Source organism: Asterias amurensis, chromosome 17, assembly GCF_032118995.1.
Source record: "Asterias amurensis chromosome 17, ASM3211899v1".
In the NCBI taxonomy this organism is placed as follows: domain Eukaryota; kingdom Metazoa; phylum Echinodermata; class Asteroidea; order Forcipulatida; family Asteriidae; genus Asterias; species Asterias amurensis.
The window spans coordinates 14921915-15458978 of NC_092664.1; the positions used below are offsets into that span (position 1 = coordinate 14921915).

Genomic DNA, 537064 nt, shown 5'->3' on the forward strand with positions numbered 1-537064 from the left:
ACATTATCCTTTCCAAAATAAAACTCAACTTCGGCGATAGAGCATAGACATAAAAAATAATGCTGTGTAGTTGGAGTTCCGAATGGTTTAAGAACGGAAGGGAGAAGAGTACAAAGGAGAACATGCGACGACGTTTCGGCGGCCAACATCTTTGCACGCTCATCAATTTTATCAGAGGATAACATGAATGCATTCCGATTTTAACTATACCGTTAACCAGTTCTACACAATGATGTTACCTCTGTCCCTCCAAATAATACCACCCTCACCTCACATTACATTTCGCAACACTTTAAGACAGGTCGTCATGACAACATTTCACCATTACTTCAGAAATTGCACTGGCTGCCCATCGCAAACAGAATTGACTTCAAACCTTGTCTACATGTCTTCAGATCCCTTGCTCACCAGTCAACATCATACATAATGTGACAGTTGGAACTTCTTTGCTGCATTTTATAGGCGCTTTCTAACCGAGGCTCGGGAAAAAATAATGCGCCTCGTGAGTATAATGCTGAGAAAATTGTCCCGCTAATAATAGTGGAGGTCGTTTCTTGTCAACAGAGGGCGCTAGTTTTCAAGATTTCTGAACTTTGCGTAATAAGAACTTATAGTATAAGTTATTAAGTTATACTTAAGTTCTTATATAACTCTATGGTGCGAAGGGAAAACACCCGCGGAATTTAATACAATGAAGGTGGCGATAAACAAGGTTTGTATGAAACAAAACACTTCCTTCCTCCATGCTTTACTCAAATTTGACCACACACTTTACTAAGTATAAACATGGAATATCTTCAAAATTATGTGACAGCGAAATGTTGTCGTGTGTGACTGTGTGTATTACCAGTTTTCACGCTATTATGCCTTTTTCTTTGAATTGGGAAAAAATAATGATGCCTTATATCAACCAATGCCCTAATTACCTTCTTTTGTTAATATGAAGTTTGCAAACATTTATTAAAACTTGATGGACATTGAAATGTTCACGTTACACACCGATCTTCGATGACTTCAACTGGCCATTTGTTTTGAGTTTTTCCTGTTTTCATGGCAAACAAGAAAGCATAGTTTCCCGGTGAAGCCATACATGGAAGAAACATCTACAGTGACTACAAGTGTTCTTTGAGACTCTGTGTATGACTCTATAGCCAGCAGTTGTCTTCGTTTTATTCAAAATATTTTTTAATGAAATTTTAAAATTACCATGGTTACTGGTAATTTGCAAAAAATAACAAAAATAAATAATTTAATAAAAAGTGTGAATAATCATTGGCTTTCAAATCTGATTTTTATTTATTTTTTCCCCCTCTTTTCTCTTAAAATTTATAATAAAGCGTATAAATAAACAGTGATAACTGAATCAACAAGCTGATCGTTTAAATTTTAATATAAACAATAATATTGATCGGAGGGTTAAAAAACAAAACCTCAAAAAATATTAGAAAATGATATAAGGCACATGGCTTCTTTAAGCCTCTGTATTTTTTTCCCCAGAATGCTCAGTAAAATATTCAGTCACATGAGTTGATCATCATGAATGTGAATTGAAATAGTGTTTGATGAAACTTTTACGGTGGGCAAATATTTTTATATGGCCTCAACATTATGACATACTTTTGTACCTTGTAGAAATGCCTAAAATACCAAACTTTTTGCATTTACAAGTGCAAATATCCAGTGGAGCCTTACATGTTTCTAAGTTTTGGTCAAGGGAGAGGAGACTCTTTGCTTGGCAAATAAAACCACACAATTTTTATCTTGGGACTGTTTACATCGCGCACAGAGAGGTAAAAGATTTGCCACGATTTTAGGGACACCTCGAAAACAGGACCTCCTACGATACATATTATAGAACTACAGTAGAGGGAGGAGGTTGATAATGGAGGTCTCCCAGGATCCATGGTCACGGTGGTTCATTCAATTGGTCGATTTCACAAAGAGTTAGGACTCGTCTTATCTCGTCCTAACTTAGGATTTATCTTAAGGTCTGCATGCTACCAGTGCAGGGTTGGGACTCGTCCAAAGTCCTAAGATTAGTCTTAAGTTAGGAAGAGTTTGGTGAAATCGACGGCAGAGTGATTCCATTGTCATTTACTGTAGGCCTATGTGATTTTTATGTCGTATTTTAATATTTCTACCTCCATGAAAAAACGTGATGTTAAATGTAGCAGCAGGAAATAGTTTTATTTGTGACTGTTTTGTGAGTAAATTTTTTGCTACGTACGTGTTTTGGTTTTGATCATACCATGATATAGCCTATTATTTATTTTATAGGCACTTGTACTGTAGTTGTATTTTGGACTTGTTTGTAGTAGCTTGTCCTTGCTCTACGCAGAACATGTAGTTGTATCTGTATGTTTAGTTAGTAAGTTATAGTTGTTTGAATTCCATCTGCCTCATTTCCACCACTTATTTTTTAAGTTCTTGCATTTCATTATTTGTGTTCATTATACATGATCATGTCGTATACAATGTTTAAAACCTTTGCTCAGTCAAAAAGAAGCTCATCACACTGTCACATACGTCTAGAAACTATAAGGCTCCCCAGGGGAGCCTTATAGTTTCTAGAAGTAACTGTCACAGAGCATTAAATTTCCCCATGTCTTTTTTTTAAAGGGAGCCCATACCGCAAGGCTTTGTGTTTGTATGCGCATAGGCCCCTCCCAACAAATTATAGTATACACCCCTTTGGCTTTGCCAGTGCAGTATCATAGGTAGGGCATAATAAAACATTATTTATTCTTTTTAGGAACTATTTTGTACTAAAATTAACTTCTATTTGGTCAATTCCTTCAGATGACAGTTTGCGACAGATGAATACATCTTTTATTATCAATAATGGAAACTGAAGAAGACTTAACGTCACTTGATGCTGATACGGAAAGTCCAGAGATTATTTCGGTTCCGTCATGTTCCTCAAGCTTGTCGCCGACCTCAACGATCTCGTCACAAGACAAGCCAGAGATGTTAACGTCACTTCTGCTGCAAATACAACAGTTTCATACAGCAGAGACGCAAAGTATGTATTTGTATGCCTGGAATTTCATCTTTGAAAGGGAAGGTCCTTTTCATTTCGCAAAGGGCACTTTCATTGGAAAACCTTAAAGTCAATGGGAAACTTTTGAAGATGAAGGGGCAAGACACTTTAAAACCATTGCTTCGTAAAAGACTGTAGACACTTATCGCAAAGAGAAGGGGTTCACCCCGGTGTGTCTAGCAGTGCGACTATCTTCAATCAGAGAAGTTAAAATAATAAATACACCCGACAACCAACCTCTGACAAGATCGTCATATAGGCTAGCCATTAATATAATGGTCATTGTTTTTTCCCCCATCCATAAATACCAGCAGCAGAGGCTTGAGTGGATGACTTTTTTATTCACTAAAACATCAACATTGTTAAAAAAACACTGTAAATGTGTCTTAAGTCCACACTGTGTTTCAATTCCCTACAGTGTGTGGACCTATTTGGTTCTCATGCGTGCACTTCGTATGTAATGCTTAAACACAAACATTAGCATTGCTTAAAAAAGTTCACTGAGACTTCAACTCTGTAAAAAAAAACAATGGACATGTATATGCCATGAAAGTGTTTCAAAATCTATATTGTGTGGACCTCTTTTGTTCTCAGGTGTGTACTTCAAATGGAATTGTAGTGCCTAAATACACTAGCAATTACTGCATTAAAACTTTAACATTTTCTCCCCTCTTTTTCAGAGCTTCATGAAAAAAACAACAAATGGAAGGCAAAATGTATCAAACTGGCTGAGGTTGCCAACACGTGAGTATTATTGAGGGTAAAGCCGGGTTCATACCACTGCGAATGCGAATGCGATGCAAATTTTACCTGAATTTGACGTCACAATTCTGTTTTTGCTGCGATATTTTCAAGTGAGTTGAGCACAACTGAACCCTTGCGAATGATTGGCTGCGAATTTGTGACGTCAACATACGTCGTAGCGCATTCCAATTCGCAGGAAGTACATGAACCTGGCTTTACTGCTATTTGGATGCGGTAATACACTTACACTACAAGGAGGCAAAGATGAAACATTGTGCAATGAATTTTGAAACATTGAACATGTTAATGTTAAAAGTTTTTCACAGAAGGTCATGGTCAAAACTTCCCTAGAAATATTTCTGTGGGAATTGTCACTCATTGTATTTTGGAAAATTGGAAAAACAATGTTGGTCTAGCTAGTTTACTAATTATTTTTCTTTTTCTATTTATTAATTTATTTGTTTATTTACTCATAAAATTATTTATTTACATATTTTTGATGGATTTTCTTTTTCTCTTAATAGATTTGGTCACTTAAATTTAATTTGCATTCTACTTGGATATTCGTTTACATTATTTAAGTGTTTAGGAATTTTTCTGTTTTTGTTTGTTATTAGTTTTATTTTTACACTGTGCAAGTTTCTCAAATTTTACACTCCTAAAACTGGTTCTAATCTCAAATAGTCCATGCTTTATATTATTTTGTGTTTTAGTTGCCAACTTTTGATGTACATAGACATGTTTTATTAACAATTAACTTTCTTATACTTGTACATAAATTGCTCAATAAATATTTTATTACTTGTTTTATTACTTGTATTACAACCAGATGTGGGGAGGCAGGTCTATGGACTACAGTAATTATTTTGCTTTTGTTTCTCCTAGCCCATCTGGAAGTATTTTTTTGTATTGTCATGTATTGTTGAATGAATGGCTGAATAAATAATAATAATAATAATAATAATAATAAAAGTATTCACAATCTGGCATTTAGAAATAATGATGAAGTTTTTCCCTATTTCCTTGTGATCCGCTGAAGGCCGATTAAGCTAAAAACTTTCACTGACAAGTAACTTTGTTGCGTCATAATGATGTTGGTGCAAGCAAAGTGCAGTAAACTGGTCTTTGACACTGACAGTTTTCAATGTTGGCCACTGGCTTGAGTTTATTAAAAACAGTGCCAGACCTAATCATGTTTTTTTAAAGAATGTTTTTATTTATTTATTGTATTTTGTGCGATTATTTTTGTAGCAATGCTAATATAGCAAAGAGGTACTATAAGCACAACAAGCGCCTTGTGATAAAAGTCAATGAACTGGAACATCAGCTGAAAGCTTTCCAGAGTCAAAGGTACGTAAACAAAACTCAATTTGTCAGACAACCATGGGAAATCCGTGCAGGGCGGCACAATGTATTTTGCTCAGAACGTTATTTTTGTTTGGAAAAAAATGTGAGTTCTGGGCAGGCCCACCCAAAAACGCCCACCGTGGCTACAACACTGTCAATAAATTTTTACTTTTCTAGAGCTTTATTACTCTATTTTTTTTTGCAGGAGTATGGACTTTGAATAGGCCTTAATATGAGTTTATTGCTAGCTGAGAACTGTACATGTATGAGTAATCAAAATGTTGCGCGAGTAGTACTCTCTAGTATAACACTGCAACACAGAAAATGTTTAAAATTCAAGTATTAAAAATACTGAATTGAAAGGCCAAAGACATTTGTTACAAGTTAAAGATGCTTTGTCAGATTTTTGTGCCGAATTGACCCAAGGTATTTTGATAGGGGTCGAGAAAGTTACATGCTTTCATTTGAGCCATTGCTCGAAAAAGTCCGCCAATTATTAGTAGCAGTGAAATAAAGTGCTCAAAATTAGTTTTTGTCGGGATCCCGACATTATATCACATGACCAATTCTTGTTTGTTTTATAAGAAACGTTTTAAATTGTTGTCATGGTTCCTGACCATTACTAGTAAAAGTTAAACTTTTTTTCGTTAGAGCGGGTGATACTCTTTGAAAAACCATTCACTCAAAAAAATCTATTTTTAAATGTTTGGGGCAAATTATCTGACATAGCATCTTTAAGGTGCTATTTACATGTACCTTTAATTTATTTTATTTGCTATCATGTTGCTATGCAGTGAAACCTTGGAGGCCACTGGTGTAGCATATTTTTTTATGTTTTTGTACCAAAGCAAGTTTGAGAAGTCTCCCGAACAACCTGAAAAATCTACTCCGCAGTAGTAGAATATTGCAAGACAGTTCTCTAAAGAACAAACTCTACCTGGCAGGTATATTGTATTGATACCTCACCATGCAATGCCTTATGTAAATAATATACAAGTATTTTTTCTTCTCATATTTATTTCCAGCCATTTGGTGGGCATCCGATCTGAGAATTCAAAGCAGGCACATCCACCAGTTAAAGGTAATGTTACTGTATGATACATCCCTGGTTCTTTTAAAGAACCAGCTCATCATACAACTTTAGTTTTCAATAAACATAATATGTCTACGGCGCATCTAAAGTAAGATTGCTTGATAAAAAGAGGTCCAGGGAAAAAACTCTGAATATTTTTTTTTTTTTAATCCATATTTGACAAATCTTCAGAGCGAGGTGATGATAAAATGGCGAAAAACAAATGAGTTGGTCACTGCAAGTATTGAGATGGGTCACCTCAAATTGGAGTGGGCAGGGGAAACCCCTTTAACATTAAAGGGACACGTTGCCTTGGCTCAGACGAGTTGGTCTTTGAAAAGCGTTTGAAACTGTTCGTTATGAAATGCATGGTTTAGAAAGATGTTTTAAAAGTAGAATATAATAATCCACACAAGTATGACTCGAAATTGCACAGTTTTCCTTTTACGGTCAGGCATTTTATGGAGTCAAAATTTTGACTCCACAAAATGGCAGAATTTGTTTCTTCGCAACGTTAAAGGAAAACTGTGCAATTTCGAGCCATGTTAAGTGTGGATCATTTTATTCTACTTTTGAATTATCTACTAACCATTTGCATTTCATAACAAACGGTTTCAAAGGCTGTTCAAAGACCAACTCGACCGATCCAAGGGAACGTGTTCCTTTAATGTACAGGGTTTGTCCTTTACTTTTTTAGTGACTTGCCGGCAGAACCAGTGATCTTGTTGTTTCACCAGTCCAGCAGATTTTTCACTGGTCTATTATTTCATATTCACTTGTGCCTGTGCTTATAAGACAGTTTCTTCATTCCTATGGGTCGAGAGCAACGCCGGGACAGTTGTGCCACATCACGCGATACGCGCGACGCGCACAGCATTCCCTTATAAGGAGTTGTTAACCTGAGGGCGGAGGGCTTTACCATTTCATAGCTGGAGGGGTGTTGTGTTGAAAGAAATCATTTAACAATTATAAGTGATGATGTTTTTGACGACCAAAAAGGTATTTACATGTATGAATGGGAATCAAAGTGTGTTGAATTGGTTTTCAACTAGTCATTTAAACCCGCCGAGGCCTGGTTCTTGATAATTTACCTCGACTTCGTCTTGGTAAAATTATCAAGAACCAGGCCTCGTTGGGATTAAACCACTAGTTGAAAACCTCTTAACCACACACTGATTCCCTTATTAAACAGGGATGCTTTCCAACACTCAACTAGCAAGCAGGACAACTTTGACTCATCTACGGGTATTTTAAGTAGCATTCGGCTGGGGGACCACTGGTATTAAAAACAACATGGAGACCACTGCTGTACATTGTACATTGTAATCATCTAATTATTGACATTCCCTTTAATATAGAACCTCCAGGCGCAGAGTTATCAAATAAACCTAGCAATCAGGAGAAAGTTCTTCGAAACCATGACCTCCAACATGAAGCCCAGTCTATAGTTTCCTCAAAGCCACTCAGCAAGCTCACCTCAAAGAAAACGCGCAAGAAAGTCAGATATTCTGAAATTTCACCAGATGCGATGCGTACAAAACAATCAAGTGAAGTAACTGCTCACGTTGTTCCAGAAATGGCTAAGATTGGACCATTTGATCGTCAAAAGCTCAATTATATTCAAGTAATCGGTACACCCCAAGTTGCTCGCATTTTAGCACCAGACACATGTCCATCACCAGCAATACCTTCACCTTCATGCAAGATGAATCCAAATTCGGGGGCCACTCCATCTGGTCATGATAAAACCAACCCTTCAACTGCTAGACCTGTGCCATGGATTGAAGACACTGGTCATGCATTTACCATACCCGAGACCTTAGGAATGGCTGTCGGTGACGTAACTACCTCAGTTATAGACTTGACTGATGAAAACCTGTGTGCACCAGCCTATGAAAGCACTCCTGTTTGGGAAAAGCGAAATATTTCTTCCGTTTTAGAATCTTCAAAGAACCGAGGAGAAGATCGGTTCATTCAGGATCTATCCATGAAGAAGCTGTTTCCAGAGACTCCTGATGGACAGAAGCTCCTTGTGACCACAATACCAAGATCAGAGTCTCAGTTCCCTGTCGATTTGTACAACACCCAGGTTAAATCACCAACCTTCTGTGGTGGAGAGAGTTTGTTGACCACCCCCGAAATCGCAGATAGTAGCACCAGGCACAGGAACAAGGTTACTGTTTGTAAGAACGAACCAGTACCATTTAGGGGTGATAATTATGATTTGTGTAACCAGGATGAAACTTGTGAATCAGAAGACTCAATTCTGCTCCTAGGTCAAAGAGCAATGGTTTCAGCAACAAAAACAGGTGATTCGCAGGTGGTAAGTAGATCTAAATCAGACCAAGACGATCAAAGAGAAGAGATTGTAACTTCTCGAGATTCGAAAAAGAAAAGTGCTGAGGTTCGAAATGAAACTACACCAGCTAAAGATCTCCGAACGTCAACTTTCAAAAAGAGAAGACACCACCCTGGAGACTCTTCAGACTCATTTGGTGAGGAAACTGTTCTCCCGGACACAGCAGAGCTTGGTAAGGAAAACAGTCCTGAAGGCCTTGATGACTTGAGTAGTCGTACATCTCCAAATCTATTCAGTGGTGAAAAGCAAAGAGAGAAGGACTTGAACTGTCTGGAAAAGAGCGCAGTGACGAAAGAAAAAGTGATTGGACAGAAATCTCTGAAACAGAGTAAGCTTAGTAAAAGTATGTTCAAAGCTAGTGCGAACAGGCCTTTAAGTCTCTTGCAAAAATACAATGGTGGCGATGCTGCAGACACCAACGTAGAGTCTCAGTTGGACACGTACTTAAATCAGGCCATCAAACTTTCATTAGTTGAGCAGAAGAAGTCTGCGCACGGTGGTACTCAGAGAACTAACAAATCGGGGTTTAAGAGGAGGAGGGTAGAAGGTGCAGTTTCACCGTCCAAGGACGCATCGGTTGGATTCAAGTTTCCGAGCATACCACATCAAAAGAAACAGAGGCAATTGGTTAGTCCGACGCCAAACACAGAGCATTTGCCTCACAGCTCAGAATTTACAAGCACACCGCAGAATTTGAACGGATCAATCGATCCTCTCATGGACCTGACCAGATTGGAAAGTGACGGGGCATCATCACCCCGCGAGATGGATCTCAGCAGGGAGGAGGGATACCCCAGGAGTGGTAGGGGCGACTATCCGGGTCAAGAGGCTGAGTTTGAAGGTGATGAAGGGAACGATAGCTGTGTGGATTTGTTTCAGGAAGATGAAGAAGATTATGAGGATGAGGAAGTGATAGATGAGGAGGCAGTAGAAGGGGTGGAAATGGAGGAGGAGGAAGAGGATGAGGAGGCAGGGGATGAGGGCGTTGATGAGGACAGTGGTGAGGAGATGGACAGATCTGTGGACAGACTCGACGTAACGGGATACATCAACAATTTTGACAAGTAAGTTTCTATCCCAAACTCGTACAAAATGGGTTTAAATAGTTATTCATAAATACCCCAGACAGTTTCTCTACTCCTAATGGTGGAGAATGAGCCACGTGGGGGTGTTAAACGGTTGATAATGAGCAGCTGGAGCTGTTTTTAACTGGCTGGCTTCTAGAAATAAAGGCAATAAAGGCCCCCGCCTTCGGCTCAGGCCTTTATCACGCGGCAACGACCCTACCGGTTTTAACCGGCTGTTTAAGAACTCTACCCTTTTATTCCCCTAATAAAGATATGACACAGAGCAGGCATGATGTTCTTTTATTTTTGTTTAAAGGGATGGTGTCTCTAAATTGCAGACAACTGATAAATGTCAGTAATCTGTTATCTGTATTACAGTAATAACTACATGATGACTAATTGTTCGTTGTGACGGGGGCACTTTTTAGTTTTGTGAGAGGATAAGTGATAAATTCTGTATTGGAATAGCTATTGCTACATGGATGAAGTTATGAATGAGTTTTGTTTAATCTATGATGAATTGTAGAGTCCCTGAGAAGAATGAGCAGCTGAACTTCAAGTACACTGAGGTAGTGCGTAAACGAGATGAGCGACAGAAACTCAAGGGATTTGGCTGCAAGGAATGTGATAGAGTAAGTTTCTTTGAATTTGTTGGATAAATTTACGGCAGACGTTTTTATTTTAATTTTATATTTCTTTGCTTGGAACAACTTTGTGTGTTTTTTCCTAAATTTTTTTGCAAATAGCTAGATGGATCTGTCGGTCTCAGTACCCTAGGAATGTCCTTTGTTTTCCTTTACTGGAACACCCAGTTCTGTCTGCACAAAATAGCAAGTCTAAAATTCAGCATTTAAAACAAAGGAAATGCGCTGTATGACCTGTGACGTACATATCTCCCATGCCATAAAAATTTACATACTAGTTCAAATGTACAGTAAACGTTAACAAAAATATCTCCTTCGTGTGACACTGATGTTTATTGACCCCCAGACTTTCCAAGCAGGCACCTACCGTGATACATCATACAAAGAGCGACAACAGGTTCTGTAAAACATGCCTTGTAAAACTCAATGTTTGTGATTCCAGACCTACAGTGTCTTCTTGTTAAATTTTGGCATACAAGAAGACACACGCCAGAACTATTATTTTTGGTGCAAGTTCAAGAGCTGATGATGTGTCAACACGGGCGCATATTCCAATGTGAAGCGTGTACAGTGCAATGAGGATTACGGGATCGATAGACTACCATTGTGTTTAATATTCTTTATCCCCGATGCAAATTGAACATCTATTACATCGTTGCCTCAAGGAATTGGGTAATCTCGGTGGTCTACTTTGTAAGACACGGCTCTAGAATTGCAAGGGTGGTGGGTTTGAATCCAACCTGAGTAATATACCTGTGATTTTATTTCACAGGACTCAGAAAAGTACCGAGTATACAGTGCTAGCACACATCAATATGTATGGGTAAAAACCAAAGTTAATGGCCTTGGGAGGTTGAACCAAAGATGCCACTTCACCCCACCTCAGCACTATGTGATTCCTTTCTTCTTTATGATCTTCCCTTTCGTCAGTTTTACGGGAATTTAAAGCTGACCGATGCTGAGAGGGAGGTGAGAATGAAGGAATGTTCCAGACACAGAGCTCAGTTCAGTCCACCAAACACCCCGGACCACTACTGGTCCATTGGATTCCCAGACACTCAGACATGTATACAGAGAGGTAAGCCTGACCCTACATGACATAACCCTAGCACCCTGACCACTACTGGTCCATTGGATTCCCAGACACTCAAACTTGTATACAGCGAGGTAAGCCTGACCCTCCATGACAAAACCCCAGCATCCTCAGTTCAGTCCACCAAGCACCCCGGACCACTAATGGTCCATTGGATTCCCAGAAACCAATCTTTCCTACAATATAAAACATTGGCACAAACCCTGTGTTCTGTTGTGCTCATTTCTGGCAGCCCAACTGGCCACTGACAATTCAAAGCAACACTACAAAGCCTACCATAGCCTGGCACTTCTATTTTTCTTTTTAACAAACTGCAGTTGCTAACACATTGTAATACTTTGCTCTTTACAGGTTACATTAATAAGGGTGGAAATAGTCCAGATAGGCGGGTACGAAAGAAGAACAAGTACAAAGTGAGGAGAATCCTTGGGAAAGAGGAAGGCAATGAGATGGATGGATAGTCCGATCAACTTATACTTCACAGAGGCAACAAAGGCAATTGCCTTCATGCAAGAGTATTGTGCTTGGAAGGTTTCTGTGCCTACAGGATCTGTGATATTTGGCACTGATAGTAAGAGGGTTAACCTTGCGATTGGACCTGTGGTCCATTTCGCCCAACTATTCCTAACTAAGGATTAATCTTAGGACTGTGTCAGTTCCGTATCCAAATACGTCTGAATCCATCCTAAGTTTAAAGTTAGGACAGGTTACTCGTCCTAACTCAAGATAGGATTAATCCTAGCGCTTCTTGAAATCGGCTGCTGGCCATACAAGTGCATCATGCTCATATAATCAATGGCATGCTATTGCTTTGCATGCACAAATTCATTTTAAGGCGATATGCAAGCAATGTATATCCGCCAGATGAAGCGGTTAGTTCTAACACGAACGCATGTCTTTAACTTTATGTATGAAGACTCATGAATAGGGGACTTTACAAGACACAAGGTGGCATGTAAGCTTCCGTTGTTTACCAAGCCCTGCACATTGTATTATGTTTATGTCTTGGAAAAATATTTTCACTATTTTATAAAATTTTGTGGGGAAAAAATTAAAGTGGTTATTGGAAAAATATTAATGCATTTAAGATGGTACACGTATTCCTTTTGAAAATGTACAATAGAAAATTATTTATTCTTTTAATGAAATTTCAAAATGGTACACACTTTCCAAATTTAAAGTGGACCAAGGGGAATAATTAAAAGGAAAATTAATTAACTTATAAATTAATTGGTCACAAGATGAAAGTTGGCATAATAATTTGATTTTATGTTACATTTAAAAAAAATGCAATAAAAAACATTTTCAGATGTTAATAAATTCAACTTTTAGAGGGCAAGACCATTGTCATATTGCAAATTCAGCAACTATTAGCAACAGTCTACGGAAAACTTTTGAAGGGGCACCAGGGCCAAGTTTAGAACTCTGTCTAGAGCACAACAGCTAAAGCACATGGCTTCAGAGCAATTACTGTTGGTGCCCTAGGCACTCTTGTTGACTCGAGTCGGTGACTTGGACTCAAGTCAGACTCGAGTCACCAATTTTGTTGACTTGGACAAAAATGACTTGTGACTTGACTTGACTTGAGCAAAAATGACTTGTGACTTGACTTGACTTGCGCAAAAATACCCTAGGGCCCCTAGGGTATTTTGAGGGTATAGACCAACAAAGTATAACATTTCAGACATGCCACTCTAATAAATTGCAAAATAGAGGAAACTGTCAGGATTGCAATGCCAATCTTTGTAGTGTTTTTCATTTTTCTACGTCCAGTTGGCCTTGAATGAAATTGAAGGAAAACGGAGGAACTCTCAGCTGTAAAGTTTTGATTTTTTTTGTGGTGTAAATATTTATTTTCAATACTTGCTAATATAAAAAGCAATCAAATAACAGGACCATATAGATGTACTTACTTTTGTACTTAGTTCCCTATAATAATATGCTTTCTAGAATTGTATTTTAAAGTTACTTTTGCTCTTTTCGTTATTTTGCTGCCTTTTCACTGGATATGAGATGTTTTGTTTAAATTGTTTATCGTTGTCTCTGCTTCTCAAACATCTCTTTAGATTGATTTGCGCATTACAAATGCCTATTATTACTATTTTGATTTATAACCGTGTGTGAAATTAAACTAATTTGTATACAGATCTAACTTCACTTTGTCATTAAGAAAGTGGTTTAAGCCTCCATTGCTTTTGAATGAATCAGTCTTTATTAGTAGACAGTCACTACTGCAATGAACCAAAGCTATCCACTAAAATACAACATCATTCGAGACTAGCAGGGCACTAGTGCCAGGGATGAGAGTCATTGCTCACAAAAGGGTCTTAAACTACACATGAACCCTATACATACACAATCTCTTGACACCCAGTACAACTAGACCAGGTCTAAGATCTATAAACAATACTCTCCATGTTCCTCAAACTCGCCTGGCCAGTTACGGGGACAGATGTCGATTTCACCAAACTCTTCCCAACTTAGGATTAATCTTAGGACTTAGTTTCAGTTCCGTATCCAAATATGTAGGACGCATTGAACTCATCCCAAGTTAGGACGGATTACTCGTCCTAACTCGAGATAGGATTGATCCTATCGTTTCGTGAAATCGACTGCAGGGCTTACTCCAACATAGCACCAAGACTCTGGAACTCACTTCCGGAATACCTCAGACAAATCCACAACATCACTCTCTTCCAGCAGAAACTCAAAACACACTTGTTCTTGCTTGCTTTCCAACATCTTGACAAAACTTGACCGGCGCCTTTGAATGTTTCTCTTTTTTCAGTAAGAGGGCCTTATAAATGCTGTAGTTTATTAATAAGTTCTGCTGATGTACATATGTTGAAATTATGGCTTTTCACCTTAATGGTAACCCCATGAGTTATAGATTCCACTGAGCTTTTAGGAACAGTGTTAGAGAATTGTAGATCAAAGAGCAGGATTTCGTTATAGAATGGAAAAAGTAACGGCTAAATTTTCTTCACTAGGCTGACTTTAAAAGTCTGAATTCAGATAAAAGTCTGACAAATATTATCCCTGTTGTACAGACACATCAAAGATCCCGTCTTGCAGCTTTACACCAGACTGGTGACCACAACATGGACGGAACAAAAGTTCAGGTAAACAGATCTCCTAGAGAGGCTTTTTCAAACACAATATCAACCGGTACACTCGCAGGTACCCATTTATACCCCTGGGTGAAGAGTAGCAATTATAGTTATAAAGTCTTGATCATGACCGGGATTCAAACCCTGTCTCCGACGACTAAGTCACAAGAACTTGTATTTGCTGCTTTAAACCACAAGGCCATGACACCCTGTGAAAAATGGGGAAAAAATCTAGCTCGATTTAAAAGTCACATTTAATGGGCAGACTGCTCTAAACCAATCAGCCATGACACCCTGTGAAACATAGAAAAATAAATCTACCTCAATATAAAGTCAAATTTTAACTGTGAAGAAAAAAAGTTTTATTACATCATTCGCCGGATCCGGTTACCAATGATTTATGAAACACTTTACATATTTACATCTCAGACACGACGCCAGTGGAAATCTATTTAAAACATATATAATCAGTACTACCAATATCCATTCAACACTTTACATACAAATTGTTTGTAAATCGTACAACGCAAATTCAATATTTTTGGTTTTAAGAATTTTACAATGAAAAAGTAACAAACACTGATGTCATGCGAGAAAAAACGAATGTAAAACAATAAGGGGAGCTCCACTTTAAAAACCACATTCTTCATCATAAAGAATTCTTAGGCTCCATGACTGTCTCAACGCTTGACTTTGGGTCTGGACACTTGGTAATTATTCAAAACAAATGTTAGCATAAAAACTTATTTGGTAGCGAGCAATGGAGAGCTGTTGGTAGTATAAAACATTGTGAGAAACGGCTCCAGCTGAGGTCTCAAGTATCTGAAAGCACACAACTTGTGCGACAAGGGTGTTTTTTCTTCCATTATTCTCTCGCATCTTTGACGACCAATTGAGTTTAAATTTTCACAGGTTTGTTATTTTATGCATATGTTTGGATACACCAAGTGAGAAGACTGCTCTTTGACATTAAGGTGTCCACTGCCTTTAAGAGGCTGTGTGGTCACAATCAAAGCAGGCCTGTGGCTGTACCTAAAATGATGGACTCTCACTCATTTACAGCACACACACTCTCCATAGAGTTTTTATACAAGTTGCACCTCGCATCACAAGGCTGGACGGCCACTTCAAGGTGAGGGCTAACTGATTAGTGCCGTCGATCTAAATCAACTTGCACCAGGGGCACGTTGCCAACTGATCCTTGGCTGGGGCTGAAACACGGTTAACCCCTTCACAGCCTGTAACGATGTAGGCATACATAAATTTAGGTATAAACCACTAGGGGAGCCTGGTTGGTTGAGCAGAATCAGCTTCGGCAGTATTGTAATATTCTATTTATTTTCACAAGGGCTTTATCTTTTGGAAATAAATTCAGAGCAGCACAAAACCGAATTTGACATTAGAGCCCCTCTTTAAAAAGTAACAATGTGACATTATAACTTAACCCCAAAGCAAAGTGCCCAATGCAAACACCGCTGAAGTCAGTCATCAGTTAAAAAAAAAAAAAAAAAAAAAAAAATATATAATAACTTAAGAAAAGTTAACAAATAAAACAGTATGTAGCATATACAATAACTTCTTTACAAATGTTCTTTTTAAACAGAAGAAATCACACGCATCTTTAAAAAGAAATTTTATCAAGTTTTTGTTGTCTGCAACAAGAATTTGTCCCTTGTGGTTTGACCTTTGTCCCTTGTGGTTTGACCTTTGTCCTTGTGGTTTGACCTTTGTCCCTCGTGGTTTTGATGCAGTGATGAGTTATTTCTGATCCTAGCTGGGGAATGCTGAGGTTCCTCTAAAGGTAGTGGACACTATTAGCATAAAACCTTACTTGGCAATGCAGAGCTGTTGATAGTGTAAAACGTTGTGAGATATGGCTCCCTCCCTGAAGTAACATAGTTTTTGAGAAAGAGGCAATTTCTCACTCAAATATTATTTTAAAAGACTTCAGGCCTGAAGAAGCCTTTTATTAGGCATCTGAAAGCACACAAACTTGTACAACAAGGGTGTTTTTTTCTTGCAGCTTGGACGACCAATTGAGTCCAAGTTTTAACAGGTTTGTTATTTTTTGCATGTTAGGATACACCAAAGTAAAAATACTGGTCCTTGACAATTACCGGAGGTGTCCAGTGCCTTACAGTAAGGAATGATGGTTTATTTGATCCAGTCGAAGAAACCTATTTCAGTAAGGTCAATCCGCAGTGCCTTGAGGTCTTCGAGCGACATCTGCGATTGTGGCGGTCTTGGAGGCCCAACATCAAATCTAGACAACGACATGGTGTACTTGAGAGTTGCCGGGCCCGAAAGTTTCTCTGTTGGGACAGAAGATGAAAATTGTAATAATTAATAATACTAGGTTCATGTATGTGTATAGTGCTTAATCACACCCAGCAATGGCGCTATGTAAATGAATGTTATTATTATTGTTATTAGAATCCCACTCTATCGAATCCCACTCTAGTCAATTCTTTGTTCAACCCCAAAAGTTATTATTGTTATTATGAGCCTTACCATATCTGTTCATGACGTCCAGAAATGCATGCATTCGAAACTGAAAAAGAGAGAAGGAAGTAAAAAATCAAGTTAAAGCTTTCTACTTTAATAATAATAATAATAGTAATACTAATACAAATTTTTAAACTGTCAACTACTTAAAAGAACTACAGAACTACTGTTAGAATAAGCCACTTCGGAATGTCAGTGGCGTATGTCTGTTACTGCTAACAACGGATTTATCTATCTCCCATGACCTTTTCACAAAACCAGCAGGTATTGTCGGGTATTGTCAATAGGTCACGGGAGATAGACAAAATCCATTGTCAGCAGTAACAGACATGCGCCGCTGACACTCCAAAGTATCTTATACTATTAAAATACGAAATAAAATGTGAAACTAATAAGTAATAATAATAAAATATTAATACTAAATAATACTAAATAGGTGTCTCCTAATCAGCCACTTATTACCTGTTCAGCTCTTGCTCCCTCAAGGTTGCCATTATTGAAAGCTTCTATCATTCTTGTATAAACTCGCCCCGCAAAATTATATGTGCTGGAAGGAACAATGAAACATGGAAGATATTAAACACGAAGGCTGGGAACATTTTAAATGATTGCACATCTTCATAAAGCCCATTTGGACCTGCAATACCAGTAAATATAATGATCTTCATCACCACCAGGGCCCAATTTCATAGAGCTGCTAAGCACAAAAATTTGCTTAGCATTAAATTTCTCCCTTGATAAAAACAGGTTTACCAAGCGACTTTCCACGTGATTTTCAGGATAATCAAACAACAGCTGAATACCAGTAACAAGCAATATGCAACAAACGGAAATTTGGTTAATCCTGTTTTTATCAAGAGAGAAATTTCATGCTTAGCAAATTTTGGTGCTTAGCAGCTCTATGAAATCGGGCCCAGACATCCCCTGGTATTGGCCTTCATTCCCCTTCAAAAGTTTTTCCAATGGAAGTGCCCTTTGAAAAAAAGAAACAATGGCCTTGCCCTCTCAATTTCCTGGCTTGCACTAGTCAAGGTCATCTCAACAACTTCATACACTTTTCATTTTTATATAGGCTGTGTTCGTTGACTTCAGTGTTGTAGCTAGACCAATTTTGGCGTGGGTTCTAAATCAAACTTTGGGCTCTAAATCAAAAAGTCCACCAAGGGTCGCGCGGTTCAACATAATTATTCATGTTTAGATATATGGGGGCATCATTGCTGAAGTGCGATCTAGTAGATATCTGTGCTGGGCAGCGTAGCGTATTTTGCTCAGAGTGCTGGGTGAAATTTGTTGGTACTGGTCAGGCCCGCCCGGTCGCACCCAGCCTTGCTACAACACTAGTTGACTTACCTGCCAACATACGCCTCACCCCCTAACGTCATAGATGGTAGGATCATCTACAAGGCAAACGTACACATTAAATCATATTATTAATTCCCACCATTCAGGTAAATCTAGGTTTTATTTATACAGGTAGGCCTATACGTGTCTTATAAGGAAGCACTCTGCTAAATACAGTCATGTAACTTTGTAAGTGCTATCCACCAATAATTTAGGCCTAGGTAGTTTATTCAGTTTTAAAAGCTATTCAAAAAGTAAACTAGAAAGACAATAAAGTTTCAGATTCTTCTGAGGGCAAAAATATTAAAAATATATATAAAAAACAGATTAATTTATGAAGAATAACATACCTGACTCGGGTGCTTAATACAGTTTTCACGGTAATATAAAGAAAATGGCACTGGTAAAAATGTATGACACAATTGTATGGAAAACTTGAAACAAATTAAGAAAAATGAATTATAGCAAGTACACGTAGGAAGTATAAAAGATTCAACTTGTCATTTAACCTGTAGTTAGAAGAGAAAAAAGTGACTTATGTATGTATTAGAATGCAAATGTGTTTGCATACTTCATATAAATAACACAAAACAACAAAACAAATACATTTAAGAAGTTACCAGTAAATCAGAATTTTACAGAAAGCAAACATGATCGTACTGACATACATTACAATTCAATTAATTTCAATTCAATTCAATTCAATTAAAAAAAAACATTATTTATCCTAGATAAGGCAATTAAAAAAGATTGGTATTAAACAAATTTTATGGAGCTTAAAGCTCCTATTTTTATATATTTTAAATACCAACTAGGGAAACACCACAATAAAAAGAAGTCATACAAAATTGAATACAGTGTACATGTTCATGTATGAGTAGGGTAGATGGCCTTAGCTTTCTACCCAAACCAGACCTTCTTCAGAGGCATGAACACGTACAGACAGATACAATCATTTATAGGAAAAAGAGTGGAAAGGGATAAGGGGAAAGATCCAGAAAAAACGGGAATATTATATGAACCAATAGGAGTAAAGTGGTGAAGTTGCATATTATATACATATAAAACATCACAATCATAATATTATGAACATGAATGAAAGAAAGAAAACAAGGGAAAGGTAAGAATCAACAAAATTATAATTGCACGTGAAAATTTGAGGTATTACATTTTTAGCAAACAGACACAAAGAAACATAGTGTGATAAATTGAGTATAATAGTCAAAAAAGAACATACATGTACATGTACGTGTAGCTGTTAATAGTAAGAAAAGTTGTGAGAAATGGCTCCCTCTAAAGTAATACAGTTTTTGAGAAAGAGGTTATTTCTCACTCAAATATTAAAAACTTCAGGTCTTTTATATTAGACATCTGAAAGCGCACAAATTTGTGCAGCAAGGAAGTTTTTTTTATTTCCTAATTATTCTCTCCCAAGTTTGATGATCAATTGACTCAAAATGTTCACATATTTGTTTATTTAAATGCATGTTGGGATACACCATGTGAGAATACTGGTCTTCGAGTGCCTTGAAGACACTCGCTAAATTATCATAACGTACCCCATCCAGTGCATAGATCATCTGGAACTTTCCTTTGGACACGTTGACGCACAGACTGAAATCGGTCAGGTCTTGGGTCACAAACTTGGCCCCCTTGAAGCTTGGAACAGGGTCCGTCTCCATGGACCGTAGAATGTCCATCATAGAAACTGAGGATTTAAAAAAGAAAGTGTCACAGCCTACAGGTACTCAGTGCCATTCACTACTTTTATAAGTAAACAGGGCCCCAAGTTCATAGCGCTGCTAAGCACACAAATTTGCTTAGCATAAAAATTTCTCCCTCAATAAAAAAAACAGGATTACCAGTAACAGCTGAATACCAGTAACAAGCACCATGTAACAAATGAAAATTTTGTTGGTAATCCTGTTATTATCAAGAATGAAATTTCCTGCTAAGCAAATTTTTTGTGCTTAGCAGCTCTATGAAAATGGACCCTGATGCTTTTGAATATGGCCGTGTCAATGTGCATATTATTATATGGGTTGATGCTGGTGGCTGCCGTACATGTAGGTGCACTCGCACGCCAGCAGCTTGTCCACAATGTAGCCCTGATGACCTTTTAAATTTATATGTATGTTCTAAGCATAGAGTTATATATAAGAACTAAAGGGCGCACGAGTGATGCTTCGTGCACAAACGCCACGGGACCGCAAGATGACAAGCGCGTCATTATGCACGCGCCTTGAATATGAAATACACGTTTGAGTTTTTTTTTATTGAACGCTCACGCGATGCTGTTTGTTCAACTTACAAAATGGCCGCACAAACACACGCTGTGAGATAGCTGTTTTGTCAACTTAGAAAATGGCCGCCTGCTCGCATACCGGGGCGCGTATGTAGGCCAGTGCGCGCTGTAGGTCATATATATAACTCTATGGTTCTAAGCTGCAAGGAAGGATCATTACATGGTGCAATGCAGGAGGAGTACTAGGTCTCATAGCTCAAACATCGTCACACAAATCTTGGAGGAAAATACTGAATGTTGAAGTGACTTGAGCGTCACTGAGTGACGGATATGAGCGCTGTATAAGAAACCACTATATATTATAAGTGATCGCGCTATAATTAAGCTTGGGCGATATCACGATATTACAAGTTATCACACAAGCGCGAGTGGAATACGGAAAAATATAGCGCTTCTGCGTCCCATATCCAACGAGGCCAAAAGCCGAGTTGGATATGGGCAAAGATGCGTATATTTTCCGTATTTCCACGAGCGCGCGTGTGATAACGTATTTATCTTCAAGCAAACTTGGCGCGTGACATAGAACACACAAGACGCATGGTAGTGATATTAGCCATGCAATATAGGTTTTTATCACCACTCCATTCTGTCAATCTGATAGGAGGATTAGCGCGTACTTGAAGATAATATCGAATATTGCGCTACTAATTTGGAAACGATTTCAAAGTCGGATCGATTTGGTTTTAATCAAGATCGATATATCGCGAAATATCGATTAAATATCGCAATATCGTGATGTATTTCCTAGCTGAGACATCTTGCACCTCGTAGGTTTGGAGTAAAACCAGAAGAATAGGTCATTAGAACACCTCTCTCATGCTATGATGTCTCTTCTACATTTTTCACTGGGAGTTTGAAGACTGATGATGTCAAATTTAATTAATCCTGATTATATCGAATATCGCGATATATTGTCGGCGATATATCGTGAATAATAGATATTGCCCAAGCTTAATTATAATATATTATAATATATAGTGGTTTTGTATACAGCACTCACGGAATACGGAAAAATATAGCGTCTCTGGGTCCTTTATCCAACGAGGCCAAAGGCCAAGTTGGATATGGGACGCAGACGTGTATTCCACATGCGAGCATGTTACAACTTATTTATCTTCCAGTCTTATGTGCAACGCGCAAAGTTTAAAATTTCAGAACGTTATTTCGCACAGACAGCAGGCATGAAGGGATTTATTTTTTTCACTGTCCATATACGGAGTGTGACGCTTTGATATTCTCAATACGCACTGTGTAATAAAAATAAAGGAAGTAGTATATAGGTTTTTATACCGCACCCTTTAGTTCAAGCATCTGATTGGTGGATTAGCGCGTACTGGAAGATATAAAATTAATTATATAATAGCATAAAATTTACTCACAATTGACTCCCGTCCTCATAGGTATATGGTAGTAGAATAGTGGCACATGTGGGGCAACTGAGCTGACTTGCTTCAAGTAGTTCACGAGATGCTCTGTGAGAATGAACAATTTAAAATTAATCTCAGAAGGTCTATTTTAATCAAGAAATTATCGTATCATGTGAAACCAAAAAAGGAGCAATTTGTATAAAATACAAATACATGTAAATAACACCACAATATGCAAATCAACCTGGTTTTCAACGGTTAAAATGACCTAAACACATAGAAATTAAAAAGATCAAAATCAATCACAACGTAAAAAAGAATAAGAAACCATATACAAAGCAGGCAAAGAAAGGTCAAAGCACAGGGAAGGCTCCCAAAATGGCGCCCAACATTTAAAGCCATTGGACCCTTTCGGTAAACAGTATTGTCCATGGCCCACACTTCGTGTACCACAACTTCTATATCAAATAACAAACCTGTGAAAATTTAGGCTCAATCGGTCATCGGAGTCAGGAGAAAATAACGGGAAAACCCACCCTTTTTTCCGCGCGTTTCGCCGTGTCATGACATGTGTTTAAAATAAACCCGTAATTCTCGTTAACGAGAATTTATATTGTTTTGCTGTTTTCTCAAAAAGTAAAGCATTTCATGGACTAATATTTCAAGAGAAGTCTTTCACCATTGCCTTCTGTAAACCCTGTAACTTGTTTGTAAATCTGTGAACTTTTTTATTTTTGTCTGAACCGAAAGGGTCCAATGGCTTTAACCATACACAGGTGTTGTAAAGCACTGTATACCTGGTACTTGTCCAAATTCCTGTGACAAATACAATGTAGGACTGGCAAGGGTCAAGGGTTCAAATACTACCAGCATGATTTATTACATTAAGAGCAAAGAAGACTTTGTCAGCTCAAGTCAAAATGGTCATTTGTGCAGTTTGTATGGCTTTCATGAAATTGCTTAAAAAATGCATATTTTGGAGCTTCAGAATGGAGTTTATTTGATCAAGAATGCTCTCAATAGTAATTGTTGGCAAAAAGAAAACATTTAGTTTACAAGAAAAACATTTACTTTTGATTCCAAGTAACTATTTTTTCAAACTTCACATTTTTTTCTTAACAACCTTTTAATTATTACGTGAGTGAAATTGCAATTAACAGCCTTCTAGCACAGAGCCGACAACTTTTTGGCAAACTTGCACAAGATTGTTGGGTTGCAGACTCAGAGAGCACCAATGTCAAAAACCAAGTTCCATTTAAATCTTAAAAAGTGTTTTTCATACTAGAAGAGAGTGCGATAAGATTTTCAGAATACTTACCCGGTGTTTGAGGCTTGAAATAGACGGGAGGGAGAACAGCAATGGCAGATGCTCCTATGTTTCCTGCATGTACAGCCTAGACGTCACAAAAGGGGAATATCAACAAATATTAATGTTAGTAATTGCAAAAAAAATAGAATTAGCTGTCGCAAACAACATATTAACGAAAAGGAATGATGGTAAAAATGTAAAAAAATAGTTAACGGCCTGACGTTTCGACCCTAAGCAGAGTCTTTCTCGATTATTAAGTTAGGAAGAACGTACATACATGTAACTCGCACAAATGCATGCAACTCTATGCTGCAGCTTCTCTATAGACTTTGCTTTGTTCTGTGCAGTAAAGGAAAATCATATTCTTCAACACTGTGTAGGTGAGTCTACATACATGAAGTGTTTTAAGTCTAAACTTCGTGTGGACCTCTTTTGTTATCAGATCCACAATTTAAAGACAGTGTTAAAACACCGATACACTCTGTGGACCCATACACTCTGTGGACATTCCCTTGTTCTGTTCACTCTCAAGGGAAATGGTGTTCTTGGACACTGTAAAAAACACTGTGTGGTAATTTGTTTAAGTCAAAACATTGTTTCAACCTGTTGTTCTCAGGTCCAAAACTTTGTATGAAACGATTCAAAGGGTTTGCGTGATGAACTATGTTTAAAATCTGCAGAAATGAAGATAAACTACGATAGACTTACCAATTCCTGCGTTTCTTTTAAGTTCTCTGTACCGACCTGAACAATTACAGCATCTAGCCTGTAAGTAAGACCAAACAAAAAATGTTTCAAGCCACCAAAATATGTCTTAATAGAGGGAAAATTCAAAATAAAAACCAAAACAAAGACACACAATCAACCATTTAGTATTTTCTGAGCCCGTAACACTTTTGCTCAGCTGAATAGGTTACCACCTTAAATGTCAGTAATGTTTGTAGTATTTAAACTGTTACCCTAACCTTACTTAGCAAAATATTTGTTAAAGACATTAAATCAGATTTTGGCTGATTTGACCTGAAATTTAAGATTTTAATTTCAAAAAAGCTACCTGTATCTATGTAAAAGGTAATACAGGAACAAATCCACTATTGGTTACCCATAGTTATAAACTAAAAAAGAACTAATGACAGAATCCCAGCATTAGTTCACGCCTGTACCAACAAATAAATTTAAAGGCAGTGGACATTATTTGTAATTACTCAAAATAATTGTTAGCAAAACACCTTACTTGGTAACGAGTAATGGGGAGCTGTTGAGAGTATAAAACATTGTGAGGAACGGCTCCCTCTGAAGTGGAGTAGTTTTGGAGAAAGAAGTAATTTTCCACGAATTTCATTTTGAGATCACAGAATAAGATTTTGAGGTCCAGAAATCAACTATCTGAAAGTACACAAATTTGTGTGACAAGGTTTTTTTTTTCCATTATTATCTCGCAACTTTGTCGATCAACTGAGCTCAAATTTTCACAGTTTTTTTATTTGTTGCATATGTTGACAATTACCAACAGTGTCCAGGGTCTTAAACCAGATTGCAAATGTTGAATTGAATTGAATTTTGAAATGTGAACGTACGGCAAGCCCTGTACACACTTACTTTCCCCTGGCACACTTCACCCATTCACCTGCCACCATCTTCCTCTCTTTTATTGTTAACGAGGGTCCCTCAGCTGTCGTACCAAGAACTTAACGTGGAACAAAACAAAACAAAAAATTAACTGTACTGAGTTCCAGGTCAGCATTGACAAGGAACTTTGTATTAACCCTCCTACTGATACACCATTCAAAACCAGTCAAAATTCACTTACGTTTGCAACCCCATCATTTTTGTACACATGGCAGTACCATTTGAGCAGGGTTGATGATAAGTTGTACTACCACTAGCCTTGCTCAAGGCAGTTGCATTATACCCACCCGGTTACACTATACACACTGTCACATCGTACCACTACTGTGCACACAAGTCATCCGCACTCGTACCACTAACCGCATGCGGAGACCGTCAGGCCGACAGCCTTGTCGGGTCTGTAACTTCCAGGTTTAATGTGTTTCACGAAAAAAATCTCGGATATGCTAGTATGCAGCTCATGAATATGTATATCATTCGTCAGACCTATCAGACAACACAGGATGTGAAGTGGATTAATTATTAATTTTGACGTCCAATCACGCACTTCCCTTATCACGACCTTTGGACCCTATCATGCATGCGTGTTGGTGGTGTGATGTAAACATGTCTCGTCTTTCGCGGGCATTATGGTAATGAGCTGACTGTGGGAACTCTTTGCTTATTATAGTAATGAGGTCAGTGGCTTCAACACAGACCCTACAAGGCTGTCGGCCGACGCATGCGGATAGTGTACGGGGGCATCGTGTCGTGCGATGTGGTTACACACATTTTACGCACAGTGAATACAGGTGGGTTTTTATACAGCGGCGGTCTTTTTTCGGAGTGAATAATTCGACTGCCTTGAACAAGGCTATACTACCACTCCAAACCATTCAGATGGTTTTGAGCTGTGCATACACTGTACCTGTGTGCATTACCATAGCCAAATGGTTTCAGATGGTCAGCAAGCTGTTAAACAAATCATGTAGTGTCTATGACATTACCTTAATAGTGTATGGTAACCTCGTAGCCAGGGACAGATTGGTCACCCCCACACCGCCTGGTATCACTTAGTCCTGACATAGTGGGATCCTTGATGCACCACTTAAAACAATTCTCATAGGATTCTGTACCAGCTGCACCAACATTTAAAACCATTTGGGGAACCAACTGTGTGCACAGCTATCATACCATTCAAAACCATTCACTTGAATGGTATTAAATGGTGTATCAACTTGTTACAAAAAAGGCACCTATTGTAGGAGGGTTAATTAAAACAAACAAGTCTTACCAAAGACGTTTGTGACTCCATCCGCTCTGAGCACATCAACATATTTGGAGATGCTTCTCAGGTTCAAGTCACTGCAAACAAAGATTAATAGTGCGTTATTTTTCTTTGCTTTGAGTTTATTATTGAATTCACTTTAAAGGAACACAATGCCTGGATCAGAAGAGTTGGTCTTTGAAAAGCGTTTGTAACCGTTTGTTATAAAATGCATGGGTAGAAGGATGTTGTAAAAGTAGAATGCAATGATCCACAAAAACATGCCTCTAAATTGCACGGTTTTCCGTTTACCTCGTCGATTAACACGGTTGGCCATTTATGGGAGTACGCCCATAAATGGCCGACCGTGTTAGATCACACAGTAAAAGGAAAACCACGCAATTTTGAGGCAAATTTGTGTGGATCATTGTATTCTACTTTTAAAACATCTTTCCAACCATATGCTTTTATAAAAAAAACGGTTACAAATGCTTTTTGTTGACCAACTCGTCCGATCCAAGGCAACGTTTCCTTTAATTCCTCTGGCATGGAAAAACCCTTTACTCACCAGAAGGAGCCGTTTCTCACAATGTTTTATACTATCAACAGCTCTCAATTGCTTGTTACCAAGTAAGTTGTTACGCTAACAAATATTTTGAGTAATTACCAATAGTGTCCAGGCCTTTAAGTTCTGTTTAAAGGGTCTATGTCCTTTTTCCTAACAAAAAACACAATGTCTACAGATTTACAATAAACTTACACAGTTTGAAGATTATGATAGTAGAAAGCTTCCCTTGAAATTTTACTTACTGAGGTGCTGTAGTTTTTGAGAAAATAATTTTTGTCTCAGTTTTAGCATGTAAAAACGTATTAACCAGTTATGCTATGGTTTTGGTATAATATCATAACTGGTAAATGGGATTTTACATGCTAAAATAATTTTTCGTCTTTTTGAGACGAAAACTATTTTGCGACTTACTTTACTCAAAAAACTACACAACCTCAGCTAGTAAAACCAGAAGGGAAGCTTTCCACTATCATTATCTTCAAACCCTGAAAGTTTAATGTAAATCTGTGGACATTTTGAAAAAGTACCCAAATCCTTTAAATCCCCAGCCGTGACACTTGTGTCCTTAAGCAAGACACTTAACCATTGCTTCGTCCTTCGGATGGGACGTAAAGCCGTTGGTCCCATGTGTTGTGTAACGCATGTTAAAGAGCCCAGTGCACTTTTCGAAAAGAGAAGGGGTTCGCCCCGCTGTTCCTGGCTGTGGCTGCTGTATGCACCGTAGCACCTTGTAAACCATTATAAGGTGCAAAATAATTGGGTCTCAAAATTCATCACTGCAATAACCTATCTTTCTGAAAGTTTGTATAATACTCAGCGCCTTGAGTACCTTGTTTGGTAGATACGTGCACTATAAGACTTCGATATTATATTAACAATTTAGTATAAATAAATGTAGGACGCACAGCCCTAGTGGAAACTGAAGAAGCAAACTTACCCCTCCTTTGTGAAGGGTGTGAAGGGAGCGGCTATCAAACCCGTCAACTTGAAATCTTCAAGCTTGACTCTACTCGTCTAGGGTAAATACAAAATCAGGAGTTAACGCATTAAATGTGACCCGCTCTGTGAAAATGAGTCACATGTAGGCAATTTCAGAAATTGAGTTATATGCATGGCTGGAAAGAACACATCAGCAGCAGTAATTTGGTATATGTCTAAGCTTTGGGGTGTATCGCGTTGCTGAGTTACTCTCATTTGAAATTAGGCATTACACCATTTTTTGTGAAAAACGAATTACAAGCAAAATGATATTTTAAACTACCATTTCGTGCAAAAGGATACAAATTAGACATAAGTATGACCACAAAACTTTTGTATTCATAGCTTTATTGCCTAAAAGTAGCTGTTACAAATGTTAATGATCACAATGGCCCTCACGTAAACGCCATATCTGAATTAAACATTTTTTTTTGTATACATGTTTATCACACGTTTAAGCATGGCCACCACCAGCATGGATGAACTGTCCCACTATATGAATTTACTTTGATCGAAGAGAAATTGTGTGTTTATAAAAGATAAACATCGATCATTCAACTCACAATTTTTGTGACCCTCATAGGTGAGAAGTTCTGCTTGCGCTTCAGGGGCCGTGCGGGTGTTCCGTCTGTGTTGACTCTAATAGAAGACCTGTCCTTCTTGTTCTTGCAGTTGGGGCAGAGCTCCACAAACTCCTTGCAGATGTGACGTGGAATGCGGGAATATTTTTTACATACCTGGAATAAAACCTAATTTTCAGTACCAACCATAACACAAAACGTATGTATGCCAATTTTACAGGCACTACACACATGTAGGGCATTTCCATTGGAAAGTCTTTAACATGTCTATGGGAAACTTTTGGGGCACCAAGGCCACGACCAGCGGCAACAAAGGCCCGATGGCCTACGTAGCCTGCGTGTAACTACAGGCCTGGAGGCTAACCAATCCTTAATACATGCAGTTGGGAAAAGCCCGCTTCATACTTCCTGCAAATTCGATAACTTGTTTTTACTTCACAAATTCTCAAGGAATTTACTCGCACATTTGAGCTGTCATGGCTGTGTTGGCCGTGTTCAACTCCTGCGAAACATTTGCTGCAAAAACAGCCCTGTGAAAAAACATCGCATTCGCATTTGAAGGAAGTATGAGTATGAACCACCTTAAAGCAACCGCAAAACATCCGTAAACACTAATGTCCAAAGGCCCACACTTCCTGTATCACAACTTATATATGAAATAACAAACCTGTAAAAATTTAGGCTCAATCGGTCATCGGAGTCGGGATAAAATAACGGGAAAACCGGGAAAACCCATGACATTCGCGTGTCATGACATGCGTTTAAAATAAATCCCTTATTCTCGATATCGAGAATTGATCATTGTTTTAATGTTTTCTCAAAAAGTAAAGTATTTCATGGAATAATATTTCAAGGGAAGTCTTTCACCATTACCTTTTGTAAACCCTGTAAGTTATTTGTAAATCTGTGAACTTTTTAATTTTTGTTCTGTTCAGAAAGTGTTCAATGGCTTTAAGCTGCAAGCGTGAAGGACTACATGTAAAGGTAACTTGTGACTTTGAAGTAATTCACTTCAATTTACAAATCAAACTCGCAAAATAGTATGCTTTTAAAAAACTTACATCAAAATATATACTTCTGTAGTTTTTATGAGGACAGGTGGCTTCGTGAATGTCGTTGAGGATAGTGTACACGTCTTCAGCTGCGGCCACCCGCCTCCAGTTGCCAAGCAATGAATCGTCATAAGGATCCTGCAAAGCAAAAATATTTATTGACTTGTCACTGGGTTCAAACCATCTAATAATTATTCAGGTCTTGAATTAACCCCACAGCAAATGCCATGGTGCCCTGTGCTGTGATTCCGCTGTGGTGCCCTTTGTAATTTCACCCTTTCCTCATTAATGTATCAATAAATACATGTAGATGTACATGTCTATGATGCCTGTATGCTTCGGTTTTGAAAGGGCAAGGGCACCAAGGCATGTTCTCCTTGGTAAAGGCACTCTATGAGAACAAATTTACATTTCTATTGAGAGCATTTCATGGGCACCAAGGCAATGACCAGGGGGGGCATGGAGGTATTTGTCTTCGTTGACTCAGTGAGGTTTCAGGCCTGCCCTGTGCTTTTGCTGTGCTTCCCTTTGTACCGGTAATGTTCGAATATGCCATGCCATTTAAAAAGCATTGTATTGTATTTAGGGAGTTTTTGCGCTTACAGCAAAACCAGCTTTATGAAGTTAGGCCCTGGGACTCTCGTACAGTTCAACAGCAAGGTATCAACTAACAACAGTCGTTGTGTAATATAATGAATAAAAAGTGCTTGAGTTTGTTGATACAAGATCCGCAAAGAGTTACTCAATGTTGTTCATTTGGTGCGTTTTTAACAAAAAAGTTTATCCATGAATGTGGCTATGCAATTGTCCAATGGGAGACTTTAGAGATGCTGGTGGCAGTAGACAAAACTATCCTTTTTGTGTATCTGAGTGGCATGCACATAATGTTCATTATTGCAGGTGTAATGTAGGTCCTAGTCTGCCCACTACTGTTGAGAAGTCAGAAAAAAGACCATCCAAAAGTCTCCCAATTGTTTTTTTAATTTGACATTACCTCTGATTTTGTCGGCTCACACACAACATCCTCATCCCAGCCGAGCTCCGGGGCACACTTCAGCGTGAACTGCCTGGATCGAACGTAGAACATAAACCTTGGCGGTTCATCCCCGGCTTTACTGCTTCCGTTCTTCAAGACTTTGTGAATCCTCTGAATCTTCTCTTCGGACATCATGTCTGAATTCCTGCTGTGCATGACTTCTTTTATTTTGGCCATGAGCATCTTCCTCCTGATTAAGTCATCCGTCGGTGCCTCTCCGTCCAGAGGGAGGCTCAGCGAGTGTGCCATCGTCACAGCGACTTGCTCCTCGTTTTGCGACATCGTCAAGGATGACTCGTCACCAGTTGCCTCCAGGATCGTTGATTCGGGAATGGTATCGGAACCAGCGTTTTCCTCTGTGTCGGCAAGACCTTCTGTGACGGCGTGCACAATCACCTCGAGGTCTCCCATGTCGGGTTTTACTCCTGGCAAGTCATCCTTAGCGCTTGAGTTTTTCACAGGGGTACTTGTCTTTATGGTTGTCAGGGTATCTGCGATTGTTTCCACGGTTTCAGTCATGACTGAAGGCTCATTCTGGATCGAATCTTCAGTCTCCATTATTATTGCTACTGTGTGTGCTACGCTCTAGAGTCTAGTGTTTGCTAACTCCAGGTCAATGTCAAGGTTTCTCTTGTTTTGGTTCTTTCATTCAGAGCTCTTTGCATAAAGTAAAAAAAAAAAAGAGAACAACATTTACAAAATCATAGTGTCATGAAGCTGCCAATTATTACCATACAGCAACATAACAGTGTAGGTCTCCTATGTAAGAGTACCAGAAAATTCATTTTTTGTTGTTATCAAAATTAATTAAGTCTATTAAGATGGCTTTATGTTCAGTCGCTTGTTGAACTTGACAAGTATGATGGTTAACTTATATTATTGATCTCTAAATTCTTAAGAACACAGACTGGTGATGTACTCTATTTTAAAATTCAGTGGTTTTCATGGTTTTGGAGTTAATTAAGGGCGGATAAATTGGTGGCGACGTGCGGGAAATTATCCCAAAGCAATTCACCAACAAACAAAACAAAAAAATGACTTTCTCCCAATGTGCATTTTTTTCCCAAAGCAAAGGCCAAACAAAATTCAAATAAAAGTTGCTAGAAAATTGTACTATGTAGATCTCCTAGAACTATTTCGGTTTCGTCCGGCTATCGTCTCCCGTAACCTCATAGGTTTATATCTCTCACCCGTTTAACGACCCATGTTCAATGAATTTTTGAATCAGAAATCTCTCTTTTTTTTTCTTTTTTTAATCTCGCCAAAATTAGGCTCTATGTGTCCTTTGATGTATCAATGTGCACCAGAGAATCCACTCCGCAATCTCAAAAAGTGTTAAAAATGATAAATTCTTACCGTAATTTCGGATTCCATATCTACTGTACGTGTTACTCCTCTGCCAACAATTTTGAAAATTACCCGACCTCATTTTGCAAGAATGCGTCACGAGAGGGCGGGTACGATCCGTGATTTGTGTACAAAACATACACGGAATCACAAAGCTCGCACAGGGTACCAGCATGTTAACGGCTGTGCACAAAAAGTGTACATACTGGTACCCTGTGCGAGCTTCATGGTTCCCTGTATGTTTTGTACACAAATCACTGAGCGTACCCGCCCTCTCGTGACGCATTCTCGCAAAATGAGGTCGGGTAATTTTCAAAATTGTTGGCAGAGGAGTAACACGTACAGTAGATAGGGAATCCGCAATTCGGTAAGAATTTATCATTTTTAACACTTTTTGAGATTGCGGAGTGGATTCTCTGGTGCACATTGATACATCAAAGGACACATAGAGCCTAATTTTGGCGAGATTAAAAAAAAAGAAAAAAAGAGAGATTTCTGATTCAAAAATTCATTGAACCATGGGTTGTTAAACGGGTGAGAGATATAAACCTATGAGGTTACGGGAGACGATAGCCGGACGAAACCGAAATAGTTCTAGGAGTAATCTAGATAGAGAATGCACTACAGTCTACATACAAATACAATACATGGCCATGGGTAAGTTTCAGGATCAACGAAGCAGATAGAAAGCCACATACAACGGCTAAAAAGATTGGATTATACAACATCTTCACGAGGAACAGGTTGGAGGATATAAAAAGTGGATTGGGCAGCATCCAGGGATTCCAGTACACAACCACGGCCTCGAATCTCGGTACTGATTGCTGTATGCTGCTGTCATGGCTGTGTACTGTAGGAAAAACTAAAAATTATAATAACACAACAGAATATTTTAAAACAGAATGCTTTGAACCAGCTAACCAGCCACTAAACACTCCTTACACTTACCTGTATATATAAATGTGCTTATTGGCAAGTTGGCGGTTCTACATTTGCAGCCCTGCACACCTTAAAATGGTTCAAAACATCTCCAGAAATACGTACGACTGTTCTTCTTTCAGCTTGATGGCGCTCTGGCATGGCCGCTTTACCTCCGTCCTCTTGAGGGCGCTGTTCAAATAATTTGTAAACAAAAACAACTCCACCTGATACAGTGGAAAAGTAAAATGTGTTAAAGATCGCCAGTTTATAGAGGTGAGTTACATTATTTTTGCGGTTTTGTGGAGCCCGATGTTTTTTTTAACGAGTTGATAAAGAGGCCTACTTTATTGGGGGTGTTTTTGTAGATGGGAACGCGTTGTTAAACTGGATTGAAGAAAGTATACATGAATATAGAGGTAGGCCTAATATATTAATAAAACTACTTCCGGTCTTGTTTTGTGTGGGTTGACTTCCTGCATACGTGCTGAACTTGATCATATTCATATATGTACATTTGTATAAGCTTACCCCATCATGTCCATTTTCCTAAGAACTTGAATTTTTTCCTTGAAACTTGTTTTGTTATTCAAACATTGACATCGTTGATTGATCCACACTTGCTTGGTGATGAAGGTTTTCCTGTCTACAAACTTGTTGTTTGAAATAGCAGTAACTCACTCACTGGTGCTGGGGCGCTGTAGGCCTATGGGATGTACTTCTTTAAATAATAACTTGACATCAGCATTGTACTACCACACACTAATACTACGATACAGGAAATGCAGATGTTTTAAAAGGAATACAGTGCCCCAGCTTACTGATGGGCCTACATTACTTGTGCCATTTTTTCAAGAGTTTGAAGTAAGAGACTGTCAGTGTCACGATGTGGTCAATGTCACTGTGCTATCGTCAGTGCCACTCGGGTGTGAAGAAGAGAAACATTGTAGTTGTTCACAATTTACACCACTAATACTTTTCTATGGTGCAAACTTTAAAATCATCTTGTCCCAACGTACTTGTAGTAGTCTAGGCCCATTTTGGGAGGTTCTCCTCACACATCCCAAAACTCAAATTTGAAACACTTTCAAAAATTGGTTTGGTGTTTCTACATATATTGTGAGGATGCTTTGCTGATTAACTCAAACTCAGATCATAATCAGATGTTTATCTTTTGTTTTTGAGCATCTTAATTAGGAGCTGCAGTTGCTTCACTATGTCATTTGTGGATGCAATGAACAATAATGGCGGTGACAATCATGACAGTGACAATGACTCCGGGATGGAAGCTGCTGAAGATGACGACATCGAAGACTCAGACTCAAACATTACAGGCAAGAATCTCTATAACCCTCCTCTTTTAGACCTCTGTGGAGGGGTCGTCGCCGAGCGGTTATAAGAGAACAGACAGCGAAATGAAGCTCAGATCTGTTCAAGGGAGTGTGTGTGCGGGAGTCGTGACACCTGTGCAAGACACTTAAAGCCACTGCTTCGTCCTTCGAATGGGACGTAAAGCTGTAGGTTCTGTGTGTTGTTAGAACAACTATCAACACATGTTAAAAGACCCCAGTACACACTTATGGCAAATAGAAGGGGTTCGCCCTGGTGTGTCTGGCAGTGTGACTTCCGATAAAACTAAATCTTGCTCTTTGATCTTCTTCTGTAGCTTTGAAAATACTGTTCTAAAAGTTTCTTGAATGTTTAAAGTCACCTGGAAATATAATTTTTTTTCTTTCAAACATAAGAGTATATGCTTACGAACAATAAAACTATTTTTTTAGTAATTGTTTGTCACGATTTATATGTTTAAAAAATTTATAAAGTTGTTTGGGGCTGACTCCGCCTACCCCTTTTGTGACGTCAATCGAGGCAGACTTTGCCTGCAATGCGTATAGTAAACACACTTGCAAAGTACATGTACGTCCAAGTCGTGAGTTGGTACATTTCAAAAAGTGTTTTTCTGCATTCAGCAGCAATACACCTGGTCGGCATTGCCGGAAAAAAACAATTTTGTTTTTTTTAAATGTACAATACCTTCAAATTTGAATACTTTCAAATTTGTTGTCAAAGTTTCTGACTTTTTTGTTAGAAATAATCTCATCGCTGAATTATTTAACTACTTTCTTACTGCAAAAGTTATCTATTTAATTGTTTTAGTATCCAGTAGTTATTTGTTATCTGTTACTTCTTTTGCCCTGTGCAGAATTCAGAGAGTCTCCACACTATGCATTGAGAATAACCAGTCAGGAGTTTCAACAACAGACCAGAGACACAAGACAAGCAGTCAACAATCTGGTTCAAAGTCAAGAATATCAGATGTGGTTCAACAAATGCTCCACGTAAGAAGAAAATAGACAACCATTCAGTCTGATAACTATCTTTCTAGTTTGTTGAGTAGTGAATAATATTTTCCTAATTGTAAGACAAGTGACCTACTTCTTCTCTCAGTGCTTATTCAAGCACAAATAGTATACGGTCGACTTTCATAATAACAAGATTGCTAGGATTGCTTGAAAAATTACCTCTTTAAAACAGGAACCCTTTTATTAGAGGACAGCAAAACAAAAACCACAATGCAGAAAAGAGAGTCAGTACTTCAGAATGTGGCTGATGTTAAATTTAAAGATCTGGGCCCAATTTCATAGAGCTGCTAAGCACAAAAATTTGCTTAGCATGAAATTTCTTCCACAGTAAAAACAGGATTACCAACGAAATTTCCAAGTGATTTTCAGGATAAGCAAACAACAGCTGAATACCAGTAACAAGCAATATGCAATAAATGGGAATTTTGGTTGGCAATCCTGTTATTGTCAAGGAAGAAATTTCATGCTAGGCAAATTTTTGTGCTTAGCAGCTCTATGAAATTGGCCCCGGGTCTTGAAAACAATTTTTTTTTTTATCTACAAGAAATTCCATCTTGGAGATATTCCCCTCAAATGTTCAAACTTCCCACACTTTTCCTCAAAGAAGAAAGCAAAGTGTTGGTCAGGTAAAATATTTTTCTTTGGTATTTTATTCTTTACCGAAGCTGTCACATCAGTTGGTACGAGGGGAGATTCACCTACGGCTGTGAAGAGTGTGGAGGATTTGCCCTGAAGAGACCCTGCCCAATCTGCACTGGAAAATGCCAGGCAATCTGGACAAGAGAAACAGAAATGGTAAGGTTAAAAGCTTCTGTCATGGATTGGGTTCAAACCCCTCCCTGGACCAGACACTGTTTTTCTATATTTATCCATTTTCCGTTTTTGTAAAACTACATTAGACAAACCAGGGCCAAATCTCAAGGCTTTCCTTTCCCCCCGGTCTCACACTTGCCATCACCATTCTCTACTTACTGTGCAAGCGCCCAATTTCTGTGCTAGCTTTGTAAGCGATACCTAGAAGCACCCCCAGAAGACTGCCAACATTAGGTCTAGATAGCACAGTTGGTAGAGTGCCGGCACATTTCTGAAAGGTCCGTGGTTCAATATTCAACCCCAAATTATACAAAACTTACCCAACAGCCAGTTTCCATTGTGGTTTATTAATTGATATTCAATTATTACATTGAATGTTTGTTCTTCTGATAGAGCCACAAGATGAGGTTGGCTCATTGGGATGGCGACTGCAGACTACCCGAGGATGAGAAAAAAGTCTACTTCATTCGAAATTTTGTAGAAAGCAGCGAAGATGTCTTAACAGATGCAATGAATGATCTCTGCAGCAGTTGATTCCTAGATCCATCGATTAGACTTGCAAATAAAGTGCCAGAAAATGTCTGTGCTTTCAAGGGGACTCGTGCTCATCGATCAACTGCTTCCTGTGAAGGTAGAAAGCCCCCTCCTGCTTATATTATGAGCGTGTTTGACAAAACAATTTTCCATTTTATGGACAATAAACATTGAATTGAATAGTCTCAACCAACCTGCAGAGCTAATCCCAACAAGATGGAAGCCTGCCACCTGCCAGCTTATCTCTTGAACAATCTGCAGACTGTAAGGGTTTAGCAAACACACGCCTTCAACTCTTCCTCCATCCCCACTGACCATCCGAACATGCTCAGCAATCGACCTGCATACTCGGCAAGCCCCCGTCTTAACTAATCTGCAGAGCGCCAAGGATAAGAAAGGTTGAAGCCCTCCTTCTGTCTGCTTGCATCTCAAACAACCTGCAGAGGTTAAGCTCATGAGTGTACCTTCAGGTTTACAACAGACCTGCAGACTGTAGGGTTTAGCAAACACATCCCTGCAACTCTTCCTCCATCTTCACCAACAATCCAATCATGCTGAGCAATCAACCTGCATGCTCACCAAGCTTCGTCATGCCCTCGTCTTAACCAATCTGTAGAGCGCCAAGGATAAGAAAGGTAGAAGCCCTCCTTCTGTCTGCTTGCATCTCAAACAAGCTCATGAGTGTACCTCAAGGTTTACAACAGACCTGCAGACTGAAGGGTTTAGCAAACACATCCCTGCAACTCTTCCTCCATCTTCACCAACAATCCAATCATGCTCGGCAATCGACCTGCAACATTGTAGGAGCCCTCCTCCAGCAAGGATCTCAAACAATCTCCAGGGTGCCAAGGTAAACTTAAGCTAAGAAGTCTTCCCCCAGGTTTGGAACTGACCTGTTGAAGCTGGAAGCCCGCATCCTGCCCGCTTGCATCTCAAACATTCTGCGGAGATTTAAGCCAACAAGCATACCCCTAGGTTTACAAAGTTTATGTAGTTGCAGACTCTAAGGCTTCAGGAAACATATGCAGCAACTCTTCCTCTACCCCACCGACCATCCAAACATGCTCAGCAATTTGTAATCTGTTAAGGTAGAAGTCCCCTCCTTCCTGCTTCTTAAAAGAAGTAATAACATCTATTTTTCCTGTTAACAGGATGACCATTTTGAACTTTGAAATGTGAGCAGTCTTATTCTGGAAGCAAAGTCTACAAGGGGAGAAAAGTTGCCCCCGGAATTCATCAAGACATTGAAAACAAATCATCAAAACATCCTTATTTTAAAGGAAATAGTTTTCCACAAATTGCGTGGTTATACTTTTTAATTGTGGACAAAATATAAAGCATTAATTATACATGTTCAGTGTATAAGAAAACAATTTATTTCATCTGTTTACAAGATTATAAAATTCGGCAAAAATATTAAAGATGATGTCAGATTTTTGGCCCCAAACATTAAAGAATAGATTTTTTTTGAGTGAATGGTATTTCATAGAGTATCAACCGCTCTAACCATAAAAAAAGTTTAACTTTTACTTTTGATGGTCAGGAACTATGACACAAATTTAAAACGTTTCTTATAAAACACATTGGTCACATGATATATTGTCGGGATCCCAACAAAAACTAATTTTGAGCACTTTATTTCACTGCTACTAATAATTGGTGGACTTTTTCGAGCAATGGCTCAAATGAAAGCGTGTAACTACATGTATTAAAAAAATACCTGGGTCAAATCGGCCAAAAATCTGACATAGCATCTTTAAGTAAAGGTGTTTGATCCAGTCCAACAATCATTTAAACTTGTCCACATTAGAAGTGTTTCGATTATAAATTTACAGCCATCTTTGTAAAGGTAAAATAATGATTGGATTGGTATTTATCAAAGTAAACGATTGCTCATGTCGGTACCAGTCCCCCATATAAATATGTCGGTCTGGAATGCTATCAAAGTGGCGATTGAATTTGAATTTACAGAATGAAATTTAAATTTTGGTAATATAATTTAAAAACAATGTGGCTTGCATACTAACAAAATATGAATGTTTTTTTCAGTACTTACGTCTTTCTAAGATGACAGTTTTTGTGTTGAGTCACACAAGGTTATAATACTGATCAAGTTTACCAATCCTGTAGTTTTACCTTAAGCAAACAATACTACAAAATAACATTGTTAGTCTGATTATAAAACAAGGAAGATAGTGGCAGCACTTAAAGACTAACAAGTTGCTTAAAGAACAGAGAGCAACAAACAAACAAACAAACAAACTTAACAAACAAACAAACTTAACAAACAAACAAACAAACAAACAGACAAACAGGATAATGATGTCAAACAATAATATTTTGTATAATAAGGTATTAAGTTAGGTATTTTGAAATTAATCGCAATATTGGTAAACACCAATTCGCAATAACTATTATAAGTTCAGTTTGTGATTTTTTTTTTTTTTTTCAAGAAAAATAAGGTTCTTGGTGATGGAAGACTTCTGAAGAGTTTTAAGTCTTGAAGTGGTTATTTTTTAACAGTAAATTCCCGATGTTAATTTATTCATTCATTTGGTATTGTGTCATCACTGACAGACACAGTGTTAGTTTCACCAACATAAGTGAGAGGATAGCTAACGCCATGAATCTGGAGGTGCTTAAAGACCCTGGACACTATTGGTAATTGTCAAAGACCAGTCTTCTCACTTGCTGTATCGCAACATATGCATAAAATAACAAACCTGTGAAAGTTTTAGCTCAATCGGTCATCGAAGTTGCGAGATAATAATGAGAGAAAAAACTTGTCACACGAAGTTGTGTGCTTTCTGATGCTTGATTTCTAAACCTCAAGTTCTAAATCTGAGGTCTCGATATCAAATTCGTGGAAAATTACTCCTTTCTCTAAAACTACGTTACTTCAGAGGGAGCCGTTTCACACAATGTTTTATACTATCAACCTCTCCCCATTACTCGTTACAAAGTATAAGTTTCTAAGCTAAAAATTATTTTGAGTAATTACCAATAGTGTCCACTGCCTTTAAAGGGAAGGTACACGTTTGGTAAATTACTCAAAACAAATATTAACTTAAAAACTGACTTGGTAACGAGCATTGGAGAGCTGTCGATAGTATAAAACATTGTGGGAAACAACTCTCTCTGAAGTAACGTAGTTTTTGAGAAAGAGGTAATTTCTCACTAAAATAATAAAAGACTTCTAGCTAGAAGTCTTTTATTCTTATCTGAAAGCACACAAATTCGTCCAACAAGGGTGTTTTTCTCGCAACTTCGATGACCAATTGAGCCCAAATTTTCACAGGCTTGTTATTTTATGTGTTGATGGGATACACCAAGTGAGAACACTGGTCTTTGACAATTACCACCCATGTACCGTCCCTTTAGTACTGATAAGTATAATACATTAATCTATTTCGTCGTTTGCAGAACCCGCTGCTAAAACATAGGATTTGAACTGCATATAGACACCGGGCAGTCTCGGTGGTCTATTTGGTGTAACACTGCTCTAGAATTTCAAAGGTCGTGGGTTCGAATCCCACCCGAGTAATGCCTGTGATTTTGTTTTCGCAGAACTTGGGTAAGTACTGAGTATACAGTGTTAACACATCGGTGTTGTTTAATGGGTAAAAACCAAAATGAAGGTTCTTTATCCCGATGCAAATTTAACATATTAAATCTACTTGAATTCATGTTCACATGCAAAATATGTAACAAATATTTGCCTTAACTAGTTGAGTGCCTATGATTCGTTGTATTTTATTTGATAAAAAAATAAGAGCAATATTTAATAACTCTTTAGTACTTAATTATAACGATTTGTTAAACAATTATTTCAACTATAAGGAATTATTTCCACTTTAAATTACGTAGTTATTTTTTGTAAAAGATATACAGTCATTTTCATATAAAATTATGGACATTTGCAAAAAATATTAGGTACTGTTTGTCTTCCAAGCAGGGCCCAATTTCATATAGCTGCTTAGCACAAAAATTTGCTTAGCATAAAATTTATTTCTTGACAAAAACAGGATTACCAACCAAAATTTCCATTTGTTACACATTGCTTGTTACTGATATTCAGCTGTTCTTTGCATATCCTGGAAATAACGTGAAAAGTTTGTTGGTAATCCTATTTTTTTTTTCAAGGCAAACATTTCATGCTAAGCAAATTTTTGTGCTAAGCAGCTATTTGAAATTGGGCCCAGGTTAAATCATTTCAAGTTAATCAGTAAAACTTGTCCACGTTTGTGGTTGGTGGTTTTTACCTCCCAGCTTTTATTTTCAACGAGAAACCTTTCGATTCAGTAAGGCTAACATGATGTCAGGTCTGCTATTTCACCAGTTCGACCCTCAAATTGTGGTGTACAATTTAAAAAGCTGTTTTATATATGTATCACACGGACAAAAAATCCCAAAATATTAACAAGAAAGTTTAAAACTAAAATGTTGTTATTTTTTCCATCCCAACAATATCTTACGTCCATCAGGCACGTACAAACATGTTGGGATGTGGCATATTTCGCGAATGTCTTTTTTTTAAGACACTGCACACTATTGGTCAAAGACCAGTCTTCTCACTTGGTCTATCTCAACATATGCATAGAATAACAAACCCGTGAAAATTTGAGCTGAGCTGGTCGTCGAAATTTTTAAGATAATAAGGAAAGAAAAACCACCCTTGTCACACGAAATTGTGTGCTTTCAGATGCTTGATTTCGAGACCTCAAAATCGAAATCAAATTGTTTGAAAAATGCTTCTTTCTCGAAAACTACGTTACTTCAGGGGAGCCGTTTCCCACAATGTTTTATAATATAAACCTCTCCCCATTACTCGTTACCAAGTAAGGTTTTATGCTAATAATTATTTTGAGTAACTTCAAAAATATCAAAGAAAAATTGAGGTTAAAGACAATAAGATGCACGATTAACTAATGGAAAAATAATGAGTATTAATAAAATTATGTTTGTACATTATACTTTACTTTATGTTGAACAATGTTTTAGTTCAAAATGCTGTTACAAGGAGTGTATTTAATGTAAAAAAAAAGAAACACAAAAAAACAGACGGCTTTACTGGCGGGTGTGGGGCTACATTTAGGTCAGGCTACATTTAGGGCTCGGACTACATTTAGGTGCCGCACAGGCAGGTAAGTGAATTATTTTCAAATACTTAGAGAACACCAATGTCTAATTAAAACATTTTTGTTCCAAGGGGCAACTTCATTATTTCAATCGAGCTTTCAATTGGCACGCTTTAGGCAAAGGCCCTCACATCCACCCAGGGTCCAATGCCATATAACACAAAGTTTACATTTTTGCAATTGGGTGTCCTACTCATCTTTTGCTTAGCAAAAAAACTTTCAAGCAGAATTTTATGCACAGGCGCAGCGTCAAATCTTTTCGAAAATAACTTTTGCCAACACATGTTTTTGTGTATTATCGGACAACAGGACAACATGAAAACAATTTGACAATTAAAGTCCATATCCTGCCACTACTTTTTCGTCCCTTATGAAATGAACTAGTAAGTATGTAATTTACTCAAAATAAGATTTTCCCTTTGGTGAGAATGAGTGGAATTGTGCCTTTGATGACACACGCATGGAATTTTTGGCACACAAAAGATTTTTTGATAATGTTTTTTTAATATATTTTTTTTATTTATTAATGTGACATTAAAGACACTGGACACTATTGGTAATTGTCAAATACCAGTCTTCTCACTTGGTGTATCTCAACATAGCCATAAAAAACAAACCTGTGAAAATTTGAGCTCAATCGTTAGTCGAAGTTGCGAGCTATTAATGAAATAAAAAAACACCCTTGTCGCACCATGGTCACACGAAGTTTTGTGCTTTCAGATGCTTGATTTCGAGACCTCAAATTCGAAATCCGAGGTCTCGAAATCAAATTCGTGAAAAACTACTTCTTTGAAAACTACTTCACTTCAGAGGGAGCTGTCTCTCACAATGTTTTATACTACCAACCTCTCCCCATTACTCGTTATCAAGTAAGGTTTTATTATAATAATTATTTTGAGTAATATTGTCAATAGTGTCCACTGCCTTTAATAAGCATCTTTCAATTTTGTTAAAAATAGTTGTTCACAGGGCAATCTGCGATTACCCATACCTAAAAATTCGTTCTGATTGCATCCTCTCACTTTGAGATAAATTCCATATATTATGTTATCATCAAAAGGCACAATCCCATTACTTACCTCGTCGTGCCATCACTGGTGAAGCGATCCGGACACATCCTTCAATGGGTTTTTTTAGTTGGGGGGAAAAAGAGGTGTCGTGGACAAAAATTAACTTAATAATACATGTACATGATTCTGTGTTTGTTACTTGTGCTGCACCTAGCCCAGGTTGGACCCCTCCGTTGCATGCAGTGGCACTGACTGACGTCCTACCAGTAGTGCTTGTCACCCACTGCAGGGTTGTATGGCAAGAGATGCTGTTAGTGGGTGCTCGGTATGTGTGGTATAGTGTACTTCCTTCCATTGTGTCTTCATCATTGTGTTGTGGGAATTTCGGGAATTCTTGGCATTCTTGCGAGGGTTTTTCTGTGGTTGGTTCGGGGGGGGGGGCGCCCTCTATCCAATATCGGGCATGTTTATCAATAAGCTTGGAGTTGCTTCATCATTATAAATTAATCAAAAAGAAAACAAAGTTAACTTATCTTTCGAAAAAGGTCTTCTCTTCAAACGGTTTTAAGGACTTTTAAGTTTTCCCCCAAATATTATTGCTTCACTGTCTGCTGTCACATAGCACTCAAAGGTCTCTTGTGTAACTCTCTTAATGCAAAAGAGTGAAAAGGCACTCTTTGTAGAGCCGTATTCTTCCTCCATGGTATGAGGGACAACTCTTTTTCGAGTGGTCTTCCACTCTTTTAGATTGAAATTTGAATCTTTTTGAGAGATTGTTCACTCTGCCTTGGAGTGAAACCCCTCTAAAAGAGTGAAATAGCCACCACTTAAAGAGCCACATGAGGGACAACTCGAAATGTAAAGAGTGGTGTTTTTCACTCTTTTACATTAAGAGAGTAAGCCATCCCATTATCACTTCCCTAGAAGAGGTCTAAGCTGGCCTCACTATCACCCGCATTCTCCTGTATATATTTCAAGATGTCGCCATCATCCATAGCACCGGCTACCTTCGCACTTGTCGTGTCCTTGGTGACGGGCGCCACAGTCTCCCCCGTGCTCGTCGGTCTGCCTTTCCTTGGAGCAGGCTTTGGTGGGGTTTTCCCCGGGGTGGTGGTAGCCGTACGAGCGGCTGGAGATGGTCGCTGGGCTGGAGCTGGATTGGCCCCACTGGCCACAACGGGCTTCTTGGTTGGAGATTGTTTGGGTTTGGGTTTCGGTGACGGCTTGTCTGGCTTTTTGAGGACGTCTGAAAGGAGTTGATCGAAGTCATCTTCAATGCTGTTGTTAAGAGAATATATATATTAATAAAACAAAAGAGTGTTCGTCACAAAAAGCACTTATAAAAATGCATAGCCACAATCCTGGGTACAATTTTTGTTACAAAGACACCAAATGAACAATGTTTATATTTAGCAACGCCTTGCAGATCTTATTTTCGGAAAAAATTAAAGGACTTATTTAACATTCACACAGAGATTGTTAGTGGTGTTTTTTTTGGGAGCGGTGAAGAAACTGCTAGATGAACACTGGTGTTTTTCAAACTGTCACTTGCGCGCGTGCGTACACGTTACCAGCCATTCTTTAGCTACCACACTGAATGGCCCGATCGCAATCACAGAACTCGGCGGTAAGAAGGGCCATGAAATTGGCTCCAGTTGATTCGGAACATGTACACCCAATTGACCCAGTTAATTAAAGGTGACCAACGATTTATTCCGGAAATCCTTAACTCAACCCAACGTGTTTCAGTGTATTGTTCAGAATCCAGATCAGGGTATTTTGACACTGAAATCAGGATGAACTGGAATCACAACTGTCAGTGTCAACGAAACGGACACTTTTTCGTGTCAAGAAGTAATAACCCGTTCAAAAATAAGCTCTTCATTCGTTTAGATTTGACCTACAACATTGTTAAACAACTGTCACAGTAAAGATAGCAGATGTACGTGTTCATGTTCAAGAACTCACACTTTAGATTTCGAAGGACAAAAACGGAACCATTATAAATCGGGGAGTTTAAATCCTCATTTTCTGACAACACAATTTAAAATCCAGCAGTTAAATCTGAAGATGCCAATCTTTCATTCAAAATAGCATTGAAACACACACCCCTTCCCAGCAACAAGATTATACCACAGTCCTTGCTTTATGTTAATACGTTGTCACAAGACAACCTCGAGCTCAAATGGATGAAAATGTGAAACCTAAGGCTGAAGTTATCGTGAAATGTGAACCGTCTTTAAGTCTTCCGAATTACTACAGATTTCCCGAATAGGGGTGTGAGTTCTGTTGGGGTTTGCCTGCTGATTAATTTACAATCATCATTCTTTAGAGGCAAACAATCCAGCACATCCACGGTGGTTTGAATGTCAAATGGAACGGGTGTTATTAGACTGGGTGGATTTCACCTTGATCTGCTGAAAAGTTTGGTTAAATAAAATGGGGAAAGATTCAATTTCGATGTTTGTGTAGACGTTTAGGCCAAGGTACGTTATACGAAGCATGGACATAATATGTGATCAGCGGTGGGATCAGTTTGCGGTTGTTTGGGGTTTTACCAAAGCGTGTAAGTGTGGGGGCGTGGTTATTATTATGTTTTTTATTAACCACAAATCAATGTTGATCCAACATCAGTCTGCTAACGTTGTATCAACGTAATCTTTTTAATATTTTTGACGTAAGTACAACGTTGGATAAAGGTTGTTTTTTGCGTCGGGATAACAACCAAAAATCCATGTTGATCCAACATCAATTCAAATGTATTTTGCCCGCTTAGAGGTTCACAGCCACAATCATGTGTGTAGCCTGCACATTTTGTTTGTGTCCGTGTTGTGAAAACCAGGGGCCAATTTCATAGAGCTGCTTAAGCAAACACGAAAATAGCTTGCTTATTGTACACATTATATGACTGGCCAAAACTGTATGCCATAATTATAAATTGCTTGTGACTGGTATTTAGCTTTTGGTTACTTAGCATACCAATTCAGTGGAGTATTGGCCGGTAACCTGATTTCACTAAGCAAGGATTTGTTTGCTTATAAGCACAGTTTTGTGCTTAATTAGTTCTATTAAATTGGGTCCAGGGCCCAATTAGATAAAGCTGTCAGCAGAAAATCTTTTTTGACAAATTTCTTTACTGAGCAAAAAAGTAGCGCCGTACAAGTCACAACAACATCAACTTAAAGGAACACGTTGCCTTGAATCGGACGAGTTGGTCTTTGAAAAGCGTTTGAATTCGTTTGTTATGAAACGCATATGGTTGGAAAGATGATGAAGAAGTATGAATATAATGGTCTACACAATTATGACTCGAAATTGCACGGTTTTCCTCATACGTCGCGAACTAACACTTTCGGTCATTTATGGGAGTCCAAATATTTGACTCCACAAAATGGAGACATGTTTGTGTGGATCGTTATAGTCTACTTTTAAATCATCTATCTAACCAGGGTCCAATTTCATAGCACTGCTGAACGGTAAGCAAGTTTGCGTGCTTACTGTAGCAGAAATGTTTTGCTTAAGCCTTAGCGTATTTCACATATAATGTTAGCAGACGAATTGGGCGGCCATATTGCGGTTTACCGTGGATTTGCATTGTGACGTCACTCGGTAAGCACCGGAAAGTCAGCATGCCTTTTTGTGTGCTTACGGTTAGCAGCGCTATGAAACAGAAATTGCACCGTAGGCACAAAATCGGCCGTTGAGCAAATCTATGTAATTCGGCCCAGTTGCGTGTCATATTTCATAACAAACGGCTTCAAACGCTTTTCAAAGACCAACTTGACCGATCCAAGGCAACGTTTTCCTTTACAGTATTTTTGTTTGGTTAACTTAAGCAAGTTGTAGTGCTTACAGGCTTTATGAAATTGGGCCCTGTAAAACACGCTTGACGTAAGCTTGACCCACCCCGCAGCGTGAACAATTCTTCGGACAAGACTTTACCTGAAAAGGTCTGCATCATCATCCACTTTGGCAGCTTCCGGACGAGTGACCATCTCGTCCTTCTCGTCTGTCATGGCACCAGGGGGAAGGTAGATGCCGGCCGTATTGTCCGAGTCTGTAATTTCCACAGCTGCACTGTCCGAGAAAAGGAGCACTCCTGTGTCCGAAGCAATGTTTCTCGTTATAAATGGTCAATTTACAAGAAACTCCTTGCATTTCCCGCCATCGTTGAGACAGGTCAAACAATGAAAATGTGCACACGTGTACGCACAAATGTTTGTTTATGATGTATATCGAGGACTTTTCTTTGTTCTCCCATTGTTTGGACGTTTGTTTATTTTTCAAACGTCCCCATTGGTTTTGTACACAAAATCTACCGAGGACTGTCCCCGGTGTGACTGTTTTTGGTTATCGATGGGTGCGTTCGTTAAGCTTCCCTGGGTGTACCCCGCGGTGCTCACTCGGCTGAGCCCCTGACAAGAGCTAATCGAACGATCACACTCGCCCTCTCGTGATGACGGCATGCACCCCAGGTCACCCCCAAGTGACCCACTCCAGAAGCAGGGCACTGGGGGCTGACCCAGGTGAGCCCGTCAAAGCTATTCGAACGTACCGGGGCAGACCGGGGTCAACCCAGGGAAGCTAAACGAACGCACCCATTAGTAGACATGCCCACAACTCCCAGCCAATGACATGTCTGCATTATTGACCTCAGTGAGGGTGCTTTGCTGGGCACATTACGTCATATGCAAGGGTATCACCAGTAGTACTAAACCTGAATACATATCAACAAGCTCACTTTTCACTCTCCATTACACTCTTGCATTAATCCTTTCTGAAATGGAGGACAACGTGAATTATATCACACACACACACACAAGCCTATAAGCCTCTTTGAGATGGTTGACACTATTAATGAGTGCACTGTTCAGTTTGGGAGCTATACAGAAAATTACCCAAACAGAGATAGTGTCGTGGGTGTCCACCATTAACTCACGTACTTTTGTCTCGGACTTTGTGCCATTTCTGGACACCATTCACCCTTCACATTCATCATTCATATTTCTCATTTCCCTCGGGGAGGTTGGAAGGGGGGGGGGATCTGTGGAATTAAAGATACGGTCCAGAGGAGTTGGGTTTTTGAAAAACTTTGCATTGTGGTGAGAATACTTTCATAGAGCTGCTTTATGCACGAAACATTGCTCATGCAGTAGGCCCTCCATACATGTATTCCTTTACAGAATAAGGTTTACCAGCCAAACTACCACGTTGCGTGTACAATTTGTGACTGGTCTCCAGGTAATTTATGCTAAGCAGAGAGTGGTTATTAAGCAATATTTTATGTTTCAAGCCTCCATATGAAATTCGGCCGAGAAAAAACAAAACCGAAGTTTATTTTGTTTCTAAACCATCCGTCAGAGACCTGTAGTTGTTGTTGTTGCTGTTTTTGTTGTTATTGTTGTTGGTTGTGGTGTTGCAGTACGTTTTTTTTCAATTTGTTTTTGATGCTGTTGGTGTTGTTTTTGTTTTCGCTACTGCTGCTGCTATTTTTGTTATTTCAAGTTGGCGTAACAAAGCTGCAAGTTCGTCCAGAGAGGAGCGAAACCAAACAAAATAAACACACAAAATTCTTCCTTTGTTATCCACACATTCCTTTATTGAATGTTAAAGTAGTTAGATAAAAATGTCACAATCGAGAATAATTATTATAAATAATTTATTTCATACAATCATCAAGCCCACTTTCTTGCATTATCTTGAAAGGCTTTGTGAAGAGGTATAATACCAGTATAATTATGAATCAGCATTTACAAATCAACATAGTCAACATCCTAAAACAGACTGACTCCTCTCTCATTAATTAAACTCCGTATTGATAAATATGATTAATTATGTACATAAAATTAACAAAACGTAGACTTCAAATAACACTACTTCGAGTTTCCCATCATGCACTCTGCCAACTCCTACCGATATTCCCACGACATTTTACACGCCAAAGAGAGACTTTGGCCACAGTTAGGTGGCAGCAGACTAACCAGGTAATAATAATTGTTTATGTAGTCCTGAGCATGCGCACATTACCGAGTACAATGGATTTTTACCTGGTAAGTCTGCCGGCACCGAGTGTCACAAAAGTTCCCCATTATAAATACATTCACGGTTAATATTATTCAACTTTATTTTGTACATTGATGTCAATGGACCTGATGCCATGACGTCAAAGCGCCGCCATCTTAGCTAAAAAACGATGATGGGACAATGGATGGATTGCACATGACGTCATTGGCCACCATCTTTGATGTAAGACAATGGAAAAGAGCACAGGTGTACACGCAACGCACGACTCTCGGCCAATGATAGCTGTTCATTATGCGTACACAATTCATCAAAGATGGCGGTCAATGACGACGATGCACTCCATCTAGAGAAAACGCACATCTATGTACGCGTGGCGCATTATGGTTGACTCGTGGGCAAGCTGCTTTTGGCCTCTAGCCGAGGGCACCCTACTCAAATGACGTCATGTGCATATTACGTCTAAAGGAACTACGACTACAAATATTGTTAAACTGTAATAAAAAAAACACTGCGAACATTACTCTGTCGGTTAAAATGCAATGCAGTACATATCTGTTTGTATTCATAATAAAATTATTAATAAGTCAAAAGATTATACAGAACTACCAATTAAACACAAAGGTTCAAATCCAATCTAAAGTTATAGTGGTGAAGTTTGTCACTTTAGGGGTTAATTTGAATAACTAAAGACACTGGACACTTGGTAATCGTCAAAGACTAGTCTTGACACTTGGTGTATCTCAACATATGCACAAAATAACAAACCTGTGAACATTTTGAGCCTAAACGGTCGTCGAAATGCGAGATAATAGTGAAAGAAGAAAAAAACACCCTTGTCGCACGAAGTTGTGTGCTTTCAGATAATCAAATTAGTGGAAAATTACTTCTTTCTCGAAAACTACGTTACTTAAAAGGGAGCTGTTTCTCACAATGTTTCATACTATCAACAGCTCCCCTTTACTTTAATCAAGTAAGGTTTTATGATAATAATTATTTTGAGTAATTACCAATAATGTCCACTGCCTTTAGGAGTGACTTCATAATCAAAAGTGCACATAAAGGGTTCCCGGTTTAAAATTTGATATCCATGGTTGTTAGTTAATTTCTCATATGGGGGACAGAATCTTCGGTGGACAGAATTCCATGGTACGATTTTCCCTCCTAAAGCGCGATCACACGGCTTGTTTAATAAAAAAAACAGCATGTAAACTTTAAACAATGGTACCAACCGTATGGTTTTTATAGATGCCAGCAGAAAAACAAACAAGTTTGCAACCACTCGAAATTCATTGAGCTGCTTTTACAAACTGGGCCAAGCAATGCACGATATAATCGAGAGGCTTATGAGCAATTACATTTCTAATTTTGAATTAGCACATAATATTATATTTTTAGTGGAGAGGTCAATTAACTTTAATTGTGTTCTGATGTTATGGAGGACCGTCTACTTGTTCACTCTTAAACAAAAATGAAACACATTCCCGGGTCAGAAATGACCCAGATTCTGGGTGCCTGGGATCCGCTGACCCACTTAACTTCCAGGTCGGGCAAACTTGAACAAAATCCAAACAAAATATTTTGTGATATACACAGGTATCCCCAATGCCCCTCCCTTTGCACTGGTAGTCACTTTTGAGGGTCCCTTCAACTGGTTTCATTAAAAGAAAGACTTTGATAGAATAACAACAAATATTCCACATTTGCTATAAACCGTTCCATCCTGTCAAATTGTCACATCACTGAATGGTACAACTTCATTTTTTAATTTTACAGCAACATATACATACATTTATATCCCTGACTGTTGTGCTATGCATTGAAGCCATTATTTTGTGTGTCTTCAAGGACCAAGACGTCCGTGCTTCGAGCGTGTGCCCTAAAGGACGAGTCACACTGCAACGACAACGAAAACGATAAGATCACGACGCAAAGCGAACGCATAACGTATTTCTGAATATAACAACACGCATTGTCCAACATGGTCACTCAGTGTTCAATCTTATCACGCATTTTGCAATAATTATCATATTTACACAGAGTATACTTTAAGCATCACGCATTCTTCAACACCATCACGCATTTTCCAGCAATGTCACGCGTTCAGCACACCATACATTTTGAAAGACTATCACGTATATCGCAATACTTTAAAGCATTTTACATTGATCATCACACTTTCTCCGTCACAAAGTACACATTCGCACAACTTATACAAACACACACACTGAACAGCTCACATTCTATTGTATGCATCCCTGTAGAGATATCTTGTCCACTATCCTTTGCCCATGTAAGAAATACACCAAGTTTTTCTTTACACAGATCTTTGTGGAGCACCCCTCTTAAAGTAGACCCTTTGTGTTAGAATTATTTTCTGTTTTGTTCTCGATCTCAATATTAAAGGTAATGAATATGAAATATCCACCACCAGGGTTGAGAGTCATTACTAACGAAAAAGTCTGAAACTTGGATACAAATTCAAAGGTATGTTGAAATGATGACATTTTTAACATTTGGTCACCCCTGGGGTTATAGATTCCAAGGAGCTTTTAGAAACAGTATCCAAAGCACTAGAGAAGTAGACCAATGAGCAGGATTTCTTTACTTGTGGAAGCAAAAATTGTCCGAACTTCTTAACAAGGCACACATAAAAAGTCTGAATTCAGATAAAAGTCTGATCAATCTCATCCCTACATCACACACTGACAGGACTAGCATTAACAGCATTGTCAAACCACCCCTCATCTTTTGAAACTCTCAATGCAATATCATATTGCATTGTATTTTCACACCTACTGCTACAGCAAAAGCAATAATTTCATTACAAGCACTATGTGACAAACTTATTCACTCAGAACAAAAACAAATCACATTATCTGAAACCACCGACCACACTCACCCACTATTTTACTCACTTATTTGGCAGTAATCTCACACATTATGAAATAACCTAACCCATTCAGCATACTCTCTTCAAATTTAGACTGAAATTATCTCCAATCGACTGAAACTAGGGACACAAATCATCTGCAGCTGTCAATAGTTTCAATTGATAAGAGTCAACTTAAATCTAAAGATAGTAATATGTACCTATTCTCCACGGCCCGTGTAAATGGTAAGTAATTCATTCAATGTAGAGAAACATCTTTCCACTTTCTATACATTTACCCGAAGCCAAATTGTCTTGTAATGTTACACGACACTTTGTTTAGCAATAATTGACATTAATACACACGTAAGCTAACATGGAAGTGTCGTGGCCGAACAGTGAACCGAATTCAAACTCTGTGTTTCTAATCAGCAGAGTGTGGGTGCGAATCGCCAGCCGTAACACTTGTGTCCTTATAAGCATGCTTCGTCATTCGGATGGGACGTAAAGCCGTTGGTCCCATGTGTTGTGTAACGCATGTCAAATAACCCAGTGCATGTATTGAAAAGAGAAGGGGTTCGCCCGTTGTTCCTGGCTGTGGCTGATGTATGCGCCGTAGCACCTTGTAAACTCTTTTATGGTGCTTAATCATTAGGTCTCAGAATTCATCACTGCAATGACCTATCTTTCTTAAAGTGTGTGGATCTCAGCTCCTTGAGTACCACAGCAGACTTACTTTCATACTGTACACTTATCGCACTTAAAGGAACACAATGCCTTGGATCGGTCGAGTTGGTCTTTAAAAACCGTTTGTAACCGTTTGAAATGCATATGGTTAGAAAGATGTTTAAAAACTAGAATACAATTATCCACACACATTAATTTGCCTCGAAATTGCGTGGTTTTGCTTTTACTTTGCGAACTAACACGGTCGGCCAATGGGAGTCAAAAATGTGACTCTTATTAATGGCTGACCGTGTTTGTCGACGAGGTAAAAGGAAATTATGCAATTTCGAGTGATACTTGTGTGGATTATCATACATGTACTCTACTTTAAAATATCTTTCTAAACATGCACATTCTGCAACAAAACGCTTTTCAAAGACCAACTCGACCGATCCAAGGCAACGTGTTCCTTTAAACATCCATTATCACAAACGCACACGATAACTTTAGCTCTCCCATTGTTTGAACTCAGCTTTGTCATTGGGATCTCCAATGTTGGAGACTTTGGTACGCTAGGTGGCATTAGCAGTGCAATCGTACGTCGGAGCATGTGCACATTTCCGAGAGAAATTGACTTCTCTGATTATTGTGCTGTCACAGATTGTCCCCCAAAGACGTACCAGTTTCACCTGGACCACTAAGAGTGCAAGCAATAACACCATGCCCTCTCATTCTATACCATAAAACTGTAAAGACTCACAGATGTTCAGCTCAATCTCAGACTAGAGACACAAATTTAACATACACAGATTCACGTACTTCATTAACATCAACGATCCGCGTGTCTCCACTAATGAGACACAACGAGATGCTAGTTGGCAGCAGACAAGTAAGTCTGCTGCCACCAAGAGTATCTCATTGCAGCAAAGAGGTCACTTAAGATAAGGATGTCTGCCGCATCATATCAAAGCTCTCTCCGGTCTTACGCCAGACACACTAACAGCACGCCGTACACTATCATGCTCGATCTTTATATACTCTACCAACTAGACCTGTCCCAACTTGCAAGCAGGTCCCAACTATGGTTCGAACAATCTTCAAACTAGTTTGGAATTCACAGTTTCTACTTGCCATCACTTTTGCAACCAACCTTATCACATCACACTGCCATCCACTAATACATTGTTCGTTTGCACCTTTCATGTTTGCTTTATTTTGTACACGAACAATTTCAATGGGATATATGTGACACAAAACTGCCAGACACCCCTATCCAAAACTCGCTCTGACTCATGATGTTCAAATAGCACAAAATAGCCGCAAGCAGGCACATACGATTACGAACCCAATCATGATTCACCGAGAATGACTTACATAGAACATTCTCTGGCCAAATCCACGTGACGTCATCACCACTCTGATTATGTCAGTGTGCCATTTTGGGAGTCAATGTGTAGTTCTACCATTGATCTCTACTGAACCCTTACATTTTCCGTCATCGCGCGCCAAGGTTACACAATGTAAACGTGCACGTTACGCGTGTACGCACCGGGGACGCTGTGGGCTTGTAAACGCCATATGCGAGTGGTGGCTCCTTGTTAATCACATCATAACAAAACGAGAACGGCCATCGCTCTCGATGATTTCGTACATGAACAACCGAGGATGTACTGACGTTGTATCCTTCTTTAAAACACCACGATCATTTTTATTTAAAATCAAAATCACCCACTCAACAGCTTCGTAAACGTTTATGTTCATAATTATATTACATGTTTTTATGTTATGGTTATATACATATTATTATTAGTATTATTATGTCATCATTAGCAAAGAACAGGGCCCAATTTTATAGAGCTACCTAAGCAAAACAACCAAGGTAAGCAGAACCAAATTATGCTTACCAGAGTAAGGTTACCAGCCAAACTACCATGTAACAATTACAATTTGGGACTGGTGTCCTGCTAATTTCTGCCTGAGAAAACCATTTGTTAACCATGATTTTTGTCTAAGCATCTCTATGAAATTGGGTCCAGGACGGGATAGACAACAAGCACAGGGGGCGACTGACGTCAACGGGTTCGGGTGGAGTTGACTAACGGGGTCTGGGTCGAGTTGACTGTCATACGTAGGTCAAGCCCACAGTCCCACTGGGAGACAGAGAGCTTCGCTCGTGCTTGTAACCCCACATCCAATGATGACAAGACACACGTGCCTGTAGAGAGGGAACAGAAAGTGTACAGAACAATCAGGAAACAGGAAGTGTACAGAATCGATACAGAAAGTGCACAGAAAAAAATTCGAGGGACAGAACGAATATATATAAGCAATCAGGAGGACATAAAGTGTACAGAAGCAGTTAGAGGGACAGAAAGTGCACAGAATAGATCAGGGGGACAACAAGTTTAAAGAATCAATCGGGGGGGGGGGGCGGGGGGCAGACATAGTACTGAATCAACCGGGGTCAGTAAGTATACAAAAGCAATCAGAGGGACAGAAAGTATACACAAACATTTAGAGGGACAGAAAATGTAAGATCAGGGGGACAGAAAGTATTATTATTACTTTTATTACAGAAGCAACCAAGGGACAGAAAGTGTACAGAAGCAACCAAAGGACAGAAAGTGTACAGAAGCAATCGGGGCGACAGAAAGTGTACAGCGGCAATCAACACACAACTGAATCATAATTATTGTTAAGCTCTGCAAGTTAAATACACGGTTGTTTCACGCCACCAAAACAAACGGATTCACAACCATGGCCTTGACCACCGAAGCGGCTGCGCTTACCGAGCCCCGAGTCATGTAAAACACATAACTCGACGGGATATAAGCTAAAAAATTACCGGTAAGCAGAGCCATGAAATTAGGCACACTATGAGACATTTTGAAGTATACACAATATTTACAAAGTGGGATTAAAGAGAAAGACAATATTACAACGTGTGATCCATGAGGTTGGAAAATGTCAACCTTCTATTCGAAAAGAAGGCTCCTACTATACTACCGAAAAAATAGATGTTCTATTTTTTCCGTATAGATTTATCCCTGAACTTGGTAAAGAGTGTTTTTATTGTCCGAAAATTGAAAATAAATAAACGAGCAAGTAACTAATAATTGTTGTCTAGCAATGATAACAAAAAGCAATGTTTGTGTTTTTTTAACTGGTTTGTCCCTTGTTTAGAGAAACATGCACAAACAGTAAAATTACCTCAAAGAAAACACCACCAATCAAACACCGAAGGAAACTAAATAATTATTTGATGTACCAGTGAACAACTCAAACCAAGTGCTCCCCCACATTAAAGAAGAGAACGTTGGGAGGCAGTAGATGTCAGCAGACTTCAATAAAGCTGCTTACGGGTAAGCACATTTTGATGCTTACTTTAAGCAGAACCACATTCTACTCCATAAACACTGCTAACTATGTAAGTAAAGCTAACGCAGGCTAGCTTGCCGGTGGTTCTGGTAAGCCGATGTGTGACGCAACACTGAAAATCCGCCGTGCACACACGCCGTCACACTTCTTTTGTCGCTTTTAATAACACTTTTGCTGAAAAACACAGTGCGTCACTGATTGCACGTAAGCAGAAAGCGTCTGCTTACAGATTTAATGAAAAAGGCAACACAGGTCATATTTCCATTGTTGATGTTTCCTGCAAAGTTATCTGGTTAGTCTGCTGTCACCTAGCGTCCCCAAAGTCCTCATATAAAACTATAATATTGTTAGGTCAAACCTAAGTCAAGCCAAACCAAAAGCGGATGAACTAACGGCACAAGTTATTTTTGAACATGTCATCTACATTTGTAAAGAGCTGCAGGTTTTTACTACTAAAGCACCAGGCACCAGAAACTGCATCTATTAAGACCGCACTATCTTAAAACTTTGTACTTTGTTTGAAATTGTGACAAAAGCTTACTCACTAAACTTCACGGATGGACGTGGCACGTGTGTAATTGACTGGACTCTTACGTGCAGACATAAAATTGACGGACTGAAACAGTGGCAGGCAAAAGTTGGGGAAAAAGAAAATCGAAACAAAAGACATTAATTGGTTGGAGAACGAGAGAACAAGTCAACTAGTCAAATCATTAATTTAAAGACAGTGGACACTATTGGTAAATGTCAAAGACCAGTCTTCTCACTTGGTGTATCTCAACATATTCATAAAATAACAAACATGTGAAAATTTGAGCTCAATCGGTCATAGAAGTTGCGAGATAATAATGAAAGAAAAACACCCTTGTCATACGAAGTCGTGTGCTTTCTGATGCTTGATTTCGAGACCGCAAGTTCTAAACTTGAGGTCTCGAAATCAAATTCGTAGAAAATTACTTCTCTCTCGAAAACTACGTTACTTCAGAGGGAGCTGTTTCTCACAATGTTTTATACTATCAACCTCTCCCCATTACTCGTAACCAAGAAAGGTTTTATGATGATAATTATTTTGAGTAATTACCAATGGTGTCCACTGCCTTTAAAAGAAAACGGGATTGTGAAAGAAATGCTTGGATGTAGAATGTGATAACTGTACATAGTCTCGTGAAACTAGCTGGCACAATAGACTGGATAGAATTGACGGGATGAAACAGGTAGAATTAAAACAAATTGTTTTAGTTTTGTTGTTAAACTTCAAGGTAGTTTGAGTAAAAAATAAAAAAAAATAAAAACCCTCAAATGTTAAACAAAAAAACCGAAAGTGCGCACAGATTCGGAAACGGGAAAAAGTACATACTTATCAACAAGGAATACAACTTTGAAACGCGGCAACATTTTTTCCGCAAGCCTTAATTCTACTTGGAAAGACGGCATAAAAACAGCGCAGTATATTTTGAGCGAGTAGCGAAATTTGTCATTAAAAACCATTTTGTTAACAAAAACCGCATAGGTTTTGCTGCATTTAGACCGAAAATGACGTACAGCAACCACGTGACAAGACAGGTAGGTCGAAACACTTTCAATACAATTTCAACTTTGCAAATCGGTCATCCCTTACACGCGATTATAAGTAAACCAATGACACTGCAGTAAAACACATCACGGAAAGTTTTGCAAAAAAATAAAATAAAAAAATGCAAATAATTATGCAAATGAGCAACCATACGACAATTTGAGTAACAATGAAGGCATGCGCGGTGTCAGGTAAAATGCATGATTAAAAAAAAGAATAATGCTGAACAATGTCATCCTAAATAAAGATTCTACATCACCAAGTCACGTGTGTCTTGTGATGAAACTCGATTACCAGTGTCTTTGTTCTCCCATTGTTTTATTGACTGAATTATTGATTGATTGATTGATTGATTGATTGATTGCTTGGTTTGTTTATTACATTTTAGTTACGTCCTCATTTGTTTTGTACAATAAAGCAATGCTAGGACGTCCTTGCTGTGTCAATACCTCCAGATTACTCTTTGTTTATGGTCCTCTGTTTCAACGGGACAGACAAACAGACAGTCACTCCCACCTAGTGGTGTCACATGTAACGCGAGTCACCGAGAACTTGCAATGGGTGACACTTTTGGGACTCTAGGTGGCAGCAGACTTACCAGGTACATCTATTGTTCTGGGAAATGTGAGCATGCTCAGACCAAGTTAACAATGGATATTTACCCATACGTCTGCTGCCACCTAGCGTTCAAAGGTATCTTATTGATGTTACTATCAGCTTCCCGTTGATAGCTTTGTCCGATTGAAAAAGTATAACACAAGAACCCCACTTAGTTATTAGCAAGCCATTAGCACTTCCCAACGAAATTTATGCTAATTTGATTCACGCATGCGTACAGTCACTACTGGTTGACGCAGACACAATGTAAATGCGCAATAGGCAGACCATAGATATATACTAAAAATACTAAACTGCGCCAATAAAGTATCTAAACACTTACAAATGGTCAGATATATCGGAACCTGAAATAGTATGCCAAAAAATAATTATTCATTTCTATTCACCGTTAATTTCTGCACATTTTGACACATCTTGTGTTGCGCTACGATGTTGTTTAGTGGATTTATGGACACTTGAGTGGCTTAAGGTCGAATTTCAAAAGTTGCAAAAGCCCCTATTCAAGCTAAATCGTTGTATTGTGACGAGTAAGATCAGCGTTTCTTTTGCCCGCCCTTTATAAATGATTTGTTTGTCGCGTTTTGGACAAATCGGTTGCGATGAACATCAGCAATAATTGTCAGTAACCAAGCAAAGGGGTCAAAGATGGGAGGCATACAACAAAATGGGTTAAGAGCCAGAATCCCTGATTATGGTAAGACAGGGAAAGGTGTTTCAATATAACAGGAAAGATGGCTCAACTGACCAAACAGGAAAGAGGACGGATCGTTGGTTTGATAGAAGCCGGTATGTCGATTCGAGCTGCAGCTCATCAAGTTGGAACGTCACCAGCGACGGTCAGTAAAATGGTGGAATGGCTACCAAGCTCAGGGAAATGTGGACAACCTGCCAAGGAGTGGCCGCCCGAGTGTGACTTCTGCAGCAGAAGAAAGTGAACAAGTCCATCAAGCCTGACACCACTCTCGAGGGATTGCGACGCATCCTGATCAGGAAATGGCAGGGGATTGACCAGGGACAGATCAGATGTCTCGTTTGGAGTATGAGAAGACGACTCCTTGCCGTTAACAGTGATGGAGGACACACCAAGTATTGAGGACAGGATATCAGCAGTTTAGAGTTAAAGATACGGCCATAAATTTCATGGTCAAGTAAACGAAACGAGTTTGTGTCTTTTGTCTTGATTTTGTCTGTGTGTGAGGCTTGTGTGAGTTCCCTTCTGGAATTGGGGTGAATAGGGGCTTTTGCAACTTTTGAAATTCGACCTTAAGCCACTCAAGTGCCCATAAATCCACCAAACAACATCGTAGCGCAACATAAGATGTGTCAAAATGTGCAGAAATTAACGGTGAATAGAAATGAGTAATTATTTTTTGGCATACTATTTCAGGTTCCGATATATCTGACCATTTGTAAGTGTTTAGATACTTTATTGGCGCAGTTTATTAAGCAGACGTACAAACACGAATGCGAATGCGTCACACCACAACCAGCCCCATACAAAAAGGCGCGAATGTACCCTCAGTATGCCAACCATGTTAGTGCACACACGCGATGTGCAAGGGTCTCTTTCACTGCTGTACTTGTGTGTATACGAAACCAAATGCAGGATAAGTATATAAGTATATAACATTTTATATCGTTAGGTTCTTGAGTATTATATTTATACGAATTTCATAAATTTTATGTTAAAAATATTATCTTCAGGTAATTATGCGTATACAAGGGTCTCAACTTGCAGTTACAGTCCCCAGTAATGTGACAATACAACAAGTAACTTTTTAAATTTTTACACGACACTTAAAGTTTACAGTTTGACCTCAAAAGCCTAACGACGGACAGGCATGTGTTTACACGTAGGCCACGGAGGCAATTGTCATCATCGCCCTTGTCTTGGCCTTGGTGCCCCTTAAACAAATCTTTAAATTTTAAGGTTTTTCAAAAAGAATTCCCCTTCTCAAAAAAATGGCCTTGCCATCTCAAAGATGAAATTCCAGGCTAACCGAGTAATTTCAAGGTCCTCGCTCTATGTTTCAAAAACACGCATACAGCATCCGAACGCGACGACGTAACGAAATCCACACGAATCTAACGATGTGATCAATATCAAATATACATGTTTACAAAATCATAACTGTATTGAGTTGACCAAATAATGATAACAAAGTCACAAAAACCTCTTCCTGACCATAAGTTCATAACCCAACAAGAAATCAGGACACCCATCTCTCCAGTGAAAGCAAAACGGGGATGTAGAAAATACCGACCTCAGAAATACATGGTCAAATACCAACAGGTTACTCGTATATCAAACACAGACTTAAAAATGGACAGGAAGACCATTGACGTTTGCGTCGGAGACAAACAGTAAAAACAACAAAGATGTTCTCAGAATTTCTGCCTTCGCTTCTAGATTTTCGCAGTGATCGCTCTTCATGCCATGAGCTATTGTTTGAAGATGCACTTGCAGTGTTGCCCTTTCCACAAAAACATTACAACTGATATTGATCAAGTCGAGTGCAAGATTAAAACAGTCTTGACTTTTCCACGCTTAATTAAACAAACACACGTCTATAAATGTCAAACTGTTCACTCCATGCTCTTAAACATCTCTTTTCACGCTCGAAGCCGGCTGATCAACAATTTGATTCAAGAAATGATTTTATTGTCTCTATAAGGATCCTCCAGGGAATGAATATTGCCCGTATAGCTATGCCACGTTAGAAAACGGGACTTCAAAATTGAGGACAAACATAATATTCCACCCGAAAATAGACCTAGCAAGTCCCGCTGGAATTCGAACTTCCGTGATCAAGTTGGTTTCAGCCACATTGAGTTTTACGTGTACACGTTCTATTTACTACGTTACTGTAGTTAGACTCGGTCTATGTCTGTACAAATTTAAGGGCACTGGACACTATTGGTAGTAGTCAAAGACCGGTCTTCTCACTTGGTGTTTCTCAACATATACATAAAAAAAACAACCTGTGAAAATTTGAGCTCAATCGGTCGTCGAAGTTGCGAGAAAATATTGAAAGAAAAATCGAAATCAAATTGGTAAAACTTCATTTTTTACTTCTTTCTCGAAAACTTTGTTACTTCAGAGGGAGCCGTTTCTCATAGTATTTTAAACTATCAACAGCTCCTCATTACTTGTTACCAAATAAGGTTTTATTGCTAATCATTATTTTGAGTAATTAACAAAAGTGTCCACTGCCTTTAAAAAAATAAATGTTGGGAAAGTAAACTTTAGCCATGAAATATAATTTTAACGATTCAAAAAGACTTGACCTTTGTTTTCGACTTTACCTAAGAAATTTGCCCAACTAAAGTTCATGTTATACCATTGAACCTATGTAATGTTTGCACACATTCGGGCATGGTGGTGAAAATAAAATGGGGTTTGTACAAAATGAAAATCGTCGGCCAAAATTAGAATTTTGTTTTCACTGTTAATACAAAGGTATAAAAAATACTATTTATAATAAATGAAAATGAAAAATTATCTTGGAGAATAAACAAACAGTAGTTACACAGAGAATAAACAAACAGTAGTTACACATTCCGTGAAGATTATTTCTGAACTGGCTATAAACAGTTTATTTTAAAAAGGTCAACGACCAAAATGTGCGATACTACGACTGAGCTTGAATCGTTACAACATAAGATGTTAAAAAATATAGGACGTTATGATTGGGACGTTACTTATGAAAAGGCCAACCGGTTTTAGTTAACCAAAGGGCAGGAGCGGAAAACGTCTTTGTGTCACAGCTGATTTTGATCAACCAAATGTTCATTTCAGAACCCCCCCCCCTCACTCATTAGAGATAGTCATTACATGGTGTTACCGCAAACTAAGTTCCATATCATAGATATCTTGATCTGGGTTCCGATGAGGTCCCACCCTTTAAGGGACAGTATGACCCGGTTTCTGGGTCAAAATTTACCAGTCAAACTGGTTCCAGAATTTACAATACTAAAACAGTACAACAACTACACACACAGGGTGAACCATAATACTCGGGGAGTGTACTGTAGCCCCTGTGGGACACCACACGAGTCACGTATGTGACTTCTTAATTTTCGTATCATTGTCAAAACTTTGACATTGTCAAAAGGTTTATATAATGTGTTCAAAGATGGCCAGTACGATGTGATGCGGTTGCAACAGTGTTTTTACAGTACCGGTCAAACACTAAGGTGTGTCACACCCGCGTGAAATTGAAAATGGCTTATTCATGTGTGCGTGACGCTTGCGCGTGCCCCCGGCATTAAACTTGTACGTGTACAACACAAGCTATAGCTCACGACGACACCAAACTACAACTACTAAAAGAGAGTACCCAATTCTGCCAAAACAGCACACTTTGTCTTTTGGTAAGAGTGCGAATAAGCATTTTTTTAAATGGAGCAATCATGCAAATGAAGTGGGTCAAACACTCATGCAAAATGGCGGGGAGACAAAATATCACATTTGATATTCAAATTCAATGGTAGGTGCCATGCAAGTTTTATGAAGAATATTTAAAAAAAAATAACACCAGACACTGAACAGTTGTTCATTTTATATGTACCTCTATTTTGTCTCCGATAGCGGCGCCAGGTTTCTCCAAACATCGAAAGTGACGTTGTGTTGCTGTAGGTCAGACTCAAGAAACACTTTGGTGCAGTTTTGAAGGTGGGAAAAGCAGATGCATAATACACAAGGACGGCCCACATCCATACTGATTGTGTTTATTTTCTCTGTCTTTTCGGGTTTTTTTCTTCTGACGACTGTTTTTTGTTACAGCAGTTCGAAAAGTTGACAGAACTAGGACAGCTAACTTTGAATCATAATGATATTGTAATTGGTGAGGACCGCACCTTCGTAAAGCACTCACTTTGAGCCGTTAATGTGCAACCCAAAATTTCTGCGTTATTAAAGCTGTCCCCTGACTGAAAGTTCAGAGTTTGAACAAGGTCAACAAATTAATCAACTCTTTATGAATAAAGTTTTAGAGTAATTTTATTTTGAATCTGGGACAGACTAACCCGTATTATTGACCCAGGTTATTGACCCATGTTATTGACCCACGTTAATGATCAAAGGTTATGGAGTAAAATTACTGACCCAGTTAATTGACCAAGTTTATTGACCCATGTTTTAACTTGATAATTTAGGCTCAGATGCTGGTCAGTTCTAAGTCAAGTATTGACCTGAAAGTATATGTGCGCTTGACTCCAGATCCAAATAATTAGTTTAATAAGTATTTTTTTGTGTGAATGGCCGCATAATTAAAGCAAGTAAATCACAACAAAGCAAAACTGCAAAAACATGATGTTGAATTTTTCTGATTTGAAATTGGGTTACTTCAGGTAAATGGATTTGTAATTTAGTCAAGTATTCAGACTGGACGTGGTGAACGTTTTAATGTCCCCATTACGTATTTTTTTTAATTAAGCAGACAAAAAATATCAATGACTGCGGTGAGAATTTGACCTCTACGTTTTAGAGATCACACAACTAAAAGAATAATTATAGTGACAACCAAATCAAGACACCTGACTTGAATAGATTGGCACACCCACCATGAAAATATCAAATAGGTATTATAGTTTATGAAAAATCTCTCAATGTAAAAATTGCAGGGAATTCAAAATGTAGTTGCGGATACAGAATAGCGGTGCCAACACCCTGCCAGCGCTTGGGGAGAAGCAAAACAATTATATCAAAATTAAAGAAATGGACCATCAAAAAAGTATCATGATAAAAAAATATATATATAAAATGAACTGAAATGCAGGTATTAGTTCGCCCCATTGATATAGAATTGTTGTGGTCTCTCTCCATAATTATTAGCCGCCGATTGCTGCTTTAAATTGTGTTTTGTAATTCCCTCACACTCTGGCATCATCGACTCGCAGACTATAAACCGATCAATGTGTTCTCCTAATCCCCCCCTCTTTTACTCTTTCGACTTTGCGAGCAAACCGTATCCATTCAACACAACCGAGTAAACTGAAGACGTTTGTGGAGGAATAATGTAAGATTTATCCGAATTACTTATTCTCCAATAGAACATGGGCCCAAGTTTCATGGCTTGATCACCATTCTCTCCGCTTTAGTGCAAGCACCCAAATTTCTGCGCTAGCCCTGCTTCTGCAAGCTCTGATTCTTTGCGTACAATGAGCAGAGCCCTGAAATTTGGTCCTGGGCCCAAATGGCGCTGGTAACCGAAGAATTCTGCTCTTTTAGTGTGCCATGCAATCTCGTTCTCAGTGTGGCACGATCTCACCAAAACATTTTCCATAAGAATGCCTTGTCTGAGGCATCGATACGGCGCACTGATCATGGGGTGGTGAAGGAGGCTGTGCTCCATGTAAAATGCACAAATCTCAATCATTGGCCCTTTTCGAAACCACTGCTTCGGCTTTGGATTCGGCACTGAAGAAAAGTATGGCGGACAAGCACTACCAAATATTCATGCACTCCGATGGGATGAAGTGAAGATTGAAAGAGAGAAAGAGGAGTTGATTCTGCGGACCACCGCGTTATATCTCAGCCATGCAGAGGTTTTGTTTGAGCCTTTTAAACACTAAGCGCTAGCCATTGTACCATGCATTTTGTTTAACCATCAACACAATCAGAGAGTTAAGGCACTGGACACTATTGGTAATTACTCAAAACACCTGTTAGCGTACAAAATTAATTGGTAATGAGCAATGGAGAGAGGTATAGATAGTATAAAACATTGTGAGAAACGGCTCCCTCTTAAATAACGTAGTTTTCGAGAAAAAAGTGGTAAATATTCCCCTAAATTTTATTTGAATTTGATTTCGTGACTTCAGATTTAAATTTTGAAGTCCCGAAATCAAGCATCTGAAAGCACACAACTTCGTGTGACAAAAGTCTTTTTTTTAGTCCGTTATTATCTCGGAACTTCGACGACCAATTCAACTTAAAATTTGTACAGGTTTGTTGTTTTGTGCATAATGTTGAGGTACAACAAGTGCGAAGACTGGTCTTTGACAATTACCAAATGTGTCCATGTGTCTTTAAATATCAGTTAAATCAGCTATAATAGGTATATTATCATGATTATACATATTATCAGTTTTTTGAAAAGTAAATTGAAAAGATGTTCAAAATCAGAAAAAAAACGATTGCTAATTCAATTAATTTTAGGCCTATAATTATGGTTAAAGGTGCATCAACGTCATGCTTTGTTTTGAAAACTTCGCAGTTACACACGTGTGTCAATTCAAAACCCGCACTCTAACCTATTCGGATGCGTTTCGGCATTAAGGGAGTTAAAGGTGAGAGGTCAACGAAATGTCCATTGGACGCTCAACCTGTGTTTTCATAATTTTTGTTTCGTCCGTGAAAAAGCTCGAAACGTTTTGGGGAGAATAAAAAAAATAATTAAGATTACTTTTAGCACAATCTGATCAAAATGTTTACCACGACTTCTTTTTTACCACAACACGCAAATGAATGTTTTAAATGGATGCGATGATCAAATTATTTTGGGTGTTTTTTTATAAGGGTTTATCCGTCTATAACACAGACCATGCATAAATATAAAAAAGTAAATAAAATGTGGTTTTAAGAAGAAAAAAAAAGCTGGCATAAACAATAAAATAATGTTACAAGACCTGTTTTCCCAAGAAGACGAATAAAAAAATAAAAAATAGAATTGCGCCCACATTAATCCCAAACCAACTTTTAATTCTAGTCTAAGTCTTGTTTTGCTGGTTCTTTAGACAAACCAAGCTTGAAAGAGCAATAACTGATACGATCTTCTTCTTCATTTCAAAACCACTTTTTTAAAGTTTGAGCTGCATTTTATTCCTGGTTAATTAACCATTAGTTACAACATATTGGTTTCTATATTCGGGTTATGAACAACAATGTCAGTGGAGATACATTGAATTATATAATAACTATAATGTGCAAACTAGTTTGTGATGGTCGAGTTGTCTTTTCAAGGGGAATTCAGATTAGACACACCACTTTCTCAAACCATCTTGATTTTGTTCTCTATCTAAAAGGGGAGAGGGGAGGAGTGCGGGGAGGAACGTGCCCAGGGCACCACCACAAGGGGACAACTCAACCGAGTTTTGTTGTTTGGTTAGTTTTGTATTACCGACGATGCTCTCCATCTTTACTTAAAACAAAGCCAATCACCTCAATAACTAAATTTACCAAGACAAAGTCTGCAAAGGGGCACCATACTCTAGCCTTGCCCCTCCCCCTCCCCCGGTGCTACGAACCTAAGCTACATCATTAGCAAATAGTCTGTCTCCTTTTCATGAAAAAAAATATATATAAACCATTTTTGTAGTGGTGTAAAACGGGAACCAGACATAACTAACCGGACTATTAGGCCGAAAGGGTGCGAACAACAAATTCCTTATCAGTGCTATGTAAAAGGCCTTATCCATAGTGAGGCAATAATTTAAGAAAGTGCACACAAAGGCATTCGCTTTCCTCAATATACATGTGACTAGTAAAAAATCAACATTATTTTTTAGTAAACACTAAGAATCGATTTAAATTAGTATATTATTAGTACACATTTTTTTTTTTTTTTTTTTTTTTTTAAGAAAGAAAGAAAGATGGACTATAAAACGTGCGTATCGTTGGTCGGATTTGAAAAATGTTAAATAAATGGTCTTAGTATACCTCATCCGAATACCAGATATACGGTTATTCGAATAAGCATTAGTGTAAACAAATAACAATAATTATGGCGAGTATCTTGTGGCTTGTTCCGAACATCTGGAGTTAACATAATATATATATCCTTGTATATCCTTATTTATAACTTGATATTTATTATTCTTATTTGTATAACTTACTTATAACTTGTGATATCGTTGGTTCGAGTAATATAAGTTGTTACATTTGGTCCGAGTAATCGTATGTGGTTATGACGTATAATATAGGTGGATTTTTTAAAGCCAATGGTTAATTAAAAACAGGTTTGAAAATGGATTCGATTTATGGTATCAACGAACACATAAGAACATAGCTAAAGCAGCGACCAATTTGTCAACCGGTAGTCAATGTTCCATAGGCCCTTTTCGAACCCACGGCTTTGGATTCGGCTTCAGGCTCCGTTCTCTCGTCTGAAGCCCATGTGCTGTGTGCACGTACGCGAAGCAGAACAACCGCGGGCCAAGCTAGCCTGAGCCGAATCTGGAGCTGAAGCCGTGGTTTCGAAAAGGGCCTACTGGCCTTTATGACTTGATTCAAGTCCCGTTCTCGTGGGAGAGGTCCCCAACTAGCAAACAAGCCGTATATCAGCGCAACGTCACCGTTAACATGTAGCTGTTGTGGTCCCGGGAATTGGTTGGGGTGTGGCCGGACGCGACGATAGGCAATGGGATTGGAAATAAAAGGACTTTCACGGGATTGGGACTTGAAGCAAGTCTATGGTGGCATAATGCATGCAATACATCCTGGGTACCAGGCAAAATCGCTAAATGGTAGACATTTAGTGGACTAGAGTCCCCTTGCCCGAACTTGCTCATCGATAGAGACAGTTTGTTTAACCAACTGAATTATCACACTTCTGTTACGAGTCTTAACAGTGGTGATTAATATTAGTAATCACGGTTTAAGAAAATGTATTTAATTTCGTACAATAAGAATTTACCCGGTTCCGGGCCCCAAGGGTCATGACCACTCCTGGGTCAGTTTGTTTACTCATAATGTTTTGTAGCGTTGTCGTTTCTGTCATGGGTGTTTTCCCTTACATTGTTGCCTCGTTGTATTTTCTATACTTGTACTGTTGAGGTCGAATAAATAATATTAATAATAATGATCCTGAATCTGTGTAAACCTGATCCAGAAATGAGTCAAGCTAACGGAGAATCCGCGTTTTAACTAGTTTCGGGTCAGACTGACTCAGAAATGGATCAGGCCCCTGGGACCAGATGAGTCTGGATCAATATAATCCCATGCTCCCTGATTAGGCTCCCTGATTAACATAACAGTTTCACTAGTTGTTTTTCTTCTCCCAAACAAACGTATTTTTGATTGAAGTCAAGAGAACTTGCTGGAGCTTCTAGGAAAAACGGATGCATGAAGCCTCTGTTAGAATTTCGTTATAGCGACACACGTTGGCTGCCAGTTTCACGAAGGGTAATAAACTTTTACAACGATATTTACATCGGCCGGTTGCTTGCCAGTAAAGGTCAACAAATTTAGTTAAAATTGTGACACATCGACAACGATTAGTTTTTTTTGTAGTTGGTTACAATATGCAAATGCACGACAGCCCAACTGCTCTTGAAAATATAAACAATTGCTTATGACCAAAAACAAACTGCTTTAAAAAATATGCTTAAAGAAAATAAGAAATAACTGTCAAAATGATATAAATTTGTATGAAAAAAAAGAATTATTTTGAGAAAAAAAGAAAAGAAAAAAAATGACTGTTTAAAAAAAATTAAAAATTACCGCTTTTGAAAACAAAAAAACTAGGGTATGACGTTACTAGCATCCACGTACAAAAACTTGCGTAGATATTACAATTATTTCGTGCATTGTGCGTAATATTTCAGAGGAAAACACAGTTTGTTTGTTTGTTTGTGGTGAATGATCTTTTAAAGGTAGTTCAGAGAACAGCATTCAAAAGTGGGGGGGGGGGGGGGGGTATTTTAGCGGAAAACCATGCGATGCAACTTTAAATGGGCCTAAGACGTAAACATGGGTGAGACATCATTGATCGAATCAGCATGACACTACGTATGTACACCGTATATCCACACCGTACATATCCAACGAATAAAAATAACTTTCAACGTAATTCTTCAGAGTGAACCTTATTGTTTTACTTAGATTGGGATCTTTACTTTCCATAAGATGTGTCTTAAACCTACGAATTAAAAGTCTTATATACTGAGAAGCACGAGACTGCTCGATACCTCTTTCTAGTTTACTTTCAAAGTGAAAAAAATGTTGTTGACCTTGTTTTATACACTCCGTGTTCGTAATGAGCAGAATTCCGTGCCAAAGGGGCCTTACCCGGAAAGTGGTTTAAAAGTGAGATTTTAACTCGTTATCTGTGTAAGTTTGTCCCTAATTTGTGAAGATCTGGAAAATGGCGATCAGAATGGTAGGTACCGGTTGTATAAAATTAAGTACCCCCATATTATGTTTTTGATCACTGCATGCCCCCTCCAACAGCCACACCAAATAAAATGATATAACTAATATAGAATTCTACAAAAAATACAAAAAATAACGATAGTGGTGAACGCATAAAAATAAAAAATAAAATTAAATGGTTACGCCACTGATGACGTAAACGAAAAGGGGGTTCTTTATCGTTCGATATCGATGATTGAAAATGTGTGCGCTCAAATCAATAATATCCAAACCGAGGGTGGAAGGCGAAATAGTCTGGTTCCTTTTTGTATGCCTGTTTAATATTATGATTTATTACTGTTGTTGGACGCAGGGAACATGACCAAGATGGTGGCATCATGATAACGGTTTAAAGTTTGATCAGTGTGGTTTTTTTGGTCAAGGTCTTGTACAGTTAATATTTCCATGGCACACTTTGATTGTCAGTGACGCGGTTATGGGTGGTTTGACGAACAAACCTTGAGGCATAATAATTATTTGGTCCTTAACTATGTAAACAAATTAGGTACTTGAGTACAAACGTACATTGTATTGGCTTAAATAGCCTTCAAGGCTATCTTATCAAAATATATTTTTTAGACTAAAAAGACGAAAATCAGACTAAAATTAGGATGAATATGATTTGCTTTCTTTTATGAAATAGACACTGGAAGCCGAACTGTATTTTCCAAGAGCAAAACAAAATCGGTGATCAGACTAAAGTAGGAGGATTATAATTGCAGATTCTTGTTTAATGAAATGGACAGTCACTGAGCTGTCCAAAGAGTGACCTACCCTTGCCAGGACCGTTATAATGTAATCAAGGCTTTCTACAGAACAAACCAATAACAATATCGCAGAAGACCCCATCTTCATTTGGAGGGCAAATCTCATGGGAGAATCGGACGGTCATTTTGAGTCAGCAACGAAGGTATCTATATTTTATTTCCTTATCACAAAAACTTAATTAAAGTTTGCTTGTTTACCCGAGACGCTCTGGACCTCTTACACTAATTGCAGCAGGGACATAGGTAAGTGTAGGCTGTTACGATTGAATATCACGGTTGAGAGACTAGAGCTGTGCGTGGACATGGGATCCAACGACAAACCATACCATCGCCCAGTACCACAGAGCATGGTCTGTCCTTACTCTATGGACAAACCAACGTTACTCGCTCGTTAAAAATGCGAACTCAAACATCCAAGTATTAAAAACCAACCATTACTGGAAAAGCTTATGTCAGTAAAGTCAGTTTGATATTTGATATTGGATATTAACATTATGTTTGTACAACAAATATCAATGTCGCTTTTCAGAATTTGACTGTTGGACATTAACATAGGTTTCTATATAGTGAACAAACAAACTGTACAAATACGGGAATGTCCAATATCCAATACCCAAGAAGCGTCACTGATAATTTGCTGTACAAACAATGTGTGAAACTCCAATATCTAATAACTTAACTTTACTGTCACCTAAAGCATGAATGTATTTTTCAAAACCCAAGAACTTATCGGCAGTGTGCAATTTTACGGCTCTGCTTCCATGGATTAATGTGGTTATTATACGACACCCTGTATAAATCACACATGCCTAGTTCAAGGGTAGTAAGCACAGACCACACACTAAACCACAATTTAGGAAGGCCAATTCGAATTGAACTCGTGTTTTTGTATAGGTTCAATGTTTGCGAACGAAGAGTGAAAGTTGTGTCTTTTCGTCTTTAAGCTATTCCAACATACTAGCCAGTGGTAGAGCCTAATATTTCGACTAATTGAATCCCGACTCGCGTGTATTCAAATGCATTGTCTACGAAGAGAGAACGTTGTGTTCGAATGCAACGAACTTTCACTTGCGTTTCGTACTCAGTTTACTGCCGCGTTTCTTCGAAAGAAATTGTGCACTTTCACGATAGTGGATTTAATACTTCTGTTGTAATATGGTTCCACTGTTGGCAGGGAAATATTGTGAAAAAAAAACACACTAATAATAGGAAATATCTACAGTAAAGATATCACAAACCCATAAATATAATGAAGTAGGAAAGTGCAGTTGTCACCCGAAGTCTCCCGATTTGGGGCAGTTGGTATCCTCACTGGATGAAGTGGGATTTATTAATTGAAAGGTGAACCTTGATATAATGTGTAACGGAGGTCTTAGGCCGTGTCCGAATTGGCGACTTCGGCTACAGCTACGGCTAGGGCGCGCACGTCTGCCTATCCTTCAACACTGACAGACGCGCTGATCTAGCCGTAGCTGTAGCCGAAGTCGCCAATTCGGACACGGTCTTAGTTAAAGGCACTGGACACCTTTGGTATTTGCCAAAGACCGGTATCCCATTCGCATAAAACAACGAATTTGTGAAAAGTTTGACTCAAATGGTCATCAAAATTGCAAGAGAATAAAGAACGAAAAAACACAATACTTGCCCAAGGCTGTGTGCTTTCAGATACCCGATAAAAGGCTTCAGGCCTGATTTTTTTTATTTTTTATATTTGAGTGAAAACTACCACATTCTCAAAAACTACGTTACTTCAGATGGAGCCATCATATCTCACATTGTTTTATACTATCAAAAGCTGTTAATTGCTCATTACCAAGTAGGTTTTTATGCTTACACTTATTTTGAGTATTTAGCAATAGTGCCCTGTGCCTTTAACCCATAGTTACTCCAACTGTCGATCGGAGACCGTTGTCTGCACACAATTGGGAAAGTTCAGTTTCAACCAGAGTGTACAATATTGTGTATTTTTTATCTCCTCCATTTTTTGAAGGTTTGTTGAAATTAATAAACAAGTAAATTTATCCCAATTTGAAGTTCGGGTGACAAAACACATGTGAGCTCAATGATAATTGACAGCAGCGCATGCATCATCCACACCATGCAAATATAGCACAACATACTCCGTTTTGGTTTTTAGACAGAGGAGGTTTGCGTAACCACAGAAGCAGATGAATACCCCCCTCTAGAGTTGGGAGGAGAGCTTACTTCTTGGCAGAGGATGGTCCTCTTGAAGGCCTCTCTGAACCTTGCCGACATGATGTTGTAGAGTATCGGGTTGATGGTGGCACTGGTGTACATGAGCACGATGGACAGGTGGTAGAGGAACGGGAAATAGGCGTTGGTCAGCCCCTCCGACCACTCGTCGATGTTGAAGTTTGGTAGAATCCGTATGATGTGGAAAGGTAGCCAGCATGCTGCGAAGCAGCCTGCCACAAGGGCTGGTGATGATTAAAAAATCACAAAATGAAGTTATTACAAATATCAGTACATATAGGTGTATGTAAGTTCGAATCTCCTGCTCAGAACTATAAGGTCTTTAATGGCAATTCCATTCAGTACGTAATAATCAAAGGGTTAAATGAAAGTTTACTTGGAAAAAGAATGTTTCTTTTTGCCAAGCAAAATCACTGTTGATCACTAAACCTCAGCTACCAGGAGCTAAAAAAATATGCAAAAAGCAGTTTTGCGAAATCCATACAAATTGCACTAAGGACCTTATAATTCTGAGGAGACGAAATGCAATAACCTAGACATAGACATTAATACTTATCATCTAGCTAACAATCGCGTAGGTCTTTTCCAGCCTTAATTTACGTTACTCCGGTCACTTCCAGTTAAAAAAGTCATCAGTTGATTTGTTTTACTTCGGGTTTGTGTCAAAGACGTTAACCACAAAATTAGTCTTAGACATACATGAGAGGTTATTTTAAAGTGACTGTACAGCAACTGTTTTGACAAAAGAATATCAAAGGTCCTGATGAAATTTTTTACCAAAATCACATAGATCTCTCGGTTAAAATCACAGTAAAAAGGAATGATTATTTAAAATTGTTGGTTTGTTATTACGCATAGCAACTTTGTTGGCTCGAGCTTCCCCACAAGCCGGATAGGCATAGACCGTGTCTGGATTGGAAGCCACAGCTACAGCCGTAGCTGGTGTCGAAGGGAAATCTAGCCCCCTGAGATTCTGTTCCCCCCTGGTGAGGTAACATTTGCTGGAGTCAAAAGAGGGCGCTATCAGAAGAGGTTTGTACACAGTTCGCATTTGGGGTGGGGACACATTGTCCCCAGGGAGACAAAATCTCCTGCCTCATTGGCAATTCAGTTTTGGCATATGCAGATATTAAATTTAGTGCTAAACAATACATGATGAAAATTGTTTTGTCAACCTTTACCGAACCTTTAAATTTGAGTACGTCTATGACATTTTCTTAAGTAAATTTAACGTTTGTAAAATACTCACCTAACATTTTCACGATCTGTCTTCGGGATTTCTCGATCGAATTTTCTTTCTTCTCCGTGTTATTAACACCATTTCTGTTTCGAGTCCGTCTGGAGTTCCTCCGCACGGCCACCTCCACGTTGACCCCGTACAGCACCCTCGCAATCAACGAGTAGAAAATGGAGATCATAATCATCGGGATGAGGAACAGTATCGTTGCGGACGCGATATAAATGTAGTCGATGATCGACTCCCACTCCAGCGTGGGCATGTTACACACGGTCGTCTCGGCGATGCCCGGGCACACCTCAAAGGTATCGTAGCCCAGGAACAGCGGTATGCTCATGCAGAAGGAAAATATCCAGATAACGACGATGATCTTGACGGTGCGGGTGTGCGAGACGAAGGTCTTGGCCTTAATCGGGTGACAGATCGCGAGGTAGCGCTCGGTCGTGAACGACGTGATGCTCAATACGGACGTGAAAGTACAGGCCTCAATGAGAAAGTACCGCAACCGGCACATGAAACGTGTATACGTCCAGGGCCAGGCTTTTAGCTCGTACGCTATCTCCATGGGACCCGTTAGCAAAAGGATCAAGAGGTCCGAGAAGGCCATACTGACCAAATAATTCGAAGTTGTCTGCAGAATCCGGTTTCGAAGAATCACAACAATGGTCAGTAGATTTCCTATGATACCAACTATACATAGAAGTCCGACTACAGTGATGAACGGTATGACCTGGAGGAATGGGTAGTGCTGGGGGTACATGATGTACAACAGGTTACCGATCAGGTTATCGCCCTGTATTTCATAAAGGTACTGCGCACATATTCCTTCCTTCTGCAAGAAGCAGGATGTCACAATATCGTACAAGAATTCCGACGCGTCCGTGTAGTTATGTTCCTGGATTGTCTTATTGTCCGTCAGGTACTCGTACGAGACATTGCACAGGTCCGGGCCGTCCATGCTGAACGCGGCGGAGTAATCGTAACTCGGATCCATCTCAAGAAAATGGACAAAGATCGCTCACCGATCTTTTAAATTATTCCAGTTCATCCACAACAAATTAAATTTCACACTGATTTTGGTTTCCCGCTCAAGACACGGCAACCTTTTCGTGCACTTACGGTTAACTAACACGAGCAAACTCCCTGGCTCAATCTAGTATAATTGCTTCGGATCAATAAAACAAAATTACGGCATGGCAATGTTGTTAACAGCCATCCGGTGGGTTGCCCCCTCACACGAGTAAAACAACGAAATAAATAAGTGCACTTTTTTATTTAAAAAAACACCGCATGAATAATGTGGTCGGTTTATATTCAAGTCGTGTTCATATCACTCCACGAGGTTTCATTAAAGTACACGAATGGATCACCCTCTCTCTTGTAAAATAGACTCTTCGCTAATTCTCGCCTGTTCATGTGTAATAGTCGACCTCTCAGAGAGTTCACCTCCTGCAGCTCCTCATCTCTCGACACAGCTTTTGCATTCTGGTCATGCGCTTCTCAAGAGAGACGCATCTAACACGAGAAGGTGCGAACACCAGTGCTTAAGATCCGCCTTAATGGCTTTTTGCTGTGGGTTTTGATAAAGTGGCCGAAGCCGAGGTGTGATGAGCTAATAAATTAGTTGCAGGCGCTTTGAGTGGTGAGGCGATGGCGTCATGTACCACAGTTAAAGGCTGTTCCTTGTTGGTTGACTGATGGATGCATAAATCTAGGGGGAACGACAAAGCACGAAGTCAGTAATGGTTATTAAGATATCATTATTAGGTTAGTATAACATGCAATTGAGTAAAAGATACAGTGTGGCTTTGTGAACAAATAAACGAGAACTGCGTTGACAATTCATGAAAACATCTGCTTGGATGTTGCCCATTCAAAATTCTAAACTTGATTATTACGAATTCCTGTTGCAACATTTGAACACTGATTAGTTCCACAGTCGAATTTATTTTTGCGATTCACTACTTTCCCCAGTAGATAAACCACTTACAATGATGAAAACAAAGTTACAAGTCTCTAACCTTAGACTCAACCGTTGCTAAATACAACTGTGTTTGATAGGCATACCCTTAAATTGCATTGTTTGTAAATTATCAGTACTTTCGATATTTTCATAACTTCAGTGTGCTTTTCATAGAAACAAAATATCGCTATAATTTGGTTTGCTCATGGCTTTCGATAGGTTTACCAGCCACCCGTGGGTACAACACGATGGTTCGGGACATTGCACAAGGCCAGGTCTGTAGAATAACGCTTTAATTCGAACTTTGCAGTCGAGTGATGGGCAAACAACAGACAGCCGCGAGTGAAGTGTGTATTCCATTTAAAACAAACCAATTCAAGTATGAAAACAAGAAACGTGCTGTCGTGTGCCGTTGTCCGGAGATAGTATAAATAAAAGGAATGCAAATAAAACAATATTGCAAATGTAATTATCGTAAGGTCATAAAACCATGTCACGTATGGGTTGATATCGTTCACCAAAAATGCTTTGTATTTCAGGAGAGACACCATTTATACATATGGTATTTTCATTACCCCAAAACAAAGTGCCCCCAAATGTTTTAATTTATTTTATTTATATATTTTTGATCATCACACGACCGACCATGAATAAAAATTAAATGCGGACCATTTGACCCATGGGAACAATTCAAAACAAACGCCAAAACAAACAAACTAACAAACAAACAGAAAACACCCCCAAACCAAAACAAAACAATTGACAATTCTCAACAAAACTATCCCGACTACCTATTCCTTAGCCTTCAGTCAAGCCGCTCGGAGTATCTGGAAAATGAAATAGAGCAGCAGAGTTCTTTTATAGTTTAACCTAAGACGCGTTTTGACTCAAGGCCACATTCCCCTCATTCTAATTTGATTTTATGTATGAGTGAACCGTTTGCTCAAATATCCAGCTGCCAATCAAAATTTACTAAGGCATCATACTGGAAGGTGACTGATCATCTTAAAATAATGCCCTAGTTAATTTTGTCTTGCCCAAGTATTGGAGCATTTGCATTGGGCGTCACAAACCGTAGCACAGCTAGTAGTCGTCCCACAGCGCGAAATCATTAAACTCACTTTTTTTTGTGGTTCGGACAGCGCCCACTGTTAACTGATCCCTGTGAACGGTTTAACACGCCATCGGATCAGCAGAAGGTTTTGTTGTTGTTTGACAAGAAAAAGGTGTCAGGGCAATTTGTCTCGAGGAGAGAAGTAAATCCGGACTGTAAGGTGACACAGACTGTCTGGGTTTTCACCTTTTGGCAAGAACTGGCACATCAGAAAGGTGAAACGAGACCCACAAGGTGCTGCTCTTAAAAGCTGTGAAATTTAGCACTAAACAAGGTTCAGGTCATACTTGACAGCTTGCGTCCCGTCACAAATTAGGATTAACCACAACTACAGTTACCAATTGCCGTCAGTGCTTTAATTCTTGCGAATGCAAAGCGAGTTTTGGCGGTTTTCGCAGTGAAGGTTTCGCAATGGTTGAGCACAAGTCAGCTGTTGCGTGTTGCGAATTTGTGACGTCAACATTACTGCATGTGCACTCGCAGGAAAAGTATGGACAGGGCTTTTAAGTACGGCTAATTTTTTATCTACGATCCAGAAAATCTTCCACTGCAGAGGGGAACAGTAGAACAGTGTATGATATTCAACCATGCTGATGGGCACGTGGTGGAGTTTGGAGTAATGTTCTAGCGTTCCGAATTTCCAATTCCCCTTTACTACTCCATCCACAATACCAGGCAGTCCCATAATGTACGTACACAACAGTCATCCTCTATTTAATGTGTACGAACATAATACATATCGTGTACGTAAATAGGTATTGTTTACGTACACGATAGCAGCGTTTATTTTTATTTGTATTCACTGTTCTTCCGTAGGTCACAACTGTAGTTGGGACAAATCTTATGTTGGGACAAAACAATATGCATAAATGAAGAAACATGGTGAGCCAGTCGCACGCAATGTCTATTGGTCACTTGGCGAGTCAATTGGTTACTGAGCTGTTTTAATACGTGATGAAGGAACTTGGTCCAATGGGCATAATCAGATCAATGCTCCATTGCGTGTTGTGTTTATTAACCCAAAAAGCTCTCTGAAATGAAAAAAAGGAGTTCGGCCTGGTCAGGCAGGGGGTAATGATGAACTCTCCAAACTTAATTGACCTGGATCATGAGTCCCGTGGGGTATTGACTCATTTACGGGGGTTCATGCTAGACGCAGTCCCCAGTCCAATCATTTGTGTCAATTAGTGCAATTGGCATAAAGACGTTAATTATGCAGAAGTTGGTGCTAAGAACATTAAAACAAATGCAAGGCACAACCCTACTGAGTATACAAAATGTGGTCAGCTATATGAAAATTGGCCTGCATTAATGCAAACCGTATCTGTCCGTGGCCCATCTGACGTCACACTTCGAGGATCATAAATAAAGTAAGATACCATCCTTTAGAACCTAGCAGTTCCCTGCCAAATGACCTCACATTTCGTAAGGTACTCATCACTAAACCAAATACTTCATAGGCTTTTGACACTTTTTTTGTGGTCATTGCCAACCTTCCCAACCATTGTAAAAGTAACCTACTTTCTTTGAGGTTGCTATTTTTTGCTCCAAGGTCACATTTTTGTGTGCCAAATCTAAAATGAAAAAAAAATGAAAGTGCTAAAAACAAACATGTGAAACATTCCGCTTCATCGGTCCATGCATTCCACAGGAAATGTCGAAATGAAAGTTACGCACCGGTAACGAATATCGCAGATATACACGAACTGTGGACATGGTTTTATGTGTTATTCGTTCGACTTAAAAGTTGAATGGCATAAAACAAGTACGGGTCTATTATTTTTTTTTATTTGTTACCATGTACACCGATGTGTGTTAGCACTGTATACTCAGTAAATTCCCGAGCTATGTGAAATAAAAAATCACTGGCATATTACTCGGGTGGGATTCGAACCCACGACCTTTGCAAAACTTACCAACTAGATTACTAGAACCAACGAGATTGCCCGGTAGCTAGAGGCAATTCGACTCGTCAGGGCTCGGAAAGTATTCAGGGAAGGGACAGTGCTATTAACACGCATTGGTGTATATGGGTGAAACCAAATCTAATACTTTGTAGGAACGGGTCTCGATCCAATTTCTCAAAAGAGGTCATCCATAACTACAATTTCGCTTCCCGCACATATCTATATCTACAAATATTCCTTTGTCCAATATAAGTCATTGGAATGTTGCTTTTGTTTAGTTGTTTATCTTGACGATAATTCGTAAGCGTAAAGTAACTGATAACTTTTGTTAGAACAACATCGTATCACTTCGTTTTTATACAAATCTGTTGAAACAAAATAAGAAGGAAAAAAGCTAGTAAACATTCATCTAGGGCAATGATCCTGTGGATTTTCTTTGCACTTTGAAAGAGGGAAGACTTGTAGCCCTCTTAAAATGTAGTTGAGCCTTGTATATATGCAAACACACACCCAGTGTATTTTGCCATCTACGCATTCGATCACAAGTTCCACAAATCCGAACTTACAGCTCTATCCATGCGATAATCTGTTTTGCCCTTTTCACATTTTAACAGGTAGCGTGACAGGTGTTTGAGGAATAAGACGTAGGGTGTTTGTTGAGCGTGAAACAAGGCTTTCTGCTTCTTCTCACCCATACACCCTCGCTTCGCTGCGATGCAGAAAAAATGAGCCATCAAATCAGCCCTTTTTCCAAACTCACTGCATATCTTTAGAAGTCCTTCCTGGTACATGTTTCCCTCCACCCTACAGTCTAGACTTTAGGCAGTGGACACTATTGGTAATTACTCAAAATAATTATTAGCATAAAGCCTTTCTTGGTGACGAGTAATAGGGACAGATTGATGGTATAAAGCATTGTGAGAAACGGCACCCTCTGAAGTGTCATAGTTTTCGAGAAAAAAGTAATTTTCCAGGAATTTGATTTCGAAACCTCAGATTTAGAACTTGAGGTCTCGAAATCAACCATCTAAACGCACATAACTTCGGGTGACAATGGTGTTTTTTTCTTCCATTATTATCTCGCAAGTTCGATGACCGATTGAGCTCAAATTTTTGCAGGTTTGTTATTTTATGCATATGATGAGATACACCAAGTGAGAAGATTTGTCTTTGACAATTACCAATAGTGTCCACTGCCTTTAAAAGCTTCCCTAAGTTGTATATTCATTACGTTTTCTTCTTCAAGCCAGTTAGCCTTTACCAATAGTGGCACTGTACAATGCCAGACTTGGTGTTGACATTTATATATACCAAAGAGTGAATGAAGTGTTAAAATAACACCAATGGACATGTTCTTTTGCAGAAATTTGAGTTATTATATCAGCCAATGTTTTGACCTTTGCTTTTTTTCCTTTAGTGTGTAACATTGATTATGTTGTAAGTTTAACACCCAGGGTTTTGCAGTGTAGCCTTGTTTGGGGCGAACTTGCAATCAAAAACGTCAACTTAACCTGTACATGCAGACAAAGCAAAGTAAGGTAGATTATTCTTTATTTTTCGGTCAATACAATGACAAAATGACATTACCTTGAAACACCTTCAGATGTCTTGGGGTTGTGCAAATCTAACCATGTCCACCGAATACTGACTGCTGCTGTCACTGGTCGTTCACCCAGCCACGTGTATACCCCACTACAATATGTTAACTGCACGATTGGCACTTGCTACCATGGTAACCTTTGATGCCAAGCTTGACCCTAGGTCATCCGGGGTCATTCGGAGCTGCTCCTTTTTTCTTGATATTATTTAATTTATGATTTGTACGCCTGGTCTGCAATCGTCTCGAAAGTCAAATGGATCTGTAAGACAAAATTGAAATTGTTAAAGTTCAAAAGGTAAAGGTCAAAATGTACAATATACCTTTATCACGGTGCAGCCACCTTAAATTTCTCCCATTGATATCAATGTTACCAAACCGAGGCTGGAAGATTAAAATAGTCTGGTTCCATATTACAAGATGATTATTAGCATGCATAGTTGTTATTCGATACGAGGAACACGACCAAGATGGAGACAGCATGATAAAGGTCTATTGCAACCGAGCAGAGTCGGGTATCAGACCTTTGCACATGCCAGCTTTGGCTTTAACGTACATCAAAAACATCAATTGCTGCTGATTTCGAGCATTTTTTCAGACAGCGGAGGTCACATCAAAGCCACTTGAAACTCAGAAAAAAAGTGCTTCAATTCAAAGCTTTTTAAATTCTACTCTCGGTTCAACCGAGTAGAGAAAACAAATCCCCTTAAGTTTTAATATCTCGACTCGCATCGCCCTTCGGAGAAAAGATTCCGACATGAGCGTCATCAAAATACCGGCTCCGTCTTCAATCCCTCTTCCTTCTCATCAAACCACTCTTATCTTGACGGTACCAGATTTGGATCAAAGTTGATGCACTTTTAAAACGCCGAGCAACGAGGACATCCTCTGTATTATTGGTCCGATCAATGAGGGGAAATCAGGGTGACCATCTCAATGAGAGGAGGAATTTAAAAGAGGTGACGAGGGAATGAATAACTCCCAATGCCGCTCCCCGATTACAAAAATAGTCTACCCATCCAAACAAGAAACTCCAATAGTGCCTTCAAAATCTTCTGACGTTCACGTTCACGTATTTGCATGCTTATAACATGCATCTAAACCTCCCCATGGATGGGTGGGGTCGAGACCCGGTCGCGACAATTGTGCCTCTGAGCAAGACACTTCACATCACAAAGTTGCTTCACACCACAAAGGGTGCAGAGAGCTGCTACAGCAGAGAGTTATGCTTTCAGCAATTTTATGCTAAGTAAAAACAACCAAGATCAACCCCATTTTGAACATGTCAACTGGTTAGCTGATAACCTTACTCTGGTAAGCATAATTTTGTTGTGCTAAGCAACTTTTTGTGCTCTATGAAATTGTGCCCTGGTGTGCGATAGGTTGATACATGATAAGGTACAGAGTCTCTTGACGTGAACGATAAGCACACGTTTGGCTGCTGGCGCTGCATAGTCCTAAGGAGCTAAGTTTTTCATGTATGCTAAGGGCCCAATGAAAGGGTATTAGTAACAATTTATGGCGTGTTCGTGCGGCACATGTTGCTTGAAACGGCACCTAAATACTGATTTATTGGCGATATTGTTTCATGCATAAAAATGTTGGTTATATATTTACCAACATGTTTCTTCAAAATGTTTATCACAAATCACACGTCCGTGTCTTTAAAGGGTCTGTGAACACTTGACGCATCACAATTTAACCTGTTTATTCCGCTCCAGTTCAACCAGCAACGGTTCAAAGAGAGCATAAACATATTGGTTAATTTCAAGGTGTCGTGGTCTTTGGTATCGTTGTGTTAGATCACTGGCATTTTAAAGGCACTTGATACTATAATTACTCAAAATAATTGCAAACTTACTACAAGCAAATGGGAGCCGTTTAGTGTATTAAACGTTGTGAGAAACGGTTCCCCTGACGAAGTAACATAGTTTATGAGAATGAGGTAATTTCTCAATCAAATGAATCAAGTATTAAAACATAAAGTTCTTTATTAGGCATATGAAAACACACAAATGTGTGCAACAGGGGTGTTTCTGTGAGTATTCTCTTGCAACTTCGATGACCAATGAAGTCAAAATTTTCACAGACTTGTTTATCGTCTGCATTTGTTGGAATACACCGAGTGAAAATATTGCTCTTTGACAATATTGCCAAAGGTGTCCAGTGCCTTTAACAACCGCAGAGCGTTTATAATAGAGTGACTCTCCCGCGTAATTACCCAAGTGCCTGCCGGACGTGTATCACTGCATTGTTACCGAAACAATTGAAGGACAAAAATGCTTCGATGTTTTCCATTTTCGTCTTAGAAAAATACTGCGAAGCGGAAGGAAATTGACTAAAGCAACGTGCTTCAGAGACGATGTTCCGAGTTTGTGGCTTAAATTATTATGATGTTGAGGATTCAATTGGCAGTGCATTAGTCCAGTTCTTCAGATCGATACCAAGTACTATATGGTGGCAGAGTAGTACTCATAGTACGAGTACTAGACAGTCATTAGTACAAGACCTACACGTGTCCAAGTACGAACTTTTCTGATATCTGAGTACCAAGTCCAACATCCGAATACCAAGTACTATATGGTGGCCGAGTAATACTCATAGTACGAGTTGCCAGTCAGATAGTCCGAGTAGACCTGCAAGTGTCCGAGTACCAAATTTTCTGATATCTGAGTACCAAGTCCAACAATCGAGTCCCAAATACTATGTGCTGGCCGAGTATACGTACCAGCCATTTGGTATGAGTAGACCTACCAGTGTCTGAGTACCAACTTTTTTTCTGATGTCTGAGTAACAAGGCCAACATCCGAGTACCACGTATACTGTATGATGGCCGAGTAGTACTCATGGTACTGAAGTACCATATTTCCATCTATCTGAGTACCTAGTCTAACAGCCGAGTACCAGATACTTGAATCTCCAAGTTTGAGTTAGAGTAGGTCTACTCCATAAAGCAAACACAGAAAAATAAGGTACGAAACAAATACTGTTTTTTTTGTAACATTAAACAATTATGTGCTTGCATTATGACAACTGTCGTTTTTACACAGCAACATCAAAGACAATTCTAAATAATGTATCCAAATACTACGGTGACAACAAACAACATAATGTTTTAAAATAAATATATAATAAATAAACAAATACATGAAATAAATGTGCGATCATACCTTAAAAGTTTACATGTACCTTATTATTTTGTTTACTAAGAGGGTTATCTATAACAGCTCTGTGCCCGGGGCAATAAACAAAAACACCCCTTAAGATCGGTTTAAAGATGAGTCGGGGGATTTAATTGCTGCGTAAAACGTGCCATCACACAAAATAAACCAACAGTCACGGAGGTGTTAATTAAAAGTCATCACCATAATTATCCTTTGCACTTTGCGAAATCTGGCCCACCGGGAACCTTAAGAGAGACTCCCTTGTGACCATACCAGGGGTCCCGCCGAATTTAGGTCAGTAAAAAGCCTACCACACATGTGTGAAGTAAACTTATATATAGCTTTGGGGAATAGGTCCACACAGATCTCCATAGGGCTTTACATGATCAATCTTCCTATATGAACACATCAGCGGCTGTGTTTTTTTTTCTTGTTTTTTTTTTACAAGAAAGAAGGTGAATCGATAGACATCCCAAGAGCTTGTCTTTTATTTTTTTATTTTTTTTTTTAAATTGGATCATTAATCCTGCCCATCCAAAGCCTTTTAAATGTTTTTACAGACAACTTAACCACATTATTGGCAGTGGAAAAACATCCAACAGGCAAATAATCCAAATTGAAGATACGTCTACTACAGTGAAGGGGGATGGAGGGAGGTGGCGTACACTTCTTCTTTTTTAGTACAGGAACACTTTTGGATCTTGTTACGCACGGCGTATGTAATATGCAGAAGAAATAACGGAGTGCTAAATCATGCGTAAAAGTATCTCCCCACATGTGCAGTTTTCTTAAACGTCCTGAAACTCGGTAATTTTATACAATTATTTTGTAAATTTGCTTATTTGCCGCTGAGCTGTCGCTGGGAAATGGTAACCAGCAAACCCAAGCGTTGGAAATGTCACACTATAAACCACACAAACTTTGCATGTCTGAGGATTAAAGGTACATTGAACCGAAATCATATGACGTTCTTTTCCCCTTCATATTAAGTAATCTACGGATAGTTTAAAGGGACTGATATAAAAAAAGAGGGGGGAGGAAAACAAACCTTCATTCGATTGAGAAAAGAAAAAACAACGAATAATTATACCACTTTGATCAGAAATATTTTCATTCGAACATTACTAATAACAAGTGTATTAACTAATGTTAAGCAAACTGTGAAGGTTATTGTGGTGCGATATATCAGAAATTGCTATTTTTACTCGAATAGTCATCGTTCGAATAAACAACAATCTTCTTTGGAGCGAACGGAAATTGTGTTTTCGTTCAAACGAAGCAAAAGTTTTGTTCCACGGAATCAGACACAGAATTTTTTTTTATACTGTGATTTTTACCATATCCATGTTACCAAACATTATATAGCGCCGCAAGGCGCAATATGCGGAACTCGGGCTGGAATGTGAAATCCCACTTGACACCATTTCTGCAAGTAACTATTTTGATACAACAATAGACCTGTGCAGATCAGTGCAGACAATGACCATTCCTATCAATGGGAAACAAAACACTTGCTAAAATGGCTCTTATGCGTATTTCACGTTCCAACAAAAGATAAAGCTTCAGTTCCGCATCGGCGCTCTATAATCTGTGATGTTACTTTTAAAGGCAGTGGACACATTGGTGATACTAAAAATAATCGTTAGCATCAAACCTTTCTTGGTATCGAGTAATGGGGAGAGGTTGATGGTATACAACATTGTGAGAAACGGCTCCCTCTGAAGTGCCATAGTTTTCGAGATAGAAGTAACTTTCCACGAACTTGATTTCAAGACCTCAGTTTTAGAACTTGAGGTCTCGAAATCAACCATCTAAACGCACACAACTTCGTGTGACAAGGGTGTTTTCTTCTTTCGTTATATTATCTCGCAACTTTGATGACCGATTGGGCTCAAATTTTCACAGGTTAGTTATTTTATGCATATGTTGAGATACACCAACTGTGAAGGCTAGTCTTTGACAATTACCAATAGTGTCCACTGTCTTTAATGCTACGTACAACAAACAATGTGCGCAGTTAATTGCCAAACAAAATTAGGAAGAGAGAACACCAACGAAGAAAAACGAACATTATTTTGTATAATTTGTTTGTCAAATTTTTACAATATATACTTAGAACTTAGCACTACAGGTGCTGTCAAATAATTTATTTTAGTCACTCTCCTCGAACAGTCCATGTGAAGGATACGTTCAAGGTAATTTAAATGCAAACGAAAATTCAATAAAGTGTTGTTTAATGTGCATTTTAATGAACTTTCAATTAAGCATTTACTGAGATGCGCAATTTCCTTGTTGAATTATGCATACTTCCTTTAGAGTCACCAAAAATGATGTATTTTGTTCGTTTTGGTTGTGTATAATTAAGTGGTAAGAGGTCACTTCTGTTGACAAGAAGATTTTTTTGGAAAGCTCACTATGAATTCGCGTAGCATTAAAGGCACTGGACACTATTGGAATATAATTTAAAAAAATGTTTCAGCATACAAACTTACTTGGTAACAAGCAATGGAAAGCTGTTGATAATATTATGAGAAACTACCCCTCTGAAGTAACGTTGTTTTGAGAAAGGGTAATTTCTCACTGAAAATCCAAGAAAGACTTCAGACCTGAAGCCTGTTTAACGTTATGCATCTGGAAGCACACATATTGAGAGCAACAATTCTCTTTCATTAATCTCTTGCAACTTCACCGACCAGTCGAGTAAAAATTTCCACAGATGTGTTTATCCATATGTTGAGATACACCAAGTGAGAGTACTGGTCTTTGACAACTACCGAAGGTGTCTAGTGCCTTGATGATAATGACAAGAACACGAAGTGCGCACAAAGTTGAATATTTTGCCGAGATGGCGGAATTTTCAGCTTTACACTTGGAAGGTCTTGGTAATTAAGAGACCGCAATTTACGCAGGCTGATCGATGAGATCTCACATGAGACAACACAGATGCCTCTAAGCAGTGAAATGGGTAAATAAATGTGTTTGTACTTGCTTTTATATACATCACTTGTTCCGATGTGAATACAAAGCATTACTGGCCATAATTATAAACAACACCGTTATCTGGATTTTTTTTGTCAGTTTTTGTTCTTTTGTTTTTTTTTTCTTCTCGCAAACAAGGTAGTAAAGTTAATCACGAGAAGTGCACTAGATCAACAGAAGCAAAACTAGTAATCCCGTCGATTTCCTCTTTCCCAGGTAGAAGTTCGAAAAGCAGGACACTTCTATTCAGAACGGAGAAATTTCCGAATTCCGAAAATCTACTCCGCGCTAGTTTAATATAATATAATATTATATTATATTAAATTATATTATATTATATTATATTATATTATATTATATTATATTATATTATATTATATTATATTATATTATATTATATTATATTATGTTATATAACTATATTTGTATCCTTGGCAGAGATATGATTTAACACATCTTTGATGACATTTTTTTTTTATACTTATTTTTTAACCTTGACAGCCCCTGTATAACTTGTAACTATTGTGTATGTCTCAAGATTTAAAATAAAAAACTAATAAATAAATAAATGAAATAATATAAAACAAGACAAGTTCCCAAAATACCATAATTTACCTGGCAAGTAGAAACACAGATGGCGTAACCGCAAACCAAATATACAAATATTGATCCTCACATTGCAGTGCCTCAAATCCCAAATAATATCAAAATAAAATTGCATAATTGACTTTAATGTTAGTTGCCTGTAAAATGCATCAAGTAAATAACCGCCCACCTAACACCTCCACCATTCTTTACTTATGTATATTTAAATATAAGAGAAGAGTATTAAAACAAGCGAAGCTGTATTGTGTTTCATGTGGTGCAATGCACAGTTTGCACACTTTGCTCGTTTAGACTGAACATTAAAGGCAGTGGACACTATTGGTAATTACTCAAAATAATTATTAGCATAGAACCTTTCTCGGTGACGAGTAATGGGGAGAGGTTGATGGTATAAAACATTGCGAGAAACGGCTCCCTCTGAAGTGCCATAGTTTTCGAGAAATCAGTAATTTTCCACGAGTTTGATTTCGAGACCTCAGATTTAGAACTTGAGGTCTCGAAATCAACCATTTAAACGCACACAACTTCGTGTGACAAGGGTGTTTTTTCTCTTTCATCATTATCTCGCAATTTTGATGACCGATTGAGCTCAAATTTGCACAGGTATTTTATTTTATGCATATGTTGAGATACACCAACTGGAAAGGCTAGTCTTTGACAATTACCAGTAGTGTCCACTGCCTTTAAAGGAACACGTTGCCTTGGATCGGTCGAGTTGGTCTTTGAAAAGCGTTTGTAACCGTTTTTTATAAAATGCATATGGGTAGAAAGATGTTGTAAAAGTAGAATACAATGATCCACACAAACATGCCTCAAAATTGCGTGGTTTTCCTTTTACCTCGTCGACTAACACGTCGGCCATTTATGGGGGTCAAAATTTTGACTCCCATAAATGGCCGACCATGTTAGTTCGCACAGTAGAAGAAAAACCACGCAATTTCGAGGCAAACTTGTGTGGATCATTGTATTCTACTTTTAAAACATCTTTCCAACCATATGCATTTTATAAAAAACGGTTACAAACGCTTTTGTTTTGACCAACTCGTCCGATCCAAGGCAACGTGTTCCTTTAAGTCAAGACTGGCCGCTACATACAAACAGATGGTTCTGTTTTGAAATACGAAGGTACACCACAATATAATATCTACGATGACATATCAGTAGAGTTTATTAAAAGTGTTGTTATGATTGGAAGTTAACGCTTATTCTGTGTGTGTCTGATGGGGTAACTGCCCAACTTAAGACAGGCTCGAGATACTACATGGCGCTCGACTTGACGATGATGATGAAGACAGCCTTGGGTTTTAAATAACTGACCTATACGACTAGTCCTAAATTAGAACTATCTTCCGCGACCATACCTCAATTTAATGAACACATCAGTAGTTTAACTGCCTAGCTAAGTTTGAGGCGCTAACCACTCAGCTACTTTTAACCGCCTCGCTTATCGTTGCCATACCAACAGCTCGATGTGATTATTATATGCCCTTTAAAACAAAACTTCGACTTCACAATAATTCAATAATACACAACTTCGATAACTAATTTTGTTTCTTCATACTATTTGGTTGATCACAGACAGCATAAACACTGTCTGCGACTATCTTCTTAGCTCTTCAAATCATGATTCCTTTAAAGGGTCTATGTAACTTTTGTAGGACAAAAAACACAACGTCCACAGATTTGCACTAAACTTACACAGTTTGAAGATTATGATAGTAGAAAGCTTCCCTGAAAATACTACGTGCTAAGGTGCTGTAGTTTTGGGGAAATGAGTAAAACAATGTCATGAAAATAATTTACAAACGTATTTTCATGACAAAGTTTTACTCATTTCTCAAAAACTACAGCACCTCAGTAAGTAAGATTTGAAGGGAAGCTTTCCACTATCGTTATCTTCAAACCCTGTAAGTTTAATGTAAATCTATGGACATTTTGAAAAAGTACCCAAATCCTTTAAGTGGAGTTACAGTGAGACAGATGTAGTACGTACTACTATAAATACCAATATGACATATCTTTACCGTAGAGCCACACATTCACGACAAAATTACAACTTATTATGGTTTTTACATGAGAGAAGATCATTATTACGCTTGAGGCAGTATTATTGTACGTTTTGTCTCAAGCGTCAATTGCACGCCATACTAGACAACACGAATAGTAGCCCTTTCTAATAAACGTAATCAGCAGCCCAACAATTAGCTCGGTTGAAAGCGTGCATCAAGTTCCACAAACAGACAATTGGCAATGGCCAAGTTTGATCTAAAATGCAGCTTTCCAATGTCAAGATTTACCATCACATCAAAACACCAAGCTTACCTTTTGTGTTCAGCGAAGTGGCGACATAATAGGCTGAACGTGTCTGAGACCCCGTGGGAAATACAATACAGTCACAATTTCAAAGGATAGAACATTTTCCAAAAGCAAACTACAAGCAGCCCAATGGCCTGTTTTGAAAGCTTCCTCTTTAACACACAAGCGAATATCATGAATAAAGTTTCTTCAAACACGACAGTTTGCGTACGGAAGGCGTTGGATATTACACTGCATCACATAATGTCCATCATAGCACAGACCAGAAGAGATATACCTACCATGTCTACCAAAGAAACTTTCCAAGTACAGCTGCGGGCTTCTCTCTAATACCTTTACACACCAGAATGATCCCAAATGTCCACTCTGTCATCGACTCTGCTGTACGGTAATTGCGCGTAAAATGTTGCCAACGGTATTCCAGTCATTCAACAATTACAAAAAGGTTTACCACCAACACACCAGCACAGTTGAGTATAAATTGCAATACATAATGCTGTATTGTAAGCAATGGTTTTACATAGTTTGTGAGAGCCGTGCTTGTGAAGCCGAGGTCGTGTCCAACGACAGCAACTTTTCAAAATTATAAACAGTTGTGGGTGATCTATGGGTGACACGGTTAATTTAACGTACAAGGTGATGACTTCAAAAGGTAATTGTTCCACAGAAAGTTGTTGGCGGTAGTTGAACCAAATATCAGAGGTGCAGCCTTCACTGCAGCCTATATATTACGGTCTAAACTAGTACATACCTAACTCGGAGATTGCATGCACTTATAGTGCTTACTTTGGGTTGAATTAAGGTTAAAATTTGAGGAGTAATCATTTCTTTATTTCGATCAGTGGATCCGGGTCAGACAGCCAAAACATATAAATAAAAGGATCTCAGGATGTTTCCAAATACGCTTATGACGTCATCATCCTGCAGTAAACTATCTGAGGACCTCATATCGGATGACACTTCAAGAGCTTTCTGTGATGTAAAGATACTGCGTTTATCCATTGATGTAAAGAAGGTATTGCGATGGCCGTTGTTGTACACAGTTCACATATATTGTAAAAAATCTTCAGAATATAAAGATTATTGCCACTTGATAAACTCATCTATTTCCAACGTAAATTTGATGTAAAGAGATATTACGATGGCCGTTGTTGTACACAGTTTACAACACATTTTTTTTGTAAAGAAAACAAATCTTTTGAGTCAACTTCACTATACTAAGACTATTGCTACGTGATAAACTCATCTCTAATTCAAACCCTTTGCAAATTTGATGTCGGGTTCCGCCACTTGGCCTTAATTAAACAATGTGTACTTTCAATATGTTTATTTCATATTTCACCGCTTGAGGATTTCACATCAGAGTGGTTCAATACTGTTTGCTTGGATAGGATATAACATTTTTAGCCCAATTGTTTATATGCATAGGAGACTGGCTGCAATTCAGTCACGAAATAATTTCATGGTCTGAAAATATAAACGTAATCTTGCATCTGTCATCGTTTCTACTGATTGTCACATCGTCGACCATCTCAAGAAAAAATATTACGTTTTTGAAATAATATTTATTTTTATTTAATTTATCCAAACAATCGTTTGACATTGCGATGAAAGCATTTGCTTTTTGCAAAGATTCATCATTCGATTTTCGCCTCCATGTTGAACAATTTCAGTTTATTTCCAAAGCAATGTCACTAGCACTCGTGACAAACGGCAAAACCCAAGAGTGCAGCCTCAAAATTGTATTGCCACCAATTGGGTTTTCACCGTACAGGAGACGAATTTAATCTATAGCAATTTGGCTTCTGTGGTCTCCGGTAATCTTAAGCTGTAAACATCGCTGAGCGTTAGAAACGATATCGTAATAAACTAGGTTCATACTCGTAAACAAAATAACTTTGTTTGTTGTTTTCAAATTCTGGGTCCTTTTGACATAGATGATTCCCGGTCAAACTGGCCCAACAAGCCCCGGACGTTTTTAGAGTTTTGCCGAGAAAAAAAATGTGTGTTAGCCAAACAGCTAAACACGGATGGGTCCTTAAATGGGGTCCGATCAGAGTCCCAACTCCCAATCCGCATCAGAAATCCCAAACATCCAAATAAGAATACTACTGCCGAGACAAATTTTTTTGTGAGCCATCACCAAACGGGTTCTTACATGGAACTTGATAAGAACCCCAATTCTTAATCCGTATCAGATTTTCCAAACGAGAGTATCACTTGTCTTTTGATTGGTGCATCTGCAGGACTCGTTTGTCATGCAAGAATGATGACGCAATGCAATAAAAGTTATAGCTTCATCTTCACTGGGCATGACAACGATGTTCCAGCAGATGTAAAATGCATTCCGAAAAACTAGACCGATGTTTCAAAACTTCACCACCAATGGTAGAGTAACGTCTACGCTACCATTCAATGAAGCCCGAGATCAAAAAAATCGAGTTAAAAACACATAGCACAAGTTTCCTCGTTTTCCTGATCAAAACAAAAAGGTCTCGTTCGATAGCGTTCTGACTTGGAAGTTTTTACCGAGTAGACAAAATGCTTTATATAATTATGCTCCAAAATGAGGTAATCGTACTTTACAATCGTATTATCTAACTACCAGTAAGTGTCCTAATCCATGTCGTAATCCAGTTTCAAATTGCCAGGGCAACAACGTTGAAATTATTTACACGAGAAAATAGAACTAGCTGTTACAAAATACCACCAACCAAAAGGGCCTATGGTATATATTCAAGTAGTTAATGGCATGAAAGGTGGGTTGGGATTGGAGGGAATCAGAGGGAGCGTTTTTGACTACAAGAATTTGGAAACACAACGAACAAAATCCTTAGTTATTGTCTAGCCCTCGCTGTTTCTGTGTGCTTACTGGCTCTTTTTTCTCTCTATTCATGTTTTCCTCTGTTTCTGTTACATTTTTGTATAACCGTTTATGAGTGCTCATTTTCGGTATTTTATGGAAACCAATGACAAAACTTAGCAGAAAAACGAAAGACTCATTCGTGGAATTCTAAAGACTGGGGCGATCCACAGGAAAATTTGTGTACAAAGTATAACAGAAAGTGTAGAGGACAGAAACAAATAATAAATAGTTTACAATGATTCAATTTGATAACGCATATCTTGTGTTGTGTTGAAGGTGTCATTTAGCCTTCGAGAAAGACAGCTCGGGCTGAAACTTCAGACCATTCAGTAAATTTGTGCAAATGTATACATGTAATGACAACCATTAGATATATGGTACATCACTTCCCGCTGTTATGGTCAACCCAGTAAACAAAAATGTCCTTATTAAAACTACAACATTGCAAGATGAGAGGCGCAAGGAAACGGCGGGTGGGAGGTGGTGGGGAGTAAAACCATTACTACGTAAAATGTGCTCATTATTCCCCCAGACTCAATAGAGGAGCACAGTGCCAAGAGGAATATGGTACCAAGTGCCAAGAGGAATCATTAGTTTGCATGCGATTTGACTTCAGTTATCAAGAATAAGACAACATCATTTCCATTAATAATCTTCATCCCTCCAAAGGTACCCAATTACGTCTGGCTGATCAAATCAAATCGCCGGGCTATAACTACTACAAATTGACAGGTTGATTTGTCCCTAGTTCAAACTATTTCATGTTGACCAATCGTCAATAAACGGCGCCTTGTTTCGAAACAAGAAACAACTGAAGAGGGATGTTTAACAAGAGTGTTGGTACATAGTAAACTTCCAAACTTCAGGCTGAGGATGTGAACTATGTAAGAGGCTGTGGAAAACGCATGGCTGGCAGGTGAGGGGTCCAAAAAGGCAAGCAAGACTGTATACATAAACCTCGAATGGGAAAACACATTTACAAAACAATCTTCGATGCAAAGTATCAATATACACATGGATTTGTGGGATGGGATAGATTTTTGTTTTCTCTTGAAATAAAAGGTAAGTTACGAAGTTCTGCTCGCGAAAGTAGCATACGATACAGCTGTGCAATGAAAAGCAATGTTGATCTTGTATTGTCATCTCGAAATGGAAACTACGCGGAGCAAACACATCCGGACCGAATAGACCATATTATTATCTGCGACCTACTAAAAACTAGTACAATGTTTTTTTTCCCAGAAACTGACATACTAAAGCTCAATACACGAGGCTCCAAACCACTGTGGATTAATAACTTACTGGAAAGAGAGCGCGAGAAAGAGGTGTATACATTCCATAGTAGCATGATCAAAGACCGGCAAGAAAAGAAGAGGGAGACCGCACCAAGGGAGATGACAAAATGAAATCACAACATAAAAGGAAAACCCAAAGAATATATGACAAGTCTGAGACGAGAAAAACAGCTAGAGGAGGGCTTTCTAAAACCATTGTTACTATTATAACATTTATGAGTATTATTTATACAGGGTAGACTTTAAATCTGTGTCAAGGCAATGTTCTCCCTGTGGTGGGGGAACTGCAAAAAAAAGCAATACACAGAACGAGGGAGAAACCAAACTGGAGGAATCATGAGCACAGCCTGATGAAAATGAATCAGAGAAAAAGAAACGAAAGAAAAAGACTTTGATGTTGTTGTTGATGAACATATAGCAGACTCTTGATAACTGTGGAAGGCGTAGGCATATAGGACAAAGAAAACCCGCGAGGTGAAAATGATCGACAATGAGAAATGTTCACCCGTCCGTCTCAATTTATATGTTCTAATCACCAAAGCAACGTTACGAACACGCATAAAACGCCAGACAGCAATATAGGACAAAGAAAACCCGCGAAGCGAAGATGATTGAAAATGAGAAATGTTCACCCGTCCGTCTCAATTTGTATGTTCTAATCAGCAAATCAACGTTACGAACACGCATAAAACGCCAGACAATCATTAACTGTTTATGATGCTTCTACAAAATAGGGGCCTATCTTGATAGTTGGTTCGTGGGTTAAAGGAACTGGGCCGTCACGATCAATGTTCTAACTTGGTGTATCCCAACATATTCAACAACAAATCTGTACAAATGTTAGCTCAATTGATCACCGAAGTTGCAAGAGAACAGTGAAAGAAAAAACAACCTTGTTGCATCATTTCCTGTACTTTCAGATGCACAATAAATTGGCTTCAGCTGAAGTCTTTTATCAATTGAAAGAGAAATGTATACCCTCTCTCAAAAACTACTTCAGAGGGAGCCGTTTCTCACAATGTGTTATACTATCAAGCGCTCTGCATTACTCGTTACCAAGTAAGTGTTTATACTTAAAGGGACACACCGGCTCACCGTGTACGCAGTTTAGGGCTGTAGAATCATAAATAATGTTTTTATAGATGGTTGCTGTAAAAAGAAATCATCAAAATTTCACTTAATTAGCGAAAAATGATTAAAGAAAACCAAAAGCGGTAAAAGGCCAGCGTAAACGTGTTTCCAGCCGTTGCAACTGTCAAGTCTTCGTGACATCGTCGCACAATATTGCAAGTAGACTGATACTTTGTTTATAGCAACGTTTTACTACGACGCAGCATAAAGATCCAGTCTATCCATAAAGTATAAACAACCAGCATATACGGATCAGGCAAATCCTTCGACGATGGAGGTAGTCGTGCTTCGACGTACATCCAAAGATCGTCACGAGGAACACACAAAACTAACCCAGAATATGATGGGACAGTGACAAGTAAATAAAGCATTCCTGGCACCAACTTCCTGGTGAACTTGTGGCTGGTGGCCGACTAAATTTTTGAATAGTAAAGAAGTTTTGTGAGCAGTATTTTCTGCTAAACAGATGAAACTGAGGGGCCCTGTTATTCACAGTGAAACATTTTATAATCTCGGGGGGGGGGGGGGTGGGGGTCGGGGGTGGGGGTGGGGGTTGGGGGTGGGGGGAGGGAATCGTGAGGGATTCAAAAGCGTCCTTGTGAGAATGTATTTTGAAATGTAAGCGTAGCTGCAAATCTTGAAACGTAAGCCTAGCTTGACTCGGGATTGAAAGCGTAATTTTTGATTTTAGCATAAGAAACCTAAATGATGCATATGGATTGTATGGATATGGAGTAGCTGCGTAGCTTGGAACGTAACCATATCTTTTGAAACGTAAGCATATCTTGGAACGTAAGCATAGTTGGGTATCTTGGAACGTAAACGTAGCTGCGTATGGATTGAAGCATAGCTGAGAAGCTGTGTAGCTTAGAACGTAATCTTATCTTTTGGAACGTAAGCATATCTTGGAACGTAAGCGTAGCTGGGTATCTTGGAACGTAAACGTAGCTGCGTATGGAACGTAAGCGTAACTTGACTCAGGATCGAAAGCGTACCTTTTGTATATATAGCGTAACTTGAGAAGGAACGTAAGCAAAACTTGGAATGTAAGCGTAGCTTGGAACGTCATATTTTAGAAGGTATAAGCGTAGCTGGATATCTTGGAACGTAAACGTAGCTGCATATGGAACGTAAGCATAGCTTGACTCGGGCTTGAAAAACGTACCTTTTTATATTATAGCGTAACTTGAAGGAACGTAAGCGTAGCTGAGTAGCTGCGTAGCTTGGAACGTAACCAAATAATACTCCAACAATCTCAAAAATAACACTTCATTCACATAATTAAAAAATATTTTTTTGACAAAATTATGCTTTGAGGGAATTTTTTTATCATATTTTTTCAACCTTTGATACAAAATTATTTTTCACCTGTTCTTTTTTCGATCGGGGGCTCCGGTTTGTTTAATCCTTTTTTTTCTTCTTCATAAAACATTTTTTAAGCTACTCACACAATAACACTGTCAATATAACAAAATGCGGTATTCCTACGTTTTGACATCGTCAATCTTTTTTTATTGTTTCCTGAAAACTCCAAGCAAAAAGAAATTAGGAGCCATGAAACAAAACAGAGTATAATATTGGAACGTTGCGATCATAAGAAATAACGGATTTGACACGAGGTGTACCGACTGACAAACCCACGATGACAAACATGTACTCTGATGTCTGGCTCCCAACCCATCCCAAGCTCACGGCGAGACCCGCAAGCTGGGAGTTCATAGCGCCCGGGATTACACCTCCAGCCCCCCACGAGACACGGCATATGCGGTACGTGATATGCCCCGAGGCTTACGTTCCGATTGCTCCACGCTGTGGGGCCGTATAACAAACTTCCGTTACACGGACTCTTTGAATGCGAATCTTACGTTAGCTTTTTCACCGTTATTTACATTTTGTAGCGATAATTTGTATACATAATCTTTTTCGTCATTACTCGTTAAAAATTTTGTAAAAAAAAAAATTTAAATTTGGTTTGGTAAGTTACTTTTAGACGGCTGGATGTAAAATTAGCCCGGAAGGTCACGTGATTGTTTGTACCACTTTTTGGTTAGAACAATCACGCGACCTTCGTTTTTGTTTTAAAATGCTCAAAAACGGCCAAATTTGATGATTTTTTTTAAGGACTGTTCTTCTTTAATCCTGGAAACCCGTTGAATACATTTCTTAGTCTATTTTGTAGCCCAAATAGCCCAATTCGGCCGGTGTGTCCCTTTAAACTAATTTTGAGTAAAGACCAAAAGTTTCCAGTGCCTTTAACAGAGTCAATTACATTGAGACAAGCACTCCACATGACAGTAAGTTATACCTCAGTGGAGTCTGTTTTGCAACAAACTGTCAAATGCCACTGGTTTATAAAGCCATTCACCGGTTAACATTCCCCTGCCCTCCCACCGTCATATTTTATCACCAAGGGTCACTATACCTCACAGCGTGTCTGCATCATTGCTAATTTACGGCCAGCTAAATGTCAAGTTCACTCGTTATTAAAAGTGTAGACACGCAAACGTCGTGCATGCTTTAACTTGCTGTTTGTTTTTTATCCATTCAATAATAAATCAATCTTCGGGGAGTTGGTCGACAGAATCCCGGTGGCACTGGCCAGAAGTGAAAGCTGTCAACCGAGGGAGTTTTGGTATTATTGGGCGGGAGTTATGACTACTTATGTTTTGTACCCTCAAGTATCTCTATTAACAATAACATTGTGTAGAATATAATACGCTGTCTATACAGCCAGTATGTCAACAAAAGTTGACATTTCGAAACATAGACTTTGCCCGTGACCTTTCCAGTTGAACCCAATAAATAAATATGTGTATTGTATTTTTTTTTTCGCCAAAGTACTAACTTTTTGGGTTTGTTTGTTTGTTAAATTATTTGTATGTTTAGCTGGCAACAGTCAATCTTTCATAAGATAGGAAGAGGAAGAAGATAGGAAGAAGATGAGGAAGGGAGTAAAAAGTCGAAGATGGAAGGGAAGAAAGGGAGGAAAAAGGAGGAAAAGGTAGATGGAAGAGGAACAGGTAGATGGAAGAGGAAGAGGTAAATGGAAGAGGAAGAGGACGAGGAAGATAGAGAAGGGGAGGAGAAGAGGAAGAGGGGAGGAAGATAATGATAAAGACGAGGATGATAAGAAGAGGAAGATGAAGATTGGAGATGGAAGACGTACGGGGGAAACTAAGAAGCCGAGGTAGAGTGAGGGGAAGAGAAAGAAGAAACAGAAACGAAACAACTGACAAGAAGAAGCAGACAGAGGAGTTCCACGTCTGTATGAGACGGGAAGTTATTTTACAATAACACTTTACTCACGCCCAGACGGTAATAAATGAGTGTTAACAACCAACGTGATCGTACTGAATGCGGCATCTAACCTTTTCGGCACTTTTGATATGTCATGAACGTACACGGAGCCCCTCTTTGATGGCGAGGTTGCGCGTTACTAACAGACACTACACGAGGTGCGCATTTTCACACATTCTGCAAATCATCGCACACTGTGACACATTGATAACACACGCATCAGTTAAGACCATCTGAACAATTATGTCAGTTGGAGCTCGCCGTGATCAATCTCGTGCCAGTAATGTTGCATCCATAAGCCGGCAAACGACTTGGGCAGGCTGATAACATTTTGAACGAGCGACTTATTAATGTCTTTCCTTTACTTTCCTGACTCAATGCCATCTGTTTCTGTCTCTGTTTTACCCCTTTCCACATTTCCTCTTTGCCATTTTTCTTTTCATGCTTGTATCGCTCACAAGGGAAAATTTACTCGATGGAAATCAATAACCAACACTGTCTTAACCCATGTTAATAGAGGTATGCATGAAAGAAATTGTTTTTTTTTTTTAAATAATAACAATCACAAGGATATATTGTCATAGAAATAAAATACCGTATAAGTACATTAAGCGCGGTACAAGGAACACGTTGCCTTGGATCGGTCGAGTTGGTCTTTGGAAAGCGTTTGTAACCGTTTTTTTTTTATAAATTGCATATGGTTAAAAAGATGTTTTAAAAGTAGAGTACAACGATCCACACAAATTTTCCCCGAAAATGCGTGGTTTAACTTAGCGAACTAACACGGTCGGCCATTTTATGGGAGTAAAAGGCAAAGATCCACCAACAACAGTGGCGAATTATTTTTGTTAAAACGTATAAACTTAAAATTGTAACACATTTAGGGTTACAACAGTAACACAATTTAACCTTATAATACAACAAAGAAGATAAGTGTCCTTCACAACACAACTCACAGTGGTTTTATTCTGAGAACCCATCAGGAAAATAAATTTGTCAATCCCAAGATACTAAAATCAGTGTAACTTTAACCAATGGTATCAAACTATTTCTTTCTGAATACAGTAACCATTGGGCAGAAACAAAATGAAACGAATTTCCGTTTCAACATCCTCAAATCAGTGGATACATACACGATCCTTAAAGTCTACACCGTGAATGCGTCCCTATACAACACTCAACGAATTTCCTCGCAGCATCCTTTTAAAAATTCTAGGTTGCCTAATGCACAACGCAACCAGCGAAATAATAAATACCACATGGGAATTTCAGTGATGTTTTCTTTAGATCGAAGGTAGCCTTCTGGAGTACTTCAGGGACTTGTGAAGCTAAAAGACGGATAAGATAAAATGTAGTTGGAAGCACTTTTAATTTAATTAATTTATCACGGGAGACAAATCCACAATCAAGGTCGCCATAAAAACGCAGGTTGAACTTTACATAATAATAACACGCAATGCAGACGGTGGGTGTATGTTTTGATTCAGGTATAGTAAACAATGTCATCACTTCTAGATCATGATTTTTATTTTACTAGTACAAAAATGACTTGGGACCGAATACTAATGCCTGTGGTGTTTCCCCTACAGAATTCGGGGTAGTACCGAGTGTATAGTGATTTACTCACATCGGTGTAAACAAAAAACCTTATTTTTTTTGTATCCGCGATGGAAATAAACTATCTGTTAGAAAGATATCTTTGGTTTAAAGCCATTGGACCCTTTCGGTAAACAGTGTTGTCCAAGGCCCACACTTTGTGTAGCACAACTTCTATATCAAATAACAAACCTGTGAAAATTTAGGCTCAATCGGTCATCGGAGTCGGGAGAAAACAACGGAAAAACCCACCCTTGTTTCTGCGCGTTTCACCGTGTCATGACATGTGTTTAAAATAAATCCGTAATTCTCGTTAACGAGAATTTATATTGTTTTGCTGTTTTCTCAAAAAGTAAAGCGTTTCATGGAATAATATTTCAAGAGAAGGTTTCACCATTGCCTTCTGTAAACCCTGTAAGTTATTTGTAAATCTGTGAATTTTTATTTTTTTTCTGAACCGAAAGGGTCCAATGGCTTTAAAGCCATTATACACTTTAGGTACAGACAACAAATTAAAAGTTCACTGATTTACAAATTATTCACAGGGTTTACAGAAGGTAATGGTGAAAGACTTATCTTTAAATATTATTCCATGAAATGCTTTACTTTTTGAGAAAACATTCAAACAATATCAATTCTCGATAGCGAGAATTACGGATTTAATTTAAACACATGTCATGACACGGCGAAACGTGGGGAAACAAGGGTGGGCTTTCCGTTATTTTCTTCCAACCCCGATGACCGATTGAGCCTTTAAACGTGTTTGATTGTGTATAATCCAACATAAATGGTTTCAGATTGGATATCTTCAATTTTTTTTTCAGTCATCACACATGTCGCGGGTTTTAAGAAAAAAGTATTTTTCAGAATCTTGCACTATTATCAAATTATAAAATGATTTGATATCTTCTAGGGGCTATATGTTTTCACACTGCAGTTTTTAAGCATTAGATTTCTGCAATAGTATCTATAGTTTATAAGAGGTAAAAGCTTTCAGATTCTATTGCGATTTGCGATCATTGTCGAAAGTAAGTTAAATGGTATCCAGTTTATTCGAAATAAACTTTCAAATCTTTCTGAAATATCACTTTCACTTTTGTTTGCCTCAGCTCTGTCGAAAGACAGTCAAAACGTTTTAAGGATAAACACCGGGGAACATTCATAAAGACAACTCCTTAAAGGCAGTGGACACTATTGGAAATTGTCAAAGACTAGCCTTCACAGTTGGTGTATCTCAACATATGCATCAAATAACAAACCTGCGAAAATTTGAGCTCAATCGGTCATCGAACTTGCGAGATAATAATGAAAGAAAAAACACCCTTGTCACACAAAGTTGTGTGCGTTTAGATGGTTGATTTCGAGACCTCAAGTTCTAAACTTGAGGTCTCGAAATCAAACTCGTGGAAAATTACTTCTTTCTCCCAAACTATGGCACTTAAGAGGGAGCTGTTTCTCACAATGTTTTATACCATCAACCCTTCCCCATTACTCGTTACAAAGTAAGGTTTTATGCCAATAGTTATTTTGAGTAATTACCAATAGTGTCCACTGCCTTTAAGCTCTACAACTCAAATTATTGCAACCAAATCAAAACCGACAGCATTAAGAACATACCGATATAGAATACTCCCAGGTGAAATTAAAAAATATGGCATTGGATTGACGGGACAGCTTAATCATCAAGTTTCGCAAAAGCTACCACCAGCATCTTAAACAGCTCTAAGACTGATTCCAATTAGAGGACAAGCAAATGTAATTTAATAAGAAACTGACTTTCTACACAAATAAACAGAAATTCCAGTACCTTGAAGTGTTTCCTTTTTTACTTTGTTCAGCAACACAAATGCCATCAACTGCCAGCCTCCTCCTGTACTGGGTAAAATTTCATCTCTTTATCCCTTGCTCTGGCCGCTCATCTCAAATCCAGGCTCAAGTATGAGGTGTGGTTAGAAGTTCGCTTTCCAAGCGACAAACAAGTTGGTGTAGATATCACCAAAATGGAGCAACAAGAACCCACACTGCTACGGCACCAAAATGTACTCGCCTTATAAATCACTCACAAGAACGGCCCGCAAACTGCCCCGCCTTTAGCCTGCAGAACGAAGTACACGTCCCGACCTATAGACATCCCCCGAAGACGCTCGTCGTAACACATCACTGGGATGTTTCAACTATGAATACCATCAAGGCTAGCTGTGCCGTCACCGTCTCCACTAATCGACGTGACACGGTGGCTCATTTTAAGACTTGTAGATGATGTTACTTACAGGCTGCTCCAACTCGTTTATAGTTCCCCTCCCCGTTTTCATTACCATAAAAACACGGATGGGGCGCGATCGTACACGGCCTTGTGGCAAATTCCAGAGTTCCTGTTTTCATCAAAGATGGCCAAAGCATAACCCGGAGCAGCCTTAACAAAATATGTATACATGTTTGTGGCAGGGTATTCAACATTAGCACGGTATATCTCTTATGGGAGAACATGAAAGTAATGTTTCTGAATGGAGTAACCAGGGGGACTTATCGATCGCTGAAATCATTCATTTAATTCCCCGAGTGTTTGAAATTAATGAAGGATCACGAGCTGAACACTATCATGTTTGCAATGCCTGCAGATAGTCTATAGTTCTATGAAATAAACAAGAACAAATTTCAGTAAAAAATGATTATTCCTTAAGAATAATGTTTGGGCGCAATTGATTCTTAACATAGGCCTACTAGGAGACATTTCAAAAGACAATATGCCACAGTAGGTAATCTTTGTTTGTCTTTTAACCAATTAATACTCAAATTCTCCACACTAAAAATTCATCACTTTCGCGCACACGTTTAGATACCGCAAGCGAACTATATTTCTTCACACCAGGGGACACATACGTCATTATAAACGTCACGAATTCGTTGACGATCTAAAGCCGATTTCACGGAACTTTACGCAACTGCATTAGTTCACTTGTCCAATAATGTCGTGTGAGCTTGGTGTACAACTTACGCAATAATTGTCTCGCAAGTCGTGGACGATACTCTTTGCCCCAATGCATACCAGCCTTTCACAAAATGGTTTAATTTTACACACTACGTTATGACATCAAGTGTCTTAACCGAGTCTATCAATTGGTGAATAAGCCGAACTACTCACAGACTGTATTTATGTCAGGTCAGAGTACTTTACTAATCAACACAAACAAATAAACAAACAACCAAATATTTCCAGACTTTAATTTATCATGTATCTGTTCCGAAGAAACACTCTATTTCACTGAAACTGGAGCCCTATCAAAGTGTAGTACACTTAAGTATACCATCGGCGGCTAGACGATCAACAGCATTCACCAGTAAACGTTCATTTAATAAAAGAACATACCTCCAACTGTGTTCAACTGCGGGTAAAGTCAATAGTGCATTACGCCAAGTGCTTTTAAAGGGAAGGTACACGTTTGGTAATTACTCAAAACAAATGCAAACTTCAAAAATGACTTGGTAACGAGCATTGGAGAGCATAAAACATTGTGGGAAACGACTCCCTATGAAGTAACGTAGTTTTTGGAGAAAAGAGGTAATTTCTCACTAGCTAGAAGTCTTTTATTCCTATCTAAAAGCACACAAATTCGTCAAACAAGGCGTTTTTCGTTCATCTTCTAGGAACTTCGATGACCAATTAAGCCCAAATTTTCACAGGTTTGTTATTTTATGCACATGATGTGATACACCAAGTGAGAAAACTGATCTTTGACAATTACAAAACGTGTCCAGTGCCTTTAAATGAGAGTGTTGGTATTTGAACTAACTAGCTAGTTTGTTTTCTTCTACAAGTAGCTTTATTTCTCTAGAGAAGCCACTTCAATATTTGTACATTTCGCTCAAGAATAAACACCAAGTTTGTCTAAGAAGAAAACAAACAAAACAATATAACATAGAAGAATATTTCCATTGTCCCATGCAAGTCCCAGTAAGTATGATTGGTTCGCAACAAATTCCGAGTGAAGTGCGAGTCCAAGCCAAACCGGCAACCACATTGGAGCGTTAGTTTTGAAGCGAATGTGGTACAGAACCAACCATGATACAGTAATCACAGAGTGGCGTCAAAACTGGCAGCTTGAGTCGGATTTAAATGTTACTGAGTTTTCCTTAGATGCATTACGGTATAGATTTTAAAACGGCGCTTGTGCATATGGCGATTTTTGTTTGTTGAGTCACATTTGAATTAAAAATAGCACTTTTCATACTTGTTTTCAATTTTATTTTGTTTCAGATTTAAGTGTTACGGGTGATAACCGACGAAAACACAAAACATTGTTTCAATTCGACGAATACCTTGCGACCTTTAACGGAAACACAAGTCGCATGTCTTAAATCTTCGTTTTCTTGTCTTAAACAAGTTCAAAACTCGCTCATAACTAAATCATGTATGGTACATAGTCACTTTAATCGAGTGTCATTATTGATACCCTTGTACCGTGCTGATGACAAGGTTGGATATCTATGTGGACATCTGTCCACCAAGGAATGAAAGCGCGCGAATTTCACACCTCCCAAGCAATAAATGTTAAAGGTAATAAACCTTTGTAATTTGGGGGAGTCTTATTCCAATGACATATTTGTAAATAAACACAACCACATTATTTCATCGAGCTGGGTGGCCTGGTTTTCGAAAGTGGCACTAAAACAGGCATTCAATTTCGTTTAATGCATGAGCAATACTTTTACTTCATGCGATTTAAACGGACACGTTGCCTTGGATTGGACGAGTTGGTCTGTAAAAGCTTTTGTCATAAAAAGCTTTTGAATATTAGAAAGATGTTTTAAAAGTAGAAAGTTCCGCATACGTCGTAAACTAACACGGCATGCCACTTTGTAGAGTCAAATTTTTTACTCAGAACAGTGGCCGACCGTGTTAGTTCGCTAAAGTAAAAGAAAAATGTTGAGGCATAAGTGTGTTGTGATCATGTTGTTTAACTCATTAACATCGTTTGAACCATATGCATTTTATGACAAATAGTTTCAAACAGTTTTCACAGACCGATTTGCCCGATCAAAGGCGACGTGTCCCTTAAAAGAAGAGAGCCATCCAAATAACAATTCAATCGGACGGCTTTCAAATTCGCTGCAGCTTTTCGCTTAAATCTTACGAGCCTATACTCTCTAACTATATCCTAATGTCACACAACCTACGCAACAGCTTTGTCATCTTTGGTCGATATAAAGATACAACACCTTTCATAATTTGTTTTCTGATTGAGTGCAACAACACAATGCATATCGGCGTACAAGAAAACTACGCGTCACTAAAACAGCGTAACTGAAGGGTTTGGGTACATTTAGTACGACACAAAACAAGACAGATATACATTAGTGACGGTATGAGGGTTCCTTTCAAATATTACTTGACGAGGTATGAACCTTTTTTTGAGGAATGGGTAAAACAATTCCACGAAAATTACTCAAGCATGCATCACGGATTTACGCGACTTGCCAGAAAACTATGATGACTGAAAAAAACCTCTGACTTATGAAGTTGAATCTTCCATACATGTACATTATATTATTATTAAATCTTCATTCACATCGAGTTGGGATTCGTGTAATGATTCCCAAACTTGATCAACAAAAGGTACTGAAACCTTTTGAGGCAACTTTGTTTCTAGTAATTCGAGAACGTAACTACAGAGATCAATGTTATAATCCGCAAACCTTTATTACCTTCGGGTAATGTATTAAACTCAAAGTCTCATTTCAGTTTGCCCATTAGTCCAAGAGCCAAACCCCAAAACTTAGGTAAAGCGTGACATGGAGTACAACTAAGATTTGTTTGCAGAAATATGTTCTTCAAGGTGTCTAGTATGCAAATCCAATGCATGCCCAGCTGGCAGGGTTGAGCATTTTTTTTTTATTGCAAAAAATCACTTATCCCATATGTTTGTGTACAAACGCTCATCAATGTGTTTTATATTATTACGACAAAACTCGGCATATGTTTTCTCGACAAGGAATACTTTTAGGTGTGTACTATAACCAGATATTACACGTAGATATAATTCAGACACGTGGTTAATAATATTATGTATTTAATTTTACCTCAATTTGGTGAAATTACGTACTCAATAGGTTACTTTGTTTTTGATCTGACCTTTGGCTTGCTGCAACATTTCGCAACATTTCTATAAATTTATAACAAACGCTCATCAGAATGTCCTCCGACAATGGCATCCCCATCTCATCGGTGAGGAAGGAAGTCACAGTTGAATGGTAATTTTGGCTAGAGTTGATGGCATTTGGTTGAGACTAAATTTGTTTACTGAGATAGTTGCATCACTGTATAATTTTAGTTAAATATGACACCACAAAACTTTGTTTTAGGTACACATACCCCAACAACTGCACGTAATGGCTTGATGCATTGGCATGTATCTTGTTTTACTGAGAAGCAGAACGACTGGATTATTAAGTTAAATTATAACATGTTTTTGTCCCCTTTCGAATTTTTTTAATTTAAGGGTAAACCACTCATGTTGGACTTTTTTTTATATAGTTTACTCTTGTTATAAATGCATAGAAATGTTGCGAAATGTTGCACCCAGGTCAAAGGTTAGATCAGAAACAAAGTAACCTATTGATAACATAGTTTCACCAAAGTGAGGTAAAAGTAAATAAACACCTAAAAGTATTCCTTGTCGAGAAAACATGTGAAGAGTTCTGTCGTTGTCATTTAAAACACATTGATGAGCGTTTGTACACAAACATATGGGAAAAGTGATTTTTTGCAATAACAAAAAATGCTAAACTCTGCCAGCTGGGCATGCATCAGATTCTTAAAAGGGACCCCCTGGAAGACTCATTTCAGCAAAAAAATGTTAGTTGTACTTAATGTCACGGTTCATGTTCAGTTTTCCTGGAAAAAAAACTAAAACTCCAATTATACGAATAGGCAGACAACAAAGTATTGGTAGAAAAATAAAATAAAGCTGAACTGTGTGGCATCATAGGGTAATACTTGCACAGATCTTTTTAAAAGGGGTACGGAAGGTTTTGTTGAGAACAGTCCACACCCTCTTGAACAGCGAAAGCAAATGTCGGGTTCAACAAGGACTTGTCCAATACTATAGGTTCATTAACCTCTGTTGTTTACCTTGCAAACACACGGGTCTCTTCTCAACTCATGCCTAGCAGTTCTTGCGAGGAAAGCTATACTTACCCTGGTCACGCATACTACCACACGGCTGTCTTCGTGCCAAAGACGTGAGCAACATTTTACAGCGCAACCACAGAGTGCAGCAAATTCATTCACAGACAGGTCCGCGACGCAATGTCCAACTGTAGTGTACGGAACTCTGGAAGTGCCATCCGGGATCCTGCCATCTTCAATCTAGTTTATCTGGGTTCGACGACAACCTACGAGTCGGACATTGTCTTCACACTGTACGTTATCTTGGGTGCTAGACATTGTTAAACATGTATCACCCCATATTGAATATCTCGGGAAGTCGATCAGAATGTCGTCAATCCTGAAATAATCGAGTTGTCGACAATGTCGACATCACTAGAAGAGACGGGAAGAAGACCTCTTAACTTCGGGAAGTGGTTCGCCCGAGATAAATCGTCCAAGAATTTTGCAATCTTACGTTTATAATGTTATTCTTCTGCAGTATATTATCTCGGGATCTCAACATGTATGATGGCACTTCCAGAGCTCCGTAGTAGTAATATTAACGCTGTGTCTTTATCAAACCTCTCTTTCTGTCTGTCTGCACTTATGGTTAGATCTTTTAACTCTCTAAATCAAAGGGTTCTCGATTAACAAGTTAATATGGAAACATGCTGAGTAAATTTCCGCTGAGAAAAAGGGCAAAAATAATGTCACTACTTATGCGAATTTAATCACAGCGTTATTAGAAGTGATACACTTTGAAGATTGTTTAAGACTACATCATACAATTCAACACATCAGCTTCCCGGCTCCAAGTGTTTTCAAGGTTAAATTGAAAAGCAATTAACATTTTTTAACCCATGTTAAACCATGGATTAACTTCTAATCATAGGCCTGGCCCCTAAAGACACTGGACACTATTGGTAGTTGTCAAAGACCAGTCATCACACCTGGTGTTTCTCAACATATGCATAAAATAACAAACCTGTGGAAATTTGAGCTCAGTTGGTCGTCGAAGGTGCGAGATAATAATGAAAGAAAAAACACCCCTGTGACGCGAAGTTGTGTGCTTTCAGATGCTTGACTTCGGGACCTCGAATTCTCATTCTTGTGTCTCGAAGTCAAATTCGTGGAAACTTACTTCTTTTTCGAAAACTACGTCACTTCAGAGGGAGCCGTTTCTCACAATGTTTTATACCATCAACCTCTCCCCATTACTCGTTACCAAGTAAAGTTCTATGCCAATAATTATTTTGAGTAATTACCAATAGTGTCCACTGCCTTTAACGCAACATTACATGATTATAGAGAAACTTACCTTTGGCGCCCCTCCGTTTTGTTTGATAAGGTTGAAACCAAATATTGTATTTAAGATATTTTTGCGAGATTGTGTATCATATACTCTCGTAAAAATGAAACTTAGATGGACTCAGAAAGTACTTATGAACTATTGTTTGAATGTTTCCACCAGGTGATAGTTATGAGCAGCTGTTATTAGGCTTCATCACGTCATGTTAGACTTAATGCCAGACGCTGTTTTACTAATGTCACGACAGGCATGCCACTACACCAATGTTTTACTCGTATACAGCCTAAAATAAACACACGATATGCAGCGATACATGCGCCATATAACATGATTCGTACATAGTCTTTGCTTCAGCTTACGTATTCATGTACTTTGTCATTAAAGGAACACGTTGCCGTGGATCGGTCGAGTTGGTCTTTGAAAAGCGTTTGTAACCGTTTTTTATAAAATGCATATGGGTAGAAAGATGTTGTAAAAGTAGAATACAATGATACACAAACATGCCTTGAAATTGCGTGGTTTTCCTTTTACCTTGTCGACTAACACGTCGGCCATTTATGGGGGTCAACATTTTGACTCCCATAAATGGCCGACCATGTTAGTTCGCACAGTAGAAGGAAAACCACGCAATTTGGAGGCAAACTTGTGTGGATCATTGTATTCTACTTTTAAAACATCTTTCCAACCATATGCGTTTTATAAAAAACGGTTACAAACGCTTTTGTTTTGACCAACTCGTCCGATCCAAGGCAACGTGTTCCTTTAAGTGCGTTGAGATCAATATATGCAGGTCATTTGTATACAAAAACAAAAAGTGCATGCAGTTAACATGATCGTAACCGGAGATATTTATATTTGATACTCAACTCCAATTAGGTTGATTAAAACACATCAAACAGTTTGAAGGCACTGTACACGTTTGGTAATGCCAGTGTTCTCAATTGGTGTATCCCATCAGACGCATAAAATAACAAGCCCGTAGAAATTTGGGCTCAATTGGTCATCGAAATTGCGAGACAACTATTAAAGAAAAAACACCCGTGTTGGACGAATTCGTGGTCTTTCAGTTAGGAATAAAAGACTTCTAGCTAGATGCCATTTAATATTTGAGTGAGAAATTACCTCTTTCTAAAAAATTACGTCACTTCAGAGAGAATAGTTCCCACGACGTTTTACACTATCAACAGCTCTCCATTGCTCGTTAACAAGTCAGTTTTGAAGTTAATATTTGTTTTGAGTAATTACCAAACCTGTACCTTCCCTTTAATTAGCCTCGATGACAACGCGATGAACAGGAAAAGAGAAGGCATGTTCCGTTTTTTAGATTTGTTCAGAGGTATGAGGGAACCCCGTGTACTGAAATGGAGAGCGATAACCTAATCCAAATGCAAAGCTCTGGTCTGATGTGGGATTCACACCAGGGTCCAGAGATGAAAGTCAAGGAGACAAACCACTGAGCCAACATTAACTAGTGCATGGTTTTAGACAAACATCAGCTTTCCTTTACGTGTATTTAGGCACGGAACAGACGAATAATAACAAGCACAAATTGTTATCTACCAACTAGTGAAACATAGTGTCATTCAGTCAAACAATGTTTCAGGAAACGCAAACCAGATCGGTTTCTTCAAAAAGAGGCTGCATTCACAGGACACGTAGAACTCTCGTGTAACTCGAGGCTTCTCCTTGAGCAAACACAAGAATGCGATTCCAGGATTTAATCAAACAAGCAAGACAACAAGAAAAAAACACAATTCAGAGCGTCGGTGACAGCAGGTGAAAACTGTGAGTCGTGAAATTAAAAACAAACAGTGCCACTTTTACGAGGCTGTTTTTATATATTAACCACTGACATGTTTATTCTCAAATGCATTTATATTGCCGACGAACTCTCACATAAGACCCTGTATTTGTCTGCGCATCAAAGAAAATAAGAGCTTGTTTCTTAGCGTCAGTAAGTTGTTTGTTTTCACAATGTGGTGTTGTTGTAGGACATTGACGTTTAAAAACAAATGGATATCGTCATGTATCCTGAACATATATGTGCCGCTTTTTGTTGCCTTCATTTAGGGGGGAAGTGACGAGTGTTGTTCTTCATAACACTCGGTTCACACTGAGGTCCCGTACACCTTTTCTCCCTGATCAGTTTTCATCAGTTGCCGTTTAAGGAATGGCTGTTTTAGGAATAGCTGTCAATTTTGACAAAACTGAGTAACATAATACCGTAAGGGTGTGGAAATAGATATAGGATCTCATCTTCAAAACACTCGGTTCACACACAGGTCCAGTACTCTTATTAGTCCAGGTTTTCTCCCTGATCAGTTTTCATCAGTTGCTGCTTTTGGAATTGCTGTCGTGTGAGTTGACAAAACTAGGTAACATGGAACCGTAAGGGTATGAAAACAGATATATAGGATCTCTTCCAGACGTCTGATATACGATATGCAAGAATGTGTACAACCTTCGGTGAGATTGCTGCTCACAGATGTGCAGATAACTTTACATGGTATATATTTTAATTTATTTTAATTCTTTGGACATTATAACAATTATAGAAACAAGCTAAGGCCGTCCAGGGAAAAGCAAAAGGCACAAAAACTGTCATAAAAAGATGTGCCCTCCCAGACCTTGCTGGTAAAAGAGGTAAACATGTAGATACTTTAAAACACATAAATCTCAAATTGTATAAACATATGATTGAGCCAAGGATGCTCGCTGATGACAAGAAGCAGGGGAGGAAAGTGTAATAGCAGTAAATAAAAGTGAAGCATGAATGATCCCAACTGTGATGTTCATACTTATCATAGCTTAGCAAACACAAAGGTTCCGTTAAGCTTCAGAGTAACGGTGATTAATTCATTGGAGGCATTATTGGTCTTATTACCAAAATTATAAACATTATTAAACTTGTCAATATTTCGCACGTTAAACATAAACCAGAGGTTATAATCAACATCCAAAAGTTTGAATAGAAGTTTCGCGTTAAAAACCCAAAGGAGAGAACACATAAAACACAGTTAATGGTAGAGTATTTCAGCACATGCAAATAGACACACAGCGATGCAGAATTTCGAGACATGTATTTAAGAGGCTTTTAAGAATACCTCGCCTACGTCATTCTTATTCGTAGCGTAGTTATCGTGCATACGATGCTTGCCCAGCTGCCATTTAACACACCGTAAAAACTTGTTCATAATAATAGTGGCTTCTTATATATAGCGCACACATCCGTCACTCAGTGAGGCTCAATGCGCTTTAACAGTCAGTATTTTCCTGCAATGTATGTGGGACTAATATAAATTTGAATTATGAGACTTCTTTTACATAAAATATCACCATGTCGCACCATCGCTATTGGTCAGAGCATTTCATCTATAAACACCGACCTGTGGTCAGACTGCCTTCTGTTCCGGAACTAAGGAGTGTGTCACAGGTTTTCAATTTAACTCAATCTACATTTATTTCCATTTTGGTGAAAAGGGAGAATAATTAACCACTTAAGTACTTGTTTAAGTCAAACTCAGTCAAGAACAGGTCAAGAAAACAATTAATGCAAATGAAATGAAAAAAATATGTAATGTATACGGAGCACTCGTTGGTTGAACACAGTTGTCCAACAACCAATATGTGAACATACCGTTATTGTAAGAAAAGAACGAAATGAGTGGGGAAAGGGAAAAAGAAAAAAAAAGGTTTTCTTACCTTCTTGACATTAAGCTTGCACTCTCCGATTCTTAAGAAGCTTGTCTCTACTACTACCCTTTGCCTCTTGTGTTCCTCAATCACAGAATCCTTCAACGCACAAACCACTGTCGGGAGTTATCTATTAATAGGTTCCGAATCCACGTGTTCACAGACACTGTTTGAACCATCCACAGATTATGTCTACGCAAGATGTATGGTATCTCCACTTTTCACTCACTTGATGCGTTGTCGCACTGCGTACGATCCCGCTGAGTTCGCGCAACCTGTAACCAAGGAAACCAAGTACACATTGTAATGATGGAGGGAGATGGTTTGTGATCAGCATGCTGGGTGTACCACACAAAATGGGCTCCCTACAAACATCAGTTCTAAATGCTAAAACCACTCACAAGTATCTGAACTTCTTGAAAGCAATATTTGCTTTGTTTTAAGAGATTCAGAAACTTGAACAGTAAAGACTAGCCAGACTCCTTCTAAACACGAACCTTCACCCTTGACAAAATGGAGCATTTTTGTTGTTGTTAGGGCCAGTGCACCCATAATGCTCCAGGTTGAAAGTCAACAACCCAAATGGGCAAACAAGGGGCAAAAGGATTGAAGACCTGCTTGAAAGAAAATTGCGTAATGCGACTATAAATAGATTTTAATTGTGAAAAAAACCCAATAATTTCGAATTCCCCTATCCGGCGCTTTTCATAAAGATTCGCGAAAAGCTCCGTTACGTTAATCACTCATGTTACGTCAAAGTTGGGAGCTCCAACGTGTATAGCTGCTTTGTAGCAGTGTGGAGGTATAACAAAGCAAACTCCGAGAGATGACGTCAAAGCATTGTCATTTTGACGCGCGCCGTCAACGGCAGAAGTGTTTTTAGTTTTTCAAAACTTTGAGGTTGGGGGCCGTGGCCTGTTTTTTTAATCGATAATGACGGAAAATTCAGGAGTGTACACATCAAAATTACAGAGTGAACAAACGCAATAGAGTTTGCGGACGTGATATCATATACTATTGCTAGTGTTTTGGCCTTCAAAACGCCTCAGACATACCACCTGTTCTATAAACTGTAGCTGGTATCTCCCCTTACTGGTTGTTTCCCTACTTTCCACACCTTGCATTATACTGTAATTTTGCGCTTCATAAATTCCAGCTGTTAATATTACTTATATTACATAACGAAGGTAGCAACAGGTGCATTGATGCTTGTCTTCTCAAATCCAGAGTTATATAAGTGACCTCTGTTATTCGTTCATATGCTTTGTTTTTTAAATAAATACTTTTAAACACGTGTTTTAAATCAATGCAGGTCTCGTTTAGCTTAGTTTAGACAACATACATGTTTATCAATATTGTGAAGCTTAAGTAACGCTGTTCCTTTTAAAAATTATTGTTTAGTTTTGTGTTTTGAAGAATATGTATATTATTTATCAAAATATTTACACTTAAAAAAATAAAAAAAATCTTATCCGACTAAAATTCCCTGCAGTGAATCCAAACATTTGTTTTTCTTTTAAACAATGGCACTTTCCAGGAGCAAAAACAATTGTGTAAACTTTCGTTTTTACTCTGAAAGCTGAAACGGTACAACTTACACGTGAAGCATGAGATAGGCCTGGGTTCAGAAAGAGGATTTAAAATGTGGATTTATAAGTTATAAAGCCCCAATTCAAGGTTTTGCCTACAAAGGAACTATACACTGAGACGACAGCCCAAGCTCATGGCTCACCATGGTTCACCTTTCTTGTTGAAGGAGTAAGTACAACAGTACAACGTGTACGTTAACGCGAAACCTATAGGGTGCGTTCGTTTAGCTTCCCCGGGTCGACCCCGGTGTGTGGCGTTTTGTTTTTCCAGGACGAACGTGTGCAGATAATTACTCACGTTCGTCCTGGAAAAAAAAACCGCCACACACCGGGGTCGACCCAGGGAAGCTAAACGAACGCACCCATTATAACCTAGATGTATCGTGCCTCTATAAAAACCTTGTGGCGAGTCTAACATGTGCCACTATTCCACTCCTTTCAGCATTCTATGCGACATCCGCAAATACTTATGCAGTTAATCAGTGAGAAGGACATAATCCAAGAACACCGATTAAACTCGCTCAACATTGTTTTTCTCTTCTTAACACAGAGTTCCGAAGGTGACATCGGAATTAAAGACCTTTCCAGCGCAGATTAGAGCCAACGGGGGTTTCTATATATTATTTTATGGTATTTGTTGCTTTGGTTATAGAAGCAGATGTGTTTGTAAAATGTGAAATGTCACCTCTGAAGATCACATTGACAGTTATGAAAATCCCGGGAAAGGAGGCAAGCTACGGGTTGTAGAGGAAGTGATTAGGAAGACCCCACGTGTGATTACCCCCAAGTGTCTCTTTGCAGTGTTGGAAAGGATTTATTTTAATGCGAAAATAAAATTAGCTTTTGCAGAAAGCAACCCAAAAGGACATATTATGGAATTAATGCCAACAATAGTGAGTGTAGAGTAATTCTCGAAGGTTAACCATGGCAACACACAACATTCATAATTTTACTTAATGTTTTAATCTTTAAAAACTGTTTTTTTTTCTTTGTAACAGTTATGATTTTAGTGTAAGTCACTTATTTGATTCATCGTTGTTTCACTTGTTTGTATATTTATTTATTTTATTATTATTATTTTTTATAGAATAATTATTCATGTTTAATGGAGGGGGGAGTCAATACGTTTATTATATTTTATTACAATCCATAATTTTTGAATTAAAAAACAAAGTTCCTGAAGCTTCATTAAACTGGTTTTGTACACAACGTCTCGGTTCGTTTTAAGTTAGACTGTCTCAACCATTATGCATACAGATGTCCCATTGACAGTGAATAAGGTGAAGATCTATTTGCTTTCTATGATCACCTGTTTTTTTAAGTATTCAACTTTACGCCTACGACCCTAGAACTGACACTAGCAAAACTATTTTACAGTTAAGTGCTACATCAATATACTCTGTAAGTCTTCAGTATGGTGTAAATAATGGGAGAGCTTTGAATGAACGTTAGTAAACAAATAAAATCTGTGACACACAATTTCGTTCTTTGAATACAAGATGTTGGAACACATTCAAACTCAATCAAATGAAAGGATTCTGCGCGAGCGATGTGTTAGCGTGTGACAGAACATGCTTCAAACACTTATCAGTATTACCTAATTACTTACGTCGCAATAAATAGAATATTTTCAAAATTAATTACAACCAGACACAAAAATTCTAATTTTATAATTGCCAGTGTACCCAAAACGCTCCACGTTGCAAGTCAAAAACCCCCAAGGACACATATATTTCAATCATTCCTTTCCAGCCACGACCATCACAATATTGATGATGAGAAAGAAATCGTGGGTTTCCTTTTTGTCATGAGGTTTAGTGCGTGATTTTCACAACCTGGAAGTTTGCTGCCACCTATTGTCCCAAAAACTCTCACATAACCCCCATCTATTATAGATGATTTTACGAAATTGATACCTCTTGTAATAAGAAAACCTTAATCTTAATTAATTTATACCTGACTCTGTGATTAAAATTTAAAGAAAACAAAACAAACACACACGGACGTTTACCAAATCAATCATAAAACATCAAATTCACCTATTGACCGTCTAATTAGGTGCTCTCTATATCTTACGGAGTGGTTGTAACGTGACTGTTTATTTTAACCTTAGCAATAACCTAAAGCGGTGTTTGAAACTATGGTATAGATGATAAAGCTAACCTATAATAATTTTATACGTACAGCCATTTGAAAACTTTCCCCTTTTTTGTTTTACTTTTGGTTCTGAAAAAACCGGTATGGTATCGAAATTTCAAACAGGGTATACCATACTCTTGACCTGCAGACGAGCAGGGTATACGTCGAGTCTGCAGCGGGCTTTTTCCAAGGCCAACAGTTATCCAAAAAGATATTTCATATGGTCGTATCCGCAAGTTAACTTTTTAAAAATTAAATTCAGTTTTAGTTCACTCACAGATATACTGTAGATTTAACCGTACTACTAATAGTTTTCACCGACAACATCCCTGACGTGACGAAACAATTTAACACCTTTTAAACATTTTTTTTTCTCGTTTTACTCTGTAAAGCATTTTCTAATGAGATTAAGTATTTCTGATGAGAATATGCTCCAGATCCAGCTAATCAGGAAACCCGTCCTTGACATAGAATAATAAGCGAAAACTTCTTGGTTACAGCACAATTTCTGTCAGTTTCTGCAGTCGTTGACAAATATGCATTGAGGACGATACAGCCCGGTGGCGCCAAGTTGAGGAACGGGGGCAATATAAATTGATTGACGAATGAGTGAGGCACGTACAGATAATGCATCTCCTAAAATGCTAATTAGTTTCACAGTGCCCCCCAAAAAGACTGTTCAGATCAAAAAAAGGTACACAACTATTAACTGCCGTATTCAAAGGGAAAGCATACCTTTGTTCGAGTGTTTAACAATGTCTCCTTATACAGCGCACATATTCCTCGGTCAGTGACGCTCCATGCGCTTCAACATTCAATATTTGACTGCAAGGTGTTTTGGGGCAACGTTTTAAATAATTGGACCTACTCCCTTTTACTTAGCACCATGTAATAGTTTACAATGTGCCGTGGGCCAATACGCTGCCAATCAATAAAAAATACATTTTTTCATGCTAAAATAATTTTCGTCTCATGATCACTGAGACGAAATAGTTTCCATGACATTGTTTTACTCATTTCTCAACAACTAAACCACCTCAGCAAGTTATACTTTCAGGGAAGCTTTCTACTATCATTATCTTCAAACTGTGTAAGTTCAGTGTTACTATTTGGACATTGTGTTCTGCGTCCTACAAAAAGTACTCAGACCCTTTGAATACAGGAATTATCTTGTTTTGTTCTCTTCTTACATTGGTTGGCACTTGTGCATTTCAATGGGTCTACCAAATGAAGCCCATTTGCATGCTATGACCACTTGACTGCCACGCTCTCGTAGCAGAGAGGCGAGAAATCGATTAACATGGAACGTAAGTCAGAACTGGTGATAATTGCAACAGCAATTATTCAGCTCCAAATTACCAATTTAAAAAAGGCACAAAAGTGGGTAGGAGCCTTTCCAAGTCGCTGGTCTTACACGCGTAACAAATAATCAAATTTATAAAGAAATACATAACAATATAACAACAATTAGAAAGCAAGTTAGACTTTTAATCAATATAAAATACTTAGTATAGTATCACTCACTTGGTGTATCCCCCTAAAATGTATAAGATAACAAGCCTTTATAAATGTTGGCTCAATTTGACATCAAAGTCGTAACAAGTGAATGAAAGGAAAAACTTCCGCGTTGCATGGATTTATGTGCTTTCAGGCTGCTGAGAATGGCTTCGTGCATGCGAATCCCTTCTCAAATTAAAATATTTGTTGAAAACTACCTCTTTCAAAGGGGTTGTTTTTCAATGTTGTTATCCCTTTATCTAAATGTTAACATTTCATGTTCGGACAAGCTTGTTATGAGCTATTACCACGAGGGGGCGTATTGATTATATGTGCTCGTGCATGACTGTCGAAGGTAAATCTGGCAAATAAAGGATTCGGGTACTTTTTCAAAATGTCCACAGATTGACATTAAACTTACAGGGTTTGAAGATAATGATAGTGGAAATCTTTTACAAAATGTTATGGACCAAACTCTGTAGGATACTGACGAGATATATAGTTGTGTGCAATGTATAACTTATTATGTGTTATAGAGACAAATATTACTAACTGAGGCTCTGTAGTTTTTGAGAATTGAGTAAAACAAGTCGCAAACTAATTTTCGTCTCAGGACGATGAAAATTATTTTAGCATGTAAAAACCCATTAACCAGTTATGATATTATACCATGATTATAGCATAACTGGTTAATACGTTTTGACATTCTAAAACTGAGACGAAAATTATTTGTTTTTTCTCGTTTAAAAAAAAAACTACAGCACCAGTAAAATTTCAAGGGAAGCTTTCTACTATCATAATCTTCAAACTGTGTAAGTTTAATGTAAATCTGTGGACATTGTGGTTTGTGTTAGGAAAAAGTACATAGACCTTTAAGTGGGTTGCATTTGCAATCGTCTACCCACATTAGACTCGCTGTTATTAGTTTAATTCATGTTGCCCGAGAAATGTTTAATATAACTTGTACTGTTCCGGTTCTCTTGTTTACAGAGTTAAAAGGTTGCCATCCGTGCCCCAACAAACATTGTTAATTGGATGATACAGTTGTCTCGTTATTTTTGGAAAAGTAGTGTGGCACTTTGGGACTCCGTAAAATGTGGACCCGGATAAGTTAAAGGTGTTTACTAAATATGGTTAAAGTCAAACCATCAAAATTTTTAAATAATTATCTACATGTACAAATGAATGGTTAAAGTCAAACAACCATCAATCAATACGTCATTGCCACCCAATCGAATAATAAAAACATGATTGATTGAATACAGAATAGAAGGTGATCAAGTGGTGGATGTCTCCAAAAAGCAAAGAACCACGTTTGTAGCAATTGGTTCAGTCCTTCATCTTAACACGATATTCGCTCAGCAATATATGCGGCGTCCAGTTTATAGAAACATTTGTATGTAGATCGAAAAGGTGCTTCAACCCCTTTTTGCTGCGTCCCACTTATATCACAAAATACTTGTTTAGCATGCGTTCCGAAGATGTCCACAATTACTCCGTGTGGCGTCGTTATATACCACTCTTGTGTGCAATTCAAATGTGTAGCAAAAATAACTTGGTGCACACAATAATGTTGTTTATATTAGTTGATTTGGTTGCGCCCTCTTATACACAACTTCTTTTTGATGCGTCCAGTTATATTATTCCTTATAGTGATAATTTCAAAACTTTTGTGATAACGCGCCCCGTTATATTAAAGACTAATTAAGTGATCTGTGACCATGTGTCGCCAACCTCCTTCGTGGTGCACGTCCACTTATACACAATACTATTTTAGTATAAACTTATTTTTAGTACAAAGCGCTATATAAATGTAATTATTATTATTATTATTATTTAGTAATGTGATATTCTAGAAGGGTCCGCGCACTCGGTAATTTTTTGTAACCTTGTGATGCGTCCAGTTATACTACTCTTTAAAAAAATGTATTATTTCAAATGTATTCAAAATACCTTTATGATGCCGCGTCCCCTTATAAAACTATTTTAGTGACCATTGATAAGGTGTCGCCAACACAATATTATTTTGTGAATGTTATTTTCTACAAAGTTAAACGTGCATGGAAACATTGTGTGGCGTCCAGTTATAATATATTTGATAAATCAAATGTGATAAACCCTTTGTGATGCCGAGTCCACTAACAATAATATTTGATATATCAAATGTGTTCACAAACCCTTTGTGATGCCGCGTCCCGTTATAATACTATTTTAAGGAACATTGATCAAGTATCGCCAAAACAATATTAGTTTAGTGAATGTGATATTCTACAAGGGTCTACGTGCAAGGTAAACTATTTTTGACGTCCAATTAAACTATTCTTTACATATTGACAATTTCAAATGTGTTCAAAATACCTTTGTGATGCCGCGTCCCGTTATAATACTATTTTAGTGATCACTGATAAGGTGTCACCAACACAATATTATTTTAGTGAATGTGATATTCTAAAAGGGTCCGCGTGCCTAGACTGGCGCCCGTGATCTTGACTCAGGCAACGTCAGAGTATACGGGATTAACCACGGTGCGAAAACACGTTTGAAATTTGCGGGCAGGTGGCATGGTCGGAATTTAATTTTGAGAAGGGAGCGAATCTGTACAAGCTTGAATATTTATTTAATTTAGTATAATATTATGACAGATTTTTTTTGAAATGGTTCGCGATGATCAAAACGACGGATCCACACACAGGATCACTGGATGATGACAACAGCGTTTTGCCCACGAGCGATCGGCAGTGTAACTCGCCACTGAATTAAATTTGACACACGGGTCGTTTTTTAGCATTGTGGATACGGGGGACACACTATCTTAAAGGCAGTGGACACTTTTGACAATTACTCAAAATAATTATTATCAGAAATGATTACGAGTAATGGGGAGAGGTTGATAGTAAAAAACATTGTGAGAAAAAGCTCAAAGTGACGTTGGTTTCGAGAGAATTTTTTCCACGAATTTGATTTCGAGAGCTCAGATTTAGAATTTGAGGTATCGAAATCAAGCATATGAAGGCACACAACTTCGTGTGACAAGGGTACTTTTCCTGTCATTTTAGCAGGCAAAGTTGCTATTGAGGAAAGCGTATTTCACAGGTTAGAAAAATTGGACGCCATATTGCGCGTTTACCATCGATATGCATTGTGACGTCATTTATTTTGCGTGCGGTAAGCACCGGCATGCTTTTTCGTGCGCTTCTGTCTAGCAGCGCTATGAACTGGAAATCGAACAGTAAGCACAAAATCGGCCGCTTAAAGCAGCGCTATGAAATTGGGACATGGTCCTCAAATTGTTTTCAAATGTAATGGCATAGACATTATTTAACTAGCTGAACAATTATCCTACATCAACCATATGCTCAAACAACAGGATGAATGAGACTCGACAAGAAACGTTTTTTTTTTTTTTAAGTTGGTGAAAAACACACGCAGTCAATTTGTCGCACACATTGATCAGTATAGAACATTAGTCAGGAACAAACACCCAACCAATACGATATTGGTTTAATGTATGTTTGACAGCATGTCAAAGCACATACCATTTTGGCTCGATGAATAAGAACTCTCACACTAGAAGGGTTTCCCACCATACACCAGCTGGTGATCTCTCAAAATAATGTGGATGTCGGTAAATAACCAGCAACATTGTTATAGGATATCGACAGGTGGGTATAACTTTGTCCTTAAAACAGCTGTTGAAACAGTGTGCAGTTATATTGCTTAAATAACAAATACAAATCTATTAAAGGCACTGGACACATTTGGTATTTTCAAAGAGTAGGGTTCTCACTTGGTATATCCCAGCATATGCATCAAATAACAAACCTGTGATAATTCTGACTCAATTGGTCATCGAAGTTGCAATAAAATTAAGAAAGAAAAAACAACCTCGTTTCATTACTTTGTGTGCTTTCAGATTCTAGGGCTGTAGCTGAAGTTGTTGTATTAATTCAGTGATAAATTACCTCTTTCTGCTAAAACTATGCTACTTCAGATGGAGTCGTTCCTCACAATGTTTTATACTACCAACAGCTCTCCAATGCTCATTACCAGTTAAGTTATTATGCTAATAATTATTTTGAGTAACAACCAATAGTGTCCAGTGCCTTTAAGAGGTAAAATAGCGGATGTATTGCCAGAGGGAGTCCCCTTTAACATACAAAGAAGAGAATCTGACACAGTCTACAGAGACTGAGCTTACAGTAAACACTTCACGATTGAGTTTGAGGGAACAAATACGAAAGTCAAGTTTACTCGTCAATACTATGAGAAGTCTAGTAGACTTGCGGGTACAGTCAGACTTGCGGTACAGCCATGTCTACATATTTTAAAGGCAGTGGACACTATTGGTAATTACTCAAAATAAGTATTATCATAAAACCTTTCTTGATTACGAGTAATGGGGAGAGGTTGATTGTAAAAAACATTTTGAGAAACAGCTCCCTCTGAAGTAACGTAGTTTTCGAAAAAGAAGTAATTTTCCACGAATTTGATTCCGAGACCTCAGATTTAGAATTCGAGGTCTCGAAATCAAGCATCTGAAAACATACAACTTCGTGTGACAAGGGTTTTTTGTTGTTTCATTATTATCTTGCAACTTTGGCGACCAATTGAGCTCAAATTTTCACAGGTTTGTTATTTTATGCATATGTCGATATACACAAAGTTGGAAGACTTGTCTTTGACAATTACCAATAGTGTCCAGTGTCTTTAAAGCACAAAACAAAAACAACTTCCTTTAAAGCAGACGATAATATTTCAAAAGAAGTCTCCAACCCCGAAACTATTTAATCCATGTTATTGTGTGAAAAACTGGTCAATCTTATACCAATGTTGTGTACACAGAAAGGAGCGTTGACTCAACAGTGTTCGGATCTTTCTAGAGCAACACTACTCCTTACAGTACGGAGCCCCTAAAGGGTCATGAACAACAAATTATTTTGCCTATAGATATAAATCACACATGTAAACTCTAAAGCGTACTACCAAAAGAAACTTCAGATGATCACAACACGCAAAGCTTCAACTATTGAGTACGTACTATTATTTTCTACGAAGATTTGTTTGTATACAGGGCTTTCCGTTACTTTTTTTTAGTCGGTGCACCACTCAGTGTACCAGGGAAGTAACATACGAATTACAGCTTGATGATTGCTGCAACGCCGTAATGGAAACTTCTGGAAATCATTTGCTGTTTTTTATTACTGTTTGTTTTTATAAAAACTATATTCGTAATAATATATTACACAATTACCTCTTAAGGTAATTTTGAAAATTAGATCAAGTACAGAATTCATCTTGAATGGCACAACATCAGCTGGAATAAAATTATCGATGTCAAGAAAAACATAAAGAAGAAGAGAATGAAAGGGAACAAAAGACAGAATTGCAAAAAGTGCCACAGGATTGTTTCTTTTATAACTGGCGTACTTTCCCTTTCGCATTCCGAATTCGCACAATGCCCAATCTAATTCGTTAATTCGTCTTTAGTTCGCGTTGTTCATTCCATGCAATGGTACACAAAACAATTCCTGTACCAAATAGATAATGCAGTATACCAATTCGATAAACCGTTCAGCGTGGTGATGTCACGTACAGGGCAAAAGGGAAAACAAAATAACCAAACACAATCTGAAATAACACAAAGCCTTTATATGAACCGTTTCAAGAATTAATTCCTCTGGGTCCTGCCTTCTTTGATGATTATAAATCCCACAAAGAAGCACTTATAAACAAAATGTCACTGCTTCACCTGATGTCTGGAGGGGGAATCGAGTTATCGGCACTGCGATTCACAATAGAAATAAGTACATGTAGTCATGTTCAACTGTAAAGTACCGTTATCTTTTTCAGGCGTGTATACATTATTATGAGAGAATGAAAAATAACGGTTAGCACATGACTATTCGATACATGCAATTAATACATGACCTAAGAGAGAGTGGAAACCTGGATGGGTCGAGACTAATGATGAAAATTAATAGCAAACTTTGTGCACCCAAATGGCTGGCAGGGATACAAACTACTAAACGAGTTGAGATGGTTTAAGGAATGCTTTGCACCAAATAATGAGAGGACACAAGACGCCAGTCTCCATTTTTCCCGAAGACAAGCAGAGGACATGTTCGAAACGTCGAGACCACAACGGCTCTTTTCGGAGCCAATATTCCAGCAAAAAGAACCAAATGTACACATGTTTCCATCAAATTTATGAGTTTTAGTTATATCAAGCCCCATCCCGATCCAACGAAACCCCTGTGACGTTCAGTCGGTAAAAAATTGCGGGAGAAGTTCAAATATTTGCTGAGAACTTTGCAACCGCGTGTGCGCAAATTACGCTTTAAGTCGACCAGGGGTATTCAATGTTTTTCAATACAAGTACATGTTAATTACAAGTATAATATTATGTAGGTGTAAATATTGACACATATTAAACAACGTAACAAAAACCAAAATCTTCGAAAATATCAAGAACCCTAAATAACACAGGATTACACAATCATATAGAAAAAAAGTGACGTATAGCATTTGTATGCTTTTCCCTATGACAGACAATGACTTGGGCAGGAAAAGGACACACAAAAGACAATGACACAAACCATGTAGATAGATATGTAAGACTACTTTTATACCAAAATATAACAATATATAGAAGACAATTGTTTGTAAGAATCACATGCAAGAGCCTCGATACAAAGATTGACAACTGCTGTCGAGTGTTTCATTTCAAAGGAGTGAAGTGTATCCTACGGCTCAACAACTTCTTAGATGTGCATAAAGACGGTAAAGACATAACTAAACCTAGAAGCCATCCACAAGCTGCTGGTGAAACTAAACAACTAATACCGATGGTTGTGCTAAATATTCCGGCATGAGGCGTCAAATGCTAACAGGAGCGTGATGGTAGCACCTCTCTCGGTGACTGCGTGTATTAAACACATTGTACGCTTATAAAAATAAACACGGCGTTTCGGGGCGCGGGAGTTTTCAGTGGTGCATCCGTGCATTGTAATGTGACGGGAGTTGTCAGTGTTGTGCTCAAACAAACAAAATTACTCCATTTAATGAGAAAATTTTGAAGATTTTGGCGCTGCACGAGGAGATACGTGTACAAAGTATATTGGAAGTGCAGGGACAAAGAAGGAAGAACACATGAATGCCACCACAATAATGCAGTTTTGAGAGTAAGCGTTTATATTCATGCACTGTGAAGGGAATAGTGTGTTCCCGCATTTTAAAATGAGATTTTGGTTGCGACTTCTCTTTAAAGAGTCTGTGGTGAAATAGTGGCATTTTTTGGTTTGCTGTCCTCATCGGTCAATATGTTTTGGCGTCTCCTAATGACCTACTGTGAATTGATTGGGACTTTAAAATGCTGCCCGGTAAAGTAATTAATAGAATCCGATCTTCAATTTGATACCGTCACATCCTGCGCGGGCCCGGCCCATGCGACGGAGCCCTAAATGTGCACGTTTTCCAAACTGCATTTAGGCACGCTCGGTAACGAAAATTTCAATAACAAACTCACCTACATGGGTGATCGAAAATGAGTTAGAGTTGTGGAGAGTGCGATGTTTGTTTAATTTTCGCACACCATCTCTGAATACGGATTTGTCCGGATAGACGTTATGTTGACGGCAACATATGTTTTGGCTTTGAGCTACGTCAAGTGCTCAAACTCTTCTATGCAGCCAAGTTTTCCACTGACCAATCACGCAAAGAATTATATAAAACTCCCGCGTACCATACGCGGTCTATTTGCATACCGGATATATGTGTTTAAAATGTAAATGTGGTTGATCGTAGTAGCCAACCTCAATCCACATAGTGCACGATCTTGTCGCGCCATTTCGTTTCTTTCTCAGATTGCCTTGCTCGATTATACCATGATAGCAAGGCTGCGTACTAGCCGAGATGCACAAGGGCTATCTTAAACATTTCTGCAATGCATCGTTGGAAAACTAGGTTCAGTAAAACATGTAGAACAACAGTGAAACAGTTCAAGCTCCCATATTGGACCGTGCTGTAGTCACGTAATTATGCCAGGTTTTATAGTTGTTTTCCGCATTGCTATAAAATCAGCATGTCACTATGGCTGCCGATGTTGCTTGTGGACTCGGGTTTCACCCTGAATCCTTTGCGCATAGAACATGTGCGTTTTGAATTGCCTATCACGAGATATTGAATGACGTCAAGTGGTAACTATCCAAAAGTTTCCATTCTGTCCAGTTCGGGGTCATCATGTTTGGTAAGAGAGGAGTGTACACTTCCTGTGGAAGGTCTGTATACGTGCACGACGGCGTTAGTTGCCCTTGTACGATGTAAGGCCTAACCCAATAAACTAAACGAGACATTGAGAACGAGGAGGGAGCGACTGTCGGGTAAGACTGAGAAGGAAGTTTAGGGGAGAACTGGGCAGGGCAGTTTTGACAGGATTTAGCAATAACATCCCTACATCTTGGTTTTGCCAATTTACTTCCTTTTAATACCGCTCTGATTTGATTTGTATTTTGCTCCACACCTGGGTCCCCCGTCGTCAAAGAGCAATTAACCATTATATAGCAGTTGCCAATTTGGATACCCCGCCCAAAGTAAAGTGGCAGTTTCTAAAAAATTTGAAAACAAATCACGGGGTGGTGGGTTGTGTATGTTAAAATTACAAGTTTTGTTGTACTGGAGATGCTGGATGGACGAATTGATTTGAAGGTTCACAGACTTTGCAAACATTGTCTTGATTGTCTTAATTAAGTTTGAACGGCACAGCTTATTCCCCGACGACCATGGAAGGTCCGTTGGTGAACATACGCCTCTCTTAATAGTTATGCATGAGGTACGTCACAATGCTAACTCAAAACGAGGCGATGGGCGCAGCCACTGAAAGTGATGGGGGAAGTGCGCCCATAGCCTCATTTTGGGTAAGAATTATGACGTCATGCACAAGTATTAAGAGAGGCGTATTGCGAGTGAATAGATAAAAAAAAGTACACAACCAGCTGTGTTTAAAGTATAATGAATAGTAATTAGGAATACGTACGCGCACAAACCAACATCACTGCTAACCCATGAAAACGATTGACGTAAGCTCGGGATTATCTACTTCCGTAAGCGCATATTTTTATGGTAAGCAGAGCCAAACAGTAGAGTCATGGTTGGTTTGTTCCTTCTTGCCACAACATGTTAAAAAGAATTGCAATTAACAAACCATTTTCGATTTGATGTCACAATGAGTGAGTTAATACAGTCTCTAGTTCAGTAGTTGGAACAAGTTTCAAAAATGCGCTTAGTGATTAACGATACATGTCGTTCGCTCTTACAGGGTTTTGAAGGCCAGGGGTGGATTTCACAAAGAGATAAAAGTAGTCTTATCTCGAGATAGGACGAGTTGCTCGTCTTAACTTAGGACTAGCCATACATTTTGTATATCTCCTAGGGCTAGTCTTTAGATATGATTAGTCCCAACTCTTTGTGAAATCGACCCCAGGCCCCTCTGTCAAGTCGCACGGAACATACTGCAACATTTACGGAGATAAACATTCCTTCAGGGGAACAGTATTGCAGCATGATCATTGCAGTTAAACCCCATTCAAGTTCGTCCAAACCTCGAAAACTTTGTTGGAATAATCCTCCTATAATCGCTTGAAATTTGTCGCTATAGTGGTTAATCAATCAATCAATCAAAGGTCATTTGTAGAGCGCCAAAATCAAGTGTTTGTAACTCAACAAGAAAGTGTCAACTCCGCATGTCACCCATTCTTGTCCAATCTCAGGACAACCAATCATCGTCTTTTAAAGAAATCTCTCTTTATACTCCTCGGACGAGGTGTATCTTTCAAATTTTTCGCAGTTTGTTCTGTCGGCTTCGACGTCTCAAACCATGATTTTCTGCAGCCAAGCAGGAACAGATCGAGCTCTTTGGGATATTTCCCCCAGGTTAAGCAACAGGCCCTCAAGCGAAACGAAATCACCCCCGAAGTATAACTTGCACCAGAAACCTTTTTTCCACCTTTTTTTTTCAATCTCCATGGTACCTCCATACCTTGACAGATGCCAACGACGCAGCTCTGGGAGTTTTCACCCCTACTTTCTACAGCGCAGAGAAACACAAACTTGAACCGAGACGAATTGCGCGCAATTTCATTATTTTCTGGCGAGTCCCTAAAGTGTACAATACGACAGATATACTCAAGTGATTACACGATTGTGGGTCCCTTTTCCCCTTCCCCCCCCCCCCCCTCAATATGATCCAATTAAGGTCCAGATGAGACTCCAGGGGAGAATAATATAAAAAGTTCTTGATTAAAAAAGGGGAAAAGAAGAATAAAGTAGAAAAAGAAGTAGAAGAAGGAGAAGAAAACACACACACGCACTTGAAGGGGTCGTGTAAGCAAGTCTCTACGGAGTCCGGGCGGGTCAAACGCGGTCAACTTGACAATGAGATACTTTGATATCTCGATTTCTCTCTCAGTTGGTCTTCAAAACAAAATTGTATACATTGTATACAATAACACTTCAGTGGACCATTTTGTTTTCATCATTTCGACTTTAGAATTGACGTTTCAGTATGAGGTGTGCTAGTGTTCATTGCTATATTGGAGATTAAAAGCTGGCAGAACACGCTAATTTTCGGTACCGCTACGGAGACCAAGAACAAAACAAATAAAGAGACAACAAAAGGACTCCACCATAGGAAAATCTCATAGACCTGCCGTCGATTTTACCAAACTCTTCCTAACTTAGGATTAGTCTTAGGACTTGAGACGAGTTAAATTCCGTATCCAAGACGTAAATACGCAGGATTTATCCTAGCGTTTCGTGAAATCGGCTGCAGGGTGCTCAACAAGAAAATGTGTGTACAAAGTCTATGTGAAACTGTTGCATACAAAGGAAATACCAACATCCAAATCCAAAAGCGTCACCAAGGTCATTCCATCCAAAGAAACACTTACAACCACGAAGTCAAGTCATACGAACAAATGTACCAGGTTTACCAGCAGTAAAACACGGTGTTGCACAACACACCTACCACGTACACCCCATGGGCACCGAAATCAGCTGCCAATTACAGAACAACACGCAGCCTTTAATTCAATATAAATAAGATTCTTTTCCCTTTCGATGAGGAAGGAAATTGGACATGTATTGTGACGATAAGGTTTATGGATGAGCAGGGAAATAATGTGAACAGAATCAGTCACTGCACCACGGTTAAAGTTTCCAGACAATCTTAAAAAAAGTAATTCTATATCGGGGCGTGTCTCTGATTTTATCCTTTTAATTCGTGGGTTTATTTAATCAATGTAGTTGATGGTTCGAGTTACTTTTTGATTGTTTTGTTTTTTATGTTATTGTTCATTACTTATTGATGTATCCGTGTGTACGACTGTCAACCACACCCATGCCACCTCACTAACACTAACATTTCCTTGATCTTCCGTATACCATCGACATTATTAATTGATGATTTGTAGTTTGCTTATGACCCAACTTAATATATGACATTTTCATTTATGAAGAGCATATAAGAAATGAACATTTCATCCGTCAATGCATTTCATTCGAGAAAAAAAAATACTTTCCAGCTTCAGTCACCAACCAAACAGGTAAACAAACGGGCAAATTTCCACTTCGTTTAGTAATCAAACACCACCCAACAATCATCAAGGCTGTAGTCAAGTTTAATTGGATTTACAAAATACAAAGTAAACGCATCATAGACCAATTATTGGCTGTCATCCTTTAATGGCAGCCTTCAGAACTTGTGCCTCATTTACCACGCTCTGGCAAAACCTACCCCATTAATTAAACCTGATTACCCTTCATCTATCTCGTGGTCACAGTGTGTGTGTGCATAGCCGTGATACTATTAATTGCCTTGTAATTATTTAAGGTGATCAAAGATGATTTAAATTAGAGTGGCTCTGAAAAAGACACTCGCGGTCTCCTCTAAAACTCTGGGATCATTTGTCATACGGTGGCTTCTGGGCACAATTTCAAAGAGTTGCTTCAGCAAAAGGAGTAGCCAAGCACAACATATGTTCTTTCTGAGATTGGTAACCGTCTAATTTTTGCAACGCAAAACTTGTTCAAATAAGCAATATTTCCTGCGTAACCGGCTCCATGGTATTGGGCCCAGGTTCTCTTTATTTCGTACACTTACCCCGTCAAACTGGCAAAAAATACGAACTCAACAGCCAGACGCAGACCCTACTCATTAAACATGTAAATCACATTAACGGTTCAACGTCAATCTCAAGTCAATCATTTATCAACCAAAACCACGAAACTAAGAAACAAACAAACACCCAAACAAACACATCGTTTTCCTTTCTTTTGTCTAATTACTCCATTGTTTGATTCTTTAATAAAGTATACTTAGTGAAAAAGTACAACATATTGCATTCTGGTTGCCCGAACGTCCGGATTTTCGACGGAACTCCTAAATTAAGCAGGAACTTACGTGCCTGAAAACGGTTGTCTAGAATGAGGAGATGCAAATTACATGACAACGATGCTATGTTTAGACGAAGTCATACATTCGAAAGGGGTTAGAGAGTTTAAATTTCATTGTTGCTAGGTTTTGGGTTATAACGCTACGCCATTGATGAGAAACTTATAAAGTCTAAGAGTTAAGGGTTGATTTTTTGGAATCAATTCTCATCACTGTAAGGTCCCGGAATAATCTGTGGGAAATCATTTAAATAACGCTTATCAGATTCAAATATTGGGACAGAAAACTGATATTTTGTATGTACATGACCACATGACTTCGAAGTGAAACAGCTTTTAAGCGAACATTGTTTTTTGCCTAAAATTTAAAGTTAGTCACAGAAACAAAGGCAGACGAGTTGTATGTGAACAACGGTCGTGCTTCTCCTGAAGGCACACTATGGGATAGCTTTGCCTTTTCCTATCTTATAAAATCTCATTGAATAGTCATGAATCAAAATTCATTTTGTAATGGCAATGGTTTGCGTTGTTCCTGTCGGTTTCGATTCAAGTCATTGTCGATGTTTTTTCATTTCGATGCTTTTTCCTTGTACGTGTGTTAGTCTTGTAGGATGTTATCAATATTCATTTCTGTCGCACTATTTTCTCTTCGATTTTACCATCTTTTCAGAAAACGCCTTGTTCAGTTTGGAATCCTTAAGACTGCATGCTGGCGCGTTTATAATATTATCACACAAAAAATCTAATTGTCAGTGCAGTACGTAGCACTGTGGTATATCAAATTATATGAGCAATTGAATAAATTTATTCAAAGCGGATATTGGAATTTATCAGACGTTCTGTCCTTCATCTGGAAATGCCTGAGGAGAGTCAAGTCTTCTCGAAGGCCTTTTTATGTGATCACTTAACCTGAAAGTAATTATGAAGCGCCAAAAAGGCTCATTAAAACCTCAAAACCGAACATTCTTGCCTTGAAGCACGCGGCCAACATTATACAAATATCAGATGCACATAGTGAGTTCATTGCCACGTCACGAAATCTGGAGGTAAAATCCAAACTATTCCATTTCACTATAGGTTAAAAGCTAGAATCGTCAACCACCCATTCTCTCTAACTATAAAGAACCTTTTAACCAAGGGGAGCTGTCCACCCACACTCTCTTAACTATAATTTGTTTGAACCTTTTAAACAACGTGAAACACTCCATTAAGTCTCTATTTTTTCGCGCTGACATGACCTTTTCACATTTCGGACAAACGAGAACTGTATTTAACTTTGGAGCGTCACTTTAGTACTGACCAATCTGTGCGTTCTGCCGGTGCAGGAACACTTGAAGTGCATTATTTTGTACACAATGACATTGACAATTGTATTTTCAAATCAAATTTTCTTCAAAAAATTGAAGTGTCCTCCTCAACGTATTTGCAACATAACAGAAACTGACTCATATTTATATATGTAGTATAACAAAAAGTTGGAACGCAAAAAGATATTCGACATCATTATTATGTGCTGTCGTGTTGGGAAAACTGTAAACATCGTTAAGCAAGATACTTAGTTTGCAGAACAATTATTTTAAAGAACTAGGTTTTCCCGAAATCTTACCGAACCCCGCACTGCCAGCAGCGTCCATAATCTTATCCCAAATACTCAGTACGCGCATTTAGGCCTGGAGTTTCAAGCGCATGTTGGTCTAGTTATCGATCAGGATTCATCGCACCTCAATTAACAGTTACCTCTATCGCAATGGGTATTTGCGAAAAAGTCTATGCAACGGTGGCGTGGCGTGCAGCACTTTCGCGTACGGGTTGGTTTATATTATGGTAAACATAAAGGATACCAAGTGACGCGTGTCCAACCAATCAGATGAAACTGATTCGTGTTTGCGGTTTATACTAATTACTTTCTCGACCTTGACTTGAACCACTACGTTAATATAATCTGTGAGCTTTAACTATTTTCTTTGAAAATTCCCAATTTAGTATACCGCGTTCTTTGAGACTGATGCTCAAAGATATGACAGCCTGTTAGCATTTTATAGTTACGTCAATCACTAAGCGATCCACGATCATGGCGATACATCCCCCTCGATCAATGATAAGTGAATCAAGGGAAGTTGAACAGATGCTGGTGAGATTGCGTGGAGAACGCTATCTGGGTGTCTGTATTCAATAAAATTAACCAAACAAATCGATCTTTTTGGCTGGGTTGAGTTAAGCCTGGTTCATCCTACCTGCGAAAGCGAAATGTGATACGAATTTTGACGTCACCATTTCGCAACAAATAATTCGCATCAGCTGAGTTGTGCTCAACTCCTGAGAAACATTCGCTGCAAAAACCTCCATGTGACGTCAAACATTCTAATCCGCAAGAAATCCGAACCGGGCGTTAAACGCCAGCACGATTTCAGACCTGGTACGTAGCCCATTTAATCTCTAACCCTCGGTAGAGGAGTACTTATGATGCCGATTTAGAATTGCGGAAGATTATCAGGTAAACTCATCTCGGGGCAGGTGCAGCTGAGTTTGAGCATCCCATCAGATTGTTGAGAAGACAAGTTCGCGATTTAGGTAGTACCCATTGGGTTCCTTTCTGCCTTTAAAATGTGCACTTGTTCCCATTAATTGCGCATCTTACGCTTCGCGCACACCGCTCTTCCCAGAACAGGTGCAACCGGAGGACTATTTTTTTCTCCTGATGGAGTCTCGCTAGGAGCGGTCCCACGCAGCGCGCCAACACCCAAGGCGTGATGAGGGCCACGTCCTTAACCCGTACCCGTGGGGCACCAAAATAAAGGGAATCACTTTAAAAGGATCTGAGCTGTTTAACTTTGCTGTGGATAAAGACCTAAGTTGTCTCAACCACGAAGCAGCATCCGCTCTCGTAGAATTAATGTTGCCTAAAGCGACTCTGGGTTTATTGAAAGCCCCGCATGTCTCTTCAGGCTCGTCCTTTAACGAGATTGCGTGACTGGCATTCATTCATATGTGGGAGATATTACAACGAGAGGAAGCCAACAAAGATCTATAACCATCTACGGCACAAAGACGGAGGATGCACAGACGTTGATTGGTTGTAAAGTGTGCTACGTCACGCACGAGCAGTAAGCCAATTGAAAGGTCCAAAAGCAAACGTTGTCCGTTTTTAAAATGCACTAATTGCGATCCAGAGGACAATATATGAGGTAAATTGACGATCATCATTCTCATGGTTTATATTCGTTCGGTTTCCCCCTAACAATGTTTGCCATTTTAAACCCACTTAAAGGCAGTGGACACTATTGGTAACTACTCATAATATTTATTAGCATAAAACCTTTCTTGGTGACGAGTAATGGGGAGAGGTTGATGGTATAAAACATTGTGAGAAACGGCTCCCTCTGAAGTGCCATAGTTTTCGAGAAAGAAGTAATTTTCCACGAATTTGATTTCGAGACCTCAGGTTTAGAACCTGAGGTCTCGAAATCAACCATCTAAACGCACACAACTTCGTTTGACAAGAGGTTTTTTTATTTCATTATTATCTCGCAAGTTCGATGACCGATTGAGCTCAAATTTTTCACAGGTTTATTATTTTATGTATATGTTGAGATACACCAACTGTGAAGACTAGTCTTTGACAATTACCTATAGTGTCCACTGTCTTCAAAGGAACACGTTGCCTTCGATCGGACGAGTTGGTCTAAAAAAGCGTTTGTAACCGTTTTTTTTATAAGATGCATATGGTTGGTAAGGTGTTGTACAAGTAGAATACAATGGTTCACACAAATTTGCCTCGAAATTGCGTGGTTTTCCTTTTGCTTTACGAACTAACACGGTCGGCCATTTATGGGAGTAAACCATTTTCATGTTTTTTTTATCAATGTTCGATACACGGTAAAAGAAAGCGATCAAAGATAAGCGCTTCCGTTTTTTGCTTTTTTTCTTTTTTTTTTCTTTTTAAATGGTTGAATATGGTGCAGCACCTTTTATGTAGCAAACGGTAAAATAATTTAATGGTTTCTACTAGGAACTGTTCTAAATTTGGAGGACATTTGAAGTCATTTTTGGGTCTAATTTGTTAGACAAAACAAAGCCGGTCTATAGTTTTTACAAATTGACTTCCACCAAGCATTGGATTTATATCAACAGTTCTCCTCACTCACTGGATGTTACTTGACAAAAAAGTAATATAAACTGCAAATTACATTTAAATGATTACAAACAAATTATGCATTGCCACACTTTGCAGCAGAGCAGAGTAAACCGATCGTTTTCATGGTTAAATTTCAACAAACATCTTTTCGACCCCTTGACAATGTATTGGGTCAATTTACAGATACATTACCACCAAGTGTCTACTTGATTTAGGGCATGGGGGATGCGATCGTGCATATTGCTTGCTCTGATACTCTGTAACACAATACCTCCTGTAGTGGGAAGCGCCTATACTCAACATAGATAATATTTCCCCCAATGGTATACCATTGAGCCCACTATGTGATGTGATCAGCCATCTCCCTTTATCTGTACAAATTAATTGTGACTATACAGTACTGCGCTGACCATGATCAACTTAACCAGTTCCGACGGTCTGTTCAAACATTATGGGGAGTAATGTACACCAATGCATAAAAGTGTACATTTCCTCACCAATGAAGCAATATTGTTTGCATACAAAACATTTTGAGACTACCTGAACAATCCTGAAGAAATGTAAAATAGCTTCAGGGTATACAGTGGCTCTTCCTCGCGAACTCCCTTTTGGGAAATGACTGTCAAAATGCGTAAAGAGTTATTATTCATTTGCATACATTTTTCCTATTCCCTCCAAACGTAGAGGTACCGCACTCTCCTCCTGATGACATTACATCCAGTGAATTCTAATAAATGCACAAACTACTGGGGGAGACTTACTATTTTTGTACAGCAAACTTCTCAATCCACACTACAACTCAGATGAGCTTATACATTGATCGGTTAAGCCTGTTCCCAGACTGTCTTGCACACCTCTACTTCCTCAATACAATCCAAGATCAATGCGAATGCAGCCTAGTCCTTGTTGTTCGGGGCCGTTGTCTGTGCGCATCCCCTATCAGACACATGTTAGAGAAGCCGACTGGACAATTAGGCTTCAGCGTATCAGACTTAAGGACTGCGCTCCAAGACGAAAAATCAATCATACCAGACGCATTTTACACTTGTCTTAAAATAACTAAAGCTGCTGCGCCTTTCTCACTTCAAGAGGGGACCCATGCTGGAACATCGGCAGGAGAATAGGTGATTAAGTCCACTCGTGAAAAGTGTCAACCTCCACCGAGTTAATAAAGCGTTATAACAATTAAATATTTATTTGTTAATGTTGGATGTGAAGGTGATGGTTCTTAGAAAAGCAATGTATCCATTACACCAGCCAAAAACCACGGGAGAATGCAAAGAAGGAAGCTTTAAAGGGAAAGTACACATTTGGTAACTGTCAAAGACCAGTCTTCTCACTTGGTGTATCTCAACATAAGCATAAAATAATTTTTTCTGTGAAAAAAACAGAAAAAACACCCTTGTTGGACGAAATTCTGTGCTTTCAGATGAGAATAAAAGACTTCTAACTGCAAGTCTTATTATTTTAGTGAGAAATTACCTCTCTCTCAAACTCTACGCTACTTCAGAGTGAGCCGTTTCTCACAATGTTTTCTACCATCAACAGCTCTCGAATGCTTGTTACGTGTACCTTCCCTTTAAGTTTTAGCAGTAAGAGTAAAACATCAGATATGTATTTCGAGGACGAATCAATGCGTTCAGGTGGGGATTGAAGACCCTCTCATAAAATCCCCAAGTGTGATTCGAACCGGGGTCATTAAGATGGAAAGCGGGGGAAAGAGACCATTGGTGTATATAAGGTGTTCAAAAGGAATAAACAAGGACAGTATTTTCCCGTGTGATCATGAAACACAGATAATATGAATTTTAAAAAACAGTGTATCACCAGAATATTTCTGCGAACAAATCAACTGTTGAATGAGTGGGGTATAAATTAAATGCGACTTCATCTCAGTAATGAGAGAGATTAACCTTAGTAGACGGTCGTCGAGTCCTCTTTGATTTGTCTAAAACAATGTTTTACGAACCAATCTGCCTTGATGCAAACTAATGCATCTCGCAGACTTATCATCCACTGACAGAACAGAAATGAAAATAGAAATAGGATAGAAAGTATAACACAAAAGAAAATTTTAATGGAAAACTTGAACGCCCAACAAATTGCAACTCAAACCCTCCAAAGGACAACCAGGGACATAAAAATCATTTAATTTACAATTTCTCTCGCTGTGTTAACGATGAAAAACGGCCGCCTGTAGTTCATACCGCCGTCTTCAATCAGAGAAATCAGGACTAAGTCACGACCGATCGCCAGCAAATTAGGTAGATGAAAGCTTCAAAGCCATGAAGGAAGACAGAGTGAGAAAACGATGAAAAACAAGTGAGCGGGAGGTAATAGTCGATGTGGCTAATTGAAAAGACTTGCACACCTGCTCCGAACGCCCGCAAACCTATCCGAGTGACTCGGGCGCGCTCGGTCGGGTTCATGGACCCGTGCACTCGGGGTGTTATTCACCCGGCCCCCACTGCGAGTTCCAGGGGTTCAGTGAAATCCGGAGGGGGTGCTTTTACCTCCTTGTTTCTTACATTCTGTTGCCGAAGGATGAATATACACGTGTACGATCGCATCATCTTCCATCATCTCTCATCACCAGTCAACCACATAGGAGAATGACACCAGTCTGTCAGTCTGTGGTACTGTAATAAAGTCAACATTCCTATATTTTTGTTGATGAAACACGACTGCTGGTGCACAACCGGTACACATGCGTCGAGTGCATGCATCACATAGCCCTCAACAAAATATGATAATAAAACCAACGAGCATATGGGGTTTTATTCCTGGAAAGATTCCAGATCGTACCACATTCACTAAAATTATCACAAAAAAACGTATACACAACTTAAAGTTTAAAGAAGTCACTCACAGATTTGACAGTATTTTGTTTCCACTTCGAGAACTGCGAACAGAGCATACAGTTCGAAACTTTGAGATACCTACTACAGTACAGGCCGAAATGAATGTGACCACCTCGAATAGGAAATCTGTGCGTGAGTTTACGCGAGTGGCCAATCGCGGCTCATTACCCTTTTTTGTTAAAAAAAGAAGAAGAAAAAAATGATTATGGATGATGCTTACCACCATTTTGTTGTCACAGTCAACAACCAAAGTATGATTTTACGTTTAAAGCCATTATACACTTTCGGAACAGAAAACAAAAAGTTCACAGATTTACAAATAACTTACAGGGTTTACAGAGAAGGTAATGGTGAAAGACTGCTCTTGAAATATTATTCCAAGAAATGCTTTATTTTTCGAGAAAACATTAAAACAATTATCAATTCTCGTTGTCGAGAATTACGGATTTGTTTTAATCACATGTCATGACACGGCGAAGCGTGCGGAAACAAGGGTGGGTTTTCCCGTTATTTTCTCCCGACTCCGATGACCGATTGAGCCTAAATTTTCACAGGTTTGTTATTTTATATATAAGTTGTGATACACGAAGTGTTGGCCTTTGGACTGTACTGTTTACCTGAAATGTCCAATGGCTTTAAGGCTTTCATTAAGCCAAGGTAGGTAATTGTGAAAATGCCAGCTCGACAAATTTTCATGTTTTTGTTGATATGCTTCAGACACCCAAGCACACTTACTACCCGAAGAAGAATTTAAAGTTACAACACTACAAAAAACAAGTTTCTGAAAACATGACAACGTAACTGACCACAAATGTAGCAGCGAAGAAACACACGACTGTTTAATAGTGTTTTTTTTTTTCACTCACACAAAATGATATAACTCAAAATGGCCTGACCCACGATTGAGAAATCAATTAATTAATAGACGTCATTTCAATCCCAATTCAACCGTTATGCTGTGTAAAAAAAAAAAAAAAAAAAAAAGCACTACTGTATAACAGCATGGTATTCAATATCACACACACACCTAATCGATACAGCAAGTGATGAGTTTTGGTTAGGTCTGTTGAAATCGATGGAATACAATTAACGGTCCCAGCCTTGTAGTGTGTTTATTATAGCGGTCAAGTACAACAGCTCTGAATGGCTATCGACGTTTCTAACACAAGGTTGGCGTATTCTAAATGATTGTGCACCGTTCACTACAATATCAGCACGCGACTAGTCTCCGCCACGATCGCTGTTGATGTGAAAGTGATGCTTCGGTGTTTCACACCAATCATCACTGTGTACACGCTCGCAGCATGCTGCAGCGAAAGTTGAGCCGATGGATATGAGCAGCGCCGGTTTAATCTTTGTACAAAGGAACACAGGTTGAATAAGCCAATTTTGAATATCGTGTACATATTGATGTTTAAAGGTTTGGGTAAATTAATCTGTGTACGCCAAAACCGAAATAGTTTCAAACCAAACTGCTTTGTAAAACATGAACGAGCGGTAAAAAGTAATGTATTCATTTGTTTTGTTCATATCATGGGGTGAGTTGGCCATTTTAGAAAATGGTGGACATATTGGCACTTTACGATTTGGGTAAATTAATTTGCCCGGTAAACAGAGTACAATAACATCGGACAAATACTTACGTTCACTAGGCTTGATGAGCAAAATGTGTTGTCTATTTTTTCACAAAATCTAATCACTGGATTTCTGTTATTTTACTTCACACATTTTGTTGGACAGTTAGCCTGCCTTCACATCACCAAGGGTCTACCTGGAGCCCTATTCACACAAGACACGAGAGAAGAGATTACGGGCATCACGTCCGCGTCAAGATATTAAACTGGATTTTAATTTAATCCGCCCGTGTGCTGTGGGCGACAACTTCTCTTCACTAGCCCCGTACTTCTCAAATCCTCATATCATAGCTGTGGTGAATGGCCGCGCCTGAAGATGGAGCAGGCTTCAAAGTACATGCTTCATTGATATAACCTGGCTCAGTGTTAATTCGGTAAACTAACATTCTTAATACTGAAGCATTGGATTAACTTGTTAACAGTACTTGGTCATTGACATCTCTGCACTATTTGCCAACGTAATTGTAAAACATTGCCCTACAGAGTGCGGTTAGTTGTTTGTTTTATCTGCTCACAGGTCACACTTATAACAGGTTCTGCTGCACAAATTTGGTATGCATGCAACGAAAACGGGTAACAAACCATAGGGCCTATGGTCAGTACAAATATTTGTCAAGACAAAAAACTATACATTTAGTGCTTACAAAGATGTTGCCAGACAAACTGACATTCATAAGGTTACAACAAAACGTAGCCAGATTAGCATTGTTGCGGACGTAGTTGAAGTTGTTAAAACAGGCATGTGAGCAGCTTTTCATGAAAGAAGAGGAAAAGGGAAAACCGAACAAGAAAAAAAAAGAGGAAATGATATTAAATGTTCCTAAAAAAAAACTAATACAGAAAGTGAAGTCAAAATTGAGAAAAACCAAGACCCCAAAAGAGGAAATAAGCTTCAAAGAGGAAATCTCACACGCCTGTTAAAAGAAAACAATGATACTGCTTGCAGCAAAAGCACATTCCAGGGGTAACTTCATCATGCCACTTAGGTTGTTACAAAATAATGCCCTCAGTTGCAATTTTCACCCCATCAGTGCTGTGTGTGTGTGTGTGTGACAAAGTTCAGACGCTTTCAACTTTTGGTTTTCAGTTTTAACGAAACTATACATTGACTTTGCTACTTTGGCCAATCAGAAATCGGTTTATAAGTGTTGCAAATAAAGCTCACAACATGCACGATGCTTGACTTTGCCTCATTCCTTTTGCAGAGCAGGTCGAACAGGCCATTGGTGCAAAGTAGAGAGAAATTCATGAACCAAGCTTAGTGAAAATATATGTTTAAAATACAATTCTTGTTCAATTTAGATGAGTTGGGACAGTTCAATATTACGATTGCAAAAAACAATGCACTTTCACAGTGATCATGACAAAGATATCGTAGCCAATATGGATCCAAATTGATGAAATGTGGATTATCAACGAAAATTAATATCCATTTACTTTTTAATTGAATGACAACAACAATGTAACATTATTAGTTATCCCATCTTTGTTCTGGTGCACCTTGGCATGCACGAACAAAAGAACCACGTCTAGAGTACAATAAACAATATAAACATATGTCTTTTCTTGAGTCAGTACCAGTACATTTCCACTGAGAGGTTTAAACAGAATTAGCAACTCGACAAAATTACTGGCACTTGTGTATAAAAGAGCCACATTATATATAATTTCTTTACATATAATTACTACATAAAAATTTAATTTGCAGAGATGAACTTCTGGTGAAGTAATTACAAATTCAATTTTAAAGAGATACACTCCAAATGAAAATGACTAGGTTGGCATTGGTCCATGACTACAGATACAGTTGACAAAATTATCGTCACAAAACAGAGGCTTAATTGGTACAGGTCGCGTGTACTATATAGGTTTGTTGGTGGGCGAAGCAAGTGAATGCATTCGGCTAATTTATTAAAGGAACACGTTGCCTTGGATCGGATGAAATGGTTTATAAAAAGCATTTGTAACCGTTTTTTATAAAATGCATATGGTTAGAAAGATGTTGTAAAAGTAGTATACAATGATCAACACAAACATGCCTCGAAAATGCGTGGTTTTCCTTTTACTTTGCGAACTAACACGGTCGGCCATTAATGGGAGTCATAAACGGCCGACCGTGTTAGTCGACGAGATAACAGGAAAAACCTTGCAATTTCGAGGCATGTTTGTGTGGATCATTGTATTCTACTTTTTAAATATCTTTCCAATCATTATGCATTTTATAACAAACGGTTGAAAGCGCTTTTCTGAGACCAACTCGACCGATCCAAGGCAACGTGTTCCTTTAATGAACAGAGGTACTTTCACATTCCACAGCAAAACGTCAGACTGTACAAACATCTTTGAATGTACCACGGTTGATTTTTCCATGTGTAAACTTCAAACTTTACATAAAATCCCGAAGCCCGCCAGCAACGTACTCGTAACGTCATCGCGAGCTTTCGGTAATCAACTGCGCGAACAAACCAGCATAGAATTGAGGTTCTATTAAATAGGCCCATCTGTTGAAGTAATTTAATACAAGTATTCTAAAGAAAAACTAGATAGCTAAACACAAACTAAACGCTTTATCTTTGTTCTCACACCAATGAGTGCACAAAGCCTTTTTTGCAGGACAGACTGCGACTTAAATTCAAGCTTACCGGAGTATTACAAAGATTCCTTGATTTGTTCAAAAGGCAAAAAGAAACCCGAACACCCATGGGAAGATTGGGGTATCGAGACTCTTGTATAAGACACGATGAGAAAGTTAGCTATATAACAATCTACGATCAGTCTCTGTTTGTGTATGAGGTTTTCTGAGCAAGGGATTACCCTAGGACCATCTTCAGGGATTATTCCTCAATCTTGGAACTCACAAAATATCTTCCTCGACATTAAAAATGAAAAAATGCACATGTAAAACTTCGACTATGAGACTATCCCTCTGAATTGCAACCCGTGAGGGTAAGAGAGGACATGCTTTAAGGTGTACTTCTATTACTGCTAAAACACATCAATACAACAACAGCAAAAACAAAAACAACAACAACAACAACATCAACAACAACAACATCAACAACAACATCACCAGCAGTAGCAGCGACAACAAAAACAACAACAGCAGCAGTAACACCAACAACAACAGCAGCAGCAACAACACCAGCATAACAACATTAGCAACAATATAAACCACAACCGCAACAACAAAAAAACAACAACACAACCACACGAACCGACAATTTCAGAAACGACAACAGTTAAAGTGGCTAAAATAACTCAATCAAGCAAAAAGATCAACAAAGGCAGCAAAAGACAGGAAATAAAACCTTGTAAGTATAGCTAATGTGCAGGGTCCCAACGGAAAACAGTTGGAAATGTTTGGTCATGCCAAAGTAAATTAGTAATAAAATAGTCTTAAACAGCTATTACATTTATCCTGCGTTTCAGTGGAAAACAGAACAAATACACCCATAAAATTAATAAAATTAATAAATCGACTGATCATTCAGTTACAAAAGAGTCTCTTTTTCTGGTAAACTATTTTAAACGGAAACCAAACTTTCTAACCTTATCACACTCCTACGCCACAAAAAACAGCTTTGTCCAAAAGGCAAACTATAAACTCTTCATTTACATTGACGTGTGATCAACCACATTTTGATGCTACTCTAAAGTTCCCTGAATGAGCTCAAAGCATGTTCCTTCGTGTATTTCATACAATAGTACAGCTGCCCATTGCTCCTAAGGGGGTAGGGCGCATGAGACGGGGGGGGGGGGGGGGGGGGTGCACACCGACAATCACATTTTCCATCAAAGCGTTTTACAGCGATGTGGCTACCGATATGAGATTGAGATAAAAGGATTGGCGGGTTGCCACACTTGACTACAGTGGAATGATGGGTTACGGTCGTGACAATCAGGAACCGTCTTCCTTTCAGAGCCCCGGGTTACCAATGATATATTTTCCATGGTGGATTCATGTACGATACTGGTGCATGGATGTACGTTTTTGGAGGCCCTCGGGCCCCAAGTCAAATAGCATGATACAGCATATCCTGCTTTCATTTTCGGGCCTTGATATCTTAAACGGTGCAGATGGAGTTGAGGGGGTGGAGAACGAAAAACACGCCCGATGAAGGGACAGTGCTTCAGAAAATAGTACACTTAAAGCCATTGGACCCTTTCGGTACAGAAAAAAAAGGTCACAGATTTACAAATAACTTACAGGGTTTACAGAAGGTAGTGGTGAAAGACTTCTCTTGAAATATTATTCCATGAAATGCTTTACTTTTTGAGAAAACAGTAAAACAATATAAATTCTCGATAGCGAGAATTACGGATTTATTTTAAACACGTGTCATGACACGGCGAAACGCGCGTATACAAGGGTGGGTTTTCCCGTTATTTTGTCCCGACTCCGATGACCGATTGAGCCTACATTTTCACGTTGTGATACACGAAGTGTGGGCCTTGGACAATACTGTTTACCGAAAGGGTACAATGGCTTTAATACTCGACGGAGTAATGGCTAATACCGGGATGGATTTCCCAAGGAGTTGACGAGTAGTCGTGGTTTAAACTTTTAATATTTCCTGGGACTAATCTTTTCGAAAGTGTGATGTCATAATACAAACCACTAATGATAATATTGACAACTAATCTTCAGACGAATCTGGGTGCTTCGTTAAACCCGGTCCTGCAGACGAATTCACTGAACAAGGATTAATCCTATCTCGAGTTTGGACGAGGAACTCTTCATAACTTAGGAGGGGTTCAATGCAAACGTGAAACGTGTATGGATACGGAACTAAACTCGACCTAAGTCCTAAGATTAATCCTATTTAAGTTAGGATGAGTTTGGTGAAATCGATGGCTGGTGGCAGTACTCGATTTCACTCCAAGAAGAGACTCACAAACCGACACGATTTGATGAAAACAACAATTTGCACTCAAACTGGATGTATACCCATCCAATGATTTCACATTAGACTGATTAGCTTCCATATAATCAGCTCACATTTCAGTAGGAAAGACGTGTGAGAGCTTCATCATTACACAAACAAATACTTCTTGCTGGCATGTCAAACAGAATTCTGTCTGAAATGTCAAAAAAACTAAATTGAACATGTCCAACGTGTTATTGTATGCATTATTTACGGTCCCAGTAGTATCAGTTATCTGTTAATACGGGAATAACATTTATCCGCTCGTTTTTAGGGGAATCACGAGGCAAGGGATGGCTCGATATTAAGATATAAAAGCAAAATTAAAGACAGTGGACACTATTGGTAATTGTCAAAGACCAGTCTTCTCAATTAGTGTACCTCAACATCCCATATGCATAAAATAACAAACCTGTGAAATTTTGAGCTGATTCGGTGGTCGAAGTTGCGATATAATAGTGAAAGAAAAAACACCCTTGTCACACGAGGTTGTGTGCTTTCTAATGCTTGATTCAAGACCTCAAATTCTAAACTTGAGGTCTCGAAATCAAATTCGTGGTAAATTACTTCTCGAAAACTACGTCATTTCAGAGGGAGCCGTTTCTCACAATGTTTTGTACTGCCAACCTCTCCCCATTACTCGTTACCAAGCAAGGTTGTATGCTGATAACTATTTTGAGTAATATTACCAATAGTGTCCACTGCCTTAAAACTGGTAGTATTTGTTACTGACTTCAAACACATCTGGGTCAGAATTGACCAGAATCTCGATCTCAATAGAGTCTGACCCATTCCAAACAGAACAAAACAATATTTGTTGACAGTAATTACAAGCTCAGTGTGTTAGTTTTAACTGAGACGGGAAAAAAACAGAAACAAAACCAGTGATAAATTACACTCAAGTGTTCTTATTCCTTAACAATTCAAACATTTCAAACAGAAAAGGCACGTTTAGTCAGGGTTTGCAGTGACACCATGTAAATATAAAAGCATCCATCCGAAGTATTTTTCAATCAATGTTGCTGTGACGCAAAGAGAACACCAAACAAATTGCTTCCAAAAAACACTCCTAACAGTTGTTTTTCACCCGGCCCTGACCACTGAATTTATAGATTTTTGTTCCCAGCTTGATTGGATGGTTTGTTGATTGAAAACTGCAAGATCAAAATCAGCTTGCTCCTGCAACACCCGATGACGTTGTGACACACCTTTAATTACAACACAACACACAAACTATTGAGTTATTTTGTAATGTCTTTCAGTGCGCTTCAGCGCTTCACCGGAGCTGTTCATTCACCGTAGATTATGAAGCTCAGACGGATCAGTGACACTGTCAAATTGCACAGTTATTTCCCAATTAAGGCTCTCAAAATGCGTTTATGGAGTCTCGCCCCACTGTGATGCGTGTACCATGTGGGAAGCTGTCTGAACACATGAGCATTTATTGAATCATTGTGCCGTTACATCAACGTCACCATGTAATCGAAGACCTGTACGATACAATTAAAGTTTTACCTGTCTGTTGAATGGCCCTAAGACATAGTGGGTGGATGCATTTACTTAATGGATAGAAGCAACATCATTGATTGGCCGTGGAGGAACGTCCCGATATCCATTTTCGATTTGAAATTTCAGCCTGAATATTAGTAATAACTTGGTTGACATTGGTCTCTTAGACAAGTTCATGGTCATGATGAAAGCTTTTACTATGACTTGTGAAGTTCCTTTCAAATGATCGCTGGGGGTAACTCAGCAAAACTAAGTATGACATAAGTGTTTTCAACAATGACTTACATACGAAAAACATTATCTGCATTTTAAAAGGGCGTGAATATACCATCAGTGAGCATGTACCCACCAACTATGTACTATTAGACCATGTACACAATCTTAATTTAAAGGCGTGTATTAACGACATCCAGAAGGTCCACTGCGCAAAATGCAGACAGTCTCGTTAAAGACAAAAAAATGTGACACCAAAACAACAACATACAACTCACTGCAGATCTTGTATAAGACAAACTCAAAAACATGTTATTATTATTTACACAGTGATTGTTAATTGATATATAAATACCATTGAGATAACTGCTACATCAGTGGTTTTCAAACTGTTATTTATAAAACGGACACGAACAAAGTTGTACCCATGATTTTGGCTGTGCACATTAGATAGCCACTTGACTCAGGACTCTCTAGTGTTTTGCGGGAAACAACGTATTAGTTTACAGGTTTACAATCATCAAAGACAAACACTGCCCACAAAAAAATGAACGGGGGAAGTGAAAACCCTTCAGCGCTCGACAGAGGCTGACATCGCTGGGCAATGAGGAACTGGATACAATATTCTCCCCAAGACGATTGGATAATATTAAAGGCACTGAACACATTTGGTTGTTTTCAAAGATCAGTATTCTCACTCTTTATCCCAAACATTATGCATAAAATATTAAGCCTGTGAAAATTTGGGCTCAATTAGTTATCGAATTTGCTAAAGAATAGTTAGAGGAAGAAAAAAAACGCTTGTTGCATTACTTTGTGTGCTTTCAGATAGTACATAATAAAACGCTTCAGCTGAAGGTTTTTTTTTATCTGAGTGAGAAATTACCTTTTTCTGAAGACTAAGTTTCTCACAATGTGTTTTACCATCAAGCTCTCCATCAAGCTCTCTCGTTACCGAGTAAGGTTATATGTTAACGATTATTTTGAGTAATAACCAACACTGTCCAGTGCCTTTAAAGGAACACATTGCCTTGGATCGGTCGAGTTGGTCTTTGAAAAGCGTTCTGTAACCGTTTGTTGTAAAATGTAGATGGTTAGAAAGATATTGTAAAAGTAGAATACAATGATCTACACAAATATGCCTCAAAATTGCGTGGTTTTCTTTTTACCCTGTCGACTAACACGGTCGGCCATTTATGGGAGTCAAAATGTTGACTCCCATAAATGGCCGACCGTGATAGTTCGCGACGTAAAAGGAAAACCGTGCAAATTCGAGTGATACTTGTGTGGATCATTATATTCTACTTATAAAACATCTTTCTAACCATATGCATTTCATAACAAATTGTTTCAAACGCTTTTAATAGACCAACTCGTCCGATCCAAGGCAACGTGTTCCTTTAAGCACGGGCAATACAGAACTGGATACAGAATACTTCCCCAAGACGATTGGATTCACCATTTAATGCCCTGTGGATAAAGAAAATCTCAATGATTTCCTGAAAAAAACACCGTACGGGGGAAACCTTGGAAATTTAAGCCCAGTTTTAACCCTCAAAACAAGCCGTACTCAAGAGGGTCTCTCCAATCAAGGGAAAAAGAATCAGAGAACTTCAATCCATGGGAATTTGCCTTGAGATACAAACCATATTAAGAAACAACATATCACAACATTTGAATCTGTATGAACTTGGGCTCATTTGGTCACCGAAGTTGCAAGAGAGCATTGAACGAAAATGACAGCCCTCGTACACAAGTGTTTGCGCTTTCATATGCCTATAAAGGCCTTAGGCATGAAGTATCTATACATCTCAAAAATATGCTATAATACCAAATTAAAGACATGTGAATGTTAAATCACTTTAAACACATCAAAATAGTCTCAATCTAAAAATGTCGTTCTTTAAGCGTGCTTGGGGCGATGTCGTGGCTTACCTTTGCTTTGACGTGCTAAATGCACGCATGTGTCAATGTTAAGGACAACCACCGAGACAAATGCACTGGGGATGAACATTGGAATGGCATGGACAACAAGCAAATCCACTTAAAAAATTATCTATCTACTGATCCATACGACCATTCCATACATCAAATATAATGTATCCTGAGCTATTCCAGAGCACAATTGCTCTGGGACTGGGTCTTCCAAAGGAATGACAGACACGTGTTTTTACTTTACTCTTGGTTATATGTTGGGTGCGTTCGTTTAGCTTCCCTGGGTCGACCCCGGTTGTGGCGGGTTTTTTTTCCAGGACGAACGTGTGCAGATAATTACCCACGTTCGTCCTGGGAAAAAAAACACCGCCACACACAGGGGTCGACCCAGGGAAGCTAAACGAACGCACCCATTATATAATGCATTTGATGTCACATTTGAGGATCCAGCCATGTCAGCAAATGACCTAGTTGTTGGGGCGTTCCTGAAGAGTGTTATTTTTAAAGGAAACCAATCATGTAAAAAAACACAGGATTGTACGGTAGCTGATCTCCGCCATAGGGCGTAATAACGCCGTATAGGGCGTTATAACGCCACACTGGAAAAGTGTTTAGTTGTTGGCGGAGATCAGCCACAGTAGGATTGCACTAAAAAACATTGACATATTAATCAACTTGTTAAATTCCCAACGGTCACATCAGAGGGTAAACAGCATACCTCAACCAATATGCATAACAGCTGCGGGATAAGTCTGCAAGTCGCCAAGGAAGCAATGCGGGAGAACATCATTTTACCCCTTGCCCGACGAAAGAGCAACCGCACACGAACAACGCTCTCAGTAAGCGATATGTTTTGAAAGAAAACATCCATCGAGTGGCCTGATGTCGTCTCATTGTGGATTTGATTGATAAGCATAAAAAGGCCATTAAAATGGCTGCCCGCTTTACCTGCGCGCTTCACCTACGCGGGGCATTATATCATTAACACTTTGCTTTCATGACTAGTTTCCTTGATATTACAAGAACACTTCCGGTACTGATTACACAAAAAACAGATACACGGTTTGAAGTAATTGGAGGCTCTAAAACGCTAGGTGGCAGCAGAGGAACTGGGTAGAAACTCCCATTGTTTATGTAGTTCTGAACATGCGCACTTTGAGAACGATGGATTCACATGGCGGGTCTGCTGCCACCTAGCGTTCCAAACGTCCCCATTTGAACACGGCCCACACCTTATTGCAATCAAAAGATGTGTTTTCTTATCCATTCAGTTGAGTAGAGTCTTTCATAGACACAAACTCTTAGTTTCCTCGACACATGTCCCTACAATTGGGTTGCTGCGAACCATTTGAGAATTAGTTTAAGCTATCAAAACTCTTTCTTTCAGCCCTTTCAGGCTGATAACAAGAAGCCTACTCTACTTTTCATTTTTGTTCATTTGCCTCGTGAAAGTATGTAGGGCTATTGTTCACATGGTTCCTCATAGAAAATATTGATTAGCGAATGATTGTGCTAAATTAGTTATGAATTCATTGTATCATAATCTTTGATCAGTGTGCCTTTTGCAGCTTGTGGTCATGTCCAATGTTTGTCCGTCCTTTTGTTGGTTTGTCTGTCTGATATTTTGCTTATACATTGCATATTGGCTGTTTTATACAAGCTTCTGCTTTTCAAAACAGCCTCAATACACTATTTATTACATTTATCTTGCATACTGCATCTTATTTTTGTATTTTTGGTTCACTCATATGCTTGTCATTATTTGTATGGAAATAAACCTGTATCTGAATCTCAATCTGAATCAAACCACTTTATAAATTTGTGCCCAGGTGACAATCTACTTTCATCTGAAATGCTGTCACCTCAGCGAAAAGTGTATTTATCGAAAATATTGCGCCTTTGCTCCTTGCACTACACGAAACATATAAGCTGGTCTTATGACAAGCACGGGTTTGGATACTTTAAACCTATTGTGGCTGTCACTCGCTTCAATGCCGGAGTGGGTGGCGTTTACATTTTGTCACTGGCAATAATAAAAGTAGCGGTAAAAAGATTCGCTCGTTCAAATTAGATGTCATGGTTGGAGTGTTCCTTCCAATTTAATTTTGATGTCTGTTTGTTTGTGTCAAGCATGCCCACGTATACCTTTTTTTTCTTCTTTTTTTTCTTCTTGTTCTATGGAACGAAAGAGAAGGCGGATTTGTTTTCCAAAAGTCGGTTTTTTTTTTCACAGTAAAAGCTTCTTTGAAATTATATTATTATATCCCCCCCCCCCCTGCACAGCACTGTTGTATTTAATTCTTCAAATGCAAGTTTGCCAACATAAAACCATGTTTATTTTCCCCATACACAGCAGTGTTTGTATAAATGATTTACTTCATCATATGCAAATTCGCCACGAATATGGTTTTAAAAACCCACTCTAAGTAGGGGCATGTAAGGACAAAAATGAAAATCACTCTCTCGCACACGGAAACAGAAAAAGATATTCCTCCAAAAAAATCAATATGCATGGAAGCATGCACGAGACAATGATACTCAAGGAGACGAATAGGTGGAAAACATGATGTAGGATGGGCTCATTGTTCCACATCTCAGCTAGGCGAGAGTATAGGGATGAGAAGAGAAAATGCAGATAACCCCCCCCCCCCCCCCCTCAGGAGGAACCAGGCTGGACACGCGGGTGGCACATTATCAAGAAACCTCATGGCCGTGAACATTTTCAATGTGATTTATCTTGCGAATAATTGCTTCGCCAACTCAAACAAAAACGTTTCTGTCTTCTTCCTTAGAACAATTATCTGCCTTTTGTTCTTTTGACCCAAAGCATAAAACTCATTGCCAATTCTGATGGCTACACAAATACATTATCAAGAATGGGACCGGAAAAACACACTGCATTCCGTAAAATGCTTTGTTTTCGTACCTCCTCTTCACGCATTAGTAAGCCTTGATTTTCTTTTAAAGTGTTTTGTTAATGGCTTTTCATTATAAAGGAATAAATAATTCATTAACACAAAAAGACGATCAGAGCATACTGATCGAAACGTCAAGTTAAAACCAACGGTTCTTTCCAGAACCACCACCAACTCATTAGAGATAGTCATTACATGGTGTTACCGCAAACCTTTCTATATCGTATTTCCACCATGCAAAGTTTCAAATCGTACTTAAAGGAACACGTTGCCTTGGATCGGTCGAGTTGGTCTTTGAAGAGCGTTTGTAACCGTTTTTTTTTTATAAAATGCATATGGGTAGAAAGATGTGGTAAAAGTAGAATACAATGATCCACACAAACATGCCTCGAAATTGCACGGTTTTCCTTTTACCTCGTAGACTAACAGGGTCGGCCATTTATGGGACCGTTTTAGTTCGCACAGTAAAAGGAAAACCAGGCAATTTCGAGACAAACTCGTGGATCATTGTATTCTACGATGCAAGGCAACGTGTTCCTTTAAAAACAGCAATTACAATACCTTCAAAAAGTTTGACCTATCCTCTTCAATGAAGTTTATTAATTTTGATTTTTTTTTAAACAAAACTTGAGTTGTAACTAAAGTTTTCCAAACTGAACATTTAGACGTCTGTGCGGCACCATAATGTAGCCCGGGCTACATTTAGGTCCGGGCTACATATAGGGCATGTTTGGGGCTACATTTAGGTCAGATTTATGAAATCGCTGCTCTTACATTGAGGGAAACGGCTACCAAAAACAAAATATACACTAATTTGCTGCTCTAGACATATTTACGATTCATCCAAACGGCAATCAGGTCAACATGCGGTGTATCATTACAGGGACTCATTTTGGCAAATGATGGAAAGCAAACATCAAGAAGTTTTCAACTGCTGATAATTACTGCGAAAAAAAAAACAGAAAAAAAAAACACGCTCCGTTTCAGAAGGAAGATAGGGGGAACACAACATTGAACTGTGACGTCGCATATTGCAGATCTGCAATATAAATTAACCATGAAAGAGAAACTAACTATTCCTAAATCAAAGCGTAGCCGCCAAGTCTATCCTCTGGCCCGTTCAAAAGCTCGAGTATTAGACCAAAACTGGTGGCTTAGTGGGGACAATGGATTGGGCCCAATTTTATGGCTCTGCTTACCATCGAAGACCTCGTAAACATTGTTAGCGTAGAATGCCTACAGTAACGTGGACTACGCATGCGCAGAAGCCACAATTCACCGATAACCAGTGAAATACGCTTGCCGTATGAGCACAGAATTCCCTGCTTCCGTAATCGCCGATTCTCTGCGTACGAAAAGCAGAGCCATGAAATTGGGACCTGCTCAAATTACAAGGCTAGCGCAGAAATTCGGCGCTTGCACGTAAGCGGGGAATAATCATCGTAAGCGCAGAATTCGGCGGCAAGCAGAGCCATGAAATTGGGCCCTGGTAATGAGTTAGTTTGTGTGACCGGGGCGTGGCTTACAGTGGAATGACGTCACACTTGACGATTACCCCGATCATAAACCGATACAACATACTTCATCTCTACTAATAACTAACGATTCATGTCGGGGTCTGCATGAAAGATTAAAGCTCTGATTATTATGCACAATGTTTGAAGCTAATAACGAAACGCTTCCAGCTTCAAACTGGTTTGAAAATTCTGTGATAAGTGGTTGTCTGCACTATATTATAACATCCATCATAACACATCATCAGTGTAGTCACGTCCGACTGAGCATTGACTGAACGCAACGTCAGTCAGCACGTTCAATTGACGTCACGCAATGGCAAAAGCCACAACTCTGATGAAGATTTTCAACTTGGACACTGCATAACATTTATCGATAAAATGTATCCCAGATACAGAGCCTTTGTCTGAGCATTTTGACGCCACACTTCATGAACAACCCAAGATACTATAGTCTGACTGGTCGTTGTCAAATGCACCATTGACATCGCATTCATTTCACACGAAGATTCGAAGTCAACTCACACGTACACAAAAACATTACACATTGATAGAAACAGTGTTATGTACTACACAATAATATGCACACGCTGCACACACGCAGACGACCGTGCAAGCTGGTAAATTACATAACCTCGGACCAATCATAACGCAGACCTGGAAAGCTTACGTCACAGCACCTTTATCCAATGAAATCATTACTAAACCAATAGGCTTGTAAGATCGGTGCCGTGTCTTTATCCATGCAGGGGACCAGTGTACACTATACAGTTAAAGAGTTATCAACCATCCATTAAAAGGAAACCATGAAGTGTCCTGTTAATCAAAATGAACACCAATACAATGATACCGATTATCGAGAAATTACTATTGAGTATTTCAAAACCAACTCACACTACTCAAAAGAGATATTCACATTATCACATCGTGTTTTATAGCAAACTTTACCAGTTATTTTTCCATCATGCAAAGTTTCAAATCCTACATAAACCTTCTTATCATCATAAGTCAAGCAATCCTCTAGATTTTTTTTCTTTCTTTTCATCTTTTTCGGTATTGCTTTTGTACCCCCTTTCCCTCCCCTCTTCGATCACAACTCCATGACAATGCCGTCTTCCCCGGATCTGATCAGATACTTGGAAATATATTTAGGTCAAACAAAATCAATTTCGATTACCCTGGATGACAATAAAGGCTTCTACATTTTTTAGATTAATCTTCACAGCACTCTACATGACATGACTTGCTTGTTGTATTATACAGACACGACTGGCTGTATAAAGTGAAGATATCACCATTGCAGTGTGAATGCGAAGATGATTTTCTAGCCTTTTGTCGTTGACAAAAACAAAATTCTCAGACTGAACCATGTTTCATTTTGATACTTTAAATTCAAATGAACGAAAAGGGGGATTATCTAGAAACCAAACAATCGCATGTTTTAATGAAGTGTGTTTTATATTATGATTGGTCAGTTTTTGGTTAAAGGCAGTGGACACTATTGGTAATTGTCAAAAACTAGCCTTCACAGTTGGTGACACTTAACATATGCAGGTTGATGGTATAAAACATTGTGAGAAACGGCTCCCTCTGAAGTGCCATAACAATAAGTATTATATATTTTATAGCTACCAGCAGGCATGTACAGCCATATAACAAATTTTTAAAAACTTGTTCACTTGAAATTTTATGTGAAATTGCCAAATACAAAATAAGTATTTATGACCAGATCAATGCTATAGTTGAAGATCTACTTATCGCAGACTTTCCATCTATTGAATTTTAACTACTTTGTTATAATTTTCTCTTAATTTGGAAAAAAAAACCATTGGGCACATAAAAAACTTGAAAGGGCATTATTAATTGATATTAGTCTACAGCAAGTTTTATTGTCGTGTCGCGGCCCAGCTGTCTAGCGCAACAGACTCCAGTTATGATGGCTCAGTCACAAGTGTGGGTTTAGAATCCCGGTCATGACGCAAGTGTCCTTGAGCTAGACATGTTAACGTTACATTGCTTCTCTCCGCCTAGGTATGCAAGTCGGGAATTGGATTTTGTTAGATGAACCACTAAGTACTTGCTAAAAGAAGCTGTTTGAGGCTTAATGCTCCCCGGAAATGTTTCTTCAGAATTTTCACAAATTATACTGCATGAAAAAGTCTCGGAAGGCTTTTTGAACACATTGTCATGCATGCTCATGCATTTTGAAATATGGGAACTGGTTTTGAGTAAAATCCATACTCGAAATCATCCAGGCGATGTACATGGTAATCATGATCTATTTCTGGGTAACAGTTGTTGTCCTTTTCAAAGTTCAAGAGTACGTTTCATATAGAGACCTACCAGGATTTAACATGGAATTAACAAACGCACAGAATGGTGCTTTCACAAAGTATGGGGCCAGTGGAATGAAGTAATGTTTGCGGTGACACCATGTAAACTCTATTCTCCAGAACACGATCAGAGCATACTGATCAAAACGTCGAGTTGAAACCAACGGTTCTTTTCAGAACCACCCCAACTCATTAGAGATAGTCATTAAATGGTGTTACCGCAAACCTTTCTCATAGCAGAGCCGGTTTCTACTTGTCGATGTTTCGGTCAGTGTGCTCTGCTGACCACCGTCTTCGGGAGAACGCAGTTGTTTCACATTGCCGTGTGTCTTACACAAACAACGCAAAGAAAACAAAATATCAACGAAGCATCAGAATCACTAGAGAGACAAAAACAACTATTTCTACATGACCTTGTCAAGTTCTTAGCGTAAGAGACATGTGCCTGCCCTGTCACTGATTAGCTCGAGTGTATACGATCAACCCAATGTCAAGTAGAAGAAAGCCCCCTCGTCTTGCTCTTTTCAAATGAGCGATAGAGTTGACGAGATTCTGGTGGTCTCAAGACATGCAGAAATTAAATAGGAATCGCCAATCACCGTTTCAGCATTGCCCTCGAGCGTTTCCATTAACAACATGAAGACAAGCTATATCTCTCTCAAGTACATGGTAGATCTTTCCTCTACTTGTGCTATCTGGGAAACGTCTTGATTGCGTTCGAGAGAGAGAGAGAGTAAATAAGAGAAACGCTGTATTTGTGAGGGGAAAGGGCCAATTTAGGTACTGTATATCGATGATAATATTGGTCGACGACGAGGCATCGTCTCCTATAGCGTGTTAGATTATATGAGAAAAGCGATTACACGAGCAATCCGTCACAGTTACCCGTCTGGTATGCTGTTATGATTGTTCACTTTGATATGAAAACCATGTAATTGTGTATCTAACCAGAAAAAAAGATCCCTTCTCTTGTTCATGCGTTGACAACAAAATTGAACGGTTTCGTCAACAGTTAAACTAGGGCATGCGTAATAGATGGAGCGGGACCCTGATTTGGGAAAACTTCTTACTGACAGCCTTGCAAAACGACATCAACAAGATATCTTTACCAAGGCTGTGAGCAAACAAAACACCTGTCCCGAAAAAGAACAGTGAAACTCAAAGATTCGTTCACGGGCACTATTTAAGACTCTGACCATACTCAACACATGCCTTGAAAAAGAAAAAAGAAAAAAGCTTACCTAACGTAAAGACTGACTCAAGGCTTGTAAAAAAAAACACCCAGACAAACAAACAAACTAGCAAACAAATTTGGATTGAAATGCTCACATTCATTGACCGGGATTAAACGGTAAATACATAGGCATGTATTGTTCCAGTCATTTAATGAGCTCCCAGAAAACGCGATCAATTTCACCCTTGCAAAGTGTAAAATATTCATTACAATTATTATTTACCCAGTCCCAAAATGACTATTGCAATCAATATTGAACAATGCCGGCAGATTAGCCAAGGGCATCATATCTTAATAATTACTACAGAATCCATATCAGGGTCACAACCGGCGGGTCAATAACAAGCACTAAAACAAACCACACTACAATATTTAGGGCACCACATGAAACAATATAAACCTTCAAGTTCTAAGAAACCCGAACAACACAATGTGAGCCCCCCAAAAAATACAAACGCCACGGAAAGAACAGAAAATTTGTAAATAATTTCGAAAACGTGTTTTACATTATTATAGGGAAGGGGCGAGCAACGCAAATCACGTGATCACGCGCAGACTGCCAAAACGATCAACTCTTCGTGAAACCTGAAAACCCGACTTGATTTTTGTTTACGCTCTTGTGTGTAATATTATAAGAATGCATATAAGGGGCCTGTGGCTCTTCAACAATCATTTTTTGTTTGTATTGTTTTAAGATGAGTAGCTTTACATTAAAACGGTGACGAATTTCGCGTATATGTAAACACGTTCCAATCAACCGTTACCGCTTGATGAATCAAATAACATGAATCTAAGAATTTGGGCAGACCTTCGAGCACATCTTCAAAAACCACCAACAAACCATCGAAAACTAATTATTGGGGGCGATTGGAAATCCAAGGTGGACCTCGAACCGAGGTCTCTCATAAAACTTTAATCGCAAGGAAAAACGACAAATGTGAAAACCATGATTACTTCCCAGGGTTGGGAACGAGGCAAGATGCGGTATGTACATCTATTCTCAAGGACATAGTTCATTAAGCTCTTATTACGTGGTGTTTTGCTAAAGTAAACGGTATCCATTTATTTTGAGACTTTTAACAGCAACATAAGCTAAGCATCACCCGCTTTGGTCAAGTTTAACAATTCGTATACCGTGACAACAGTATAAACTCATCCAAGAGTATGGGCTTTTTGCCAAAAAGGATATTGAGATTGTGGTTACAATATTCAAGAAGAGTAAAGGTTTACATAAAAGGATTTATAATTGCTGCTAGAAAGCTAACTTTCCAACATTACATTCCGGAAAGGCCGGGACGGCTGCAACCAAAATGATCTACGGATAAATGCAAAATGTATTAAAGGCATGACGTTTCAACCCTAGCAGAATTTTAACTTTTTAAGTGACTTCCCCAAAAAACATTCAATCTTATTCCGCAAGGCAAAAACGACAAATGGGATAACCATTATTACTTCTCCAGGTGGGAAACACGATAAGGTATTTAAGAAGCAGCTTGCATGCATCTGATCTCAAGGACTTAGTTCCTTAAGCTCCCATTACTTGGTGATTTGCGAATGTAAACGGCATATCATGTTTGTAAGGGGATTGATCACAGCCGCACAGCTCAAGCTGGAGCTGTCATCACAGGCTTCGGTCAAGTTTAACATTTCTTACGCCTGGATCGCCTCCAAGCAAAATGTTGATCTAGGATCAAATTGTTTCATCAAGCGTAAAGGACAAACCAGATAAAGCCGTTTTTATGAAGTTAAAGGAAGTGGACACTTTTGAAGTAGAGAGAGGTTGATGGTATAAAACATTGTGAGAAACGGCTCCCTCTGAAGTGCCATTGTTTTCGAGAAAGAAGTAATTGTCCACGAATTTGATTTCGAGACCTCAGATTTAGAACTTGAGGTCTCGAAATCAACCATCTAAACGCACACAACTTCGTGTGGCAAGGGTTATTTTTCTTGCATTATTATCTCGCAACTTCGATGACCGATTGAGCTCAGATTTTCACAGGTTTGTTATTTAATGATTTTGTTGAGATACATGAACTGTGAAGGCTAGTCTTGGACAATTACCAATAGTGTCCGCTGCCTTTAAAGGTGCTGTACGGCATTTTTATTTTAAAAGGTTCCGGGTTGTGTGACGGCCTGAGGGCTCACTCGGTTCGCTTTTTTGCACAAAATTAAAGCCCGGTTCAGACTTCCTGAATGCGAATGAGATACCAATTTTGACGTCACAAATTCGCAACGATTAATTCGTATCAGTGGATTGTGATCAACTCCTGCGAAACATTCGTATCGAAAAAACAACCATGCGACGTCAAAAATCGTATCGTATTCGCATTCACAGGAAGTATGAACCGGGCTCTATTAAATGTCAAGACAAAAAGGTGAACAAACAATGGGATGACACTGACAAGTCGATAAAGATGGGAGTGTCTTTGTCCACCTGCTGCAACCAAGGACTCACTTTAGTTTGACTTGGTGTACAAGACCAAAAAGGATATGGTTCAAAAATCAAGTTCAAAGTTAAGTTCAAACAATTAGAGAAGTCCTCGGTTTGTTTGGGTCAACAAACATAGATGTGTTTAAACATTTTTTAGTTACAAACGTACTCGGTGTTGAAAAGAGTTCGTACATCTTGTCACGTTGTTAAAAGAATAGCATAGAAGTGACAAAACAAAACAAGAACACTGTCTGTGTTCAATTCCACAAGATTCGTTTAAAGATGAGGTATAGTGACGCCACGATACAGATCACCATGGCAACAGTATTGGCTCATCCCAGGCTTAGTTTAAGCACTTTTTGCCCAGATTGATCGAGATAATGGCCAAAATATTTAAGAAGGGTGAAAAGCATAATTAAATAACTTGTGTTGTTCACTTTATAAAATGAAAGTTTTCAGTCCGTAAAGCTGTATTTATGAAGGGGGGGGGGGGGGCTGCAACCAAAATGATCTATAGATGAATGAACATATTTTGAAAGGCCTGACGTTTCAACCTTAGCAAAATCTTGTCCACAAAAACGACGTCCCGAATATTATTGACTCCCTCTAATTGCTTTTTTCCCCCCAAGTATATCCGGCCACCTCAAATTTGTTTGTTGTAGAGAGGTTAGAACGAATGCTACCATGCATGTGACGTGTCAACTGAGCCAAAAAAACTATCAAAACCAAATGAAATCACAGCTGGGGTTGCAGAAATCCAACTCTTATTAAAAGTGTGTGCCTTTATCACCGCAGACGGTGCAGAGAAAGGAGAGATAAATTATATTTAATTGATAAATCACTGGGGAGCCGCTTGGAAATCATTCAAAGAGTTGGCTAGGCACCTGTAGACTAAATAAGGTTTTAACAAATTTGAACCCACAAAAAAACACCTTTTCTTGTCTTTTTTTTTTCTTTCTTTTTTTCTTTCTGACTTGGGGAAATATATTTATTTGGACTGGTTAATTTATGTAGTTATTTTTCTCGCGGAAATTTGTTATTTGCGCCCTTTTGTTGCAATAAAAATTATTAAAAGGGAGTAGCATTTCAGAGACTAATTTATAAATCATCTTTTTCCAGTTACAATAGGTGATGTTGTTTACTCTGTCTTCGTAAATACCTTACCAAAGTTTCGTTATTGCGTAAAAGGTTGAGAATCGCGTACACATGTTATTACTTCGAATAAACACTGAAAAATGGCAGACAAATAAAGCAACCTTCCCTCTTGAGTGATACTTGTGTGGATCATTATATTCTACTTTTAAAATATCTTTCTAACCATATGCATTTCATAACAAACGGTTTCAAACGCTTTTTATAGACCAACTCGTCCGATCCAAGGCAACGTGTTCCTTTAATACAGCTCGCTGCTTCCGCCTATCCCGACATCCTTCAACCCATTTCCTGTCAATATCAGCCAATGAAAAAGAAAATGCAATCTGTTTGGATTATTGGTGGCCACCACATACGTGCCAGACTAGACACAACTGTAACCTCACCGGTGAATTAGTCCAATGTCAGCAATCGATCCACGACTTCAACCAACATTTATATTCCAACTCTACTAATACTTCCCCGCCCCCCGCCTTCAATCGGCTCTTGGTGCCTTGGGATGTGTTTTCCTACGGTCAGCCTACACTGTTTGTTCACACAAAAACGTCCACACCTGTCTGGTTTTGCCTCTTGTGACAATGCGCTGTCGCACTATGTACGTGTACAGCGGTTGGTTAAAACTTGGTATCTCCTTCAGTTGGTATCTCTTGTTTTCTGCGGGTAGCCTCCTCGTCTGCCTCAGCGTCCGTATACTAGAAGACATTAAACAACTTGGGAATTGGAAAATAACTCAACTACCTTGGATGTCAAGGCAAACATTTGTCCAGTAAATTAAATATTGTATCAATACGAGTGTAGGAACAGTGCGGCTGGCGGGTTTGTTATTTTGTGGGGTTGTGTTTACCCGTGTCAAGGTAATCATGTTTTGATTTGGAGCCGTGCGTTTCACTTGGCGACGGTGGATTTTGTCACGTCGTGTACGAAAGGGAATGGATTGTAACGGTGGTAGTGAGATTGGGGGTTTATAAGCTAATAAGAAATAATTCTTGAAGTCGTCAGTTTGGTTTCAGGTAGAAGTGATAATATAGCTTTAGAACCTTTGGAAATAATTATTGTCATGATTTTGCCTTGAAACAAAACTAAGGCTCGATCGCAACTTAATAAATTTTACCTATCTTGGAACTTGAGAGGGCCAAATTATTTACGTAACAAAACAATACAAATTGTGGCGTCGTATAGCACTCGCATCCGTCAGTTTAGTGGCGCTCAGGGCACTTCAACGTCCCGCAAGGTTTGGTGGAGGTACCAGACCAATTCCTTTACGTAGTTCATCCACCATCTAACTGTTTAAAGGTGCTGTTGCGCAATGCAGCCAATCACGATGAAATTCAAACAGTTACGTATCGGAGTATCCACATTTCATTAAAGAGAAGTAATCGTAACAGATTCTCAGTACTTTCAAAATAGTTTGTCTCCAAGCTTGCTAAAATTGAACAAGAAGCATCAGAACGCCTACATTTAATATAAGAGGAGTTTGTTATAAGCACTTTTAAAAATGATTGTCTTTAAGCTCGCTGGGATTGAACAAGTAGTTTAGAACACCCACGTTTCTTACTAAAGAAATAATCTAAAAGCTTTCTCAGCAGTTTCAAATTGTTTCAGTGGTGAATAAATGATGGCGCTGTCCAATTTAGTGACATTTTAAGACTGTTGACTTCACACCATAGGTTTGCAAAAGTAAATGTTTGCAAGGTGCATGGTTGGGGCCCATGTCAGTTTAATATCTGCCATTTTGTTACTGTAACCATGGGGTGTGTGGTGGTGGGTGGACATAATTATTCGGGGTGACCAACGGTGGCGTCATTTAATTGTGTAGGTGGGGGTGAGACCGCGGGGATATTTTTCAGATCCCCTTCATATCGATACAAAAACATGTTTTCGTGCCTCAATTTCGTGCACTCTTCAGCTGCGGGTGTGATCGTCTCTGATCACGCTGTCAACTATGAATGTGTATACAGAACAAGTGCGCCTTTACAAATGCTGTGTTTTATGTATTTTTATTATTAATGTATGCGTTTCAAAGAATGTGGCCGATGCGCCACTCGGAAGTCAAACAGTCCAATAAGAAATGAACACAAAATTCGTTGCCTTAACCTGACCGTAATGTTACCGATAGTTGATTTTTCTGCGTTTCTGTTATAAGGTTTAATTTATTTCCGATAATCGTTGTACTTTTTCCGTTCCCCCTTTTTAATACGTTAAATACTTTTGTAATCTAACCTTATACTAGCAACTCGGCTGATGATGCCGCGATTTTGTTAATTTGTTTTTAACAAACCATTTATGAACGAGTCAAATGAATGAATCACTGCATGAATTAATTAATTAATCGATGAATGAATTAATGAAGGGATGAATGAAGTGATGAATAATGCATTAACACATCCTGAACGAGAGTTTCTGTTTGCTATCAGCTCACACATTGAACCTTTTATTGATGACGGGACCGATGGGGTCGAGCGGAGTACCGTCATGGGCAATAGCGGTGATGACAAGATAAGCCAGTCATAAAAAAAAGTTAAGAAATTAATTGAACAAACTTTGAGCTCCACTTACTTGATTTATAATCCGTATGTAGAAGACGTTCTTGTGGTGTTAATGTGGTCCGAAGGGGTGAGTATTTTGTCGGATCAAGAAGTCACTCAAGTGAGTTGAATTCAGCAATAAACTACCTGGAGACAAAGAATACAAAGGAGGGATCGACTATTTAATCAATTGTTTTCATGTTTGCAGGATCTCTATAAAATTAATAGTGAAAACTATGTCGCACAGTTTTTCGGAAAACACACTCTTCCGTTTAATAGACGTTAACTTTGCAACGGGGATAAGGAATATTAATTGTGGTTTTACACAGGCATATATATAGGGTCGGATCCGAACCCAGACCATTCCAGAGCAGACACTAGACACTGTCCTTCTATTAACAGTTGTACAAATTGAAATCACATGTTCATTTTTTTTCCAAAATACTTTTTAAACACACAGTTTCTCGAACATGACTTTATCTCAGAGATTATTTCATACAAATTTTTTGTTAATGAAGTTCATCATCAAAAAGCATTTAGACTAGAAAAATGTAACACTGTTGTTATTCTCAATTATCCTAATAAGACGATGTGTGTTGACAATCTCAAATCTGAAGGCGAACGGATTTGTTTTAACACAATTAGTAAGATAACTTCATTTAGACTCTAAAAGGTGAGAAAGTAGCAGAACAAAATCCCTGGCACAAGTTTTGAAAACTTGTTAATGTAAAGGGAGAGTAGTTTTGTTCGTTTCTTTCTTAAGCGACCTCTTTAATCACTGATGTTAATCCCGGGCCATTAGGTTCACATTTCGGTAACGGTTTCCAACAGGCCGTCTATTGCACTTAAACGGATGAGTGATTCTTCGCCATCTTGAAATAATTTGCTTTGACATTTCTTACAGAAGGTTGGGTGTGAAAATCCTCGCAACTTCACTTCACTATGCGTTCCGGTATTTAAAGTAAAGTACTACATTTTTGTTCGCATCAGGCATTCAAAAACATACTTGCTGTATATCTACAGATTTTTCGAGAGGAAAACCACAAAACAATCAATATAAAAAACTTAAGTCTTGTTACTTTTCATTTGATAATTGACTTCCATGTTCTAAGTAATTCGGGAGTCTCTTTTTGACTTTGTAAAGCAGTGTTTCAACGTAACCGGGGGTCGTCGGTGAAAACTGTGCACAACCCGTCTAAACGGTTACGGGTAAGGTCAGCAAATTGCAGTTATACCCACTGTATGTAAACAAAATCAACAGTTACTGGTTGGTATACCCTAACGCGCGAATGAGGAATTGACCCGATCACTTATGCTGATACTATGGGTATACATTGACTCACTAAAGCTAAGGTTTAAACCTGACCTAGTTCTCTTCAAACAACCACCACGTGTAAATGATTGTAAAGACTTACTCAGCGGGATTTGTTGATTTATTCTTGTGTATAATGAACATGATAAGCGTGTACGGGAATATGACACCAACTTCATGGTTATGTATAAGACGGCTTCAAAACTAATTTGGAAGATGGTCAATTGTATGCAGCAGACTTTGACTTGCCATTCACCCTGCAGCCAGTGAAGTATACAGGTATCAATGGTTAGATACTATGTCATTACAGGGAACCATTAACAGTGGATCAATAACGCGTGGTAACTCCCACAGGGGTTTTGACACAGAACCCGTAACAGCCTATGTCGACTGTCACATTGCTTGGATGTGACTACCTGCACGAAAGACGTTTGCTTTAACCGTTGAATTCCTCTACAGAATTCAATATGGCCAAATAAATATAACTACACCTCCATTCATCATCCAAGATAACCGTCGATCAGCCGAAGCGATCAGGAGCAATCAACACAACCTAACCTACAAACAACAATTCGCCAGTGTTGACTGCTACCTATAAAGCCCTTTCCCAGGAGCAGTTCAAAATTTGGCTGCAGTCACTGCAACAAACTGCAAAGGTTCCAAAGAGAAGCACTGTCAGCAAAAAGAGGGATCGAGCTTCCAATCCACAACAGATAAGCACAATATTGACGACATAAGCACCAAAACATACATTGTATTTTGCAACCCACCCTCTCCAGGACAGCAGCAATTCTTTTTGTTGAGAACAACAATTCAAGATTCTAGAGTCAATCAAGTCACTGAACATGCCACATAGAAAACTCACGTAATCTAAAAAGCAAATGATTGCAAATCGGGTGGTGTGGTGACGGCCTCTCGACGGCGATCCATGTCCTGAAGCGGGCAGACACGTGGACAATGACCCCCTAGCTATCAGGAAATTAAAACCCTTTAAAGTCCCTAGTGTTCCAATGGCAGTATCAACACACACATCTGATAGTTCCGGTATCTGCATAATGATGGATGATCTAGGTTGGGGTCACGCGGAAAACGTGTGCGATGTTTGTGATCTTTTTCAAAAACAACCCATCAGTTTATTTTTATTTCTATATTAATATATCATTTCTCCTACACGAAGCATCCCTGTTATGCATCAATCACCATGAATTTTTGATCAAGCCAGATAAGATCTTGGATCAAAAGAGTTAAGAAATTAATAAATAAAATACGTCTGAACTCAACGTTTGACACTCTGGTCATTGACACGGTTCTGTTCAAACAATGGTTGCTGCATCGCGAGAAATAACACCAGATGAAGAACCCCATCAATAATGCAGTTAAAGGCTTGATTGATGAAGTTCTCAGACAATTTCCTCCGATTGATGACAATAATATTACTTTAATCAATCTTAAGATGAGTAAAATCAGGGCCCAATTTCATAGAGCTGCTTAAAGACACTGGAGTATGTTGGTAACTGTCAAAGGCCAGCCTTCTCACTTGTATCTAAACAGCTGTATCTAAACACACGCATAAAAATAACAAACCTGTGAAAATCTAAGCTCAATTGGACATCGAAGTTGCGAGATAATAAAGAAAGAAAAAACACCCTTATCACACGAAGTTGTGTGCTTTCAGTTATTGATTTCGAGAATTCAAATTCTAAATCTGACGTCTCAAAAATCAAATTCGTTGAAAATTACTTCTTTGTCAAAAACTCCGTTACTTCAGAGGGGGCAGTTTCTCAAATCGTTTTAAACTATCAACAGCTCCCCATTTCTTGTTACCAAGTATGTTTTTATGCCAATTTCTATCTTTTGAGTAATTACCAATAGTGTACACTGCCTTTAAGCACAAGAAGTAGCTAGTAAGCACAACGTTTCACTGATTACTACAAAAATCGGCAAAAGTATCAGTACTGACTATATATAAAAATTCAACGTTATAACAGAAGAAATTGGAAATATAAATACAGCCTGACTTTCCGACAAAAGGCATGAGTTACGCGCAGATAACATAACCTCAAAGCGATAAGCCTATTAAGTACCTGCGTATAGGTCATTAATATAAATGCATCGTTGGAACAAGGATAGCAAAGCAACAATATTTAATATGAAGCTTAAACCTCTCAAAAGTCAAGACCGGATTAAAGGCAAGAATATCAGTCCGGTTTACAAAAACTCTTACAGGTGAAGGTAAAAATTATATTTTCCGATTATTCAAAACATCGGGACAAAGGGCAAACAATGTATAGTGGTACATAATAGTATCCCTTTTGCTGTTCAGTATAAAGGCAGTCATCCTTGTGTTCAACTTCGAGTTGTGTAACAAGAGTGAAAACATCAATTCACTCGTATAAACAAAATTACACATTCTTACCGTTTTGTACTGTTGCTCCAAAATAAGACACCAATAAGACACCAAAATACTTGCTTTCCCACATCAGTGAAGCAAACACAACACAACACGGCCGCATACAGTAATAACTTCATCAGAAGAGATCAGCCTTTATACCTACAACTACATCCGCCTTTCCGGTTCCCGATGTTAAAATCCCACAATATAGTGCTTAATGAGCTAAAGTTTAATTCAACTTTCGCCGAAAACGATTACTCTCCACATATAATTGACAAATGTAGGAAGGACCTAAAGACAAATTAATCCACTTCACATAAAGACATCCGTCCCAGACCTAGTTTAATTATTTCTCGCAAGTTCCTGGATTCCCTATGTCTTTTTTACTTTACTCATTAATTTGTCTTTCAAAGCACTTGCATGAACACTTAAACCCTGGAGCAGGTATTTTTAACCACAATTCAAATTTTCCTGAAAAACAAATAAGAATTTATGTATAATCTGTTTGCAGCAAATAAATGTTTTTAGACGGCGTAGTTCCCGGAATAGGAAGGGGGAAATCATACGTGTTAAGGCATTATCAATCAAACATTAAAAGCTTTGGTTAATCTTTTCAACGAAAAATTTACCCCGAAAAAGATTAACCTACGAAACGAGATGTGACAGACATGCAAATTCGGATTTGCAAACAGGAAAAAACGAGGAAAAACGTATAAAATTGTGTTTTTTTCCAAGGGCAAAAAATTAGCAAATGGCTAAAGCAGGCTGTAAAATGGTCAGAGAGTTAAATAATTTCTCCTTGACACTTAAATGAGGAAATAGTCCCTGATCAGCCTTAAAATCTTTGAAAGAAGCAAAGATCAAATAGTTCTGGCAATAGATGTTTATTCAAGAACCAAGTGTGTATTTAAATGATTTCCACTACGATCGGTCCTTTAAAACCTCAACTGAGGAACTCCAAGTCCCCACACACAAGATCAGTTTAAAGGCATTGTAAACAATTGGAGTTATACTCAAAACAGTTGTTATCACAAAAACTTTCACGTTAACGTGCATAGAGCTATTGATAGAATAACGGCTCCTTCTAAAGAAATGGAGTTTTTGAGAAAGAGGTAACTACTCTTTTAAATACTAAAAGACTTCATAAATGATGTCTTTTTTTTAGGCATCTGAAAGCACACAAATTTGTGCAACAAGGGTGTTTTTCTTTTATCACTCTCCGGCAACTTCGACAATTTTCACAGGTTTGTTTATTAATGCATATGTTGGCATACACCAAGTGACTGGTCTTTGACAATTACCAATTTTTGAAACATTTTGCTTTGTATTCACATTTGGGGATACACCAACTCAGAGTACTTGACTTTGACTACCCAACCCATCCAGTGCCTGTAACTGTTGACAATTTCAAAACGTATCCACTGCCTTTAAATTGACAAACATTATATGCTCATGTAACTGTAAAACTACCGTACTCCTGAACCGATTTAATTCTTGCAAACTGATCGAGGGAAGCCAACTCCACTGGGATACATGTTAATCTGTACCCTTTGATTAAAGTCAAGCTTGCATGTAAAGGGATCCCTGCGCCGCTCCGTGTCAAAAGCAGACTTGACTTTTCAATGTACATGAAAATCGATGAAATCAACGTATGATCAGGAAGCTGGTTGAAGGACACAAATTGCTTATGGTTAAATTAGAGTTTGGCTGTAGTTGGACAATACCCCTTCCATTTTGAAGTTTCAGTCATATTTCGGTAATATTTCCTGTAACTCCATGTATGTGAAACTAGTATCAGTATTTATTGGACATTCTAACACTTCTTTGTTAATTTGTATGTATATTGTTCCTGCTATTGCTGATGCACTTCGAGAGAAACCAAGAAATTGAGATGAAATGAATAAAACAATCCATCAGAATACACATCAAATCAACCCAGTTTCCGAGTTAGCTTGACCTGGGAGAGGGTCAAGCCTGACCCAGCAGAATGTCAGTATGACCCGAAAATTAGTCAGGCCCCCTAGGACACAAAATCCTAGCCAGTTCTCAGGCAGTTAATTTATTCCGCAAAATATTATCAATCCTATCAAACTATTTTGTTTTTGTGTTTTTCCTCCTTTAATTTGTGTGATCCACCTGAAATCTCATAGAAAGCAATCAGCACACCGTCTTGCCAAATTCATAATTTTGAAATTAAAGACTGGTCAATGCGGACGGGGGGAATTGAAGTGAACGGCGTGGCGCCACGCTCCCTCGCTTTTATTCCCAGGTAAAGAGTGGTTTAGATTACATAGGAACGGTATCTGGTAACCATATCCTCATTAAATTAAATGCATTGACCTGTATATTGTCAACAACGAAAATAACCACATATAAAAGAATTGTAGTTGCGGATCAATCCTTGTTTTCCTTCTTCATTCCTTTCCGTTCTTTCTTCGTCTTCTAATGTAATATCTGGTACGCAAACACACGTGCGGTTTCTAACAAACTCCACTTTAAGAGTTTTTTCGGAAATGCGCAGACTAGGAAAGCATCTTGTATCACGCTCGATTGAGAAGTCTTTAAACATCACTTCTTTTCCGATCGCGTTACAAAAAAAAGCGAAATTCAATTTAACACGTTACCGAGGTATTGTACTTTTTACGCCCGATATAGAATCCGGTTTGAAACGTTACACTGGTAAAGGCAATGATGTTTATTTGGTCCTGATGGTGCGCCTACTATCAGCAGTATCGGATCAGACTCAGAATTTACCCGGATTATGGATCCACTGAGGCCAGACCCGATTCTGGGTCAGGCTGACCCAGGTGGTTTAAAAAAAATAATTTATTGACTCGGATTCTGCGTCAGTTTGAAACACTTTTGGGATCAAATTGCAAAAAAAAACCGGGTCCCGCTGACCCAGAATGAGTCAAAGGTAGACATACTATTCGTGCTAAGGGACAAATATTGGATTACCCCACGTGCTTGTCACTTTACCCTTTTCGAATCTCTATACACATGGTACACTGGTTACAGTTTCCACTGCTCCCTCGCTTCTGGACGCAAGAGACTCGTCTACACATTTTAAGAACGTCCTTGTTTGTTGTCCCTTAACTTTGAGCCGATAAAGGTCAGCACGTCTACACAAACAACAAACCAACCACCTAAACAGAAGATTATATTAGAACGAAAGAAGATCTTCCAGATTTCAAACAGTTTCCAACCCGGCAGGCAAGTGCCAGAACATCTATTCTCAGAAGCCCCATCACGCTGATTACCAATGCTGCCGTTAAACTACTCTGCCTATTATTCAAAATTCAAAATTGGATTTTCTTTGGTTGTTTTCATATGGTCTCCCGAGCCCCGCCACAAGTGAGGATGCCCTCGGAATTGTTTTTCAGCCCGTAGACGTGGCGTGTTGTGGACGTGAGATGTTGTTTTCACTGCCCAATTGCAATAAGTTGTCGGCTATAAGGGGTTAACCTTAGTTGAACCTGGCCTGTTTATCCACGTCAAATGTATTGTACCGATAAAGACTCGAACAGTCACTGACAACAGTTACGGCAGCAATAACACAGCAACAACAGCGCAGGTACAGTATCAAAAACAACACTAACAACAGCTACAACAGCAACAACAACGACGACAACAGTAACAACACAAATATCAGCTACAGAAAGAATGCATGGAAGAACACTACAGTATCTACAGCAGCAACATCAACACAAAAGAAAACACAAGCTTTAAAAAGGAACAATAAGAGCAATACTACTACGGGAACAGTGGTAACAACAGCAACAATAGCTAACAAATCAATACAGAGACAACACATCTTTGTACCCCTTTCTGAACAACTACAGATTAAGATGTGCACCACACACGTGAACCGCTAAAGCATACATTATTAATCTAACGCCTCGATGTCGGCATTTTACAGGAGGGCTGTGAAGCTGACTAGCGTGTACATAGTTAACATGTGATTTGCACTTCAATCCTTTTAAACATCGCGTCCGTCGTTCGTGAAGAGGGTTCACGGGGGGGGAGGGGATTTCAGATTTCGCCTCCATTGAGAACTAGGAGACAAATCTTTCCCGGCTAAAGCTACGACTACAGTTTTTGCTTAGTCTGTTGCTTAGTCTGTTGCCGTAGTCGTAGCTGCTAATTCGGACAGGGCCCTAATCTGGCAATGGCACGAGATGCTAATAATGAACAAAGTTGAGGGAAATACACCTTTGACCTGTAACCGGATGCGACCAAAACGACCTAGCTTGTGAACGGTAGTTGAAAATAAGCACAGTACAATATTAATATGGGAGAAAACATGCCGGGTATCTCACTTCCTTCTCTTGTTTCTGCCACAGCAACCCCAACACGTACAGTTAATAATAGGAAATAGGGGCTGTTCCGAACAAAAAACATGTTAATTTTTTTTTCTTCAAACAATGCGCAGTGTTTGAGTAAAAATCACAAGTTGCTTGGGGCCCCTGGGACCACTGAAACCAGGATTCAAGGTCAATTCTGACCCACGAGTCTTTTGATTGTGTTTTGTATCCTTGGCTAGATTCATTGTTACATCCATCTTCGTATGAGAAACCAGGAAGGTTGTACAACGCGGTAGAATAATATCTAATAATCTATAGTGCTTCATACATCGGTGTTTATGGGTAAAAAAATATATATTCTTTATCTCCGATGCAAATTTAACGTCTATTAAATCTATCGTTGTCATATCAAAAACGCAACCGCAAGATAAGAAATCAATAACCTTTAACATTTTTATTTCACAGACTGAAGTCGATGGCGTCTGAGTTTTCTTCTTATATTTTCTTTATTCGTGTTCTGATGCGATTTGACATTGCCGCCCAGTGATTATTAACCCCTGGGACCATGTAAGAGGATAGCTACCACTTAGTGATACCGAAACCCATGTTTTCCGATCCAATATGACGATCGTGATCCGTGACACACATCGCCAATTGAATTTTTTTTTTCAATAAAAAAATATATATAAAAAGGATGGTCAACACGCAATTTCAATAAGCTTTGGTGTGAAGATTTGTTTCACTGTACTTTTAGCATCCTCCCACAGACTTTGTAAACATAAGCATCCAGTCTATACAAAATTCCACATGCCTACCTTTTGTTTTCCCGTGTTTTTTGTTTTTGGAAGAAGAGGTCTTGACTATGTACCCCAGGGCTGATAGCCAAATAAAACCTTCCAGTTGCCTAGATACAGCTCAAGGCCCGGGCAAGAATGTTGTCAAGCAAGTGTTGTAAAATAAAAGACTAACAAGTTAACATTATTTGAGACTGCGTCATGCTCAGTCTGCCCTAGACCACTCAGCCACTGACAGCCACAACCGATCAAGTCGGAAGCCCTTGAGCTGGTGACGACCCCCGTCCATCTGGGGGATCATTCCCCTCGACTCACATCGCAACAACACAAGCCCCTCGCCGTAGAAACCAACTATAGAAACCGCCAGCTCCCTGTTGCAATAACATTTCTTGATACATGTCTAATTGGAGAGAACTGGCTCCCCGATTGCAGGAACCTCTCACACGGTCCGTGGCACAGGCTGGAAACACAGGCTCACTGGTCGTAAGCAAACACTCCGGCCGTGTAATAAGATTACAATTGTTTAGTTTACATGTATACCACTATCTGCATTTCAGATGTACTTGAATTAGCTTAGGGCAATCTGGAATGCCGAGTTAACAATTCAAAGCCACTGTCATCCAGGCTTGGATTGGGGATCACTTTCCCTTGGTAAAACGAAAAATTAGTTTTGATGCACAACTGACCCAAATTTCGCACATGCTTTTAAATCTCTTACGCGATACAGATCACTCGAGTAAAAAAAAAGAACTTTTAAGAAACCACGAATTTTTTTTTTTTTTACACTTATACGATTATTCATTTATGCAATACGTGTTACTCACCCTCCAAAAGGCTTTGATATCCCGCGGGGCCTGATGTGAAAAAAATACATCCAAATCAAAAGACCGGTTGCACAAAAATGATACAAACAAATGGAATTGCTCAAAGTATCAGTTGGAATACATGTATATTTAGAATGTTAAATCATAAATCAATACTGCAAAACAAATAAAACCATCAATGACAGTCCCTACCCTGAACCATTCATGAGTGAATTCGTGAAGGTTTCCAAATGGAATGTTGGCCAACCGTACATCAAACGAGCAGGCATCTGCAAATCCATCTGTAATAATGTTATCGATTGATTTTTCAAAAACGAAAATAAACTATTCATTAAGTTTATATTAATGCTATTTTGTTTTCTATATCAACCAACAATGCATGATGTTAATATTGAATCAATGAAGAAGACATGATTGGCTTTTCAAAGTTGCACATTATCGAAGTTTGGTATCAAATCAAAGTTTGCTAGACACGTTCTACTACTCTCTTAAACTACAGGGTTTGAATCGACCCGGATTTAGGGTAGCACGGGGCACGATCCTATTGGGGGTTTGTGTGACCAAGACTCTCTGTCACCCTGACACTAAAAGCAGAATTCGAGTTTACAAATCCTCTTTTTAAGCAGTTTCTATTTTGACACGGAATCCATCAATTCGTCAACAAAACTAACCGTTGAACTTGACCGATATAAGTGGTGTTGCGGACGTGACCAAACCACGCCCATACAGATCCTCCTACGTTTGGCCCACGATAAGCCCGCTATTGGCCACGCTCTCGGCCACATTTCATTCGTAAAAGAAGCGCCGTCTTTGTGTGAATGGGGTCAAAGCGCACACAGTTTGCTACATTGTTACAAAGATGAGATGCATGAACAGATCATCTTACTTATTACCACAGCCATGACGGATGGCCAGCTGAATTCAATTAGGCCAATTATCAATAGTTGTACATACTGCAACCCATTGCCTACAACAGTATACTATCTGACTAGATTTAATGGTCAAACCCACGCAGCAGGGCAGATGTACAGATTTCCCAGGGTTATTAATGCTATATTAAGAAAAACTATATGCAGTTTGTGATGATTTGTTTTTAATTAATTCAGGGGTTTCTTTACTTTGTAGGGTTGCTCATACGTTATTTCTGTTAAAGGCAGTAGACACTATTGGTAATTACTCAAAATAATTATTAGCATAAAACCTTTCTTGGTGACGAGTAATGGGGAGAGGTCGATGGTATAAATCACTGTGAGAAACGGCTCCCTCTGAAGTGACATAGTTTTCGAGAAAGAAGTAATTTTCCACGAATTTGATTTCGAGACCCTAGATTTAGAACTTGAGGTCAACCATCTAAACTTCGTGTGACAATGGTGGTTTTTTTTCTTTCATTATTATCTCGTAAGTTCGATGACCGATTGAGTTCAAATTTTCACAGGTTTGTTATCTTATGCTTATGTTGAGATACACCAACTGTGAAGGCTAGTCTTTGACAATTACCATTAGTGTTCACTACCTTTAACTCCGGAGAAAAAAATTTACCTTTTTCGACTCTATGGTAAAACAGAATACTGCAGTGCAAAATCTCATGAGCGCTAAGACAATCCAAAAGAATGACCTTTATTTTTTACCAAAATATCCACGGGCGTCAAGAACATCTGTCGTGTATCGAATCGCGTGAGGTCCCCACCCTAAAAATAACGAGTTCCTTGACAGTGTGGAATTTTAAAACAATGACTAATCCGATCTAATCGGATTGTGTTGCGAGACACGGGGATCATCCTGTCCTTGGAGATCCTCAGGGGTGAAGATGAAGGCCCACTTCAAAGGAGCCATGGGGTTTTATATTTTACAAGTCAAATGTTTCGTTGTGCGGTATCTTGATATTGTTAAGACAACGTCCCTTGGGGAAGAAGCTGCTGAGACATGGGGATGTGATGCTGAGTAAAGGTGACTGTGACCCGTTCGTGTTTCTACTGTCTTTAATTCCTGTCGAGGCCGGCACTACTTTAAACAAAAAGTACACGCTGTCCTTAATGTATCATTCAGTGTCCTTTTGAAATTTTAATGTCATCAACCAGTTCGGGTTCTAATCGATTTCGCTATTTGTTTCCCACTATCTCAGGTACGGGTTTTACATATTTATACGAGGCCAATGCCGCTGTGAATTCGGAATGAATCAACAAGGCAATATTCCGATTGACCTAGAATTCTTGTTTACTTTTCACCGTTCCATTCATTTTGGTTTTATCATGTATTATTTTCTCTTGCGAGTGAGTGCGTAATCATCGTTTTTTTTTTTTTTTTTAGGAACAGTGCATCCCTTTTAATTTGGACGTTGTCAAGAAACATAAAACCGACCCTTTCAAAATAGAACAAATCTCGTCGAAACAGGTGTTCAAGTAGTCAAAGTAGACAGAAAATAAAAATAGCAATAACGGTCACTCTGGTTTCGGCTACTCGATTTGTTCCGATCTAATTTATCTTGCTTGGTCAAGCAGGGGGAAGTAAAAAATTACCCCATAAGGATGACCGCGTTCCAGACGGACGCACGTCTCGGAACGATGCCAATGGAGCCAGGCCCTAATTATAACAAGTAAAACCATTGGCTAAAAAGAAAAACGAAAAAAAATGAAAAGAAAATGAAAACAGATTTTGACGATGGCGGCATGTAATTGTCTGACGTAGGTCACGTCAGTACCAAATCTGGTAACTGCGTGACTGATTATAACGGATTGATGAACCTCAGATGGTAAATATTTCATGATGTATTGACCTACAGTTGGACCTTCGCATAAAATAGCCATTACATCACTGGTTGAAACGGGTTGTAGCAATAAACTACCATGCTGTTCTATTTATGTGACAATTTTGGCAGCCAGCTGGACAAAGAGTGTATCTCATTTTGCGGCTAACGCATGCGCATTTAGAATTAGGCTTTGCAAAAAAGCCTATTATCGGGTGTACAGCAGGCAAAAATAACAAGGTTTTGTCTACAAACATTTCCATTGTAAAGTGCTTTTGTGCGCTAAACCAATCGGGACGTACATTCAAAACAATGGTAGAACGAAGAGAAATCCTCTATGTGTATCAAACCCCATTTGCTTACACTGCTCATTGTATAGGAAATAATGCGTTATGCCTATACTTTACAATGGAAATGTTTGTAGACAAAAGCGAGTACGGTCATCTTTGAAGATTCTTTTCTTTTAAATCGCCGGTTTAAAGGCGTGGCCACGTTCTTTGGTTTCGATAAAAGCGTACACACATCCTTACGATTTCGGATTAAGGGGTCCCGCTATTATTGTTCTACTACTCCCTTGTTTAAAGAACTCCCATGTGAAGTCCAAGTTGAACAAAGAATTCCTTCGTGGGGGCCCATTGTTCCAAATACCCCACAAGGGCACTCATGTAAGCGCACGCTTCAACTCGGCTGGTGGAGCCGTAAATAACTGCCGGCATTGCTAAAATAGAGAAAGAGGTTTTTAAAAATGCCTTAGCCTCCAAACATGATTAAGGAGTGCTTGGAGAAGGTACCGCGTTTAAATCAACCGTGTTTTTAAAAAGGTGCCAAACTTGTCTTCACACACCGCGCTTCTGACCTAAAATTAGACAGAATTGGCTCATCATCCACAGCACTCTAAACCAGCACTTGTGATGTATTTTCACCGCTAAAGGAAATCGAATCTGACTTGTGGGACAGGAGTACAGTCTTCCTAAACAAGGATTTGTCATAAAGAGCCGATGTCTTTCTTCTCACCGAGAGACCCCCCCCCCATCCATCCAGATCGAAGGGTTTCATGGCTCCACACTATCTTGAAGATCCTTTAATCTGATCTCAGTTGAGTATAATACGCTTGACGTTCGCCAACACTGATTGTGATGTTCCCAAGTAGGAAACAAACAGCGCCGTCTTTGAGTCTGCTGAAGTACCGCGAGCATCGGCTCTTTGCGTCAATCAATACGACGTGGAGGAGTGGTGCATATAGTTACAATGACGGCAACTGAGAACTCGATACGGCGGGAGTATAAGGGGGGGGGGCAGATTGTACACCCTCTTTGCTCTAAGATTCGATACAAAGGTCAAAACAAAAAGGTAAAACAAAAGGACTCCATATGGAAATTCTAAAGACCGGCGGAGTGCTCCACAGGTATTTTTGTGTACAAAGTCTATGGGACAATGGACAAAACAAATGATGTACGGAGATGCAAATTTGAACATGTGTGGACAAACGTAGGGATCGTGACGACCACGGAACCCTCTGGTATTCAGCCAGAGCAGAATGAGAGGGGACAGATGACGAGATTCATAACAGGGTGATGACATTAATCAAAACAATCAATTCATTCTTGTAATGTCTTGATGTGGATCAGCTGAGTTTGAATTAGACCAGAAATTATAACCGCCCTAGATGCATTGACTAAGTACAAGCTCAGCGATTGGGAATATTATGAGTGTAACATGGTGACTAAGACTTGTGGGTATAAAAAAAACGTCACCCAGGACCCCATAGTTCTTTTATTTATCTATTTTTTACACATGTTTATTTTGATTTTTTTAAAGTTGTTGTTACGGAACAAGATTGTGCTTAATTGAATTTGTTTTTTCATGCTTGGACATAACCGCTCAAGATCTTCAGCAAAGTCGCCAAAACGGTACCACTTTTTGGAATGAAATGCCCGTAACCATCTACAACTTCATGGGTGAAATAGTTGGTTTCAACTACCACACGTAGAAGGTCCCTTTAATACTGCGGTATCTGTTGAATTGAGTATGGGGCCCTATATGATAGAATGTATCTCTAATTTTATATAGCCTCGTGAAATGACAATGCAACTATCGATCCACCAATAGAAAGAGATTGGGAATGTCGCATGACAACTTACAAGCTAATTAATTTTAATTGTTTCCAACGGCGGTTGCCATGGTGTATAATTAATATTGATGATGATGATGAATTTTTTTGACCCATATTGATCCGGGACCCACCAGACACGATGACGTTCTAGTTCTGTTAATACCTAACGGGGGTTATTCAAGCGCATCGGGGGGTAAAACATTACCAACTGCGATGCAATATTTAAAGACAAATTTGCCAGCCACGATTGAAATATTTATAGGATATCCACCATTAATAACTGCATAATAACATTTCAAAAACAGATCATGTTAATTATGCAGCGTGGACGACGAATACTTCTACCTCTACATAAGACTATAATTCAACATTTATAAAATTTACGGGACCATGGGTAATAGAACGACTATTTGAAAGCAGTGTGACACTATTGGTAATAACTCAAAAAAATTATCACCATTGGTAACGAGTAATAGTTAGAAACATTGTGAGAAACGGCTCCCTCTGAAGTGACATAGTTTTCGAGAAAGAAGTTATTTTCCACGAATTTGATTTCGAGTTTGAAATCAAGCATCTTAAAGCACACACCTTCGTGTGACAAGGGTGTTTTTTTTTCTTTCATATTTATCTCGCAACTCCGATGACCATTCGAGCTCAATTTTTTACAGGTTTGTTATTTTATGCATTTGTTGAGATACACCAAGTGAGAAGACTGGTCTTTGACATTTACCAATAGTGTCCAGTGTCTTTAAAACTGTTCTTGTATTCTTTGTTAACGCTACCGGACACAATTCAAAGTGTACCTTAATATGTCATTGTGTGTTGTTCGGTTGTACTAAACATTACTCTAATATCTCTTCCTCAAAACATAATAGATTTTCATAAGTTGGTTTTATACAATCCTGTTATATATTTGGCAAGGTATAACTCAATGAAAAGGTGATTGTCTCAACTTAACTTGATCGATGAATCTAATTTAACTGGGAAGGTATTCATTGGCCGATGCACTTAACAATGCTCAATGTTCCTTTTAATACCCAAACTCTAGCATATTTTTGTATAATACACAAATATCCGTTCATTGGCCATCTCACTATTGGTTTGTGTGAAGAAAAAGCTTTTAAGCAAATCAAGGTTTCAGTGAAGCGTTCAGGGATTATGCATAAATTTAGCCAATCACAGTTTGGGTTAGTCTGCCAATTATGAACTAAATGTTGGCAAGTTTTCTTGGAGTTTAAGACAAATCATTGCGAGTGATTCTTGGTGGTGGAGTTTTCTTTGCTAATTAACCAATCAGGGGAGGTAACATTGGCGCAGCTTAGGGCACAAGTCTCAACCAATAGTTGTTCATTCAAAAATCATTTAGTTAATAAACCAAGAGGAGAGTAGTTAATCCCTCACCGTGCTTCTTACAAGTAAGTTTTGAAGGTCATCCGATGTTTGAGTATTTACCAATCTGTAACCCTACCTTTAAGAAGTGGTAACATGACTGCCCATCGGCTTCACGATAATCAGTCATGCAGTTTTGGACTTGTTTGTGTAAAACTCAAAATAAAACTACGCACTGGTTTTGTTTTTGATTTTTTTTTTTTTAATAGGAGGCCTATGCGGAATCACAAACAAATCCATTAGAATGCTCTTGCGAACACAAAATGCATGGTTTGATGAACGCCTAAAAAAGCTATACCATCTCGCTCGCCCATGCACGATACTCGTATCGATGAAAACGCACTTCCTAGCTATAATACTGGGTTGCAGAAATGACAGTGGAAATGAGTTTGATGGCAGCTGCAAACTCCCTCCGAACTGTGTGGTGCATGCCTGACAAATGGATTATATGTTCCAGAGAGTTCCTTTTTTTATTTTTGTTTACCGAGAGGGTCACCGAGATAAAAACATCTGCCTCATGTTTCTCGCCAAGGTTATTGGTGTAAGGAGAGATTAGTCAGGCGGGCATGAAGCTTCTACCAAAGGCGGTCTGGTCCGACACTAAGGCTTGGAAAGATCAGTATGAGGGAGGCTGGTAATAGATTAATCCAATCTAGATGGGGGAGATTCAAACTTAAAGTTCACATTTGTTTTTCCTTTCTGTCCTTTTTTTAGAGGGGGCTCCAAGGTCAGTTTTGCGATCAACTTATTCTACAACAGAGTCCTTCTGAAATTGTTGGGTGACATTTACACATCTCCAACATCTAACCTTAAAGACAATGGACACTATTGGTAATTTTCAAAGACCAGTCTTCTTACTTGGTGTATCTCAACAGATGCATCAAATAACAAACCTGTGAAAATTTGAGCTAGATTGGTCGTCGGAGTTGGGAGATAACTATAAAAGAAAAAAATCCCTTGTCATACAAAGTTGTGTGCTTTCAGATGCTTGATTTCGAGACCTCAAATTCTAAACTTGAGGGCTCGAGATCAAAATCGTGGAAAATTACTTCTTTCTCGAAAACTACGTCACTTCAGAGGGAGCTGTTTCTCGCAGGGTTTTATACTATCATTAGTATCAACCTCTCCCCATTACTCGTTACCAAGTAAGGTTTTATGCTGATAATTATTTCGAGTAATTACCAATAGTGTCCACTGCCTTTCAGCGTTGTGAAGTGTCAGTTTGCTTAACACCCTGCAGATGCAGATTTTGTCAACATCCTAAACGTTCGATTTTGTCAATATTTCAGATATAAAGTTTAACTTCAATTCATTCATGAAATTGGTTGATAATCAATCAAACCGGGATTGATTTTGAAATTTTAACTGAAGCAAACACTTTCGCATTGTATTGAAAGGACCCAATTTGTGTCGCAAGTACACATGTATATTCTCCACTTGTAACATTGTCCCTCATAACAGAACGAGTGCATCACAAAACTAAACTGTTTTCACGAAACAATTATGTCAGTTTTTTATTTCTGAAACTTGAATATGAGAATCGTTACTCCCTGATTTGTTTTTCTCAGATTGTGTTTATTCCAATATTACTAACTATTCGTCTTGCCTGGACATAACCGCTCCGGAGTTTTGGATGTATATCTCAAACGCATATCACCCTATGAAACTAAACTTCAAATAAGTGTTATTTTACAGCTTATGTATGTATAAAGATAGTGTTAAAAACAATCGAACGGTTCCAAAATCCAATGGCATGCCTTCCTTTAACATCGCCCATGGCTTCCAAACGCACTCTGGATTTGGAGTGACTTAGCACGCATAACCGCTGACACTAAGGACTCAAACAACGTGTATCCGGCTGATTTAACAAACCAATTTAAGGTTGTGTAGACATCACTAAACAAAATAAGCAGTCCAGACTATTAAATGGATTGAAATGTGAGCAAAAAGAAAAAGATACATTTGCATTTCGTCTAGATAATATTGACGGGGTGATGATTAAGTTTCCACTTCACCCAGTTCCCTCTTCCCAGAGTGTAAGACTGTTATAAAAGTTAAAGGCAGTGGACACTGTTGGTAATTGTCAAAGACTAGCCTTCACAGTTGGTGTATCTCAACATATGCATAAAATAACAAACCTGTGAAAATTTGAGCTCAATCGGTCATCAAAGTTGCGAGATAATAATGAAAGAAGAAATCACCCTTATCACTCACACGAAGTTGTGTGCATTTAGATGGTTGATTTCGAGACCTCAATGTCTAAACTTGAGGTCTCGAAATCAAAACTCGTGGAAAATTACTTCTTTCTCCAAAACTATTGCACTTCAGAGGGAGCTGTTTCTCACAATTTTTTTTACCATCAACCTCTCCCCATTACTCGTCACCAAGAAAGGTTTTATGCTAACAATTATTTTGAGTAATCACCAATAGTGTCCACTGCCTTTAAGGTGAAGGAGGCTTGCTCTTAGAAGTGAGAGTAAGGCGCCCACGGCTTAGCTCGCATTCAGCTTATCAATTAACGGGTCAAGCATAGATAGAAATCGAAAATAAGGAGTCGTCATGGAGAGCTATCGTGTCAGTAAATCGTTAAAGCTATCTCGTTTGACAGTCTTTTTCCAGGATGCGTGGGCCTGCAAAATGAATTGCCGAGAGTCTTGAGTACAACCTATATCTGAATTATATCAAACTGGTATTCAAACAAACTATCAACCTATTTTTTTAATTTTTATTATATTCATAACATTGTTGTTTTATTTGTTTATTTATTTGGAGATTTGATATTCCGTTTAATCAACAACTGCACCTTTCGTCAATTGATCAACAAATAAAAGTCAAGAATAAAGATTGCTGCAGTTAAAGACACACACATGGAGTTACAGGAAGTAACAGGGATGGCAGTTGTAAAATTAATACAGATACATTTAATTGTTTGTTGTTAATATTATTATTATTGTTATTATTTATTTTTTAGGTTGTTTTTATTAATTCTATTTATCCTTTTTTTTTTTCGGGGGGGGGGGGGTTTGCGCGTGTCTTTTGCTTGTGCTAAATATGGTATTTCAGGTACTATCCCTTTTATGAAATCCTAAACATACCAGATCTATTATAACCTATTTGAAATGGTTGTTGGGGTCTTGTTAGTAGGGTTGTTGTGGGTGTTGTGGTGTGCTGTTTTTTTGTTTTTATGTGATACCACCACCGTCCGTACAAGGCCGGGATACAACTTCAAGGTTAGGGCTACACTGTTTGGGGCTGTCAACACTTTGAAACTATTTAAGATGAAGAGAGAACATTTTCGCTTTAACTGTAACTGTTATTTTTTTATGAGGGGCCAAAATTGCACCCATGTCCCGCACATAGATTGAGCTAAGTATAACCAAGAAGTAAAACCCACGCACTCGGGTACTGCAGATGAAAACAATCAATAAGAACGAACTATTGCTTACCGCTAGTAATGAAACTACTTGAGCCCGAAGTGCCTTGCACTGTTATCTTCCAAAAAGAAATCAGCAAATGCACTATTTTGTTAGTGGAGTGTGGGTGGGCAAACAGCACATGGCAGTCATTTATAGGGACGGCGACCCAAATCAACAGGAGGTGTGACTCGAACCAGGGCTTTAAAGAGCCACTTAAAGCAAAACAGGGTGCTTAAAAGTTAATTGCTAAGCAGAGCAGAATACCAGTTACAGATAGTTTACACGAAAATGACATGGAATTTTGGCTGGTTATCTTGTTCTATTTAGTAAGCAATGCTAAGCTACTGTTTTTGCTTATAATACTACTTAACGATCTACTGCTAAGCTGGAAACTAATCACAAACGATAACCTTTTCTAGGGAACAGCGCATTTTGTGCTGAGCAACTCTTTGTGTCTACCAGCTCAACGAAATGAGGCCAGGGACACATGAAGATGAAAACGAGGACAGGCAGGCCAAAAGCAAAGCAAATAGCCTGATTATTATTATAACAAGAGACTACACCCACTAGGTAAATACCTAAAACACCCGCAATGCGACCAGCAACAATTAGGTTTGGATTTACGCTGAGAACTGAACATCTTCTTCCTGGAGGTACTTTCATAGGCTCGCAGCAAGTCCACGTAAAACCACAATAGACGGTAGGAAAATATCATCGTAGTTGGCTTGTGGGATGTGAACAATTTAACTTAAAGCAGTGGACACTATTGGTAATTACTCAAAATAATTATCAGCATACAAACCTCACTTGGTAACGAGTAATGGGGAGAGGTCGAAAGTGTAAAACATTGTGAGAAACGGCTCCCTCCGAATGACGTAGTTTTCGAGAAAGGTCTCGAAATCAAGCATCTCAAAGCGCACAACTTCGTGTGACAAGGGTGTTTTTTTTCTTTCATAGTTATCTGACTCGCAACTCCAACGACAAATCAAGCTCAAATTTTCACCGGTTTGATATTTTATGCGTATAGTGAGATACATCAAGTGAGGAGACTGGTCTTTGACAATTACCAATAGTGTCCACTGTCTTAAATTCGACGACAAATTCTGGTATCTCAAAAAAAAAAAAAAGGAAAGACACTTGGGGATACTCAGTGTGCGCACCATTTACAAGAAGCTCATAAAGAAAACACACAAAATCACTGCGCTTCATCAACCAACCTAAATCTTTTCAGAATTGTGTCTCTCTCGACATTTTCGCTGATCCACACACGAAAGAGGTTGATTTTGTAAACATCGGAGGAATGGTGTTGGAGATCTGTATCTCGCTTTAACAAACAACTGGAGAGCGCCCAAAGAAAACACCCCGAAGTTTCAACATTGAGATTTGTTCAGTTGAACGCCATTTGCAATCAGACTCATCGGCCCGTTTCGCTTTCGCGTTCGCATTCCGGAAGATTGAACCGGGCTAAACACACAAAAACAATGAAAACTGCTGACAGTTGAAACAAAAATAAGTATTAAAGTGTTCAACTTGATTAAAGGGGCATAAAAAAAGGCCTGATAATATCCGTCTGAGTACACTGTTCCATATACTCTAAAAACTTCCAACTGTAGACCTGACCCAGATTCCGGGTGGCAGGGGGCTACACTCGTTTCTTGGTAAGCATGACCTGATATTCTGTGTCAAACTGACTCAAACCTGCTTAAAAATTGACCCGAAACTAAGTCAAATTGATACAGGACATAATAACTACACACATTCCGTGTTGCAGGAGGCCCTACAGACCTTTGTCACGCTTTCACCATCTTGGTAATGTTCACACAGTATTGAATGCTAACATTCAATGCGCAAACATGGCACCAGACTATTAATTCGTCCAGCCTCAATTTGGTTTGAAAGGGTTGGAATGGAGTTTAAAAAAAGATGGCCACACCGTGATTAAGGTCTATCCGTAACTGGGTCAGCATGTCCTGAAGTTTGTGTCAAACTGAACCACAACTGAGTCAAACTGACACTGAACATGAGTCGAAAATCATATTTCTAACCATTTCCTGTGTAAGCCTGACCTGATCTCTGTGTAAAACTGACTCAATCCCACTTCAGATTGACTCGAACTGAGTCAAACTGACGAAGAACATTACCTAGTATAAGGGTTTACTTTAACCCCTAAAGTTAAGTCAGAGTGACGCAGAGGAATACAAGTGAAAAAAAAAATCCAACTTCTAACCTATTTCCGAGTCAACCTTACCCTGAATCCTGGTCAATTCTGACCCGGGAGTGTTTACAGATTGTAATTACAGATTCTCTGAATATACAATTAAGAGAAAGTAAATCAACGATGTCTTCCAATAATATTGTTTGTTGTTTACCATGTGTTTGCTTCCGGGCATGCTCGTATTTCACTTAATTTAAAAGATCATACTTATTTTTAAACTCAATTACACACGAAAATCCAGATCGGTCAACCAGACGAAACACATTACTGCTTGGTCTAAATAAAAAAATTAAAAAATAAATAAAAAATACCAAGTCACATTTCATAGAGCAAGAGATTAGTGAAATAAAAGCGACCCCGGGGACAAGAGAGAGATTATATGTACATAAAATTCTCATTTTAAGTGTAAGCGCCCGCGGCAATTAGTGTACACGGGAGGTAGGAGTAGACGACCTGCACGCTACAGAAAAATGATAAGCCACCCAGGAAAAGTACATCTCTGTCGATGTGTACCAAAGATATAACCAATAAAGGGAGTATGTACCGTGTTAAAAGAACAAATCACCTTAGCGGTGGGGGATGTTGTTCGGTATTGAGATAACTTCAATAAATCTAATCTCTGGATGGATAGCAAGATTAAACCTGCCCGAAAGGGGAGTGCACGTTGAGGAGGTGAAGTGAAAATAGATGTGATTTTTTTTTCTTCTTTACAAATTAAACATTTATCATTTTGTGTTGTCGCCTTGTGCATTAAGGATTCCACTCTGGCATGGCCCAGATAGACTCTTTCCGTTAAAGGCAGTGGACACTGTTGGTAATCACTCAAAATAATTATCAGCATGAAACCTCACTTGGTAACGAGTAATGGGGAGGGTTGATAGTATAAAACATTGTGAGAAACGGCTCCCTCTGAAGTGACGTAGTTTTCGAGAAAGGAGTAATATGCGACGGATTTGATTTTGAGACCTCTTTGAGACCTCAAGTTTAGAACTTGAGGTCTCGAACCACAACCACAACTTCGACTGACAATGGTGTTTTTTTTTTTTATTGTTATCTCGCAACTCCGACGAACCATCGAGCTCAAATTTTCACAGGTTTGTTATTTATGCATATGCTAAGATACACCAAGTGAGAAGACTGGTCTTTGACAATTACCAATAGTGTCCAGTGTCTTTAAGCATTACATGTTCGGTGACTGCTCTATATATACATTCCGACACCTTCACATCCCGACACCCATTTTTTCGATAACCACACGTTCAAGTTTCGAAAAACCCTCGTGATTTACTTGCTAGAGTAGGTGGCTAGGGTCGAGACCCCTCATGGTTTACATGCTGGGGCTAGGGTTAGGGTTAGGGTTAGGATTAGGATTAGGGCTAGGTTCAGGCTCAGGATTAGGAATAAGAAATTACACTATAGGGTTGTCGGAACATCGGTGAGTAACAAAATAGAGCATTAGTACAGATGGGTGTATATTGTTTTATGTTTTCTTTTCTTTTGAGTATGAAAAAGGCATGTCTGAAACGGTCAGTGGAAACCTCCCCGGGAAAATGTGTGCCATGGAAAAACTTTTCTGGAGGTTTGCGTACTTGAAACCTAGAAATGGGACAGAAATTGTATCTGTAAGTATGAGCACTGGTAACGTTATATGATGCTCCGTAGGAACACGCTGTGGTATTACTGGGTGAGAGGATATTATTATTATATGGCAGATGTAGACTTTACGGAATTGTTCATCCACCCCCCCCCCCCCCCAACACACACACACCGCGAAGAAAATACAAAACGTCCAAATCAGTTCAAGTACTTCCGAATGTTTGGACGGAATGTTTGGTGTGTCATAAAATACTTAGCAGTGGACAGATATAATGGTCAGAAGAAAACTTCTTAAAAATAGGATATCAATATCTGGCAATGGAAAATGCAGACTTGACAGAATATTGCTTGTTCAACAAAATCCGTGCGGAAGTATTGAAAATCAGTTTGGGGATGTTAAGCATCACTTCTATAAACGAAAATTTGGCGCTTCATAGATCGACCTACTTCCCTGGACCTTTCCAGTGAAGGTGGGAAGTCGCAGATGCAAGATTCGTGACTTCTTGACCTAAACTATGACATGAATATTTCGGAGGGTATCGGCCAATCTATTTTTAATGAGTTCATCACCAACTGAATAATTGCACTAAAAGAATTGAATTAAACATTAACTGGTTAGCACCAGGCTTCCCTTGTGCGACCTTGATTCACTCTGGTCGAAGACGTAATAGTATTTGTCTTTGTATTCAGTTAGTCTTTATTTTAATACATAAACACATCATAGGTCTAGTAATTGGTACAGGAGAGTTGTCCACTTTTATACATTAAACAAATTATTTACTTATTTCTATTTGACGCAATTTTTGAGACCCTTTCACAAGTGCAGGCATCTTAACCAGATTGATACATACATGTGGCCGATTGCAAAATTTAGCCCCATCCCCTGAACCTACATGCAGATCAAAACCTGCACCTAAATGTCGCCAAACCTTGTACCTCAATAAAGTCCAATTCCCGCACCTAAATGCACACTGAACCCTACACCTAAATGTAGCCCGAATCCTGTACCTAAATGTAACCCTGATTCTGCACCAACGTGTAGCCCAAACAATGTGCTTCATTGCAATCCAAACCCTGCACCTAAATATAGACCGAACCCTCTACCCATACGTAGCCTGTATAATGTAGCCCAAAACCTGTACCTAAATGTAACCACAACCTTAAACATACAGTGCACTTATCGAAAAGAGAAGGGGCTCGCCCCGGTGTTCCTGGTTGTGTTCCGGGTTGTGGCTGCTTCATGCGCCGTAGCACCTTGTAAACCCTATAAGTGCTACATAATTGGGTCTCAGAATCCATCACTGCAATGAAAGTTTGCATACACTCAGCTCCTTGAGTACCTTGTTTGGTAGATACGTGGGCCTACATCAGACGATATTATTATGTATTATTATTATGTAGCCAAAACTCTGCGTCTTAAAGGAACCCAAACCGTGCAACTAGATGTAGACCAAACCCTGTACCTTAATGTTACCCCCACCATGTACATACCTGTAGCCAAAACTCTACGCCATACATGAACCCAAACCGTGCAACTAAATGTAGACCAAACCCCGTACCTTAATGTTACCCCACCATGTTCATACATGTAGCCAAAACTCTGCGCCATACATGAACCCCAAACCGTGCAACTAAATGTAGACCAAACCCCGTACCTTAGTGTTACCCTAACCATGTACATACCTGTAGCCAAAACTCCGCGCATTCAAGGAACCCAAACCGTGCAACTAAATGTAGACCAAACCCCGTACCTTAATGTTATCCCAACCATGTACATACCCGTAGCCAAATCTTCATCAATACGAAGAGGAGGCCAATCATTAATCAAATTATATTCTGTTCAAACTCAAATCTCACTAACAACAATTGATAAGGCATCACAAGGAAATAAAACATTAATATGCAATTCATGTTAACTTATGGCAACATATGTTTACTGTCCCGTTCAATTCAATTTAATTCAATTCAATTCAACTTAAATTGGTCCTATCATGGAGGAAATTCAATATGCGTACATGTAATACAGGTCCAAATTAATAACACACATTGAGCTTTTTTAAGTTAAAAAAAAAGTGAGTTAAATTATTACAATATGACACTAAAGATATGAAATGGACATATAATGGGTACCAGCGCTCGGAACACTATGTTCAAAGTCATGTATTGCTATTAAAACTGAAAAAAGTTCATATGAGCAAAGCATAGTTTAGCATAGCTTAGCAATAAATACTGCACAATTTCAACTTACATCATAAAATAATATAACGATGAAACGAACCATGCACTATTAGCTTTGTAATAATGCAATTTGCCGTTAACCAGCAGAAGGAAAAAAAAAACAATCCATTGTAGATAATGACAACAACTCACATTATTTATGGGCAATATTTGCTGCTCCCCCTAATCAGCATTTCCCAATACATTCATCTAAAATGAATGTGTGTAATCCAGGAGTCTGACTTACCGCCAGTCTACCTGCCCCGTCACAAACACAACATTGGAAACCTGAGATATTATTAAGCCAATTCTGTCTACGGTAACCGCCATATCAAAAAGTCCAGCATCAAAACTGCACGAGAATTGCCACTTGAAAAATAGTGACCAAGGTTGTCGAGCCAGAAATCAATCGCGGCTCGGGATACATCAGAAGCAAGGCGTGCGTACATTCTTAATATACCAGTTCACACTTACTGCCTCGAATGGATGGAAAAGCACATACATGCAAAAAGGACTAATGGATTTTGGCTGTTGGCCTGGCTAAATCAGGGCACTCAAAGACAAAAACCTGTCGCATTTCTGCGACTGAAGCTGGGTAATTAAATCTACGTCTGTGAGAGATACAGTCAGATTTGTGAACCCCATTTAGGGGTTTAAATCTTCACTTTTACAGGATATGTAACTGTGCTTTTTGTTGCAATGATTAACTTCATTCTTCAGACCCGTGGGTGTTTTGTTTCAATCCACGGTTGTCTCGTAATGGCTGGGCGTGGATATTGTATAAATAATTGTCGGGAAGGTGGGTGTTCTCGAAACGCTGATTGTTTGAGAGGATCGTTGCCTGATTTGTTTAAATCTCTTCTAAAAAAGATCGAACAGCGGTTCTATTTTAAAGGAAGACCTCTACACAGCAGTATACTGCACTTAAACAACTTCAGCGTCGGAATTGACCCGGGTCGCGTGGAGCCTGACCTATTTTTAGGTCAGTGTGACCCAGAATCTGTGTCAATATGAACTAGACATTCTTTTTTAAACCACGTCAGACCCATTAGGACCCGAAATTCTAGCCCGGGAGTTTTTGGATTGAGATATTAATCTCTACAAGACGGTAATAAAGCAATCGCTTTTTGAGACGAAGTACTTTTGTTGTTCCAATAAATATTTAAATGTTTTTTACAATACCTAGCATATTAAGGAGTAAGTTGAATTTTACGAAAACTGAATTTCAGCGATCCCGGACAAGATTGTAGATTGATACCTTTAAATGGAAAGTACCCGACGACAGGTGATGCCTTGTCTGGCGAGGAGCGGAAGAGACTGTGAAATGCTTCATAATTGTTAATTTACGGTGAATTCCGGGGATCTGTATGTGGGACGGCAAGGAAATTGATCCAAACAATTTCGAATAATTCAAACCTCAAGTACTGAAGCTAGTTGTAACAAACCAGTGAGAGCTGAAACAAATTAGTACTGATTTTACATCAAGAAGGACATGAATGGTGAATGGAAGTTGTGGTATTGTTGTCATAATGCCCGGAAAGGGGTGAACAAAAAGAGCAAATACTAGGAATTCTGCAAGCAGCCGTCGCTAAAGGGGACGTCCAGCTAAATCATGGATGGACGACGCAAGATACGTTTCATGATACGTTGAACATGATTGAAACAATTTCCAGCGGAGATTAGAATTGACCTGGGTCCCGAGTTCCACTACTCTGACCCATGTCGGCCACTGGCCCGTTACTGTGTGAAAGTTACGCAGAATCCCAGGCAAATCGTATTTTTCAAACCAGGCCCCGTGTCAGTTTGACCCAGCAAAGGGTCAAGTCTCCTCTTGGACACGGAAATCGGAGGAATTCTGACCGTGAACTTTTGATGACTGTATGGTGCTACAAGTTGGAAAGAGAGCGAATGTGTTACTCTCATGAGGACCACGTGTGAGTTCATAAAAGCACCCTCTGGGCTAACTTCTAACTTTTTAAGAGCATTAATACAAAACTGAGTTGTAAGCATTACCAAAGTGATATCTTTTGTGACATCACCCTTGGCATAGCAACTAAGATTGTTTGGGAGTTAAGATAAGTATTAGCTCTTTGTGAAATTCAGCCCTGACAAGAAACACGAAGTTACAGCGATTAGCCCACCAGCACTGATAGAAAAGTAAAATAAGGACAATGCCATGCGGATGCAAGTTTCCCCCTTTCGAAGTATCAAAATGCCGACATCACAAAATCCTCCTAACTATTCTGATGTATATTTAGTACACAAAGCAATAACATCAGCATAAAGCCCCCTGGTCACAGCGTTGGCGAAGCAACAACGTTCCAAAAACGGCCACACCCTAGGGCGTACATAAATAATAAGCCGCACTCTACATGCAAGAAATCGACTTCGTGGAGTGACCCCCCCCCCCCCCCCCATTTAGATTCACCCACTTGTCCTACAAGGCGGAGAGAAGCACGTGCGGTTATAGAGTGGATCAAAATGAGGGCACTAAATGCTATACCTTATTGATCACAATGTTGAGTATTCAACTGACATTTTCCGTTTTTGACGGCAAGGACAGCTGCATTTAACCTAATAATGAACGGCATCAGTAGCCATCGGTATCACACAAAGAGACAATGTAACACAAACTGCAAAGAACACATCATGTGAAAAATGATATAACCTAATTTCAAATAATATATCGAGTATGTGAGTTATTAGCTATCGAAGCGTGGTCTGTAAAAGGCCTCGAACCCATCTTTGAGATTGATTTCGACTTTTGAAAACACGGTTTGATTTAAATACTGTATAAACTATACCTTCCACAAGTCATCCAACTTACGCTATTTTCTATCACATTAGTCGTGAGCATGTACTGATGTTTGATGTGGTCTCTTGAAGAGTTTGATGTTTTAAAGGAATATGCTCCTCCAAAAAACGCTACTATGCCGTTCGGTTAATTAGTTTTTCGGCTGTTTTCTCGTGAAGTTAGTATTAACGACATTTCTTTAGTTGATAAACCAAATTAGCCTATTTCTGCAAAACTTCAATTAAATAAAATACGTCACATAATTAGTTGCTTTGTTTTTTAACAAAATCAACATACTGGTTGAATATTTGTGTACATTTTACAAACTTAGTGATCTATTTTTGATTTGCATTTATGGTTTTCTGTACTTTCTTGGATTGGCAAAAACATGGGCTGTGACGAAAGCTACATAGCTCTTTAAATTCGTGAAGAGTACCCACGCTTGTCGTGGCACTAGCGGCTGCCTTCAAAGAACTCACAATAACTGACTAAACGAAAAAAAAAAAATCACAAATACGAAGGTGGACTAAAAATGGGGCTACTCCGTTTTTGAAAACGAGAAAAATGGGAGAAAGTCTGCCCCTTACAAAGCTCAATCCATTATAGGTGAGGGGCCACAAGAACAAATGTATTATAATTTAAAAATACCCCAGGGATACTAAAGGATAGGAATTGATAATCCTCTTATAACAGTCCAGATTGTAGGATGGAGGGAATCATGCACAAGGCAAGAAGTTTCAAAGAGATACAAATACTGTTTTTGGCATAAAAAATACATTACTGACACCGAAAAAGGTCACGGTGACCCTGATTCAGCAGTCATAGTCATAAAGACATACTGATACCTTAACGGGTCAGCGTGACCCTAATTCTGCATACAAATTACCAGTGAGGAAAACGGCATAAACGATCCGGAAAAGGTCAGTATGACCCTAATTCTGTCAGCAAATTACCAGCATGCGAGTCAAAAAGACATCACTGATCTTGAAATGGGTCAGTATGACCCCGTTTTTGAATCAAAAAGACCTGCAATCAGAAAGAAAATGCTCAGACATGGATAGCGGGTCAGTGTATATTTCCTTACACAACATAAAACATAAAATAAAAAAACATGCCAGGATATTTCCATAATTTAAGTTTCACTCAGAAAACAGGTCAACTCGAACCAGAAATGGGTCTCGACCCAGAAGTGGGTCGATTCTGAACCGGGTTATTTGTAAGTGCCGTTATGGATACGTGCTGCAATGAGCATTGTTTAAGTAGACCTATCCATTATCATAAAAAAAGATCTGAGCAATTCACTGACTTAATGTCTCTGCAATGAAATTTTATAGATATGGACTTATAAACAACATTGATTATAAAAAATATGATTAAGTTTGCATGAGCCAGGTCTCCTTTTTTTTTTTTTTTTTTTTTTTTCGTTTACAAAAAAAGTAAGTGTAATAATTGTTTGAACCACAGTACACAATCCAATGATTTTGTAGCAAATAATAAAGAACAGGGCCTCACCTCTATAACTTTTCTACGCTCTGATTGGTTGCACACGAAAGCTAGTTTTGACAAAAATGGACGATTCCACGGTTCGCTAATGGTTATCTCGCGATGCCTGACAAGAAAATGTGTCAACAGTTTTCGGCAAGAAACGTGTTTTTCAAGAAACCAATGCATTGTCGGAGATGTCTTCGAACTCATCGTGTAAAAAAAGGGGGGATAATGGTCCTGGTCATATACATAACATACTGATTCAACGAAGGTATGAAGGCTCTAACCTTATCAGTATACAAAAACTTAATATCCATACAATTAATACCATAAAGAGCACTCTTCGGAATTCTTAAAAATAGAAACTGCTGTTTAATGAGGGGTTAATTGCACTCCATTTCATCACATTGATTCCAGTAGATTGTTATTTATCTGGCCGTGGTTCCCATTAATTATTGAATGGCGTGCATCCAATGGTGTAAACGAGGTATCTGAGTACAGTCAAGTACCCGATTGTCGCCCTATATACGATGCCTACATCGAAAGCATACTTACTTTCTATCCCAAAAGGACTGTACTTCCTGGTATACGTCGACAAATAACCACGATTGAATACGTATTACGGGATTTAAGCCAACAGATTTAAGGCACTGAGCTAGTTGTACGTGTACTTCTGCTCGAGAGACGAAAAGAGGAGGGAATACAGCCAAGTACGTTTGTATCTAATCTCTTTGAATCGCTTTACTAGCATAACCAACAAATCATTGCAGAGACAAAATCTCGTTCTTATAAATGAGATTTACGTGGAGTGAGAAAAACACCACATGAAGCTAGTTACTTGTTCGTGGCAGATTACGTGTGTTTTTCCTTCACATCAAGCGACGCCCTGTAAACCCTGTAAAACTTCTAGGCCACACGTCGCTGATTCAATTTCTCTGTCTAATACCATCTTACCACCTGGCTTTTAGAATGTGTGAGATGCCACACCGTTGTACACCCACGGCATGAGCCATCCCCCTCCCCCACCAACATCGCGATAAGGGGGGTCTAGGCAACTGCAAGCATGCATACTCCAGTGACAACTTGGGTAATTAAGTAGTTCATGTGCAAGAACCGTGCTCTACTCGATTGCATTACAGTCGTGCAGAGAGTCTCTATACATAATAACCCGGGTCTGTAATACGGTTCACTTTGCTCGACATGTTCCGCTTGGGTAAGACGATTTTTATTTTGGTCATCGATAGCGTCTCCCCCTTTTTTGTAAGAAAGAAGGAAAAGGTCGATTCTGATTATTTCTCTTCTTTTATTGTCTCCCCTCTTATGTCTGGTGATTCACGGCACAAGTGTTGGCTGTAAAATGTGTTTTACAGTCGGGCATGAGATGAGGTGATGCGGATAGTTGGAAACGCTGCTGGGAAATCACCACGTCATCTATGAAAACCATTTCTTGTTGTTGTCAGGTAGTGATTAAAGGCACTGGACACTCTGGTTATTGTCAAAGACCAGTCTTCTCACTTGGTGTATTCCAAACAGATGCATTAAGTTAACAAATTACTCAATATGCATCGAAGTTGCAAGATAATAATGGAAACAGACACCATTGGTGCTAAAATGTGTGTGCTTTCAGATGCTTAATAAGAGGCTTCAGGCTTGAAGTCTTCGAATGTGTGAGTGAGAAATTACCACTTTCTCAAAAACTATGTTACTTCAGAGGGAGACGATTTTAATAATGTATTATATTATTAACAGCTCTCCATTGTTCGTTACCAAGTATTAGTAATAATAATAATAATAATAATAATAATAATAATAATAATAATAATAATAATAATAATAATAATAATAATAATAATAATAATAATAATAATAATAATAATAATAATAATAATAATAATAATAATAATAATAATAATAATAATAATAATAATAATAATAATAATAATAATAATAATAATAATAATAAAACAGCTTAAAATACGCTCTACTTAGAAAACTGAAAACACATGCTGACAATTATTTTGAGCAATAACCAAAACTGTTCAGTGCAACAAATTCTCGGTGATGATCTGATAATCTTTGAACATTTTTGGTCAGTTTACTTCTAAATTAATTTTTTGTAAGTTGTCTGTTGTTGAGGTGTTTGTTTGTTTGTTTGTTTGTTTGTTTGTTTGTTCGTTGGGGTGTTTGTTGGTGTGTTTGTGTTTATGTTGTTGTTGGTGTTTTTTTGTGTTTTTTTGGTCTGTTGTACTTAATTGGGGTTTCGTGTGTTGTTCTGTTTGTGTATTCTTACTACATGTGTTTGTTTTAATGTCCGATGTGTGTTTGTGTACCTGTTACTGTACTGTTCCCTGGTCTGTTTTATGTGTTTTTTTTTGTCTACTTATAATAATGTTTGAAACTCGAAAATACGGCAAAAAGCTAAGATGTTCTAAAACCATATTCCAAATCAAGATGAACGATGATGGTCACCACCAATGAAGATAAAAACAGATGGAAAAAAAAATTAAAAGACACTGGTAAAAAAAAAAAGCATTGAATTGTTGAACTGTCATTTTTTTGTATTTTTTTTTACCATAATTATTTTATATCAATTTTTTATCATTTGTTTTTGACTGCGTGGTACGAGAGGGATCAATGTTTTTGATCAGCTGGTCTTCACCCACGGTCCCTTCCCTTGCTCCACCATTATGAGCAATTAAGGACCATGTTTTCGTGATCGTGCACAACACTTTAACCATTATGTGTATGCTTTATTGACCACGTGACCGCATGTTTGTTCATTACAGATCGTCTGATGAAAAGTAGATCCCAATTGAATAAAATGTGCTCTACTTCCAAAAACCAATCATGTAAAAAAAAGGTTCATTACACCAATATTAGGATTTACCGCTCAATCAAACTTACGGCATGACGTACACGCTCAGACGTACACGAGATTGGTTTTGAAACGGGTAAATCTTGTTTGCTTGGAGTTTGGCGGGAAATGGCGCCCATCGGTCACGCACTCCCGGGGAGGGGTTTTTAAGGGTTTTTTAAGATCAGCTTGCACGTAACACACTAATCTCGTATGACTTGATGTACCTTTAGGCCCACGACCTTGTCAAGTTTGAATGAAATATTGTAGATAAGTTGTTGTAAATACCCGGCACTGATATGCATTTTGCGAGGTTTTAAAAGAGATAGCTTTCAAGGATAAGGGTATTTTCTAAAGTGATTGTTAAGGCAAGTAACCTCAGACCTACATACTGATGGGCTATTAAAGGGTAGATTAACTTGTTCTTTTCCCTTTTGAAGTAGATAAGGAAATGTTGAAGCGCACTTGAAAATACGGGAAGCGAAGAGATGTCTTTAAGAACACACATAACCTTTTACTGTACGATATGGCTACCTCAAACCTTCTTTAAACCAGATTCGCTGCAGTATATTTGCATACTTCTTTAGTGCAAAAAATGCGTGATTTCAAATGGCCTCCCGTCACCTTAAACTTAGTTGTAACTTCTTATCTTGTGTATTATACATTGCTTCATAACAAATCGGTATAAGGAAAACGAACCAAATAAGCACAAAAGCAAAAGTGAGCACTAGTAAATTGCCATAAATCCATTTAGAACATATGGAATCGGGATAAGTTTTGAATAAATGCTTGTTTCGTTTAGCCTACAAGCCATTTTTTGTTTTAAATAAGGTTAAATAATGATCATATAAACGATGATTTGAATATTTGCAAATGCTGGGAAGGAATTCCAGGCAGAAATATGTCTTTGGAGGACTAGCTTTCCTTAAAAAACGGTTTAATAAATCAGATTCCAGAATAAAAAATATAAAAAAATCTATTCACTTTTTGTTATGGTGTTACCCAATCCAATGCTAGTAGCTCTACCATAAGTTTCAACATAACAAGACATCTTTACCGTGAACCTTGTTTGTATACAATATACAAGGTAAACTAGGCCAGGACATGTACATGAATACCCCCCATGTCAGACAATACGCCACTGGGTACCCGATACCGCTGTATAACGCAATAGTCATTATGACGAATGTTTTTCCAACGCTCGACTTTGTGTTGTCCCCACACAGTGGCCTATTTACTTTGTTAGGCTCGGCTTTCATTCATCATGCACTATTGATTTTAGACACAATCCAAGTACATTACAAGAAATACAACTGTGATACAATGGTAAATTTGTTCACGTTGTGATGCTATAGGTATGTGTGGTTGCACTTTTACACTCATTGTGTACTTTAGGAAAATTTCTTTCACAATCTATGTCACGGCTTTATAATCAATTAGGCGGTTCCCACGAATTGACCTACATGTCAACCATAAAAAAAACTTGGCAAATCGGTCTTTGCACAAATTATTACTACACTCATCATAACACTGTCTCCAAGTTTAAAGTTACCAAGATCAAGAATGATCATGCAAGTCTATAATTGCATTAAGGGAATTGCTGACCGTTTAAAGGGAATTTAAATGTTAGGTAATCATTATTAAAAATAACAGCAGCTTCCGCTATACTGTAAAGCATTTTGAGAAACATTTCACTTCAAAGTAATGTGCTTGTGTATAAAATATATTAGTTTTCAGCGCACAAATTTGAAACCTGAGACGAGTTACTGCAGTAACGCTTCTCAGATTGTGTATTCATATTGGCGACGTGGACATTATAAGTTCGCTCCGGAATTTCAGTGATATTTCAAAAACGCAACCAATGAAATATAATTTCACATGTTAGTTTTATTGCATATACATCTACATTTATTGTATGATTAAATTATTCCCAATCAAACGGTTCCCAAAACCCAAGGTACACTTTGCCTTTAAAGGGTCTATGTACTTTTTCCGAACACAAACACAATTTCCATATCATCATTAATCTTACACAGTTTGAAGATTATGATACTAGAAAGCTTCCCTTGAAATTTTACTTACTGAGGTGCTGTAGTTTTTGAGAAATGAGTAAAACAAATAATTTTCGTCTCAGTTGAAACTTGTTTTACTCATTTCTCAAAAACTTCTCAGAAGCTTTCCACTACCATTATCTTCAAACCCTGAAAGTTTAACGTAAATCTGTGGACATTTTGAAAAAGTACCCGAATCCTATAAAGCACCGAATCCTGAATTAAGTGGTCTACCAAGTCTACGAACGCGGAACGAACAGGTAAGAGTTTCCTAGTTGCACTAACAATCAGCATGACAAACGTATCGCTAGGTTTGCCACTTTGTGTTTCCACTTATCGTGCTTCGCCAGTAATATCAGTTGGCAGCACCAACATTTGAATCTGAGAAGAGTTATTGCAGAAACGCTTCTCAGATTGAGTTCGAAAGCGGAATGAACAAGTTATAGTTTCATAATTACACAAATCAGCATGACAAAATGTATCGCTAGATTTGCCACTTTGTGTTTCCACTTTACATGCTTTGCCACTTCATCCAAAGATACGCATATTGAACAGCGTTTTCCCCTACTAAGTGATGTGGGCCTATCTCAATATTCATTGGCTTACAGGGCTCTGATGCAGGCAAATCTCGCTTTCCGGTTTTGGTTCTGAGGTTGTGTGTTTCGGTTTTTACGAAGTGTTATTTGTGTTTAGCAATCTAATTTAAAAAGTTATGTTATCCTGTTTACGCACGTTTCGCCGTGTCATGACATGTCTTTAAAATAAACCCGTAACTCATGATATCGAGAATTGATAATTGTTTTAATGTTTTCTCAAAAAATACAGCATTTCATGGGATAATATTTCAAGAGAAGTCTTTCGCCATTACCTTCTGTAAACCCTGTAGGTCATTTGTAAATCTGTGAACTTTTTTTGTCTGTTCCGTAAGTGTTCAATGGCTTTAAGATGAATACAAATCTCATTACAACATGGACGGTAACATTTCAAGCAAAAAGCACTGTACCAGATGAAACGATATACTGCAGGATGCACCGGGGCACGGATAGAGATACCTGTATTTGCTCAGAGACAGCAACCGTGTCTTCTAGATTTACTCTGTCAACAATAAGGGCTTGTGGAAGCTAAGTGTGTAGCTTAAATTCACATCAGGTTCCAACTGTCTTTTTTAAAGAAGTAAACGCATCTCAAAGTATAGTCTTACTAAAAAAATAGGCATAATTTGTGACCACCATGTATTGTCTGTGCGTCCCCTAAATGCACTTCGATATCAAGATTGTACCGCGGGTATATTGGAGCACATGTTGGAGCACGAACCGGCAGTAGGAAACTAAAGTATCCAACCACCGAATGTAGCACGAACCTATATGCACACTAGGCCTACACTTATCACGAACCTATGTGCACACTAAGCCTTAATGTATCATGAGGTTGAAGAATGCACACGAACCCAAATGCACGCAATGCCTACATGTTTCGTGAAACCGAATGTGCCAAATCCTTGAATGAAGCACAAAACTACCCAAGACCCAGATGTAGCAAGAGCCTAAACGCAAACCAGACCTACATGTATCATGAAACAAGTGTACATCATCAGCCCTAAATGTAGTACGAACCTAAAGGCACACCAGGGCCCAATTTCATAGAGCTGCTTAAGCACAAATTTTTGCTTAAGCCAAACAAATCCTTGTTTAGTAAAATCAGATTACCGGCCAAGACTCCACTCAATTGTTATGCTAAGTAAACAACAGTTAAATACCAGTCACAAGCAATATATATGGCATAAAATGTTGGCCAGTAACATGTGTAAAATGAGCGAGCTGTTTTCGTGCTTAAGCAAAATTAGCAGCTCTATGAAATTGGCCCCAAGCCTAAATGTGGCATGAAGTTAAGTGTAAAAAAAGCCCTGAATGTAGGACGAAACTACGTATATCAACATCCCATAGATGCTGCAGGAAACTTACCACATTACCCAAGCCCCAGAAGTAGCACAAACCTAAATGCACGCCAGGCCTAAATGTAGCATGAAACTATTTGTACAAAAGGCTTAAAGGTAGCATGGACCTGAATGTCACCAAAGCCACCAAAGAGTACATAAAATGAAGTCTCAATAATGTAAAACAATCAAGGCCATACATTAAGCTGCAAGACTGGGTTACATTATGCACCTGGAGGTACATTGTTGGGGTAAGAAGTCGGCTGGGCGGAGTTCGGGTTTGGGGCTACAATTGAGGCTGCAGATATAAGTCTAATCAAAACTTGGTTTTCTGGGTTTAATTTTGTCTAATCAAAACTTGGTTTTCTGGGTTTAATTTTGTCTATTTGTTCTTTGTGTTACTATATAATTAATTTATTTATTTATTAAACTTTTATTATATCGTTGCGGTACCCGCTGCCAAAACATAGGATTCGAACTGCCTCTAGCTGCCGGGCAACCTCGGTAGTCTAGTTGGTAAGACACTGCTCTAGAATTGCAAGGGTCGTGGGTTCGAATCCCACCCGAGTAACATGCCTGTGATTATTTTTTCACAGGACTCGGGAAAGTACTGAGTATACAGTGCTAACACACATCGGTGTATGGGTAAAAACCAAAATTAATAAACTTTTATTTAACTTACATTATTTCATTTAATTATTTCTTTATTTCGTTACTTAATTGTGTTGTTAATATTCTTTCAAAAAAAAAACCTATAAGGTTCTGTTCATTTTACTTTAACGGACAGTTGCCGGTATACACTTTACACAAAAGATATTTTTTGTTGAAGACATCAAACCAACAAAACTGTCCACGCTCTCATGAATTTTGGCATCGGCCTATGCCCTATGATACACTCATATCCTTGAAACGAAAATATCCGAAAGCATTCCACGCCCATTATATCGTAGATGAAGAAAAACAAATAAAAAGTATAATTCCTGACGGAATAATAATACACGGCAACCTAGGCGCCAACTCGTCCAGCAGACGGTGTGCCCCGAAGAAATGAACCGCGTATATATACAGCAATCGCCAATGCAGTGTAATAAACGTACAATTCTACATTATTCATACTGTGGATTAGGCGTTGTCAAATGACTGTACCAACAACATTACCATTACCGATTGGTAATAAATAAGATGTTTTAGGCATGTTCTTTTTATTTATTCATATCCACTCGTTCCTTTTGGGTAGAGTTTATACGAACGGTTCGGGTAGCACTACACTGTTCTATTTAAACTGAAAGTGTTGCTGTAAATGCAAAGTATACTTTGGTAATTGTCGAAGACCAGTTTCTCATTTTTGAGTGCGAAATTACGTCTTTCTCAAAAACTACGACACCTCAGAGGAGAGCCGTTCCTCATGATGTTTTATGCTATCAACAGCTCTCCATTTCTTGTTACCAGTTGATATGATAACCATTATTTCAAGTTATTACTAGTGCCTTTAAAATTGAGTATGCATCAGCCCCTTTAAAATAAGAAACGGCAGCTAGTACGCAAATGTGCGGTTCGAAACAACGAGTGTAATGGTATTACTTCACTGCTTGACGGTTCAATTGCCTCATCCTTTCTTTGTGTAATTACGTGTATGTGAAGAAGTCTGTCAACATGGGCTTATTGGAATGATCAGGGGATGAGTGGTAGATGAGTGGTAGACTTCGCGTTGTAATTTGCCGTCGCCGACGTCTGGGCTCTTGGGTTAGGGGAGAGGGGACTATAAACCAACAGTTTGGTGCCAAAGTTGCATATCGATTCTATACTTTGAGTACAGCTTGGACTATAACAGTTTAAGGGTTTGTTGATTGTTTGTTATTTGTTCTTCTGTTTAGGAAGAGGGTATTTTACTTTTATTTATTTTAAATCGCTCACTGTATTCAAACACAACGCTTCTAATCGTCCTGTTCTTTTTTTAACACGCTTTATTAAAACGCAGACATGGGTGGTTACCTCGTCTCACCATGCAAAAAGTCCGACAACGACAACGAGCAAAAATAAGGAACATCAAAAGGACAAACGGATCAAACTAATCTGAAAATATAGTAGTATTATGCCCGCGGCGAGCCATTCAAAACAAGAAAAGAAAAATGCAACTCACCACTATCATTATCCAGTTTCGCTCGTTAAATTCCCACACCTCCAAAGTATTTTGCAAACAAGAATCCTCGATATTAAACAGCTCTGTCGTCCCTTCAGATCCTCACAAAGTGACAATTCTTTCCTCAATCTTGTCTCTCATATAAATTAAACACAGGCGGTCCACACGGGAGAAACAGTTCCTGAATTCCAGCAATGCACCACATACAGCTCCTCCGACAACACGGCGTATGTTTCAGCTTCCAGATACACTGGCTGTGTGTGACTACACACGGCATGCTCTGTAGAGTGAAGAAACGAAAAACCCACAACCACATAAATGAAAGTGATAAGTGGCAGGTGGGCGGGATCACTCTCTAAAGTGATGCAAATTAGGTAGACTGCGATTGGTCCAAAAAGTAAGGACTGTTTCATTTATGTAAGAGGGTGTATTATTGCGTCAACTTCGTTCTCGCACAGAGCGGTTGATTATGCATGGTTTCTTGAGTAGCTGTAAAGTTGTGGAATCATGGTTCGACGAATATTATTATGACCTCAAACTTGACTATTGATATCTTTATTTTACGAACAGTTTAGGGGAATCGGGTTGTTACTTTGACATATGTATGGATGTGTTAACAAAATTCTGAAGAGTTACACTTAGTCCGAATTCATACTATGCTTGTATACAACGTCTATTTTAGCGTTGACCGACAAGGTGGTTTACATGTGTGATTTGAGCACCGAGTCTTTCACAGGGTGGCAGTGGGCCTCGGTCGCCCCATTCAGGGGTGTCTAGAGATTACGGGGTGTCATTAAAATCTATGGGTTAATTTCCTCATCAAGTCAACTTACTGGATATTACTAGCATGCAAATTACTGGAGCAAAGTAGTAAGGTTTGGTGTTCATTCTATGATGTAACTAACTGTTGTTTAAAGGGTCTATGTACTTTTTGTAGGACAAAAACACAATGTTCACAGATTCACACTAAACTTACACAGTTCGAAGATAATAAACGTAGAAAGCTTCCCTGAAAAAATTACTTGCTGAGGTGCTGAAGTTTTTGAGAAATGAGTTAAACAATGTCATGAAAATAATTTTCGTCTCACTGATCATGAGACGAAAATTATTTTAGGATGTAAAAACATATTTTCATGACATTGTCTTACCAATTTCTCAAAAACTACAGCACCTCAGCAAGTAATATTTTAACGTACGCTTTCTACTATCATCATCTTCAAACGGTGTAAGTTTAATGTAAATCTGTGGACATTGTGTTCAATTTATCTAAATAATTATATTTTAACAAAGAACATCATATGATGCAGGCTGGAACATCCTCTCTGCCCCAACCATACTATAATTGATCCATCATGCACAATAAACTATTCATATCATAGTGCCCTAAGGTAATGGTGCTTAAAATTAATTGAAATGCTAACTTAATTGGTTATGAAGTACAGCAGCTTTCGAAAGAATAAAGCATTTTGAGGGTCATTTCACTTTTAGGTAAATGTGGTAATTGGAAAATAGCTCAGTGTTTATCCCCTTGGAGGCAGTGGGCACTATTGGCAATTACTCAAAATAATTATCGGCATAACACCATAAATGGTAACGAGTAATGGGGAGCTGTTGATAAAACATTGTGAGAAACGACTCCCTCTGAAGAAACGTAGTTTTCGAGAAAGAAGTATTTTTCCACGAATTTGATTTCGAGACCTCAGATTTAGAATTTGAGGTCTCGAAACCAAGCATCTGAAAGCGCACAACTTCGTGTGACAAGGGTGTTTTTTTTCTTCTTTCATTATTATCTCGCAACTTCGACGACCGATTGGGCTCAATTTTGTCACAGGTTTGTTATTTTATGCATATGTTGAGATACTGTGAGAAGACTGGTCTTTGACAATTACGAATGGTGTCCAGTGTCCTTGAATCTGAACCTGAGAAACGTTACTCAGAAAGTGTATTCCTATCACAGATTATTCCTCATGTGGGGACATAACCGCTTCGGACTTTTTCTCAAAAACGCAACAAACTTTGAAATGAAATGTTCACATGTAGTTTTATTGTATATCTGTAGAGTATTAAAGGGAAGGTACACGTTTGGTAATTACCCAAAACAAATAGTAACTTAAAAACTGACTTGGTAACGAGCATTGGAGAGCTGTTGATAGTATAAAACATTGTGAGAAACGGCTCCCTCTAAAGTAGCATAGATTTTGAAATAGAGGTAATTTCTCACTAAAAATCTAAAATACTTCTAGCTAAAAGTCTTTTATTCCTATCTGAAAGCACACAAATTCGTCCAACAAGGGTGTTTTTTCTCTCATCATTTCCTCCCAACCCCTATGACCAATTGAGCCCAAATGTTCAGGGGGTTGTTATTTTATGCATATGTTGAGATACACCAAGTGGGAACACTGGTCTTTGACAATTACCAATAGTGTACCTTCCCTTTAAAACAATCGAAGGGTTCCAAAAACCAAAAGTATACTTTGCCTAGAAAGAGGAAAAAATCAATATGCATGAACTGCGGTCTCACTGCAGCATACCCCTTGCTACACCATACTTTAGTTGTTGTAACTCCAGCAAACCTTGTAGTAAACATTTCAAAAAACTAATTACGAACATTGCTGGTACAGATAGGAATAAAAGACTACTGGCTAGAAGTCCTTTGTTATTTTTAGTGAGAAATACCCTCTTTCTCAAAATCTATGCTACTTCAGAGGGAGCTGTTTCTCAAAAAGTTTTATACTATCAACAGCTTTCCAATGCTCGTTACCAATTCAGTTTTTAAGGTAATATTTGTTTTGAGTAATTACCAAACGTGTACCTCCCCTTTAAGTTTAAATAACGCAAGTTAATCTCTTATGAAACGAATGGATTTGACCCGTGTAAGTTAACTAATCTCACTCATACAGTGACCTTCCTCTGCGTAGGGCTAATGAGGGACATTCACATCTGATAGTTTACTTAGTTCCAGGGCAGTTCTTTTTTTGTAAATATTCATGATGAGGTCAGGCGAACTTTCTCCGGTCAGAATTAATCATATAATTCCATGTGGAGTTTCATACCATGCATTATTGACGGGGGAGGATCTTTCAACACAAGTCACTCAAAATAAAACAGGAATCTTAATGACAGATTTTACTTTAAAGGCACTGCACCCGATTTCACGAAACGCTAGGATTAGTCCTATTTAGTCCTATTTTGGCAGTGTCTTGGCCGAGCGGTTAAGAGCACCGGATTCAAGCACTGGTGTTTGATCAGCAGGGTGTGGGTTCGGATCCCGGTCGTGACACTTGTTACATAAAATTGGGGAGGTAGTGCTTTCTGCTCTACCGGGGCTTCGAATTGAAGATACCCAAGCCTACATTCGTATGGACTGTGAAAGGGGTAACCCTGTTTCAGCCCTAGGAGTAGGTGGCAATGGCCTCTTGAAAAACACCTTGAAGCCCACATCTTGAAGTGGCCTTCAGGCCTTGTGTGTCAGGCGACTTGCATAAAAAAATATATATATAAAAAAACCTCGAGTTAGGACGAGTAACTCGTCCAAACTTAGGACGGGTTCAATGCGCCTATCGTCTATCGATACGGACTTAATTCGTCTCAAGTCCTAAGATTGATCCTGAGTTTAGGAAGAGTTTGGTGATATCGGCTTCACACCTTTTGGTTCTTGCACTTGGTGTATCCCAAAATAATGCATACCCACAACCCTGTGTAAATTTAGGCTCAAATGGTTGCATTGAATTAATGAAAGAAGAAAAAGCACCCCTGCTGTACAATGTGCTTTCAGATGCACAATAAAAAACTTCAGGTCTGAAGTTTTCGATTAATTGTGTGAGAAAACACTTCTCAAAAACTACGTTACTTCAGAGGGAGCCGTTTTTCACAATGTCTTAATCTATCAACAACTCTCAATTGCTTGTTACCAAGTAAGATTGTTATAAACTAACAAATATTTTTAAGTAATTACCAATAGTGTTCCGTGCCTTTAAAGACAATGGACAATATTGGGAATAGTCAAAGGCCAGTCTTCTCACTTGGTGTATCTCAACAAATGCATAAAATAACAAACCAGTGAAAATTTGAGCTCAAACGGTCGTCGAATTTGCGAGATAAGAATGATAGAAGAAACATCCTTGTCACACGAAGTCGTGTGCTTTTAGATGCTTGATTTCGAGACCTCAAGTTCTAAACTTGAGGCCTCGAAATCAAATTCGTGGACAATTACTTCTTTCTCGAAAACTACTGTACTTCAGAGGGAGCCGTTTCTCACAATGTTTTATACTATCAACCTCTCCCCATTACTCGTTACTAAGTAAGGTTTTATGCTAATAATTATTTTGAGTAATTACCAATAGTGTCCACTGCCTTTAAGATTGAGTAATTTGTGAAATGGCAGAACCGTGAAGATGTCACAGTTAAGTGATTCAGCGCTGCACGCAGAGGGGTTGTGTAGCCGAGTGGTCAAGCGCTGCTTGCATAGGACTTTCATTATGGACTCTCTGCTGTTCACTAAATTACGAAACATTCACGAGGTCACGCAGTTATTTTAAGTCAAAATGTCATCGCACTTATGCAAGTCGATTAAAAGAAACACTTTTCTTTCGTCTACGACGATCACAATTGCAAAAATGCGTTTCAGCTAAAGCGCCAATTCTGGGCACAGACAAAGTTTGCCGGCATAGTTAGGTTAAAACTAAACCCAATCAAATAACTCGAGCCTAATTGATGCCACTATTCCAGCTTAACCATCACAACTAACTCAAGCTTAACTGGTACATCTTACTCAAGCCTAACCAATACAACTCAGCAGCACTAATAACACTCACTGAAACCTGACGTAAGTCAGTGCTCAACCACACTCAATTGAACGCACTTGAAAAGGTGAACATCTATGGCTTTCATTAACTACAAGTTGCTGTCCATTAAAAATTATGGTAAATATTGACGTACAAACATGGACTTCAACAAACGGAAACGTTACGCTTGGTCTTTTAAAATGAACCATACGCCATATCTCAACTCCTTTAGGACATATAAATTCGTTTAGTTACTCAGGTTTCATAAATGTTGGCCTAAAGCTGGACGTGGACGACGATGATGGCGATTATTTCGCTGGGAGTGAACATTATAAGAAGGGCACTGGACAACTTCTGGTAATATTGTCAAAGACCAGTATTCTCCCGTGGTGTGTGCCAACAAGTCTTGACATTTTTTACTAAATTGGTCATCAAATATTCAATCGAATATTTAAGAGAATAGTGAGGGAAAAAAACATTAAAGGCAGTGGACACTGTTGGTAATTACTCAAAATAATTATCATCATACAACCTTTCTTGATTACAAGTAATGGGATGTGTTATACTGTCAACAGCTCTCCATTGCTCGTTACCAAGTAAATCTTTACACTAACGATTTTTTTGAGTGATTTCCGATTATGTCCAGTGCCTTTAATTTGAAAAGTTTGTCATATCAAACCAATGATTTAGAACAAACGGAGATCTTGCCATGGTTGATCAAGATATTGAGCAAACTCAGGATTATGTACAAAAGGAGCACTTTCCGAGCGTCTCTTCTCTACGGGCTCAACGGGGCAGGTGGCCCGCTGGCACTGTGGCCTATTTGTCATCCCGAACGCAGTTCCAATCCAAATAACTACTGAGAAAATACGCTTTGTAGTTAATGGACCTGTCCCTTATTTGGACTGTACGATAATGTCCCGACTGTGCAAACTGCGACGAGGCGTGAGGATTAAACCGGATATGTTGACTAAAAACTCTCGCACTTTAAGTGGTAACACTTTTTCTCTACTTCTTCTTCGTTTTTTTTATTGTACGTGTGTTTACAAATCTGTCATGCGGTTTCATTGGATTGGTACAGTTAAATCACACGGATTCTCTACAATGATTATATTAAAAAACAAGTTCAAAGAAAATGACGTTCTAGAAAGGGTCCACCGTAAAAGTACACAATTAACGTTTTTAAAGGTACATCAATTTAAAAGGGTTATTTTAATACACAAAAATGTGACAATTTTTGGTAGCTTGGTGGTAAAATCAGTTGTTTAATTTGTTCATGCCCACTGCTACTTATCTAAACTAGAGATACTTTTGGCAAATTAGAGATGCAAAAATAGTTGTAAGATACTCATTTCCGACTACCACCTTCTCATTGTGGCAGTCCTCATAAGTTAGACTGAGAAAGAGCAAATACAAATGATACCACAAAATAATTATAAGGCTACCCTTACATGTCCTATACAACCTTCTCAACGTAGCAAAGTACAATCCTTCTAAGGCTATACTCAGACAAAACTTGAACTAGAAATACAACAAATGGTTCTAAGCTAACCCGTTCAGTTCCAATAACAATTGTTATGCAGAAGTACCTAGATGAACCCAAAGTAGAGATAAAACAAATAACTCCAAGAATATATCGCCGTACCATATGCAAGACATAGATAATACTCGTATAAAGATACCACAATATACGAACAAACCCCCTTTACGACACTTTGCTACGCCAGAAACACCAAAGTATGATCTATATAAAAGCCAGACTGAGATAAAACTCAAATTAAAGATATCACAAATAACCACAAAAAGCACATCTCCATTGGATATAACGCCTGGCCATGATACCTCTTCAATCCATCACCAAGCCATACGTAGATGAACATCAATAAAAAGATGTCACACACATTCACATTGAAGTAGATTAAGAACACACACCTCAGTATGTGCTCCGCAAACAGCCTATCCGTTATAACAACGTTGCAACCCTTAACTTTCCAGATTCAAGGAGTATTTTTGACCAACATATTTCAACGATCATCCCCTCGTTGCAATAACTCATTCACTATGAGGATATCAAAGCTATAAACCCCGAAGGGCACTGTCACACTACGTAAGATGAGCTGGAGGCAATGCAACCAACTGCGCTGCACCGCCAAAAGAAAACACTTCTACGGCACAAAACAACGTATTCACCACCCAGATGAAAATGATTTGGAAACTGAGGAGTGCATCTCTCTTATCGAGAGAAAGGCTGGAACCGATCGCCTGTAAATCGCCTCGTGCGACAACGGACCTCCAGTTTCCAGGTTGAGATTATTAACCCAATTCTCATACTCCGGCCCTTTTCGAAACCACGGCCTCGGCTCCAAATTTGGCTCAGGCTAGCTTGGCCCCGCGGTTCTTTTGACAATTATATTGCACGTGCTTGGCTTCACGCGCTCAGGGCTTAAGACGAGAGAACGAAGCCTGAAGCCGAAGCCGTGATTTCGAAAAGGGCATTATGAAGGGTTTCTCTGTATCCGATGGTATAATGCCTCCTCCCCAGGACGGGCAAATGGGTAATCAGGAAACGGTGCTAAAAACTGTACCAACCCAGAGTACCGTGCGAGTGGACACTCGAGATCGAAAGGTCATTACAAAACTACTTATGCCACAATTTCCGCGCTTGCCAAGAACCAAGTGAAGTGGCGGTGTGGATTCCAAATAGATTTATTAGTAAATATACGTTGTGTCACAATAAGACATTCTCCTTCTTCTTGAGTACGGACATCTAAACTTGAACATTCGTCTAATCTGTCATATTTAAGCATTGCCATGCCTACTTATTTTCTTAAGGTTTGGCCTTTGAATGAACTTCAAAATCGGTGAGTTTTTAGATTGAATTTTGTTTTTCCCCGATCCTTTAAAGTTTGTCTTAAGTGGCTTAATCATTTAGTATTCGTATAATTATCCTGCATAATAACACAAAAGGGTGTTTGTTTGTGGTACAGTGTGCTGAAAACCCATCGGTGAATGTTAAGTATACAAATACATCAAGTAACGTAAAATACATAATATTACGATTGCTACATAGTAAAGGTTAGCAGTAACACCATGTTTTGATAATCCCAACATGAGTTGGGGGGGGGGGGGTTCTAAAAAAGAACCGTTGGTTTCAACTCGACGTTTCGATCAGTATGCTCTGATCGTCTTCTCGAGAAAGAATTTGGTGTAAGTCGCGTCACACGGTTCGACCAAGTTTCTTCCCAATTCCCACAATTGATTTCAGGCGATCTTATTAATCAATGGGCACCTACAAATAAGTGCTTTTCCCACTGTCTTATCGTTGGCTTTACCTCTGTATGGCGTTGGGATGACGTCATCATGTAAGCTCTATTGTCCAAGATTTACGCCATCTTTAAGTGAAAAGCTATGTCAAGTGTTCTAATTTTGTCGACGCAGCCAAGTGGGGTCAGTGACCAATCACGAACGGAATTTAACCAAACTCCCGCGTGCCGCTTGCAAAAAGTGATTGATTTGCCCGAAAAGATTGACGACTTAACACTATGTGGCGTCAAGTGTGAGCTTTATATTCGCACACCTTAGAAGGTGAAGGCCACCAAGCCAGCTTGGATTTTAATGTTCTGGATCACAAAAAAAGGTCAAAGGTGAGGTATCGATGCAGTTCGTTGTCTGAGGAAGGTTTGACACGATAACAACATTAAAGGGTTTGGGTACTCTTTGTGCGATACCCCCCAAAAAAGTCCACAGATTTTCATTGAACTTACACGGTTTAAAGATACTGATGGTAGAAGGCTTCCCTTTAAATACTACTAGCTGCGGTGGTGTACTTTTTGGGAATTTAGTAAAACAATTTTAGGAAAATTATGTACAACGGATTTACAACACTCTCCTGAAAAACTCGCTATGTGATTTTCACTTATTTTCTCAAAAACTTGACGACTAATGAAGCTGACACTTCTACAGGTAAGTCATATTACATGCATCTTTGTTCATAGTGAGTAGGGAATCAGGTCATGGTATAAAACCGAATCTACAAAAAAAAAACTCTTACGATGACGTCACTGCTCATTTCTTGGAACACACATAATGAACTATATGAAATTATATTACATAATATCTTCATATCATGAGTATCCATGATCTACAAAAGGGAACCAAACCCCTTTAAAGTATCTTGGTTTTTCAATCCAGTGTTTCAAGTTAGGACAACCTTACCCATTAAGTGTTGGAAACGTGACTTCAACATACTTATGTACGATAAACAACCATGAAGCCATACATCATGTACCACAATATCAGTTTTGGTTCTACCAATATACACTCAAGTGTGTTGGCACTGTATACACTTTTCATTCAAGAGCTATGTGGAAAAGAACACAAGCATATTACTCAGGTTGGATTTGAACCCACGAACTTCGCAATTCTAGAGCAGTAGTCTTACCAACTAGACCACCAAAATAGCCTATTATGAGGCAGTATTTCCCGAGGTCAAACCGCAATGGTGACTGCAATACTTTGCACGGACTGCTTGCACGAATATATGGGTGATTTCCAACTGTTAAAATGAGCCATGGCAGTTTCTTAAATAAATCAAAAATGTATTTTCGGATCTGGGTTATAGGTTTTGTGATGGTTGGGGCTTTACGGTTAAGGGTAGGGCAAAGCTCTAGGTTAATAACATTACAGCCATTTTAAAATGTCGTTTCTATTTTAAAAACTGATGAAATTACCAAGAAGCGGTATCTTAATAAATTCTACACTCACTCGAGCAGACTCTGAATCTGCAAACCCATTTTCCTCTTTCGACCTTATGGGAAAAGGGAGTCTACAGAGGTTGTTGCGCTATTCTTCCCCGATGTTGACCCTGTAGTTTTTTTCAAGTTACAAATCATTGAGTTGCGCGCATGTGATGTTCAGATTAATCCCTCACGTGTATCAATCTTAAGAGGACACCAATGATGTAAACAGGATAAACATGTTCACAGACACACAAATGTTCAACTAAAATTTGTATTAGTTGACACTCGTCAATTTGTCACAGTTGATTAATCAATGTAATTGGACCATGAGTGGTTTAGGATCTAGATATTGGCAAAACTACACATCAAGAGATGGTAATTTCTATTAATGGAGCTTTAAGACTTCTAATTGAGCGCACTCAAAATGGTAGGTAGGGATTACGTCGGCGTTTTCACAAAGTGGCGAACTCGTCCAAAGTTGATTGGGAAATTGAGCAGGCCACCCTTTTTCTTACAAAACGTTTAAAGGCAGTTGACACTATTGGTAATTACTCAAAATAATTATTAGCATGAAACGTTTCTCGGTGACGAGTGATGGGGAGAGGTTGATGGGATAAAACGTTGTGAGAAACGGCTCCCTCTGAAGTGCCATAGTTTTTGAGAAAGAAGTAATTTTCCACGAATTTGATTTCGAGACCTCAGATTTAGAACTTGAGGTCTCGAAATCAACCATCTAAACGCACGCAACTTCGTGTAACAAGGGTGTTTTTTTTTCTTTCATTTTTATCTCGCAACTTCGATGACCGATTGAGCTAAAATTTTCACAGGTTCATTATTTTATGCATATGTTGAGATACACCAAATGTGAAGGCTAGTCTTTGACAATTACCAATAGTGTCCACTGCCTTTAAACATGTGTTGCTTTTAACACTTTAACCAAGTCCCTGGACCTAACACGTAAGTTTCTTGGTAAAAGAAAAACCACACAACTTCGAGTGCTTCTTGTAGGGACAATTATATTCTACTTTTAAAATATATTTCTAATCATATGCATTTTATAACAAACAGTTAAAAACGTGTTACAGTAGAAAACCCCTCGCTGCGGTGTAAATGCGGCCCGCTGCTGAGTAAATGGCAAGACGGAATGGACGCCCCTCCTAAAAGTGGACCAGCTTGTCAAGTTGGAATAAGGTTACTGGAGCGACAGCACATGCTTGAGGAAATAGAGATGCTAGAACTTAGTGGTAAACCCCCATAGTGCCTAGAATCTAGTGATAAACCCCTATTGTGCCTAAACGCTTTTCAAAGACCAAATCGACCGATCCAAGGCAACGTGTTCCTTTTAACATCTTACATAGAGAAAAAAGCAGAGCGAGAGAGACTATTTCATCCAGCCGTTGCGTAACAGAGAGCTATACAACAAACCAATTCACATCAAGCGAAAAATGTAAATACCCACAGAGAACCTCTTCAAACGAACGCTTCCACACGGGTGTTTGCAACACGCAAAGACACCGTGGTCGTGATCACACAATTTGATACCCAATGCCGGCATGTAATAGTGGTAACCGGAATGTGGCTCGCTGAGCAAATACGTACAAAATTTAAAGGCAGTGGAGACTATTGGTAATTACTCAAACTAATTATTAGCATAAAACCTTACTTGGTAACGAGTAACGGGGAGAGGTTGGTATAAAACATTGTGAGAAACGGCTCCCTCTGAAGTGGAGTAGTTTTCAAGAAAGAAGTAATTTTCCACGAATTTGATTTCGAGACGTCAGATTTAGAATTTGAGGTCTCGAAATCAAGCATCTGAAAGCACACAACTTCGTGTGACAAGGGTGTTTTTTCTTTCATGAATTATCTTGCAACTTCGATGACCGAGTGAGCTCAAATTTTCACAGATTTGTTATTATATGCATATGTTGGGATACACACCAAGTGAGAAGACTGGTCTATGACAATTACCAATAGTGCCCACTGTCCAGGGTATTTAACAGTCGTTATTATAGACAGTCAGACATAATTATGGGATGTGCCGTTATATGCAACACAACGGAGTACTCGCATAGAGCACACTTTCATTTTAGAAAGCAATTTAGCTGGTAAACTGTAAGGCCCACTGACGTATATTGGTTAAAGCGCAGTGAGGAGTTGTGTACTGTAAATTGCAAGTTCCTGTCTTGAGTAGGAGACTATATTTAAGAGTCAGTTCAGGTAAATAGTTGACATAGTTGCTCACGGTCAAAAAATGAATTTTTTTTATACTTTGTAGGTGGAAGGGCCTTGGGGTGCAAGTAAACAAAATTGCATTTTCAATTCTATATATAGCCCGTTGCCATGGTTACGGCTCATTTTAATTTTTTGCCATTTTAGGTCGATTTTGGGGTCTGAAAAACTGGTTTTTAGCTCATATTTACAACTCCACCCCACCAAAATGCAATATTAATTCAAAAAACCTTTTATATCACTACAAAGTATCATCTTTGGCCTTCCTTGAGAAAAAAATTATTGCTTTAAATATCACCCTTGTGCTATTTTTGCATCATGCATTACAGTATGTTTTTAGAACTTGCAAAATCGACATTTTTGGACCCCAAAATGTCAACTTGCCAGGGGTCTCAGAAAATTTTCCTTTCGTCTGTGATTAGGACCAACATTGGTCTTTCCATATCTGGTGTCAAAAACTTGGGCAATTGTATCCTGTTGGGCCAGTACTGCCTCAAAACTAGACTTTTTTCCCCAAAACATGAAAAATGCCTTTTTAAGGGTCTTTTCACATAATATCGACATTTGTGTCCATGGTAAAAGAAAAGGAATATTTTTTTTTATACTTTGTGGATGGTAGGGACTTGGGGTGCAAATAAACAACATTAACATTTCAAATCATAATATAACACGTTACCATGGTAACAGTTCATTTGTGTTTAGGCCACTTTGTGCCGATATTGGGGAATGAAAAACTGTTTTATTAAAAGTTAACATTTACAACTCCACCCCACCAAAAAACAAAAATATTTCATAAAACCTTTTACATCACTACAAAGTATCATCCTTGGCTTTACTTGAGACAAAAAAATATTGCTATAAATTTCACCCTTGTGCTATTTTAAGAACGTGCGTTACAGTATGTTTTTAGAGCTTGCAAAATCAACATTTTTACCATATTTTTTGCCCTCACAATTCCATTTTTTCAGGGGTCTCAGAATATTTTCCTTTCGGTTTTGATCAGGGCCATAATTTGTCTTTTTATTTCTGGTAAGAAAAACTCGGGCAATTGTATCCTGATGTAACAGAACTGTCTCAAAAATAGACCCTTTTCCCCGAAAACATAGAGAAATGCATTTTGAAATATTTGCTTCATTTTGAATTTATAACATGAAGAAGTTAGCTATAATTCCATCAATCTGGCAGCTTTTTATAAGCACTTTGTAGGTTTAGTGCATTACCAAACATTGATCAGGACTTGTTGATGACCTAAATCTTATAATTTGCCCCACCCCGGCCCTGGCCCAATCATATTTCATGACATTGCATAAAATAAAATAACAGTTTTGTGAACAGCGCCTCTTTTTTGAAAGTCACATTTTTTAATTCCCCTTGCACATCAAGAAAGTTTGTACTGTCTTTAATGTTTTATTGATTCTCGGAATATTTCCCTTTTTGTTTTGATTGGGCTATCATTATGGTTTGCATGTCTACTGGGGAGAAACACTTTGGTTTATTGTATCCTGTTGTGACACTTCTGCCTCAAAAATGGTAATTTTTCCAAAAACAATAAAAATGCATTTTGAAGTTATCCCTTAGTTTGAATTGATAAAAAACAAAAACGAGCATGCTTGTTAAAAGAATATGGCACTGTTTCCATGCTCTTTAAACCACTGAGTTTTTGTTTTGTCATAACTACTTTACCTAGTTGTACAGGTATGATTCACATTGCAAGAAGAGAAGTAGTGCGATGAGCAAGCTTTACTGTTCTTGTCTTTACATGGCCTTATAACAGTCTTCTTGGTCCCTTGCCCGCTACCAAACTAAACATTTTCATCCCAATCAGAACAAAGAGGCTCTAAAAGTGAGCAAGTACTGTATCCAAAGTATCTAACCATGTAGCCGCTGTACCGCCCAGCCGCATTATAGCGATACACTGTATGCGGTACGAGGAAACCTCGCTAGCTTGTGTTTGTAGAAAAAAAGGAACATCAAAAGAAAACTCGATAGTCATTAGTAGGTCTACGCATTTGTTAATATATCTAGTTGTTATAGATCGTTATTAATTCTCCCTTCACAGTTGACTTGTCGAAGCTAGTGATGATGAAATAATTTAGCTCTTACGAAAAATAAAACGCTCATTAGTAAAGAGGAAACTGTTCATCATTTATTATATTGTCAAAAATTAACGCCTTCGCATTTAATCAGTATGAGCATTGAGCCAGAAAAAAAGCCTTGAAAAGCTATTGTGTTCATTTTATCCGTGCACAAAAATATTCGCCATAAAAATTACCGTAGCCGTTTAACGAGAGGCATTTATTGTTCCCATGAGAACTTTTATACAAATATTACCGAAAGGGTAAAAAATTGTGCATACACATTAAGCCATGGCTATCTTTTAAAATTTGAACTATGATTCCAGTAATTTACTAATTTGCAAGACTCTTGAGAAATTGGATTTCAGCAAACTCGGGGGGTGCAGGGACTAACGGGGCTAAATGGCCATTCACCTGATTTGGCCTTCTGTAAGCAGTTCCCCCATCTATGGTGGGGTTCCTTTCATTTGTACTGTTGCAAACAATAAAAGAGTTGGTTTATTTAACGTGATAAACAATTCAATGTTTTTTGTTGATCGTTCTCAGAGACATATATAATAATTATGAATTAGTAAGATAGTGAATGGAAAAAATATCAAACTAGCCTGAATAGACTTTTGTCACTGCAAATGCATCTTACTTATTTATGTTCAGCAGGTGCAAGTTTTTACAACTTCTTTCAATGTTGTTTCATTAAAGGAACACGTTGCCTTGGATCGGTCGAGTTGGTATTTGAAAAGCGTTTGTAAACGTTTATTAAAAAATGCATATGATTAGAAAGATATTTTAAAAGTAGAATATAATGATCCACACAAGTATCACTCAAATACATCTTTCTAACCATGCATTTTAAAACAAACCGTTACAAACGCATTTCTAAGACCAACTTAACCGATCCCAGGCAACGTGTTTCTTTTAAATAATCTCTTACGCTCATCTTGCAAATCGTTAGTATAATTGTTTTTAATAAGATCTTGGCAAACTTTTCCAACACTTTTAAGCGGGCTTTTTAATTTCCCACGTTTGTGTTGGACATGATTGGATGCTCCAAACCATCTGCCGCAAGCACAGAAACTACATTGTTTATGATCTCTATCTCTAAGAAAAGTTTTACATTTGGTAGCAGGCAGGGACCAAGGAGAGTAGGCCCTGTATTAAAGACAACTTGTAAAGAATGCTCATCGCACTCTACTTGCAATGGGAATCATACCTGTACAATAGGTAAAGTAGCCAAATCAAGAACTCTCAGTGGCAAAGCATTGGTTATGGTTTGGTTGGATACCATTATGTTTAAATAAAAACTTTGTATTCATTACTCAAAGGGCATGGAAACAGTGCCAGATTTTTAACAAGCATGCATTGTTTTTGGAAAAATTACTATACTCAAGGCATGATCAGTCACAACACGATACAATAAACACAGTGTTTCTACCCAGAAGACATGAAAACATCAATAACAACCGAAAGGGAACACTTTCACAAAAAGAGGCGCTATTCACAAAACATTGTTTTATGCAATGTCAAGAAATATGATTGGGGCTGGGCCGGGCAAATTGTAAAATTAAGGTCATCAACAGTTCCTGATCAATGTTGGGTAATCCACTAAGTGCTAAGGAAAAGCTGCAAGATTGATAGAATTATTACTTTTTAATGTTAGAAATTCAATATGAAGAAAAAACAATTCAAAATGCATTTTTCTGTTTGAGGAAAAAAGTCTATTTTTGAGACAGTACTGTTAACATCAGGATACACTTGCCAAGTTTTTCTTACCAGAAATAAAAAAGACAAATTTTGGCCCTGATCAAAACCGAGAGGAAAATATTCTGAGACCCCTGAAAAAAATGAAAAATGAGGGCAAAAAATATGGTAAAAATGTTGATTTTGCAAGTTCTAAAAACATACTCTAATGCACGTTCTAAAAATAGCACAAGGGTGAAATTTATAGCAATATTTGTTTGTCTCAAGTAAAGCCAAGGATGATAATTTGTAGTGATGTAAAAGGTTTTATGAAATAATTTTGTTTTTTGGTGGGGTGGAGTTGTAAATATTAACTAAAAAAACAGTTTTTCATACCCCAAGATCAGCCTAAAGTGGCCTAAACACACATGAACTGTTACCATGGCAACGTGTTATATTATGATTTGAAATGTAAATGTTGTTTATTTGGACCCCAAGTCCCTACCATCCTACCATCCACACAAAAATGAAAAATATTCTTTCTTTTTTTACCCTGGACACGTATTTCGATATTATGTGAAAAGACCCTTAAGAAGGCATTTTTCATGTTTTGGGGAAAAAAGTCTAGTTTTGAGGCAGTACTGTCACAACAGGATACAATTGCCCAAGTTTTTGACACCAGATATTGCAAGACCAATGTTGGCCCTAATCACAGCCGAAAGGAAAATTTTCTGAGACCCCTGGCAAGTTGACATTTTGGGGTCCAAAAATAGGGTAAAAATGTCGATTTTGCAAGTTCTAAAAACATACTGTAATGCATAATGCAAAAATAGCACAAGGGTGTTATTTAAAGCAACAAATTTTTTTCTCAAGGAAGGCCAAGGATGATACTTTGTAGTGATATAAAAGGTTTTTTGAATTAATATTGCATTTTGGTGAGGTGGAGTTGTAAATATGAGCTAAAAACCAGTTTTTCAGACCCCAAAATCGGCCTAAAATGGCCAAAAAACAAAATGAGCCGTAACCATGGCAACGGGTTATATATAGAATTGAAAATGCAATTTTGTTTACTTGCACCCCAAGGCCCTTCCACCCACAAAGTATAAAAAAAATTCATTTTTTGACCGTGAGCAAGTATGTCAACTATTTACCTGAACTGACTCTTAAATGCTTTTTTAAATAATCCTCCAATGGGAAGGTGTGCATATTGAACGGCGTTTTAATAACGTAGTCTCATCTCAAGACAGGATTTGACAGTGTTACAGTAGAAAACCCCTCGCTGCGGTGTAAATGCGGCCCGCTGCTGAGTAAATGGCAAGACGAAATGGACGCCCCTCCTAAAAGTGGACCAGCTTGTCAAGTTGGAATAAGGTTACTGGAACGACAGCACATGCTTGAGGAAATAGAGAGGCTAGAACTTAGTGGTAAACCCACATCTTGCCTAGAATCTAGTGATAAACCCCTATTGTGCCTAGACGCGAAAACCCTATGCATCCATCCAGGGAATCAAATTGTAGCACTCATTTAATTTGTTAATGTCGACGGGACTTACTTCTTTATACAGTCACAATTTTATCAGGATAAAGACAGTGTCGTGAACCGTATGAGTTATAAATTGTTGGGGTCGGTTATTCATCAAATGGGTCTAGAATCTAGAGCAATAGGTGTCACTCGATCTTAGCAGAAAAGTATGCAGTGGATTGGATATCTAAGTGAGTTCTTTCCTCCAATGGGGGTTCGTCCGCCACCCCCCCCCCCCCCCCCCCCCCCAACGAGCAAAGGTTTAGCTTGGACGACTACCAACCCTGCTAGTTTGAGATGAATATGAGTTTTGCTACATACCAATTATTTGGTTGGTTACCAATACATGGTAATGAGTACAAAGCACCATTAGAAGTACTTCCCTGAGTGTTGTGACCGGATGTTGACAGATGTTGCTTTTGACCTCGCACTCAATTCACACGAACGTTCGCAGTCAAATCACACGAACATGTAAACACATAATACACAAGTGTGAATACAAAAATAAAAAATAAAACAAAAAACTTCACAGAATTATACACACGCTGCATACAGACGATCGAAAGTGAAAGCTGACACACTTCATCAACTCAGACCAATCATACCACAGATCTACGCACTGTAAAAATAAACCGTAACATTTACGGTCCTTTACCTGGCAGCTAGGGTGCCTGTTAAATCACCGTAAATCACCGTATTGTGGAAGTTTGGTAAATTATGCCTTGAAGGGGTAAAAACTTTGCAAAACTTCCACTGTGAAATTTAATGCACTTTACCTGGCACCATATAGTTGCCAAGAAAAACACCGTAAATTTTACGGCATTTTTTTTTTTACAGTGCAGATATATTACGTCAGAGCTCGTTTATCCAATTAAATATTTGTATCCAATTAAACCATTTGGCCTGTCAAACCAGTGCCTGTCTTTTTATAACCAGTCTAGTGCCAAGTACAAAGTCAATCCGCTGCCCTTCAACCACCCCACGTTGATGACCAACTATAACAACCAACAAACCCACCTACCACCAGATCAACGAGTCCACTAACTCACAACGAGACAATTGGTGTCAGGCCCTGGATCGGAATAAATAACAAACTCCTTCCCTGACCCTCGATTCGGATGTTTTGAAATGTTATCAACTCAGCAACTTCTATTGCACGTCTTACACGGTGTATTTGTTCCCAACAAACACGCATAGGGAGAACGTGTCGCCGTCGAGATTCAAATCGCAAAGGACTGTTACTGTGTACACAGTCCTCTAGACTCCTTTACACAAGGTCAAAAAAGGGAATTTTGTTAGCACACTTAGAGTCTGCTCGAGTGAGTGAAAAGTTTATTTATATACCACTCTATAATTTCATCAGTTCTTAAACGGGACGTTTTCCTGACGTTATCTTGCGTTTCCTCAGGCTCCTTTAGGCTACAGTGTTCTAAAAGCAGGGATGAGATTGTCCAAAAACGAAAAGAAAAATGAAAAGTTGATAAAAATGTCCTTTTTGTGTTGGAGAAAGCTCACTGATTGTACAGATAGTTGAGTCTCTCTAAATTATTTCAAATGTACATCCGAAGCTCTAATCATACCAAGGGCATAGTATTTTCTCTGTGATGACAAGTTTGCCTCTGTCAAGAAAATCTTAAAGGTAGCACTATTGATAATTACTCAAAATAATTTTTTACATAAAATTTTACCTGGTAACGAGTAATGGGGAGAGGTTGATAGTATAAAACATTGTAAAAAACGGCTCCCTCAAAAGTGAAGTAGTTTTCGAAAAAAGGGAAAAAAAATCAACGAATTTGATTTCGAGGCCTCAGATTTAGAACTTGGGGTCTCGAAATCAAGCATCGGACAGCACTTAGTTTCGTGTGAAAAGGGTGTTTTTTTTCTTTCATAGTTATCTTGCAACGGCCAACAGAGCTCAAATTTTCACAATTTTTTATTTTGTGCATATGTTGATACACCAAGCGAGAAGACAGTGTCTTTAAGGTCACTGAATAACTGATTAACCATGAGATCACTGAATAACCCCGAACTTATGAAATATCCTGTGAAATCACATGCCTGAAAAGGCTTCGGTCATTCCATTGCTAAGATAAAACCATGGTGACCATGGCCCTGTGACCGTGGTACCTTCAAAATGTTCACAAAGAAGACAAACTGTGCACTGAGAACGGAAGCTTCCCGATGACGTCCCACATACTTCAACTTAAACATTTCACTCGATAACAAATATGCGTGAAATATTGGTGAAAGCTTCCACATCACAACTCTCTCATCAACAAGACATTGAAAGGCAACGACTAGTATTCTCACACAGTGTATCCGAACATATGTATACAAGAACAAACCTGTGAAAATGGGGGTTCCATTGGTAATCGAATTTGCCAAAAAAATAGTATACAATAATACAAAAATAAGACTTATCGTAGTCCTCAAAAGATAAAACCCCACACACATTTAAAAAAGGTTTTATGTAAAATATAACTCTTAATATAAACGTTTAATTCTTATTAATAGTTTGTACCTGAATACGTCGAGGAATTTTTGGTGACAAATTTTAGTGAGAAATTCCAATTCTTTTTGGAATCATTTCACGTTTCTTACAATGTTTTATCCAATCAATAGCTCTCCTGCTCATCCCAAATAACTTTTATGCTAATATTTGTTTTGAGTGCTTACCAAAAGTGTCCAGAGCCTTCAATCAAAGGACAACAGCATCGTAGCGTATCCTATGGGATTATATCGAGTCGTAAAATCACATTATACGTCTACGTAGGAAGGAGAGAGAGCCAGCATAGAGTAGTGATAACGCACATTCCGTCTGCATATCACGAAATCAGAGGCGAGTTGGTGAACGTCCAACAACTGGAATCGGTAGCCAGCTCCCATTACATACAGGTGGTAACATTCGACACTGGGGGTCCGGTGTCTCCACCGTCATAGAGGAACAAATTGAAGTCCAGGACACCTTTGGTAATCGTCGAAGATCAGTATTCTCACTTGGTGTATCCCACTAAATGCATACAATAACAAATCTGTGAAAACTTTGACTCGAAAGGCCACCGATGTTGCCAAAGAAACACACCCTTGTTGAATTGCACTGTGTGCTTTCAGATATCCAATAAAAGGCTGCAGGCCGGCAGTCTTTGATCATTGGAGTGAGAAATAACCTCTTTGCTAAAAAAACAACGTTACTTCAGAGGGAGCCGTTACACACAATGTTACATATTCATGAACAGGTCCCCATTGCTCGTTACCTGGTAAGTTGTTATAATAACCATTATTTCCAGTTATTTCCAATAATATCCAATGCCTTTCAAAGTTTAAGTTTGGCGTTTGGAACCGTTCGATTGTTTAAATCCCGTAGAGTGACGTCACAGCAAGAAATCAGTGTCGTAAACACCACTTAAAACATGAAACAATTACTTAATAAAACAATAACAGCAAAAACATCACATAAAGTCAACTCAACAGATGTTATGGCATTTTTATACATTATTAGACATGAATGTTAAAACCATCGGCAAATTAGTGACAAAATGCGGCACATTTTGACAAAATGATGAAGTGGATGTGCACAAAGGCATGGCAAAACTTTGATTAAACATGACCAATGTACCGTAACCAGCTCTACTCTCTTAACCCGAGAAACAGAAAAGGCAAAGGAATCACATAATCCGAAACATTATAATGGAAGACTTGTACAGCCACCAGAGATGCGGTGCTCTTTTACCGGGGAGTTTGTTCGGCTAGATCGCTGAATGTATCAGAATGCAGGGAAGATCTCATTTCAAGGTTTCTTCTAATCCGCCATCAGGAGAAAACTGTTTTTTTTTTCCCGAAAGAAATTCGACCCCCTTTTTTTTCCCTTTTCTTTTCTTTTCTTTTTCCCTTTTTCTTTTTTTTTTTTTTTTTTTTTTTTGGGGGGGGGGGACTTTATTGTTGTTATTTTCTTCATTTGTCATAACGCGGACATGAAGTCAAAACCACAGGCATTTTGATTGTTAATCTTAGCTTCAGATTGTATTTCGATCCTAGTCGGCATTTTTCTGAATCTCGTTTTGCGCAAAGATACAGAAACCTTGACATACTGAACTCACTTTCTATGTTCGTCAGATATAATGTCTAGAAATCCATCAAGTATGAATAATACGTGCAAGGCGGTGCCCGAATTGATGGTTACGTATACGGCTTCAACGCATAGTAACGATGTTTAGCCATAGCAGTACCTGTAACCGCCATTTTGGTTGCGGCCTACCCTGACCACTGCAGAGCTAATTATTCAAGTAAATACGTCATATCTCAGATGGAATAAATTGAGTCCAGCTTGTATACGCATCATTTGCTTTGGCACGTGTGTATTTTGCTCAGCAGAATGACTGACCAGCCACAATGAAACGTACTTTTTTACTATAGGACCATAAGGACAAAACACACAAGCCTACTGTGTGTTTTCTATCCGTTATCTTAACTAGCCAAACATTCAAAATACATTGTTGACAAAGATCAGAGTAGTAACAAAATATCATTAAGTCTAAATTCATATTGGGAAAGGAATAACTAAAATACGCACGTAGGATTTGAAACGTTGCATGGTGGAAGTATAACTAAGAGAAATTTGCGGTAACACCAAGAGAATATCTCATTTGAGAAGTGTTAGTTCTAAAAAAAAAAACTCAATGTTTCGATCAGTTTCGATAAACAACACACACCTACATTCAAAAACGGTTGGAGCAGTTAGAGCAGAATACATTTCATTAAAAAAACCTGTCGTACCCAAATTAATGAGATGTTGCAGGTATAACTGGAGGGAGACAGACAGCCATTTCCGGGTTCCCCATTTGATTCCTGAACCCTGGAACATAAAGCTCTACCCCGCACAATCTACGGCAACAAAACCAAACATGCCCCTTTGGCAACAAGCCCCACAAACCAATCATATTATCTAACATGGGTCGGAGGCCACGGTGCCCCCCGGAACAAAAACAAAACATCCGTTTGGAATTGGGCCGGAAAACCTGCTGCAGATATATTACACCGACGGAATATAAAACCCGTAGACGGGAAAGTGGTCCCGGGAGCGGAATAAGAGACGAGATTGACCCCATTATTAAAAAGAAAGGGGATGTGTGAAAAGACAAGAAGTAGTTTATAGCTTGTTTTGGGCGAATTTGATGAGGTTGTTCGATCGATCGTTCCTGGAAATAAACTGTATTTGAGGAGAGCAGATGACGACGTTCGCTCGTCCCCAGCGCCTTGCTAAAACGACGGGGCTGTGTTGGCCGTTGGTGCTGATATTGCTGGTACAGTTTTGTTGCTCCGTTTTTTTAACGTTAACTGCTTTGTTTATGTTTCTGAAATCTCTGTATTCTTCTGTTGTAGATCACACATTTTTATAATTATTTTTTCCTAGGTTTTGGTTTCTCTGTAAAGTTGTTCGTCGTATGGGTTTTTGATGTTGTTACTGCAAGATTGCCGGACTTTTTCTTTTGTACATATTATTTTTTAATAAATTTGTTTTCCAAACATTTTTAAACTCATCTTTTGATTAATCCGTCACTTTGTAAATTGAGCCTTTTAGCGTGGACCTGTTTCATGAAGCTGCTTAAAGTATAAATTATTTCTAAGCCTTTTCTGCGACGCCAAGCAGTCACAATTACTAAATGTTACATGGTATTTTAATTTATAAATGAAAGAGGCCCTGTTGTTGTCATAGCAATGTCTTCTTTTAACTCCAAAACAACCCAGTTTCCCCTAGAGATTTGCAAGTTTTATTATAGACTTTATTATTACAATAATTAGTGGTAAAGAAAATGTGTATTATGCTTTGTAAAATCTCAATTTGACAATAAAAAGATTCGGTACTTATAAGTGACTCAGTAGAATATTGGGTACAGGTAATAATAATATGAAACATTTATATAGCGCTCTACGGAGAACAGAGCGCTTTACATGAGACTATGACAACAAAACAAAAGAAAAACAAACAAACTAGGATGGGTGGGGAAAAAGAAATGTCTTGAGGAGGCTTTTGAATACAGGCAACGAGATCGCCTCTCTCAGACCCGCGGGGAGCTCATTCCATAGGCGAGGGGCAGCTATGGAGAATGAGCTATCCCCAGCTTTCCGTCTAGTTCTAGGAACGGAAAGCCGGGTCTGATCAGCTGATGAGCGGAGTCGTTGCCTGTATTCATCAGCAGTATTGGAGTTTTGGGAATGAACCAGATATGATGGAGATTGGGTGTGGAGGATTTTGTATACATGAGTGAAAATTTTGAAGTTGATACGTTCTTTAACAGGGAGCCAATGCAGCGATGCAATCAGGCCGGCAGAAGGCTGGTCACGGCCACACGCAAATACTAGCCGAGCGGCCTTGTTTTGTAGACGCTGGAGTCGAGCGAGGTCATTTTCGCGGGCACCTACCAAAAGAGAGTTGGCATAGTGCAGGTCACTTCGTACCGTGTCCGCTTCGTACTAATTTAGTACCTTTTACAGGGTACGAAGTGCCTTAGGACACGATCGTACCCTGGACACTTCGAAATTAATGTTAATGATATGCTAATAAAAACAAATAAAAGCTTGCCAGTTGATATGCTTCTAACAAATGCTAATAAAAACAAGTGAAAGCTTGGCAGTTTATAACAAAATGGGTGGAAATAAACACCCAACAATGCAAATACTAATACTTTCAAAAGCACTGGACACTTTTGGTAATTACTCTGAAGTAACGTAGTTTTTTGAGGAAGAAGTAATTTCTCACTCAAATATTTGAATTGAATTCGAGACCTCAGCTGAGGTCTCGAATTCAAGCATGTTACACACAAAACTTGTGCGACAAGGGTGTTTTTATCTTTCATTGTTTTCTCGCAACTTCGACGACCAATTGAGTTCCAATTTTCACAGGTTTGTTATTTTATGCTCATGTTGAGATACACCAAGTGAGTAGACTGGTATTGGACAGCAGTTACCAAAGGTTTACAGTGACTTTAAGACAATAATTACAACCGAAAAAGAACTTCGACGACCAATATTGAGTTCCAATTTTCACAGGTTTGGTATTATATGCTTATGTTGAGATATACCTAGTGAGAAGACTTGTCTTTGACAGCAATTGCCAAAGGTTTCCAGTGACTTTAAGAAAATAATTACAAACGAAAAAAGAAAGAAAACAATTAAAATTGAACACTATATTTGCTTCAATCCAGTGAAATACTCGCAGTTGACCTTCATCCAGGTCAACTACAAACACGTATGCTTAATCACTCCCTACTGACCTCATATGACGGAATTAATCTTAGGATGGTCAAATCGTGTAAAATCTTGGCCTCAAGCTGCATGACAGTGACCAATAAATCATCAACATCAGGACAGATCTCCAAATAAATGACGATGTCATTACCTTAATGAAGTTGTTCACCCTTACAGGCACTGGACTCCCTTTGGAGTATCCCAACATGCGTAAAATAACCACTCTGTTGAAATTTGGACTTAACTGGTCATCGAAGTCGCGAGAGAATAGAGAGAAAAAAACACCTTTGTTGCAAATATTTGTGTGCTTTAAGGTGCCTACATGCGGCTTAACGCTTGGAGTCTTTTAATACTCGAGTGAGAAATTACCTCTTTCTGACGTTGTAGTTTGTTTCTGATTTGTTCTCTTCTGCTGTGGATCATACATTTTTATTTTCTGTTTTTTGTAAGGTTTTTGTTTCTATATAAAAGTTTTTGGTCATAATAAGATATTGCTGTTGTTATTGTAAATTTACCGGCCTTTCTCTTTTGTATATCCTATTTATTTATTTTTTATTTTTTTCCAAACATTTTTTAATTTGATTAATCCGTTAGCATTGAGCTATTTTTATGGAGCTGCTTAAGTAGAAAATATTGCTAAAGCCTTTTCTGCGAAGCAAAAATAAACAGGATATGAGAGAGAGAAATACCTTTGTTGCACAAATGTGTGTGCTTTTAGATGCCGGAATGAGGTTTATAACGCTTGAAGTATTTTAATATTCGAGTGAGAAATTACATCTTTCTAAAAAACTCCATCATTCAGAGGGAGCCGTTTCGCAGTGTTCAAGACTTTCCGCAGCTCTCTAAGTTTAATTTGTTACGCAAACAATTATTTTGAGTCATTACTAATAGTGTCCGATGCCTTTAATGAAGTTGTTCTCGATGAACCAATATCTGGACTATACGGGTGTAGACCGATGGTCGAGGCTGATTCGTTATCTTTACCTATCAGTTTTGTGTGATTTATTTATTACGGGAAGAGTCAAACATCTGAAGAGGTTGAGGCAAACATAATTAAACTTTCCCCGACCCACGCACGAGTGGCCATATCCTAAACCCTAACAACCTTCACTTCCTGGAAAATCATTATTTCTTGATGGATTAGATTTGGGGCTGACCAAATGATGCAATATTCTGATGAGTTATGAGAAGCTAAGTCTAAGACAAAAACTGAACAAAACATGCAGTTGTCCATAACATGTTGATTTTGCTGTTGATGTTGCTGTTGTTGTTGGTGTATGTGTGTACGTTGGTGTTGATATTTGTGTTGGTGTTCGTATTGGTGATGACGTTGGTGTTGGTATTGACGTTGCTGTTGATGTTGGTGTTGGTGTTGGCATTGGTATTGGTGTTGACGTTGGTGTTGATGTTTGTGTTGGTGATGGTGTTGGTACTTGTGTTGACGTTGCTGTTGATGATGGTGTTGGTGTTGGTGTTGGTGTTGGTATTGGTGTTGACGTTGGTGTTGATGTTTGTGTTGGTGATGGTGTTGGTACTTGTGTTGACGTTGCTGTTGATGATGGTGTTGGTGTTGGTGTTGGTATTGGTGTTGACGTTGGTGTTGATGTTTGTGTTGGTGATGGTGTTGGTACTTGTGTTGACGTTGCTGTTGATGATGGTGTTGGTGTTGGTGTTGGTATTTGTGTTGACGTTGGTGTTGACGGTGGTGTTGACATTGGTGTTGGTATTGACGTTGGTGTTCGTATTGGTGATGATGTTGGTGTTGGTATTTGTATTGGTTTTGACGTTGGTTGTTGGTGCTGGTTTGGTGATGGTGTTGGTATTGGTATTGGTGTTGACTTTGCTGTTGATGTTGGTGTTGGAGTTGGTACTGGTGTTGACGTTGGTTGTTGGTGCTGGTTTGGTGATGGTGTTGGCATTGGTATTGGTGTTGACGTTGTTGTTGATGTTTGTGTTGGTGATGGTGTTGGTACCTGTGTTGACGTTGCTGTTGACGTTGCTGTTGATGATGGTGTTGGTGTTGGTATTTGTATTGGTGTTGACGTTGGTGTTGACGTTGGTGTTGACGTTGGTACTGGTATTGTCATTGGTGATGGTGTTGGCGTTAGTGTTGTTGCTACTGCTAATGCGGTGGTTGTGTTGTTATATTTTTTAAGGGTATGCATAACACTGATACGATTGATACAAACGTAAATGATCACTGATTTGCACATAACGTACAAAGAATCTCATGGTCATTAAATGAGGTTGGCGGAGAGATAACTCTCTTCTCTCTCTCTCCATGAGTTGTAATGCTTAAGAAAAGAACCAGTGGTTGACAAACCGACGTTTCGATCAGTGTGTTCTGATCATCTTCATTAACGAGAGAGATTGAAATCGTTGACAATTCCCTTAACACATTGTTTAAAGTGCTATAGGTTTTTAGAAATTGGGAAATCCTAGTAAAACATATGGTTTTCACATTTTTTAGTTTTTCAAACAACTCATTGAAGAAATAAGAAAGAAAAAAACAGTGTTTCGAAACAGTAAAACACAAGGTTGTTCACAGTTCATTCAAAACTCCGTGTCCTTGTTAGTGTTCACAAAACTAAAAATTAAAAGCATCAGCGAGGCAACAAACTATTTCACACGTGTGTAACGTCTTGAAATTCGTTCATTTATAAACTGCCTACCAGTTGTAAATGCTAATTGCAATGGTATATAGTAGGAATGTCTAATCATTCCACTCTATTTTCCTGGGTCAGAATTGACCCGGATAACAGATCCAATGGGCCTGACCCATTTTGGATCAGTATAACCTGACATCGGTGTCACATTCGACAAGAAATGGGTCACACTCACGAATATTCCTAAATAAACCCCCGTTTGTTATACCATTCTAAGGGTCAGCCTGACCCAGAAATGGGTCAGACCCCATGGACATATTTTCCGGGTCAATTCTGAACCGGAACTTTTGGGAGCTAATGGACAATCAATACATATATTAAAAAACTATTCCGTTCTCCACAAACATAATCTTTCCCCTCCAGGGAACATTTTAAGTTCGGAACGATCCGTATACCCTCCCTTGAACTGAAACATCTCTTCAAACGAATTGAAAACATGCAATTCATGCATTTAGTTTCAGCTCAATAACAAAGTCCTATAATGCAAGGGGATTTGTACACGGGTTCCCACAAGTGCATCAAGAATTATTGCCCATACATAATATCAAGGGAAAATTTAGCTCACTAACAAAGTCCTATAATGCAAGGGGATTCGTACACAGGTCCTCTCAAATGGGTCAAGAATATTAATACATAATCAAGGGAAAACATTATAATTCACATCGCTGCATTTCAGTTTAAACTTAAAATACATTACAAAGTGCATTCCCATCGGGCTGTTGTGGGATCGTTTGAATATTCCCCCTCAACACACTTTGATGGAGAAGTATATTTGACATAAACGACAACGTACTGCATTACCTAAAGTGCACACGGCCATTTTAAAAAAGCGGTTTGCTACAAAGAGAGCAATGCGTCGTAACACCTTCTGGTATTTAAATATTCTTGTAGGGTGGATTTATACATCTCATATACCACGGGGGGGGGGGGGCAATTTATGAAAATATAAAAATGATGGCAATTGGATAACAGTCGCGGTTTGAAGGTGAGGCAAATGAATACACAGATACATTTTTACAGACCCTCTACCTTATTTCCAATAAACAAATTGGTCATTGCAAAGCTGATAGTACGGCAGCTGTAGTGGTAATACAAACATGCAATTTGGCACAGAAACATTCAGCTAAGATGAAGAGTTGTCAATTGAAAGTATTTGACTGATTGCCAAGCTAGTCCGTTCAAATGAACTTGCGGGGAAATATCATCAAGAAGGCTAACAAGAAACCAAATTATTTTGGCAACATTAAAAGGTTTTATCCATATACACTGATTCAAACCCACGACCTTTGCAGGTCAGTCACCTAAGAATATTCTTTATCCTTGCTACTAAAATAGCATCTATTTGGCAAACTAAAGACGTAATTTTTTCGTGTGAATAATGCATGCTAAATATTAAGTTGTAGGCCTACTATACGTCTTTCTAAGACAATCAGAAACATTATAAAAACTCAGATGGTCCCTTTGTTTTCCCTTCTATTTTTGAGAGCGTTTGTCGGTCTGTTTGTATGACGCCTTTGCCTGTTTGATTAAAGTTGGGAAATATTACGGTTGAATGGATTGAGTGGAATATCATTCAAGACACCACTAATGGTCTAACCATAATTTTACCATGGCATTATATGTGAAAGGGAAATTGAAAGTGAAGAGGGTTGGAATAGTGTCATGTCCAACTCATCACGAGATGGATCTTCAGGCCTGGAATTCCATCGCCGAAAGGGCAAGGCCGTTTACAGTCTAAAAAGGGCACCACATTTGGAAAAAAGTCAATGGGGAACATTGAAGGGGCAACAAGGCTGGGACATGGGGCAACGGGGGCCATGACCTCCGTGGCCTGCGTGTAATAGACCCTTCCCATGAAATATGTAAATTTCACATAGCGCGTGCGTACTAACGTTCCCACTAACGAGGGAACATCGCGCTGTTTTGTACACGACTAATGCCTGCGTGACGCAGACGCGAGTGCGCGTCTGCTTAGTGCACAACTCTATGGCGTTTGCCAACCAACAGGGTTTGTACGCATGCGTGAATGTAATTAGCATATTTCATGGGAAGGGTCCATTCTAGACATGAATCTTGGAGGAACCACTTGCACTGTACAACATACAAGGAACAACCTTGCAACACAAGATACATTATTCAAGCTGTAGGCCTAACTCAATATCCAGATGAAAAAGAAAAAAAATAAGGAAACTGAAATGTGAATGAATTCCCTTGCTGTGACATTGACATTATTGATAAAATAAACAAAATCAACGCAAGTAAGCAATGGAGAACAAACAAATAAGAAAAAGTAGGCTTTATAGAAAACAAATCAATAACAAGTGTTAGAAAAAACACACTTTATATTTAAGTTTAAACTAAATAATAAATAAATAAGTGAAATTAAAAAAATAATAGCGTGTGCTTTGTGAAATCTAGCCCATGTACTGGAACGCTATACGCCTCTCTTAATATTTATGCAAGAGGTACGTCACAATGCTAACCCAAAACGAGGCGATGTGCGCAGCCACTGCAAGTGATTGGGACTTGTGCCCATAGCCTCATTTTGGGTAAGAATTATGACGTCATGCATAAATATTAAGAGAGGCGTTATTACTGATTGTGCAATTCTTGCGCGTATTCGAACGAAGGACCCATTAAACTGCGCGAAATTGTTTCCTACACGCGTTAAAGCAATGAGACCATGGACCCAAGTGATCCCACAAATTTTAAAAAGGACGCGAAACTTGCTAGGTCTGCAGTGGGCAAAAAATATATATCACTGGTAACCCACAAATACTTCGTCCTTGGGCAGCTTTTCCTATCAATCCATACACATCTCCCTGGTGGTCCGTCATCACCTGTGCCGCTGCAAATGGATCGATAAACAATTCCGATAATGTATGGACTGATACATCGCAATAAAAGAAGGGAATTCAGCCATTCTCACCGAGCCATCACAGAAAAAATTAAAAGGTTTGATAAAAGAAACTCTTACTTATTAAAAAAGGCACTGGACACGTTTGGTAATTATCAAAGACCAGCATTCTCACTGGTGTTTCCCAACATAATAAAATAACAATTTTGTGAAAGTTTGGGCTCAATCGGTCATCGAAGTTGCAAGAGAATTATGAAAGAAAAAACACCCTTGTTGCACAAAATCAAAACTGTGTGCTTTCAGATGTATGATATAAAAGGCCTCAAATGAAGTCAAGGCTTCAAATGAAGTCTTCTATTATTTGACTGAGAAATGTCCTCTTTCTCAAAAATTTATTTTACCTCAGTGATAGCCGTTTCTCACAATGTTTTATACCATCAACGGTGTCCATTACTCGTTACCAACGAAGTTTTTATGCTGTAACAATTATTTTGAGTAATTACCGATAGTGTCCAGTGCCTTTAAGTACGAAGAAAGAGGCTAGTCACCCACCAAGAAACACCCGAGCGAATGGGCTGTCCATCCAAGTGCCAACACGTTCCTATATAAACACCAGAATGTTCAATGTACCATCAATGTACGCCACTGGAATGTTCAGCTCTCCCACGAGGTAGGAAGTATTAACTACGCTCGTTTGTGTATTTAAAGTCTCTGGTAACATTCTGAAAATATCTCACATGAATTTATTATAGGGAGGGAAATATGTCCCACTCTTCAGGGACATTGGTATGGAACAGATGGTAGGAGTCCACTATAAATCGATTTATTGAATTATTATTATACAACTATTAACTACGTCAACTGTAACTAACCTCAAACTTTTTCTCACAGTATGTTTGCAGCGTACATCCGGTCATAGAAAATTTGTTGGATTCAAAAAGAAAGGAAGTATTTATTTGTTTCTTTTCTTGTTCTAGATAATTATTTTAGTTTAATTTCTCAATTTTTAATTGATTAATTTGTGTTTAGTATGAGTTGTACTTGTATTTATTTATTTATCGATTTTGTTTTTTAATCTCTATAAGTTTCTAATTTGGCAGCTTATTTCAATATTTATATATTTATTTATAACGTTATCAGAAGTAGTTTGGGGCCAAGGGTTTGGGTACCTCTTGTAGGACACAAAACACAAAACTTTCACGCCAAACTTGCAAGGTTTTAAGATTATGATGATAGAAAGCTTCCCCTAAAATATGTCTTGCGATGGTGCTGGAAATTTACGACAACCATTTTTGTCTCAGTGAGACCCAGACTATTTGTGCATGTACAACGGTTTACGCAACTCTCCTGAAAAATATTATCTGTGATTAAAAAAAAAAAAAATCAAACATTATCTACAAAAGGTATCAAAACCCTTTAAAGGCAGTGGATACTATTGGTAATTACTCAAAATAATTACTAGCATAAAACCTTTCTTGATTACGAGTAGTGGGGAGAGGTTGATAGTATAAAACATTGTGTGAAACAGCTCCCTCTCAAGTGATGTAGGTTTCGAGAAAGAAGTAGTTTCCACGAATTTGATTTCTAATTTGAGGTCTCGAAATCAAGCAGCTGAAAGCACACAACTTCGTGTGACCAAGGTGTGACAAGGGTATTTTTTTTTCTTTTCATTATTATCTCGCAACTTCGACGACCGATTGAGCTCAAACTTTCACAGGTTTGTTATTTTATGCATATGTTGAGATACACTATCTGTAAAGACTAGTCTTTGACAATTACCAATGGTGTCCAGCGTCTTCACTGCAAATAAACAACAGTTATTCCTTCATTATATGGCTTTAAAAATTGTTTAAAAAATGCTGTTACATCGAAAATTTGGTTAATGAGACTGACTTCCAAAAGGGTCGTCAAGCTGACCCGGAAATGGGTGCACGGTGTAATGAATCCATTCTGGGTCATTTCTATGTCTGAGGAGTGGGGAGCTGTTGGACCGCGATATGGGCTCGGTGGACCGCGAGGTGGTTCTTTGTGATGGGGTCATGGTAAGGCATGTAGGTTATGGAAATTGGCATAAAAAGATAAATTTGCCTTTAGGGCTATCGCAGATTTCTCCTTTAAAAAAATTAGATCGATCGAAAAGCAATGACAGCCATTTAAAGCCATTGGACCCTTTCGGTACAGAAAAAAAAAAAGTTCACAGATTTACAAATTATTTACAGGGTTTACAGAAGGTAATGGTGAAAGACTTCTCTTGAAATATTAGTCCATGAAATGCTTTACTTTTTGAGAAAACGGTAAAACAATATAAATTCTCGTTAACGAGAATTACAGATTTGTTATAAACACATGTCATGACACGGCGAAACGCGCGAAAACAGGAGTGGGTTTTCCCGTTATTTTCTCCAGACTCCGATGACAGATTGAGCCTAAATTTCCACAGGATTGTTATTTTATATATAAGTTGTGATACACGAAGTGTGGGACTTGGACAATACTGTTTACCGAAAGTGTATAATGGCTTTAAAAAGAAATTGAAAACTGCCTGTCGGTTGATTTACATTTTATTCAAATACAAAAGTGTAAAAAAATAATAATAATAATAATCTGATGGTCCTCTAGGCCTTGCTAAATATATTTTTATTTTTGTTCGTAGAATGCACAACTGTGTGCAATTTCCTTGCTACTTATCAACAAAAGCACACACTCACCACAAACAATTCCCAATCAAACATACATATCAGAGCATTTATAAAGCGCCGCTTTGAGCAAACCAATGGAACATCACACTTTGTACAGAGAAGACCATTTTTCTTAATATTGGCAAAGAGTTATACAATTTATAATGGGTACTTGGGATGTTGTTCCCCACTTACAGTCCACCTGACTCGTCAGGCCTTACACCTTTGGTAAACTGAGTCGACATGTAAGAGTGTAGCTAATTTAAACTGACAGACATGCGAAAATATCATCCAACATGCTTAAAAGGGGGAGCGAGAAGGTTATTTGACGGCACCCCTCAATCCATTCAGATTTACACAGGCCATTCCCTCCTTCCACAAACACGAGAGCTAATAATACTACAGCCTGACCAGCGAAGCCCTTGATTTTTTTTTTTTTTTTTTTTTTTCGGTTGAAAAACCTCACGCTAGGTTGAAAATCTCACGCTCGGTACATCGAGAAGAAAGAAAAAACAAACCCCGCAAGATTCGACCCGTAATAAGCAATTGCTAGTGACCGTATAAAGCTAGCACGTGATTGATGGAGTCATCATCAGTACAATTCCGTAAACTATCCCGGTAATAATGTCGTTATTCCTGATACCCCCCCCCCCCCTCCCCCTCAGGGGTCGAGAGGGGGGGGGGTGGAAGAGCATGGATCTATGGAGGCCTTGGCTGACTTCCTCTGCTACGCGACCATCATCAAACTATCACAAGGCGCCCGGGAAATTGAAATTGACCACGTTCAGCGTGTTATATATAAAGCCACAGTCCGTGACAAGGCTACAATCCACCACTGATCCGCTTCCAAGTCTGCTAGCCATTCAAACAGATCCAGTGTAAATTGCCTCCATATGTATGGCGTGCCTTCAATTAAATGTTTGGCACTTTTCTGGCATGTTTTTACCATGGTTTATAGCAGTAAAATGTAAACCATATAGAAAGTGTTGCGAACCAATAATTTGGTGCTTCAATTTTCATGGCATAATATAGGCCTAAACCATTTAAGTTTCTAAGGTGCCTCAATTTTCATGGTTTTATAGTCAATTATTTGAATACCATGATTTTTATGGTTAAATTTTCATAGTTTGCAAACCATGATTAAAGGATGCGTAAACGTTCATGTTACTAAGATGCCTCTCTTTTCGTGGTTTATAAAACCATGATTTGTAAATGTTATTTAATGTTCATGGTTTGTAAACCATAAACTAAAACACAAACAATATTGTACTGGTATGTTAACCATAAAAAGGATTTGCCAACAATTTCTATAATGTAGGCCTACACCTAACTGATATAAATCATGGCGATGAAAGTGCTAAACAATTAATTAATATTCTTTATCCCCCATGCAAATTTAACATCTCTTATATCGTTGCGGTACCCGCTGCCAAAACATAGTATTCGAACTGCCCCTGGCAGTAGTCTAGTTGGTAAGACACTGCTCTAGAATTGCAAGGGTCGTGTGTTCTAATCCCACCCGAGTAACGAGCCTGTGATATGTTTTCACAGGACTCGGGGAAGTACTGAGTATACACATCGGTGTGCTAACACACATCGGTGTATGGGTAAACACAAAATCAAAATTAATATTCTTTATCCCCGATGCAAATTTAACATCTCCTTTAAACAATTAATTGACAAACGGCACCCCATACATACTTTCCGAGCAGCTCATTCTAAAAAGCCGAGATGAGCTTTTTTACCTCGGGAAAGTCGGAGTCGTAAGAGAAGAGAAACCAGGTCAATTGCATGAACCGCAATTCCTTAGAAGAATCTCTCAGAATGGAATTGGTCTACTCCATTAAACACTCGAGGAAGATTACTGACTTTATCGCATCAATCATGTACGCACATCAAACAGCCGATGTTTTACACGGATAGTGTGGAATCAGATTTGTATGTGAAAAGAAAATACAAGAGAAAGTGTTTTATGAGGCAATACACTCAGTGTGTTCGATCAAATCTCTAACAACTGCGATTAAAACAACAAATGTAATTGTGCGGTGAAACGCAACGTGTTACGCAATGTTGATAAAGGTGTGGCTGTTTGGTAATGACCCCGAAAAGAAATTGAGTAAATTTGTGTTCTCTCATCAAGATTTCCGATGCTTGATTTCGAGACCTCAAATACTACATTTAGAAGACATGGAGTAACGCCTCTGCACAAATCCTACTTTAAACAACAAACACGATAAATGGGTATAGAACACGGGTTCAATCCCGGACAATTAATATTGAAAAACTCAACCAAGTAAAATAAGGAGATCTATAATAAACAAAAAAACAATTACCGATTTAATCCCATTCCAAATCGACAGTAATGTTTATCTTACCCACTAAATAAGACGAGCAGTTGATAGTTGTCAAGAATTGCAAACTATCCTCTTTCAACATTTCCATATAAATTTGACAGATGGGAATTTTTGTATTAATAATCATCAGTAATTGAAAGGGAAATGAGCATAAATTGTGCAACAACAAAACAACAAGAGGAAGAGATTAAAATGCCCAAGTCTCAACTCGCCAGTCCGCAGGGACATATTCAAAATGTTATTTGAAGGTGGGTGCATTTCAGGAATAACACCTCACACTGGTCGACACGAGATGACAGCGCGTGATCTATCCATTGATTTACTTAGTGGGCGTTAAGTTACAACTCTCGGCGGTATAGTTTGAATTCATACAGTAATAACACGGATAAAGTTATTCACACTCGGTATGTATGTGATATTCAATTTCCTCTATTTAACTTCGTTGTATTAGAGACACTGGACACTTTTGGTAATGGTCAAAGACCATTCTTCTCACTTGGTATATCTCAACATATGCATAAAATAATCAGCCTGTGGAAATTTGAGCTCAACTGGGCGTCGAAGTTGCGAGACAATAATAAAAGAAAAAACACCCTTGTCACACGAGGTTGTGTGCTTTCAGATGCTTGATTTCGAGACCTCAAATTCTAAATTTGAGGTATCGAAATCAAATTCGTGGAAAACTACTTCTTACCGAAAACTACATCACTTCAGAAGGAGCCGTTTCCACAATGTTTTATACTATCAACCTATACGGCTCCTATAAGGAACAGGGTATAAAAAAAACGCAAATTAGTGAACGTTTATATTTTTGTCTTTATTTTGTGCGCTCGAAACCATTTTGTGCTCACACGAAATCATTTCGTGTGCTCGGTTCGAAATAATAAAGGGCGTGCGAACGGATTTCGAGCTTCAAAAGAATTGATTTTGATATCTCAACAGTTGGTAATTAACTAGACAATTACTGACTGAGAGGGCGACTTGCCCATCTAAAAGCATTGTTAATGGGGCGGTGAAAGGTCCATCGATTTATACACTGACAACATTCTCCTTGGCGTATATTCAAAGAGGGCTGGACACTTAATTCTTTCCTCGTGGTTTAATGAACTCAAGTTCGTTCCCCCTTTGTTTTTTGTCTTTATAATAAACCTCGTTCATGGCGCGCGGTTATTTTTCTACGCTATCACAATATCAAGGACCATTCTTTCGGCTGCTCCAATATTTATTAGTGGCACCTAGTGTGTTTATATTAAATCGAAGCATCTTTTGAAGAACCAAACTAAACGAGCTTTACAAATGAAAAGCGCCGTTAAATGGAAGTACTGAACTTGAGTTGGTGTTAAAGTAAATGTTTTGTATTATGTTTCTTATGTGCGCAACACACAATCTGCGCATTTTTGAGAATACGCACACACAAAAAAAGAGTTGATTTGATTTCCTCGTTGTACATTGAACTCAAGTTCATTACTCCTTTGTTTTTGTCATTGTATAGTCCATTGCGCGCGGTTGCTGTTATACGCTTTACTACAATATCAATATGCTCAGCTCTTATCTAGCCCGTAATCTACGGGCGTCTCAGAGTACTAAATGTTTTAATAACAAGTTGTTTGACTAAGTTTGATTGATGAGATCAGTTTGTTAAAAGCATCTTGTATGATAAGTTTGCAAAGTGAAGCGGTAAAGTTTGCAGCCATACATGCCAGAAACATTTACGAGAAGTGTATAAATGTACTGAGTTATTTTACTGAGATTCCATAGCCCTGGATGTTTAGCCTCTTGTTAAATGAGGTTAGTGTGTATACAGCATCAAACAGAAATCAGGCACCCGACACTCTAAATGACAAACGGTTGCATGTGTGTGGTATATAAGCTTTGCAGAAGGAAATGGCGGCGGTGACTTGTTTATATAATTAGTCTCCAATAATAGAAACCTTGAGCTTTAATGACGCACTTGAAGATCTTTAACGACCAATAGTTGCACAAACGAGTATGTTTGTTTAACTTCTCCCTTATTATCAACAAGTGGAAGTGAGCCGAGTATCAAACATTCGAAGACACAGTTACAAACTAATTGGTTACCATTCTATACATTCAACTCGGTCATTATCACGCACTGATGACCTGCGCCTCACACAGTTATTGCCATTAAGAAACTAGTGTACAGTTTACAAGATGTACGGACAATATCATCTGCAGCCAACCATATATACACACCGTACACTATATACATATATAACCCCCCCCCCCCCCCCCTAAAAACAAAACAAAAAACAAAAACAACATATTATGCTCATTAAGGGCCCATGTTGAAGTTCACGTGCTAAGACAACTACGTGCTAAGCCCAAATATCATAATACTTTGAAGGAATATTATTACACGTAAGAGGTTGGTTTAATATCTAGACAAAACACAACAGGTAGAAGAGGGTGCAAACTGCAATCCGCTCATAATTATTTTAAACATTATTTTTCAAGGGCGGAAAAAAAGGAATAAATAAACACAAATTTTCACAGAGCTATTTTAACTACACAATGATGGTAAAAATACATGTCTACAGATTTGCAAATAACTTTACATGGTAGATGCATCATGGTTGAATATGGCGTCTGTCGTCTATTATGGTTATTTCAAGTAAATTCGAATATTGGAGAGCTAGAAGCTTATGAACATACATAATGTTCATTATGGCTTTCTCGTTATACAAAGCTTAAGCCACTTAAGGCTTGCTTTATCTGCGTTTATCTTTAGATTGGATGGGGTGGGTATATTATTGCCAAACGAACTGAAAAGCATTATTGTTGATCGGGACAAGAGAAGAATGACTCATGAATGCACCATAATGCATCTATTGAATTTCACAGAATTTACAATATGAGTTTTGAGCTTTAGTCTGCGTGCACCTTCTATAAGTTGAATTTAATATTGCTAGACATTATTGACAAGCTCGAATTCTGCTGGATCGGGGCAACAGCGCAATGTCAGATGAACATCATCATATGAATCAAGTGGGGAAGTAATTTTGTTCCATTCAGTTTCACAGAATAAACATTATCATTGCGAGAAAAATGAACATTTTGAGCAGAGGAGGTGCTTCCGTACCTCTTATTACAATGTTGCCAGGCGACTTGACAAGCTCGACTTCTGGTGGATCATGACAATGTCAGTATGATGAACAATTAATAATAATTAATAAAGAGGGGAAGTTATTTTGTTCCTTTCAGTTTTACATAACAAACAATTATGAGTGGAAGAAGTTACGATTGTTGGGTAAATTGAGTGCTTCTGTCTGCGTGTACCTCTTATGACAACGTTTAATTTCACGTTGCCAGGCGGATTGACAAGCATGAATTCATCGGGGAAAGTGCAAAATGTCCAATGAACATCATCGTATGAATCGAGAGGGAAAGTTTCACTCAGTTTCCAGAAAAAAATATTATAATATCTGAGTGGGCAAAAACTTAAACATTGTGGGGGCAAAGCGAGGAGTAGTTCTGTCTGGATGTAGTCAACATGCAGTTTAATGTTGCCATGATGACTAGCTCAACTTGTGTGGATCGGGACAGTGTCAGGTAAACAACATACTATGCGTTAAAAGGGGAAATAATTTTGTTCTATTCAGACTTACAAAATAAACATTATGGGTGGAGAAAATGTGGAGCAAACAGAGTGCTCCTCTTATGCCAAAGTTTAACTTAATGTTGCCAGGCGAATTGACAATCTCACAATATGGTGGATTAGGACAATATCAAGAGGGGAAGTAATTTCGTTCCATTCAATTTCACAGAAAAAACTATACGAGTAGAGGGAAACCATGAACAGTATGAGGTAAAAAGGCCGTCAAAGAAAGTGATTCTGTCTGCATGTTTCTCTTATCCAAAAGTTGAATTTTTAAAAATCTCGTCGATCGGGACAAAAGCAGAATGTCAAATGAACATCTCGAATCTAAGTTATTTTCTTCAATAAAATTTCACAGAATGTAAATATTATGATTGGGGGAAATGAACATGATGAGAAAAGGGCTGCCAGAGAGACTGCAGTATTTGCCTTCAAAGACAGACTTTAATTTAAATCAACAGACGAACTGACATCCTTGGATATTGGTGGATTTGGGCAAAAGAAGAATGTCTGATGAAAAACTTGTTTCTCAAGTTTACTGTCTCATGAGTTTAACATTTCACGTAAATTAAACAGCATGTACGATTTGGTTGAAATAAATGAACAGTGTGACGATGATACCGTCCAGAGATTGTTTTCGTTTGCGTCAACCCATTTTGACATAGTACAAAATTAAAATTGCAAAACGAACAAACAGGGATGTGTTTTTTTATGATGGCAAGGTTGCTATTTTGATGGAGGTTTCTTTACGATTACGGAACTCATGACTCGTAGAAGTTGCTTTTGAAATGACAGAAAACAGTGTTTAATTTCAGTCTGAAAGCTTACTGATGAATAATAATACTCAGTTAAATATGTATTTCTAAAATGAAGGCATATTCGACAAGTCACAAAACAAAAACAATCGCAACAACAGCAATAGGGACTTTTCGTTTTCGACGACGGATGGTTCTGCGACGGTTGTTCAGCTAAACGTTGTCGTTTTCAGCACAACGAAGATTCATCCCAAGTACTGTCATAGAAATTGAGGGACGACCGTCCTCTAAGCCGACGCATGCGCAGATGACGCCAATTGTCATCTTTACCGTCGCAGAACCATCCGTCGTCGAAAACGTTTCCGCAATTGTTTTCTCCGACTAACACAACGGATGTTGCCCAAATTCTCAGAGGATAAGATAATTTCATGTTTTGTTAAGGTAGATCACACAAAACATGCAATTTCCCTGCAACTATTTCGTAAGCTCTATGCCCTACACAGATCCTGCAAAGACCTCCGAGTTTGAGGGTTTAAGTGTGTAGGTTTTTTAAAACATCAAGGGTGCTTTTCAGTATTGTTTTCTGAATTCTGCGGACTTGTTTACATGACCTGAATGTCGCTGAATGAATTCCTCAAACAAACGAGATCTTCGAACGAATTTTGACATGTTGATACTGTTCCAAACGAGCAAACATATTACAAGACGTCATGTCGAGTTCCTGACAATAAATATTTTTTAGATTTAATTAAAACTACCAGTGCTTCTAAGCAGTGGCAGATTATTGACTTGCAAAACCTTAAAGTGAAACTGTTTCGTAATTGTCATAGACCAGTATTTCATTTGATCTCTCCCAACCAACATAATGCATAAAGAAACCTGTGGGATTTCGGGCTCAATTGGTCATCAAAATGGCACGAAAATATTGACAGAAAAAAACATTCGTGTTGCATTAAACTGTGTGCTTTCACATGCACGAGAGGCTCTTCTCAGACTCGAAGCCTTTTAGGCATATTATATGCATCTGAAAGAACACACAATTGTGCAACAAGGTTTGTTTCTATTCTCCAACTTGCAACTTCGGTGACCAATTGAGCCCAAACTTTCACAGGCGTGTTATTTGATGCGTACGTTGGGATACACCATGTGAGAATACTGGTCTTTAAACAACTACCTGAGCGGAATGTTTTCAACAGAAATGGTATTTTTACTTTTTTATAATGCACTTGTTCACTATTTTAATGTAATTTTGATATGTGTACACTTCTGAACTTTTCTTAATTATCGATTAAAAAATCAGGCTCCTACCTAAAGGTTTTTTGAAAAACTAAAAACACTTCTGCCGTTGAGAGCGGGCGTCAAAGGACAATGCCGCTGACGTCATTTGTGGGAGTTTGCTTTGTTATACATCCACGCTGCAACAAAGCGGCTTTATCTACTTATAACGTTTTGAGAGTGATTATGTAACAGGGCTTTTCGCAAATCTTCCAGAAAAGCTGTGGATAAGGGCATACAAAATGATTGTTTTTTTTACACAATTGAACCTATTTATAATCATATGACTCGATTTCCTTATTCATCGAAAACATTTTAAGTGGAATTCAGCAAAGTTCACGACTTGACATTTTCGTTCAAGCAGGTCTTTAACAATTACCAAATGTGCCCAGTGCCTTTGAAGGCCATACGGAACACTAACTATACACAGCTTACAAAAATGAGATCTTCATTGGCACAAGTTTTCTTACAATGTCGCACTATCCAAGGGAAAATGATGTAAACGTTTATATATAAATATATTGCGTTCGTGGTGAGAGTCTGGAACTGGTTACATGGATGTAATTTTTATGAGCTTGCAGCTGAATTGCGAAGGACTCGGCTAACAAGGACTCGTGCCTACGGCAGCCAGCCATTTTGACACATATATGAACACGGGGCACAGACACAGGGATCGAAAGTTTTTGATTATTCCAGAAGGGAGGGAAAACGAGAAGGTCAAGAGAAAATCTATTGTGGCAAATAACGGAAAACCAACACATGACTCTAATCATATAACTAATGGGTCTCGCTGGGAATAGAACCAATGCCACGTGGTGAGAGGCGATCCCTTTACGCACTCACCATCCATTGTAGCATCCACAGACATGTAATATGGTCATTGAAACAAACATTTTACTATTTGGTTGAGAACGAGGGCTGACCTACATGCTCACATGCAGGCTACTTAATCACAAATTTTCAGGTTTTTCCAAGAGCAAAAAAATCGGAAATCAGACTAGATAAAGAATATCATGCCTGCATCGAACGGGCTAAAATGCTCAAATTCGGCTAGATTTAGATGTACCAAATGTAACGAAACATTAGGGTCACTAAACACAATAAAAAAAAATGAATACACAAAATGGCATACATTGTTTCACACGAGCAACGAAAATACTGTCGGTATGCCACATTACCTAAAACTGACAGGTCCACACATAGCACCGTTAAAAAAAAGGATAAACAAAATTACCATAAATGTTCCAAAAGTCCATTGTGTTTCTCGACAAAACTACGTATGTTTCTCAATCAACCAAAGTCCAAGAGTATGTTTCTCAAGAGGGCTCCACATGTTTGTTTCTCAACAAGACTCAAAAAGTAAGTTTATCAACAAGATTGGTATGTTTCTCAATAAGACTACGCAAAGGTTTGTTTCTCAACAAGACTCGAAAGGGTTGTTTGTCAACAAGACTCGAAAGGGTTGTTTGTCAACAAGACTCGAAAGGGTTGTTTCTCAATAAGACTAGCAAAGATTTGTTTCTCAACAAGACTCGAAAGGGTTGTTTCTCAACAAGACTCGAAAGGGTTGTTTGTCAACAAGACTCGAAAGGGTTGTTTCTCAACAAGACTCGAAAGGGTTGTTTCTCAACAAGACTCGAAAGGGTTGTTTGTCAACAAGACTCGAAAGGGTTGTTTCTCAATAAGACTAGCAAAGATTTGTTTCTCAACAAGACTCGAAAGGGTTGTTTCTCAACAAGACTCGAAAAGGTTGTTTGTCAACAAGACTCGAAAGGGTTGTTTCTCAACAAGACTAGAAAGGGTTGTTCCTCAATAAGACTTCAAGCTGGTTACCACCAATGACTAAGAGATGAACAAACCACAAGTAGCCACAGTTTCACATGAAGGCAAGCAAGAAGCAGGTGAATGTTGTAGTCACTTTGAATCACGGCCTATGATGTTTCAAAAGAAAGCAAAAGGCTGCTTCGAAAAGAAGAAAAAAATGCACATACTACACAAAATAAAACGGTCGTGATAGACCTTGGTCTCGTTCATCCTCGGGTAAAATGTAGGTCGCATGAGAACAAGTTTTAATGTTACTGGGAAGACAAGGTCAAATGATCCATGCAGATGTAGTTTACTTAATCCATATTCTGATTCCAACAATAGACATCCTTGTGTTCTCCATATTCATAGGATTAATTGTTATTTTCTTTTCATTTCCAGAGAGAGAGTGAGAGAGCAACAAAAGTGGTTTCACTTTAAAGATGCTAGATCGTTGTAGTATTTTGTTGTAATTTAAAAGAAAAAATCAAAGTTCATTAAAGGTAATTGCCCTATTGCACGCTAAAACACTCCGCCAATTAAAATGTATTACAATTTTGCTATCACAACATTCTCTTACAGTTATTTTGCACATCACGTGTATTTTGACATTGTTTTAACTATTGGGAATCTCATCTTTTTAAAGTGGTTGTTTAACTTTTTAACTTTTTGCCAGCTTTCTGTATCTAGATTCCTTAAATTACTTTACTCTGTAACACTCTGATTGTATAAATTTTGTCTGGTCTAGATTTTTTTGAATTGTTCTTTTCCAGCGCCTTGAGGCGGATTCTTTCTGCTATTGTTTTTGCGCTTTATAAATTTCTCTTTAATACTACTATTATTATTATTTATTTTGAGCATTGTCCATGGCACATGCTAAAGTTTGTGTATGTTTGTGCGCCCCCTTATTTCGACTAATGTAAGTCGCACCAAACCGAAAATTTATTTTTTGGTCAAAAAATTTAGTAGAAAATTCCATAAATTACTAACGAGTGTCAACTTGTCATAGAGTTTCCTGAAAGCATGATTCGATGTATCATCTTAACCGCTTATAGTCACGTTGGTGTGTCAGATTAGAATGTAACGATTAACAACTTAAGTGCCAATTCCTATTGAAAAACATACTCGACAATCTTGAAAATCTTGGGAAAACTACCTCTACAAATTTGTTTTCGTCTTGAAGGGACTCGCTTAAGTCACTGAACTCTCGACCCTTGTGGGTTTTTACGCACATCTGATGTCATAAGTCACAATCTGCGGTTATACAACATTTTTTGATAGCTTAATTTTGTATCATTATGTCAGAATACCAAGCTTTGCAGCTCAATCTTACAGTGAATGGGTACGCAAGAGACTCTAAAACACAAATGATCACCTGGTGATCGATAAAGTTAGAGAGTGACACTCCAAATGAACGACATATCAATTCAAATGATTTTTAGTAGAATGTCCCTTAAGGGGCGGACTCTAAATGACACCGTGCACTCTGGAAAATCACGGGTCGAAATCTGACCCGTAGGATTCTAAAAAAGGTCATTGTACGGAGCCCATAAGGGGACGGGTGTACAGAAAAATTAAACCCATTAAATGACAGGCATAAAGAAAAATTAAACAACTAAATCAGCCCCCCCCCCTCAACAACACCACCACCACCACCCCCCCACCCCCAGCACCACCACTACCCCCAGCCCCAACCCCCCCCCCACCCCCCCCCCACCCCCCCCCCCCCACCCCCCCCCCCCCCCCCCCCCCCCCACACACACACACCCGCCTGCTTTCTATCTCATTGAAAATTAAGTTCAAATTCGTATCTTATATATTGCTGGATATAGTTTGTCTGTCGGACAGTGTGTTTGTATGATTCTTCGTCCTATATTTAAACAGCTTTAAAATCCAATTGTTGCCATTGTAGTGTATTCATACTATATACTGTTTATACAGATGTTTTTATTGTATTTTACCGTTCTCATATTACATTAAACCAAGTTAAAAGCTGTCTCGCGTTGATGGGCATTGATTGTACTGTCATGTTTGTGTTTCCAGCCACGTCTTAAGTTCTCTAGAATGTAAACCCATGGGATCTTGTGTCCGCTAATCAAATCGACTATAATGTCTTATTAGGAGCACATAGACGCCACACCATGTCTTCTTGTCTCATGATGTATTGGCATGTTGATCCAGTCCTCAGTTATATAGTGTTTAAGTTATTTCAAACATGTTATGGATTTTCATTTTATTGCGCTGTAACTTTTTTCAAAGTACAGTGTTCCGTGTCTCCTAAGAATTTATAAAGATACAACAAAGTACACTTATTTACTTTTCATCCTTCGAGGAGTGTGAACTTTTTAAAGACACTGGACACTATTGGTAATTGTAAAAGACCAGTCTTACCACTTGCTGTATCTCAACATTATGCATAAAATAACAAACCTGTGAAAACTTGAACTCAATTGGTCGTCGAAGTTGCGAGGTAATATTGAAAGAAAAAACAGCCTTGTCACACGATGTTGTGTGCTTTCAGATGCTTGATTTCGAGACCTCAACTTCTGAATAGAGGTCTCGAAATCAAATTCGTTGAAATTTACTTCTTTCACGAAAACTACTCCACTTCAGTGGGAGCCGTTTCTCACAATGTTTTATACTACCAACCTCTCCCAATTACTCGTTACCAAGTAAGGTTTTAGGCCAATAATTCTTTTGAGTAATTACCAATAGCGTCCACTGCCTTTAAAGCTCTTGAATGGAACACTCGGGTTCGCTACACTCCCGGTTCGCTACTTGGGTACTTCTGAAACAACTTATTGATTCATGACAGAGTACTTGAATCCACAGACATGCAAAGCGAGCCATAACAAAAACTTGAGCCTTGCGTGCGTATAAATCACAACAAATCAATTAACAAATACCAAGAGTGGATGGGCAATCAATGTTAAATGTTTCTAAAATACGAGAGGATCGTGATCCTAACTTAGAGACAATCCAGGACGGGACGATCTGGTTTCTTGGTTCGAGAAGTGAAGAAGATGCCAGGATCAAATTGACTTGTCGGGGAGAAACTTTGTTTTCTGTACATCAAAATTGGCACGGGCGAAGTGCTTTTCAGCGGGATTTTGTTTTTTCTAAATCGATTCAAAAAAGAGAATCCTTAACCAGAAATCAGGAACATTTTTGAGGATGACAATTTGACAATATAACAAAAAAGAAAGGATAAACTGTCGGGAAAGTTCTATGGGTAAAGATGACATAACTTCCATCATGTGCATGACGACTGAAAGGCTGTTTTACGAAGTTGTGTGCTTTCAGATGCCTGATTTCGAGACCTCAAATTCTAAATCTAAGGTCTCGAAATCAACTTCGTGGAAAATTACTTCTTTCTCGAAAACTACATTACTTCAGATGAAGCCGTTTCTCATACTGTTTTATACTTCTATCAACCTCTCCCCATTACTCATTAAAGGTTTTATGCTAATAATTATGTTGAGTATTTACCAAAAGTGTCACTAGCTTTCCCGTTTGTGTAAACCCTTCCCATACAAATGTTACTTAATATTGTGAAATTAACAAAACACAGTTGTTCAAGGCATTCAATAGCATTCGGGGTCACTGTTATTATCGATGTCAGCTCAATTAATTTTCTTGACGCACCTTTTTCTCCAAGACCCCCCCCCCCCCCTATATTTACCCACCACCTTACGTGACCATACATACAGAATTGCACCGTCCGACGACTGTTTTACTAGAACTGTGGTTAGTCAAGTGAGACCCAATCAAGACAATAATGGATCATCAGCAATCGGATATTAGCGTCGAGTGACTGATTGTAAGACAACCCGAAGGATTTGAATTTCAACGGTTGAACAATTACTTTATTTTTCGTATATTCTCCGGACAATGCTCCGTGTGACGCTCTGCGCCCAATTTCAGCACAAAAACCTGCTCAGTACAGACAAATCTTGCTTAGCAAAACAGGTTACCCACCAACAATCCATAAAGTTTACATTTCTGCGACTGGTACCTCACTGAATTTTTGCTTAGTAGTGAAGTTGAAATTTTGCTTAAAAGCAGTATTTTGTGCTACCACAGCTTTATGAATTTGGGCGCACAAAGTTATGTGTAGAGCTCCTATGTCAAACTAGGGCTAAAAACTTGATCTTAAAACTCCCAATCGATCTTAACTTCCAAATCTATGTGAAATCGACCCCATGACCGAATAATCAGGAATCGAACTGGTCTCTCGTCAAATACTCGGTGTGTAGCGATGACATTATCTGCTCTAGATAAAAGGAACCGTAGGTTCGAATTCCATCACGTTTCCCCCTTCAGGAAACGTAAAGCAGTTCGGAGTACACAGTGCATACTACTCATTGGTGCAAGGGTAAACAAAAATTAAAAAAATAAAATAAAAATTAATGCTTGAAGTTGAGGCTCATTTAAAGGCAGTGGACACTATTGATAATTGTCAAAGACTAGCCTTCACAGTTAGTGTATCTCAACATATGCATAAAATAACAAACCTGTGAAAATTTGAGCTCAATCGGTCATCGAACTTGCGAGATAATAGTGAAAGAATAAACACCCTTGTCACACGAAGTTGTGTGCGTTTAGATGGTTGATTTAGAGACCTCAAGTTCTAAATCATGGAGGTCTCGAGATCAAATTCGTGGAAAATTACTCCTTTCTCGAAAACTATGGCACTTCCGAGGTAGCCATTTCTCACAATGTTTTATACCATCAACCCAAAGTTTTATGCTAATAATTATTTTTAGTGTCCACTGCCTTTCTTGGTGACGAGTAATGGGGAGAAATTGATGGTATAAAACATTGTGAGGAACGGCTTCCTCTGAAGTGACGTAGTTTTCGAGAAAGAAGTAATTTTCCATTAATTTGATTTCGAGACCTCATATTATTTAAAATTTGAGGAACTTCGTGTGACAGGGGTGTTTTTTCTTTCATCTCGCAACTCCGACGACCAATCGAGCTCAAATTTTCACAGTTTTGTTATTTTACGCATATTATGTTGAAATACACCAAGTGAGCAGACTGGTCTCTGATAATTACCAATAGTGTCCTGTCTCTATAAGAGATAGTGTCCTTTTCAAACCTCTTATTTAAGGGATGCTGCACTGAATTCAAATAAAACAGTTATTTTTGCTGTCATTTATTTCTCAAATATGTATTGAACATCAATAAAATGTGTTTTGTTTATTCCCGACATATCTGACTTGCGTAATTAGCGAAAAAGTCATGCTCCCCCCTTTGTGGATTGTTACCGCACCCTTTCACTGACGTCACGTCGGGAAGTCAAACATATCGTCGGCAAAAAGAGTCTGGTCCCTAACTACACGCGCCTAGGTACCAGGCCACACGTCTCTATATTGCAGTGATTCAGCGTTTGTGCTGCAAGGACAGTTTTTTAAAAATCATATCTATCTACCTCGACCCGCCGTAATTCCGTGTGACTCAAAATATTGCATGCCCGGTGGAATCTTGTTTTTTTAGCGACATTTCTAACTTTAACATAGTCCTACAACGTGTCTCTAGTAAACAAATAATGATAAAACCACGAGAACGGTTTTGAAAAGTTTCAATGCATGAAATTAGATTGTTCAAGTAATTGTACCGTGTTTATTTTCTGGTATCGCATGGCTTTAAAGCTCAACGTTGATTATTGCATACAAATGCAGGTCAGCATAAATAACTAAACGCACATGGCGCCAGAAGGCTGCAGTTTGATTGCGCGAATCAGCCACTAGTTTAAGGCCAGATATTATATAAATGTGACGCACTACCCAAAGATTTCACACTGTTGGAAAACCGCTGTGGCGTAAGTGTGTGTAATGGAAAACCACATCATGAAATGTTCATGTGTTTTCCAAGAAATGAGTAGTGACATCACCGTACGAGCGGAATTGCAGCGTGGTGAGGGTTTTTATATCCTTTTGCACGTCACGTTTTTGGCCATGACATGATTCCCTACTCAATGTAAATGAAGATGTAATAATATAATTTACCTGGAGAAGTTTCAGCTTCATAGTCATCAAGTTTTTGAGGAATCAGTGATACCACAGAGTAATGTTTTCATGAGAGTCGCGTAAATACGGTGTACGCTAAAAGTATGTTTGTCTCCTGAGAGGAAAGTTGTTTTCGTGCCTCAAACGCACCTCAGCAAAGAACATTTTTAGGGAAGCTTTCCACCAATGTTATCTTCAAACCGTGTAAGTTTTATCTGTGGACATTGTGGTTTGTATTAAACCCTTTAAATTGGATACCATTCCTTTTAATGAAAACGGAAACAACATTAAAGGATTAGAGTCTTGTTTAATTGATTAAATTTTATTGCATTAATTCCATATCCGTTTGCAAGTCAATACATTATTTACATACGAACTGGCGTTAGTGAAACGTAATCCTTGTGAGCATGTCACTTGATGTTACAACAGTGCTTTCATCAATTTGCAGGTTTGAGTTGGCGGGGTTTCTAGTGGCAAAAACGCACGAGTTGCCGTTTCATTGCTTTACAAAATAAAATTAATATAAGTCAATTTTACCAAATAATGTACACACTGCAAACACTGGGGTGTTACAGTTTACATTATGGGTGCGGCCACAGTACTGATACCGAGACTTGCACAGTCTATTCAAACAGTTCAAACCCAGCGTCATAAACGTTAAAGGAACACGTTGCCTTGCATCGGACGAGTTGTTCTATAAAAAGCGTTTGTAACCGTTTGTTATAAAATGCATATGATTGGAAAGATGTTGTAAAAGTAGAAACCAATGATTCACACACACATGTCTCGAAATTGCACGGTTTTCCTTTTACCTCGTCGACTAACACTGTCGGCCATTTATGGGAGTCAAATTTTTGACTCCCATAAATGGCCGACCGTGTTATGTTCTCAAAGTAAAAGGAAAACCACGTAATTTCGAGGCAAATTTGTGTGGATCATTGTATTCTACTTTTAAAACATCTTTACAATCATATGCATTTTATAACAAACGGTTACAAACTTTTTTTTTAGAACAACTCGTCCGATCCAAGGCAACGTGTTCCTTTAATGGGCGTTTTGATACGAGTCCGTTCGGCCCGTGATAAAGCCATAAATACAAACCGCGTCCTGCGTCAATATACTAGAGTTTCTTTTCAGAAATTTGCTACCCCTTAAAGCTTCCAAGTTGAACTTTTCAACGTGCCGACACCGTAACCGTTTCCGCATTTCAAACTCCAATCTTCTGTGCGTGCGTCCGTTTGAAATTGTTAATTTGGCATTTGTTACCAGAGTAACCGATCATTTGCAGCCGTTGCTTTAAAGCCGTTGGATATGTTTGGATATTGTCAAAGACCAGTATTCTCACTTGGTGTATCCCAACATAACATGCATAATATGATAAATCTTGACATTTTGACACAATTGGTCAATGAAGTTGCAGAGACTAATTGAAAGAAAATACACCCTTGTTGCACAAATTTGTGTGCTTTCAGATGCCTGAAAAGGGTTCAAGCCGGAAGTCGTATAATGTTTGAGTGGGAAATAACCTCTTTCTCAAAAACTACAATACCTCAGAGGAAGCCGTTTCCCACAATGTGTTACACTATCAACAGCTCTCCATTGCTTGTTACCAAGCAAGTTTTTTATGCTGACAATTGTTTGAGTACCCTTACCAATACTGTCCGGTGCCTTTAAACGCGCGGTGAAAAGTTGAATGTACGGCTTGTTGGATGATCCACTTTTAACTCGCGCAGAGACAGGTTTGCGCGTAATATAAAGGGTACGTGCGGTGAGGTGTCGTCGTTCCCACCTACCGTATCTAATGTTGCCTCATTGATTGATTTTGATAAGAGGTTTCGGCAGGTCGTCTCAGGGACGGGGTGATGAGCGGTTGCATGTGACGTACACTCAAAGAGTTTGTTTTATTACTTTTATTTTTCTTCCCTCCCCTTTTCCCACATTTTTTTGCTTTTGCGGTCTTAAAGCCATTGGACACTTTCGGAACAGAACAAAAATAAAAGTTCACAGATTTACATATAACTTACAGGGTTTACAGAAAGTAATGGTGAAAGACTTCTCTCGAAATATTATTCCATGAAATGCTTTACTTTTTGAGAAAACATTAAAACAATTATCAATTCTCGATATCGAAAATTGCGGATTTATTTCAAACACATGTCATGACACGGCGAAACGTGCAGAAACAAGGGTGGGTTTTCCCGTTATTTTCTCCCGACCCCGATGACCGATTGAGCTTAAATTTTCACAGGTTTGTTATTTTATATAGAAGTTGTGATACACGAAGTGGGGGACTTTGGACAATACTGTTTACCGAAAGTGTCCAATGGCTTAAAAGGGTCTGGGTACAAAACACAATGTCAACAGATTTACATTAAGCTTACTCGGTTTAAAAACATTAATGATAGTAGAAACCTTCCCCTAACATTACGTGCTAAGGTGCTGTATTTTTTTTTTTTTAGAGTTTAGTAAAAAATAATTTTAGTCTCAGGAGACGAATTGACCACAGTGCTGTTATTTAATCACCAGTACTATACTGTGGTATAAACGGTAGCTATTTTCTTGACATTGTTTTACTAATTTCTCAAAAAACTACTTACAGCACCTCGGCAAGTAATATTTGAAGTGAAAAACAACCACAAGGCTCTCTCGGGAATTTTGTACACGTTATTATTTCGATTGCCGCAATCTCAATAAAATACCCATGATTTGGTATATCATCGCGCCAAGTTCCTTGACTTTGATGAAGCTCTTGGGGTGAGGCTTTGTACACTGTTACGAACTTCAGAATCGGCAACCTTTCAGGTTGAAATTTTTAGAAAACTTCAAACCTTGCGTTTTGTTATCAAAGGTACGGTGGAGCTTTGTTCGATTGCTGGAGAGAGTGGCGGCTTTTATGTTTTCATAAACAAAACCAGTTCAACAATTACTGTGCTATAATGTATACATTTTTTCTGTCTGCACTATCATCATTCCATGTAACATGCCAAGGCAAAAAAAACATTGCATGGCATGTTGTACATAATCACTATAACAAAATACTTTACACCATTAAACTGTTGTGCCAAAGAACGCCAGCCGCCTAAATTGAAACCAAGAGCAACCTCCGCAATTTAGATCACGTTGTTGTTTCAAACTGGTCGAATTTAATAAGTGTTCCCTTACCAAAATAAATAACGAACCTAACCATAACAAATGATGTAAGGTCCCTTTAATTAAAGTTTGTTCTCTATCGGAGGAGGAAGAGGGGAGTGATGGGGAAACGAAATTAAACAGTGTTTAGAGTTGGCTGGAGCCCACATATGGTATTTATCTTAAGGTTGGTTCAAGGACCGTTTGGTTAATCGTCGTGTGTACGACCTCCTATAAGAAGAAAAAACATCTTACACGATGACGAGATACTCGCAACTCGCTGGGGATAATTGTGGCAGAGCGAGTTTGTCATCATGCTCATTTACTTACACACTCTGACTGCGTGTCGCGTCAACGAACCGAGTTGGCCTTAATATTGGATGAGTTCGGTGGTCGTTCGGTTGTTGGATTTTTGCTCAACAATGAGGAAGATGCCCACTGATGCCCTTGTTTGTTGCTGTTTGCTGTTGATGTTGCTGTTGTTTTTGTTGATTATGTTGATGCTTGTGCTATTGTTGTTGCTATCGTTTGTGTTGTTCGCGATGATACTACTGCAGGTGATGTTTTTGGTTGTGGTGTTGTTTGCTGTTGATGTGGATGTTGCTGTTGTTGCTGCTGATGTTGTTGTTAATGTTGCTGATGCTCTGCTACAATTTTTTGTGGTGCCGTTGTAGTTGTCTCTATTTTTTTTTTTTTTTTTTTTTTTGCTAGTGTTTTGATTTGGAGTGGTGTTTAGTTGTTTTAAAACCTACCTGAGTAAACAATGCTGCACAAATCAGTGTACGTCATAACTATAGCACAATTCCAACTACAGTACATTGAACAGTTGGTACAAGGACGGTACAGTGTGCACATTTTTGTCACGACATTTAAAACTTCCTCCTAGCCAGATGAGATTAGCGAACCATTGAATCACGATGGTTGAATAAAATAAATTCATATCTTGACAAAAGTATATTGAAGCTTCCTTTCGAAATTGGTCCATTCATGCGAGCAAATGTATGGTTTCCATCCTTCATCCACTGAGAAGTAATAAATACAATTGTAGAGTATACATATTTCGACATCGCGGAAATAATACATATAAAAGTGTGCCTACTTGAAAATGTCTCATGAATGGGTTTATTATATTAGTGGGGGCAAATTTTGCGTAATTGGAATTTCTGATTTTCGTAATAATAAATCTGAATTGTAACACAGCCTGATTCATGACCACCATTACAAAAGACTTTCCATTGCTACGTGGGGGTGTGAACTCAATAGACCCTTCCCATTAAATATGTAAATTGCACATGGCGCGTGCGCACTACAGTTTTGGTTGGCAAAATGAGGAAACATCGCGCTGTTTTGTAAACAGCTAATGGGTGTGTGACGCACACGCGGTTGCGCGTCTGCTTAGTGCACAACTCTATGGCGTTTGCCAACCAAATGGGTCTGTACGCGTACGTGACTGTGATTAGCATAATTTCATGGGTAGGGTCCATTGCTAATGTATGTTGCACTGTGAAATTTGACAAGAATACTTGCCCTCGTTTCAAGCCGCAAATCTCATCAGATCTCATCTAGTTACATAAAATCTCAAAACACAACCTCATCCTTTCTGATCCAATGACATCCAGTCTCAGTATACATGTATTGTCTACCTCATGATTTCGCACCAAATCTCACCATATCTTAAATACATTAGTTATCATTAAGGTTCGCCATTTCATTTTTTTTTATTCTGGTTGTAAAACCAAGGACTCTCAAACAATCAAACTTAATCACCGTACACTAGATTAGAACCCAATTGAGAGAACGAAGGAGGCTTCAGTTTTCGATGTGGGAGGAAAACCCCAGAGAATTATTCCATGGAAAACCCACACAGTTAGGTCGGGACTAAAACCCCAATCCACGTAGGGCACCTGTCATGATGCGAACCAGGATCCTCAGAGGTGGACGGCAAGATAAGATAACCACTACGACAACCTGAACCACACTATACGCACATTACACACTGCACATGTTTAGGAGATACCACACAGCATGGTGGTACCTCAATTTAGTCAGTTCATTGACTAATGATTCAAAACTGGGTCATGTAGATTGAAGGCGAGATAAAGATCCCACTTGCCAACCAAACCACAACAGTAATAATACACACTGTACATGTTTAGAAGGAGACACCAAGAATGGTATCTCTGTTTAGTCCACTGACTAATGATGACCTCCCCAAACTTGACTGACCTACGTCATACTGCCCTGAGACAGATTTACAAAAAACAAAGACAGCCGTCTATTTATGGGTTTTTTTTTATACAGAAAGAATGTTATTCACAATGTTTTCTTCTCTGCTTCCAGGAGTATACTGTGAATGTATACATGTTAAACTTAACAATAAATACATACAACTGTATCTTTCCTATAAGTCATACAATGTTTTGTGGGAATGTATTATAAAGAAGGCATGATAGATGGGAACCAATCTGAAAGTAATTTATACAGATATTTATCTTCTCTGCCTTCTAAGATACCACTATGCCAACTCGGCCACAACACGCACATTACACACTGTGCATGTTTAGAAGGAGATAACAATCAGCATGGTATCTCTATTTAGTCCATTGACTAATGATACTGACCTTTCCCAACTTGACTGACCAACGTCATACTGCCCTGGGACAAATTTACAAAAACTAAAGCCAACCGTCCATTTGACCTAATTGTTTTTTATCATGTTTATAGCAAATTCTTTTTTTCATCGTTGGCAGGATTGATTTGTGGGTCATAAATTTATAGTAATTTATCGTATTTTATTACAAGTGATATCGTTTAAGCCTGGACAAAATGCACTGCGAAATTCCCGTAATGTCCTTTTTGAAGCAGCGTTCACAATTAACCAGAACTTAAACAGTCTTTTTCCTAACTTGTGTGGGCAATGTGGCGACACATTTATCGGTTAGGAGCCATCTTTGGAAGATTTCTTGTATACAATCATTAAATAACGATCAGTAATTACAGTGCATCACGTTTGACTGGTTGCAGAAATTTGCAAGGCTAGTTCTTATGCTGACTGAAAATGGCATAGAAATTGGTACCATGTGATCAATTACCAGGACAACCATTGAATCATCTTTTATTTTATTCAAGTCAATAAATAAACCACCACAAGAGAAACTTACTGGGTAATTTACTTTTAATTATTATAATTATTATCTATTTTTTATTGATTTATTTGTTATTATTTATTATTGTTAGTATTTTGTTATGGGGGGGAGGGTTATTGATCCTGGACTAATGTGCCGGCACTGTCAACCGAGTTATCTGACCCTGATGCTTGCGATCTCCCTATTTGCCAATATTTTTTGTCAGGGTGCCACTCAGAACATGTAACTCCTCTACAGCTAAGAACACACCAAGTTTACAATACAACCTGGGAAACTGCAGCAGAGGTATCACCTTATGGGATGCAACTTTTATCTGAAGTGTCGAGCAATAAACCACATTTTAATTTCCATGTTTTGTTCCAACAACAATTTCACTGAAAGATAGGACTTACCCAGCAAGCCTGTGAAGACCAGATCTCTCTCCTTTATGTTGTCCAAAGTTCTGATAACAGTAGCCAGATGCTGAGATTCATACGTTGCCGATTCCTTGATTAAAAAATGAGGCCACTTGTATGCAGACAATACTGGGTGGGGCATGACAGGAGACAAGAAAAAATGTTTAAGTTTAGTGCTGAAGATTTGTAGCATAGTATCTTTGCACATTCATCAGCAGGCGCATCATGTATCACTTGCTGTCATTTATGTTCCCGTCTACTGCGGGGGACTTTGTGGCAATCGCCAGCCAGTTCCAATAACAATCCAGTCGCAGACCAATTACTACAGACTGGTTGCAAGGACTCTGTAGTAGTAGCCTTGTCCTTTACACCGACTGATTGATTCTTACCGACGACAGAGTGGGATACAAGAGGAAACTGTGTCATTGTGTAAAGACACTTTAAGTCATGGTGCAGCCACCTTGCGTATGTCTCGTACACTCTAGCTAATTATAACCGCACCGAGGCTGGAAGGCACGTCTATGATGCCCCCCCCCCTCCTCTTTTCGATTCATAAATACCTTGGACAGTTTATCCTGATTGCCAGTAGAGTCACATGGCCATGTCTATTTTATGTGCTTAATACTTGAGTGCAAATAGTTTTTGTGCACCTCAAAAAAAACCATTGCTGAGACCTGATGAGCCTCCTTTTAGATATATGTTTAGGATATCAATGAATATGACTCCCCAAGGTCATCACACTTTGAATGGCAATCAGTCAGTGGATTTATTAATTGGTTTAAATCAAACATTCAATTTAGTCTTTTACTATTACCTATGGTATTCACATGCTTTAAACATTCTTCAAAAAGTCAATATTTTCAATCCAAGAATCCATTGATTTTTACTACACACCTTTCTGGTTTCAGTAACGATAGAGCTACCAGTCACCAAGGAGAACTCTCCAGAGTCGGCAATCCTCTAACACAAGAGGGCCTCCTCACATCACTGCACACATGGTTGAAAAAGTCTCTCAACACTAACTTCAAATGCCGTGTCAATGACTTCAGCATTAAAATGCAGTCAAGTTGTAATTCTCTGGCATTATGAACTTTTTGCCCTGATGGGAAAATGGTACATTGATCAGCTACGGAAAGCAATGTGGAGAAAACACTGTGCTTATTGTGTGAATCTCTACAGTATGGAAATATAATAAAATAATGTTTAAATGAGTGCGATGATTGGAATATTTTCACGAGTTGAGAAATGGAATGTTCCATTCAATAAGGTGAAACTGAGTTGAGTGGAGCATTCTGTTTTTCGATGAGTTACAAGTTTGGAAAATCACATGATCCTCAAAGTCATATCCAAGGTCCACCTACAGGACAATAAACTTCAAACTACTCATACGTCAAAACATAACATCAAGATGGAATTCCTTGCATGCATTCACCTAAAGACACCTGTATCAACCATTGTGGTCTACCGGTAAGGAGGATTAGGTCATTTGAAAAACGATTGACCACCATTTTTTAGCGAAAATTGCAGGTCTTAAGGCTATGATTGATTTGATATGGCAAATATTAGCTTTTTCAGCCTAAGCTGTCCTTTACACCATGTAAACCCATTAACATAGTACACATTAACAAGGGTATCAGGTTTTATATTATATAGAAGAGTTTGCGGTAACACCATGTAATGACTATCTCTAAATGAGTTGGGGTGGTTCTGAAAAGAACCGTTGGTTTAACTCGACGTTTCGATCAGTATGCTCAGATCGTCTTCTGGAGAATGATGGTTTTATATTCCCACTTCTGTATAGATTTATTTAACATAACCCTGTTTCACAAATTATAAAAGAACGCAGCATTAACGTAAATCACATGCCTCCCAAAACAACTATAGGCCATAACCAACTTAAATAAATTTCCAAATAAAATTTCCAAATAAAACTTGTCTCACCGAGCACAGGATTTATCCCCCAACCATTTTGTACTGCAAATAAACATTTTTCAAATAAATATTGCACAGGAGGTAGCTTCACGTAGATACTGACAATAATAAAATAAATAATAAACAAAAGCAGTTTGAAAAATAAAATACCAAACACTTACCCCTGTGTGTTGACCAGACCAAGTTACCTGTAGATTATCCATATTTCCATCTTAAGTTCTTAAAATCTCCTTGAAGCATGTTTCAATATCAAAGAAAACCAAGGTGGGCTGAGATCAATGACTGTGTTTGATTTGATGATATTGTGATTTTGTGGTTCTGGTTTATAAAGGAAATTGTTTGTCTTGCAAATATTTTGTGTTTCCGTCTATCAAGTTTGTCTAGCTTAAGTTTCCATGAATTGATCGTGATTTTGAGCAAAACGAAATGGCCCTTTTGGAAACTGCGACTTCGCCGTGGGCTCTGGCTTGTGTGTCTTGGCTTAGGCTCTGACTTCGGCTTAGACAAGTTATTTAGATTTTCGATGCTGATAAGTCGGGACATCAAACAACAAAGTTTGGAGGCTTTTATTTCCTAAAGAGCCTATTAAAGGCTTTGTAAAAACAGCTTTGCTGCGAGTCAACACAGTACTTTTTCAACCTTTTGGAGTTTGATAGGCTTGGGAAAAAAAGAGTGTTTGAAAATATAACTTTGCAATTATAAGCTTTAAAGCTTTTTTTAATTTCAATTAGATCCAAAATTTATTTGTGTGAACAGAAAGGGGGGGTGGGGTTGGGTTTGGAGGGCACGCCGCTTCGGGGCAGACTTTTCGGACAAAGTCAACCTTCCGTACTTACAGCTTCCTTACAGCACACTCCTCTCAGACAAACTTGCAACAGCCTTTGGGAATTTTTCAAAGTATTCTTTTCTCCACTTATATCCATTACCTCTCTGCATCATCTGTACTTGGGGGCTCAACTCATACCACAGAACAAGGGACATTCAACCCAATCTGCCATGTCTGAACAGCCTTTCTCTCCTCACACACCACTCACAGTGGCTCCTTGACAGGAGCACTTACCCTTCTTGTCCGCTAAGCTCGACGCTGTGTTTGGGTTTGTGGAGAACAGGTCGTCCTCATCGAGCAACTCATTGCTGTTTCCTGGTCCTCCTGACGTTTCTTTGAAGAAGTCAAACTCATCCTCTACGTCATCACTGAACAAGCTTGACTGCTGGCTTCCCGAACTTTATTATGAAGAATAAAAAGAAATAAAAAGTATAAATTAATTTGTTTAAGTTGTTTTTATAAATGTGTTACTATAACCATGGAAGAATCATGTAAGTAACCCCCCCCCCCCACTTTTTCCACAGGTCCCTCGTAGCTATTTTTAATACCATCCTACCTTTGATCTTGCTATTCTTTATTAATTGACCATTGTTAGTTGCATCACGATGCAACTTGCTCTCTAATTCTATCCTTTCATGTTTCCCTGCATTGTCATCGAACAATGCATTCACCACTTTTATGGTCCAGTAGTCCATCCTTTCATTCTAAACATCCTTTGTCCTCGCCACTTTACTCCTATCAGTTCATAGCCACTGATTGTTTCTGAAATAGAAACTTTCATTGGCTGTTATTTTCCTGCTTCTTTCTGGATCCTTCTCTTAATCCCTTTTCCTTCTCTTTTTCTATAAATTGATATGTATTTGTTTGTACTTGTTTTATGCCTCTGAAGAAGGTCCGGTTTGGATCGAAAGCTAAGGCCATCTACCCTATTTATTAAGAATGAAAAGAAAGGTATGATCCCTGGCCACACGGCAGTTACGGCAAATGGCTTCTGACCGGCACCCCTGGATAAAGATATTGACTAATAGTAATAGGGAGACTGCCAACATAGGGCTGCATAGCTCAGTTGGTAGAACACTGATAAAATAGTCTAGAGGTTGCTGATTCAAGTCCTGCTCCAGTCATTTTTTCTGTTTTCAAACCCAGCTATTTACAACATACCCAGTCACTTTGCCTCATGTTTCTTGAGAAAAGATTTACACAGACAATTTAGAATCTTTGTAACGTCTCCAACCCAAACCCCTATTTCCATTCATTCCCCCACCCAAAACCAATCAAATCAAGAAAAATATAAGTGAATGCCCCTATCAAGAAACAAGGGCAACCCACAATGAAACCAACTAGGAATCCCTGTTTCCATAAGCACTAGTTCTTATGGTAAGCACAGCCATGACATTGGGCCAAAATACAATAAAGTTGAGTTTAGTGGGCTTCTCCACCACCACCACACGACTAGACTTGTGGACAAGTCTTTAAATGTTTGTCGCGGTGATAGCGTTCCCAATCTCTCCACGATTCCCGCACCACTGCCAATGATCTTGCAAGACTGCTGGCCCCCGCGAGCCTACTGCTCTGGGCTGTATGGGGGAGTAGTCAGCAGCCAGCAGCTTCGCGGGAGAGCAGTGATCCCGTGAGAGCAGTATTCGATCGCGGAGACATGAATCATTACGCCACAACCACAACTTTTACTATCACCGCGATAAACATTCATGGCTTGTATACAAGTCTACCATCTGCCACACATCCAAAACTGCACCTTTTGGCAGGGCAATACACACCAGAAATGGCTCCCTTTTTTAAGCCTCATGATTGTTAATGTTGCTGTACCTTGATACGGTACTCCGTTTCCACGTTGAACTTGATGCTGCGCTTTTACTGTCTGCCTCATCAGTTTGAGTCGAGTCTTGGTCCTTTTCAAGCTCATTCACTTTGTCTGGATTTACACCTGTAAGACGTTAAAAAACACTACAGTTACAAAAATGACCAGTCATAGAAACTGGGTAGACTGTGGGGATGCAACACCTTCCTCCTCCCCTCTTTACATAGTTTTCTCAGTTGTCATTTTTTAACCTCAGATTACAGATTGCAGATAAGTGCACAGCCACAATCTTGGGTATTTTTTTTTGCTACAAAGAACAAAGACAACAAATGAACACCAATTGAGTAACTCTCTGCAGATCTTGTTTTTGACAAACTCAAGGTCTTTTTATGCATCATCGATACTGCCATTATTAATTGAAATATATGAAATAGCATGTTAAAAAACTGCTACATCAATGGTTTTCCAACTGTTATTCATTAGATGGACACACAAAAATGTGTATCCATGATTGTGGCTGAGCACAAAACACAAGACTAAAATAAAACTTAGGGAATATTGTAGGAGGGGACACGCAGACAGGCAAAAATACAAAGAAAATGCAGATTGCAGAACATAAAACCAACCTAGATAAGGGAGATAGGGGGAGGGGACATCCCGCCAAGAGGACAAAGAAAAAGAAAAACATGTAGACATTGCAGGGCACAAAACCAACCTAGGTAAAGGATTGGTCGTGGACGCCAGGCAAAGGGGGCAGAGGAAATAAATAGGGCGATTTTTTTTTATGGGGGGGACATCAGTTAAACCAACTTAGGGGAAGATTGAGTAGAGGACATCTGGCAAAAGGAGAGCAGAGAAAAATACAAAAGAAACAAGAATAAAACACCCTTTAGAGGAGATTTGGAGGGAGGGGACATCATGTGAACAGGAATGAAAAAAAAAGCAATAATTACCGAGAAATTGCAGAACAGGAGCGCTAGAGCAAACTTTTGTGTTGGAGGCGATGAAACGCATGATGCTGTCAAAACATGAGCGCCTCTGTTGCGGAGTACTGTCCTTCATCATGAACAACTTACGCGGCATGTCAGGAAAGATCGTCGCTGGGAAACGCTCCGTCAGGGTTTTGTGTAGAGCTTCAAATTCACCGTATTTCTTTGTAACCTGGAATTTATATTAAAGTTTTATTGAAATCTTTAGCGACCTGCTGTTTTTGGATTTGGATAATATATTCTTAACACTCTTATTAGAGTAACTAGGCCAATATAAATATAAATGTGAATAGTAAACTTGCGGGTACCAACCATGAGTAAATCTCTTTTGAAGGAGTGGTGGCTCTGAAAAGAACCGGTTTGGTCTCTACATTTCGAACAGTATACTCTGCTCGTCTTCAGGAGCCAAACGACAAGAGAGCAAACTAACAATTAAGACATTTAGTTTAAGATTTGGGATGAATATCCAGGAAACTGATTTCCAAAGAAAGCCCACGCAGTCAAGTATGGACAGAAAACCCAATCAACAGTGCCCCCGGTGAAATTCGAACCAGGTTCCCAAAGGTGAAAGACGTGGCAAGACACCACTACCCAAACTGACCACCTGTAAGGAAGGATGCTAAACAAGTCATTTATTTCACACTCAGACTAACACGTACCATAAACTGTACAGTGTCGTCCGTTTTGTTCCTGATCGTCTTGAAGTGTGAAAGCCTTGTAATGACAATCACATGGTACTCCTCATACTTAGTCAGCATTCCACTCACTTCTCGATACTCCGGAACTGATATGTCCAGACCTGTCTCTTTATTCTTGAGTTCCCTGAGAAAAGGGGAAAAAAAAAACATTGATTGTAAATAATCAATTGATTCCAAATGACGCAAAATTTCCACCATGGCAGTTTCAACATACAAAATGTCCTTAAACTAATAGTTTATCTAAAAAAACGTTTCGTGGACTTTGCTAACTTTACTAGATAGCGAAGTGATATATCAGTGATTATTATCATTATGTCTATGGCCCCATTCAATTCTTTTCAACTCATGTTTAAAATCTATTCTTGTCCATCATCATTCTTGTACAAATGCTTCCAGCTGTACTAATTTTTTATATATAAATAAAACATTTATTTATAGATCTGGGGGAAAAAAACTGAAAAGGAGCAGGCATCTGCCGTGTCCTTCTGTATGATTTGATACTTCAGTCAGCTCCAGCGCAGCAGTAGTATGTAGAAACAATAGCAATATACCAACATATATATTCTTAAAATTAAAAGTGTTACGAATTTAGGCTACACATTCAATATAAACAAATCAATTCAAATTCTCAGCAGTTACACACAAACAAAGTCTCAAAGTCTCAAACAAAGTCCTTGGACTGCTCAAGCGAAATTTATGGAACTGTACCAAAGCCACTAAAGAAATAGCTTATAAAACTCTTGTTTGAAGCTTGAATACTGTAGTGCTATTTGGGATCCTCAACAATAAATTCAAATCAACAACCTCAAAAAAGTTCAACGAAGAGCAGCCAGATTTGTCAAAAGCAATTATCGCAAGACCAGTAGTGTAACGGAAATGCTACAGGACCTCAAATGGGATACACTTCAAAGACGCCGCATCATCTAGACTTACTACACTTTACAAAGAAACGCACTCCATAAAACTCCAACCAACATTAGTAATCTTCGCTGCAACCAACGGAACAGACCTACAACTCGTCAAAATCAGACCCTAAATTATAACACCATCTCATCAAACAAAGACTGCTACCGTTACACCTTGTAAGTTTTAATATTGTATCCAAGAACTATACCAATCTGGAACTCACTCCCGCCACAAGTTAAATCAGCCCCTGACGCTAATATTAATAATTTTAAGTCCCTCCTTGTAAACATTACATTTGAGTAGGAGCATGCATGCATGAGGGTCTGCACGTTTATAGCCCAGTGGCAGCGGTTTGTGCAGTAAAGACAAGACAACACAACACAACACATTGTAAAAATTTACATTACTAAATTTACAAAATAACATTACAAACTAATAATTTAGCCAGCTGTCATAATTTATCTAGAGCTTCATAATGGTCAGAGAGTAGTGGGCTACATCTATATTCTAGCTACCACTAGCACTACGCTCAGAATGGTACTTTTAAAAGCAGACGTTCAGTTTAGCCCAGGTAACGTTCAGTTCAAATAATGCGCACATGGCCATGTTTGCATTTTTGCAAAAAGGGGCGGGTTCTTCTTTCGCAACTTTGAAAAGTTTACTTATTAAAAACATTAGTCGTCAGCAGCAATTTCTACAAATGTTTACATATTTGCAGGTTTAAGTGAACCAAAAACAAAAGTACAAATACGAATACTTCCACCTACCTCGAGGTCGCAATAGCAGCCGTCATTTTTAAGGTAAAAACTGGGGGAAAACTGCGGAGACTAAAAAGTGACAGCAGACAACAGGATGCTCTCTCGTACTTTGGCTTTTAATTTAAAAGTGCGCCCTCCAGTGGTGGCAGAGGTTTCGTCGTCTTTGCAAAATAGGCGTTTGTAATAAAATGCACACCTTAAAATATAACCAAAATGTTATAATATTTTGTATAACCTATAAAACATGTTAAATATTATATTTTTAAATCTAGATAATGATATTTTGTTTAATTTGGGGCAATTTTAGTTTTGTTTTTAAAAGAAAGTTGTATTTTGGTATTTATTTCAGCAGTCAATTCAGTGTGGTGCACCGGTTGGAACAACACGTAAGATTTGCCGGTAATACACACAGGCCGGCTGTTGAGGAAACACGGAGCACGCAAAATTGTGATTGAAATTCTATCGTTAATTTAAATAGTACTGCACTGTCGACATCATGGATACGAAGAATGTGTTAAGTAGATTACGCCAGTTCGATGCATATCCTAAAACTTTGGATGATTTTAGGGTTAAGACATTTGGTGGAGCGGCAGGTAAGTTCCAAAATCCAATCCAAATGAAAAAGTGGTGGGCTAGCTTAGTTAGACTAGAAGTCAGGATACGGAGATTTTTGTACACATTCTCTCTCATTCTCTCTATCTGGCCATGGAGGTAGAAATACCATCATGCTCCGGCTAAAACTAGAGTGAGAATAAAACATATTTGAATTGAATCTCTCTTTCTAAGTAAGTACACATTTCTTAATTAAAGGAAGTGGACACTATTCTTTTTATTGGTAATTACTCAAAATAATTATCATCATAAAACCTTTCTTGATTACGACTACGAGTATTTTATTATATTAATAATAATCAATTCATAATGGGGAGAGGTTGATTATTGATAATGATAGTGTAAAACATTGTGAGAAACAGCAAGCCCTCTGAAGTGACTTAGTTTTCGAGAAAGAAGTAATTTTCCACGAATTTGAAATTGAGACCTCAAGTTTAGCATTTGAGGTCTCGAAATCAAGCACACAACTTTGTGTGACAGTGTGACAATCACGAGGTTTTTTTTCTTCTTTCATTATTATCTCGCAACTTTGACGACCGATTGAGCTCAAATTTTCACAGGTTTGTTAATTTTTTGCATATGTTGAGATACACCAACTGTGAACACTGAAGACTAGTCTTTGACAATTACCAATAGTGTCCACTGTCTTAAAAGGAACACGTTGCCTTGGATCGGACGAGTTGGTCAAAGCAAAAGCGTTTGTAACCGTTTTTTATAAAATGCATATGGTTGGAAAGATGTTATAAAAGTAGAATACAATGATCCACACAAGTTTGCCTCGAAATTGCGTGGTTTTCCTTCTACTGTGCGAACTAACATGGTCGGCCATTTATGGGAGTCAAAATTTTGACCCCCATAAATGGCCGACGTGTTAGTCGACGAGGTAAAAGGAAAACCACCCAATTTCGAGGCATGTTTGTGTGGATCATTGTATTCTACTTTTACAACATCTTTCTACCCATATGCATTTTATAAAAAACGGTTACAAACGCTTTTCAAAGACCAACTCGACCGATCCAAGGCAACGTGTTCCTTTAAATGAAAATTGAAGGAATTCATTTCTCAAACCGTTGCAAATTTTAATGAAAATACCATAAGTTTATAAGTAGGTTTTTATTGCCCTAACAAAATAGATATTTGATTTTGAATAATAGTGTTACTTAACTTAACTAGGTATTTCTATACCACCTACTGCAGGCCAGCCTCTGTTAGCTAAGCCCTCTTTTTTTTTGTTTAAGTAAATCATAAGTAAATATCAAAAAAGGCTTATACTATATGATATACCCTCCTTTTTAAATGCTTTAATGTTTCAATCTTTCCATTAAAATCAATAATCAATAATTACGGATCCCAAACTTTGCCTTATTATATTAATTTATCCTTTGACTAAAACACTGATAATTTGTTTCAATTACATAATTTTTATGTTGCTACTTGTAGCAATCCTGTCCACTGTGCATCTACCTTGCGTGACACATTTATTTGTCACAGACGGTTTGGAAAATCTTCAGCTTAACAAACGAAAATCACCTTCTGGGAAATTGAACGCTTAAGAATATGTGACTCAAGATTAATCACAAACACCATCTAAACAAGGGAAGTATTACTCCCCAGGCATGTAGTTTGTGGCAAAGAAGAACAAAAATCATAGACAGAATATCTGCACACAAATATTAGTTTTTTTATTTTTGATGCAATGTGCACTCCATACTCATGAAAATTTGCATAATTATGCACGCTGCATCAGGAAGGAACATAATTGAAATGTGGTGTAAATGCTTGGTTGTTTGCACAAACTTTCTTGCTAAGTTAATGTGTCATACAATATGGTAGTTATTAAATACTTTTTTTATGAAGTGTGTAGTACAATGCGTTAACTTTCAGCTAATTTGGTAAAATCTGTGGTCGACAAACTTTTAATAATTTTTCCCGACACCATGGGTATAAAGTTGTATCATTTTGGTTGGTCTGTTAGTTTGTATTGGTTGTAGTATGGTAATGATTTACCACAGACTCTTAGGTTTTATCTCTTTTGAATTTCTCAAGCAGGGCAGAGATTATATCTCAGCCCACATTAATCACCATAAAGATAGATTACTATTAAAATTACCTATGGTGGCGTTACGAAAGTCAATGACCTCTTCTTCATGTGTAAGCTTTGACAAAGGGTTGTAGTCTTGGTTTCATTCATTTAGCTTATTGTACTTGTTTTCTGTTGTATCCACCTGAGCCGGCTACAAACTGTACTGTTGTTTAAATTTGTTATATTCTTTGCGCCATGAAACCATTGAGAATGCTCCAGATTGCACACAAGGGCTTTTAAAAACAAAACACCAGATAATAATTTGTCCTATTTGTTTCAATTTGACAGTATCCTTTGGTCATGTTGGTCAAACATACAAAAGTTGGGTTCAGATTTCAGAATGTCCCATACATGTAGTTTTGAAAATTCCTGGTGAGAACCCTGTGGTGGTATGAACTTAAATGCAGTGGACAGTGACTATTGGTAATTACTCAAAACCTTACTTGGTAACAAGTAATGGAGAGCTGTTGATAGTATAAAACATTGTGAGAACTGGCTCCTTCTGAATTAACGTAGTGTTCGAGAAAGAAGTAATTTTCCACGAATTTGATTTCCCATTTGTGTGGCAAGGGTGTTGTTTTTTCTTTCATTATTATCTCGCAACTTCGAAGACCAATTGAGCTCAAATTTTCACAGGTTTGTTATTTTATGCATGTTGAGATACATAAAGTCGGCTTTCCGATTGAACAATCAGTGTATCTTTTGATAATGAATCTTGTACTCTGTCTTTCTCAGTTACCATCATCAGTGCCATTCTAATGACAGTGCTGTTTATGTCAGAACTCAACTATTACTTGACAAAAGAGGTAAGAACTAATACTAATAGTGGTACAGAGAAAGGACCATTAACAGCTTACTGTTATTTTTATGCCACACTGCCTGGATTAATATTTTGGTGACTACTCTAGGTATCGATACTCCCGTGTTCCAACAACCCTAAAATCCTACAAACAAAACTTTATAGAAAGGTTTGTGGTAACACCATGTAATGACAATCTCTAATGAGTACTAGTTGGGGCCGGGTGGTTCTGAAAAGAACCGTTGGTTTCAACTCGACGATTCGATCAGTATGCTCTGATTTAGTGCTGGGCGAATAGTGAAATTTTGTTATTCGGATACCGCTGGCCAACTATCCGAAATTAACCGGATATTCGAATAGTTTTTTTCGCCGCTAGAGGGCGCTATTTAAAAAAAAAATATATATATATATATATTATTATTTTTTGCCGCTAGAGGGCGCTGTTCGTTTGTGAATGAGATCTTATGGGCAGACTGATATTAGTTTTAGACAGTGTCACTCGGTTCATTCATAAAAATGACCGGATCTAATTTAAAGATGGCGATTTGCTTTTTCTTTTGATCGTGATTGACTCTACGTGAAGGAAAACTTTTGTAATCTTTGAACAAATTACGTCAGAAATGTCATTGTTTTAACTCTTCTCGGAGGTGAGCATAGTTAAATACTTAATATATGCTGTTTTATGCTGTCTTAATAGAAGTTTCATAAGGATTCAGACAAAACATTCATATCAGTTGTCGCCCGACGTCCGCGGATATTCGGATATTAAAGAATATCCGGTTACTCGGTTGTAATTACAGAATTATCCGGTTTGTAAATAGGTATTCGCGCCCTATGCAGATATCCGGTTAAGAAAAAAAAGGCATTCGCAGTTACGGATAGGAAAACCTATTCGCCATTAACTGGATATTCGAATAATTCACCCAGGCCTACTCTGATTGTCTTCTGGAGAAAGCTGCCTTTCTCAAGAAGACGATCAGAGCATAGGGCACCTACTGATCGACTCGTCGAGTTGAAACCAACGGTTCTTTTCAGAACCACCCCAACTCATTAGAGATAGTCATTACGTGGTGTTACCGCAAACCTTTCTATATCAGATTTCCACAATGCAAAGCTTCAAATCCTACTTAAAAAAAACTTTAGGATTTACATGTTAGGGTTCGGATTAGGAAGTTAGGAAAATACGCAAAGGGTGCCAGAAGTTAGGTGTGGTCCGATCATTCAATTCAATTCAATTCAATTCAATTCAATTTTTATAGGTCCTACCATGTAGGAAATTCATTTTGAATACATGCAATACAGACAATTAATAAAGCACAATCATAAATAAACTACTGGAAACACATACTATTGATTAATCAGAAAGCATAGGTGTGTAACCTAATACTTGAACAATAAAACAATTTCAAAAACTAAATGTACACTCTCTCTTTAAAGGAACACGTTGCCTTGGATCGGACGAGTTGGTCAAAACAAAAGCGTTTGTAACCGTTTTTTATAAAATGCATATGGTTGGAAAGATGTTTTAAAAGTAGAATACAATGATCCACACAAGTTTGCCGCGAAATTGCGTGGTTTTCCTTCTACTGTGCGAACTAACATGGTCGGCCATTTATGGGAGTCAAAATTTTGACCCCCATAAATGGCCGACGTGTTAGTCGACAAGGTAAAAGGAAAACCACGCAATTTCGAGGCATGTTTGTGTGGATCATTGTATTCTACTTTTACAACATCTTTCTACCCATATGCATTTTATAAAAAAACGGTTACAAACGCTTTTCAAAGACCAACTCGGCCGATCCAAGGCAACGTGTTCCTTTAACATGTTTAAGCCCACCTCCTCGGCCCCTAATGGCATTTCAATGTTTTGACCTTTTCCAAAAATCTCTAATCCCATCCACTGTGCTTACATAAATAAAAGCTGGCATTACGACAACAGAAGTGAGATATTCAATTTCAAGGCAATAAGGGCACAACAGCACAAAATCTGAAAAATGTAAATAAATAATTAGATTTAATTCAATTATTCAAGCCTTGAACTGAATTTAATCAAACTATTGATTTGTTGCAGCCTAAGGGCTTAATTGTAAAATGGTTTTACATCAGAGTACAAACTCAATAATAGAATTACTTCATGCAGTTAACAGTTATCATAAATTACCAGGCATCATGCACATTCACCAGACATACGAGAAGAGAATATCAAATGGCAAATTATATGGAACAGTAATGCCTGTGGATTTTTGTTTCACACAGGACTCGGTGGAAAGAACCGAGTTTACATTTAACTTTACACACCTGGGTGTGTTAAAGGATAAGTATACGTTTGGTAATTACTCAAAACAAATAATAAAAACTTACTTGGTAACGAGCATTGGAGAGCTGTTGATAGTATAAAACATTGTGGGAAACGATTCCCTCTGAAGTAATGTAGTTTGTTAGCAAGAGGTAATTTCTCGCTAAAATAATAAAAGACTTCTAGCTGTTATTTTATGGTTATGATGGGATACACCAAGTGAGAAGACTGGTCTTTGACAATTACCAAACGTGTACCTTCCCTTTAAGGATAAAAACACATAATCTTTATCCCGATGTAAATTGTACATACTTTTAAATATAATGGCTTTATTTTTACTTTAACTATTGATTTTGTTTTATTTATGTATGTTTTCTTCCAGGTTATTCCAGAATTGTTTGTCGACAACACAAGAGGAGAAAAACTCAGAATAAATATGGATATTATTTTTCCTAGAATGCCTTGTGCCTGTAAGTAGAGTTTCAGATAATATTTTTTTATGATAAATAGTGGGTAGTGTTTTGAAAGCTTGTATCGTATAATTTTTGATGTAAAGTGTGAATTGTTGCAAATTCAGGCCTCTATGAAGTATTCCCATCTGAAATATTGCTGTGGTGTCGGGTGAACCAGGCTCAAAATCTTGCAGTGTCTGGGTTTGGTCCCGGCTCAGAGGCTAAGGACCAGGGCAACAGAGGCCTCTGTCCTCTGTGGCCATCTTGAATACAGGCCTGAATCTGCAATAAAGGTATTTTTGAAGTAAAACAATTCTAGGCACGAACAATTTTTGCCGACTACCGACAGGAAGTGGTTGAAGATTACATTCTCCAGCCACTTTTGATTATTTTGTATGCAAGTTCGCCATGAACAACAGGCTACAATTGAAGATAATCATTTAAGATGAAAACAACTTTGAGGAAGGTGAAAGTATAGTATTGATATTCCTTTTAACAGGTTTAAAACAGTCTAGATTGTTGGCTGGAGGGGAACATGCACCAGGCAAGGAGTTCCAGAGAGATGCAGGGAATGAAGCTGTGGAAATGTCTCTTAACTCTACATCTCAGCAAATCAAGAGTGTATGGTTGAGAAGAAGCCGGAAGCCTTGGCCCAATTTCATAGAGCTGCTAAGCACAACAATTTGCTTAGCATGACATTTCTTCCTTGATAAAAACAGGATTACCAACCAAATTTCAATGTGATTTTCAGGTTTTTACCAAGGAAGAAATTTCATGCTTACAATTTTTTGTGCTTAGCAGCTCTATGAAATTGGGCCCTGCTTGCATGCTCGAACATCCTGGTTGGAGGAACTAGGTCAGACACACTGTTAGCACAATCATCCTTCACAATGATCCTTCACAATGATGATTACTCCATGTTTCTGTATTTTTATTTTCAGTTCTTAGCCTAGATGCAATGGATGTTTCGGGGGAGCATCAACTCGACGTAGATCTCAACATTTACAGACAGAGGATAAACGCTAAGGGGGAACCCATCGATGATAAAGTACAGCCAGTCAAACTGGGTGAAGAAGATCCGGACGCTGCCAAGGAACTTATAAAGGTAACTTTCATTCCACTTTTCAATCAGGTTTATCGCGAATAGCAAAATATCAAGAGAGGGCGCTGTTGAACCCACACAAAGGTATCTAGGCGTTGCGTGCACGAGTCGTAGAAACTGCATAGAAACCGCCCCATATTCCTTCCCACAATGCATTGCGTTTCTGAATCGCGATAAACCTTATCTGTCAATGTCTGCTCTTGGGTTCGTTACAGGCATTGTGTGCTAGCTTGATGCTTGATGACACCTAGAAAGCTACCTGCTTGTCCAATGTGTGGTATAGGGGTGCTCGTGTTGTGCAACCGTGAATGTGCAGTATTTTACAAGGTGCGAGTAAAAAAAATCCTCATCATCTTAAAGCTGTGGATGGGTTGTGGTGGGGCGCATGTCTCTCAACTCCGGAAGGAACACTGCCTGAAAAACCTTGACTGATGGTGCTGTCACTGCTTCCAACGGGAGCCTGTTCCAGGTTGGAATGGTGCGGATTCCAAATAAGCTGAGATATTCAGTTTGTTCCATTATTTCTACCAATGCAAGTTGTTGGCTGAAAGAAATCACCCTGTGGCCTTAAAGGCACTGGACACTATTTGAAATTACTCAAGATAATGGTTTGAATAAAAAATTACTTGGTAGCGACAACGGAGTGCTGTTGATAGTAGGTCCTGTTAAATATTGTGAGAAACTGCTCCGTCTGATGTAACATAGTTTTTGAGAAAGAGGTAATTTCTCACTCAAATGTGAAAGACATCAAGTCTGTTTTAAGCATCTGAAAGCACACAAATTTTGTTGAACAAGGGTATTTTTTAGTCAAACTTTGATGACCAAGTGAGACAAAATTTTCACAGATGCTTTATTTTATGCACATTTTTATGTCGGGTCAAACACACCAAATAAGAATACTGGTCTTTGACAATTACAGGTTTACAGTGCATTTAACTGAAAGAATTATAAACATTATCTTCACAAGAATTACTCCAAGAATTACTCAACCTGTCACTGACAGAATAGCTGCAAATATTTGTATGTTTTGATTTTTGACGCAATGTGCACTCCATATGTATACAAATTTGCATAATATATGCACACAGCAGCATCCAATGTGCAGCAGTGGAATGGAACAGAAGTTGAATGATATGCAGTGTTTTTTTGCACAAAGTTCTTGCTGCTGGTGTGTAAAACAAAGTGGTAGTTAATTTTTTGTATACTTTTATTATAGATTTTTAATTGTATGCCTAACTGTCTGAGCTAGTTTTGTCAAATTTTAAATACATTTTTTGTTAATTGCCACCATGGTTATTAAGTTGTGTGCTTTTGGTTGGGTCGTTAGTGTTGCATGTGACTCCAGAGCAGCCATCGTTGATGGTAATGTAACAGACTCTTAGGGTTAATCTCTTTTGAATTTCTCAATAAGGGTTGTGATTTAATTCTCAGCCCACATCAATAATACAAAAAATAGGATATGAATTGTCAGTGATGGTGCAAGCGGTAGTTGTGTATATGTACGTTGTACTGTGGTGGGTGCATATACTTGTATGATAAATACAAACACTTCAATTAAAACTTAGTTGCAGTGGAGAGTTGTTAAAGTAATAAGACATCGTTAGAAATGGTTCTTTTTGAAGTTTAATGATCCTCACCATGCAAAGCTTCAAACAACACTTGTTTCAGGAAAGTACTGAGTATACAGTGCTAACACACATCGATGTATGGGTAAAAACCAAAATTAATATTCTTTATCCCCGATGCAAATTTAACATCCATTATATCGGTGCGGTACCCGCTGCAAAAACATAGGATTCGAACTGCCTCTAGCTACAGGGCAACCTCAGTAGTCTAGTTGGTAAGACACTGCTCTAGAATTCCAAGGGTCGTGGGTTCGAATCCCACCCGAGTAACATGCCTGTGATATTTTTTCACAGGACTCGGGGTAAGTACTGAGTATACAGTGCGTACACACATCCGTGTATGGGTAAAAACCAAAATTGAGATCATTGTGTCTTAACGCTTTGTTTGTCCTTCCCTCCATCCAGCTTGCCAAGAAGGATGAGTTAGACCCAAAGAGATGTGAAAGCTGTTACGGAGCAGAGTCAAAAGAACAAGAGTGAGTCTATGTGTGATTGTTCTAGGGATCAAGGTTATACAGCCAAATCCAACAAGAATTACGTACAGCTTATTAACAAACAACACAACATACTTCAAAGTCCCTGCAAAGTTATTTTTTAAAAACACCAGTATTCTCACGTGGTGTATCCCAACATTATGTATAAAATAACAAATCTGTGAAGTAGCCAACAAGCTGATTGTGTTTTGTAAGTACATTATGTTGTCGTGAATAGTAGTGAGCAACACAGTTGGTTCACCAAGCAGGTGCAGTCGCAACAATTCTTGTAGTAGTCAAGGCAGCACCATTAACCGAGTAGTTGAAAAAAAGTTGTTGTGACTCGACCAATGAGTTAATAGTCGCGACTAGTCACCTAGGCCTAATGACAACCCCAAGTAAAGAGTCTGTTCACATGCTTGTCATTGTCATTTGTAGATGTTGCAATACGTGCGAGGATGTGCGGGAAGCGTACAGGAAAAAGGGCTGGGCGTTTAGTACTGCCACCGAGATCGCTCAGTGTCAACGAGAAGGCTGGAGTGATAAGATGGACTCACAGAAAGGAGAAGGGTGCCAGATGTATGGCTACCTGGAAGTTAACAAGGTATGTTAATATATTAGACTGGTCCCCTAATATGTGCAAGGGTTATATCGGAACTGGTCTCACAGGCCTATTGATTTCATGGGATAAGTGTGCTTTGACGTACATGTAAGCTTTACATATCCAATCGATTTTTCAACCCTAAATTGTTATTGTCACTAATATCTTTTAAATAACGCAAACTTGACTTCTATATTCTTGCTTTTTTGTACTCAAAGTACTATTTCTTTTAAGTGATTTAAATTTCCTACTTTCTGTCAGGTTGCTGGGAATTTTCATTTTGCACCGGGCAAGAGTTTCCAACAGCATCACGTTCACGTCCACGATTTGCAGCCCTTCAGCGGAGATAAAGTAAGTAGTCCTCAACACCAACCCACCATTCTAGGCTGGGGAACAAAAGCTGTTGCTTCATCCCGGACATAGATGTTTTGCTTCAATCCCGGACATAGATGTTGACATTTGTTTAAAGTTCACTTCCGTACAGCATTGAATAAAAGTACGATGATAGATTTGTACTGGTAATTTCGGGTGCGTTCGTTTAGCTTCCCTGGGTCGACCCCGGAGTGCTCACTCGGGTGAGCCCCTGACAAGAGCTAATCGAACAATCACATTGCCCTCTCGTGGTGACGGCATGCACCTCGGGTCACCTCAAGTGACCCACTCCACAAGCAGGGCACTGGGGGCTGACCCGGGTGAACCCCGTCAAAGCTATTCGAACATACCGGGGCAGACCGGGGTCGACCCAGGGAAGCTAAACAAACGCCACCCATGTTTTGCCTTATCTTCTGGTGTTCTATAACCGTTACCTGGGGCAGCAGAGGCAATCCATTGTGGCTCCGTGTAGTAACAGGACTGGGCCAATTTCATGGCTCTGCTTACCAAAAGCGAAGAAAACGGCGTTTACTGCTGAAGCAAGGAATTCTGCGCTTATGTCAAACATAATTTCACAGGTTAGCAAGGAATGTTTGAGTGCTTGAGTACTCCACAATACTAGACAGTCTTTGCTTCCACAGCTAGCACAGAATTTAGGCACTTGCGCAGTAAGCTGAGAATAGTGATCGTAAGCGCAGATTTTTATTGGTAAGCAGAGCCATGACAATTGGCACTGGGGCCGATTTCACAAAGAGCTAAAATTGATCGCAACTGCAAATCAGTCGTAGTTGCTTAATTAAGTGTGATGAATTTGTCTTACGATGGATTTTATTGCTTTGTGAAATCGAGCCCTGGTCACCAGTCCGGGGGATATGGGTTCAGAACAAAAAACGGAAAGAAAATAATCCTTTTTTTTTTCTATGTATACACAACCCCAAGATTATTTTTGAACATGTGCATGTATGTATTTTTTCCCTTCTTTTTCTTACAGTTCAATATGACACATCACATTAAGCATATGTCGTTTGGAATGGAGTACCCTGGTATGGAAAACCCATTGGACAACACTGTTATTACAGATCGTAGAGGTATGTCAGACCCATAGAGCTACATAAAATGACTAGAGCGCTAACACCCTGTTACACACCCACTAAGGTTTTGAAGCCGTGTGGGCGCATCCATGTACAAACCAATACAAAAGCTTGAAATTTTGTATGGCAGTTATACGGCTATTAATTTGCATAATAGTGCAGTTTTTTCTTTTCTGTGTGTCATCGAACCAAAAAGTGCAGCAAATGTGAACGCACAACCTGCTGATAAGCGTAGAAACTGCGAGCGTCATGTGCGTCATGTTTAAAAGGCACATATACTTTTTTAGTATGTCAATCAAGTTGAACTTACAGTTTTGGTAGTGCGGACGTACACAAATAGTGCAAAAAAACAGCGGCAATGTGTGTTCTCTTAAAATTAAAATCAATCGTAGTCACGCAACACATCAAACATGTCTGCGCCCAGGGTGGCTTCAAAACCGAAAGTGTCCAACTGCTTTAATCGGTTTAATATATGGGATATGGGGTGTCGTGGCCGAGTGGATAAGAGCACCGAACTCGAGCGTTGATGCTTCTGTTCAGCAGAGTGTGAGTTCGAATCCCGGTCGTGACACTTGTGTCCCTGAGCAAGACACTTAACTATAATTGCTTCTCTCCACCCAGGGGTAAATGGGTACCTGTGAGGGCAGAGGTGGTTCTTGTGATTGGTTTAGCCGAGTAGCACATGTATTTGTCGCACAGGCTGTATACTCCCCAGGGAGCTAAGATGGTTTAAAGAATGATTTAAGGCCCGGTGACCAGGGGTAATATTGAGACGCCCTCCGGCGTGAAAAGCGCTATATAAAAACGGTCTATTATTATTATTGTTATTACTGGCAAAAGGATTAATAATCAATGGCATACATAACATGCCGTCATAGCATCAGAGTCCAGCTTTCTGAAGACAATCAGAGCATACCGATCGGAACGTTAAGTTGAAACCAACGGTTCTTTTCAGAACCACCCCCAACTCATTTAGAGGTAGTCATTACATGGTGTTACCGCAAACTTTCCATATCGTATTTCCATCATGCAAAAGTTTCAACTCCTACTTATGCTAGTGGTTGTTTTGTTGCTTTGCTTGTTTGTTTGTTTTTTGTTTGTTTTTTAAGAATATGACATTCATATTATTATTTTTTTCTTTATTTTATTTTTTTTCCTGGAGGGGGAATTTTATTCAAGATTCTTCAATGTACAAAGCTACACAAACTACTGGTACAACCAACGATCTACTTAAAAGAGAATTGGCAAATAGCAAAAACAGGAAATTGATGATATGCATGGCATTTAATTAGAACATAGCAATACAAAAGGCTCCCATTTGGTGTTGAACGTATCTAAGTTGTTATTCTTAACAAAGATCATTTTTTGATAAAAAAATAACATTTCTATTTTCTATGTGCACAGGCTCCACCATGTACCAGTATTTCGTGAAGGTAGTGCCGACAACGTACATCAACGTAAATGGTCTGGCCACCAGGTCCAACCAGTATTCCATCACGAAGCATGAGAAACAAGTCTCCATTATGAACCTGAGTGGGGAGCAGGGACTACCGGGTATCTTTGTTCTGTATGAGCTGTCGCCGCTTATGGTCAAATTCACCGAAAAACACAGGTAAAATTTTGCCTTATACATGTAAGAACTCTCTTTGACACTTTAGGGTCCTTATTCTAAAATAATTTCCATGCCCACTTACAGTATTATTTCGGAAAACTTTTTTAGGCCTTGGTGTGTCGTGCCCGAGTGGTCTAGTTCATCGGACCCAAGCTCTGGTGTTGTTGGCAGTGCAGAGTGTGGGTTCAAATCCTGGTCATGACTGTCGTGCCCTTGAGCAAGGCACTTAACCATAATTGCCTTGTCAAAAGTTGGGAAGGTCGTGCATTCTGCTCTACCGGCGAGGCTCCTACAGTGGATGATACCCATGCCTACATCCTTACAGACTTTGAAGAAGTTAACTCCTGTTTCAGTCCCAGGAGTAGGTTGCAGTTGATATTGGTTTACAGCTGAAATCAGATGAATGTAGCCCTCACCTTGAAGTGGCTGTCCTTGGTGGTGTGATGTTAGGTGATATCTCAATAAAAAAATTGATGTAAAAAATTAAAATATCCAATATGTACCGGTATTAAAAAAGACATTAAAGACACTGGACACTATTGGTAATTGTCATAGTCCAGTCTTTTCACTTGGTGTATCTCAACATATTCATGAAATAACAAATATGTGAAAATTTGAGCTCAATTGGTGTCGAAGTTGCGAGATAATAATGAAAAGAAAAAGCACCCTTGTCACACGAAGTTGTGTGCTTTCATATGCTTGATTTCAAGACCTAAAAACCTAAATCTGAGGTCTCTAAATCAAATTCGTGGAAAATTACTTCTTTCTTGAAAACTAAGGTTCTTCATAGGGAGCCGTTTCTAACAATGTTTTATACCATCAACAGCTCCCCATTACTCGTTATCAACAAATGTTTTATGCTAAAAATTATTTTGAGTGATTACCAATAGTGTCCACTGCCTTCAACACAAATTGTAGAGTGTGGAAAACAAATGTTGTCAGAATGATAGTTTCAGATTTTATTATTGATCTCTCATTTTCCCTTTCAGATCATTCATGCATTTCTTAACTGGAGTGTGTGCCATAATCGGAGGAGTCTTCACGGGTACGTAGAATTGAAAATTACAAAAGAAACAAAGATTGTAATAGATGTTCAATCAGGGATTTTTTTTACAGGACTTGGGGGGTGGGGGGGGGGTTGAAGTACTGAGTATTCAGTGCTTTACAAACATCAGTGTAAGAGTAAAAGCAATATTAATAAAAAAAACAATTCATGAAAGGTGTTTCGGTCATTCAAGATAAATTTGTCACCCCAGCACAGAAACTTTATCTTATAAAGGAATGGATTTGGAATGCTCTGTGCAAATCAGTTGTATCTCAGCGCGACATGTTTTGTGGGTACATGTACATCTGGTAAATTTTAAGATGTTGTGACAATTTTAAACTCACGTGTACATGTAAGTAAAGTGCACTTTTTTAAGAGATTCAACATTTTGCACTGACATGACGTATTATTGTATGCATTTCATGAAAACATATAAAATTTAATGACTATGAACAAAATTGATGTCTGATTCTTGTTTTGTATCTTTGATACACAGTTGCCGGTCTGATCGATTCTTTAATCTACCACTCTGCAAGAGCAATACAAAAGAAGATTGACCTGGGCAAGGCATTATAACATTGGCTGCTAGTCTGTATGTACATGTCGATATCTACCAACATTTGATACAACATGCTCAAATTGAGATCTCAACACAAAGAAATCTTTGTTCGTCTAGCTCCTAAAACAAACAGTTTGTTCAAGTGCCTTGCTCAGCCACCAGAGCCCAATTTCATGGCTCTGCTTACAGTAAGCAAAGAATCGGCGCTTGCCGAAGCAGGTAATTCTGCACTTACGTGAAGTGCAATTCCCAGGTTAGCAGCGACTTTTGGCTTGTGCGCATGTGCGTACTCCCTGTTACTAGACCTTTTCACTTACATAGCTAGCGCAGAAATTCTGCGCTTGCACATTAAGTTGAGAATGGTGATAGCAAAATTTGGCGGTAAGCAGAGCCATGAAATTGGGCCAAGAACTCGAGTCTGCTCTGCACAACACGCCATATCTTGTTATGATCAAACTTGTAGGTTTCTATTTATGGTGATTGATACAATTTGTCACACTCATTACCGGTGAGCTTCAATCATGAACACAATAATTTATGTGTTTTTTCTGTTTTTTGCAAGGCTTCTTAAGTCTTTATTTCAAAAGATTGTGGATAAATTTGATAAAGTAAACGATTGTTTTTGTTTTGATTTTTCTCTCTTCTGTTGTTATATTTTATCTGATACTATTATTACACCGATTATGAAACTGGAGAATTGGAAACACTAGGTGGCAGCAGACATACCAGTTAACTTTCCATTTTTTTTTTGGCATACTACTGCATTTTTGCCAAGAACAATGGATTCACCTGGAAGTCTGCCGCCACCTAGTGTCGCCAAAAATCTCCAGATTGCGTGCTGCATGGAACATGCGCATGTTAGATTTTTTTTTATGTGTATTAAGGTTTTGCCATCAGGGCCCAATTTCATAGAGCTGCTTAGCACAAAAATTTGCCTAGCATGAAATTTATTTTACCAGCCAAATTTCCACATGATTTTTTTCAGGATAAGCAAACAACAGCTGAATACCAGTAACAAGCAATATGCAACAAATGGAAAATTTGATTGGAAATCCTGTTTTCATGTGGGAAGAAATTTCATGGTAAACAGATTTTTGTGCTTAGCAGCTCTATGAAATTGGGCCCAGTAGAGATGCATTCGTTTGGTCAGTGGTATTTAAGGTCGTTCATCACATCTGTATTAATCAAAAGGGCGTGAAGTAAAAACGCCCCTACTACACCCTCTAAGCAAAATTTAACTTGGTTCTTTTTCGTATCATCCTTTGAATTATTAATCTTTTTTGTGAGACATAATAATTATTTTCGGTACAATATTTAACATGTCTGTTTTTCATCATTGTTTGTAAGGATTGTGAACAATTTTGCATTATGTACATTGTATATGAAATGCTTGGACACTCTGATCAAAATGTCAACATCATCAAAACAGCACCTGCATTTTGACTCTGAAGATGAGACCTTTGCCATATTTTATAAAGCTGTTTTTAAAGCATAAAATACTGCAAGTATGGGAAAACTTGTAGAGTTCAATCAAATTGCCCAGCAAGGTTTCCCAGTATGTGAAAATGTGTTGAATTCACTCAAACTGTGCTACAATTTGGGACCGGAATCCTGCTAGTTTTTACTTAGAAGACAATTGTTAAGCAATATTTTCTGCTTAAATACAGTGGACACTATTTGTAATTGTCGAAGACCAGTCTTCTCACTTGGTGTATCTCAACATATACATACAATAACAAACATGTGAAAATTTGAGCTCAATCGGTCGTCAAAGTTGCGAGATAATAATGAAAGAAAAAAACACCCTTGTCACTCGAAGTTGTGTGTGCTTTCAGATGCTTGATTTCGAGACCTCAAATTCCAAGTCTGAGGTCTCGAAATCAAATTTGTAGAAAATTACTTCTTTCTCGAAAAAATATGTTACTTCAGAGGGAGACTATTTCTAACAGTGTTTTATACCATCAACAGCTCCCCATTACTCGTTACCAAAATAAGTTTTTATGCTAATAATTATTTCGAGTAATTACCAATAGTGTGCACAGCTTTTGCAACTCTATGAAACTGGGCTCTGCGCACATGTAGTTATTCAGATGCTACTTAATAAAAGGGTATTCCATCGGGTGTAAATACTTGGTCTTTTTAAAATTCTCTAATAAAATACTCTAGAAAAGTAGTATCATTAATAAAATAGGCAAAATACAATGCCACAAAATTAACTCAACAAAGTTTAATTTGTTTGTTTTATTTGTTAAAGCTTTCCAAATTCATCATACATTGGTTGATTTTATCATGTGTTCATTATAATGTAAACTACCTGGCTATTTATACCCCAATGTACAATCTGAATGTGCAGTGGTAAGTGGCTGCTTCAATTGACCTATCCCAATAAATGCCAATTACATTCACGCATGCGTACATACACTTTTGGTTGGCAAATGCCATAGAGATGGGCACTAAGCAGACGCACAATCGTTATTGTTGAAGCAGTCTGTGTTGAATGTAATAAAAATAATAAATGATCATTCTGTCCGCAAATAACAAAGATTGTCGCACAACCGATCAGAGGTGACTAGACTCCAATCACTCTTGCCATACATTTAAGCACGTCTGGAAGTTTCTTATATCATACACAATTTGGGATTTCAACATAGGGCTTGCGATAACTTGATCTACACAAATTGTTTAGGTGACAGTCAAGTGAGTGAATAACATCTTTCAAATATTGCTTACTTTTGCAATGAACATGGTTTAATATTTTTAATAAGGACTTGTCAGTATATTTTTTTAATGTTCATCAACGTCAAGGTTCCCTCAATACAGGTATATTTCTTAACCATTTCGATTTATCCTTCAAGTTTACATCCCATGGGGCATGTAATCAAAATCCCAAATTGTTCCATGCAAGTCCAATTGACCGATCCATTAAGCTCCGCCCCATTGCGTATTGACCAATCACAACGCAACGTCCAACAAATAAGGTCCGACATGGGTGCGCGTATCTTGGCGCGCGCGGAAGAGTTGTGCAGAAAGGCATTGGAGAGCCCAACGTGTTCTTGCTCACACGTGCGTCGATGGGCGGAGCCTACTGGATCGGTCTATTGATGGTTTTAAAAATACACTCAAAATCAAAACCAGTTGTCCTTGCCGGCACTTTCTTTCTGCCAACCACCTGTCGTCTGACCAATTAGCACCACACGAGGGCCTCCTACGAATGTACATCAATCAAATTATACCAATCCATCCAGATGGTGACATGCTCATGAATGGCCTCCGACTGAAAACATGATTTCTTTTCTCGGACCCAAAGTACTCTCACTCGACTTGTCCCTTTTCAAAAGGTGTTTTCCTCTCCAAGGATGCATAATTTCTGAAGGTTCTTGTTAAAATTTTCGTTAGCACCGGATACCAGTTCCTACACTCATGAATAAGCCGAATGTCCCACCGCCTTGCACCATTGTCTTCCCCACTGTGGACATGAGCTCCCTCCCCCTCAGTCCGTATCTGTTGGGTCAAAATTGATAACAAAATTATGAAAGTTGTTGCAGAGTGGTATAGTGCACTGACTACTGAATGTCAAAGACAAGGGCCCAATTTCATAGAGCAGCTAAGCACAAAAATTTGCTTTGCATGAAATTTTTTCCTGGATAAAAACTAGATTACCAACTAATTTACCACATGATTTTCAGGATAAGCAAACAACAGCTGAATACCAGCAAACAACAAATGGAAATTCAGTTGGTAATCCTATTTTTATCAAGGAAGAAATTCCATGCTAAGCAAATTTTTGTGCTATAAAATTAATAATAATAATAATATCTAGTTTTTATATAGCGCTTTTCACACCTGGAGGGCGTCCCAAAGCGCTTCACGTTATTACCCCTGGTCACTGGGCCTTAATTCACTCCTTAAACCATCTCAGCTCCCTGGTGGGGAGTATGCAGCCTGTGCAACATTAATATGCGCTACTCGGCTAAATCAATCACAAGAACCATCTCTGCCCTCATAGGTACCCATTTACCCCTGGGTGGAGAGAAGCAATTATTGTTAAGTGTCTGGCTCAGGGACACAAGTGTCACGACCGGGATTCGAACCCACACTCTGCTGAAAATTAGGCCCAGTGTTCTCTATTAAGTATATCCCAACATGTGCTACTAATGTCATACACCGAAGTGTGTATACTCAGTACTTTCCCCGAGTCCTGTGAAAAAATACCACAGGCATATTACTCGGGTGGGATTCGAATCCACGACCCTTGCAACTCTAGAGCAGTGTCGTTATCCAACTAGACTACCGAGCAAGGTAGCTAGAGGCAGTTTGAATCCTATGTTTTGGCTGAGGGTACCGCAATGATAATAGATGCAAACTTAACATCTAAGTAAAAGTGTCCCTTCAATACGTACCTGAGTGCTGAAAATCCACCAAAGAGGGCGCCAGATCCCATGCCCACACAGAAGCCAATCATGAAACCCATCTTGACTCTGTCAAAGCAGCTTGGGCCACCAGTGGGTGCCATTGATACCGGCATTATTACTGTAAACAAAACCAGTTATAATTGTAATTAAATGTTAAAAATATTTATCTTCCATTACGCGCAAATCCTCAAACCAGGGTATGCTCAAACCGTAGTGTGATAATAAGCCAAACCTACTCCAAATTTTTCTATTGCACTCTGCACGTTGTGAGTGTAACAGGGGCACGCTCCCTTTTTCCCAAATTTACTCCCTTTTTTTTCCTAAATTTGTCAATATCGGTCGTACTACCGATAACAATGACAAATTTTTTTTTTAAAGGAGTCCATCCCAGTTTACTGGGTCTAGTCCTATTTAGTAAAGTATCTGAAGCTTCTACTTTTTATTCTATTTTTCTAGTTCTTTAAATTAACTAAGTATTTTTTATGTAACTTTAGAAATTTAATATACATGTAGGCATTAATTTTGTCAATGATTGTATGCCACAGGAGTTTCAGGAAATCTACCATTGGCAGGCAGGGCATTCCGATACAACATCTTGTCCAAAAAGCAATTACGGACAAACACTTAAAATACACTTTATTTTTAGGGGAACTTAGTCTTTACAATGGCACTTACTTACAGTTTGTGGCGTGAATGAGGAACCCTAGTATTTTTTTTACAACATAAGGTTTATCGCGATTTAGAACCGCAGTGCATTGTAGGAAGGAATATGGGGCGGTTTCTATGCAGTTTCTACGACTCGCACACGCAACGCCTACAGTATACCTTTGTGTGGGTTTAACAGCGCCATCTCGTTTTTTTTTTGCTATTCGCGCTAAACCTTATTCTCCATGTTTTTGAACAAAAGATTTTTTTTATATTTAGTTTTATATAATTATAGATAGACTTTAGTCTTTAGACACTAGTTGCGATAAAGTAACCCTCCGCCGTCGGCAGGAGGGTTACATATCGCAACTAGAGTCCATCATCATTTATATGCTACTTTAGCCTTGCTCAAGGCAGCCGCATTATTCGCTCCGAAAAGACGCAGCTGTAAACCCACCCGCCGTATACCCTGTGCATGGTGTGTGCGATCACACCGAATGACCCACCCATATACACACTGTCACATCGCACGAATACTGATCACACAAGTCATTGCACTCGTACACCACTAACCGCATGCGGAGGCCGTCAGGCCCACAGCCTTGTCGGGTCTGTATCTTCCCGTTTTAATGTGTTGTATTGAAAAAATTCCAATAGTGGACGAAATTGGGGGGGCTCTAGGATATGCTAGTATGCAGCTCATGAATATGTATATCGTTCGTCAGACCTATCAGACAACACAGGATGTGAGGTAAATGAATTACTCATTTTGACGTCCAATCACGCACTTCCCTTATCACGACCTTTGGACCCTATCATGCGTCCGTGGTGGTGGCGTGTAAGGTAAACATGTCTCGTCTTTCGCGGGCATTATGGTAATGAGCTGACCGTGGGAACTCTTCGCTTATTATAGTAATGAGGTCAGTGGCTTCAACACAGATCCTACAAGGCTGTCGGCCTGACGGCCTCCGCATGCGGATAGTGTACGGGGGCATCGTGTCGTGCGATGTTACGCACAGTAAATACGGGTGGGTTTTTATACAGCGGCGGTCTTTTTTCGGAGTGAATAATTCGACTGCCTTGAGCAAGGCTAATGCTACTTGAGGTCACCCTTTCATACTATATTCATGGAATTTTTTTCGTAGCTTTTATTTCACAACAAGTGTGAAGATCGGTAAAAAAAAAAACGACAAGGAATGCACGGTGTTCAAAGTTTGCGCTCCCGCGCTACCCTTGCGCAAATTTAAAAATCATGCAAGGAAAAAAGTTTGGAAGTGGTCCAAAACGGCGACTTCGGCTACAACTACAGCTAGCTACGGCTAGATCGTGCGCGGCTGCCTATAATTTCAACACTGGCAGACGCGCTGATCTAGCCGTAGCTCTAAAGCCGAAGTCGCCGTTTCGGACGCGGCCAAAGTTTACACCATAAAAAGGGGCAGCGTGCGCGAATTTGAAAATAAGGCCATCTTCACAGATTGCGCCCAACATTAAACCAGTCCTACTCAACAAAAGTTGCGTTTTTTTTAATTAGTGTAACCTTTATTAGGGGAACGTGGCATACTTACTAAATTGGAGAAATTGCACCACGTGAAAAATTCCACAAATATTAGGAGAACTTTAAAACAAGACCTTTCGTTGACAATTACAACCGGTAGCCGCTAAAACTGAAACTGAATTCAACGCCGTCACCATACCATGAGAGCAGCCATCTTTAGGGGTCCTACTAAAAGCCGACAACAAGCCGACAACGCCGACAACAAGTCCAGAGCGCCGCCAACACGCCGCCAACAAGTTTTAAATACCTCAAAAATGGCAAATAAACCATATAAATTTTAGAACTATGTGTGTTTTGTAATATAAACATAAATTTAATGGAAAAACTTCACGAAAAGTGTGAATTTTTAACCAGAAAAAAAAACTTAACGTTCACGGAGAACGGTCGGACGCCATCTTGGCTTAAAATCGTGTTTGAACCAGTCCATTATGATGCGGGTGAGTCAGACTTAGCAATAGAGGGCGGGCGTCATGCACTGTGCACACTGCAGTGAAGGTCTTCAAATGAAGCCCGCCCTCTGTTGTTGACAAGTGCTAAATCTACCCGTATCATAATGGTCTGGTCCAAACACGGTTTTTAAGCCAAGATGGCGTCCGACCGCTTTCCGTGCAAGTGAAGTTTTTTTCTGGTTAAAAATTCACACTTTTTGTGAAGTTTTTACATTAACTTTATGTTTATATTACAGAACACATATAGTTCTAAAATGTATATGGTTTATTTGCCATTTTTGAGGTATTTAAAACGTGTTGGCGGCGTGTTGGCGTCGCTCTGGACTTGTTGTCGGCGTTGTCGGCTTGTTGTCGGCTTTTAGTAGGACCGGCCATCTTTAGTTCAAGTTTTCAGAAGGTATGGAACGCCAAAGAGGCATTTTAATAATCGTTGATGGTCTTTTGCAACCCCGTGATGTTGTCATCGGTGATGGTCTTACGTCATGATCAACTTCAGCAACGGTGATGGTCCTATAAAATCGGTGGTCAGTTAACTTTAGCAACCGGTGATAGCTTTAGCAATCGGTGATGTCTTCTGCAATCGGTGGTCTACTTTCAATCAGTGATGATGGTCTTCAGGCATTTCAAAACCTATTTTGTGTAGATTGTGGATAAAAGTTACGACGGGCCTACAAATAATAATTTATGTACACGAGTAATGCATTACCACTCTAATTCTTTGCTCTAACTTCTAAAGCATTCATTCATACAAAACTCGAAACACTTGAAACGTTTTTGTTTCCCGCAACCGAACCTCGTATAAAAACAGCCTTGTTCATCAGCGTGGTGTCTGGATTTATTTGGATGGTTCTAAATACTGCCCAGTGGGCACATGGCGTGTAAGACGTCTTTTACACATAATATTGACGTATAATATAATGTATTATCTGGGACGTCAGTGCAAAACTATAACAAAGCATCTAGAATGCAAAACTGTCGCCGGTCCTTAGGCGGGCCAGGACCTCAGGCCGTAAAAGGCTTCGTCACGGTTCCGCTTTATACTCCATCTTTAATAGATTTGCCCCACCCACCAACCCGAACCCCCTAACGTGTCATGTCTTGATCCCACCCTTGACAATGCTGGTGATGATAGGGATGAAACGCTGTCTGAGCATTATGCACAAATAATAATTATATACAAAGCTATTGAAATGTTTTTTAGGTACAATAACTATGAAAGCAAGAAATTGTGCATTGTAGCTTGAAAAGGGCATTAAAAGTACTCAAAATAATCATTATTAGCATAAAACCTTACTTGCATGTAACGCCTAATAGGGAGAGGTTCTTTGATAGTAAAAAAAAAACAAAAAAAAAAAAAAACATTGTGAGAAACGGCTCCATCTACTCTGAAGTGACGTAGTTTTCGAGAAAGGAATAATTATCCACGAATTTGATTTCGAGACCTCAGATTTAGAATTTGAGGTCTCGAAATCAAGCAGCAGAAAGAACACAGCTTTGTGTGACAAGGGTGTTTTTTCTTTCATTATTATCTCGCATCTTCGATGACCGATCGAGCTCAAATTTTCACAGGTTTGTTACTTAATACTATGATGAAATACAGCAAGTGAGAAGACTGGTCTTTGACAAATACCAATAGTGTCCACTCTCTTTAAATTCCAACGTCTGAGAGGGGGGCAAACCCGGTGACACTCGGGGGGGGGGGGGGTCACGGGTTTGAAAAAGAATCGGTGTGGTCTCTGGTATAATAAACTAATCCCTCTAACTGTTTGATGTTGTTTTGTGGTTTTTCAAAATAAAAATAATCATCAAAGCAATGATTAGAACATACCATGTTTGATGTTTAAATGCATATCAAAACGGAAGAATAAAGGGGTGGGGGAGGGATACTCTGGAGGGTGGAATTGGGGTTGTAGTGAAAAGAAGTGTATCCGGTGATGTCGAGCCATTTTAAGTATACCTTTTATGGATAAGAACATTATTTCCAGTGCTTTTGAGCTTCACTTCATCAGTCACCATTTTGTTTGCCTTAATCCTTTTTATGAAAGCAACAAGGAGTGATCAGATCTGATCAGACAAGCAGGATGTTTAATTTATAACAAAATATAAAAAAACACGATTAGTGTGGTGAAACGGGTGACGAAGTTTGGACGCGGTTCAATAAACCATGAAACTAAAACCTTCACGGGCGGTCCTTTTGAAGCAAAGAAAACTAAAATTGTCACGATTTCCCGGGATCTGAACGGAGAAAAGGAGACGGCCACTTTTCGCAGAAGAGAGAAAAATCTGCTTTAGGCATTGCAGTTTTCACAAAACGTCTAATAATTATTCATCTGCCGCTCTACTAATCTATTCTGAAAGGCATTGCAATGGCCCGCCGTCCGCCACTGCATAGGTAGATAAAGTAAAACCTGCTTTTTAATCTGGTAACAGAAATGTAGAACAGTAGAAAATGCGTTTTCATAATACGTTCAATCTGCTTTTCAGGTAGCAGAAAAGTAGAGGCTAGTGGAGGCATTGAAAAGCTAATCCAAGTCCTGGGATAAAGACTCGATCAGGCCGCTGATGCATGTGCATGGGCCGAGCGCGAGAAGTGCTGCTGGCCTATGGTCAATGGAGGGCGGCATACAAGACCTCTTCTACTACACACGTCCACCCGCTGATTGCTGCAGCTTTTGTTAGTTTTAAACTAAAGTTTCAGTCCGTTTGTGTAAAGTTTGTGGTTTATGTGGGAAGGTAAGTAAATTAGAAGACATTTTGTGCAAAATTGAGTTCACTGTTTGAATTGTTCATTAAATTAAATATAAGAGTTACAGTAACGTGAGATCTAAACCATCTGCCACACGTGACACAACCATAAGAGCAAGTCCGATGGGGAGGCGTGACCGTCGTAAGTCAGGTTTGCATAGCGGTTCGAATCCTACCGGGGGCACTAATTATTAATGTGGATCGGTTTTTTCACTTTCATTTCCGTCAGCCCCTACCTGACTGGGTGGGTTTTGAATAATTCTCTGGACATGCTGGGGTTTTCAAATTGGTCCAATCCACTCTGTCTCTATCCCTTTGTTTGTTGTGCGTGAAAGTTGGCCCTAGCCCACCTACTTGAACTTACTTGCAACTTACTTGAATCCACCGACGCCATCACACAACTGGGGAGGAGACGGTGGTTCTGGTTACTGGGGCAGACAGCTTAGAAAAGCTTATGTAGAGCCCCCCGACGTTCTTTAGGAATTTATCCACATGTCCCTTGAAAATGTTCACACTTGGGATAACTTTCCGTATGGCGCCACCACTTTTTCACTCGATTTTACAAAAAGGGATATATCAATCAGGTAAATTAGATACTATATTATTTTATTTCGAATGAAAAAGTGGTGGCGCCATACGGAAACTTTTCCACACTTGAAGCTTCAATTGCCTTTCGAGGGAGAATGTTCCAGTAGTTGACCACTCCCTGGCTAAACCAGAACTTCCTGAGGTTAAGGTTGGATCTTGATTTGTACAGTTTAAGTTGGTGACCCCTGTGCTGCACGGTTGACAAATCAAAGAAGTGATCAGGGTTCAGGCCCTCAAGGCCCCTGAGTATCTTAAAGGTCTCGATAAGATCTCCTCGCAGCCTCCTGCACTCCAGGGTGGTCAGTTTCACTTCCCTGAGTCTGTTAACAGAGTCTAGGTGAGATAGACCTCCAATCATTCGCAATGCTCTCTTTTGAACTCTTTCTATTAGGTCAATGTCCCTTTGAAGATGAGGCCTCCACGCCTGTACACAGTAATCTAGGTGTGGTCTAACCAGTTCTTTGTACAGTCTGATGATTGTTGTTTTGTCTTTGTTCGTAATGGTTCTGTTGATTAGCCCCAGGGCTCTGTATGCGCTTTTGACTGCCTTCGCACAGTGGGTACTTGCATTTAGTGACTGATGGATGATTACCCCAAGATCTCTTTCTTCACTCACTGTCTGAATTAATTATTGTTGAGCTGTTAATGGCTCCGCTTTTAACATCGGTCTCATCACTGTAGCCCACCTTGTTGAGCTGTTAATGGCTCCGCTTTTAACATCGGTCTCATCACTGTCGCCATTATTACAGCTGTTATGTGTTAATGGCTCCGCTTTTAACTTCGGTCTCATCACTGTCGCCATTATTAATGGCGACAGTGATGAGACTGAAGTTAAAAGCGGAGCCATTAACAGCTCAACAAGGTGGGCTAAGTTGGCCCCAGCACCTTTGAATTGATTTTTTCTTCTTCCAGTTCCAAATTTCGAAAAAGAAAGAAAAAAAAAAAAAAATGCCCCAGTTAAGCCCGGTTCATATTTCCTGCGAATACAAATGCGATACGAATGGTGTCGTCATAAATTCGCAACGAATAATTTGCAGCAATTCAACTCTGCTCAACTCACTTACAAATATCGCTGTGAAAGGAGGGTTGTGACGTCAAATTCCATCAAATTCGCTCCGCATTCGCATTCGCAGGACTAGTATGAACTGGGCTATAACTGGATCTATTATTATTAATTCTTGAGAGGGCAAGGCTATTTTTATTTTGCAAAGGGCACTTCCATAGACCTTATTGCTTGCATTGTTCATTGATTGACAGATAACTTGCACTAGACATGAGCAAGTCCCGAGCAATGAGTCCATCCGTGATGGTTGGTTTCATAGGTGGAGGTAACATGGCGCAGTCAATCATCAAAGGACTTCTCAGAGAAGGTATGTGTACTGTGTGACTCCTGGAGGACCAGGTCAAGTTTAGTGATTTTTGTTTTTAAACCTTTTAAGGTTGAACTGGCAAAATTCATTCGGCTGAAAAGCCATCCATGTATGATGTACTACTTCTAAAACTATGAGGTTTTCTTGAGCAATATTGTCTCCACAAGACAAACTTTTATCAACTGCATGGTTCTAGATGTGTCCATTTTCTTGTTAAAGCCATTATACACTTTCGGTAAACAGTATTTGTCCAAGTCCAACACTTCGTGTTTCACAACTTATATATAAAATAACAAACCTGTGTCATGACGTGTTTAAAATGAATCCGTATTTCTGGATATCGAGAATTGATAATTGTTTTGGAGTCGGGAGAAAATAACGGGAAAACCCACTCTTGTTTCTGCTCGTTTCGCTGTGTCATGACATGTTAAAAATAAATCTGTAATTCTCGCTATCGAGAATCGATATTGTTTAAATGTTTTCTCAAAGTATTTCATGGAATAATATTTCAAGAGAAGTCTTTCACCATTACCTTCTGTAAACCCTGTAAATTATTTGTGAATCTGCCACCCTCCACCCAATAATGTCAAGGTAACATTGTGACTAGAATTAAAGAAACTTTCTAAATTGTGTTATTATTTTATTATTATTATTCATAAATTTTGTTGTAATTTGTGATAGTTTTGTGTACCAATCAGCGTTGCGTTGACAAAAAACTGAATGATGACCCAACCATTCATCACCTTTGTCAATCTTGTCTCCACATTTCACAGATGTTTTGAAACCTGAACAGTTTTATGTCAGTGCACCAAGTGACAGAAACCTCAACAAAATTAAGGTATGAGTAAAACAAAGATGTCCAATAAATGAATGAGTGGTCTAGTTCACCAGGCGCATGTTCTGGTGGCGTAGTCATTAGGATTGTTCTGGTGGTGTAGTCATTAGGATGGTGGTTCGAATCCTGGTCACAATTGACAATACTTGAGCAAGCCGTGTAACTATAATTGCTTCTCTACACCCAGGAGTAAACGGCAAAGTCATGATCACACAGGTTCAAATCCTAGTCATGAAACTTATGTTCTTGAGCAGAACACTAATGAATTATTATTTATTTTTTAATTAAAGGAACATTACAGAATTGGTTTTGCAAACAAAACAGTTGCTGGCAGTGTAAGCACTTTATACACGTACATAAACTGACAAACCTGTAGAAGGTTGAGATCAATCGGCCATCTGGGTCACGAGGAACCAGTAAAAAAACGATTACACATTTTGCATAGGCAAACAAACAAATGAATAAAACGCTCACTGAGCGATAAACTCCAAACGCAAAGTTAAATTATTTACTTCTTATTAAATATGACATTTCAAGCAGCAATATTTCAGATGCAGAACAGAAAGAGAAAGACCTGTCACCCCATGAGTGTCGAGACTTGGGTTCGAAGAAGCATGGAACTTGATCAAAGATTCCTTGATGGAATGTAAACTTGAAGTAGTCCAGAGATATAGTGGGGAGCCTTGCCATGTGCTTAGTGGACAATGACCAAAGCCTTTCAACCTGTATCTGCAATATACTATACAACCTGGGAAGTGGCAGCCAAGGGATCACCTCCAGGGGATCCGACTTTTTGTTTTAAATATAAAGTAATAAAAGGAAACCTTAACCCGGGTAAATTGTATTTTAGTTTACCAAAGCTTTTAATTTTTCTCACAGGAATTGGGAATCAAAGTGACGAACAATAATCGGGAGGTTGCCACGAAAAGCAACGTTTTGTTCCTTGCTTGTAAACCATACCATATGGTGGCAGTGATGGAGGAAATTAGGGAGTTTCTTCAAGATGCACAGCTGGTTGTCCCGATAAGCGTTGGCACAAAGTTGGAGCTATTTGAACAGGTAACATGTGTGACAGATCATTAAAGTCACCTGGAAGTGGTATTTTTTCAAAATAAAGCTTTTGTCACTAACATATGTGTTTTGATGAGTGGAATGTGAATAAACAGTTAACTAAGGTTTTAAAAAATCAGTTCTTATGTTATTTACAAATTTAAGAGTAGACCCCGACCCGAGAGGGCGCTGTTCGTGACGTCAATCGAGGCAGACTTTGCCTGTAATGCGTAGAGTAAACACAATTGCAAAGTACATGTACGGACCAAGTCGTGAGTTTGTAAGTTTAAAAAAAAAAAAAAAAATTCTGGCAGAAAAACACTTTTTGAAATGTACCAACTCACGACTTGGACGTACATGTACTTTGCACGTGTGTTTACTATACGCATTGCAGGCAAAGTCTGTCTCGATTGACGTCACAAAAGGTGTAGGCGGAGTCAGCCCCCCAAACAACTTTATATATTTTTTTAACATATAAATCGTGACAAACAATTACTAAAAAAATTGTTTTATTGTTCGTAAGCATATACTCTTATGTTTGAAAGAAAAAAAATCCTATTTCCAGGTGACTTTAAATAGGTTCATCTGGATTGTTGATAATCATGAATTAGGCTCAAAAGATCATTCCAAAGTTATGCAGATGTTACTCGCATATTATTTTTAGTTAGTTCACGTTTCACTCCTAAGCTAGGAGCTTCTTCAGACTGGTGACCATGTCCAATGTTGAACTGCGTTTTGTACCCTTTCTTGCTGGACTGACTGGACTAGCGGGCATTAAAGGCATGGTTTGGACTAATTTGTCCCGGGCCTTTATCACACGGCAACGACCCTGGCTGTTTTAAATGGCCATGACTGAACTCGTCGCTACCCTTTTATTCCCTTATTAATAGATAATTACAGTGAATCATTTCCCTTGTATAGCAAAGCAAAGTGCTACACAGATTGTATTATTTGCTACTCAAAAATCAGAATTAGCTTCTCAATGTTAGCATTCAGTGTAAACAAACATGCTAAGTCATACTTTACGGGTAAAGTACTGAGTATACAGCTGAGTGCTTACACACATCGGTGTAAAGGCCCGGTCACACAGGCCTCGATAACGAGAATGAATATAATAGATGTTAAGTTTGCATCGGGGATAAAGAATACTAATTATTGGTTTTTACCCATACACCGATGTGTGTTAGCACTGTATACTCAGTACTTTCCCTAGTCCTGTGAAAAAATATCACAAGCATGTTACTCGGGTGGGATTCGAAGCCACGACCCTTGCAATTCTAGAGCAGTCTCTTACCAACTAGACTACCGAGGTTGCCCGGCAGCTAGAGGCAGTTCGAATCCTATGTTTTGGCAGCGGGTACCGCAACGATATAATAGATGTTAAATTTGCATCGGTGATAAAGAATATTAATTTTGGTTTTTACCCATACACCGATGTGTTAGCACTGTATACTCAGTACTTTCCCTAGTCCTGTGAAAAAATATCACAAGCATGTTACTCGGGTGGGATTCTAGAGCAGTGTCTTACCAACTAGACTACCGAGGTTGCCCGGTAGCTAGAGGCAGTTCGAGAATGAATATGAGAACCTTAAAAATGCATGCCCTAGATTGGTTGAATAAGCATGGGGGTATTCTGCGTGAAGGTATTCAAGCAATAGAAAGCGTTCTCTTTGCGCCGTTATCGTGATCATTTTTCGTTATCGCTGCAGTGTGACTGGGCTTTAAGGCTTCAGCCAAAATTAATGGATATATTGTTCAGGCAAAAAAGCCACCAGGGTTTACTGCAATATCTCGCCCTCTCTCTCTCTCTCTTGCAGGGGCTACCTACGTGTCACATTATTCGAGTCATGCCAAGCCTTCCCAATGAAGTTGCAGCTGGTATAGCCATGTACACAAAGTCAATCAATGCCACCGCTCAGGACGTCGACATCGTGGAGGCTCTCTTCAAACCTCTGGGTTGCTGTGAGCCGGTGCAGGAGAACCTACTAGATGTAACAGCCCAGCTTGGAGGGGCTGCTTGTGCCTGGGTAGGTATTTGGATTATTGTAGTCCACCTAAAAACACTATCATTTTTACAACCCCAATGTTTCTGGTTCACATAGCAAGCACCCTTGTTTACAGGTTTCCTCAGGCCTGCGGGCTACAGAGATTAAGTTCGCCTATACGTATGAGGCATTCTTGGTTTCACTGCCAGAAATATGTAATTTTGGATGACTCCACATTTACAATGAAAGTTCCCTTCAACTTTGTTTCTGTTTTGAAATTTTCCCTCCTCTGAGGACCTACCAACACTCCTATGCTGGGTTCCCACATGCACAAGCTGGTGTATTGGCCTGATCAGCGTGAATTGCGTAACATACGCACATATTTGAGCCTATAAATAGTAAGAAAAATTCCAGGTGGTGCAAGGAGTCCATAGGGCCTACCAATGCAAAGTTATTGTAGTATTCAATATTCAAGGAATTTTTTTTTTTTTTTTAAGACTCTATTTTGGTCATGGCTTTCTAAACATGCCAAGTATGTTCTCAATGACTCACGGGCACAGATGCCCGTATCTGCTCACAATGTTTGAATTTTACCCTTACACTGACAATTAATTGGTAAGGCTTCAAAAAAAAACAGAGCTCACCTACATGTATCAGTCCACATGTTGGTTATAAAATGTTGTATCTTGTATTTTGACAGAATTCTATTATCATCGAGGCTCTTGCAGACGGTGCAGTCAAGATGGGATTGCCCCGTGTTTTAGCCAACAAACTCGCTCCGTACTCACTATTGGTAAGTATTGGACTTTGTAGTCAACTAATCAAAACGTTCAGACCAATTAAGAGCTTGCTCTGCTGTAGTGAAGTTAAGAACAAGAAGTTCCTTTGAATCTCTAAAGCAAAGTAGAAGTCCCTGCCGATTTTCTAACTTCTGCCCAGGTAGTAATTAAAAAAGCAGGACAGTTTTATTCACAACTGAGAAGTCTCCCGAATACCAAAAATCTACTCTGTGGTAATAAAGAAGCCCCCCTGAATTCCGAAAAAATCTTGTTGAATATAAAGCAAGACAAGTTCTCAAAAGAACATAACTTACCCAGCAATTACACGTGGTGTTATCGCAAACCAAATCTGATTGATACCACACCATGCAATGCCTCAAATCTTATATCTGACATTCCCTGGCCTGGAATACCACAAAGGTCCACCAACCGCCACGCTCAAGCTTGCGATCAGCTTCTGACACCACACGCCTAACCGAACACTCAACCAGCAGAACACGCCTAACCAGCAGAACACTCTTATCAGCTCACAACCGGACTTTCTCCTTTGTTGCTCCGCGAATATGGAACAACCTCCCAGTACACATCAGAAATTGGAACTCTTTGACATTGTTCAAAAAAATTCTCAAAACTCACTTGTATCAGATGTAAACATTTCGTAGTTATAGTTCCATTGGTTTTGCTCTTTAATCTTGATGTAAAGGCGCTTTACAAATATTTAGTTGTATGTATGGTTGTATCTATATGTCACTGCTGAGGCAATGGGCTCTAGTGCCCAGGTCTTGGTTTTTATGTCCCTTCAAATATTTCCATCATGAATAAGGCCTTGCCCTCTCAAAGATGAAATTCCAGGACTTCGTTCCAACGAAAAAATTCAACCAACAACGTTTATCTTCTGCAAACAAATTTACTTCGCAACAGTGGGTCAACAGCCAAAATACCAGGTCCCAACTGTTTACAAAATCATAAGTAAACAAAATTGCTTTTAAGGGAAATCGTAGTTTTTTTTTTTAACTGTACGATTGCTTAAATTGCTGACCAATTGAGACCAACTTTTCACAGGTTTGTTATTTATGATTATGTTTGGGCACACCAAGTGGGGATACTGATCTTTGACAATTACCAAAAGGATATCCTGCCTTTAAAGGCAATGGATACTATTGGTAATTGTCAAAGACTTGCCTTCACAGTTGCTGTATCTCAACATATATGCATAAAATAACAAACCTAATAAACTTTAAGCTCAATGGGTCATCGAACTTGCGAGATAATAATGAAATAAAAAAAACACCCTTGTCACACGAAGTTGTGTGTGTTTAGATGGTTGAGTTAAAGACCTCAAGGTCTAAATCTGAGGTCTCGAAATCAAATTTGTGGAAAATTACTTTCTCAAAAACTATGGCACTTCAGAGAGAGCCGTTTCTCACAATGTTTTATACCATCAACCTCTGCCAATTACATGTACTTGTCACCAAGAAAGGTTTTATGCTAATAATTATTTGTAGTAATTACCAATAGTGTCCGCTGACTTTAAGAACTAACTACTGTTATTATAAATATTTTATCCAGGGCACAGCGAAACTTATAATCGAGACTGGAGTGCACCCGGCACAAATCAAGGACAATGTCACCTCACCAGGAGGAACGACAATTTGCGGAGTACACGTCATGGAGCAGAGGGGCGTAAGGGGCGCAATGATGGATGCCATGGAGGGCGCTGTTCTCAAAGCCAGAGAAATCAGCAAGAATAAATGAAACGTTTTGAAATGGCTGACTTTTAAGAATGCAAATATAATTTTGAATCATGAAATGATTCTATACCTGAGCTATTTTTGAAACCACTTTGTACTGTCTGTGTAAAGCATTTAATTGTGCATTCTAAACTTAAAGGTTGTGCATTCTAAACTTAAAGGAACGTGACATAATTAGTAAGAAACAAAAATCGTAAAGATCAAAGATTTACATAAAACTTACACGGTCTAATAGTTGAAACCCCCCTTGAAATATTTCTGTCTGAAATGTCATAGTTGGATGAGAAATAAATAATCTAACTTCGCGTTTGGAGTTTATCACTCAGTGAGCATTTTATTATAAACTTCTACAGGTTTCTCAGTTATGTACTGGTGAATTACATAAAGTGCTTACACTGCCAGCAACTGTTTTGTTAGCAAAAACTAATTCTGTAATGTTCCTTTAAACAGGCCCAAATTTCCCAAATTCCTGTTAGGAAATTGTCTGGATCGCACTTCACTTTCACGGCCCATGCGCTGTCATCAACCAACCTCTAGGTAACAAACTTGCTTAGATGTTTCCAGTGGATTTACCCAGTATTTCTGTTGCCACCTAGCCCAGCCTCCCCAAATTCTTCCATTGTTTGCCAATTCATCAGAACCAGTATCAGACCCCCCCCCCCACCCCTATATGTAGGTTGCATTACTCGTAAATTTGCATCATTATTTGTGTCTATGCACTCGTTAAAGGCACTGGGTACTATGGGTAATTACTAAAAATAAGTTAGCATAAAAACTTACTTGGTACCGAGCAATGGAGAGCTGTTGATAGAATAAAACAGCTCCCTCTGAAGTAACATAGTTTTTGAGAAAGAAGTAATTTCTCACTAAAATATTAGAATTGAATTTGAGACCTCAGCTGAGGTCTTGAATTCAAGCATCTGAAAGCACACAACTTGTGCGACAAGAGTGTTTTTTCTTCCGTTATTCTCTCACAGCTTCAACGACCAATTGAGTTCAAATTTTCACATGTACCTGTTATATGTTATGCATTAGATGTTGAGGTATACAAAGTGAGAAGACTGGCCGTTGACAATTACCAAAGGTGACCAGTGCCTTTAATAGATTGCGATATGATAGTGGCGTTGAATGCGCAATGACAGCTTCAGTTCTATCTTTATCGGCCTAAACTAACTCAGGTATTTGTGAATACACTTTCAAAGCCTTTGTTATTTATCAATAAAGAGAACTTTGCAACAAATAATTTATCTGTACACATTTTTATTCTTTTTTAGTGGTCTATTTGGGTAATTCTAGCTTATCAAATGAAAAATATTTCAATATCAGTTTGTAAAGATTGACATTATAAAGAGGATTATACAGCAAGAAGCGTATAAACACAGATAACCGTTTTATCTTCATGCTGGAAGCGTTGCATTCGTGTTGGATGTCGTTTCGCAATCATAGACTTAGGTGTCAGGCCTAGGCTTTAATATACACACATGCTGGCATAGGTTTAGGGAGCAAAACAAAACGCACTCGGCCCCCCCTCACATACCGTGGACTAAAGGCCTGGTCACACAGGCCTCGATAACGAGAACGACGACGAGAATGTTAACAATACACACCCTCGATTGGTTGAATGAGCGTGGGCGTATTCTGCGTGGAGAATTTCAACCAATAGAATTCGTTCTCTTTGCATTGTGATCGTTATCGTTTCCGATATCGCTGCAGTGTGACTACAAACTAGGCCTTATAAGACCATTTTCAACTCCATTGGATGTATTGTTGACACAAAAGGCCGGCTTGACTCTATCGTTGGATGTCAGCTGCAGATGAATGATGTCCGGAGTGAGGCAGCCTATCCTCCAGGCTGGTACCCATGGATTCAAGGCGCTACAATCCATTTGAAAAACATCAGAGGTATTCTTGGAGCAGGATTAATATGACTACTGCCTGTGGTCTTTACTTCTAGGGTGTGTTTTGGGGACCATGACTGGAAACAAGTTTCTAACGTAAAGTTTACAGACTGAAACAATGTCCGAGGCCGGGCTACGCAAAAAAGGGCCATAACTAGAAACAGTTTTATGACATAGGTACATGTACATCTCTTTGAAATTCATGTTCTTGAAATTTTATCAACATTGTTATAAGTGTTATTTCATTTTCAAAAGAATGCCATTGTAAGTTTTCTAAAGGTTTTAGAGTTTGCCATCTTAAAACCAAGCCTAACCGAGCCAACGCCTCGTCACCGCTGTTCATCACCGAACCTCTTGAAAACACTCAACCAATGACCAACGCTCAAACATGTTTCTGGTTAGGGTCGCCAAAACGCACTCCTCATCACAGCCTAACGAAAGGAAAAGAGTGCAAGTTCTTGGAATCACAAGTTAGTCCGAGGGATGAAGCTATCTGCTGTCGTTATTCTCTAATGACTTGAGGTAGTCTCTTGCAAGAACCTTCTGGGGCAGAACATCTGAGGAGTCAAAAACATAAGCATGTTAATGTTACATGAGAGGAAATTGTCATTGTGTGACGGGAAGAAAGATTTAGGGAAAGCGTCTACAGGCTCTTTCCTGGGCCCAATTTCATAGAGCTGCTTAAAGGCACAGGGCACTTTTGGTAGGTACTCAAAATGATGTTAGCATAAAAACTTATTTGGTAGACAGTAATGGAGAGCTGTTGATAGTATAAGCCATTGTGAGAAATGGCTCTCATCTCACGTTATTTATACATTACATGTATGTTGGGATGTACAGGTATGTACACCAAGTGAGGATATTGGTCTTTGACAAAATACCAAAGGTGTCCAGTGCCTGCTTAGCAGAAAAGAGCAGGATACCAGTCACAAATGGTGCATGTAACAAGGGTTTGGCTGGTAACCCTATTCTGGTAAGCACAATTTTGTTATACCAAAGGTGTCCAGTGCCTGCTTAGCAGAAAAGAGCAGGATACCAGTCACAAAAGGTGCATGTAACAAGGGTTTGGCTGGTAACCCTATTCTGGTAAGCACAATTTTGTTATACTTAGCTAAGCTTCTTTTGTGCTTAAAAGCAGCTCTATGAAATTGGGCCCCAGCCTCTGGGGGTGTCACTGTCTTCAGTCTTGGTTTATGTACTTGCCTGCAAGAAATTGGAATGCGATATCTTCTTCAACAGTCTGGGCTAGGTTGCCATACACTACACTTGTCTTATTTTGACTCCGTTGGTATGACTGCTGGGCAATGTGTTCCACAAACAACTCCTGGAAAGAGGAAGACAGAGGAAAGAATAAAGAAACTAACCAGGATAAACATCAAAGCATACATTGCAGTAGAGCAGGCATGGAATTACACGCAGGCCATGGCCTCTGTAGAGTTGCCTCTGGTGTTGGCCTACTCCTCACCTAGAACTATAATGACATTTGTTCCCCGAGAATGCAGACGATAGCAAACTGAACCGCATAGTTCTAGTAGTGTTGGCCTTGGTGCCCTTCAGAAGTTTCCCTTTGACTTTAAGAATGAAAATAACTTTGCCATTGTCTTTCACCAAGTCTTAGTTAGATTTTGTCATAATTACCAATCAAGGCTAATCGTCGCAAGTCAATTTAGATTCTAATTACTTACTGTCCTGATTTATTGACCAAATTTATGGCACTAGTCTGGGCATGACCACCTACTTTTAATTAGTATTTTGTTACAAAAACCGCACATTCTAGTGGCTAGGAATCTAGCCTAGACTTGTTACCTAGTTGTAACTAGTGGTAGAGTTACAGAAAAAAACCTCTGCATCCTCCTGCGACTGCTGCCACCACTTTTTTTCATTTGTTATTTTAGGACGTGTATGAAAACAAAAATCGGATCCAATTCATTCTGATTTTCATTAATATTATTAATATTAGGCTAGCATAATTAAATGTTTAAATTAGGGGACTAAAAAAAATTACCGGTGGGTATTGTAGTATAGGCCTACTCAAGTCAAAGTCAAAGTCAAATAAGTCATTTTTATTTAGTTTAGAACTTTTAATTAATATAAAAGTAGCCTAAGCCCTAACCATGCTAACTAAGTAAGTCCTTTGGTTTGTCAGTTTGTCCATTTTTGGTAAAACAAAAATTGGGAAAACATTTAATTTTTATGGCACTACTTACTAACACTGGCACTGGGGTACATTCCCTATAAAAGCATCCGGATAACTTTCCGTATGGCGCCACCACCTTTTCACTAATTTTTACAAAAAGGGATATCTCATTCATTGAGGTAAATTAGATACTATATTATTTCATATCGAATGAAAAAGTGGTGGCGCCATACGGAAACTTTTCCAAGCATCCACATGTATTTAGTAGTTGTGTATAAAGATTAAAAAATAAAATAGTGAAGGATATGAAAATTTTTCTCTCAGTTCAGTTCAGTGTGTCTGTGTGTTGGGCGCAATCTTTAAAATTGACAAACAAAGTTTGCGGCGTCACAGAATATGGCACACAACGCGCGAATTCGAAAAAAGGACAACTCCAAAGATAGCGCGCAACATCAATCAGCACGAAAGAACATTCTTGAGTTTCATAATTCAGTTTGGTCATTTTTGTTGTAGTTGTCAACATCACAGACTTAATTTCATAAATTTGTATACATACCGTTGCCTTGGTTATCATAAATAATGACTCCTGTCCAATAACTGTCACATCTGGTGAACTTTTCATGATAGTTCGTATTCTTGCTACAGGCAAGAGCGTAAGTTTCGTTGATTTATCCGCCATTTTTTCAGTCTTGACGATACCCAGACTTCTTTAGTTTTACCAGCCACGTAAAACTACAATGTTTTCTACACAACCTGGGAAGTGTACCCGACTATTTGAAACCTAATTATGTTTTTTCTAAAATTGTCTAAAACTGAAGAATTACTGATTATTTGAACCCCAAAATGAAAGCATAAGTAATTTCTTTCAAGGGAAATGTTGGTTCTTATCTAAAAGTGGATTTTATTAAGTTTTTCAAGAACGGACACGGTAAATAATTTTTGGCAACCTCTTTCTCCGCTGATTAGCAATCGTTACCTCGACGTAGACAACGTGGAATAAAGTGTTAAATCCAAGCACGGGGACGAGCGAATTGATCAAAGCGAGGTGAATTGAGGTCGAGAACGTAAACTACAGAAATTAGGGACTAAATCTGCACTAAATAATTGGCTGTTTTTGGACTCCTAAAAATGTAGGCGTTCCCTTTAATTCCAGAACATCTGCAGTTAGATCACAGAATGTCTGCAACTACATATTCTACTCGTGATATCCATGTGTGAGAAACTTTGAGGTTTGTATGCTTTATTTTACTTCTAAATCTGAGGATTTATTACTGTTCTCGACTCTTAATTTTTATTAAACAATTAAAATGACTCGGACTTTTTTTAATGTTGTTGTGTGTAATTTTAAAATTCAGTTTTTATGCATGGTCTGTACATTTTGTGATGGTGTGTGCCATTCAGTATTATGATTTGCTATTTTCAGTTTCTGTATCATGCCACCACGTTTTCATTCTGTAAATAGTTTACCTCAACTCAATTATCATGATTTTATATATTATGTCCGGGTCCCTTTTCGTAAAACTGAGTGAAAAAGTGGTGGCCATGATGATACGGAAACTTATCCCAGTACTGGCTCTTGTTTTGTTTGTTTGTTTACATGGTTAAATGATTTCCCAGACACTGACAGAATTAGAAACAATTATCCGTTAAATCTTCTGCCTCATACACAATGTCAACGAACAAGTGCCAGCAGTGCCACTATACTTTTCCATGAAATTTTTAAAATGAGGTACCTAGTATTTAATTCATTTTGGTCTTGGCTACCGTAAATTTCTTAAAACTAAAACTACATTACCTATAGGCCTACTAATTGTACTTAATTGTGATGTTAGTTTTGCCATAGAGTTACTCTATGGTTTTGCAAAGAGTATAAATACATATATTTTTTTTTAACCCTGGTTACACCTCTGTACGAAACGAAAAGCATTATGTACTGTATTTGACATCATAAAAGTCATATGAGTAATGTACTGCATGTACAATGTACTCAGTACTCTCCAGAGTTGTGTGAACAAACATGAGTGATTTGCCTGTGCTTTTTGCACACTTGGGCCTAACTCAGGAAAGTACCGAGTATTTTGCTTTTCCGTTGCCTTGGTGGTATGAGGGTAGAAACACTCGTGATCATCATACATACGTACATAAACTCATGGTTTCATTTTGGCATGTTGGATCAGTACGGTCATAAGTAGGCCTGGGCGAATTATTCAAATATCCGGTTAATGGCGAATAGGTTTTCCTATCCGTAACCGCGAATGCCTTTTTTTTCTTAACCGGATATCCGCATCTAGGGCGCAAATACCTCTGTACAAACCGGATAATTCTGTAATAACAACCGAGTAACCGGATATTCTTTAACTATCCGAATATCCGCGGACGTCGGGCGACAACGGATATAAATGTTTCGTCTGAATCCTTATGAAACTTCTGTTAAGACAGCATAAAACAGTATAAATTAAGTATTTAACTATGTTCACCTCCGTGACGAGTTAAAACAATGACATTTCTGACGTAATTTGTCCAAAGATTACACAAGTTTTCCTTCACGTAGAGTCAATTACGATCAAAAGAAAAAGCAAATCGCCATCTTTAAATTAGATCCGGTCATTTTTATGAATGAACCAAGTGACACTGTCTAAAACTAATATCAATCCGCCCAAAAGATCTCATTCACAAACGAACAGCGCCCTCTATTGGCAAAAAAATTTTTTTTTTACATTTTTTTTAAATAGCGCCCTCTCGTGGTGAAAAAAATTATTCGAGTATCCGGTTAATTTTGGATAGTTGGCCAGCGGTATCTGAATAACAAAATTTCACTATTCGCCCAGCACTAGCCATAAGTAACAACACTGAAAACAGTTGTTTCAAGCATCCTTGCCCAAACCAATCATAAAAAAACCTCTTACCAGGGGCCGATTTCACAAAGCAATACAATTCATCGCAAGACAAATTTTCAGTATCACCATAGAGATTTGTATTGTGACATCACACTTTACTTAGCAACTACGATTGATTTGAAGTTACGATCAATTTGAGATCTTTGTGAAATCGGCCCCAGGTCTGGAATTTCATGTACATGTAGGCCTCGAAGGCCATGCCCTCTGTTGCCCCTGGTCTTGGACTTGCGCCCCTTCAAAAGTTTCCTATAGACTAAGGTTTTCCAATGGTGCCCTTTAAAATGAAAATTGGCCTTGCAAGCCCTCTCAAAGATGAAATGCCAGGCCTGCTGACCTAAATGTTTTTATTTCAGGCCAGGAGTATGATCTTTGAGAGGGCATGGCCATTTTCATTTTGCAAAGGGGCAATTACTTTGGAAAATCGATAGGAATTTTTTGAAGCGCCACCAAGGCCAAGACTAGGGCAAAAGAGAAAGAAAACCAACACCAGCCCTGCAGAAATTGAAGGCCACGCTAAACAACTGTTTTTTAATAGCCTAGTCATTCATTTGGGTTTTGGGTCATAACAATGTTTAATTTGAAAATGTTATTTATCAAACTGTATTTTGAATGACTCCTTTGTTGAACCTCAAAGGCCGTCCGACCAAGGAACATGTACATGTACCCCTAACGTCATAAACATACACACAAGTATCCAGTGCTCAAGGTTCCTTGTTTAGATTCAAAGTAAGCCTGTTACCCACTAATTTAATTTTTATCATAAAAATCTCTTGATCTGAAATGTGTTTCTCAGCCACAGAACTCCGGAGGGCTAGCCAGTGCAGTTTAGCTCTAGATAAACTCTTCATGGCTGCTGTTAACCATTCCCAAAATAAAAGGACTCCTGGTATAATAAAAGGCGAGTGGGTACCAGCTAAAACTCTCTTTTTACGTGTAGAGCTTGGTTGATCAGTTGGTTGTTTTCACTATCTCCAACAATCCATGCTTGTCATCAATCAACTTTAATAAACCATTCTAACAGAATCATTCCATCTTTTCACTACCATAATCATAGTTAATATTGACCCCTTACATTGACATGGCTAATGCAGTTCTGTAAGTTTTTTTGGTTTTTTTTGGAAGGGCAAGGGCACCGACGCTTTTTCTCCTTGGTAAAGGGCACCCTATGAGGAAATTGTACATTTTTACTGCAGAGCATTTCATAGGCATCAAGGCAGCTCCCACAATGGCACAGTTTGGGATGTCATCTGATGCACTGGGCCAATGTATCTAGAGTGTGTATCATTGTTTTAGGGAAGGGTGCTTAGTTTACTCACATTCCTACTGTCTGTTGTATTTTTCAAGAACTGTGACTAACAACAACATAACATTGCGTGATTCTAACCTAAGAAGTGTGTGTTAAAATGGCATCGTAAATTGTGAATTTTTGAATTTTGAACGCTTCATTAATCTTTTCTTAATTAAGTGCAGATTTGGCTTTTCAGTCGCCTTGTACATATAATCATAACACCAACAAACTGTTAGTTACTTAAATAAGGGAATCAATGTGTGGTGAAGAGGTTTTCAACTAGTGGTTTAATCCCCATGAGGCCTGGTTCTTGATAATTTTACCGAGACGAAGTCGAGGTAAATAATCAAGAACCAGGCCTCGCATGTCTCGGCGGGTTTAAAACACTAGTTGAAAACCGATTCAACACACTTTGATTCCCATTCATTAATACCTTTTTGGTCAAAAAACATCAACACTTTTTGGTCAAAAAGCAAATAAATGCAAAAATTTTAGGTGTTCAATGATTTCTTTCAACACAACACCCCTCCAGCTATGAAATGGTAAGGCCCTCGGGTAAACAACTCGGGTACACGCGTCGCGCGTATTATGTGATGTGGCACAACTGTCACGGCCGTTGCTCTCGACCAATAGGAATGAAGAAACTGTCTTATAAGCACAGGTGCAAGCTCGCGTATCACGCCCATGTTTCAACACTTTTTACTGGTCATATACACACCCACCAATAGGAATAGCGAAACTGTCTGAGGTATTTATGAATGTAGTTTTAAATCAACCCATGAAAATAGGCAGAGTATTGTAATTTTGTGTGTGTGCACAACTACATCAGCATGAAAAGGATGCACAATAGATTTCTCTGTTGGAGTGACACCAAGACTTCTTGACAACACGATCATATTACAATAACACACGTAATTTTACATCTGATTGTAGATCACTGTACTGTAGACATGGTAGAGATTGTGTAGACAATTGTCTAGAATCATTTTAGAATTAATGGGCAACAATGTTTGGTCCATGCTTTGAATCTGTTGTTCACCAAGGGACACTAAAAACAGGCGCATGCGGCCAAGCAGTTTCATTTGACAGCACTCGCATTGTTATATCTGTCTCTAGACCTCTAGTACTAGAAATGTACCTTGCATGCAGTTACAGGTTAAGATAATGCAGCTAGGTGACTGATTGGCTAGTCTCATATGACATGAGTCACCCACTCTCTTCATCTCAGACACATTATAATCTTAATAGATGTCTTCCCCAAACACTTGCTGGTATTTTTTGTTGAATTAACATCACAAGAACTGGGCTAGACTGCCTAAAATATTCCCATGTCCTGCAGTGGGAAATTGCAGGCTGTGTCTTATCCTATGCTGATTCGAACTGACGAAAGTGGTAAACTTGTTTCCCATACATGTAGTCAAGCTCAGTGAAGGCTCAGAATACAGTGCTCTGGTATGCATGTGTACTGGTTGTTGTACGCATACACGTACATGTACATGTAGCTAAATATGTGTACAATGTACACTGTACATGACAAAGCAAGGAACAGATCCTAACAAGTTAGGGTCAGTTTTAAGTTTTTAATAACTCCTAAAGAGTCAAAGTTCGAGGACTATCTTTGTGAAACTGACCCCAGAACAAATGAACATGATTTACTTGAACAAGCACTAAGACATAGGCCAACGCCTTAAAGACATTGGACACTTTTGGTAATTGTTAGAGACCAGTCTTCTCACTTGGTGTATGAAATAACAAACCTGTGGAAATTTGAGCTCAATTGGCCGTTAAAGTTGTGAGATAATAATGAAAGAAAAAACACCCTTGTCACACGAAGATCTGATGCATTAGCTAAATATGTGCCATACACGTACACTGTACATGACAACACATGAAGGTTACTTAACTCAAAGAGCAAGGAATAAATCTAAATAGGTACGGGCCCGTCTTACGTCTTAACTCCTTATGAGTCCCAGGACTAGTCCTAAGTTACATGTAGGACTATCTTTGTGAAATCGACCCCAGAACAAATTAACGTGCACACTGTTTTTACTTTTAACAAGCACTACGCCTTAAAGACACTGGACACTTTTGGTAATTGTCAAACACCAGTTTTCTCTCTTGGTGTATCTCAACATGCACAAAATAACAACCCTTATGAAAATTTGAACTCAATTGGTCGTCAAAGTTGTGAGATAATTGAACAAACACCCTTGTAACATGAAGTTGTGTGCTTTTAGATGCTTGATTTCGGGACCTCAAAATCTAATTCTGAGGTCTAAAAATCAAATTCGTGGAAAATCACTTCTTTCTAGAAACTACGTTTCTTCAGAGGGAGCCGTTTCTCACAATGTTTTATACTATTAACAGCTCCCAGTGCTCCTTACCACATTACCAAGTGAGGTTTTATGCTAATAATTATTTTGAGTAATTATCAATAGTGTCCACTGCCTTTAAGAGAAGATCTCGTTTGTCTTTGTGATAGAATTAAATGATTTTTATCAGACTCAAGGTCAACATTTTAAAACATCACTTTTTTCTCTTCTAATAAGTACACAATGTGGTTTTATTATTCAATTGGAAAAACAAGACCGCTGCGCTTTTCTAGTGAATCAGTTTACTGGCCCAACACTGAAATCACTGGCATAGGGCCTTTGGTCAAGTGCCAATTTCCAGCCCTATTTGTACCTTATGTTATACTCTGGGCCCAATTTCATAAAGTCTGTAAGCACACAAATTTGCTTCTAAAGCATGAAATTTCTTCCTTGATAAAAACAGGATTACCAACCAAATTTCATGTGACTTTCAGGATTTAGCAAACAACGTTTGTATACCAGTATCAAGGAATATGCAACAAATGAAAATTTTGTTGGTAATCCTGTTATTATCAAGGAAGAAATTTCTTGCTAAGCAAAACTTTGTGCTTACAGGCTTTATGAAATTGGGCCCTGGTAACTCTGGTTAATTTAATTTATTGTGTGATGACTTCTGGTGAATTTGGTCAATTGTTCATTCACCCTCAATCTTGTTCAGTTTTTATGAATAACAAGTCTTTGGTGTGGGCTGTTAACTGGTATGTTTTTAAATGAATGAGGGAAGCAGAGTGCTAGTTCAGTCTAGCGCCCTCTTGTGGTTGATTGATCCTGACTTTTGCGTGAACATTTTGTGTTAACATTTTCGTCTCTTGTAATCTTTGCCCTGATTTTTGTGTTAAAGGCAGTGGACACTATTGGTTATTTACTCAAAATAGTTATTAACATAAAACCTCATTTGGTCTCAAGTAATGGGAGAGGTGAATAGTGTTAAACATTGTGAGAAACGGCTCCCTCTGAAGTGACAGTTTTCAAGACAGAAGTATTTTCCATGAATTTGATTTTCAGACCCCAGAATTAGATTTTGAGGTCTCGAAATCAAGCATCTGAAAGCACACAACTTTGTCTGACAAGGGTGTTTTTTCTTTCATAGTTGTCTTGCAACTTCAACGACTTTGTTAATTCGTGCATAATGTTGAGATACACCAAGTGAGAAGACTGGTCTTTGACAATTACCAATGTTATAACACACCTCTTGCTTGTTCTGTTTTCTGGTTGGCTGAAACACGATCACGTGGGATGAACTAATATAGGCTAGTGATCGGGTGCGCGTGTTTTGCGGGAATAGTACCAGAGCGGGCAATAGTCTTTGAATAGTGCCAGCGGTAACAGCGCCCTCTCTTGACTTGAACCGTGAACAACTACAAAACCCTTTTTATTGTTCCTATTTGACATATTGATTGATTGATTCGGTAACTAGTGTACGTCTATTCCCCCCTTCGGCCTCGGGAAATAGGTCGCTCTTCTGGTCACTCAAAGTCCCTCGTGGGAATAGACGTATACTAGTTACCTCGTTGCCAGTCAATATGTGTATAATAGTGCCCAGTGTCTTTAAAGCAAAAATATCAAAAGTACAAGTAAAAGATGCTTAGAAGTATAAAGCATTTGATATTGTGAAGATGGAAAAGAAACTGTCGAACAAGCCTTGCTGATTTTTGTGTTCATTGCAAGCTCAGAATCAAACCATGATTGCACGACCACAAAATTGCAAACACATGCACTGTATGAGATGATTTAGGAAAACACTATAGCAGTCATGGTAGTGCCTACAATCAACACAATACATGCACAATGTACATAATGTGTATGTTTGTGAAAACATTTCATTTTTCTTCAACTGCTGCTTTGATCTAGTGATCAACATTGATAAACAAATCATTCTCTGTCATCTGGTCATGTCTCGTCTGTAGTCATAAATCATGCTTGTCGTTTGCAACATCCATTGCCGGATGTCCCTGATGCAATTTTCCATTACATTTACAATGCATACATCTGGTCAGGTCTAAAAGGTTTAAACACAGCTGAGTGTCATCAGCATTTAAAGTGCGCACACAAACGTACCCACAGTATGTACATGTATGTTGTAAGCGTGTGAAGTTCACATACACGTGCACTACACATGTAAGTGTGTGAAAACAATATGTTCATGATTACAATGTAAGTAGTTGTACATGTACGGTAGTTCACAAAAGTATAATGTCCATGGTAACAATACATGTGTACATGGTGTATAGGCGTGTATGTTCACTTTGACAACCTGTCTGCTCAGAACTGCATCAATTGGGTTATTGTGCAATTTGTATGAATTTCATCAAATTGCTTACAAGATAAAAATATGTGCATATTTTGGAGCACCTGCTAAAATGGAATTTATTGAAACAAGTGTGGTCTTCAAAGCATTTGTTTGACAACAAGAAACATTCATTTACTTAGTAAAACGGTTATTTGTTGATTTTGATTCGTTTTGTTCTCAAATTGATACACTCTCTTTAAAATGAGTAGGCCCCTATGAAATTTCAACTAATAACCTTAAATAGGCCTATAGCACTGAGCTGAGGAAGTTTACTTTGGGCCTACCATTCCATCATAAATAAGCCATTTGCCGCAGCATACATTGATACTCTTTTGAAAGTTGCAATCAAGGCATTTATATCCATTTAGCTTTTTTCATGGTACGCTTCTGGAATGTTTTAAAGCAACTGATTCTATTGATATACAATGATTTTGAACACAGAACACAGAAAAACCAGGACTAGAGTGGGACTTTAACCTGTAACCTCTGGATTTCAGTGCCGGCACTCTACAAGTTGAAGTCCTGCTCTAGTAAACTTTTCTTTCTCTAGTAAACTTTTCTCTCTGGTAGCGTGAACCAATTTATCCAGCCAGTTTACCTTGTGGTTTTTTATTTGTTGGATAATAATTGGACACGTTGTTGTTGTCTTTTCAATAACAATCGTTCCTCCTGCATGCCAGGTCGTATCCGAATTGGCAGCTGCATAACAGCTACATGTACAGCTACGGACTGTTGCTCAGGGTTGTTAAGGATGTCATCAGGGGTCGAAATTGCCACTAGCCCGCTAGCCCGGGACTACCAGATTTACAGCCGGGCTACTCATTTTTCCAGTTTGATAGCCCGACGGGCTAGTGGAAAAATAATGCAAAAATCATCATCACAAACAATAAAGAACTATGTTATTGGTGTATTGTAAAGTTTGAGCCGTGACGCGAGACATAATGTGTCTTTCGGGCTACCAAAATCTAATCAGGGCTACTAAAAATTATTGGTCACTAGCCATGCTGACTACCATGGAAATACACTTAATTTCGACCCCTGTGTTATACATGTATACTCAGACAACGCATGATGATGCAGAAATCTAGCTGTAGCCAAAGCTGTAGCTCTCGATTCGGCCAAAGCCTCCCTATGTTTTTGTCCGTTGACAAACCGCTTGTCTAGCATGTCTAGTTGACTGAAGATTTCCAAGTTAGAAGTTAGTCCCCTCAAAGGGCAGCAACACTAGTAATAGTATTAATTGCATGGCATCAGGCATGTGTCAAGCATGATATTTTGAATGTGGTACAAACATTGTTTGCAACTTTGTAGGACGTGTTTTTGAATCTACACGCTGGGGGAAACCCGTCGAAAATAGTAAGCCAGTTGAATGCAATGAAAACTATAGTCGAGGGCTTGTTGTGATGATCGTACTATGTATTATTCTTGAGTCATCTTAACAAAGTCTATTTTCCACACCACCCTCCAGGAATATCCAGTAAAGCCATGAGTATTGCCGACTACAACCAGAGGGCTGAGGACCACCAATGCCTGCTGGTGCTCGTCAAGCCGATCATCCAACTCAAGACAAAGTTATACTCGCGCATCATTGATCGCGCAACGAGTGTGACGTACATCCAGCTTCCGGACTCCAAGCGAAGTCTGTGGCTCAGATACAAGCAACACATGCACCTGGAGAATAATGATTGGGGAGAGTTTCAGGTAGGTAGCTCCTCCCCCGACAAAGTAATCTTGGAATCAAGACATATGCATGGATTATTTCCCAGCCTCAATAACCATGGGCAGCTAGCTTTGTGTAAGTCTATTCTAGTTACCATTGGCAGCGTGCTGTATCGCCCGCTAGCTTTGCGTAAGTCTATTCTTGCTACCATGGGCAGTGCGCAGTATCGCCTGCTAGCTTTTGGTAAGTCTATTCTTGGGTTGTGGTTCGATTTCCAGCTTACTACAGACAGTTGTCAACCGTAAGAAGAAAAGTGCGCCCTCTGTCGGACTATCACGTTAAGTGACGTAACCAGTATGAGATAGTGTTGTCTCGGACCAATACTATCGATGAAAGAGCATGTAACCCCTGAAGTTATCCTGGAGTAACATGGAGGCTAGAGCCTCTGATGCCCTTTGGTCTTGACCTTAGTGCCCCTTCAAAAGTTTCCCTTGAAATTGCTGTGGAGTCCGGTGTCCCTTGCTTTGGCTGCTGTATGCGCCATAGGACCTTGTAAACCCTTAGAAGGTTCTTGGTTCTCAAAATTAATCACTGCAATAACATATCTTTCTGAAAGTTTGTATATAATACTCAGCGCCTTAAGTACCTTGTTTGGTAGATACATGCGCTATATAAGAATTCAATATTATTACTATTATTATTACTGGACTAAGGAAATTTGTTTTCCCTCATCAGGCCCATAGGAGAGTGGCAGGGGTCATCTGCCTAGGCAAGGCATCATGCGACATTGAACTCGCCACCATATACTCCAACTTTGAGACCCTTAAACAGACGTACCGCTACACGCTCTTTGACGCTCGCTGCTTCCTTTTCGGGATGACCCAAGCAGATGCGGAGAAGACCGCCTCCGGTAGCCGGCCCGACGTCATCTACTACTCGGGTTTCGACAACTGCGAGCAGTTGGAGGATCACGTGAAGGACTTTGCTTCGTCGCTGTTCTGGGTTCTGGAATCTAAGAGGCTCGATCGGAAAAACGACAAGAGCGACAAGTTACCGTTACTGATGGCACCGTTTGAGAGGAAAGACATGGTGGGAATTGATACAGAAACACGGTAGGTAGAACATTTTAATTTTTTACATTAATTTTTTAATTGATTTCATTTATTTTGTTTTCATTCAACAGCACAATAAGCGCAAACAATAGGATGAATAGGACATGCAGGACATCAATAAAAACACCTGGACTCAATTTTATAAAGCTGTTAAAGCAGAAAATACTGCTTAGCACATTCAAAGCTGCAAATAAATAGTTAATGGCCTGAGTGACGTTTTGGCCCTCTGTAGCAGAGTCTTTCTCGAAGGCTAAAAAGCTAATTTACAACCTTTGAACCATTTTGTTGACACATTTTGGTGCAATTTTTATGTACTACCTTGTACAATATCACACCCGCCAGAATTTAACAGTCCTCTATAATATCTTGCATCTCATTTTAAATCACTCTTCAAAATTGTTTTGATTGGCCAGAACTTTCAAGCGCAAAGTGCAGGGAAGAATGCGCAAACACCTGGCTGACCTGCACCTCTTGGCTGGGCTGACCCAGGAGGCCTACGGTCACTACCAGTCGGCGCTGGAAATATTACGAGGCGCAAATGACTGGCTGTGGATGGGAGGTATGTAATTGTAAAATTCTACTCTTTTTATATTGTCCTTAAGGACACTGAACACCTTTGGTAATTGTCATAGATCAGTCTTCCCTCGTGTATCTCAACATGCATAAAATAACAAACCTGTGAAAACTTGAACTCAATTGGTTGTCAAAATGTGCGAGATAATAATGGAAGAAAAACACCCTTGTCACAGGAAGCTTAAATTCGGGACCTCAATATTTTAGGGCCAAACTATGACTTTAATTGTATATATTCTTGTCATTTTTTTTTCCAGCTACAAATTCTTTAAACATTTACACAGTCATTTTCCAACATGTCCAAGTGTGGTTATTACTTGGTGTTAATACTGTATACAACTTTATAACTTCAGATTGTAATACTTTTTACATGTTTTATCTGAAAACTCATTATTATTTTTGTATCCTACCCTCAGCATGTTGGGAGGGTATGTGTGCTGCGTCTATCATTCAAATGTACCCGCCGAAACCTAAGAGTGGCATCCCCCGGAATGCTTCGTTCAGCGGTGGCAACGCCCTCATTGGTGGAGAGAGGAAACACAGATCAGGTAAGAACGTTTGCTGCCCCGCCTTCCACCCCCTCTTGTCTCATTCAAGGCCCCTGGAATGGGCTGATGAATGGTGGGCCGTGTTGATTGGCAATTGCCATAAACATGTGCACTAGACAGACCCTCAATCGCGGCTGTGTTAAGCAGCCGTTAGCCGCATATAAAACTGTGTGATTTTCCTGATTTTGCCCACCAAAATGTTACTGTGCATTCGCTATGCTATTTACATATTTCATGGAAAGGGTCTATTGATTGTATTGCTACTTGGGCACATTGAACTCAGTCACATCGTGTACACATGCTTATTATAAAATGTTTATTTAATTTGTCTAGCCAAAAGTTCAATGCAGGAAAAGTAGGACAGATTGAAAGTTTAAGGTCTAGGGTTAGTGGACGGCAATGTCTTTCGCCCTACAGTTTTGATATCCTGTGTTACATTTTGATGTTGTCTCTCATCAGACTCCTTTGATGTTGCCAACGGTCTCCCGGACTTTGTCTCGGAGGAGCGACCCCGGAATTGCCTGTCCTCCGATGACATCATCGAGAAATACAAAGAGGCCATCAGTCACTACAGTAAGGTGAGATTCACAGAGAGATGAAGTGACCGCTGAAATTTACCACTCGACGAGTAGCGCCTCAAATAGTCCCGACTTCGACAGTAGTCGCGACTTTGACTTTGACACTTTGTTTCGTAAATAAATTATGTTTGTGAATAGTCGCAAACGACACAATTGGTTCACCAAACAGGTACATGTAGTCGCAACTATTTTTATAGTAGTCATTGCAACATGATTGACTTAGTAATTCAAAAACGGTAGTTGCGACTCCACCAAGCAATCAATTGTCCCAACTTCAACACTGGTCACACTAGTTGCTCGTCCCGACTTCAACACTGGTCGCACTAGTTGCTCGTCGCGACTTCAACACTGGTCGCACTAGTTGCTCGTCGCAACTTCAACACTGGTCGCATTAGTTGCTCGTCGCGACTTCAACACTGGTCGCACTAGTTGCTCGTCGCGACTTCAACACTGGTCGCACTAGTTGCTCGTCGCGACTTCAATACTGGTCGCACTAGTTGCTCGTCGCGACTTCAACACTGGTCGCACGAGTTGCTCGTCGCGACTTCAACACTGGTCGCACTAGTTGCTCGTCGCGACTTCAACACTGGTCGCACTAGTTGCTCGTCGCGACTTCAACACTGGTCGCACTAGTTGCTCGTCGCGACTTCAACACTGGTCGCACTAGTTGCTCGTCGCGACTTCAACACTGGTCGCACTAGTTGCCCAGGCTTACTCAACAGACTTGATAAACATTGATGTTTGTTTTATGTTTGTTTACAGTACACCAATGCGGGCATTGTGGAGATGGAAGCTTGCATCAAGGCAACTCAGGTACTCGTCCAACAAAAGGTCAGTACATGTACATCTCTCTTATCTCAAATCTGTCTCTGGAATATGCGAAAAGCAATCGTACTTTTCATTTAAAAAAATTTAATCAACATTTGTACTAGTGGCAGTTTAAACTTTCAATGCACTGTGATGTGAGGACATGCTCCCAACGTATCTTTTATATCTTGTCTGGAGACAATTGTTTTTTTACATCATTAATTCAAGGCTTCTCTTCAACTTTTACAGACATTATATTTTTCTCACTTGAGTTTGATTTACCTCAACAAGATCAGCAAAGTGGTTATAAAAGCCAGTGGTCACTATTGGTACATGTAATTAATCAAAATAATTATTATCATCAAACCTTTCTTGATTACGAGTAATGGGGAGAGGTTGGTAGTATAAAACACTGTGAGAATCGGCTCCCTCTGAAGTAACGTAGTTTTTGAGAAAGAAGTAATTTTCCACGAATTTGATTTCGAGACCTCAAATTTAGATGAGGTCTCGAAATCACCTTGCATCTGAAAGCACACAACTTCGTGTGACAAGGTTGTCTTTTCTTTCTTTATTATCTCGCAACTTCGACGACCAATTGAGCTCAAAATTTTCACAGGTTTGTTATTTTATGTATATGTTGAGATACACCAAGTAAGGAGACTGGTCTTTGACAATTACCAATAGTGTCCACTGTCTTTAAAAAGCATGAAAACTATAAATATGGAAGCCTGTACCATTATGTAGGCCTGCCTTTGCACAATTTTCCAAGAGCCAAGTATAATGCCTGTCAACTTAGGATGTTTTCTAACATCTAAAGGGAAAAGGGCAGATTTCTTGTGAAAAAATGTATGCAGTGCCAGTGCAGCAGGGTCGTATTCTGCAACATTGCGATTGAAACCATAGAGCTATATATATTGACTAGAGCGCTAACACCCCATTATACACGCACTAAGGTTTTGAAGCCGTGTGGGCGCAAATGTACAAACCAATAAAAAAGCTTGAAATTTTGTCCGGCAATTGTACGGCTATTTGCATGATAGTGCGTTTGTTCTTTTCTATGTGTCATCGAACCAAAAAATGCAACAAATGTGAACGCACAATCTGCTGATGAGCGTACAAAAATGCGAGCGTCATGTACTTCATGTTTAAAAGGCGCGTATATTTTTTTTTATACGTCAATCAAGTCGAACTTGCGATTTTTCGTTGCGCTGACGTACGCGAATGGGCAGTCGCTTACGTAAGCGCACATGCCGAATAAAAAAAAATCGCGGCATTGTGTGTTCTCTTGAAATTAAAATCGTTCCGTAGTCACGCAACACATCAAACATGTCTGCGCTCAGGGTGGCTTCAAAACGCGGAGCAAGTTAGCGCTCTAGTCAATATATATAGCTCTATGATTGAAACACACTCAGCATATCAGCGCTGCTGTGTATGTCAATCTCATTGTTTTAATTATCGTTAAATTTTACTAACCACTTGGTCCATTATACCAAACCCCCACAGGCTTGTTACTGCAATCACAAGGTACACATGTTCAGAATCTCTTCTTACACTGTCTTATAATGAACTATGAATGATGTGTGAGCATGTCTGCATTGTGTAGATTTTTATTTTGCATAGTAGTGTCTTGAATTTGAATTCGGCTTGAGTTTTTAAATTGTAGTTCACTTTTTACACTGGAACATCGGGCCACTAAATTTGTGACTACTAAAGTCTTGCAGTCTTGTGTTTTTTTCAATTGGAGACTTTGGGACGCTAGGTGCTAGCAGACTAACCAGGTAAATTTCCACTGTTTACGTAGTTCTGAGCGTGCGCACGTGACCGAGAACAATGGATATTACCTGGTAAGTCTGCTGCCACCAAGCATCCCAAAAATTTCCCATTCAAGAATAATAACTCACTGTCACTGCAGACTGCAGAAACAAATGTTACCTTAAGTCTACTACATACTTCTATTGAGTAATAAAAAACTTCTGGTTTTTATTTTCAATGGTCGTTGTGTTCAACGTGGCCGTGAACGATGGAAGTATTTGTAGCTACTGCAGGGCTGTGGTACAGTTAGGATTTGTGTCCCTGTTACCCCATTGCCTTCAAACATTATACAATTGTTGTGACGGGGTCCATGGCGTTTTGTACACTCGAGGGGGGAAATGGCACCCGAGGTGAAGCCGAGGGTGCCATTTCCCCCCTCGATGTGGGTGCCATTTGATGAGGGTGCCATTTCCCCTCGACATTTCCCCCCCTTTGTTATACCTTTGTATAATTGTTATTCCTCTTCTCGAAGTTCTGTTGTCATCTTCAAACATTTTTACGACGGACTATTCATTGTTTAATAAGCAGACGAACAAGAAACAATTCCATCAAACCTGCAGTTGTTTCGTACACATCGCTGGAAATCGACCAATGCTGGGAACGATCAAGGTGATGTACACCGGTGTACATCACTTTTCATGTTACCCGGCCCGTGGAGCCATGTAGCATGCGTATTTGCACGTCACATGATTGGTTCTCGACCAATCAAACTTCACAGTTTGTTACCGAGGTATAACAAGTCAATTTGCTGTCTAGTTAAACACGAGGTAGGGTTCAACCCATGCCCGTGCTAGCATATCCACATACATGTTTGGTATCAGGCCTATACACCCGTCAATGTGGTTGTGGTTAAAGGGGGCTTCAGAGTTGTAGATTTACACGGGAGGGGTCGCTTCCCCAACCATCCCGATCCCTGCCCCCAATCTTTACCCCTATCCTCTGACCCCAACCCCTAATCCCAAGCGCAAAATAAGTCTGTAGCTGATAGGCTTTAAAGTTCATGTATGGCATGTTTTCATTATTATTTTCTCCTGTTGTCTTAGATGATCTTTGATGAAATCAGGCCCAGGGCATCAGAGTTGTGGATTTAAGGAAGGGATGGGTCGCTTCCCCAACCCTCCTGATTACAATCTAAACCTCTATCCTCCGGCCCCTACGACCCCCCCCCCCCACCCCCCCCCCACCCAATGACTTACATGTATTTGGAATGTTTGTAGCTGTAGGTTTTAAGTTCATCATGTATGGCATGGTTTTCTATATTATTTTTGTTCAGTTGTCTTAGATGATCTTTGATGCAATCTCAGTCACGGCAGTGGTGTTTAATTTGTGAATGTTGTTTTATTTTTTAGATGGGTCTGCGATGACTGTGCATAGTTGTCTGGCTTTCTTTGGGGTCATTTTCACCTTTGTGTCATTTCATTTTTAACGATATTAATTTTTTTAATCAATCAAAACTTGATATCAAAGTGATGTTTTTTTGTGAACATTGATAGTCATAATAATAATAATAATTTACTTGGCTATAGCGCTGGTATCAGCTAATTTTGATGCGCATGGCGTATTAACATTATTACCCTGGTCAATGGGAATTTTATTTTAGTCTTCAAACCATCTCAGCTCCCTGGGTTGTGTGCAGCCTGTGCTGCCAAGAACATGTAGACACACACACATGTAAAGTACCAAGCTCAATCAATCACAAGAGCCATCACTGCTCTCACAGGCATTTACCCCTGGGTGACTTTGGAGGCTGCAGAATTTCTTTGAATTGTGTATTGTTTTAAAGCAATCGCACTATATCGGTAAACAGTATTGTCCAAAGGCCCACACTTCGTGTATCACAACTTAATGTTATATGTAGAATAACAAACCTGTGAAAATTTAAGCTCAATCGGTCATCGGAGTCAGGAGAAAATAAACGTGAAAACCAACCCTTGAATCCGCATGTTTAGCCGTGTCATGACATGTGTTTAAAATAAATCTGTTATTCTCGATATCGAGAATTGATAATTGTTTTAATGTTTTCTCAAAAAGTAAAGCATTTCATGGAATAATATTTCAAGGGAAGTCTTTCACCATTACCTTCTGTAAACCCTTTAAGTTATTTGTAAATCTGTGCACTTTTAACTTTTGTTCTGTTCAGAAAGTGTCCAATGGCTTTATAACCACAAGTTTCCCATTTTGGTGATGTCAAGAGGCATCTATTAGCGAACGAATTAATGACTTTTTCTTTCATGTAATTTTCTAAAGAAAACTCTGGAGGCTGCAGAATTTCTTCAAAACGTGATCTACATAAACGTGAATCTGAGCGACCAGGAGAAAGTGGAACGCTACAGCGCCCTCTCCAGGCTGTTTTCACTCATCGGCTTCCACCGCAAGGCTGCGTTCTTCAAGAGGGTAGCGGCCATGCAGTGTGTCACCCCACAGAACCAACACCCTGCGTGGACAATGGTGAGTGCCTGGTTTGTGACATCAAACGGGTGTGGGGCTTGGGAATGGGAACCACTCCAAAAAATCGGTACCCTGTCTGACTACATCAAGGATAAAGACGGGTTTTGATCTAGACTAAAGGGTCTGGGTACTTTTTGTACGGCACAAAACTCAATGTCCACAGACTTATATTAAACTTACTCAGGTTGAAGATAATGATGGTAGCAAGCTTCCCTTAAAATATTACAGGCTGAGGTGATGTATTTTTTTAAACAAAAATTCTGTCTTTGAGACGAAAATTATTTTAGCGTGTACAACGTATTTATGCCACTCTCCTGAAAACATTGGTCAGTGATTTTCACTTTTTTTCTCAAACATTAATGAAGCTGAAACTTCTAAATTATATTAAAAACATCTTCATTTACAGTGAGTAGGGATGCAGGTCATGGCCAAAAACTTGATTTACAAAAGGTATCTAAACCCTTTAATGACGACAATAGAGGCAATTGGTCCTTGCCTTGGTGCCCTTCTAACCACTGTGAGTCAGTATTCCCCCAAATATGCTGTGCCTCTTCGCAGTATTTTTTTAGGGGAATTTTCGAGTTTCTAAAGATATCATTCTACATTTCCCCATAATACTTTTAAGTATTAAAGTATTATTATATTAAAATATCTTTTTCCCACCTTAGTGCAACCAGTTACTGATGGAGGCATTGAATGGTTACAAGCTGACCCTTGACCCCAGGGATTACCCTACAGGTGAGGACTCCTTTACTTGCGGTAGTGAGAGCATTAAGAAAGACACTAAAGGACGAGGCACACTGCAGCGATAACGAAAACGATAACGATCATGACTCAAGAGAACGCATTTTATTGGTTGAGTTGCTCCACGCAGAAAACGCCCACGCTCATTCAACCAATCGAGGGTGCGCATTGTTAATATTCTCGTTTTCGTTCTCGTTATCGAGGCCTGTGTGACGGGGCCTCAACTTCTTGATTTTGAGACCTCAGATTTAGAGTTTGAGGTCCTAAAATCAAGCATCTAAAAACACACAACCTCGTGTGACAAGGGTGTTTTTTCTTCCATTATTATCTCGCAACTTCCAATTTTCAAAGGTTTTTTATTTTATGCATATGTTGAGATACATCAAGTGAGAAGACTGGTCTTTGACAATTACCAATAGTGTCCACTGCCTTTAATGGAAAAATGTCAAACCTTGGGGTGGTTTGTGGTCGCTATGGGCATTTTGGTAATAGCCACTTGAAGCCGCAATGGTCCCTAAATGGGTAAAGTCTAAACTAGAATTAATTTTGTATATCCACTGATTGCATGATTTGCTGTTGTAGATCGTCCGTGTGGATGGCCGATTCTACAGACAAGAATACTACATGAGTTAGTCTTCTCAGCAAGGAGGATGGGAGAGTACGGACTGGCTATAAGGTAATGTAGTAAACTATACTCCAGGTTAGGGGTTAGCCCTGCACCAATTTGAATTATTCTGGTTGTGAAGTCTCTCATAAGAGCAAACTTAACTAACCAGTTTTCAAAGTTGTTTTTATCAATATAAACCACAAGGGAAACTGACTGGGTAAATTTTGAAATGATTTTTGAGGTTGAACAAAGAATTGACTTGAGTGGGATTCCAACCAACGACCTCCGGATTAACGTACCGGGGCTCTACCAACTGAGCTATCTAGCCATATGTTGACGATGTCCCTATTTTGTCAATATCTTTGTTCGGGGGTGCCATTCAGAAGCCATACAACCATTAACTGCCGTGAAGCTTGGGATCACACCCAAGTTATGATACAACCTGGGAAGCGGCAGCCAGGGGATCACCTTAAGGGGATGCGACTTTTTTTCAGATATTAATATAAACCTCAAGGGAAACTGACTGGGTAAATTTTGAAATGATTTTTGGGGTTGAACAAAGAGTTATGTTAATGTACAGGGAACCACCGGTTAAACAAATTCTTTGAATTATTGATTATGATTTGTGTGTGTATATTTCTTCAGGGTGTTATCTTTCATGATGCACGTTCTTTATGACATGCTGTGAGGCACGAGTCTGTGATGCATTCATTTTCCAATAGAAATACATGTAGGGTCCTGGAACGGTATTGTGTACCATAATCAAGTCGAGCGCCATCTAGAAGCTCAAGCCTGCCCAGTGATTTTTCTCCAGATGTTCCGGTCCAGCAAGCAGGAGCATAGTTTCTCATCGCTGGCCAAGCCGGTGTCTCGTTTTAGGGTGTCTAGGAAGGAGAGACATCTTCTCCCATGCGAAGCCGTACCTTCGGTGGGCTCCCAGAGGATGGTTGGGCAAGTGGCAAGCTCCGAGTGGCAGACACAGTGCCCAGCAAGCTTGAGGCGGCGTTGACGGATCTTTTCTGTTCATAAATGCTCTGTATTAGTGATATTATTTGTATGTGTCTATTTCCTCAGGGTTTTATCGTTCATGATGCACGTTCTGCATGACATGCTGTCCGGCGCTGAGAAGAGGGAGATAGCCATCTCACTGGGTACGCTGACCACCAAGGTGGCCGGTGTGCCGCACCCCATAGCCAGGGACAATGGTACCATCATCCCTGCTGTACCATTCACAAGATTCCCAACAGTAAAGTAAGTTATGTATATTTATTTGGGCCCAATTTCATAGATATGCTTAAAGGCACTGGAGACCATTGGTAATTACTCAAAAAGTTTTAGCATAAAAGCTTACTTGTTAACGATCAATGGAGAGCTTTTGAGTATAAAACATCATGAGAAACGACTCCCTCTGAAGTAGCGTAGTTTCACCTTTTAGGGAAGGTATACATTTGGTAGTTATTCTTAAAATTAATTTAGATTAAATAGCTTTGGTAAGAAGCCGTAGCAGCTTCTGATAGCATAAAATACATTTCAAAAACTATTTCACTTCAAAGTAATGTGATTATGTAAAAAGATAACATATTCAATGTTCACCCAATCTTCTCGCATCTGCCGGACACAGAGCCTTCAAGCTGATAGCGTTGTCACGGCAACTGATGCCGCTGATTCACAAATCCAGTCTTAGCACAAGTCCGTCGAGTGAATCGCTCGGTCCGTTCATCTACTCACCGATACAAAACCGCATTGGCAAAGAGAAGAAACTCAAGCCAAGAGTTGGTAAGTCTAACATTTTATCTTAACATTACAGAATTGATAAGAAAAAACTTGTCTAAGATCATAGATGTACATAAAAATTACACGGTCTAATGATGATCATAGTAGAAACATCCCTTGAAATATTTTTGTCTGAAATGTTATATTTTATAAGAAATAAATCAAACTAATTCCTAACTAATGTGAAATGAATGTAGGTGAAGAAAGGGGAATTATGGAGAGGAATGGACTTGGGCTTGAGGCAAATCTCTAGCATAATTCACGAGCCTCAAAGTGCGGCATCAGATGTCCAGGCTAGGAGACTGCCAACATTATGGCGAGATACACGTAGCTCAGTTGATAAAGCACTGGTTCATCTACATCTACATCTATCCAGCTACTTGTCAAAGCCTTTTCAGCATTATGTTCATTAACTAATGGTTCATGTTTTTTTTTTTTTCATTTGCAGATTTCAAGTGGGTGGCAGAAGACGTTTGTGAGATGTCTCTCAGCTTTTACAACCCTTTACCGTTTGAACTCAGAGTCTCAAACTTGGTAAGAAACAAACCAGAATCTGTGTGTGGAAGAATGAAGTTTTTTTTTAAACGTGTACTTTTTACAAAATGTTTTGACCCTTTGACTTGTATGTTGAGGCAATTTTTTGACAATTATTTCACTTGTTTAGTAATTTCTTACTATTGATTGAAGTGTTTCTTGGCATGTTGTGACCGAGAGATGTACGTGTACATATAGCATGTTGGTCTTGGACATAGAGTTATACATGTATATAAGAACTAGAGGTTGCACTGGTGATGCTTCTTGTACAAACGCTACGGAACCGCGATGAGACACGCGCGCCATTATGTACGCGCGTTGAATGCGAAGTACACGTTGGATTGAATGCTGATGCGATGCTGTTTTGTCAACTTACAAAATGGCCGCTAAGCAATTGCCTGTTTGTTCAACTTAGAAAATGGCGGCCTGCGCGAATGGCGGGGCGTGTATAGGCCAGTGCGCCCTCTAGTTCTGGTATGTATAACTCTATGGTCTTGGATGGTCTGATGGATGGCTAAGTTAGCAGAGTGTGGGTTCCACTCCTGGGCCTTGAGCGAGACACTTCTATACCATAAATTACTTCTCTTAATCCAGGCACCAGGTGCATAAATAAGGGAATCAATGTGTAAACCCGCGACGAGGCCTGGACTTGATAATTTTACCGAGACGAAGTTGAGTGAAGTTATCAAGAATCAGGCCTTGGCAGGTTTAAACCACTAGTTGAAAACCGATTCAACACACTTTGATTCCCATTCATAAATACCTTTTCGGTCAAAAAACATCAAAACTTGTTGGTCAAAAGGTAAAACAAATGCAAAAATTATAATTGTTTAATGATTTCTCTCAACACAACACCCCTCCAGCTATGAAATGGTAAGGCCCTCGGGTAAACAACTCCTTATAAGGAGATGCTGTGCGCGTCGCGCGTATCGCGTGATGTGGCACAACTGTTTCAGCCGTTGCTCTCGACCAATAGGAATGAAGAAACTGTCTTATAAGCACAGGTGCAAGCTCGCGTGTCAGGCCCATGTTTCAACACTTTTACTGGTCATTATCAGAGGTTTATACATGTACACCCCACGTGACGCGCTCTCCACCAATAGGAATAGCGAAACTGTCTGAGGTATTTATGAATGTGATATTGGAGGTGTGAGACAGTGTTGTATTTGTTGGGCTGAGAAAGTTTATGGTTTTGTACAAATTTTTATTTTTTTGTATTTTGATTTTTCACTGCAGGGCTTTCTAACTGAAGGGTTGAACTTTGACCCCATCCCAGCCACAGTGACCTTACCAGCAGAGTCTGGTCCCCACAGTGTCTCCATTATGGGAACACCCAAGGGGACGGGGGTCCTGACTATAGTAGGTAAGAGATTGGAATGAAGCTGTGCAATTTGAATGTTTACCTGCAAAAAATTAGTGGAAGGCAAGTCCATATTCTCAAAGAAACCCGTCTTTTAGTGCATTTTGTACGGGTTTCTTGTAATCAAGTGTAGAATTGGAGTGGCTCAAAGTGGAATCCAAACAAAATAACCTCTTTAGCATGGTTAGGGTTCTGGGTCTAGAATATGGTGGAACTTAGGCCTCTGAGCCATTTTCAAATCCGTCAACTCTCATTCTTGCATGCAAGTCTTTTTACATTTTGAACACTGTTCAGTAACACTTTGTCCATGATTGTACCACAGTCAACTCATCATGTCAAAGCGTATCTCCGAAAATGTCACTTTACACGCGAGTTTGAAAATGTGAAAATGTTATATCTCACCTAAAATAGCTTGAGTGTACACATAAACAAATACATGCAGAAATACAACATTGTTGCATGAAGCATTTGGTTTGGTACACACGTAGCAAGTACACGTAGAGATATAAGGTTTTTTTGAGGATTTTTTTCATGAGAGATACAGCTTTTTCGTAAAATCAACATACAAACAGCTTTTTTTCACTGACATGATGGGCTACACATGTATACTACAAAATAGTGTCGATATCTAAACGAGCTAATCACTATTTCTGCGCCAGGTTACACCACAAACGTCCTTGGAGTGGAAAGCCACTGCCGCTTCAAACACATCAAAACAATCCCGCAGAACTTCTACGAGGTGGAAGTGGTCCCCGCCCTACCCCTCCTAAGGGTGAAGACCTCCCTCCCGCAGGCTGTGAGTATCCTCAGCTTAGACCCCTCGGACAGTAAGACCAACACCAGCGCAGCTCTTAGTTTATATACAGGTGAAAGGTGAGTTGTTGATTTTTATTTTATTTTAATGGTACTTGTTGACGTAGGCTATTCGCATTAATGGCGAGGCACCAGGGATTATCAACGTACAATGTGAAGATCTATTTTGCTGTGTAGACTTTGTTCTTTGCGAACTTGTCTTGCTTTTTATTCCTCTCCTAGGTTCTGCTAGGGTCGAAACATCACGCCACAAACCATTTTTGGGGCAAATACATAAGAAGAGGCTTTTTTCCCTGAGTTATGATATTTTACCTAATTTATGTTTTACTTTGTTTGCAGTTTTGAATGTGCTGTGACGTTAACAAATGGCGGGAAAATTCCTGTTGAATCACTCTCATTAAAACTGACATCAGAATCAGGTAAGTGTCTCTTATTTATCAATAATATTGTTGCTCCACTAAACAGCAGTAATGTTATACATACATGTACTGTGGCCCACTAAGCCCACTTATCTCTTACCTCTTCAGTCGCCTGACGATGACTAGAGCAAGCTAGTCGAAACGTTGAGACCAAACCCGAGAACTGACTCCGCAGTAGTACAGTTAATCACTTGCTGGTAGAGCCAAGGTCTAGAACAATCCGATACGGAGACCGTGCTTTTGCCAAAGCTGCTCCTGCCCTATGGAATAAGCTCCATGTCTCACTACGCGAAACAACATCACTCAACAACTTCAAGCGGGAACTAAAAACACACTTGTTCACTTAGACTTTCATTAGGTTTTATTTAAGTTCAATTATGTTTATTATTCATTTCCTTTTGTTTAATGTTTTCTTTTTGTGTAGGCGCCTTGATCAGTTTTCTGGAGAAGTTCGCATTATAAATCCATACTATTACTATTATTATTAATAAATGTGCACCTGTCGATGAACCTGTTTGCCTTCCATTGTCTACAGGTGTGCTAACAGATAAAGTGTTCAGTTGGAGTGAAGAGAACATTCAGACACAGCTCCCTCTACAGCCAGGAAGCCAAATGATGTTCACTCTCTATATCAAGGCAACAGGGACATTCATTAACAAACAGAAAAACAACCTCAATGGTGAGTCATAAGCATTTCTCAGGCCTGGAACTACATGGAGGCCATGCTATCCATTGCCCCCTTGTCTTGGCCTTGGTGCCCCTTCAAAAAGTTCCCATAGACTTCAAGAATTTCCAATAGACCTTATGCATTGACGTCATCCAGCCGCCATCTTAGAGGAAAAACGGTGACGAACAATCGAGACGCACGGATTTGTACGCGCGGCGCACAGTATTGGCCAATGAACAACCTCCTTTTGACCTTTAGGTGAGGGTGCCCTACTGAAATGACGTCATGTGCATAAGGTCTATGGAAATGCCCTATTCAAAGCTAAAATGGCCTTGCCCCCGCCAAGATAAAATTCCAGGCCTGATTTGTTAACGATCTGTCGAGGGGATTAGGTTTGGCTATGTTGTAGCCAAGGTGTTAGCCATGATTTTGTATTGAAAAGGGTGTCAAAATTTGCTTCTCTTTATCCAGGGGTAAAAATGGGTACCTTTAAGGGAAGAGGTTGATATTGTGTATAAAAAGCCTTTAGATAACGGTAGCTCATGGCTATATACTCCCCAGGGAGCTGATTAAAGGGGGTGTTATTGGCCCAATGACCAGGGCACTAAACTCTTGTGTTTCATGCTTGTGTCCTTAAGCAAGACACTTAACCATTGCTTCGTCCTTCAGTTTTCAACTTGTAAACCCGTACAAGGTGCTAAATAATTGGTTCTCAGAATCCATCACTTCAATAACCTATCTTTCTAAAAGTTTGTATCTCAGCGCCTTGAGTACCTTGTGGGTAGATACGTGCGCTATACAAGAATTTTGGTATTATTGTAAAATGCGCTATATAAGAATTAGTTATTTATATTATTGTTATTGACATCCATAACCCGTTTTTTTGCCCCAGACATTCCAGTCACACCCACCCCAAGCAGAGCGATGGATTACAGTACTCCTAAAAGTACACCCAAACGGTCAGCGTCCTCTTCCTTCTTAGAGACATGTAAAACAGACAGCGGGGAGGCGGTGGAACTAGACAGTTTACAAAGGGTAAGGTGGCACCCATTTTGTATCTGCCTGTTTGTTTAATTAGATGATCTTTCTATCAAGGGAGCTTGACAAACCCCCTCAAGGGGATATATAACACCAAGCTGGCAGCAGCAGCCGATTTGTCTCATACAAACATTGGTTTCACCCTCAATAAATCTATTTTCTTTTTATGATTTTGATTTTCGATTTTTCTGTGCACCGTACTATTTGTTTGTTTGTTTTGTAATTTTTCTGTGCACAGTACTATTTGTTTGTTTGTTTTGTTATTTGTATGTGCTCTGTAACTTCAACTATAACTTTTCATCTTCATAAATGGTGTTTGAAGCTTTGCATGGTGTGGAAAATAAGAGTAACTATAAATATAATTATGAATAGTAAACTTGCAGGTACAACCATGTGTAAGTCTCTTAGGGTGAGTGTTGGCTCTGAAAAGAGCCGGTTTGGTCTCAACGTTTCGAACAGTATACTCTGCTTGTCTTCAGGAATAACGAGCAGAGTACTGTTTGCAACGTCAAGACAACACAGGCTCAACACTCCCTCAAAAGAGATTTTACCCATGGTTGTACCCGTAAGTGTAATATTCATATTTATATTAATAGTTACTCTTTTTCATCTTCATATCGTTTGCTTTTACTTTATTAACGTGATTACATGTTTCAACTGTATGACCTTGCACAAATCAAGAAATTGTGATTCAGTAAATAAATGACAATACTTATTCTAGTCAGATGTGATATCAGCAGCTACCTTGGAAGAATTTGAACCCACAGCCTTGTGTTGCAAGTCCTGGGCCCAATTTCATGACTCTGCTTACCGTAAGCACAGAACCGGTGCTTACGGAAGCAGGGAATTCTGTGCTTACGGCAAGCGTATTTCACGGGTTAGCGGCGAATTTGGGCTTCAGCGCGTGCGTACTCCCCGTTACTAGGCATTCTAGGCTTACAAGGCTAGCGCAGAAATTTGGCGCTTGCACGTAAGCGAGGAATCGTGATCGTAAGCGCAGAATTCGACGGTAAGCAGAGCCATGAAATTGGGCTCCGCAGTCTAACCACAGGACCACGCTAACTTTGAATATATTTACTCCCATATCAAGCTGTATTGACTTGTTTAGGCCTCTGGATTATTATTTCTGTCGTTAATTTTAATATTTAAAATGTGTGTGCCTGAAGTTTTTAGCTGAAGGTTCAACCCCCCATTTTCTTCTTTTGTTCTGTGCACAATAAGATTGATCATTTCAATATTTATATATGCTCTTTAACTTCAATTGTAACTTTTCATCATCATGTTGTATTCTTTTACTTTCTTAGGCCTAACCTGTTAAACATGTTTGAATTGTATGTATTTTATAAAAATGCTATAATTTCAAAAGATTATTTGTATAAATCATGTTTTTTTATATATTATTTCCTACTGTATATCAGGTTGTTAAATATAATTCAAGTATTTTTTTTTTATTTTTTTTTTACCGTTGACGTTTTTTACCTTAATGCATTTGTGTTGTATTTCTTTACCATTTTAGCTTAGGCTTACATTTCAATTTTGTTGTTATTGTACAGTACTAGGGCCTACTGTGTATGGTATTGTTTGTATTTAGCGCCATGACAACTTTTATGAATTTGTGCGCTTTTATAAGTTTTCATTTCATTTATTATTGTTGATGAATTGATTTTTTTTTAACGTTAATGTTTTGGAAGATATTGCATGTGTATTGTATTTCTGTACCATTTTAGCTTAGGTTTACTTTTCAAATTGTTGTTGTTGTACAGTGATTCAGTGCATGTTATTGTTTGGATTTAGCTATGAGCACTCTTATGGGTTCGTGCGCTTTTATAGTTTTTTATTTTTACTGTTATTTAATTATAATTTAGATGAATTGATGAATAATTGTTGTTGATTTGTACAGACAATTGAAGCCATGTTGAAGTTATCGTACTCCGGTGGTCCAGGCATGGAGGAAGACTACCATAGAGAAGCCAGTATCTTGCTAAGGATTGTTATTAAACCATCCATTATATTCACCCAGTGGAGTGCTATACCTGCCACTGAGTAAGTGCTTACTAATATAATAATAGTATAGTCTGAGGTAGCCATGCTGAAGTTATCGTACTCCGGTGGTCCAGGCACGGAGGAAGACTACCATAGAGAAGCCAGTATCTTGCTAAGGATTGTTATTAAACCATCCATTATGTTCACCCAGTGGATACCTGCCACTGAGTAAGTGCTTACTACTATCGACCGTTCTATTTTGGGTCGCACGCTCAAGGTTTGCTGGCTGCGCCGCTTTAGACCTTTATCATGCTGCCTACATCTTGGTCATGTTCCTCGTATCGAATAACAATAGTGAGTGCTAATAATCGTTTGGCAAATAGGAACCAGTCTACATGGTCTATTTTGTTCTTCCAGCCTGGTTTTGGTATTACTGGTACCAATGGAAGAAATTCAAGATGGCTGCACTTTGATAAAGGGCTATTGCTTTGAAGCTGACAGCACAAGGTTTTGTACACATGAAAAATGTTTTACTTTTGATGCAAAGTAAACTGTCTTCCTCAATGATTTACACAGTTTTCCTGACAGGACAGAGTGACAAAATAACTAAGAATAACACTTGAATTTAAATAGTGACTACTGAAATTCGGTCAAAAACAAATCTAAGGATTCAGTTTCTGTGTTGTTGCAAATATTTTAAACCTTGTTGTGTATTTTTGTTTACCAGTCCCAAAGAGTTCCACCTGGTGCTTGATACGTTGAATGCAACGAGTCAGGAATTAGCAGTGCAATATGGAGACCAGACCTCGCTAATACTCGGCAGTCAACAGAGCAAACGGTAAATATTTGAGCGTCTCTGACATTGACTTAAAGGTATTGTACAAAGGTAGTAATGTTGAAAATAATCTTTGGTCTAATTTTTAACTGAACTATGGAGTTCATACTGTAAAATTTTTTGTGTGGAATACTTCTGTCTGAAATGAAGTCATAAACTGCATCTGAAAACCTAGGAAAATGCAACAGCTGACTTCCGTTGTTACAACCAAAACTTAGGACAGTGTCTTAACACTGAAAAAAAATGTTCACTAATTTTACTCACTCACAAGACGGGGTAAGCCCAACTTTTCACATGTCTGTTATTCCTTGTGTTTGGTTAATCTAAACAATTATATTTAATAAAAATAAATCAAATAAAAGACACTCTATTTGTAAATCTGTGGACATTTCTGTTGTGTGTCGTACAAAAAGTACCCATACTCTTTAACACCAATACACCCTTATTTTCGAACCCAATTCCCCAGGTTAGCAGTGATGGTGAACCGTTACACCGTCGCCCAACCCCGGCCACCCACGCAGAGCAGTTCTACAGACAGCACCATGCAAGGCATCAACCTCTACAACAGCAACAGCAACATCGGCAATCCGACGTGGAGGAACGGCGAGGTGCACTCCTCGCATAGCAGCGATCTCCTCAGCGTGGGTCTCCAGCCCGTCAGTGGAAAGAGCCTGGAGATACTGTATGCAGAGCAACTTGCCACCATGGTTGACATCAGATGGACCTGCATATCCTTTTAAATACACCAGGCATGTCGTTAGGCAGGATTTTTATTGCTCATTTCAAAATATTTGTCACAGATTTTGCATTGGGAATAAAGAGTATAATTATAAAACAAACACAAGGGTCATGACCGGGACACAAACCAGGACTCTGCTGATCAGAAACACAAGAGCTTGAGTCTGGTGCTCTTATCTGCTTAGATATTATTTGAGGACGAGGCGGCCATGGACGCAGGTCTTTGCCGAATGATGATTATGTAGTTTACGCTACCGTTAAAGATATATACAGATACATGTACCTACCCACTCTTCAGTGCTTCATTAGGCATGTTAGGGGACAGACAGGTCGTTAGTTTTACAAGAATAAAACAATAATAGGATATTGAAAACAGAGTCTGTAGTGTAAATCATACTTTGGGATTGTCAGGCTGCATCCGATTTGGTGGCCACTTAGACTGTTGCTAAGGGTATACTTTATTACAACGCATGATGACGCGTAATTCTAGTCATAGCCGTAGCTGTTGCCACCAAATGAGTTTGTTTACCAATCTGAAACAGAAAAGCTTCCCTTAACCTTCCACACCCAGCGTTGAAGAAGTCGGGCGTAGCAATGTTGGACCATCTGGAGCTGACGTCGGCCATGTTGGATCACATTAAGATCTGCCCTATCCAGTGGGAGGTGCAGCTGAATGAGAGATCGATACACAATGATGGACCGGCCACTTTCCCTGTTGGAGAGCCACTCTGCATCCAGGTATCGGTCACCAATCTCATGGGTGAGTTTCTTTAGCAGTCCCAATCTCATGGGTGAGTTTCTTTAGCAGTCGCAATCTCATGGGTGAGTTTCTTTAGCAGTCGCAATCTCATGGGTGAGTTTCTTTAGCAGTAACCAACCTCATAGGTGAGTTTTCTTTAGCCAAGGACCTCGGCTTCATGATGTGCTTGCCAGCCAGCTGTTCCCAAGGTCTGGTCGTATGCGAGTGCCATATTGTGCGACAAACCTCTACCCATCCTCATTTATCCCTCGTACAATAACACACCACAATCTCACTTTCAAACGGCTCTGGCCTTTATCACATGGCAACGACCCTGTCTTTAAGAACTCTTCTCTACCCTTTTATTCCCTTAATTATAAATTGTATCAGCCTGTCACCAGGTATTTTCTTTTTGTACATCAGATACTTATCGCTTTTTAGTGGTTTTTCTTGTAATTGTATACAGACGATGTGACCTATGTTTACATGAACATGTACATTAAAACCGCCCTGTTGACAAAACACTGTTTACGTCATGTTTCGCCGGCAAAAAGCAGTAGTCATGGAAATACTGCATACACTTTCTAGCTGGCTGCCAAAACATAGGTTTTGCCCGACGGTATGCGCGTGAATCATGTTATTGTTTTCGAGTGACGTCAGAGGTCACATGGTCTATAGCCCTCAGGGCTGTATGCTTCGTTTATGAAAGGGCAAGGGCACCAAGGCATTTTCTCTTTGGAAAATATAAATTCCTACTGGAGCATTTCAACGTCACCAAGGCAATGGCAAGGGGCCTCCATTGCCTCTGTGAAGTATCAGGTCTGAGCCCTAGAACTGTTTACACATGGTGCTACTGCAAACCTCCCTCTTTCCTTGCATGTGGCTTTGTGTACATAATCATTTGGATGCACTTTTTTCTTTGTATTTCCAGTTTACAGGGCACCTGTTCCTGTGCTTTTTATTAGCCTTTTGAACGGTCGTAGCTCGTCTGATGTCTAAAGTCAATAAATTAATATTATTTAGAGGTTATTTTTTCCATTTTCACTTGTTTATTATTATATGTCTTGTTGTTAATTCCGTGCCCATTGACTTTATGTTTTTTTAAACAATTTTTGAGTCGCTTTTTTGAGGTTTTTTGTACATTTTATTTGTCTTGTTGCTTTTTGCCCTGCCTGGTTTCTTTTTTCAATGCTTCTAAAATTTGTACACTTTAATTTTTTGTATTATAGTTTTAAGTAATTTTTACCATTGTTTTCAAGTGTATTTTAATCCAACCATTTGTTTACTAAGGTTGCAAATAAATTGCTATTCTATTCTGTTTGTGTGTTTATTGTAGAAGCTTAACTGAAGGATATTTTGCACCAAAAAAACCTGACATTTTTGTAGGATAATTTGTAATATGTTAATGTAATGTAGGCCTATTTATTTATTATCCGTGTTCATGTTTCAGTTTTTTTTTCTTTTGTTAAGCGCATTGAGGAATTTGTAATTCAAAATGCTCTTTATAAATGATGTTGTTGTTAATATAAATCAAAATTGAACTGTGCAGTTATCGTGAAATCTTTCAAGAGACTTTTTAAAACGTTTATTTAATAATATTTTCTGATTTTTTTTCCCTTTCTTTTTTCCCACTCTTTTTATTTTTGTTTTCAGATGAAACTCTTGGTAGAATACAGTTGTTAGTAGAGCCGTACATCGATCATCAAAATGGAAATCGCGATATCAACCCCATGGATAAAGTGGTCTGTTCCGGTAGCTGCAGTATTAACAGTGACAAGGTACGTTCCATTTCCATCTCGTTGGTGATGCTGCCTTAGAACTTCTTTGACACAATGAATTAAAACATTGTGAATAAAACAACACTACATAATGTACACAGCATTTTGACAAGTATGCTGCGTGCAGACTGTTGAAAGTGCAAGTGGACACTGCATCACCTCTTAGCAATCATAACACGGATATATAAAGCTTACATCACAATATGTTTATTTTAGGAAATCATAAGATAAGATAAGATAAGATAACAACTTTATCATCACACACTGGGGAAATTAAAACTGGCCATGATTCAAACAGTACAGACAAAAACACTAAATATTGAATTTAAAACAATAAACAGAGAGATAAAAAAAAATAATTAAGGATATCAGGTATAAAAGTACGTATCTTGCATGGATTAAAAATTATGCACAGCAAGGTTTATAAACAAGGTAAAATGTACACAAGAGAGGTCCTTAAAACCGACAACGCATAAAACACAGCAGACTTAAGGGCCATTGTAAAAACGAAATGCAGTAGGGACAAAGGAGTTGTTGTAGCGTTGTGTCCTAGTTCGACGTTGTAAAAGGTGATCCTCCCACCGGCGACTTAACCAAAATTTAGGGTACATGGGATAGGATGGGATGGGTCAGACAGGATCATGTTCACTTTAGTACATACTTGGTCATGGTAAAGTGCCTCTGGGCTTTGTAGTTGGGCTCTAGTTATTTTTGGGCTTATATTGACCACTTGCTGATAAGGGATACCTTTCTAGTCCTAACTGCCTAATGTTTTTAGAACCATACTTCTGTACCTTTGACAACTCGGAAAAGAAAATAATTTTGATATGTTATCTTTTCATCTGAAATTAAAAAATTGCAGCTGGAAGCTGAGCAGTGTCTTCAGCACACGTCTACGTTTATCTTCCTCTACCCAGGCCTAGTCAAGTTCAACATCACCTGCACAGAAATGGAACCTTCCCAGCTAGATCATGTAGATCAGGGTCCAGCTATGGGACCCATAGTCATCCAGGAAGATAACATTTTCACCAAGAGGGTAGGCCAGTCGTGGAAGTACCGTCCAGCCCTGGAGGTGATGATCACATAATCTGAAATATCTGGATTGAGTTTTAAAGGCAGTGGACACTATTGGTAATTACTCAAAATAATTCTAAGCATAAAACCTTACTTGGTATTGAGCAATGGGGAGCTGTTGATAGTATAAAACATTGTGAGAAACAGCTCCCTCTGAGTGTAACGTAGTTTTTGAGCAAGAAGTAATTTCTCACTAAAATATTTGAATTTGCTTTCAATACCTCAGAATTAGATTTTGAGGTCTCAAAATCTAGCGTCTGAAAGCCCACAGTTTGTGCAACCAGGGTGTTTTCTTTCTTTCATTGTTATCTCGCAATCTCGACTACCAATTGAGTTCAAATTTTTACAGGTTTGTTATTTATGCTTAAATGTTGAGATACAATTAGTGAGAAGACTGGTCTTTGACAATTAACAATAGTGTCCAGTACCTTTAACCACTTCACATCGATATTAAAAGATTTTTTTCCATGCCTATGCGTGGTTTTAAGGCCCGGTCCCACTGCAGCGATATGAGAACGATAACGATCATGACGCAAAGAGAACGCATTGTCTATTGGTTGAATCACTCCATGCAGAATACGCACACACTCATTCAACCAATAGAATGCGTTCTCTTTGCGTCGTAATCGTTATCGTTCTCGTTATCGCTGCAGTGGAACCAGGCCTTTAGTTTGTTGCTCGATTTGAAGTGGTTAAAATGAAGAAAACAGAAAACGAACCACATGAAGAAAAAAAAACAGCCAAAAAATGAAATGTATAAAATTATGTGCTGATCCGACCTAATATTCACCACGTCCATGTAATAATATTTGATTGAGTGTAAAAAAAAAAAAAACATTGAAATGTATGTATGTTGTAAAAAGGAAAATTAAAAAGAAAACAAATAAACAAACGATTATACTAAATAAACAAGTAAATAAATACTGATAGCGTCGAGTCTTACCACTTTGGACATTTTTTGAAAACTTTCATTCTTAAAGTCGGCGTATTTGACAGTTTTATCTCGGAATTGTAAAAAGTATTGCAGATGATATACAATTGTGTCATATTTATATTTACGGCATCTAAGGTCAAAGTTGTTATTATATTAAAATACAATCATTTCGGGGTTCAAGAGTTTGTTTTTTTCCTACATGTAAGAGGTTTTTTCATATTATAAGAAATATACATGTATATGCATGCCCTGGGTAATAATAATTAATTTAATTTGTCTTTTTCACCCCACCCACCCCATTCCATTTTCTTAATTTATATCAAATTATTTCACAGCGCCAGGAGCGTCACTGAGTGACGGGCATGTGCGCTATATATGACGCCACAACTATTATATTATTATCATTATTTACTGAAATGTGTTGTCAGAGAAAATTGCTGTCATGGCGTCTTTATGACGGCAACTTTGAAGGTAATTATTTCAAAAATGAATGACCACAAAAAACATTGGTAACAAGCCCTGCAGCTGTTGTAACGTTATAGCGATTTCCTTCTAACATGTCTAAAGGACATGTCTTGAGAGGGAGGGATTGAAAAACATTTCAATCTGAGAGACTTTCCAGTATGAAATGATTTCAGCTTGTACACTTGTTACTCCCCAGGGAGCTGAGATGGTTTAAAGGCAGTGGACACTATTGGCATTTACTCAAAACATTTATCAGCATAAAACCTTACTTGGTACAAGTAATGGGGAGAGGTTGGTAGTATAAAACATTGTGAGAAACGGCTCCCTCTGAAGCTGAGTAGTTTTGGAAAAGAAGTCAAATTCCACGAATTTGATTTCGAGATCTCAGATTTAGAATTTGAGGTCTTAAAATCAAGCATCTGAAAGCACACACCTTCGTGTGACACGGGTGTTTTTTCTTTCATTATTATCTCGCAACTTTGAGGACCGATTGAGCTCAAATTGTCACAGGTTTGTTATTTTATGCATATGTTGAGATACACCAAGTGAGAAGACTATATTCAACATGTTCAAAACGGCAAGAACAGGAGCTCAGCACAATTAAATCAAACTATACATCTAATTTATCTAATACTAATTTATATTGAAACAGGTTCCATTACTGTTTTGCATGATTGGTGAATATTATATTTATAAACAATTCCAGTTGTTTTTATTTGTACACATGTGGATGATGAGCCAAACCTTTTATGAAATAGTGATTTTCTAAGTTGTTTTCTGTTATTTTTTAAACCATCTTTGTTTTATACTGACATGACTTAATAAGAAGATATTGATGAAACTTACTTTGTTCAACCCCCAAATTATGACTTAATTAGTCCAAATTCAATATTGAAATTGTAATGATATACTCCAAAATGAACGCAGCATGTTGCAGATACATTTTAGGAAGAGGGTATGGCATTTTCGGTTATATCAAGAACTATCAATATATTACTTTTTCTTTTATTTTTCCCCTACCATTCAAAGTTTTAACTCGGTTATCAACTTGTTCAGTTACGTGTTAAACCTTTTATTAAGCTTGATTCGTACTTCCTGTGAATGCAATACGCCCTGTCTTTGCTGCAAATGTTTCGCAGGAGTTGAGCACATTTCAAATGATGTTAAATTATTTGTTGCGGTTTTTTTGAAAGTAAAAATTTGTATCACATTCGCAAGAAGTATGAATAGAATATCGTTAACAAATCAGTCCGGATCCAAAAGGAACTGCCTAGTATTTAAAATCATGACGACGAATTCAATCATTTCAAAGTTGTTTTCCCAGGACAAGCTGAGAAATCATTATATAACTGATTGAAGAATAAAATTTGATGGGTTTATCCCATAAATGTACAATCGCAATTATAGTGTGTTTTTTGTTCCATGGCACCACTATCCCTTTATTCCCTTTACATGTACATTAGGTAGCTCTAGTCTAGCGGAAGTGTCATGGCCGAGTGGTTAAAGGAACACGTTGCCTTGGATCGGTCGAGTTGGTCTTTGAAAAGCGTTTGTAACCATTTTTTATAAAATGCATATGAGTAGAAAGATGTTGTAAAAGTAGAATACAATGATCCACACAAACATGCCTTGAAATTGCGTGGTTTTCCTTTTACCTCGTCGACTAACACGCCGGCCATTTATGGGGGTCAAAATTTTGACTCCCATAAATGGCCGACGGTGTTAGTTCGCACATAAGAAGGAAAACCAAGCAATTTCGAGGCAAACTTGTGTGGATCATTGTATTCTACTTTTAAAACATCTTTCCAACCATATGCATTATATAAAAAACGGTTACAAACGCTTTTGTTTTGACCAACTCGTCCGATCCAAGGCAACGTGTTCCTTTAAGAGCACCAAATTCAAACTCTGGTGTGTCTGATCAGCAGAGTGTGGGTTCGAATCCCTAGTCGTGACACTTGTGTCCAACCATTGCTTCATCCTTCGGATGGGACATAAAGCCGTTGGTCCCATGTGTTGTGTAACGCATGTAAAAGAACCCAGTGCACTTTTCTTAAAGAGAAGAGGTTCACCTCGGTGTTCCTCGCTGTGGCTGCTGTATGCGCCGTAGCACCTTGTACACCCTTTTAATGTGCTAAATAATTGGGTCTCGTTTATCTTCATTATTATCTTGAACTTTGACAACCAATTGAGCTCAAATTTTCACAGGTTTATTTTGTGCATATGTTGAGATACACCAAGTGAGAAGACTGGTCTTTGACAATTACCAATTAGTGTCTAGTGTCTTTCACTACACCAATTAAAACAGAAATATGAAAAGGAATGTAAGCAGCACAGTTGCAAATTAAGTAACAAATGTTACAGTTTTAATTAATTCAATTGTGTTTCTATAGTACAGGGTAGTTTTGCTTTATTGGACAGACGTTTCTGAGATTTATTTAATCAATGCAAGGCAACACGTCAATCAAAATAAAATTTAGTAGCGTTACTGTGAATAAAATTGAAAGGAGCCAAATAAAAACCCAAGAAAATAAGCTTTGAAATTCGTCAAGCATTTCATAAAAACTCAACAAATAAGTAATTGGACACTTCCCCGGGCAAGCTGAAAGCTAAAAACAAAATATGGAGGGTAAGAAATACCCACAAAATACAGTAATAATTCAACTTGTGACGTAGTTATACACATGGTGCTTTTGAAACCAAATATACATTGATACCTTACTGTACAGTGCTTTAAATCCCACTTTGATTGCATAACACTTATTATCTTCAAGTACGCGCTAATCCTCCAATCAGATTGGCAGAATGGAGTGGTGATAAAAACCTGTATTGCACGGCTAATATCACTACCATGCGTCTTGTGTGTTCTATGTCACGCGCCAAGTTTGCTTGAAGATAAATATGTTATCACATGCGCGCTCAAGGAAATACTGAAAATATAGTGCGAAGAGCTATATTTTTCCGTATTCCACTCATGCTTGTGTGATAACTTATATAATCATTACGATAAACCCAATTTCTAAATCATAAAACATGTAAAAGGAGTCTTTATAAAATGTTCATATTATTTGTAATGATTACCAATCACTTTGGGGACAAATTTGAAATGGTAAGTGTTTTTTCTGAGCAGTACTGATTCCATAAAACTAAGAGGTCAGAGGGGCCCAATTTGTTTAAGCTGCTGATCAAATCATAAAGTAATGTTTGTCAACGTGATGCTGATTATTAATGTGTGTTAGCACTGTAAACTCGGTACTTTCCCCCGAGTCCTGTGAAAAAATATCACAGGCATATTACTCGGGTGGGATTTGAACCCAGGACCCTTGCAATTCTAGAGCAGCGTCTTACCAACTAGACTACCTAGATTGCCCAGTAGCTAGAGGCAGTTTGAATCCTATGTTTTGGCAGCAATATATAATAGATGCTGATTCACAGGCAAAATCATAAAGGCGCAATACAAGTCAAATGTGAAAGTGTCGGCTAAAAGTTCAGTTTCTATTTGCAGAGAAAACAGCAATACAAGTCAAATGTGAAAGTGTCGGCTAAAAGTTCAGTTTCTATTTGCAGAGAAAACAGCAATAAACTTCAACAGTGTTTTCACAAGAACAATAATACCGAGTTCAGTAAATGGTTTTTTAGTAGCATCTCTTACAAGAGCAGTTTGCTACGCTATGCAACGGAAATCAGTCACTGATAACATAAAAATATTATTACATGTATAACAGATAATAATAATTTGTTTTAAAGGCAGTGGACACTATTGGTAATTACTCAAAATATTTATTAGCATAAAACCTTAATTGGTAACGAGTAATGGGGAGAGGTTTATAGTATAAAACATTGTTAGAAACAGCTCCCTCTGAAGTGACATAGTTTTCGAGAAAGAAGTAATTTTCCACAAATTTGATTTTGAGACCTCAGTTTTAGAATTTGAGGTCTCGAAATCAAGCATCTGAAAGCACACAACTTCGTGTGACAAGGGTGTTTTTTTCTTTCATTATTATCTCGCAACTTCAAATTTTCACAGGATTGTTATTTTGTGCATATGAGATATGCAAGTGAGAAGATTGGTCTTTGACAATTACCAATAGTGTCCATTGTCTTCAAAAAGGTGCAGAATAAATAGCGAAATATCTCTGTTTCTTTGCACTCACTTTCAATTGCAACAGAATTGATTTCAGGCGGGAGTAAAGATTGCAAGAAGTTCCACAACCTCAAAACATCAAAGACAAGCTCAACTGTCTCTGCAAATAATATCAAGTCTAATTTCATAAATACGTAATTTATTTTTAATAATATTATAAATTCTATTCAAAAAGCAAGTATGAAAAATGGGAAGATGTTATACCGAGAATTATTCATCCATATATTGACTCAATTCATGTACACAGTACAATATAAGCCACAACAGGTTAATTTAAACAACGACCCACATTCATGTTACTGAAGTAGCGATCTAACATAGCATTCAGTACGGCTCAAAATTACTCCGGGCCAGTAAACTCAAGACAAGACAAATCCAGCAGCCGGTCATTTTTTTTCATCAAATCGTGAATAAATAATTATGAATTCCCTCAATTCTATTGAGTATTGAACTACGTACCCATATAATACAAATGAGATCAATCTTGTCTTAGTTCTTTTCAAATCAAAAATATGAAACTCTGTACCAGTCGAGGCGCTTTTATTTTTCCTGATTTCATTTCTGATCTTGAAAAATTAATTCTGGTCCAGTAAACTTGCGCTACTAGCCCTGTCATCTTGAGTCGATATTCCTCCCAAATTTGAGCCCTGTTTGGTGCAACAGGTCGAGGGTTAAAGTTCAGGTCAAAGTTCAAAGGTCTTTCATCATCTACGTAGCTTCTTGATCATTCTCAGTGTCTTCATCATCATGGGTGCCACAATCTTTGTTGCTATAAGAAAAAAAAATACAATAAAAAGAAAGATTTTATAAATAATCAAATTCCAATTGAAGAACTGATACAGGTTTGGTAAAACAAAAGGGAGAGAAAAAAAAAGTAATAATTTTAGACAAAAATTTGGTGTACAGTAAGAGTCATTGACTGCTGCATACTCCGAACAACATGAGATGGTTTCTGTAATGCTAAAGGCTCAACTAACGGGGGTAATAATAGTTTTGATACAACAGGGCCACTGAAGTGAACATTTCTTTTGAGCTAAGGTACTTACTAATACCCTTATGTGTATGGAATACTAAGTGACATATATTTGTTAGTTTCATTGATGAGTGAATTTCTGTTAACATTTAAAATGTTCATGTCATATCTTGACGGCAGCTCAAGGTGATATGACTACGACTGACACCTCGAACAAAGGGAGCCCCCTACAGTTGGTAGAGCATCTATACATAGTACGTGTATGTCAATACAGAGAGCATTGGTTCAAATCCTGCTCCAGTAAATTTTACTCTCTTCAAACCCAAATTATTGCTTTCTTACTTCTTGCCTGCCGTTGATGCTGAACCGAAGAAACATCAGCCCCGCTAGAGTTGATTAGAACCCTGGACAGTTTGTTTGGTTGCACGGTGCTGTGGGTACGCTTCTCTGGCATGAACGCTCCGGACGCCGTACCATGCCGAAGCTGCTGACGCATCACGCTCCGTGGAGGCTTCGCCGGTCGATCGACGAATGCCATTTTTGTGAGGCGACCTTAGGAGAAAGAACACAGTTTAATTTTATTGTTGTGTTTTTTTCGTGCATATTAACTTTGGTGCTCTTAACTGCTTGACCACGACACTTCCATGAACCTTTATGCTAGAACAAAGCAATCTTGGTTTGTTTCAGTCGACTTTAACGGACTTGCCTTACTAAATGGTTTGTATGACTTCCAGGGTATACGCGATTCGTTTGCACAGTTTTATCATTGGCGTTTTGTCACTTCTGTGCCCCATAGTTTTAAGTTGATTTTGAGGTGGGTTATAACGACTCCTTTAAAATGTCTTATTGTCTGTGATTATAATGATGTCTGTGGTGGTATAAAGTGTTCCAGTCTTTAATAGTTATTTTGGGTTTGAATGAATATACCCCAGAAGTGATAACAATATTTCGAGAGTGCCCTCACGCGGTAAAAAAAAAGGGGCATTGATATCGGATTTACTGATGTTTTGCCTACCTGGATCCTTCTCTGCCATCTGTCTTGAGATATTGGCTGTGATGGACTTGAGTCTGGCTTCTCGCTCATCGTGTTTCCTCTGTTGAGTGGTGGATAGAATGATTGGTAAACTATGCAAGCCTGCATTATCATATCATGTGGTGTGTGCATCCACACAGTACATAGTCAACCCTCCTACTGTCTGACCATTCAATATCACCCACTGTGGTTTTGAATATTATAGTTTATGATGTCATGTGATGAATGCGTCTACACAGTACACAGACACCCCTCCTACTGTCTGACCATTTAATAACAACATATTGCTTAGCAGAATAAAAATGCCATAAAAAGTGCACTGATTGCAAGTGGCTCCCTGCTTATTCTTCGGAAACCCCCTGTAATGTAATGCTGTAACTGCTTTGTATCTTTGTACGAAGCACTTTAAGGCCATTATGGCAATTTGTCATTTATAGATATCTTTTTATTTTTATTATTAATACTGAGTATACAGTGCTAACACACATCGGTGTATGGGTAAACACCAAAATTAATATTATTACTATTATTTCTCAGCATGTCACACTTGCTAAGCAGAATTCTCTGCTTAAAATCTGGTATCCTGTAGTAACTTACTATGTAGAGCTCCCTCCAGGATTCCATTTCACTGGGCCACTCTCCCTTGAAGTCTCGCTGAGCATGCTTCTGCCAAAGCGGATCACTATCCTGCAGAAAATGCTTTTAAAAATTAAAATTAAAAAACGTTTAGTAATGATAATTTAACAGACCTTGAACTGCAATTTTTTTTAGAGGCATGGCAATTTTCCTCTAGTAAAGAGGTAGGGCATTCTATGAATAAATGGAATTTTTTATTGGAACTTTACAAAGGGCACCACAGCAAGGCACCGTGTACCACCATGGCACAAGATGTTAAAACAATGTTTGTATAATGTAAGTGAGATTGGCTGTTGCCAGCTTGGCGTTCATATCCCCTTGTCGAGCTTTGCAGAGTTAAGCCTGGTTCATACTTCATGCGAATGCGTAGCGAATTTGACGTGAATTTGACGTCACAACCCTCCTTTCGCAGAGATACTCGCAAGTGAGTCAAGCAGAGTTCGAGTGCTGCAAATTGTGCGTTGCGAGTTTGTAACGTCAACATTCGTATCGCATTCGCATTCGCAGGAAGTATGAACCGGGCTTTACCTTGATGGGAAGATCATCTAAAAAAAAAAATGCATGATGGCTTGAATGTTATACGCATAACAAACTATGTCCACATACTTACCGGGTTGCAATCTTCAAGATGGAATAACTGCGCAGGAGAACACCTTGCTAGGACGGGGTGAAGAATGTCAAAGGGCACCCCACCAACCTCATCCAGAGCTGATGAAGTTAAACAGAAATATTTTGTTTGAGATGTTAAGTACAGAATTGGTAATTACCCAAAAGATAAAATCAATTACTTCGTAATCAAAAGATGGCTAGTTATAAAGACTAATGTTTCTCTAAAAAACATCAAATACTATTACTTTTTATAAGAACCTTTGTTGGCTTTCCCTTGACAAGTCAGGGGAAAGCAAGTATGACATTAATTTTTTTTTGAGAGCTGAGGGCTATAAGTACCTTATATAACTCACCGTCAATGTTTTTGCATAATATATCCATGCACATGTCATAGAGTTTCGGCACACCTATGGAAGAAGTATAAAAATATTAAAACAAATTGTACACACATTTTCAGAAGGCCCTTAAAGGAACATTACAGAATTGGTTTTTGCTAACAAAATCTTTACAACCTATTCTTGTTGGGTGATGTGTTTCAAGCAAAATTTTTCTGGACTGGCTTACGGTGGACATTTTTTAATGACTGAAACAACTTCAGAGCCCCCTCAATTTTGCAGTCAGTCAGACGGCTCACATGTCACCCAAACATACCAGTCTGTAAAGCTCAAAGGCATGCACCTACCATGCTACGCTTCTTTTCAACCGCACAAAGAGGGACAAAGGGTACTGGAAATAATGCTTTTAAAGTCCCTTTACCCTTTTTGTATTAATGCTGTGGCATACAAGAATGTATGGCCGGTTTGACCACAAGAAGTTGGAAACACAAATGACATTTTCAGTCTTACTTGTGAGGCGATTAACTCTGGCACGCCCTGAGAAGACTTTGGTTTTTCCCTGCTTGGAGCCAAGAAAGGCTCTCTCCTCTTCAGACGTCATAACTGCAAAGAAAAAAAAATCAATATATTGATATCTGAAACAAAAAGTCGCAACCCCTTGATCATCTGGCTGCCGCTTCCCAGGTTGTATCGTAATTTGGGTGTGATCCCTGGCTACACGGCAGTTAGTTAACGGTTGTATGGCTTCTGACTGGCACCCCCAAACAAAGATATTGACAAAATAGGGACACCGCCAATATAGGGCTAGATAGCTCAGTTGATAGAGCGCCGGCACGTTAAACCGTAGGTCATTGGTTCGAATCCCACTCTAGTCAATTCTTTGTTCAACCCCAAAACAAAGAGAAAAAAATAAAGAAAAAATATATCATCAAGGACATGTTTGTTTGAAGGAATTGACCTAATTTATGTGATGTCAACACCCAGAATAAAACCTGGTTTATGCCAGTTTTTGCGGCACCAAAATATCTTCACATGCAATTTGTCTTCAAAATAAATGGCAACACCATGGGTTGACGGTACATGTAAAATCATGTGTGTGAAATCAATGTAATGAGGGATCTGTACTAATTTTGTTGACCAACATCCATACATCATTCAAAAACTATATTCATTTCATAATTCTGGTTGTGAAGCCACGGAGTCTCAGAAAAAACACGTAACTAAATCACCGACTACATGTATGCAGCAGGATGTGGGAGGAAAACCCCAGAGAAATATTCCTGGGGGAAACCCATGCAGTCAGGTAGGGACTGAAAACCTTGTCCGCATGGAGCCAACGGCGTGATTCAAAATTAGGGTCTGGAAAGCGAGGAAAGACACCACTTAGCCAACACGCCCCCCCCCCCCAATTACATGTGGACAGTGCAAAATCTTGCTCCAAATTAAGTGACATGTATAGCAACTGTCAAATTTAAGTTGTAACTTGCGAACTAAGCAAGTCATTGTACCAGACCCTATTCAAACCACTGACAGATCATGCTTGAAAGAAGCAGCCTTTTCTTTTTAGGGGTTGATTTGTAAAACTTTTCAAACCTCTTTTCTTGAGAGGAGATCCTCCAACCTCCGGTTGACGCATTGGTTTGTAGTCCGGCTGGATTTCTGGTAGGCTAATTGCTACATCGGCAGACTCTCGTCTCAACTGTGAACGAAATAAAATCATTGTTTCATTAGTTTTAAATTCTTTTATTGATTTGGTTTGACAACTTAAATTAGTTGAGTGTAGCCTCCACCGTGAAATAAATGTTGCTAAGATTGGCCTGAACTGGTAGGAGTTATAACAGTGTTCTAGTGGGGGTTTTGTTTTTTTCGGTTCCAAACCGGCATTTTTTACTTTTTAAAACTTTTTTTAAAAACAGTGCTTTGTAACCAAAACAAATGCATTATATAAACATAGTTATAAATAACAGGGCAGATTTCATGAACTCCAAATACTGTACTCTGCCCAAAACATGCTGCTAGGTTTAAAGGCCTTGGAAGAAAATCAATCAATCAGCTTCTTACCCTCTTGGCAGCCATAGCCTCCTCGTCCTCTTGACTGATACTTCGCTTCTTCCTGTTTCGCCTACCAACATCCGACCCATGACCTCCATCTGAACTCTGACCCTCAGATGAACTCGTAGCTTTCCTCTCCTTGGGTTTAACATCATTCCGATCCTTCACTCGATCGGTTTCTTTATGGCTTGACCTTGAACTTTCACCCTTGACCGTGTCGGCACTGCTTCGTTTGACCTTGGACTGGCTGTCCAAAGTCGTTGTGCGAGTGGTTTTATACTTCGGTTTAGCTGCTGAAGATCCCAGTTTCACAGAGTTGGAGGGTTTATTCTTGGCAACTTTCTTCACCTTTGAAACAACAGGAGGAACTAGAAGACAATCGCCAAACGACATACCAGTAGACCTGAAGTCCTGCCCCTCCAGGTCTTCATGTTCGACATCGTGGAGCTCCTCTGGTAGATGGTTGTCAACTGGCTTCTCCCTCTTTCCGCTACTACTGCCTTTAGACTTAGAACTATGACCCTTTTTCAGGCTGGATGTTTTGGGCGACGGGTTATCAGAGGATGCCCCGTGGGAAGTTACTTTGACACTTTTACTCTTCGAGTCTGTCTTGCCTCTTTGCTGAACTGATTTGCTGTGAGAGTCTTTACCAACTGTCTTTTCTACAGAGGCTTGTTTTGCAGCTTTCTCAGGAGAAACTTCTGACTTTGGTTTAGGCAAAGATGTCTTATTAGGAGATTTGTCTTTGGAGATACTTGTCGAACCTTCATGTTTGAGACTTTTGCTTTCCCATTCAGTTCTCTGCGAAGGAAGACCTTTGTCTGGATGAGATGGTTTTGAGACCTTGGATGGCAAATGTTGTTCGTGAGGTGCGGAACTAGCACTTGAGTGCGGTTTGGACTGAGATGTTTTGGTGGTTGCTTTTGATTCATGTGATCTACCACGTGACTTGTCGTTTGATCTATCACGTGACTTGTCATGTGATCTAGCATTTGACTTGTCGGGTGATCTATCATCATGTGACTTGTCATGTGATTTAGCATGTGACTTGTCATGCAATCTCACGTGCAATTCAGACTCCTTAACTGGTTTCTTCTGCCCGTGTGAGCTCCGAGACTCAGTCGGCTCTGCTGAGACGTCATTCTCTCGCTTAGAGTGACCACTGGCCATTCCATTTTCAGGGTGTTGATGATGGTTTTTCAGTTTTTTAGCCGGGCTCCCGCTGGAAGGAGAAGACTGTTTTTCTTTGAGGCGTGTGTATTTATCATCATTCAAGCTGTCATCCCTGGGTTGTTTCTTGTGCTTGGGAGAATCAACCAACCTTGTTGATGTGCTTCCCGGAGATGCATCCAGCAACTTTGGCTCAAGTCTGGGTTTGGCAGATTGATTCGGCGACTTGAGTACTTGAGTCTCTGGTGATCCAAGTGGTTTTGGTTTGGGCAGACTCTCCGAAGACCTTGCCTTAGTCACGCCCCTGGATGGACTCGATGTTGTGGTTTCAACCCGTGGCATGGCCTTGTGATGTATCGTGGAGTCGCTGCTGCTGGCTTGCCGCTGTTGCTCTTGAGCACCTTCGTGTTTCATGGCTTCTTCATCCATAGCTTCATGAACCATGGATTTCCAGTGGCGTACCAGACCCCGGGCAGCTTGTGCTATATCGCCGTCATGTTTGCGGAATCCATTCACGACTTTGCCGATTCCTGTCTCCTGAGATTAAGGAAAAAAAGGATAAATTTAAGATGTTATTTGGTTTTCACTCTTTACTTCTCAGAGCCCTATATGTAAAACCCAAGTATTATTATTATTATCACTTACAGTGAGAACCTCTATTGAGATGGGCAATCTAGTCAGTTTTTGAAGGATCCTCAGAACCTGTAAAACAACAAAAGAGAAATTAGCGTGATTCCAATAAAAAAAAAGTGGGATCTCTGAAAGTAATGTTACAACCCCCTCTTTAAAAATGGTAACTGCAGGTTTTAATAATTGTAAATTTGCTGGAATTTATGAGTTATCAATCACACAGGCACAACTGGGGTAGGGAAAAAGTAGCCCTCTCTGCATCCCATAGGGTCCAATCAAACAAGGCCAAATGCCGGGTTGGAATAGGGATGCAGACGCACTATTTCTTCTGTATTGAGCACATGTGTGATGACAAATTTATCTTCAAACAAGCAATTTTGAAGCGCATGTTAACGCAACTGTGGAGTTAGAAAAGCGGCACGTTTTGCAAAAAAACAGCACAATATGTAGAGTTTGAACAACAACAGGGCATCAGCAGCGTATTATGGGCCTAGTGAAAATTTATAACACCAGGACATGTATTGTTGCTATGAGTTGACCAATCAAAACAATAATAACTTTTCGATTTATATAGCGCCTGATAACTAACACTTAATTCTCTGAGCGCTTAAACAAAATCAATGATTTAGATTTGTGTTCTGAACATAAACAAGTTTGTTGACCTTTTACTTAATTACCATAATGTCATTGCTTCGAGCAAAGTTACTAACTAAGTGGTGGTACTTAGAAAAACACCAAAAAACACTGATTTTAAAAATGTTTTCAAAGCAAAGAAACAGGCCTGTAGGCCCTACCCTGTATGCTTCGTTTTCAAAAGGGCAAGGGGAATTTATAAGGCTCCTTAGCTAAAGCCAGTGGACACTATTGGTAATTACTCAAAATAATTATTGGCATAAAACCTTTCTTGGTGACGAGTAATGGGGAGAGGTTGATGGTATAAAACATTGTGCGAAACGGCTCCCTCTGAAGTGCCATAGTTTTCGAGATAGAAGTAATTTTCCACGAATTTGATTTCGAGACCTCAGATTTAGAACTTGAGGTCTCGAAATCAACCATCTAAACGCACACAACTTCGTGTGACAAGGGTTATTTTTCTTTCATTATTATCTCACAACTTTGATGACCGATTGAGCTCAATTTTTCACAGGTTTGTTATTTTATGCATATGTTGAGATACACCAACTGTGAAGGCTAGTCTTTGACAATTACCAATAGTGTCCACTGCCTTTAAAGGAACACGTTGGCTTGGATCGGACGAGTTGGTCTATAAAAAGCATTTGTAACCGTTTGTTATAAAATGCATATGGTTGAAAAGATGTTTTAAAAGTAGAATACAATGATCCACACAAGTTTGCTTCGAAATTGCGTGGTTTTCCTTTTACTGTGCGAACTAACACGGTCGGCCATTTATGGGATTCAAAAATTTGACTCACATAAATGGCCGACCGTGTTAGTCGACGAGGTAAAAGAAAAACCGTGCAATTTCGAGGCATGTTTGTGTGGATCATTGTATTCTACTTTTACAACATCTTTCTACCCATATGCATTTTATAAAAAACGGTTTCAAACGCTTTTCAAAGACCAACTCGACCGACCCAAGGCAACGTGTTCCTTTAAAGGCGACCTATGACTGTATGAGGAAATTGTAAATTTCTACTGTGAACGTTTCATTTTCAAGGGCACCAAGGCTATGACCAGGGGGCATGGAGGCAATCGCCTCCAGTGCCTCCGTAAAGTATCAGGCCTGAAGGAAAGTTTACCTTTTCTTGTGGCGGAGGAGGGTCCACAGTCAGCTTATTACGAAGAGTTCGTACTAGAGACAGCGTACTTATATTCACTGCCATGATGAGGTCAATCAGGGGTTGAATGCAACGATGTGGTGCTTACAGTTCAAAGGTCATAGGTAATCTCAAAAGAATCAAGGAATTTCTGCAGAGACCTGTCATTTCTGTATTAAATCATAAAAAAAAAGTAATAACAAAAACAGTCAATTAAATCGTTAAAATGGTTTGTACATTAAACATAATTGTAGGTTACTCAGACTTGTCAATGAGGGCACTGTACAACATACTCCTAGAACTATGAGGTTCGTTTGGCCATCGTCTCCACAATAGCCGAACGATCCTCATCATAATTCTGGGAGTATTATACAACGTTCACTGCTTATTTATCTATTTATTTATTGTTTATCCGGCAGGAAAATCATGAGGAAACATGGGTTTTCAAAAGGTGCCAATTGATGGATACAGTAGCCCAATAAATAGTGCCTCTCTACTTCTTCTTCAGAGAGTATTTGGCACTATGATGGGGTTACCAACAGCAATTGAATATCTAGAACTGCAATTGAATTACAGCAACACTGTATAATTGTATAAAGACTGTTGTTAGTTTTAGTTGTGATTTACTGTAACACTAACACTCCATTCTCCCTAAAGCTAAAAGGGACTGTCTGTAGCATAAGGAAGATCGAGACAATTCAATCACTTTTTTAAAATTTTATCTTTCAATTACTTTGACATCATTCCATACGGACGGTTTTACTTTAAAAAAAATATCACCACAACTTAAAATGAGACAATATTTTAGTTTTATGAGACATACAAAATATATTGCAAAAAAAGCTAAACCATACAGCAACAATACTATCAGACTATAATAGAGAAATACTATAATACATAGACAGTAAAACTAATAAACAAATTAAAATAGAAAGTGAGGTGAAGTTCATAACAATTTACTAAATAAGAAAAAGCCCTGGTCAGCAAGATATTCATAGTATGATCATGGATCCGTGATCGATGATTCCTTCCTCCATGATATGATAATGATAATATATGATATCACGACACAGGGATGAATAAAAACAGCTGTTCACTGTGGTCTTTACGCTGTGTGCAGTGTGGTGCAGTCTTCCGTAACGTCACTCATTGCGTTGGGTAAGTCAAAATGTGAATCAAATTGTGGGGAAATTGTGTGATTGGCCTCACTTCAGTCTTACCATGGTCTTATTACTATTAACTTACCATCGCATTTGATGTGTACACATAATCCACAATCCCTTGATCAATCAAATACCTGTAAAAGCCATTGGGTTATTCTTGTTTACACAGCATTTACTCGACGAGGAAAATAAAGACTGAAGACACAGTGCAATATTCACAGCCCAGTCCTTTTCCTCCAATGACCGCGGTGTGTGTGTAGTATGGATCTACCGAAATGTGCAACACATCTCCAGATTTGAGCTGCGCGATCAAGTGTTGCGCAATCTAGAGATGGATTTTCCTAAACCAGGGCCCAATTTCATAGAGCTGCTAAGCACAAAAAATTGCTTAGCATGAAATTTTGTCTTAATAAAAACAGGATTTCTCAACCAAATTTTCACGTGATTTTCAGGATAATCAAGTAACAGCTGAATACAAGTACCAAACAATAATCAACAAATGTCAATTTTGTTGGTAATCCTGATCGAGGAAGAAATTTCATGCTAAGCAAATTTTCGTGCTTAGCAGCTCTATGAAATTGAGCCAAGCTCAACGACTAGTACGTAGTCTGCACAACATGCACAACCATGTGCCCTTGTACATTATTTGGGTATTGTGGCAGGCAAGATACTCACATAATTATGGTCATTGACATTTATTTTTTGTGTCACAACTTCCACATAAATCCAAGAGTTATGAAAGTAAAAGCTGGTCAAGTTTTGAGATGTGCCCCTTTGATTCATCATATCAAAAGTTGATAAGAAAGAATTAATAATAATAATAATAAACAGTTCTTATATAGCGCATAATACAAAATAAAGTCTCTAAGCGCTTCTGTGATTGAAGAGATGGGTTTTAAGTCGTGATTTAAATTGTTCTAGTGTGGTACAGTCTTTGAGATTGTTGGGAAGGAGTTCCATAGTCTAGGTGAAGCATATTGGAAGGAACGTTGACCGTAGAACTTTGTGTGAACTGGAGCTGCTATGAGAAGACCTTTTTAACTGGAACGAAGTTTTCGCGGAGGGTGATAGTGTTGAATTAAATCCTGGAGATAGTCTGGTGCTGATCCGTTTTTGCATTTGTAGGTGAGTGTTAGGAGTTTGAAAACTATCCGTGATTTAACAGGTAGCCAGTGGAGATTGCGAAGGATCGGGGTGATGGGTTCAAGTGATCGGGTTCTAGTGATGAGTCTGGCTGCTGAATTTTGAACGCGTTGGAGTTTATGAAGTTGACATTCTGGTAATCCGTATAAGAGGCTGTTATTATTGTCAATGCGACTCATTACAAAAGCATGAATCAATTTTTCCGTTGTCGATTGGTCAAGATATTGTCTGATTTTTCCGTTTTTGTGCAAACCAAAAGAAGATGCTCGGCACAAATTACTGACATGCTTTGCCATGGTGAGTTGATCATCGATGATGACACCCAGGTCCCGTGCATGTGAAGTTGGATCAAGAGATGAATCTGCTATGGTGATAGGTTGGAGTGAACTCTTGCTTCTGAATTTGGATGAAAGATGGAGAAACTCAGTTTTTTGTTGATTTAACTTTAAGCCATTTCTTGAAGACCACACTTTGATGTCATTTAAGCAAGCTTCAAGTTTTGGTATGATAGTCGACTGAGTGTTGTGATTGAGAATGGTGTAAACCTGGGTGTCATCAGCGTACATGGTGTATGACATTCCATGGGACTTGATCACATCTTCCAGGGGTGAGGAATAGAGCGTGAATATGGAATGACCCATTACGGAGCCTCGAGGGAACTGGTTTGATGATATCTGATCTCCAATTACTACTGACTGACTGCGATTGGTGAAATAAGATTGAAGCCACTTGAGAGCATTGTTGTGAGCATTAGACAGTGCAATCTCCATAAAATATATGAAGATTGTGTTTTCTTCCATCGTGCCTGCAGGAAGTCCAGGTTCTGTGGCCTTTTTGAAAACATGTGATGTCACAGGTCACATCGTCTATTACTAGACTTTGAATAAGGATAATTTCACACGTGGTTGACCTATAAGCCTATATAGGCTGGGCTCATACTTGTAAAACAAAAAATGAGCAGCTTTATACTTTTTGGGAGCCGAAAGTTGGGTAGGCTACCACGTGATCACAGTAAACAACTTTTGTTTTAATTGACTGTTTGCTGAAATAACATGAAAAAAAATTCAATCGCTCTTGATAAAAAAATGCATTATTTTTGCAGGGCCTTAAGAGTTTGTTTCTTATTGGTTTATTTTGGAAGGATCGACTGCATGTGTACAATCTCATAAAGAAAGGTTGGCCACGATTGTTGGGGATTTCTTGTCGAAAACGCCTTTAACATTGCATTATATTTTTACCCGTTCTGATTTTGTTTTAAAAGTTCAGAAATAAGTCCAGTGCATAAAAACAATACAATAAAACCGTATTGATCCTGCATATTATTATTACCGACTTCATATTAATTTATTTGGTTATGTATACTTTGACGTCATTTTTTCTGACGTTTGATTATTGTATAATTATTGCTTGAAACTAAAAGTGTCGTTGATCAGCGGGCCATTGCTTCGTTTTCAATCATGAATAAACATTAATCATGTGTGACTTCATGTTAATTAAGTTTTGACAATGTGATGGATTGTGGATTACATGTATAACTCAAGGAATGATTTTGTAGTTTTTTCTGAGGGTTTTTTTTTTTTTTTTTTTTGAGGGGGGAGGGGGTAAAAGGGATCAATGTGGAGGACGACTAAAACTAATGGGAAAGGTTTTATAAACAACACCATCAACAAAATTCTGTACACCAAAATTGCCACTGTCGTAACGCTTTTCAATGGTGATAATGCTTTAAAACAGAACTCTATTGGACATTAATATTACCAAGTCTCAGAGATTAAGTATAATATTTATGTACTAACCTTCGAGACCTGTAATTTCTTGACATGGGGATGGATATACGCCTTTCTTATGCATGAGGTACGTCACAATTATAATCCAAAACGAGGCGATGGGCGCAGCCACTGCAAGTTAGTGATGGGGGACGTGCGCCCATAGCCTCATTTTTGGTAAGAATTATGACGTCATGCATAAATATTAAGAGAGGTCAGGCTACACCGTCGAGGCAACTTTACCATCGCCGAGCGGCGCGCTTGCAGCTAAGATTTTAATTTAGAGAAACGTTTCTGAAAGAGTCTACTTTTTTTTAGATATACTTCTATTACGTATTATTAACTGAACTTCACGGTCGCGTTTTTGAGAAATGCCAAAAGTCAGAGCGAAAGATTTGACGCTCCTTGAAGGCTGCCGTCGGCATTTTGGGCGCCTGTGATAAACTGATTCGGCTAACTAAGTGGCCATCATCTTTTGAAACAAAATGTTCACAAGTTTGTTGTCATCTCTATTTATCTAAGATTAGATCGACACCCATGGCGGTTGTCTAAAGCTCTAGCCATAGGCCGTGTCAGTGGACTTGGCTCCTGAATTTGCAGCATTTTGCATTTTGCACGGTCACAGTTTACACAGCCGATGAGCCGACAATGCGCAAAATGACAAAATATTGAACAAATTAAATTGTAAAGATTGTGCGCGCAGCACAGCCGAGTGATTGCAACCTCGTCCTTTACTTGATGCACTCCTTTACTTGGCGTTTACTTGATGCACTCGTCCCCACAAAGTAGTAGAGCCTTCTTGCAAAACTATTCGCAGTGACACAACACAGGTTGATAATCGAAGTTGGAACTCGGGAACAAGGGTGTCAGTCTAATTAAAAATCAAGATGGCGACGGTACAGTTGGCATTTCATCTTGCCTTTGCATTTGCACTTATTGCAGTTTGCAAAGCTTCTGGCAACCATTATAAAGACGGAGACAAGGTAGTGCGCTTTATCTGTATATCGTGTACAATTTATGAGGAAGTTGTGATTTAAGTTAGATGTTTTTTTTGTAGTGAAAGTGTTGACTTTTTTCTTGCGTTGCGTGTGACGGTGGCTGTGGTGTTCGTTGTTTTTTGCACAGTGTTGCTGCAGTCACTATCCAAAATGGGGGCTGGTCATCTCACCCCCTAGCCAGCTTGAGAAAATATTTTTGAAAAAAGGACAAAAACTTACCTTTCGAAAAACTGGGCAAAAATTACGTTTTTATTTACGTGAATTATTTCAAAATGGGAAAGCTGACATTCATTCATGTACTTTTTTGGTTTCTCACATTATTTTGAAATAAGGAGCACCCTCCAAGTCCAGTACTCTTGTCCTTGAAAATATACTTCTTAAGTTCTTGTGGCAGTCGACAAAATGGCTGTAAGAAATTTAGACACGTCATTACAAGACATTATCTGGTCCTGAAAACGCAAAAGTAAACTTAATTTTTCACAATTTTGCTGCAGCTTTTTTCAAGATTTTCTTTTCTATGGATTTATTAATCTTTATTCTTCTGGAAAACTGAATCCTTGTTTGATTTGGACAAGGTTAACGTTGACAAATGAAAAGTTATTTACAGCTACTTTTTACACACAAACAGATGCGTTTCTACATTTAACTGCCATTTTGACAGACTCGCTTCATATGATTATGATGAGTGAATGGCGGGCCTATGGAGTTATTAATCTTTATTCTTCTGGAAAACTGAATCCCTGTTTGATTTGGACAAGTTTAACGTTGACAAATGAAAAGTTATTTACAGCTACTTTTTACACACAAACAGATGCGTTTCTACATAACTGCCATTTTGACAGACTCGCTTCATATGATTATGATAAGTGAATGGCGGGAAATGTACGGACAGCGCGCACGCACTGTCTTGTAACACCCCTTTCACAGAATGGTTTAGTCCAACTAAAAAAATTAAGCGTTTGCAAAGCGATGCGACAGGTTCAAAATATAAACCTGGAGGAGAGTTACGTTAGCGCAACTGAACCAAGTATGGAAAAGTTTCCTTACACCCCACCACTTCATCCGATATTAAATACTAAATTTAATTCACTCAGTGAGATATATCCTTTTTGTAGACCCAGTAACTGGGGTGCTGTATTCCTTTTTTTCGAAATTTTGACATGATCTGTCTTACTATCGCCCTGAGTCTAAGGTAAGGCAACATTTTCATGGATGTCACACCAAAAATGCCCCAAAATGACGGAAATACCCAACTAATTACCTTCAAAACTGCCAACTGGCCTCTCCATATGTTTAAGATGTAACACAAAGCATGAAATTGTACTCGCAGAAGTTTTTCCGGCTAAAAAATTATGATTTTTGAGCATCTCTTCATGACATGTATCTAGAACTGTTTTTTTTTGCTGTGCACAGATGTGCAGTGCATTGTGGGTTCGAATCATTGATATTTTGTTGGGGGGGGGGCTTGCTAGGGGGCCAGATGACCAGTGTTCTCCAAAATAACCCTTGTCCTCGGGGGCTTTTTGTACCCACCGTTTCCACGCTGTTCCTTCTTACAAGACACTTCGTACCTATTCAGTACAGGGTCACGCCACCAAAATTTAATGAATACCCCCCCCCTTACAAGACACTTTGCACCTTCTAATGCTGTTTTCTCTGGCCTCCACCTCCTGTGTCCTTTTGGAATGTGATTTATGATGAACTCAAAATTGCATTTTTCTTATTGTTGAACTAGTTCGTCAAATTTTCAAAGAACATTTTTCAAGCCAACTGTATTTTTATGTTTGTGTCGACAACAGGTCACAGTATTTGTGAACAAAGTCGGACCGTACTTCAATCCACATGAGACGTACCATTATTATCAGCTCCCTGTGTGTCGACCAGAGAAGGTAAGCCCCGATAACGAGAACGAAAACGAGAATGATCAAAATGCACGCCCTCGATTGGTTGCATAAGAGTGGGCGTAATCTGCGTGGAGCAATTCAACCAATCGAGTGCGTAATCGTTTACAAGGTGCTTTGGCGGAATATAAAGCCAATCAAACCAGGAACACCAGTTATACCCGTTCTCTTGATGACGCGCTCTGTGACACAATGACTTCCCAACATGATTATCCTCAACGTGCTTCCTCTGACAAATTCTGTACTTCACATTTGACGTTTCTTTTCACTTCTTGTCAATCCACAGGTGGAGACACGCAGTCTAACACTGGGGGAGATTCTAGATGGAGACCGCATGGCCATCTCAATGTATGATATTAAATTTAAAGGTATGGTTATGTGTCCATGTCTTTCTCAAAACCATATACAAAGCTGACTTGGTTGTGACTTTTGTTGAACACACATCACTTTCTTAAAACTTCATGGACAACAATGGGAGTCTTTCGGACGGTCCTTTTTCACAGTTCTCGCCAGTAGTGCGCGTACTCAGACCTGCGTGCGCAACACTGAGCATGTGCTAGCACACTCGGAGCCACAAAAAAACAACTGCTTTGTCTGCTGCCGCCAGCGTCTCAAAAGTCTCCTATTAGTGTTGTTAAATTCCAGAGGCCAATTTCCTAGTGCTGCTTCACAGTAAGCCAATTTTTATGTTAACTGCAGCAGACAAACTTTTATTAGCGTTAAGCGTATTAGTTTTTCTCAGGTCGCAAGAAAATTAGGCAGCCAGCTTACACATTTTGCATTGTAAACTAATTTATTTTCATACGGTACGTATAGGAAGCTTAGCGTGACCTGTCATGTGCTTATGGTTAGCTTGGCTGTGAAATGGGAAAGTGCATAGTAAACACAACATTAGCCGTTAAAGCCATTGGACCCTTTCGGTACAGAAGAAAAAAAAAGTTCACAGATTTACAAATAACTTACAGGGTTTACAGAAGGTAGTGGTGAAATACTTCTCTTGAAATATTATTCCATGAAATGCTTTACTTTTTGAGAAAACAGTAAAACAATATCAATTCTCGTTAACGAGAATTATGGATTTATTTTAAACACATGTCATGACACGACGAAACGCGCGGATACAAGGGTGGGTTTCCCGTTATCTTCTCCCGACTCTGATGACCGATTAAGCCCAAATTTTCACAGGTTTGTTATTTGATATAGAAGTTGTGATACACGAAGTGTGGGCCTTGGACAATACTGTTTACCGAAAGGGTCCAATGGCTTTAACTAGCGCTTCAACATTGGGCCAAGTATCCAAACTTAATCAATTAATATTATAAGCCAACACGTGAGATAACAAAAGCTGCAAAAGTTAAATCTCAATCAGTCATTGAAGTCCAGAGAAAGTAGTGGGGAAAAAACTTATGTTTTCACCGTTTCCAAGCATCAAGTTTTGAACTCAAAGGGACAAGTTACTGTTTTACTCATTTCTCAGAAAGTACGTAGCATAGCTTTTTAAGGAAAATTTCCCACCACGACCATCTAATTACTAGGAACATTTACTTGATGTAATTTGTGTGCAACTCTGCTAACTTTCTCAATGGTAAACAATAATGCATAATTTTTTATTGAGAATGGAAAGCTTTGCTGCTAAAAAGAAATTGGTTTTACCAATGATTTTTCTCTCCTCTTTAACACCAGAAAATGAAATGAATAAACAACTTTGTGTCGTGACGTTAAAAGAGAAAGACATCTACCAATTGAAGGAAGCCATAGAGGACCTGTACTACTTTGAGTTTGTTCTGGGTAAGGTGAACTGTTTATTTCCTATGTCCACGAAGCAGAGCAGAAACTGTATGTAACTGCATCTTATCACCCCAGACCCATTATGATGAATATATCAAAGTCTTATATAGCGCACGTATCTACCAAACAAGGTAATCAAGGCGGAGAGTATATACAAACTTTCAGGAAGATAGGCTATTGCAGCGTTAAATTCTGAGACTCAATTATTTAGCACCTTATAAGGGTTAACAAGGTTCTACGGCGCATACAGCAGCCACAGCCACGAACACCGGGGCAAACCCCTTCTCTTTTTGATAAGTGCACTGGGTTCTCTTACATGCCCTACACAACACATGGGACCAACTGTTTAACGTCCCTTCCGTAGGACGAAGCCGTGTTTAACCCTTTGCGTGCTACGGGCGCAAATTTGCGCCCGCAATGTTTATCCCCTCACTGCTGTAGGTGCATATTTGCGCCCAACACAACGTGCTGTTTCTTTGCACACAATCGACCTTTCTTTTGACCCCTGACATCCATCCGGGTACTTTTCTATACACTTCGATACACAGAGGACATGTTACGAACGAATACGCGACAGTTTTTCATGAAAAAATCTTGTATTTTCCGAGTTTTTCGGTGACTGTTTTCACCGTAAAACAAAATGGAGTAACAATGAACGCCGCAGGCAGCATTCTGGAAGATTTTCGCGGATTCTAGCTTTGGAAAATAAGAGTCTAACGATGTTTGGGAGACGATAGAGATGATAATACTTCAGTGGGGTTATGTCTATTGACATTGGGCCAGATAACGGACACATATCTATGGAAGATGGGGCCGAATCTGACGATGGCGATGGCAGCTTTCCTATGCAAGAAGGGAAACAGGGTAGAACTGTCCATGGTGTTGGGGACATTTTTCGCCGTCCTTTGGAAGTGTGTACTTAATAACATATGTACTCGAATTCAATTCTGTTTGAACTAACTGGTTGTCTGTATTATACTCTACATTTATCTTATTTTGCATTTTGCAATAAAATAGTTCCTTCACACAGAAAAATGTTTTCGAGTACAGATGTGTGTAATTTTAATGATTGTGCAAAAAGATTCCAGCGGGCAGGGAATAGTGTGTGTGATGAATGGTAGCATGCAAAGGGTTAAGTGTCTTGCTTAAGGACACAAGTGTCACGGCTGGGGATTCAAACCCACACTCTGCTGATCAGAAACACCAGAGTTTGAATTCGGTGCTCTTAATAGCTCGGCCGCGACACTTTCATTATGATAAAGGCCTATCCACTTGCAGATCTGACACTCCTCCATGAAAGAAAAACCTCTCTTTGCCCCAAATTTGTCATTAAAACTTGCAATTCGGGTACCGGTAGATTCAGATAATTTCCCCCTGAAACTATGTAATAGTTCCCAACCCACTCTATGAGCCTAAGATCAACCCGGGTCGTCAATGACTACTCTTTCACCTCAAACTATTTTAAAAACGGTCCTGTGCCATACCTCACCAGATTACTCAATGTTACAAATAAGCGTATTATTTTTCTGTTTATACACGGATAAAATGATTGGTGGAGTCCAATCCAATGTGCATAATTAGTACTTTGACATTCCAATTGAATTTTTTTTTTTTTTTTTTTTTTATATCCCAGGGGATAATGGTTTATTCACAATATTTCACAAAAAAGTACATCAGATCGTCAAAACAAACATACAGTATTAGTGAAAGCAAGACACAGCATATTTAAAGAGAATTAACCCTTAGAACATTAATCTTGGAAAAGAACAGAATAGTGATCCCTTTTATGATAGAAACTTGCCAACTTATTGTTACAGGTGGAAATAAATTCGTCCATGACATAATAATTTTTGAGTTCTGTTTTGAATACTAAGGATGGTTTGTTCTTGGACATTTTCCCAATTGAATATTCGGTGGGCGGTCTAATGAATTGAACCCGAATCCAACGTGCCATTCCTACCCACGAATAACACCACATTGACACCTACATTAATCACTTGTTTTTGTCTTGAATACAGATGACATTCCCCTGAGAGGATTTGTCGGCCATTTTGAGGAGGGTGCCTTTATCCCTCACACCCACAAGCTCTTCTTGTGGCATCATCATACCTTCCATATAGAGTACAACGGCGATCAGGTACTGAACTATTCACTGCAGACAGATAGTCTGCAGAACTTACTGTTATAGGGTCTTGGTACTTTTTGTAGGACACCAAACACAATATCCACAGATTTACATTAACTTACACAGATTGAAGATAATGATGGTAGAGAGCTTCCCTTAAAATATTTCTTACTAAGGTTTTATCGCTTTATTTTACTATGTAAAACATAGACATTGTTTTACCTATCTCTCAAAAACTACAGCACCTCAGGAAGTAATTTTTTTTAAGGGAAGCTTTCTACTATCGTTATCTTTAAACTCTTTAAGTTTAATGTAAAGCTGTGGACAAAGTGTGTTGTGTTACAATAAGTACATAGAGCTGCCTACGCCCCAAAGTAGCTAAGCATAACAAAGTTATCCTTACCAGAATAAGTTCACCAGCTAAACTACCATGTCCCAGTTTCATGTCTCTGCTTATCAAAAGCAGAAGTCAACGCTTACGGAAGCAGGGAAGTCTGCACTTTGGTCAAGCAATTTCGTTGGTTACCAGGGATTTTTTTTTCTGGTGTACCACAAGACTTGCCTGAGCACGAAAAGGAGTTAAGCATTACAACATTCTACAGCCAGATTAAGGCACCGTGTTAGCTAGCGAGCCGTGCACGCCATGTTAGCACGGCCAGTTGGGCTGAAATCACGGGCAAAAATTTGATGCACGGCTTGGGTGAAGCCGTGCTGTCTAATAATTTCAGTGAAAATAACTGAACTTCTTTTATTATTTTTTTGTTGTTGAACAGTTTAAAAACAGCAGTGAGTAAAATTAGATTTGGTTTTACCAGATTTCCTTCTTCTTTTTGAATCAAAATTTCAACGACGCAACCATACAATCACTCGAAGTTGCGTCAAAAACGCTGACCACATTGCGACCACAAAAAACACAACGCACAAACCACACATTACACAACGCACGTGCAAATTACACAACGCAAGCGAGACACGCAGACTTCGTTTTAACAGTCAGTCGTCATCATCGACCGTCATCAGCAGGCAGCATGAACTCCATGCACGCGTGGTATGATATAGGCGAATTCACATGCAACAGACTTGGCGCTGTGTGCTCGTGTTGTGTGCTACGCACACGTTTCTATTTGTTTGTAGTGATTTTAGGTTGCACTCCCACTTTTTCAGTTTGCACTCCCACTTTCCAAATTCCTGGCAAAGACACTGGATTAATGTTACCAGCCATAATAGCCTTCCATATAATAATAGAAATATTGTGGCTTCTTATATAGCGCACATGTCAGTCACTCAGTGACACTCCTGGAGCTGTAACATACGGTAGGTCCGAGGTCTCAAAATCATATTCGTGGAAAATAATTTCTTCCTCGAAAAACTACATGTATGTTACTTCAGAGGGAGCTGTTTCTCACAATTTTTTATACTAGCAACAGCTTTGAGTAATTACCAATAGTGTCCACTGCCTTTGAAGACAGTGGACACTATTGGTAAGTGTCAAAGACCAGTCTTCTCACTTGGTGTATCTCAACATATGCATGAAATAACAAACCTGTGAAAATTTGAGCTCAATTGGTCGTCGAAGTTGCAAGATAATGAAAGAAAAAACACCCTTGTCACACAAAGTTGTGTGCATTTAGATGGTTGATTTCGAGACCTCAAGTTCTAAACATGAGGTCTCGAAATCAAATTCGTGGAAAATTACTTCTTTCTCAAAAACTATGGCACTTCAGAGGGAGCCGTTTCTCACAATGTTTTATACCATCAACCTCTCCCCATTACTCATCACCAAGAAAGGTTTTATGCTAATAATTATTTTGAGTAATTACCAATAGTGTCCACTGCCTTTAAATAAAGTACTTAATAAAAAACATTCCGTGAAATTGATTGTGATCTACTTCTTTTGTTTTCAGATTATCTATTCCAATATTACGACCAGGGAGAGGATGCCGTTGAATCTGGACGATGTTGTGGCACCCCTTGAGGTTCAGTTCTCTTACTCAGTAGTGTGGAAGGAGACCAAGATGACCCATGATCAACGCAACGTCAAGATCCTGAAGAGTAGCAGCTTCTTCCCAAGAACTCTGGAGGTGAGAGGAAACCCGTTTAAAATTACTTGTGTTTATGTGAAAGGGTTTGGGCACTTTTTATATGACACAAAAGACATAAGAAGACATAATAAAACTTGATTGGTCTCCAAAAGGAGAAATTACGTTGCTCACACAAGTTTTAAAGGCAGTGGACACTATTGGTAATTACTCAAAATAGTTATTGGCATAAAACCTTTCTTGGTGACGAGTAATGGGGAGAGGTTGATGGTATATTCACATTGTGAGAAACGGCTCCCTCTGAAGTGCTATAGTTTTCGAGAAAGAAGTAATTTTCCACAAATTTGATTTCTAGACCTCGGATTTAGAACTTGAGGTCTCGAAATCAACCATATAAACACACACAACTTCGTGTGACAAGGTTTTTTTTCTCTCATTATTATTTTGCAACTTCGATGACCGACTGAGCTCAAATTTTCACAGGTTTGTTGTTTTATGCATATGTTGAGATACACCAACTGTGAAGGCTAGTCTTTGACAACTACCAATAGTGTCCACTACCTTTAAAAAGCACTACAAATATAAATAAGTAACAACAGGCAAATACAAAAATAGCACAAGATACAACGCACAAGGATACCCACACAGGCCATGTACATGTATATACAACAAGATACAAGCATGAAGAATAATTTATATTAAAAATATGCAAAAATTGTGAACCAGCACTTGTCTTTCATCATAGGGGCCACAGATTTACATTAATCTTACCTGGTTTAATGATAAAATTTGAATGTGCAACCCTCCATGATTTTACAACCTGAATAATAATTTACAGTTTCTAAGCAATGAGTTTTATTATGTTCGTTGTTACATTTTAATTTCTAGGTTCACTGGTTGTCGATCATCAACTCCATGGTGCTTGTGTTCCTGCTACTTGGTTTTGTCCTTATCATCCTGGTTAGTACAAACAAACTCTTTAATTATAATCAGCATGTTGTGCCAAGCTATCCATGGCCCAATTCTATAGATCTGCTAAGCAAACAAATTTGCTAAGCATGAAATTTCTACCCTAATAAAAACAGCATTACCAACCAAATTTCCATTTATTGCATATTGCTTGTTACTGGTATTCAGCTGTTGTTTGCTTATCCTGGAAATCACGTTGAAATTTGGTTGGTAATCCTGTTTTTATCAAGGCAAACATTTCATGCTAGAAGCAAATTTTAGTGCTTAGCAGATCTATGAAATTGGGCCCAGTTCACCAGACTCTTGTGTTTGTTAGTAGTCAAGACACTCGACTACAGTTCAATCTCATCACCTTTGTTTGAAGCCTGGTTCATACTTTCTGTGAATGCTTTGTGCAAAGCGATTCCAGGGAACGATTTCGTCCAAAATTTTTGCATAGCAAAATTGCTATGCAAATTTTATTTTTGTATAGCAAACTCAAATTTTTGCATAGCAGTCCATAAATTTTGCATAGCAAATTAACAAATATGCTTAAATTGCAGATATGTATATTTGCGCAACGGGTTAAAGTCTTAGGGCGAAATTTAATTAACGCAAACAAATCACAATATTAAATGAAAATCAACGAGGACACAAGTTGGCAGACACAAGTTTGAAACTTTGAAACTGAAAGGATCTTTGGATACAGACAACCAAGAATTTTCATAATAATAAATAGGATAGTATATACTAAGAATAATAAATGTGTGCAAAATTAGGAGACAACTTTAAAACCAATTTTATAATAAATGGAACAACATGAACTACATGTACAATGTATAAATATCGTTTTTGAACCGATGATATTCAGTTGGAGAGGGAGGGTTAAGTACTGCGATTGTCGCTAAAGTATTATTTTGTGCCGAGCACATTATTAATATTAGCAGGAATCATTTGCTATTGGCTGTTGAATTTCCATATAGCGCGTAACGAATGTTTTCATTGGTCAATTTTGCCCTACTGCCAGAGCACTGGGTAAAAGTATCACGGAAAATAACGTTAATCGTCGGCGGTGATTTCTTATTAATTTAGCATCGTTTTCTTGCGGGAAAATTGATTAAATATGAATGGTTTAAAATAAAAAATCAATATTTTTGTATCAAGCATAAATGTTGCAAAATATGCATCGCAAATTGGATCGCAAAATTTGCGATGCACTTTTTAAAATTGCATAGCAAATCATCCAAATTGCATCGCAAATTGCGATGCGATACAGGGGAAATCGTTCACTGGATTCTGGCGTCCGTCTCTTGTTTTCGCTGAAAATGTTTCTTAGAAGTTTAGCACAGCTGAACTTTTCGAGGGTTGTTTGTTGCGAATTTGTGACGTCAACATTTGCATCGCATTCGCAGGAAGTTTGAACTGCGCTGAACTTGATTCTTTTTTGGTTTAATCAACATCATTCAAGTGGCTAAGACAACCAGACTCAAGCTCTGGTGTTTCTGATCAGTAGAGTGTGGGTTCGAGTCCCTCAATGTTTTACCTCTAGGGTTTGACTTTCAGTGAGTTGCAAGTTTGTTTTGCTCCTTTAAAATACTGAGAGGGTTTATCTTTGGGAGTTTCTGTGAGCTGAACTTCCAGAGGTTTAATTTTTTTTTTTTTTCAACGTAGATGCGCATTCTGAAGAATGACTTTGCCCGTTACAATCTGGACGATGAGGAGTCCGATGAATTGGACCAAGAGGAGAACGGCTGGAAGATTGTCCACACCGACGTCTTCCGCTTCCCACCACAGAGAAGTCTGCTATGCTCCATGCTTGGTAAGATTGCTGTCTGTCTGTCAATAGACCTGGGGTCGATTTCAAAAAAAGTGTCCTAGGAGATTAAAATGTATGGCTAGTCCTAAGTTAGGACGAGTAACTCGTCTAACGCTGGATAAGACTAGTCTTAACTCTTTGTGAAATCCAAAGTTGGCCAAAAGTTACTACACAAATAAGATTTAACCTAAAAAAAACCGATAAATGAAAAACCTGATAACCTGAGATTGTAGATTACCACAGAGGTTAATTTTGTCTGGACACATTCTGGCGTGTGATTAAGTTTTCACGCAAGCACAAACCATTACTGTAGCAAAAAGAGTGGCGCTGTGTAACCACAGTCAAGGGCTTTTCATGGCTGGCAAAATACTACATTTGTGAAATGGAATTAATGTTTTCAGCAAATTGAATGAAAGTGAATTGATGGTTTTACCATTGCAGGTGTTGGTTCTCAGTTCCTGGCCCTAGCTACAGCTATCATCATCATGGCCCTGCTGGGTATGTTCAACGTCCACAGACACGGCTCCATGAATACTGCCGCCATCTTACTCTATGCTCTCACCTCATGTAAGTATTTCTCACTCGCCCACTCACTTGGTCGCCCACAGGCAGCTTGAGTATGGTTTTTCCAAGTAATTCGGTCTTGCATGTAAACTTTATCCATCATTCATAAATACCTCAGACAGTTTTGCTATTCCTATTGGTGGAGAGCGCGTCACGTGGATGTGTATAAACCTTTGTTAATGACCAGTAAAAAGTGTTGAAAACATGAGCGTGACACGCGAGCTTGCACCTGTTCTTATAAGACAGTTTCTTCATTCCTATTGGTTGAGAGCAACGGCCGGGACAGTTGTGCCACATCATGCGATATGCACGACGCGCACAGCATTTCCTTACAAGGAGTTGGTTACCCCATCGGGCCGAGGGCCTTACCATTTCATAGCTGGAGGGATGTTGTGTTGAAAGAAATCATTGAACAATTATAATTTTTGCGTTTATTTTACTTTTTACCAAAAAGTGTTGATTTTGTTATACCGAACACCGAAAAGGTATTTATGAATGGGAATAAAAATTTATTGAATCGGTTTTCAACTAGTGGTTTAAACCTGCCGAGGCCTGGTTCTTGATAATTTACCTCGTCTTCGTCTCGGTAAAATAATCAAGAACCAGGCCTCGTTGGGATTAAAGCACTAGTTGAAAACCTCTTCACCACACATTGATTCCCTTATTCAAAGTTTGAAATACCGCCTTTAATTGATAATCAATCATTCGATTTCTGCTTGTCTCTACAGGTGTGTCGGGATACGTGTCCAGTAGTTTCTACAAGAAACTAGGAGGAGAGAATTGGGTCTGGAACATTATCCTGACGTCGTGCATGTTTTCAGGTAAAATAAAAGTAGTTCATTCAAATTATAACAGCCCAAATGCATTTCCCAATGCCCTTGACCCGGGGTTTAGGCGGTCGTAGCCAATAACTATTTTGGTGTCATTGGTCAGTGATTAACCAATGGGCAATTCAACTGAAACAGTTATCGGTTATGACTGCCAAAACGCCCCCAAGAAATGATCCGCCAGCACTCATAGGATTCTGGGCGAGTCTTAGGACTTGGGGGATATTGTTTTTGACTTAAGCATCAGGGCCCAATTTCATAGCGCTGCTTAGCACACAAATTTGCTAAGCATGAAACTTCTTCTCCGATAAAAACAGGATTACCAGCCAAATTTCCATTTGCTGCTTAGTGCTTATTACTGGTATTCAGCTATTGTTTGCTTATCCTGAAAATCACATGAAAATTTGGTTGGTAAACCTGTTTTTATCAAGGAAGAAATTTCATGTTTAAGCACAAATTTTTGTGCTAGCAGCTCTATGAAATCGGGCCCTGGTTGGCTGTTTGGTTTTTTTCCCCCCCTTTCACCTCTGTGGACGTCTGGTTCAAATCCCACCTTGAACCTCAGAGCCTTGTATGAGGATTGAGTTTTTACAGTCCCTACATGGTTTACTTGTTATTGTTCATTGCGCCTTTGATGTGTGTTGCATTCCGTCACTTTTGAGCCTGGAATTTTGGTTGTCTCTTTTTCTAACTTTTATGGTTTTCTGCATTTAAAACGCTGTGTATTTTTATGTTTTATTGTTTACTTCCTAGATGGTTTCATGGTTGAATATTTTCATCGTTCATTGTCATGCGCCTTTGAACAGGTTTGCCTTGAATTGGCAAAGTATAAATAAAATAAAAAACGATTTTGTTTTATTATTACATGTACCTGATTGAATGAGTTTGCAAAAGTGTAATTTGTTTATTTGTGTGCTTTTTATCTTTTGTCTTGCTCTATATTTACTGTTAAATTTTGTATTTACTAAAACATGTTTTGCTTTTTGTATTTTGCATTTCTTCCTTTTGTCTTCTCTGGATTGCCTTTGTGCCATTTACAATGAAATGTACTTCTATTTATCAACTTGTCATTTCCATTGTTTCATGTTAATGTCTTCACTGCAGTACTTATGTTATCTTGGCCTAAACTTATATCATTCAGTTGTTCCTCATATTTGTGTTTGTAAAATGCTATCATATTATTTGTCATTGTAATATATCTTGATATTTCAACAATGAATTGTTACTCCATTTTGTTGATGCATGTATTTGTGTATGTTCTTATACAGCAATTGTTAATCTTCCACCATGACTATCTTTATACCATGTCAAACAAGTTATGTACAAACTTGTGAATCTTTATTGTTTCAGCCTTACTGGTGTTATGCTTATATCCTTAGGAATACATGTACTTGTAAACACTTTTCTGAAACTTAAAAATAGGGCAGTTTTTAAGAAGGCAGTTTTCAAAACAAGGTTATAAATTTAATAAAATTAATGAAATACGATTTTCTCAAGAGTGAGAAACTTACTCAATAATTGTCTATATTATAAATTTTACTTTCACTTACTGTTAAGCGCTTTGACCTAAAAAAAAAACAGGGCAGTTTTAAAGGTAGCGGTTTTCAAATAATAATGTTATAAATTAATAAATAAATGAATGAAATAAGATTTTTTACAAGAGTGGGAAACTCACTCAGTAATTACATTATACTTTCACTTACTGTGAAGCGCTTTGACTTTAAAAACAGGGCAGTTTTAGAGGTAGCAGTTTTCAAATAATAAGGTTATAAATTAATTAATAAAGAAATGAATGAATGAAATAAGATTTTGTTTACAAGAGTGGGAAACTCACTCAGTACATGTAATTACATAATGTAATGCTTTGAGGCCTACAGTACATACATTTAAGGCTCTCTATAAATCCATTATTATTATTATTACTATTATTTTCTTACAGTGCCGTTCTTTTTGGTGTGGAGCGTGGTGAACTCAGTGGCTTGGTACAACGAGTCCACCCAGGCCCTTCCCTTCACTACCATTCTCCTACTCATGTGTATCTGGATACTCAGTAAGTATCAGTCCGTCTTTAGATAGTTCTATTTCAAGTTCTATTGCAGTTCAATGGGAGACTTTACAACACTAGGTGGCAGCAGACTTACCAGGTAAATCCCCATTGTTTACGTAGTTCTGAACATGCGCATAGTTCTGAGAACAATGGCTTTACCTGGTAAGTCTGCTGCCTCATATCGTCTCAGAAAGTCTCCTATTCTTCTCTCGTCTTGGTGCTGTACTAGGGGAAGCGCTTCGATTGCGAGCCCTTCACTTGGGAGGGCTTTTGGTTCTGCTGCGAGTAGAGTAGCCTCGTTTGGTCTGTCATCGCTGAGGCCTTCTGCACAACATTTATTTCATACTACTCTTCTCAAGATATACATGTAGCAAATACAAAATATTACTTGCTTAGCAAAATAATAGCACAGAGGAAGGAGTGAAAATAGTTTTCCAACTGTCTAATTCAAGCTTTTGAGATTAGCTTAAATGTAAAAAAACAAAAAAATGACTAGACAAAGGAGAAAGGTTATGACCCAAATTTTCCATCTGTTGTTTTCATCTGTAGTTGGATACCCTTTGACGGTGATCGGCGGCATTATGGGCAAAAACATGTCCGATTCTTTTGACGCCCCCTGCAGGACCAAGAATATCTCCAGAGAGATCCCATCAGTTCCTTGGTTCCGCTCTGGCTTCATTCACTGCATGGTGGGAGGCTTCCTTCCCTTCAGGTAAGATTCAAAAGCCCCTAGGGCTGAATTTTATAAAACTGCTTAACCAATAGTAGTAGTAATAATTTGGGGGCTAATCCTCCTTACTCGCAGCTAAGAGCTGAATTGCGACAAAACGCGACTACAACGTGTTTGAGAAGTTGGCATGCAAGGGCGCCTTTGGCTGCCAGCCACATCAACCCATTAGGACCATGGAGCACAGCCAGATATGCTACAAACGTGCTACAAACGGACCCGACACATATGATTTTCAAACACTGGTAGTAAATCAACACCATAGAGTTATATATAAGAACTAGAGGGCGCACTGGCCTAAATAATTTGGGGGCTAATCCTCCTTACTCGCAGCTAAGAGCTGAATTGCGACAAAACGCGACTACAACGTGTTTGAGAAGTTGGCATGCAAGGGCGCCTTTGGCTGCCAGCCACATCAACCCATTAGGACCATGGAGCACAGCCAGATATGGAAAGTGTATCGAATCGGGGTCACCTTGGTGAGAAGTGAGCGCTTTACGCACAAGCCAACCATGCCACGGCTGATTTAAAACCCCACAGATCTATCTAAAGGCTGGGTCACTCAAATATTGCCTAAACTAGTTCTCAAAACATCCCAACCCGTCTTAAAGAAAAAATCGCAGAACAGTTTGGTCTGGCTTTTTCTAAAAGAACGGATAACTTTGGTCGAACAATGTCTGTAATGTGACCCTAGTCAGTTAAATTCCCGTAATGAGGAGGGTCTGTCTTTGAATGGGATGAACGTGCTACAAACGGACCCAACACAGCATGATTTTCAAACACTTGTAGTAAATCAACACCATAGAGTTATATATAAGAACTAGAGGGCGCACTGGCCAGTTAACAAAACAGAATCGCACAGCCTGTGTGTGTGCGCCCATTTTGTAAGTTGACAAAAAAGCATTGCGTAGCTTTCATTAAAAACAAACTCCAGCGTGTACTTCATATTCAACGCGCGTTTGGAATGGCGCTTGTCTCCTTGCAGTCCCGTCGCGTTTGTTCAAGCAGCATCATCAGTGCGCCCTCTAGTTCTTATATATAACTCTATGATCAACACATACAGGGGTCATTGTGAGGGTATGAGAACACTTAACAAAATGGATTGTAATTTTCTCAACCACAAAGGACACAAAGAAATAAATGATTATAATAATATTTTATAATATTTATTCGGGCAATCACATTTACAAGCACATAAACATACATTAAAAATATTTAAGAAAACAAAGTAAAACAACAGTGGGGTGCCCAGGAGAGCATAAAAGTTAAAAAAATAACTGTATAATTATACAGTGCTCACACACATATCGGTTTAAGGGTAAAACCATATCAATAATTACTCTCTGGTCCTATCACAGTGCCATCTCGGTGGAGCTCTACTACATCTTTGCCACCATCTGGGACGTGAGATGTACACGCTCTACGGTATCCTCTTTGTAGTGTTCGGCATCCTACTCAGTGTGACGGCGTGCATCTCTGTCGCCCTCACATACTTCCAGTTGTCCAATGAGGACTATCGGTGGTGGTGGCGATCTATCTTCAGTGCTGGGTGAGTTTTTTGTTTGTCTTCCCCCCCCCCTTTTTTCATCAAGAAGTTGTTTAAGCTACCCTCTGGAATTTGGAGGATAGTGTTGACCTCTTTAAGAAAGAATTCATCATATCAGCAAAAACAACATTATCTCAAAAAGTACCTTTGCTCATCTGAACCCTCCCACTGTTTGACCAGTCAATACTCTCCACATGGTCTTTGAACAATTTATGTACGAAACATAGCCAACCTTGAGTATTGTTTGAAGCTTTGCGTGGTGTTGAGAAATAATAAGAAACTTTACATAAATAGTAAACTTGCGGGTACAACCATGTGTTAATCTCTTTTGTGTGAGTGTTGGCTCTGAAAAGAGCAGGTTTGGTCACGACGTTTCAAACAGTATACTCTGCTCGTCTTCATGTTAACCCTCTCGCTGTTTGACCAGTTGATGTTTGTCTCATTGTCTTTGAATAATTGATGCACTAAAACATGCCAGCCTGCAGGCATATCATGTGGTCAATGCATACTACACACTGAGTAAACGAATGTCCAAACAAAACGCATGTGATTTAAGGTTTTTGAACATTTGTTGGTCAACTCGCTAAAGTGGGGGGGGGGGGGGGGGGGGTTAAAAACATTGTTAATTTTTTGTTCAACTAATACATCATCCACGACTTCATCACTAACCCGTTTCCATCTATATTGTTGGTTTTTATTCCCATTCCGTAGATCGACGGGCTTATTTGTCTTTATCTACGCAATTTTCTACTTTGTGAAGCGCTCCAGCATGACCGGCATTCTGCAGACTGTGGAGTTTTTCGGCTTCACGTTTCTCGCGTGCTACGTGTTCTTCCTCATGCTTGGCACGGTGTCTTTTTTCGCGTCGCTGAAATTCATTCGCTACATCTACAGAAATCTTAAGATGGATTAGGACTCTGTGTCTACGGACGACTCATGTGGTGTGTCTTCCGTCCGTGGGAAAAGGGAACGTAAATCCAGCTGATATTAATCCTTACTTATTAACTGATAATAATATAAAAAAAGCTGTTTAAAATATTGGTTTTGCCTTTATTAAGATGGATTCAGTACTCCATAGGTGAAGCGACCATGATTTGCAATTATTGGCGTAACTGATCTGAATCGGGGGGGAATCCATTGCTTTTTGAAGACTGAGATTTACCGATAAAATCTTATGGATTCCTCAAGGTACATGTAGGTTTATTGTTTAGAGTTATATTATGGATCTGCTAAAGGTTTAGATTGAATTGGAAGTTTTCAGATTTGTTATAACAGGCTGCAACAAGATCAAAAACTTCAAACAAAAGATGGTGGCAGTTTCTTGTGGTGGTACACATATGTAGATATTTTCTTATGGGATTATGCTGTGAGTTGTGTACTTTGTTTGAAGTACAAACATGTACATCACTCGTACATCACTCGTACATGTATAAGTACATGTATTGAGCTTTCATTTTTTTATTTTTTTATTATTATTATTATTATTTTTTTTTTTATGCAAGTCGCCAGACACACAAGGCCTGAAGGCTCTTAACCGCTCGGCCATGACACGCCACATGTGAAAGTTTTATAAGTGTCTGGATAAAATGTCCTCTGTATGTGTTTATTGTTTGGTCAGCATTATGAAGAATCTGGGAAACAGAAGTGGGAGTTGTGGGCCGCGTCTGATTTAGTTATAGACATGGTCAGTGGCTCACGCAGATGAAACAAACCCATTTTTATTTTGTTTTCCTTTTGTTGCATCAGGTAGGCAGAGTTATTTTTCTAAACTGTAGAGGCTCAATTTAGCGATATTGGCAGCATGGATTATTAATCTTTTTTAATTTTTCATTTTTGTTATTTTATTGTTGTTTTTTTTTTAGTTTTTATTTAGTTTTTAAGGGGGGGGGTGTGTTGACCTTCATTGATGATCTCACAGAAATACGCCTTTTTTCTACAATATTGTTTTTTTGACTCCAAACTTGTGCCAAACTGTTGGTGTATTTCAGCCACCTTTTTTGGCATGAATGATGTATTGTTACTACATTGTAGGTCACAAGTTGTGGCAGGCCTGATGCCCAGTTTTTGAAAGATTAAGGGCACCGCAGCCTTTTCTCCTTGTAATTGGACCTCTTGGAGGAAATTGTAAACTTATATTGGAACTTTTCAAGGGCACACAGGCAATTACATGGGGGGCAATGGAGGCAATAACTGCAATTGCCACCTATAAGTATTATGCCTGGGGGGGGCGGTTTCTTTGGTAAGTTTTATTTCCTGCATAATTTTTTTATTTTTTATTTTATACTTTAAAACATGTCTGATTTTAAGATAGTTTTATGAGTTAATGTTAACTGAGTTGATAGTTGTTTAAAGATGCAGCTGTGGTTCTTGGTTTAGTTTGTAATAGTTTGTATGCATTAATTTAGGCAGGGTTTGCCCACAATTTTTTTAAGGATCAAGAAATATGTCAGTTTACTGTTCCGTCGTGTCGGCATCTGTACCTGTTCTTAGTTTGATTACGCTTTACACTGGCATCAAAATAAATAACTAGATAAATAACGATACAAAGAAACAAAATAGATTAAAATACCAAGCCAGTGGGTGGCAAGGAGGAACAGGTGACCAGCACCTCTACAAAGATGTCCTGTCACAAAGAATGTCCCCTAATACCCACCCCACAGTTAAAAACCACCCACCCCTCAGTTTAAAAAAAAAACACCCATTCCTCAGATATAAACAAAAGAAATAAATCAATAAAAAATAGAAACAGTGAAAAATTAAATTTAACAATAAAGAGGACCAAAGAAAGCTGGACTGACAATTACTAACTGAATTCATATTTAAATAGGGATCTTTTTTAAAACCGAGCTAGGCAGCTGGATCACTCTGAATGAATTTTGACTGGTCCTCATGTGTTCGAACTGGCCTCCCAAAATGAGTATGTTCTTTATTACATAATGTTTGTTGTCAAGTCTTCAATTGCGATTTCCTCAACTTTGACTGATTTCAAACATCAGATTGTAAATATTTCTGTGGAAAGCTGGTACTGGTAGTGAATTTATAATCAGTGAGGAATAGAGATTAAAATCTTTATGTATTTTTATATTAATTTTTTTTTGGAATTTTCCCCCGGTAATTACCAGCTCTTTATTTTGTAGTCAACAAGAAATATGAAATTCCTCTTTCATCATGTTTAAATTTATCAAAGTCAAAATGATGAAGCCTCCTTTTTTGTTTGTCCTCGACGATGTGTAAAAATTGTGTCTCAATTTAGATAACTATTAAATATAGAGCATTATTTTAGTCTCTTTTTTCGCTCTTGTCTGATAATGTAGATACATACAGTAGATGTATTTTTGATTTTGTTTAACCTGTTGTATTTATTTGTTTTTATTTTTAAAGGCAAAATCTCTTCTCTCTTATTAGTTAATCTTATTATTAATTTTTTAAGTTAATATATGTACCAGAGTGATTTTACTGGAATTATATTGGCCCAATTTCATGGCTCTGCTAACTGTAAGAACAGAATCGGCGCTTATGATAGCAGGGAATTCTGTGCTTGCTTACAGCAAGCATATTTCAAGGGTTAGCGGTAACTTTTGGCTTCTGTGCGTGCGTACTCCACGTCACTAGGCATTCTACGCTTACAAGGCTAGCGCAGAATTTCGGCGCTTTCACATAAGTGGGGAATCATGATCGTAAGCGCAGAATTCGGCGGTAAGCAGAGCCGTGAAATTGGGCCCTGTTGGTTCAGTTTAAATTTTCAACATGAATCGCGTAACATCAAGATCAAGGACCCAATTTCATAAAGGTTGTAAGCATACAAAAAAATAGAATTAGCTGTTGCGAATAACTTACCAACCAAATGGACCAGTGGTATTAATGCAAACAAATAGTTAATGCATGTTTCGACCCTAGCAGAGTCTTTCTCAAAGGCATATTTAGCCTTCGAGAAAGACTCTGCTAGGGTTGAAATGTCAGGCCATTACCTAACTTTTGCATAAAAAACTTGCCAAGCACAGAAAAGTGTTGCTCAACAGTAACTGGTTACCAGCCAAAGTTCAATGAGGTTTACATAGATGCAACTGGTGTCCCATTCAGTTTTTGTTAAGCAAAGAATATTCCTAAGCAGTATTTTCTGCTGAACAGTTTCATGAAATTGGGCCCAGTGGTTGATTTCACAAAGAGTAGGGACTAGTCCTAGGAGATGTATAAAATGTATTGCAAGTCCTATCAAGTTAGGATGAGTAACTTGATATGAGACTAGTCTTAACTCTTTGTGAAATCGACCCCTGGAATCATAAAAGGTAGAATGTTACATTGCAAATTCACAGAAGACGCCCTTCACTTTTTGCATGTACTCTTTTTAAGTGAATAGAGACTGCCTTGCTTGGTCCACCTTTGCTAAGGTCAAACAATGGAACTGCACGTGCGTTGTGCGCGGTGCCACTCACAACTCTCGGCTGTGTTTTTTAGAGAATTGCGACAAATAGGGACCAGTTTACTTTGGTCACATGGTTGCTTGATGCCATTTAGTCTCCAAATGAAGCACAATCCAACAGGCAGACTAGTCTGGCAAAAAATTGCTTCTAATCGCAAGTTGTCATTACTCTCCCCATATACGGCTCTGCTCTCAGCCAATGAGAGGTCTTCCTTTGACTTCATTGAGGGCGCTGTTTCGGCTAATTGTGACATTTTATTTCTACACACAGTTCATGGTCTGATAGCACCTTGATTTTGTTTGCATTCGTGTTGGCATTAATGTTTGTAAATGGTTGTTAATAATTAGTTTTAAAAAAATGACTGAATCTTACAAAGCGTCAAAGGCTGATTAAAAAGAGACTCAAGGCACTTCACCGGGATACAAAAAAAAAATCTAATTCAAATAGCAATTTATAATACAACAAATGTACAGAAAAGCAGTGACCAATCTAAGGGTATTAAAATGTAGGCGTTATAGAAATGATAATACTGTGTTCTTATGGGGCTATATCTATGCGCTTTTCTACTTAATAAGTATAGGGCTTCGTCTATTGGCTTCTTCAAGCACTCTTGAAGAAATGTTTGTGTACATGCTGTTTGTGTAATGGGTGATGCGCAATGCATTAAAATGTAAGGTAGTGTCCGAATTTGCGACTTTGGCTACAGCTACGGCTAGATCAGCGCGTCTGTCAGTGTTGAAGAATAGCAGACGCGTGCGCCCTAGGCGTAGCTGTAGCCGAAGTTGCCAATTCGGACACGGCCTATAAGCACATGACGTAGCCTACTGAGTTATCTGTAGGATGTATAAGGATGGCGCATTATGCAAAGTGCATGAAGGGCACATGGTATACAACATGCGACAGTGTAATAACAAAATGTTGTTTGCACACATGTAGGCCTATTTTACTAATATCGCTGTACTACTTGCACCAGTTTGCCATTCAATGTTCGTCACTAGGGGCTTTTCCCAAACCTAGGCTCTGGCTTGGGCTCTGGCTTAGGCTTAGGCTCTGGTTTCAGCCTGGGCTCTGGGTCAGACTCCAGCTTGGACTCTGGCTTGAAATCATGCTTGGGCCCTAGCTTATGCTCTGGCTTATGCTCTGGCTTATGCTCTGGCTTGGGCTCTGGCTTATGCTCTGGCTTGGGTTCTGGCTTATGCTCTGGCTTGGGTTCTGGCTTATGCTCTGGCTTATGCTCTGGCTTATGTTCTGGCTTGGGTTCTGGCTTCTGCTTGTGCTCTGGTTTGGGCTCTGGCTCCAGCTAAGCTTGGGCTCTGGCTTCTGCACTGGCTCCGGCTTGGACTCCGGCTCCGGCTCAAACTTGGATTCTGGCTCCAGCTTTGGCTCTGGTTTGGGCTCTGGCTCTGGCTCTGGCTCTGGCTTGGGCTCTGGCTTGGGCTTCGACTCTGGGCTGGGCTCTGGTTTCGGGTCGGGCTCTGGCTTTGGCTTGGGCTTGGAATCTGATTGGGCTCCGATTTTGGTCGGGCTTGGCTCTGGTTTGAGCTCAGGCTCTGGCTTGGGTTCGGCTTGGCCTTTGGCTTGGACTCTGATTGGGCTCTGATTTGGGGGTCAGGCTTGGCTCTGGCTTGGGTTCGGCTCTGGCTTTGGCTCTGGCTTCAACTTTGGTTGGGCTCTGGCTCCAGCTAAGGCTCTTGCTTTAGCTTGGAACAGGGTGAATTTCACAGGGAGCCCAGAGCAAGAGCAGGAGCCATAGTTAGGGTGCTACACTGCTTCCCACAGCAGAATTCGATTCTATGGTTGCAGGTACATGCCTGTGTGTGATGCACTATAATTATTGAAGTTTTGTTTATGATACATTGATATGTTATTGTGCTTCTTTTGATGATCAAGCGATTTCATCATAGCTTGCTTCTCGCAGTATGTGTGAACAATCATGTTTCTCAAGATAGTAACAAAATCTGTGTTTTAAATAATAGGTATTTATTGGATAATTTCCTTTCACATCTACAGTCTTCATAACACTTTTGAAAAGGAGACCTGCATGCTAAAACAAAAGCACACAGAGACAAAACCTTGCTTGAAATAAAGTAACATGTTTAAGACCTCCTAGTCTTTGGTTTCTTTATTACTTTTCTTAGAAAAGTTTGTGTATTTTTTTAGTGAAACTGTCAGTAATACCTTGTCTAATACAGGCACCTTTGTTGGCTGATTGGTTACTGTAATGGTCTATCCCTAAATAATGACATCGCATGCATCATAGTACGTTTCTTCTTTGCTCCAAACTGGTTACAAGTTACAACAACTGAGTAGCGCTTGCGCAATCCTTAAAGTGGCAGACGCGACTTAGTAACAACAACGGAGTGCGCAAGTCTTAAAGTGGCAAACTCCACTTACATGTGGTTACAACAACTGAGTACCATATGTGCAAATCTTAGAGTGGCAGACGCGATTTAGTTGTAACAACTGAGTAGCATGTGCGCAAGTCTTAAAGTGGCAGACATGAAAGAAATAGGGAGTGCGCAAGTCTTAAAGTGGCAGACACGACTTAAAGTGACTACACTACACTTACCAAATCATTGTCAAATCCCTGGCTCGAGTCTTTACCAAATTAATGAAGGATTCAGAAGGAGTGAGGGCTGCAAGTCCAGTACTTACGATAGGGCCATGCATTCCGATCTTTGCCAAGTAGGATGTGAAACTTTGCATCGTCTGCGAGGTTTGCGGTAGCACCATATGATGTGTAAATCTCTTTTGAGTAGTTCTGAAAAGAACCGGTGATTAACGACCAAACGTTTCGATCAGTATAATCTGATTGTCTTCAGGAGTGTTCGGTCTGAAAAGATCCCGCCAAGTCCAATTATGTTGGTGAGAAGTGACATAATATGAGTGGTGGATATTGGAGGGTTGAGGTCTCATATGTCACAATGCTCAGGGGATTGTTTTTAAATAGTGGTTCCTTCCCCTATTTTTCACTTGTGTTGAACCCGGTTCACATCCCCCTTAGATACCCGGAGCCTTGAGTGTGGGTTCCCCCTCCCCCCTCCCCCTCCCCCCCTCCCCCCCCCCCCCCCCGCTTCTGTATCTGAGAGTTTTTTCTCTCTTTTTTACTTCTACCTTGAATTGAATATTCTTGAATTGAAAACAGGGGTGTTGAAATTTACTTTAACCTAACTTTCACGTGTGTGACAGTGGAACCCGGTTCACTTGAAATCCCCCTTTCGAACCTGATGCCTTGAGTGTGGGTTTTCCTCCCACATCTTTTCTGATTTGATTTGTTTCTCTTAGTATATACCTGCAAAAACGGGGGTTTGACAGCATGGGTGTTGCCACATACATAAAGGCCCACATTTGTTTTCAACAAAAAAAAAATCAACATTATTTTACACCATAATAGGGTCACAAAATAACACTCGTTTCTGCCAAAAGAGTTGCAATGCCTTCATTTGTCTAAATGATTTAACATTTTCTTTTCTCAAATTGTATCAATGTATATTTTGGGAACTCAATTAGAAAACCCAGAAACTTAATCAGCAAACCAATCGGCATGACACGAGTTAATGAGTTTAGCACAGAGCAGAGAGCACTGGAAAGAATACTAGTTCAGTAACGAAAGACTCCAGTTGGCAGACGCTATGGTCAGCGTATTTATTTCTGTCAAGAGAGTCGCTGGATCACATTTCACTGTGTTTAATAAAGGGCGCCCCCAATAGTGCACACAAAGAGCAGAGATCTTGAAAGAAGACTAGTTCTTTGAAGAGAGACTTAACAGAAATCCTAGCTGGCCATCAATGGTCTGAGTATTTATTTCTGACAAGAGAGTCGCTGGACCACATTTCACTGTGTTTAATAAAAGGCGCCCCAATTGGTGCACACACACAGCAGAGATCTTGAAAGAAGACTAGTTCCTTGAAGAGAGACTAAACAGAAATCCTAGCTGGCCATCAATGGTCTGAGTATTTATTTCTGACAAGACAAGAGAGTCGCTGGACCACATTTCACTGTTTTTAATAAAAGGCGCCCCAATTAGTGCACGCACACAGCAGAGATCTTGAAAGAAGACTAGTTCCTTGAAGAGAGACTAAACAGAAATCCTAGCTGGCCATCAATGGTCCGAGTATTTATTTCTGACAAGAGAGTCTCAGGATCACATTACACTGTGTGTGCCATCCACACACAATGAATAAATCTCTTATTTCAACGTTGTAAGCTGCAGTACAAACATATTGCGTTTCCTGTTTTCAACTCTTAATCTTTCTCCTTTCTCTATTTCGCCCCTCCTTTTGTTGCTTCCGTTTCTTTGCCGGGTCTTATTTAATTATCGTTTATAAATATATTTATGGACCCTTTTTGTGTTGACAAAAATTGTTTTGTATGACTGAGGCGGCGATGAGTTGGCAAAATACAACGTCGCTGCATGGTTACAATTTTGTTCGCACAGGAAATCACAGTTAAGAACTGAGTCTATGGGCGTAGTGGGCGTAGTGCCTTAAAAATGTTTTATAGAATTAAAGTTGACTATTTATCACCCAACCTACTCTTCCCTTCACCCCGATCACCACCAGCCTGCCAGCCACCACACACACCGCAGTCACCACCCCATCACTGACCCCCTCCCCCCATCCACGCCCCGCACCCTGTCCACACCACAACCCCAACCACCATGCACCGCACTCACCCAAAACCCATGCCACCAAACCTTATCCCAACCAATAAACCCACCTTAGCCACCTTTATGCACACCGCAACCCCTCCCATCAAATCCACCCTGCCCAATCCACCATAACCCGACCAACCCGGCACTTCCCCTTCTTTCTCCCTAGCCTATTCTCCACTGCCTCCTCACAACATTCTCTCTTTATCCTACGCGCGCTGTATGTTGCCAAGCAATACGTACTTATATTAGTTCATCTCTCCATCTTCTGTTTTGTCGCCCTCTTTTTCTTGTTCAGTTTGGTTGGAGTCCAGTTGGTTGTCTTGCATGCCCACCTGTTGTCATTACCTCCTTGCAAGGTGATCTGCCCATCTTAACTTCTTCGATGTAATGGTCTTCATAATATCACACACTCTTGATTTCTTTCTTAAATAGGTTCTCATCCGTCAAAAAATTGGGCAACCAGTAAATTTTTGTACCCGACCGCCTTGATGGTTGATGTTGGTTTAATGTATCTTCTTTTATCTTTTCACGTGAAGTTATAATCTTAAAACTCCCGGGTGGGTTGAACATGATTCCGGACTGTTGACCCACATCTGGGTCAGGGTAGACCCATAAATTGCACAAAAAATTAATGGGCTTTTGACCCAGATTCTACGTCATTTGCTTCATTTATGTGTCTTTTTGACATACATTGCCGGTCATACCAACCCAGCAAAGGCCTGTAAGCACAAAACGTGCTGAACAAAGAAAAGTATTGTTTAACAGAAACAGACAAGTTTACATTGTTGTGACTGGTGCCCCACTCATTTTTGTTTTTTGGAAATCAAATATTTTTTTTCAAGCAGTATTTTATGTTTTAACAGCTTTGTAAAATTGGGCCCTGGCCACACGGGATGCGGGAACTGGAAGTTTATAGGGGCTTGCATTCTATTAATAATTTCCAAGCAGATTCTGTAACAAGATTTTCAACAACTGAACCACACATTAAAGAAAAAATAATGTTCACTTGTTAAACAGTACAATGATTGTAAAAAATGTGTTCAAAGGGGAACAACGGCTTTTGTCACTCTATGTAATTCAGGAGGTGTTTTCGCCGTGAACTTCAGAAACCTTTTGTTTTGTGACCGTAAAGCATGACGCGTTTCACAATGTCTCTTGGTAAAAATAGTTATTATTTCCAGAGCGGACCACGCTGCCTGTGTCATATTTCAAACCTTTTTGGGAGATTCGTTCATTCAGTCTGGTCTTGTTTTGTTTGGTGAGGTTTTGTTGTGTGTAATGGCTTGTAATGCACATCAACATGAGTACTTGTTTGTATACTTGTTTGTACACCAGCCGTACAAACAGAATAATTTGTTCAAGGACTTTCTCCAGTGCTGCCCCAACTTTTGGAACTCTCTTCCCCAGCTACATATACGTTATAAGAGTCGTTTAAAAAGAAACTTTTTTTAAATTCCTTATCCCCGATGCAAATTTAACATCTCTTATGTCGTTGCGGTACCCGCTGCCAAAACATAGGATTCGAACTGCCTCTAGCTACCGGGCAACCTCGGTAGTCCAGTTGGTAAGACACTGCTCTAGAATTGCAAGTGTCGTGGGTTCGAATCCAACCCGAGTACCATGCCTGTGATATTTTTTTTCACAGGACTCGGGAAAGTACTGAGTATACAGTGTTATTAACACACATCGGTGTATGGGTAAAAAAAAATACATATACGTTCTTCAAAGAACATTGAGCAGTCCAAGAAACAACTTAAATCGCAATTTTTGTTTTCTAATGCCTTTTAAGTTTTAAGGCAGTGGACACTATTGGTAATTACTCAAAATAATTATTAGCATAAAACCGTTCTTGGTGATGAGTAATGTGGAGAGGTTGATGGTATAAAACATTGTGAGAAACGGCTCCCTCTGAAGTGCCATAGTTTTCGAGAAAGAAGTAATTTTCCACGAATTTGATTTCGAGACATCGGATTTAGAACTTGAGGTCTCGAAATCAACCATCTAAACGCACACAACTTCGTGTGGCAAGGGTGTTTTTTCTTTCATTATTATCTCGCAAGTTCGATGACCGATTGAGTTCAAATTTTCACAGGTTTGTTATTTTATGCATATGCTGAGATGTACCAACTGTGAAGGCTAGTCTTTGACAGTTACCAATAGTGTCCACTGCCTTTAACATTAGTTTGTATGCCATTAGTTTATACGGCGGATCCCCTTCATCCTTTACCTTTTTGAGTTTCTTGGTGTTGTTTACCATCTTCCTCTTGTTCTGTTTGTTTGTCATGTTTCCTTCTTGTCTGTTTTTCTGTTAGTAATTGTGAAAAACCAGTCTTCTCACTTGGTGTCTCAATATAGGCATCAACTAACAAACCTGTAACAAACAAGTTGTGTGCTTTCAGATGCTTGAACTCGAGACCTCAGCTGAGGTCTCGAATTCAATTCAAATATTTTAGTGAGAAATTACCTCTTTCTCGAAAACTACTTTACTTCAGAGTGAGCCGTTTCTCACAATGTCTTATACAATCAACAGCCCTCCATTGCTTGTTACCAAGTAAGTGTTTCAGCCAGCAATTATTTTTAGTACCAATAGTGTCCGTTGCCTTAGCGTTTTCTTTGTTTGTTTGTTTGTTGTTTCGATCTTGGCTGTTTTTCTGTTGTAACTTAAGTTCTGAACTCAAGTCCAGTATTTTGTTTAATAAGGCATTTCATACAAGACTTGGTATAGAATTAGCTATTATTATTATTCTCATACAAAGTTAGCGAGACAAAGGATTCTGGGAAGGCAGAGTGCGGTGTTTATTTCGAAAAACTCTTTTCATTTGCAATTTATCACAGAAACAGACATAAGAGCAGCCAGCCAGCCAGCCGTAGCAACCTACACAATAGTTACATCAACACACACTGGATTTCGTTACCCACTCCATCCACGACAGCCCTGCAGAAAAAAACCCACCTCCTTCTTGCTGTATCTGTGATCAGAAAGCAAAATAGAACAAATTATTTCCCTTTCGTTGGGCAAGGAGGTTTAGATCAAAAACAAACAAAAACCAACAACAGGCTAAGTGTCCTGTGCACACGGTGAGCTTTTGTGTGCCTAACTGGTTTACAATGTGAATTTTTCGCACCTTAATGGTGTCTTTAAAGAAAAAAAAGAATCAACATTTTCTTTTTCAGTGTCTAACAGCACCTTTTGTTTGTTCGGACTGTCCCGCGGATCCCCCTTGTGTGGGCTGGCAAGGCATTTGTGTCTCGTGCAAATATTTAGCACAAACATTGAGAACACCGTTGAGAAGTGTAGCTAGGATTCGTTGATATTAAAGGGAAGCGTTTGGTAGTCACTCTGAAAATTAATGGCAATACAAACGTTTTTTTTTAGAAGCATGTAACGTGTCCAGTGCCTTAAAGCCATTGGACACTTTCGGTACAGAACAAAAAATAAAAGTTCACAGATTTACAAATAACTTACAGGGTTTACAGAAGGTAATGGTGAAAGACTATATATATATTATCTTGAAATATTATTCCACGAAATGCTTTACCTTTTGAGAAAAACGTTAAAACAATTATTCTCGATATCGAGAGTTTCGCATTTATTTTAAGCACATGTCATGACACGGCGAAACGTGTGGAAACAAGGGTGGGTTTCTCGATATTTTCTCCCGACTCCGATGACCGATTGAGCCTAAACTTTCACAGGTTTGTTATGTTATATCATGGAGGTAGAAATATTTAAGTTGTGATACACGAAGTGTGGGCCTTGGACAATACTGTTTACCGAAAGTGTCCATTTGCTTTAAAGGGGAGGTGTATACGCTTGGTATTACTATTAAAATTAATGGCATTACAAACTGTTGGTCAATAAACACTGTGAGAGACATTTAACTTCGAAGTAATATGGTTTGTAAACAGATCTCAGTTTTTATGCCCAAAAGTTGAATCTGAGAAGCATTACTGTGAGTAACGTTTTTCAGATAGTGTAATTATTTTCGGGAATCCTGTGGAGGCACACTCGCTACGGATTTTAGTCGATATCTCAAAAACGCAGCCAAACGAAATTATTTTGTACATGTTTATGTAAAGAAAACTTAAAAACAAAAAACTAGTGTACTTTTCCCCTGAAAAGGTTGGTTTAGGTTAAGACACTCTTGGAGTATCCCAACATATGCGTACAATAACAACCTGGGCTAAATTTGTCATCGAAGTTGCAAGAGAATAATTTACAGGAAAAACACCCTGGTCGATAAGATTGGTGTGCTTTAGATGCCTGAACAAATGGTCGTGTCCAAACGCTTTCCCAGATCCAAAAGGTTTTGTGAAAATTACCCCTTAACTTATTACTCAAAAATGGGGTCGTTTTAACAATGTTGTATAATCTCATCTAATAATGCTCTTCTTAAGCTTGTTCTCTCTTCATTGCATCTGATGAAGAAGTTGTTGTTACGAAAGTTAATGCATATTTCTTATGTTTTTAGCTGTCTTTAAGTGCTATCCATTACCTTTCTCGCTCTTTACAACATAAGATTTCACGGTACCAAAAGTGTACACCTTGCCAATTAAAATTGGATAATGTTCTCTTTCCTGCCTCCTCTTGTTTTTGTTGTCTTCGTCTCAGAGATGTATGTGGGGTTTCTTGGTCCAGGTGGACAAACTTAGCTTGAAGCGTTAGATTAAAATGTTTTGTGGTGTAAGTGGGGGGGGGGGGGGCAGGCTTGCGGCTTGGCTTTAGTGATGACAGACATCACACGTGTTAAATCCATTTAGAAGGACATCAAAATGTAAATAGTCTCCTTTATATGCACGGGACACCTTGGGTTATTATCAACGACCACAGTATTCTACCTTGGTGTGTATCCCAACATAGGCATACAATAATAAACCTGTGAACATTTGGGCTAATCGAAGTTGCAAGAGACTAATGAATGAATGAAAATAAAAACTATTTTTCTGTTCCAACATAAAAAATAAACAGGATACCAGTCACATAGTTAGGTGCACGGATGTTTTGATCATTGAAACCTTAATCTGCCTAGTAGTAGTATCTCTTTGAAATTGGGCCCATCGTAAATGCTATAAGCACACAAACATGCCATAGGCACAACAACATCTTGCTGAGATGTAGGTTACCATGCAGCCACCATTCCATACAGTTTTCATTGCTACAACTGGTGCCCCACTCATTTTCTTTCATTTAGCAAACAGTTGCCGTTTCCTAACATTAATTTGGGTCTTGGCAACGAGTGGGGATGATCTGCTCTTGCAGTTTTTTGGGTGATTCTTAGTTCAACAGAGGGCGCACTATAAGCTCACTGTTGAAAGTCTGTCCATTTTGAGGTCAGTTATGAGTTAATGAAACCTGTATAAATACACATACTCTCAAAAGGTTATAATTTTTCACAAACCTTTCAGTTTCTCACTTTCAATTAGCAGTAACACTTCAATTGTTAATTATATTTTGAACAAACAGTCCCTTATTTCCATCCATAACAAATCCCACCTGTTCCGTTATCGTTTTTTTTTTTGTACACCTTGTTTATAATTTGAGGTCTCGAAATCAAGAAAGCACACAACTTCGTGTGACAAGGGTGTTTTTTTCTTTCATTATTATCTCGTTACTTCAACGACAAACTGAGCTCAAATTTTTACAGGTTTGTTATTTTATGCATATGTTGAGATACACCAAGTGAGAAGACTGGTCTTTGACAAATTACCAATAGTGTCTAGTATCTTTAAAAAAACTAGTGAGAAAAACACAATTTATGACATTTCCAATAAACACATTATAATTTTATTTTGCCAGTTGTACCATTCATTTAATTTGTACCTGTTTAACGGCAACCTCGCATTAACCCCCCCCCCCCCCCAAAAGGTACAAAACTGTGGGCTCTTTGATTTTAGCAACATTTTAATCAATATAATTATTAATCAAACAATAAGCATACATGCCTACCATCGACCCCCCCCCCCTCCCCACACACACAAGAGATCAAAAGATTTGCTCCATTGTACAGTTTTCAAAAAGTCAGGCTGTGAAAGGAAAGGAAAAAAAAACCTTTGTCACTTGAGCACTAGGGGGGCATTTTCAGTAAGCTGCCCTACTCTTCCGTTCAAGTGTAGGGTTCAGATAGCTTAACCTTCCAGTTAAAGGGAAGGTACACGTTAGGTAATTACTCAAAACAAATACTAACTTAAAAACTGACTTGTCAACGAGCATTGGAGAGCTGTTGATAGTATAAAACATTGTGAGAAACGGCTCCCTCTGTGAAGTATAATTGATTTTGAGAAATGGGTAATTTATCATTAAAATAATTAAAGACTTCTAGCCAGAAGTATTTTATTCCTATCTGAAAGCACACAAATTCATCCAACAATGGTGTTTTTTTCTCTCATCATTTTCTCGCCACTTCGATGACCAATTTAGCTCAAACTTTCACAGGCTTGTTATTTTATGCTTATGTTAAGTTGGGATAAACCAAGTGAGAAGACTGGTCTTTGACAATTACCAAACGTGTACCTTCCCTTTAAAGGGTCTGGATACAATTGGTAATTGCTCAAAATAATTGTTAGCATAAAAACTTACTTGGTAACAAGCAATAGGGAGCTGTTGATAGTATAAAACATTGTGAGAAATGGCTCCCTCTGAAGTAACGTCGGCAATAATATTTGAGTGTCCATTGTTAAGTAAAGCAAAAGCATAACAGCATAATTTGCTCATTAATCCATTATGAGATGTACATAAAGAAAACAAAATAGTGTTTGAGGCTTACACGAGTCGCGTGGGAGAGTGCCCTATCATATGTGTTAAGACGTTGGATTGTTTTGACTTAAGACCACAGCTCCAGCACTTCGTAATCAGCAATCCTCGTTACGGGTGAAAAGTTGTGTTTAGTTGGTGTACTTTTTGCATCAGACTATCTCTATGTAGGACTCTAAACAGTACGGCTTGACATATTTCTGCTTAGCAGAAATGAGCAAGATAATAATCATAAAATGTATGTGTGACTTTGTAAAGTGGCTGGTAACCTTATCTCTGGTAAGCATAATTATTTTTGTGGGCTAATATAGCGGCTTTTGGTGCTTAAAATCAGCTCAATGACATTGGGCACTGGATCCGTTTTAAAGACACTGGACACTATTGGTAATTGTCAAAGACCAGTCTTCTCACTTGCTGTATCTCAACATAAGCATAAAATAACAAACCTGTGAAATTTGAGCTCAATCGGTCGTCGAAGTTGCAAAATAATAATGAAAGAAAAAGAAAAAAACACCTTGTCACACGAAGTTGTGTGCTTTCAGATGCTTGATTTCGAGACCTCAAATTCTAAATCTGAGGTCTCGAAATCAAATTCGTGGAAAATTACTTCTTTCTCGAAATGTTTAATACCATCAACCTCTCCCCATTACTCATCACTAAGAAAGGTTTTATGCTAATAATTATTTTGAGTAACTACCAATAGTGTCCACTGCCTTTAAACTTAAACGTTACCACGTAAGGTTTTATGCTAATAAATATTTTGAGTAATTACCAATAGTGTCCACTGCCTTTAATAGAGCTCTATGATACTTGTCACACGTGACTCAGGGCAGTGTCGCTAGTAACCTTATTCCGTTAAGAATGATCTTGTTGTGCTTAGCTGATTTTTGTGCTTGAGTAATGGAGAGCTGTTGTTATTATAAAACATTGTGAGAAACTGCTCCCTCTGAGGTAACATGGTTTTTGAGTAAGGGGAAATCCTCACTTAACATATTTACAGACTTCTTTTTGTGCATCTGATGGAAAAAAACCACCAAAGTAATGCAGCAGCAAGGGTGTTTTTTCCGTTCATTATTCTCTTGCAACTTTGATGACCAACTGAGCCCAAATTGTCGCAGGTTTGTTATGTTATGCAAATGTTGGGATACACCAAGTTCGAGAGAGAATACTGGTCTATTGACAATTACCAAACGTGCCAAGATCCCAATTTCATAGAGCTGCTAAGCAACAAAATTTGCTTAGCATGAAATTTCTCCGTTTATAAAAACAGGATTACCAACAAAATTTCCATTTGTTGAATATTTCTTGTTACTGTATTCAGATGTTTGTTTGCTTATCCTGAAATTCACGTGGAAACTTGGTTGGTAATCCTGTTTTTATCAACGGAGAAATTTCTTGCTAAGCAAAATTGTGTGCTTAGCAGCTCTATGCAATTGGGCCCAGGTCTCAAATAAGGCCTATATGAAATCGGTCCCCGGTAGAAGTTTTTCCCACACGTCTCATCTCATGCCACACAATAAACTACCCTGAGAGGGTCCTGACAAATTTACACAGCGTAGTAAATGGGGAGGGCGGGTATCGATTTTGTTTTCTTTCTGCTCCCCTAGCCCCGGCCCTACTTCACCTTCTTAAAAATTCATGAAGTTAACAGAAGAACTGTGCCAACAAATAAAGTGATACCGACGGTTTTTGTTATGGTGTGACAGGGGCTTAAAGGCTAATGCATTTCGACGACCACTGTTAAACAACTACCCCTGTTGTATTCATCATCAATGTCCAAGAGGGTTTATGCAAACTAATGAAAGCCGCCGGAACTATTGGCCTGCTTAATTTTTCAAGAGGCAAGGTATTCCATTATTAGAGTCCGGATGTTCCGGTCAGTACATACAACATCCATGTCAGAATCCCGATCCAGGTTCCGTGGAGACTGACCCATTTTGGGGTCAGGACTCTGGTCAAAATGGCACAGAAAGGGATCAAATTGGAGAGAATCAACTTTTTGAAACCGGCTACCTGACCCTGTAAATATTTGAACTTCACTGTTTGTTTTATTATAGATTATTGGATATTGAACATTCCCATAGATCTGCACAATGGATGTCTCCCTTGTCGGTTCTGAAAAGAACCGGTGGTTGACAACTCATGATTATATCTCTCTATCCATATTTTGACCATCCGATTTAGAAAATAAATTTTTCGAAACCACTTACTGGGTCAGCCTGAGCCAGATATTGGACATTCTCATAGGTTTTGTTCAGTGAATATTGATGTTGATTTTTAGATATTGTATATTGAACATTCATATAGACATGTGCAATGAATGTCTGGCTTGTTGGTTCTGAAAGGAACCGGTGTTTGACAACTCATGATTAGGCTCTACCCATATTTTGACCATCCGATTTAGATAATACATTTTTCGTAACCACTTACTGGGTCAGTCTGAGCCAGATATTGGGCATTCTCATAGGTTTGTACAGCGAATATCGATGTTGATTTTTATATATTGGATATTGGACATTCCCATAGATCTGCAGAGTGAATGTTTATCCCTTGTTGGTTCTGTAAGGTACCGGTGGTAGACAACTCATCATAACAGTCATATTCTGACGTGCAGTGGGCCACGCTATAGCCTGCAGTGCATAGGTTTGTACAACGAATATCGATGTTGCTTTTTTAGAAAGTGGATATTGAACATTCCCATGGATCTGCACAGTGAATGTCTCCCTTGTTGATTCTGAAAAGAACCTGTGGTTGACAACTCATCATATCTCTCTGTCTATATTTTGGCCGTCGTCGATGTTGCTTTTTTAGATATTGGATATTGAACATTCCCATAAATCTGTACAATGAATGCCCATTGATTGTTCAGATAGGACTACTAATACTAAAGACTTAGTCATAAGTTGACAACTCATCATAATGTCCCTCTATCCATATTGTTTAACCCTCGTCGTGCAGTGGGCCACTCCATAGCCCGCAGTGTGTGTGCATACGCAATCTACTGTGTTTATTCTCTGGCTTTTCACATAAGGAACCCTAATTTGTGTCAACTTATGCTATAGTGCAGTTCTTTGCAGTGTTCACTCTCTCATAAAACACAAATATTGAGGTTCCCCTCTCTACACAAGCTTGCTTGGGGAGGACCTCCCACCACTTAATCCTTCTTGCTTTATATTCAACCATCGTGATGAAAATGTCATTTAGTAAACTAACAGAAAACTATATGGTCCCAGTTGCATGGCACTACGGCACCCTGAAAATTCTACGAACCGGGCCCAATTTCATAAAGCCTGTAAGCACATAAACTTGCTAAGCACAGAAGAGTTTTGCTAAGCATAAACAGGTAACCAGCCGAAAGTTTACATTGCTGTGACTGGTGCCCCACAAAATTGTAGCTGAGCAAAGATTTTTGTCCAGCAGAATGTTCTGCTGAACATCTTTATGAAATTAGGCCCCGAATGACAGGGTCCACGGTCACAAAAAAAAACTGGTAAGCACAGACAAACCATGCTTAGCCGAAACAGGTTACTATCAAACATGCTAGAATTTCAACTTGTTTTAACTCGTACCCCACTAACTGTTTGATTAGCACGCCATGCTAAGCAGTATGTTTTCTGATAAACTAGCTTTATATGATTGTGCCCAGTCATGGCACTGCTTGTAATACAATAGTTAAAACTATTGTATTACAATAGTTAAAACTATTGTATTACAAGGAGTGCCATGAAAATAGGCTCTGACTAGAGCCTCCATAAACAGAACTGCTTCAGCAGAAAATATTGCTTAACAAATTCCTGCTCAGCAGAAATTAGCAGGATACCAGTCACAATTTGTACGTGCGACATGGTAGTTTGGCAGTTAACCTAATTGTGATAAGCATAACATTGATGTGCTTAGCTGCTTTTGGTTCTTAAAGGATCTGGGTACTTTTTGTAACACAGAATACAATGTCCACAGAGTTACATTAAACTTACATCGTTTGAAGATAATGATAGTAGAAAGCGTTGCTGAGGTGCTTGAGTTTTTTATCAATGAGTAAAACGATGTAATAAAAATTCAATTTTGACATGATAGAATAGTTTTGTCACATGACCACTGAGACGAAAATTATTTTCATGCCATTGTTTTACTCATTTCTCAAAAACTATACCCCCTCAGCAAGATATATTTTAAGGGAAACTTTCTACCATTATTATCTTCAGACGGTGTAAGTTTATGTAAATCTGTTTTTTTTCCTACAAAAAATACCCAGACCCTACCATGTCGTAAGCCTGTAAAGCGCAACAACGTGCTTAACACAGAAATTATAGTTAACAGAAACAGACCAGCCACAATTACATTAAGTTTACATTGTTTTTAATGGTGCCCCATTAAATTTTTGCTCAGCAAAGACATTTTGCGTATAGTATTTTCTACTTAACAGCTTTATGAAAATGGGCCCTGATGCAAATTTAAAAGCTTCAACCCATATAGACGCTCCCATGAACTTCTCGTGGAAGGTTATGTATTGGTACATAGTGACTGATTAATTTTAATAGACTGCTCATGAGGTTTGGACAAGATTAAAAATGTCAAGGGGTCATTTGAATTTTGGTCCACATAGATAAAAGACACTCTGCGACACTTCAGCTTCTTGTTTGCCCCAGAACACCTGTGCAGACGCGGTAGAGAAAGGACCAATTACAACCAATGTCAGACAAATGCACACAAAATATTCGCTAAGCGGTTTAACATCACCAGACTTGAGCATTGTGCCCAACTTCAAAATAAGCTAAGCAAAACTGGTGTCTTCCTTAGTTGTGCTTAGCAAAAAAAATCTAAGCATTATATTTTGCTTAAAAACAGCTCTATGATATTGAGACATTGGTCCAATGTTATAGATCTGCTTAGGCACAACAAATAAGCTAAGCAAACAAAGTAATGTGCTGTCCAGAGTGAGGTTACCAGCCAAAACTCCATGTCACATGTACAAACAGGTATTCCTGCTCGTTATTGCTCAGCAGGGATTTCTTATCAAGCAATATCTTCTGCTTTTTAAGCAACTCTGTGAAATTGGGTCCAGCCGTCGATTTTACAAAACTCTTCTTAACTTAAGACTAGTCTTAGGACTTAGGACGAGTCCCAACCCTGCACTGTAGCATGCAGACCCTAAGATTAATCCTAAGTTAGGACGAGTTACTCGTCCTAACTCGAGATAAGACGAGTCCTAACTCTTTGTGAAATCGACGGCTGGTGGTGTTTCATATCAGGGTGCGGGTTCGAGTCCTGGTGGTGTAAAAGCACACGAACACTCATCATGGAAGACAGGGGTTAAAGACAGTGAACACATTTGGTAATTTAATAGATGTTAAATTTGCATCGGGGATAAAGAATATTAATTTTTGGTTTTTACCCATACACCGATGTGTGTTAGCACTGTATACTCAGTACTCTCCCGAGTCCTGTGAAGAAGAAAAAAAATGGTAATTGTCAAAGACCGGTCTTCTGTGAAGTTGCGAGATTATTATTAAAAGAAAAACACCCTTGTCACACAAAGTTGTGTGCTTTCATATGCTTGATTTCGAGACCTCAAACTCTAAACTTGAGGTCTCGAAATCAAATTCAAAAGTTTTAGTGGAAAGTTACTTCTTTCTGAGAAACTACGTTACTTCAGAGGGATCCGTTTCTCATAATGTTTTTATACTACAACAGGTCCCCATTACTCGTTACCAAGTAAGGTTTTATGCTGATAACTATTTTGAGTAATAACCAATAGTGACCACTGCCTTTAAATCTGTGTTTCTGGTTCATATAGCAAGCATCTATTTTACAGAATTTCCTCAGGCCTGCTATATACAGTGATCATTAAGGTTTCATTACCATAGATTTAAAATAATGATAAAATAAAGTTAATAGTAACAACAACCTCAGTTTGATACCGGGTTTCAGAACGTCATTCCTTAGTATAGTGAAGTGAGATTAAGTTTGTGTGCGGCTGCACCCAACACTGTGGTAATAAATCAATGACAAATTTACATTGAATAAACAAAATGTATTATTTCTTCCCTTTTGATGAAAACAACCTGATAATTTTGAAAATAAATTATCATTATGTCTATAGACAAACAAAATAAATAGCAAATGGTGATCTCTGGGCCAGATTGGGGTGCGAGGGGGGCGGGGGGGGGGGGGGTAATAGTACGTTAGCCTTTTGACCCAGCTTGATTGAAATAAAACTTACTTTCAACCCGCCTTACGCGCAGCTGTCAGTCATATGGTAATGTCGTCATGAATATTCATGATGTGTATGTGGTTGTAAATCATTCATGATTTTGTCCCAGCCGTGCATGTAGCCATTCATCAAGTCATGACAGGTCCATTTGGTTTGTTGGAAGGGTCTCCCCTGGGCTTTTGTAACCTGTGAATGATCTCTTTCCTGGCCAAGAGAAATTAAAAACTTGTTTGTGTTGTACATGTGATAGGGGTCTTTTGCGAATCTCTCAAGTGGAACTCTTTTTTAATTTGAGGGTCATAAAATCATGCTTGACTTTTTGTCATGAACCAATCTTTTTTTTAAAAAAACAAACTTGTTTGTGCTGTAAAAGTGATGGGGCAGTTAGTGCCCGACCAATATTTTTGGCTTAGCAATCAGTTTGTCAAGCAGTAATTTCTGCTTAATAGCTTTATACAATTGGGCCCTGATCTCTATACAGTAGATGTAGGTGTTTTTGTAGGAACAACAAAAACAAAACCCTTCACGTCTCACAGTCTGCTGGGTTTTATTGCCACCGCAGAGCCGTGGATCCTGTTTAGCCTAAAGCACAGATAAAAGCACATTATGACGTTACCTTTTCCTAGCTAATTTGTATACCCATGAAAAAGAAAAGACAAACAAAATGCTGACATATTTTACGAGAATAGTTTAGGATTTTCAGGCCAGTTCTCCTTTGTGTATACGGTTTGTCAAGTTTGACGCAGTTGGTGAAATTTTATTACTGTTTTCTTTTTATCAATCAATCAAATCTATTTTGACAGAGTTGGTGGTGTGAGGGTTGGGGCGGGGGGGGGGGGCGTGCTGGTATACGAAACTAAAATCGGCATCCGAGCTGAAATCACCGAACCACCCATCTCAACTTGTGAGGTACAGAGCTACCATTTTTAATTGTCGTACTTTCAGATAATTCAATAACCAGAATTCCGACTCAGATATTACCTAATTGTTATTGCTTATCTCTGCCCTTACACCGATACATAAAATGCTGCAAAAATTAATAGGGATTTAAATTGAACGACATGTGTGTTGTCACATGATCCAAACAAATCAACACTTTTGCCATAATAGAGTGTTAAACTAACACTAATTCCTGCAAAACCAATTTATTTGTCTTATTTTAACATCATAACATCTTTATTGTGATTCTTTCTTCGGGTATGTGACAACACAACACCCATGTTGTTAATGTTAACACCTAGGCATATAGTCTGTGCATTGTTTTGGGTTACACGTAAATCTCAATTCTTTCTGAGCCATGCTAGGGAAATGGCCCACACTGCAAACTTGGGAGTTCAAATTGACACCATAATGATAGCTAGGTGCTGTCATATTATTGTGTCTTCTGTTATAGCCTTATAATAATAGGCCCTATGCCAGTAGTTCGGTGACACAATTCGCTCTTGTTCAAAGTTCTCTATTTTATTTTAAATACAAACAAACACGTCCGCACACGTCTGGTGTGACAAATGTCACACAGTGTTTTCAAATGAATCCACATTGTGTTGACATAATTATTTCATAGACAACTATGTATTTTGGGTTTGTTAGCGCAGCACATTGGGAGCTGTCTATCTACGATGGACCATGGAGGAAGGAAGAGAAGGAGCTCTAATGAAGGGACTTCAAAAGTCGAACCCGTGGTACCGCGGTCGTTTAACGACACCTCATGATCACCCACATACCTTATACAGACAATGGGCGACCTGGCGTGTGTGAGTTTGCGCGTGCGCACTTGGTTCTTCACTCAACAATGGTGTCGTATTGATATAATACAGAAAAACAACTTTTTTGAGACCTGATAAAAATTGTGTACTCTTGTGCCCACCAAATCGAAAAACACAATTGAATACCAACCACCCTCGTGTGCTAATATTCCCAAATTTTTACCCAAATTTTTGCAGAGTGTGGGTTCGAATCCTGAGCCGTGACACTTGTGTCCTTAAGCAAGACACTTAACCATTGCTTCGTCATTTGGATGGGACGTAAAGCCGTTGGTCCCATGTGTTGTGTAACGCATGTAAAAGAACCCAGTGCACTTTTCGAAAAGAGAAGAGGTCCGCCCCGGTGTTCCTGGCTGGGTCTCAGAATTCATCACTACAAACATATCTTTCTGTAAGTTTGTATATACTAAGAGCCTTGAGTACCTTGTTTGGTAGATACGTGTGCTCATGGAGGAATTATACCTGGTGCGCTATATAAGACTTCGATATTATTATTAGATGTAAAGCTTCAAACTGTACACATGATGTGCACACATTTAGTGACTCAGTGCTAACTATAGTATGTACGTGTTTGTGTACATTGCATAATCACTAGTGGATGTATAACCACCAGTAGTATTATGTGCTATTCTGTCTACATGATGGCATTGATGTTAGCTGTCTTGCGGTTGAAGTTTTCTTTTGTTACTACCAATAAACCCTTTAGTGTTCACATCTCGGATATCCGACTTCCCCAAAATAAAAATGTGTTGGCCCCACATTCACCCCCCCCCCCCCCCCTCCCTCAACAAAATTGTAGTTGGGCACCCGGGTGCTATTTACAATGCAATAGTTTCCAACACTGTCCGTCCATGGAGGATCGTTGCTTTTTCCCGCCTTCGGAACTGTCATCCTGAAAGTTCAAGATGAGATGTAACCGATTGGCGTATTGCTTTCCCACAGTGACTGCAGACTGAAAGTTGTATGTGCACATTTCAAAACCTCATCTGAAGGGAAGTAGTTTGCAACTTTGCATAGCATTACACGCAATGAATGCGCCTACGTAGCTTACATGTACACTTTGTCTTCAGGGGATAGACATGTGTCCAAGTGTTTTAATGAACAACCTTTTCTGAACGGGTACTTGGTGTCTTTACAACACAATGCAAACTTGTCAGTGGTATTGGAGCGAAGACTTAAGGATTGTCCCCCATGTGGTTCAGTTCCCAAGCACCTTCCCTTATCCCAAACCCTTTCCTCATTTTTCTTTTATTCATCATTATCAAAAGCTTGTCCTGTGTGGGTTGTGGACACACACCAATCACCGGTCTGATCATCAATATTTGATAGGCCTTTAAAGGCAGTGGACACTATTGGTAATATAACTCAAAATAACTATTAGCACAAAACCTTATTTGGTAACGATTAATGGGGAGAGGTTGATAGTATGAAAAATTGTGAGAAACGGCTCCCTCTGAAGTGACGTAGTTTTCGAGAAAGAAGTAATTTTCCACGAATTTGAATTCGATACCTCAAGTTTAGAATTTGAGGTCTCGAAATCAAGCATATGAAAGCACACAACTTCGTGTGACCAGGGTGTTTTTTCTTTCATTATTAACTTGAAACTTCGAAGACCGATTGAGCTGAAATTTTCACAGGTTTATACATATATTATGTATATGTTGAGATACTCCAAGTGAGAAGACAATGGTCTTTGACAATTACCAATAGTGTCCAGCTTCTTTAATCTCTCTGGTCCCCGGCACCGGAGACTGGTAACCTTGGGGGTGTTGTGGTGCTTTTTGTGTAACTTTCTTTTTTGATGAATGGGTTCACAAAGGGATGGATTAAAATGTAACTGTTTGAGTTCTTACGGTAGACAGATTAAAGAAGATCGTTTTAACTACAGCTGACATCAAATGTAAAGCAACAATTTTCAAAGGCACTGGACAATAATTACGCCCAATACTCAAAATACTTGTCAGCATAAAAACTTAATTGGTATACAGTAAAATGAGAAACGGCTCCCTCTGAAGTTTGAGAAAGAGGCAATTTATTAATCAAATTTTTAAATGCGTCAGATCTTAACATTATTTTGTTCACAAATAATCTGTATCTTTGCAATGTTTTTCAAATGATTATCATGTGTATCTTTACATTAAAAACTGCTCGATAAATATTTGTATCTATGGTACAAAGGCGGAAAGCCTTTACGGTCTACTGGTATGAAAAAGAACCAAGGATTTTATCCACTGACTTGCAGGCAGTGGACAATAATTATTAACATAAAACCTGTCTTGATTACGAGTAATGGGGAGAGGTTGATACAGTATAAAACATTGTAAGAAATAGCTCCCTCTGAATCTGAAGAGACGTATAATATAGTCTTCGAGAAAGAAGTAATTTTCCACGAATTTGTGTTCGAGACCTCAGATTTAGAATTTGTTTGAGGTCTCGAATCAAGCATCTGAAAGCACACAACTTCGTGTGACATTTCACCCAGAGTGGCTGGTGATTTCTTTTGAGAGTCACTTCACAGAGTTGAAACTCTCCTGCCCTTTTTTAGTCTTTAGTCGTCATTTAGGCAGGTCATTTGCCTGGCCTTTCACTCAACATGTGTTGATTGGTAGCAATATTATTATTATTATTATTATTATTATTATTATTATTATTATTATTATTATTATTATTATTATTATTATTATTATTATTATTATTATTATTATTATTATTATTATTATTATTATTATTATTATTATTATTATTATTATTATTATTATTATTATTATTATTATTATTATTATTATTATTATTATTATTATTATTATTATTATTATTATTATTATTATTATTATTATTATTATTATTATTATTATTATTATTATTATTATTATTATTATTATTATTATTATTATTATTATTATTATTATTATTATTATTATTATTATTATTATTATTATTATTATTATTATTATTATTATTATTATTATTATTATTATTATTATTATTATTATTATTATTATTATTATTATTATTATTATTATTATTATTATTATTATTATTATTATTATTATTATTATTATTATTATTATTATTATTATTATTATTATTATTATTATTATTATTATTATTATTATTATTATTATTATTATTATTATTATTATTATTATTATTATTATTATTATTATTATTATTATTATTATTATTATTATTATTATTATTATTATTATTATTATTATTATTATTATTATTATTATTATTATTATTATTATTATTATTATTATTATTATTATTATTATTATTATTATTATTATTATTATTATTATTATTATTATTATTATTATTATTATTATTATTATTATTATTATTATTATTATTATTATTATTATTATTATTATTATTATTATTATTATTATTATTATTATTATTATTATTATTATTATTATTATTATTATTATTATTATTATTATTATTATTATTATTATTATTATTATTATTATTATTATTATTATTATTATTATTATTATTATTATTATTATTATTATTATTATTATTATTATTATTATTATTATTATTATTATTATTATTATTATTATTATTATTATTATTATTATTATTATTATTATTATTATTATTATTATTATTATTATTATTATTATTATTATTATTATTATTATTATTATTATTATTATTATTATTATTATTTATTTGGCAATTCACAAAAAAATACAAAAATACAAATAATTTATGCGTAAAGGATAAAACTCTTAAAAACATTAAATATGTAAATATATACATCTGGATTGGAAAACATTAAAAAGGGAGATACATCAAGATATAAAAAAGGGGGACAGGCAGTAAAAGAGAAGACAAATATGTAGTTAAATGCACTGGACACTGTCACAAAATAATTGTTAGTATAAAACTGACTTGGGAAAGAGCAATGGAGAGCGGTTGATAGTATAAAACTTTGTGAGAAAAAGGCTCCCTTTGAAGTAACGTAGCTTTTAGAACAATATCGTGAAGCCGTTTTAGGCACCTGAAAGCACACAATTTCGTGCAAGGTTGTATTTTCGTTCATTATTCTCTTGCAACTTTCGATTGAGTCCAAGTGTTCACAGATTTGATTTCGGCATTATCAAAAATAGAGACATTGTTATTCTTTGAAGGTATAAGTGAGATTTGCTGTAACTAATTGTAAGATCCCTTGGTATCTATGGCCCTTTTCGAACCAATGGCTTCGGCTTTGGATTCGGCTTCAGGCTCGTCTGAAGCCAAGACTGAGTACGTACGCAAAGCACGCGCATTTTGTCAAAACAACCGCGGGCCAAGCTAGCCTGATGAGCCGAATCCACCCCCGACGCCGTGGTTTCGCACGGGGCCTATGACCGAAATTGTAGCTACAATCAAGGGTAACTTTCGAGGGAATGTGACGGTGGCATACACACCAAACTCCCACAGGCGATACAAATGTTGTTCAATCCCATTACATAAGTATAGCTGCCGGCCTGTCAACACTTGCCACCCTACACGTGTAATCGGAATGGCAAACAGTCTCACTGTCCGATTGGTGAACAAAATGTGTTATATCATCTGGAGTAGGTCTTGAAAGATGGGGCTATTTACTATCTCATCTAAAGATACACACTGGGCTTCGCCCTTTGTTGTTTGATATCGATCTGTATCTATTAATAGGCTGTATTCAAATTCTCTGTATTTTTTGCCGATATTTATTTGCACGCGTCGATGGAATCATCAAGTTCTGACCGCATGGCACTTTGAACAGGTAAAGTTAGCATTGTCCGGAAAGATTGGTACATCCATAACGCCATTTGACATTCATGGCTTAATTTCATAAAGCTGTTTCGCATAAAATACTCCTGAAAACATATTAATTTGCTAAGCAGATATGAGTTGGGCTCCAGTCACAACATTGTGAACTTAAATTACAATGTTGGCTGTTAAGCTGTTGTTATTGTTATGCAAGCCGGGAATCGAACAAGGGGCACATTGGTGAGAGGTGAGCGCTATACGAAACTGATCTGTAAAGGCAGTGGACACTGTAGCAGTATGCCATAAGCAGACTGACTCAAGTCTAGTGTTTACTTCCCATAATGCATTGTATCACCTTATAACATGGCCGCCCGCATGTAACAGTCAATTCTCATTATCTGGAATTAAGCTTGACTTATAATCATAACATACGAAGTTGTATCTTCTTACAGACACTATTGGTAATTACTCAAAATAATTATTAGCATAAAACCTTACTTGGTGGCGAGTAATGGAGAGCTATTGATAGTATAACACATTGTGAGAAACGGCTCCCTCTGAAGTAACATAGTTTTCGAGAAAGAAGTAATTTTCCACAAATCTGATTTCGAGACCTCAAGTTTAGAATTTGAGGTCTCGAAATCAAGCATCTGAAAGCACACAACCTCGTGTGACCATGGTACGACAAGGGTGTTTTTTATTCCATTAATATCTCGCAACTTCGACGACCTAAATTTTCACAGGTTTGTTATTTTATGCGTATGTTGAGATACTCCAACTGTGAAGAATAGTTTTTGACAATTACCAATAGTGTCCAATGTCTTTAAAGGCACTGGACACTGCTGGTACTTTACTCAAAATCATCGTTAACATACAAATTTACTTTGTAATAAACAATGGTGAGCTGTAGTATACAAATATTGAGTGGCTCAGAGTGGAATGGGAGGAATATTATCGCAAGATAAAACTTGGACTGTTCCATTTCACACTGCACAAAATAGTTAATGGCCTGACGTTTCGACCCTAGCAGAGTCTTTCTCGAACGCTAAAATGTTGTGAGAACCAGCTCCCTCTGCTTAAGTAACGTGTAGTTACTTTCACTAAAAACAATAACAAAATTATTCAGCTGAACCCTTTTATTATACATCTGAAAGCGCACAACGAATGCAACAAGGGTGCTTTTTTCCCTTGTTTATGCAACTTTACGATGACCAATTGAGCCCAAATTTTCACACGTTCTTTATATTATGCATATGTTGGTATGAAGGCGAGAATACCTGTCTTTGACAATTACCAAACGGGTTTAGAAAATAGATTTCTAGCCCTAATTTTTGTGTCTGTTTCTGGGTCATTTTCACATTGCCCCGGAAACGGGTCCGGCCACATGGGAGGCAGAATCCGGGTCAATATTATGATCCCGGAGTTTTCGGAGTATGCGGAGTTTTCGGAGTATTTAACCCGTAATATTTTCGTCTTAAAACCTGGATTTAACAGAATTTCGTTTCGTTTTGTATTGTAATTCTCGTTAACGAGAACTTATATTGCTGTGCTGTTTTCTCAGAAAGTAAAGCATTTCATGGAATAATATTTCAAGAAAAGTCTTTCACCATTGCCTTCTGTTAACCCTGTAAGTTATTTGTAAATCTGTGAACTTTTTTTCTTTCTGAACCGAAAGGGTCCAATGGCTTTAAAAGGCCCAATTTCATAGAGCTGTTTAAGCAGGCAATTTTTGCTTAGCAACTCTGTGCTAAGCAAACGTTGGCATGATACCAGTCAAAGATTGCGGGTGTGATGTGGTAGATTGGCTGTATGTAACCTTACTCTGCTAGTCATAATTGTGTTGTGCTTAGCTGTTTCTGTGTTTGTGCAGCTTCATGAAATTGAGCCCAGGTCTTTATAGCCACTGGACACTTTCGGTACAGGAAAAAAAAGTTCACAGATTTACAAATAACTTACTGGGTTTACAGAAGGTAATGGTGAAAGACTTCTCTTGAAGTATTATTACATAAAAGGCTTTACTTTTTGAGAAAACATTAAAACAATATCAATTCTCGATATCGAGAATTACGGATTTATTTTTGTCATGACATGGCGAAACGTGCGGAAACAAGGGTGGGTTTTCCCGTTATTTTCTCCCGACTCCGATGACCGATTGAGCCTAAAATTTTCACTGGTTTGTTATTTTATATAGCAGTTGTGATACACGAAGTGTGGGCCTTGGACAATTCTGTTTACCGAAAGTGTCCAAAGGCTTTAAACTGCACATTATTTTGTTCACATGTAAAACATTCGTCCCTTCTTTCTGGCTGGGCCAAGACAATGTATTGATTAAAGACACCCTCCGAATTCCCCCGTTGCTTATTAATATTAGTCTGACAAGTACTTGCTATGCAAGCACCATATTGCATTCCATGTTTAATTGGGGGCTGCTCTTGTGGGGCTGCATTGGTTCTCATGCTTTTTCTTTGACTTTCTGCTTTAATTTGTGAAATGAACTTTAACGTAGGGCATGATATCAATGGAAGTTGATCATCGCTTACAAACACTTGCCTCTGTATGCCAAGTGCTAAGTTGTATTTTATGTTGTAGCAGCTAACTGGGGCTGCATTGGTTCTCATGTTTTTTCTTTGACTTTCTGTTTGATCTTTGAACATAATGAATTTATGAAGGACATGACATACAAGGAAGCTGATCATCGCTTACAAATACATACCTGTATACCAAGCACCATGCTGTATTTTATGTATAATGTTGTAGCAGTTAATTGGGGCTGCTCTTGTGAGGTCTGCATTTTGTTCCCATGCTTTCTTGTTGACATTCTGTTTTAATCTTTGAAAATTAATGAATTCAGGTAGCCCATAAACATCAATGGAAGCTGATCATCGCTTACAAACACTTGCCTCTATGCCGAGCGCCATGTTGTGTTTCATGTTGTAGCAGCTAATTGGGGCTGATCATGTGAGGGCTGCATTTTGTTATCATGCTTAATGATCTCTTTGACTTTCTGCTTTAATCTTTGAACATCTTAATGAATTTGGAAGCGCATTAACATCAATGGAAGCTGATCATCGCTAATACAAGTACTCGTAGCGCATAATCATCAATGGAAGCTGATCATGGCCTAGCGGTTAAGAGCGTCGAATTTAATCTGATCAGCAGAGTGTGTGTTTGAATCCTCAGCCGTGACACGTGTGTCCTTAAGCAAGACACTTAACCATTGCTTCGTCCTTCAGATGGGACGTAAAACCGTTGGTCCCGTGTGTTGTGTAACGCATGTAAAAGAACCCAGTGCACTTATCGAAAAGAGAAGGGGTTCGCCCCGGTGTTCTTGGCTGTGACTGCTGTATGCGCCGTAGCACCTTGTGAACCCTTATAAGGTGCTACATAATTGGGTCTCAGAACTCATCACTGCAATAAACTATCTTTCTGAAAGTTTGTATAATACTCAGCGCCTTGTTTGGTAGATACGTGCGCTATATAAGACTTCGATATTATCGCCAGTATTATATCGAGTTAGGACGTATATAGGACTAGCCACACGGGACTATAGTCATAACTCTTTGTGAAATCGACCCTTACCTCTTTGCCAAGCACATGTTGTATTTTATGTTGTTTAATTGGGGCTGTTCTTGTAGGGGCTGCCTCGGTTCTCATGCTTTCTCTTTCATCATAACGAATTTAGGAAGCGCAAGACATCAATGGAAGCTGATCAGATTAAATGATTATAAGCTTACACACGGGGTCTCTATAAACCATTCTAAGGATGCGGTAGCTCAATCCCTAATCCCTTTTCCCCTTTGAATGGTGTCTGATGAATTTGTCACTTGGTTGGAAAATCGTTGTTTTGTTTCTTGGCGAGAGTTTTTTGTTTGTGATTATTTGTAACGCGCGGGAAATTGTCTCAAAACGTTGACAGAGGTCTGGTAAAGACACCCACTTGGAGTTTACCCCCCCCCCCCCAAAAAAAAGGCGGCGCCTATTTTTGAAAATTATGTACATTTGTCTTGTCAAAAAGACAAATTGTAACTACATAGAGTAATGGGTGATTTCAAACTGATGAATTGGTGGCCAATTTGAGTTTAAATGCTTGGCGGCCGCCCGTGAAAGAAAAAAAAAAAGCCCTCATCCTCCTCTTTTTGAAAAACCCGGACGGTCAACTGGTATTTCTGTTTGCGTGGCCTTGCCCGAGAGGTTGGCGAAGAGTACGGTGTACATGTTTCGTGTAGGATTAGCAGATTAAGGGATTGTGGTAAGATAGTTTGCAGACTTGGGATTGTAAGTTAGCACGCTGTCTGAACATACCCTGAAAGGAGATGATTGTGACAGGGGAAGTTCACAGGAGGATGAGTATCATCCAGTGTGATCACTTAATCACTTTGACTGTAGTTGGCTTTAATACAAATGGAATAATTCAATTTGGGATGTAATTCTTCATTGTGTGTGTGTTATCCCATTATATAAGAGAGCTAATTTGTGTTGAAAGGTTAAGGTATAGGTAGGCCAGATCCCTTTGCTCTATTGTGCACTAGGCTCTGCTCTATGTTAATATCAATTATCTCTTAACCACCTTGACGGTAAAATTGGACTTTGATACAAATGGAATAATTTAATTAGGGATGTAGTTCTTTCGTACTAGATGTGTTATCCCACCCAGCATATAAGATAGCATAATACTTTGTAAAGTAAAACACCACAATTTTTTTCTTTTCTTTTGTTCTGTATGATATTTGGTTTCATGTAGGATGCCATGTTATGCAGGATGTTGTTCTTTCTCAGTGGGTGTGTTATCCACGTAAGAGAGCTAGTTTTTATTATTAAAGTTATGTAGAGCCAGCCGTCGATTTCACAAAACTCTTTCTAACTTAGGACTTAGGACGAGTCCCAATCATGCACTGTAGCATGCAGACCTTAAGAGTAATCCTAAGTCAGGACGAGTTCTTCCTAACTCGAGATAAGACGAGTCCTAACTCTTAGTGAAATCGACGGCAGATTCCCTTACCATAGTATGTACAAGGCTGTGATCTATATTGATCAGCGTACAACATTGTGATCATTTAATCACTTTGACTGTAAAGTTGGACTTAAAGGGAGAGACACTATTGGTAATTGTCAAAGACCAGTGTTCTCACTTGGTGTACCTCAAGTGACACCCTGTTACGTTCTCTGAGGTATTTCATCATGCATTGAGTTAGCTCCATGGTTCACGCAGTATAGGCCTAGACCCCTATGTTGCAAAACGGAACATATGCCAATGTAACTTCACACAAATATTACTTAACCATATACAGTTTTATGATGGCGTCCAATCATAGTCCTGGACACATTCAAAATGTGTCAATGGTCTTTCTTATTGTGATGAGTTGCATACCTAAGCTTACAAATAATGAATTTTGCACTATCCCACCCCAACAACAAAATGTTTTGAATGCTATTTTAACATTAATGGCCCATGACTAATCCCACCCTAGACTAGGCAGCCTGTCAACAAACCAGTTAAAGGCACTGGACACTGGCAACATGGAGGTAGCTGGCAACGACCAGTCTTCTCACTTGGTGTATCTTAACATATGCACAAACCTGTGAATACATTAGACTCAATTGGTCATTGAAGTTGCGAGAAAACAATGGAAGAAAAAAAAGAAAAAACCATGTCGCACAAGTTGTGTGCTTTCAGATGCCTTGAATTCGAGACCTCAGTTGAGGTCTCTTATTCAATTCAAATATTTAACTGAGAAAGTATTTCTTTCTCAAAAACTATACGTCAGTTAAAGGCAGTGGACACTATTCGTAATTGTCAAAGTCTAGCCTTATCAGTTGGTGTATCTCAACAAATACAAAACAAACCTGTAAAAATTTGAGCTCAATCGGTCATCGAAGTTGCGAGATAATAATGAAAGAAAAAACACCCGTGTCACACAAAGTTGTGTGCTTTTAGATGCTTGATTTCGAGACCTCAATTTCTAAATCTGAGGTCTCGAAATCAAATTCGTCGAAAATTACTTCTTTCTCGAAAACTATGGCACTTCAGAGGGAGCCGTTTCTCACAATGTGTTATACCATCAACCTCTCCCCATTACTCGTCACCAAGAAAGGTTTTATGCCAATAACCTTTTTGAGTTATTACCAATAGTGTCCACTGCCTTTAAGAGGTATAGCCGTTTCTTACAATGTTTAATACCATCAACAGCTCTCCATTGCTCGTTACCAAGTAAGGTATTATTTTTTTTGAGTAATTACCAATAGTGTCCAGTGCCTTTAATGGACAACACAGGTAGCTGCCTTGACAAAGGGAACGTTGACGTAGCTTTAAAACATATGCATTCAACTTGAACTGACTATAACTCCCACATAAACCTAATATCTGTCGCTGTTATGACGTGGTGCAATTGGATTCGGCTTTTGGCTATACAAAGCGTTTTTAATGAGGTGAACATGATCGGGATGATATTTTAAAAATAGAGTATAACTGATCCGCACAAATTCCTCGAAATTGCGTAGTTTTCGTTAACATTTTTAACTATAGTTTTGCCGAGTACTACAAGCATCGGGGTTTTACAAAAAGGTGGACCGTAGTTCCGGTTATAACTATTGTAATGCTTTCTAGTAATATTGCCGCGGAGAAGATTTTGACTACCTAGTCCAGACTCCTGAAAACCATCAGAGCATACTGATCGAAACGTTGGTTCGTTAACCACCGGTTCTTTCCAGAACCAACACTAAAGAGATATCCACGCATGGTGTTAGCGCAAACCTCCTTTTTAGTTCAGATATGCGGCTTAGCTAAAAAGAACAGGTCGATTGTGCACTTCCCCTTAAGCACCAAACATGGTTAACCAATACAACAATTTTTAGTCCAGGGGCCAACATAAGTTAACAACAATAATAATAACAATAATAATAATATCGAAGTCTTACATAGCGCACGTATCTACCAAACAAGGTACTCAAGGCGCTGAGTAGATACAAACTTTCAGAATAATAGGTTATTGCATTGATGGATTCTGAGACCCATTTATTTAGCACCATATAAGGGTTTACAAGGTGCTACGGCGCATTAAGCAGCCACAACCAGGAACACCGGGGCGAACCCCCTTCTCTTATCGAAAAGTGCACTGGGTTCTTTTACATGCGTTACACAACACATGGGACCAACAGCTTTACGTCCCATTCGAAGGACGAAGCAATGGTTAAGTGTCTTGCTTACGGAAACAAGTGTCATGGCTGGGGATTTGAACCCACACTGCTGATCAGAAACACCAGAGTTTGAATTCGGTGCTCTTAACCGCTCGGCCACGACACTTCCATAGTTACACCTCGTATGGCGGCCATCTTGGATTTCATAATTGCGGTCATTTAGCAGTCCAAGATGGCCGCCATACGAGGTGCAAATTATTGTGTTAATGCTTAAACCATGTGCAAAGTTTTATGTTTTTTTTAGGGAAAGGGCACAATTTATCAGTTAGCCGCTCAAATAGACAAACATTATTTGTGTGTCGAAATGTACAAACAAAGTTCAGTCTACTTGAATGTTCCGTTGTCTCCCCTACTCTCTTTCCTGACCCCAGACACGGGGTCTCTTCTCTTTGATTCCATGTTCAACCAAGCGTGCATCCCATGCCCCAACAATCAACAGGGAAGCCTTACAAAAAAATGCACCAAGTTCTTGGATCAATATTTCGCAAACAAAAGTTTGGATACCATAAGCCGTGTCTTGTCCATTAATTGCTAAGCCCTGTTTGGTGTACTGAAGACGTTTGGGATTAAACCAAGTGACCTCTGAAGAAGATGATGAATGGCAAAGTAAGGCCAAGTAATAATAAAAACATGTTTAGTGTCCGCGCCCGCTTCATTTTAAGAGGCCACCTCTTTTTTTTCTCGTATTTTTTTTTATGAGAACAAAAAGGAGAAAGGAATTACTCTTGTATTTGTTTTCATTTTACATAAAAAGGATACATTTAAACGATTTCTTACGAAACAAAAGGAAGACAAACAAATAAAAATAATCCTAGCCGGTTGTCAAAAAAATGTGTCGTGCGGCCACTTTGAAAAAAGGGGGACAAGGCCATTCTCCTTCTTTTTTTCAAAAAGGCAGGACGCTTAACATGTTTTTTCTTTTATTTGGCCTGAAGAGATAACATCATTCAGGGAGAACTAAAAAGCGAGACATCCTTAACACCAAACAGTCAACATGCATTATCTGTAAATCGCTAATACATAATAGATGATTTAGGATGAGTTTAATCTTTGGTAATACTTCAAATCTTCTTATGTGTTGCATGCTGAGTGTTTTGCGCAGTTGACTTTTTTTGCCATTTAATTTGTATGTTGGTAATTTGAGTTTGACGAAGAGGGGAGATGGGGGGCTGCTGCAGTAGTGACAGTGTATTTTGTGGTGATGGCGAGAGTGTATCGTTAGATGGAAAGTAAAAGGGTATTATGGAAGAAATATCCCCATAAAAAAAAACAAAAAACTCAACAGACGAATCCACAAATAAACAAAAAATGAACAGCAACTAGCAACATGACCCATCATTCTCCTGAAGCCGATCACAACATACTGATCGAAACGTTGAGTTGTCAACCACCGATTTCTTTCAGAATCAACACTACGCCTACTCACAGGATTCGCACAGAGTGCTACAGCATACCTCACCTATATAAGCAAACAAACAAACAAACACCCCGACAAACAACGAACAAACAAGATTTCGAGCCAAGCCGCACCCGGAAAGTGGTTTTAACAAAGTTTGATATCAACTCTGAATTTTGCTTAATTTTGACTCAAACTTCGGGTCAAAGTGACCCATATAGGGTCAGGTTCTACAATACCCGGATCCGGGTCAATTTTGACCAACATAGATTTTAGAGTGCGGAATTCACGCATGATCCTCCAAACTAAAGCTGCCCCACCCATCAATGTATCCTAACCAACCGACATTTGTCGTGTGCTGTTTGTACGAGCCTCAAACCTCATCCCCATCTCAAAGCCCCGTAGCCCAACCCCAAACCCCCGTAGCCCCACCCCAAACCCCTCTCCACACACAACAGTTACACGTTCTGACACCCCTGTGTTCCGACACCTCAATGTTTGGACACCCCTATTGAGTTCAACAACAAGAAGACATCAATTTATCATGATGTACACCTTTGCGTATTGTCTTCCAGTGGCATAAAGCACACTTTGAATAACACAAGGAGAAAACACACCAGGGCCCAATTTCATAACGCTGCTTATATTAACGGTAAGCAATTTGCTTAAGCCTTGTATTTAGCAGAATGGGCGGCCATTTTGCGTGTTTACAGTGGATCTACACTGTGACGTCATTTATTTTCGTGCAGTAAACACCGGAAGGTTAAAGGAACACGTTGCCTTGGATCGGACGAGTTGGTCTATAAAAAGTGTTTTGTAACCATTTGTTATAAAATCAATATGGTTGGAAAGATGTTTTAAAAGTAGAATACAATGATCCACACACATTTGACTCGAAATTGCGTGGTTTTCCTTCAACTTTGCGAACTAACACGGTCGGCCATTTATGGGAGTCAGAAATTTGACTCCCGTATATGGCCGACCTTGTTTGTTGACGAGGTAAGAGGAAAACCATGCAATTTCGAGTGATACTTGTGAGGATCATTATATTTTACTTTCGAAATATCTTTCTAATCATATGCATTTTATAACAAACGGTTACAAACGCTTTTCAAAGACCAACTCGACCGGACCAAGGCAACGTGTTCCTTTAAGATGCCTTTTTGTGTGCAACGCTACGAAACAGACATTGCACAGTAAGCACAGGAGGGTTTACATTACAATACATGGCAATACAGTAAAGGGCTACACGTGGACTAGAAACATGTGCCTCCAAAGAAAGCCAATGGCCCACAAAGAGGATACAGGTCTCTGCTCTCTTAGTCTGCAATGAATGAAGGATTAAAAGGAGTATGACGCATGGATGGTGTGCATGTTGGTGTTTTCCCCTAGCATTGGTGTTAAATCAACCAACAGTAATTGATGTAACACGATTGGCCGTGCAGTGTTTTTATTCTGGGAATTCGATTGGTGTTTGTGCAATACTCTATACGCGATTACAAACTGCATTACCCCAAAATATATTATACCAATTAACAATATTATACTTTTACACACTGTTGTACTGAAACTGTGTAGATGTATTTTGGACCCCTTGTACTTTCTTTTGGTGATATTGGGCTTTTCAATCCCTCGACGAAAGGACAGAGGCGGAAATAGACTAACCTATTGCAGTTCTCGAATTGAACTTAAATATATTTTAAAGTCAGTGGACACTAGTGGTAATTACTCAAAATAATTATCATCATGAAACCTTACTTGGTAACCAGTAATGGGAGAGGTTGATAGTATACAACATCGTGAGAAACAGTTCCCTCTGAAGTCACGTAGTTTTTGAGAGTTGTGGTCTTTGACAGTTTTGATATTTTATACACACGTTGAAATACACCAAGTGAGAAGACTGGTCTTTGACAATTACCAATAGTGTCCAGGGTCTTTAAGGTGATGGACATACAAGATAGAGGTAGGGAGTTCAGAAGTGCAGCAGTGTGAGGGAAAAGCTAACAGAATATTATAATATCACTCAGTTGCCCTTTGGAACGTGAGTGAAGGGCCCCAGAAGACGTGACAAAAGGTGCACTGAAAGCAAGCGTGTGCACAGAATGGAAGATGAGTGAGAAAGGGAACTCACGGGCGGTCGTTGCCCTTCAAGTGGCCAGGATGCACCCCTTGCAAATGAGCCAATATCATGGCCACTTTTGCCGTGTCTTGACCGTCGTGCCCTTTTTGCTTCCAAAGGGCTGTTTTGGTCGTATTTCTGTCCCCTATATACTCGTAATTCAGTCAAATTGGGGAGGTAGTGCTTTCTGCTCTACCGGCAAGACTTCGGGTTGATGATACCCAAGCCTACATCAGTATGGACTTTAAAAGAGGTAACCCCGTTTCAGCCCTAGGAGTAGGGGGCAACGGCCTCTGGAAACAAATAATTGTAGTCCACACCTTGAAGTGGCCTTCGGGCTTGTGTGTCTGGCGACTTGACAAAATAAAACAAAATAAAAAACCTTCAGAATCCTCGGTTTCTTCCTGAAGACTATCAGACCATACGAACTCCCGTGTCAGACTTGACCCGGATTCATATTCCCAGTGTCCCCAGCCCCTTTTCTTGATTTTAAATAATTGGATTCTGCGTCACTTTGATCCATTTCTGGGTCATTTGGACGTTTTGGTCAAACTGACCCAGAAATGGATTAGGCCCAACGGGACCCGAAGTGTGCTGATCCAAACTTCGAGCTGTTTACCCCACTGGAAGCCGATTTCACGAAACGCTAGGATTAATCCTATCTCGAGTAAGGGCGAGCATGGGACGAGTAACTCGTCCTAACTTAGCCTAAGGATGGGTCCAATGCGTCCTAGCGTCTGTGGATATGGATATTAAGTCGTCCTGGTCCTAAGATTATTCCTTAGTTAGGAAGAGTTTGGTGAAATCGACGGCAGTTCTGTTTAGAACCCCCACAACCATTGGAAAGTTGTCATGTTTAGGCTTACGTGGTGTAACCGCGAAAACCTAAAACACACGATGATCCCCCTGCTCTGTGCCTCTTCGTTTTACAAACACGTGCATATCTTGTCTCATTCATTAGAAAACACTTTCTCAAATCGTCTCGTTCTAATTAGTAAAGTTATCCCTTTTCCCCTTTCCCGATTTTCCTCATGGGACTCAATTTATCAGTGGCTCATCCCTTATTGTAATCTTATCTTGCGGACCCTTTTCATTGGTGAGAAAATCCCTCAATTGTCGCTCCCCCTGGAACCACAAGAAAGCAAGGGGATAAAAGCCAGGGGTTTGATACTGGTTTCACGAAAGAAAAAAAACCTCAACTGTTTCCAGATTAGGAGACAAAACTCAAAGTCCATGTTTTACAACATCGAGAAGAAAGAAGGAATTGTATGCGAGTGAGGAGCTGATGGCCTTATAAGAAGCATTGGAATTTTGTGCCCTCGGCTGGTGCTTTAACAAACCAGAACTTAAATCTCCTCAGAAAACGGAGGATTTTACGGTTGGCAACGAAACTGAAAGAGATGTTTGTAACTTTTTTGTAAAGTGTGTTTACCACACACATGCATGGGGGAAGCCGTTGGGTCTGACAGGGTGAACAATCGCTGGGGATTTGACGTTTTTTTTTTTTAAGGTCGTGGATTAACGCCAAGAACAAGAGGTACGGTAATCGTTTTCTATTGATCACTGCTGCAGACAACTGTGTACGGGGGAACTGATGCATTTCTCGGTACGAACTGAGGGTTGCAGATGCGTCAGCATGTTCTCGGAGATTGTCTCTTCCTATTGTCTTTGCACGGTATAATTGTCAATGATCTCTTTGGTCAGATTAGCTTTTTCTCTTTGAGTTGTATGGCTTCAGCGTGAAGCAAGAGTTGGCCTCGTTGAGACCCTGTGTGGGTTTTGTCCCATGTGACCTACGATGTCACGAGCAGTTTGCCATGCAAACTAAAAAAAAAAAAACACTACATGAACTCTTACTGATTTCATAACCTTATTCACTTTGCAGCACTTTTCAGTTGGTAAAGAATCTATACTTGTATACGTGTGTTGTAATTTTAACCTTTGACGGCTGCAAGTCAGGCCATTAACAACTACATGATTTTAAAACAGATAATTTTGTCGGGGAAGCAGTTTGCAACATACAAGTATATTCGGTTTGTAAATGTCACAGTAATGATGTTTGCCGTGTTGTAGGTCTGGTGCCCGTGTCACAAGATCCTGATTCAAAATCCCATTAAATAATAAACAGTTTCAGAGTCATTCGAGATAGGTCAGGTTAGATGCTGCACTAGGTCAGGTTCCCACCCAAAGTGTGTCAAGAGTTCTATGAGACCTCGGGTCTATTTCATGAAGAGTTAGGACTAGTCTTAACTAGTCCTAGGAGATATCAAAAACGTATGGATAGTCCTAAGTTAGCACGAGTAATTCGTCCTAACTCGAGTAAAGAACCAGTTTTAACTCTTTGTGAACTCCACCCCTTGGTTCCATGAGACATCTTACTCAGGAAGTGTTTAGAATGTACATTTCTTGTCCACGACGAGCCTATGTGCCTCATGTCTTCTTCACCATCTTCAAGTACTCTTTCTTGCCTTCACCCCAACCCCTAAGAAGATTCGAGCAATCCAGCCGTCCAATATGTTATTTCTACTCAGCTAGCTTGCACGGGGAAGACCTAATCCGATGACGTTATAGATGTCGTACAAGTCTCTGAGTAGTACACGCAGGTGAATTGCACAGGGATACCTAATTAGTTGACGGACTCTCGTTATTAGTGGAGCGTACAAGTTGTATCTTGTCAAGTTGGATTTGAATCATGCGATGTCTGCTGCCTCCATTATGGTGATAGGTACGGAAGCTATTGCCACCACATGAAAAACAAATATTTCTCTCGTATCGTGTACGTTATCGTGAACGTACACGACAAGAGAGAAAATAAATGTTATTCTTGTGGCTGCAATGTGCTTCCGTAGATAGGCGGAGGACAGTGCACAATTTATTTATTTCAGTCTGCAATTTCTCTAAAAACAGCTCATTATAATCATTTGCCATGTGAACCTAGATATAAAGAGATACACGTTCTTCCATGCACAAGACTGGAAACTTCATTTTGTTTTAGTGCAGCCTTCGTGATTGAAGATAAACGCACCCACTGCCAGAGGCAAACCCCTTCTCTTTGCGATTAGTGTGTACTGGGCTATTTTACGTGCGTTGATAGCTTTTATAACAACACACAGGACCTACAGCTTTACGTCCCATCTGAAGGACGCAGCAATAGTTGTAAAGTGTCTTGCTTATACGGACACAGTGTCACGACCGGGACTCGAACCCACACTCTGCTGGTCAGTACATCATAGCTTGAGTTTGGTGCTCCATAACCGCTCAGGTCAAACTAAAACATTGTTGTGTTTTCTTGTACAATTCTTAAAAAAATATATTAATACTTGCGTAAGAGATTTTAACTTTCTCCCACATGTACAACTGAACTCCTTCTTGATCGTGTCATATTCACCCTATAATATCGGAGAATATAGTAAAGAATATAAGCGGTGACGCCATTAGAACCTTAAAAAGTCATTTCATTGGGGTTGTGGTTGGGGGTGGGCGAACACATTCAACTTGTCAACTGACATTACGATTGATGCATGAAAATACAAACATGACAAACATGACAAACAAGCCACATTTTAAGTTGTCTTAGTCATTTTAAATTATCTTCACTTCACTGCTGTATGCATCATCATGTTTTTAATTATAGGAACCTCAATGAGTTTTGCTCTCGATGCCTACTGACGCCATTGCGTACCTCGAACGAGCTGCTGTGGTTTTTATTACAATTGGTTTGTGGACTCGACGTTTCGACCAGTATACTTAAGTTGTCTTCAGAAAAAAAAACGTTGCTCAAAACAACAGCGCACTATATTGTAATAAGCACTAACGAGCACGTCTGTACCATCGCGGACTGGACTGGTTGCCATTTCAAAAGAAATTGAAACCAACGGTTCTTTTTAACACCACCCCAAATCATTTAGAGATAGTCATGACATGGGGTTACCGCAAACCTTTCCATGTAGATATTTCTTAGCATTTGTTTGAATATTTAGCATTTCGCATTAGCTGGTACGGGAAACTTATAGCATGGAGGTACAAATATTTCTACCTCCATGCTTATAGTACGTTCGCAGGGATTACCCCCCTCAATGGGAAACAAATTTCAAAAAGAATTTGGCATTATATAAATATCTGTATTACACAATCTGGGGCCAATTTCATAGAGCTGCTTAAAACGAAAATAGCTCGCTTATTTTACACATGTTACTGGCCCAAATTTCATGCCATATATTGCTTGTGACTGGTATTTAGCTGTTGTTTACTAAGCATAACAATTGAGTGGAGTCTTGGCCGGTAAACTAAGCAAGGATTTTTTTGCTTAAGCAAAATTCTGTGCTTAAGCAGCTCTATGAAATTGGGCCCTGGATTAGTCTTTTGATTTCCACCTGACCACTGCAAGGGTTTGATGACCTAGTGTTACAACAGGGGGATGAACAACACGTTGGTTCCAATGAAAACGTAATTCCATGTGTCTGGGGCGGAATGAACAATACCGCCTGGCTTCGCGAAGCCAGCCACAGAAAAAAAACAAGATCCACTCGACCGAAAAGATGAAGTTAGATACTGGATTGTGATCCTCTTCGCTGTCTCTTTCTCAAATGAATTATAAAGCAGTAATAATCACATTGTCTTCAATTGTTTGACACAGTAAATGCAGACTTTTACATTTCTTTAATCCAATGGTAAATGCTCTTTCACGGTGACACAACAGACGTAATAACCCGTGTATAATGTGTTTTTTTCAATAGACAAAACAACTGGGTTATTGAAGTGAGTATTGGTGATTGGATTTGTTCCGGTCAGTGATTTATTTGAACCTGTCCATCAAACCAATTAATCAGTCAATCAGACAGTTAAAAGAAGGGCCATCAATTAGTCGGTTCGTCAAATTAATCCGGTATGTTAATCAATACGTAATCCACCCAAGGGAAAACATTTTTGACAGTTTTATTTTTACATGTTGGAAATCGATTGTCTGTATAATACGGATTATGTCAACTGACGTATTACGTTACCACTCAAAAAAACACACAAAGAAACCGTCATTATCGTGAAGATTTAAAACTCTTTGCCGAACTAACGGAAACAAAATTAAGCTAGACGGAATTATTGTTTTCCAAATCGATTAAAAAACGGAATTCTTAAAAAAAAATACCAGGACAATTTTTGAGGGTGGCAATTCTATACTACAGATGAAACAAAAATGAAAAGCTTTTCAATTTGGATTTTTTTTTCTTTCTAAATCGATTCAAAGAACGGATTCCTAAAAAGAAATCAGGAACATTTAGAATATGGTTACTCTATACTTACAGGTAAGAGAACAAAATGGGGACTGGGGTGACAAGGGCTTTTTGGGCGCGATTTGTTCTCGTTACCATGGGACCCAACCAGTGGCGGCTGCGATGCAATAAATAAGTGGGTAAATTACTGAGGGGAAGTGTGATAAATTATGACAGTAATAATATTTACGGTGTCAAAGTGTGCCTTGTGAGGGGGTCTTTCATACGGAACCGACGAAGGCGTTTTTCTGACCCATTTTATTTTCTATTTGATTTTTTTTTAAACAGGTGTTTGAATACACGCTGCGTAATGGAATAATTGATATCAGTTAATATATCGATATTGGAAACGCATTTCAAATACTTAGCTACAAAATAAAAGCACTGGACACTATTGGTAATTACTAAGCATAAAATGTAGTTGGTACTGAGCGATGGAGAGCTGCTGAGAGTATAAATTATTGTGGGAAACGTAACGTAGCGTAACTGATGTTACGTAAGAAAGTTTCTGGACGCACACAAAGTAATGCAACAAAGTGTTTTTTTTTTCTCTTGCAAGTTCGATGACAAATTTATCAAAATTTTAACAGGTTTGATGAATATGTTTGGACAAAGTGAGAATACTGGTCTTAGACAATTATCACAGGTGTTCAGTGCCATTAATAACTACGGAACAATATGTCTTTTTTTTTTTTTTTTTTATAGATTCTATGGTTGCAATTGGAAGATGTTGTGGTCTGACAAAATCTCAAGACTAGTTATGAAAACGGGGAGGTCTGGAAAAAGGGACACAAGGCTCCATGCCCTTCTCCGGCGATTGACACTGCATAAACTGCGCTGCGCAGCAACTTCTGTTTTGGGACAGTTTGGTTTGTGTGGCGCTTCGAGGTGGTATACGACCTTTTTTCCTCCAGTCGGTGTCCAAGTGTGTGTCTCTATAAGCATACTGTTGTCGTTTTTAAAGCCATTGGACACTTTCGACACAGAAAAAAAAAAGTTCACAGATTTACAAATAACTTACAGGGCTTACAGAAGGTAGTGGTGAAAGACTTCTCTTGAAATATTATTCCATGAAATGCTTTACTTTTCGAGAAAACATTAAAACAATATTATCAATTCTCTTTGTCGAGAATTACGGATTTATTTTAATTACAAGGGTGGGTTTTCCCCGTTATTTTCTCCCGACTCCGATGACCGATTGAGCCTAAATTTTCACAGGCTTGTTATTTTTTATACCAGTTGTGATACACGAAGTGTGGGTCTTTGGACAATACTGTTTACCGAAAGTGTCTAATGGCTTTAAGCAGCTGTATGAAATCTGGCCGTGGTATATTGCGCAGTGCGTCAATATGGAAACTATAGAGGCAATGAATGCAATGAACTCTTCCACAAAACCAATGATGTGGCAACTAATTGAAAAACAAGTTTAATCACGACAATCTCCTTATAGAGTTGTAAGTAGTGTGTAAAAGTCGAAATGGGATGTGAATTTTTACAAGTCAATGAACATGCTTCGGTTTATTCTAGCATCACCCATGTTACAGAATCGCAGAATTTTTTAACGAGCTCATAAACATGTCGTTCATGCAGTCATCCGAATGGAGGTCGGGTTACTCACTAGTCGCCGGACCAATTATGATTTTTGCATTATACTCTAAAGTTAAAACCGTATCAAATGAGTTGTGCAGTGTGGCGGACTGATTATGTACGCTTATTACACGTGAAACCATAAACGGTGAAGAAGTTGTTTGGAATGAACTTGGTAACAAAACTTTCGTTTCAATTTGTACGATGTGATTGTGGATGTTTAAACCCATGTTCTCTCTACCCCCCCCCCCCCCAAAAAAAAGCTTCAGCTCTGGTGTAGTCCGACTAAGGGGTCCGACTAAATTACTAGAATAACGTTAGCAAATGTACATTGCTTGAACAATGGAATTGAACCCTTGAACGTTTACGATTTCTAGAACGTAACCAAGTAACGTTGTTAAAGGCATTGGACATCATTGGTAATTATCACAAAAACTTGTTAACGAGCAATAGAGAACTGTTGCTTGCATAAATTATTGTGAGAAACGGCTCCTTTTGCAGTGACGTATTTTTTGAGAGAGAGGTTATTTCTCACTCAAATATACAGGCCTGAAGCTCGTTTAAGGGAACTGAAAGCGCACAAATTTGTGCAATATGTTTTTCCTTTCATTATTCTGTTGCAACCTCGTTTACAATTTCACAGTTTTTGGTAGTTGTTGTATGCAAGGGATACAACAAGTGAGAATATTTGTCTTTGTCAATTACCAGACGTGTCCAGGGGTGGATTTCACAAAGAGTTAAGACTAGTCTTATCTCGAGTTAGGACGAGTTATACTCGTCCTAACTTGGGACTTGCCATACGTTTTTAATATCTCCTAGGACGAGTCCTAACTCTTTGTGATATTAACCACGTACCTTTAACAACCTGGATTTTGTGTTATCTCTTTAAAAATTTAATACTTGTATTTTTACACTTATGTTATTCGGCTGATGCCGCGAAAGTTTAATAAACCTTTCATGAATGAACGCATCGGGTGGAGACATCTCGTCACTCGGCCGAGTCCGAAAGCGGGCATCGTTAAGAGACGAGATTGAACTTCGCAAGTGTACAGCCAACATTTTTATTTGACTTATGGGTACTAAAACTTGATTTATAAAAAATAATAAATATATAAATTAGGGCATGCTATGGTTACACATAAATCTTAGTGTGTAATATGAAGCTGCTGACGCAAGGGCCTAGGCAAAATCTTCTAAATTATTGTTTATCGGTGGTGACGGTGGTTGGTTCTCCAGTTGACCTGTAATCGGTAGCAACTCAAACACATGGTTGTCAAAACTGAAATTTGAAACAAAATCACAGCCGTTTTTTTAAAAACAATATTGTATGCCTTTTTGACAACAAAATAAACATTTGTCAATGATTTTAATGTGTGGAAAGCACTGTCTACAATCATCCCTCACGCTCCATGTTCCCATCCAATTGAAAGATTATGTGCTTTTTGCTCCGGGTCACTTTCTGTATAATGACGTCATGTTTTCAAACAGCGCCACTATCGAGGCAGAAAGAGGCAGATCATTGGACGACAGCGTAAAATGTTTGCATGATCTCGGTGAAATGCGCGTTATGCACGGAGTAGACCGTATCCGAATTGGCGGCTACAGCTACGGCTACGGCTGTTGCTATATGTGTTGCTAAGGACGTCCTATACTTAAACACGTGATGACGTGGACATCTAGCCGTAGCCGTAGCCACTTATTTGGAAACGGTCTTAAACTTCAGCCTCACTGCCATGGTCAGCGCCCTATCGATACATATCATCACTAACCTCTTACCCATGGTGGGTGACGATCTAGCGAAGCATTCCGGGAGGAAAACAAAATGGCGCGACGAGATCGTACGCCATTGAGAACAAGGTTGACTCATGCCCTTCGATTCACCTTTGGGGATTGTTAATGACCACCAACCGGTACCGGCTGACGGTTAAATTACAGCTGCAATTGCACTGCAATCGTTTGCAAAAACACAACAGAGAGAAAGATAAAACAACCCCAGAGTAAATCTGCACGTAGACACCATTGTTTCAATGTGGGGAAGATATGTGACATTTATATGAGGTGTTAGTTTACGCCAATGCTACATCATTTATCCGTAACTCACGAATGACAACCTAAAATATTACAGCAATTATGTGTAAACAAACACGAGAAAGAAAATAAATATATTATTGGTGGGTGGAGGCTGAGGGGGGTTGGGGCTCTGTTCTACCCCGTAGCATTATTGTAATAACCCGGTTCGGTTACACAATTGTAATGAAATACGTTGTATTTATTGACACTAAGCAAATATTGATGTATAGGGTAACGTGATTCTTCATCTCGTAGAATAAATTTGGAAGGCCTAGATAAAAAGGATGTTTTTTTTTGCAAGGTTTGTGTTCTGTGAATGAACTTTGCAAGATGATGCTTTTTCAAAACGAACAGCCACACTTGTAAACTCATGCCGTGGACAAGGCAATACATGTGTTCATATATCTGATGTGCGTGAAAAGGCACTGGGCACTATTGGTAACTACTAAACAAATTGTTCGGTAGAGAGCAATGGAGAGCTGTTAATAGTATAAAACATTGTGAGAAACGACCCCCTCTGAAGTAACGTATCAATACATTTTGAGAAAGAGGTTATTTTTTCACGCAAATAATATTAGAAGACTTCAGCTGAAGCTTTTTTTAGTCATCTGATAAAGGTGCACAAATTTGGATAAACAAGGATGTTTTTGTTTACTCTCTTGCAACTCCGATGACCAATTGAGTCCCAAATTTTCACAGGGTTGTAATTTTATGCATATGTTGAGATACACCAAGTGAGTAGACTGGTCCATGACAATTACCAATTATATCCACTGCCTTAAAGACAGAATCTTAACCAGTAGTTGGGCCACAAAATATTAATTGACACCCACCATATTTTGTTCGTGCAATAACCTAGATGAGTTTTTTTTATGTTCAAATCTGAACTGTCGGGTCAATTCGCGTGTTACGCTAACCCTCGCAAAATAGTTTGTTTTCCTTGTTATTCCACCTGGGAACCGTTATGAATTGCGTGACGGGTATATGTTGTAATAATAGTAATAATAACTTGAGTTTTTAATCCTTACAGAGAACTCCTTTTTTTCTTACATGCATTTCAACATCTGTTGTTAAGACGAGAGAAATGGTTTTATGTTTCCCTTTTCCCCCAGGCTACAGTGATTTGTTATCATATCTACCTTAATTGATTTATAAATCGCCTGTTTGCGTGTAGGCGTGTAATGCCCAACTTCATGGAGCTGCTCACGCAGAAAATATTGCTTAGGACTTTTCTGCTTAGCAGAAATAAAGCAGGATTACCAGTCAGAAATTGTAAATGTGACATAGCAGTTTTGGGCTGGTAATTTTATTCTCAGAGCGTATTTTGATTGTGCTTAGCTACTTTTTGTGCATAAGCAGCTTTGTTAGATCGGGCCCTAGGGGAAGTTCATCGACACGCCCTATGCCATTCAATCTTAGTGAAGTGCCGACCAGAATTAACCATAACCAAAAAATCATTAAAAATGAATTATCGGAGAAAAATACTCTCTTTCATTCACCTCCGATGACTCTGCATAAAGCGTTCTAACACCCTTGTGTAGTACGAGAAAGACCTTTGTGGAGTCAATAAAAATGAAAATATTTTGACAGTTGAGAGTGTGAAGTGACAATAGTGGGGTCCGTCATGCAGTCAAATTGTTTGCCCGAAGTCCACACTGGGGTAGAAACGATAGTTCCAAAAATAGTTAATCAAAAAGTTAAAGCTGGTGCGGTAAACGTGAATGGATGAGAAATTTCAGACATGATATCAGATACTGAACACTATTAATTAATGGAGAGCTGTTGACAGTATAAAACATTGTGAGAAACGGCTCCCGCTGAAGTAACGTATTTGAGAAAGAAGTAATTTTCTATGAATTTGATCTCGGAATTAGATTTTGAGGTCCCAAAAAGCATCTGAAAGCACACAACTTCGTGTGACAAGGGTATGTTTTCTTCCATTATTATCTAAAAACTTCGACTTCCAATTAAGTTCAAATTTGCGTAGGTTTGTAATTTTGTTGCATAAAAAATGTTGAGAAACACCAAGTGAGGAGATTGGTCTTTGACAGTTATTAAAAGTGTACAGTGTCTTTAAAAGGGCACAATGTGAGGTCATAGCAGCGTAAAACTAGATGGGGCACGTTCAACCCTCTAAAAAAACATCACTGCACAACAAAACCTAGATATACAGGTGGTGCCCCAGGGGGGGGGGGGGGAACTTGCCCCGAAGGGGGAACATGCCCCATATTCACAATAGAAAGCAACCCATGCCTTCGGTTAACAAATCCAAGCCATGCAGCTGAGTGTAAGTTGCGAACGTAAATCGTAACTAGAAAAAAAACACAAAATAATGTGACTAGTGTGACTACATAATTTAAATGACATTTTTTTATGATGTTAGTTGTTTGAAGTATGTGGTCGATGCATGGTTTTGCTATTGAACATAAAAGTATGGAGCCCGGAGCCCGGAGCCAAATTTTGTCAAAGGCCCCATGTGACAGATTGAAATCGCCCCAGGTCTTCCATGTGGTTTATAAAGAGCTGTTCTACCATGATATCACGCCAAAATACCACCACTAAATAAACCGACGCATGTTGCAATTTCATATTGACTCAACAAGTAGTCCAACATAACCACAAGATTTTCAAATCGTTAGTTTTTTATTAAGTAAATAATGTTCATGACCTGTAATGACAAGTATTGAGATTTGATGATCATGAAGTTGACACTAATCTTCAATTCGCATCAGCACTCATTCGACTTGTGACGTAGTGATTGTACAATGTGGTTTATTTTCTGTCGTGTAGTTCGATCCCTTGGAGTAAGCTCCGCCCTTCCATGGCTAACTCGAAAACTTTTCTCCTGAAGACAAGCAGAGTGTACCGTTCGAAACGTCGAGACCACACCGGCTCTTTTCAGAGCCAAAACTCACTTATAAGAGATCTTATACAACTGGCTGTACCCGCAAAATTGGTACTTTATTTATATTTCTCGAAAACTTTAGTTTCTTACATAAAATAAATTCTGGGAAAATGTAGGGTGTTGTTTTCATTTCAAAGTATCACACGCATACTATGTATGGATGTGCGCGGTCTCTTTAGGCCTTTTACACTGTCCAAATTCTCAGGGTCGGAACCGATTCCGAACCGGAGATTTTGTTCAACCCGTTTCACACTGTAAACATTCCAATTCGCCTCCGATCCGGGTAACATGCTCTAGCCGGATTGAAATCTACCCTGGTAAAGATCAGGGTTGAAATTCTCAATCCGGATCGAAACTGTATAATGGTTCACCATTATACGGTTCACCTATAACCGGATCACGTAAAGACCAGTGTGAATGTTGCTTTTCTCTGATCCCTGTCCAAAAGAAGCGAGGATGAACCGGAGTGGATCCGGGTAGGTTTCAACGCGGTTCGAAATGGAGGCAGTGTGAAAAGGCCTTTTTTAAACAATCATCCTGTTTTTAATTTACGAAGCTTATCTCTTAACTTGCTCTTTTAAAAATGTTTTCTTTTTACTGCTTTGCCGTGGAGGGAACGAGCAATACCTTGTGGGGTCTTTCGTCTGTGCAGTAAATAGCAAAGGTGTGTCACGCAATGGTTACAGACATTTATAAAAAGGGAATTGCAACATTTGATTTCCGCTGGCAGGCCTGATACTTCATGGGGGCAACGAAGGCGATTGCCCCCAATGCCCCCTTTGTCATTGCATTGGTGTCCTACGAAGTGCTCCAGTAGATACTTAACAATTTCCTCATAGGGTGCCCTTTACCAAGGAGAACATGCCTTGGTGCGTTTCAAGAACGAAGCATACATAATATGTGCCGGGTTCATGTATTCACCGAGGAATTTCACCCCAGTCCCATTCACTCCGCATTAAATGATGCATGGTTCGATACCAAAACACACACACCCATCAACCCTCGCCTCTGAATGGCTTCACGCTGCCTCCATGCCCAGCACACTGACGTATTCTCTGGTCTTTTATGCGCGAGGTGCTACCGGTTTAACGTCTGTTTACATCCAATTTATGAGCAGATTAGTGGTTTATATTCATTATAAATTATTGTTGACGGTGAAGGTGCGACGAAGCGTTAGGATATAAATGTGTGCGAGACGCCAGAACTAATTTGACATTGATGGGAATTTTTTTTTTCCTCACTCTCATTTTTTGATTTCTATTTTCTTCATTCACACACTCACACAAATCACACCTTTGAACATGTACAATATACCATATCTACTTTATGAATGTGCTAAACCTTGTTATAACAGAGTGTTGTGTATAGGGATTTTATACTTTTCGCCCCACGCGGCTTCGATATATCTTGTATTAAAAGAAAGGGGAACTTTGATAAGGGTCACTCTATGTGTTAGCTAGTTCTCGTTTACCTATTTATCCGCAATTAACTTAAATTCAAAGTCTTGCGTAACTAAGGTTTAAAAAGAGCAGTATGTTCAAAAACAATTGTCCTGTTCAGCTTTGGAGAAATACGCTCTCAAATATTTTCCAGGGGCTTGTTACGCTTCACAAATGCTCCAGGCTAAGAGTCAACAACCCCAGGGCACACTCATTGGACCTTTTTTCAACAATCCGTAAGAAATATGACCTTCTGATTTTGGTTTTATAAAAACATTGTTGGTTTACAAATATTATTATTCATGAAGCGTTCACCATGTTCTCACTAGTTTCAATGCGAGTTTTAGGACGAGTTACTCGTCCAAACTCTCGTCCTTGAGCTCGATATCTTAGCGTTTCGTGAAATCGGCTGCAGTGTCGTTAAAACACATGGACACCTTTGGTAACTGTCAAAGACCAGTCTTCTCAACAAACGCACAAAATATCAAACCTGTGAAATTTGAGCTCAATTGGTAGTCGAAGTTGCGAGATAAAAATGAAAGAAAAAACACCCTTGTCAAACGAAATTGTGTGCTTTTAAATTAATGCAGGATTTCGGGCCCTCAAAATCTAATTGTGATGTTCGAAATCAAATTCAAACATGTTAGTGGAAAAATACTTCTTTCTCGAAAACTACGTTACTTAAGAGGGAGGTCTCTCCCAATGTTTTATACCACCAACAGCTCTCCATTGCTTGTTACCGAGTAGGTTTCTATGCTAACAATTATATTGAGTAATTACCAATAGTGGCCATGCCTTTAAGCAGCTCTGAGAAAATTGAGCCCGAGTCGAGAAGGGTATCCCGTGTAGACGTTAGAGGGATGAACCGCAGAACACCCCTCTCAGTATAAGTGTGCCATGTGATTTGAGGTGAAACATGAACTAGACCATCTTCAGCAAGGCATGGGGGCAAGAAGAAATTATGCCATGTCAAATTGGTACCATAGTGTTTGCACATCACCAAAGCCTTTTGGTTGTAATTCACTTAACCATACAGCCGGAACCTTATGCATGTGACCTTTCATAACCGGGGGGCCCAGATTATCTCGTTTGATGGGAAATGTATGTGGCATTCCTTCTTCCTCATCAGGCTTGGCCTATTATTATCATCACCGAGAAATATTATCAAAAGGCATGTGGAGCAGAAAGTGAACGACACTATGTTCACCACTTGACTTCGTTTCCACCCAGAATTTTGAAAGCGTTTGTTGAGGTTGCAACGGATGTTTCCCGAATTGATTTTTAAAGGCAGTGGACACTATTGGTAATTACTCAAAATAATTATGAGCCTAAAACCTTTCTTGGTAACGAGTAATGGGGAGAGGTTGATAGTATGAAACATTGAGAGAAACAGCTCCCTCTGAAGTGACGTAGTTTTCAAGTAATTTCCCACGAATTTGATTTCGAGACCTCAAGTTTAGAATTTGAGGTCTCGAAATCAAGCATCTAAAAATCACACAACTTCGTGTGACAAGGATGTTTTTTTTTCCCCTTTCATAGCTCTCGCAAGTCCTACGACCAATCGAGCTCAAATTTTCACAGGTTTGTTATTTTATGCATATGTTGAGATTCACCAGGTGTGAAGACTGGTCTTTAACAATTGGCAATAGTGTTAAGTGTCTTTAATTTCCAGAAGAAAAAAAAAACTGTAGTTAATCACTCAGCATACATAAATCGCAATTAAAACTTTGCAGCCGCTCTGGATAGTATGAAGCACGTTTGGAGGAACATTTCACTTCTGACTAATGTGGTTATACAAAGTACTGGCATAGTTTAAGCCGGAGCCTAAACCATAGCCCAAAGCCAAAGCCAAGCCGTGGTTTGTTTGCTCTAAGAACTAAAGTAATCCAAAGACAAGACTTTGCCTCTACCCTACGGAATGTAATTAATGACAAAACAAAAGCGTCTGTGTCCTTTGTGGGAGTTTGCCGAGTTCACTTGATGGAAAGATCATTCAAACAAACAAACAAACAAAAGTCAAACTTTCACACTCGGCTTTCTGGAAGGTTGCGCATTTTTAGAAACGACATACGCTCCCTTTTTTGGCCAGGCACACCACCTTCTTCAAGTCCTTCTGCTGCGGTGGGCACTCAGCTCCGGCTATTTACCAGGTTATGAGAACGTATAAATACCGGTCATAAGTTACGGATCCTCTGCGACCCCCAATGACCCTCTTTGGATCAAGAGATAAATAAAGGCTACTGTAGCATCCGTTTTGTTCAGCATCTCGTGCAGGTCTGTTGTAAGGCGACACCGAGCAGCTTGCGACACCAATTACCCGGGCTCGAGCTCGGCATTTCCCCCACTGGGCTCTCAGAGAGGCACACGACGACGCAGCCCGCCTCGACAGGGTGATATCCCCCATGGGCACACGCGTTGATTGTTGGGGTTGGCCATGACTATAAAAGGTACTGATGCGGCGGTGATAAGGATTGGGTGAAGTTCATAAGGCAACCAGTCGTTTTCATCAGTTTCCTGCATGTTTTTCAGTGCGTTGGTTGGGGGATTAAACTAATTATACGACGAACAGTATGAAATTAATATTTGTCATCTGCCTGTTGCGAAAATTGCATGGATTTTGGTTTAAATGTAGGTTTTCCATGCCATTTTCGGCAAAAGACACTCCAGCTCATTTCATTTTTCAAGTATTTCCCCCTTCTTCAGTTTAAATCGTCATTTTATGTTTACAGTGAGGTTTGCGGTAACAAAGTGTGTTTCTTACAAACCTTTTTTCTTGACCTCATTCTGCTGAACTGTCTTTTTCTAATTCCATTTCACTGGTACTTTTTCATCAAATGACCCACAATTCTTTTGTAACTCTTCAAGTTTTATACTCTGGTTGGTATACACAGAGTGGTGAAAATCGTGTTTCTTTTCGTGTTTTTTTCCCCCAAGAACAACCAAAATCATACATTATCGTAAACCTAGGTTCATGGTATCCTAAAGTTGTATAATCTATTTAAAAAATAAAGACATCACGCATGAAGCCGTTCTTAGGCATCTGAAAGCAGACAAAATAATGTAAAACAAAGCTGTTTTTTCTTTAGTCATATCTTTTGCAACTCCGAAGACAAATTGAGTCCAAGGTTATTTTATGCAAATAATTATGTTAAGTTACACCAAGTGAGAGAACTGGTATTTGAAGACAATTTATCAAAGGATTGGGTGCCTTGAAACCAGTTGGACGGCGCACTTTTCTACATTGTTCAGTGAATGATCCGGACAGCTGTTAATCCGTCAAATTAAGTGGAGATAAATTAGGTTGTGTTAATCATCATTCCTTGATTATCGCCCGGTATACCCACGTCATGAACGATAGTGCACTGTGAATACCACATGAACTTTACTAAAGCTGTTTGTTTGCAATAAGGCAACAGCGGTGCATAGAAATGTTGATTCATAAACCATTCTCTTACCTCCATGGTATAACATGATGATGATGATGAATATTAGGTTTGGAAAAACAATCGCGATCTGAACTTGACGTATAGTTATATTACACTTAAAGACTCTGGACACCTTTGGTTATTGTCAACAGACCAGTCTTCTCACTAGGTGTATCTCAACATATGCATACAAAAAACAAACCTGTTTAAAAGTTTGACCGGAAACAGGTCAGAAAAGACACCCAAAAGATGCACTTGAATATAGTACTTGCAGTTCGAAACCTCTGAACAAATTGGTTCGCCGCAGCAAGGACGATCTTTGGTATTGGTTGTTACAAAAGACGTGAAAAAATATCAAACTTCGTTATGGTTGTAGACAAACTCTAATCGAGGAAGCTAATTCATTGCCATCTTATATTGTGAAAATTTGAGCTCAATCGGTCGTCAAAGTTGCGAGATAATAATGAAAGGAAAAACACTCTGGTCACACGAAGTTGTGTGCCTTCAGATGCTTGATTTCGAGACCTCAAAATCTAAATCTGAGGACTCGAAACCAAATTCATGGAAATTTACTTCTCTCTCTTAAACCAGTGTTACTTCAGATGGAGTCGTTTCTCACAATGTTTTATACTATCAACCTCTCCCCATTACTCGTTACCAAGTGAGGTTTTATGCTAATAATTATTTTGAGTAGTTACCAATAGTGTCCACTGCCTTTAAACTTGGCAAGGTACAGTTAAATATAGATACACTTTACTAGTAGTAATACCAGGCCCCTATAAACACAATCCGGGTCAGAGTTGATCCGTATTCTGGATCCGATAAGTCAATACACTCGATCAAAAAAAAATCGGGTACTGGATTCTTAGTTCCATCAGGGATCTTGACCCGTTTCTATGTCAGCTCGACCCCAAAACTGGTCAAAATCGGGTCATCTCTGCCCTCACATTTTCCCCTGGATGAAGAGAAGGATTTACAGAGGTTCTCGCTCAAGGGCACAAGTGTCATAACAAGGATTCGAACCAATACCCAGACGACTTTAATTTGACGCTCTCGGCCATGTCACCTTTTTTTAGGCTCAAGAAGTTGCAACAGACAAATCCCCAGGTCTGACCTCTGGTCATAACAGTGCAATAACTCGGCTTAAAAAAATGTGTTCTCACCTCCAAACCTCGCAGGTAAACATACTTCACACTCGTTACCACCAAAAATAAATCAAGTAATCCCGCGAATCAACCGTGGTGCATGCCCTTTCCATACCCAAGGCCGTGTGCCTTCCAAGTCCGTTTTATTTTATCGGTATTTAATTCGATTTAAAACAAAGAAATCGTCTCTCTCGGGGTCTCTGGCCGTGTAGGTATCGCCAGCAAGGTGAACACTTGTTCCGCGGTGTCACCATTGCAATTGAACCCCTGCGAATTAGGCAATTGGGGTGTCAGCTATGCCCCACAGGGTACAGTGTTTAGTCTTCTAGTCTAGCGTGGAGCCCAGCTGTCTGGCAAGGCCGTAAACTGCATCTAGAGTGAGACGAAGGGGGGGGGGAGGCAGGATCCAGAGCCATTTAGCCCGTTTCACACGACAACAGTTTAATAGCAGGGGTCATTTGCTTAACTAGAGCATGCTTTTCAAGTTGCACTTCGTGTGAAAGGACAATGTTTTGACGGTTGAGGTCCTCCTTGAAATCCTCTCAAATTTGATGTCCTCACTGATTAGATTATTATTCATGACGTCTTTTAAAGACACTTGACACTATTGGTAAATGTCAAAGACCAGTCTTCACACTTGGTGTATCCCATCATATGCATAAAATAGCAAACTTGTGAAAATTTAAGCTCAATTGATCTTCGGAGTCCGAGACTATAATGAAAGAAAAAGCACCCTTGTCACACAAAGTTGTGTGCTTTCAGATGCTTGATTTCGAGACCTCAAAATCTAATTCTGAGGTCTCGAAATCAAATTCGTGGAAGATAGCTTCTTTCTCAAAAACTACGTCACTTCAGAGGGAGACTTTTCTCACAATTTTTTGTACTATCAACCTCTCCCGTTTACTAATTACCAAGTAAGGTGTTATGCTAATAATTATTCTGTCAGCGTTTTCACTTAGGATTCTAACTGCAGTTGTGCAATATAGCTACCGGTAAACGGAGAGCCTTTTCTGTAGTCCAATTCTTTCAATCAGTTTGCTTCCTCCTCCCCTCGCCCGTTCCCCTTCTTCCTTCCACAAGCCCCCCCCCCCCCCTCCAACGTGGTAGGATGGATACTCAAACTCACATCCAACCTTATCAAGCTCTTCCTTCAACCTCGTCCCTTCTCCTTCAACCGTGTAGGATGGCTATGTATAATGGGTGTTCCATCTTATCACTCATTAGCGATTTGTTTGTCACCCAATAAAATAAATTTTGTTTTTAATCTGTATGTCACTTATGTATGTAACTATTAATATTGCCTCTGAAGAAGGTCCGGTTTCGATCAGAAGCTAAGGCCATCTACCTTACTCATTAAATTCACTATGTACATATATATACATAAATACATTTTTAAAGTTTTTATTAACCAGTAAAATTATGTTTGTGATGTTGTGCCAATGAAGAAGTGTAGCCCTTATATAAAATAACTATAGACAAAGTATTGGTTTGTAAGTATCAAAATTTTGCCCTCGTGTTAGGAACCTAGTGAAATCCACACGTACTCCGAAACTTGAGTTTAACCGGAGGGTGACCTTTCTGCCGGCAATTCGACGCTCTGGACGGCGTTCCCCTTCTCACTTCGAGAAGGGCTGATCCGCATTTGTTCTTCGATAAACACATCAACAATCATGAATATCGAATTGGTCGTATCGGTTGAAATCCAAGATGAAAACCACAGTATCTGTCAGACTAAGCTGTTTTTAACTGACAATGTGATCAAGAATGGATGAAAAGACGCGTGGACGATATCCATGGTAACCGAATCCTGGAAAAACAAACAAGACTTCCGGAAGGATTTCAAAAGTTTGGTCGAGCCTCATTTCAAATGCTTTTATCTAAGTTGCTGTATAGATTTTGTTCCTTTATGACATACAAACGAATCCCAGATTGTTTGTAGAAAGTGTTCCCCTCCATTGAAAGGCAAACAAAAACCAACACAGCCACTTTCTTGTGTTGTTGAATCTCTGAAACGGATACTCGAAACCACACAAAAACAAAAGTGACTGTCGTTAAATAGGTATTCAGAAGAAAGAACAAAACATCAAAACAAATAAACTGTGTTTCACAGGAGACATAATGTCTGATTCTCAACATTTCTCAATTGTATACACAACCAGAAATCGGTGTAGTTCATTTCTTTCCCTTCACCTTTCTCAAGTTTTTGCCATAAATATGCCGGCTCTTTATTTACGAGGTGAGAACAGGAATATTGCCCTGTTTCCCCTTGCTGTATCATGTAACGTCATCACATAAAATGTTGTTAGAGGCCTTCTTATTGAGTTTGAACAACTGAACTGTATGAGGAGGCAATGCTGTACCCTGTCTAGTCTTTAAGGATAATTTTGCTCAAAAGGCCGCGTTAATAAGAACCGTATCCGAAAAACGGGGAATTGGTGGTCCGAATCCCGTCCGAATATGTCTTTTTTAGGACTAAGGAAAGCACATAGTGTATTCGTACCATCAAAATTACTCAAGTAATATTCAAGTATCTGTTCCACCAACATGGTGCCCGAGAAGTACTTGGGTACCAGTGCAAAACAGTACTCGAGTAGTATTCGAGAACCAGTATACTAGTCTACCATCAAAAAACGGTACTCCTCAGTCGTACAAACACCTCATTGCACTGACGCGACGATATTTTATGTGTGAATAGGGAACTGACCCACTGCTACGCTGCTATCCCAGGTAGGCAAACATTCACTGGTCAAGTCTATAGCTAACTGCCCTTTCTCCAGTACTGCCACTTCGGAACTTGTGAATGCGAAAGATGAACTAGGAAAGGAATGTTCAATCAATTGGAAAAATGAATGTCAATAGTGAATTACGAGTAACAAAATAACCCAAATGTCATTTTGCTGTAAACAAAAACGTGATTTGTCAAAGCTGTTGCCCCAAGTTCCAACTGTTGCACATTCGGGATTGTTCTTTTCTTCTTCTTTCTTTTTTGTGGTTTGATAAAAAACAAAACGCAGCAATTTTCATGTCCCGACAGTAATGTGACGAATGTTGAACTCATGAATTCGATCACGCGCTACCGGGTCTGGCGTAAAATCACCTTTAGAGGTCAGAGGTTAAATCGCGTGACGTCACGGTCGTTTGAGATCAATTAGAGGTGTTGAAATTTGAGTTATTGCGATGCAGTCGGTTTTGTGGCCTCCGGGTTTGGTGTTACTGCGGGGAACTTGGTTCTCAAATGTTTTTTTTGTGTTTGAAATATTATCACAATTAATATCATGTTTGTTTGTATTATGTTCTCCAAGTGCTAGTGCATTGTATCGAGGGTATGTCATAATATGTGAGGAATGAAACCTGCGGAACCGATGACCTAGATCCAGGGACCCTAGATACAGGCACGAATGACAATATAACTTAAAGGAACGTTACAGGAATTGGTAAGAAACAAAAATCGCAAAGATCACAAATTTACATACAACTTAAACAGTCTAATGATGATGATAGTTGAAACATCCCTTGAAATATTTCTGTCTGAAATGTTATATTTGCTGAGAAATAAATAATCTAACTTCGCGTTTGGAGTTTATCGTTCATTCAGTGAGCGTTTTATTCATTTTTATTTTAGCATCGATGCAATGCAAAAATTTGTAATCGGTTTTCACTATTTCTTGTGACCAAGACGGCCAATCGATCTCAAAGTTCTACAGGTTTGTCAGTGTATGCATATGGTGGATTACATTAGGTGCTTACACTGCAAGCAACTGTTTTGTAAGCAAACAACAACTCTGTAATGTTCCTTTAAAGGTAGAACCAACCATGTACATGAATGTAACCTGCTGTCTTTACTCTATGCCTGAACAATGATTCTTGTAGATCTAGCCCAAACCACTAAAATGTAATCAAAAAATGTCCCTTATGAATGTAACGCCAACCTTTCAGTAATTGCCTTATAATCTGCTAGGATTAATCCTTTCTAGAGATAGGCTCCAACCCTAAACCTATAAAAGAAGCACAACACTTTAACTAAAGGTAACCCTGAACATACCTTCTACGTATACAAATTATCAAAATAGAAATGTGCCCCATACCCTCGTGTCTTAAACGAGTAGCCCCTGCCCTGCAATGGTACCTCATAAAAATTGCCCCCCCCCCTCCCTCTAACTAATGAAGCACCACCGGTACCGAAATTGACACTTTGAAAAGATAGCCAAACCTCTAACAATTTCCCAGGGTTAGGCCTACGATTATTTAAAAAAAAAAAAAAAAAAAAAAAAATCTCTGAGAATTGCTCTTGAAATTGAAACCTTTTTTGGCCTACTTTACCCATTGATGCAGCTTGACAGAAAATGCATTTTGATGAGAAATTCCCGCCAAAAGGTACCGTTCAGTACGGGTTACCAATTTGCAAAGTCACCCTCTAAAAATGAATTTATAAAAAAATTGTTTGGGGCTGAGGTAAAACTCAGGATTTCTTTTGAAAACAGCATTATGAGTCTATCTTCTGCATGAACGACGGCAAAACACTACTGCCATATAATGCGACCGATATGTTTTCATTTGTGACTAATCCCCATCACCATAATTCAAAAAGTAGAAAAATTAATAACCTGGGACTGTTTTGTGAGTTTTTTTCATTTTTTGTTGGTGAGTTTCGCATTTCACATTTGGTTAGGTCACAAAGAGGTACCATTTAGAGCCGATTTGGTGCATTGGGGTCGATGTGAAGTCAAGCATCTCACTTGTCCACTATCTCCCGTTCACTACTAATCGGGTTTGATGCTGATTTGAAGTGAACGATCGCAAGCAAAACAGAAATGGTTTTCATAAAAAAAATATGTTTTAGTACAATGTTTGACTGAGCTTTAAAGATAACAAACAGTCAGCGTGACAAGCTGTTTGAAGTTAGGTCAGTGACGTTTTCTTTTACCCCCTTTGACTTAAAAACTACTTTTTATAAGGCGGCATACATTGAACAATTTTAAGAGCCCTTTTTTTACCCCAGCCAATTAGGGAGCAACTCATCAGGCAAAAGTAGAAATAATTGAAAAATGCAGCACGTGCAACAATATTTACAAGCTTTAATTGGTTCACATTATTTGAAAATGAAGAATCGTTCTCCCAAATAGAATTTGACGTCCGTAGAAGCACACCTTTTTTAAATATTACTTTTTAAAAACTTGAATTGTTTTGATAATAAATTTTGAATTAGGCATAATGACGTTTTACTCCTGCGACGGCATCCATAATGGCGCATGCTCAACAAATAATGAAGTCCCTCTGCGGAAGTTGCATGGAATTGGGAACAATGTTCCATAAAATCTTTTGTTTTCAAGTCTTTTCTGAGAATGTCTGTTGCCTGGACTGCTCTAATGTAATTTGGTTGACTACTCCAGACCTTCCCTGCAGCTACCTGAAAAGAACTTGTCTTTTGTTTCAGTGCTTTTTATATCTGTATTTCCAATAAGAAATGTTATACTTTTAATTTACGGTGGTTGGTGGTGTATGGCCATGAACAACTTTTTTGTTTTGTATTTATACGTGTACAGAACTTGTCTTTTGTTCAAGTGATTGTTATCTGTACTTCTTAATAACCGGCAAATTTTTAACTGTACAGCTCCTATGTGATGTATATGTGGAAAACAATGTTTTGTAATAATAATTAATACTATTTTATTTGCACAGCACTTCATGAAAGTGCATGACTTTTATGAAAGAAAAACCACACCCCCCACAGAATCCACCAGACAGGCAATCTGGCATTTTCGTCTCATCTGTAAACAAAAACTATATTTTTGCAAGTGTGATCAAACCATTCCAGATAGATTACAGTTTATCACCGTAAATAGACCGATGGGAAATCAAAGCTAAGAGCAATCAAAAGTCATCAGTCTTTATCTTCAGAAGTCTTCTTTTGTTTGAGTGGACAATCTCCCCATTGTGTGCCACTCAGACGTCCCTTAGCCACACCGCCCTATATAGGAGGAGTGCTCCAAAGGGCTGGGTATACAAAACAGTGTGATATGCCCACTTGGTAACCAATTACTAACTCACATGAAAGAAGGGGGCCTGAGATTTGAAGTGTCCTAGGTACACAGGAGTTGCAAACACCTATAAATATTTGTAACAATATAAATGGGACTGTTGGTTTGTGTGACAGTTCAGAGCTTCGCACTCTGATAAGTTGATTCGCCCCTATACATTTTTCTTTCTGTGCGTGATGTGTTTGTTTTGGAAGATGATGTGACATGCACTTCAGTGTATCTGTACATCGTTTGAATGATAATCCCCCCAGAACATTCGCCACCAACCTCCTTCCCTTTTGAGTGACAGATAATGTTGTACTTTTTGTCGAGAAACATGCAATGTAGACCCCCGTTTGTCGAATCATAATGTTGCCGGTCGTCTGAGAACAAACGCAAAGTTGTGATTGAGAGCTGACAAAATAGTCGCAGACGGTGTTCATGTTTAAAAAAAGAACTTTTAGCTTAAATCGTTGATTAGGTCGGAAGAAAGTAGTGTAAAACATCATGTTTCTCTTTCTCTTCTTCTTCGGATCTTCCTCTTCTTCTTCGTTTTAAGTGTTGTACATACATATGTATATATTTTTGCAAACCCTTGATCAAAAGTATCGACTCTTTCACAGGTTTGACGTCTTACCTGAAAGGACAGGACTGTTTTCAGAGAGATTCAGTTTTGTTTACTGGACAAGCGTAAGCTTTGTTCAAACTGTTTTTCTTGGTTAACTATGCATTTTGAAGGAGAAATATAATTTGAAAGTTTAATACGTTTGGTTGTGCTGGTCTTATCGGCTTTTTTTTTAAATTGTATTTTGATGGCCGAGCCATATGGGCGTGGGTTCGAATCCTGGGGCGTGTGAGCATTGGCCGAGACACTAAACTTGAAGTGACTTTCATCAAACTGGTATGTTTCGGTACCTGTAAAGGTTCAGAACAACATTTTAAATTTTACTCTTATGTAATCTAGTAGACTCGAAACCAGGCTATGACGGATGTTGTTCAAAAAAGGGTTTTTCGAGGAAATCTCTTACAAGTGGCTCTAAACAGGTTGATTTATCGCGTCAAAGGGGCGCGAGTTCTCAAAAGAAAAATAAACTTCGGTGGTTCGGTCATTTGGAGAGCTAGCTGTGTATGGTGGAGACACCGGTTGTGAGCCGAACAGATTAATGGAAAAATTCTGTGTAGGCACAGGGCCTACGTGCAGAAAAAGTTTGTCAAATTGTTTGTAACCTTTGTGGGGTAGGAGCCGTTGACGGACAAACCAACGGCATTGCCATGAGGGTGCTGAGGTAACATACATACCAGGATTGAATAACCGTGACCAAAGAGGTTATGGCGGGTGCCAAACACTGGGTCTAAAATTGACGTCGGCCCAGATGGGTGCGTATAGGCCATGTTTTATGACCTTTTTTGTTATATTGCTGGTATGTAGTCTATCAGTTATGAATGTTGGAGCTAAATCATGTTGTCCACATTCGGGCGTTGTATGGATACAATAAAACAAAATGGCTTCGTAGCAAAGATGTTTTAAATAAGCCCTTTCACACGAGGACAGTTTAGCAATGGTACCTTGCTAAATGGTAGCAAAGGTTTTCCATTCATACAAGTTTCGCAATTTGTGTAGGTTCAAAGGTCCTTTGTAAAATCTGGTTCAACATTAGTGCATTTTGAACCATACGGCAAAAAAAGGAGACGATTCTTTAACGTTGAACTTGCCGGTGGGACCATTTTTGGAGAAACTCTTCGTGTGTTTTAGCTGGCAGTTGGCCTGCGGACCATTAATACAAGGTAGACTCTATATCTTTGCTCGAAAACTGTTTGTGTTTGACTGGGCTGACTTGAGGCAGCAGGGGTCGATTTCACAAAGGGTTATAGGACAACTCATAACTTAGGACTAATCATTAGTCCTTGGAGATATTAAAAACGTAATGCTACGATTGCTAGTCCTAATTCAGGATTAGTAACTCGTCCATTCTTGAGATAAGAGTAGTCGTAACTCTTTGTGAAATCCTCTCAGGGGGTTTGGCTGAACTTGAATCAGGTTTATGGTTCAGTCAGTCGCGTGTTTCTGTCTGAGATATGTCTTGGACAGTTTACTCCTTATGATGAGCATCTTGGCATGGTGTCACCATGCCTCCATGGTGTGATGGCGGTTCAAGGTCAACTGTCAGACAGGGGGCACGGGGTGTAACCATGGAGGAAGAAATGACTCCATGGTGAAATTAGTATGTGCACTGTAGCTTACGTTCGTAATTTTGGACGGCACTGTATAATTCTTGTCCGTAATGTTGACGACAGTGTGAGCACTGTAAACTGTCCGTAGTTTGGACGGCAGTGTAACACTGTCCGTTATTTTAGACGGCACTGTAACTATTGTCCGTAATTTTAGACGACACTGTACATAATTTCCGTAATTTGTGACGGCACTGTACATACATTTCTGTAATGACCGAGATGGCCGATCGATCTCAAACTTCTACAGGCTTGTCGGTTTATGTATATGGTGGATTACATAAAGTGATTACATTGACAGCTACTATATGCTGTTAGAAAAAAAAACAATTCGGTAGTGTTCCTTTAAAGACCCTGGACACTATTGGTAATTGTCAAAGACCAGTCTTCTCACTTGGTGTATCTCAGCATATGCATAAACAAACCTGTGAAAATTTGAGCTCAATTGGTCGTCGGAGTTGCGAGACAATAATGAAAGGAAAAAAACACCTTGTCACACGAAGTTGTGTGCTTTTAGATGCTTGATTTCGAGACCTCAAATTCTAAATCTAAGGTCTCGAAATCAAATTCGTGGAAAATTACTTCTTTCTCGAAAACTACGTCACTTCAGAGGGAGCCGTTTCTCACAATGTTTTATACTATCAACCTCTCCCCATTACTCGTTACCAAGTAAGGTTTTATGCTGATAATTATTTTGAGTAATTACCAATAGTGCCCAGTGCCTTTCACGCTGTATACATTTGATTGAACTGCCACGTAAAGCATCGTCATGGGAGCTGAGTATTATTACTCTCTGTGCATTTTGTGTTTACTGTTCAGTGGTCTTGCCTGGTTTGAGGGTAGTACAGCTCACTCGACAAGAACGAGAGTCACATTGTGAGCACCGGACAAAATCCGTCATCAGTGGGTAGGTTTGCGCTCCGCGATGCCCGGGTGTCCATGACGGGAGGGTCACCTGCTGTTGGCCAAGACCGTACTGCCTGGTGCAAATAAACCGATCTAGGCTGATGTTTAGGCTCAGATTCATATTACCGGTGAATCGGGCAGTCTGAGAACTCGACAGTATAGTTTGCCCGTATAGGCCAAAACATGTACCTATAGCCGCCTACTGTTAAAACTGTGGCTTGAATTATCGTCAACGTTTTCGGCACTCCTGGACCCAATTACATGGAGCATCTTAAAGCACAAAAAGAAACTAAGCACATCAGAAGTGTTCTAAGCACAAAAAGGTAACCAACCAAAACACAATTTCACGTGCACCATTTGTCACTGGTATCCTGCAAAACAAGCCTGTTGAAAACCAATCAAACGTATTTGTGGACAATTGTCTCAACTACTTGAGATTTCTTTTCAATTTTTTGGCAGGTCATTAGTTTGGATATTTTTGCCCCCCCCCCCCCAAAAAAAAAAAAACAATTTCATGGAGAAAAAAATACACCAAAAAAAAAAAAAAAATACAACAAATAATTAAGCATGTACAACGGATTTCGCGACTCTCCTGAAAACATTGCTTTGTGATTCTCCCTTTTTTTCTCGAAACTCGACTATTGACGACATCTTCATTCACAGATAGGGATTCATGTCATGACCAAAAACCTGAGCCATAAAAGGTACCAAGACCATTAAACTGTTGATAAGGTATTCTGTGCCGGGCTGGAGATTCCGCACCCAATATGGCGAACGAACTGTGTACAAACTTCTTCTGACAGCGCCCTCTTTTTAAATCCTTCTCATCTAACCCTTGTTAACTTCCCGTATGGGGACAGAATCACGGGGAACAGAATTTCATGGGACACCGGTACGGTACTATCCAAGGTTTGCTTCTGCTGTTGGCAATGTTTTCAACAACTCTGCGTTGGTGACAGCATTGTTACTATACCTAGACTTTGCAAATGAACTCACTGCCCTCTACGGTCAGATTGCTTGGGACCATTCAAGCATTTAGGGCCTACTTATTTACAACTTTGCAAAATCTGTTTGTTTTTTGTTTATAGATCATCATTTTTTTCTGGAGTGTTCACTTTTTTTGCCCTGCATGTTGGCTAGGATGTTAATTACACGCGATATTAATTATCTTTGAGAATTCTATAGTTATATGACATCCATCTCTTTTTAACTTAACTCACTGTTGTTTGTTTCGACCGCGTGTTTCAATTGTCATTGTCAACATGAACAACAGTTTAACTTTTGGGAACTATTCTTCTAGCTCATGATGGTCGATGTTTGACATAGTTCTGTGTTCTATATGGATTGCGTTGGATAAGAACTTATTGGTATGTCGACACTGCTCTACGAATCGCAAGTGTCGTGGGCTCGAATCCCACCCGAGTAATATGCATGTGATGTTTTTTTTTCACAGGACTCGGGAAAGTACTGAGAATACAGTGCTAACACACGTCGGTGTATATGGGTAAAAGCAAAATTAATATTCTTTATCTCAGATGCAAATTTAACATTTTAAATAAGAACCTATAATATTATCATTTTATTATGTTTATTTGCAGATGTACAAAATCAGAATTATAAAATTGCGGGCTTCCACGAGGAACCCTTTTGAGGCAAGTTTTCCCCATGATCTTTTGGATGGTCTGCTGGTCACTTTCCCCACACAGGGTCTCCCCTCTCTGCGAAGCAATCAGCAGAAAAAAAAGACCAAGCGTGGACCTCATTATTTGCCGGCCCCAAAAACCCAGGGGATCCTTCTAGGCACTCGTGTGTGACACACGAGTCATTTGCCGGTAGGTGCCCCATAGACTTTAACTCCGCCCACCGGCCACAAAACCAGGCACCTACAACCGGTGACCCATCGACTTTTCCCCTGTTATCTTTGAAACGTGTTGAGCGCATCCCATCTTGCATATTCATGATAACGTGCTGAGCACATCACCTTTCATGAATATTCATAAAGTTGTTTACCAACCGCCTCTTACTCAACACGCAGCACACACACACACGTGTGCAGTGTGTGCAGTGTATGCGCATCAAGTGCCTGTTGCAAGCTCTTGCATATTTATGAGAAGGGCGGGGACATAGGTCTGTTTTTCTGCCTGTCGAAGGACGCATAGTAGTGAGGTATTCATCATAGCTAGCTGTCAGATTAGTACTCGGTAACCGCTGAGAGTGGAAGGTTGTGTATCCATAACAGGCTCCTATTTAACCGCGTAAAAAGTACATTCTGCTAGCCAAGTACATACACACTGGGACTAACAAACATCAGTCTGCTACCAACACTGTCTGCTCGCAGCTTTTGTCATTCTGGTTTAGGAGTCCGACAGACAATCTTGTTAGAGTGTAACCCCTCCTGATCCGAGCTTCAAAAATCCGGATTTGCTTCATCACCGGAACTACCAGTTTCTCCCCATCTGCTACTGTGTGGAACTCTTGGTGTATCACTTTGGCAGGAACCATAATCCTCCTCCCGTGGAATAAACCCGTCTCAGCGTCTCACTCAAGACCGGAGGTATAGCGGGCTCAGATGACATCCAACTCCGGCAACTAAAACCCAGCTAAAACGAAAATCTAAATAGTAACTTTTTGTTGTACCTTATAGAGAGGGAGAACAGACTTATCAAAACAAAATGGAAGGTAAAAAGGATACCACATTGACGAAAATCTTCGTTGGTGGACTGCCATATAACACGACCAATGAAAGGCTACGTGAAGTCTTTGAGCCGTTCGGTGAGATCGAGGAGGCAGTTGTAATAACTGATAGGAATTCTGGAAAGAGCAAAGGATACGGATTCGTAAGTACCATTCCAATTAATCATGCTATGTTACGTTTACGTTTACGTTTACGTTGATACTCGGCAGAATCCTTAAGTAAGGACGTAAGGCAATTAGTATTGGCTTTCGCAAATGATTTCCCAATCAAAATTACCTATAGGCCATTAATAACTTCGTTTTGCTACATATATTACAATATTTCAGGGGGAACGATTTCGTTCAACAATTTTGCAAAGCGAAACAAATAAAACAAAAATTGTTGTGCACAGTGACTGCTAATAATATTGAGTAGTAAATTGTGATTTTTGAGTAGTGGCTGATACATTTTTTTGTAACGAGGGAAATTGTTCACTGTGCTTACTAAAAAGAAAACAGCAGCTTACTAGCAGTATAGTATGAAGTTCATGCAGTTGTCTGGGCCCAATTTCATAGCGCTGCTAAGCACACACATTTGCTTAGCATGACATTTCTTCCTTGATAAAAACAGGGTTACCAACAAAATTTCCATTGGTTGCATATTACTTGTTACTGGTATTCAGCTGTTGTTTGCTTATCCTGAAAATCACAATTTGGCTGGTAATCCTGTTTTTATCAAGGAAGAACTGTTCATGCTAAGCAAATTTGTGTACTTAGCAGCTCTATGAAATTGGGCCCAGGTCCTTGCTCTATGGTATAGAGAGCAAGATGGTATTGGATTACTAACGTTGGTTGTACTATAGTTGCTTCATCCATGCTTGCAATGCATACACCATGGAGTAGAATTCTACATCCATGATTCTTGCATACACCACATGCACACAACACTGGAATGCCCATTCCTATGGGACATTTGCGCTGCCAATTCGACATGTAAAAACTCTAAACCTTTTCAGCTGGAATGTTGTTCCGGTCTCAAAGAAAAAGGCTATAAGTAGTAGGCCTACTACAATGTAGCAATCACTTTGCTCTGTTTAAAAAAAAGTGTGAAATCCATACAACTATGGGCATTTGTGGTGCCAATACGACATGTAAAATCTCTCAACCTTTTAAGCTGGAATGTTTTTTCGATTTCAAAGAAAAGGATATAAGTTGTTTGTTCAATTGTAACATTCATGGTGCTCTATTGCAAAAAAATAGTAGGAAATCCATGCAATTGAACTCTTGGCATTTCCGCTGCCAATACAACGTGTAAAACTCTAAACCTTTCAATGCTGTTTTCGTTCTCAAAGAAAAGGATATCATTTAGTAGTAGGCCTACAACAATGCAACATTGATCATGCTCTATTTTTAGGTGGGAAATCCATGCGGCACTGGAGAGTTAAAGTTTCATGTATATAGCTAAACATAAGCTACCTGGCAAGTACATACACACATGGTGTTACCGCAAACCAATATTGATACCTTACTGAAATGCCTCAAATCCAACCTACATAAAAGACTCGTTGTGTCTTTAGTATAACACAAAAAAACCCTATAATTGGCGCATTCTTATACCAGCTACTATTACCATAAGGTGTTTAATTCCGACACTGTTGGAAGATGTTGAATTGGGTGCAACGTAATCTCTGGGCTCGAGGTTTCGACCTAGTAAATAAAGCCACAGGCGCCAGTAACGAAGTGGCCCGGTGAGTAGCTACTCGACCCCAAGCCGTATTGGTGAATTTGTATCTTTGATTCTTATCGACATCTAAAGAGATGTAACTTTTAAAAAGAAATTATGTTGTAAAAGGGGGGAAAATAGGCCAACAATGATCGTGTACCCACAAACCTGGATGATAAGTTGTACTTGAAGATTGATTAAGGAACACAATAGTTTGTTATTTATTTAAATGGGATAATAATGCAACAGTTAGAGAAAAAGCTTTGTGAGGTGTTTTTCTGTCAACAATTTTTGTATAACGTAGTATCAAATAAAATCCGCACAAATGTATCAACAGGTAAGCCATTAGGCCCTTTATGTGTTTTTTTAAACACGGAATGGTGTTTTTATATTTATTATTTTGTTTTTATTTATTACTATTTATTTTTACACTATCAAAACGACGTTCTTGGAGAAAGAAAAAAAAAACAGGGCGAAAACATTTCACGATTGAAGCGATTTGCAATAAGAAACAGTCACAACATTTGTACTTTTGAAAAAAAGGAAGCCAAAACAAGTAGGAAAACAACTTTTCAAACAAGTCGCATAAGAACTCGGTACCTCTGGGACCAATCGTTTTATTAACTCACAATCGCTCACAGTTCCTGAATCCTGACTGCCCATCATTTTTTGCCATAGAGTCCTAGGCCCTTACATGAATTGCTGGCATAGAACAGAACAAACGGGTTTATATAAGCCAACGATTAAAAAAACAATCGCAGAAGTATTGGACCATGGAGGTAGATTTATATCATAATACTAATGCATAATTCTAAACATTGTATATATGCATCACTTCTTTTATACTTTGCACATTCATGTACACAAGGCAAATTGTTTCCCTCCATGGCTTTAACCACCGTGTCCCAACAAACAATGGTAATGGTGCAAACCCCGTAAGCCCCACAGCGCAATACACAAAAGGGTGTCGTGTCCTCAGCATGACTGGTAACTGCACGGCGTCCGTGGTTACGTGAAGTGCCCTCACCAAGTTAAATAAGGCATAGAATGCCCCCGGGCCAGGCTGCTTCTACTACTATAAGGCGGAGTTATTCTTACGGTACAAGCATAGTACAAGATTCTAGACTCAAGGGAATCTTCAGTATCATTATGGTTTTTTTTTTCTTCATACAAACTCGCACGGTCAAACCGAGGTTATAAGGGTAGGCTTAAATGCATGCGATATTTACTCAACAAAATGTTTAGCAAAAAAAAACTTTCTTGGTAACGAGCAATGAAGAGCTTCTGATTGATCGTAAAAGACATTGTGAGAAAACGGCTCCCCAAAAAAGTAAGTTTTGAGAAAGAGGTAATTCTCACTCATAAAAAAAAAAAATTCAGGCCTTAAGCACTTTTTCCCCCTTATGAGAGCACACAAGTTTTGTGCAACAATGGCTTTTTTCTTCAATGTTTATTCTCTTGCAAATTCGATGACCTATCGAGCCCAAATTTTCACAGGTTTGTTAATGTATGCATATGTTGGGATACACCAAGTGAGAAGACTGTTGTTTGACAATTACCAAAGGTGTCAACTGTGCAGCGCCTAATGCCGTTATTCTAGAAAATAATTTCCAGAAATCACAAGTGGGTGAAACTTCCGTGGCCCCGTATACTGTTGACCTGTACCGAGTGAACATTTGAACGAAAACGGTTCTAACCCCCAAATTTCCTTTGGTAGAGGCCATATGACACTAAGTCCACATCTGTCTGGGTCATAGTCACAGTTTGTTATCTTAACATAGTTGGTTTAGGCTGGTGCAGTTGACCGATACTTTACAATTCGACAGGTTGACCGCAAGGTTTTGCAAAGCGAGACAGGACACAAGGGCATTCATTATACACACAAACTGCTTGTCACTTATCAAAACTTTCAAGGTATCAATCCCTTTAGCCGTTCGAGCATTGTGCTGGCTTATGTACAAAGGTGCAGACTTCTAGTGAGCAAGAAATAATTATTCATAATGCAGATTTGTAATATTTTTTTAAGAGTGTTGATTTTTGGGGGGTTTCTACTGTATAATCAACTGTGGGAGGAAAACACTTGTGTCTTTAATGTGATCATTAATCGATTCTGAGACTTGAATTTCGATGTTTGATACCAACTATACGTCTAAGCACCTCATCTAAACACTCAATGAAAAGAACAATTATTTTAAAAAGTAACATCGAAACAAAATCAGCATTGTTAAGGGTTGGAAATGCAATGTAGGGAGCAATGACAAGCAATTGTGTTAAAACTACATTGCTTGACTCAAAAGCTTCCATGTTATATAATTTGACATCAATTCCGGATTCCAGAGGGGCCTGATCCATTTCTCGGTCAGTTTGACCCGGAATCTGTTTTGATGCGATCCGCAATTGGGTTCAATCTGAATATAATGTGACCAGGAACGCGAAAAGTTCGGTTTCTGGTCACTTTAAACGGACTATGGGTCAAACCTTTCTCTATGGTCAAACTAACCTAGAAATGGATCAGACCCTCTCGGAACCGCGGTCAATTCTGATCCGAGATTTGTTAAGAGATTGGTTTTGAAACGGACTCTGGGCCAAACTGACCTGGTAATGGATCAGACCCTCTCCGGAACCGTGAATCCGGGTCAAGTTTGATCCGGGAATTGTTAAAGGTGTAGTCAGACAAAACTGTACACTGGTTCTCCTTTACTTGAGTCCAGACACGTCTGAACTGTATTTTTCGCTACACTGTCTTCCCTATTTACAATTTTTTTTCTGCAGGCTACATGTATGATTTCGCTCTTCCTTTCCAAACAAATATCTACAGTAAATGGAAAGTTTGTAGGAGGTGCAGATATACGTTTTTTTCATTATTGAGGTCAAATAATATAGGTGTTGCTAAAAAAGAAAAAAAAGAAAAGTCGTACACCATTAGTCTAGGAAACCACATAATATAAATATAATTTGAAACTTTGCATGGTGGGAGTATAGTCGGGTGAGGTTTGGGGTAGCACCATTTATAAAACTCTTTTGAGTAGTCTGCATAATAAAACGCTCACCCTTTTTTCAACCGGGGACAAAAACGTGCGTCGAAATTGGTATAATTTCTTGAGTTTCTTTGTCAATCGGGTCATCACCCTAGCCTCAAAGAGATAAAAGGGGATGATTTGAAAACACGAACAAGAACTCCCCAATTCATCATATTTGTGATTATGGCCCACTTGTATTGTGTCAGACCCGTCGCCAACGGGGACGGGAAGAGGGGGCGGGGGGGGGGGGCAAATGACCGAAGTCAACCCGATCTATACACCATGGATCCCTTAAAAAAAACTATCTATAAATTTAGGAGTTATGGTTCTGTCATCTTTTATTGACCAAAGTCAGTGGGTTGAAACAGCAACTTAGCCGTTAAAAATAAATGTGATATCTCGGCATTGCCTTTACAGCCTTGGGCCTTTGAAAACATACGATTAAGGGTTCTGACAGCACATACAATGAGCGTGTTGAGTGGTTGCTGGCATGGGTCGAATGTGTCAAATAAATATGGATTTGTTTTTTGCTCGGGATGGTCTGTGTTTTCCACATTGTTGAATGGCATAATCTGAATAAATACACGACATTCTGTTGCAACACGATAACATGCTTTGCTTCTGTTGATACGCCATCATTTTATGCAAGTTACTAGCTCGGTCGGGTACTCTGTATACCATAGCGTTCGTCACTTTGCTATTCGCATTTGTGAACAGACCTGTCTCTGTTGTCAATACGTACATAGTTAAAGCAAACTTCATCTTGCTCCAGAAGACGAGTATATATCGTTGGAAACGTCAAGACCAAACCGGCTCTTTTCAGAGTAAAAACTCCGTCAAAAGAGAGTTACTACATGGTTGATACCCGCAAGTTTACTATTGATTGTATAGTGTATTCTTATACATTTTGCATCTGGAGTTGTAGCCTCTCCTTCAAGCCTTGCTGCTGTCCTGGAGAGGGTGGGTTGCAAATTCCATTTTGTGCGTTGTTCTTGTGCTGTCAATATTGTGCTTATAAGTTGATGTTGTCAATTAAAGTCCTGAGAGATTGGAAGCTCCATCCCTTGTATGGCCGGCAGTGCTTCTCTCTGGAACCCTTTACGGTGACTCTGCCATGTTTTTGTGTTGTCCCGTAAAATGTTGTCAGAGTTTGTTACACAAGAATCCTTTCAATATACCCCCCCCCCCCCCATCCATCCATGTGTATTTTATGGGCGGGGCTACGTACAGCTACGTACTACCTACGGCTACGGGGCTTGTTTTCTTTAGTAAACACAATGCGTCCAATCAACACTAGGCCGAAATTGAAAGAAAGTGGGATCCATTTTTTTTTTTTTGTGACTGACCAGTTGGGTTGTAATCCTTGTTGTAAAGCCTGTATACCAAGGAGTCTGGGGAAGTTCGTAAAAATGGCGAGGTGTTTGTAATTTTTTCTTGAGAGATCTGTTTCACGACTCAGCCCTGTTTGCTAGAAAGGGTAAGGGCACCAAGGCATTTTCTCCTTGGTAAAGGGCATATACATGAGGAGATTTCAAATTTCTACTGGAGAATATCAAGGGTACCAAGGCATTTACCAGGGGGCATGGAGACACTCGCCTTTGTTGCCTCTGTGAAGTATCAGTCCTTATGCCTGTTCAATTATCTGGAAAACAGTTTCATGTATATAGTCTGGTACCGAAATTTAAAAAAATGACCGCCAAAATATAGTTGGTGCCTTTAATGATTTCGGCACGAAGTCAGGGTAATCTTATTTGCCTGTTCCTATCTGCTTATTATTGATTATAAAGTAAGTTTTAAACAAGATGTCAGCCTTTTCGAAACTACGGTTCTAGTTCAAGCATGGTCCCTCACACTGCCACGTATCTGTATAACTGTTTTCAGATGCAGGCCTGTGTGTTTCGTGTTTAAAAGGGCAATGGCCCCTTTCTCCTTGGTTAAGGTAATGGGGTAATTGCAAATTTCTACTGGAGCATTTCAAGGGCATAAAGGCAATCGCCTTCGTCGCCTCCCTAAATTACCACCCATGGGATGGAGAACAGTGATACACAGGAATTGGATAGGAGGTTCAACACATTTTTACATGAAAAAAGTAGGTCCTAAGTTCAGGAGGTTCGGAAATCCGGGTGGGAGGCTGTTTGCTGTTTGTAGGGGGGAACAAATGGCCGTAGGCTGCGTCGGACCGAACAAAAGATTACCACTAAAAATTAACCAGGAATACACAAACAAATAAATTGAGGCCTGGGTGGAATATTCAACCGATAAAAATAGTGGAACTTTTCTGTGGAAATTATCAATCATGTTTCGGCGCCGATGTGGCAAAGGGGGTAATTGTGTCCTACAGCAAAAAGTTATGGATCCGTGTCCGACTAAAACTGAAATGAAAAAGACCACCGAGTCCCAGTTTTCGTTGAGAGAGATTCAAGAGTGGTGGGGGTAGCTATTTGGGGTTCATCAGAGTTTAAAGCAGTCCCTGTTGGGGTACTGAGACAGTGTTAAAGTTCAGGAGGACCGGAGTCTCAGGGAACCCAGTTTGCGAATCGCCACATGTTGCAGTGAGTTCGCGTCGTATAATGCAGTTCTAATTTCTTCGATTTTGTGGATTTTGAGGACCATGGAAGAATGATATTAAAAAGTGCTGGGGGCAAAGACGTGTGTGGTTCTTTGTTTGATTTGCTTGGGGACCATTCTGATGCCAATCTCATTAAGCATGCCAGCACACCAAATTGCTTAGCACTGAATGCCTGGTAGAAACAGGCTACCAGCCCAAATTACATCAAGTTTGTTTTGTTGTGGTTGGTGCCCAACTAAATTGTTGCTTAGCAAAGACATTTTTTTCAGGCAGTATTTTCTGCTGAACAGTTTTATGAAATTGGACCCTGTTTCTTCTTACATCATGTGAGGAGACAGCGAGCTTCGATCCCCTACGTGTGGTCTCATGCATTTGGGAAGTTACATTATTTTGTGCACAAAGTGGTGTCTTGCTGAGGCGTGAATAACGCTCTCAAAGGCCTAGAACTATACCATTCTGTCATGACTTTGTGTTGTATTAGACACTCTTTGTGAGTACATGGTTAATGCATGGAGGTTAATCCTACCTCCATGGTTAATGGGATGATCGCCCCAGCATGACGGGTGAAAACAGTCTCTTCTTCGGTGAAGGTCTCGGATCGTACTTGGTCTGAATACATTCCTGCCTCATGTTTGGTGGTAAACCTCCTCATTGTGGCCTCGAATTATCCAGGATTTGCGTTCTGTTGTGGTTGCATTTGGTAGCAGAATGTTCACTGATAATGTGGTTGAAACTGTGGTCAGGATAACAATTTGATCCATGCAACGAAGGCCTGAATGCTTCGTGTTTTAAAGGTCAATAGAGCACCAATGCATTTTCTCCTCGGTAAAGGGCATCCTATGAGGAACGTATTGTACATTTCTACTGGAGCACCTCGTAGGGCACCAAGGCAATGACCAGGGGTCATGGGGGCAATCGCCTTCGTTGCCTCCGTGAAGTATAAGCCTGCAAACGTAACGCACAGTTTCTGTTTAGCACAGTAAAACATATTATGCCTTGGTATACTTGAAGTCAGTTTTGTTTCAAGGATGTGTTCATGGTTCAGCAATAGTGTCTATACTGCTTCAAAGCTTGTGAAATTAGGCCCGGCTTGTGTCTATACTGGTTCAAACCTTGTGAAATTAGGCCCGGCTTTGAAGTACACCCATTTTGTGTAATCAAGAACAAAGACATGATACTATGTGTGTTTTAATGTATACTCTGTTGTCCTTGGAAACATAGCCCGGAGGACTTCCATTTTTTACTTGTACTTTTACTGCAGTGCAACGTAAAGTACGGGGCTGGATGGGGGAACAGTGTTAAAAACATATTGGTGTAATGTTTGTATATACGTCTGACAAGGTTGCTGTAACAGTAGGATTGGTTGCTCATTGCATACGATTAATCTACAGCTCTAGTCCTATTACACTCATACAGGAGTGACTGGAGGTCAACCATTGCTGGTTGCCCCTCCATTGTTCGGTATTCACTCTATGGTGAGGTCCCCTCATTACTCATCGGTTACATGTGAAGAAAAAAAAAAGTATATAATTGTATCTATGACGTACACCCGATCCCTTGATCGGATATAAACCGTAAGAGGCTCAGATGAGGTTTACCTTTTTAATCGCATTCGTGGACTGACTACCCACATTTTGACACACCTGGTAGAGGCCTGGCGTCCTCCTAAGAACGTCTTCCACTTAAGCCGCGTGTGGGGACAGGGGACACGACCACTTGCATAATCGAGACTTTATTCGCAGTATGGTTTTTTGTATGAGCTAAGCTGCCTGATATAGAGCATAAAGAACTCAAGATGGGCTATAAGGGGGTTATTGGGAAGGACTGAACACGTGGAGTGTTCCCTTGTGTACAAGGTGATGGAAATGAAGTCCTATAAGCCTGGTTTATAATGTTGTCAGAGAACCCGATCTCGGATGTTTGTTGGCACACAAAGTCTTAGATCAAAACCAAGAAGTGCGTTTTGATTAAGGCTTTGCACGGTGTAGATAAATAGGAAGAAACTGTAAATAAATAGTAAGTTTGCGATTATATCCTTGGTATATTTAATCAACCATTACATGGAGGAAGGAGCCGTTTCAGCATGGTGGACTGGATGCAAGACTCTTCAGCATGGTCGACTAGGTGGAAGAATGTGTGACCTATACCCTACCATAAAAACAGATGCCCCATAATGCACAGCATTGATAAAATAATGTAATACGGTACTGTTATTTTGACAGTACCAATGTTTGCATTGGCAATGTGTATTGTATACACACTCACGCTTTCATCATTTATTGGCTAAGCCTTAGCTAGAGCCTAAACCTAAGCCAGTGTTCACTGACTCGAGTCTATACCTAAGCCAGTGTTCACTGACTCGAGTCTAAACCCGAGCCATTTTTCACTGACTCAACAAGGCAAAAATAAACATTTTCTTTTTAAATACTTACTTTCTTCACCTACTATTTTTGGAACCGAGTTCGTTTCAAATCAAGGCTTTGCAACATTGCCCTTGTGCCCATGAAAGGCTCCAGTAGAAATGTACAGATGCCTTACATTAGATGCCCTTTACTTTAGAAAAAATATATTGGTGCCCTTGCTATTTAAAAAACAAAGCATACACAGGCCTGCAAAAGTCGATGTTTGACAAAGGTACCAGTGTCAAGTTGACCAAATAAAAAAAAATTGATAGAAAATGAACCAGCTCCCGACTCGATATGGGTCAATTTTGACCCAAGAAATTTAGCTGCTTTATTTGTTATTGTATGTTTCTTTCTTTCTTTCCCCCTTATTTTGGGAGGGGGTCGGGGTGTTGTAGTGGAAAACATGCATTGGCTCTTTGTATGAAGCTTAGAGCGTATGAAACATAAACAAGTTTCCACCCATGCATCAACCGTCTTCAAGTAGTCCCTCCTGCCCCCTTTCTACTTCTTGTTTTGGGAATGGATTCAGTATTCTATTATTGTCCGTATTTATAGCACTCTCGTTAGTAGGTTTTCCTGTGCTTCTGAATACGGTGTTAAGTATCACAGCAAGCATGTTGGTATGTACTTAGCTTTGCGCAGATGTAGGGTTTCCCTGCTAAGTCCTCATACAGTCTTCTCTCTTTTAATACCCTTAGAATGGATGAAATCCCCTTGAACAAAAAAGAGACAGTCCTTGCCTGTGTTACTGTCTTTATAATACACTTTCGGTCCACAATGTAGACTTTATAAAAACCACGATGAAGAATGAATTTGGGTTTTTGTGTGGAATGATGTAAATATGTACATGTGCATGCACCACGACTAATCAAGGCCGATTTGCTTTACAAAGGTAGTCCTAACTTAGGGCTGGGACTAGGACTCTTAAAGACACTGGACACTATTGGTAAATGTCAAAGACCAGTCTTCTCACTTGGTGTATCTCAACATTGTGCATAAAATAATGAACCTATGACAAATTTAACCAAATTGGTGGTCGAAGTTGATATATAATAATGAAAGAAAAAAAAAACCTTGTCACACGAAGTTGTGTGCTTTCAGATGCTTGATTTCGAAATCTCAAATTCTAAATCAGAGGTCTCGAAATCAAATTCGCGGAAAATAACTTCTTTCTCGAAAACTAAGTCATTTCAGAGTGAGCCAATTCTCACACCATTTTATACTATCAACCCCTCCCCATTACTCGTTACCAAGTAAGGTTTTATGCTAAAAACTATTTTGACTAGTTACCAATAGTGTCCACTGCCTTTAATGAGGCATTAAACAAACTTAGGCTTGGCTAGTCCTAAGTTATGATGAGAACTCGTCCTAACTCAAGACAAGACTAGTCTTAACTCTTTGTGAAACCCACCTCTGAGGTAACACAAAAACAGTCCTTAACTCTTAAGTAGTCAAAATACTAGTTGAGTCTTAATTGACTTGTCCTGAGTTAGAACGAGTAACTCGTCCTAACTCAAGATAAGACTAGTCTTTACTCTTTGTGAAACCCACCTCTGAGGTAACACAAAAACAGTCCTTAACTCTGGAGTAGTTAAAATACTAGTCGTATATGAGTTATTAACAACTTAAGACTAGTCCTGAGTTAGAACGAGTAGCTCGTCATATTACTCAATTCATGTATAAGACAGTCTTAACTCTTTAGTGAAATTCAACCAGGTCACTGAAAATAGTGAATGAGTTTGAGTGCGAGCTTGTGCCAGGAGGGCATGATATCCAAAATGGCTGCTTCGGAGTTGGACTCGTTCGATATTGTTATCATTCGATCGATTTTGTTAGACCCGGTAATTCGGTTCACAGATTCTTGCGGTCGTTGTCAACCAAACTTTTTCGTATTTGTTGATCTTGAATTCCCAAAACAATTTCATCTTGTGAAAGCACAGTATTACAATCGTTCACTTGAGATTTGCCGTTACCTGTCCAGTAGTTTGTTTACTGGACCGTTGCAACTTCATGTCAACAATGCTATAACGTATTAAAGTCTTTATTGTAAAAGGAAGTCACAAAAACACCTTCCCAGTTTCTAATAACGAGTTTTCCTATCAAAATTAAACTTCTCACTGTAGCTAAATCGAAAGTGGTTGTTCACTTTGGATGACCTAGCCAATGAAATGACGCCATGTATGCCCTGACGTACTATGTTCTGACCAATCCCAATCGCAGGATGACCTAGCCAATGAAATGACGCCATGTATGCTCTGAAATATTATGTTCTGGCCAAACCAAGAGCGATTTATACGCACCCGTGCGCAGCAGGGTTAATTTGAAACCTGACTTCTGACTGTTAAGTCAATGTACGGTTAAGATTACGCAGAGTAAGTAAAGATAACATTAAACCAATGATTTTCAATTTGAGTTCAGACTATAAAGCCGAATCCGACACCCTCTCAAATTTACCCCAAATGTCTACACAGTTATGTTTTTGTATGTCCTTAGGCACTTTGATGGTTCACCTTTTTTAAAAGGGTGAAACAATTTGGGAGTTTTTCAACCTGGGCCACACCAGCATAAGGTTACCAGCCAAACTACAATGGCGCATCCATGTACAAGTTGCGACTGGTATCCTCTGCTCATTTCTGCTTAGCAGACATTATTGTTAAGCAACTGCTTAAGCAGCTTTATAAAATGGACCCTGTCTTGTGCAGGTAAAGTAGGTGCAAATTTGGTTCCCATTCCCGCTTTGTTTGCTGATATTCCCGTCGGACTTGGCGCTCGATATCACCATAACACAGACCCCCAAATACACGGGGTTGTTGTGTGTCTTGCATCCCAGTTGGTGATGTAACAACTCCCGCTACCTTCCCCTGATGACAAAAACAAAAATGCAGCAAAATCAATCTTGAGGTTAAGATTACTCGTTTTCACAAGGTGACAAAAGCTGTGACTCGTTGTTGATCTTTTCATATACCGGTGACAGGTCCCCGCAGTGAGACCCAACCTGTCCCCGACAATACTTAGCCCTGGCCCGGGCTTTTACACCGTTTGATCCCGTGCTGTGTGTGTGTCTAGAGAGTTCATTTCCCGGACACCTTTGGTGTTTCAACTGGTCTCTCCAGACTAAAATAAAAGTCACCCTTGCCCTCTTGAAATTTTCTAAAAAAGATTGAGAGAAAACAAAATCATGAGTTCATTTAAAATTAAAGAAAACAGTTGGGAAGAAAACATAGGGTCGTGTTCAATTACGTTGACATAATTATTCACATACTATCAAGAAAACAGCATTTTACAGAATACATATACACATTGTAATGGCGAAGAGAGTAGTGTGCAGTCTAAAAAAAGGAACATTCAAAGGATAATAATGTGTAGTTCAGGTTTGGAGGTCTGTGAGGTTGTTATCTTGTGGGATGAAAGAGATTTAATCGGAAACACACATTCTCCCCCTAGATTCACTCATAACAAAAACAATTTACCTTTCATGTGTTCACTCCGAATTCGGTTGAACCGAATCGGGGTCCCATGGGGTATCGACCCAGTTCTGGGTGACCCGACATCTGAAAAAAACATGGTGCAGCCATCTTCAATTTCCCCCATTGATAACAATGTAACCAAACCGAGGCTGGAAACGAAATAGTCTGGTTCCTATTTTCATAATGGTTATTAGCATTCATTGTTGTTATTCGACACAAGGACCATGACCAAGATGGAGGCAGCATGATAAAGGTATTTACTATGACACGGTCTGGGTTAATTTGTCTGAACCAAACTCAAACAGTGCACTCCTATGAGTGTCAGCCATACCTCAAAAAAACATATATGGAGTCCGGATAAATTTTGGTCCGGAACGTTTAAGAGCCTAATGTCTCAGGCGAAAACTTTGCAAGGAAACCAGTCACAGAAAACAATGTGAGGCAGAGCCTGATCTTAGGTGAACTTTAGAGAAGAGATGCTCTTTGTCTTATATAATGCTATACAAATTCTAACAAATTCGGTACCCGCTGCCAAAACATAGGATTCGAACTGCCTCTAGCTACCAGGCAACCTCGGTAGGCTAGTTGGTAAGACACTGCTCTAGAATTGCAAGGGTCGTGGGTTCGAATCCCACCCGAGTAACATGCCTGTGATGTTTTTTTCACAGGACTCGGGAAAGTACTGAGTATACAGTGCTAACATACATCGGTGTGTATGGGTAAAAACCAAAATTAAAATTCTAACAACCTTTGAAGACACTATCGCCATACCGTCGTCTGTATAATATTCAGTGACAGCCTTGAGTACAAAATGTCATCCTTATTGAGAAGTTTTGTTTCGTTTAGTACAACTGTACTACTGAGAGGAGTTTACAAAGACATGACAGCCTTTCCTTGATTATCACCAATGAAAAGCAAAAACACAACAATGAAAGGCAAGAATGTACACACATCTGAAACGTGTAATGTCACCCATGGTGAAGGGAAAAGTACCATAACGTATTACCTGAGAGTGTAAGCTTAAACCAGCCTAGCCTGGAGCAAGGTCGTGTGTCCTGTCTCTTTATATAGAAAAACCATGGGGAATCCGCCTCGGGACCAGGAGACACCACATCGAGAAATCTGCCATGGTAAACAAACCATGAAGTAACATGGAATGAGAAGGTGTCGACAGAAATTATATAACACAGGAAAACACATACAGACGGTCGTCATTCTGAGGTCATGGTATAATGACGTTACAAATCCGCACTCAGTGTGATGACATTCTACTTAATACTGGTCACTTTTCTAAATAAGATGTGCAGCATTGTTAAAGAGGCTAGACTTCGTTGTGGGTCAGATGACCCGGGTCCTGTGTCAAACTGACCCAAAACTGTGTTATAATGACTCAGAGACGGATAGGGGGACAGTAAGAGGTCCACGGTTGCAGGCGTATTAATACAAGCTTGTGAGAGTGGTATGTAAGAAACCAGTAGTAGGCTAGTAGTCGTAGGAGGAGTTTCTAATAATCCTGCCCTGTGTCTCTAAGTTGTCCACGATCGTTTTCTTCACACTCTTACCATAGTTTCCTCCGTTTTCACTATCTCTCCGTACACAGGTTACAATGGCAACCAAGGATGCCGCTAGGTTAGCATGTGCAGATGCAAATCCCATCATCGACGGACGAAAGGCCAATGTCAACCTGGCGATCATTGGCGCCAAGCCCAGGAACAACGCCACTCACAGCGGTAAGCAACATTTCAAGACTTGGTTGCATTTTCCTTTTCTCCCCAACTTCCCTTCCCCAAACACAAAGTGCGAACGCAATGACACTCAATTCGAGTCGGACAAGATTCAGCACCGGTAACAAGACACTTCGATTACGCCCGCAACAGCGTAAATCACAACGTCCGTAATTAGGTTTTAGGGGCCGAACTGGCATGGCACCAAGTGTTGTTTGGATACTTTGCATGTTGTGGATCATAAACTTGTGGGTGCAACCATGCATGTAACTCTGTTTGGGAGGAGTGTAAATTCTAAGAAAGACGGATCTGCTCATCTTTCTCCTGAAGACGAGCTGAGTGTACTGTTCGAAACGTTGAGAGACCACACTAGTTCTCACCAGAACCAACACCTCTCCCAACATAGTTTTATTAAAGTTGTACCCGCAAGTTAACAAGAGTTTGTTATTGTGGCATGACAAAATACGGTTAGAGTGATTTACCGATTGCCAATCAGAGTATACTCTCCGAAACGTCGCGACCACATATCAGTTCTTCTCCGAACTAAAACCTCTACCTCTCCTGTGGTTGTAGCACCATTGCTAGAAAGATGAACATATTGCCTGGCTTAACCTTCTACCGATGACGTTGATATCGAAAGCCTGGCTCAATGGGTGAGGTTTGAAGTGATGAAACTTATAATTGTGTTCAGGAATAAAAGTCTCTACGATGGACACTATACATCTGTACACCATGTGAAGTTTCTGATGCGAAGCAACGGTTAATGTCCCCCATTCAGTCTTGCATAACATCTGTTACACTCAAAGAGGGCATGGTGGTCGTTTCTATACAGTACAAGCATTGGAGAATGATCCACTACTGTAAAAGGGAAACACTAAGGTTTTTTTTCGAGAGGCAAGACTGCCTTCTATTCATTAACATCAGGTGGCCATATACACCTGACTGGGCGATTCCAAGGAGGCGGTCGTTTAACGCTGGTTTGTTGCATTGTTCGTGCAGAGAAGGGTCCGGAAATATGTTGAATTACCACTATGGTGTGTAACTGTACATGATACACACAGTTATCATGGTTTGTTGGTTTTGATTCAGTTCTTACCCCTATTATGGCAGAGAGAAAAAGTGGACACAAATACGAATAAGCCGTGACGCAGCAAAAGTCTTGGAGCTAAATTTTCGGGTTCTCTCGGATGTTGATTTTGCTTCAATTCTAGCCCCTATTATGAAAGAGAAAAAGACACACACAATCGACAAGTCCGTGACGCAACAATATTGTCTTGAATACATCTGGCTGAATCGTGTCTGGAAGCGACTTGGATCGACTCGCGAATTACGGTACAGGAATTCACAATAACCAAGGATTTTGTTCAACATACTTTTCTTTTACTATCTCTTTAAACTTGTTATTCGAAAATATCGGGCCTGTGTGCCTATGCTTCGTTTTCTGACAGGGCACGGAATTTTCTCCTCGGTAAAGGGCACCCTGTTTTTCAATGGCACCAAGGCAATGACCATGGGGCAAGGAGGTAATCGCCTTCGTTGCCTTCGTCGGGCCTGGCTAGTACCAGTATTGCCAGTACCATCGCCGTGGCCCATTGGTTAGACTGCAAGACTTCTATTACACGGATAAGGGTTTGAACCACTCCCAAGCTAACCGCCGATTCCACAACGACTAGAAAGAATAAGGATTGTCGTTTAGTTGCTGAATCGAATCACAATTTCTTGATTTGTGCAAATCATAATCATGGACGTTCAACCAAAGTTCCCTTGACGGCAAGATCATCTAACACAACAAAAAACAAAAACAAACAAAAAACGAATAAAAATATATTTATATACATATCAAAACATGTACAGACTAAAACTTCCCGCTTCGAGATGGTTCACATTTATTCGACGGTACTAAACAAAATGGCATGCTCCGATGACACCTTTGTCTCATTCTAAAATGACGATCAAGTCCCCGTTTCGGTCTGGGTAAGATTTGATGCAAACAAAGGGGAACAACAAATATAAGATGGCAATGAATTAGCTTCCTCGATTAGAGTTTGTTTACAACCATACGAAATAGGATATTTTTCCCTTCTTTTTGTAACAATGAAACCAATACCAAAGATCGTCCTTGCTGCAGCGAAACAATTTGTTCAGAGGTTTCGAACTGCAAGTATAATTCACGTGCATCTTTTGGGTGTCTTTTGTGACCTGTTTCCGGTCAAATTTTTAAAGGCCCAGGGGTGGATTTCACAAAGGTAGTCCTAACTTAGGACTAGTCCTAGGCAATGCTAAGAGAAAGGACCAGTCCTAAGTTAGGATGAATTACTGGTCCTAACTTAGCACTGGTCCTATCTCTTAGCATTGCCTAGGACTAGTCCTAAGTTAGGACTACCTTTGTGAAATCCACCCCTGGACAGCTTTGGTAATATTGTCAAAGACCAGTCTTCTCACTTGGTGTATCTCAACATATGCATAACATAAAAAACCTGTACAAATTTGAACTCAATTGACTGTTGCGAGAGAACAACGAAGAAAAAACACCCTTGCCGGACAAGTTGTGTGCTCTCAGATGGTTGATGTCGAGACCTCAGCTGAGGTATCGAAATCAATTCAAATATTTTCGTGAAAACTACTTCTTTCTCCAAAACTACGTTATTTCAGAGGGAGCCGTTTCACACAATGTTTTGTCATGGAGCAACTAACTATCAACAGCACTTCATTGCTCGTTACCAAGTTAGTTATGATGTATACAATTAATTTGACTTATTACCAATGCCTTTAATAACAACTGTTTGCTAAAAGGGACGAAACGTGGCGGAATCTTTGCTTTCCAAATTCTTTTGCTTTCTAAATTCAGGGAGTATTTTCAAGATGTTGCTTGGACGTTTGGAAATTTACAAAACTGGTTTTAGGGGTGTTTTTTATTTGTAAGGAGAATAGCTCGACGGGCCTTGTGACTTCTCGATGTCAGGTTAAGCAGAGGATACCAGTTAAAGAGACCCCTTTACTGTAAAAAAAAAAAAAAAAAGTCCTGTGATACATGAAGCCTAGTTGTTGGTGTGTAGCTCTGCATGCTATGGGAGTTTAGTCCGTGAGATCAAAGAGTGAGGATCACATGCAGTCACATGCACCACACCAGGAACGTGGCATCACACTATGTGTTTATAACACTATGCATAAAGGTTTCAGTCTGGTGCCCTTTGTGCTAACATTATAATAGGTCTCCCTTTCAGCACACACAGAAGGGAGTCATTCAGGTGTCAACAGCTATCAGACGTCACATTTACCAGACTGTTTGTGATGCTGAGTAAAAAAAAAAATGGACGATGAAGAGGAATAACTAGGTCCCTTTCAAAATATAGCATTTAAGCAAGGGTCCCTTGTTTAATTGTAGCATGGTTGTACAAATTTTGAAAAAAGTACCTTGTGTAAAATGACGAACATTGTTGTACTCTCCCTTGTGAAATATTGTCAAACATTGCTACATTTTGCAACTATGCTAAAATTAAGCAAGGGACCCCCGTTGGATTGCTGTTGTGGGAATCTGGATCTAGACATTCAGAGCTTGAAGAGGATTAATGATAACAATAGCACAGTCTGATACTTTAAAGGGCAAAGGGCACCAAGGCATACTTTTCTCCTTGGTATAGAGGCACCTTATATAAAGGGCAACGAGGCAATGACCAGGGGGCGAGGATACAATGACCAGGGGGCGTGGAGACAATCAACCTCGGTGCCTCAAGTTACTTCTGGTATAATTTACCTGTATTAACACATTAAAATTAAAACAGGTGGCCCTACGGCCAAAATCGCTTCAATGTACGAAGTTAAAAGATAATAACAAATTCCCCCAAAATACTACAAAGTTACAGTTACAAAATCACAACCAACACAGTTGCCAAACCCTAATGCCACTTTTTCCCACACTGTCGCCATGGTTTAAACGTGTTTTACTTCTACACATCCTTTTCAGAAAATTGTGCTAACCCAATAAACAAGAATCGGTGAACATGGGGTCACCACATGGGTTCCCAACTAGGAACCATACCATATCTCAGATCTCGGATCGGACCATGATGGACGTGTCGATTGAGACACCCTCCTTATAGAGTTGAATGTTAACCCAGTGCACCCTGGTGCAACCTGGTGCAACCCACCAACTGTGGGACACGAACCAGTCATGTTGGTTTGTGCTTACAAAATATACATTATTGTGAGTGGTTTTTTTTAAAAGGTTGGAACTGTACTTGTTCGTGCCTGAAACTTCAAGGAGGCAACAAAGGCGATTGCCTTCATGCCCCCTGGTCATTGCCTTGGTGCCCTTGAACTGCTCCAGTCCAGTAGAAATTTACAATTTACTCATAGGGTGCCATTCACCAAGGAGTCCAGCGGTCGATTTCACAAAGAGTTAGGACTCGTCTTATCTCGAGTTAGGATTAATCTTAAGGTCTGCATGCTACAGTGTAGGGTTTGGACTCGTCCTAAGTCCTAAGACTAGTCTTAAGTTAGGAAGAGTTTTGTGAAATCGACTGCAAACCTGATAAAAACATTGATTTGAAAACAAACTTGGCTCGAACTCTTATTTTCAACAGGGATAACACCACTCTCGTTTTTCTAAGAATTAATGTATTGTTATTGTATTACCCCTACTAAACAGGGACACCGCCTAGCCGAAATCCGCGATTCAACAACTTTGGGTGCGACAAAATCCACCCTTGTACCACCTATTCATGACTCACGTGTTTGTTACCTTCGTTCACGTCCCTACAGTAGTAGAATCAGCTGCTTGGTTAGCGTGGCCAGGTAACCATGGTACCCGACGCCCTGCAGGGCATTGTACGAATGACCTATGACCCTCACTTGTTGGCCCTGGGAGGTATATATGCATCCAGGCGCGCCAGATTTGATATGAATATTTCGATGTCATCATTGTTGAAGTGGAAGAGGTGGTGGGGACTGAGAGAAAAAAAAAATGAGGTTAACTGTTCTTTCCACAGGGTTGTTGTTGGGTTGAGTGTGATTTCGGTTCGTTTTGATAGGATTCGTGACGCGTTGCTTTTTTGCACAAATAGGTACACAGTGCAGTAGAAAAAATATAGTGTAGTTTCTCGTTAAAGGCAGTGGACACTATTGGTAATTTTCAAAGACTAGCCTTTACAGTTGGTGTATCTCAACATTATGCATAAAATAACAAACCTGTGGAAATTTGAAGAAAACACCCTTGTCGCACGAAGTTGTGTGTTAGATGGTTGATTTCGAGACCTCAAGTTCTAAATCTGAGGTCTCGAAATCAAATTCGTGGAAACTTACGTTTTTCTCTAAAACAATGGCACTTCAGAGGGAGCCGTTTCTCACAATGTTTTATACCATCAACCTCTCCCCATTACTCGTCACCAAGAAAGGTTTTATGCTAATAATTATTTTGAGTAATTACCAATAGTGTCCACTGCCTTTAATGCCAATTTGAACTTTGGCCATTTTTGTAGATTTTTGTTTTCATAAGCGATAAAGAAAACACGGGCGCAGCCAGGGTAAAATTATGTTAAACAAAAGGCAACTCAATCAATCTAGATTTGAAAATTTCATGTGACTGGTGATCACTATAGTTCATTGCTATAGGCTTGTTATTTGAAGTGATACTTTTTGTTTTCACGTGTGTCTGAATGTAAGTTATGTATGATTTCAGGGTTGAAACCAAATGTTCTTGCCAAAACCACCCCAACTTATTTAGAGATTATCATTACATGATATTACCGCAAACATTTATACTTTATCGTATTTCCACCATGCAAAGTTTCACTGATGTCAGCAAAGATCCTTTGTTGCCGTTTTCACCCTTACTAGTCTTTAAAGGGAATTCAAGGTATACGTTTGGTAATCACATAGGTAAACGTTGCCTTGAAATTCTCTAGACACCTTTGGAAATTGTCAAATACCAGTATTCTCATCACTTGGTGTATCCCAACATTGGTAGCTCCATGCATAAAATAAAATATCTGTGAAAATTGAGACTCAACCGATCATCGAACAAAAAACCACCATTGTTGCGCCAAATTGTGCTATCAATTAGTGCCGAAAAAAAGGTCCAGGCCTGAATTCTTTTCATGTTTGAATGAGGAATTACCTCTTTCTTGTAAACTACGTTACTTCAGAGGGTTCCATTTCTCACAATGTTTTTTTTACTATCAACAACTCTCCATTTCTCGTTACCAAATAAGTTTCTGTGCTAACAGTTATTTTGGGATGACAAATAGTGTCCAGTACCTTTAATATTACGGTTCGCTCTGAACACCTGAAGAATTCTGCTGTTCTTTATCCCGTCTCCCAAATACACCCAGCCGTAAAACCACCAGCAGACTACAGACAAAATTGATGCTGCCACATCTCAACCTCGTCCACTAACTATTATAAATCACATCATGCATAAAATACTCCCGTCTAACACATCAATAGTTTTCATACTACAGTATTAAGACGTGTGCACGATCCACGGTGACACTGTCTGACCCCTGAAATATTATTGCCATACAGAGCCGTGCTAATAAACCAAATAAACACACTACCAAATTGTTTACACTAAATACGTGTATTATACACCTATGATTGGACAAGTCCGCGCTAATGGTAATAAATCGAAGTTTTTGCAAGTTTAATGGCCGCCATAAAATATATAAACAAATTAACCATGAGGAAGGTTTAGAATTCTCCGGCGATATTTCTTTCAAAATGTTGTCGGAGGGACTGCTTTGTAGTTGGTTGCTGTAAAAACATCACCTGGGGTTGAAGTGATGGATCGGTTTGCGTTTTAGAAAGAAACAGTGGTGGGATTTCTGTATTGGGCTTATCAACAGTGTCAATTGTTATTATGACTTATGTGAGAGGTGAAATGAAAAGGTGTGAAATAGTTGGGAAATGGTGTCATTTAGAGTAATCGTCTGGTGTCTTCATGATAGAAGGAAGAAATTATGTCTCTCCACTGGTCATGTTTAGTATTATAATTCACTGCAATCCATAAACAACGAAACAAATTATTATTTTTTAAACAATGACACACTATAGCAATATTTTCATAGCAAGACAAATTGTAAGTTTTATTACCATAGTGATTGGTATCGTGATATCACACTTGACTTAGCAACTACGATTGAGTTGCAGTTAAGATCACACTTTCCTTCTTTTAATCGTTCCCTGGAACTATCTCTTACAAAAATGGTTTTTGCTCATTATTTTCTCGCAACTTCGATGACCGATTGAGCCCAAGTTTTCACAGGCTTGTTATTTTATGCTTATGATGGGATACACCGAGTGAGAACACTGGTCTATTGGTAAAAGTAAACATTATTAATGTTCACAGAATTGCACACAACAAATGCAATTTGAAATGCAATAGTTTTTGAGAAATGAGTAACACAAACAGTCTGAATCTTGCAAGTCCAAAACTCAAACGGTTTGAAAACAAAATGACACGTTAAGATTTTGTTCACTTCAATGGCTGATTGTGGTTATTAAACTTTCATGATTCAAGTGTAGCTTGTCTTTGACAAATACCAATGTGACACACTGTTATGCTCTATGGCCGTACCAGAAATGGAGGTTACAGCACGGCTACGACTGTCGCTAAAAGGTGTAGCCAAATGCGTACTATACTTCGGCGCATGGTTTGTGGCAAGGCGATCCAGGCTTTGCCATTTCGGACGCGCCCAAACACACAACACGCTGATGTACATGTTATGGATTGTATGTACATGAATAGAGCGCGTTGTACCCTTTCCGCAATGTTCGTGCCCAAACAGTTTTTGTCAATTTTGGACATGAAACGGGGACAAGCACGTGCGAAAGCTGTTAAACATTACATGTTGGGGCGGGGACCCCTCTGGGGTGTGTTAAAAGAAAAGAAAAATGCCTCACAAAACATGGAAGGTATGGTGTTCATTGCCAAAACTTCGTGGGGTGAGTTCGACAGCTGTATAGTTTCACGGAATTGATTTTAATGTGGAAAAAAGTCTACACTGTTCCCGTGGGCTTTTATATTGCTTGTGCTTTCGGCTGAACAGTTTATGGTTTGACATGCTTCAAACTGCATTCGAGGAAAGCGTATAATATTGCAATTTATTGTGCTTTACTGCGTTTGTATAAAAGGGGCATTACTGTTTCAATGTGTTTGTGAGTTGGTTGGGGTATAGACAGTTAGTTGAAGTTAGAACTAAGGAACTTTCGACAGCGACGAATATAAAACCGTTTGGACCAAGAGCCTGTTGCCGCTATTTAACTTCAATGTTAATTAAGAAATTGATGGTTAAAGGCAGTGGACACTATTGGTAATTACTCAAAATAATTATTGGCATAAAACCTTTCTTGGTGACGAGTAATGGGGAGAGAAACGGCTCCCTCTGAAGTGCCATAGTTTTCGAGAAAGAAGTAATTTTCCACGAATTTGAAAATCAACCATCTAAACGCACACAACTTCGTGTGACAAGGGATATTTTTCTTTCATTATCTCGCAACTTCGATGACCGATTGAGCTCAAATTTTCACAGGTTTGTTATTTTATGCATATGTTGAGATACACCAAATGTGAAGGCTAGTCTTTGACAATTACCAATAGTGTCCACTGCCTTTAACGAAATCTATTATCTGAGAAGATGTAGAATACCAATCAAGCGGAAATAGTTTCCCGCTTTTTTTAGTAAAATCCGTTATTAGGCAACTTCTCTAACGCCTTGCCTGTCTGTATTTGGCATGGAGCTCTGAAAATTTATCTCAAGATACCGCGGGATGGCACTTCCAATGCTCCGTAACTTTGAACAGTGGTTGTTGATGTATTAGTGTATCGCATTAGCTTGCATATAAACTGTTTTGTACAATATTGCATTGTATGTTTTTATTGACAAAATTAGCTCAACTTAAGATGGGATTCTTTTGACGAGAGTTGACAATCGAAGTTTCCCTTCGTTGCCTTAGCGGGGGTGGTGGATAAGCAAAGTGCCCCGGAATTACAACAAAGCTTTCACGCTTGGGTTCCCGGTGCCTTTTGAAGCCCAAGTCGAACTGCCAACTTAAGATGGTCAACGGTTGATTTCATTGATTATTCTTCGCCATGTCCAATCAGTGTGTACTTTTGTTTATATCTACTGGTTCAATAATAACATCAGCTGGTAATTTTTGCAAGGGCATATTCATAGCGCTGCTTATAACGGCCGACTGTGCTTACTGTCTAACGATTTCCATTTCATAGCGCTGCCAACCGTAAGCACACAAAAAGGCGCTAACATTTCGGTGCTTACTGCATGAAAATGATCATTGTAAAACAATGGCAATCTACGGTGAACGCACAAGCTGGCCGCCTAATTTTCTTGCTAACTTGTGAAAAACATTTTTACACCTTTTTAGCAAATTTGTTTGTTACAGTAAGCACGAAAATTTGCTTACCGTTAAGCAGCGCTATGAAATTGGGCTCTGAGTTCAAGTGTTAACCCTCCCCTTGAAGCCCGATTGCCCCCCCCCCTCATACCTGATACTTTACGGAGGAAACGAATGATGTTGCCCCAGTTAGTGCTCCCTGGCTATTACCTTGGTGCCCTCGAAATGCTCCAACTCTCAGTAGAAATTTACAATAGCGAAAATGTGTTTGTGCCCTTGCCCTATTCAAAAACGAAATATACTGCCACCCCCAACCCCCCCCCCAAAAAAAAAAAAACAAAAAAACAAACACAAAACAAAACAACAATAACAACAACAACAACTACAACAATCACCACCACCCCGGCTACTATAAGGTGGCCATGTAACCAATTAGGCCTACTAATACTGCAGTGGCAGAATCTCTTTCTTTTTATTTTGTAGTTTCGTAAAGATAAGAGCGATAACCCCTTTCAGACTCGGTCAAAGCCGAGTTTAAAAACTTCCCCCGGGATGTTTCATTGTTTGATGTTTTCTTTGGCTGTGAATGCAACAACAAATAATATGGTTTGTTGGTTACACTGTTCGAAAAGGAAACACAATTATTATGGTCAGGTAGGGGGTAGAACAAATTGGGTATCCGAGAAACCTCCCCTGCGTAAGTCTGTCTCGTCGAACTCTTTACATTATGCCCCTAGCCCCTGGGCATTATGGATAATATTACAAAGAACTTTTCAAGCGCCAATTTCAGTTTGTCAAAAACTAATTTCAGAAACAAATTTGGCCTGATTGGATGTTGTTATCGGTCTCGATATTTAGAAGGGCGTGGCACCCCTTGTTGCCCACCCCCTCTCGAAGAAAAAGAGCAGAGGAATAAGTAATGAAGACAATCTTACAAAATGTAAGAAAATGTAGCCCAGCTCTGAATGGTGCTTATGTTGTTGTTTAAACGTCGCCATCAGACCCCCACAGGAGGCAACTTTTGCAGGCAACATTTGCAGGCAACGCAGTGCATGTTACATGACCACACTTTGGTAGCACATGAGTAAACATAATGTCTTTCGATCACCAAGAAAGTAATGTGATTATTTAAATGTGAATTGGTTCTCTTCTTTGAGATTGCCTAGCACTGGTTGCTCGTAAATTGCCTTGTGTGACATGGCCTTTAGGTTGAACATTATTTGAACCGACCAAAAAGAGCAGGAAAACAACTCCAATGAAAGTTTCAAAATAATGTTCATTTAATCGCTGGTATATCTGTTTATTATTAGCACATTAAAATTGAAACAGTTGGCCCAACGGCCAAAATCGATTCAAAGTACAAAGTAAAAAAAAAAAAATGCATTTAAATATTTAAAAGTTACAATTACTACAACGAACCCAAGAGTCAATTGGCTACAGCAATATACAGCAAATTTAAAAGGATTTAATTTGACACTCAGAAATATAATACATTTTATTTGTTTAATATAAGTATTTGGTTTGAATTCAAATAACTTCGAGCTTTTTTAAGTGTCTACCTTTTGTATGACAGGGTGTGGCCCATAATATAGCCACTCCAGTGACAAAACTCAAACACGGTGCTTGCAGATGAGCGAAGATTTTGCGAATGATCTCGACACTTGACAACAATTGAAACACCCATACCGAGAAGCCAGAAAACACAGGCCGTGTGACCTCGCGAGCAAAGAGTGCCGTAGGCTACAGTAATGCTCTCTGTAGTCCGAATACGGCGGAGCTTCTGAATGAAAACAAAAACAAAAAAACCTCACTGAACAAAAACCAACCCCAGAAAATCCAAAATCGTGTCCAGCCCAACTCACTCTAGACTTGATTCAAGTCCAGATCCCGTCAGAGTCCTTTTTATTTTCAGTCATATGTGTCTCGGGACCAATAGCTATACATTTTGATGGCGGATCTCTCGCACGAGAACGGGACTTGAATCAAGTCTAACCTTACTCCCGTATATAGGCGACCCGTGTCTTTTACAAAAGCAAATAACTAGTTTTCGCGTGTAAATAGTATAATTAAGGTAGATACATAACACACGAGTGGTATTTGCTAGGTAGAAAAAAAAATTCCGAGAGGTTGACAAACTCGAGCTAAGTCTGGTTTCAACATTGTGCGTGAGTGGTCGAAAAATGTTTGCCGTGTTTACTCGACTTAAGACGGCATACCCATCCTAATAAAAGGGGTCAATCACGGAGTGCAAAAATAGCTGAGTAATAATAGGCTTCATTATTTACAAAATAGGGACAGAATACAAGCGGCCTTGGTGCTTCTGAGCAAGCTACGAATGACATTATACTCCACCCCTAAATAAACATGGAATTTAAGCAGTGGATGTTTTGCAGCTACCGGCGTAAAGAGTTTCAGTTCTGCAAACTTTTTTTTTTTTTGAGTTCCCATGCGAAACTTTTTTTTTCTTCAAGGTTCGCTATTCAAATGTGTCCACTGGGAGAAAATGACCTGGTTCATCAAATGCGGAATATATCATTAGCTTCTTAGAAATCGCTGTTTCGTCGTTCTCTTTTTTAAATGACATCACAAGTCTGTAAAGATAATGAATTATTCATGAGTAGGTACGTCATCGGGTAAAGAAAGAAAGGAAAGGTGTCCGACAGTCCGAAAGTTATGTTTTATCATACGTAGTCGTTTAACCAATATGTTAAAAATGTACCACTGACAGTGGATTTTATCGCCCTAGGAAAATGGGACAAATGGAGAAAATGACATATAAGTAACCTGGTTATACTTTCAATTGACTCAATGGGAGCTGTACAAATCATAACCTATGTAATGGACAGACAAACATTTAGTACACCCATAGTACAACCAACCAAGGTATTGTAACATGGACGAAGGAAAAATTACTCAGACAATATTTTCAAGACAATGCCCGTAATTTACAAATTACACTTAAGTTTACAGAAGGATCTGAGCTCTCAAGTTTTGAATAAAGACAGAAACTTAAAGAAAATTTTAACAAAGACAGCTAGAGAATTTTGGTTCAAGAAGTTAACACGCAAGACAAATTAACACGCCAGGCCTATGTCAAGCATGATGGTGCACAGTAAGCTGTTATTATGGAGACGTTTATTTGTTCTTCTTTTTGTCATTATTAATATGTTTGTTTGTGATTATTCTGACAGCAGCAGAACAGATCCAGTTCGCCATAGCCAGGCAGCAACAAGCTAGTCAGATTGCGCACCACGGCGGACATGCTGGACACGCTGTACCAACCCTAGCCTCCACCCCGTATGGGTAAGTGCACATTCTTTACATTGCGCGCTCATTATTGTAATACGGAACCCTGCATTCGACTACATGGGATCCTGTGCTAAACAGGGCTCAGTTTATTGGGGAATCCACAAGACCAACGGACTTGTTGCTCAAAATAGTTACTTGCCCAGAATAGTTCTAAAAATGTCAGAACAGTTAACAAAATGCACACTGTTTTTATGTGAACTTACTCTAAATTTAAAGACGTAATATCAACAAGATTTATGTACAGTTCTTAAACACTAAACCTACTGGTCTCTGGCCTAGAGTCCAATGTAAAACTCGAGCCATACTATTAATGTCTGGGTATGACAGCACTCCAAACATATCAATACGTCAATATAACCTGAGATAACTAATGCTATCAAGAAGCCTGATGGCACTTCGAGGGCTCCGTAACACGCACATACACGTGATATCGAAGTTGTTTTGGTTACGGTGAGCAATCGACACGAGAACTTTTCACGGACTGCGATAGGTGCATTTTCAGTCCACTAGAAACGTTTTTAAAATCGTGCTGACTGACATGTCAAATCTTGCTTAGCATGTATGTTTGCTAAGCACAAGCAATGCTCATGGTGTACGACTATTCATACAGTGATGGTTATAAACTGTTAATATAAATGAACACGTCATGGGTTCGAGTACCATCCGAAATGGCTGTTGGGGGTGCCGTACAGAAACCGTTGCTCTATCGGTCAGTCCGCAGTTTACGTTTGTAACGCCAAAGTTCCAATGCGAAACGTGTACTTAAGGATGTGTCGAAATGAAGCTGCGTCGGCTACGGCTTCTTGTTTCTTGGCTGCAGCTACAATGTTGAAGAATAGGCCTTCATCTAGTTACAGCCAAAGCCGTTAATTTGCATATGGCCATCGTCATCCTAAATTTATCGATCATTTTCATTCTCAGTGGTCGACTGTCAATAGAATAAATGTATCGAGCAATGCTGACCTGGGCATTTTGAGAGTATTCATTGGTGGATTTATATTATTATGTAACATTAGTCATTCACTTGATCTACGGCGGTTTTGTACAACATGTTGTTTTCAACAATGTAATATACATTCCAATGGTTATTGTACAACACATGGAGTCTTTATTATGTAGTTTCATATTGCCTCTTCACCAAAGACTTAAAGTAATATTAAGCCATTGACTTCACTGGCTTTCGTTTCAACGATTGCGTGGAGATTATTTTTCTTCTTATCCATATCAGTGAATTTTTCTTGTCAAAGTTTACGTTATGTAAGAACCCGTCCCGTCTGGCATTGCCAGACTTTTGTTTTTAAAGATGCCCGAAGGAAGTAGATAAAAATCTGCATTTTATGCAGAAGAGAAACAGAGTATATTGCTGTCTCTTACTGCATTGGTTCATACAGCAAGGACCAGTGATTGGTTGAAGCAGCCACACACCTTATTTTTGTATTGGGGGGGGGGGGGGCAACTTAACATGGGTTATGTTTATTGTCACAAGTTTTCTTCTGTATGTAATTGATTTAATTTATTGCGATATCGTACCAGCTGTGGAAGTTATCTCAGCTTGCCCGCACGTGCCTGTTTGATAACGGGACCCACAGAGAATGGACATCATGCCATTTTGTTGTATACTCGTCCTCCATTATATCGCATGTTGATTTGTCACTGTGTGCTCCTATGTCGTATATGCCTCCTACATAGTCAGTGATGGAGTTTAATCAAGATTCTTAAAATGTTATATTATCATCACTTAGTTTTGCAATAACAACATGACCATGTTATCCCGATTACAAAGCGCAGAATGTTGAAGGCCAAAATCCCGCGTTAGACGTGGACAAAGAGGCATTTTGAAAGCGCTGTTATTATGTGTTGACCATGGAGGTATTCAACCAAAGGAAGTTACTTCAGCTTCCATTTTGTTTTATTTGACTTAAACTTTGCAAATTGTTTAGGTTTTACCCATGTACACCGATGTGTCACTGTATACTCAGTACTTTCCCAAGGTCTGTGAACAAAATCACAGGCATATTTCCATGATGATTGAACTTTGTTGTTAAACAGAGGTTTATTTGTCTTATTGTACAAACAGAAAACGTTTTAAAAAGAGGTTTTTTGGGGTATTATTTATTTATACTTTAGTATCTCAAACAGACACCCGTCGTTAAATCGGTCTACATACGTTAAATAGCAAAATCCATTGCTCGTTTTGCTCTGTAGTGATGAATTGATGTTGTACTATCGACTGAAGATAGCATACTGAACTGATGAACTACTTTACGGTACCTCAATTCATGCTGCTTTCCTTTTATACTTCTCATACACTTCCTTGAGTTTGATTCTCATGTTATAATATTATTCTTACTTCCTTGGCTTATATCTTATAGGCTCGTTACTTAAAATAACACCATCATCAGCCACGCACTAGGAGAAACATTCTCCCCACAGTGCTGGTTAAAGGTCAAAGGTCATTCCCAAGAAGGCGCCAAGGCAGGGGAACAAAACGTCGAAAGCTCAAAATCTAAAAAAGGTTGGCAAAGATGGTGTGACGCTGCTGTTGTTTTGGTTTGGTTTTATGTGATTGTGACGATGCCTGGATGTTGTTCACAGATTGGAGTGGGAATGTAAAGGCTTGTTTCATTTTGCAATTTATTTTTTTTCAAATCAGCGGAATCAATGACTTTTAACTCATCCGAAAAAGCTAAATTTAGTGAAGCTTTAGTTTAAAAATGTGTAGTGATTTTGGAGTTCAGTTTGGCATTGAATGATCATTACACAGCGAGGCAAAGCATGGTTTGTCTGTTCAATTAATTCATCATATAATCATTTTGTGGATTGATTTTTAACTTGTCATCATTTTTTATGCCGTGCACAAAAGAAAACAAAAATTTTGATTTGCAGTGATTACTGAATTTGATTAAAATTGAAGTGAATTTAATTGAACAACTTTAACCATTTTTATTGGGAAAGTAGTGGGGCAAAAACACAAGGTAGCAGGTTAGATTCTCAAACAAGATTTTTTGTTCTTCTCCTGCTCCCCTCTCACTGATTCCTTTCCTTCTTTTTTCGATTATTTGTTTCTCTGTTACGCAAGCTTGCCTGGGTGAAAATCATGAGCAACATTGTTATGTGTTGATATAGCTGTAGTACCTTACTCTTTGATGTTCGTGTCACTATACCTGTTTCATTAATGACAGTGCAATGACTGGGACTCGAACCAACCAGAACTTGAGTCCGATGCTCTAACCACTCAGCCACGACTCGTCATGTGCATTAAAACCCTGCACTGTAGTACCATAGAGCAATATGGTAGTACTTAGTACTTCAACACCAGTTGGAATACAGCGGTCTGCTGATGACCAACAGAGGACTGAATGAAACGTAGGGTGGGCCTGTCGCTTTTTTCAGATCCGGACATATTCCAGTGCTCTAGCTAACTACTTGCAGTACTTAGTACTCCTGTTGGAATAGAGGCAGTCTGTTGACGACCAACATAGGAAACTGATTGAAACGTAGAGTATCCCTCTTTCAGATCCACACATTTTGCGACTATTAAAAATACATTGACATGTTTGGCAATGATCCAGGTTTTAAATCTCTAAGCTTACTTTTGATAAACACTTGTACTCTCAATAGTTCTGTCAAAATTGGTATTATGGACTACGGGCATTGTGTCGAATGAACCTTCGATTCCTCGCATAATATTTCCAATTAAATTAAATAAGAACATCCTGAAAGTGCACAACATCCCGTGGCAAAAACACATCACAGCCTGGTGACATTTTCACACGTTGGTTGTATGGTTGTTTGGTGCTGTTTTTTTATATTGAATTCCAGAGAGTTGAATTGGAGATCATCATCCCCTAAACCGATTATATCTTTTCGTACCTTTTCATTAGACTTGTTTTTGTGCCATTAAAAACCCATCACGTAGATTGTATTTACTAGCGGGATGGTCATTGTAGTTATAGGTGTATAAGGAATGTATGGTCGGCCATGGATCTGTGTACCATGTGACCATCAACATCATTCTGATCTGATACAGTTTATCTTCTCAGATCAGGGCGTACTTTTTTTCTAAATCGACAATAGCCACACCAGCATCGATTACGTATTGATCAATTGGCTCCCCAGACACATCCAAAAGCTGGCCAACACAAAAACCCTTGTTTATCGTCTCACCGGGGGACGTCACATTGTTCGCCATTGTCGTGTACTGTTTAACGGCTCACCCATATAAGCTGGCAGTTCCTTGCTTTGGGATTATAGAACCTTGTTTATGAATAATTGAATGAGGTGTGCGGCACAGAAAATGTTTGTTAGAAAAGAAAACCCTCAAGGCCTCCTTGGAGAACGTGTTTTTTTTCTGTGGCCATTTGTTCGATCCTCTTGATGGCAATTCGTTGGAAGTGATCAGTTATCAATGGAGAGAAGAAGGGAACCGTTCAAATTGATGTGGATTAAAATGAGTTTTGGAGCATGACAGGCTAATCTTCCAGGGATGCCCCCACTCGGCGGGTAGTCTATTCACTATCCTGGTTTGTTGAACATTAACATTGCTGTGTATCCTATAATGACTTTATTTGTCAATGGATTTCTGCTGCTGCAAAACCATGGAGAACGGCATAGGGTGCCGTCAATTAAAGTCATTTTACCAGTCGTTGAAGCGTATACTTTCCTGTTGTGCATAACTTCAGTTTATTTTACAGTATTTGGTGTGGTCTGACAGAAAAGTCGCACACAGTTTTCATGTTTTGTGTTATCAGCATGGGTCAACCACATACACGAAACAACAAACCTGTGACAATGTTGGCTTAATTCGCTGTGTATTAAGTCGGGAGAAATGATTGAAAACCCATACACATTTATTTGCATAACAAACTCAATGTCCTTAATTTTGGAGTCATGTAACAACCGAAATAGGTTGTTGTGTTCAGTTTTCTCGAATACGATTTCATTTGAGCGGGAAACATCTCACACAAATAGGCTATGTAGTAACAGATATGAACTTTAAAACTCAGTTAAAATTAAACAGTGGTGTTTTAAAATCCTTACCAATTCTTCGTAATACAAATAACTGTATCACAAACTGCCTCCCGAAGATGTGTCACTTCAGGAGAAGACAAATGGGTTTTTATAAATGTCAGGGGCGGGACGGTGTTGTCCCGTTATTGGGAAAATGTTTAAATTTGAAAAGTTCCACGTGGCCTCGGTTCAATGCCTCCAACAATGATCTTCCCAAGGTTTTCTGAGAAACAATAAAAACACAGAAGAGGGATTTGATATAAGCCCTACACCGCAGCATCTTTCAATATGTCTAGCCTTAAATTGATTCGTTTCCAAACTTTGGCCATATCACCAGTTGAACACGTGGTCAGTGACTCTGCTCATAAAATAATTCATGGCGAAACATGTGAGGGCGGCCATCAATTATTCAGCTTTTTTTTCTATCACTTTAAGGGGCATGGCCTTTTCAGTATTACTAGCTACTCTTTTTTCTCTCTCTTGCAAAACAAGTTGGAGGATTATTGGAGCTTCATCATTCATTCATGCAGGGTAACAACCCATCCACACAGACGTCTTTTCATGTGGTTTTTAATATGACACGTCATGAACCGCTGGAGTCGATTGTCCAAAAGTTACAAGAGCAGAAGTCGATTCGATTCCATTCATTGTTAACATTCTTAGTTCCACCTCACGCACAAAGTGGTGTAATACTTTCAGCGAAAATATTAGAGTGGAAAGACTAAATCCCCAAATAGAGCCGGGTTTGTGTGATGATCTAATGCCTTGACAAAACAAAGTCAGAATGGAAACAACACATTAGACAACAATATAGATAATTCACAGACAAAAAAACTACATTTTACGCCTGAAAGTAAACTCAAATGTTGTTCAAGCAAAAAGGAACTTACAGTGAGATTATGCAACAGGCAACATAATTGAACGGAATGGAGGGCATACTCAGTACGAAACTAAGAAACGACTTAGGCTTGCCTGTTGTCTAGTTTGTGATTGCTTATATCTTGTAGGCCTACTGCTTATTTTAAGCTGGGCCTAAACTTGTCTGCAGTCGTTTAATGTCACTCACACCATTGGGGAGGGTTCCTTACTCCATTCTCTTACCGATACAAGTTTTTATTCAAACTTGCTCAACTGCTTGGTCTCCAATGATCGATTGAGAGTTGAATATTCCCAAGTTTGTTTCGCAGTGCCGGTATTCGGGCATTTGACAATTATTTTTACCTCATGCTTTAGGGGCACTGGATCATTATTAATAATGAAACTAACATAGTCAAATGACCAAGCGGTCTGGGGCGGTGGACAGTTCGAATGCTGACCTGGTCACTTGGGGCACGTGTGTTTTAAAAATAAAATAAAAAAAATAAAACACGCCTTCCTTGATAAAATAAGGAAGGCACTTTTTCATAATTGCTTCTCTATACCCAGGAGTACAAACGGATACCAGCGAGAGCTTGTAGAAGCCTGTGGTGGGCTGGTATCCTGTCAAAGGCTATTCTGAACTCTTAGCAGCCAATATAACCGGCCTGATGAGCCGATTGGCCAAAGCAATACATACTTTACTTTAAAATGCCAAAGTGATATTTGAACTTTGTAGAGATTATCGTCCTCCCTGTCGTCGGTGAGACTATCTGGTTAATTGTAATCTTGAGACCTGCGATAAATCATAATAGGAGTGTAATAAGATACTCGTCACTGTCCTAATGGGATCAGCGCTAGTTGATAAGGCTACAGGCTGGCATAGCTGGTGAAACAACAACGGGTGTAAATTGGATTAAAATAAAAGTGCGAAAAAAATGTCTTGCACTTTGAGCACAGGTGCAAGCTCAGAAACAAGTGAGAGTGTAGCCGCTCTAATTAAAGGCACTGGACTCGTTTTGCAAAGGTCAAAGACCAGTATTGTCACTTGGTGTGTCCATGATAAACAATTTCTTCCATTGTGTGTCTTAACATGTGCATAAAATAACAAAACGTTGACTCAATTATTGTCATCGAAGTCGCGAGAGAATAATAAAAGAGTAAACACCCTTGTTGCTAAAATGTGTGCGCTTTCAAATGCCTAATCAACATTGCAAGTAAATACCAAAAATGTTCAGTGCCTTAAAATGGACATCACAGTACACGTGTGCTTGCTATGTTACTCCGATACACAGGGGTTAACCCCCCGACACTCTCCAACGATAAGTAGTAGGTTCTCCTACGTGCACTACTAATCCTAGTACACAGGACATACGGGTTAATGTCCTGTTCCAAGGACAAACCGATTAAGGTTATGTGCTCTAGGACACAAGTGCCGCGATCGGGACCTGAACCCTCACCCCGCTGATTTGAAACACAAGAGCTTGAGTTCGGTGCCTCTTATCCGCTCAGCCATGACACGCCACAAAAATTACACTCGAACATTTATTAAACATTACTGTGCTTTTTAATGTGAAAAATCAATCATAAAACATGAGCACACAGTTCATGTTGAGGTATTATGTCCTTGCTCTATGGGATAAACCCATTGTGGAATCACCCTAAGGCAAGAAAGGACATTTACCTTGGAAAGACAGACTTGCAGGAGTAAACAGGTTGACATTTCTATTCATTGTGATGATGTAACAAAGGTTTCATCATGTTGCCGCACTGTGCCACGAGTCATGTTCGGCACGAACGACACGAGAGCAAAATGAACTTCGTTAAAGCTATACACTTTTTAGTTATAAAAGGGCATACAAAAAGAGACAAATATCCTATAGAAATTTGGCTATCCCCAAACCACATAATAACCGTTTTACACATAATTGAAACATGATACACAAAAGAGAAAACTGAGCCGATCATTTAAAATGAGCAACACCGCCATCATAAAAAGAAATCCATTTAAAACCTGTCCGTAGCATTCATGAAACCCGCCCTGGTGAAACAAAGGACACTTCAATTGTTTTGTTTTGGTTAGTTACAATGCTCCCCCATCCATCATTCCATGTCCCAGTTCTTCGTGAACTTCTCGTATGGGTGCACCCCACAAATGAACCCTCATAGCATACAATGCAAAATGCTAAATGTTAAAAAAAAACAAATACACGAGCAATACTTGGAAGTCTTACAGCTTTATGCAGTAAAGGGTTAATATTATTCATGGACTCTTGAACATTAATCCTCTGCTCAAAATGCTAAATGTAAAAAACAATACACGAGCAATACTTGGAAGTCTGACAGCTTTATGCAGTAAAGGGTCAATATTATTCATGGACTCTTGAACATTAATCCTCTGCTCAAAATGCTAAATGTAAAAAACAATACACGAGCAATACTTGGAAGTCTGACAGCTTTATGCAGTAAAGGGTCAATATTATTCATGGACTCTTGAACATTAATCCTCTGCTCAAAATGCTAAATGTAAAAAACAATACACGAGCAATACTTGGAAGTCTGACAGCTTTATGCAGTAAAGGGTCAATATTATTCATGGACTCTTGAACATTAATCCTCTGCTCAAAATGCTAAATGTAAAAAACAATACACGAGCAATACTTGGAAGTCTGACAGCTTTATGCAGTAAAGGGTCAATATTATTCATGGACTCTTGAACATTAATCCTCTGCTCAATTTGAAATGGGGAGTCCTTGGGCCTGACGAGTTTTCCAAGCTGAAACGCCTCTACATCAAAGTAATTTGTCCAAACGACCGAGCATCATTCTTGAAAAATGTCCCCAACACCTCTCAGCAAATAGGACAAACTTTCAATTTTGTTGGGCTTATGCCATCCAAAATACTTCAAGTTGGAAGTCAAGAATCCCAGGTCACAATTTGGCCTTTTTTGTTTTACATTGAAACACCAACTCTCTCAAATCTGTCTAATATTCTAGACTATTTTGATGCACTCACTCTGTTTTCTCCTTATGATACTTAGTAGTGAGGTGCACCCTCAAGTTGGAAGTCAACAACCCCCAGGTCACAATATTGGTCAACATTTTTACACTAAAATCCTCCCAAATCTGTCTTATATAGACCATTTTGAGGGCCTACTGTTTTCTCCTTATTTAGTGGAGTGCACCCATACAGCAGCATTTTCATGAGCCTGGGTGATTTCTCGAGGTTGTTGTGTTGTGTCTTTTCCAGTCCGCCGTCCCATCCTCGTGACTTGACTGGCCGTGACCCCGAAGGACTGACGGTGACGGGGTCCCCCCTACCAGGCCGTGAATTGCTCCGGCGCACGCTTGTCCTTTACATGCTGCCGGTCTTCCCCCCGTCGTGCAGGGTATCAAATACCGTGCGTCATCCACGTGTCCCGGGCCAGCCCTGTCGTATGCCACAAATTACGCTGCACACAGTCAGAGGCCTGCATTCCCCTTTCAGTTTTACTTTTATTATTTCATAAACCCTCCTCCTGCAGGCCACAAACTGTGCCAATTGCTCCTGATGCGAAGCATCCCATCAAACCCACACACACACATACAATGTGTACACAGCCATCCTGCTATAGCTACAGGCATGTTTCTTTCAACCTCTATCTCGGTTTCTAATACCAAATAAGGCAATTCAGCCGGCACGTGGCAGGATATTTGAGTCCAATTTAGACGGGAATTCCGTCAGAAGTGGGCTGGAAATCTCCCCCGCTGATTGATGCCGACATGTTGTGCTGCTGTGGCCCCTGCTGCCTATGGTGAAGCTATCAAAATTTGGGGCGACGAATTATATTCCCTGGATTTAATGCTTATTCTTTTGCCATCTAGATCAGTTGTAAGAACTGCTAGGCTTGGTTCACGGCGAGAGCTGATTGATTTGGGATAACGAGGCAACTGGTCTACATACCCAAAGCTGCCTTTCCTCCTAGCACCTATATGGGTGTGGACTACACGTACAACCCATAAGCATCCTATTCCTTACAGAGTGTACCATTTGGATGAAGGAACATTCTTACTCCATGGTACCACACAAGATAGCTGCAGCTGCAATGTGTACAAACACATCATGTACATACTGTACATCTCATGTACAGTATATTGCTACATCTTGAACCCAAGCATAGCATCGGAATTTGACCTATGACCTTTGACACGGGTACATAATAGGATAGAGTGTGTGGTATAATGTCAAGTGTAGTGTATTAAGCATCCTTATGATGAGGACACCATGTACGTCTATACTCTCCGCTGGTTCCCATACAGTCTTAGTGCCAGGCCAGATGCATTCGCCATCCCACTTATAATATCCATACCGAAAAAAATTGCCGAACAATAAGTCATGTCAGAACTCGGGTACTTAGTACACGTGTAGAATGTTGATTGAATATACATTCGTGAATGAAGGAAGAAAAGGTCATCCTATTATTTCAATTGTTAAGCTGAGATCTGTCGTATTCTTCTTCTCCAGCCACTTGTCATAACTCATTTGATGCTTTTTGAATGAAATCGTTGACATTTTCTAAACCCGATGTACTGCATTACGGATTGGGGGACGTCTATAATAGTTCCAACCTTGGGTAGAGTTTGAACTTCATTTTTGCACAGTCTGGCCATGCACAGGCATTAGAACAGGCAGTGATTGCATTACATTAGTGGCATATTTTTATAATCATGGATATAGTAATCTTAAGCCCACCACATCCTGTTATATTCAGTAACTTGGTCATGTTTAGGCCTAACCTCATTAGCCTTGTTAAAGTATGGTGGACACTACACTAGGAGTGCACGGTTTGGATTGGGTGCATATTATTATTATTGGTTTATTTCTCCAAAACCTCCAAAAATGGAGAAGATAAAAAGATAAATTTAGTGAAAACACCGTTGTGTGGTAGTTTGTTGATGTTTTCTTAACTTTTATTGTATCTTTCTAGACTATTCATTGCCTATATAAATCAGCATGGTTGACAAAAAAACAAACGATTACCGAAATCGAGTATCTTGATTTATGAACAGTATATATAGCAATTTCTAAGAAAATAGCAACTTCATCCAATATTGAGGTTTTTATCTTCCTGGAAAAGAAATCCCGAAGCAGAAAAAGAAAAAAATCACCAGCACAGCCAAAGCTTGTCATTTATCACGTACACGTTAAAACAGCACACAGCTATCTCAAGAATGAGTAACGACCATTGCTGTTTATAATTATAATAAATATTATACACCATCCTTCTTTCCCTCTTCGTCTCTCCATTGATAATAAAGAAACTTATAAGAAACACGGGTCTTGAGAAAACACCAGTGATTTTATTCTACTGGCGCATATTAACGACGGACATGTTTAAGGTCAGAGTGTGACCAGTGCAGCGATCGTGTAGACGTAATTCAATACTGTTGGTGAAATGTCAAAAATGGAATTAATGTCCGGCTGTGATTTATTTTCACTGTTTTGTGTGATAGATATGAAAGTCTTATTGATGGTTAAACCCTGAAATGTTTCAATAAATAACACACGTATTTGGTCTTGAAATGGTGACGTCATCAGATTATTGAAATCACAGACGCACAGCCATACTGATTTTTAGGTGAACTTAAAAGCGTAGTCTTTACTCAAAACGTTTCAACCAAGGCCTGATACTTCACGAAGGCAATTGCCTCCATGCCCCGCGTGACCATTGCCTTGGAGCCCATGAAACGCTCCGGTTTGCAATTTCCTTATGGTGTCCTTTTACGAAGGGCAAAATACCTTGGTGCCATTGCCCTTGTACAACGAAACATCTTTTAAAACCTGTTGTTTTATACTCTTGGTTTCTTTATTCACCAGCACCCAAGGAAATACCGTAAGTGGGTGCAAAGAAATTGTATTGTTTTGAATTCAAAGGTATATTTAGCGTCAGGTATATTTAGCTTTGCACTGTATGTATTCAATACAGTACATGTTCATTCGCCATCAGGTCTGTTAGTGTTACGTACGGTATAATGGAGTGTTTCATTGGAACGACCATATATGGTCAAGTGGTTTGAAGAGGTCACAGTGTTGATTTCCTGCTTGAATGAATGGTCATTACGGGTTAACTCCTGTTTATTTAATTCATGCAAATCGCCCTCTATATACACGGAATCACATTCTTTGGGAAAGTAGAGTGTTTATAAATTGCTTTGAACAAGTCGTGCTTTATTTACTTGAAGGGATTTGGTGCTTTGTTGCAGAAGCTTTACATGCTGTCGAAAAGGTAGCGAAGGCGCCAAACGGTTCAGTAGACAAACCCCTTGAAATGTTACCGTTTTACATTGAAGGTAAAAACTTTGTACACACCAAACTACCAAAGCTCCCATTGCGTTTGTTTTTTTGCGGCTTCTACATGTAGTTTGAGACCCATGCAGCCCAAACATGAACGACGACTCAATGTTGAACCTAAATGAGGCCATAATGAAACCCCGTTACTGAAGCCCGGAATTTGCCTAATCCAAATCTTGTACATGCCCAGATGAACCTCACCATGTACGATGTACCTAAACGTGGTAAACGTAGCCCACGATATTGTACCTAAATGTAACTTATACCCATTTAGATCCTGAATAACCCACTCTTGGCGTTCCCAAAGGTAGCCCGAATCTTGTTCCTAAAATATGTAACACCTTAATTATTCACATAATTTGTTAAAAGGTTTTTAGGGCTGGGCTTGCTTAATGACAGAAAAGTCAGAAATGTCAGAAAAACTGAATGCAGAAAGCCTTCACCAGTGATGTGAATTAGCATTTAGACTTAGGTGCATTTTGCAATCCAAATAAATTGCAGCTCAGTTTCATAAAAATAATATATGGTTTCGAAACACTTGAAAACACACAACTGAAAAAAAACCCATCACTATTTGGGGGCAATGGAATTGTAGAAATCCCAAAACATCTTTTTACTCTTTTCTAAACTCGAGACGTGTATATAGTTTCCATGCAGTAACTTTTTCCCAATGTGTTAAATGTCATTGAACCTGAGTGATTTGTTAAAGTCAACTCCAGTCAATCGTTCATAAAGAAGCATATTAGCACCAGGATCGGCGCTTTCACAATATTATGTGATAAATAGAAATACGGCACAATGTGAAATGTAAATAAAAACTGTTTCTATATTCAACTTGTATGACTTCAAAGCAGATCTACAGACCGTGCCGCCTCCCTGGGGCAAGTTACATCTGGTGGGGGAAACAGCTTCTTGTGGGGGTTTTCGAGCAATATTCGATAATTATCTCTGTCATTATGATTAATATATTAAGGGTAACGAAACCAAGGACGCCGTGGAAGCAAGCTAATGGCCCGGACCGTATAAAGGGTGAAGCTATTTTTAATGTTTTAGTGTCATTCACCCAGAGAAACAGCGTACCAGAAAACACCCAGTCTCTCTTTTTGAATGACACTAGCACTAACACTGAAAACGCTTATAGGCTTTAAATCAGGGTGTATAAGACACATAGATGGTCATTTCTTGTCGATAACTGGCAGTTACAGATGCTGGTGGAAAATGGTCTTCTCAAACACAGAGTCCCTCCTCCAGCCCAACAACAAAACAGCCCCCCCCCCAAAAAAAAGGGGGGCGGGGCGGACAGCAATTTATATCAGTCAGCATTTTTGTGTCTGTTTTTCCCCTCTCAAACAGGGCATCAGGGTTTTTTTCTGGTCAAGTATAATATTTGCTCTGTTAGACAAAGACTACACAGCACCACTGGATCCTCAAAAAAAATCAGGAGCTTCTTCAAAAGTGGAGTAGCAATCATGGTCTGTTTCAAGTTGCGTGACAATAACCAGTTCAGCTCGGAGCAGCTCCGAGTGACTGCTGCTTAACAAACTGACACTCCAGCCAGTAGAGCATGCCAGAGCCGGGACATTAGTGGGGCGAAAATGGGTTATCGCACGGCGGACAAAAGATGAGCAAACACTCGTAATCAGAGAGGAATGATAAAGATAGGGAAAAAAAATCCAGGAAAGAATACAGTGCTCCAGACAGGACTTGGCAACACAGTGACTGTGTGTGGAGTTTTCTGTGTCAATAATAGCGTCCAGAATTCAATTTGGGTTAAAATTATGGTGATGTGTACACAGAATGGGTACTATACCATGTTGTGTGAGGTGATAAAAACATTGGGTTGTGATGGGGGTAATGCAGTAGCTGGAACATTATATTTAATATGTCATAATTGTGGGGTTTACAATAATTGAGGATGGGAAAGCAAGGGGTCAATCTTGGTGTTAGTGGTTGAACTGATGGGAACCGCCAACAACTGGAAACGGGCTTGCATTATAAATGTAATAAACGTGTGTTTAACAACCTTGCTACATTTTAGCAAGGGGCCCTTGCTAAATTGCTCTCGTGTAGAGAAGTTTAGCAATGATCCCTCGCTAAATTGATGCTAGATTTTGTTAAACACACGTTTTAATTCTACTTGCTACCAAGTGTCTCTTCCTGCTTGCTTTTGGATTATGGCTTTAAAAAGGTGGCATTCTCCATTAGTTGTCTGGGGGTTTTCACGGTTTCCAAACGCCAAAAATTCGGAGAGAAAAAATTCAGACCTATGCTCACTGATACTTTGTGAATGTAGATATTATTCAGGCTTGATACTATAGAAATTTACAATTTACTCCTATAGGGTGCCTTTTACCAAGGAGAAAATGCCTTGGTGCCCTTTCCCTTTAAAAAACGAAGCATACGGGCCTAATTGTTATTACACTGGTTGTACGCGTGTGATAGTGGTGTTGGGTGTTTTTTAAAAGGTTGTCCGGGATGCAAATGTCATGGTATTTATAATAAAGCACTCACAATCCATAACAAGTCAAGGAATTTCTAGCCGAGGGCACGCTGAAGTTTTCTCTTCGGTGGAGTACAGACTTCTTTCCGTCTTGCGAATCTCGGTTCCTCTTCGCTACATGAGTTTTTATCTCATCAGAAGACCGTCTGTTATCACCTTGCTGGTGATTGGCTGTCCGAGGTGCCAATTACACTCATCAGTTCTAACTTATACCCTCTTCAGTCTAGATAGATTTATCTTGATGCAATCAACGTAACGCCAGATGTCATCGGTTCTTATAAAAAGCGATGGTGTATCATGGCAGAATATTTTTTTTCTCCCATGTGCGCATGACGTTGGCCCCGTTTCAAGAGCACCATGCAAGAAAATCATATACGTACAACAGTCTGAGCGCCTGCTAGTTTGTAAGACCTACATGTTTCTGTAGGCCTTCTGTTTATTTAATGTAAAATGTATGAAAAGCAAGATAGATTTAGGCATATGTTGTGTTGTAGTGTGGACTCGTCAGTATCAAGGTCCGGACAATGTTGGGATTTGAAACACGGTGTGGACCTATACATTATCCACACCGTGTTTTCAACAATGTTGAAGGGTATCTTTGTTTCCCAAACATGCACAGAGCTAATTAATGTCCACAGAGTGTGACACAGAAAAGTGTGCTTTTGAAGGGAGTGATGATTTATATTTTTTAGAATGATTCGAGATTCATTGATGTTCCATTGAAATCACAAACCGTATTCTCTTCATCGATTAAGAAGTTAAGTGCAACACTTTTTTTTAAGGACGTGTGGACAACTCCCATCAAGTTTTGTCATTGGTTCTGCATGACTTTTTGAGTGCCATATGGTTCCTAAATGATTCTTTTAATCAGATTTGTTGAAAAGCTCAAACTGGCATAGCTTCTGATCTTCATGTTTGAGAGTAAGACTCGCCATCAGCCCCTAGAAAATGTTGATCTTCAGTGACGTAGCATGGAAGACAAACACATGGCATGAATTTATCAGTCGTTTTCATGATCGAAAAAACACACTGCGTCTCTTTCAACGAGAACATTTTTGTAGCTTGTGACGAACATACCCTAGGGCAGCATTCGACAAACCATGGACATTCGATCGGCTCTTCATTTGTGCCTATTTTCAAAGGTCAGAGAAAACAGTGTCAATTTTATAGCACTCATGGGTATATGTCTTTTTATAATGTATGTCCGGGGTGGATTTCACAAAGATTTAAGACTAGTCTTATCTCGAGTTAAAGACGATATCCTCCTTAAAGTTTTTTGTAAAACCGACCCCAGTAATCGACCCTCTCATAACGACAATCCCTTGTCCCCACTACTTTACTCTTATTGGTTCTTAGCCACCAATTGTACATAAATATTAGTAATTTGTTGGCATGAATTTCCCCGCTTTTTTTCTGGATACCTCCACAAAAAGGGCAGACGACCTTTTAAGCTTCGTTTTGAAAGGGGAAATGGCACCGATGCATGGTTTCCTTGATAAAGGCGGCCTAAAGCATTTTAAGGGCACCAAGGCAATGACCAGGGGAGCCTTCGTTGCCCCTGTGAAGTTCATCAGATCGGAAAGGGGCATATTCTATTCAGTTGTGTAAAACCATATGAGCAAGAACCAAAACAGCTTTCTGCAGTGTGGGATCTTGTTTGTGTGAAGTTTCACCCAAAACATAGTTGCCTTTGACGAGCTATAATCCATTTTCCATGTCGTTTCCTTACACCCTTCACAATCACGCCTGGGGGGCCCTCAGCGTATCTCAAGGATTGATGTATCTTATTTAGAAGTGGCACACGACTCCGATAAGAGATTCACCAATGGAGGGAAGCCGGGGCTTATAAACCAATTTGCACCGGTCGCCTGCAGGGTGCTTTTAACTCTCGACACTTTGCTGTTGACCTTGTCTCTGAAGGCATGTTTAAGGGGGTAGATCTACAACTGGGCTACCAGTGTTAATATTCTTTTCTTCGGGGTACTTCAGTTAGGTTTCTTTTCAAACCTAAAAGAATGTATGCCTTAAGGGGAGACGGAGTGTAATGTCGAATAACATATCAATCCTGCTTGCTCAACAACAGTGGACAGCTTTGTTGTGGTGAAGTTTTTTAGTCAAATATTATTTCGTGGTGTGCTACTTCTTTCGGGTTTTCGAGTCGTAGTAATGCTCTGCTACAACACCCAAAAGGGTTGGCGATTGCTGCCAAGTTGTATAGTGTGTTCACGATTGAAAATGTAGAAGGATTTTGCGTTGTCATAATATGCTATACTTTGATATCTTAGTTGTTATTTCCCTGCGGCGTTAAAGGCACTTGACACTAGGCAATAAAGGCACTGGACACTACTGGTAATTACTCAAATTAATACTTGATAAGGAGCAATGGAGAGCTGTTGGTAGTATAAAACATTGTGAGAAACGGTTCCCTCTAAAGTAAAGTAATTTTGGGGAAGAGGTTATTTCTCACTCAAACAACAATATTAAAAAGACTCCAGGACTTGAAGCCGTTTATCGGGCATCTGAAAGCACACACATTTCTGCAACAACGGTGTTTTTTCTTTCATTATTATCTTGCCACTTCGATTACAAATTGTGTCAAAATTTTGACAGATTTGTTATTTTATGCATAATTAATGTTGGAATACACCACCAAGTGACAATTACCAAAGGTGTCCAGTGCATTTAACCCTAGAGTGGATGGGCATTGTAACTTGTAGAAGGAGTTGACGTATGCAATAATTTGATATATACAATATAACTTCCTTGATGTAGGTTCACTGAATCATCATAGAATGAATTCACACTCATCTAAAAGCCAAATATCCAGCAGTCCCTTTAAATATTGGTTGCCGTTGAGCAGGAGACTCGTGCCAGGATGCAAAGCCAAGTCTAACCATCAGGGGGTCACCAGGCACCGGGTTGGATGCTGAGTGAAGCTGGCAACTGGTCCAAGCTGGATGGATATTTTAGTTATGTTGAGGGATGGATCTTTGGATATCAAGGTGCTCATCTTTTGGGATTGGACGGCTTGGCGATGTTACGAACAAATTGTGAACATATCGTGCTAGACCTTCGGAAGGTTAAATGATGTAGACTAAGTGGTGTAAAGTAAACTTTTGCAAACGTAACTTGGCAGTTTATCATGTGCAGTTAACCTCCTTTATGAAGCAACTTCATGTCTCCACCCAGCGGAGAGATTCCAGGTGAAGAACCTTCTCCAAAAAAACCTGTTAAGCCAGAAATGGAACTTTTTTTTAGAGAACAAGGCACCATCGAGCGGAAACTTATATGACCAGTATTAAAGTTTCCGGTCTTGCATGTAAAAAAAGAAAAAGAAAAAAGATCGAGTTTAACCATTTTGACAATTACAAACACCATTTGGCCTTACTACTGCTTTTGCTCCAGTGCCAAATATTTCCTATCGTGTCGTGAACTTCCACATATCAAAAGATTACACATCCTCAAACCGTAAGCTTAAAATGTCAAAATGGGTAAAAAAAGGTCGAGAGTGGTCAGAGAGAGAGAGAGAGGAGGGGGGCGGGGAGAGGTCGCAAAATAAGGTAAAGCAAAAGAAACTTCACGAAATACCAGTAAGATATCGTTATCCTTTGCCGACCCGGGCAGTAAATTAAGTTTGCCCAACTGTAGCCTGTGTTTGACTCATTATCCCTAATGTGAGTGCTGGAACAGCTGGCAACTAGGGAAACAATTTTATTTTTGTCTTAAGGTTGCTTAAAGGCACTGGACACGTTTGGTAACTATCAAAGACCAGTATTCTCACTTGGTGTAATACTCTATGGTGTAATATGCTCACGTATGAATAACATAACACATCTGTGAGAACTATGACTTAAAGTCACCTGGAAGTGGTATTTTTTCAAAATAAAGCTTTTGTCACTAATATATGTGTTTTGATGAGTGGAATGTGAATAAACAGTTAACTAAGGTTTTAAAAAATTAGTTCTTATGTTATTTACAAATTTAAGATTAGACCCCGACCCGAGAGGGCGCTGTTCGTGACGTCAATCGAGGCAGACTTTGCCTGCAATGCGTAGAGTAAACACGCCTGCAAAGTACATGTACGGACTAAGTCGTGAGTTTGTACATTTCAAAAAAAAGATTTTTTTGTTTTTTCCGGCAATGCCGACCCGGTGTATTGCTGCTGAATGCAGAAAAAAACTTTTTTGAAATGTACCAACTCACGAATTGGACGTACATGTACTTTGCACGTGTGTTTACTATACCGATGCAGGCAAAGTCTGCCTCTGTTGACGTCACAAAAGGGGTAGGCGGAGTCAGCCCCCAAACAACTTTATATATATTTTAAACATATAAATCGTGACAAACAATTACTAAAAAAATTGTTTTATTGTTCGTAAGCATATACTCTTATGTTTGAAAGAAAAACAAATCTATTTCCAGGTGCCTTTAATTGGTCATCGAAGTTGCAAGAGAATATTGAGTAATTACCAATAGTGTTTAGTGCCTTTACGAGAGAGGAGGGGGAATCTAGAAGAGCCACCCTCGGCTGCTTGACGTCGATGGCAGCTGCTGCCTCTCCACACCACACATCTTTCGATTTTGTTTCTTCTTTCTTTGTACAAAATATGAAAGTTAAGACTTGGACAAACTCAGAGGGAAGATTGGAAGTAGGGGGAAAACTTCCCTTGCGTGTCAAAGTATGGATGAATGAAAACATGATATCCGACAAATGCGCTTCACACGACGCCGGTTATATGAGCCTGCTTCCACATTGTTCAGAATCCGGCCTGACTGGACCCCTGGGATGGAGGATAGGGGGGGGGGGGGGGGGGTTGACTACATCCTTTAAGCTTCTCTGATGATGATGCTAAGCAATGACGTATGACGTGGATGTGACATTTATTATTGCTAGTTCACGGTACCATAGCAAATTGGGCCAATCTCTTTGCCGTTCTAGTGATTGAATTAAACAGAAAGTCACACATTCTGACCCATCTTCCCAATGAAAGAAAAGTCAGATCAATAAATGAATAAATAAAGTAATATAGTTACAAGTGTAAAAGTAAATGAACAAATAAATAAGATTAGTCACTGTGCCAATGAACTGTTTTTTCTTAATTATTTTCTTTTAAGGAAAAAAAAACGCGCCAAAATCATTTCTTATTTCTCCCTTTTACAAATCTAAGAACCATTATGAAGATAAATTTTGCATTTCATAACGTCATACTTCAAGTTGGAAAGTATAAATTAAAATCATATCTGGTCCATGCTCTACGTTATTATATGCTACGCATTGTAGAGCAATGTATTGTCAGTAGTCAGGAGAACTTTGAAACGAACAGTTCATGATAATTGACAGCCTAGGTTTGTCAATACCAGTAAGACACTGAGACTCCATGTTGATATGAGCCAAGCTGCAGATGCCAGCACGGCTATATCAGAGTAAAACGGGTTTTAACAAACCTTGTACGTCTTGAAGGTCATGTGTTTTTCATTTTGTTTCTCAAGATGATGTTAATTGCTGTTGATAAACCATCAGATCTAATCAGGCAAATTGGGAATTACTGGTTTATTGAACTCCCATATTTATTAATAGGGAGTTTAGTTTGAACGTTAATTAGGATCGTTCCGACATGACGATTAAAACCATCGTCTAATTATTTGTCAGATATTCCAAGAGTTCCGGGTCAAAATGATGGACCTGTCCCAAGAATGTCCATACTTGGTCCTGCATGGCTTTAGTCTAAAGTCTAATGGGGGAAATAAATCCGGCCGGGACTGGCGTCTATAAATGCTATGCTCCAATGGGGGAAATAATCCTGGTCCGTTTGGGTCAGACTGGAACCGGGTAGACTGCAATGGAATGACCAAGTATCCAGATTTCGACAATGGAGTTTGTACATAATAATGTGTCTGTACATGTAGATGAAATGTACGTTTGGACCACAGTTGTCTGGCGTGACTGTTATGAGACTGCACGACTACAAAACCGCAAAAAACTACCATTGAGGTCCAACCAGTGCACGCATGTGGCATGTCTTGTAATCAAACCGAAGGGAGGTCGGTCAACATCACAGACATGCGTTTATGTTGTAGTTCATGTTTACGACGATGCTTGTGTGTGACGAGTGCAGTGTGAATTCCTAAACACAGAGTAGAGCTTAGTTACCATTGATATGGTCTAGACATTATGTCATGTTGTTACATGAATTGTACATAAAGTTACATACATATCAATGGATGTGAATGCCATCAGTTAACAAAAAAAGCACAACGAGGAAGATTAAATATTAATTATATTGTGACCTACACGTGCTCTCGTGTGTTATTGTAAGAGGATTATAAGCGAAGATGACATTCAGTTAGCACTGATGGGGGTAGAATTCAGAGTTAAAGATGCAATGTCAGATTTTTGGCCAAACATTAAAAAATGGTATTTCAAAGAGTATCACCCGCTCTAACGAAAAAAAAGTTAACTTTCACTTTTAATGGACAGGAGCCATGACAAAAATTTAAAACGTTTCTTTTAAAACACATCAGAATTGGTCACGTGATATATTGTCGGGATCCCGACAAAAACCTTTTTTTTTAGCTCTTTATTTCACTGCTACTAATAATTGGCGGACTTTTTCGAGCAGTGGCTCAAATGAAAGCTTGTAACTTTCTCAAGTCTTATCTTGAGTTAGGCCGAGTTACTCGTCCCGGGGTACCGAACGCAGCACTTCTCAGGAATCTTTTCGGCATATTACCTCAGAATATTTGTAAGCATCACCTTCTGACAAAGCAGCATTATGACATAGGGTTCTGGTCCTTAATGCTTCTTGGTTAATAGTAAACATCGCATGGCCAAATGGCTCTCCACATTGTCCTAACACCTATTTAATTGGGCACATGTGCTACCATGGAGCAATTGCTCCATGGTGCTACGAACCATTGGATCGTTTGGGGGGCTGTTTATGTGGTCGGATGGCATGTGTACACACCCACCACTCCGTAATCAGTGAAACAGTTACTAATGGAGTTGTCATCTACTTCTGGCATCTTAATACACACCAACCCCATTTTGACAGTTAGCACAGGCCTTAAGGCTGTACTTGGATCATGGTCTTTTAATAGGTGGTAGGTGTGAACATAGAGTAAGGTGTGAATGTGGGTGTTTAGAAACTACTGGGATGTTCAGCACGTTGGGGAAGGGGGTAATTGAAACATCTGAAAGGGATAATGTATACTTGCAAGCAAGATAATGGGTAAACCTGCTTCATGGTTAGACCATGGAGGAAGATAATTCCTCCATGGTTAGACCAAACAGAAACTCTTTATATGGTTATACCATAGAGGAAGCACTTATTAGACGCAGTAGCTGTCATTGTTTTCAGCCTTGGTATTCCACATTCAGTCTCCCTTTAAAGACATTTAAAGCTTTGTCAAGAGCTAGCTGGTAAGGTCTTAATTTTTTACGTAGGGCTTATGATTCTGTGTTCCCTATTCGATTATTACATCCATTAAGTTGGTGTGGTACCTAGGCGTACTAGTCTGGTTCTCGGTTTGTCATATGTTCGAGTCACACCGAATCATGTATGTCTAGCATGTGCCTTTTTGCAGAGTTTCTCCAAAATAGGACTTGATAAAAATCATATCAACGGTATTCGTTGTTGTTGTCGTCGTCGTTTTCGTTGCGGTTGCTTTTGTTGTTGTTGCTTTTGTTGTGTTGTTATTATTGTTGTTTTCCAATTATATCAATCAGCTGTCATGAGAGTGTACACGTGGGCCTCTATCTCTTGTTGTAGCAGAGAAATTATCTGTGTGTGCTGTAATGTGTATATAAATGGTTTTCTGAAAACTGCCAGATTATAACAGAAGAGCACACAGTGACTTGCATTCCGGGAGCCAGACCATCATTGATGTTTTAGTAGCAGCTGACATATCCTAATCACTGATGGTAGAATGAGCCCGGGATACTTACCGTATCGAGTGATGTCTGATGAGTAGATGTATACGATAATCAGACTGATAAATGACTTGTTTATTCAAGAAGAATCCTGAGGTGTCTGTGGGATTGAGGTTTTGCGGTAACACTCCGCACTTTATGAAAGGGCAAGGGTAGATTTCTACTGAAGCATTTTAAGGGCACCAAGGCAATGACCAGGGGCAATGATGGGGCGTGTTGCCTCCGTAAAGGGCATGTGGTCAAACTTTTTTTTGTAAAGAGGTTCTACTTCAATTTGAAATACCAAATCTCATTACCGCTTTATGTTTGTTTTTGTTGTTGTCCTCTTATTATAACGTTCCTGATATAAAAAGGGAAAATCTGACCAGCCCAGTGATCTTGTTATTAACTAAAATCGACTTCAGATGTTAACTTGAATGCATTGAATGAAAACCCCAAATTAATGTACATTTCACCTATATCACTTTCACTATACAGTACCATTGTACCTGGTTCTTTTCAGTACAGTGACACTTCAGCACATCCATCATGCAAATACGCCATCATGCAAATATGCATTCCCAATTAACAAGTGGATGTTCTTGTAAATATCTGAAGTAGTAAAGGCAGGGAGTTTAACTCATTCCACTGTCCCCACAATTACCTAACTCAATTACATGCCCCTTCAAGATTCCAAAAAGTGCAAGCTCAACCAATTTAAAACCCCACCGTGCTGTTTACCTCTGGGCCAGGGGTCCGAAGCTTCCCCTCCGCCCCTCTTCTGGAAAGGGGGGGGGGGGGGGTAACAATGACCACCATTTTGCTGCCCGTGGTATTTACATAGGCGCACCTTGTGTGCCCTTGTGGATGAGTGCTCTTCAACCAGGGCTGGTTGTATTGTCCAGGGTGTTATTCTCTCCCCTTAGGCTGAGCCGGCATTTCTCTTTCAAGTTCCTCACAATTGGTGAAGTCTCTCCTTTTTGGGGCCGACTCTTCTTGCTTCCTGTCTGGCCTATGGCTTGGATGGGTAAGTGAGGAGACTACATCTTTGCTTTGTAGAATGGGTTGATTTACCCCCACCCCCTTCTGCGGTTCGACAACCCTATGGTCTGATGGGTCCTCGTCATCTATATGCTAGGATGGGGGTAAGAGTCAGGAACATAGGGGCGTAACCTTCCATGCCAAAACCAGCCTGTGAAAAAAAAAATCAAAAACGTTTCCAGGGATTTCCGGTACCCGTTCTATCTTAACTTGTGCATGGGTGATTTCTATGTGAACCAGAAACACGGGGGTTGTAACCATCTTCCACCACACATTTGTTCCGGTAAAGTTCACTATACGGCTACAGCTAAACGTCCAATCCGATGGTGAAGTATATTGCCCAATGACACAAGTGCTACCACTGGCACTCGAACCTCCACTCTTTAAAATAACGCAGACCAAAGCTGATGTAAGAAAGTGGAAAGATGGACGTGGATAGGAGCCACGACCCCACCCCCACCAAGACCCAAGTGTTAATAATGAGAATCTTAACGCGAATATAACTCTGTTTGTTTTTCTTTTATGTGTGTTGCAAAGTTCCTGTCGAACATAACTATTAATAGCCTTATAAAATGCGTTCCTATGCGGGGTTGAGCAGAAATGACTGATGTGGCGACCAAACCGTGCATAATAAATTAATACAACACTTAAAATCATTCGTATTTATTTTAGGCTCGTTCGACGTTCGCCTTGTTGGATACTGACTTTTCTATGGGCGGTGTTGACACGAACTCGCCAAGCCTGTAATCGCGACTACAACATGAACCCATGGAGAAAATTCGCCCTTTTTCCATCCATTGTTAACGAAAGAATTCCAGAGTTAACATCCGTGTGGCTATTAAGGGGAATTTTCACTGCCTTACTGCCTTTAACAACAAACAGTATTACGTTTATAATTAGGGGTGACCGTCCCCACGTTAATAGAGGTGCCATGCCCCCCCCCCAAAAAAAAAAAAAAAAAAAAAAAAAAACGGGCGCGACTCGAGTGAAATCATTTTTTCTCCCCTATTTTAGGACACCATCACACAATTATTGGGTTTCTGTAGGTGTATTTGTGGCACAAGCGGCCTATAGAACCAGGCGCCCCATCGAGGAACTTTTCACTGCCTTTCTTTCTGCCTTCAACAACAAAACAGTATTTCGTTTATAATTAGGGGTTACCTTCCCAACGTTCATGGAGGCGAAATCCCCCTCCACCCCCCCCCCCTACAAAAAAAGAGGAAGAAGAAGGAGAGCACGGGCGTGACCCTAACGTCATACAAGACACCTCCATTAGGTGATAATCCCAGATTGTCACCTAGGTGTGAAGTGCCTATATGAAGAAGGAAAGTATGCCACTTGATGTAGTGTGAAGGCCCTACTGAAGGGGGATAGTGAAACCCCAGGTTGGGTGTAGAACCCCCAAGTGTTTCATTTTGTGGACCCAACCCAATGGGCAGTTTCTTTTGATTTCTCTAATTGAGTTGTTAACGGTGACTGACGGGCGGAAGTTTTTAAGTCACTCGTGAACAAAAATCACTAAAGATGAAAGGTGGAAACAGTTTGGCTCACCTTTTTTGTATGTTGTTCTTGTCACCTAAAGCATAGTCACCGAACTATCTGTTTAAACTTCTCGCTGTTGTGGCCCTTGCCAAAGGCAGGAGTGAGACCTACAACTGGATACATTGACTCTGTTTTGTTGATAGGCTTATGCCCTGTGAAACGAACCCCATTTTGTTGCTTCCGATCACTGCAAATGCTTTTTGGTATATGACTTTTGCCAAACCTTCCCTGAAACCTAACTAAACAGTGGACAATCCATCATTTTTAACGTACCAAATTTAGAATCCCGGTTTTAGTCAATGACCCTCTACCGCATGCCCTCCCCTAGCATAGGCTTATTATGAATGCATCAGATCGTCAATTCTAAGGTGTGTTCAGAAGCTACTTCAATCAGACAAGTAATTACTGCTTTCATGCATAGCCTCGTAGAGGTACACTTGAATTACCTTTAACAGCTCCGCCATTACCTTTTAAATAGGAGCATGTTCCTGAAGTGAAAAAAAACTTTACTTTTAAAATTACCTCCCATTGTCAAATCAATGGTACTTGAACAGCACAACCGTCTGTAGCATCCTTGCACACACAAACTTCCATCAAATACCAAGTTTTTGACCACCACCCACGGCCCACACCCTGGGAGCTCCGATGGAAAATCTTCCCCAGACAAAAGCCGCCGTATCCACTTGTACGTCCGTCAGTGGTATCATGGACCTCTTCAGTTTTCAAGCACTTTTTTTCTTCAAACCTCAACTCTTTAGAAGAGGTTTGTGGTCTCTTAAAAAAAATGATATATGACCGCGTGTTTTGAGCCCCCTTGAAACAGCTAATAATAGTGGAAGTGTGAGTGCACTATTGGGGCATTTTCCCCTGCTTTATTTTGTGTTGGTGTTTTACTGCAAAGGATTACTAAAATGAAAGGTGTTTTTAAGAATCGGGAGAAAGAATTTGAATTTTTACGCGATTGCTGTGATTTCCATGTATCACCTGATGGTAAAGGAATGTTTAAGTAAGCTGTGACAGGTGCTGTTTTTTTTTTTTTTTTCTTTTTTGACCAGGCTGCCCTTGTACGTAGGAACCTTCTGTAGGAACTAATGTGGGAAGAAGGTACCCCTATGTAGAGCTCTGTACCCCCCTTGATTGGGATATATTCAGTAACCCGACCCGGACCCAAAAGGGGTTCTCTCATGGGGACCATTTGATTTAGGATTATGTCCCGACGCTTCACCTAGTGGGTAAAGAGGGAAGGACTATACCCTGATTGGGGTAGAACCAGCACTGATCACAGACGGTGGTGATGTTTCTCCTATAAACTGCCCATACTCAGATTCGGGTAGTTTCTGGTAAACAAGGTAGTGTTTGTTGTTGTCAACCATGTGAACCCCCTCTTCAGACTGAGTTACTATCCTCATTGAGAGATGAGAGAGTTGGTTTAAGTAATACCCCGATCGGACACTGTGTTGGCGATCCAGCACCAAGGATGCCCATCTTGGGTAAATAGGGTCTGTTGCGATATTTCGAAACGGGCTAGTTTGATCACGGTTTGATTGACACTACCCCTCTGGCTAGCAAAGCATCACCGAACAGCAACTCCCTCTCCCACCCCAACCGACACCCCACCACCCGATGCAGAATGATTGAGTTTTGGTAAAGACAATACATGCCGAAACGAATATCTTCAGAAGACCCTGTTTTTGCTACTGGTTTGCACGTCAAATTAAATACCCACAAAAGACGCTGCCAAAAGTATTATGAAGGTACACAAAAAGGGGGGTCAAACACCATTAAGGCCTTTGTTGGTTGTAAATAATGAAGTTTGCCGGTGATTTTTTTTTCGGGTGCTGGGGGAAGTGTGTGGACAATGTGTGACCCTCGGATACTGCATGGTCCTAAAACCAAACATCCCCTCTCATCCGGTTTGGTGTGAGCTGACAGTTACTGTGAGCCACAAAGCTAATATTTGTCCCACTGGGAACTAGTGTGGTGAAGGCTGCTGGGTTTTGGGACCCAGAACTACTGTCCAACCCTTATTGACCATCAGTCACTGTGGCCACTGGCCCACAAACCATGGACCCTCTCAACACCAAACTGACCACATTATTTACCGACTAAACATGGAGTTGTTTGCAAAACGTTATTAGGTTTGCCACCGTGGTGGAAATTGACTTCTCTTTGACAAACTATATTAAATGACAAAAACAAAGTCATCCTTGATCTGTGGTGGCAGGAAGGTATCGACTGTCGAAAAGAAACTCTGCCCAACCCATGAAAACAAAGACACAGTCATTGTCGATTCTTTGTGTATCTTTAAGTAAATGTTATCTTTGAAGTGGATATCCCATTTCCAGATAAATAAAATATTTTAGTATTCTAATATTATTACATGTATAGCTTATGTTGTGTGTTCACTCAATGCAAAAATGTTAACTAAGGACTGTATGCTGCTCCTTTTGCTTTAGCAGACAATGTTTAAGCAGTATTTCCTGCTTAAGCAGCTTTATAAAATTGAGCCCTCCAGAGCATACTTTATCCATGGTCTAAGCCATCAGTTAGTGTTTTATTGCTTAGCAGAACAATGTTTACAAGCAGTTATTATTTCCTATTTAAGCAGCTCTTCGAAATTGGGCCAAGAGAGCGTACTTTCTCTCAGACAAAGTACGATACCGTAGCCTGAGTCATCAGTTTGTGGTCTATTTTCGTTTCTCCACCTCCCCATACTCACTCTCAAGTTTCTAAATTAACATGATGCTTTCTAAACTCTTGATATCCCTTCCTATATATATACACACCACAGTTGGGGAATATTCACCATTCTTTTGTCCTGCCACTGATGTTTTCCTTCAAAGCTGATATGAGATAAAAGCTTCATCCAACACAAACGGTGTTAGGAGGCTTCCGATAACGACCAGCCACTATGGGTGGTATGTGTAATGATTGTTTTTACTATTAATGATGGCCTCGCACCTCGGGGTCCCCACCTCGGGGTCCAATGGCGTGTGGTGGAAGATCACTGCTTGACGATGAAGGTACTAGCCTCTATGATCACCGTATAGTGCAACCAGGAATACCGTATAAAGTTTGTTAATTAATCACTGTAGCTCGCAAGCCTGAGAAAACATGTGATAAAGGGTGCTGAAGTACCAGACACATAGAGGTTGACCAGTAATCTTACACGATGCATGTTTTTTGTTCTTGTACACTTTTGTCTTATTCTATTAAGCATGGAGGTCGATGATCTATTTCTACATCCATGTTTTTAATAACATTGAGCATACCTAATTACCACATGCTCTAATGCTAAAATTATCCGGACTTCCTTCGTACTTGCCTCCCTGAGCACTTCTCAGATATGTACATCTGGCCCCATGCTGTTTTTCATGTCAGCATGCTTTATGTTGAACAAGTACATGTGGAGTGTGCCATTGAGCTCTACACACTGTGATTACACGCGAGAAGGAGCCCCGTGTGACACACGGCCATTGCCTTATTTGGGTGGAGGCCTCATCTTGGGTAATTTACACATGATAAGAAAACTAGTTGTTTTGACAAGGCTTTGGGGGATTCGGTGGGCTTTCTTTTGTTTTTGTAGTGGCAGCAGCAACAATACAGCATCTCAAATGTAGTTTGGTAGTTCTTAAAGATAAAGGATTAGCTAGAGCTGACAAAACGGTTGCGTGATTCAACAAAACATGAAATAAGAAGCATGTAGAATTTCGCCGTAGTCCCGTGCATCAAGATAAAACAGTGAAGAGCCAAGTACAATTTTCAGCTAACAAATTGTCATTAATTTTGGTTGTAACAGCCAAACAGCGTTTTTTGTATATATTAAGTTTCACTAAAATAGTTTTCTAAATACTAGGCCTACTCCATTTCGGAGGGAAATATTTCACATGTAAAAAATGGTTCTTATAAATTTCATAATTAGTAGGCTTTCACACTAAAATTAAACCCTAGTGTTGTCCCAATCGTGTATGATACCTTTAAACGAGTTCTGTTGTAGGTCGGGAGAAGGTTTCATTGCATGATACAGCAGTGCGATGTAGTGTTTATACTTTGCTGTCATTTGTTATTGTATTTCATGTACAGTAACAAATCATGTCTGTATTTGTGTAAAGGCGATATTTGCATTGGTTTTTTGTTTGACAACACAAATTCAATTTAATTTAGTGCCGATTGAGAATGGTTGAAGCTGCTGCAAATGCGTGTTACATTAAAACAAGTTTCAGAAATTGGTAACGTTTTAGTTTCCAAAAACTTTGATAATCCCATTAAATTTTCAATGAATTCTGGTTGAATTATCCTGTTTATGATAAATCTTGTAAAATGTTTCAAATCAAATATTAATAAAGTATAAACTACCACAAAGCATGTGTCAGTGACAATTATACCTTCATAGATCAAAAATGCATTCCATTCAACTAATAGCTTAACCGTCCCCTTATAAATTAAAAAAAGCCCTGCTTGATTGTTTAATCACATTGCACTTTTGACTGACAGCGGGTTGCACTTCTCACGCCAAATGTCATAATTACAAAAGCTGGGTAGCAACGATTCTTATTGAGGTAATTTCTTAAAGGCACTGGACACCTTTGGTAATATTGTCAAAGACCAGTACTCTCACTTGGTGTATCCCAACATATGCATCAAATAACAAACATGGGAAAATTTGGGCTCAATTGGTCATCGAAATTGCAAGAAAATAGTGAAAGACAAAAACACCCTAGTTTCATGTATCCTTTGAGATGCGTATTAAAATACTTCAGCTTAAGTCTTTAAATTTGAGTGAGACACTTTTCTTTCTCAATAACTACGTGACTTCTGAGGGAGCCGTCTCTCACAATGTGTTATACCCCCCTCATCTCTCCATTGCACGTTACAAAGTAAGTGTTTATGCTAACAATTATTTTGTGTAATTACCAATTGTCTCCAGGGCCTTTAATCATGGAGGTAATATAGTCAAACTGTTAGACCAAGCATGGACCAAGTCATCAAAATTGAAACACGTTAAATAAAGGTGCACTGTCATTGCACTGTCTATTCCATGCAGTCATCTCTCTCTATAGTGCTATAGTGAGACTTTGACCTCCGCTTGATTGCTTCGACCTACATTCCCAATTAAACGTCAAAATGTCCACATATTTTGACCAAGGTTGCTGAGGTCAGAAACCTTGCAGTGGGAATACTATCTGATCGTGAAGTACCTACCCTCAGATAGTATTAACATACATGGCTGTGCTGACTTTGCTTACAGTTACAAACTGAATAGTGGGTACACGTCAACAAGAATTGGGGAACAAAATCACAACGATTATCATTAATAACAAGAAGAACTAATGGGTAGATTTGACAAAGGGTTAAGGCTAGTCTGAGCTCGAGTTAGGACGAGTTACTCGACCTAACTTTAGGACTTAAGCCTTAAGTTTTAAATATATCCTTTAGTCCTAAGACTATATCTTTGTGAAATCGACCCTACGTTTGTGAAAGTAAAGGAATACGTAAATAACGTATGACGTAACGTCTGACGTAAGTTTAACGTGACTGTGTTACGTCTTTGACGTCAACAGTGTACTTCTTGTATTTACGTCTGGGCGTAACAGTGTACTCAACCCTAAAGCAGATGTGTTTAGTAATGCACGGTGTATTCAGAACGCAACCATGTTACGTTAGACTTTACACTCAAGTGTGTTACGTCCACACGTAAACAGTGTTACAGAACGCTATTTCAAAGCACAAACGTTGTACACTTTCTTGAATTTGGCGGGAGGGGGGGGGTAGACCAAAGACATATTTGGTACATTAACCTAAAAGCGAAGGGAGTTTTGGACAAAATTTTAACATAGCATCCATACGCAAGTTTGTTTTTCCGTCAACGACCTTTTTTGACATGACACGATGGTTTAAAGCCATTGGACCCTTTCGGTACAGAAAAAAAAAAAAGTTCACAGATTTACAAATAATTTACAGGGTTTACAAAAGGTAATGGTGAAAGACTTCTCTTGAAATATTAGTCCATGAAATGCTTTACTTTTTGAGAAAACGGTAAAACAATATAAATTCTCGTTAACGAGAATTACGGATTTGTTATAAACACATGTCATGACACGGCGAAACGCGCGAAAACAGGAGTGGGTTTTCCCGTTATTTTCTCCCGACTCCGATGTCCGATTGAGCCTAAATTTCCACAGAATTGTTATTTTATATATAAGTTGTGATACACGAAGTGTGGGACTTGGACAATACTGTTTACCGCAAGTGTATAATGGCTTTAACCGGACGATCATTCAAAAAAGGAATGAACCAGTTTTCCTTGTCAGTAATTGATGTGAAAATAAATCAAATGGTTTTCTTGTTCTTATTTTATTAGAATATGAAAATAAATCAAATACTGCTTTTATTGTTATTATGAGGTAAAAGGTTGAAATCTCCAAATAATATTGAGGTTCAACAGCCCTTAATTTCAAAGTCTTTCCTCATAGTTCACTTTTGACTATTCTGTTTTGTGAATGCGAAACATGATGGAATGGTGGAACATACTTTTTAACCTTGTACCCCAGTCGTAAACAGACATGGTTTGGAGAGTTGCCAATAAACCGCAGACATTTAACCCCCTAGATTAATCCAATGCCTAGCTTCAAAAGAGGCAACAAAATGGAAGGGACTCGATCGTTGCATGACAACGTCATATTTATCAAAATTGGTGATACATTGTGTACCCTGTGACGTTTTAATGGCAGGTCACATATTTACTGAAATGTGACCCCGATGGCAAAAATTGAGTTGGGAATTTGGTTTTCTTTTTATTCCAACTCGCTTTTTGGCTTGGTTAAGAGAATAAATAATCGACAAGTAGCCCCGAGGGATTAGGGGGTTTGATCAAAATGGTTTTCGTTTCTTGTTTCGTTGTTGTTGGAGGTTCTAATTTTGAGAATATGGCGTGGAACAGGTGTCTTTATTGTCATACAGTGTTGTGATGACGAACCGAAGAACAGTTAAACAAATGAATTTATTTGACTGGGTTAACATGCTTCAAGAATGTAATTTTGAGTACGAGATACTGGTCTGAAATTTCAAAGAGGCAACGATTGCCTCAATGCCCCCTGGTCTTTGCCTTGGTGCCCGTCAAAAATGCCCGAGTAGAAATTTACCATTTCCTCGTAGGGTGAGTTTCCTCATAGGGTGCCCTTTACCCTGGAAGAAATTCCTCGGTGCCCTTTAAAAAGAAGAGAACGCTGACAAAATAATGCTTCCGTAGTCAGTACTTGGTACCACCTCAAATGTTGTGTGATTCAATGGCCAATTTAGCGCGCACGTCACGTACATTAATGTTGCCAATATTTGACCAGCTGAAAATCCACACATGGATATCAGATACCCTCTCTCTTCAATTATGTGCTTAAAACGTGGACTAATGTAACACAATAATATGATGCCCCTCTGGTGATATGGGGATGTTGGGGGGGGGGGCTTTAGCTGTCGGTTACGCTCAACACGACAGTTAGACTTTGGTTTATGGGTTCTTAGCACCTATAGTTTAATGCAGGGCAAACACCAATTAGCTCTAGTAAAAACACTCAAAGAGCAACTCCGATTCCCTTTGACGGCAACTCGTAATACCTCGTTATAAAGCTCGTATTCCAACGCAAATTGTGTTGATACCAATTTCAGATAATGGGCATTGCATACTGTACTTTAAGGGTGACTCTGGATTAAAAAAAAAAACACTAGGCATTTTGAGATCTCCATTTATTCCGGGTTCAATGCATCATATCTATTTTAGGAAGTGCTTATAAAACTCAGGTAGATATTTATTTGTAATGCAATTATTGCTTTTTATTGGCCTGTTATTGCTTCGGGTTTCATGAGTTTTGTCAAAAATTAATCTTAAACCCCATTACATCGACACTGAAGTTATACAATGAGCCATTTTGAGATATGGTGGACACAATATACTATGACACTGTTTAGGTCTGGGTAAACTTGTCTGTACACACCAAAACCAAACCAAACAGTGCACTCCTTCAGTGTCAACCATTATCTCAAAAAAGCTATATGAAAACATGTGATGTGTGTGGTCAATAAATGAGCCACGCACTACTATCAGTCAATGATTGATCTTCCTTTAACCCAAGTGAGGGCGCTGTCTTACCTTCTGACGTCATACACCTTCTTGGAAAATCTTTGGTTGCGTGTATATACTATTTCGGGTCTTTATTTAAGCGGTTTAGTGTCTCTGCCAAAAGCTGATGAATTGTATCTCCTACGGGTGTAGCATTGGCACTAATACATTGATGTAGCTGTAAGGACTTGCTTTCTCATTAGTAGGGTATTAGGTTCACTTCCATACCAATTATGATTATATATATTTGAACTAATTTCTTGAAACCAAAACCTTGTCCAAAAATTAGGACAAGTGTAATAAAAATAAGGATTGAATTCTTTCCCCAACCACAAACCAGCCACTTCCAAGACATAACTTACATTGCGTTTGACCCCCGTGACGACCTGGGGTCAACAGAGGTCAAGACAGGTTAACCTTTGTACGCGAGATGATTTTTTTTGTGCGCTTAGTCAAATGATGCTAGAAGCGCCCTTTTCAAAACCACGGCTTCGGCTCCAGATTCGGCTCAGGCTAGCATGGCCCCGCGGTTGTTTTGATAATATTGCGCGTGCTGTGCGTACGCGCTCAGGGCTTCAAACGAGAGGACGGAGCCTGAAGCCGAATCAAAAGCAGAAGCCCTGGACTCGAAAAGGGCCTTATAACTCAATCATCGTTTGGTTGTTTCTGGCAGTGGTTTCGTATACCCGACTGACAGTCATGCGATGGCGGTATCACTCAAACCCATGTCAGTTCTGCGACCCATAAATCGTCTCCCTTTTCCCACATGGGATTGTGTGCGTAAAGGGAATCGGTTGAAGCCCCAGACGCGTCGGGGTTCAAAAGTGGACCATTTTTTCCTGATATGCCGGTAATTGACTACATTCTGCCGAAAACTTTGTGGATTCGGGTTCAATCTTATTGCCCTTTTATTTTATTTTATTTTTCGCTGAGCCGATCATATATGCTTTACAGAAAGGATACGGCGTGGTATAGTGGTTAGACTGCAGGAATTGCAACCACAAGGTTTTGGTTCGAATCCCCAATTAACAGCTGGATTCACAATGGCGAGAATAAATATTATTGTTATCTAGTTACTGAATAACAACTTCTTATGATGATATGATTCGTGCACCTTATAATCATAGACGTTAAAAGCTGTGGACACTATTGGTAATTACTCAAAATAATTATTAGCATAAAACCTTTCTTGGTGACGAGTAATGGGGAGAGGTTGTCAGTATAAAACATTATGAGAAACGGTTCCCTCTGAAGTGCCATAGTTTTCGAGAAAGAAGTAATTTTCAACGAACTTGATTTCAAGACCTCAGATTTAAACTTAATGTCTCGAAATCAACCATCTAAACGCACACAACTTCGTGTGACAAGGGTGCTTTTATTATTATCTCGCAACTTCGGTGACCGAAAGAGCTCAAATTTTCACAGGTTAGTTATTTTATGCATATATGTTGAGATACACCAACTGTGAAGGCTTGTCTTTGACACAATAGTGTCCACTGCCTTAAATCCAATGACTGTATGAGAGATTGGCTGTTGCCGGCTTAGTTTTTGATGGGTAGATCGTCTAACAACAAACAATAGAAACTTTTAAATAAACAAAGAAAAAACAAACAAATGACCAGGGCAGGATTTAGACCTACGACCTCCATGGTTTAATGCAGGGGTTCTACCATCTAATCTACCAGGGTTAACGGTCTGCGTTTGTCAGTATCTTTTTTAGTAGCCTCACGCTGTTAATAGACCCAGATGAAACTATATTTCTTTTCTTTTCTTTTTCGTTGCCAACCTTTCAAAGGCCGATAAACAAATTTACCTAACGTCTTACTTGGTCCAATGTCGATATTTTCTGTTTATTCTTAACACTCTCTGTTTAGACTTCTTGTCGCCATTTGTTTGTACATTTTTTTGTTATCAATTATGAATTTGACATGTTCTATTATCTTGAACATTAATATTAATTATCTTTTAAAGTGCAGAAATAAAAACTGGTCTGGTGTTGTGATAAATTATCTCAGATGATTACTTTGAGCATTGATATCATTTTATTAACACATAAATGTGAAATACATGAACGGTTTATGTTTAAACCAGCCTTGAGCAATTAAATCTTGATCTCGATCAGCCCATCGTTTCCTCAATTTATTACACTTTTTAGTTAATTGCGTTTGAGGGACTTTGATTAAACATTGGGGGGGGGGGGGTTACAGATCTGTAAATACGCTTTTTGACAAAATACCAACAAGCGTGGTCCGTAAAAGTTAAATCAGTGTTTATTGTTGACTTTTTTTTTAATACAAACCCTTTAGCGTCCGTTTTCGGCAGAGCACCATGAACTTGGATCATTTGTTTTCCCAGTAGGATTGTTATTGCACGAATTGTTGTTGATTTTAAATAAGTAACGGTTGAATAAGTTCTTTCTCTATGAACTTTGTTTGCCCCTTTTTGTATCCATTTTGTTACTTGTTTTGTACAGTAGGCCAGAAAACTTAGACATTTGTCACGTTTCTGTCCGGTGAATTTTCTTTGTAGCTATGTGTCAGTATCTCTTCAAATACTCACTCATATACCGGTAAAAAAAAAAAAAAAAAGTAAAAAGAAAAAAAGAAAAGAAATTGACAGCTTTACCCCCAACCGCTCAAAGCCATGCAAACTGATCATACAAGTGTCCCTCCATTCATTATCAATGTATTTATTTTCTTGGATTGGGTTTCAGTGCGCTAGTGATGAATATGTTTTGGAATGGATCTGAGACTTGGTTTTTTTGTTTTCTTCTAATGATTTTTTGAAGCATTCCTCCTCTGTCTTCTGATTTATGATGTCTGAGTTTTGTCTGGAGTTGTCTGTTGTACTTTTGAGAGTTGAGTCTGCTAAACAGTGAGTTGTCACTCGTCGAGTGTCGTGACTAGTGTCGTGAGTGTGTTCTAGTTTACCGGACCCAAGCTCACGGGAGTTGTCGGCAGTGCAGAGTGTGGGTTCAAATCCCGGTCATGACACTTTTGTACCCATAATTGCTTTGTAAAAGGTTAGGAAGGTAGTGCATTCTGCTCTTCCAAACCAGGCTCCAAGTGGATGACACCTATGCCTACATCCTTACACACTTTAAAGGGGATAACCCTATTTAAGCCCCATCACAAATTGGAAGTGGTTTCAAGGAATAATTGCAATTTTCGTAGCTATACAATGAAGGAAGTAATGGAATGGAGCGTACACATAGCGTATATACGAAAACGAGTTTGAAATGTGCTGATTGGTTTACAATAGTTCGGTGGCTCTTGCAACTAATACTCAGGGGGAGGGGAGGGGGCACACGATAATAAGCCACAATTTTTCTGAAATTGTGTTTATCAACCAAAGTCTGGACGCCCATGCACCCCCAACGGGGACCAATCTTTGAACCCATTCGTCGAGGGTGAAAAAAGGACAACGGGGGACACTTTCAAGTGCGTACTTTTGCACTGTTTACTGTTCATTTCGTGCTGAATAGGCGGTTGCTAGACTGTGCTGGGCTCCCCAGTCGTCAGCCACTAGAAAATTCGGCTATTTTTAACCAACTGTCGAATTTCGCATATTATCCTCTCTTTTGTTTTGTGTGGGGTTGCTAAACTTGTTTGTTTGGATTGGCAGTTTTTGTCAGACCTTATCCATAGAGAGAGAGATAGAGAGGGGGGGGGGGGCACAATATCACAAATATAGTAGAGTCGATGGCATCCACTATGTCCAAAGCAAGAGGGCGCTGTAATGCATTTACATGATAGGTTGTATGTATACCAACCATCATTATTTTATTCACAATAATAATTTAGTGTACTAAAAGTTAGTTTACTACACGTTTCGATGACTATTTCACTTGTTATGTAAGGCCACACAACACAAGCTTTTTCCATGTGTAAAACGTTATCACTTCATGCATCACAACAACTTAAGAACCCACATTTAAAGTTTCGTAAAACCATGTACTCTACACGACACAAGACGGTAAACCATCAAGTTATTTATTTACTTTTTTATTTTAATTCTTCGGACCATGCAATACTTATTATAACAAGCAAAGCCGTCCAGGGAAAGGACCAAAGCACAAACAAATTGTCATAAAAAAAGATGTGCCCTCCCAGACCTTGCTCATAAAAAGAGTAAAAAATCATGTACTATACATAACACAGTTAATCTAAAATTGTAGTGAAAATTAAAACAAAAGATGGCAAAAAAAGAAGAAGCAATACACAAACGACTATACAAGAAACACCACGTCGTCTCTGGTTGGAACAAGTTGTGTGTGCTTCAAGAATGTCGAGTTGTCCAACGCTTCCCACGGGATCCCACAGACACCCTAGGGCTGTAAAGCAACGTTTGATAACTCCTGAATGGTTTGTTTTGGGAGTGGTTAATAATGGGGGGTTGTTCAGTTAGACCTACAATTATCACATTAGACCCATTTGGAGATTTAACAATCTGTTAAGTGCCTTCTTCACCTAGGGGCTCTAACCATAGAAACAAGCTTGCTGGATGGTCTAACCATGGAGGAAGGAATACAGAAGCACTCAATCAGAAGACAGGTGTCACTGTTGTTTTGTTAAAGAATAAGAACTTCAGTCTGTTGGTTATGGTGGTGCTGGAATCAACCTTAAAAGCGTTGGTTTTAATCTCTTTTAAAAGTTGACACCTTAAAAGGTACTGTTTCCACGGCTCCCTCTTCATTCCCTTTTTAGTATCTTTCTAAAAAAAGGTTACCCTTTTGTGGTGCGTTAAATCAAAGGACCAACAGCGGACCTAGAGTATATACCATGCAAGAATTATATAAAGACCAACCACTGTACATGTATGTAGCCATGCAAAAGTTGTAGCCTCGGAATGATCGTAGGGGAAGACATAACCAAGTCTATCAAATATTGAAATAATGTTAAATACTGCAGTGAGAACCGTGATCATCAGGACTTGGTGTCAAAACTGTATTACCATTTCCGATGTCTTAACACACCGTGCACTTCAGCTCACATGTTGGACAATGATGATGGTGTATTGTGTACAGGTGCTGGACTATGCCACATAATGGTAGAGGAGAAACCTGTTGTAAGAATACTTGAATACCTTTGAAAGAATATTCTTTTAGAATTCATCAAGCAAACATGCACGAATTAAATTGTATATCCACTGAACCCGCCCCCCCCCCCTCCAAAAAAGGGGAACACGAAAGATGTGTCCCCATGTGGGGACGGAACAGAACACTCTAATTATCAATACGATGGACTTTAATTCGTGTACACGAGTAAAAAGCATTCCTTCAGATGTTGTCAACAGAATTACCAGCAGAAAGTTTAATGAAGTCATCCTCCTTCTTATGATTAGGGATTACCTTCATGTTTGGACGCAGTCCCTTATAATATTTGCCTCTGCCATTTTCCCCCAATGTATGGTCAAGGAACACCAATATCCATTAACATGTATGCTCTAAAGTGTGCCTTGCCCAGTTGTCATGTTTGACCAGGCATCATGCTGTGTTTGATGATTACGCTTCTGTTTTCCTTCCAGGGTGTTTTCCCATAGTTTGTTCTCAGCCGTAGGTCTAACCTTTCTCATATATAGTCTAGCAGGGTGACTATTGGTAATTATTATCCTAATAATAAAGAGACTCGCCTATCAAAATAATAGACCCCTTTTTTTAGCTGGCCTTTTTTTTTTATTCCAGCCCAGACCAGAAACCTCAAATTCTGTGTCTTAAAGGGATTGTATATACGTTTGGTTTAACACACTAATCCAAAACTATGTTATTCTCACCATGGAGGAAGACATAGACTCACCAAGTAACTTGTATAGCCAATGGGTGCGTTCATTTAGCTTCCCTGGGTCGACCTGGTGTGTGGCGGTTTTTTTTTCCCAGGACGAACGTGGGTAATTATCTGCACACGTTCGTCCTGGAAAAAGAAAACGCCACACACCGGGGTCGCTCATCGAACGCACCCATTAATCGTCAGAGTCGTGCCAAACGTATACAAACCCTTTAAACCTTGCCACAGTAGGGGACAAGAGAGTGTTAAATAAGGGGGAAGTTCATTAAATCTTGGCCACACGAGCAGCAAAGGATAAATGGAGCAGTGAAAAGGCTGATGGCTACCTAAAACATAATAAAGGCTTACTAGTCCTGCGGAAAGTTAAAGACACTGGACACTATTGGTAAATACTCGTAACATTTTGTTAGAATAAAAACTGACTTGGTAACGAGCAACAGAGAGCTATTGGTAGTATAACACATTGTGAGAAACGCCTCCCTCTTTAGTAACATAGTTTTTGAGAAAGAGGTATTTTCTCACTCAAAAAAATAAGATACTTCAGCTGAAGCATTTTAGTATAGATCTGAAAGCACACATGTTTTGTGAAACAATGGTGTTGTTTCTTTCATTCTCTTGTATCTTTGATGACAACTTGAGCCCAAATTTTCACAGGTTATGCATAGTTATGTTGTGATATACACCATGGAGGTATACACCAAGTGAGATACTGGTCTTTGACAAATTACCAAAACGTGTCCGGTGCCTTTAAGGGCAAACCATGTAAATGTTGTTTAACCGAATATAACCAAATGTGTACACATTGATCATCCTTGTTTTTCCAACCCGCGTGTCTTTCATCTCCCGTTAAACACATTTGGGCTCGACTTAAGTGGGCAATTATAGTTTGGATAGAGTGCCACCTCCTAGAGATGACCTTGGAAGAGGGGTCCGACGTTTACAGGAGGCTTAACGGGTGTCCTGGATTAGTGGGGGATGGTTGGGCTCTGGGTCCGGGCTCTTGGTGATGTAAATGTCTCAGAATGCACGTACAAGTATACCCGTAGTCATTGCACTTTTGGGTGTGGTTATAATTCTCATGTATGGTGGTACAGAGAACTGAGGTAAGATCTTTCAAGATCTACAACAAAGATGGTGAAGTAAATGGTGATGGTGAAGTATAAACTTACAAGATACACATAGATGGTGAAGTCCTGACAGGTTTAAATGACAAATTTAAAGGTGGGGTCTAGATCCCTTGGAACAGCATGTGAGTCGTTGTTTTTTCAAAATGGCGCCTTCGTCAATGGAATAGTTAGGCTAGACATACGTTTTGGTGAAAAACAAAATTTTGTCAACTAGACAACTTTGGATTTGCGTATCTTTAAGAAACCAATTTCACTTGGGAGGAAATCAGTCACACTCCCAGTTTATAGAACATGGAGGCTTTGACTTATGTTTGTGTATGGGTTTCAAGATTCTCGATTTGTAAAAGCTAAAGCAGGTGAGAGGATTTTTTTATATATTTTTATTTTATTTTTTAATTTGTTATAATAGGGTAAATGATTGCTACACATTAAAAAATGACAGGTGTGTGGACTTGTTTATCACTTTTAACCTGATTGCTATTTCATTCACGCCATAGCCCTTTCTTGTACACACTTCATGGGAAATACTTCCACACACCACACAATAAAGTCTGCCAAAAAAGAGAGAAATGGATTACAGACTAAAAACCCAGTGAATTACAGACCTCAAGTTGAACCCCTTACACATTGGGTAAATGGCATGACATGGCACGAAATTGACCCCCCCCCCCCCCCCCCTCACCGATACACCCCTTCACTCACTCACCCACTCTAAAACCACGCCCATGTGTTATTCACAATGTGTGAACGAATTAGTGTCACCCTTTTTCAATACAGGAATATTTGTACCAGTTGACACTATTTGACATAGTGGGTTTTTGGCATCGTACTTAGTGCCATTAAAATCTCTCCCAGACAAGATTAATGTGTTGATTTGCGGAATTCGTTGACAGTTCCCGCTTAAATGAGGGGGAAAAGTGGGCTGGGTGGAATTTTGTTCACTTTTATTACAATAGAATAAGGGTGGTGTATTGTTCAGAACTGGAACTAAATTTTAGAACGTAAGATATCATTATTATTCCGCTCTGCCGCCGCGCGAGTCCCAAATCTGGCAATTTTATCCTTTTTTCGGGGTGGGGGGGGGGATAACAAATTATTTAACTCTCCCTTTTTTTAGGCTTGTGATGATTTAAAATAGTCAAGGATGTTGTTGATAAGCAATATGAGTGTGTGTAATCATGCTTTGTTTCCTTTCTTTGTGAAAGTTAAAGCAAAGTGATTGAATAACATTTATTTAAAGGTGGTGGAATAAATTGTGATTTTAAAAAGCTCTACCTACAATTCGCTGTACAACTTTAGGTTTTTTTTTTAGCACAAGTTTGTGAGTGTACACAGGGAATTTTTGTTTCACTTTTTACTTGTTATCTGTGATGAAATAAATAAATTGAATTGAATTGAATTGAATTGACCCTTATACGTCAGTTAACCCAATTTTGTTATAAGTACATTGATGTATCTAAAGCACTACTAATCAGTACTTTCCCGAGTCCTGTGAATACTAATCAACAGGTATCGAACCTATTTGCCATTCTACCCAATGTCTTACCACTGGAGCACCTTGTCCGGTGGCTTTAGAAGCAGTTCGAATCCTATTTCAGTATAGTAGCGGGTACTGCAACAATTTAGCGGGCATGTATGCTGCGTGAAAGGGCGAGGGCACCAGTGCATATTCTCCTCGTTAAAGGGCACCCTATATGAGGACATTGTAAATATCTACTGCAGCATTTCAAGGGCACCAAGGCAATAAGCCTTTGTAAGGTATGGAGGACGTGATAGGAGTGTACGGTTTGGGTGTATACACACAAATTTACCCAAACCTTATAGTGTTGTAGCATTGTGTCCGCCATATCTCAAAAAGGCCTATGACCAGGGGGCATGGAGGCAATCGCCTTCGTTGCCTACGTGAAGTATCAGGCCTGACTACAGTACTCGGTAGAGGGGCGTGCAGGAAAGCACGTATCACCTTAAAACTAACGTGAGAGTTATTTCCTTGCTCTATTCTCAGCGGCCTGTTTTCCTGAAAACTTAACATGCGGTTTTCTTTCTTTGTAATTTTTCCTTCAACTTCTCAATATCAGCAATTCGTTGAAAAAAACTTATAGGGTCACTAACCAAAACATTCTTTCAATTCGTACATTTTATTGGGGATGACGTATAGCCTAAGTGGTATGGTATTATGTAGTTTATAAAATCAACAAAATGATATCATTTTAGTGTTGTTTTTTTCTTCTTTAATTTTTCAGGTGTTAATTTTCGCACGTAGGCCAACATGACCTGTTTATGCACGACTGCACATTATTATGATAATAATGAATTTCGATTGACGTTTGGTTTGAATGGGAAAAAAGTGGGACTGGAACTTTCTCTGACTTTTTGTTGTCTGCTATATAGACACGGCCCTGTAATTTTTTTATGATATGAGAGGCGATAACGGGGGAGGGGGGGGGGGAGTTTTTCCTCTCACTGCCCCATGTCATAAATTTTGCGTCCAAATTTGAAGTTTCCCAACGCAAAGTTGTCATCCATTAAGGACACTACACCATTGGTTATTACTCAAAATAATTTTTAGCATAAAACATACTTGGTAATGAAAAAACGAGAGCTGTTGGTGGTATATACAACATTGTGAGAATGTATAGTTTGTGTGTCAATGATTTCCCCCTAATGCAAACCAACAGAATCATAAGGATTTGATTAGTTGGGATTATGCTATTCTAGCCATTGCGTTTATTTTATAGGAACAGAGAAATGTGATTCCCTCAACCAGGAAATGCTTATGCCCCCTTTGGGGGAGAATCACCCGATTGAGAGGCATTGTATTCCCAAACCAGGTAACCCCTTTTGACAAAATGGCCATCAACTATTTTTGTTCGATGTGTTTGTCAGTTTTTTTGTACCAACACCTCAAGAAATCCCCAAAATACCTCCCTGTCAAAACTGATTCTTTCCACCAAAGCTACTGTTCTGTTTGTCAGAAGTGGGCATCAGTTAGAGGAGTAAGGCCCTTTGTTCAAAGTTGTCATGAAAATGTGCTCACTTAGTTCGTGTCGAGGGAAATAAACAAAAACACATCATTATTACATGCGAGAAGATTATAGAACAACCTTTAAAAAGTATCTACAATGTATCTTTTCTGACAAACACCTTGGGTCCCTGGTCCATCCCTGGTTGTGTATTGTGTACTTTGAGTGTCTCGGGTGGCCCAGTTCTTTATCCCCTCGATTGGAGACCGACACGTCCTTCAATATTTTTAAACACTTTCCTTCTCCTTTTTTATCTCTCTCTTTCTGTTCTTGCCTTTTTATTGAGGAATCTGACAGGAATGCACAAGAGGTATTTTCAGTCCACTTTGTAGCAAACTGAGTGATATTTGAAGTGACTACATAGGGACGCGACCGTATAGAGTCGTACATTCTGCAAATAGTAGAAAGGGTATCTTTACCGAAAGCAAACACCAACCAAAACTGTTTGTGTTATATTCCATAATAAAGTCCTTTGGAAATATTATTATTTTATTTTTTTTACTTTAAAACTTTGCCAAAATCGCTGAGAATCATCATTCTGCAATACAATAACAATCATTGGTTTTACTGAAAGCAAACACCAACCAAAACTTACTGTTTGTGATATATTTCACAAGAAAGTCCTTTTGCAATTTGTGGGGTTATTCCCTCACAATTTTGAACTCTTTAACTCTAAATTTAAAATTCAGAAAGCATCTTGTCCTTTTGCCGATGAACAGTACGCGGGAACAGTCCTAGTTTCGCTTTACACCAAAAAGCTGTTCCATTTTCGTAGCTCCACCCATTGACATGCAGTGTGATGGGTTTAACAAGAAGGCAATAAGGCAACATTTAGAAAACCAGTTCCACAGTTATAGGTTGCTTAGAAATATTAATTATTGGGGCAGTGGAGCACTTAACAGTAAAGTTAGCTGTGCACCGCCAATTTTAGGTATACAAAAAGTAGGTCTCGACACTGATGCTGAAAGTGTTTGAAGCAGTTGTTATAAGAAGCAGAGCGTGAAAAATAATTTACAGCTTTCACAAAGAATTTCATTTTGACTTGAACCGACAAAAGGGAAGAACGTGCTTGGTGTGTATGTGTTTAGTCCCCCCAAGTTCAAATTGGACAATTTGTACTACGATTGTTTATTAATGATTATTCTCTGTCGGTGTTAACTATTGGCTTTTAACGGGTTGTTTTCGCGTTAAACGTGGCGTGACTCCTTTCCCCTTTTGCCTTCTTTTTGTAAAGTCTGTCTGGTGGAAAATAATAAAAAAGTTTTATCGCAGCCGAAATCTGAAAAGTTTGCTTTTTAGCCCTGTATGAATTGTGTCAATTGGTCCATTACGGGTGCATTGAAGGATTAAAAGACTCCTTATTACACAAGTGGGAACATGTACACCATGAAGCCAAAGAGTACAGGATTTGGGGGGTTGGTGTTTTGTTAGTGTGAACACTGCAAGCAAATAATATAGGGCACCCCATGTCGTGTCATGGTTATAACGTCAACACATTCGAGCAAAAGAGATCATTGTTGAACTAGGTCCCTTAGAAACTCTCGTTTTGTCGGAATGAAATTGATACCATGATTTTATAAACGTTTTCAACAAGGTGCTTCCCGCCCACTTTCTTTTTCAAAAAGCACCTGCTTGTGGCCTGTACTATTTTGATGTATTTTGTTGGCGTCTGTCTGGTATCGAAATCAGAGTATCAAGTTTAGAAGTTTAAAGCCTGGTTCATACTTCCTGCAAATTTGAATGCAATACGAAAGTTGACGCCTCAAAATAATTCGCAACTAATAATTCGATTCGCGTTCGTATGAAGTATGAAACCGGCTTAACTTGAATAGACCTTTATTACGCTGTCACCATCTTGGTGATAATCCCTGTTTCTATAACAGTAATAAATGCTAACATTCATTGCGCCAACATGGCACCAGACTATTATTTCGTCCAGCCTCAGTTTGGAAGTTGGAATGGAGTGAAATCAAGATGGCCACACCGTGATAAAGTTCTGTACCCGAAGTGGTTTTTAGAAAAGAAGCCGGCCTTAGTTTTATATGAGGCGGGGGGGCAACAAAACCCACCCAATTGAGTAGGGAACTACGCAGCTGTCCGGGGTTCCAGCCGGGGGTCCACAGAGGTTAGAGGTCGGGGCAGTGAAATTTCCCCTATAACCCCTTGTCGTGATTGTTATAAATTTAGTCCACCTGTTCGTTTACAGTGTCTAATATTTGAAATTAAATAGGGATGCTTTTCAACACTGCACTATGCCACTAGCCAGCCGGGTCCACTTGGTGGAAATTTAGACTGGTATACGGTCTTCATAATGTTTTAACATGGCATTGACCATACCGTTCAGGGAGAACGCCGTGCAACCCAATTTGCCCATTTGCACATAATTTTGTTATTATGGGAAGCCACTCCATGATGCCTATTTGAGTGCACTGTTTGGTTTGGTTGTATACATACAACTCATCCCAAACCTAATAATAGTGTCAAAGGGTTGTGTCCACCATATCTCAAAACTGCTTATTTATAACCTGATAAGACTGTCAGTCTGGAAGGCTTTTCGCTGCCTTCACCCAAATGCTTTTAACCAAGTCACGAATAAAACCCCAAAAGAAGGAGACAAAAACATGAATCTAACCATAACTCCATAGCAACCTGAATCCGCTCTAATAATATTTCCTAGTCTCTTTGTGTCGCAATTAGAGGCTAGACCCTATGCACACCTCATCCCGGCGTGTGTATACAAATGCTCTCTAGCATTTAGACACAGTTTTTGTTATCAGTGTTTGTGTTTGTCATATATTCGCTCTTTTCTTTCCCACGTTCAAGTCAGTTCTCAACACTCAGCTATTTTTTGCAAAGGTCACAGATCTTTTTAGAAGTCTAGACTTATTGATAATAAGTCTTCTCAAAAGGTCTACTTTTTTATGGCAAAGTTGGTCTACAACCGTCCTTCAGTTCTTGTAAAACAAATTGCCACGTCACTAATAATAGTTTCCATCGTCAATAGTCTATTTTTAAAAACAACATGTATCGTCATAAAAGTAGTACTGTTGTTAAAAGCACTGAACCCAATCGGTAATTACTCAAAATAATTGATAGCATAAACACTTACCTGGTAACACAACGAGCATCGTGGAGCTGTTGATAGTATAAATAAATTTGTGAGGGGATGTATTCTCACCCAAGTAACATAATACTTCAGCTGAAGCCTTTTATGCATCTGAAAGCACACACATTTGTACAAGGCTGTTTTTTCCTTGACATTATTTTCGTGCAACTGCGAGTTTGTTATGTTATGCATACATATAATGTTGGTAACACCAAATGAGAAAACTGGTCTTTGGCAATTACCAAACGTGTCTACTGTGTTTATTATAGAGGAAAAGTTACTTGGAAAAAAATTCATTTTTTATTTGCCAATACCTTCTCATTTGAGTTGACCTTTTTTTTACATACATCAGAATGCCCTTATGCACAAAGTGAATATAATAGCCCGTGTATGTGACTTACCATGTTTACAAAACAGCCTCCAGAGCGGTTGGACTTCCATGCAGGCACGACTTGTGCACAGCTCAATGGAAGAACACAAGTCTATATATATTATTTGATGAAGCTTGTACTGTTTGATGTTTACTTTTGATATGAGGAAAATGGCACATCTCAACGTCTCCAGCTGTTATATTTATAAAGTTCTTAAACTGTTATGGATATTAATACACTAAAATGTGATGTTTCTTATTACGACCAGTGAAGTATCTTGACGTATATTCACACATTCATGCAAGATCATCACTGGTCATAATAACATGAAAGATACTTCACTGGTCATAATAACATGAAAGATACTTCACTGGTCATAATAACATGAAAGATACTTCACTGGTCATAATAACATGAAAGATACTTCACTGGTCATAATAACATGAAAGATACTTCACTGGTCATAATAACATGAAAGATACTTCACTGGTCATAATAACATGAAAGATACTTCACTGGTCATAATAACATGAAAGATACTTCACTGGTCATAATAACATGAAAGATACTTCACTGGTCATAATAAGACACATCAGAAAAGCCCCCTCTGTGATAGGTTGTCCGTTTTGAAATACATGACGACAGGGCCCAATTTCATAGAGCTGTTTAATGCATAAAAAGTAGCTGAGCACAACAAGATCGTGCTTACCGGAATGAGGTTAACAGCCAAACTACCATGTCTTAAAGTACAATTTTTGACTGGTAGTGCTCATTTCTGTTTAGTGAAAAATTGTTAAGCAATACTTTATTGAAACTAATAGATGTTGAATTTGCATCGGGGATAAAGAATTATCATTATTATTATTATTATTATTATTTTCCTGGTTTTACCCATACACCGATGAGTGCTAGCACTGATACTCATTCCCGAATCCTGTGAAAAAAATATCACAGGCATGTTACTCGGGTGGGATACCGAAATACTTCATGCGTCAGCAGCTGCATGAAATTGGGCTCAGGTATTAAACACACGCATATTTCCCTTCCATCGGGGCAAGCCTATGGGCATTGTCATAATTTAAACATTTAGACCTACCATGAGAAATACAATCATGTTTATGACATGTTGTCACGCAAACTATTAAACATCCACCAACGAGTTTGCACATTAAGGTTAATGGCTTGATGCCTTGCCCAGTCCCATGCGAGGTTTCCAACATTCGAAACTCCACACGTTCATTCCCCTGCTCGTCGTATTTCGCTCATGCTCTTTGCAATTTAATGTTTGTCTATATAACCTGTTTAACAAAGACCATGTCTCCCATGGCACATATTAGAAGAAAATGCCATGCCCAAAAACCACACTCAACTGAACATTTATAGGGATAGTTTGGCATTGATAATGTAACTGGCTTAGGATTTTCGATGGCGTGGGTTTTGAATCCCAACGCTGCCACCAATTTTGTAACGGGCTTAGTACGTGGTGTGACGTGGCAGAGCCCGTATGGGCAAAGCCCGCCATTTTTACGAAGGAACTGAATTGAACTAACCACCGAAAAAGGGGAATTGGTGTCATAGGAAACCTGTGCCCAAATGACGTGCATTTCAACATTGTTATTAATTCGCAGGAAAATTGCTCCAACGATTGCGTACAATCTTGAACATTCAGGTCAGTCTTGACACGTAAGCAGTTCCTGTGGGGTCATGATTCAGCTCCGGGTCATTTTGGTTCACTGCGGTACACTCTGCGTCAGTTTAACCCATGTTTGTGTGGGTCATTTTAAGACACAAGTACAGGGTCATTCTGACTCAAAAACGGGTCAGGACTAACGGGACACAGATACGGGTCAACTCTGACCCGTGAGAGTTCAAAGTGAACTGCATTCATCCCTAGTCCAAGCGCCCACACATCAACCCCCTCTCCCCCAGCCGTAATCGGGCTGATTCTCCCGCGGGGGTATTGATGTACTCTCGCTGCCGGTTTGTATGTCTACGGACCTAACAACCATATAATATAAATGATTTGTATTGAACCCTTTTCGGGTTGATCCCCAAGGGTCTTCACAGTGTCACGATTCTCCCTTTTATCTTCTCCAGAACCATGTGGTTTTTAACGCAGCTTAGGCTTGATTTTGAGTGGTGTTTTGTTATCATTATTAAAATGTGCTCACACATTTCTTTACACTGGTGGGAGTTTCGTACTGCCCACTATAAAGGTTTTTAAGTTTGATTTTGAGTGAGGTGTTGTTATCATTATTAAAATGTGCTAGCACATTTCTTTTCACTGTATGGGTTTTGTAACACTCTGCCTATCGTGTAACGGTTTTAAAGTTCGTTCACAGTGCGGTGTAGGTTTTGATTAAGTGGGTGCATATTACATCCGAATGTGCAAGATTATCTAGAACCTGGGGATATGTTAGCGTTTGCAAAAGTATAAAAGAAGCACGGTGCTTAAGTGAACTAAATCCGCCATTTTGTGGAGTCAAAGAAATGTTGTTCTTCAAAATAGCGGACCGTGTTAGTTTTGAGGGCCGCACTATTTTGAGGTATTTATTTTTTGAGTGGATCATTAAATTTTCCTTATTAAAAACAAACACTCAATAGGTCAACCAGTTCTACATGCAGTATTATAAGGAGCATACTTGGTTAAAATTAGCTGTATAGCTTCACGGATTCGATGTCTTCTAAATTTTGTTATCTATACTATCCGCCAATTATCCCTAGAGTTCATTTACATTTTACCAACGCACGCCACAGTAAAACCACCCCAATCTGACACAAACTTCAACTCTTGCCCTTGTACATTAAAAAATAAAATCCATCAACAAATTATTCTTCGATTGTGTCAGCAAAACCACATCATCGTACGATAGGGGCCTGCTATTATAGATCACATTTTTGCTATTGTTGAGCAATCAAACACTTGGTTATTTATTGCCTAAAGTGGGGTATTTTCTCCTTAGATTTCGTGCACTCTGTTTCACACCCGACCCGGTGACAGCTAAGAGAAGAACACACAAGCAAAAGTGGATAATAATAGCTTAACAATTGTATGTCCCTTAAAAGCATTGCTTCGCTTCCCCGAGTAACTGTACCCTTCGTGAACTGTGTGTACCCCCCCCCCTCCAAAAAAGAAGAACATTTTAAAGAAGAAGACATGAAACTATTGTAAAAAGTCGGTATTCCGCCAAATTTTTGGTTTTCCCTAAATAGTTCCAAGTACCTACACATAGCCAAATATAAGTGTCTTATTACCATCGGTTTGTTTTTTTTCACAAAAAAAATCCATCAATGACCAACTAAATAAAAGAGCTAAATATTGTTTAATAGATAACCCTCTGACCCCCACGTCATCAACCTAGTATGCCCATAATGACGTTTCAGTGTACACTGTAGAAGGTTGCTAGACCATTCTCTCCGGCCGATACCTTTGGACACCACACCACAAAGGACAAAAATATCCGCAATTAGATTTTTGAAATTATCCCGCTGTGATATTAAATCGGCACCTAACAAAATTAACATTTGACAACAATGTGGAAAGGAAAAAATATCATAGTATACACAGTGATTTGAAAGTTTGAAGGACTCTTCCTTTTTTGTACACGCCTGTGGGGTGATAATACTCTCAACACAAGATTTATTAGACTGTCTGGACGCCCGCAGCGTTTCATTGTTGCCAGGATCTATAGGGGAACGTCAGACGAGAGGCGGGGAACTTAAGGGCTTTAAAATGTCGTTGTGTTCATTGCCACTAGCTGTTTTTAAAGGAATGTGTATTGAAAAGGGGATTTATGTTTGATATACCATGTTGGTTTAAACTATGACAAATTTAAGATCATAAACTAGTTGTGCTCCAACTCTTGGCCGAGCGGGGAGGTGTCGGCCTGACACCATTTATTTGGCAAGTATGTATATACAATAAACACCGTTTAAATATTGTTTAAATGTGAATATCGTTTAAATATCGCTGGGTTTATTTGTTTGTGTGTGTCCAAATTGACAGCTTTGCTTTTCGAAGGCAAAGTTCACGACAGATCTCTTTTTTTGGTGAAAAAAAAAAAAAATCTTTTGTCGGCCCTAAATTTTGGAGTGACACTTACACACAATGTTTGTTCGTTTTCAAATTATGCAATTTTGTATATATTATTATGTTATCATCACAAATCACTGTGATATTGATGAAGTGGCGGTATTTAATGTATTGTAACACCAAACTGCTGCACTTATTCTATCCTAGAGAAACGTTTCGTTGGTTGTGTTTTCATCTTCGAAAACAACGTTTTTACTACGTCATGACGTAGTGACGCGTCATGTGACACTTCACATGTAGCAGTTGGTTGTTCTGTATTCAGAGCGATTACAGTGCCAAGGTGAATGTATGAACACGACTCTTGGGGGCTGTTGTTTCAGGAAAGCATTGAGAAGAACTAGTTGCTTATTACCTTATTTGCTTAGCGAAACAAATCGTGGCTAACATAAAATTGTATGGTTTACTGCTAGGATAATTGCACACAACTCCAAGTGGTGTGGCCGTCTGTTATTATATGAATTTGTGATCAAGATTTGTGATTCGGTAACTAGACAGCATTACTTGTTCTAAGTCATTGGTGAAATCAGCGGTTAGCCTGGGGATCCTGAAGCGGCAACGACGTTTAGGGTCTGCTAAACTTGTTTCCCTCCCCACCCACCACCTAAAAAAAAATAATAATAAATAAATAAAAGAAATCGAGTTTGAACGATTTCGCCAGCAGGTTTTGTAGAGAAAATAATCTTTGCCTGTGAGGGCCGTCGACCAACGCATCGTTAACCTTGTACATGTTGACGTCATGTCTTTCAAAATTGCAGTCATTCAGGTTTCCACTTATTTTTTTTTTACAAGTTCAAGTTCGGCTCCTTTTTGTTTTCTCTCGTCTTTTTTACCGTGCGGATCGGTCAGGCTTGATGAGCGATTGCGCTCCCCTAGCACGGCGTGACAATAGGAGGCATGACGCGAAGTAATAAAAACTCGCCGGGTGGGCTCGTGCCGAAAAAAAAAGAGAGAACGAAAAAAAAAAAAAATCAATTTGATTGATTGATTTAAAACTTCTCAATAAATGTTTATCAGAGTTTTAGTACGGAAATTTGTATGTGCATCGACACGGATAACCGCGCCGAATAACGGTTAGAGAGTGCGGAGTGAAAACCAAATTTTCTATACTATACGAGAGCAACTTGGAGTAGGGTTTTAAGTACATTTTGCGAGACAGCATTTAGAGCTGAGGGTTAGCAACTCTTCTTAGAACAGTAGTGCATGTATTGTACAGATAGTGTCCCTAAACGCAAACTATGACATGAATATGCTATAAGTGTGTGATGAATAATATGCTAATTATGTGACTCTGTACTAAAACGCACACTGTGTCATGAATATGCTAATTGTGTCTTGAATATGCTGATAGTTTGATTATGTACTCAACATGCTTTCCTTTCTTTGATATCTCCCGCTACAGGTTAATTGCTCAGTACGTCTACCCCCATCATTACTACGTACCGGCAGCAGCAGGACCTACCTACCAACACCAGCAAACTGGACAGGGCGGCTACGTGGACTACTCGAGCGCCTACGCGGCGTACCACCAACACCAAAACGCAGCCAACATCGACCAGTACACGTACGCGACCAGTCCGGCAGCCTACGTTCCCACGTCACCCACCAATGCCACCTTCCAGTACCAAGTGCCCCAGACAGGCCAGCCGGCCCTTCAACAACAGGCTGCACTGCCCGTCAGCACGTCCAACATCTACCAAGCCCAGTTCCCAGCGGCGCAAACTGCCCAGCAAGTCTGTGAGCGGATGTAACACTTTTTTGTCTTCTTATTTTCTAATAAAGAGCGGAGAGACTTGGGGAGAGTCTACTAATTAATATCCACGTGATCTGAAATTCTTTCTGTATCCTTTGCTGTTGGGAAAAAAACATGCTTGACCACGGCTGCTTAGTGTTTACTTACTCGGTCTCTCTTCTTGGTTTGTCTTGCGTACCTTTTCGTGTCTCGACACTCAGGTTTTATCCTCCCGTAAATGTCCGTTGGAAATGTTCGCGTGATGTCACTGGTTGCCTATTGGTCAACTTGCTCAAAGTGCTTACATTCATCTACGTCACTGGTTGCTGATTGGTCAACTTGCTCAAAGTGCTTACACTCGTCTATTTGCTCTTTGTGGAAAACATCATACAGGAACTGTTTCTATGCGAACTACTGGAGGAAGTTCAAACTTGTAAACGCGGGATTTGGGGAAATTTTTCGCAAGTCATTTATCTCACGGGAACACCAGAACCGTGGATGGAAGACAGACAATTAGGAACCACTTCACAACTTCTTCAAATTGTTCAGCAAGAAAAACAAAAATATCGCTTTCCGAGTTTGTTTCCGAGGAAAGTAACAGCCATGAACCGGTCGCAATTCGGGCTGTGTAAGGTTTTATATTTTTTATTTTCCTGCTCACCATGTTTGTGAAATGAGTCTCGCAAGTCCCACTTTCATCATAGAGCTAGTCCTAGCTCTATGCTTTCATGGACCCGCATCAGCTCAAAAAGTAGCTTAGCACAACAAATGTATGCTTACCAAAATAAGGTTACCAGTCAAACTGATATGTCGTACGATTTGTGACTAATATCCTGCTCAATTCTACTTAGCAGACAATAGTTGTTCAGGACTATTTTGTGCTTAGAAGCGACTCTATGTTTTTGGTTCTGGGTTTAGGGTTAGGGTTAGGGTTAATGCAATCGTTCCTGGCAAAATTTGAATATCATGTGCTTAGGAGATACCTGAAAGATTTAGGTTTAATCACGAGGTGTTGAAAATTATGGATTTTTTTAACCAAATAATTTATTTTAGCTATTATTATTATTACTATTATTATTATTATTTTGTTTTTTGTTTTTTTTTGGGGGGGGGGAGACACACAAAACCATGACTATTCATAAAGGTCGTCTGAATAATGAATATTAAAGTGCCTTATGGAGAAGAATGAAAGTGTGATTAATACATTCAAAACGCCGTTCATAAATAGATGAATATTCATTTACATTGCATCCAGTTTCATTAATATGCAGGAGCCAAGAAGCCTTTTCTTAGTAAAAAACAGTTCAGCTCATTGGTGAATTTTTTGTTCAAAGGTAATATCCATGAGCTCAAAAGCCTGTTCTGTGTTTAAACAGTTGTGCTCATGGCAATTGCCGCTCGGTTCATAAATATTCATGAGCCGAATAGTCTGTTTTGTATAAACAGTTGTGCTCATTGGTTACATTTTATTCCAGAAATATTCATGATAGCTTCTTACAATAAACATCATGGCACCTATACCGGCATTTGATAATACAGTACTACTAGTTGTGCAGGTAAAACAAAAATCCTTGCCATTAAGTTGTAAAAAGCTATCAGAAATTCTGTCAACTTACTGGGAAATCGTCTTTCATAACCCACAGCAATGGTTAGACAGTTAATGCATATTCATTTATTCAGATTAATTATGTATTCGTTCAAATTAAGATATTCATGGCGCATTTAATCATATTGGTATATACTATTCTAAAAGTGCATTTTCTGTTCCTTTTTGAACATTCGCTGCATTTTTGTTTTTTGAATCTGAAACTATGCAAAAAGAAATATTGAGGACAGAAAACTACTGTGCAGTAACTTGACTATATTGACTGTGAAAGGGGTCTTTCTCGTAGAGTGTAAATGGTACATGTGTAGTGTGCTAACACTGTGAAACATTTCAGACTACAGTACTTTGTATTTACATATGCAAATTATGCAAGTTTAATTGGATCTTTGAAGAAAACAAAAACATGTGTTCAGAAAAAAAATCCTCCACATGAAAATAACTTTCCGAAGTCGGACCCAGTTTTATAAAGCTGCCTTTCGGCAAGCAACATGGGTGTGAAGACTTCAGCACAAAAGAAAAAGTGTATATAAAACATCAAGAAGATTTGACAACACAGTGGATTTGCATTGTGGCGTCACTCATCTATTTATACAAGAACTGTTTCATAAATCCCGTAAGCACAAAAACCTTGCTTAGCACAAAGGAAGAGAAGCTATTAATGTGACAAGATTATAGAGTGTATCTTTCCTTCGAGAATGATGTCTTGCTTTATTTTTTAATAATGTCTCTTTTCAATTTTGAATTTATATTTCCATCCACCCGCAGTGTACTTACAATAATCCGAGCCATACAATGTTTAGTCTGTTCATTGTTATGTACATGTTAATTATTATGTTAATTCTATTAATGCAAAATAAATAATTCATTAAGACAGTATTTTTTGTTCTTATAAGACAATCGTTTCTTTGAAATAACACTTCAACATCAAACATAGCAGGAGTAGGAGCAAGGCTTCATGTGTTCCTTAATAAACGAATAATGATCGTGGTTATCACAGTTGGGACCTGGACACGATTTCATAAGGCGTGTAAGCGTAAAAACTTGCTAAGCAGAGATAAGTGTTGCTTACATAAACATGTTAACCAGCCAAAATTACATGAAGTTTGAAGTGTTGTGACTGGTGCCCACTTGATGTTTGCTTCGCAGAGAAATTTTTTAGCAGTATTTTCTGGTAAACAGCTTTATGAAATTTTGCATTTTGGCTGATTCCATTATAGTTATTACGCCAAAATTATCGCTTTACAAACTTAATTTGCTAAGCAGAAACTGTTCAGATTACCGGTCATATCCAAGAGTACATCACATGTAAGTTTGGCAGGAAAACCATTGTTTGCTTGGCAAAACAACTTTCCCGTGCTCAGTCTATTTTTTTTTATGCGAAACAACTTTATGTAATTAGGCCCATCACACGTATCTGGATATAGTGCCTTAGATAGAGGGAAGTAGATGTTACAGATAGTAGGCTATTAATAATAATAATATATATTCAGTAATAGATGTACACATAATATCAAGGGTATAGAATCTATCTGGTTATTCTTTTTTTCTTTTTTTACTACTATTATTCGTACTGTTTAAATAGTAAAAATTTAAATACTTTTTAAGATTAATGTGTAAAAATGATATTTTGAAGCTCAACCCAAATGTATTGACTTAAAATTTGATTTAACTTAATGCATATTGTGTTCAGCAACCTTAAAAACAATCCGTCCAGTTTTTAAATGTAGCATTTTAATTAAGCTATCGAAAATAGCGTTAATTAATTTATTATATTTTTTAGAATAGGCCCACGAGGTCGTTTTAAGTAGATGTAGAAATTAATTGATTTTTTTCTTTTTCCTTTGCTATTATGTTGCTGCCAAATAATTGTTCTGAATTCCTCTTGTGGAGAAATTATTTTGTACATTTCATTTTTTTATACATATAATTAATTTGGCACCACAAAAAAACGAGAAAAAAAAATTGTCGATGATAACTTTCAAACAATGTACCATAACTGCCTTTACAAAAATATTGTCTTCCGAACATAGTTTTTCATTACACCCTTCCCTTTTAAACGAAGAGTGTTTATGTTTTCGACCTTGTAATTTGTACAATTATAGTCAAAGTACACAGGGAAAACACGTTAAAGAGTGTTGTCTTCCATATAAACGGTTAACAACAAAGTGAACAGTCGTTCCACAAAACATAATGTCATCAACAAAACTCCATTATCAAATATTACAAGAATTTCTTTTTTTTGTAAATACACTTTATTTTCTACACTAAAATTCAAATAATCTTCAATTCAAATTGTATGGATTTTACTCCTGGAAATAATTATATTTATTGATTGGGTACACAGCTTTCTTTCCTTGAATGTCCATTTGGCACAATGAAAACGTCATTATGACGTCATGTACAAAGCAAAACAATCAGATGACGTTAGTTTATTTACTTCGGTACTACTGTGGATGTTTTTAAGAGCCCCGAACTCAAGCTCTGCTTTTTTTGATCAGCAGAGTGTTGGTTCGAGTCCCGATTGAGACACCTGTGTCCTTAGCAAAACACTTAGCTATTGCTTCGTCCTTCGAAAGGGACGTAAAGCTGTAAGCCCCGTGTGTTGTTATAAAAAATATCAACATACGTAAAGACCCCAGCACACACTTATCGCAAAGAGAAGGGGTTCGTACCGGTGTGTCTGGCAGCGTGGCTATCTTCAATCATGAAAGCTGCACTAAAAAGGAAGAAAGAATGAAAATATTTGTCAATGAACGATACAAACAAAAGTGTGTGACCCAAAATATACCCAAAATATAACAACACTGGCTACCATAATATTGTGCTGTTTGAACCAACAAGTTCCCCTTTTCCATGTAAAGGGGAACCATTGATATTTGTATATTCAAAAACTATCATTCTAAGTAAAGGTACACTGCAATATTTTGATATTTTGACAACAAAGCACTGAGCATGAGTACCAGTTATTTCCCAACCACTCTTAAAGTAAACTGAAACCCGGTACACCTAGAAAAAGTAATAATTATCTCGACTAAAATGTGCACGTAAATAAAAGTAGTTAAAATTAATAACAAGCAGAGCACTAGGTAGTTAATACGTACTGTCCATTTCCATACGAAGTAAACAATACTGTTATTATTGTTATTATTTTTTAGAAGCCACCTGTACATTTTTATATAATATATATACTGTTCTTCCACTCTCAATTATTGTAGAATAGAAGTTAATGTAAAGGCTTAAGTCGACAGTTGGTGCGATACCACGTGTTTTGGCCTAGGGCGACCTCTGTCGAAAATATGAGGTGAAGGCGTTTATGCTACGTCATCACTGACGGTCACCATCAGTCAGTAAATGTCAACGACTGTTGAATGAGGGTAAATAAGGTAAAAAGGGAAGTTCGGAATACGACTTATACCTATAGAACGGAAGGCTATTTCTATAATAATATTAGACCTAACTTTCATCTACGATGGTATGAAGGGTTCGCAACCTATAGAACGAAACTATAGTATAATAATTAAAAAAAGTAGATACAAGTTCTTATGAAATAGATTTTAGCACGTAATTTAGATTTCCTTCAATTAGTTTATATGTTAATTAAACGTTAATAATATTGAGACCCAGCCATGCGACGGCCATTTTGTGATGGTGCATTTTGCCCGCCAAGCCACGAGGGAAGTCAACCCGTTTGCTATCAACCAAAGGGTACCTCGAAATCAACACAAAATGGCCGCCGCGTCACATGGTCTTTTACTACAGCCAAAGAGCTCATAAGAAATTAATAGTAGTCAATTGTATAAAGAAATGTTACAAGGCCTTTTTGGTTTTAGAATACGTTAATACCTTTTAAAGGGAAAAGCGACAATAATATTGAATATTTTAATTAAATTATATGTTGTAATATTAATATTTACGGATTAAGGTATTAAATAATGTTGAGGCTATGAAACCGAGAACCGATCTATCATGGTTGAAAGAAAAATACCGCATGATGTAGTAAGCAATAGAAAGACACACAGAGTGCCACACTGTGGAAATAAAGATGCCTCGTATGTCAACGTAATGTACATCTTGTCCGACCCATTGACTCATTGTTTCAATTCGTGTTCTGTTTTGTAGTTTTGAAGTTTTTCGTTACGGAATGTACACGTCTTAGTTTGTATTAGCGAGGTTTAGCTTCACGTTACGCAAGCAAATAGTGTGAAAGTGAACGTCAAAAAGACATGTTGTTTCTGGGTGACGTCACCACTTCGGCTTATTGCATGCTCACGTATGACGTCTGAGCGCACGTACGTTCCTGACGTGAACAATTTGTAACTTCACGTATGCTTAAAACGAGATTTTAAAGACACAATTTTCCGACGCTCAAAGGAATAGCAAGTAATATTATCGCATCCATATTGAAACATGTTTTGAACTGTTAATATCATGATACCAAGTGAACAATCTACGATGGCTCTGTCACAAGGACCATCTTTCTCAAAACACAATCCCGAGTGTACAATTTCCCATTGTTTTTAAGGGGATCTGCACGGGACAATCGAATGATTTAAGTGCTATTCACACGTGAGCAATTTAACTGGGGTCCCTTGCTTAATTTTAGCAAGGTTGTAAAATGGACAGTACAATGCTACAATTTAGCAAGCGACCCTTGCTAAATTGCCCTCGTGTGAAAAGCCCTTTAGAGGTAGTCTCTTGAGCTTGAATTGACACGGCTACTTTGACTATAAAATACCTCTCGATATTGGTGTGTTTTGACCGTCAATGCCAGATCGTGACGTAGTCAACAAGGCTACATGCCAGATACCCGGCTTCATAAAATATTGTCACTCTGGTCGTTCCCAATAAATCGTTCCCCTGCTCTGCATGATGTCTGAAACTGGTATCACCTTGTGCCCCGTTGGGAACGTGTCGGCAGAAATGAAAAGACTTCTGGGGCGCCAGGTCGGGAGAACAGCTGAGTTTTACCTTTAGAAAGTGAATTTGTCTTTTAGTCATTTCAAAAGTATGAACTTGAGAAAGACTCTGCTATGGTCGAAACGTCAGGCCATTTTTTGCACTTCTCTTCAACTAGCTTTCGATGCTGCCTCAAAAGGAAAACACGCATGATGGTAAACTTGCTGTCCCCCCTGTGACGCAAGCACTAGTTATACAAGCAGGGATTCGAACCTACAAACACATATTTGTTACATCCCTGCGGAGACATCTTCTGTTCTGTCCTTTGTCCCACAACTTTCCTTGTGGATTTATCAAGTCTTTAGACCATTGTTTTTCCTTTCTGTCTTGTTACCGGTCTTCATATAGGAGATGAATATGAAATCTGTTACATAACTTGAACATTCCGTTTCCCCCCCCCCGCCCCTCATTGTGTCTTAACTGTGTGCCCGGAATGTCAGATAGTGTGTTAATGTATAAATGGGAACATTTGAGGAGGGGACTCTTCCCCCATATTGGACATGGTATAGACTAAACCAAAGAAAACGCCATCGTCAAACGTGTAGCAACAGTTTAATAATATAAAACTGGATTTATATAGCGCCAAATTACCAATGAATGTAAGGCGAAAAGGAGAAAAGAAACACCAAAGTAACAGTGACAACCAGCTAGTGAGAACAGGTGAGTCTTGAGACCCGTTTGGGGAAAGTAACCGTGCTATATAGGTAGAAGGCAGTAGTGGAAAAGGCTCTCTCACCAGCTTGTTTACGTGACTCGTATACTGTTCAAAACGTCGAGACCAAATCGATTCTTCTCAGAGCCAACACTCTTCGAAGGAGATTGTATACACATGGTTAATACACGCAAGTTTACAGTTTATGGTTGTTTGCGTATCACCAAGTAGATTGTCGATGGTCGAGGGAGTAGAACTACGGGCAGTCATGAGCATCATGTTATTTCTGTCGGGCAAGATTGCATAGAGAGATGACGGTTAATGAAACAGTCGCATACCATTCCACCGGGATTCATTATTCTATGTAAGCCGGTAATGACGAACACACAATAAAACCAACCTTTTCTTTAGCATTAAAGTAAGCCATGTTTTTGTACATTAGATAAACAAAACCAGAACAAAAACCACAACGGGTGTCCTACTAGTTACGCGGTGCCGTCAATCAAAGCTCTAACAATATCGGTAGCAGAATGCCATTCTTATAATGCTGAATGATGCCGAGTTATGCAACCTGAAGAACAAGCGAAAAGAAACCCTAATTTTCTTGTACAAAATCTGGCTGACGCCCGTCGCGCCGGGCTAAGTTGTGGGATTTGATTTGCGTACTACAGCAGCATTGTCCCTTGTAATTGTATAAAGAAGGCAAAATGAGATCATAGGGGGGACCAAGGAGCTTAAGATATGACTACCGAGCAAAGAGGGAGCGATTAACCTATTAAGAACAAAGCCAACTAATCCGTATAGTAAATTATACACGCCATAAAGAAACCAACTCCGTTTATACAACAGGGAGACTAGACGATCCCCTCTGCATGGTTGTGTACGCCAGTAGTCGCAAATTAATACTGGTCTGTTTATGGAGGAGAAATCACGGCACTTGCTGACGACTTTGTAATCGGATGAGCACACGCAACCGGTGGTTGGACCAGGTATGTGGGGAGGGTGGGACTGGTGAATGACACCGGTGTGCCATGCACGGAGGCACTCCGTAGGCCTGCACGGTGGCTCAATGGCTCGGGTGGCTCAGTGTGCCGTCACGGGTTGGGTATTTTACGGGGCCCCAGTAAAGTGAGCAAATATGAGTCCTTTTTGAGACTGTTTTCCCAGCTCTTTAAAAGAAAGTTTTTAAATTCATGTCTTTCAACATGTCGATAGGATGAATGACAGACTGTCAAGAGCCGTCTTAAAGGAACACGTTGCCTTGGATCGGACGAGTTGGTCAAAACAAAAGTGTTTGTAACCGTTTTTTATAAAATGCATATGGTTGGAAAGATGTTTTAAAAGTAGAATACAATGATCCACACAAGTTTGCCTCGAAATTGCGTGGTTTTCCTTCTACTGTGCGAACTTACATGGTCGGCCATTTATGGGGGTCAAAATTTTGACCCCCATAAATGGCCGACGTGTTAGTCGACGAGGTAAAAGGAAAACCACGCAATTTCGAGGCATGTTTGTGTGGATCATTGTATTCTACTTTTACAACATCTTTCTACCCATATGCATTTTATAAAAAACGGTTACAAACGCTTTTCAAAGACCAACTCGACCGATCCAAGGCAACGTGTTCCTTTAAGTTATCTCAGAAATTACGTCATGTGAAAATGCAGCATTTTAGTCCGGGTGCAAGGGCTGGTTTTCTGCTATTATTCTCATGCAACTTCGAATACTAACTAAGACCAACTTTCGAAGGTAGTGTTATGCTTAAAGGAACACGTTGCCTTGGATCGGACGAGTTGGTCTATAAAAAGCGTTTGAAACAGTTTGTTATGAAATGCATATGGTTAGAAAGATGTGTTAAAAGTAGAGTATAATGATCCACACAAGTATCACTCAAAATTGCACGGTTTTCATTTTACGTCGCGAACTAAAACGGTCGGCCATTTATGGGAGTCAAATGTTTGACTCCCATAAATGGCCGACCGTGTTTGTCGATGAGGCAAAACGAAAACCACGCAATTTCGAGGCATGTTTGTGTGGATCATTGTATTCCACTTTTACAACATCTTTCTAACCATACCGATTTTATAAAAAACGATACAGAACGCTTTTCAAAGACCAACTCGACCGATCCAAGGCAACGTGTTCCTTTAAGTTGAGAGGTGAGAATACTGGTCTTTGACGATTAACAAAAGTATAGGCTCATTTAAACATTTCTGGATCTCGAACGCGAAACGCATTATTTACCATCCACGGTGTTGTAACGCCGGCCGGCGCGGCAGTGGCAGAGCACGGCGTCAGCAAAGCTGTTCGCCCGTAACGTTGGCCCCCACTAAACGCAGTGATTTTGTTGTATATATAAAGAAGTTTAGGCAGTTTTCCGTACTATTCTTGGAGAGTTATGGCTGTTAATAAAAGCTGAGGGAGCAATTAAGAGACCAATGACCCCTCATTATCCACAGTATATTGACAGATCATGCAATAAAATTACACCACCGAAAGTTTGATTATTTTTGCACGTGCTGCGGTCAGTGGGCTATTTCCAACTTTAATGGTTCGCTTTGTGCAAGAACATGCTCATACAAAAGACCGTATGTTTACTAACAACAGAAGCAACAGAGCTAAAAGTAGGCCTACGTGCAAGGACAGGATTTTAGCATGATTTTAGCTTAATGTTTTTCTTTTGTCACATATATTATGGTTCCACGGCCATTATTAAATCATTGTTGTAATTTCCTGCCATTACTATTGTAAAAAGGGGATGGGCGAGCTGGTGCAACGAGTATTATATGGGGGGGGGGCTTAATAGTTTGAAAAGAGAAACATTGTTGGCAAGAAGACTATGCGGAATACACACTGTAGTTTGTGTTCAGTTTATACAAGGGGTCTTCTCGAGGACCTCCCCCTTAAAACCCAAAACACAAACAAACAACAAACATATTTTTCAGTACTTTCATTTTGAGTTCTCAACCGAAACTATAGTGCCTCCAAAAACTCGTATAGGTTCATGTGTTATTACATTGTCCCTTTGTCTAGCCCTTTCGAATAAAGCTCATTTTGTAACACTTTTTACAAACACTGAGAACATTTCTCGAGGAATGATTTTGTTTGCGTCGTGTGAAAAGGGCTCAACTATAATCTCAATCAACGGAGAACGCCGGGGAAGGGGTGGTTAACAATGACATTATTTGTGTCTGCTTGGTGGATAGGTTAGGGGTTCCCCATGATGAGGGGATATCATGTTAGTAGTATTGAGGACTTGTTTTCTGAGGATTTGTTTTCTTTGAACTGTGTGACAGTTCTATCCTTCTCTATTGTTTGTCAATAGTGTTTGCGAACTCATACACGCTTTCGCCCTAGCCCTTACGTTTGCTAATCTTTGTGTGCAAGCACCGTGAATGAAGTGGCGGGATGCGTTTTCCCAGGCCTATAAGAACTGAACTAGACAGAACCTCAGGTGATAGACCACAAATATTGTTCCCCTCCAGTCCCAAGTGTCCCCTCCCATAATATCTATACAAATCCCTCAGATCTCAAGTTCCCCACCCGCACTGTGCCCCTCCTATCCCAAGTTCCCCCACTGCCCCATCAAACCTAATTACCACCCTCTCCCTCCGATTGTCCCAATATTTCCCACTGTAACCCTTCCCTGTGTGACCCCCTGTGCCAAACTATTTTTTCTGATTCATTTATAAGTTCCCCAACCACAACGTCCCAATTTCCAAGCACTTAAGTCATTATTCTCCACTGTAGGCCTACCCTTCTTATCACAAGTCCCCCCGCACTGAATACACAGATTCTCCACAGCCCTGTGTACCCCTACAACTTCCCCCGTACCCATCCGATTACTATAGTTCCCCTAAGAATAGGCATACCCATCACTCTCTGAATCTGTGTTCCTCCAAAGTACTCTTCTCCCAAGTCCCTCGCACTGTACCCCTCCTCCGAGCCTGAGTTCCCCCCGTACCCCCATCCAAAGTAGCCTACCCTCTCGTACCCCGATTTCTAGTTTACCCAACCCCACTGCATGTGCCCAGCCTCCAATCCCAATTCCCAAGCACCCTCCGATTCCTTGTTCTCCACTTTCTACGTCCCCTGCTATACCGTTCCAATTCTTTGCCCTACCACCCCTTGTGACCCATCCCATCCCAAATTCCCCCTCCCATCCCATCCTATCCAGAGATCTCAACCACATCCAGCCCCCTATAAAAACTGTCAACAACCACACCATCGCAACTAATCACATTCCCCACACCAACAACCACTGCCATTACTGACAGATCGGTAGCAGGATCCCAATAAAGTGTTAATTTACGAGCGCAAGTTGTTTCAACACCACCACAGCCACTGTCCCCTTCAAGCTGCAAGCCCCGGTGGTAAATCACTGGTAGAATCAGCCCACGGTACTAGGCCTACACGGTGACACCCGGGGTTACCCACGCACTAAGGTGAAGGCCGGGTGCATGTTGCGTTGCGTCATCAGCAAGACGTAACAATTTCAGGCAAGCCCTCGCGAAGTATGACGAGATAATGTTGGAGGTATGTATATTTTTTCAAAACTGGTAGGTCTTCTAAACGGTGTTCAGACAACTCGTCCATCGTACAACTAAACCGTTCTGACAACTCGACTGTTGAGACAACTCAACGGTTGGGGCAACTCGACCGTTCGGACAACTCAACGGATTCAAACCAATAGAGCACGGCTAAAAAAAAAAAATCAAAAATCATGAACATTATGAAGTTGTGATCCAACATGACTAACAATAGATGAGACATCGACAAAAATCACTCCTCTGTATTTTTTTCTTTCTTGAATACGAAATCTTTCTTTAGGATAACGTCTTTCTAAAGGAGGACACCACTGAAGGAGGATAAGTGCACTGATCCTCCTGCAGTGGTGTAATATTAACTCGACGTTTCGATCAGTATGCTCTCATTGGTCTTCAGCAGAACTCTGCTGGCCGTGCAAGATGTGTGGTTTATTATAATTATAATGCATGCTCGAAGGCGGGAAAGCTTGACCAGAATCCTAGAGTGGAAGTTTGTGGTGGGTGTGTACCACATTACCTCAACATCAAGTGGCCTGATGCGGGTTGGTGCAGGTTTGATGGGGATACCGGATGCGGGGCCACCAGTGCATTAAATTCTTTCACAAGTTACTGGGTTTTTTTTCTGAACAGCAGGCTACACCTCCATGTTTGTCGCAGGAGTCCCACGCTGAGGCCTTTATTAAATGCCAGGGATTTTATGGAGGTTCATGACCAATACCGGGAACACTGATTACATGAAACTGTAGTATGACAAAACAAAACTAAGTCACAATGCATAAATCAGTTTCATTATTACAGGTATACAAACAGTAAGCATTCCTATTCGAAAATATTGTAAAGCTGGATCTGTGTTTGCATTATTATGAGCCACTCCTAAAAACTAGCAGTAGCACGGCTGTAAATTGGCGGCAAATACAATTGACCTTTCAAAATACATGTGACTGGGCACAATATGTGTGTGGGTGGGTGAACACATTCATACTGAGGACCTACAAAATAGGGTCCTGGTGGGGCCCACTGTGCAGTACGAAAGCGTGTATCAAAACCGATGGGAGCTAGATATTGCCCCCCAAAAAGTTAAACTTTAAAAAGGAGGGGTATAAATTAATAGGAGGTACCCGATTGTGTGTTTATAAAGTCTTAGCGCTCTTCTAGTCACACCAAGGACCAATGGATGGTCTGCAATGGTTGGTATTGGTTTGTAGCATGAAATGGTCACAAGAGGGCGCTGTTAATTAATAGCGGTGCGTACAAAGACTGTTTTACAATGCATTGAAAACAATAGCCTAAGTCTCGTCATCACTGCCAAACACCTTGCATTTTTCCCATTTCGATTGTTGTCTCTCACTTTGACCTTCGACCTACCTGTCCTTGCGGGAGTTCATGAGCTGAGAGGAGGCATTTGGCCATAAATATTACCACAACGACTGTTGTATGTAGTTAATCACAATAATCCCCTATCGTGTCTGAACTGTTGGTTTTTGAGTTGATTTTTTTTGGTAGATTAACTGGTGAGACGTAAATCAATGTGTAGGTTTGTCGAGGATTAGTTGGGTGTGCGTCACCAAGAGTTTTTAATCCAATAAGGGCTTTGGATTTGAAGAAAGCTTATAGTCTTATTGGCCATTCCATGTCAGAACAGCCCAAACTCAGAAATGTTGGTTTTTTATAATAATAAGATAATTTCTGGGAAAATAGATGATGTTTTTTCCATTTCAAAGTTTCTAAAGCATGGATGTGGACGGTTAATGAAACTTTCAGTAACTCTTCTCGGATTGAGTTTTCTTTATTGTGGGATTATTCCTCATGTGTGGTTGTATTCAGCAGACGTTGGATTTTAAGAAGGTCGGCCCTTCAATGGAAAAACAGCCCAACTCAAAAATATTGTGGTTTCTTGATAAGATCATTTTCTTTGAAAAATTAAGGGCGTTTTGTTTTTCATTTCAAAGTCTCAAAGGCATACTATGTGAATAATAAAACATATACAGTTGCGCTTCTCAGATTGTGTATTCTTGTTATTGGGATTATTCTTCATGCGTGGTTATTATTCGCTCCGGATTTTCGGCGATGTCTAAAAAAAAAAACGGTTCCAAAAACCACAGGTTTACCACATTTCTGGCCCGCCGCAGCATTCACAAAAAGACACCACGAAATGTGAATTTCCAAAACTCGCATTTCAGGTTGAATTATACATACATACATAGTTTATTCCGGGGTCATTACAGAAGTAAGCTTTTTACATTTAAAAGGCACTGGTCACTATTGGTAATTACTCAAAAGAATTACATGTAACGAGCAATTGAGAGCTGTTGATAGTATAAAACATTTTTTTTGCGTCTGAAAGCACACAAAGCTGTGCAGCAAGGGTAATTTTTCTTTCACTATTTTCTTGCAACTGCGATAACCAGTCGAGTCCAAATTTTCACAGATGTGTTATTTGATGCGCAATGTTTGGATACACCAGGGCCCAATTTCATAGAGCTGCTAAGCACAAAAAAATGCTTAGCATGAAATTTCTTTCTTCGATAAAAACAGGTTTACCAACCAAATTTCCAAGTGATTTTCAGTATAAGCAAACAACAGCTAAATACCAGTAACAAGCAATATGCAACAAGTGGAAATTTGGTTGGTTATCCTGTTTTTATCAAGAAAGAAATTTCATGCTTAGCAAATTTGTGTGCTTAGCAGCGCTATGAAATTGGGCCCAGGTGAGAAAACGTGTCCAGTGCCTTTAAGCATGCTTTGCGAAATTGGGGCCATGGAGTAATTCAGCAGAAAATTAATTGAATGCATATTGTCCAAAAAACAAAGTTTCACTGAAACTGAAATATTGTACAAAGTTGCAGAATGTTTCATCATAACGCTATAGTATTCACATAGGATTCGAACTGCCTCTAGCTACCTGGCAAACTCGAGTTGGATAGATTCTGCTCTAGAATTGCAAGGACGTGGGTTCGAATCCCACCCGAGATGCCTTTGATTTCTTTTTCACAGAGCTCGTGTAAGTACTGAGTATACAGTGTATAAGTAAAACCGGCAATTAATAATTATTGTTATTAATCCCCGATGCAAAATTCCATCTATTAAAAAGTTGTAAATATGCTTTTCTGGGTTTTTTGTGGGTTTTTTTTCCACCGACATTAAACGCAGTCTTGATGTATTCTCAAAGAACGCTGAGTTTTCCCGAGGGAGCTTCAGTGAAAAATAGTAAATGAAACTAAATCTTTTTCTACAAGATGGAATGCCAACCCCCGATCGACAAAACAATACTCCAACGCTAATTGTAACCACACTTGACTGTGTAAAAGTATCTCTTTCCAACATGGACGTCAAAAGCAGACAGGTCTCCATGGTGCCATTTGAGGGTCAATTGCAATCGTGTGTTTTACAGAAGACTGAAGCTCAGCAAGTTTTCATGATGCGAAATTTCAAATTGCCACTGTATTTTATTACTTAATTTTGTTTCCATTAATATTTATTTAATAATATAGGTCAAAATATTATTTATATCGATACGAGAAGAATTGAAGCAAATTTCGTTAACAAAAGTAAATTATTGTTGACAGGCGAAAGTTTGCGAGGTCATAGCACATTCAGAGCAAGGCAGATTTTCATAGTCCTTCTATAGCTGAATTGACATGCCAAATTTTCCCAAGAAAGTACCCACCTAAAGACAATGAAAACGTTGGGGTTTTTGAAAGTGACTTTGAACATTCCAGTGCATTTCCCGGCAGCAGGCACGCTAGTGTAGTAGTGCACACTAGTTGTAGAGTCTAACCACTCGTTTTGTCCTTAATGTCACTCTTGCAAAGAACCATGACTGACAAATATTGAAACACTCTGGACACTATTGGTAATTGACAAAGACCAGTCGTCTCACTTGGTGTATCTCAACATAGGCCTATGCATTAAATGACAAACCTGAAAATTTGAGCTCAATTGGTCGTCGAAGTGGCGAGATAATAATGAAAGAAAAAAACACTCTTTTCACACGAAGTTGTGTGCTTTCAGATGATTGATTTCGAGACCTCAAATTCTAAACCTGCGGTCCCGAAATCAAATTTATGGAAAATGTATACTTCTTTCTCGAAAACTACAGCACTTTAGAGGGGGCCGTTTCTCACAGTGTTTTACACTACCAACCTCTCCCTATAACTCTTAATTATTTTGAGTAATTACAAATAGTGTCCACTGCCTTTAAGGAGTGAAACAGAACAAGAATAAACATGGGTGCTTTCAACTCGATTTAGAGTGAAGTTCGCTCCAATTTCCGCACTTAAAAAATGGAGTGACAAAGATTTACTTTCACTCTCAGAGGAGCGAAACGTACAAGAAAGTGAATGTTCACTCTTTTATATTAGTAACAAACAAAAAACTGAGCAAGTTCGATGATAGTGTAGGCGTGTATATACTGTTAGTTGGTAATTATTCCGAAAGTTTACGACCACAAAAACTCATTTGGTAAAGATTTTCTTCATTAGGCTTTTGTAGAGTCATCCTTACAAACTCGGTCAGACTCAACACTTTGCTACATGACAAGTTATGTTTGTTTAAGAATAAGGTCCCCAATTTTGGATTGTGCACTTGAGTCCATTTTTGGGTTAATTGAGGTGACAAAATCTGACGCAACTCGGTTTTTCTAGAATAAGTGAGACATGTGTGTTGTGGTCAGAGCTCAAGAGCTATTTAACCAATGGGAGACGACTGGACACTTTTGTTTATTATACTCAACCTATTTTTTAGCATAAAATACTTACTTGGTGACGAGCAGTGGAGAGCTGTTGGTAGCAAAACATTGTTGTGAGCAACGGCTCCCTCTGAAATAACACATTTTTTTATTTTATTTTTTATTTTATTTTTTTATAAAGAGGTGGTTTCTCATAGGGATTTGAGGCAACAAATATTAAAAGGCTTCTAAAAGAGGTAATTTCCCACGCAAATAATATTAAAAGGCTTCTGGCCTATAGGTTTTTGAATGCATCTGAAAGCACACAGATTTGTGCAAAAGGGGTAATTTTTCGTTCATTGTTGTCTTGCAACTTCGACTACAAATTGATTCAAAATTTCCGAAGAGAAACGATTCGTGCATTATGTATTGTTTCTCAGATTCCTGTGGAATGTTGTCCATTTCGAATGCTGTTCCTCAACAAGTAAGCTCACTGTATTCAGCTAACTTGCCATTTCACTTGGTAAAAATTTAAGAGGAACAAGCACCGATTAAACAAAAGAAACCCTATTGTTTCAATTATAAAACGAATGTTTCGTTTGCCAAACAAATACTTTGAACGACTCTTGATCAATAAATCCCATTAACAAGGGGGCCCCAAAATAAGCAACATCAGTTTTACAAAACCCACACAAATTGAACTTAAAGGACCTATAATTCTGAGCAGACGTAATGTGACTCTTGTTGTGCCTGTCTAGAACGTTGTACCTATTAATAACGATAACGTTGAAAGAAAAAAAAATCTCCGACCTATACTTGAATGAACCCGAGCTGCAATAAATATTTCAACATTTTGAAAAAAAACAAGCTGCTGTAAAATTTTTGCAAAAGGGTTACTCTACTGACAACCCCATTGATATAGGGCCTATACCCACAAGCAATTGTTCCAGGGGTTGAGTGTACAAAGATGGCCACTTCTTAGGACTGTAGTCCTTGGACTCTTTAGGAGTTTTGAAACTTAAAGCCACCGTACACGTTTAGTAATTGTCAAAGATCAGTGTTCTCACTTGGTATATCCCATCATAACCATAAAACAAGCCTGTGAAAATTTGAGCTCAATATATTGGTCATCGAAGTTGCGAGAAAATGATGAAAGAAAAAACACCGTTGTTGGACGAATTGTTGTGCTTTCAGATAGGAATAAAAGACTTCTAGCTATAGAAGTCTTTTATTGTTTTAGTTAGAAATTACCTCTTTCTCAAAAACTATGTTACTTCAGAGGGAGTCGTTTCCTACAGTGGTTTATACTATAAACAGCTCTCCAATGCTCATTACCAAGTCAGTTTGTAGGTTAATATTTGTTTATTGAGTAATTACCAAACGTGTACCTTCCCTTTAAAGATATATTTAAAGACACTGGACACTCTTGGTAATTGTCAAAGATCAGTCTTCTCACTTGGTGTATCTCAACATAATATGCCTAAAATACCTGTGAAAATTTGAGATCAATTGGTTGTCGAAGTTGCGAGATAATAATGACAGAAGAAGAAAAAAATTCAGATGGTTGATTTCGAGACCTCAAATTCTAAATCTGAGGTCTGGAAATCAAATTCGTGGAAAATGTATTACTAACTTCTTTCTCGAAAACTATATCACTTTAGAGGGAGCCGTTTCTCACAATGTTTTATACCATCAACCTATCCCCATTACTTGTCACCAAGTAAAGGTTTCATTATAAAAGTTATTTTGAGTAATTACCAATAGTATCCAATGCTAGTTCGGACGAGTGACTCGTCTTAACTCGGTCTTAACTCGGTCTTAACTCGGTCTTAACTTTTTGTGAAATCCTTCCAGAACTTGTAAGCCTATACTCGGTATTCGGCTAGATTGGGAGGAAAACCTTATAATGAGAAGGAAATGGTTCCACTTTAGTAGCTCAAGACCACCCCATCTCTCTTCCTAAGAAATACATATTGCGCTTTATATTTCGTCATACATGTCGCTTTTGTTCAATCTTCAAAAACTATGGGTTATGTACCAAAAGATTCCCTCCTGCAGATTTGGGTCGCACATTCAATGTATATATGCACGGGATAATTTGAGCAACGATTTTTTTAGGTAAGTTCAACATAATTTAGGGGCAATCATTCATCAATGGTTCGTGCGATTTCGTCATAAATAACATGTCACCTTTTGTCCAATCTTCAACAACTATGAGGTCACACGAGAGGGTGGCACCGTAGAGACCGTTTTACGCTTAGTTTAGTCTGGTCCCGGAGGGGGTTGCGTGCAGAACGCGATTTTAACGGGAGCTATTAAATCGGCGTGCCTGAAAGTACACTCAAACCACAGGAGGGGTGTAGGTTGAAAGGTTGACTCGCGATGTATTCCAAACTGACTTACTGTTGAAATAATATTGTTTTCGAAATGGTGATGCTGGGTGCTTGAATCAGTGGGGGACAACTGTTGAATTTAAAGACACTTGGAAACTGTTGGTAAAAATATTGTCAAAGACCAGTCTTCTTACTTGTATGCACAAAATAACAAACTTGTGATAATTTGAGCGCAATTGGTCGTCGAAGATGCGAGATAATAATGAAAGAAAAAAAAAATCGAATTGTGTGTTTTCAGATCCTTGATTACAATTAAGACCTCAAAATCTAAATCTGAGGCTCGAAATCAAATTCGTGGGAAGTTACTTTTCTCTCGAAACTACGCTACTTCAGAGGGAGCCGTTTCTCACAATGTTTTATTCCATCAACCTCTCCCCATTAACACGTTACCAAGTAAGGTTTTATGCTAATAATAGGCCCTGATTATTTTAAGTAATTACCACTAGTGTCCACTGTCTTCAAAGTTTCCAAAAAAAATTATCTTGGCTTTACCTTATCCGTACCACGTCATTCTGGTAGACCCGTTTTTAGGAAAATTTTAGAAACAGCTAAGATTCATCAATCTTGTGTATCAATCTTTTTGCTTGAGCGAAGTGTATATGTCTCAATACAAATCACTATGGTGATGTTGACAAATCGGTGCGCCCTCTACGTTTCTTAGGACCCTATAATTATGCACACGCTAGACATCATAAAAAAGACTTCCAGAAAAAAGTGTACATATTCTCCACAGACGAAATTACATTACTCGCAAAAGTAAAAAATTACAATAAAGTAGATAAAGGACGTTGCACTGATAGCATGCACAACAACTAATGTAGGCCTACCAATCAACACACCGCAGTCTCATCAGTGCTCATAGAGCAAGAAAGTTGCTTTATGTATAGACGATGTGACCTGTGACAAAGAGCCACTAATGCACAGAGCCTGGACTTCCTGCAGACACGATTTGTACACAGCCTAATGGAAGAAATAATCAAATCTTTTTAGAAGATGCTTATCAATTTTTCGATATGATGAAAGGGGGCACATCTTAAAACTTGTCCGCTTTTACTTACATAATTCTTGGAATTATGTGGAAATAGTGACACAAATGTCAACTTTTCCATATAACCTGTGCAGTATTGATTTTTGTGCCTGCGCTAGTCAAAGAATGTACAAGGTAACACTTATTGTAAACAAAGTTCACATGGTCTATAGAGTAAATAGATGCTCACATGCTACCACTATTGTGAGATC

At 39.0% G+C, this 537064-nt stretch overlaps 15 protein-coding genes across 18 annotated transcripts; 7 read left to right on the forward strand and 8 right to left on the reverse strand.

Moving 5' to 3' along the window:
• The first annotated feature begins 591 nt into the window (after positions 1-591).
• On the forward strand, positions 592-14815 carry LOC139949575 (uncharacterized). The gene is made up of 9 exons (XM_071947974.1): positions 592-712; positions 2800-3022; positions 3721-3784; positions 5036-5134; positions 6157-6212; positions 7562-9626; positions 10156-10261; positions 11204-11351; positions 11718-14815. Exons 2-9 carry the CDS (start codon positions 2842-2844, stop codon positions 11825-11827), a joined length of 2829 nt encoding a protein of 942 aa, XP_071804075.1. The 5' UTR covers positions 592-712; positions 2800-2841; the 3' UTR covers positions 11828-14815.
• A 2-nt stretch (positions 14816-14817) lies between these two features.
• On the reverse strand, positions 14818-32826 carry LOC139949576 (uncharacterized). The gene is made up of 15 exons (XM_071947975.1): positions 32689-32826; positions 30352-31050; positions 29367-29495; positions 28288-28461; positions 27684-27760; positions 26206-26276; positions 24903-24990; positions 24012-24069; positions 23313-23388; positions 22007-22099; positions 19882-20030; positions 18332-18378; positions 17444-17528; positions 16988-17027; positions 14818-16788 (listed from the first exon to the last, which is right to left on the reverse strand). Exons 2-15 carry the CDS (start codon positions 30949-30951, stop codon positions 16631-16633), a joined length of 1845 nt encoding a protein of 614 aa, XP_071804076.1. The 5' UTR covers positions 30952-31050; positions 32689-32826; the 3' UTR covers positions 14818-16630.
• A 23-nt stretch (positions 32827-32849) lies between these two features.
• Positions 32850-38631, forward strand: LOC139949579 (uncharacterized). 2 transcript variants are annotated; one of them, XM_071947980.1, is made up of 5 exons: positions 32850-32934; positions 33844-33992; positions 34862-34997; positions 35687-35816; positions 36228-38631. In XM_071947980.1, the coding sequence occupies exons 2-5, from the start codon at positions 33875-33877 to the stop codon at positions 36366-36368; spliced, it is 525 nt and encodes a 174-aa protein (XP_071804081.1). In that variant the 5' UTR covers positions 32850-32934; positions 33844-33874; the 3' UTR covers positions 36369-38631. The 2 variants fall into 2 exon arrangements, with proteins under 2 accessions (XP_071804081.1, XP_071804082.1); XM_071947981.1 differs by having other exon boundaries at positions 33856-33992.
• A 151-nt stretch (positions 38632-38782) lies between these two features.
• On the reverse strand, positions 38783-261515 carry LOC139949578 (uncharacterized). Its single transcript, XM_071947978.1, has 7 exons — positions 261426-261515; positions 259714-259876; positions 259019-259226; positions 258074-258191; positions 256481-256644; positions 46459-46615; positions 38783-43794 (listed from the first exon to the last, which is right to left on the reverse strand). The coding sequence occupies exons 1-7, from the start codon at positions 261449-261451 to the stop codon at positions 43437-43439; spliced, it is 1194 nt and encodes a 397-aa protein (XP_071804079.1). The 5' UTR covers positions 261452-261515; the 3' UTR covers positions 38783-43436.
• On the reverse strand, positions 48157-254660 carry LOC139949577 (growth hormone secretagogue receptor type 1-like). Of its 2 annotated transcripts, XM_071947977.1 has the most exons (10): positions 254383-254660; positions 253486-253617; positions 198534-198813; positions 159993-160108; positions 110986-111251; positions 79568-79839; positions 73009-74707; positions 71751-71983; positions 55999-56069; positions 54161-54290 (listed from the first exon to the last, which is right to left on the reverse strand). In XM_071947977.1, coding segments are annotated over exons 7-10 (1287 nt in total). In that variant the 5' UTR covers positions 73991-74707; positions 79568-79839; positions 110986-111251; positions 159993-160108; positions 198534-198813; positions 253486-253617; positions 254383-254660; the 3' UTR covers positions 54161-54289. The 2 variants fall into 2 exon arrangements, with proteins under 2 accessions (XP_071804077.1, XP_071804078.1); XM_071947976.1 differs by lacking the exon at positions 55999-56069 and having other exon boundaries at positions 48157-54290.
• Positions 261516-261786: 271 nt separating the features above from the next.
• On the forward strand, positions 261787-278317 carry LOC139949816 (endoplasmic reticulum-Golgi intermediate compartment protein 3-like). Its single transcript, XM_071948357.1, has 11 exons — positions 261787-262009; positions 264847-264917; positions 267589-267676; positions 268600-268763; positions 270791-270861; positions 271297-271462; positions 271721-271810; positions 272823-272919; positions 274327-274534; positions 275524-275579; positions 276076-278317. The coding sequence occupies exons 1-11, from the start codon at positions 261913-261915 to the stop codon at positions 276153-276155; spliced, it is 1188 nt and encodes a 395-aa protein (XP_071804458.1). The 5' UTR covers positions 261787-261912; the 3' UTR covers positions 276156-278317.
• A 1205-nt stretch (positions 278318-279522) lies between these two features.
• Positions 279523-282927, reverse strand: LOC139949817 (reactive oxygen species modulator 1-like). The gene is made up of 3 exons (XM_071948358.1): positions 282761-282927; positions 280539-280668; positions 279523-279639 (listed from the first exon to the last, which is right to left on the reverse strand). The coding sequence occupies exons 2-3, from the start codon at positions 280661-280663 to the stop codon at positions 279531-279533; spliced, it is 234 nt and encodes a 77-aa protein (XP_071804459.1). The 5' UTR covers positions 280664-280668; positions 282761-282927; the 3' UTR covers positions 279523-279530.
• Positions 282928-285814: 2887 nt separating this feature from the next.
• Positions 285815-294627, forward strand: LOC139949937 (pyrroline-5-carboxylate reductase 3-like). The gene is made up of 7 exons (XM_071948523.1): positions 285815-285932; positions 287790-287902; positions 288676-288740; positions 289617-289796; positions 291605-291814; positions 292473-292565; positions 294121-294627. Exons 2-7 carry the CDS (start codon positions 287806-287808, stop codon positions 294304-294306), a joined length of 831 nt encoding a protein of 276 aa, XP_071804624.1. The 5' UTR covers positions 285815-285932; positions 287790-287805; the 3' UTR covers positions 294307-294627.
• A 1107-nt stretch (positions 294628-295734) lies between these two features.
• On the reverse strand, positions 295735-299051 carry LOC139949938 (chromatin accessibility complex protein 1-like). Its single transcript, XM_071948524.1, has 3 exons — positions 298894-299051; positions 297404-297524; positions 295735-296757 (listed from the first exon to the last, which is right to left on the reverse strand). The coding sequence occupies exons 1-3, from the start codon at positions 299014-299016 to the stop codon at positions 296690-296692; spliced, it is 312 nt and encodes a 103-aa protein (XP_071804625.1). The 5' UTR covers positions 299017-299051; the 3' UTR covers positions 295735-296689.
• A 370-nt stretch (positions 299052-299421) lies between these two features.
• On the forward strand, positions 299422-334618 carry LOC139949526 (trafficking protein particle complex subunit 9-like). Its single transcript, XM_071947904.1, has 26 exons — positions 299422-299566; positions 302028-302132; positions 308653-308885; positions 309580-309956; positions 310370-310515; positions 310946-311077; positions 311537-311655; positions 312418-312486; positions 313966-313986; positions 316522-316722; positions 317391-317460; positions 318049-318142; positions 319148-319324; positions 319695-319849; positions 320295-320380; positions 321617-321743; positions 322400-322613; positions 322893-322972; positions 323508-323651; positions 324532-324674; positions 326578-326720; positions 327388-327498; positions 327962-328223; positions 328801-328993; positions 330626-330750; positions 331613-334618. The coding sequence occupies exons 2-26, from the start codon at positions 302081-302083 to the stop codon at positions 331835-331837; spliced, it is 3699 nt and encodes a 1232-aa protein (XP_071804005.1). The 5' UTR covers positions 299422-299566; positions 302028-302080; the 3' UTR covers positions 331838-334618.
• Positions 334619-335153: 535 nt separating this feature from the next.
• On the reverse strand, positions 335154-347985 carry LOC139949525 (uncharacterized). Its single transcript, XM_071947903.1, has 12 exons — positions 347829-347985; positions 346566-346753; positions 344821-344877; positions 343015-344712; positions 342547-342652; positions 341464-341556; positions 340972-341025; positions 340620-340717; positions 339971-340072; positions 339356-339434; positions 338683-338892; positions 335154-338136 (listed from the first exon to the last, which is right to left on the reverse strand). Exons 2-12 carry the CDS (start codon positions 346647-346649, stop codon positions 338072-338074), a joined length of 2646 nt encoding a protein of 881 aa, XP_071804004.1. The 5' UTR covers positions 346650-346753; positions 347829-347985; the 3' UTR covers positions 335154-338071.
• A 798-nt stretch (positions 347986-348783) lies between these two features.
• LOC139950142 (uncharacterized) lies at positions 348784-349659 on the reverse strand. Its single transcript, XM_071948768.1, has one exon. The coding sequence runs from the start codon at positions 349657-349659 to the stop codon at positions 348784-348786; it is 876 nt and encodes a 291-aa protein (XP_071804869.1).
• A 1883-nt stretch (positions 349660-351542) lies between these two features.
• On the forward strand, positions 351543-370007 carry LOC139949698 (transmembrane 9 superfamily member 1-like). The gene is given in 15 exon segments (XM_071948182.1): positions 351543-351638; positions 353453-353542; positions 353841-353922; positions 355238-355342; positions 357361-357479; positions 359372-359548; positions 360395-360466; positions 362126-362273; positions 362712-362837; positions 363563-363655; positions 365601-365711; positions 366258-366420; positions 367794-367834; positions 367837-367984; positions 368693-370007. Coding segments are annotated over 15 exon segments (1773 nt in total). The 3' UTR covers positions 368895-370007.
• Positions 370008-372142: 2135 nt separating this feature from the next.
• On the reverse strand, positions 372143-374010 carry LOC139950143 (uncharacterized; the record flags this gene model as incomplete). The annotated part of the gene is made up of 1 exon (XM_071948770.1): positions 372143-374010. A coding segment is annotated over one exon (492 nt), but the record flags the coding sequence as incomplete, so codon positions are not given.
• A 62429-nt stretch (positions 374011-436439) lies between these two features.
• LOC139949683 (RNA-binding protein 24-A-like) lies at positions 436440-522678 on the forward strand. 2 transcript variants are annotated; one of them, XM_071948156.1, is made up of 4 exons: positions 436440-437069; positions 451690-451819; positions 464356-464467; positions 516676-522678. In XM_071948156.1, the coding sequence occupies exons 1-4, from the start codon at positions 436905-436907 to the stop codon at positions 517022-517024; spliced, it is 756 nt and encodes a 251-aa protein (XP_071804257.1). In that variant the 5' UTR covers positions 436440-436904; the 3' UTR covers positions 517025-522678. The 2 variants fall into 2 exon arrangements, with proteins under 2 accessions (XP_071804257.1, XP_071804258.1); XM_071948157.1 differs by having other exon boundaries at positions 464359-464467.
• Positions 522679-537064: the final 14386 nt, after the last annotated feature.

Bases quoted from the DNA above. Each gene is read 5' to 3' on its own strand.
- LOC139949938 (XM_071948524.1), bottom strand. From the start codon at position 299,016: ATGGCGGATAAATCAACGAAACTTACGCTCTTGCCTGTAGCAAGAATA. The intron at 297,525-298,893 runs GTATGTATACAA...TCCTCTTTCCAG, and splicing joins TTATGATAACCAAGGCAACG to GAGTTGTTTGTGGAACACAT. The intron at 296,758-297,403 runs GCAAGTACATAA...TTGACTCCTCAG, and splicing joins CGCATTCCAATTTCTTGCAG to ATGTTCTGCCCCAGAAGGTT.
- LOC139950142 (XM_071948768.1), bottom strand. From the start codon at position 349,659: ATGGAGATTGCACTGTCTAATGCTCACAACAATGCTCTCAAGTGGCTT.
- LOC139949816 (XM_071948357.1), top strand. From the start codon at position 261,913: ATGGATACGAAGAATGTGTTAAGTAGATTACGCCAGTTCGATGCATAT. The intron at 262,010-264,846 runs GTAAGTTCCAAA...TGTCTTTCTCAG, and splicing joins GACATTTGGTGGAGCGGCAG to TTACCATCATCAGTGCCATT. The intron at 271,811-272,822 runs GTAAGTAGTCCT...TTTTTCTTACAG, and splicing joins AGCCCTTCAGCGGAGATAAA to TTCAATATGACACATCACAT.
- LOC139949525 (XM_071947903.1), bottom strand. From the start codon at position 346,649: ATGGCAGTGAATATAAGTACGCTGTCTCTAGTACGAACTCTTCGTAAT. The intron at 344,878-346,565 runs GTAAACTTTCCT...GTTGTTTTACAG, and splicing joins CTCCTCCGCCACAAGAAAAG to GTTCTGAGGATCCTTCAAAA. The intron at 344,713-344,820 runs GTAAGTGATAAT...CCTTAATCTCAG, and splicing joins TCTCAATAGAGGTTCTCACT to GAGACAGGAATCGGCAAAGT.
- LOC139949576 (XM_071947975.1), bottom strand. From the start codon at position 30,951: ATGGAGACTGAAGATTCGATCCAGAATGAGCCTTCAGTCATGACTGAA. The intron at 24,070-24,902 runs GTAAGTGTGTAC...TCTTACTTACAG, and splicing joins GTGAAGTGTGCCAGGGGAAA to GCTAGATGCTGTAATTGTTC. The intron at 17,028-17,443 runs GTAATAAGTGGC...TCTCTTTTTCAG, and splicing joins AGGGAGCAAGAGCTGAACAG to TTTCGAATGCATGCATTTCT.
- LOC139949526 (XM_071947904.1), top strand. From the start codon at position 302,081: ATGGCTGCTGTTAACCATTCCCAAAATAAAAGGACTCCTGGTATAATA. The intron at 313,987-316,521 runs GTACACATGTTC...AATTTTCTAAAG, and splicing joins CTTGTTACTGCAATCACAAG to AAAACTCTGGAGGCTGCAGA. The intron at 328,224-328,800 runs ATATCCTTTTAA...AACCTTCCACAC, and splicing joins TTGACATCAGATGGACCTGC to CCAGCGTTGAAGAAGTCGGG.
- LOC139949579 (XM_071947980.1), top strand. From the start codon at position 33,875: ATGTCATTTGTGGATGCAATGAACAATAATGGCGGTGACAATCATGAC. The intron at 33,993-34,861 runs GCAAGAATCTCT...TGCCCTGTGCAG, and splicing joins CTCAGACTCAAACATTACAG to AATTCAGAGAGTCTCCACAC. The intron at 35,817-36,227 runs GTAAGGTTAAAA...TTCTTCTGATAG, and splicing joins GGACAAGAGAAACAGAAATG to AGCCACAAGATGAGGTTGGC.
- LOC139949578 (XM_071947978.1), bottom strand. From the start codon at position 261,451: ATGACGGCTGCTATTGCGACCTCGAG. The intron at 258,192-259,018 runs GTAATTATTGCT...AACGTCTTACAG, and splicing joins TCCTGTTCTGCAATTTCTCG to GTGTAAATCCAGACAAAGTG. The intron at 46,616-256,480 runs GTAAGTGCTCCT...CTTCGGACACAG, and splicing joins GAGCTTAGCGGACAAGAAGG to GAGTGCTCCTTTTCTCGGAC.
- LOC139949683 (XM_071948156.1), top strand. From the start codon at position 436,905: ATGGAAGGTAAAAAGGATACCACATTGACGAAAATCTTCGTTGGTGGA. The intron at 437,070-451,689 runs GTAAGTACCATT...CTCCGTACACAG, and splicing joins AGAGCAAAGGATACGGATTC to GTTACAATGGCAACCAAGGA. The intron at 451,820-464,355 runs GTAAGCAACATT...TTATTCTGACAG, and splicing joins GAACAACGCCACTCACAGCG to CAGCAGAACAGATCCAGTTC.
- LOC139949575 (XM_071947974.1), top strand. From the start codon at position 2,842: ATGGAAACTGAAGAAGACTTAACGTCACTTGATGCTGATACGGAAAGT. The intron at 3,023-3,720 runs GTATGTATTTGT...CCTCTTTTTCAG, and splicing joins TCATACAGCAGAGACGCAAA to AGCTTCATGAAAAAAACAAC. The intron at 6,213-7,561 runs GTAATGTTACTG...CCTTTAATATAG, and splicing joins GGCACATCCACCAGTTAAAG to AACCTCCAGGCGCAGAGTTA.
- LOC139949577 (XM_071947976.1), bottom strand. From the start codon at position 73,990: ATGGATCCGAGTTACGATTACTCCGCCGCGTTCAGCATGGACGGCCCG. The intron at 71,984-73,008 runs GTGAGTATTTTA...AATCATCACCAG, and splicing joins ACAGATCGTGAAAATGTTAG to CCCTTGTGGCAGGCTGCTTC. The intron at 54,291-71,750 runs GTAAGCTCTCCT...CCCTCTCTACAG, and splicing joins GGACCATCCTCTGCCAAGAA to GCACGTGTGTCTTGTCATCA.
- LOC139949817 (XM_071948358.1), bottom strand. From the start codon at position 280,663: ATGCCGGTATCAATGGCACCCACTGGTGGCCCAAGCTGCTTTGACAGA. The intron at 279,640-280,538 runs GTACGTATTGAA...TTGACCCAACAG, and splicing joins GGTGGATTTTCAGCACTCAG to ATACGGACTGAGGGGGAGGG.
- LOC139949937 (XM_071948523.1), top strand. From the start codon at position 287,806: ATGAGCAAGTCCCGAGCAATGAGTCCATCCGTGATGGTTGGTTTCATA. The intron at 289,797-291,604 runs GTAACATGTGTG...TCTCTCTTGCAG, and splicing joins AGTTGGAGCTATTTGAACAG to GGGCTACCTACGTGTCACAT. The intron at 291,815-292,472 runs GTAGGTATTTGG...GTATTTTGACAG, and splicing joins GAGGGGCTGCTTGTGCCTGG to AATTCTATTATCATCGAGGC.